The 570,695-nt window shown below is 50.0% G+C and overlaps 5 protein-coding genes, 6 long non-coding RNA genes and 1 pseudogene across 36 annotated transcripts; 6 read left to right on the top strand and 6 right to left on the bottom strand.

Moving 5' to 3' along the window:
- The first annotated feature begins 26,397 nt into the window (after positions 1 to 26,397).
- On the top strand, positions 26,398 to 28,281 carry LOC309866178 (small ribosomal subunit protein eS24 pseudogene; annotated as a pseudogene). The gene has a single exon. The product of its transcript is annotated as a small ribosomal subunit protein eS24 pseudogene (transcript).
- A 5,423-nt stretch (positions 28,282 to 33,704) lies between these two features.
- LOC309866180 lies at positions 33,705 to 37,614 on the top strand. The gene is made up of 2 exons (XR_014312484.1): positions 33,705 to 34,228; positions 36,727 to 37,614. It is a non-coding gene; the product is annotated as an uncharacterized lncRNA (long non-coding RNA).
- A 1,905-nt stretch (positions 37,615 to 39,519) lies between these two features.
- LOC309866183 lies at positions 39,520 to 46,951 on the top strand. Its single transcript, XR_014312487.1, has 2 exons — positions 39,520 to 39,615; positions 46,333 to 46,951. It is a non-coding gene; the product is annotated as an uncharacterized lncRNA (long non-coding RNA).
- Positions 46,952 to 55,236: 8,285 nt separating this feature from the next.
- LOC309866192 lies at positions 55,237 to 57,835 on the bottom strand. The gene is made up of 2 exons (XR_014312488.1): positions 57,520 to 57,835; positions 55,237 to 55,423 (listed from the first exon to the last, which is right to left on the bottom strand). It is a non-coding gene; the product is annotated as an uncharacterized lncRNA (long non-coding RNA).
- Positions 57,836 to 103,665: 45,830 nt separating this feature from the next.
- Positions 103,666 to 135,986, bottom strand: LRRC74A (leucine rich repeat containing 74A). Of its 9 annotated transcripts, none has more exons than XM_082733612.1 (14): positions 135,901 to 135,986; positions 134,237 to 134,365; positions 130,884 to 131,056; positions 128,700 to 128,945; positions 127,658 to 127,754; positions 123,056 to 123,105; positions 122,600 to 122,681; positions 117,079 to 117,164; positions 116,429 to 116,623; positions 113,076 to 113,171; positions 110,454 to 110,600; positions 106,986 to 107,093; positions 106,474 to 106,556; positions 103,666 to 105,015 (listed from the first exon to the last, which is right to left on the bottom strand). In XM_082733612.1, the coding sequence occupies exons 1-14, from the start codon at positions 135,935 to 135,937 to the stop codon at positions 104,880 to 104,882; spliced, it is 1,665 nt and encodes a 554-aa protein (XP_082589738.1). In that variant the 5' UTR covers positions 135,938 to 135,986; the 3' UTR covers positions 103,666 to 104,879. The 9 variants fall into 9 exon arrangements, with proteins under 9 accessions (XP_082589738.1, XP_082589741.1, XP_082589740.1 ...); XM_082733615.1 differs by having other exon boundaries at positions 103,669 to 104,904; XM_082733614.1 differs by having other exon boundaries at positions 104,923 to 105,186.
- Positions 135,987 to 136,475: 489 nt separating this feature from the next.
- On the top strand, positions 136,476 to 174,917 carry ANGEL1 (angel homolog 1). Of its 7 annotated transcripts, none has more exons than XM_082733602.1 (11): positions 136,476 to 136,567; positions 148,391 to 148,505; positions 152,696 to 153,271; positions 154,190 to 154,416; positions 154,964 to 155,033; positions 155,644 to 156,077; positions 158,316 to 158,442; positions 158,752 to 158,862; positions 171,272 to 171,341; positions 171,869 to 172,032; positions 172,797 to 174,917. In XM_082733602.1, the coding sequence occupies exons 2-11, from the start codon at positions 148,403 to 148,405 to the stop codon at positions 172,955 to 172,957; spliced, it is 2,043 nt and encodes a 680-aa protein (XP_082589728.1). In that variant the 5' UTR covers positions 136,476 to 136,567; positions 148,391 to 148,402; the 3' UTR covers positions 172,958 to 174,917. The 7 variants fall into 7 exon arrangements, 6 of the variants coding, with proteins under 6 accessions (XP_082589728.1, XP_082589729.1, XP_082589730.1 ...); XM_082733603.1 differs by lacking the exon at positions 136,476 to 136,567 and adding an exon at positions 136,817 to 136,902; XR_014312464.1 differs by lacking the exon at positions 136,476 to 136,567 and having other exon boundaries at positions 148,402 to 148,505; positions 172,797 to 173,401; positions 174,728 to 174,917.
- LOC309866161 lies at positions 147,255 to 150,241 on the bottom strand. Of its 3 annotated transcripts, XR_014312476.1 has the most exons (5): positions 149,963 to 150,241; positions 148,210 to 148,465; positions 147,902 to 148,002; positions 147,654 to 147,797; positions 147,255 to 147,556 (listed from the first exon to the last, which is right to left on the bottom strand). It is a non-coding gene; the product is annotated as an uncharacterized lncRNA (long non-coding RNA). The 3 variants fall into 3 exon arrangements; XR_014312477.1 differs by lacking the exon at positions 147,902 to 148,002 and having other exon boundaries at positions 149,963 to 150,233; XR_014312478.1 differs by lacking the exon at positions 147,902 to 148,002 and having other exon boundaries at positions 147,255 to 147,509; positions 149,963 to 150,232.
- A 3,375-nt stretch (positions 174,918 to 178,292) lies between the features above and the next one.
- On the bottom strand, positions 178,293 to 198,714 carry VASH1 (vasohibin 1). 2 transcript variants are annotated; one of them, XM_082733627.1, is made up of 8 exons: positions 198,656 to 198,714; positions 196,836 to 197,222; positions 191,140 to 191,228; positions 189,987 to 190,046; positions 188,154 to 188,228; positions 184,882 to 185,263; positions 182,982 to 183,094; positions 178,293 to 182,187 (listed from the first exon to the last, which is right to left on the bottom strand). In XM_082733627.1, exons 2-8 carry the CDS (start codon positions 197,136 to 197,138, stop codon positions 182,115 to 182,117), a joined length of 1,095 nt encoding a protein of 364 aa, XP_082589753.1. In that variant the 5' UTR covers positions 197,139 to 197,222; positions 198,656 to 198,714; the 3' UTR covers positions 178,293 to 182,114. The 2 variants fall into 2 exon arrangements, with proteins under 2 accessions (XP_082589753.1, XP_082589754.1); XM_082733628.1 differs by having other exon boundaries at positions 189,987 to 190,043.
- Positions 198,715 to 198,857: 143 nt separating this feature from the next.
- LOC309866160 lies at positions 198,858 to 403,210 on the top strand. 7 transcript variants are annotated; one of them, XR_014312475.1, is made up of 11 exons: positions 198,858 to 198,943; positions 200,598 to 200,717; positions 218,937 to 219,069; positions 277,593 to 277,716; positions 290,030 to 290,164; positions 386,135 to 386,397; positions 389,826 to 390,217; positions 391,480 to 391,525; positions 393,111 to 393,200; positions 395,710 to 395,803; positions 396,074 to 397,589. It is a non-coding gene; the product is annotated as an uncharacterized lncRNA (long non-coding RNA). The 7 variants fall into 7 exon arrangements; XR_014312469.1 differs by lacking the exons at positions 200,598 to 200,717; positions 396,074 to 397,589 and adding an exon at positions 402,889 to 403,210; XR_014312471.1 differs by lacking the exon at positions 200,598 to 200,717 and having other exon boundaries at positions 386,135 to 386,280.
- On the bottom strand, positions 345,056 to 351,475 carry LOC309867431. Its single transcript, XR_014313171.1, has 3 exons — positions 351,326 to 351,475; positions 347,546 to 347,764; positions 345,056 to 347,347 (listed from the first exon to the last, which is right to left on the bottom strand). It is a non-coding gene; the product is annotated as an uncharacterized lncRNA (long non-coding RNA).
- Positions 397,556 to 563,916, bottom strand: ESRRB (estrogen related receptor beta). 2 transcript variants are annotated; one of them, XM_082733624.1, is made up of 7 exons: positions 502,995 to 503,340; positions 452,606 to 453,015; positions 435,021 to 435,137; positions 415,288 to 415,398; positions 414,673 to 414,834; positions 406,774 to 407,043; positions 397,556 to 401,130 (listed from the first exon to the last, which is right to left on the bottom strand). In XM_082733624.1, exons 1-7 carry the CDS (start codon positions 503,042 to 503,044, stop codon positions 400,886 to 400,888), a joined length of 1,365 nt encoding a protein of 454 aa, XP_082589750.1. In that variant the 5' UTR covers positions 503,045 to 503,340; the 3' UTR covers positions 397,556 to 400,885. The 2 variants fall into 2 exon arrangements, with proteins under 2 accessions (XP_082589750.1, XP_082589751.1); XM_082733625.1 differs by lacking the exon at positions 502,995 to 503,340 and adding an exon at positions 563,712 to 563,916 and having other exon boundaries at positions 397,557 to 401,130.
- On the top strand, positions 500,051 to 502,877 carry LOC309866155 (uncharacterized protein). The gene is made up of 2 exons (XM_082733629.1): positions 500,051 to 500,140; positions 500,979 to 502,877. Exon 2 carries the CDS (start codon positions 501,744 to 501,746, stop codon positions 502,752 to 502,754), a length of 1,011 nt encoding a protein of 336 aa, XP_082589755.1. The 5' UTR covers positions 500,051 to 500,140; positions 500,979 to 501,743; the 3' UTR covers positions 502,755 to 502,877.
- Positions 563,917 to 570,695: the final 6,779 nt, after the last annotated feature.

The following is a 570,695-nucleotide window of genomic DNA, read 5'->3' as shown; positions in this document are numbered from 1 at the left end:
CTCCATATCCTTACCTTGATCCTTCACTCGGGGGTTTGTGCCCTCAGAGTCTCTGGGATAAGCCAAAGGGTTTTTGAGATTCAACTTCTGGAAAGGTCAACAATAAGCAAAGATTTCAGAAAAAAAAAAATTAATTTTAATTATGAGTCATTTAAGACATTTTTATACAGCTATATGTTATTGTGAATAACGCAAAAAGCCAGGTGAATTTTTAAGATAAAAAAGGAGGCTTCCAAAAAAAAAAGGAGGCTTCCAAGAAATGGCACCCTATTGGTGGGTTGCAAGGTTTCTATCCCCAGGACCCCTCCCCAGACCCCCAGCCGAGGGTGAACTGTCATAATCTGTGACTTGTCCTCATCCCAGCTTGGGTATGTGCACACGCAATGCACCGATCTATGCATGTGTGCACGCACACACACACAGAGTCCCCAGTCACTGTGACTGTCTGGACAGAAGTGAGTCATGGACCGCGTCAGACCAGGATGCAGTAGGAAGTGTTGCTTTCTGATTATTTTCTTCCTTAGGCCTGGGCTAGGGGTATGTGTTGTGGGGTGCTGGGCAGGGAAGGGGTGGGGCCTTGGCTCTCCCCCAGAGCCTGCGCAGGGCTCCGAGAGCTTCGGTTTGTGCCTGTGGGACACTGTCCTACCAGGCTCATCCTACTTAACACCACCAAGACAGCAAGGCAGGAGGCAGGAGGAGGCAGGAAGAAGCAGGAGGAGGCCCTTCTCATCCTCAGCACCAGAAAACACCCCACCCAGGCCCAGCATCCGATTTGCAGAGCACAACCTTAGATGTCCCCTCCTGCGGGGTGAGAAGCGTGTTCGGTGGCGTGTGCTTTCTGCGTGTCTGAGTGTGTCAAGCCCAGGAACCAGTGTCCTCACGGCCACGTGCCACAGGAGGGCTCTCCCAGGGGAGGCCATGCCCACGGGAGTTTTAAAGGCAGAGCAAGATGAACGTAAGCGGACGCCTCCATCCACTATCGACCAGGTGCTGACATGCCTCGCGGAAGACAGACCTGGTAACGAATGTGCCGGTGTCTTCACGGACACACAAAAAGCAAATACGCAAGCTAAGGGAGTTAGTCACACGGGGAGACAGCAGCGGCAGTGGAAGGAAAAGGGCAAGGATGTGTGTGGGGTGTGTCTGGGGGCTAGGCAGGGCTCAGGCAGGGCGAGCCAAGAGGGAGCCAGAGAACAGGATTGTCTGTGCATCTGGGAGGAAGTGTATGTGTGAGAGAGAGAGAACGTGAGAGAATGTGTCTGAGAGCGGGTGGAAGTGGAGGGGCGGGTGAGGGGAAAGGAGTGTGACTGACAGAAGGAGGGAGGGAGCGAGACAGGGGTGCGGGCGGCGGGCCTCTCTTATCCCTCCTTCAGCCACGAGGGCCTCTGGAAAAAGCCCTGCAGTTTGGAGTGAGGGACATGCAGGAGAGGTGAGATTTCATTACCTTTCCCTTTGTGTGATATTTTCGCGTTAGGAATGTAAGACGGGGACTATAAATAATCCAGTCACAGCTGCGACGTCCTCGAGATTTATGGTGCATGCCAATGCCAGCCAGCTCCGGGCTGGGGGGCTTCGCTTTCCAGAGCCAGGATGAAAGGCGGACTCTCCCCCACTTAGACCCCACTCCCAGGGCCGCACCCCTGCCCTGGAGCCCCCCATCCTCCCAGTCCCTCTCTCCCCACCCACAGAGCCCAGGAGAGAGAGAGGCTCACAAGTGCTTAGACTCCCCCCTTGTCCTGGGCAGCCTGGAGCTGAGTTCTTTATTTTTATTTTTTTTTAAAGATTTTATTTATTTATTTGACAGGCAGAGATCACAAGTAGGCAAAGAGGCGGGCAGAGAGGTGGGAAGCAGGCTCCCCGCTGATCAGAGTGCCCTATGCGGGGCTCGATCCGAGGACCCTGAGATCATGACCTGAGCTGAAGGCAGAGGCTTAACCTACTGAGCCACCAGGCGCCCCTGGAGCTGAGTTCTGAGGAGGCAGCTAGGGAAGGTCAGCAAAATCAGGTAGCAGGGGACGGGGTGGGCAGAGGTGCAGACCTGCCCTGGGGTAGGGGGGAACCCCCTTCGCTCAGCTGCCTCAGACCAGGGGGGTTGACAGGTGGTCCAGACATAGCTGGGCTCCAGTCTGATGAGGTCCCTGAAGCCTAGGCCAGCAGTCCTCCATTCTTGTTCTTTCTGGGCAGGGACTTGTTCTGTGAGACGTCAGCAAACCCCACCAAGCTGGGCTCGGCCTAAGACTCCTGCGGGAGCGGACACTTGCCCCCACCTTCCAGGAGAGGGCGAACACCCTGTTGGCCTGGGAAGGGGTCACATTCTCCAAGAACTTCCGAGCTGTGAGCCAGGACAGTGACACCCCAGGGAAGAGATAGACAGTGTATTTGGGGCAGTGAGAGGGCAAGAAGGAGGCACCCTGGTCTCCCCAGGTCACCTTCCAGGAGCTGTCTTCAACGCTGTTGTGAGGGCAGATAGAAGAGGTGCAGGGAGACATTTGGGAGCCCGGCCATAGGCTTGTCCTCAGAATCCATGGGACTGGAGGAAAAGGAGGGTCAGGGGTCTGGGGTGGGGGAGGGGCGGAACAGGTTTGAGGCAGCCCTGTGACATGCCCTAACCGAAGTAGCCCACAAGAGTGCTTGTCTGGCTGTGTCCCCTGCTAAGGCCGGGCTTCCTGGGGGCAAGAAACATAAACACCACTGCCCTTGCTGCAGTGGGGCCAGGCTTGGTGCAACTGTTCTGCAGAACAGGGGAACCCTGGTGCCAACAGGTGCACAGACTGGAGCCCTGGGAGGAAGTGTGTGTTGGGGGTTGGGGAGAGCAGGGCCAGCTTGGTTCCCTCCTGTTAGTCCTCAGGCTGTCTTTGGGGTGGAAGGCCTCTCCGCCACACACACCCCACACTTTCCCTGGAAACCCTGGGGTGGCATGGTCCTGTCACCACAGGCACCAGCCTATCACGTCCACAGTTTTCGCTTTGCCTTTCTTCTAATTCTCTGAGCAAATATTGAACATCTAGAGAGACATCCGAGTCCTGGGCTAGGGGTGGAGGGGGAGATGGTTAACAGTGGCTGGCTGCTTCTTGGGGCAGCTTGGCCCTAGGGCTCTGACAGAGAGAGGCTGGGGGTGGGGGTTGGCTCAGGGGGCAGGGCGGGGCCCTTCCCTCAGGGGGTTCCTTCAGGGAGGTACCTCTGTTGTACGACTGTGGACTTCCAAAGTGGCCCCCGTCGTGTCTTCTCGGGGCCATGGAGGGGGTCTCTTCTCTCTCAGCCTCCAAAAGCAAACATGTCTGGGAGTGGGGCGCACATCGTAGAATTAGATCCCCTGGCGTGTCCCAGAGGCACCTCAGCTGAAAATACAAATGACCTCAAAGCAGGCTTGCCTGATTAGGGGACCAGCAGAGCCGTGACATTCAGAAGGGGAAGCTGGAGCTTCTGAGGCTGTGTCCTCGCCGGAGGCATCCCTGCCACACCTGTTAGGGCTCACCACTGAGTGTGTCATCACGCTGTCCTGCCTGGTTGTCTGATTGCTAGCAGCAGGAATGGACTCTGACGTTCTTCCTTTTCCCCCAACCCTCAGAGGGAGAGCATGTGAGCGGGGTGGGGCAGGGAGGGGTGGAGGGCTGAGGAAGAGAGGGAGAGAAAGAGAAGCTTAAGCAGCCTCCCCGCAGAGGCAGGGCCCCCACGCCAGGCTCATTCTCATGACCCTGAAATCATTACCTGAGCAGAAACGAAGAGTCAGATACCTGACAGGGGCCTGCAGGTGCCCCTGGACTCTGACATTCTTAAGCAGAGATCTGGGGCTGCTCACAGCATCCGCAGGAAGGCTGCACTCCCAGCTGGGAAGATGGGCAGGATCCAAGGGATGCCAGGCAGTCAACGTCATTGCCAAAGTCACACCGTTGGGCGGTCTGCCTAGAATGCCTTTGCTGTTACTGGCCCTCTACCATCAATGGTATGATGGCAGGTTATCTGATGTGCCAACTTGAGTGGACCACGGGGTGCCAATATTTGGTCAAACATTATTCTGCAGGTGTTTCTGTGAGGACCTCTTGGGGGAAGATTAGCATTTGAATACTTAGGTTGAGTAAAGCAGGTTGCCCTCCCCAGTGTGGTGGGCTTGAAGAGAACAGGAAGGAGGAAGAAGGGAGAATTTTCTGTCTGCCTGACTCTTGAGCAGGGAAATCGGTCATTGGACTTCAGCATACCCAACTGGCTTTCGCGGTCCTCCAGGTCTTTGGATTCAGACTGAAACTGCCACTATTGGTCCATAAACTCTCCTCAGGAAGGGAAATTCTCACCTTATTCCCCTAAACAGGAAAGGAACATTCTGGATAGCCTTCCCAGTGTGTTCCTCCAGACCTCCATCCTTCTATCTCCTCTTGTCCCAACACACACACACACACACACACACACACACACACACACACACACACACAGACACTCTGACTTCCAGGAGGCTGACCTGTGTGGGCTACATCGGCCAAACTTCAGGCCTCTGGCTTCCAGGGTCTCCCACTGGAGGAGACTGGAAGGGAGATGGTGAGAGATGGGGGTATTTCCTCCCTTACCACCAGGGTCTTCACTACTTCTTCTGGTCTCAGCACTGTCTGCCCTTGGCGAATAATCCCCTTCTGAAAAAGATTCCTCAAATGCCCTGTCCGAGGGTAATGCCCCTCTCCTGCTGTCATCTTACATGGTACAGGAAGTTTGGAGACTATGAGGCAACAGAGTCCCAGCAAACACCCACAACGGGGTGGTGTGGAGACCCGGGGAGACAGTGGCAAAAGTCTGGACTTTGGACACAGACCTACTAGGGTCTGAATTTTCAGTCCTACTCTTAGTGCCTGTATGAACTCGGGTCAAGTTCCTTAATCATGCTGACCGCCCTTTGTTCTTCATCTGGGAAATGAAAGTTAATATTTATCTCATAGATTTCGTGTGAGAATTGAATGAGATAAATTTTTAAGCACTTAAGCACCAGGAGATCAGTGGTGGCAAAAAAGGTCCCCCTTACGTGCCAGCTCCAGCTGATGGGTGAGGACTCCTGGAGCACTGTGTAGGAATTTAGACATCTCATCCTGGCCTGGAGGGGATGTGTACGCTCGTGATTGATTAGTGATGTCTGTCATGGCACAGCCTGGAAAGTGGCAGTGAGCTGTGCTCACCTTCTTTGTCATCAACATTCACTAAATGATGGCTATCAGGTTTTATATTTCTTTGCTCCTTGGGAAGGGAAGTTGGATTCTGCTGGGGTCACAAAGGCCAGGATCCTGTTTGACCACCAGCATGGCCCAGATTCTGAGTCATTGGACCCCCTCTCCTGGCACAGCCCAGACTTCTCAACAAGGCAGATGCTCTGGCCAGCCTTCTCCTTAAATCAGCAAACTGCTCACCTCTGTCTAGGCTGTTGAAAGTCTTCTTTCTCTGGGGTCTTTTTCTTGTTCTTTTCATCTCCTAATTCCCCACCTAGTGCTCTCTACCAACAGATAACACATACACCCCTGTGTCCACCACCCTCTCCTCCTAGAAATTTATAGGGAATCATATACATTAACTTGACTCTCTCCATCCTATGTCACCCCACTTTCCAAATCTCCCCTCCCCCATCCCCATTACCTCCCACCCCAACCCAGGGGGCCTGGCATTCCTCAGCAACACGCACCAGACTTGGCTGAAGACAGAGGAAGTAGAAGAGAATTGTGGCCCCAGGTACCCTACGATATGAGCTGGAGACTTAGTGGTCAGCAGGTGGTTCTTGGACTAGCAAAAAAGATAGAGGGAGCAAGGACTCTTTTCCAGAAATAATCTCCTTTCCAGTTTCATTGGGACATAGGAGCAACTTTTGTTTATTTATTAAAAAAAAAATTTGCTCAGCACCTACTATGTGCCAGCCAGCAGAGCATCAATCAGACATCGTCTTTGCCCCAGTGGGGAAGCAGCCAAGCGTAACCCTGTGGGTGCTGGGCTGTGCCCGTCAAGTGTTGGTATTGACGGGAGCACAAGGAGGGTCCTTACTTGCAAGGACATGGTGGGACAATCAGGAGGACTTTCCTGAGGAGGTGGCTTCTAAACTGAGTCTGGAAGACAAGGAAGCTGTTCCAGGTGGTCATGGGAACAGCATAAGCAAAGATTTGAAGGTGCTTGCTCGAAGAATTGCTGGTGGCTAGCAGGCCACGGTGGCTGGGTCTCAGAGCTGGAAGCCGGAAGTGCTTGACAGGAGTTGGTTGGGGGGAGGGTGGGGGAGTCCTCTGGGGCCTTGAAAAAGGTCTTTCTGAGGAGCCCAGATTTTCCCAAAGCAGCCCCCACTCCACCCACCTCACCCCCACCCCCCTCTGTCCCTCTGTCCTCTGCCTATCGTGACTCATGAGGTCCTGAAAGGAAACCTCCTGGGAGCTACAGGGCTTCTCAGGCCTTAGAGGGCAGAGCCCCCTCACCCCCACAACCCCCACCCCCAAGGCCCCGTGAGTCCCTAGGAGTACAATGAGAGCTGCTTAATGTCAGGGCTGGAGGTGGCGGCAGCTGGGCCACAGCCGCTGCAGGAGGAGGAACTGCAAAGTAAGGATGGGGGGGAGCCCCCAACCTGACAAAAGAAGGCTTTAAGGCAGTCTTGCTAATAATTGGCTGACCCAGCCATCAGGTGCAACTGAAGGCATTAGAGCAGGCGTTAGAGCATTTTCTTTCTCCAGTGACTAAGTAGGCTTGCACTATCACCTCCTCTCATAAAACCCCTCAGTCCTTTTTCCCAGCCCCTTCCCCTGCTCAGACCTGCTTCCCTTTGGAAAATGGGAACCAGCGTGGATGTTGAGATGTGTGTCTGGATGCAAGCATGTCATGGACGTGTAAGGAGGTGTGTAAACGGGGCTGTGTGTCCTCGCCTGTGCTCGAGAATGTCTCTGCTGGGGCCATGAGTGGCAACGTGGGTGCGTGAGCCTGATCTGCGTCTGTGTGCGCGGGGAACCGTGAATACACGCGCACGCACGCGTGTCGGGGACAGGCCGTGGGTGTCTGTGAGTGTGGGAGACCCGAGGTGTGTGTGGGATTGCAGTGAGTGTGCACGGGGTTCTACGCTACTGGCCCCAGTGACCGTCGGCAGGGGAGCTGCTGTTAGGCTGGGGTGTTTGTATTAACCAGAGCAGTAACATGCCGAGCCTGTCTTCCTGCTTCCCCTCCTGCTTCTTTGTAATCCATCCTCCACGGAGCAGCCAGAGCAAGCTTTTAAAAATGCAAATCAGACCGTGTCATTTCTAGGCTGAAAACCCTCCAGTGGCTTCCCACTGCATCTGGAGTCAGTCCAAACTTCTGGCGATGGCCTGCCTCTGCTCCCGTCTTTGAAACTGTGTGGCCTCATCTTCTCTCCCTCCTCTGACTCCTTCTGTCTCAGCCACACAGGCAAGAGGCTGTTCGCTTGACCTTCCCTCTGGACCCGTTTGCAGCAGGATGCTGTCCTGGCTCCAGGTTTCAGGCCCAAATAGTGCCATTATCTGTGGTGCCTTCTCTGACTTCCCAGTTTAAATCGGTGCCTCCAGGGGTTCCTGGCTGGCTCAGCTGGGAAAGCACAGGACTCTTGATCTTGGTGTCATGGAGCTGGAGCCCACACTGGATGCAGGGGTTACTTAAAAGAATAAATAAGAATAAAGAAGCTTAAAGAAGAATAAATAAGCTTAAAAAAATATCGGTGCCTCCGGTTTCTCTCTGGTCCATCACTCTGACTTTTTTCCTCCCCAGCACCAGTCAGCTGGGTCTGAAGCAGAGCCAAGGGTTAGGTCTGCACGGTGGGCTGGTGGGAGCAGTCCCCATGAAGGACTGGGCGGGGCCATCAGACCACGTGCAGTTGACAAGGTCTCTGCCAGCCCCTTGGGGGCACCCAGGGCAACGACTGCTCATTGGAGTGGTCCTGAAGCAGGTGGAAAAGATTCAACCCTGTGCCACATCGGGCTTGGTCAAGGGCTGGAACCATTAGCTCAAAAGCTGAGAGCAGGGCGCCTGGGTGGCTCAGTCGGTTAGGCGGCTGCCTTCGGCTCAGGTAGCAATCCCAGGGTCCTGAGATCAAGTCCTGCATCGGGCTCTCTGCTCAGCGGGGAGTCTGCTTCTCCCTCTCCCTCTGCCTGCTGCTCTGCCTGCTTGTGCTCACCATCTCTCTCTCAAATAAATAAATAAATAAATAATCTTTAAAAAAAGAAAAAAAAAAAAAAAAGCTGAGTGCCTCCGCTGCATGAGAAGGCAAGCCACAGACTGGGAGAAAATGTTTGCAAAAGGCAGATCTGAGAAAGATTTGTTATCCAAAATATGCAAAGAACTCTTAAAACTCGGCAATAAGAAAACAAACAGCCCAATTTTAAAAATGGGCCAAACACCTGAACGGACACCTCACCGAAGAAGAGATCCAGGTGGCCAGTAAGCCTAGTAAATCATGCTTCGCATCCTATGTCATGAGGGAATTACAAAATAAAACAACAGTGAGATACTCCTACACACAATTAGAAAGGCCACATTCTGGAACACGCATGACCCCAAATGCTGGTGCCTACCTGGCTCAGTCCATAGAACATGGGGCTCTCGATCTTGGGGTCATGAGTTCAAGCCCCACATTGGGTGTAGCGCTTACATTAAAAAAGAAGTTAAAAGAAAAAAGAACTCTCGCTCAGTAGTGATGGGAATGCAACATGGTACAGCTACTTTGGAAGACAGTTGGGTGGTTTCTTACAAAGGCAAACATACTCTCCTATACAATCCAACCCCCAAAGGAGCTGAAACTTGTGTCCACACAGAAACCTGTACTCAGATGTTCATAGCAGCTTTACCATAATTGCGCAAACTTGAAGGCAACCAAGATGTCCTTCTGTAGGCGAGAGGATAAACAAACTGTTGTCCAACCAGACAATGGAATATTTTTTTTTTAAAGATTTTATTTATTTATTTATTTGACAGGCAGAGATCACAAGTAGGCTGAGAGGCAGGCAGAGAGAGAGGAGGAAGCAGGCTCCCTGCTGAGCAGAGAGCCTGATGCGGGGCTCGATCCCAGGACCCTGGGATCATGACCTGAGCTGAAGGCAGAGGCTTTAACCCACTGAGCCACCCAGGCGCCCTGGAATATTTTTTTAAGGAGATTTTATTTAGGGGCGCCTGGGTGGCTCAGATGGTTGAGAGTCGGCCTTCGGCAGGTCCTGATCCTGGAGTCCTGGGATGGAGCTTCCCACATCAGGTTTCCTGCTCAGTGGGGAGTCTGCTTCTCCCTCTCCCACTGCCCCTCCCCCTGCTCATGCTCTCTCTGCCTCTGTCTCTCTCAAATGAATAAAATTTTTAAAAAGATATTTATTATTTGACACAGAGAAAGAGCACAAGCAAGGGGAATAGCAGGCAGAGGCAGAGGGAGAAGGAGAAGCAGGTTCCCTGCTGAAAAGGGAGGCTCACGTGGGGCTCGATCCCAGGCCCCTGGGATCATGATCTGAGCCAAAGGCAGACGTTTAATTGACTGAGCCACCCAGGGGCCCCCAGACAGTGGAATATTATTCAGCACTAAAAAGCAATGAGCTATCAAGCCATGAAAAGACATGGGGAAAACTTAAACGCATGTTTACTAAGTGAAAGAAGCCATTTGGAAAAGGCTAAATACGTTCGAACTATATGGCATTCTGGAAAAGGCAAAACTATCGAGACAGTAGAAAGATCGGTGGTTGCGTGGGGTGAGGGGGGAGGTGGCCGCACAGCTGAAGCACAGAGGATTCCTGGGGCAGCCAAACTATGGTGTATGGTACCGTATTGGTTGATAAGTACTGGTACATATTTATCGAAATCCACAGAAATTACAACACTAAGTGTGAACCCTAACGTAAACCCTATACTTGGGCGATAATGATGTGTCAACATAGGTTCATTGGCTGTAAGGAACATACCGCTCTGGTGGGGATGGGGATGGTGGGGGAGGCTGTGAGGGGGCAGGGGTGTTCGAGAATGATGTACTTTCTGTTCCATTTTGCTGTGAACTTAAAAAATGCTCTAGGGGCGCCCGGGTGGCTTAGTGGGTTAAAGCCTCTGCCTTCGGCTCAGGTCATGATCTCGGGGTCCTGGGATCGAGTCCCACATCAAGCTCTCTGTTCAGTGGGGAGCCTGCTTCCTCCTCTTTCTCTGCCTGCCTCTCTGCCTACTTGTGATCTCTGTTAAATAAATAAATAAAATCTTTTTAAAAAATGCTCTAAAAAACAAAGTCTATTTGAAAAGAAAGGAAAGAAGGAAGGGAGAGAGGCAGGGAGGGAAAAGAAAAGGGAAAAAAGCAGAGAACAGGACAGAACAGAACAAAAATCCTCAGATCTCCTCTCTGGTCTCCCTTCCCCTCTTCGGCCCTCTGCATCCTTTCCTTGTGCTGTGCAAGTGTTTTCTGACCTCCTCATGGGGACTGTGTTTGCTGGGCCTGTCTGTCTGCCTGTCCTTTTCTTTTATGGCTTGCCTGGATCCTTTGTTCAAGATTTTCCAGCTCGGGGGGCTGGGCTGGCTGAAAGTTTCTTCAGCTCTGCAGTTCCTGTCATCCTTCCGGGCACCCCTGACAGCTTCCTCCCAGCCCACCGACCTCTCACCCGCAATGTCAGCCATCGGCTGCTCTGTAGGGTCCGTCCTGGTATAAATGTGCACCCTGACAGACCCCCAGCCTGAGGAGCAGGAAATCCAAGAGAGGAGAGAACATCCTGCATACCTCATTAGTACCGCCACAGGGTGTCCGACAGAAGCTAGAGGAAGACATCTTCCCTCTCTGTTCTTCCGGGCCCGGCTTTGGGGGGGATCCCACAGACTGGGCGCCCACTTCCATTTCCCAGGCCTTGGTCAAGACTTCTAGAGGCACCAAACCCCATGGCTCTCACCACCATGAGCAGTGCAGAATAGTATCAACACTGGGCCGCCGAGTTAAGTGTGAGGAAACACTCCAACATTTGGAGGTTTCCTCATGATGATTACTTGGTAGTTTCATGTTTCTGAAATATCCAATATGAAACTCTTTTTATTTATTTATTTTTTTTGAAACCACTGAGCCTCAGTTTCCTCCTTAAGGATCTAAGTGCATTATATTTGTTTGCTTGTTTGTTTTAAAGAATTTATTTATTTATTTGACAGAGAGAGATCACAAGTAGGCAGAGAGGCAGGCAGAGAGGATGGGGAAGCAGGCTCCCCGCTGAGCAGAGAGCCCAATGCGGGGCTGGATCCCAGAACTCTGAGATCATGACCTGAGCTGAAGGCAGAGGCTTAACCCACTGAGCCACCCAGGCGCCCCTAGAATATGAAATTCTTAAGTGTTTTTCTCCTTCTTTGCTTCTTCCCTAAGTGTGGGTTTTGGGGACCATGCTGCTTTCCCCTGGAATCAGCCCCCTCACCTTCCTGCTCCCCGGCAGGCCTGCCCTGTGCGGAGATCGAGGGGGGGCGGGGCTCAGGCTGACTTTGAGGACGTCAGGCAGGGTTCCTTCTGTGACAACAGGCCTGGTGGGCAGTGTTGGGTGGATCACACGATCAGGTTCTTCCCTCTATTGTCTCTACACACCAGCTTCAGGCTGACAGGAGTGAGGGGCAGCGAGACAAGTAGGGAGCAGAGGGGTCAGGGTCCCTGGTATTGGGAAGAAACTTTCCCCTTGGCTAGGGTAGCCCAGCTTAGAAAATCAAATCTGAATCAAATCAACAGATAACTGCTGAAACCCATATCACGGGAAAAAGTTAGTTTTGCTGGAGAAGGCGGTCAGGACCAGGAGGCCACAGTGGAGTCTTACCAGGCCTGGGGGAGGTGGCCTTAGGCTCTTCTGGGGGTGGCCTAGAGTGTGGAACAGAATGGTCAAGTGCAGCCTACAGACATTCATGCCACAACTGTGTATTGAACCCCACTATGCCCTGGGCACCCCAATAAATGCTTCAAATACAAGGTCTTATCCCCACTGGCATCCCTGAGTGTGGGCACGATGGGCCCATTTTGCAGATGAGCTCAGAGAAGGAAAGGGACTTAACCAAGGTGACATAGGAAGCATGGGTGGGGTTTTCCAGCCCCCGGGAAGGCCAGCTCCAGGAGTGCAGAGCCTATCTGGCTTCTGGAAGCTGACCCCAGGTCACAGTACCTGGTGTAGTGACCAGTGGACAGCAGGCCAGCAATCAAAAGCTGGCAAAAGAATGAATAAATCAAGGTTGGATTAGCTCCCTGCGGCCCCAGATCTGTGCTCTTGCCTGGGTTCCACCTAGTCTGGGGACTGGGGAACTGAAAGCAAAAGCCTGGGGTCTTCCTGGTGGCTGCCGCTAGAGCAAGGCTGGTGGGAATGGGGCGAGTGAGGGGCGCCGTGGCTGAGGCCTCTGGGCTTGATCCTCTTCGAGAACCTGTGCTTTCACCCTGGCCCTGCGAGCCACCGCTGGTGGCCCTGTGCAGTCCCAGAGGACTCTGGAAGGGGTTTACCGCAGAATAAACACCCAGCGATTCAGAAGAGCCTGCCCTGCTGGCCTCCGACTCCCGCAAACCTGGCTATTGCCATGGCAACCGGCCTGGCTAAAGCAGAGCTTGCGGAAGGCATCCCAGTGAACCCCTTCCTGGCCCACCGCAGCCCTTGGTCACTCCCAGCTCTCCCATCCACGTGGCCTGGACGCCAGCAACACCGATGCCCAGGCTGAGAAAAATGGCCTGGGGGGTTGTGGGAGGATGGGCAGAAGTGCAGCCTTTAGGGGTCAGATGGCCTCCGTGGAATCTTTGGCTCAGCTGTGTAAACTTGAATAGTCAGGGTAAACCTTTCAAGCCTCAGTTTGCTGCCCTGCAAAATGGACGTAATAAGGTGTGCCGTCACTGCGCTGCTGGCAAGACGGATGAGGAATCGCACAGGAACGCCTCGTAGGACACTCCGCGCAGAGCACGCTGTCCTTCCTGCTGGTCACAGGAGGAGCTGCCCAGAGCATATCCCCAGTCTGCGCTCCTGTTACTGCAGGGCCCCAGGGCACATCGGGGAGGGGGCAGTGCTCAGAGTTACAGACGCACAGAGCGGTGATTCATCTGGAAAAAAAGGAAGCCCACAGCCACTCACACTGTACGAAGCCTGGAGGTTGCCCCGGGAGATTCCCATCAAACAGCCCATTCATTCCACCTTGAACTCAAACCTCTCTGGGCCTCCCTGGGCTCTGGGACTCCCAGACTAGAAACCCAGACAGACAGAAGGAAGCTGGTGGAGGAGGGGGAGGGCCTGTGTGCACAGAAAGCAGGTCTGACTGGGTCCGAGGGGTGAGGTGGGGCTGGGCCTGGCAGCCTGGGTACGGGTGCGGGGCCGCCTGCTGTCAGCTACAGTTGAGCAAAAAGTCTCGTTCAGGGAAGTGACAGCAGAGAACCCGGCAGTATTAATGGCCACCATTTATGGAGGGTTAGCCAGGGGCCAGAATGATAAAAGCAAAAAGGCCACAGTGCCCAGCTCCCCCTGCTCAAAGTGCTTGGGTAACTTCTCCCTGATGTCCTCCCCAGGACCCCAAATGGCCTTCGAACCCCAACCCATCTCTGGGCTTCTCTGCCCCCAGCGCTCAGGCTTTCCTGATTTGGGTTTTCAAAGGAATCTTGCCTTTTCCGTCTCTGGGCTTTACACACTCGACTTCTCTACTTGGATGCTTCTTGACTGTCTTTCCCCAATTCGTTTACTGGATTTGATCGGTTGTACGAGTAGCATTTTCAAAAAGCCAACATTTGGTTCTGAAAAAGTTTCAGACTACCTAAGGGTTGCAGAAAAAGACACAAATCTTCCCATATTCCCTGCACTCAGTTCCCCCAAATGTTAACATTTTACCATGTTTGCTGGATACAGAGATCACCCCCTTCCCCTTCCCCAGGGCAACTTTGCTCCCAACTTCCTTTCGGTGACTTCGTGTGGGTGACTGGAAATTGGCCATGGAAGTAGAGTATATGCACCATGGAAACTGGTCGTCGGGCTTTACATACTTTTTTCCTTGAACTGTTTAAGAGTAGGTGACCACCATGCCCCTTTAGCCTAAAGAGTTCAGCATGTATTTCTTTCCTTTTTTTTTTTTTTTAAATTTTAAAGATTTATTTATTTATTTTGAGAGAGAGAGAGAAAGAGCGTGGGGCGGGGTGGAGGCAGAGGGAAAGAGAGTGCCAGGCACACTCCACACAGAGCGCAGATTCCCATGCTGGGCTCGATCCCACGACCCTGAGATCGCCACCTGAGCCAAAACCAAGAGTCAGACGCTCAACTGACTGAGTCATCCAGGTGCCCCCAGCCTGTATTTCTTTTCTTCTCTTTTCTTTTCTTTTTTAAGATTTTATTTATTTATTTGACAGAGAGAGATCACAAGTAGACAGAGAAGCAGGTAGAGATAGAGGGGGAAGCAGGCTCTCTGCTGAGCAGAGAGCCCGATGTGGGGCTTGATCCCAGGACCCTGAGATCATGACCTGAGCTGAAGGCAGAGGCTTAACCCACGGAGCCACCAGGCACCCCCAGCCTGTATTTCTTAAAAGAAGGACATTCTCATATAATGAATAACCATAGTACAATTATCAAAATCAGGAAATTTGTATGGCTACGGTTCTATGGTCTGATCTACATACCTTACTCAAACATTCCCAGCTGTCCTACTAATGTCTTTAGAGCAAAAGGAGAAGGATTTTCTGCTCTGTGCACTGTCTTACTCTGTGGAAGTATCCTGTTTCTGATCATCTACTACTGTAGCAGCCATTCATGATTTGTTTTTTAATTGAATGATTAATTGACTGAAAGCAAGCAAACACAAGCAGGGACAGCAGCAGAGGAAGAGAAGCAAGCTCTCCACTGAGCAGGGATGCCAACGTGGGGCACAATCCCAGAACCCTGGGATCCTGACCTGATCTTTAGGCTGATGCTTAACCGACTGAGCCGCCCAGGCGCCCCTCCATTCATAATTCTTGTCTAAAATATCATGGTAACTGGCAAACGATGATTTCCTAATTCCATCATTTTTCTACATTTGTTTCTTAGCATTCTTTGTAAGGAAGAGTGTTCTTCCCCACCTGCCCATTCATTTATTCATTTATTTCTTTGTCAGATGGACTCATAGATTGTTATTTTATTCTTTGGCTTATCTTCTATAACTCTTAGTACTTATTCCAGTGCTCATAGGATGCCAGATTTGTCCGGTAGAAATCCTCGTACACTGGCTTCCATTCCTATCGACATGTCCTCATTATTTTTTTTTAGCACATCATCACATTCTAGCACAACAAGATGTTCCACAGTCATCTTGTACTTTCCCTGAGCCAGCCCTGGAACTGGCTGCTTCCCCACAGTGGCCTGTTTTTGTTTGTTGGTTCCTCCCCACCCCCACCCAGTGGAGAATGGTATTTAGAAACCAAGATCTGGGAACTGGGGTGCTCTGAACTTCTAGGGAAGATGCCTGTTTTAAATCTCTGACAGCAGGTTCCATTCTGTAGACTCCCTCCGTCTGGCATTTGGCTCTTTTCCTTCTGCTGCTGCTTCTATTTCAGCAGAAGCTGAGCCCAGCGGGGAGCAGTGCACAGCCAGGACCCCATCCTCACCCTTCCTGCCCTTCTTAGTGCTGGCTCTGCGTGGCCCTCTTGTCCTGTCTCTCCCCCTTCCATGGAACCTGCACCTGGGAACCTATCCGGTATCAACCTAGGGGTCTTAGGTCAGGAAGCTTGCTGCAGAGCACCGTACATTTCTCTTGGATTTTACCCTGCACTGATCTCTGATGTTACCCTTTGGTTTTACATTGGCTGGGAGATTGGCAACTCCTCTGGGATTGAAGGAAAGTCTAAAAGAACTTTTTCAGTAAGCACAAAAGAACATGTCTAGGGGTAAGAATGTTCTAGGTCATGGCTAATTGGCACAAATTTTCTTTCTCCTTGTTATCCAAAATAAAAGTGTATTATCAGTCAATAGTGTGTTAGATCCAGTGAAATAGAACACATCTCGTTATCCTTCAAAACTGAGGTCATGCTGCTTCCTCATGAGTACTGTCTCTCCATAGTGCTCAACACAATTGGTAACATCGATATTGGGGTTGTGATTGGGTAATATTTGTCTGAAGGCCTCATGGGGACATATCCCTATGTGTCTTGTATTCTTAGCTGTATCCTTGAGGCCTGGCCCACCACAGACGCTCAGTACAGATTTGTTGAAATAAATCACTGAATTAATTTAATCTTCTCAACAAGCCTGTAAGGCAGAGATGACTCTTCCAACTTTGTCAATGGGGACTCTGTGGCTCCAAGAACCCAGGTTTGTTCCATGTTGTTCCACCGGTAAGCGGCAGGACGGGGATTCAAACCTGGATTTGTCGGATTCTGATGTCTGAGCCAAGTGTCTCAACAGAGGAAATGGTTTTAGTGGAGAAGTGAATTGAATTTTTATTCCCCTGATGAGTTTGGTTCCCCGAAGGAGTGTCTAAACTCTTAGAAATTAGGGCAGCACAAATATGATCCAGGAGAGGACACAGAACAGGGGCTGGTGACGCGAAACCTGCCTCCCAGGGTCCTTGTTGGAGGTGCGCTGCCCTCAGTTCATCCTTTGCCATACTCCCACAGGGTGGGCCTGGACTGCTCTCCCTCCTTATGAGAGGGTCAGCCAGAGGTATGGGTCAGGGGTAAGCAAACTCACGGGGCCCCACACCCCAGTTCTGCCTGACTAGCCCTGCCCACCCCCGCACCCCATGGTGCCTCCTATGCCAGAAGGCACACTTCTCTTAAGGGGCTCCTACATGTACCCAGCAGCTGGGCAGAACAGAGGTTACACCATTGGTTTTGAAGATAGGAAAGCTGAGTCTCCGAAGATGTAAATACTCACCAGTGGGTAAGGCCCCCGATTTCTCCATCTGTACAAGGGTAGGATCTGACTTGGTACATCACAGATTTCTTCAGCTCTCCACAGAGCTGTTTGCTGACCTGTGGCCACCTCCCGCACTTCCCCTCCCCCCCATGATCTTAGGGCTTTCCTGCCCTCTTCCCAGGGGGCAAGGCAGCTCCACCGTCTCCCTGGGAACTGGCTCTGTTGGGACACAGTCCTCATTCACATTTCAAAGGCCTTGATTTCCTAACCCAGATGACACTGACCCTCTACCAGCTCCCTGAGAGAGAGTATGCGCCTGGCCTGGCGGAGAGTTAAGAAGAAAGCACCTTTGCTGTTTGAGAAGCACTGAAAGATATTTCCACGTCTGAACAGATGTGGTCCTGGAAACACCACAGATTATACTAGTGGCTACTGTTTACTTACACTCACGGACCTCAGGGGCCATGTACTCCATTCTCTCAGCAGCTTCGCAAGGTGCGAGGTGGGGATAATTCTCTCCCCATTTCGTGGGTGAGGAGGTGGAGGCCCCAGGAGGTTAAGCAACGTGCCCAGCTCAAGATCTGGAATTTGAACTCCTTGAGGCTCATAACCACTGCACTCCACTACCTGAAATTCCATTCGTGGCTATCTGGCCATTTCTGGAATGCAGACATCTTCGGGGAAAGCTTGGGAACACCAGCACCTCAGTGTGAAGGCAGACAGGCCCAGCAGCTGCAGACCCCCAGATGCTTCCAGGGAGGTGGGGGTTCGGGGGGCAGGCCAGGTACCTGCTGAGTCTGATTTTTGGGTAAAAGGTGGGGGCAAGTGGAGGAGGTAGGTCTGTTTCAAAAGGGCCATTTGCCTTCTGGAGACTCCTACCCTGGTAATGGTGCCTGGGAAGTCCCTGGGCTGGGGACAGGAACATGACCGCCCTCTGACAAGCAGGGACAGCCCTGCTGGGGCGGTGAGTGAGGTGGGGTGTCCGGCGATGACGCAATGCCCTTGGCTGCCTGGCAACGGGTCTGGCTTTTCATCTTGGTGTATCTGGGGTCTGTGATTCGGAGGCTCTCCCTCTCTGGTAAGCCAAGGCCGGGGAATTTTGGCAGGAAAAGAACAAGTAATGCCTTTCACCTGTCCCCACTCCAACGTCACTCCTGGGGAGAAGGTGCAGTAGCGGGGGGGAGGTGCGTGTCCATGGTGGGGCAGAATCCAGGGTCCAGCCCTGGGCAGGGAGGGGCAGTCCTGGGCAGCCAGCCGTCAGAAGCACCTCCAGCAGGCCCCCTCCTCTCCTCACCCCCTGGGCCAGCCCCGAGTTCACCCTGAGGCCAGACACACCGAGGCCTGCAACCAGATCCTCACAAAGGAGAGCGGCCGCAGGTAACTTCCAACACCCCCCCACACCCGGTGTTCAGACAGGGCTGGGGTTCCAGGTGCAATGGAATGTCAAGGGCGGTGCCTCCACCTGCTCTTCCTGGGGGACCAAGTCTACAGGAGGGACAGTGTGCTCATTCAAGATGGCCTTCAAATAAACTCCCCAGGGCCTGGCCCGCTGTGCACCCTGCTTAACATGAACCCCGTATAGCTACAGTGAGCCAAAGGACACACTCACCTGTACTGCTGTCTCGGGGGCTGGACCGCCTGGCCCTGTGAGCACACCCAAGCCACATTTGCACCTGCATTTGTACACACACACACACACACCTGGCTGAGACCCTAAGCCCGGCCAGCTCTCCAAAGCAGGCATCCCCAGCCACAGAAAGAACGTCCCGTCATTATCACAAGGTCATCTCCTATTGGGTGGAGACACTAGGGAGAGAAATTGTCGGCACTGCTCAGACAGAGACTGATGCTTCCCGTTCTTCCTCCCTTCCTCTCCACACTTGGCCCTTACCCCACGCTGAAGGCCACTCGGGACAGAGGCTGGCTCTTCGAAGAAAGGGTTAACCTACCTGGGGCTGAGTCTCCCATCCCAGGATACCAGAGCCAAGCCTCCCTCCCACTGGCAGAGACTTAGACACAGCTCCCCTCTGGGGGCCAGGAGAGCTGGGCGCTCAAGACGGAGGCTCACAGTGGTCATAGCACAGTCCTGGCTTTTTCTCTGAGATTCCCACTGGTGATGCAGCTGCATCCTAAGGAACTACTAGGGTGGGCAGGGGAGGAGACGAGTGGGAAGGTGGGAGCCAGGGTGGGGTGTCTGGATTGGATGCAATGGCTTTGGGAGGCCAGGCCTCAGCTCAGGCTTCAGGCAGACCTAGGCTCTTGGCATTGGCTTAAGGGGGATATTTGAACCCAGGCCTCCCGTCATATCTGACCCAAAAGGACACTGCCTCCGGCCTCCCTCTTCTCCAGACATTGCTCTAGAACAAAGAGATCTTGTTCCCAACCTATGTGGGGTTAGAGACCACTATGAGGAATTTGTAACAGTTACGGGGCCCATCCCAGGAAGATAGTCCTACAGGCATTAGGTGCTACAGCCCAGGCCCATTTGCAGACACGTCCTGGGATTCTTCATACAAACCTTGCCCCCAATGCTGACGTGTCTGCCAGTGGTCGGTTGGGGGCCGGGGGCAGGCTTGCAACAAATGTAAGCTTCCAGGCCCAGCCTCCACCCTCCGGAAGCAGGATTGCTGGGGATGGATCTGGAGGCCTGTCCCAGACATGCATATTGGCCACATTTGGGGAGCTGGTTGAAGGTAGTTGGGGGAGGGGTCCTAGAGAGAAGGTAGTTGGGGGAGGGGTCCTAGAGAGAAGGTAGTTGGGGGAGGGGTCCTAGAGAGAAAGGCAGAGGCCTGGACTCCATGTTCAGACATAAGGGTTTGGAACGTTGGGATGGGGATCAGGAATCTGCATTTTAATCAAGCATCCCAGGGGCACCTGGGTGGCTCAGTCTGTTGAGGGGCTGGCTCTTGATTTCGGCTCAGGTCATGGTCTCTGGGTTCTCTCTCTCCCTCTGGTCCTCCTGCCCCCCCAAACCCCCCACCTGTCTCTAAAATAAATAAATCTTTTTTAAAAATCAGGCAGCCTAATGATTTTGAGTCAGAGAGACTTTGGGGAGGGGAAGGGGAGCTGTGAGTCAGTCCAATGTGTGCATAAGGCTGGGCGGGGTTGGGGGGCGGTGCCGCACAGGAAGGCCTATTCACTTATTTCTACAATGTGCCAGAAAACCATTCTCAGTGCACGTGGGTGGCTCAGTCGGTTAAGCACCTGACTTCGGCTCAGGTCATGATCTCAGGATCCCGGGATCCAGTAGCATCCGGCTTCGTGCCCAGCCGGGAGTCTGCCTGTCCCTCGCCTTCTGTCCCTCCCCGCTCATGCTCTCTCCTGTCCTTCTCTCAAATAAATAATAAAATCTTTATTTAAAAAAAAAAAGACAGAAGACTGGTGTAGCGACTTCTATGCCAGGACAGGTAACTGGTTCTCCCTCAGGCTCTAGGCCTTGGTTTCTGAGACTGCGAAATTCGGGGCCTTTGCAACTCCAGCAGTCTGTGCCCACGTCACGCAGCCCTGACCACATATGGGAGCCCCTTCCCAGGGAGGCCCTGGGGCCCAGAGCTGCCAGCCCCAGCGCCGCCCCCCAACAGCAGGGCCCCCCCGCAGGCCTTGAGGCTGCTGCTGGCGGAGCCACTCACCAGCCCTGAGTTGTTCCCAGCCCTGAGGCAGCAGGGCCCCACTGGGCACGACAGGGTTGCTAGTGGCAGCAGTGAGGTGTGTGTTAGTGGCTGGAGGCTGAGGTCTGGAGGTCAGGGTGTGTGGGAATGTCAGACCCCTGAGGCTGGGACAGGCTGACCCTGTGCTCCTGCCACCTATGGGGAAGCATTCCCAGGCCCAAGTGGGGGTGGGACCCTGCACAGGTGTGGGACGCCAAGCGGTGGGGCTTTGGGTCCTCTCCACCAAGGCTCTGGAACAAGATGCCTGGGAGCTCAGCAACCAGGTGGGGCTGTCCCCCTTCTCTCTGGACGATCAAACAGCGTTCACGGTGCCGGCAGCCCCTGCATGCTCCCAGCACACGCCTCTCCCCACCCAGCCCTTCTCTCTCCCTCTCCTCCATCCTCCAGCCTTCGGGTGTGGAAGGGCAGCTGTGGGCAGCCAAAAGCTCCCCCCACCGCCCTTACATCCTGAATCTGAAACCCCAAGGAAAGGGCGCCTGGGTGGCTCATTCTGTTAGGCATCTGCCTTCGGCTCAGGTCATGATCCCAGAGTCCTGGGCTTGAGCCTCACATCGGGCTCCCTGCTCAGCGGGAAGCCTGCTTCTCCCTCTCCCACTCCCCCTGCTTGTGTTCCCCCACTCGCTCTCTGTCTCTGTCAAATAAATAAATAAATAAAATTTTAAGACAAAAAAAAAAAAAAAAAAAAAAACCCAAGGAAGTGGAGTCAGGGGGAAGACGGAGAGAGAAACCTCCGCTTTCCCAAAGTTCTCCTCAGCTCCACTATTTTGACCCTGTTCTGTTCAACAAATGCACAGGCTGAGAAAACTGTGCCAGTCCTGACACAGGAAAAGGGCTGGTGTTTAAAGTTCTATCAGCCATTTCATTGGATGTTCGTGTTTTTTTGAGCATCTACTATGTGCCAGGCCCTGGGGACACAGCAGCGACCAAAGGACATGGTCTTTGCTTTCTTGGAGGCACCGATTACAGAAAACAGGAGGCCCTCTCTTGGGGCCTCTGTGTCTTTGTCCCTCGGTTGGTCCCTGGTCCTGCCCTGAGAGCTTGGGGAACAGAGCAGAATTCAGGGCCTGCCCACTGCACATGTTTTTCCTAGAGAGCCCCTGCCTGCTGGGCCTGTGCTCAGAGCCCCTAAGCCTTTCTCCTGGGCAGCTCTCCCTCCCTCTCCCTCCCTTCCATCTTGACTTCCTTCCTCGCTCCCCTAGCTTTTGACACTGGCCACAGCTCTCAATCCTGGCTGGTCATTGGCAGGCCTAGAAGAACCTTCATGAAGCATACACCCCATCCCAGGACAGTCAGATTCTGTAGGTATGGACTCGGGATGGTCCTGGCCTCCAGATATTTTAAAAGCTCTCCAGATCTTTTTGAGGCAGGTTGTGATTCTAGCTCCAAGACCTATAGGGAAGGCCTATGGGCATTCTCCCTGCTATGACTTGGAGCTCTAATACACTGATAGGTGGGCCTGGGACCTTTGGAAGAACATGGAGGGCCTCAAAGCCAGGTCAGAGGAGATAGGACTGAGCCCAGCTGGTACAGATATGCACGCTCAGTTGTGGGACTGATAGTCCCACGAGGAGGTCAGTGAGAGGGAGGGATCCTTTGCCTTCTTTCCAGGCCACTCCCAGAGCCCTCTGTCCCCTCAAGGCTGCAGAAGGCTCCTGGGTCAGAGCCCGTTTCTCTGAGGTCAAGGAGAGAAGGAATGAGACAGGCCTAGCTTCTTTCTCTCCTTTCCCTCTTAAATTATGCTCATCTTTAAAGGCACAGTTCAAATTTTATCCCTTCCAGGAAGCCTTCCCTGATTGCCCAGATCAAAATCAATGGTTCAGTTCCCCATAGGACTTTCACAAGGTCTTCCTCTGGATCCGCTTTGTATACCTGACTCATGGAACTTAGATTTGGAAATGACTTGGAAGTCAGCCAACTCTCGTCTGCTTCAGGCAGGCCCACACTTAACATCTCATAAATGTGGGCATCTCTCCCTGAGGCCAGAACCCCAAATACTGGAGGCCACTTGCAGATACAGGGGTACACTTATTTCAGTCACACTGTTCCTGTAAGGGAGTAGGCAGGGCCCCGAGTTCCTGGAGGCCTGGGAACGTGGCTCCCCTGGGCTCCTCAGTGTCAGGGCTCTGGGGCTTTGCCCTAGGGAAGTCAGGGGACAATCTGCTTTGTCCCTCCCTCAGAGGGACTGGACGCTTCTACCGAAAAATCTGAGCACGATTTTGGGCAAACAGCCCTCTTTGTGGGGCCAGATCAGGGCTCAGCTGAGGAAGGATTGTGGGGTCCCTTTCCCCCACATGTAATCCAAGAAAAACCACATCAGAAAATAAGTACAAAAAAGCCCAATAAAGATTCTGATTCTCTCCATGATGACCTTTCCATTTTTAAAATATCACACTTTTGGGGGGGTGTCTTGCTTTGCTGGTGATCTCTGTAGCACCGTGACCTTTGCATATTGGGAAATCAAACAGTTTTGCATATTGTGTGTGTGTAAGTTTCCACACCTGGATTACATATGCATACAACAGGTACCCACACACACATATTTCATATCCCATAAACTAGTGGTTCTCAGCTATGGTTGCCCATTAGAACACCTGGAGAATAACAAAATCCCAGTGCTCAGGCCACCTTCCAGTTACAATGGAAAAAAAAAAAAAAGAACTTTCTAGGGGTAGGATCCAGATGTCAGTAGCTTGCAGATCTCTCCCAGTAACTCCAGTGTGCCGTCATGCCTGAGAACCACGAGTGTAGACGGCTGCTTGTCTGATGCAATCCCTTCCCTGAGCCATTAACAGAATGAGTCTGCAGACTCTCAAACTCTTAAGGGACCCCATCTGGACAGACGAAGGTGGCAAAGGCTTGGTCTGGATGCAGGATCCCCAGCTGCCCGGTGAGACTGATGGTCAAAACCATCTTCAAATCCTACAGGATTCTTAGAAAAAGCTTTGACAGCAAGCACTATGGGTGGCAGGAAGGAGAGGAAGAAATACACTCTTTAGGGAGAATCTGGGCCCCATGTCCTGTTGCACTGAGCATCCATAGGGCCACAGCTGTTTTTCAATCTCTCTCTTTCTCACTTTTTTTCTGTTGCTCCTCTTTTCATGATGGGCATTAACTAAGGGGACTCCTGCCCACCTCCCCCAGGAGACAGCAACTGGAACAAGCTTCTGGGGAACCGAGATGAGGGAGGGATTAGTGAGGGTGGCTCGGAGGGGCCTCTGGGGTCTGCAGCCTGGTCAGGAGTCTGAGGTCCAAAGATAGCGAATGATGGAAGGAACAGACAAGACTGTGGATGGAAAAAGGAGGGACAGATAAGGGAGTAGGGGCAGTTGGCAAGCCGCTGCTTGCGCCAGGAAAAGTTCATGTTTTGTTACTGATTTTGAAGAGTCATTACAAAGCTGAAATATTCGTAAAAAAATATGGATACTATTGAAACAGACAGATAAATGAAACGTCCTCGGGCGCCTGGGTGACTCCGTGGGTTGGACAACTCCCTGCAGCTCAGGATCCAGGAGTCCCAGGATCGCGCCCCGCATCGGGCTCCCAGCTCCACGGGGAGTCTGCTTCTCCCTCTGACCTTCTCCCCTCACATGCGCTCTCTTACGGTCTCTATCTCACATAAATAAATAAAATCTTTAAAAAAAAAAAGAAAGAAAGAAAAGTCCTCGCTTTCCTCCCATTTCCTCTCTAGTATTCTGCTTCCTACTATTATCATTTTGGTATTTATCATTTCAGACCATTTTCTACATATACATGTTTCCACACACATTGTTTTTATTGCATTAAAAAAAAAAAAAAAAAAAAAACTTGGGTTATACTCTCCATACTGCTTTGCAGCTCGTCTTTTAAACCATCTACCACGGGCACCCTCTGGGCCTGTTCCTAAGTCAGAGCCGCTCACTCCTTTGGACAGCTGCACAGGATTTCATGGCCCTTAACTATTACGGGAATGCCACCTGTGACAGCACACTTGTTCAAGTATTTCTGTAGGACACCGTCCTAAAAGCGGAATGGTTAGATTGGAAAGGATGCGCATTCCTAAATGGGTCGGACTGTATACAACTGTCCCTCGCAAAGCATCGCCCGTCCCACCAGCGCACCCTCTTTCTCCTAATCGCCTGGGCACGAGGCCTTACCAATGCTGCATTTCCCCAGGTGGGTGGGGCAAGCGACCAGAACTTCAGCAGGGGGTTTGGGGGCAGGGTGGGGGGAGCACAGCCTCCAGGTCGCTGTTTTCCAGCTGAGACAAAGGAGGAGAGGCGGGAAGGGGAGTGATTTCTGGCAGCAACGTGCAAAAGGAGAGAAGACGACACGCACCACGGCTGTCACCCTTTTGGTGGCGGGTGGCGCGGGAAGGGTGGTGGTGACAAGAGCGCACCAGGGAGTCTCCTGTGCCCCCGCAGTGCCCTGGGGCTCAGAGCCCCAGCCGGGAGCGGGCAGGGCGGGGTTAGTGCCACCGGTGAGGCTCTAACTGGTCCCGCGGACCCCCTCTCCGTCCCACAGCTCTGGCTCAGTCGCCCCTCCTTACCTAGCCGCGGGGTTGCTGAGCAGGTGCCCGAACCCCTTTGGGCCTCTACATCCCCACCTGTTAATTTAGGCTGTTGAAGCTGATGTTCCTCAGCTGCTAGGGTAAGGATGAAACGACCCGATGGTTGTCAAGTTTAGAACAGCGCCTCTAAGAAATGTCAGCGGCGTGGAGTGACCTTTCAGTTGGTCAATCATTCCCAGCTACCCGCGCACGCGCACACGCTCGGGCTCTTCTCCCTGGGGTAACCGCTGTGGGCAGTTCGGTGCATCTCCTTCCAGACTTTCTGGAAAATGTAGACACACAACTTGTGTGTGCATGTGGGTGTCTGTGACAGTTAAAAATACTCCCGTGTGCCTACTCTACCATTTAGGAGTTTTTTTTTTTTTCTTTAAAAAAGAATTTTTTTAAGCAACTTTATTTTTTGAACAGGCATTACATGCACATGGTATAAAATTTAAAAAGGAAAAAAGGGTGTACAGTGAAAAATAAGCATCCTTCTCGGTTTCCTAGTGAGGCAGGTCCCCAGTGTTATCAATTTCTTGAGTATCCTTCAAGAGATATTTCAAGCACTTGTATAAACATGTAAGTTTATGCATTATTTTTCCTCACACAAATGGTAGCGCATTTTACATAATCTTCTGCACTTCTTTTTTTTTTCATTTAATGATCTATCTTGGGTATATCTTTTCATATCACCACACACAGTTATTTTTTGAAAAAATTTTGGCTGCCTTGCATTTCATGGTTAGAAGTACCATTACTTCTGAAACCTTTTTTTAAAAGGAAATTTAGATTTTCTAATAGGTTGCTTATAAATGAAGCTATAACAAACATCCTTCTCTTTATAAAGAGTCTTCTTTGTGAAGTGAATGGAAACCTAGCTAGACTGACTTAAACACGGAAGAGGAAAATGGAGTTCAAAGGTTTGGTCATTGCCGAAGACCAGATACCATGCTGACTTCAGTTAAGGTCTGACGCAGTCACTCAGTGTCCTCACAGATCTGGTTCTCTGTTTTCTGTCTTTTGATGGGTGGCCTTTCTCTTGAGGCTCCACTCAGTGCTTGCTCCCCTGGCTCCTTCACCAGCTCTAGGGTCTTCCCACATGGCACAAAAAGGCTGCCATGGTTCCAGGCCTCTGGCCTCACAGCACCACTCCATCCAAGGCAAGTTTGAATGTGTCCTCTGTAGACTCTACATGGAAGGAAGGCAATGACTTGTCCTAGGAAACTCAGTAAACCACAGTATCTTCTTCACTGTCCTGGTCACTTGCCCTTTTCATTTTAATGTTATGTACTTAATAGTACAGAGTCAGCATGGCTTCTTTGATGGACACTGTGGTGTTTGCATTAAAAACAAAACAACCTGGGGCTCCGGACTGGCTCAGTCAGCGGAGCATGTGACTCTTGATCTCAGAGTTGTAAGTTCGAGCCTCATATTGGGTGTAGAGATTACTTAAAAAAAAAAAAAAAAGAGTCTGAAAAAAGGAAAAATATAGCTTTTCCTCCCTGGCCGCTTGAAGCTTGAAGCTTGAAGCCGTCATCATGAACGACACCATAACTATCCGGACCAGGAAGTTCATGACCCAACCCACTACTTCTGCGGAAACAAACGCTCATTGCTGTTCTTCACCCTGGAAAGGGAGCAGTACCTAAGACAGGGATTTGGGAAAAACTAGCCAAAATATGCAAGCTCGTACCAGATGTCATTTTAGTGTCTGGATTCAGAACCCATTTTGGTGGTGGCAAGACAACTGGCTTTGGCACGATTTATGATTCCTCAGATTATGCCTACAAAAATGAGCCCAAACATAGACTTGCAAGACACGGCCTGCATGTGAAGAAAAACACCTCAGGGAAACGGCAAAAGGAATGCAAGAACAGGGTGACGGCAGTCAGGGGGACAGCAAAGGCCCCTGCTGGCGCTGGCGGCAAGTGAGCTGGAGATCGGAGGCCAGAAGGAGTCAAGATTCTGCCCAGACTTTATCTGTGGTGATTGTGCGGATGCTTCATGAGAGGATTAATAAACTAAGAACAATAAACAAATAAATAAAATAAAAATAAAACAACCTATGAACAATGTTGGAACGAACATCTGCGCTAGTTGGGATACGGTTCAGTTGCTTTAATAAAGACCTGCAGTAACAGGTGCTTAGTGAAACAAGCTAGAAGTGATCTCTCCATTGTTCGTAGGTGTGTAAGCAGTTCAAGGACGACAGGGTTGGTCTACTTCGTCAGGGAAGGAGATCCCTTTTGTCTTGTGTCTTTGTCTACGTTGTTGAAGATGACTCAGCACCATATTCTTTGGGTCCACTGGATGGTGGTGGTGGGAGAAGTGGGACAGAAGACCCCACACCTCTCAGTGCACACCCCAGAAGTTGCACATCGCTTTTGCTCACACCCACCGGCCAGAACTTGGCCACGTGGCCACACCTGGCTGTGCGAGAGCCTGGGAAATAGAATCTCTACACTGGGTAGCTACGAACCCCATGAAAAGTTGGGGGTTCTGTTATTAAAAGAAGGAGGGAAACATCTAATATGGGTAATTAGCCATCTCTGGTACAGCATCCTCAAACACTGATCTATAAAGAGCTCTATATTTTTGTAGAACGGAATTCTTCTGGATACCCTCTAGAATGCTGCTAGGAACCTGTGCTCCCACTGGGAGCCCCTGGACTCCTGCTTTCCCACATATGTTACCCATCCGCTGCGTCCAGCACAGTCCCAGGAGCGTCCTTGCCTGGACCCTGCTGGCCACACCCGCCGCGTGGACCTGGGGCTCTGCCTGTTCAGCCGCCAGTCACTAGCTCTATGGTCTGGGTCACCCTCAGATTCTTTATCTGCAAAATTAGGATTTAAAAAAAATTAAGACATTGAAAAAAAGTAAATTAAGGTATTGAACTCTCATCTAGGTCCTACAGAACGTCAGCTTCTCTTCTGGTTGTAGAGTTAGTTCCATGAAAGGGAGTAGTGTGGCAGTGGGAGAGGCAGCTTCGGTGAAACGTGGCACCTAGGGAGAGGGAGGTGATAGTCCCACCCTGCGTGCTGGCAGGACCCACGCAGGTGGGCGGGGTTTGGATCTGGACATGTCTCTAAGCATCCACAGACTGGAGCCTGGTCACTGGTCACGGGAGAGCCACTGAAGCAGAAATGAGTGTGTGAAGGGAGGAAGAAGAATGGAAAGAAATGGAAGCATTTAATCTGGGGAGAGGGGAGAGAGGGGGAGAAGGAGGCAAGATGCACCTCCCGGCCAGGCTCTGGAATGGGAGTGTTGGGGAAAAGGCTGGTCATGATATGTGTGGCCTCCAGGAGGAGCCACAGAGCAGCGAGGAGAATGTATAGGGCTGTAGGCAGGGGCACAAAATAAGAAATAATCTCTCTCTGTTTTACATTTTCGTTGGAAAAATCATTCGTGTACTGTTTAATCTCCACCCGCTACTTCACCCGTCCCTCCACCTGCCTCCCCCCGCAGTAACCATCAGTTTGTTCTCTGTAGTGAAGAGTCTGTCTCTTGTTCGTCTCTTTTTTCTCCCTTGCTCGTTTGTTTCTGAAACTCCGTGTGTGAGTGAAATCCTGTGGTATTTGTCTTTCTCTGACTTATTTCACTTGGCATTGTACTCTCTAGCTCCATCCATGTCGTTGTAAATGGCAAGAATTTATTCTTTTTTATGGCCACGTAATATTCCATCAGTTAGATGACGGACGGCACTTTTTCTTTAACCATTTATCAGTTCGTGGACACTATGGCTGCTTCCCTGACTTGGCTCTTGTAAGTAAAGCTGATAAATATGACGGTGTCTGTATCCCTTCGAATTAGTGTTTTTGTATTCTTTGGGTAAATACCCAATAGTGTGATTTCTGGATGTTCGGGTCGTGCTACTTTTAGCTTTTCGAAGAACCCCCATGCGGTTTTCCACAGCGACTGCCCAGTGTGCGCTCCCAGCAACAATGTAGGGGGTCTCCCTTTTCCCACATCCTGGCCAACACCTGTTGTGTCTTTTGTTGTTGATTTTAGCCATTCTGACAGACGTGAGGTGATGTCCCTAAGGATGAGTGATGTTGAGCATCTTTTCATGTGTCCGTGGGCCATAAGAAATGATCTCTTAAGGAGTGTCAAGACATTTAAATAATACTTGACTGAAAGGGGAAGAGGCTATTTGGGACCTAGAGGCCCGCTGTGAGCTGGCCTGGCTTCAGGCTGCTCTTCTCTTTGCCTGTTACACCCCAGCCTCAAAATCAGACTATTCTTTGTCACTCTCCCTTGGCCACCACTGAAATTCACTGTCCCACTGCGGCTCTTGAATGTCCTCCTTCTGCTCTGTCTCTTGGAAGCTCTCCTGGCCTCACCATTCCCGGCCTCTCAGCGGCACGCCACACCGTCGATCACATCCTTCTCGAAGCATCCGGTTCCCTCTCCTGTGGCTTCTTCTCTGGTCCTTCTCTGCCAGTGGCTTCTCTTCTACAGGCCTTCCTGCCTTCTTACTGCACAGCTCACCTCACCATCTATTAGCTCTGCGTGTAGGTGGCCACTAGTCTCTGACTCTGCCCCAGGCCCCTGGTCAGGGGCCCAGAGCTCTATGAGCAGTGGCCTGCTGTCCCATGGACACCTGGAATTCAACCTGTCCCAGAAGGACCTTGTCTTGTCCGCCCTGTACCTCTGGTACCTCCAACCTCATCCTCCTGCAGGGAACAGGAGGGATGCAGGTTCCCTGCAAGGAACCATTCGTGCACCATGGACTGACCTCTCTGTGTCTAGTCTTGCCCTCCAACTCCATTCTATTCATTATGCTCCTGTGGCTCAAGGCCCTTCAGGGGCTCCCCATCACCGCAGGACAGAGTCCAAATGGCTAAGCAGGCTAATAAGGTCCTTTTTGAGCTGGTTCCTTCTACCGTGGCAAGGCCAGCAACTTGTGCCACCCCCGCCCCCTTCCCTGTGGGCTCCAGCCAGCCTGCTCCGAGAGGGCATCGCTCACAGGCCTGAGAAGGCTCTTCCCTTCTTCCTGCCCCTGGCAAACAGCCAACTCCAGGTCAGTCTTCAGCCTTCGGTACTGCCTTCTGTCCTCCAGGGAGCCCTGCGCGCTGCCTAGGCGGCCTTAGCTGTCTCTCACCATGCACCTGTATAGCACATATATCTAGCTGCACAGGCTTGGTCCACTGTTTTTCATTGCTTGAGTGTATCTCTGTTATCACCGAGGCTTCTAGAACCGTGTGTGCAGGAACCTTGTTCATGTTGTTTTCGCTGCACACTTGAAGCCAGGAACAGAAGGCATTGCATAAATATTTGTTGACTACCGTTGAGTCAAGACCTGACTAATTGGGTGTTGCCCAGGGCTTCAGCAATGGCCCTCACCTTGAGGACAGGCCAGGGCTCTGAGCTCCAGCGTAAGGAGCTGACAGAGAAGTAAGAGTGGCTGGAAAGTGAAAGTAAAGCTGAGTGGGGAGGAGAGAGCCCCAGAGGGCCCAGAGGAGGGGCTGGGCCAAGAGTTCATTCAACCCAGTGGAGCAAGGGAGTCAGGCTAGGCTGACGCAGGGCTGGGATGCGAGGGGGCACTGTGGGCAGGGAGGTGAGCAGACTGAAGAGAGAGAAAATGTGTTTTGTAATTAGTCATTGCCCCTCGGGGTGAGCCTGGGAGTTTTCACCGGAGGTGGGTAGACCAGATTTGCAAAATGACTAAATGGGGCTAACCACCAGCTCAGAGACACTGTGGGGCTTCCGGGTTTCCGCGCAGAGCAGAAGTTGAGCTTTCTAGTTTTTTCTCTGTACCTCCTCACTGCATTCAAGATTCTATCAAATAGTGGAACTGGGAGGGGGCCAGTTACCCAGGGGCCAGACCTGCCTCTCTGCCTGTTCTCAGAACAGAGACTGGGGACACGGTGGCCCTTGCCACTTGGAAGGATCAGCCAGTGACCCTACGTCTGGAGATGTTGACTAACTTGCCCTGTGGGGGTTCTTGGGAAACATGGAAACATTCCAGGGATGGGGAATCTGGGTAAAAGCCACCATCTCTGCCTTCCCACTAAAGAAAGTGGCAAAGCGATTGGAGTACCTTTGGGTATAAGAGGAATGCCTCATTCTGTGCCCAGGAAAGTGGAGGGCCATTGTCCCCCACCCCCCCCAGATAATCCTGAGGATACTGGAATTAAATGTTAGGACAAGAACCTCTGTTTCTCTCTCTTTCATACACACACACACACACACACAGACACACACACATAAAGGGCACATTTTGGTCTTTGCTCCTTTGGTCTTTTCGGGCAGTGGCTTCCAAAAGTGTGTGTGTGTATGTGTGTGTACACGTGCATGCGCATTTTAGGGGAGGGGAGTGGCAGAGGGAGAGAGACACTTCTTTTTAGATTTATTTATTTATTTGAGAGAGAGACAGACAGAGGGAGGGGCAGAGCGAGAGAGAATCCCAAGCAAACTCAGGGCTCAGTCTCAAAACCCTGAGATCATAACCTGAGCCTACTGAGCCACTCAGGCGCCCTAAGAGCAGTGGCTTTCAAATGTTTAAAACCATGACCTACAGGTGCCTGGGTGGCTCAGTGGGTTAAAGCCTCTGCCTTCGGCTCAGGTCACGATTCCAGGGTCCTGGGATTGAGCCCCGCGTCGGGCTCTCTGCTCAGCGGGGAGCCTGCTTCCTTCTCTCTCTCTCTCTGCCTGCCTCTCTGCCTACTTGTGATCTCTCTCTCTGTCAAATAAATAAATACATTAAAAAAAAAACCAAAAAACCATGACCTACGAGTAAGAAATGCATTTCTTATCTCAACCCATTCCTCTGATGAGTGTTTACATACCTATCCTGAACTAAAGGTTTTATGCAACTAGACGTTCCTTTTCATATATGTAACCTGTGCTTACGTTTTCCCATTATATTATCTTTTTTAGAAAATTCCAAGTGCAGTCTACTAAACTGACTTCATGACCCACTAGAGGGTCTCAGCCCACAATCAAAGAGCCCAGCTCTAGGGGGAAGAGTCAGTTCTTCTCTGGACTGGGTCTTCAGCCTCTGACCGCTGGAATTTGGCTCCAGTTTCCCTGAGTTTCTTCCCTCCATGTTCTCCTTACACATACACCCTGCACCAGACCTATAGTCCCCAAGTCGCCACCATCATCGGGTTACCGGATCTGTTCTGATCAGCCTTCCTCGGATGCCCCCAGACCCTGCTCCTGGCAGACTGAGATCAGCCTAAGGTCCCAGGAGGGCCGCCGTGTTCCTATCTGTGGGCTTCCAGCGGCAAGGATAAAATACTTAAACCATAAGGGGTTAATCGAATCACACACCAGGGAGCCCAGAGGTAGGGGGCTCCAGAGTTGGATAATTAAGTGATCACGTGGCCTTCCGTTTATTTCCCGGTTGCCATCCGCCAACCTTTGGAAATGCCTTTCTCTACCTCGGTCTCCGTGCGTGCGACAAGAGCACTATGTTAAGGGGCTTTTGTGGTAGCAGGAGATGGGGAAGGGTGGGGCCGGGGTTGCAGCTGGCTCGGTGAGCCGCGAGCGAGTGAGTCACTGAGTGGCTGGGCCCCTCCAGCCCCATGTAAGGACAGACTGCTGCCGCCCACTGCCCGCCTGGACTGTGTCTGGACAGAAATGGGCATGTCTGCTTCGCAAGGGGCCCCACCTCATGCTCGGATAACCCTGTGAATCAGGAAGGCCAGAGATGCTTATCGCCGCCTTTCTCTCCACGAGTCACAGGCCCCCAAAGTGGAAATGACTCTTGCCTTCCCCTACAGATCCAGATCGGCGCTGAGCAGAGGGAACCCAACATTCTGTCTCCATCTCAGGGCTAGATCCCTTGGAGCAAGAATAAAAGAAGGGGTCTGGTGCTCCCTTACACTTTGCACTTTTTCCAAGTCCTCTCTCCAGTGTCCAGACCCCTTGTGGTGGCTCTTTCTGCCACCTGCCCTTTGTCTGCTGGTCTTCCCAGGGAGAGCTGGAGGCGGGGCAGGGGCGTGGTCCCAGAGGAGTCCCCACTGATGTCTAGGGCTTTGGTAGCATCTGAATCATAGACTTAGCCATGAGCCAGGGCTAGGAGCACCTGGGACAGTGTGTGAGCTGTGCAGGAACCTCAGAACCACCTCCACTGTATCGATGGGGACCCCCAGGTCCAAAGAGGGATAGTGATCTGCCCAAGGCCACACAGCTAGTTAGCAGCAGAAGCATGAACTGGGTTCTCCTGCCCTCCAGGCCCCCACTCTCCCTGCTCCCACCTGCCTGGATCCCTGGTTTGCTTTCTAGTCCAAGCTTAGGCAGCAACTTTGAAGTGCGAGGCTGCCGGATCTATGCTCCCCTGCCAGGGACGGGGGTGGGGCGTGGGGGGGGGCAGGGAAGGCCCTGTGTGCTTTCCCAAGCTGGTTTTCATCTCCTACTCAAGACAGTGGAAGGATGGAATGAGAATCCACACTGCAGGGCTTGAGACAAGCAATACTAACCCTTCTGAATAAAGTCCTACTTTCAATGAAGGGGAACAGGGCTTGGCAGGCTCTGGGAAGGATCTGCTCCAGGAGCTGGCGCTAGGGAGGGTGTGGAGCCAATCTGTGTAGGAGCTCTGCCCGTGGGCAGGGAGGGCCCGCAGGGGTGTGTGCTGGTGTATATGTGTGGGTCCAGGAAGAAAGTGGGCGGTGTAGACATCCAGGAGGCACTGGACTGGGAGCTGGAGTGCCAGAGTTCTCTCCTCTGCATGTTAGCCCTGTGTCCTTGGCACTCAACCTCCCAAAGCTTCAGTTGTCCCAGCGGCAAAATGGGGATGCGGAGGCACTCCCTCTCAGGGTTCATAAGAAGCTCCAAACAAGTCGACAGACTCCCAGAGACACAGCATGAGGCTGTTCTGGGCTTGGGGCTGCAGGAGGTGTCCTGTTCCTCTTGGGCACTGGCAAGAGCTGGGGGTATCTAGCAGTACTTGCTCTGGGGCAGGATAGGGCAGGGCTCAGCCGCTCCGAGCCCCTCTCCTATGACTTCCTCCCTGGCTTCCTCGGCTGCCCAAGGCAGCACTAAATCAGGTCACCACTTGTCTCTCCTTGCAGTGGCTGTCCTGCCCAGCTCCCAATCCAGGTCACTGGCTCCCACACCCCCGCCCTCCCCAGCAGCCTCGGAGATCAGTGCTTTTGTTCTTAAGTGCGGCTCATTAGACCCTGGCTGTGTGCCTGACACTGGGCCTACTGCTTTAAGAAGAAATCACAGGCCCCCTTTGCAGCCTGCGATATGCCAGACTCCATCATGAGGTGCTCTGAGGGAGATAGGATCACTTCTGTTTTGTAAGTGAAGAAACTGAGGCTCAAAAGGTAAGTATCTCAATCAAGGTCACTCAGTTGGCAAGGGCAGAACCAAGGTTGAAACCTAGATCAGTCTGGTCCCTGAGCCTGTGTTTGGAATCCCCAAGGTCCTGTGATAAGAAGACAGGACACAAAGGTGTGGCAGGAGCTGGCGGGGGTGGGGGGGGAGTCCCTGGGGAGGATAGGTAGGGCTCAGTCCGAGAGTAAGGTGAGGTCCCAGGGGAGTGTGCAGGGCTGGGGGAGACAGGAGGCGAAGGCCCGCAGTGTGCCTGACGGGGAGGTACACACACACATTCAACCAGAGACACGTATCCCACATGCACACAGACACACACGCACAGACAACACACAAACACATGCAGTCGTGCAGACATACAGGAAAGAGGCTGGCAGACACCCAAAGACCCACAGGACCGGCACGCACATAAAAGCCACACACAAAGACCCAGCTGCACACAAAAGACACTCGCGGACCCAGAAATCACACCCATGTTGAGACACATGAGAGACACACACAGACCCAGCTCAGACACATACACAGACACCTACACATACACAGACACCTCCCCCCCCCGGCCCCGCCTCCCCGCCCAGCACACAATCTGGAGGGAAGGGAGGGAAGAGCCAGGGCCGCCTCGTTTCCAGGCCTCCTCCTCTAAGGCGAAGGGAAAAGCCTTCCCCAGAAGTGCTGAGTCAGCAGCGGGTGACAAATGAGCCTCGGGGCGGCGGCGGGCTCAGGGAGAGCACTTAGCCTGCGGAGCGCCTGCCTGCCAGCGCCGGGCCCGGGCCAGCGGCGAGGGGGCAGGGAGCGGCCACAGGCTGCCCGCTCCGGGGGAGGCCCCAGGGAGGAAGTGACTCACTTTGACTTTGCAAAGCCGGACTCTGCAGCCCAAGGTCACACAGCAGGCGCTGCCAGCGGGCTTCCTGCAGAGAGGCGGGGTGGAACCTGACCGGTGCACAGCCGGCCTGGTCAGGCCTAGGAGAGGCTGGACCCAGGTGGGATGGAGGCAGGGGGCTGGCCCTTGGCCCTTTCCCCTGTCTGGGCACCACCAGCAAGAACAGACAATGGACCCTAAGCTCTGAGACTGGCTCAGAGCCCAAGTCTGGGCCAGGAGACCTTCAGGGTCTTTCACGAACACTCCTCTTCACAGCCTACGGTCCACACAGGAATCTAGGGAAAGGGGACATCATGGCAGGCCTGGGTGGTCGCAACCACCCCCCAGCCTGGCTCTCCTGCCCTCTTGCCCTTGTGATTTATTCTTCAGGAAGCAGCCAGCAAGGTCTTTTCAAGACATCAATCACATGATTTCCTCCAGTGGCTTCCCACTGCATTTAAAATAAATTCAACCCCTTGTCATTAGTAACATCTTTCTTTCAAAGGCGCCTCTCTTGACTGTGGAAGAAGGAACTGTTAAAAATGACACGAGGGCCACATGGGACCCGGGATGTCCCTGGCACACAGCCCTAACTGGCCTTGTTTCCAACTCCTTTGTCCCCACCCCCAGCTTTGCATGAGTGGCCCGAATCTCCACAGAAACTCTCACCTTCTCCGAGAAATCGTCCCTGACAGAATCTCAGAAGAAACTCTCACCTTCTCAGAGAGATCGTCCCTGACAGCCTCCTGCTTGTCAGTCCCTGTGCAATGACTCCCTGTTAGCTCTTTCAGAGTCTTTGCTGCTTGCTGGGCTTATCTTTTTTATTTGTTTACTCCTGGGCTGTCTGTCCACGCCCCTCCCTCTTGCGAAAGCTTCTTGATAGCAAAGATCTTTTCTGTCTTGTGCGACCTTGCGGGGGTCCCTAGTCCCCCCCCCCCCCCGCAGAGCATCTGAGGGGCAGGACTGAACGGGAAATACGGGATTTCCAAAAGCACAGGTCTCCTTAGGGACACACGGGTAAGGGGAGGGACAGAGGCTGCGGGGAGGTGCTGGCGTGAAGGGCCTATGGATAGTGGCTACAGCACGGGATAAACACTATAGACACCGCAGCGCCCCTGAAACTAGCCAGAAGGCTGTGGAATAATTCAGGCCTGGCTCTCTCGGTTGCTAGCTCCGTGTCTTCGGGCTAGTTATTTACTCTCTAGAAAATGAGAAGGAAGACACTCTTTCTTCCAGGTGATTGAAGGCTCTGGGTACCCCCCCTTCTACCCCCCACAACTCCCTGAGGTCATTTCCTCGCCATGCCAGCTCCTAAGACACAGGGCTCTGCCCCAGAATCCAGAAATGGAGAATTCCTTTCCTTAGGAGGGTCTGGAAGATGCCAGCTATGTTTCCACTCCAGGTCCTGCCAGACCCTGTGGCTCAGTTTCTTCCTAGGTGGACAGGCACTGAGCAGAGTTCCCCCGCTCAAAGGTGGCCCTCTGGGGACAGTGGGGAAGTTTGACAAAAGGGAAACACTACGAAGTCCTCCCATCCTGGTTCTGTGGCTTCAGCGGCCTCTAAGCTGGTGGACTTTTTTTTTTTTTTTCTTCTGCTGATTGACTCCTGTGTTTTCCATCCCTGCCACCCCAGAATGAGGATCCAGTGAGTGAATCATCTTGACAATGCTTTGGAAAGTGTTCCTGTTGGAGGAAGGTGAGGATGTCTCTGCAGCTGAGATGCGCGCACAGGGGTGTGGAGAACGGAACGCTGCTGAACCCACTTTGTCTCCATGCCCGAGGGCCGGTCTTTCTGACAGCCCAGCCCCAAACCCATCTCCCGGAGCTAGTGCGGCAGCCCCAGGCCCGGCTGTTCCTGCTTTGGTGGAGAAAACAGAAAGTGAAAGTGGCTCTGGGGGGAAGCAGCCCTACAGAGCCCGCAGCCTACCAGCTTGTCTGCAGAGGGACCCCAGGAAGGAGGGGCAGCTGCTTGCCCTCGGGTCCCCTGCCCTGCGCTGCTCACCTGGGACCAGCCCCCTGTGCCTGTGGTCTTTCCTGCCACAGTCCCGGGCAGAGCAGCCTGCCTGGGCAGCAAGACGGTGGCCTGAGGTCACCACTGGTCCCCAGACTACTGTCCTGACTCAACCTCCCTTGTGGGTGAGAGGAGGGGAGAGAAGTCCTGGCAGCCAGTGGGTTGGCCCCGTGGGCTGTATCAGCAGCTGGGGCGCTGGGGCGGGCTCAGGATGCTGCCTCGACTGAGGCAGGGCTTCCCGAGGGTGTCCCAGGAAGGCCCAAGGTATGGGTGTGGGTGGAGGAAAGTGAGAGGCAGTAGCATCGGTCAACCTCAAGCACTAACCACAGGCCAGGCGCCACGCCAGGTGCTCCGGCCACCCAGCAAAGCCCCGGCTGCCCCTGATCCACCTGTGAAAAGCCCCGTTCCATTGGCCTATCTGTCTCCATCCATCCCTTTAGTCCACAAATAATTTTTAAGATCCTCTGTGTGCAGCTGCTGTTCTAGACACAGGGGACACAACTAAAGAAACGTTTTGTTTTTGTTTTTGTTTTTGTTTTTAAACCCTTGTCTTCACGGAGCTTCCTATTCTAGTGGAGGGAAAACAGTCAACAATCAAGAGACAGAGGCCAGGTGGGATGCCGATGGTGACAAAGGAGGGACGGCGGGGATGGGGTGCTGGAGTTGGGAGAGGTTTGTGATTTGAACTAGAGAGGGTGGGGAAGGCCTGGCTGAGAAGGCGGCATCGCTTCTGATTCTGAACCTTTCTGTAATCTACACAAAAGTCAAGGACATGGGTATGATTAGTCATCCCGAAGAAGGACAAAGAAATCAAGCCCCAAGAATGAGTCCAAGGTCAAACGGCTGGGACGTGGAGGAACTGAAATCTGAGCTCAGTTGTCTAGCCCGTGCTTGCCACCACCACACCGTACTGGGCGCGGAGAGAAAAAGAGAGGACGGAATGCAAGGGAAAAGGGAAAAAAGGGTGCATGGGGGCCTTGCGATGGGGGCCATCTGTTTTCCAAACTGAAAATCAGGACACGACCTGAAAAGATTTTCCTGTTGCTCATAATGAGAGTGGCCGTCTGGGAGAGGCAGTTTGGATGCTGGCCCGAAGGGTGGGATTTCTGAGACATTCCAGTGGCTTTGGGGCTCACGAGGCAGTCCAAGGGTAAGGCATTGCCATGGCAACCCCAGCCTGGCCTGGGGGCCAAGAGCCTGGTGCAGGGCCACATGGCAGAGAAGCTGAGCCGGGCACAGGCCCAAGATTCTGCAGGCCAAGGGGGTGGCCAAGGCTGAGGAGGAGGTGGAGAGGGGAGAGGGGTACGACCTGGCACCCGTGCTCTGGGCCGACTGGGAGGCTATGCTGGCAGATTCCCAGAAGCCCCCTGGCAGGAGTCTCTGAGGCTTATGGGGCAAGAACCCAGGCTTTCCTGTTAGACAAGTCTCATTTGAATCCTTCCTCTCTCTGGCCCTGGGCAAGTCACACAACTCTGATGAGCTTGTTTCCCCATCTGCAAAATGGGGCTAAGAACTCATCTCTAAGGAGAGTTGCGAGGATGATCCTGCTGGGATCCTTCAGCAGCCGTGGCTGGTGCATTGCAGACTCAGTCCATGGTCACTGCGGTTTCCCTCCACCCGGCAAGGCGCTGGGGGCATGCCAGGATGGTAAGCTGGGTGGGAAACGGATGACCCGGCCAGCCAGGGCCGTCGCAGATTCCCAGCCAAGCCCTGCACGTGGGCTGCGGCTTGGTCAGCAACACAAGAACAATACCCTTCCCGAACAGCCAGGCCCACAGTGCAAACCCTGCCCCCCCCACCCCTCCTCCCTTCACTGTACAGCCCCAGTACCCTGCTTCATAAGCCTCTCCCCTGGGGGCTCCAGGACCCACACGTCCTCTGTGCCGGTGGGCAGTGGAGCAGAGACATCCCCTTGTTCCTGCCAGGTGACACCTTCCCTGTTGTCTGAGACTTTCAGCAAACTGCTGCTCCCTCTAGTCCTTAAAGAAAGGAAAGAACCAGAAGGAACTTCAAAGGCTTTTGCCTTCCACCCTCCCCAATACCTCTTCTGTGGACTGAGCTGCACCCCTCTGGTCACAGCCAGGGCAGAGTCAAGGGCAGCTGGAATTCCCGCCCCACCAAACCTCTACCAATAATTCACCACCGTGCGGCCTTGAGCATCCTCTCGAGGCCTCCTTCCCTTCATTTGTAGAGTGGGGATTTAGACTAGATGGTCTCTACAGTCTAGTCCTGACCCCTAAGGGATTACATTCCTCTACTCCTTCATCCATGTGCTCCCTCACTCACAGCATTTACCACTTTTTGACACTGCGTCTGTTCTGTTTGTCCCCTGGCTGCCTTCCTCCATGCCAGTTCTACCACAGCAGACATTTTGTTGGTTTTGTTTCCTGCTATACCCCTGCCACCAACCAGAAGGCTATACAACTGCCACCAGGTAGCAGAAGCTTGCATCTGTCCACGTCCTGGAAGAGAATGGGCTGATCCAGGGCAGTTGCACACGTTGTAGACAAGGTAAGGGGAATTAACAGGGAACGGTGAAATCTCCTGGAGCTGACAACAGGGTAGCGGCTGGGTTCCTGAGGGAGCATGGCCCAGCTGAGTTGTAGAATAGGATGATAGGACAGGAGCTGTGGGCCTGGGGCTGAGGAAAGCAGCCACTGCCAAACCCTGATTCCAAGCAAGTGGGGGAATAAAGACCGCCATGTCCTTCTCCTGCTTTTTACCTTCTGCTGCAGCTTCCCATTGGCTGAAGCCATCCAGAAGCCAGACAGTAAAAGAGCTCTGAGACCCGGTCCTTCAGTGGTCAGACTCGGGGCCACAGGAAGGGTAGAAGAGGGTGGACTCTGAGCCTGGAGGGGGCACGTGAAGCCTTCCACATCTCACGCAAGAGATGCTTGCTGAGCACCTGCTCTGGGTCCGAGTCCGTCCACCGAAAAAGAAACACGTGCATGACGTTTTACAGAGCAAGATCTCTGCCCTCCAGGAGGCATAGACAGGCCCCTGGCTGGATCTTGAAGAGTCTCTCTTCCCTCTGCCTGGAGGGGAGTCCTCTCTAAATGTAATCTGAGGGCAGCAAGTGGTTAAATCAGTCTCATTTGCAAAATCCCACCGACAAATAGAAATGAGGGAGGCTGAGGAGTGAAGGGAGGACTAGAGCAGGAAGAGGGTCTGGAGGCTGTGGGGGATGGGAACGGGAGGCAGAGCCAAGAAAAAGCCCGAAAGGAAGGTGACCTTGAAGTTGTGGTTCAGGCTACAGTTTGAAGGGTTCAAATCCTACTCCTTCACTCATTTGCTGTGGGATCTTGGGTCTGTTCCTCCGCACCCCTGATTCTGTTTCATCATCTACACAAGCAAGGCCAGTTGGGGTTTGGTGGGGTTGGGTGGGGTGTCCGGGGAGGGGGGTGCGGGGCGGGGGGGGCGGGAATCGGATATAGGAATTTTGTGCGGATTAAACCAGAATCCGTGAGAAGGGCTGAGCACGGGGTCTGGGCACATGGTGAACACGGTGAACACTATTATGATAATCAGAGACAGGGGCCACCCCCCGAACCCCCACCAACGCCTTTCTCACCAAGAGGGATCTCCACCCCCTCTCCAGCTCCATTTAATTCTGAATGTTTTAGGTCATTCTATGCCTGGCGTTCTGCCAAGTCTCTGACAAAGACAGGAGTTTCTGCTCATTCATCCTAATGCAAGTTCCTGCGTTTATGATAATAGGGAAAAAAAATGCATGAAAGGACTCGCTGCCTGTGGAGGGGAAATCTGCTTAGAATTGAAAATCCGAGTCCTTCCTTGGCCTAGACTTTCCTTCCCAGCGCTTTGGCAAAGGCAGCCAAGGGGAGGGTGGCTGGGGAGAAGAGGAAGCGGAGGGGGGGCTAGGGGAGGAAGAGCCGGCCGAAGAGGACCACGGGCATTGGGGGGCAGGGGCAAGGCCCTGCCCCCGCCCCGTGAATGGGCTTCGGGGTGGCTGAGGAAGCCTGCCAAAAAGGCAGAGTGAAAAGGCCAGGCCCCAAGCGGCGGCGCGGTGCGCGGTTTCCATGGCGACACCAGCTGCTGCCTGCGCCCGGCGCTGGCTGCCTCCTTCTGCGGGGCCTCGTCTGCCACCACATGGTTACCCGGCTCCGTGAGGAGGAAAAATCGGATGGGTCGCCTTGGCCCGGTGTGTCACCGATAGTGCGCTAGGTACCGCGCAGGGCTCTGCAGGGGAGACGGGGTCCCAGGGGCTGCCCTTGGAGCCTCTGAAACCACTTGCCTCATCCCGCGGGTGTGGACGGAGGGGATGCCATGGGGCCAGACAGGTGGGACAGGCTCTCTGAGTTCTGCGCGCCCTTGGTGGGAAGTGGCCGGCTAGAGGGCCTCTGGAGGACGGAGGAGGTGGTAGGACCCAGAGGCTGGGGGAGGCTTGGCAGCAATCTGGGAGAGGGGGCAAGGCTTGCCCTAGGGCTCCTGCAGGAGGTAAAAGGGGGATACAAAGTCTTTAAGAGGTATAAGTGACCACTTCTGGTGGTAAGAGGAAGAAGGCTGAGGAAGCAGAGGCATCTAGAACATCTGTCTCCCAGGGCAGCAGCACGTAGGTGGGGCTGTGCTCCTTTAGGCAGGAACCCGGGACCCGAACTGTCTGACACCAGAACTCTCCTTACCCTCCTTGTCTCCAGGTTCCCAGCCCAGATCCTCTTAAAGGACTTGGAGCAAGGAAGGGATGCCCAAGTTTGACGAGTGAATTAAGTGAAGGGGGAAGAGATAAGAAAGTATAATAAAAGATAAGAGATACGAGATGTGCTCCACCCAAGTAATTACCAGCCCTCCAGGTGCACACCACTCCAGGAAACCCCAGCCACCACCCCCCGCAGCTGCGCTGGCCTCGCACAGGGCACAGGCAGACACACATTTTGTGGGACTTTGTCACCTAGATGTGTGGCAGTGCTTTTGTTATTTTTGGTCATCTTAGCATCCAAATCAGGTATCACAAATTTATTGCAATTCTGTTTGTTTGTATTTATGTACATATTTATTCTTTTTTTAAAAAATTTATTTATTTTAGTAAGTGAGCTGACCGCCCACCGTGGGGCTTGAACTCACACCCCGAGATCAAGAGAGGCATGCTCCTCAGCCAGCCAGGAGCCCGAATTCTTTTTGTGTTTGCTCATTGCAGAGGGTTTCTTTGTTTTTTGTTTTTGTTTCTACAAGCTGTGTCAGGTTGGGGTCCCACTTCCTGAGCCCTGAAACAGGTCTACCTGTGAGGGTGTTGGTTTGCAAGCGGCCCTCGTTTTGAGGAAGCAGATCTGGCAGGTGGCTGCTTAGCGGTAGGTGGTCCAGGGTTATCCTCATGCTCTAGGGAAGAAGTCTCTGCAGCTTTCTTTTCCGCAGGTACACCCAGAGGCTGGGGTTCCCCGTGTTTCTAGAGGGCTCAGTGGACATTGTATTGTTTACTTCTTGATCATCAAATGTTGACCATGGGAGTGTGAGGTCCTTGAAGTAGGGACTTGGGGATGGCTTACGGAGGCGTCCGTCCCTAGAGCAGTTTCCAGCTATCAGGAAGCACTCAGAATTTGTCAAGGATGAGTAAGTGGATGTACAAATGGAGACATCTGGGAACTGGCCAGTTTTTCTCATGGTTCTTCCTCTGAGGGGGTTCAGGAGGCTGGTGCCTGGTTTTCTCGTTCATCTCGCTGTTTCCAAGGAGAGTCTATTCCCAGCTGCCCTGGAGACCACGAGGGCAGAGGTGTTACGTATCACCCAACCGATGTTCTCTATTTGCCTACGGGTGCCAGGCCCAACATGGGGCACAGCAGGTACAGTGGCGGGTGAGACGGACAGGGTCCGTATTCTCTTGGAGCGTACATATGAGTGTGGCGGACAGAACATCGTAAGTGAATGAGTGAATACATTAAGTGGTATAAGTGAAGTGGAAAAGGGCCTGCAAGAGAGGCTGGAAAAGAGAACCTGATTTCCATAGGGCAGTCAGGGGAGGCTTTTCTGAGAAGATGGCACTCTAGCTGAGACCTAAAGGTTGAGAAAGAGCCAGGTGCGTGAAGAGCTAATGAAATGTTGTTGTAGGGAGAGGGACCAGCAGGTGCAAAGGCCCCATGGCAGGAAAATGTTTGACATGCTTCTGGAAGGCCTGTGGTCAGGGAGGTGCGTCTGCACCCGGTGTTGAAGGGCCTTGTCGTGCACAGTGAGGGCTGTGGTCATTTGAAACACACTGACAACCATCGTTAGGTTTGTACATGTGAGTGACAAGATGTGACCGGTGCTCTGGCTTTGAGGTGGAGGAGGGATTGGGCGTGGGGAGCACAGTTAGGAGGTGAGAGGTATGGGGACGTGGGCAGGTGAGGGAGGCGGTCATAAGGATGGAGAGAAGTGGGTAGGAATGAGCCCTGGCCGGGGAGGAACTGAGAGGATTGCTCGTGGGGGACTGGAGGGTGGGAGGAATGGAACAAGTGTCTGGGCCCCTGGGTTTCTGGCCTGGGGAATCCAAGAAACCTGGTAAATGATGCAAAGTCCAGCTGCTATCAGAGAAAGACCTTCTGTTTACTGGACATGTGAGAATCTTTCCTCCAGAGCCCACACAGGCTGCGCAGGAAAAGGTTCTGCTCCTGTTCATTAACTAACGAGCCCCTGTGTGAATGGCTCCTCACCGGCAGGGGCCTGGGAGACACGGAGTCAGGAGAGCAGAGCTCAGAGAGAGTTGTTATCAACCGGCACGGTGTGGTTTTGAATCGTGTAATTCTGTCTGTGGCTGTTCCCCCACGTTTAGCGTTTGGAAGCAGGCCTGGATCCCATCGTCTGGACACAGGACTCTATTTTTGCAAGGCCTTTCCGGAGGGCCGATGGTGAGAAGCACAGGGATGGTGATTCCAGCTCAGCTCAGCAAGGGCGGACTTGCTCATCATCTCAGCTTTCTCACGGGGATGAGCCTCTCATCACTCGATGTATTCAAGGCTGGCAGGAAACTGGGGCATCCTCAAAGGGGGAGCCTGAATCGCTGCCCTTGGGAAGGCCTGTTTCCTCCAGCTTCCCTGAATCTCAGGACAGCAGCTGCCTCCCATGACCTGCAAAAAAAACCCCCTCTGCCGGCCCGTTAGAGACCGCAGCTTGGTCACAGAAGCCTGCCCTGTTTGCTCTGGGCTTCACAATCTCTGTTTTCGTCCCCGCCCAGGGCCAGCAGGAGCACAGACCCCCCGTGTGGGCGGAGGAGTAGGGCCCAGCTGAAGGTGCGCTCGGGCCTAGTCCAAGGTCTCCCGGCTTTTCAGGAAAGGGCATCCTTTAGGGCCGGACATGGCCACCAAACACTCCCCCTGACCAGTTAGTCTTCTGCGGGGACACCCTAAGGGCATCATGGGTATGAGGAGGAGGTTGTCCTATCAAGCCTTCCCGGCAACCCCCAACTCCCCACCCCTGTTCCCAGCAGCGGTGGCCACCAGAAGAGTGGCTTGCCTGCGGAGGGAGAGAGCTAGGCTGGGGTCTCCAGGGACCGCGGCCCCCATGGGCCAAGACAGGCTTCGTGGCCCAGCGGCTGAAGGGGGTCCCCCGGAGTGGCGGGTGGGGAGAGGGTTGGCCAGTCTGCAGCCCTGGAGAGAAAGAACCTGCCCCTGTGGAGGCCGCCGCAGGCCACACAGGCCACCTGGCATCTCTGGGCTACCTCAGAGGTCTAGTTCTTTGTTCGCATCTTGGAGGCTCCGGTTTCCTATCTGGAAATGAGAGACGCTCAGAGCTCCTTTCTGTGCAAATGGAGTGAAATGACGGACAGGACAGGCACAGCACCATCCGGGCACCTAGTAGTGCTGGACAGTGAGTTTTCTCCGGGAACTTTCTTTTCCTCCATGTCCTCCCCACCCCTGTCATCTGGAGGAGCAGAATCGCTCACCAAAGCTGGGAGAGCTGTGCTTGTAGGGAGAATAAGGTCCTTTGCCGTCGGAAGGAGCCCTGCCTTTGCTGATAGGGCTGCAAACTTGTATCTTGGTCCAAAATAATAAGGCCGGAGGGAGGGTCAGCTGTGGAGCTGTGGGCCCCCTGGACTTTCCCAGTGGGTGCTGTGGAGTGAGGCCAACAGGAGTGGGTTCCCCATATCCCTGGGCTGTGGCCCCACACTTTGGGGCAGGGTCTGGGAAGGGGACTGTGGACCTGGAGATAGCAGATTAGCGTTCCAGACTGGAGGCTCAGTTGAGGGCTGGGGGCTGCCCAGCCAGGTGGGGGAGGAGGGTGGAGGAGAAGGGGGGAGGGGCTGGGGGCCCCCCTAACTCTTCCAGCCAGCTGACCCTGTTATTTTTAGCTCTGGAATGCTCCTCGAGCCTCCTTCAGTGCTGTTTATCTTGCTTTTGTGTCCCCGCTCCTCTCCAGGAAGCTCTGCAGCAGGAGTGGGTCAGTGAGGGGAGGACATTGGGGGTGACCCAAAGAACAGGAGAAATTGGCTGGGGCTGGGCAGCAGGAGCAGTGGGAGCAGTGGGAGCTGCTCCTACTCTGCCCCCCAACTCCCACCCACAGGCTGTCTTTTCCTCTTTTCAGCCTTTCCTGTCCTGGTTTGGGGCCACCAGTTTAGCCCTGCTCCCTCTCCATCAGCTGTGCTAAGAGATCTACCGTGCTTATCAGACACCCCCCACCCCCCAGCCAAAGTGTCACTTATCCTTCCAGGCCCTCCAGTGAGGTCATCCCTAGGGTGGGGCTGGCAGAAAGGGTGGGAACCTCAGACCCCTGTTCCTGGGTCAGGACACCCTGGGTGCCTTGGAGAAGTCCCGAGTGTAAATGAACAGGAACAGAATGTATGCCTTTGAATTAGTGCTTTTATATATTTTAAAGTTTATTTACTTTTTTAGTCATCTCTACACCCCATGTGGGGCTCGAATTCACAACCCTGAGATCAAAATTCAGGTGCCCTTCTGGCTGAGCCAGCCAGGTGCCCTGTGCTCTAGTTACTGGGGTGTGTCACTCACCGGGTTCCTTTCCCTCCTCCCCAAAACTGCACCAGTGCAAGGTGCAAGGCCTCCCGGCTGGCTGCCTAAACATAGGGCCTTCCAGACTACATCCCCCCTGCCAGACCCCAGTCACAGGGCCCAGAAGAAAGGGTCAGCAGAGGAGAGGGGGCAGCAGCTGGAGGCAGAGAGGCAGGAAAAGTGGGAATACAATCCTGGAGTTACCATGATTTCCTCCTGGGTAGGTGAGCTGCTTCTTCTGGTTCTTTCCTTTAAGCCTCCTAGAGAAAGGCTTTTTTCCCCGCTCTTTCTCATATAGGAGGAGCCCACCGGTCCCTGTGGAGGGTCTGGGATGGATTGGAGCCCTATCTCAGGGAGAGAGGCCGAGGGGGTCAGCAGGGACCCCCCAGGAGCCTTGGTGCTGAAGGATTTGCAAGAATATTCTGGCCACTGGCTGCTGTCCATCAGTCTGTCAGTAACTCTCTGTGCTCTGGGCCTAGTGGCAGCCTTGACAAACCATATGTCGGGGCGCTTGGGTGGCTCAGCTGTTAAACATCTGCCTTCGGCTTCGGTCATGGTCCCAGGGCCCTGGGATTGAGCCCCCATCGGGCTCCCTGTTCAGCGGGAAGCTTGCTTCTCCCTCTCCCACTGCCCCTGCTTGTGTTTCCTCCTTCGCTGTCTCTCTCTCTCACTGTGTCAAATAAATGAATAAAATCTTAAAAGAGGGGAGCCTGGGTGGCTCAGTGGGTTAAGCCGCTGCCTTCGGCTCAGATCATGATCTCAGGGTTCTGGGACCGAGCCCTGCATCGGGCTCTCTGCTCAGCAGGGAGCCTGCTTCCTCCTCTCTGCCTGCCTCTCTGCCTGCCTCTCTGCCTACTTATGATCTCTATCAGTCAAATAAATAAATAAAATCTTAAAAAAAAAATCTTAAAAGAAAAGAGAAACCATTTGTCCACTTGGGGATGGGCCTGCCCAGGACAGTCCTGGGTGAAGGCAAGGGAAGGGGAGCCAGTCACCTGGGGCAAACCCACCCCCACCCCCAGGCATGCAACTAATAACACTTAGAGGTGGGGAAGAGAAAGCAGCTGCCATATTCCAGGAAAGGCACTGACCTTTAGAACCAGAGACAGAAATAGCCCGGGAGAGGACAGATCTATGTGGGAGAGACGTCCAGGCTGGGCAGGGGCAGGCCCAGACAGGAGGAAGGGAGGACAGCCACAGCAGCGCCAAGAGCCCCGAACACCATGCCAGGCATTTCACACGCTCTCTCTCGCTTCCGTGCCACCTCCCTGTCTGCGGGGTAGGCATGAGCATCACCATGTCACAGATGAGGAAACTGAGGCTCAGCGAGGCAGAGCCAAGCTTATAATGGGCAGGGTGGGGACTGACCCCAGCCTCGCTGGTCTGGCGGCCCATGTCCGCACATCGCCTGCTGCACCCCTGCCCATGCCCGATTACTACTGCCATCCTGGGGAAGGCAGGGGTTCTCCGCTGAACCTGTCCTCACAGTCGGCCCCATGTGGGGGAAGAGGGTAATCTCTCCTGGAGGCCTCAAAAGGTGAACCTCAACTAATTGTGTTTATTAAATGACCCCAGATGGGGCACCTGGGTGGCTCAGTGGGTTAAGCATCTGCCTTTGGCTCAGGTCATGATCCCGGGGTCCTAGAGTCGAGCCCCACATCGGGCTTCCTGCTCAGCGGGGAGCCTGCCTCTCCCTCTGCCTCTGCTGCTCCTCCCGCTTGTGCTCTCTTACTCTCTGTCAAATAAACAAGTAAAATCTTAAAAAAAATTTTTTTTAAGATTTTTTTAAGATTCTTAAAAGATTTTTTTTAATTAAAAAAAATTTTTTTTTTTAATTTTAAATAAATGACCCCAGAACCCCTGCACCTGGGCACCCAGTGATCAGCTTCCCTTCCCTTCCTTGCTCACAGAACGAGGGAAGGTCAGCTGTTCTCCCGCTATTTCTCCCAAATTGTGCTGGGCTCACGGCTGGGCAGAGCCCCAGGAGACCCCTCTCCTGAAGCAGTGGCCAGGACAAGCTTGGGGGAAAGGCCCTAGCTCAAGTCGAGGTCTGGGGAGGTGAGAATAAGAAGCTCAAAATAACAGCTGACTGGCGGCTGGCTCCCCATCTCTGTCCCCAAGGCCAGCCGGCTTCCCAGCCTCTGCAGCTCCCAGCTGTTTTTGCTTATCTCCAGCCAGGGAGACCGGGTTGCCTGGATACCAGTGTTTCTGATTAGCCATTGGGTCCTTCTGGGGCGGGTGGAGTGGCCGCATCCCCAGCCAGCTGGGCGCTCCTGAACTGGCCCTTGGAAGAGTGGCAAGGTTGGAATCGGGGTGCCAGGGAGCATGCTTACAAAGAGACGTCCCCCTTGCCAGGCTGTGTGACTTTGGTCACAGTCACTGCTCCGGGGCTATTTATCTGTGAGGAGGGACACATATCCCCTGCCTCCAAAAATGGCTTAAGAATAAATGCGGCAATTAGATGGGTGCTCAGGGCACAGTTCCTAGGGGATTATAGCCCTCCGACCCCACCCGTCATGGCTCTGCCCTGCTGTATGTGTGGCCCTGGGAGGCCGGGAGGGTCAGTGAGGCAGGCGGTGGGGAGCCTCAGAGGACAGGGCAGTGCTCCTGTCTCTTTGCTCTGGGAGGAGGTCCTGCCCCACCTGCCTGGTGCCGATTCGTGTGCCCCCCACCCCCGCCTTGGGGGCTTGGGCCATGGGAGAGAGCAAGGCCCTAGGAGGGGGCAAGAAAATAACCAAGATGAGGCATTTTTCTCCTTGTAGCCTCAGGACCGGCGGTCCCAAGGGAACGTCTTCACCTGAGAGGCTGGCTCGGCGGCCGCGAGCAGGACTGGAGAAGCCCCCGGCCTCTGCAGAAAGGGTTTTCCCGAACTCCCCTCCCAGTTCTCTGGGGCCCCTGTTTAGAGCCAGGCCCACGGAACCGGCAGCGGCTCAGGACGAGAAGCTGCAAATGACCAAAGGGTCCCCGTGACCCCAAGAGGCCTACGTGGCCATCACAGACCCTCTTCTTGACCCTCTTGACTGAAGAAATGGGCAGAGGAGAAAAGGCAGAGTGGGAGGGGCCGGGAGGGGTCCGTGTCGCCCGGGCCTTTACTTTCTTCCTCTCTGAATGGAGCATGCGAACAGCCTGTGCTTGTCGGTAGCAAAGACGGAAGCCCATGAATAATGCAGAGAGGAGCACAGGGCAGCTAGAAAATGGTTAGCTTCATTAAAGCAGTGAATGGGCCTGGAATACAAAATGGAGGGGAGGCTGGGGGCTGGGGCGCCGAGGGAGAGCCGGTGCTGCCGTAGGGCCTCCTCCAACGGCCAGGTCCTGTCACAGGGCCTCCCTGGGGGGCTTCCGTAGCCACCCTGGGCATGTAGACCAGACCCGACTACTGGGTCCTGCCCCAGGCCAGTCTTCCGGTTGGTTTGGGCTGCGGGAGGCAGGGCCAGTCTCTACCTCCTGGAGGAGCTAGAGGGCTGGAGGGAATGAACATTCTCGGGGAAACTGAGGGAGCTTCCAGGGATGCCCATGGTGGGGGGAAGTGGACTTTCAACAGCTTAGGAATTTGGGGAACTCCAAAGGAGGGATGTTCTTGGGAGATACCTGGGTGGCTCAATTTTTAAGCCTCTGCCTTCAGCTCAGGTCATGATCCCAGGGTCCTGGGATCGAGCCCCGCATCAGGCTCCCTGCTCAGCGGGGAGCCTGCTTCTCCCTCTGCTTGTACTCTCTCGCTCTGTCAAATAAATAAGTAAAATCCTAAAAAAAAAAGGGGGGGGTGTTGTTCTTAAGAATCAAAAGAAGAAAGGAAATCCCATCAGGAGAGATTTACCACAAATCTGGACGGAAGAACCCCATCACCTCATGGGCACAGCATCTTACCCAAGAGGCCTCAAAGTTACACTATGGGTGTTTTTTCCTGACTTCACAAGGAATCTAGGGAGGATTTTTACAGGACAGAGACAAGATCAAATTTGAATGAGCAGGGGCACCTGGGTGGCTCAGAGGGTTAAGCCGCTGCCTTCGGCTCAGGTCATGATCTCAGGATCCTGGGATCGAGTCCTGCATCGGGCTCTCTGCTCAGCAGGGAGCATGCTTCCCTCTGTCTCTCTGCCTGCCTCTCCGTCTACTTGTGATTTCTCTCTGTCAAATAAATAAATAAAATCTTTAAAAAAAAAATTTGAATGAGCAGATCTACCCAGACCACTAGGTAGACACTGCAGAGTGGCCAGAGAATCTGGAAACAGAGGTAATAGCCCCGTGTTGTGAATTGTTATGTGAGAGCCACAAGCCACATCATCTAATCGTCTGTACTTGCTTCTGCTTCCAGACTGGGTGGTTGCTTTGTGATTTGGAAAGAGGTGAGCCCTGGGTGAGTTAAGGGACCGTTGGAGCAGCCCCGTGCAAGAGGCTGGTGTGGCAGAGGGCCTGGGCTGATGGTGGGAGCGGTGGTCCATAGGCAGCGCCGACCACTCTTGGCGGCGGGGGAGAGAGGCGAAGGAGACCCTGCCTTCTGGCTTGGGTCCCGAGGCCTTCGAGCTGGGGGATAGAGGGAGGATGCTGAGAGTTTGACCCTGGGCCTTGCAGCTGTGCTGGGCTCTGTGAGTACAAGGCTGCCGACCTCCTGCCTCCCCTGCCCCCGGGGATGAGGACAGTCCTGGCAGCTGGGGCCTGGGGCTCTGGGTGACTCTCCTACCCAGCACAGCTTCCCTGCCGAGGGGACCCTCGGCAGCCCTTGCTACTCGCTGACCTCTGAAGTAGGGAACCTGAGGCCTTTCTTCTGTCTGCTTTCAGTCAGGCCCTGGAGCAGCGCCACGATGTCTTTCCCATGGGCAACACCCCAGGAGAAAGGCTTCCATTTTTCTCTGCCAGCAAAAAGCCCCGAGGGGCTCCAGTGCCCTGATGAGCACCGAGGGGTACCCTGGGGTGTTGCCCTGCGGGGGTGGGGGTTGAGTGCAAACCTGTTCTCTGTGGCATTTCTGCTCTCTGTGGCCTCCCAGCAACCTGAGGGGCTCCTGGGTCCTCTCTTGCTGAGAGGAATGCAGATCCAAGGCGTCTGGGCAGGATCTGAAATCATTTAGTCAACTCCACACCGCGGTGCCACAGAACAGTTTCCCATAAACATGTCCCCAGACAGCCGGTGCACGCAAATAATCCGATTCCAGGAGCAAGTGGCAGTCTGGAGAGAGGACCGCACTGGGAGGCCCAAGTAGGGAAGAAAGGGAAACAAGTTCAGCCAAGACTGAGGATGGGGGAGAAAGCAGGCCGCTTAATAAAGAGGCCCAGGGCCATCTCAGTCCATTAAGCATCTGCCTTTGGCTCAGGTCATGATCCCAGGGTCCTGGGACGGATCTCCGCATCGGGCTCCCTGCTCGGCGGGGGTCTGCTTCTCCCTCTCCCTCTGCCCAATATTCATGCCTGCTCTCTCTCTCTCTCTAGTGCTCTCTCTGTGTCTCAGATAAATAAATAAATAAATAAATAAATACATACATACAATTAAAATAAATAAATAAATAAATAAATAAATACATAAAGAGGCCCAGAATGCTGGGTGAGGCTGCGGAACAGCTGGGTGTGAGAGAGGAGGCGGCCCTGGGGCTGGCAGGGACAGAGGGTCCCGGGGAGCCGGTAAAGACAGGTGGGTATTAAGTTGCATGGAAAACAGAGGAATGCAGATCCAAGGCGTCTGGGCAGGATCTGAAATCATTTATTCACACGTGCTTTGTCCGTGCGGAACAGCTGGACACAGCTTTTCCAGGACCTCACGGCGGTGAGGCGCAGAGACAGGACGGGGCTCCAGAAGCCAGAGTGTTGCGCCAGGCTCGTGGGGGCGGGAGGGCTGGGTGGGAGGCCGTGTCCTGGACAGGGCCGACACAGTTGAATCTGTCTTGAGGGAGAAATAGCAGACCTCTGGGAGAGGAAGAGTTGTGGAAAGACCCAGAGGCAGGAGAGAGCCTGCTGCTTCCCAAGAGCCGCGGCTGGGTGAGAGCGTGGCTTGAGTATGGTTTGTGTGTTTATGTGTTTGTGTGTTTGTGTGTGTGTACGTGTGTGATGGTACAAAACGAAATGAGCTATGCCAGGAAGTAAGAATAGCCTCGCTAAAGGTCCTGTGTTCTGTGCTGCAAATCTTTGTACCTTAACTTGAATACAGTGGGACATGTTTGGGGGATAAGGTAAGATTTGTGTGGTATGTGTGTGTGTGTTGTAAGATTTTATTTATTTGTTTGAGAGAGAGAGAAAGAAAGAACACAAGCGGGAGGAGGGGCACAGGGAGAAGCAGGCTTCCCGCCGAGCAGGGAGCCCAATGTGGGGCTCAATTCCCAGACGCTAGGATCATGACCTGAGCCAAAGGCAGACGCCCAACCGACTGAGCCACCCAGGTGCCCAAGATTTGAGGACACACTGGGGTGCTAGAGACTGAGCCGGAAGCTGCTGGTGAGGAACTGGCAGGACATCAAGGACGAAGTCAGGTTAACTGACTGAGCCAGAAAAGCTTCTTCGGGGGTGGGAGATGGGGGAAGGATCAAGGAGAGGGGGAGGGAGTGCCTTGGGTGGAACAGGGTCCTCCCCAAATTCACGTGCACCAGGAACCTGTGACTGTGATCTTATTTGGAAATAGAGTCTTTGCAATGTAACCAAGTGAAGATGAGGTCATACTAGAGTTGGGTGGGCCTAAATTCAAAGACAACATCCTTATAAGAAGAAGGAAGTATGGACACAGGTGAGCAGAGACACGGAAGGCAGTGTGACGGTGGAGGCAGAAATGGGAGTGATTGGTCTATACACCAAGGAGAACCCAAGATGCTGGCAAACATCAGAAGTTGAAAGAGGACAGGGAAGGATTCTCCCCGAGACCCTTCCGAGGGAGCAGGGCCCTGCTGACCCCTTGATTTCGGACGTGTAGCCTCCAGAACTGTGAGAGAATAAACATCTGAAATGTTAGGTCGCCCAGTTGGTGGTAATTTGTTACGGCAGCCTTAGGATACTAATACGCTCTCCCCGCTTCAAAGAAACGGGGACTCGGAGGGGAAGCCAGTGGCGAATCTGACTCGGTCAGATAAACCTTCAAAACACCGAGGCCAAAGGCAGGCGCGATCCAGAGGAGAGCCAGAAAAGAATGTTGAGCGGGTCTGCGAGGCCCTCGCAAATGAAATTCTCCGCTTAATCATTGAAAGGCCTTGATGAGAAGGAGAAGGGGAGGAGCCTCAGAGATGAGGAGCTGTCGGATGAGCTCAGGCTGGAGCAGGACACGTTCAAAGCCGAGGAAGGGCGTAGAACCAAGGACAAGAATAAAGGAGCCACAGAGATGTTAGGAACATGAGCCCGGGCCACTGCACCCCACATGGGGCTCAGGCTTGCAGGAAGGGCCACACGCCAAACAATTTTTTGGCAGGTGGGGGAACGGGAAAGTAGGGAGTTAGAGTCACCCGTGGGGTGAGGGCTAATTTAGCATGCATGGATGATAGTTATGCCCAGATGTTATTTGTCACTGATCTTCTCTGTAAAGATAATGGAATAGGAAGCACAGTTCCTTTTTTTTTTTTTTAATGGAATGCACAAATGTTAACAAGAGGGAATTGAATCGGCGGAGAGGAGATAGCTGTAAAGGGATGAGCTCCCTGTCACAGGAGGCATCCAAGCAGAGAGTGGAAGAATGTCTCCTCAGGGCTGTTCTAGAGATGACTCCTCTAAGATGACTCTCTAAGACTTTCTTGTGCACACAATCCATGACTCGTTGTCAGGCTTCCTGACCCTTGGATCTCCTCCACCACGGTCAGTACTCTAGAGGCACTCTTGCTTTGCCTTGCCTCGCTTTAGTGAGGAAGTAGCAGAAAGACAGCATCACCTCAGTGCCTTGGGCCTGACTGAGCAGTACCGAGCTGATCAGAACCTTGTGAGGTGGTGCTTTTCTTGTTGCGAAGGCCTGTCGACCTCGAAGGACCACTAACTGTGCCAGCTCTATTTTTATCACCAGGCACTGAATGCAACACCCCAACACCAGTCTCCTGACCCTCCCCCACTTCGTGCCCAGCTAACCATCTTGGGTCCCCCCCTCCACTTGACCTTGGGCGCTTCCCTCGCCGTTCACAGAGGGGCACAGAGGAGCCAGGCAAGGTCCTCTCCTTGGCAGTGACCAGGCGGAGAGCCGCTTCCCTCCTTCTCCAGCTTTCCCTTCTTTCTTGGCCTCTCTTGGTTCTCTTCTGTCCCTCTCTCCTCCTTTACAGAGGGCAGGATTAGCTGACTGGGGATGAGCCAGGGCCAAGCCCTTGCCTCCCAGTCCTCTGTCTGTCCCTCAAACGGAGGGATGATGGGAGTATTAGCATGATTCCCCCCACCAGGCCCCTGCGCCCTCCCAATCCAAGATGCTCAGATTTCCAGATTTCTGAGGTGCCTGGTGAACCCCCCTCCCCACCCCTACAGTGTGCTGGCGGTAGGTGGGGGAAGGAAACAGAGAAGTGTGTCCTTGGCTGAGGACAAGAATCTGTGTGCCTGGGGTGCCTGGGTGGCTCAGTGGGTTAAAGCCTCTGCCTTCGGCTCAGGTCATGGTCCCAGGGTCCTGGGATCAAGCCCCACATCAGGCTCTCTGCTCAGCAGGAAGCCTGCTTCCTCCTCTCTCTCTGCCTGCCTCTCTGCCTACTTGTGATCTCTGTCGGTCAAATAAATAAATAAATAAAATCTTAAAAAAAAAAAAAAAAAGAATCTGCGTGACGTCTTCTTTGACCTTGAGAATGCCTTCCACACACCTTGCCCCTCAGGAGGCAGGGATCTGGCATTCGTCCCTTTGGGCAAGTCAGCAGAGGAGGCTCTCACAGTTCTCCAGCATGATTGAGCCAAATTCCTAGTCTGAGGCACGAGAGACAGGGTGGGGGTGGGACAGGCGAGGCCAGCACCCACCTCCTGGGGGATCGGGATCAGCCTCTTAACATCCTTGTCACCTCAGTCTGTGCAGGTGACAAGGGCCTCACTCACTCTCAGCTGCCCTTACCTGGCTCCACAGGCTTTCTCTCCTGCTCTGACTTGAGATTCCTGGCACCTTTCTCATGCCAAGTGGAGAGTCACCTCACCCCTCTGGGCCCGGCATGTGACGCGAGAGACGGAGCAGACAGTCCGCCTGCTCGGGCTTGGAGGGAGAGCTGCCTCTGGTTTGTTCCACAATCTGGCCTCTTTCAAATTCCCTTCCCTTTATCCTCTCAGATCAAACAAATACACCTGTTGTTTATTCTTTTTATATATTTAATATATGTTCGCTGCAGAAAAGAAACGAAAAGGCTATAATAAGAACCATCACCTAAAAAACCCTCGCCGTGAGCATGTTGGTATGTACTATTTTTTCTTTCTCCCCTCAGACACTGAAGATTCATCAGTGACAAGACAGGCAGGGTTCCCACTCTTAGGTGCTTACATGTCTGTGGGAAAAAGGATACAGGATCTTTGTACCATCGACTGACAGACAAGACAGACCTCTCGGTCCGCTCCCTCTCTCCTCGGTCTCTGTCTCTAGCTATCGATTTCCTCTCCAAGAAGCCTTCCTTTTCTTTTGCATGTATTTGCTGTGACAGAAACAGCCTCCTTCTGCAACTCGGAGGTGCTGGATGTATGTCTGGGGGGCTGGGCTCTGGGCCAGGCAGGCGAGAAGACAGCCCCCCACTCCTGCCAGAGGCAGGATTCCTTTGGGTCCTTGTCCAAAGCGCTGAAGTCAGCCTGCGCCCCACACCCTGGACCGGAGAAGCCGCACCCCAGTGTAGGGAATATGGAAGGAAGGGCCCCTGGGAATGGACAGACGTGCCCCCTGGCCAGTCGCGAGGGTCCACCCACATGGCTCCTACCCAGCCGGGGTGGGGGGCCAGGACCCAGTTTGTTCCCCCAAACTGTGCCATGCAGGGGGACCACCCATTGCCCTTTCTTGCCTCCCGAGTGGTGCGAAGGAGAAAAGGGGGTGGTGAGGTGGTGAGGAAGGAAGGGAAAGTGAGAGAGGAGGGGAGGGAGGGGAGGAGAACCAGCCTTGTTTCCATAGCAACCACACATGTGAGCCAGCTGCTGTTGCCATGGAAACAAGGGGAGCCTGCTCAAAGGCTGTGCTGTCTCAGGGGAGACACAATTTTTGACAAAAAATACCCTTTGATAAAAATAAAGAAAAAATAATGAAAGCCACCCTCTCCGGGATTGGGGGCACTGCCGAGTGAGGTGACAAAGGGAAGGAGGGGGCTGGGCTGTGGGGGAGGAGGCTGCCTGCTGCTGAGAATTGCCGAGTCAGTGTTTTAGAGCCAAGGGGGCCTCCAGAATCACCCCCACTTAATGGATGCGGGCGGGAGGCTTATGGAGGGAGGTGGGCAGCTCGCTCAAGTTTCCAGGGCAGAAGAGAGCAGCTCAGGCACCCCCAGAGGGAGAAGGGAAGGCACACGCTGGTGCCCTGGGGGTGGCTGGGCAAAGCCAGTGGGTTTTTCCCCAGCCCGGGCGGGGACACCAGGCAGGAAGGGAGAGGCAGGGTCAGGTGCAAGCCCCTGTAGCTGGGAGTATGTGTGCCCTGGGCACCCCGGCCTCTTCTTCTTCTTCTACCCCACCCCTCTGCTAATCTCAGCCTCACGAGGTTTTGGCTGCCTCTCAGGGCTAGAGAGAAATCGCCGGTCAGAGGCCATGAGGGAACTTCCCAGTGTAAAGACCGGAGAGGGGGAAAAGGAGGGACACGCCCAGAGAAGGCTGTGCCTTCTTCTGTCTTCCCCAGGGAAAGCCCTACGGACCTGAGATCAGCTCCGTGGTGGGACCTCGAGGCAAGTTCATGGGCCACCTGGTTCTAGATGAGGTATTTGGCCAGAAGGAGGTGCCTCTGCTTGGGGTCCCATTCAGGGGAGATCAATCAAGACCCAGTTCATACAGGAAGGTGAGGTCTTAACAAATCAAGGTTTTCATAAATACAGGAGTTTCTGAACTGCAAGTTTCCAGGCAGTAGAGCCGGGCCCCTGGCCAGATAAGGGGAGCCTCGGTGGGCTCTGAGTGCCCTCCCGGTTAACCAGGACCAGCTCCGTTTTTCTCTCTTTTATGCTTCTTCTTTCACGAAGCATTTTCCCAAATGCGATCTCCCTTGCTACCCTCTGACCAAGCTGAGATGTAGATGCACCGGTCCTCATCCTAAAGATGAGGACACAGTCTCAGAGAGGGGAAGCCCCTCTCTCAAGGTAACACAGCTCACCACAGCCAAACAAGAAAGGATTGAAACCCTGGCTCCAGCACAGAATGCCCACCCCCTTTCAAAGGAAGGGGAGAGGAGATGCAACCAAAGGCATGTTCCTACTCAGGGTGTCCCCTGGCCTCTCCTTGAAGAGCCCAGAGGCGGAATAGGATGCTGCCCTAGGACCCATGGCCAAGGGCACATTTGGGGGAAGTGACCTTGCTGCCTTTTTGTCCTGGAGGTCTAACTCCTCTTTTCCTTGGGAGCTTTGTTGAGGCCTTAGCCGGGGGCCTGGAGGAGAGGGCGGGTGGCAGGAGGGTGCGACTCTGCCCTCACCTTGTAGAAGCTCCTCGTGCCTCCTGTCAGCTGCCCTTCACCGCTCCCCGCTCTAGCCTCCAAGGCAGAGACCACGTGGGTGAGTTGCCATGGAAACTGCGGAGTTCTTTTTGAAAGCAGAGCTGGGTGTAATCCGAGATGGCTGGGGGAAGGGTGCTGAGTGCTGAGGCCAGGGAACTTAGGTGGGACGATTCCACCTGTTTGGCTCCCGTCTCCCTAGCTCACCGCTCCAGAAACCATCTATTTCAAAGCCTCACTGCCCTTCTTTCCCGTAAGACACCCGCCTCCCGTCATTGTCGTGGTGCCCTCTCTGCCCGAGTCTGTTTGCGATCACAGGCAGTAGCCCCACAGGCCCTGTCCTGATTCCCCAGAGAAGGAGCGGCTATCCTTGTTATACAACAGAGTGTGGCAAAAAAAACACACAAAAACCCAAGAGAGATCATTTTTGCCATCTGGGGGCCTGGACATAACCGCAGGGATTTGGATTATAGGGGGTGTGTGTGGGAAGGAGGGGAAACCTTGGGGACATGGTGCTCCAGTGGTGGGAAGCTGGACCCCACCCAGCTTCTGCCCACTGTGGTTCAACAGCAAGAGTTCAGGCGGGCTGACCTAGGAAACTGGAAAGCTCCAAGTCTGACCTGGGAATTGAGAGCTGGGTTTGCCCTGGGCTCCATCAGAATTTCCCCATTACCCCAGCCAGACCCTTGCTGTCCGCCTGCTCGTGCCTGATTTAGGCACTGTGCTTGATCTTGTCTGCGGTCACTCTTGTTGTGTCCTCCAACCCCACCCCAACTAAGAGCAGGAGGGATAAGAATTTTGCTTCTCCACTTTGCTGTGTGACTTGGGGCAAATTGCCTAGCTTTGCTGAGCCTCAACTGCTTCTTCCACGAAACAGGGATAAGGAAATAACTGCCTCATTGGGTTGCTGGGGGATTGAAAGAGACAATACATTCAAAGTGATCAGCATAGCACCTGGTTTCCACACCGCAGAAATATGATTATATTATTATCTATCCTTCCACACCCAGAACAAGCTCCGCCTCCTCCAGGAAGCCTTCCTTTCTCTAAGGAGGGAGGAAGTAGGGATTAGGAGAAGCCAGGGTGCCAGGCACTTCCTGTGCACTTTTCCATTGCATTCTTGCAAGAGCCCTGGCAAGGAGGTGCTCTTCTTATTATCCCCATTCTATAGAGGTGGACTCTGAGGTACAGTGTCTTGCTCAAGTTCATTGGCTTATAAGAAGCGGGGTCAAGATTCAAGTTCACCCTATCTGGTTTCAAAGTCTTGCACTTTGTTTCTTACCCCAAGTTCACCTCCCCTATGGTACAATCCTCCCCCAGCCGCTTTCCTTCTGATTGAGAGCAGTTTTTATTGCTTCTGATTTCTTTCTTGCCTTTCTCACCTGGCCTCCCTGCACCAGGGCAGAGAGAAAGGAGGCTGCGAGCAGAACCAGGGAGGGTCAGAACTCTGATAACCCCTGCGGTATTGGGACCCCAGGCAGGAGGGAGCTGGAAGCAGGTGGCCTGGCATAGGAAATCTCTAAACCGGGAGCCAGGGCCACTGTTGGTAGGGGTTGTGCGATCTCCGGGAAAAAAACTCTCCCCAACTCATTCTGATTTTCTGCTCAGCTCTGACCTTGATCTCTGGATCCCAGTCTGCCAGACCAGGGCTGGTGAGGGCTTGGTAGATGACCTTGACCTGGCTTTGTCAGTCTGGGGACTTGAAGTGTCTCCTTGAGGTGAAGAGGAGACCTAGAGGTTGGGGGAGGTGGAGGAGAAGGGGCGGAGGAAGGACACTGGGGAGGAAAGGGAGGGGGGAGGGGAGACTGCCAAGTGTGGTTCTGAGCTCAGAGGGAGAAGAAAGGATGAGAAAGCAAGAAATGCGCTTCAAGGGCAGGATGAAAGGGGGAGGGAACTGAGGTCGGTGGGAGAATGAGAAGAAGGAGGAGGCCAAGAAAGTGAATGAGGGAGCGAGAGCAGGGGAGAGGAAATGGCAGGGTGGGAGGGGCGGAGGGAGAGAGAAGAGGAACAAAGACCGGGCTGAGCAGCTGCCACGTCTCCCTCCCGCCAAGCAAAGGCCTCCGAGGGCCGCTGAGGCTGAATGAGCCGGGAGCCAGCCATGACTCAGTCTCCGTGGCTCCTGCCCGCCAAATCCTTGCTGGCTCAGCAGTTTCCATGGGGAAGGGGGCACGTGTCCTCCACCACGCACCCCTTCTCTGCTACAGTGTCTTCTCTGAGGCCCCACGAAACCCCTACCTCCCTAGTCTTGGTGGCTGGTGCCTGCCCTCAGAGTTCTCCCAGGTGCACCGTCTCAGACAATTTTTCTAGAACCTTCCAAAGACGTGGAAACCGGCCACTGCGCTAGGAGGCTGGGATAGGGTAAGAGCAGGTGTATATGCAGCCCAAGGAAGTCCCCCTCCTTTCACTGATGAAGCCTGGCCCCTTTCTGAAGAGACAGGGCCCAGGAATGGCTCCACCTTAATAAAAGAACGAAAATGTATTGAGAGCTTAGCAAGAGCTAAGCAGGTTGTCCTTTATCCTACTCAATCCTCGCAGCAACCCTGAGAGGTCTGTACTATCATCTGTTTCCATTTTCCAGAAGGGGAATGAGAGCTAAGGAGACCCAGCTCCCGGAGCTAACAATGGGGGAGGAGAAGCCTTGGTGTCTAACCCGTGGGGTCAGAGGTCATGGTCCCACTGGACTATGAGGGGATGGGTAGGGGAATGGTAGCTCTGAGGGCCTACGGAGAAGCTAATGTCTGTGATGGTTTGGGCAGGTCTCAGAAGTGTCTGTGCCTCAGTTTCCCCACCCAACATCATTGTTGGCTGCAGAAATGTGTGGGTTGAGAAGCTGACCAGAGGAGCAAAGACACAGCCAGTGAGGGCTTCCTTGAAGGTGATATCCATTTTGGGGGGGAAGACCTGGGTACCCGGAAAAGCTATGTACCTAGTGTCCCCTCTTACCAGCCTCGCGGGCATCTCTAGGGACACCAGAGGCGTGCTCAGAAGGCCCCGCGTTCCTGAGGCTCCCACGAAGCTCTTTCTAAAATGCTCTCACATTGGGGTGAACACACACACACTCTTACCTTCACAGCCCCCTTCTGTGGCACATAACGTTCACTGTGTGCTTTATAAGACTGGAGGAAGCTGAGGTCACACACTTGGCACCAGGGACAGCAGGCACCATCTAGATGCCTGGGTACTAACGTGACGTGTCTGCCTTCGGGGTCCCTTGTGGGCTCTCAGGGGAGGAGTGGGCACTCAGCATCCACTCTGTACCCAGGCCTCAGCCCCACCCCCACTACAAGACCCAGGGATCATCCTGCGGACGCCATGGATGCCAGTCACTCCTTTGGCCACCTGACAGGCTCTCCACACCCTCGTCAGCCTGAGTGAGGAGCTGTGCCTGCTTCTTGCCTGCCCCTGTCACCTTCAGTCAGGCTCTACCTTAGACTTTGGACAAGGGCTTCCCCTCCCCCACTCCCTTCCCCCCACCCCCCACCCATGGTCGTCCCCTTCCCCAGTGACCAGGCCTATGGCAGCTCTTGGTAGGCTAACTGTGTTGCCATGGCGGCCCTCACTTGGGTTTCAGTGGCTGCAGTGGGAGGGGGATGTCAGGCAGGGCAGGTGTGTGTGTGTGTGTGTGTGTGTGTGTCCCCATTTTCAGCAGCAGGTGAGTGGGGCTCAAGGAGTGGGATCCCATCCTCCTAGGGAGCAGCCAGCCCCTCCCAGCGCAATCCCAGCCAGCTTAGCTGCTTCCCGGAGGCAGGAAAGACTGTAAGACAGACAGAGGGACCCTGGATGGAAAACTGGAGGGGGGAGGGTGGAGATGGGCTTCGGCACAGTTGTCAAAGGAAGAAGGCCCGGATGTGGGGTGGGAGCTGCTGGAAGGAGGGAGCCAGGGCTGCAGAAGTGGAGATCCAGAGCCACCGAGGGGGGGACCCGGGAAGGGGTGGGCCCCTTATTTCTGCCAACCCCCCCTCCCCAGGTCTCCCGCTGTGCTTCCCCAGCGGAGAGAAGGCCCCTCTGCTCCTCCAACATGATCTGTAATTTCCGGCAGACATTTGAGGTCCCTGACATCTGCATAATGTGGGCCAGTCTCTTAGCAACGGGGAACAGCTGTCTGGCATTTCCAAGATTAAACTGTAACTATACACGGCCCTTGCCAGGGAGAGGGGGAGGGGGAAGGGGATAAACACTGCCTCCTGGCATTTTCAGACTCATTTAGCTTTTATTCATTTCCTGCCTCCAGTAAAGAGGCCAGGGATTCGGGCTGGGCCGGGCTGTTACTGCCCCTGCCTCGGCGGCTGCTGAGATGGCAGATTGCTCTTCACCCAGATCCGTTTGCTCGTAGGAGGGGAGAGGGACAGGGAGAGCAGACAGCACCAGCCGATTGTTTTCTATTGTATTTATTTTTTTTCTAGGTGCGGTGATCCTGGCACGCACCTCCCAGGGGCAGCTCCGGAAAAAAGGCTGTGTGGTCCCAGGCCCCTCTAGCCTGGTTTAATTCCGTCTAGCTCCCTGGCTAATAGCTGTGTGACCTTGGGCCATACCCCTTTACCTGTCCACACCTCCAGCTCCCCATTTGTAAGAGGAGATCATTCTATCGCCCCAAGGGGTGCTGTGAAGATAGAAGCGCGATTAGTAATGGAGCCTCTGTGTTCCTCGACCACCCTCCTGCCTGGTCAATTGCATTAGCGACCTCCAGCTCTGCTATGGGGCAAAGGTAGGCACAGTCCAATTCTCAGCAAGCCACTACCTTGAAGAGCCCCAGGCAATGACATTTTTGCCCCATAGGAATTCAGCAGCACTCAGCAGTCCCCACAGGGCCCTCTCTGCTGCCCGGCCCGGAGGTGGTCTAGACCTTGGCCCGCTCAGGCCCAGGCAGCCCCTTGTCCCCATCCCAGCCCCTCCATGGCCAGCTCCCACCATTTGGCTGCAGCTCCTGAACTCCTGAACTCCTGAACATGGTGTTTCGGTTTTGATGCAAGGAGGGGGGAATTAAAAGGGCGGGTGTGGGGAGGGCCAGGAGGACAGGATGGGAGAGGGAGGAGGAGGGAAAAACCCTTTCGCGGCCCGTGCTGGCCAGTTCCAGGAATGTGTTCTCGGACATCAGTGCCAAAGCAGTGACCCAGGCAAGGCAGCCAGGCCGGGAGAGGGAGTGGCCGGGCGCGGGGGCAAGAGCTCCCCCTCCCGAGGCAGCCTCTGCTGACTCACGGCCGCTGCAGCTGGCAGGAGCCCTTCCTGGGGACGGCTGTTGCTAGGATTCCTGGGAGATGACTGATTGCTTCTCCTTGAGCTTGGTGAAAACATGTTTGTAGACTGCACACAAACACACACACATACTCCTGTGGGCTTGCACGCCCAACCCGGGTACCTGCATGTGTGCGCGTGCGTGTGCCCAAATACGGGAAGGCACACCCAGCGTGCGTACTTACTGCTCCTGAGGCCGTTGTGACCCTCACATCCTAGTGCCCGCACACGCGTGTGCACCAGCGCTGACCCCGAGGAGGGGCGGAGCCCCGCCAGGTCTGCACAGGCCGAGTAAGTCAGGCAGCGGGGAAGCTGCCAGGGTCTGGGCCTGCTTGAATCTGAAGGAGTTTTCAGGTTGCCTTAAAACATTCTTGGCCTCTGGCCCTCCTCCCCTCCCTTGGTTTCTCGGCTTCCTTCATTCTGCTGGAATGATCTAATCTTCCCTTCTCCCTCGGCCTGCCCAGTTTTTGATGTCTGGTGTTTGAGGCTCTCAGCTGGAAGCTGGAATCCTCTAGGGCTGGATTCCTGGCCTGGTCCTGAGGCCCCGAGGGGGCTTCTAGGGAGCCTCAGTGCCTCTGCTCCCCTAGTGAGAGGGGGCTGGCTGCTGGGAGGACTCCTGGGTGGAAAGTGCTGGGCCTTTCTCTGGGCTCTGTGCCAAGGGGATTCAGGAAATGTCAGTCGGTCCTGAATTCGGGGCCCAGAGCCTGGGCTGGGGAGGGCCAGAGGGCTCATTGTCCTGCAGGCGGCCACAGTTGCCCGGCTCCTGGTTGACAGCTCGATGTGTGACCTTGAGCACACTGGGCTCTCTCTGCCTTGGTTTCCCCACCCGCTGGGCTGAAGTTGGACTCCTTGCTGAGCCTGCCAGGGTTTTACTGCGACACAGCTTGGCAAGAGCTTGGGCACCGGGCGAGGTTGTTTGTCACGGGTTCCTAAGGCGGGGCGGGGCAGGTGGCCCCAGGCCAGTGTGGAGCCCGCACTGCTCTCGCCAGCTCCGTTGGGCTCCGGCTCAAGTGTGGCTGTTTCAACGCACCCACCCCAGGGCCCAGTCCCACGAGCGCTCTCTGCTGTGATCCAGTGGCGGTTGCTAAGGAAGGCCTCGTACCCGGTCCCCAAGGGAGACGCTGCGGCAAGGCTCTGCCAGCTACGAAAAAATATCCGCCCGTGCTCAGGGTCCTTGGTCCTGAAATAAAGGCGAGGCCGGCTCCATGGTTCTTGCTGGTTTTGACACGCGGTGATGTGGAGCGCGGGTGGAACTAGAGAGTAGAGCAAATGACAAAAATAAAAATGAGCTGCACAAAGAGACAACTCTTTGTATGGATGTCAACGGCCCCGTGTAAGCTCCAACCACCAGAACTCTCTAGAACCCCTATTTTGTGTAGTGTCATGAGAATCTTGCAAAAGAGTTGACAGCCCCAAGGCAGGAGAACATGCAGCTTCGTGTTCTGCAGACACCAGCCTCCCTCCCTGGGACGCACCGGTCAGCTGCCCAGCACCCCAGCTCTGCCCATGCCCCCCGAGCCCAGCTACAGGACAAAGCCGCAAGGACCCGCTGTCCCCCGTCCTCCTTTTCACCCGGAGGAGGCTAGACCTTCTGTATGAGTTGCCTGAAGGTCAGGTTTGGGGATTACAGGGTAAATCAGTAAAAAGAGAAGCCCAGGGTGGTAGTCTCTGGACGCCAGCACTGTCTGTGGAGGCAGGCTTGCTGGAGTCCTGCTGGCCAGCGTGCGAGCAGAGAATGGGCTTTGTGGTACATCTCGATTCAGCTTTTCCTCCATGCCAGACAACCCGCTACCTTTGTTGCATCTATCCATCCGTCTCGTCTTCACAACAGCCCCGTGAGGGAGGCGCTGTCATTGTCCCCATTTTCCAGATGGGGAAACCGAGGGTGCGGCGCTGTTCAGACGCAGCTACTACAACGGGGCTGGGATTCCAGCCGCAGCAATTTGTCTCCAGAGCCCTTAACCACTTGCCTTCATTGTCTCCTCTGATCGTCACGCTTCCGGTTGGCTCAGGTGACCCCGCGTGTCCCCACCCCCTTCCCCACTACTGCCAGAGTTCCGCTCTTCTGGTTCCAACATGGGTTCTGTCTCTGACCTCTGGTGAGCTCCCACATCTTTCAAGACAAGCCTCCGGGCCAGTTTTATTAACCTCTTCACTTCCGAGTAACCCAAGGCACATGATTCCCCCCTCTTGGACCTTCTCTTGTCCCCTCTGTACAGTGAGAAAGGCCTAGGAGACCTCCCCATTCCTCTGCTGCTCTGGCACAAGTCTTGGGAATTCCTTTCTTCAGGCCTCCCAAGCACAAAGCCACAGACGTACAGAGGTGCTCAATCAGACACGCACACACACGTGCACTCACAGACAGACACACAGAAGTGCAAAATCTTGAACAGCTTGTTCTAGGGAAGTGGGGCGAGGCTGCGGGGAGTCTCGAATGCATGTTGTATTTTTCATGTTAGGAGTGCTCAGGGGTGGCTCTGAGCAGACATTGGACAGTTGGGTTCTCGCACAGCCGGTGTCGCAGGTGACGCAGGGGCACGCCGGTTCCTGATCATGAGTCTTGTGTCCCTGCCGAGGGCTCGACTGTGACTAGCGCCCGTGGGAACAGGGTGTTTCCTGGGGTCTCCCCGACACAGCCTGGCACAGTGAAGTTTCCAGTAGGAGACCCGCTGGTATCTGTGTATTGGCGAATAGAGGAAGGACTCTGGATGATTTGTGCTAAGGGAACTTCGGGGCGAGACGCACCTGCCATCTCTGTATCACTGTCAGCAGCCATCCCCTAGACCAAACCCACAACGGCCTGTGTAAGCCCGCCCCTCACTTGGTGGGCCCACCCCATCTGCCAGCACCCGTGAAAGCTACACCCGCAGCCACTGTGTTTCTTGTGACTCTGTCCATGTGCTCCTTTCCTTTTGAATACTACCTTTTCTCGGTCCCCTGACCCCTTCTGATTTTCCTCTCCAGGAAAGAGCCTGACGGAGGAGTCTGAGTGCCCGCTAGTGAGAGAAGGACTCTGCGGAGCCAGAGGGGCTGGGTTCCCAGGGCCACCTCATTTGGCCTTTCTCTCCCCTGAGCTCCCCAGAGGCCCCGCTGATGCCAGATGTGCCAGAACCGTACCCAGACTTCTGCGAGCCGTAGGGTGAGCCCTGGTCAGTCCTCAGGTATGGCAGGGTCTCCTGTGCGTGGAGCCGCAGGGTTCACACCTGGGACTGGTGGGTTCCCTCCCTGGGCCTGAGGAGGTTGGGCGGGAACCCAGTGTTCCCTGCCGCTGGTGTCTGGGTGACGTGCCTTCTGGGCTCAGGTTAGGTGGGGGACGACCGGAGGGGAATCTCATAGTCCTGCCTGACCTTGAACCGACTTTCCTCTTGAGGGGCCGGGTCTGTGCTGTCTGGAGCTGATGAGATACGTCCGTTGGTGTTCATGGTGGGTCTACAGGGCCTGGGGACCGTGTCTGTGAATGGGGCTGGGGTTTCCCGCAGGCCGGGGCCCAGGAAGCTGAAGGGAGCTTCTGCAGAGGGGGCTGGAAGAGTGGAGGGAACCTCCAGTCCCACCCAGTAGCATGCTGGGGTGAAAAGGAAAGCTCAGCAGACAGGCCAGGAATTCTTCCACCTTACTTCCAGTCATGGCTGGAGACCTTCGCTGTCCCCAGGCATGTAGACCACAGCACACGCCTTCACAGGGGTCCTTCTGCTGGCCTTGAGGCTAGGGGGACAGAGGTACTGGTAGGGGGACAGGCCTCCTGCCTTTGCTTCCCAGGGTCAGGGCTGGAGAAAAGCCTCAGCTCTCATCCTGCTGGCAACACAGCGACACCTGGTGGGCCTTGGGTGTGGTCACAAGAAGATGCCAGAGGCCCTTTGCAGGCCAAGCCCCTGGTTCCAGCATCCCACGGGGCGTGTGAGCCATGCGACCAACCTGTTGGGCTGCGGTCCCAGTCCCATTCCCTAGCAGGCTAAACCCCATGACTACCCCCAGCCCGAAGTCCTGGGCACTGGGGACCTCGGGAGATTGGAGATGAGCCTTGGAAGAATTCAATGGCCCATCACACAAGGACCTTTGGGGACCTGGCTAGGTGGTGAAACCATGATGCTTGGTCACTGGGCTTGGGTGAGGTTTGGGTGGATGAGAAGATCTAGGGCCCGTGATGGGCCCCAACCCCAGTGCCCTGGGGTGACTGGGTACAGAACAGATTCTGCTACTCTCCTCAGGGCTGAGTCAAGACCTGTGCCAGGCTCTGACCTGGGCTTACATACCCTGAGCCGGACACGCTGGCGAGTGGGTTCCGCACAATTCCCCTGGAGCACCTCCCATACAGGGGCCTGAGCCGCAGTGTTTTGAGAACCAGAGAATGAACAGGAAGGGTTTTGAGCAGCTGTGTCGCCCAGCTCTTGCTTTTCATGACATGACTTAGGCAAGGTCCCCTTGGAGGGGAAACAGCCTTGGAGGGGACAGAGAGACAGGTCACTTCCAGTGGACTGTGAGGCAGAGGACCCGAGTTCATTCCACGGCATCTAGATGCTGAGCTCACAGGCCATGGCGTCCTTGCTGCGGATTCTCATGGGAGACAGATTCTCACAAGGGACGTTGTGCAGTCTTTTCCTTATCCCTTTTCTCTGTTTCGCAGCATTGAGGGCTGCTGGATTTGTTCTGTGGGGCTGGGATTCAGTTTTATAGTATCACTGTAGGACCCTAGTTCTTTAACTTCTCCGTGCCTCCGTTTCCTCGTCTGTTTGATGACTACAGCGCCACCTACTTCACAGGGTAGCTCTGCGGATTCAGTGAGCTAAGGCATGGCAAGGGTTTCGAGCTGTCCCTGGCCCAGGGTGACAGCTGGGAGCTCCTGGCTGAGAAGGATTTCTCTGCCCCTGCAGGAGGGAGCACACGGGGCCTTCGAGGGAGGGGATGGAGGGGACTGCATCATGGGCAGCTCAGGCTATTTTAACAAAATCCCAAGGACTGGGTGACAGACATTTATGTTCTCATTGTTCTGGAGGGTGCAATCTGAGATCAGGGGATCGACATGGTCAGGGTCTCGGAGGGCCCTCTTCCTGCTGTGCAGACAGCCGCCCCCCAGCTGTGTGTTCACATGCCCTCTCCTTCAGGCACGTTCTCGGAGAGATCTCTCTCTCTCTTTCCCTCTTCTTATAAGGACAGCAGGCCTATTAGGACTGTGCCCCTATGACCTCATTTAACCTTCACTATCTCCTAAAGACTCTCTACAGATACAGTCACCTTGGGGGTTAAGGTGTCAGAGTATGACTTTAGGGAGGACACAATCCAGTCTATAGCAGAGTGGAACCTGGCTCCAAGAACCCAGATGCTGCAGGGGTACCAAGCAGTGACTTCCTGGTGACAGGCCCTTCTGGGCCCTGTGGCTGGGGCTGTTTTCCCCATTCAGCGGCTTGAGGCAGTAGAAAGGATGATTCCAACCTGCCAGACATCACCCTGGCCTGGTGGGCTATTCTAAGCCCCAGGCTCCTGTAATCCCAGGGCCAGGGGACACAGACCGCCAATGATGGGGTTGAGGATGAATGTAGAACCCTTGCTGACATGTGCCACTCCCCTGAGGACCCCTGCTCCCCATCTCTCTGACCTTGCTGGAGGCTGTGTGTCATAGATGCCACATGCCTATTTCCTGGGATGCTGTGTCCTGGGGCCATATTTTGAGGCTGCTGTCAAATTTGAGTTCGAAAAATGTGCACAGTGGTGTTGGCCATGGATTAGGTTGGGAGAGCTCCCCTCCAAGGCTGAAGTTAAGAGACCATCAAAGCACATGACAGGAGAGATATGCCAGGGGTTTTGGGGTTTGCTGCCCCAGGCTGGGGGTGTAAGCTGGCTGATTCTCCCCCTCCATGTGCTCAATAGCCCTCCTTTCTTTCATAGCCCTCCCGCTAAAGGCTTATAATAGAACTCTTTCAGTTGTAGGTTACAGAATTCCAAATCATGCTAGCAGAAAGGGAAATTATTAACATAACTGGGTATCACCTTCAGGCATAGTTTGATCCAGGGGTTCAAACAATGTCATTAGGGATTTTTCTCTCTCTTGGCTCTCAGCTTTGTCTTACTCCATGCTGGCTTTATTCTGCAGATGGGCTTGCCTCCTGTGTCAAGAAGGTGACAGCCAGTAACCTTAGATTCTCATTTTTCCAGCTTAATAAGTCTCTAGAAACATCATTTCTGTCTTTCATACTCCAGGAAGGACCCTTAACTGACTTGCTTGGGAGCATGTCCATTAATGAACCCATCAACATAGGGTTCTCTGCCTGGGTGGCCTGGGATACTTTCTGACCCCTTGCATTCCTAGAAGTGGGGGAGGGCATCATGATTGACAGCTGCATCAGCACCACCTGGAGGAAGGGGGTGGGGAAGTGAGTTGAGTATGCAAACCCAGGCTGTTCTTCTCCAAAGGATTTGTCCACGGGGCTTTCATCTTCAAATCAGAATGTCAGTGCAGGAACATTAAAACTTACCAAGTCCACCCTTGCTGCCTTGACAAAGAAGAGAGCTGAGGCCAAGGTAAATGTCTTGCTCAAAGTCATCCTGTGTTCTGCAGAGGCATGACATCATTCCTGGCTCCATTTCCAATTATTCCAGTCAGGAGCCAAGTGCTGCGGCCAAAGGGGTTGTCTGAGAATCCCTCTTCTCCTGGAAGCCTAGAGGGGACCCAGGGGGTGAGAAGGGTCGGGCCAGAGGCTCCTTGCCAATCAGACCAAGCCATTTGTTTCCCTGACTCCTCAGCTTTCTCAGGATCACAGGTCAGGAGCCCCTCTACCCCAGGGAGACTGCCGCCGGCTGGCAGGACGAGAGAAGGTGGGGCTGGGAGGCTGGCTAAGAATGGGGGGAGATTACAAAACAGGAAGGTGGGTCTCTGCATGTGGGAATGAGTCATCTGAGGGTCGGAAAGACAGGCTAACCTAGGGGGTGAGGCGGCTTGGCAAAGCCAGGTGAATTCTGAACAACATGGGACCCTCAGGCAGAGACATTTTCAGGTGCCCCGTCATTAGCAGGCGTCCTCTCCCAGGCCAGGACGTGAAGGCAGCTTCTTCCTCCTTCTGGCCACATGATCACAGCTTTCTCTCTATCCCATGGGTACGGGGCCACCTAAACCTGCTTGCGCACGTCCTCCATGGAACCCCCCCCCCCACGCCCAACTACCACTGTGCCCGGCCATGCCCATCCCTCACCAGAGAACACTGCCCCGCTTCTCTCGGACTCTGCTACCTGCATGTCTGGCCTGCCTCAGGTTGGGTCTTCTCTAGGATTCTACCTTGCTCACTCTAACCCAGTGGCTCTCAACTACAATTTTTCCTGCCTACCCCCTAGTCTGGGGGGACTTTTGACAGTGTCTGGAGACATTTGTGTGGTCACCACCAGCAGGGGAGCGGGAAGAAGCCCAGGTCTGATGGGCAGAACCTAGGTCTGCTGCTGAACACTTTTCCCAGCACAGAGCAGCCCCCAGAACAAAAAGAAATATCCAGCCGTCTTAGGAATCGTGTTAGGAATTGTCTGAGGTTGAGAAGCCCTCCAGGCTGTGCCCCAGCCCCCTCAGCCTCTGCCCCAGGGAAAGCCCCTTCCCACTGGTTCAAATCCCAGCTCCTCTGCTCCCTGGCTGAGTGAGCTTGGGCAAGTAACTTAACCTCCAGGCCTCTGTTTCTCATCTGTACAATGGGGCTAGTGATAGTACCTACCTCAGAGTGTCCTGAAGGTTAGATGACTGTATGCACACAGGTGTGCACATGCGCACGCACACGCACACATACGCACATGTGCACACACGCACACACACACACACACAGGCACCCAGAGTTTAGAGTGCCTGGCTCAGAGAAAGCACTCGCTGCCTGCTAGTGATTATTATTCTGATCAGTGGTCCTTATGGTTGAATCTCTTCTAGGGGGAGTTTTGGAAGTTTGTGTGTGCCGTTTTGGGGGTAGAGTGGTGGGGACAGTTCTTCTATCTTAGTCCTGCCTGAGGATTTACATATTGAAATACACATATTGTTTTATTATGAACTGTTTCTTCCGCCAATATGGTAAGGGCATTAGATTGATTAAAAAATATTATGTCCAGGGGCGCAGGGATGGCTCAGTGGGTTGAAACCTCTGCCTTCGGCTCAGGTCATGATCTCAGGGTCCTGGGATTGAGCCCCACATCAGGCTCTTTGCTCAGCGGGGAGCCTGCTTCCTCCTCTCTCTCTCTCTCTCTCTCTCTCTGCCTGCCTCTCTGCCTATTCGTGATCTGTCTGTCAAATAAATAAATAAATAAATAAAAATTATAAAAAGAAATTATGTCCAGGGGCACCTGGGTGGCTCAGTGGGTTAAGGCCTTTGCCTTCAGCTCAGGTCATGGTCCTGGGGTCCTGGGATTGAGCCCCATGTCTGACTCTGCTCAGTGGGGAGCCTGCTTCCTCCTCTCTCTCTGCCTGCCTTTCTGTCTACTTGTGATCTCTGTCTGCCAAATGAATAAATAAAATCTTTAAAAAATATATATTATGTCTGTAGATTTGGTTAACAAGTTTACTTTCAGATTGTTACATTATTACACAACACATTATTTATTTAGTTAGTTTTTTCTCTTTTTTTCTTTTTAAGTAATCTCCACACTCAACGTGGGGCTTGACTTCAGACCCCTGAGACCAAGTGTGGTATGCTCTACTGACTGAGGCAGCCAGGCGCCCCTATTACACAATATTTTAAAAATAACTTTTAAAAGGAGCATTGTTGGGGCTCACAGGACTGAGAGGCACAGTTCTAGATAACTGAATCCAACTGTCACTCCTATTCTTTTTGGGTGAGGGCACCCCAGCCCCCCACCTACCGAAGACTGGGCATAAATGCCTAGATTTAAGCAATTCTCGCTGGCTCTCCCCACCCCCTCCACGCACACCCAGGATAGACTGGGTCCAGCACTGCCCTCTCCCACCCTATACTGGCAGAGCAAGTATAGGGCTAGAAAGGCGGACCTCAGAGCCAGGGTACCCGCAGCTGGGGAAGGCACCCAGGCTTGCCTGCCGCTTGCTCAATCTAGAAAAAGTCTGATGTTTTCCAAAGAAGGGCATTGCTTCCCACCACACCCTCTGGCAGGCTCAGCCCTTAGGATCCTGCATCTCAGGGCTGATCTTGGCTGGAGACCCACCCCCCTGTCCCCGCAACCCCTCAACACAGGCTGGGATCTTTCTATTAGGTTTGTCCCTGTCATAAAGCAATCACTGTAAGAAAAAATGGACAAAGTCACAGAACAGAACTCATACTTACTCCTTGTACCAGAAACAAGCCCTGGCTAATATTTTGACATTTTTTCTTAGAAATCATACTTCTGCATTTTATTTTTAACATACGTTGTGTTGCAACCTTCCCCCCTCCCCCATCTATATATCTTGAACGTCTTTCCTGGTCATTAAATATTCTACCAAGAAATGTCAATGACTACCCAGTATTCTATAAATAAACCATTATTTAGTTAACTAGTTTATTGATTGTTGGGCATTTTAGATCTAATTTTTGACCTTGTTTGAATCCAGGCTCTGAACTTAATATCTGTGTGATATCAGGAAAGTCACCTCCTCTTTCTGAGCCTCTGTTTGCTCATGCGTCCATTGAGTCCCCAGTGCCCCTGGGTGTTCTTTCGAAGATCCCCAAGTTGGTGTGTTATGAAGCGCTTGGCACAGTGCCTGGGACACGTCCCCCAGAATGTTTTCTGGAAGGAAAATCTTCATCCCTTTCTTTGGTGCACCTTCTTCTGCTTGCTCAGGAGCTCCACCCAAAGAAGATGGCCCCAGGGTCTTCTCATGACTACCAGTCTCAGGGTAGGAGCCTGTCGCCCTGCTCTTGGAGGCAGAACAAGAGATCATCATGGACACTGGATCGGCAAGGACACCTGGTGGGTATTGGGCTACCAACCAGGCTGACATCTTCCGTGGCTGAGTATAGATTTCCGAGGAGGTCTCTTAGGGCCTAGACTTTGGAAGTTCCCACGAGTAAGCTCCCTGGGCTAGCAGGAATGACTCACTACCCACCTCTTCCAGGGTGAGTGTAGAGGTCTACTTGGGTCCCCATGCCCACACCAGGCTGTGTGCTCCCACCTTGATGTCCAGAGTTGCAACACTCCTGGACAGCGGCCATGGTCCAGGAGCCTCACATGCCTGCCACGGGCCATTCTATCCCTGGGTGAAGGTCTGAGCGTGCCTGCCCTGGACCAGGGGCCCACATTTCTTCAGCCAGACCTCCCCAAGGCCCAGCCACTGGCTTGACTAATCACAGTGCCTATTTCTACTGCAAAAGGAAGTGCCTAGGCCCACACTGCTGACTATGAAAAAGGCCTCTCAGCAGAGATATTTGCTTCCAACAGCCGGAATGCAGACCCTAAATAACCCCAAGTAGAAGACTCGTGCACAGGCCCTGTGCATGTACACACACACATGCGTTTCCTTACACCCCTCCGTATTTGTGCACACATGTGCACACACACGTGCACAAACGCAGGCATGCTCATACAACCACCCTGTGCAGGGGTCAGACATTTTTTTTTTTTTAAACTCAGCTTAGGTTTGGTCATGATGTTTGGAGGAAAAAGCAGGGAGAATGACTTGAGACCCCAGATAGCACTCCTCCTTTCCCAATTATGACTCTACGTTGCTCCAATTTTCGTAGCCCTCGAAGGGTGAGGGAGAAGGCCCATGCGTTGTGAATGGGAGAGGAGACAACTCGCACCCCCTCCCGTGGCACCGGTTTGACTGTCCGTCACGCACAACGCTCTGACTGGGCTAAGAGGTCCTTACCTCTTCCTGACCCGCATGGTAAGTGTAGGAGGTCAAAGAGCCAGGGCAGGTAAGGAAGGGAGGAAGGGGCCTGGGAGCGAGGCCTCGGCAGGGAGGCCAGTACGGCCTCGAGGAGGAAGCAGGATTGCTGATGACCCGGAAGTACTGAGAGGATCTTGTCAGAAAAGGTGGGCAGCTCCATCCCCCCAACAAGCCCTAAACCAAGACGGAATGGGTGGAGAAACCTTTAAAATGAAGCTTAATTTAACCAATATTAGGGAGGAAAAACAATCCCGTGGACTTCGTCCTCCTTGGGGGAGCGCTGTCACCCCTCGGGGGCCCATTCCACCCCACTTTATTCCTAAGACAAGGTCTTCCTAAATGGGATGGGTGGCACCTTTCTGCCACTTCTTGGGGAGCTTCAATCAGGGAAGGTCTGGCCCAGGGGCTGGTGGGACTGGGCTCCCACTTGCTGTCACCAACAAGGGACCTGAGGGTCAGACAGTCGTTGGGCTCTGCCCCTTTACCAACTGGCCGAGGCTGCTGGGCTTTTTCATTCTTGTGTAATGGAACTGTCCCTCCCTCTCTTCCAGCACCGCTGTTCTCCACCTGGGGTGACCTTGTCCCCGAGAGAGACACGTGGCAATGTCAGAGACATTTTTTGGTTGATACAAATGGAGGGCGTCCCAGTGGCATCCAGGGGGTGGAGCGGGCTGGGAATGTCCTGCAAGGCACAGGATAGCTCCCTGTGACGAAGACGTCACTGGCCCGGGATGCCATGAGTGCCGAGGGGGAGAAGCCCCGCCGTAGCTTATCCATTCCTCTCGCGGTCATTGCCAACCCTCTGCACACAGGACAGACCAGGAAATTCACCAGGGCCCTCTCTGGCAGGGTGGCTTCCCCCACCCGGCTGGACCCTGGCCCCCTTCTCTACCCCGGCTTCTGCTCCCTGGTGTTCCAATCCATGGCCATCCCTGAGCTTTGTCTGCTCTACCGTTTGGCTCTTCCGGGCCCCCGCCTTGCAGCCAGGCAGAGAGAACAATAGGCCTTCTTTCTTTCTTTTCCACCGTGTCCTGCATAGGCAAGAGGGTCACGCTTGTGACCTGCGGGTAAGTGACGCTTTACCGTATTTGGTTTGGGAATGTACCATATGCGTGATGTGCCAACACTCTGTTCTTGGCTCAGGCTTGCTCATTCCAGATTTTTAAGGACTTCTTTGGTTGCAAATAATGGAAATGCGCTCTGGCTGGGCTAAGCTAAACAGGAAATCTATTGGAAAGACCCCAGAAGTATCTCAAGAATTCCAGGGCAGGCCTTCCACGGGGCCTCGGGGATGTACTCAATCCAGGAACAAGGCTCTGCGGGGACCCACAGCACCCTTCCTCTCCTCTCTGCCCTCTTCTTCCCATGCCTCTCCTCATCCACAGCCCTGCTTTCCCGGATGCACAGAACTTGGGATAGAAAATAGCCAATAAAGGGTGCCTGGGTGGCTCAGTGTGTGAAGCCTCTGCCTTTGGCTCAGGTCATGATCCCAGGTTCCTGGGATCGAGGTCCATGTCGGGCTCCCTGCTCAGTGGGGAGCCTGCTTCCCCCTCCCTCTCTGCCTGTCTCTCTGCCTGCTTGTGATTTCTCTCTGTGTGTCAAATAAGTAAATAAAATCTTAAAAAAAAAAAATCCAATAAAAACAATAATAGCCGAGTCTACGGTTGCTCCATTCAGCCGTAACCAGCCTGGGCTGGAGCCTCTCGGTCTTGATCCCTGATCCCTGATCCCTGGGGAAAGACTTCCATTGTACAGATGCAAATAACACACGAGATGTCCATGGTGACATACACATCGATGGCCAAGGCAGGACACTAAAGACAGCTTGTTGGAGGTGCAGAGCAAGGGTTTCTGTTTGGGGATGAAAGAAAGCAGAGACAGTTACTAGCACGTGTCTGGGATGGGGAGGGTCCGGCTTCATTCGACTCCATCCAACATACTGTTAAGAGCAACAGCCCCAGCTCCAGTCCCCAAGGAGTTCCCGCTCTGCCGAGGGAGTCAGACAGATGCACAGGCCAGGAACTAGGATGCCGAGCTGGAACGACCAGAACTGTCATATAGACATAGTGCCCTGTGGGTGCAGGGACAAGGGGACGGCTAACTCCGCCAAGTCAGGTTCCCTCTTGAAAAGCAATGTCTGAGCTGAGCCTTGGAGGATGGAGTGAGGAAGGACTTGCCTGAGCTCCTGGAAAGCTCCAGAAGGCCTGGGTGACTACAAGACAACATCCTTGGGAGGATTTCCTCTTGCTTCCCTGCCATCCTCTCCCTTTCCAGCCCCCATGTGAGGGGCCAGTTGCTGCTGTCACAGAATGCCTCCAGCTTAGTGGCCTAACACAACACAAATGTATTCTCTTACATTTTAGAGGCCAGAAGGCCGAAGTGAGTCTGATGAGATTAAAATCAAGGTGGGGGGGGGGACAATTTGGCAAGGGGAGTTTTCTTGCGTTTCCAGGTTCTAGAGGCCATCTGCATTCCTTGGCTCATGGTCCCTTCTTCCAACTTCAAAGCATATGACTCCCACCTCTGCCTCCAGGATCCCGCCTCTTTCCCTCACTTTTGACTTTCTTGTCTCCCTCTTATAAGGACCCTTGCCATTACATAGGACCCACTTGGATCATCCAGGATTTTTTTTAAAGATTTTATTTATTTATTTAACAGAGAGAGAGAGAGTGGGGGGGGGGGGACACAAGTAGAGGGAGTGAGAGAGGAAGAAGCAGGCTTCCCTCCGAACAGGGAGCCCGATGAGGGGCTGGATCCCAGGACCCTGGGATCATGACCTGAGCCGAAGGCAGATGCTTAACGACTGAATCCCCCCCCCCCCCCCGCCAGGTGTCCCTCATCCAGAATTTCTATTCTCAAGGCCCTTAACTTAATCTTACCAGCAGAATCCCCTCTGCCATGGCAGGGGACATTCCCACGTTCTAAGGATTAAGATGTAGCTATTTTGGGGTTTGTGGGGGGGGGGTACCAACTGATCTCTCACAGCCTCTTTACCTCCTTCCTTCTCCCTGCTGGAGGCAGGGCACTAATCTGATTAGAGAGCTCGACACTCCAGGGGTGGGCCCTTGCTTCCAGCGTCCCAGTTTCTCCAGCTGTGATTGGAGAATCCACTGGAGTTGGGCAGGGTCTAGATTTCAAGGGGGACAGTTGGAGGGCCTGCATCTCTGTGTTCATAAAGCTAACCCTGTGGGCAGACCCATGCTTACTCAGGTCCTTCTGGTTCCTTCCTGATGGTGTAAGATCCCAGGGAAGAAGTGATTGTTAAGCGATTCATGCCTGCCACAGTAGTGGGCTCATGGCTAGGTGGTGTGAGAAGGAAGCCCAGGGCCCAGAGCAAGACACGATGGAGTTTCGTGTTCCATCATGGGGCTACCTTTTGTTTAACTTATTATTGATTGATTGCTTGATTTTTAAAAAGATCTTATTTATTTATTTGGCAGAAATCACAAGTAGGCAGAGAGGCGGGTGGGGGGGGGAGGGAGAGCAGGCTCCCTGCTGAGCAGAGAGCCCGATGCGGGGCTCGATCCCAGGACCTCGAGACCATGACCCGAGCCGAAGGCAGAGGCTTAACCCACTGAACCACCCAGGCGCCCTTAACTTATTTTATTTTTTAAAGTAACTTCTACACCCAACATGGGGCTCGAACTCACGACCTGGAGATCAGGAATTCATGACCTGGAGATCAAGAGTTTCATACTCTATCAACTGAGCTGGTCAAGTCTCCCTGGGGCTACCTCTTAAAAGAGACATTAGAGGGGCTCCTGGCTGGCTCAGCTGGTAGAACATGTGACTCTTGATCTCCAGGTCATGAGTTCGAGCCCCATGCTGCATGTAGAGATTACTTTAAAAAATGAACAAAAAAATAAAAAATAAAAGAGACATGAGAGCAGATCTTAGGAGCATGTCCAGGAAGAAAGGATTAAAAATATGTCACATAACAAGCAATCACAGGAAGTTAAGAGAGTCATTAACATTTGTTGAGTGTCTAAATGTGAAGGTCCTTTGCATGGAGGTGCTTTAATCACTTCAGAAACCCTTGAGAAAAGCACATTTATCCTCTTTAAACAAACGAGCAAACAAGAGCGCAAAGAGCTTAAAAATATCTCTTGAAGTCACCCACGAAAGAAGGAAGTTGGGGGCCGGTTGGACCACTTGCCCACAGTCAAGGTCTCAGCCTCTCCATGCAAGAATTCTGAAGTCCCAGAGGAAGCTTTTGAAGTAATTGCTAGCTGCCTACCCCGGGCGCAGTCTCCCTTTTTTCTGTACCAATAGTACCATCATTTTATCTGAGGCAGCAATGCGCCCAGATTTAAGCAAATAAACGAAAGACATCCTCCGCTCTTTTGCAGCTCGCTGCAGCCGTGTGACCCAGTTCTGACCTATGTGACATACACAGCACTTTGCCGGCTATTTCTGGGAAAGTTTTGTTTCCGGATCGTTTTCCTCTTTCACCTTCCTGCTTGGAGTATAGACTGGAGTCCGGTGGTGCAGGAGCCACTTTGCCACCTTGAGGCAACCGTGAAGAGAAAAGTCGCTTATTAGGATAGTGGAGCAGAAAGGCGGGAGACAGCAGGGGCACCGAGGTTGTGACGCCTGCACCTGGCTGCCCACCCAGCCCTACTATAATGTTGAGAAATCTCTCCCTCTGCACTGGGTTAAGCCACTGTAGTCTGGTTTCTGTTTCATGCAGCCGAACTCAATCCCTGTTCGTAAAAAGGGACATGACAGCTCTAGAAGCACTGTCTTTGGATGTGGGTTTGGACTTTTCCTATGCTGCTTGGGACCATGGAAGGTTTAGGGAGACGAAAACTGGCTCCGTCAGATGGAGGAAGAACCTTCTAGCTCTGCTCTTGTTTCTTGTCTCAGTGGACAAGCTGGACAAACATGGGACAGTTTGAGCAGAAACTGGGTGGCCTTAAGTGAGGCAAGGTGAAGAGACGATGTCTGGATCAGGTAACAGGCAAACGAGATGATGTCTTCATATCTAAGCACGTGAGAAGCTGGGTTCTGTCAACACATGACCCTCCTAATTATGTGTTTGCAGGGCTGTGCAGTGGGCCTTTTCCCACACGCACATGTAAGGGAATAAAACAATTTCCAGAGCTGGGGCAGTCCTGGAAAGAAAATCACAGTGGTTGGGGGTCCGTGGCTGGATTCAGTAACCTGGTTATTCTGATTTTGCGTTTCGCTTTGGGGTCTCCCTCTTCTGGCATGTTGTCTCCCAAGAGGTGTAGCACTCAAAATCTTCCCAGTTATAAGTGGCATAAAATCCCCCAGAGGATTATCGACTCAGTTAAATAAAAGTCTAAGGGGTGGTCATTTTCAGGCATGGCTGGATCCAGGTGCACAGATGACATCATCAGGAACCCCTTTCCTTCTCTCAGTGCTGCTTTTCCCTTAGCAGACTTAATTTTCAGGCTGTTTTTCACTTGGCAGTGGCCAGATGGCAAGCAGCAATATCAGACTTGCCTCATAGCCATGTGAGCTGTGAAATAGCCCTTCTTCTCCAGTAATTCAGCAAAAATGCTAAACAGGGCTGTCATTGGCTCAGGGAGATCACATGTCCACCTCTGACCAATTGTGGCAATCAAAGGCACAGAGTGCTGTCATTGGTTGGGGCAGAGTCATGTGTTTCTGGGGTGGTGGTGGTGGGGTGGGTTGCTGAGCTGTCAGCCCTCCCTGGGCTGGAGGAAGGAGGGGTGTGTTCTCACCAGGAAGAAGAATAGGGTGCTGGATGGGCTAACACAACAGATGTCTCTCCACTGTGGGGATGCTGTTCCCCCTTTCACACTCCGACTAAAGGCTAAGCCCATCCCTCAGAGTCCATTTACATACTCAAAAGTGTCAGAGTCTTTCTAAGACTGTTCTGAGTCTAAGGGAGACAAGGGGACCAGTCAAGGATTCTTCATGAAACATTTATTTTAAAAGGTTTTTATTTTTTTCTTTGACAGAGATCACACGTAGGCAGAGAGGCAGGCAGAGAGAGTGGGGGAAACAGGCTCCCTGCTGAGCAGAGAGCCCGATGTGGGGCTCGATCCCAGGACCCTAATACCATGATCTGAGCCGAAGGCAGAGGCTCGACCCACTGAGCTACCCAGGCGTCCCCCAAGTGAGAGTTTATGACTTCTTTAGTCAGTTCAGTTGGTGCTTGGATGCTGCTTGCAGGAAACTGGCTTGCTTGGCTTCCACCAGTCACTGGAAGGCACTGATAGAATTTGCCCAGATAAAGAAGTTAGACTTTTCAACACGTGGATTTATTGCGACTCAGTCAAGAAGACTTCTAACTCTCTTGCCCACTTCAGTCTCTCTGATAGTGTTCTGGAGGCCACCACCTCTCTAGTCCCTTCACAGAAAAGGAAAGAGTTGTCTACGAATGTTGCCTTGACTCCCTCGCCAGCTGGCTACTCTGTTTGTATTTATTTATTTTTATTGTTTTTTTTTTCTTTTTTAAAGATTTTATTTATTTATTTGACAGACAGAAAGCACAAGCAGGCAGAGAGAGAGGAGGAAGCAGGCTCCCCATTGAGCAGGGAACCCGATGCGGGGCTCCATCCCAGGACCCTGGCATCACAACCTGAGCCGAAGGCAGAGGCTTTAACCCACTGAGCCACCCAGGCCCCCTATTTTTATTGTTTTAATCAAAGTAATAGGTGTGTTTTAAAAATCAAATACACTAAGAGGCTTATCCCAACTCAACTTCTCCTCCCCAGAGGCAACTGTATTTAACTGTAGTTTTTAAAAAGATTTTATTTACTTGAGAGAGAGAAGCAGACTCCCTGCTGAGCTGAGAGCCCTACTCGGAGTTTGATCCCTGGACCTGGGATCATGATCTGAGCCTAAGTCAGACGCTTAAACGAATAAACCACCTAGGAGCCCCCATTTAACTGTATTTTTTTTTTAAGTTTTAAAAAGTAATCTCTATGACCAATGTGGGGTTGGAACTCACGACCTCGAGATCAAGAGTTTCATATTCTACCAACTGAGCCAGCCAGGTGCCCCTAATTTTTAAACTTTTAAAAATAATTTCGTATGGTATGGGGCACCTGGGTGGCTCAGTGGGTTGAGCCTCTGCCTTCGGCTCAGGTCATGATCCCAGAGTCCTGGGATCGAGCCCCACATCAGGTTCTCTGCTCAGCGGGGAGCCTGCTTCCTCCTCGCTCTCTACCTGCCTCTCTGCCTACTTGTGATCTGTCAAATAAATAAATTAAACTAAAAATAAAATTAAAAATACTGTTAAAAAAATTTCCTATGGTATTTACCTTCAGATTTTTAAATAAGATAAATATATTTATATATAAATATATAAAAAATATAGCTCTATATATTATATAATATAAATATATAAATATATGATACAAATATAAATATATAATATAAATAAAAAATATATAAAGATATTAATTTTTATAAAATATATATGTTTTTAAAAGTTACAATCAATTAACTTTCTATAGTGAAATCTTGGGATTTAGTCCTCTCACCATATACCCTAATCCTTGGCCCAATGCCCCAATCCTCCTATGACATTTTTACGTAAACCATTAGTGTTTACATTATTATGTGCATGTGAAATTTGTTCACAGCTGAGTCTTATAGTGCACTATGATTACATTTTCTCTCTCATGTAACTGGAGTTACTCATTTGCCTGTTTCTTCTTCTCCTTCTTCCTTCGCACCCCCTCTCCCCCTCCTCTTCCTTCTTTGCTTGGTTAGCTTCCCCCTCCCCCCACTTCTTTTCTGGATCCCTGTCCTGCTTCAAATTGAACTAGGTGATCTCGCTGTTATCCTAGAATGTTTGTTCCCTCCATCATCCTCGGGGATCCATTATTCCTTTCCCTTTCTTTTTGCTGGTACAAATCCTTCCTTTTTTCCTGAAAAAGTGTACATTAGAGGTAAACATTTTGAGGACTTGTTTGTCGAAAACATTTGCATTCCCGCCACACACTGATGGATAGTTTGGCTGGATATCGAAATACAGGCTGGACATAATATTTTTTCCCAGGACTTTGAAAGTATCATTCTGTAGTCTTCTAGCTTCCAGTGCCACTGATGAGAGGTGTGAGGCCATTTTAATTCCTGGTTTTCCTCCCCAGGACCTTACAGAATGCCTGGGACCTGGTAACACTCAACAAATGTTTATTGAAGGAATGAGTAAACCCAGGCACACTGGTCACATTCAGGATGGTTGGTGAAGCTGTAGAGCTTGACATACTGACTTAGAGCCTGTTGCTCTGCCATCATCGTCGCCGACCCACGGTTTCTGGGTTTTGTAAGGGGTAGGACTCTCACCCTGACCCTATCCTGGAGGGATAGATCCAAAAGATTCTCACCACTGGGTTCCAGGGAGCTTTCAGCCTGGCTAGTGCTGGTTCCATTCATCAAGCTGCTACAGAAATCTATTACATCCAAACGTTCCTGGAGACCATTGATTGCTTGTCACCCTCTTCCTATTTGCAGGGGGAGGCAGTTCAGGTCCTGTGTCTAAGGCCACTCCTATCAACTGGCTCCTGACCCATCATAGTTCCCTGCATCTGCGAGCCATCCCTGTAATAATAATCTTCAGGAGGCTTCTGCCTTGGTTCAGGCCATGACATCTCTCTCCTAGAATACTCCTACAGTCTCCTAACCTGTAGGCTAAGCAGTTTTGAAACAGATCCACAAATCTTTGACACTCCTCCTTCAAAAAGGTGGAGACTAATTCCCCTCCCCGTAACTGTAGGCTGGATTTACTGACTCACTTCTAACGAATGGAATTTGGCAGAAGTGGCTTTATGTGATTAAGTCATAAAAGCTCTTTGGCCTCCCTTTTGTGCTGTCTTGGATGGCTAGTTGTGATGTTAGCTGCCATGTTGTGAGTAACCCTAAGGAGAGGCCCATGTGGTGAGGTTCTGAAGCCTTCTGCCAACAACATGTGAGGCAGCCATCTTGAGGAAGACCGCCCGGCCTCAGTCAAGGCTTCCAACAGCTTGCAACTGCAGGAGAGACCCTAATGCAGAAGTACCCGATTGGGCTGCTCCCAGATCCCCCAACGTCAGAAATTGTCAGGTAATAAATGTTCATTGTTCTGAGCTGCTAAGCTTTAGAGTAAAGGTTATGCAGCAGAATACAGCAAATACTCCATTTTGGAAATTATCCTCCAAACCACTGCCAAAGTCATCTTTCTAAAATGAAAATCTGATCAAGTAATTAAAAAAATTTTTAATTGAACTATAGGTGACATACAATATTAAATTAGCTTCAGGCGTACAACATAGCGATGAAACATATATTATCTACATGACAAAATGCTCACATAATAAGTATATTGCAATATTATTGACTATACAACCCATGCTGTATTTTTTGTCCCTGTGACTTATTTACTTTAAAATGGGAAGTAGCTCTTAATCTCCATCACCCATTTTGCCCATGACCAAGTAATTATCTTTCTTTCTTTCTTTCTTCTTTTTTTTTTTTTTTTAAGATTTTTATTTATTTATTTGACACAGAGAGAGAGAGAGAACAAGCAGGGGGAACAGCGCATAGAGGAAGAGGGAGAAGCAGACAGCAGACTCCCCACTGAGCAGGGAGCCTGATGCAGGGCTTCATCCCAGGACCCTGAGATCCAGCCCCACATCAGGGTCCCAGCTCAGTGGGGAGCTTGCTTCTCTCTCTGCCTCACCACCCTGCCCCCCACTTGGGCTCTCTCTCTCTCACACTCTTTCTCTCAAATAAATAAAATCTTTAAAATAAATAAATTAATAGATTGATTAATTAATTAAAAACCTCATGCTGGGGCTACCCACAACTTTCAAGGTAAAGTCCTGACTCCCTGCTTAACACTCAGGGCCTCTGTGTCGCACGTGGTCTCTCTGCTCCCTCTGGAGTGGCATTCCGGCCAGACGTCTCACGATCCTTCCTGTGGGACTCCTGGTGTTTCCTTAACCGGGCCGTGCTGTCTCTGGGCCCTTGTCCATGTCGCTCTCTCTGCCTGGATGAATCTATGTGTTCCTCTTCCTCTAACTACTGAACCAGCTAACTAGCCCCCCAACAAACCGACTAACCTGAATGTCATGGCTGCTGGTAGATGGTGAGCCCTCCTGCCCTTGGGGGTCTGTGGCACATGGATTCCACTTGGTACCAGGGAGCCTCACCTCCTGGGATTGAACAAAGAGAATTGAGCCAAAGGGGGAGGGTGGGGAGGGTAGCTAGAAATGAATTCCTGTTCAGAAGCCCTTTGTGACTCATCCCCGAGATAACCAGGAGATACCGGGTAGTTGGGGCGCGCTGACTCGTTGCTCTGTAATTGCTCTCAAGTCAGCTCATGTTTGTGCATCTTATTTCCATAATGCAAACTCTGTGGCGAAAACTATTCATTTTACCCCTTTTTCTTCTTCTCTGCCTGTTCCACCTTCTCTTCCCGATCAGTGCCCTGTATCCGGGGTGTGTCCACCCCACAGACAAGGAGGGAGAGCTGGCTGGGGAGGGCTGGGGCGATTGCAGACTCAGGAAGGAGACCCACCCTCTCTGCTCCCCCATCCGTCACACGCGCAACCTTGTTCCCCCGCTGTCTTAGGTCCGGTTGCCTAGCAGCCGTGTGAGGTGGGGATTCTTGCACAAGTGAGTTCTGGAGAGAGGGTTCTCCGGTGAGACAGCGAGGGAACGAGGGGAGCAGGAGGGGCAGGGAAGATGCTTGGCGTCTTGGTGGGTTCGGCTGATGTGTCCTGTCAGCTGTTTCTTTGGGGAGCTCTGGAGTGTGAGCAGCGCCACAAAATTGTCACCTCTTGAGGAAGGGAGGCTGGCCTTGTGTGTTCAGTCATTGCCAAATGGGCTCAGCCCTGGGGAACAACCAGCATTCCAGGCTGGGCTGCGGTGGGGGGCAATTCTCAGAAGGGGTCCGTGGGGAGCATCTGACACTCTCTGCTGCTGTAGGTGGGGTTGCCATCCTGGCACAAGGATCTGGGTCACTGTGCCCAGCCTCTTGGATGTGTCCCTCCTGGCCTGATGCTGCCCCACTGGGTCCACAGACACCCAAGGTTCAGGCTCCCAGAAGCCCAAGATTGGGGGTTGGCGGCCCAAACAAGCCTAGAGTTTACCCAAGGAACCGTTTATGAAAGAAGGCTTTGTGGGGGGCTGAACAGGGTCCCTCCCACATTTGCATCCCCCTGGAATACCAGAACGGACGTTATTTGGAAACAGGGTCTGTGCAGATGTAATAAGTTAAGGATCTCCAGGTATAATCGTCCTAGATTTAGGACAGGCCCTAAATCCAATAGCTAGTGTCCTCATACGAAGAGAAGAGACACAGAGACATACAGGAAAGAAGGCCACGTGACAAGGGTGGCAATCAGAGTCATGTGTCTACATGGCGAGGAATGCTAGAAGCATCAGAAGCTGGAAGAGGCAAGGAAAGACACAGCCACCCCTCCCTCAACCCCTCCCCTGGGGCCTTCAGAAGGAGTACGGCCTTGCCAGCATCTTGATTTTGGACTGTTGACTTCCTTATTTATTTTAAACATTTATGTATTTATTTATTTGACAGAGACAGATCGCCTAGGATCATGACCGGAGTGGAACAAAGGCAGATGCTTAGCCAGCTGAAACACCCAGTTGCCCCTGTAGGTTTTCAATTTTTTTTTTTACTTTCTGCATGTATAACTTAAAAAAAAAACAAATCAACATATTTTATTTATTTATTTGTATAGATTTTATTTATTTATTTGATAGAGATCACAAGTAGGCAAGAGACAGGCAGAGAGAGAGGGGGAAGCAGGCTCCCCGCTGAGCAGAGAGCCCAATGTGGGGCTCGATGCGGGGCTCGATCCCAGGACCCTGAGATCATGACCTGAGCCAAAGGCAGAGGCTTCAACCCACTGAGCCACCGAGGCGCCCCCTTGGGAGGCTTTTCATCTGTTCGAGTATCTCCCTCAGGCAGCACCCTGTGCCCAACAGGGCGGGATGCTAAGGGTGGCGGGTGAGCTCAGCCAGGAGTGTAAGAGTCCAGGCACAAGCAGTCACGTGTGGGCCGCAGAGGCTGAAAGCTAGCTGCAGAAGTCCACACACAGAGGCCGGCTGGAGGAGTTGCGTGTTCAATTTCATAGCACAAAGTCTTGCACTTGGTTTTTTTCTTAATTAGCTAAATCACCAAGTGGGTGGGGGAGACAGAACCCCTTGCAGTTTCCAGGGGAGAAGAGAGGGCTGTGAACGGAGGCAGGGAGGGCTTGGCCAAGGATGGGATCGGGGGCGGGGGAAGTTCTGATCTTGGCAGCTGACAGCTGAGCTGTGGCGGGGAGCTGACCAGGGTCAGGTGCGGTGCTGGGTCGTGGGAACGGGGCGTCCCGCGCCTCCCCCGCGCCTCCTGGGCACCAGCTCTCTAAGCGACACATATTAACGTAATATGTTGACGTGAGGGTTTCTAAGACCAAGATGAAAAATCATTGGGAGCAGAGCTTCCCCAACTCTCTGCGGTCAAGGACCAATTGTTTTCTTAATGTCTAGTCCATGATGGGCCATTTCTTTTGTGAAATATAACACAAGAGAATTGCTGGAAAAAAGGAAATGAACAAAGGACATAACATACAAGCCAAAAAAAAAATTTTTTTTTTATTAGATTCAAGGGACATAAAACAATTCTGTTGAGTTGACATGAAAGGATCTAAATGCTTGGGGACAATTGCAATACTTACCCGGATCTGAGCACGCAGCTTGCACAGGGGCCCAAGCCCACTTTGAGTTGCCCTGCTCCAGAGGGAGCCTTGGGGAGCAAGACGGTGAGAGCTTCAGAGTAGAGGATGGCCAGACACTGGGGCCTTGAGGGCGGTGTCCCAACCACCTCCTCCCGGGCTCCCACATCCTGGTCTGGGACACTCCTGGGAGTGTCCTGGGGAAGCAGGCAGACCAGGCTGGGATCAGTGAGGTCCTGGCATGTTCATTCATCAGAAGGCCTACATATTGTGTTATTTAAGTGTTTGTTCAACATTTGTTTGGAGGAGAGGCTGGGCTCTGCCTGGGGTGCAGAGTTGCAGGAGGGGAGGCTGTGGGAGGCTTCGGTTTCTCCCTGACTCCCCTGGGCAGTGTGGCCCTGTTCCCAGTGGCTGACCCCCTCTTTCCCCACAAACCCCCTGCCAGCGACAGGGCCATCCTCTTTGGAAGGAGGCTCAGGAAAGAGCCCTGGATGGAGAACGTTCCTGGGCGGCAGTCTCTCCCCACTCCCGCCGGCGCATTGCTTCCATGGGCCCCGATGAAGGTCTCCAGCCCTTCCCAGAGAGGTGCTGGAGAATTGGGCTCATTCAGTCCTGTTAGGACTGGCCATGTTTTAGCAGCCAGTGTGGGATCCTCCTCCTGGCTTAGTATCTGGACAGCTGCCCGGCAGGCCTCCTTTAATTAGCTCTGTGAGGGAGCAGGTTATTAACCTGTTTCCCTGCTGCGATGGGACAAGGATAATAAGAATAAAAATAGCCACCCTCTCTGTCTCAGAGCCGGCTGCCGGGCTCAGCACCTCATGTGCACGCTCTCCACTCAGTCTCACAGCCCCGGGGCGGGGTGTGTGGACCATGCCCCCATTTTGCAGATTAGCAAAATGTGGCTCGACATGTTAAGCAAGCTGCTGGGGTCGCACAGGTGGAGCTGGGAGAGGTAGGGAGAGCCAGGTCTGTCCGGCTCTGGGCCCACGTTCTGCACCAGGGCATGGGGGCCTTCAACGAGCGGTAGGGAAGAAGAGCCCAAAGTGAGATCTAGGCGTTGGTCTGGAAGGAGCCGGGCCAGTGGGGGTACAGAAAGCTGAGCTGCCAGGTAGCTGGGGCGGGTCGGGTCCATCTGGGCTCTGGGGAGGGGCAGGGCTCCGAGCAACCATCATCCTCTCCATTCCCAGGGATGGGCTGTAGGGGGTGGAGTGGGAGCAGGGAGCCGCAGCTCTCCTGCCGTTCAGGCTCAAGCTCTGGGCTGAAGGGATGCTGGCGGGTGCCCATTGCTGGGCCTGGCTTCTGCAGGCACTTTCCACTCAGCCCTCTCCGGGGGCTACACCGTGCCAGGCAGGCGCCCGCCAGTGGTTTTACCCTAGGACACTCCGCAGTTGTCCCACAGCAAGACAGTGAATCCACTTGGGGCTTTGACATTTTTTTAAAGGTTAAAAGAAAGGAAATGATTTGGGGGATATGACCGGGCAAGACTAATGACCCCTTCCTTTGCGTCCTTTCCCAGGAAGACCCTGGAAAGAGAAGGTCTTCAGATCAGAGGGAAAGAAGGCAGCCGCTGTGAGACAGCTACCATCTGGGCCGGATGCAGGGTTGGGAACTCTGCCTAGACCGAGTCACCTCTTCCTAGCGGCACTGAATCCTTAGCAGGGCAGACATGAGAAGCCCCACTTAGGTCTGGATCAAGAATAGAGGGACGGGTGCTCTACCTTCCGGCTGTAGCTCTGGGAGGTCCGCCGGCCCCAGAGATGTAGTGACGGCCGCATGGGGTCCTTGATTGGCCTCACCCGGAGTCCCCACTCTCCCCCCATGAGATGCACCCCAAGGCTTTTCTGCATAATTGAGGATTGTGAGGCTAAGGCTGGAGGGCCCTGATGAGGGAGGCAGACCACGGGGATAGAGCATGAGCCCACACGGGCCAGATCCACACTGAGCCACGAGCCCCAAAACACCGACCCTGGACAATCAGCCCCAGAGAGGAGGAGGGTAAGGAGAGAAATCTTGATTTTATTGGAGTTTAAAGCATGAAGCAACTTAGAGATAATTGCAGTGACTAAGTTTATCTGAAAGTTATCAGATTAAATGTTATCTGAGATAATATGGGGCCAAATGCAGCTTATGATAAAAATAAGCTGCATAATGAGAAGAAGAAAACTCACATGTTTGCATGTCAAAGCATGAGGAATGTAGAATGATGTCCCTGGAAGCCTGAGGCCAGCCTTCTCCACGGGTCCTTGAGGCTGAGCTCCAGCTCAGCCCGGGACAACCGCTCTGGCCTCCCTGCGGATTTCCTGAAGCCAAGGGAACTTCTGAGGGTCTAAGCTAAGGGTTGCCCTGTGATTCTTTCCGGCAAGATGTAGGGGAGGATTTCTGGCCCCCAGGGGAAGGAGAGAATGACAATCCCACAGGAGGACGCCGAAGTAAATCTGTCCCTCAGGAACTCACACGTCATGGCAGCCCCCAGGGAGAAACCTAACGCACCACTGCGTTTCAGAACCTTGCTGGACTCCGTGTGAGCTCGATCCTCACAGATCACTGACATTGCAGACAATGCAAAGGTTATGAAGCAAAATCAACAAATGCCACAGGGGAACCCACCACCTCACTTCAGGACTGTGCACCGCATCTATTCCTTACCGCAACCTGTGAGATCCCATTTTACAGGTGGAGAAACAGAGGCTCAGTGAGGTCGAGGTCACAGGAATCAGTGAGTGGCTGAGTCAGGATTTACACCCTGTTGGTCTGTGCCCTTCCTGCCCCCTTAGCTCTCTCACGAGGGGTCCCAGTTCCCTGCCCAGGCCCTCTGTGCCCTCATCTTCTGGAGGACTGTAGGCTCCCCCCGCAAGGTGGCTGCATCCTGCTGCATCACAGAGCTTGTACGGAGCTCCCCACCCCCACCATGCTGAGCTGAGTCACCCCAGCCTCTGGGCACCCCCCCCCAACCCCGGCGTCAGGACAGCAGAGGAGCCTGCAAGGTCTCACTTGGCACCCCCTCAGCAGCTGCATGGGGACTGCCCAGAGTTGAGAACACCGGGTTTATCAGGTGTTTCCAGGCTGAACACACAAAGCGGCTGCTGGCCACAGAGAAGGGAAGGCTGGGCTTGGATGATCTGTTGGTGGGAGACCTGGCCAGGTACCCGGAAGCTAAAGGCTGGTCCCTGTCATTTGATTTCTTTCATCTCCTCCCTCACTCCATGTAAATGGCAAGCCAGGGGCTCGGTTCCCAGAGAGGGAGGGAAGTGTGGCGCTTACCTTCCCAAGGGACCTGTTCTAAAGGGTGAGGTGGGGAGGGGGCTCAGTCAAGTTGGTTCAGATCTGCCTGCGGCTCAGGTCATGGTTCCAGGGTCCTAGGATCCAGCCCCACATCAGGCTCCCTGTTCACTGGGGCCGGCTTCTCCCCTTCCCTCTGCTTCTCCCCCTGCTTGTGCTCTCTCACTCTCTGTCAAATAAATAAATAAAATCTTAAAAAATAAATAAATAAATGGAGTGCCTGGGGGCTCTCTTACCCTTGGCTCACCTGGTTGACGTTTAACTGGCACAGCATTGAAATGCTTGCCACCCCCCCCCCCACCTCCAAACCCTCCCACTACTGTCCCAGTCACTCCCCCTGGGAACCTGAGGACCTCTCCCAGAGCCCACAACTACAGAGACATCTCTGGGGCCTCCAGGACCCTGATCCCGTGCCAAGGACAATGTCCCATTCTTACTACTGAGGCTGTGCCCTTGGGGTCATTAAAATAAATATCACCCCTGGTGGGACCTATTGTCTCAGTGTTGAGACAACACCATTTTGAGGAAAGTTAGGGACTCTGACTTTAAGCTCTGTCAACCAGTGAACAATGGGACCTTGGACACACAGTCTTTCTCCTCTTTGGGTCTCCATTTCTTAATCTGTAAAATGAGGGCGCTGGATCAGGGAAGCTCTGAAGGCTTTAATAGAACCCTAGGATTCCGCCTTCTCCCCAAAGCTGGTGTGTACGTGTGTGGGGGGTGGTGAATCCCCACTTTCCTCGCCACGGAGCCTCATCTCCAAGAGGGACAAGACCCGCTGCTTTCCATACCTTCAGACTTTCAGACGAGGTGACCCCTGGTTTGATGATGGTCCCTGAGCCCCTTTCTAGGTCCCATCCGCACCCCCCGGAGCCGGTTCACAACTGCGAGCACCTCAGATCCGCTGTCTGCTTCGAGGGCTTCCCCAGGCAGAGCCACAGAGCCGGGCGGGACTGCTTCCCCCTGAGCAGCACCCCCTTCCTCACTGTCACCTACCTTCTCCCCCAGCCCCTGTCCCAGGCTCCGCCCCGCCCGATCCCAGCTAGGGAGCGCCCCCACCCCGTGAGCACAAAGACCAGAGGCTCCCAGAATGTGGGTTCTGATGAGGGTGGACCGGAGGGCCATGACCAAGTCCGAAGGAGTGCTGGTGTGTGCCAGTGGGAGGGGAAGACTGGAGGGGGGACATGGCCCCTTCCCCATCCTCCTGAGCAGGCTGTCCTGGGTGCTGGCAGAGACCGAACTCCTAGCTCCCCTGTTCCCTGAGACCCAGGCAAGCCAGGCGGTCCTGCCCTCACCTTTCTATCAGAAGCCCCAAGTCCCACAGGCCAGGAGACAGTGGGCTCTCCCATGGGAAGACACGGTAAATTATGTCTGTGCCATGTCGGGGGAGAGGATCTGTGATTTGCACCCAGAGGGAAAGGGAGCCCTGACAGAAGAATCCCTGTAGATGGGGGAGCTTTCCCCACTCAAAGGAAACACCCGTGGTCTGCGGATGGGCTGCACCCCCCGGGGGGTTCTGAAATGTGGACCCCGGGGGCCCAGGATGGAGGGGGAAGGCAGGATTCCTGCACTTTCAACAGGCTTCCCTTCCCCTCTGATTCTGACGCACACCGAGGTTTGAGAACTTTGGAGAAAGTGAACATGTGCTCTAATAAGCTTTCTAACCTTCTCCCCTAGGACATCCAGATGGAGCTCTGTCTTTGCAGCTATGGTCTGAAATTCTCTAGCCCTGCAGAGTCCCGGGAGCCTGTTACCTCCTACTTCCCTCTTGGCTCAGGGTGGACCCCACATGCTCAGCAACACTGCATGCAAACTGTGGCCTCCCTGTCCCAGAACTCGGTCTGAGGGCTCCAGCCGGTCCCGGTCCCATCCTCGGAGGGTCATGCCTTCCGAACTGCAACCTCACAGCACCCTTCTTCTCTTGGTACGGAGGGCTGGCTTCACATCGACATGCCTTAAAGTCCGATCTGGTGTTCTTCCATGGACAATCGGAAGCAGCCTCGAGGAAGGATTCCTAACCCTGGTGGCATGCACCCCTGGGAAGTCCGAGGACGGTCTGACCCCCTGAAATTGTATGCAAAATTGGGGGAGGGTGCATTTTCCTGGGGTAAATACCCAGTTTCCATCAGATTCTCAAAAGCGTCTGTGTCCCAGAACATACTAAGAAATGTGTTAAGGACAGGGACTTTCTCTTGGACAACCCTGTGCACCCCAAGGTGCCCCCTCACCGTGGAGCTCCCCATAGGACACATATGATCATGACGTTAGCTGGGTTTGTTTCTGGAGAGGTGATGGTCTCCACCTTCTAGATGCGCTGACATGGGAAGGGCCATCACCATGGTAAGAAGAGAGTAGTCCCTTCTCTTTTTGAAATATCTCTAAGGGGACCCCTTTTAAAATGAAAGGAGTTGATGAGTGAAGATCTGTGTTCTGCAACTCTTACAGAAATGATAGACCCAGGGACAAGTCCAGTAACCTTTAGATTCTTTCAACAATGGAAGGAGTTCGAATCAGGCCTCCAGGGCGGGAAAGGGGGATGCCACTGTGTTGGTGGCCAGAGCTGCATCAGGGCCCGGGGAGCTCTTGCAAGGACAGGTTCAGATCCCCTGTGGTTTGATAGCACCAAGTCTGAGAGCAGGCCTGGAATAGGCTCTGGGCTGTTGGAGCTGGGCGCTGGGCGCTGGGTTGGGGGGCAGAGTTCTGCCACAGAAACCACTACGGAAAGGAGCAGGACCTGTTAACTGAGGACTTCCCTGTAGCCAAACCCCTCCTCCATCATCCTTATTGAGGTCTGGGTTCACAGGACCCCCAGCAGGGGGCTGTAGCTCTCCCCTTACAGGTAAGGGGTGTCGAGTGTTTGGCCCAAGGCCCTGAGGCCAGTAAGTGGCAAAGCTGAGATCTGAGTCCAGAACTCTCCTTGGCCCTGTCCAGGGAGGCCCCCCAAGAAGAGGGCAGCAGGAGCCTTGCTCTGCACAGACACTAAGCTGTCAACCTCACCCTGCATGTTGGGGGCTTCAACTTCCGTGTCTGCAAACACCTGGTCTCCAGGGAACCACAGGGCCAGCCTGAGCCTGGAGAAGGAAGGGGAAAGGAGGTGGAGACCCGCGTGTGGTTGTGAGCCTTGGGACCCAGGTCCATGGCAGGAAAGCCTGCCCGGGACACAGGTCTGAAATGGGAAAGTTCACCTCCCCTTCTGCCCATCCTTCCTTCCTTGCAAAAGCAAGTCTTCACTGCCAATGTCACTGAAGACCACCCTGGTCCTTTTCTCGAGCTTTTACTTGAGGCTGGCCCAGCACAAGCTTCCCACAAGTGTGAAGGATGAAAGCCTGATGTGAGGCCCGCCCCTCTTTGGCCCTCTCCAGGCCTCCCAGGACAGTTTGCATTTTCCTGGGAGGGGAGTAGCAGCCTGCGATCTGGGGGCAATGCCAAGGAGGGCGTCTCCAGTGGCCCAGATCTCAGCCTCAGGGACAGAAGAAGGTGGGGGTGTTGAGACAGGCGCTGCCCGGGCTCCTGGCTCTTGCCTAGCCTGGCCAGTCTGTGCCAGGGAGGGCGGACTTCCTGGGCCTGACTTCTGAGAGTCAGGCCAGCCTCCAGGGCTGGGCTCCAGGCAGATCCCCGCATCTCTTTCATTCTCCCCACAACACACCCAGGGTTGGGCCCCCTCTCCACCCTCTTCTGGGGAGCCTGGATTCTCCCCAGCCCTGGCCCGGGACCCAGGGCCACTCCCCCTCCCGCCAGCTCTTTCCCGGCACCGGCTGACCCCGGACCAGCTGTGAGGGAGGTGGGGAGGCTGCTGGAGTCACTGGCCAGCCTCTGGGAGGTGGAAACCAACAGTCTGCCTGGACCAAGCAGGCAGGGCTCAGGCTGGGGGCGGGGGGCAGGGCGAGCAGGCCCCGGCAGCATTCTGGAGGAATTTCTGAATTACTTACTGGCTGGAGACCAGAGGCCGGAGCAGGCCTGGGCTGGCCCTGCTGGCTGAAGACCTCGAGCGGCCTCTCTCCCGGCTCTCAGGCCTGACTGCCTCCCGCCTCCTCCCTCTAGCCCCGTCTGCCTTCGCCTCCTGCAATGGCACGTTCCAGCTGAGGGGTTCACCCGGGTGCCCCACGACCCCATTTCTGGAAGAGGCAGCCGGGGCTCAAGGAAGAGGGACTGGTCTTCCCCGAGCCCCTGCCCTTCTTTCTTCTTGGCCTTTTGGGCAACCTGTTTCAACTTCAGTCAGGGCTGCTCTTGATCTGCCCGCGCTTCTGAAAACATACTCCATCTGTCCAAGAGACGAGGCCGCTCCGGTTTCTGCGTCTTCGTTGAGTTGTTGGGGAGTGGATGGCGGGCTGACTGACACCCTCCCGTTCCGTCTCCCAGACAGGGATGCCCTTCGTGTGCAAATGTCTTCTCCCTCAGACGGGACCGGCTACGTAATTTGCAGGTCCCTTCGTCAAAAAAGCGAGCAAAGATTTTAAGACGGGGACAAGGGCCATGAAACCAAGCCCCACGCCCCTCTGAGTACGGGGCCCCATGTGACCGCACACATTGTACCCATAAAACCAGCCCTGCTCCCAGAACACTCTTGGCCTTCCTTGGCTCCTCCCCAGCTCCCTCCTGGACCAGGGCCTGTCGGTGGCTGGAAGGCAGGTCTGAGCAGACATTCACCCACTCTGCCTCTTTATAGGTTACCCTGTCCTTGGTGGCGGTGCCTGAGGTCCCACACTCACGTTCCCCCCCGGGGAAACTGAGGCAGCCAGTAGACTGGGGCCTCATGGGCCCACGCAGTGCCGCCCGTCTCAGACAGGAAGGGAGGGCTTGGCAGCGACGGCTGGGCCCAGGGGCTCCCCTTAGTTGCCCGTATGGCATACCAGCCCCAGAGCTCTGGGTGGGGGCGAGGTCAGGTGTCCCAGTGCCTGCCGTGGCCTTCTGTCCCCCGTGAGTGGCATCCCTCCTGAGCGGCAGGCGTTGGGGGAGAGGGTGCTGCTCTGGCAGCTCCAGACCAGGTCCCCGTGCAGCCCAGCTGGGTTACTTTGTCCTTTGTCACCACTTCACAGAGGCTGGCCAGCTGCCACCTGGCAGGGGCCTGGCCTTGGGGTCATGGAATCCCCCAAGCCAGAGGAACGGTGGGCCCGGGGTCCAGGAGTGTACTGACTTCGGGAGTTTTGTTTTGACTCCAGTAGCCGAAGCTCAGCCGAGGTCAGGGAGAGCAGGCAGGCCCTGCCCAGGGACAGCTGTCCCCGTCTAGCTGCACGGAAATGCCAGGCCGGAGGGGAGGAGGGCCAGAAAGGAATAGAAACTGGCGCTGCTCTGCCCTGGCAGGCCCCTAGGGCGCAAGCCCGTGCAAGACCCTTCTTTCTCTGTAGCCTCATCCCCAGCCTCCGGATGGGGACAGCTGCCACTACCCCCCCCCGCCCCCGGTGAGTAAGCACTTGGTCAGGGCCAGCCCAGGACATTCATGGCCTATGGGCCGTGTCCCATTTCTTCTCACAAGAGCCACAGAGGTGGATCCTATTGTTCCAATAACAAGAATCTGATGAGCTGAGTGACTGGCTACTGTCCCCACAGTGGCCACCTCATCCCTGGACACTCCTCCTTGGTGGCAGTCCTTACCGCAGCCCGGCTTGGGTGGCTCTCTGCTCCTGTGTGCCTCCCCATTGGGGTTTAAGCTCCATGTCACCGAGCGGAGCTGCTGTTTGAATTCACATCTGGTCGGTCGTCACGCTGGTGGTGCCACACACAGTGCCGGGCATACAGTGGGACCTCCACAGAGGATGAGGGGGCAGGAGGTGGCCGAGCAAGCATTCCAGCACAGGCCGGCCTGACACGAAGCCTCTACCCCCACCGCTGGACGGCACCAGCTCCTCACCCGAGGCCCCATGATATACTCCTGCCAGGCTAATGTGGGTCCCTGCAGCACACCTGAAGGGGGCAGGACTGAGCCTGGCATCATGGAAGGAGCCTGGGACAAGGAGGAAAAGGCCTTGTCACCCTCTCAGTTCCCAGTCTGGGGTCCTTAGCACTGAGGTTGCAGGGGACAGCCCACTGGGCCAGTTGGCTCCTGGCTGACTTCTTGCCCCCCGCATCCCACCAGCCCTGTGAGGCAGGGGTCTTGGCAGCTGGAAGAGTCTATCTCTGTAGGGGTTGGGTAGCAGGATGGGTGTCAGCAGGGAGGCCTTTTCTAGAAGAAACACGTGCATTTATCGCCCGCTTCCAGTCTGGCCCCATGGAACCATTCAGTCCTCTGTTCCCCCTTGGAATATCTGCTTTTTTTGGAGCTGGACCCGCGGCCTCTGGGCCGATACTCCTGTCATCTGAGGCATCTGTGGGTGTGTTTACACACGGGCGCTGCCGGGTGCCGGAGGGCAGTGTGTCTGCTGAGGCAGCTCTCAGGAAACCCAGCAGCCGGGGTGCTGAGAGCAGGGATCCCCTCACTCTGTCTTCCATTCTTTCAACGTATCCATCAGAAATCTCGGAGTCCGGATATACTCTGTCCCAGGCATGCTGCTAAGCCTGGAGATCACAGATGGGGGCACAGCCCCAGATTCAAGGGGCTCCTAGTCCTGTAGGGGAGGGACACCAGGGACAGAAAGCATGGGAAGGGTGGCCTGAGACTCCTGGGATGCCTTGGTTCAAGTAACAAAATTCAACTCAAAGAAGCCTGGGCAGCAAGACGTTTACTGGTTCACTTCCCAAGGCGGGTGTGCGGCAGGGTTGCCTAGCAACTTAAAGATGTCATTGAAGTCAGGCTCATCCCTGTCTTTCCGCCCTGCTATCCTCAGCATTTTTGGTGACGCCACCTCCTGCCCACGTGACAGAGGCTGCATCCTTGCACAGTCATGCCCAGAAGCAGAGTGGGGCGGGGTAGGGGGCCAGAGTCTCCCTCTGCCTGTTTCCTTTTATCCAGGAGGAGGGATTTTCCCACAAGCCTGTAGCGGCCTGCCCTTCGCATCTCATGGCCCAGCGGGGTCACGGGGGCATGGCTAGCTGCAAGGGAGGCTGGGAGAGCGCGAGGCCAGAAAGCTAAGCTGGCAGCAGGTCTGTGGTTGTAAGGACCCGCTTCCTGGCGTGCAGGTGGCCGTCTTCTCTGTCCTCCCGTGGGGGAGGGGCAAGGGAGCCCGCTCTCTGGGGCTTCCGTTAGAAGGGCCTTATTCCCATGCATGAGGGCTCTACCTCATGACCTAATCATTCCCAAAGGCCCTAAGGGTTTCACCTTGAGGGTTCGGATTGAAATGCACGGATTTGGGGGCGAGACACAAACATCCCCCCGCCCCCCAGCAGGGCTCCTGTGTGCATCACGTGTCTGGCAGCTCCTTGGTCTCTACATGCTCGATGCACCCTTCCCCAGACTGTGACAACCGAAAACCATCTCCAGACATGGCCAAATGTCCTTTCGGGGATGTAGGATCACCCCCGTTGCACGGATCTCGTCTTCAAGCCACGCTGAGGAGACAGGGAAGGTTTGCCCTGACTGAGCCGCGGAGGAGGACGGCTGACCTGGCTGAGGTCCTCCTCACACACGTCAGGCTTCCAGCAAACAGGGAGGGCGAATCCCTCACATGTGTGTACAGCTTTATAGTTCGAAACGCGCTCTTGCTGATTTAATCTTACTTATTCCTCATCACAGTCCCGAGGAGTAAGTGCTCGCCCCTCACTTACGGGTAAGGAAACTGAGGCTCAGAGAAGCTATGGATGGTGGCACAAAGGTCTGACCCCAGCGGTTCTCCCCACGGCTCTGGGTGCTTCTGAGATGGTACAGACAACGGCGTTGTTACGTGACTGATGACGGTCGCTGTGGTGGGGGCCACTTTCCCGTGATGCGGGCACAGACCCGGAGGAGGGGTCCTGGGCAGCTGTGGTAGCCTTAGAGACTGTGAGGTTTACGACTTTTGCCACAGATCCCGTCCAGCCTGACAGCCCACAGTCCCGTTGGGTGCTGGTGTGACAGCACGGAGCTAAGACTCCTGAGGGGCCCTGGCAGATAAGCCATGGAGGACCCTCTCCTGTCCCTTTCTTCCCTGGTGGCTTTTGCCCTCGGCCTGCCTGAGTTCTCTTCATCCTGCTCACCCACCCACACTGTTCTTGGGAGAGGCCTTGGGGTGAGTCTTTCGGGCTTGACCATTTTCCTCAAGCATCCCATGGGCCTTGCACTCTGGGGACCTTCCTCCTGGCTGGGGTAGCCTCCCGCAGTGCCCCGTGCCGGTTCTGCTCTCCCTCTCTTCTCTGTCCGCGCTAAGACCCGCAGGAGCCTCCGCTGTTCTCCTGCCATTAAACGCCCTCTCTCTGACACCCAGGCCTCCCAACACATTCCCTGCGCCTGATCCTTCCCACAGAACCCATTCTTGGATTCTGAAGGCCTGCGTGACTCCCCCTACCACAGTTTATAAATACCCCTGAATAGGGGCGCCTGGGTGGCTCAGTGAGTTAAGCCGCTGCCTTCGGCTCAGGTCATGATCTCAGGGTCCTGGGATCGAGTCCTGCATCGGGCTCTCTGCTCAGCGGGGAGCCTGCTTCCTCCTCTCTCTCTGCCTGCCTCTCTGCCTATTTGTGATCTCTCTCTGTCAAATAAATGAATAATAATAAAAAAAAAAATCTTAAAAAAAAAACACCCCTGAATAAATTCTGGATTTTCTCTCCATCCCCAACACTCAAATCTTCTCCATCAAAGGCTTTCCTGTGTCAGCGATGAAGACTTTATTCTTCCAGGTGTTTGGGCCCCAAACCTTGGGGCATCACTTTCTCGCACAGTCCATATCCTCTCTGTTGGGGATTCTTGTTGGCACCCCCTTTAAATACAACCAGGTTCTGGCACCCGATCACCCCCACAGCTTCCCCCTTCAGCTCTTGCCAGTATGAGAGTCCCTAGGGACTCTCCTGATTCTGCTTATGAATCCCTAAAGTCAAGCTTAACCCATCGAGGCCCAAACATCCCTTCAAATGATGTCCGAGTGTGCCCTCTGCTGCCCCAAACTCTGCAAGGGTCCCCGTCACCCAGACCCTGTGTTCTACATAGAGGCCCTCAGGCCACTGACCTCTGACCTCCTCCCATCCTCCCCACCCCCCACACCTGAGCCGTCTTCTTCCCTCTCTCTGCTCCACAGGCCTGCACAGGCCAGCTCACAGGTTCTGCCCAGGCACGCTCCTGTCTTGGGGTCCTTCCTCAGCCTAGAAACCTCTTCCCTTAGATGTTCTTCAAGTCATTGCTCTTACCGGCCTGAAATTGTAACCTCCCCCAGTCCACTCCCCACGCCCCCAGCAATGACTCTCCTGAACCCCTTCCCAGCTCATCTCCAACCCCCATAGCTCTTAACATTTTCTCACACTTCTGTAGGACTTACTTATTGATGTATATATTGTTTGTGGCCGGTCCCTTCCTGCTGGAGTGTAAACTCCTTGTAAGAGATGGGTTTTGTTTTATTCACTGATGTATCCCAAACATACCCACAAGAGCACTGCACACGGGGGAGGCTCATAATGTTTACTGAACTTAATTGAAGTCTCTTACACTTTAGTATAAACTGAAGTACATAATCCCTCTCCCTCAAACTTGCATTCCCCACTAATTTTAAGAAAAGGTTATTTCTTGTAGCACAGTGCCCTTGGGAAAGTCATTCTGGGGGCTGTGAGTTCTACAATCTTTAAAGAAGGGCAGGGGGATGGAAAGCCCACTGGGAAACCAGGGCTCAAGAATGGAGAAGCAGCGGCTGGTGCTTCAAAAGGCAGAAGGGATAGAGGTGGCAGCCTCCGGGGCATGGCAGAAAGGGCAGGGACGGCGGCTGGCCAGGCGCAAGGTCGTGGCGCGGCGCTGAGACCCGGACAGGCGGCTGGCTGGCTGGAGATGTGACTTGCGCGTTTTCATGGCAGGATGGGCAGGAAGCTGGCCGGACTCCTCATTTGGAGGCGGCCAGTCGCTGCTGGAGGAGATGCAGGCAGAGGCAGAGTCCCCTGCACCCCTAAAGGATCCGAAGAGGCTGGAGCTGCAGGAAACCTCCCTCAGCGAGACGCTCCACCAGGGCTCTGGGTGCACCTGACATTCAGACCGCTAAGAGCTTTTAAAGAAAATGTGCCTTTCGTTGTGACTTTTTCCTCATTCTCAATAAACACCCATTTGCTGTACCTCATGTTGCATTTGTAAGTGTATGTTTTTATAAAGAGGTTCCCTCAGATGGTGCAGCTCAGCCCCCACAGAACCTGCCCCTGTCCCTGGGCGGAGGAGCTTGCTCTCCGGACAGGGTGAGAGTTCTGGCCTACGTTCCTCTGCTATGACCAGTGTCGCTGAAACCAGCGGCATCTGAATCTGATTTCCTGGAGCCAGTCTGGGGTCCTGTTTTTTTTTTTTTCTCTCTCCCAACCTCCGCCTTAGAGAGCTGCGGCTTTTCCGAGGGGGAGAACTTGTGGGGTTGAAGCGCCCTCTGCTGGGAAATCGGAGGTACGGCCAGGAGCTATACAAGCTGGGAGCGGCTCTGAGTTGAGTTTTAGTCTTAAGGATGCTGGCAACAAAGCAGGTTGGTTAGGACACAGCCTGGTCAGGACAAAGGTAAGCCCTCTCGTTGGGCACAGACACCCTCTTGTCGGTCATGCACATATTTGAGCACACACATTGTCTCTGTCATTCAAACACGATCATTCATTCATGTACACAGTTTCCATGTCCATCACACCTGGGGCTGGGGCAGCACCACCACACTGAGCGTTGGTCCCCCAGACTACTTTGGATGCCAGCTGCAAGGGGGCTCCCCAGGACAGTTGCATTCTGATCCCAAGCCACAACGTGGGGGTGTCCCAGGACTCCCTCAGGTTGGATAATTCCCTGGAACAACTCACAGAACTCACTGAAAGCACAATAGTTCAGATTCCAGTTTTATTATGAAAGCTGTGGCTGGGCGGCTGGCACATGAAGATGTGTCTAAGGCAAGATCTAAGAGGCAGGCAAAGCGTCCCTTCCTAGGAAGCTCCTCTGAGCCTCACTGTCCAGACTTCTCACTGGAGTTTCATTAGGTAGGAATGACAGAACACGGCCCATGTCATTGAACTCAATCTCTAACCTCCTCTCCCATCTGCTGAAAGTCCCAACCTCTGTTCCCAGCTTGGTGGTTCAGGCTACCAGCCTCCCGAAGCTGTCTAGGGGGCCCACCCTGGGTCGCCTCATTGGCAAACAAAGACACTCCTGCCCCTCAGGAAATTCCAAGAGGATTTTTTTAAAAAAACTATATAAACTATATATATATATATTTGTTTTAGAGAAAGGGGGAGGGACAAAGGGAGAGACTTCCTAAGGTGGGGGCCGAGCAGCCAAAGGAGCCCTCTAAGGGCCACACCACCAACCCTCCTTAAGAGGCAAACCCCTGGGCCTCAAGGTGGGCCTCCCGGCCCCCTGGTGTCCCTCCCACTCCAGGACGGCTGCTTCCTGAAGGAGAAACGTTCCCTTCCTGTAGTTCAAGGCCACTGGTCTGCAGCCAGTGTTTAGGATGCAGGCTGGCCTTGCCAATCATTGTTTGATTTTGTTGAACACAAAACCCATCAAAACAAAACCAATCCCAAGCCCCCTCTTGGCAAGGCTGCCCGGTCCCCTGAGGACACGGCAGCTGTCGCCACGCTTGCACGGTGCACAGCCGGGACTGCCGCTCCCCAGCTGACCTGCAGGCGGTCTCTGTGTCCTTGCCGACCCCAGCAACATCATGCCGGCTCCCAGGGCTCATCCGGCTGCAGTGCTCTAGCTCTTCGAGAGAATTTATGGTGGGCCTTGGTGCCCTGGGATGCCGGCTCCTGAATCCAGCTCAGAGAGTCGCTGTCTGGTGTGGGCACACTTCTGAGTCCCTGTTGCAAGTCCCAGCTGCTTCCCCCCCCCCCCCCCCAGGCGAGGCCTTCTCAGCCTAGGAAGAGGGGTTCAGACCTCAGCAGCTGAGAAAAATACTGGATGTCTACTGTGTCCCCTGCACCATTCACACAGTGCTGCGTTCCTGGTCCTCCCCGCATCCCTCCAGTTAAGATTCCGGACAGGGGCTCCTGGGTGGCTCAGTCGGTTAAGTCTGACTCCAGCTCAGGTCATGATCTCAGGGTCCTGGGATGGAGCCCTGTGTCAGGCTCCCTGCTCAGCGGAGAGTCTGCTTGTCTCTCTCCCTCCCTCCCCCCCGCTTGTGCTCACTCGCTCTCTAATAAATAAATAAATAAAGTCTTGAAAAAAAAGATTCCGAACAAATTCTGATTTTTATGCAAGTCTTTAACCAAAGCCTGAGACTAGAATGCTTCCATGGTGTTTCAAAGACCCAGTATTTGGATAATTCAAAGACGGCTTCTTGGTTTGGTCATTACCGTGCCTGCTGGACCTAGGGCTCCTCTCATCCCTCCTCTCTGAAAGGAACGCCCACCATGATGAGGTCACCCTTATAAGAAGTCCTAACTGTGTGCAAGGCCTTGGGCTCGGTGTGTCACACGCATGAGCTCATTCAATCTTCACAGCCATCCTGTGGGGCAGGATACCATTATTGTTTCTGTCTGCAGATGAGGAAATTGAGATTCAGAGGGACCGAGGAACTTGCTCAAAGTCACGGATCTGGCAAGTGGTAAAGCCAGGCAGAATTCAAACCCAGAGATGCCACATTTCAGAATCTGTGTGCTTAGCCACACCGAACTTTCCAGACACTTCCTTCTGTTCTCCCATCCTACGACCCTGGTGCAATTCCTGAGCAATGCAGGGGACAGGGAGAGCCTATGAACCTGACCTTCGGAAATCAGCTCCAATACAGCATTACCATCTGCTTTTGCCTCCCTCCCATTGGCTAGTCTAGCCTGGCCGGGAGCTCATGCTTGCTTATGGGTTTAGTTATTCCTCACTTTGTTGCAGAAGGAGTATAAACAATGTAAGTGCATTTCAACTTCCCTGTCTTGATCTGAAACTCCCCCTTGGAAGCCACAGAGGGGCAGGAAACATAGTGGTTAAGACCCCAGGGAGCCACAGCAGTATCCTTAGGGTCTGATTCTCAGCCTTAAGTGAGATGCTTAACTTCTCCATGCCTCCATTTCCCCAACTGTAAAATGGGGGTAAGAACAGACCTTCTATACAGGGTCTCTGGGAGGAGCAAAGAGCACACAAAGCTAATTGAGTTAGGGCAAGAAAGGAGGGTCACACCCAGGGTGCTGTTTCCGGGGGTTGCCGCCTGACCCGCTTCGGGGCCAGTCCCTCTGGGCCATTTCCACCTGCCAGCCTCTCCTACTTCTGCAAGTTTCCTCTACCTCCACCTTGGGCTCCCAGCTCCCGCCTGGGTCCTCCTGCCCACCAGCCTCCAGACTTGGCAAGCCAGTTGTCAGAGGATGAGTTCCATGTGCAGTCCACCCTCCGCAGTGAATCACTGTCTCCTCCTGGCTCTTGCCCAGCTCCAGGGTGGGCTGAATAAGGGAGGGGACTGAATGTTTATGGTTTTCACCAGCCCCTTGATCTTCTTCCTTACAGCAAGGGAGAAACGATAGGTGTTAGAAATCTCAATTCACAAGGACAACACTGAGCCTTGGAGAGGTTTGCCCAAGTGTCAGGCTGCTGGACCCTACGGGGCTCAGATTTCAGGTGGGGGTCTTGTGGGGGAATCATAGAAAGTGGGCGGCAAAGCCCATAGAACAGTCTGTAAGATCTGGAAAAGACGTGCTCACCAGGACTTCTGGAGCTGACCTGACACCTAGTGGCCACTCGTGGGAATTACTCCCATTTTGGGAAGGCTCCCAGGCGGTTACTTGGCCATCCTTCACCCACTTGGGGGTGGCAGTGTCAAGGAAAGGCCTGGAAGGTCGGGCGTGGTGGTAGGGGTGGATTTTAGCTTCCCTAGATCTCCATAATTCTCCCAAAGCTACCCAAACAAAAAATAACATTTGATCAGAGGATTGCTGCCTTCTCATTTTTATGCAAGAGATGGATTAAAAGCATCTTGAGAAAACTTTGCTGTTTTACTGATCCGTGGCCCACAGTCCTCAAATTCTGATACTCTGTGGCTTCATAATCCTCAGGGTTCCACCAGACACCAGCAATTTTTGGATGCTCAGTATGGGCAGGAGACTTGATGGAGAAATTTATAGATTATAATAAACTTAAAAGACATAGCCTGACTTCAAAGGGATTCGATTTATTTGTGGAGTTGGAGCACAAGACATCTACATACCCTGAGGAGTATGGTAGATGTGAGCTTCAGCCCTCAAATCCCTTATTGCATTTATTTTCTTTCATTATCCTCATTTTGACTCCGAGCTCCCATGCCACCCAAGCAATGGAAATTCAACCGCAGACTAACACGTCGATTAAGGAAGGGAAGGGGAAAATGCACTGTGGGGAGGAGGCATAAATTATTTCGAATAACGGTTCTGCCCCATGTGCAGAGAGGTCTTGGCATCAGCTCGACCCCCAGTGACGCAAAGTGGAACCCAGGGTGGTAACTGGGTGCCTAGACGCCGGTCTGGCACTCCACCGGTGCTCAAAGTGTCGTTTCTTGGTTACCCCCCAATTTTCCCAGTTTCCCATCACCTGCCCAAAACAATCGCCACGTGCATGCATTTGTCCGTTCCGTAGGTTTTATTGAGCATCTACCAAGTGCCAGGTGTTGTGTGGTGCTACAGAAATGCATGCTTTGGTCCCTGCCTTTGTTCATCCACAAAGATAACTGGCGAGGTTGATCAGAAGCCTTTAAGGTACCCATCCCCCTACCTGTGCAGCTCAGGCTGGTCTTGACTATCCCTGCTTTTATGCTAAGCAGCCCTTTTCTCCCTAGCTTCCAAGGAATTTTAGAAAAGAAATGCAGAGTAATGGATTCCCCAGAACAGATTAGGAAGCCTTTAGTTCAGCTGTCCTACTTTTCAGATGGAAGCATAAGGCTCCAAGGTCAGGTGGCTAGGTAGCGCCAGGCCACCACCAGGTCTCCGTCTCCCATCCTGGGCTCTCTCCACGTGGCCCCTCAGCATTTTGCTTCCAGAGGTCCCCGATCTCGTTTCATGAGCATCTGTTCCCTCAACCGCTGCTTCCAGCATCTCAGAAATCTCTCTCCTGGATACAGTTTACATTTACTATGATGACCACTGTTTTGCACTGGTCTCCCCTGCTCCCACTTCCCGCTTTTCTCTTGCTGCCTAGCAACAACCCCATCGCATTCCCAATTTGTTTTCACAGCTCCCACCAAGGCTGCTGAGGATGCGCCCCCTGCTGGTCACTCAGATGAGGTGGTGCTGTCCCCAGGGGAAGGGCACCCCACCAGCAGCCCAGAGACGGGAGACCCAGGCAGACTTTATTGCCTCGCTCACAGCCTGGCCTTGATGTGTGTCTACGGGGGTTTCAGACAGATCTCCGCTTCCTCCCTGCCACCGTCTGACTTGCCAGGACTTCTGGGTCGCCAGGACTTCTTTCCAGACCAGACTTGTTGCTATGGCTTCGCCGTGTTCAGGAGACTGGTTTGAAAGGTGAGGGGATACACAGTGTCAGTGGAGGCTCGGGGCAGGCTGGCGGGAATGTCTAGGCAGACTCCGATCCACGAGAGACCATGTGTCCGCCCACCCCTCCTGGTGGCAGAGGGTTGAACTTGGGTAAATCTCCGTGCTGGCCCGAGACGGGGCAGTGAGCTGGTTCACGTTGTTGGCAAGGGTTTGGTTGTAGGTTGACATTCAGAACGTGCACCCCCTTCGGCACAGGGATTGCACGGGATCCGCTGTGCCGAGCCCTTGTGAGAGAGACTGGGGCAAACGCCATAGACAAAAGGATGCTGGTTACAGTCTTATTTGTGGTGGCAAAACAATGGAAATGCTTTAAACGTCCATAAAATTGAGCTTCAAGGATGAGATGTCTGTGCTATGAACTAGCACATGGCATTTAAAAAGACAGAGATGGTTCTAAATGTACAAACCTGGAAAGATTGCCAAGACAGACTGGGAGGCAAAGCAAGTTCAGAGGAACGTGATAACATGGGTCTATTTATGAGAAATAAGAAACAGCGTGTGTGTGAGGGTGCAGTAATTTGTAAGAAAACATGTGTGTCCCCTGAGCCTGCCACATGCCAGGTAACGTTCTTAACGTTTTATAGGCGTTCATCCATTCAGTCCTCAAAAACTCCAAAGCCGTGAATACTATCATGAGTTTCATAGTACAGATGGGGAAACTGAAGCCTGAGGAGTCTGGGTAACATGCCCAGGAGTGGGGCTGGCCTGGGGCCTCAGGTGGTCTGGCCCCGGAGCCTGTTTTAAACCACTATATCACCCACACACACGCTGATTGGGGCACAGGACGGAGGTACCCGGGGAGGGCTTATGGGGCAGGGCCAGAGGGATCCCTTGGCTAGAGCTCCCGAAGGACACTATAAGACACGCAGCTGCGGGGCCAGACGGGAGCCCAATCGGCAGGCCTCGGCGAGGAGGTCCAGCACACAGGCCTGGCTTCAAAGGGCACAGCTGCCGCGTCCTGTGTGCGCACTGAGCTCCCGTGCTGCCCTTCTCCAAAGCTCAGTGTCCGTCACCGCGGGCAGGCGACGACAGCCGCTAGGGCACCTGGGCAGGCCCAGTGGCCCGCAGAGTACAGGGCCCATGGACAGTGTCGTTATCCCTATGACTGTTATCCCAGCCCCTTCCTGTCTCTTTAAGGGATGGAGACTATGTCACAAACCACTGAACCACAACAGTCCGGCCGGAGTGATCCTCCTGTTTGGGCTCCCAGGGGACCTGCAGACCCCTCCCAACACGCCGGGGTCTAGCCATGCACTCCGGTGTGTCACCTCACTGTGTCCCCAGAGTCTGGCCCTGCAGCCAGCAGCCTGTGGTTGAGGGGAAGCTGAGGCAGAGGGCAGACCGTGGGGTGGGCTTGGGAGCCCCGGAGAGCGCAGCCAGCTGCTTCCATGGAGCTGAGGTCGCCTCATGGAGTGCAGGGTGCACCTGGAGCTCAGCTCAGCCCCGGGCGCCTGTGGGGTTGGGGGGTGCAGCGGGGCTTCCAGGGCAGAAGCGGGATCAGATGGCCGCCGCGCCCACACTGACCTGAAGTTCACCATGCCTGTCTTGTCATCCAGCTTCTTTATCAGCTCCCTGACTTGGGGCAGGTTTAGGGGGACCATGTCCTGCTGAAGGGTTGGATGGACCGGGCAAGGTCAGCAGCCCCCCGACACAGACAGAAAGACAGACATACACACAGACACACACACCCAGACCGACAGACATGCAGACACACAGACACATGGACAGACATGGAGATACGCACAGACACAGAAACACACACGCACACGGATATTCACACATACAGATACACAGACACATAGGCAGCACAGGCACACACAGACACACACAGAGACAGACGCAGAGATACACGAACACATGCAGACACACAGATATACGCAGACACACACACAAATATACACAGACAGATACACACAGACACATAAACACACACAAACAGACACACATGCAGACACAGACACACACAGACACACGGACGGACAGACACACAGACACCACCCCCCACCCCCTGGGCTATAGCCACGGGGTCCGCACACCTGTATCATGGCCTTCCGGAAGTCCCCCACAGGCATCGTCATCATTCCCTTAGGGTTCAAGCTCTTGAAGAAGTCGAGGACTGTGATTTTGTGCTGGTCGGCATAGCTCTGAGAGAAGCAGGAGACCCCAGGAGCACACAACTGGCTTTAGAACACCCACTCACCGCCCACCGCCCCACCCGCCGCCCCCTGCCAAAGGGGCAGCCTGGCAAGCGGAGGGGAGGTGTACGAAGGAGACGGGGGAGCCCAAGTCTCCTGTGTGTGGCGGTTGCCTGAGCCCAGGAGCCCCGCACAGGGTGAGGCGTGGCAAGCTGCCCGCCATGACGGCTCTGCGGGTTTGCTCGCTTTCCAGGAGCCCCCACTCCGCGGAGCAGGATCTCCAGACAACTCCAAAGAGGGAAGAATTAGAGTCCCTGCTGTTTGTTCTGTCTGTCTGTCTGTCTGTCTATCTATCATTCATTTATCATCTATTACCTGTCTCTCCATCCATCCAACATCTTCCTATCGTATCATTCAAACATTCTTTTGGGGTCCTTCTGAAGTATGTGTACGTGTCTCTTCCCCTCGCACTCTCGACGGGCCTTTGAGGCCCAGCTGGACTGACAGACATTCCCGCAGATAGCATGCTCGCTGGGGAACTCCTCAGGGACCAGTCCTCAGTCCTGCTCTTGCCTCCCCCGCACCAACCCCTCTGGGGTGCGCTGCCTCTCTCCCCGGAGGGACCTGACTTCAGCATCCTGAGCGGCTCAGCTGCCCACAAGTCCATGCTGACACCCACTAGCACCACAGGCCAACACGTCCCAGGTGACTCTCAGGCAGCTCGACCCTCCCAGCGGTTGCCAGCCCCGGGGGGGACCCCACGGGTGAGCCGCCATGAATCCGGTCCCCTCCACACACGCAGCTCCATGAGGCAGACACTGCAGAGCTAAACACGGACCTTCCCTAACCTCTCTTGCAGCTAGGCGACTGAATCAGATGCGTTTCACCAAGCAGCCAGGGGAGGCTTGTGTGAGAGGTCTGAGCAGGCCGGAGGCAGCTGCGGGGCGGGCCTGATTCGGCAGCTGATTCCCCACTGGGCAGCCTCCCGTTCACAGCAGAAGCTGCCTCCACACTGGCAGCCCACGTCGGGGATTGGGGGAGCCATTTCTGGAACCTAAACTAGGAGTCTGTTTCTTCAGGCCCCCTCCACCTTTCTGGGGTCGGTCTCTGGTAATATATCCCTCTTTGCTTAAAACCAGTTAGAGTGGCTTGTGTGGTCAGCAACAAGAGCTTGGACCAGCTCAAGAAGGGCCTGTGGCTCTGGTAGGTGCTACTGATATAACCCATCATTGCTCCTGCCCTGGACGGGTTCAGAGAGGGGCTAGCACTCCCGACTAGGGAATCTGGAAGGGTTGCCCTAGGACGTGAACTTGAGTAGAGACCTAGAGGAAGAGTAGGAGCGAGTGAGACACAGAAGGCAGGAGGAAGGGTGTTCCAGGCAGAGGAACATGCGTGTGCACCGGCCTGAGGTTGAGCGAGAACTGGTGTAGATAAACAGGGGGAAATCCCTTGGGGTTCAACTGTGCAGAGCCAGTGGGGAGGAGTAGGGAGAGAGGGTGCGGCCAGAGAAGACTTTGCTTCCCCTGCCAATTTTTCTAGTCGCCTGGGTTCGAACTCTTGGGGTTGTCTTTGGCTCTCTCCTATCACGACAAGCCTTCCTTCTCCGAACACACACATACTCACACACACTCACACGCATGCACCATGTACCCAAATATTCACCAAATCCTGGAGATGCCCCATAATGGTACCTGCGACATCAGTCCCTCCACTTCCACTGCGGCTCTCAGGCAGAGCGCCACTCTAGAATGCTGTTATCATACGATCACAGTGTCCTCACTGGTGTTCCCTCTCTCATCTTTACCCTCTTCGGTTCATTTCCTCTCCATTGCCTGAAAACTTATCCCTCAGTCCTGCTGGATTCACATCTCCCACTGCTCAGCAACTATCGCTGGCTCCCTACGTCCTGTGGGATCAAATCCCAACAATGAGCCCCAGCCAGCCCGCGCCTCCCTGCACAGCCTTGACTGCCAGGCTTTGCAGGAGCCTGGAATCACGGGGTTCTTTTGCTGGAGCCGCGTGGTCCTCCCCATCCCCCAAGCACATGGTGTGTACCACCCCCGGCTCCTTTGCTGGTGGGAATCCTATTCCCAGAACTTCCTCGCTGTCGCTGTCACTCACCTGAATCCTTTCTGCTCTTCAGGGCCCTTCCCCAAGACGTGTCCTTTTCTGTTTGCCTAATCCCACAGTGGCCTCTGCTCTGGACTTGGATGATATTTGCTGCCTGTCACTCATTTATTATCTGTCATATATCTATGAAAAGTTACCGCATCTGTCCGATCCTCCCAACCAGACTGTTGCCCCCCCACCCCACCCCGAGGGGAAGGACTATGTTTTCCATTGCACATCAGGTTTGGTCTCTAATCTGGAATTCTTATGAGATTCCTAAAGATTTCTATGCTGTTTTAAACACGGGGTGGAGCCCCCACTTCGCATCTCATTCCTGTGGTTTTGTCTTGGTTCCATTGATGTCATCTGACTCGTGAAGATACTTGATACCCCCCGCCTTCTAGAACTTTCCACACAGCAATATTCTGCACGCAGAGCTTTTCAATTTAGTCCTGGAGGCTAAGGCACAGAGCAGACCAACCAAGGAGCAGGAAGCAGCCCCAGCAGCACACAGCCCATAGGACCCGCATGGGCGCGGCATCACCCCAGATAGCAGCCAGTGGGCACCCAGCAGGGGCCCGTCCACCCGGCTGCCGACGAGAGTCCGGAGTAGGAACACCAGCCTGCACTGGATGCTCCTCTGTGAGCTGATCAGACCCGACGAGCGTCCTTGCAGCTCTAAAACTGCCTCCTGTGATCTGAGACTTGAGCTAAGAGCAGGTGACCACGAGATAGAAAGGACCTGAGAGTCTCTCCTTAGCCAGAGCCATCCAATAGCTGTCCTTACTACGGCGGGGGCGGGGGAGCCGGGGAGTGTCTTGGCCATCCTTACCACTCATTGGCAAGAGCTTGCCTTTGCTGGGCGCTTATTATTGGTCAGGCATGGCTCTAAGCCCTTCATGTGTGTTTAACAGAATCGGCTCTCCACAGCCCTTCTGGGGTGAGTCGTGTTGTTCTACTTGTTTTCCACAAGAAGAGACTGGGGCTCAGAGAGCGCAGCGACTTGCCTTGGTTGGAGGAGCCTGGCTGTACCGTAGAAACCATCCTGTTCCAAGACCGGCCCTCTCCTCCCCTCCCCTCCAGCCAGGTCCCAGATGGCCCCTTCCTCGGGGAGCCGGGAAGCTCTGCTGGAGGAACCAACATCCACAAGGAACATTCCACGTCTGAAACGTTCCTTGTCAGAGAGGACTGTGCAGATGCTTTGGGGGGGAGGGGAGCCTCTGGATCCTTGGGGTCTCGGGGAGGAAGGCAAGGGCTCACCTGGATCAGTTTCATGGGGTTCGTCCACTGGAGGAGCGCTTTCTTGGCAGAGAAGCCTTGCACGGACTTGTACAGCACATCCAGCTGGGGGTGGATGGTACACACCCCGTCCAATATTTTTAGGAACTGCTCAGACACCAGCACATTCTGAGGCAGGAAGAGAGGGGACCCAACCTGAGGAAGCCATCCACTGTACCATCTCCACACCCCGGCCCCCTCCCCACCTCTCCACCCCCTCAGACCAGCAGGTGCATCCAAGCCAAAAGCAGAGGTTTTGGTTTGGGGATTTTTTTTGTTGTTGTTGTTTTTTGTTTTCTTTTCCAGCTTGTTCTGCAGTGCTGCTCCTAGCCTGGGGTCCTTCGTTGTTCTCAGAGCTTGCAATTTGATTTGTAAGGTTCGCACGTGATTTTGATCGACTGTTCCGGCTGAGGGGCAGCCTGCCCCACACTGTCTCCTCGGCTTTTGGGGGGCGAGCCTCAGTGTCTGCGTGTGACAGATGACACCCAGCTATGGGGGTAGGAGATGGCGCCCGAGACAAAAGCCCTGAAATGTCCATTTCTACGCCATATTGGACTTTAGAGCAGATGCCCCGGAAGAGGATTCCTCATCCCAACCACCCCATCCTGACTCAAAACTCACTGGGGACTCCCCTTTTGGAAGTGCCCTCTGAGCGGGGTAATAGGCCACGGGAGAAGCCGTGTTCTGTGAAGCAGTGTTTGGCCCAAGCGAGCCTCCTCTGGTTGGGTGAGCCTGTCTCATTCCTCAGATGTGGTTCTGAGGAATTATTTGCCACTTCAGATAATTAAACCCGTGCTTAAGGGCTGAAGGCTTAACTCATCCCAGTTTGTAGGTATTCTAGAGAAAGTTCATCTACAATGAAGGGGTTCCAACACTGTTTAGAGTTACATCAGGAGAGATGACAAAAGGGAGGGAAAAGTCTAATTCAGACCTGTCTGTGCGGCTGGTAGGCTTTTAAGGGGGCAGGGTGATCCCAGCTCGTGGCGTCCTGTGCCATCTGGGATTAGCCAAATAGCACCGCTTCTAAACGTTCCCTCAGACGGCAAGACAGTGCCATAGGACATGCCTTCCAGCTTGCACTGGGGCAGGCTTCGGGGGACAGCAAATGCCTCAGAAGCAGGGTGGAATGGGGGCTAAGGCAGCATGGGGGGGTGCAAGGCCAGAGCTATTGGGTGAGGGTGGGCAGAGGGCCCCCGAGGAGACAGACTGTGAGCAAAGGTGGACCCCGGGGGCAGGGAGCAAGGGGAAGAGAACAATGGGAAAAGAAAAGAAGGGGTGTTTTTCCAATGTTTTATAATTGGGGCAAACCTAAGTCCAAATTTCACTTATTACTCAGTTCCAAGGAGCCTGGGCTTAAATCTTCAAAATACCATCACTGATACTATTGCATGGCAATAAAATCTTGGCAAAACATCGTATTTGTGGGACGTTAAAATAATATAACCTGACTTTAACACTGTGTCTTGATAGAACTCTAGAGCAAGAGGCAGAAGCCCTGGGTTTATCCCTTGTCGAGTTTCTCGCTTGCCTTTGTGATCCTGGGCAAGTGACCTAACTTCTCTGTTTCACTTTCCTTGTACATAGAAGGATGAGGAAAAGTTCTTGTTATGGGTTGAACTGCGTTCCCACCAACGAGATACTGAAGTCCTAATCCCCTATACCTGTGAAGGTGATCTTATTTGGAAATAGGGTCTTTTTAGAGGATGGAGTCAAGATGAGGTTTTTGGAGTGGACCCTAATCCGTTGTGACTGGTGTCCTTCTAAAAAGGACATTTGGAAACAGAGATAGACATGCACACCGGGAGAACGCCGTCTGAAGCTGAAGGCAGAGATCAGGGTGATGCTCTTACAAGCCAAGGAACATCCACGATTGCCAGCAAATGGCCAGAAGCTGGGAGAAGCATCAAACCCTCCTCCTCATAGTCCTCTGCAGGAGCCAATCCTGCCAACACCTTGATCCTGGGCCTTGGTTTACGGAACTGTGAGATAATACATTTCTATCGTGTGAGCCCTCGGACTGCAATACTGTGTTCATGGTCGCTCTGGAACATGAGAAAACTCCACCCACCTCCCAGAGTGGGGTCCGATGAGCTGGGGCATAGAAGCTCACTTGGGGGGCGGGGAGGGACCGGTATAAAGCGGAGGACCAGCCGCCGCCTGTCTGATGATCCAGGCAAGAACACCTGGCCCAGTGTCATCTCTTCCTCGGGCCTCCTCCTCCATCGGGGGGTTAACCCTTACCTTCTACTCTCAGGGGGCCCATGTCATGGCATACAAATACAGATTATGTGTGTGTTAACTACACAGATTCTAAAAGTTCTGTGGTTCTGGAACCGTCCTGGAGCCAGGGCTGTCCACGAGCTGGGCTGGCGGTGAGCGAAGGCTGCTCTGGGGATCCCTTCTCGGTCTCTGCTCTGCTCCCAGACCCACCCGGGCTCCGGTCTGGGATGTCACACCGTGAAGTTACGGAGGGAGTGGCTACTCCTGCTAAAAGGACCCCGAGAGAGGGCCAAGTTGTACTCCAAAAGGAGTGACCTTGTCACGGGAGCACTTGTGGGAGGGATAGAGCTCTTGGTGCCCCCGGTGTGCGCCCTGATCACTCACGGAAATGTCGATCTCTTCCATCTTGGATTTGGGGTTCCTCTTGAGGGACAGGATAAGTGAAACAGCCCCATCCATACTCACAGGGTTCAGGAAAAGCTGTGGGAAGAGGGACGAGAGATGCAAGGGATAAGGTGGGGACAGGAGAGGCAGGCTCAGAGCACGGCTTCCGTTACTTCCCATCAAATTGTCATCTCTGTCTTCCACCCAGACTTCTCTGCAAGCACCTGTCTCCCTGCCTGTTTGTCCAGACACCCATCTGCTTGTCCGTCTCACTGCTCATTCATTCATCTATCTGTTCGTCCATCCATCCAGCCAGCAAACCTACCATGTGCCAGTTGCTGGGAAACGTGCTAAGGGACGCACAGGCAGACAGGACAGGTCTCTGCCTTCCCTCAGCTTCCAGTCTAGAGGGGGCCGCAGGCAAACGTGTAAACAGCATCAGAAGTGCATGAGGGCAGTGACAGAGGCACACCCTGGTACCGCGGAAGCCAGGAAAGAGGCATCCAACACCAGGGAGAGGACACTTGAGGTAAGCCTTGCAGAAATAATGGGGATTCTTCAGGTCTGGAAGAAGCGGGGGCAGGACCAGAAGAGGGAATGAGATGCACCAAAGCAGACAGGGGCAGGCAAGTGCAAAGGTGCAGAGGTGTTTGGGCAATGGCAAACATCTCTTGAGCAGGAGCCACAGAGCTTCACAGGGACCGTGAAGGCCTAGCTGAGCACGTAGGGCATGATCCCAAGGCAGCTGAGAGCTGCTGAAGCTTGGTGTAGTGGTTAACAGCAAGGAACACAGAGTCCAGTGGCTCTGCTTCCTAGTTTGCTGGCCTTGGATTAATTCCCTGACCACTGGGTACCTATCGCTTCGGGCCACTCTGAGGTTCCAATAAATCAATTCAAGCAAAGCATTCAAAAGGATGCTTTGTACCCACTAAGCAGCAAATGAATGTTAGTTATTATTATTGTAGGCTTTCTGCCAGGTGGTGTCTTCATGAGGCCTCCAGAACTTTCACTGAGCACATACTCTGTGTCCGGTGTTTCCCTGGCTCCGATGGACTCGAGAGAGAAAACACGGACTTCCTAAGGCTTAGCTTCAGAAGCCTTTGGTTGACACACTTCCCTGGGGAAATCCTTCTTTTTCCAAGAGTAGGGAAAGGAGGACCGTGCTCGACGTGGAGAACAGGAGATCATTCCAGGCGCAAGACTCACCTGGCTCCCACCTACACCCCAGCTGAGAGGTAGGTTTTAAGTTGTGTTTAAAACGTTTTCCTTTCATTTTAAAACATTAAGAGAATTTTACATATATTTAAACACATGACAATATGTTTAAACATTTAAACAGTGACCCATGGTCATTATACAAGAAATTCAAAGAGAGGTAGAAAAAATGTTAAAATCGCCAGTGCCCCACCCAGTAGAGATAACCCCCCGTTGTCATGTTGCTGAGGCAACGTTTCAATCTGTTACGATTCGGGTGCTCTGAACTTGGTTTCATGGTTCCACGGAGGCTGAATCCCAGGCAGGCTGCATCAGTCAGTCTGTCTTCTGAGTTACTCTTCCTCTGGCTCGGGCCAGACCTCACTGTCACCTCTCGCGGTCCCCAGCTGGTCCCCCTGCTCCCTCCACTGCTGGGAAGCTGGCTTCCTCTTTGCAGTGCTGAGGTGCCTGTCCTATGAGATGACAGTTCACTGTCACTGACTTCGAACTCCTGTCCTCCACCAGCACCCCCACATCTGTGGCCCCCGAAACACCCCCTCTCCCATCTTGAGGAATTTGGAGTTGCAGCGGGAAGCCAGGCGAGGCTGACTTCTTTGCCTCTCTCGAGCTGCAGGGCCTGAGCTGGTCACGTAGGTTCGGCTTTCCCATCTGACAGGGGGCGCGCATGGAGCCCATGCTGGAGGGCCGTGTGGGGGGCAAGAAGCCAGCCCCCTGATAGGCACCTGCCTCATGGCAGGAGTCCCAGAAAGGGAAACTGGTAATGGAAGGCCTCCTTTGTCATCTGTTTTCTAACCGCCCAGGAGCTTCTTTTTTTTTTTTTTTAATTTGACAGAGAGATCACAAGTAGGCAGACAGGTGGGCAAAGAGAGAGGGAGGAAGGGAAGCAGACTCCCCGCCAAGCAGAGAGCCCGATGCGGGACTCGATCCCAGGACCCTGAGATCATGACCTGAGCCAAAGGCAGAGGCTTTAACCCACTGAGCCACCCAGGCGCCCCGCCCAGGAACTTCTATGTTAGATTTTAGCATCTAAAAAACAATCTATGTATTTATTTATTTTAAAAGATTTTATGTATTTATTTGACAGAGAGAGAGAGAGAGTGCATACAAGCTAGGGGTGGGGGCAACCGGCAGAGGCAGGCACCCCTATAAGCCAATCAATTTACAATGAAAGATGTAGGGATGCCTGGGTGGCTCAGTTGTTAACCATCTGACTTCGGCTTAGGTCATGATCCCAGGGTCCTGGGATCGAGCCCCACATCAGGCTCCCTGCTCAGCGGGAAGACTGCTTCTCCCTCCCCCACTCCCCCACTTGTGTTTCCTCTCTCCCTGTCTCTCTCTGTCAAATAAATACATTAAGTCTTTTTACAAATAAAATGAAAGATGTATTCATTCTTTCATTAAAGGACATTCATTGGGCATCTATTATGTGTCCATAGGTACAAGGGGTAAAATAATGGGCAGAAGAAAACAGCGTCTTTGGTCTGGTGCAGCTCTCACACCAGTGGGGGTGACCAGACAGTCAGTGAGTCGCTGGAATGAGAGTCTAGGGAGGAACCTGGCAAGTTCTGCATGAAAGGGTGAGCTGAGATCTGAGGGTCCGTGAGGACGGCTGCTGGAGCAGGGCACTGAGCTGGGGCAGTGACTCAGGTAGGGGCAGGGAACAGTGGGGAAGAGCATTACAGGGGAGACTGAGCCGAGGCCACTGGGAGAGCTGGACCCAACTGAGTCTGGAGAAGCACACCAGAAGGAGAGAACTGGCTCTGAACCACAGGAAGCCAGGCGGGGGTCTAAGCTGAAGGGGACTAGATGCTGGTCCGGGTGGAAGTGAGATTTATGCTCAAAACGCACACTCTGGCTTCAGTGTGGAGCAAAGTCCCAGGTGGGAGGAAGGAGGATGGGTTGGGAGATGAGCCCATGTGCCAGGGCACAGCAGAGGGTGACACTAGGGTTGTGAAGCGTAATGCGAATTTTCCTAACAATTCTCCCCAGCAACATGCAACCCCATCACCCTGCCGCCCCCGCCCAACATAAACACACACACACACAGATGATGCACGCACACACACCTGAATGCGCGTGTGCACACACACGGACACACACGTAAAACGCCCTGCTCCCAGCTTAAGTGAAGACTTCACCTTCAGAACTTTGAGGCTCTCGTTGACCTCCAGCCCTTTGCTGATTTTGGAGACTCCGTCGTTGGTGATGTCATTGCAGCTGATGTCTAGGTAGACCAGGGAGTTGTTGAGTCTGAGGACCTCCCCCAGGGCCGTAGCCCCCTCGTTCCCAAAGCCGTTCATAGAGAGATCCAGTTTCTGCAGGGTCGTATTAACCTCCAGGGAGGGGAGAGAACAGCGCCAGCAGCAAGGCTGCGTGTGACTCCACCAGCCACCAGGCCCTGGTTTCTCTCCCCTGCTGCTGTCCAGTGTGGGTGCCCAGGGGTCTCCAGGAGGGAGAGCTCCGCCAGAATTTTCCAGATCCCTCCTGGTGGAGGGAGTCAGGACCTGGTCATTCCCTACCCTCTAATGAAACTGCCCTCTTAATGTATTCCCAAAGATGCCACCGAGACCCCAGCAAGGTACATTTGCCAGAGTAGGATTTATACTAAAGAATAAAGCACATCCAGGAATTGTGGGAGGGATGCTAACAACGGGAAAGCATCGGATGAGAGCTCAACCATGGGCTGCGCTCATCCACGGGGTCAGGAGGAAGAGGCTCGAGATGGCGGGATGGGAGGCCCTGGACGTCCTCACTGGCCTCAACACACCACTGCCAGGGAGCGCCTTACCCGGAGACCATTGCACAAGGCCACAGCTCCCCGTACGTGGAAGTGATTCCAGCTCAGATCCAGTGACTGGAGCCCTATATTGAGGGCTGGGGGAGGGAGGGAGTCATCTTAGTGTTCCCCAAATCCCAGGGAACACATTCTCAGAGTTGACAGATGTCCATGACATCGGGGAATAAGAACTACTCAACGATCATGCGAAGCAAGACACTAGGACAATAATGTTTCAGTTATTCACTGAAAGACAAAATTGTAAGAGGACTCCTGAAGCTGGCAACAATGTAATAAAACAATACCATTTGTATATTGCAGGTGGCAAGCAGATGGCTACAATCTATTTGGCAAATGTGATCTGGTCACAGATATTTGGATCTTGGACTGTGAGTGCCCTATCATGCAAGCAATGTCACCTGTGAGACCCTTCCTAAGGAGACGGTGCAGGATATGAGAAGAGTCTCATGCTTGTAGGTGTTTAACCGTGGCCTCACTTAGAAAAGCAACATTCCTGACTCACAGGGGAAGGGTCAAGTACATAAAAAGCATCCATCTGGCGGAATGTCATGCAGCCTTTCAACTAACAGAGATGGTTGGAACCCAAGGGTTGTAGTTACACAGGGAGGCGGTGATGGCCTATTATATCCCGTGATGTTTTTCTTGGAGAACTACGGAGCAGAGGAGCCTCCAGAAAGCTTTAGGGACACCATCAGTTCTAAGTGGTGAGGCACCAGGCTTATCTAGAAGCTAGTTTGCATAGAAGTTGTACTTTTTTTATTTTTTTTTATTTTTATTTTTATTTTATTTTTTTAAAAGATTTTATTTATTTATTTGTCAGAGAGCGAGCGAGCGAGAGTGAGCACAGGCAGACAGAGTGGAAGGCAGAGTCAGAGGGAGAAGCAGGCTCCCTGCGGAGCAAGGAGCCCGATGTGGGACTCGATCCCAGGACGCTGGGATCATGACCTGAGCCGAAGGCAGCTGCTTAACCAACTGAGCCACCCAGGCGTCCCAAGTTGTACTTTTTTTAAACTTAAAAATATTTTGGGGGCACAATCTATTAGGCGTTTCAGCTCAGGTCATGATCTCACGGTCGTGAGTTCGAGCCCTGCTTTGGGCTCCGCACTCAGTGGGGGAGTCTGCTTGGGACTCTCTCCCTCTCCTCCTTCGCCAGCTCTTTCTCTCTCTAAAATCAATCAATAAGTCTTTAAAAAAATATTTTTGCTTACGTGCTACCTAGGGTTGGGAAAACATCCTCTTGAAACTCATCATCATGGTTATTTGTACTGGGGGAGGGCGGCTATGCTGAGGACACTGTTGGAAAGGGGCTGAAGAACCCTTGAAACTTGGCTGGGCGGGAGGGAGGGCCTTCACCCTTAGACTCAGGAAAATGTCTTACTTGGTGTTCTTTTCCACAGTCAGTGCGCTGTGTACTGATTGTCTCTTGTGTCAACCACCAGGACGGACTTTGAGTAAAGTGCATATCACCTTACACTGTTTTGAGAACAAACTTCCTCCCTTCATTCTCTTCTTACTCCTACTCCCTCTTCTCTGCCAGTTTCCTCCCTTACTGTGCCTTGTACACCTGCATCTCTTCGATGGCCACACCATTTAAATGTGACTTCTGTTCTCACCCCTGACTAGCTGTGTGACCTTCAGTGGGCTCCTTATTCTTCCCTTACTTCTGTTTTCTTAGCTGTGAAAGTGGAGGTAGTAACGCATACAAGGTTTTTGGGGGAAACTGATATAAAATGTCTAACAGGATGCCTCACTGAATCACTGGCTGCCTTAATAATATTTTTTAAAAAGCTCATATACAATAGGAGTCTGTCTCACTTTAAAGTTGTTTTAAAATTTAGGGGTTTTTATTGATTTATTGTTTAAAAATATTTTATTTATTTATTTGAGAGAGAGAGCGTGCACACAAGCAGGGGGGAGGGGCAGAGGGAGAGGGAGAAGCAGGCTGAGCAGAGAGTGTCTGCTGAGCAGAGAGTCCTATGCAAGACTCGGTCCTGGGATGCTGAGATCATGACCTGAGGCGAAGGCAGACACTTAACCAACTGAGACACCCAGGCACCCCAAATTTATAGTTTTTTAAAAACGATTTTATTTTTAAGTTATCTCTATACCCAGCATGGGGCTTGAACCTACAGCCCCGAGATCAAGAATTACAGGCTCCACCAACTGAGCCAGCCAGGTGCCCCTAAAATTTAGTTTTAACGTATTTGAAAATCAGGTTTCAGATGGACTCCAACTGCCCCACAAGGCTGGTGCACTATGCTCCTCCCCTCTGACCTATCGGCCTGGACCCTTCTCTTGGGGAAGGTGTCGCTCACACCTCACTGAGCAGGTGGCAGCAGTGACATGGGAGAGCTCTAGCCTCCGCCACTCCCTACCCCTTCTACCCGCCCCCCCACATCTGTCACCCCGAGCACACACTTCCGGGCTCTCCCTCTCTCAACACATTTCTCAGAGGCTATCCCGGCCCCTCTGTTCCTCACTTCATGGCTGCCAGCATTTTCTTTCTTTTCTAATTTAAATTCAGCTAATTAACTTGCAGTGAATTATTCGTTTCAGAGGTAGAGGTCCGTGAATCATCGGTTGCATGTAACATCACGTCCCCTCCTTCATGCCCATCACCCGGTTACCCCATCCCTCCTCCCCTCGCCCCTCCAGCAGCCCACAGTTTGCTCTTCTGGTTTGCCTCCCTCTCTGATTTTATCTGGCTTTATTTTTGTCTCCCTTCCCCAAAGCTCCTCTGTCGGCCTTCTCAAGGACTCTGTCCTGCAACTACCTCCTCTTCCTTTCTCACGACCCGTTTCTTCTTCTTTCCTTCCCGTGAGTATTTTCCGTTGTTACGAGTCTTCCTGCCTCCATGTCACCCTTCCTGCCGCAGCCTCATCTCCAAGAAGCTCCTGGAAGCGCCCCCATTGCCATTTCACGTCTCTGTGGCCCATTTTCAGTTCCGCCTTCTCTAGTCAGGTCTTCAACTCAGGTCCTTCACCAACGCAGCTCTCATCCAGGCACCAATTATCTTCATGCTGCCGGGTCCTGTAGTCACTTTTCTGACCTCATCTTGTTGGATGTTTATGCGGCACTTGACCCACCTGAGACCACTTTCTCCTTCCTGAAAGCATCCCTTGCTTGGCTCTTTGATACCTCACCTTCCCCTTACTTAGGTGACCACTCCTGCTCAGGCTCCCCCTCCCCTCTGGGACATGTGAAGGTCAGACTGGTCCAATGGCCACCATCTTAACTCCATCCACCCTCCTTGCCTCGATGATCTCTTGCCCCATGGTTTTGAATACATTGCAATGCCTCTAACTCCCAGGTCCTGATCTCCAGTCCTGACCTGTTCACCAAGTTCTAAACCCATGTAGCAGACCACACGTCTCACCGCAGATGACAGACATGGCAAACATCACATGACCAAAACAGAAGTCTTGGCTCCTGACTCCTGTCCCTCCGTAATATTTACTCCCTGAGTTTCCCTTTCTAAGTGAATGGCACCACCATCCAACCAGTTCCTGAAACAAAATAACCAGGCCTGTATCTTTCTCGCTCCCTTTCCTTCATTCTCCACATCTGCAAGTCTTTTTGGCTTTACTTCCAAAGTCCGTTCTGGATCCTTCCACTCCCCTCTGTCACTACCTTTTCCCTCAGCTCCTGCTACGGTCCCCTCTTGCCTGGACTACAGTATTAGTCTCCTAATTGACCTTCTTTCTGACATTTGTACTTTTTAATTAAAGTGCAATTAGCATACAGTGTTACGTTAGCTTCAGGTGTATGACGGATCGATGCAACCATTCTATATATATTATCTAGCGCTCACCATGGCAAGTGTCGCCATAGTGACACCACAGTGACAACGCCATTAAGATACTATTGACAATGTTCTCTATGCTATACTTTTCATCTCCATGACTTACTTGTTTTATCACTGGCCATTTGTACCTCTCAGTTGCCTCCATCCAGCTCACCCGTGCCCCCCACCCTCATCCCAGCAGCCACCAGTTTGTTCTCTGTATTTAAGAGTCTGGTTGTCGGGGCGCCTGGGTGGCTCATTGGGTTAAGCCTCTGCCTTCAGCTCAGGTAGTGATCCCAGCGTCCTGGGATCGAGCCCCGCATCAGGCTCTCTGCTCGGTGGGGATCCTGCCTCCTCCTCTCTCTCTCTGCTTGCCTCTCTGCTTACTTGCGATCTCTGTCTGTCAAATAAATAAAATCTTAAAAAAAAAAAAAAGAGTCTTGTTGTCCTCAGCTGTGTTCTTCCTAAAACTGCATAAACTTCACAAACTTCATAAACTTCCTCTAAACTGCAAAGCCAGCCGTGTCACTCCCCGACGCTAACACCCTGCGCCGACTTCCATCACGTGGGGAATGTGATGATGAACACGACTTCATGCGTGTCTTAGCCCACCAAGCCCCGGCTGAGCAGCGGCAGCCCACCTGGCTGGCCTCCTCCTTCCGTTACGCTTCCCCTGCCCGCTCTCCTCCCCGCTCCCCTGCCTGCTCTGCCGCCCGTCCCACCGCCCCCCTTCCTCAGACTTGCCAGGCTCTGCTCCTTCCGCCTGGCATGCTGAGCTTCCAGAACCTGGTTCTACTTTGATAGTCAGATTTCAACAAAAAGCCACCTTCCCTGTGGGGCTTTTTCTCGCCACCCCACCTAGAGTAGCATCTCTCCCGCTAACGGTGATCCCCTTTTCTACTCATTTCCCCTAGGAATGAACATTTTGTTTCTTTCTTTTTTTTCTTATAACAAATCTGCAACGAGCCTCCTCAGACATCTCTATGTATGTGCAGGAGCGTCGCTGAGACATGCACCGGTGAATTGTTGTATCATGGAATATATACATTTTCAATTTTACTAGATACTGTCAAACTGCTCCCCAAAACTGCCAGGGAGTTCTTATTTCTCCCCTGGGTTCAATGCACTGGGTATTCTCTGACTTGAAATTTATGCAGCTTTGGTAGAGGACAAGGAGGATCTTTTCATTGTTTTATTTTGCATTTCTCTAATTGCTAGAGAGTTTAGGCATTTAGTTTTCTTTTTGCACTGCCTGTAGGATCACTGTTTTACTGGGAGCATTCCTTACTGTCCAAGGATCTGCAGGATCTTTTATCAATATTCTGAACACAAATCTTGTATATGATCGGATGCTGCTAGTGTATGCTCTCTGTCTGCTGCTTGGCTTTTCACATTGTCCCATAACATCTTTTATCAGAGGCAAGTTTTAAACTTATCGTTGTCAAACAAATGAATCATTTTGGTTACAGTTTTTGCCTGCTGTGCCCATTTAATCACACTTAGCCTCCCTGATGTCAGCAAGTTATTCCTTTTCTGATCTTTGTAAAGTGTTAACTGCCCACATTCAGATGTCAGCTCCACTTAAAATGTCTGGGGTGTGGCTTCCATTACTTTATGATTTGAACATTCAATAACCATAAAAAACAGGGGGATGCAGCCCTGACAGGTGACCGACCGTCTGCCAAGTGCCTCTCCTTTGCTGGACCCTTCCCTCGGTGGCGGACTCACCCAGCATCTGGCCCACGTACTCTCCTCCCTTATCAGAGAACTGGTTGTGGCTGAGATCCAGCGTCTTGATTTGGTAATTGGCCTGGAGAAAGAAACCGTGTAGAGAGGTGATTTTTGTCATCTCTATGGCTGCAAATACCTCTTTCATCTCAGGGCCGTGTGATGGAGGGCTCCCAAGCACCAAAAATTGAGTGGACCAGATCATTTAGACGGAAGATATTCTCTTGCGCATTTTCTATAACGGTTGATGGCCCCTGGGAGGGTTTTGTCCCATCCAAACAGCCCTGCTGCTGCCGTGGCGGTTGTCAGGCTCAGCAGAGTTCAGATCCTCACCAGCTCCCTAGACTTTTGGGTGGAACTCTCTCTTCTCTGCCCGGAGCCACCCACCAGGCCCCCCACATGGCCCAGGGCCATGGCCCAGAGGGCTCTCAGTGGCACCCGCCCCTCACTTCTTACCGACAAGGCTTGGCACAACAGTTCTGCAGATTCGTCCCTGAAGTTATTTCCTGCAGTGAAGGGGAGGGGAGGGGGGCGTTTTCAAGGCTGTCCAGACTAGGGCTCCCTTACCCTCCCAAGTCCTGGCCCTGCCAGGCTCTTTCTTTTGGAACAATCAGCCATAAGAAAGGTGGCAAGTACTTAAGCAAATATATGAATATGGAAGAAAACACGAGAAAAGAAGGCAACTGTTTGCCTTTCTCTTTAATCTTCCTTGCTCTGCCTTGGTAGGGCAAAGAGTTCCAGGAGCCCGTGTACCGGCCCCTGTGCACCCCCTGGTGGCGCCAAACCCTACTTTGGTGCCTTAAGTTAGTTGTGTGATAAAAAAATAAGACTACAGTTGCAGGGCCAGGACCAGCGGGGACCAAGTGAGGCGAGCCCTTTGCATGCAAAATCCCAGCTCCCTAAGCGCAACGAGCAATATCTTTATTCACAAAAGAATTTTTAGAAATATTGCAATATTTCTAAAAATGCAATATTTCTAAAAATAAAAATGAATGCAACACTTCTAGGATGAACAGTTTTAAATTTTTAAATAAAGGTAGCATCTGACCCTGCCCTTGCATGGCTAGGCCTCACTCACCTCACCACAATCTGTTCCTTTTGGATTTTGTTTTATATTGGAAGTGTTGATATTTTGTTCAGCACAGACTTTTTTTTTTTTAAAAACATCGTTTTTGACTTTTACAAACATTCCAACACAGTATTATTTACTTGGTTACTGAGCTTTTCTGTGCCCCTTAAATTCTGGGACTGAGGCTTGTGCCCTCCTTATTTATTCTCAGCCCAGCACTGCTAGACAGTTTAGAAGATTTCTGGAAAATTGGGGTGCCTGGGTGGCTCAGTCGGCTGAGCATCTGACTCTTGATTTTGTTTCCGGTCATGATCTTGAGGTTCTGGGATCGAGCCCTGCATCAGGCTCTGTGCTCAGCAGGGAGTCTGCTTGAGGATTCTCTCCCTTTCCCCCCTCTCCTCCACTCACACGCACTTTCTCAAGTAAATAAATCTTAAAAAAAAAAAAAAATGATTTCAGGAAAATAAATGACATAGAAGTTTATCCCCAAATTTCTCCTTTAAAGTTTTAATAATCTGTGTACCTTTAACACCCAAACAGTGCTTGGCACCTAACAGAGTTCTGTCAACGTTTACTGAGCGAATGAATGAATCCACTGAGACACAAATGTTTCTTGGTTGCATCTGTACCAGTGCAATAAAATGAGATAATAAGCTAGTCTAGGTATAAAATTAGGTTTCTAGTTATTCAAATTATTTTTACATCAATGGTTACAAATAGTAGAGCTGGCTGTAAGTTTGATAAAATACAGATACCTAGATTCCCCCTTTAAAGACTCTGATTCAGCAGCCTGGAGTAGGACTGGGTAATTTGTGTTTTTAGAGAGGTTTCCGTATTAGGTTAACATTGTATTAGAGGTCTTAGCCGATGCAACTAGAAAAGTCACTGGAAGCTATAAATGCTGGAAAGAAGAGACAAAACTCCCATTATTTGCAGACATGATCACCTACCTAAATAATCCAAGAAAATTAACTGATGAAAATGTTAGGACTAGTAAGATAACTCAATAAAGTGACTGGGTGGGGGTGAGGTTTGCACCTGAGTGGCTCAGTCAGTTAAGCGTCTGACTCTTGATTTCGGCTCAGGTCCTGATCTCGGGGTGCTGAGCCTCATTGTCAGGCTCTGCGCTGAGTGAGGAGCCTGCTTCAGATTCTCTCTCCCCCTCTCTCTCCTCCTCTCCTCCCCACCACTTGCACTCTCTAAGTAAATGAATGAATGAATAAATGAATGAATGAATGAATGAAGCGACTGGATATAGTATCAATGTGCAGAAATTAATAGCTCTCAGACATATCAGTAATAGCCACTTAGAATATATGATAGAAAAGGCATTCTGTGCATGCAGGAGTAAAATGATAAAACATCTGGATCTAATATGAAATGTGCAAGACTTCTAATGGAATAAAAGCACACTACTTTACTGAAGAAGATAAAGACTTAGAGAAATAGAGACAAACCTAGTGCTTGGGATTTCTTCCCAAGCATTGACTTCAACATCCACACATTTAACCATCCTCATTTACAGATAACTTGCTGAGAGCCAAAATGGAGACTGTATATGGAAACAGATTTTCCACTGGTAGAATTGTAACCTGCTACTGTCTTCTTCTTTTTCTTCTTCTTCTTTTTAAGATTTTTTTATTTATTTGACAGAGAGACATCCAAGTATGCAGAGAGGCAGGCAGAGAGAGAGGGGGAAGCAGGCTCCCTGCTGAGCAGAGAGCCTGATGCGGGGCTCCATCCCAGGACCCTAAGATTATGACCTGAGCCGAAGGCAAGAGGCTTTAACCCACTGAGCCACCCAGGCGCCCCCTGCTACTGTCTTCTTAAGTGAAGACATTAAATATCTCGAATACGACAATTCTTTCCTAAATTAATCTAATCTAAATATAACCCCAAGCAAAATCGCAACAGTTTGGGTTTTTTCGTTTCTCTTTTTTTTATGGAACTTGACAGGATGATTCTAAAATTCAGCTGGAGGAGAAATTGCACGAGAATAGCCAAGATTACTTTGAAAAAGAAGGTCAGAATTTGTCCACTCAAATATATAACATATTGTGTGTCATATAATATAATTATACAGCTAATATATTATATATTGTATACTTGATGTATTTTATTAATTACAACTAATCATTAAACTAAAACACATGGCATATAATGTTAATATTCTAAGTAAATATTAAACCAGTGTGGTGTTGACATAGATATAGACACAGAGAGTAATGAAATGGAAAAGAAAATCTAGAAAGAAACCTGTATTTATAAGGAAGTTTAATATAAAATAAAAGTGACGTTTCAGATTAGTCAGTAAAGACTAGATTATTCAGTTGAGGATGCTGAGGCACCTGGCTATTGGTTTTGGAAATACAGTGTTTGATTCTTTCTCTTCCTCATACCATGAAAAACAACAAGTTCCAGTTATACTGAAGATTAGGGATGAAAAAACAAAATCACAAAAACATTTGAAGAAAATTAAGGAAAACATTTTTAAAATTCAGTTTTTTGAGCAGGACTACAAAAATCAAATCTATAAGAAAGTATGATGAATTTTTTTTTTTTTTTAAGGAATTGACAATGGTGGGGCACCTGGATGGCTCAGCAGGTCAAGCCTCTGTCTTCAGCTCAGGTCATGATCCCAGGGTCCTGGGATCAAGCCCTGCATCAGGCTCTCTGCTCGGTGGGGAGCCTGCCACTCCCTCTCTCTCCGCCTGCCTCTCTGTATACTTGTGATCTCTCTCTCTCTCTCTCTCTCTCTCTGTCAAATAAATAAATAAAATCTTTTTAAAAAATCACTTAAGCGGCACTTAGGTGGCTCAGTGGGTTAAAGCCTCTGCCTTCAGCCCTGGTCATGATCCCAGGGTCCTGGGATAGAGTCCCACATCGGGCTCTCTGCTCAGCATGAGGGAGCCTGCTTCCCTTCCTCTCTCTCTGCCTGCCTCTCTGCATACTTAGGATGTCTCTCTGTCAAATAAATAAATAAAATCTTTAAAAAATCACTTAAATAAAAGAGAATTGACAATAGTATAAAATACAAACATAATAAGAAATCTGTGTAAGAAAACACCATAAGCAGGGACGCCTGGGTGGCTCAGTTGGTTAAGCAGCTGCCTTCGGTTCAGGTCATGATCCCAGGGTCCTGGGATCAAGTCCCACATCGGGCTCCTTGCTCGGCAGGGAGCCTGCTTCTCCCTCTGCCTCTGCCTGCCTCTCTGTCTGCCTGTGCTCGCTCGCTCTCTCTCCCTCTGTCTCTGACAAATAAATAAAATCTTAAAAAAAAAAAATTAAAAAAAAAAAAGAAAGAAAACACCATAAGCAAACCCATAGGTAACATTCCTAACATTCAAGTGTGAATATGTATAACATAGTTTCTAACACTCGATAATACAAACAATCCCACAGAACAATTGACATTTCATAGAGTAAAATAAAAATGGAAATGAGCATCTGGAAAAGATGTTTTATTTCAGTAGTAACGTGAGAGTGTAATAAAGATAGTAACAGTGATGAACTCTTATTGAATTCTTAGGTCCTAGGTATTGTTCTAGGTGTTCTAAATTTTAATTCACTTCATCTCAGCAGTCACTGTCTGAAGTAGGTAATATTATTCTTCCTCATTTATAAATGAGAAAAATCAATCACAGAAAGGCTAGATAACTTGCCTTGTGTCAAAGCCAGGATTTGCACCCACCTACTGGGACTTCAACATCTATATACTCAATTATTCTGATTCACAAAAAACTTGCTAATAACCAGGAATTCACCAAAAACTCTCTAATAACCAGGAAACAGATATTCCTTTGGTGGAATTATAACTTGGTATAGTCTTCTTCTTTTTTTTTTATTTTTTTTTTTAAAGTACTCTCTACCCCCATGTGGGGCTGTAACTCACGACCCTGAGATAAAGAGTTGCATGCTCTATTGACTGAGCCAGCAGGTGCCCCTAAAAGATTTATTTATTTATTTTAGAGACAGAGACATGGGCTCACCTGAAAGCTGGAGGTTCCAGAGCGAAGAGATATTTCTCTGAAGGAATTCTGAGATGACTCTGGCCCCCTTCAAACCAAGATCATTGTCGGAAACATTCTAAAAAGCAAGAACACCCTTGTGTGTGTATTGAATACGCCACCCAAGGGCCCTCATTAGCAAATGGTGTCCGGGAGGGGCTTACTCAAGACCTGCACTGGGCAGTAGGGCTGGGTGGGGAGAGGGCCAGGGGAGAAAGGGTAGGAAGGATTGGGAAGAGCAAAGGAGCAGAGGACGATGAGGATTCAGCTCCCCGAACGCCTGGCTGGGAGGCCCGCCTGCTGGTCTCAGTTTGACAGAGAGAGACACAGCGAGAGAGGGAGCACAAGCAGGGGAGGGTGGGAGAGGGAGAAGCAGGCTTCCCGCCGAGCAGGGAGCCCAGTGTGGGGCTCGATCCCAGGACCCTGGGATCACAACCCGAGCCGAAAGCAGACGCCTAACATCTGAGCCATCCAGGCGCCCCAGCCCTAGTACTTTAGATAAACTTACTGTACATTTTTTTGAAACCCAAGACAGCTTTATTAGGAGAGTTCGGCATGAAGCAATTGAAAGATTCCTTCAGAGTAAATCATCATTGTCAATTTCATTCACTGATTTGTGAAACACGATTGACTGTGCTGGGAACACGCAGGGATGCAAATGGGCACAGTCCTTTAGGGCTTGTGGGAGGGACCTTTATACAAACCAGCCCTTATGATCTTAATTGCTTCTCCTCTTTTTCCCCCCATTTCGAAATGATGGTAAACTAGACATAACACGACATTTACCGTCTTGACTATTCCTAAGGGTACTGTGCAGTGGTCTGAAGTATGTTCACATGCTTATGCAACCCTCGCCATCATCCGTCTCCAGACACATTGCGTTTGATGGAAGTATTTCGTGCCTTTATTTTCTCTAAGTTCACTTTAAAGCGACTCTGCGGAAGGGCTTACTGGTCTCTTTGGGCCACGGGGAACACAACCCCCCGGCCAGCCTCTGACATGCGGCCCTCCTCTGAGAAGTCACCTCTGGAGGAGAGGGGCCTCCAGGCCCATCGCAGAAAGCTGGAGGCTGGCCGGGGCCAGGGCGGGGGTCTCTGGCCCATCCTAGGTGGTGTCGAGAGCCCCGGTGCGGGGGTGGGAGCTGGCAAAAGGGCCACAGTACCATCTCCTGCAGGTAGTAATTCTCTTGCAGCATCTCCACCAGGCTCAGGAGCCCCTCCTCCATGAGACCGTTGTCTGCCAGCTCCAGGGTGACCACACTCGTGTTGGACTTCAGCCGCCACAAGAGGAGGGGGAGAAAGACAGAGGGAGTCGGTGACCCGATCAGTTCCCTGCCCTTGCCCAGAGCTTGTCCTCTCCCTTAAGCTCCCAGCCTTTTGAGCGGGCACAGAGCTGCAGGCCAGCACTTCCGGAGAACGGACTGGAGCAGGATGCCACCCCGGGGACGAGCCATCCCGCCGAGGTGTGCTGGGACAGTATGCTTATTCTGGGCACCTCCACCAAAGGGGGCTCTGCAGGGGAATTTAGAAAGGGGTTATTAAAAACGATGAAGTCCCTGAAAAATGCGGGGCACAGGGGTGAGCTACACAGAGAGTAGTTATTTAGCCTGGAGGAGAGAAGCTGTGACCTACTCTAAGATTAGGGAGAAACTGATGCATTTAATCCGGTACTGAAACAGAAGGCGTCTACTGGGCCTGCTTCCTCCAGAGGTCTTACTCAGGCTCTGTCTTATCTGGCACGTTTCTTTAGTCAGAACGTGGCCCCAGGGCTGCTTGGAAGGACCTGGACTTCAGTCTTACATATCTACATCCAAGCCAGTTGGCATGCCCACAGGCAGCAAGGTCAGAGCAAGTGACTCACAGCAAGAGAGCCAGGGGTCCGCTCTAAGCAGCACTGTTTGCTATTTTCCCCTTCTGCACTTTGGGGGTCCCGGTGCAGCAGGTGTGGGAGGCAGCAGACAGCCCCCAACCCAAGGCTTATCCACATTCATCTCACCCAGGCCAGTAGCCACTGGTTACTTTTTGTGCCCACTGCTGGGGAAACAAGCATGAGAGAGCAGGGAACACCTCTGCACCCCACCAAGTCCAAGGACGCAGAGGCGGGCAGGGGAGGGAGGGACGAGACCCATGAAACACGACCACTACTGTCAGGGTGCTTTTAAGCTAAGCCAGGAAAACACAACATGTGCAAAGTTGAACAGTACGAAAGATAAATACCAGTTCGGTCCGCCGACATGTCACAGTGATTAACTGTCAAATTAGTGACCCAGAGATCAGAGAACAGAAGACTCCCCCCAAACGGAAACTGTTGTTACTAAGAGATAAGTGGCCCATGTCCTGAGAGAATTGCATTATTATCTGTTTTTTCCCCCATGAAACTCATGAGGTAATGGTGCATTCCTAACACCTCATTAATCAGTCTTTCAACACTCAATAAATTTTGAGACGGTTTTGTTCGTTCTCTGCTCTTCCCCTCTTCCCTCCCCCCAGAAAGCAGCACAATCTCACATTTCATGTAGCCTCTTAATGGATACGTGCTAAACATAAATGCTGTTCTAGTTCCCAAAATGAGTGAGTGCTTTTTTTTTTTTTTTTAACCAAACTTTCCCTTTACCGTCTTAAATGAACAGTGTTGTGCTGACCTACAGTCATCACGTGTTCTGTTTTTCTGGGATGCAAGGTGGTTTGTATACAATCAATTATAATTATATAAAGCCAGGATGAATTCAAGGTCAAGTCCTTGGTTGCTCATGCCGAGCCGAGAGAGACAGAGAGAGAGAGAGAGAGAGAGAGAGAATTATTCCTGTGGGAAAACATGATCTACTCTACAGTGTGATCTTTTAAGAATTATAATGTTGCAAAAGGCAAACACTGAATACAATAGCTCAGTAGTGAACTTACTTACAGCAAAGGTGAGCTTTGGAATTGAGACCTAGCCTGGCCACTTACCTAGGGCTGTTGCCTTTGCTTCCTGAATCAGAAAGTTCATAGGCTTCCAAGGCCACAGTCCCTAGTAGCCCCCTTCCCAGGAGCTAGTGGGGCACACATGTCTGTGAGGTAAATTAACTGGCAGTCAAGCAGAGCCTGGGGTAGGTTGGGCATAAAGCTGTAATCTAAGGTCCCCTGGAGGATCTCTCTGAGTCTTGGACCCCCCACTCCATCAAACCCCACCGCTGCCAGTCTCCATATGCCCCCATTGTCATGCTCACCACCAAGGCTATAGCGATAGCCTTGGTACCGTTGGGGCCCAGTCCATGGTGGTTGAGGTTCATGTAGGACTCCTCCATGTTCCGGAGAAAGTAGGAGACAGGCACTACGCCCATCAGTTTGCAGGCCTCCAGGTAGAGCTCCCTTTGTCCGGTGGTGAAAAATTTCTCCGTATCTACACAAAAAGATGCAAATGAATGAACTGGGGATTCTCTTCTCCTTTGGCCTTATTCCCCTCTAACCCTGGGGCCAGGTGTGCTTCTGCCTGGTGTCCTCTCTGCCTGAGAATGTCCCTGTGGGTGTGTGTGCAGGAGGGTGGCTCTAATTGCGAAGGCAGCCGGAGGTGGGAGAGGGAGACCTGAACTTCAGAAAGCCCCAGATGGATGTCCCTTTGGGGAAGAGACAAGGCCCCTGGTTCTAGGCCCCAAGCTTTCCTAGGAGAAGAAGTGTGGCCCACGCCCATCTTCCCAGGTTGCCCGCATCCGGGACTGATTATCAAGGATGCACAGAGGCCCAGCTCCCTTGCCCACCATGAGACAGCTCTGAAAGGCCAAACAGACAAGAAGCTCATTTGTGAAACGGGCAGCCTTCATTCCGTTTTCGTTTCACGACCACGGTTGAAATGAGAGCCACAAGGGAAGCTTTACTAAAGATTTCAAGAGGAGAGGTTCCAACTTTAAAATCCCCAAGCAGGACTGAGAGGGCGTCTCAAGGTGACCAATCAATGCAAGGTGGAGAGACCCCTCCCCCAACCCCAAATCAGCTGGAAACGAACAAACTTGTATTTGAGGGGGCTTTCCTCTTTCAGAGACTTTGCATGTCATTTTTCCTCCCAAAAAGGACAGTCATGACTCCTTTACCAAGGACAAATTCTAGCCCCGAATCACACAGAGCTGATCAGAGCTAAAAACCAGCTAACAGAATACGGCGATTTATCTTTCCATTCCAACCACTTCGGGCCTTTGTTCCTTGGGCTTTAGACCTGCCTGGCTTGTGGTCGACGGGCAGTGGGCCTCCCTGGGTTCCGTACGCCCTCCCAGCTGTCCCCTTATTAAGTGAGCCCCTTCAATGGCAAGGCTTCCCACGGCCCGCCGGGTTCTAAAGCCTGCATCTGTTTTTCCTTCGGATGCCAGGGCCTTTGTCCAACGCACTCTGGACATTTCTGGGGCAGACAATGAGAGCTTTGTCGGTGAAAGGACAACCCTACAAGGAAGTTGACTTTGCAGGCACAGCCCCTAACTGGCCTTCTCCTTAGGATGGCTGGAGAGCAGAGTCTCTCAAACTCCGCTCTACCGAGAGAATGGAGTCGGCTATTTCTCGGGTGCGAGGAGCTGTTGTGTGCCTTGAAGGATATTCAGCAGGATTCCTGGCCTCTGCCAGTGACACGCCAGTAGCATCCCCCCGCCCCCGCCCTGGCCCCGTTTGCCAGATGTCCCCTGGGGTACAAAATCGCCTCCAAGTGACAACCACTGTGGCATAGGACAAATGGCATGTGGCAGGTGACAACTTGTCCTGCCTTCTCTCCCTCCTCCGTGGCTTCGTTGCCAGCTTGCTATTGCACCCGGGCTCATGTCTCAGGCCTGCCCGGAAGCCCTCCCCGCCCTGTTCCCAGCACCTCAGTCCCCGAGGCAGGGACATGAGAAGCTGGAGCAGCTGGGCCCTGGGTTTCTGTCCCAGCACAGCACAGTTGCCATTGGAGATGTCTGTTTGCCATGGCAGGGTCAGTAAGCCCCACCTTTGTCCTTGGCACTAATTCTGCTCTGTTTCATTCTGCGGACCCTTTCCAGCTGTAGTCACTAGGGTGGGGTTTCATCTGATTTTTTATTTGTTTATTATTTATTTATTTATTTTAAAAAAGATTTTATTTATTTATTTGACAGACAGAGATCACAAGTAGGCAGAGAGACAGGCAGAGAGAGAGGAGGAAGCAGGCACCCCGCTGAGCAGAGAGCCCGATGTGGGGCTCGATCCCAGGACCCTGGGATCATGACCTGAACCGGAGGCAGAGGCTTTAATCCACTGAGCCACCCAGGAACCCTCATCTGATTTTTTAAAAAGATTTTATTTATTTATTTGAGAGGCAGAGCGAGAGAGAGCATGACCTAGGGGAGCAGCCAAGGGAGAGGGAGAAGCAGACACCCCGCTGAATGGGGGGCCCAATTCAGGGCTCGATCCCAGGACCCCAAGATCATGACCTGAGCCGGAGGCAGACGCTGAACCGACTGAGCTAGTCGGGCACCAGACTGAGCTAGTCAGGCACCAACTACCACTGTATTTCGGAGGCAGCTTGCAACAGTGTTCTCTCTTGTGGGGAGTTGGGGGAGGGGGAGGAATGGGGTGAAAGCAGGAAAATGGGAGAAAACATCCAGTTTCTATCTGCCACCCCTCCAACCAGGTAAAGTTCCACGTTGAAAACATCAGTATATTAGCATGGAAAATGTTAATCAGTACGTCTTGACATGGAAAGAAGTCAGAAAAAGAACAACAAGACATGGGGTGGGATTGGGCTCAGGAAGGAGGCGTGCATGGAGGGGAAGCTGTGTGTTGATCGTGGGTTGGGAGGTTTACGAACTTGTTGACCCAGAGGCCAGAGCACAGGAGAGGAAGGCCACTGGGCTAGCCTCAGGCTGGAAATCCCAGGCTTGCCCATCAGTGGGATGAGCGCGGAGCTCACCTTGTTTTACAGGGGTTCTGGGCACTTTCCTGCTTGGGGAAACAGAGAGGGAGAGGGTAAAGGCATTGTTTGCGATAACAGAGTCCTTGCTGCAGCTCAGAGAGCTCCCTCCTTCCCCGTCCGCCCCTCCATCCTAGGCACACTTGCTCTGTCCAGGGTGAACTCTCAAGTAGAAGAACGGAGACCTTGAATGAGTAGAGAGGAAAGCCACCAGGAGGCAAGGTGGACCCCAGACACTCCGGGGCCCCCCACAACACAGAGCAGGAAAGCAGATCAGCAGGGTGGGGCAGACAGGGGATCTGTGAATGGTAGCAGCTCTCCGTGGCCTTGGGCAACTCACACAATCTCGCGGGTAATAAGACTACTCCTGGGACGCTAGCCAAGATGACAAAAGATGCCACATGCGGAAACCTTGAGAAAGCCAGAAATCCCCATTCGTGTCTGGGTTTGGCTTCCAACAAGCTGATGTGACCTCTCTGCTCCCCGGGGAGGCCCCGCGCTCAGGGCAGCTACAGCTGCGGCACGGGGCCAGCCTCGAGGAGGACCCCAGGCTGCTGCCCCGGGGTTCCTTGTGCTGGACGGCCCGCTGGCCAGAGCCGTGGCCCACCCCGGGGAGCAGAGCCTCCAGCTCCTGCGGAAGGGGTCGCGCCACCACCCCGCGCCCCCAGGGCCCACTCTCACCTTCGATCTCCAGGTCTGTTTCTGAGCTCTCCCGGGCGGCCTTGTCTTTATCCACGCCCACGGACGCCTCGGCCTCACAGTAAAGGGTTTCATCGCTGTTCTGTGGCGCTGGCTCTGTTTCGGGTTCATCTGGAAGAAAAACTCATCTCCGGATGCTGGCAATGAAAGCTGTGGGCCTTTCCCATGGAGCCCGGCCTGCGCTCCCTTGCTCTGCCAGCCGGTCCTGGCCACAGTCTCTGACGCCCCAGCCTCACCAGGCTCGCGGGGCCGAGGAACTGCAGTGTGCCTTCAGTCCCGCCAGGGGGCTCCGTTCCACGGGCTGCCCCTCCCGGACCCAGTACTGCCCCCTGATGGCCCGCAGGGTCTTGTGTTGAACACCCGCCCCGCTCCAGCCCGGTTCCCTGCTTTGGGCCCGTCTTGGAGACTGGCTCCTTGCTCATTCTTTTCCTTCTCTTTGCGTTGGGTGGGGTTCAGGGTCTGCTTCACTCTTCCCGGGAGAGGATGTGTGCCGATGCTTAGGCTTCCTCATTGGCGGGCACAAGCCATGCTGAGGAAGGCCCGGGATGGGGCAGGGTAGGGCAGGCGACTTGGGTCAAATGTCAAATGAGAGGGTACAGGAACAGTCCCAAGGAGAAAGAAGGATGACTTGATTCCTAAAAACTTGACCTAGCTTCTCTCTCTTCCAATCCAACATTTTAGGACCATGAAGGACAGACTTGCAAAATCTTGCTGGGGTTGAAATTAATGACGATGAGTATGTATCTATACCTTTTTGCTTTCTTCCCACCAGTCCCTACACTCGCTGGACATGGGTTTTCTGCCAGTGGACCACTGATGTGGGATCAGCATGGGTTCCTGAAAACCTCACACAAGGGTCCAGAGCTAGTCATTCCACCTCTGTGGGATGCACTGTTGGGGGAGCCATGCTCAGCCACCAAGAGCCCATAGAACTTGGCCAATCTACTCTTTGGATGGGCTGAGCATTTGTGGCGGTGGTCCCAAGTTTTAACCCCCTACGTTCTAAGATAGTGGGTTCCTAATGAGTCCACGCAGGTCTGTGTTTTCTTAGTCCTTATCCATAAACCCAAGCTCCAGTGTTTATTTCCAAGAGGGTAAGACAAGGTCTACATGATAAGGGGTGGACAGAGCCATAGCCCAGCAGCTGGAAGACATACAGTGGCTTAGCCACCAAACTCAGCCATTGAAAAGTGATGACTTTCTGAGTCTTAATATCCTCATTAGTCCTACAATTTGAGAATTCCATCCAATGCGTAGAATGTTCGTAGATGTTTAACTGGCTCTCAAGGCAGGGCAGGGGTGAGGAATCCTGATTTGTAGTATGAGCCAATTTGGGTGGTGTAAATATTCCCAACATGGCTGATTATCTCCACTACAGATCATATTTGTATTCTACTCATTCTTTCACAAAATGAAAAAGAAAATCAGCCAGAGCTAGGACAAGCCAATTCCAGCAGATCACTACATCCAACTCTCTCACTCCCTGTTTGAGAAGCCCCTGAAGCCATGTCACTGTGACACTCCATCCCGCTTCTAGAGGAGAGGTCCCCATGAGGAGGGGTGGGGGGGGGTCCATGTGATCCCTGGGTATTACACTGAGACAGCCCAGAAGGGCCCGAGAGGTGAGAGGTAGGATGCCTGTTCACCTTGTGTCTCAGGCTCAAGAGGCTCATCATTGTCCATGGTTCCAGGGCCCTCCTGGTGACTGCTGTCAGCTTCTCGCCACCTCTCTGCTGCTCCCCTAAGAAGCACACCCGTCCATTCACTTCTGTCTCAAAGTCTGTGCACCCTGCCCCTCACACGGATAAATCCCAGGGGGGCCTGGAGTTATCTTTCCATCCCGGCAAGCCCTGGGGACAGTGGGCTGTGGTGGGAACAGGACAGGCATGGAATGGACCCCAACTCTGTCTGGGAGAAGTCGCTGCTTCCCCGGAACATCAGGGAACGTGGTACAGCCCGATTCCTGGGAGCCCCGTCGAAAGGATGCCCATCCGCCTGTGACTTTGTGACTCAGGAGCCGCTTTCATCTCACCTCTTCAACATTCCATGACCTCATGCAGTCATTGTGATCCACACGGGTGGACCCGGCAACAGCAGCCGGCCTCCCACCCTCTTGGTGGCTCTGGCAGGCCCTCTTTTCTCATATGTCCCCGGGGGCCGAGCCCAGGCTTGGCTGTGAGTGTGCTGGTGCTGTGGGCGGGCCTCTCCGTGGTGGTGCATTTCCCTCCAGGGCAGGAGCAAGCCCAAGACCCTTAGTCAGGTGACTGTGAAGAGCGGCCACCATGTTCTTCTCTCAAGGTGGCTGTGCTTCAGGTACGAAATATTACAATGATGGGTGAAGTCCGTTTTCTTCCACCCAGTTCTCTTTCCTTTTTTCTTTCCCCCTCGGGAGAGTGTCCTCAGCCTTGGAGCAGAAGATCAAAAGCAAAGCCCGGGAAACATATGTTCTATCGCCACAATTTGTTGCAGCCAAAGCACTGTTCAATCCAAATTACCGGGCTGCCTAACTTGAAACCACTCAACCATCACTCACATGCGGGGCTGTTTTCACATGCCTTGGAGTTGAAGGTCACTTGCAGTTTACTCTCAAGAGAATCTGGAGGCGTGTTTGTTCCTTCTTGATAAGCTTTCAGCACATCAGCGGTCAGGTCAGTGACTGGAGGGCTGGGGGATTTTGGCAATGCCTCTTTGCCACTCGGAAGAATGACGACAATCTAGGAATTTGTTTAGAGAAGCCGTAGTTAGAATCTTGGACCAAAAGAAACATGTATATCTGAGATGTTACTCATTTCTTTCAGGGATTCATTCTGTAAGATTTATGGAGTGTCTGTTATGTACGAGACACTGAGGTAGGCAACCACTGTGGGGAGGGGGTATAGACATCATTACGTACTGGACCTTTCAGGGCAAGTATCATACAAGACAGAAATTGACACAGCTACCCCTAGGGTATAAAGGTCATACGCAAACATTTTTGGCAGCGCTGCCATTCATAAGACAAATCTGGGTCACCCTAAATCAGCATGGCAACACCATTCTTCCGTGGTCCAATATCATGTGTTTCCTTGAAAGAAACACCAAGCAGACCAGGGGGAGTGCTTGACTTCTAGGATGAATTGGTGAGCATGTGTCCTGGAGACTCCTTGGGCATCTGGTATACTCCCATGCTGGTGCAGAGGATACGGAAGTATCCTTAAAGGAGAAAAAAGGGGACTGGAAAGTATGTTGGTCCTGGTCTAGACTCTAGGTGCTCTATCTGGACAGTACCACGTGGTCTCACGCACAAAGAGAGACTTAGAAAATTTGGAGGACAACACCCTAAATAGCCACTGGGCAGAGGCACCAGGCAGTTACTGGAAATTGATTAGGGTCATGAGGGAGACTGAGTTCAAGGGAAGGTGAGGTTTCTTCAGGCTGGGGAGCATTTGTGGGCTCTTGGCAAGTAGCGTCCTGGCCAGAGGCATTTCCAGGAATGCGGAATAAAGGAAGCAGCAGAGTCCCAGGTGAGTTTGGGGGGAGTATAGAGTGCAGGGAGTAGCAGGGAAAAGTGAGGCAACAGATACCAGAGCAATTTCAGGGATAGATTCAATGCAGTGGAAAGTCAATAGGAAGCCACTGAAGATTTTTGAACAGGAGTGTGATTTAATCAGAGCTTCTCTTTATGATGGTGGACAGCAATTATTTATTTGGGGGAAAGAGTATTCTGGAGAAATAAAAATGTTCAAGAACCATAATTTTAAAAGTTTTCTTTCTTTTTAACATCATAAAATCTATCTGCAACTTCTTTTCATATGTTATTTTAAAAGTTTATTACTGAGGGGTATCCTTTTTATTTTTTTAAAGATTTTACTTATTTATTTGAGAGCAAGAGAGAGAGCATGAGTTGGGGGGTGGAGAGAGGAAGAAGCGGGCTCCTTGAGGGGCTCCATCCCAGGATCCTGAGATCATGACCTGAGTTGAAGGCAGACACTAAATGGACTGAGCCACCCAGGTGCCCAGAATATCCTTTTTTTTTTTTTTTTAAAGATTTTATTTATTTGTTTGACAGAGATCACAAGTAGGCAGAGAGGCAGGCAAAGAGAGAGGAGGAAGCAGGCTCCCCGCCAAGCAGAGAGCAATGCGGGGCTTGATCCCAGGACCCTGGGATCACGACCTGAGCTGAAGGCAGAGGCTTTAACCTACTGAGCCGCCCCACAGAGTATCATTTTTTTAAATTAAAGTTTTAATTCTGAAATATTTAAGGGGCGCCTTGGCTCAGTGGGTTAAACCTCTGCCTTCAGCTCAGGTCGTGATCCCAGGGTCCTGGGATTGAGCCCTGCATTGGGCTCTCTGCCCAGCAGGGAGCCTGCTCCCCGCCCCCCCCCCCCCCCGCCTACTTGTGATCTCTCTGTCAAATAAATAAATAAAATCTTTTTTAAAAAAAGAGAAATATTTAAGACTGTAGCAGAGTCACAAAATAATAAGGTTCCCGTATACTCTTTACGCAGCTTCCCCTTGTCTTTACATCCTGCATAGCAAAATTATCAAAAGTAAGAAATTAACATTGGTGCAATGTTATTAACTCCACTACAGATCACATTTGTGTTTTACCCATTCTTTCACTAATGCCTGTTCTTTGTCCTGGGATCCATTTCAGGACCCTACTTTGTGCTGTGACCATGTCTTTCTCTCTCTCTCCCAAAATATGACCTTTCTTCAGTCTCTGTCTTTTATGACCTTGACACTTCTAAAGAGTCCTGCTCAGAAGTTTTGTGGAATGTCCCTCAGGTTGGGTTTGTCTGGTGGTTTCTCATGATTACCAGGAAAGGCACCAAAGCGGATATGCCCTTCTCAGCACATATCAGGGACACATGATGTTAATATGTATTACATTGTTGTCTTGGTCAAGGTGGTATCTGCCAGATTTACCTACTATAAAGTTACTGTTTTCCCCTTTGTAATTATTACATATTTTGGAGATGTTTTATGCAAATATCCTGTTTCTGCTTAAACTTTTTGCCCAATACCTTTATTTATTTATTCTGCCCAATAATTATAGCATCCGTGATCTTACTGAGGTCTTGCCTCAGCTCTTATTACTGTCATGTTTCAATGGTGATTTTCTGTTTCCCACAGTCCTTCTACGTTTGCTGATTAGAATTCTTTTGTGGGAGAGAGTGGTCCCTCTCCCCTATTTGTTTGTTTATTCAGTTGTTTATCTTAACAGGGATCATGGAGGCTTATTTTATTCATACAGTGCTACCATTATTTTGTTATTCAAGTTCCAGCTTTGGTTATGGGAGCTCATTCAGGTTCACCGCTGTGCCCTATTGACGTGTGCTTCGCCTTTTATTTTTATTTGTTTGATCCATTTCTTCCCTTTTGGCACTACAGGCATCAAACACTTCCCCAAGGAGAGTGAAAGCCTAGGTCTGAGTGCTGGCATGCCCATCACTGTTGGGTTGGCACTGCTTCTAGTCCTTCCCCGTGGATAGAGCTAGGAAATACACCTCTGTCTGTCTGCATATACACTAAGCCACATATAACACACATCTGTATTTATTTCCATACCCGTCTATCTGTATATATATTAAACAAAGCCATGAATACACCAATACCCCCTGATTCCAATTCAGCACCACTACCTGTCTTTCCCCTTTTCATATTTGTTATTTCTTTCTCCTCAAGAAAACCTGCTCTCATTTTCTACAATGTATTTACTTCTTTGCTCATCTCTAGTATACATATAAAGTAATTCCACAATTGCTAAACCATAATAGGGGAAACAAATTTACCAACTAGAACACAATGTTTGTAATTATATAGTGTGTGTGTGTGTGTGTGTGTGTGTGTGTGTGTGTGTATGTCCCCTTATGTATCCAGTTAAAACACTTCCTCCCACTACACCCCCCCCCCCATGCCACCGCCCTGGCAAATTATCTAGGTCCACTCTTCCTAGCTTCTTCAATGTGGTTATTTGATTCATTTGTAACATAGGTTCACTGGTAACTGCCTGCATTTCACACCCCCCCATATCCTGGTTGATTTTATTTAATTTACATACAGCAACATTCACTTTGTACAGCACAGTTTTGTAGGTCTCGACAAATGCAGAGAGTCAGGTATTTACTACCATGGTTCCACTCCAAACAGTTCCGTCACCTGAAAATTTCTCTCATGCTGTCCCTTTATGATTAACCCCTTCCCAGCCTAAGCCAATGTTGGAAATCACTGTTCCATCTTTAGAGTTTCACGTTCTCCGGAGTCATATAAATGAAATAATACAAGATGTAGGTTTTTGGCGGGGGGTGGAGGGTGTCTGGCTCCTTTCATTTAGTAAAATGCATTTAAGATTTATCCACGTTATTGCCTGAAGCAGTAGTTTGTTCCTTCATATTTCAGAGTAATATTCTATTGTAGGATGTATCACACACTATCCACTTACCTGCTAGATCTTCATAGTTTCCCTTTCTGGTGATTATGCATAAAGCTGCTATAAACAATCAGGTTTATACAGTTTCTGTGTGAAAACAGAGATTTCTCTTGAGTAGATACTTGAAGTGGGATTGCTGCCTGTATGTAGCACGTACATGTTTTGCCTTGTGAGAAACCGCCATGTTGTCACCCAAATTGCAAAGGAGCTTCACTAATTTGAATTCCCCCTAGGAATATACAGTAGCATCAGCTGTTCTACATTCTTGCCAACTCTTGATGTCGTGGTATTTCCTGGTGGTTTTAATCTGCATTTTCCTAGTGACTAGTAATGTTGAGCATCCTTTCTTGTGCTTTTTGGTCATTCATATATCTTTCTTACTGTTCAGATGTTTTGCCTATTTTAAGCTGGATGGTTTATATTCTTACTGAGTTTTGAGAGTTCTTGATATATTCTGGGCAGAAACCTTTTGTCAGAAATGTGGTTTGCAAATATTTTCTCCCAGTCTATGGTTTAGCTTCTTATTCTTTTTTTTTTTTAAGATTTTATTATTTATTCATTTATTTGACAAAGAAAGAGAGAGAGAGAGTGTGTACAAGCATGGGGAGCAGGAGAGGGAGAAGAAGGCTTCCTGCTGAGCAGGGGGCCAGTGTGGTGGGACTCAATCCCAGGACTCAGACACCATGACCTGAGATAAAGGCAGATGCTTATCCAACTGAACCACCCAGGCACTCCTAGCTTGTTAGTCTTAACAGTGTCTTTCAGAGTATGCATTTCAATTTTTATAAAGTTGAATAATTTTGATAATTTTTCAAAATTCATAATTTTTAAAAATGTATTCATTTGAGACAGAGAGAGACACACACAGAGACAGCATGAGCAGGGGAGAGAGGCAGAGGGAGAGAAGCAGACTCCTTGCTGAGTCAGGAACCCAATGAAACGCTCAATCCCAGGACCCGGAGATCATGACCTGAGCCAAAGGCAGATGCTTAAGCATCTGAGCCACCCAGGTGCCCCTCAAAATTCATAAATGAAAATATTTCAAAATTGATCAAAATTACCATTTTTTTCTCTTACAGATCATGTTTTTGGTATCATATCTAAACGTTCTGCCTAATCCAAGGTCGTGTTGATTTTTTCCTATCCTAGAAGTTTTATGATTTTAGCTTTTACATTTAGGTCTACAATCCATTAAATTTTTTTTATTGTGGTAAAATATGTCAACAAAAAATTTATATTTTAACCCTTTTAAAATGTGCAAGTCTGTGGCATTAAGTACATTAACAATGTTGTGTAACCGTCGCCACTGTCTGTTTACAGTGCTTTCTCTAGGATCCGTTTTGCATGAGGCATAAAAGGTACGTTCGTGAGGTATCGTGAGGTATGGGTGGAGATTCGTTGTGCGTGTTGATGTTCGAACATTCCAGTATCATTTGGTGAAAATACTGTCCTTTCTCCAGTGAATTGCCTTTTTACCACTGTCAAAAGTCTGTTGACTCTATGTATCCTTCAGGGTTATTTGTAGGGCTGGCATTTCAGAAACCATATACCCAGCGTGTGATGTCCCACCTAATCAAAATGTTGTACTTTTAAACTACTAATTTGGGTGTTGAGCTGCTGTGGCGCTGGGAGGTAGGCATAAGGCACTTAAAAGTTGGAAGGTAAACTGACTCAAGAGTTAATCCACAACCAGGGACAAAAGAGACAGTCCCAGGGGAGGAGGGGAGGCACAGTTTTGATTTGAATGAGTCAAAGAGAATATCACCCTGGGCAAGGTATGGCCCAATACTAAGAGAATGAAAATTTCCTTTTTTATTGTCAGTCTCACTGCTATAACACTTCCCCTAGTGGGGAACACAGCAGAGGGACCCATAACGATCCTATAAGGTACCATTTACACAACCGTTATAAGTGCAGACACTGTTCAATGGAATTGACATTTGAACCATCTATTATTATGCTATTATGAGATACTATGTTTGATTCCCATTTTACAGAGGAGGAAACTGAGCACAGACAGGCTAAGTAACTGGCCCCACATCACAGAGCTAGAAAGTGGCAGAGCTGGGACATAAATGAAGTCAGTCTGGTTGCAGAGCCCTTGCTGGTGCTTCAACATGACAAGGTTGTTCTCCATTCATGGCTCAGAAGGGTCTGGGCTCAGGGGGTAGGTTTCAGGAGTTGCCAAACTATAGTCTGAGGACAGAATCTGGTCCATTGCTTGCTTTGTAAGCAAAGTTTTCTTGAAATACAGTCATTATCAGTCATTTAGGTATTTCTGTGGTTGCTTTCATGCAGCCACGTGGCAAAGTCAAGTTGCTACCGAGACCCATAGCCTGAAAAGCCAAAAATATTTCCTAACTTCTCCTTTAGGGAAAAGTTTGCATTGTATTTGGTCTTTTTTTTTTTTTTAAGACTTTATTTATTCATTTGACAGACCGAGATCACAAGCAGGCAGAGCAGCAGGCAGAGAGAGAGAGAGGAGGAAGTAGGCTCCCTGCTGAGCAGAGAGCCCAATGCAGGACTCAATCCCAGGACTCTGGGATCATGACCTGAGCCGAAGGCAGTGGCTTTAACCCACTGAGCCATCCAGGTGCCCCGTGTATTTGGTCTTCTATTAGCATAAGATGATGAAGGTTCTAGGTCTCCAAGGACAGAACGGAGAGAAAAGAATCCAAGAAAATTGGCAGAAACCACTTTAGATGGCAAGGTTGAGGAAGTACAACCAAAGAAAGAAAGAGATGCCATTATTATCAAATATAATCATATCTCATTTTTTGTGAGAGCTTTTTAAAATAAAATGATAGTTGTAAATCTAGTGGAATTTCAAATATGGGGGGTTTTTGAAAGAAAGTCACTTGCAGAATTATAAAGGAAGAAATGCCCCTTTGTGTGTCCACTTTTGCAAGTTTTGGTTTTATTATGCTCAGTTTCCTTATGAAACTGATGCTCTCCAGAAAGGACTTTTTATTCATTTATGTGTTTGTTCCTTCTATGTGTTGGATGCCCTAGGCTGGCTTAGGCAACGGGAACAGAGTATATAGTTCACTGAGGGGTACTGATGAGTAAAGAGACAGTGACAGTGTTGGGCCCAGAGTGAGCAAGGGTGTGAGGGAAGCAAATAAGAGGAAGCTTCTGGTCCAGCCTGGGGGACGTGGTGTGTTTGTGTGTGGGTAGGTGCTGGGGATTTGGGAATGCTTCCTTGAGGCAGAAATATCTAAGTTGAGACTTGAAGGTCCATTAGGCAGTAAGCAGTGAAGACAGAAGGAGGGGCAGACCCAAGGGAGGAGGAGAGGGATTTGGGGCTGGGAAGAAAATTTCCATAAAGTCCCTGCAGCCTGCTGGAGTGGGATCCTCATCTTGAGGGTGGCTGGGGGGGGGGGTGATAGAAGGGAAGGGCTGAAGGATGAGACAGGGAAGTGGGCGGGGCCAGCAACAGAGGGCCTTCTCTGCTATGCTAAGGAATTTGGCCTGCATTTTGAAGATGGGGGGGGGGCGCCTGGGTGGCTCAGTGGGTTAAACCTCTGCCTTCGGCTCAGGTCATGGTCTCAGGGTCCTGGGATCGAGTCCCGCATCGGGCTCTCTGCTCAGCAGGGAGCCTGCTTCCCCCTCTATCTCTGCCTGTCTCTCTGCCTACTTGTGATCTCTGTCTGTCAAATAAATAAATAGAATCTTAAAAAAAAATGAAGATGGTGGGGGTTTGCAGAGAGGTTTTAAGCGGCAGTGGGACTGGCCATGATTCACAGAATAGAATACTGCTCTGTGCAGTGTGGAAAGCAGACTGAGGACAGGAGGAAGATCAACACCAGTTAGAAGTGGCTGCAGGAGGGCACCGAGGTGGTTCAGGGGGTTAAAGTCTCTGCCTTTGGCTTGGGTCATGATCTCAGGGTCCTGGGATTGAGCCCCACATTGGGCAGAGAGCCCTGTATCAGGCACTCTGCTCTGCAGGGAGCCTGCTTCCCCCTTTCTCTCTGTCTGCCTTTCTGCCTACTTGTGAGCTCTGTCAAAAAAAAAAAAAAAAAAAAGTGGCTGCGGTGAAGTAGACTCACTGAATAAACCTAGAGAAGGCCAAATCCCTTGGACTTGGGACAGATCAGAGATGAAAGTCAAAGGGAGAAGAAAAAGCCAGAGGCCAGGGTAACTTGATAGCGATTGTGCCATTCAGAATGAAGAGGACAGAGGAGCTAAGGGGAGAGAGGGGCTGTCGTTTTTTTGGAGGATGGTGGCAGAGGTGCTGAATGCACCTTTGGGCATGTTGAGTCTTTGTCTCTGATGAGCCTTTGTCTCATCCATTGAAGAGGTCCATAGGCAAAAGGATTTATGAGTCTATGGCTCAGGAAAGGGGATAAAAACATAGATGTATGAGTTGTCAGTAGGGGGATGATATGTGAAGCAACTGGAGGGGTGAAATTTTCTCAAAGAGGGGCTTTAAAGTAAGAAGAGGAAAGAGACCAAGAATGAAATCTTAGGAACACCGTCATTGTCTACAGAGTTAGAAGGAAAACAAGAATATCACAGAAACCAAGGGAAGAGAATCTTACAAGAAGGGGGGGGGAGTTACGCAAAATTATAGAACATTCAAGAAATAATAAAGCCTGGAGGGTGTCCATTCCATCTGGCAACAAGGAAGGCACTGGGGATTTTGATGGGGAGTTTCAGTAGAGTGATAAGAGCAGAAGCTATATTTCAGTGGAATGAAGATGAATGAAAAGTAAGGAAGTATGGATATCAGGAGAAGACAAGTCAAAAAGCTTGGCTGTGAGGGAGATGTGGGGAGGTGGAAGGGTGGCTGGAGGGGGCCTTCGGCTGGGAGAGAGTTTCCTATAGGAGAGATCCGAAGCATGTTTAAATGCTGATGGGAAGGAGTCAGGAGTCAGGAAAGAAAAGGAGTGGGGTGAGCAGAAGGAGCATAATCTCTGAGGAGGCAGGAAGAAGGGATCCCAAGCATAGTTGAGTAGTCAGCCACTGTGTTGGGAAGGAAGGAAGAAAGGTAGTTATGGATACCGGCCAGTGTACTGGGGTGGCAATAAGGAGTAGAGCGTTTTCACTTGGTGGTTCCATTTTTTTCTCTAAAGTTGACAGGGAGATGATCTCTAGAGAACAAGAAGGGAGATCATAGGGCAACAAGTTAGAAAAGAATGGTCATCAAGGAAATGGGAGAGAAAGCTGATTAAGAACAAAGGATTGCTGGGGAGGGTTGGGGGCTAAACTGTGAGGCTGGAGATCAGAACACTAACAGCTCCAGTCCAAGGGGTTGGTAATTTTATTCTCCAGTGCTCAGCAGCCCAAATGTCAGAGCTAGGAAGGAGAATGGTTTCACTGACCTCAACAGGTGTCATTTAAGAACAGTGGGATATTGGGAACAGTGATAAAAGATGGTTCATGGAGATTCCATATAGGATAGAAAAAGAGATGATGACTGAGGGGAAGCATGAAGACAGAAGAGAGAATGCCAGGGTTTGATGGAGTTAACAGCTGAAGCAGAAGTGAGAGTCGGAGAGGCAGAAAGCCATGAGGTAATCCGCTGGGGTGGGGGTTTGAACTTATGATTTCAGAGGTGGAGCAGTACTTGGTCATGATACTCCAAGGGTGTCAGAAGTGGGAATGAGGCCACTGAGGAGGTGGTGCCAGTGAGCTTCTAGACTCTGGGATGGCTCCTTGACTTTGGGCATGGGGAGGACTTGAGGTAGGAAAAACTGAGTCAGGGTTAGAGTCTGCAGTGGAAGAGGAGGAGGGGCCCTGAGGTCAAGAAAAATCAGGGTGAGGTTGGGATAAACACTGATGAGTGCTTGACAAATGTCTGATGAATACATGAATACAGGAATCAGTAAATATGTGAATGCATCAACTTAGACCAATTTGGCACATTCTGGGAATATCTAGCCATAAATCTCAAGATCCCAGGGGAAACACTAGGATTACAGAGGCCCGGTTAGGAGGAGTGTACGGGTCTCAGGTTATCATAAGCGTTAAAGGCAAGCAGTTCTTTTCAGCCTATCCTATCTTAAGAGGCTATTTGAGTCCTCTAGACCTGCCCAGGTCCAAACAGATAGCTACTAACCCCTTGTAGCTATTGAGCACTTGAAATGTGGCTCCACATAAAACACACTGGATTTCAAAGACTTGGTACAAAGAAGAAGAAGAAAAAAGAACATAAAATATCTCATTTTAAAGTATTGATGATGCTGAAATCCTAATTTTGGGGAATCGATGCATTTAAATAAATAAAACATTATGAAACATTATTAAAATGAATAAAACATTATTAAAAATTATTAAATAAACAAAAAATTATTAAAATGAATTTTGCCCCCCCCCCACTTTGCCTATGAGGCTACTAAAACATTTTAAATTACAGATGGGGTTCACATTGCATTTTTCCCGAGCAGCTTGGCTCTAGGCCTTGGTCCATAGCTTCTGCAATCCCGAAAGGAAGGATTATGCAGCCTGTGTGATGTGCCTGTTGTACCAGTAAATGAATAAAGGCAGCCCTCTTGAACTTCCACACATACCTGGGGCAGGAGTACAGTTTGAACTTGCAAAGGCTTGCGTTTCTTGTATACAGGAAATTTCGCTGTAAGAGAACACTTCGTATCCCTCAAAGTATTGCAAAACCTTCCCCTGGCCCTACTAGATGGGGTCTGCATCCTTGCAACGACCCCGTGGTTTATCATTGCCTCCACCGTTATCACAGTTGGGATAAACCGAGGGACTCATCCGGTCTCTCTTCTTGGAGTATTTCTGACATGAGGGGGCTGCAGATGGTACAGACTGTACTTTATACTTTTCCTTTGACTGGGGAAGCCCGAGACGGTTCTCCTCCATGCCCAGTCTCCTTGGAATCTGCGGGGAGAGCTTGCTTCACATTACAGTTTGGAAGGCCCTTATTTCTGCCAGGGATTGTAGATGACCCTACATTAGCAGTAGCCAGAGCTGGTTTGGGCTTAAATTAAAAAAAAAAAAAAGTAGCAAACACTAAGAGCTTACCCTAGGTTGGAGGAAACTGAGGCTCCAAGAGGTTCCGTAGCCTGAGAGGTTCCACAGGTGTGAAGTAGGCAGAGCCAGCTCTAAACTCAGGTGGTCCAACTCCAAACCTTGTGACGCTCACACCCCCTACACTTTTCAACACGGCTGGGAAACAGAGAGAGGGCAGTCTCACTTACTTGGCCTTGGGGAAAAGCCTTCCTTTTCTCCAAAAGAGTATGGCGTCGGTTGGCCTGACACATTTTGCTCACACACGCGTTGAACAGCACAGTTGAGGGCAGGTCCTTTCCACAGAGGTTCCTACACTGTACACCAGAATAACTCCGTCCAAGTTAAGGGCTGCATTCCAGACCTGTTAAATCAGAATTCTGGGAGTAGGGCCTAGGAATTTGTATTTTTAAAACATTTCTAAGGGGATAAGGGAACCCTCATTTCACAAAATGATAAACATAGGCTCTAGGTAAGTACCTTGATTTAGGATCTGATTTAGAACTTGGACTTCTGGGTGACCATTGGGACAAAATGTAAGGAAGTTACAAGGAAGGTTTATTTCACCCACCTGAAAAGAGTGGGTCTGGCTTTTGGGGGCTCCTTAGGCAGAGCTGACATTTTTGCGCTAGGTTCGACGAGGCTTCCCAACCTTCAGACTGCCCTTGGCGCCCCTGCTTCATCTCAGGCAAGGGGTGAGTGCTGTTAGTTGGAGCCAGACTGACTCTCTCCTTCTTCTTCCTTTTATTTAGCCTTTCCGTGTTATGATGTACCCAGCTGGTCCTGGATCTGGTGACTCCCCAGAGGGCTTCCCTGAGCAACCGAGGCTCCAGCCACAAATCGGAAATCACACAGCTCAGACACTAGGTACTGAATTTGGGAGTATTAAACAGTCCTTGCTTCCCAGCGTGGCTGGGGTAGACTGAGGGTGAGGCAGGGGGAAGAGAGACTCAAAGAGGTCTTCGGGTAGCACAGAATCCACAGAATCCTAACCTTCATTTAGTGACATGGGCTTTACTTGATCCACAAAGATTTGGTTCCTCCTGTGTGCCTGGCACTGTTGTAGGCACTAGAGAGATATCTCAATGAAAACCAACCAACCAACCAACCAACCCAGCCTCAGCGCCTGCCTTGTGGAGCTTTCCCCCCCAGCCTTTCTTGACTCCCTTACCAGTGGGACACCCCCTTTTTTCCAGATTAGGTTAAAAGAGGGCCCATTTGGAATAGGATGGGAAAGGAGAGGAAGCTGTAGATTTCATTTGTGACCTAGTATCTGAGCTGGGGAAGACTGAGCAGAGTCAGGAAAAGAAAACTAATGGGGAAGCACGCGCGCTCTTCTCTGGGATGAGAGAAGAGAGATTATAGAAGTCAGGGCTATGTGGGGCTTTAGGGAAAGTCCAGCACCTCATTTTACACGTGAGGAAACTGCAGGACAGAGAGGTTAGACCGTACCCCGAGGGGACCCCCTCGTTAGGTGGCAAAAGTGGGAATGGAACTGTGGCCCTGGAATGATACTATGCAGCCTCCAGCGAGGCGCTCAATTTTCACACTGGGCGCCTGCATGGCTTCTGGGAGCTAGGCCCGGCCGTTGCCACGGGGAACAGGTTCCCCGCCCTCGCGGGCCCACGCGTGGCCCTGCGCTCCCAATAAAGTTTTTGTTGAAGCGCAGCTGTACCACGTGAGCCGGCCCGGGGTCGGGGGCGGGGTCGGGGGCGGGGCCGAGCTCAAGAGACCCGGCGGGCGGCCTTGAGGAGGGGAGGCGGGCGCGAGCCGGAGCGCGAGCGCGGCGGCTGGCCATGATCGCGTCGTGCCTGTGTTACCTGCTGCTGCCGGCCGCGCGCCTCTTCCGTGCCCTCTCAGGTACCGGCCCCGCGTCCCGGCAGGCGGGTGCCAGGCCCGGGCCCACGTCGGCGGGGTCCCGCGGGGCCCGGGGCGGTGTGCGGCGCGTCGGGCCTCACGACCACCCTTCCCCGGCCAAGTGGGGAGGCGGCCCTCGGTCCCCGGGGCCCGCGCTGGACCCCACGGGGCCCAGGGCCCGGCCGACGACCCTCGCGGGCGCCCCTCCTCTCCCCGCGCCTGTGGCCTGGTGGTGTCCGGCCACGCTTAATGCGGGAGGGGGACGGCGAAGCGGCAGGAGCCGTCCTTCCCGGGCCCCGGGGGTGTACAGGTTTCAGGGGTCCGCCGAGTCACTGCCTTGGGGGCTCGGCGAGGGTTGGCAGCTCGGGTCCAGGCGAACGCCCGAATTGTCGGGGCTTGGGTGGGGGGTGGTGTCTGGGCCGAAAACCCGTAGGCACCTGCCCTCCCCCGGGTTACTCCACGCTCACCTTTCCCAGCCGCCTCTCCGCTCGCTCTCCCGCCGCGTCTTTCGTTGAAACACCGGTGCTCACAACCCAGAGACCTTTTCCGACCCAGCTTTGAAGCAGCCTCCCCTGCCCTTAGAGATGCGGCGGGGTGGAGCCAATGCCCAGCTGGTACTTTAGAGGGGGAAGGGAGCTATTCTTTTTTTTTTTTTTTTTTTTTTTATTTGACAGGCAGATCACAGAGAATCGGTCAGAGAGAGTGGAGGAAGCAGGCTCCCTGCTGAGCAGAGAGCCTGATTTGGGGGGGGGGGGGCTTGATCCCAGGACTCTGGGATCATGACCTGAGCCCCGAAGGCAGAGGCTTTAACCCACAGAGCCACGCAGGCGCCCCGAAGGGAGCTATTCTTTCACTTTTTCATGATCTGCCTGCGCTGCCATTCCTGGTCTTTGAAATTCCCGAGGCTCTTAGGACACCATCACTTCCCACAGAACTCCCAAAATGTTCTCTGGCAATTTAGAGGCCGGGACAGACCAAGAGCTACTCTCTTGGAAATAAGCAGTCAACTGCATTCTGTGCTTTTCCTTTCTAGACCTTTACACGTGTGTGTGTGTGTGTGTGTGTGTGTGTGTGTGTGTGTAGATCCATTTATCTAGTTATTTGTGTGTCTGCCTCTGGAATGCAACCTCCAGGAGGGCAGGGCCATGTCTGTTTTGCTACTGTATCTCCAGTGCTAGCACATTGCCCAGAATATAGCAGGCACTTGATTCAGGATGAGAAACTCCACGGAAGTAATTGCTTTCAGAGAATTAAAGCATATTCCTTTATCCATGCTGTCATTTCTGGAGCTCTTCCGATGTCCACCATGGTAGCCTCAGTGACATATACTAGTCCACAGTTTTCTAGGCCTGCGGTCAGCCTTCAGAGATCTCAGAGGAGGGACCACTTCCCTCCCTCCCCCATTAAAGTAGTACCACTTTTTAAAAACTTGGTGTATTTGGTTTTTACATAAGGGTTTCTTTCTTTCCCTCCCTCCCGTCGTTACTTCCTATAAAACAATTCTGTTGAAAAACCAGCCGCCACCACCACCATGATTCTCCTAAATTTGAAACCAAGGACCCTCACACTTGTCAACCAGAGAGCCTCTGCCATCTGGTATGCAGAAGATGTTTCAAGGGACAGGGAATTAGCAAATCCCTGAGATTAAAGCCAGCAACACAGTTCATCGGTGTAAAGCGGGGTTTCCCAATCTCAGCATTATCGACATTCGGGCCTAGATAATTTGTTGTGGGGCTGTCCTCTGCACTGTAGGATGTCCAGCAGTATCCTTTTCCACTAACTTCTAGATGCCAGCAGCCCCCCTGCAGTTTTGACAACCACTGTTTCCAGATAATACCATATGTCCCCTGAGGGCAAAATCACCCCTTGTTGAAAACCACTGGCTGAGATGGACATAGACTATAGATCCACGTACACTATCAATAAGATAATATCTTTCAACATTTGAACCATTTTGATACTTTTCTTGCCTTTTGAAAAAACAGAGCTGATAAAATGAGTCTCTGGTGATTGAGGGTGAGCTTGTCACTTGTCCCGTGCTGTAAATAAGTGATTTAGTGAGTGTGGGTGTTTGCTTGCACCAAAACCAAAACACTGTGCTTGGAGTTTGGGGGGCTCCAAGTTTAGAGTTTTCCCACTTGCTGTCTTGCCTGTTGGCTGTCATTTGTTGCTGCTGTAGCAAAGAGATGACAGCTGTCTCTTACTGTCACTCGTTGGCACCTTCCGATTTATAGCCTCTGGTGTTTTATGGAATGGGAAGGCTGATAATGAAGTTTGTGAAGATTTATGAATAGAATATATAGCTTTGAGAAAAAGAACTAGGGCCTTTGCTAAGAAATAAATTGTGTACATTTTGAGACACCCTTTTTGTCTACTTCAGGACGTTTTCTCTTTTTAAAGATTTTTTTAAAAAGATTTTATTTATTTGACAGACAGAGATCACAAGTAGGCAAAGAAGCAGGCAGAGAGAGAGAGGAGGAAGCAGGCTCCCTGCTGAGCAGAGAACCTGATGCGGGGCTTGATCCCAGGACCCTGGGATCATGACATGAGCGGAAGGCAGAGGCTTTAACCCACTGAGCCACCCAGGTGCCCACAGGACATTTTCTTTTGGAATGTATTCATAGATTAGAGGATTTATAGAACTAGAAAGGTTCTTGGAGATTATGTTGTTCAAACTTTCCCTTTTCCGCCTTTACAGTCAAGAGTGAGTCCATCTCACCAGGGGCTTTGTCCAAGGTCACATGGTTTGTTAGTTTCAGTGCTAGGTCATAACCCACAGTTCTGATTCATGGTCAAGTGCTGGTTCCAATGTAATGTGACCCTTAGAACCAGAGAGTTGATGCTCAATAGGAGTCGTGACCTCTAGACAGAAGGGGGTGGTGGTGGTTATATATGACCATCTCCATCCTAGATTATGTGGGACAGCATTCTTTCATTCATGCACTGAATATATATCAGATCACTACCATACAAATTAGTTCATACTTGTAAAGCACTTAGAATAGCACCTGGCACATAAAGCACTTTATGCTAATGATAATGGTGTTCCGGGCCCTAAAATGGGCAGGCTTGGTGATGGTAAACAATGGGCAAGGTGCACATGATTCTTGTTTGTATGGGACTTTCCTTTTAGTTGGGAGAAGAGTATGGTTTGGGGCATGTTGTCATCTTATAACACAGTATTTTGGCTTGCTTCTTAGATGCTTTCTTCACATGTCGAAAAAATGCCCTCCTGGCGAAGAGCTCGTCCACCCAGGTAGAGGGCGACTTTGCCATGGCCCCTCGGGGGCCCGACCAGGAGGAGTGTGAGGGCCTGCTACAGCAGTGGCGAGAAGAAGGGTCGAGCCAGGTGCTCTCAACTTCGAGTGAGGGTCCCCTTGTAGATAAGGGACTAGCCCAGAGCAGCCTGGCGCTCCTGATGGATAATCCTGGAGAACAGGATGCTGCTTCAGAGGACAAGTGGTCCAGCAGGCAGCTGAGTGACCTGCGGGCAGCAGAGAACCTGGAGGAGCCTTTCCCCGAGGTGCTAGGAGAGGAGCCACTGCCAGAGGTCGAGGGCCCAATGTGGGCGGCTGTCCCCATGCAGACCGGCCCCCAATATGCAGACTGTGCTGTCCTCCCAATGGGTGCCCTGGCTGCAGAGCAGTGGGAAGAGGACCCTGCAGTGGTGGCCTGGAGCATAGCACCTGAGCCTTTGCCCCAGGAAGAGGCTCCCATCTGGCCTTTTGATGGCCTGGGGCAGTTGCAACCTCCCCCAATGGAAATCCCGTATCATGGTGAGTCTGACAACTGGCTGAGTGAGCCTGGGCAACAGCTTGTCTCCAGTGTGAGCAGAGCCTCTGCTAAAGAGAAGATTCTCTGACAGGGAGCTCTGTTGCATTCTGTTTTTGTGAGAATCTTACAGTATCAGATCTCGAGGGGCCTTAGAGATTGTCTCATCCAGCCCCATGGTTTTTTGAAATAGATGATGAAATAGCCATGGTGCAGAGAGGTGGCAAGACAGGCCTGAAGTCACACAGCTAAGTAGAGGCAGAACTGAAAGCACACCCTCGTTCTGATTCTCCACTCTCTAGCAATTGTGGTGGAAAGATCTCAGAGCCTCCACACCGTGCCTCAACCAGAATTTTATCTTCTGGTTTTATCTATGTTATATATATTTGGCTTCCATTAATATTTGAAGAATGAGTTCTGTGGCTCAAATAGGTTTGAAATCCACTTTGCAGCTCCCACAGGCTCTAGGAGAGATGGGGACATGTGGTTTATAGCCCCACAGGCTTTTTTGAATTTAAAGGTTAGGAAACACTCAAGGCTGAGATTACTCTAGTAATGTCTTTAACCTCAGGTGATTGTGAAGCACATTGATCTGTGATTCTCCAGAGACCCATAGACTTACCAAAGTGAGAAACTGTCAGCCTAGAATTATTGACCATGTACCAGGTGCCAGGTATCATGCTAGGGACATTGGTGAACAGGCCAAGATTGTCTCTGGCTTCGTGGAGCTTATTATCTAGTCTGAAAATGTCTTATGAGCGCTGCTCAAATAGCCATAGAGAAGGATGGGTGGTAGGGAAGATTAAAAAAAGGAACCTGAGGCACAGTAGCTCTGACTCAGGAGTGGAGATGGTGGGACCTGAGGATAACATACTTTAGATAACATACTTGTTGTGGACCTCTTCTTTCCGACCCCTTTGCAGAAATCTTGTGGCGAGAATGGGAGGATTTCTCCGCTCAGCCAGATGCTCAGGGCCTGGAGGCAGGGGATGGCCCTCAGTTCCAGTTCACTCTGATGTCCTATAACATCCTGGCCCAGGACCTGATGCAGCAGAGCTCAGAGCTCTACATGCATTGCCACCCGGACATCCTCAATTGGAACTATCGCTTTGCGAATCTCATGCAGGAATTCCAGCACTGGGACCCAGATGTGAGTGAAGAGGGGAGGAAGTGCCATCTTGTATTTGCTTTGAACCTGGGCTGTTTCCCAGTGCTCTTAGAAAATGAGTTCAACCCCATAGTTTTTTTAGGATTGGTGTTTTGCCTAGGGCTGGAGCTTTCCTGCCTGGAGTAAATTGAGTTTTGGGCAGGTGCTGAGAAGACTCTCGGGGTACACAATTTCCAGCACCATTATGCAGGGAGGGAGACTCGAGGGATTCAAGAAGCGGGAAAATCCAACTCGGGCATCTAGTCTAATCAACTTAACTCTGGGCTCTACATGCATTGCCACCCAGACATCCTCAATTGGAACTATCGCTTTGCGAATCTCATGCAGGAATTCCAGCATGAGATTACTGGGCCTGTCCTTGCTGGTGGTGGCTGTCTGGGAAGAATCGGCCGTGGGGGAAATTTCAGTGTGACCCTGCCTGAGACAAGCAGCAGCTTCCCACCTGGCCTCAGTGCCTCCTCCTTGGGTGGGAGTCACTGTCCAGCACTCTTGGTACTCTGTAGTGATTGGTTCCTTGTCAATCTCCCAGATCCTGTGTCTCCAGGAAGTCCAAGAAGATCATTACTGGGAGCAGCTGGAGCCTTCTCTGCGAATGATGGGTAATGCAGCTCCCTGGCATGCTCACCAGTCTTGCTTCCTCTGGCCCTGTCTGCTCTCTCCGGAAGGCACCAGCTTTTTCTTTTGCCTCAGTAAATCCTCAGTCTCACCTGTGCACTAGCTCCTCTGTATGGGTGAGAGAAAGAATGAGTTCTGCAGTTTTAAGGCAGTTCTGACATTGAGTGCCATTTAATCCTTGAAGTAACTAACCCACCTTGTGGGGCTGAGTTACTGTTATCCCCATTTTTATAGTGAGGAGACTGAGGTTCTGGAAATGTGTGTGACTTGCTCAAGGTCACCCATGCTACAAAGTTAGTAGGTTGTGGAGCTAGGACTCTAATTTGTCTGACTCTAGAATCCATGTTTTTTCTATCCAGTGATACTGCTTCATGCCCTTCTGTCCTCCTTCCCCTTTAGCCACTCCGTCATCTGGTTATAACTGTAAGGGAACCTCTGCAGAGTCAAAGGAGTTGGCAAGGACAGGAACCCCCTTATGGAGCAGCAGGACAGGAGCAGTGCCATAGGCACACACACCCTGGCTACTGCCACTGGTTGGAGGGATTCAGGCTTGGAGGTCCCTGACCCATGTTCTTGGCCGGGTGTTCCTTGCAGGTTTTACCTGTTTCTACAAGAGGAGGACCGGGTGTAAGACAGATGGCTGTGCTGTCTGCTACAAGCCCACGAGATTCCGTCTGCTCTGTGCCAGCCCCGTGGAGTACTTCCGGCCTGGCTTGGAGCTCCTCAATCGGGACAACGTGGGCTTAGTGTTGCTGCTGCAGCCACTAGTCCCAGAAGGCCTGGGGCAAGTCTCGGTGGCCCCCCTCTGTGTGGCAAATACCCACGTCTTATACAACCCACGCCGGGGTGATGTCAAGCTGGCCCAGATGGCCATTCTCTTGGCCGAAGTGGACAAAGTAGCCAGGTTGTCTGATGGCAGCCATTGCCCCATCATCTTGTGTGGGGACCTGAATTCTGTTCCTGATTCACCTCTCTACAACTTCATCAGGGACGGAGAGCTCCAGTACCATGGGATGCCAGCCTGGAAGGTGAAACGGGAGAGGCCACTGGAGAGTGAGGTGGGGGGATGGGAATGGCCAAGGGAGAGAGTCAGGTGTTGGCAACTTCTGTGGCAGTGACCTCAGCTACACCTTTTCTGGCTCCCTCTGGCTTTTCCCTGTTCTGTTGAATAGTGTGTATGCAAGTCTGGAAGCTAGAAATTCCTGGGTGCCTTTGGCATCTGGGAATTCTTTTAGTTTTTATCATTAATTTTTAGTTCGTGAGTAATACAGAAGTGCATCCTTGCAAGAATTCAGACATTGTAAAATAAGACCAAGCCCCCTTTATCACCTACATTCCTTACCTTTCCCTTTAGAGTGAAGTAGTAATTGTTTGAAGTTTGGTGGTGGTGTTCCAGAATATTCTGTGTGCATTTACAGTGATATCTAAGTTCCTGTGATATTGTAATTATAATTTACACTTATTAGGCACTTACTGGGTTCCCGGTGCTATTTTAAGCACTTTACTTAAATTAGCTCACTCAACTTTCACAATTTCTATCATCGTTTTCATTTTTTAAGTGAGGAGACTAAGGTGTAGAGAAGTTTGGCGGTTTACTGGCTCTAGGCCATGCAGGTAGCTAGTGGTGGAATCAGGATCCCAGAGCCTTTCCCCTCCAATACTGTGCTGTGATTGCTTCTGAGAGCTGATATATGATCTACTGTCTGTGTGTTTGTAAACCCATTACTGTATGTTTCGTTCTGTAGCTTGTTCATTTTCGCTCAATGAATATATGGATCTATCTCATTCCTTTTAACTGCTGAATGTTGATAGCATACATATCTCGTAGTTTTATTCCATTTAGCACTGCTGATGGACATTCAGCTTGTAGTGATTTCTTTATATGTCACTTAATCTCCCTGTTCTTCTGTTTGGCCACTGCTGTCCATCTTATCACTTAACTTGTGGCAAGGCGCAGTGACGAAAGGACACAGAAATGGCTGTGTTATTGTTGAGCACTCTGGGCTTTTATTTTAATAAGGTTACTCAAGTGCCAGCAATGTCCTGGTTCCCATGTGTGCAGAGAAAGGTCTTATCCTGCCAGAAAGCGCTATAATCAAGGAGCTCAGAGAATGGGAAAAAGAATTTACTAAGTGCCTACCATGTGATCAGCACCATTAGGCATAATGATTAAGAGCCAGCCAGTCCTAAGTTCCAGTCCCTGCTCTGCTACCTTGTGCAAGTTACTTAACTTCCTTAAGCCCATGTGCCTCATCTATACACTAGGGATAAAATGGGACCCATTTCAGAAGGGGTTTTTTTGTTGTTATTTGGCAGATCAAATATAAGAATGCATGGTAAAGTATTTTCTAGTTCCTGCTTTAAAGGAAGCAGTCAGCCATCAGTTGTTATTATCAAGATTCTTAATTGTAGGTGATTATTATTATTATTATCCCATTTTATATTATTATCCCATTTTATAGTGGAGGATATTGAACCCTGGGGTTAAGTAACTTGCCCAAAGTTACACAGCTAGAAAGTGACCATTAAATCTCCGGTCTGTTTTACTTGAGAGGGCATATTGAAAATGTCTGTCCTTCAAGTGCAGATCGATTGTTTCTATCGCTGTGCTCTCCCTAAGACTCAGCTAGTGTCTTGCACACAGCTGGCATTAACATATTTGTTGTTGTTCGATGACATAAAGGGAGTTTTGCTACACAGGGTAGAGCTATGCAGATGACTGATGTTACCCGATGTTTCCCTGCTACATTCTGTCCGTTCCCAGGCTGCTCATTGGCTTTTACCAAGGATGGTGACGTAGATACGGTTAAAATGCTTGGTGCATTTCCCATTTGGTTTGACCCTGCGGTTTCCTCATGATGGACTTAAGATGCTAGACCTTGATCCAGAAGATCCAAAGATCGAGATAAAACTTTTTCCCACTGCAAATTAAAGCCCCTGAAAGTTGATACACCCTGTGGAGACTCATGTAGATTTTTCTGAGGTGAAATTCAGGGGACCATATGTTCATACAGTTCTATTCCTTTGACTCACGTACCTTATCTTCTTAGCGCTCCTTTCTGCTTCATGGACATTTCAGTGCTTCTGGTTTTTTAAAAATAAGTTTTAATTAGCATCTTATTTTTAGCAACTTCCCTGAAACTGACGTGTTTTGCTTATATTATGTATATAGTGTGTGAGTGTGTGTGTATCTGCATGTCCCAAATCATGGACTATTTTCTTTTTCCATTTTGGTATCATCATTCCCACCTGCTCTTTCCTTCTAGGTGTCTGGACAGGAAGACTTTTCCCATCAGCTTTACCAGAGGAAGCTGCAGGCTCCACTCTGGCCCAGTTCCCTGGGCGTCACTGACCGCTGTCAGTATTTCTCCTCCTGTCACCCCAAGAGAGCAGGTGAGCCTGTGCCACATTCTTGGTTGGCTGTGCCTCTGTGCCCATTTTGGGAGAAAGCTGGTATTTCAGTGACAAGAGAAAATGTAATTCCCTCAATTCTCTTAGCAAGTTCCTTTGTTTTTCCCACTGCCCTCCTCGTGACCTCCCAGTGAAATGAACAACTTTAAATCCTATCTGTTGGAAAATCAGCTGGTCCTCGGAGCCAGGCTTCCTCTGTGTCCCTATACTGGAAGCTTCTTGGTATTAAGGCTGCTTCAGCACGTGGCTTCTCTTCCTTTCTCTCACTGTGTGGCTTTTCCTGGTTTGCAGAGAGACTGAAGTATAGCCGAGACTTTCTGCTGCAATTCCGTTTCTGTGACATTGCCTGTCAGCGACCAGTCGGACTGGTTCTTATGGAAGGAGTGACAGATACTAAGCCAGGTAATGGACACTAAGCTTATTTTCTCGGCCTTCTTTCCTCCTTACCCCTGATATTTGCCAGTTACGTGGTTTCTTAGTCTTTTTGTAGGTATAATTCTCAAGGTCAGCTTCTGGTAATAAGCATGCTTAGAAGGAAGGTCAGTGGAGTTCTGCACCCATACGCAGGCCTAGACGTGTGGCATAGTGAGAACATGGACCAGGAGTCAGGAGACTTGAGCTCCAGTCATGTCTGAGACCTTGAATGAGCCATGGAGCCTTTTTAGGCTTAAGTAGCTAGTGGCCAATGTGTGTACAGCAGATAGGGGAGATGCACATGAGAGGGTTTGAGAGCTGTAAGGTGACAGTGGTCCTGCTGGTGATAAAAAGTTACTCCTACTGAGAACTCCCAGATTGAACATGGCAGAGTATGCTTGACATTTTCCCCTTCTTGTCTCTGAAACCATTCCAGAGCATCAAGGATTGGAAAAAAGCAATGCAAACTCCATCTTTGAGAAAACTAGGAGACTTGAATGTATCTGAAACTGTGGATCATGGCATAGGTAGAATGGCTGCAGGAAGCACTGGAGGATGTGCAGGTGTGCTGGCGGAAGTATGGAAGGACGTATCTGGGGGCTGTGTTGATCTCAACAAAGACCCAGCGCAGCACATTTCTCCAAAGTGCGGAGTGTACCTTGAGGCACAAAATTTAAAAATTCCTTATTTCATCAGCAAGAGTAGTATGCACAGGTTGTGATAGGAGATTCTCTGAACCTGCTTTGGTCTTAATAGGCACTGGAGAAAAGCCTGATAAGGAATCAAGCCCTATTTGCATTAAGTAGTCTGAGTGGCAGGAGGGGCGATGAGATACAGAGCTGCATATCGCTTTTGGCTGGGGAGAAGTAAAGATTAAAAGGACTCATATACAACCCTGTGTCATCAGGAATATTCCTGTTACTTGGAATGCATACCCAGTTCTTCCCTCAGAGAAGCTGTGCAGATAGCTGGTACAGAAAAATCTCAACTAATTCAAAGCCAGGGTGCTTAAAAGGAACCAGCATGAGAGCTGTGCTAGAATATTGCAAGAAAGAAAGCAGAAGGAACAGGAAAAACAAAAGACAGATAAAGAACGCTTACCTCAAAGATAAAAATTGTTGTCATGTAGCATATGAAAGATTATGATTATTTTCCCATGAATAAAAAAGTGAAGCAATTGCCTTTTTAAAATAAGAGTACAAAAATAATTGTCTTTATAAAATAAGTTCAGACATTGCAGGACATCAGAAGTTGAAATGGAAGCTGCAGAGCCAGGAAAAAATAAAAAGTTTAAAAATCACATAAAATAAAGACAAAATTGGTACAGCATAAGAAGGAATGGGAATAGAGACTGCTGAAAACGGACCAAGAGACAGAAGCCATGAAAGAAAAAGCAAAATAAAAAGGACGTAAAAGATAACAGGGATTAGAAATGATAGTAGTGGAAGATCTGGAGACTCTTAACATACACAAAGTTGGAGTTCACAGAGAAGAAAACCAATATAATGGCACAAAAGAAATGCGTAAAGGTATGATTCAAGGAAAATTTTTCCCAAAGTTAAAAGATTTGAGTCTTCAAATTGAGATAAAGTACCATGTTTCAGTAGTAAATGACATAGGAGAATCAACAATAAGATATCTTACTGAAGTTACTAGAAGCCAGAGACAAAAGAATCCTTTGGCCAGTGGAACCAAAAAGATTGGGCTGCTCTTAAGGGTAAAAATAACCAGGTTGGCTTCAGACTTCTTAACATTATCATTCAACTCTAGAAGACAAGAGAACAAGGCTTCACGGAAGGAAGGTATGATTCAAGATTTCATACTCAACCAAAAGCTCTTGTTGACCAAACTGTGAGAACAACCTAAAATAACCAAGCCATGACTGTATTAGAAGGCCTGATGATAAGCAATTAATTTATTTTTTCTTGTAGGAATTTAGTTTGAATTGGCATTTTGCACAAAGCAAACATTTCAGTGGCTTTATTATTATTTTTTTTATTGTGAAGTTAAATCTGTTATGTAGCTCTAGCAATAGCGATTATGGTAATGACCCCCATGTGTGAAGCAGCTACCATGCTCCAGGAACTGAGAGAGCTGCTGGTATTAAGTGGACTCAGGGAAGCAGTGACTTAGTGCTTTAGAATTACAAAATCCTAAAGTTAAGACAGTAGTAGGACTGGTATTAAGTGGACTCAGGGAAGCAGTGACTTAGTGCTTTAGAATTACAAAATCCTAAAGTTAAGACAGTAGTAGGACCCCACATTTCATGTTAAGAAGAATACATTATTAAAAACCAAACCAAAACAGTATTGTACTTGAAACATAAAACAAGCATTTCAATTTAATACAAAATGAAAACTTTAAAACATATACTGATGATCACTTTGTAAGTAGAATCATTATGTAGGGGGAAAATATCCAATTCACTAGCAGTGCAAAATAATTAGCAGTATTTTCAAAACTGAGATTAAATTTGGGTAAACACACTGATCCACCATAAGTGTAGTTACCATCTATCACTGTACAAAATTATTACAGTATTACTCTGTTCCCTGTGTTGCATTTTTCATACCTATGATTTACTTACTTTATAACTGGAATTTTGTACCTCTTAATCTCCTTCACCTATTTTGCCTCTCCTTTACCTCCTCCCCTCCATCAACCACTGATTTGTTCTCTGTATTTATGAGTCTGTTTCTATTTTGTTCTTTGTTTTGATTTTTAGATTTCACATGCAAATGAAATCATATGGTATTTGTCTTTCTCTAAGTTATTTCACTCATAGTGCCCTCTAGGTCCACCTATGTTGTCACAAATGGCAAGATTTCATTCTTTTTTATGGCTGAGTAATATTCCGTGTGTGTGTGTGTGTGTGTGTGTGTGTACGTACATTCTATGTTCTTCATCCATTCATCTGTTGATGGACCCTAGGGCTGCTTCCATATCTGTGCTAATGTAAATGAGGCTCCAGTAAACATTGGGGTGCTTGTATCTTTCTGAAATTGTGTTTTTATTTTCTTTGGGTAATTATCCAGAAGTGGAATTACTAGGTCATATGGTATTTCTATTTTTAATTTTTTGAGGACCTTTCATACTGTTTTCCACAGTTACTGGTTTATATTCCCACCATGAATAGAAAGTCTTAAGTGTAATAAGGAGATCATAATATGTGGTCTCTTATCTAGAAGATATGTTAGCAAATAATATTTCCAGTCTAATACTAGAGTCATGCAACCCAACATTGCACAGTGCACAAAGGTTCCCTTTTCTCCACATTGTTTTCAACACTTGTTCTTGTCTTTTTGATACTAGCCATTCTGACTACATTCTGATATGAAGTGATATCTCATTGTGGCTTTGATTTTTGTTTCCCTGATGATTAGTGATATTGAGCATCTTTCCATGTTTTTGTTGGCCATCTGTATGTCTTCTTTGGAAAAGTGTTTATCTCATGAATGTCTTTTAAAGACTCCAGATGTAAAAATGTGCCACCATTTTTAGAACATGAGTAGAAAGACTTAAGTGCAATAAGACCATATGTGATCTTTCTTTCTAGAAGATGTATTTAGATGTGGTAACAAATAATATTTCCAGTCTAATTCTAGAGTCATGCAGCCTACCAGTGCACATCAGAACTTTCCAACTTGACCGTGACACTGATTTAACAGGCAGCATGTGAGGTGCAAAAGGAGCTGCAGTGCTAGGTCATGATGGCTGATATTGCATTGAGCAGAGAACTCTGCATTGCCCGGGTTGTGCAATAAAAACATCGTGATTCTCACTCTCCCCAACTCCCTTTGTGGGGGAATATTTCGTAAGAACAGAATCCAAATTTTAAGTCCCCTTCTTAAAAATATTTTCAATTACTAATGATTTCTTCTTTCCAGTATGGTCTTAAAGATCCTGAAAGAGGGTTACTGATTTTCTTTCTAATGACCACTTGCCTGTTTCCATCAACTCTGGACCTTCAGGTGTTTTAACAAATAACCAAAAAACCATGTGCCCAATAAAGTACATTATAGAAAAACCGATGGCTAATAGACGATTTTTGTAACCACTATTTACAAACTGACCAGATGGCCGCAGACCAAAAGCTGTCTGATCAGTTGTCTAACCAGGAAAGTTCTGAATCGAGCTTCTCCACTGGCCCGTGCCAGAATACAATTTATCCTCTTCCCAAGTACTTGCAGAAGAGCTTGCTTGTTTGACCACAGCTCTGATAGAGGCAGCTATGGCCCATGTGCTCATCTGGTCTGGTGGGGCATGTGTGTGACTGCTAGAACAGTGCTGTTTGTACACAGTGCGGCTTGGACAGAACCGTGTGTTGAGGGAAACCGTGTGTTTAGTATCCTGCTGCTCACTGAGATTTTTCTTGTGTATCATAATGTAAAAAACACAACTCAAAACGAAGATATTAGCATTATAAATATTTAAGCTTCCAATAACATTACATCAACAACCATCAAGTGAAAGTGCAGGCATAACAACGAACAGTATTCAGAAAGTAACTAACAGTAAAGGGTTTTAATTCTTCTGTCTTAGCCCACAACAGATCAAGTAGAAAAAAGATCACTAAGAATATGGAAGACTGTAATAATGTGTATATGGTAAATCTGATTGATGCATATCAAACTCTGAATACTGAAAGCAGAGGAAAGATATTTTTAAGTATTCATAGGAAATTCTTAAGAATTAGACCACCAAAAAAAAAAAAACCTCCATAAATCTCAAACAATAGAAGTTATACAGCCTTTCTTTGATTACACATGCAGTAAAAATAGAAATTAGAAACAAAAAAGAAAACATTATCATCTGGTTAGCTAGAAAACTTCAAACAACTTTTGAGTCAAAGGTGAAATTTAAGCTAAAATTGCAGAATATCTAGAAAATATGTCTCCCTGTTCTGAGACAAAACAATATTGAAGTTAGGCCAATTAGTAACCCTACAATGGCCTCTAAGCGTTCAAGTGAAAGGAAGAGTCGCATCTCCCCCACTAAATCAAAAGCTAGAAATGATTAAGCTTAGTGAGACAGGCAATAGCTAGGCTTCCTGTCCTAAACAGTGAGCCAAGCTGTGAATGCAAAGAAAAAGTTCTTGAAAGAAATGAAAAGTGCTACTCCGGTGATCACATGAATGATAAGAAAGCAAAACAGCCTTACTGCTGATATGGAGAAAGTTTGGTGGTCTGGCTGGAAGATCAGTTTAGCCACACTTCCTTAAGCCAAAGCCTAGTCCAGAGCAAGGCCCTAACTCTCTTCAATTCTGGGAAGCCTTAGAGGTGAGGGAAGTGCAGAAGAAAAGCCTGAAGTTTGAGGGGTTGGTTCATAGGGTTTAGGGAAAGAGGCCATCTCCATAATGTCAAAGTCCAAGGTGAAGCAGCAAGTTATCCAGAAGATCCAGTGAAAATAATGAATGAAGGTGGCTACACTTAATGGATTTTCAGTGTAGACAGAACAGCCGTCTTTTGAAGGAACATGCTGTCTGGGACTTTCATAGCTAGAGAGGAGAAATCAATGCCTGGCTTCAAAGCTTCAAAGGATAGGCTGACTCTCTTGTTAGGGGCTAACACAGCTGGTGACTTTAAGTTGAAGCCAGTGCTCATTCACCATTCCAAAAATCCTAGGGCCCTTCAGAATTATGCTAAAGCTATGAGCTGCCTATACTCTCTCAGTGGAGCAGCAAAGCCTGGCTGAGGGCACATCTGTTTACAACATGATATACTAAATATTTTAAGCCCACTGTTGAAACCTACTGCCCAGAAAAAAAGATTCCTTTCAAAATATTATTGGCAGTGCACCTGGTCACCCAAGACTCTGATATACATGTTCAAGAAGGTTAACATTGTTTGCATGCCTGTTAACATAGTATGCATTGTGAAGCCCGTGGATCAAGGAAGGATTTTGACTTTCAAGTTTTATTATTGAAGAAATACATTTTGTAAGGCTATAGCTTCTGCAGATAGTTGTTCCTCTGATGGATCTGGGCAGTGAATTGAAACCTTCTGGAAAGGCTTCCTTACGCAGAGTGAATTGAAACCTTCTGGAAAGGCTTCCTTACTCCAGATGCATCTAAGAACATCTGTGACTCCTGAGAAGAGGTCGGATGCCAACATTAATTAACAAGAGTTTGGAAGAAGTTGATTCCAGCTGTCAGGGGTGACTGTGAGGGGTTCGTGACTTCGGTGGAGGATGTAACAGAGATGTGGGGGAAAAAGGAAGATAACTAGAAGAGCCATGGAGCCTGGAGATGGGACTGAATTGCTGCAATCTTAGGATAAAACTCGAACTTATGGGGAGTTGCTTCTTTTTTTTTTTTTTAAGATTTTATTTATTTATTAGAGAGAGAGCATGAGTGGGGAGTTGGGGGAGAGGGACAAGCCAACTCCCTGCTGAGTAGGAATTCCCAGGACCCTGAGATCATGACCTGAGCTGAAACCAAAAGTCGAAGCTCAACCGAGCCACATCGGTGCCCCCAAAGGATTTAGAGTATTATATAATCTTAGTTGATAAGGCAGGATCTGGGTATGAGAGGATTGACGCCAATGTTGAAAGAAGATCTCTGGGAAGAATGCTATCACATGCTACAGAGAAACCATTTATGACCACCACCCTCATTAGTCAGCAGCCATCCATACTGAGGCAAGACCCTCCACCAGCAAAAAGACTACAACTTGCTGAAAGTTCGGTTGATGGTTAGCATTTTTTAGCAAATATTTTTACATTAAGGTATGTACATTTTTTTTTTTTTAGACACAATGCTACTACACTCTTAGAAGACTATATTATGGTATAAATATAACTTTTGTATGCACTGGGAAAGCCCCAAAATTCAGTTGACTGGCTTTATTGGGATATTTACTTTCCCGCCATGGTCTGGAATGGAACCCACCTAATCTTTGAGAATGATCTTGGTCTGTCAGAGTGCATGTTGGCAACAATGTGCCATGGAGGTGAGGGGCAGGAGGAGGAGAGCGAAGCCACTGCAGGCCTGCAAATTAAAAACTGAAACCAAACCACAGCACTTACTCAGCTCCACGCATCAGCATCTGGCTTAAAGAAGACACTGTAGTAACATTCCTGTCAAAGTCAGGAATAGGACAAGGATGGCCACTCTTGTTTTTCAGCTGTATTCAAAGATGCCAGCCAGTGGACAGAGAAACAGAAATGTGGGTGGGTAAACAGAAGTAACGAAATGGAGGGGAGGAGCTAATTACTTGCTCATGTTTTTAGGTAACTGGTAATCCAAGAGAATCAACTAACAGCTATTATAGGCATTGAGATAATTCTGGAAAGTAGCTGGTATAATATGAATATATAGAAAAACAATAGTATTTGTGTATAAAAATAAGGATATACTTGTTAAGAGATAATAATGAGAAAAAAAAGACCCTATTTATAATGCCAACAAAAAAGAAAAAAATCAAAAGGGAAAATGTAAAGTATATGAAGGAATATTCCGTTTAATCTGAATTATTAAATTATTTGGCATGAAATTGTCCATAACGTTCCTTTACCCTTTAAAAAAAAAAAAAAAGCTTTACTGTGATGAAATTCATATATCATAAAATATACCCATTTGAAATGTGCAAGCCATTGGCTTTTATTCTATTCAGAATTGAGTATACATCACCACAATCTAATTGTAGAACATTTTCATCCCTCCTGAAAGGAACCCGGTATCTATTAGCCGTTATTGTCCATTCACCCCTCCCCTTGTGAAACATTAATTGAATATGGCCTTGCAGGTTTCTGAACACTCAGTTCTATTTCATTCACTTTATGTCCATCCTTATGCCAGTACCACAGTGTCTTATTTTAGCTTTGTATAAGTTTGAAATAGAGAAGTTACATCCTATGACTTGGTGGGGTTTCAAGATTATTTTGTTTATTCTGAGTCCCTTTCATTTCTATATGAATTTCAGAATCATCATGTCAGTTTCTGCAAAGAAGCTAGTTGGGGGATTTTTGATAGGGATCTAGAAATCTTAGATCAGTTTGGGAGGTATTGCCATTTTATTATTATTTTTTAAAAATATTTATTTGACAGAGAGAGATCACAAGTAGGCAGAGAGGCAGGTAGAGAGAGAGGGGGAAACAGGCTCTCCGCTGAGCAGAGATCCCGATCCGGGACTCGATCCCAGGACCCTGAGATCATGACCTGAGCCGAAGGCAGAGGATTAACCCACTAAGCCACCCAGGCGCCCCGGTATTGCCATTTTAGTAATACTATCTTATGATCAATATATATCAGTGGTTTTTTTTTTCATTTATTTAGATCTTTAATTTCTTTCCATGTTTTATAGTCTTCAGTGTGTAAGTCTTAGGCTTTTGTGAAATTTATTACTATTTTATTCATTTTGATATTGTGTTTTCTTAATTTCATTTTTAGATTTTTACTGCTAGTGTATAGAAATGCAGTTTTTGTATATTAATCTTCTATGTTGCAGTCTTGAGAACTCATTTATTCTAATAGTTTTTTAGTGGATTTCTTACAGTTTCTGTATAAGAGATCATGTCATCTTGCATACAGAAAGAGCATTACTTCTTCCATTCTAATCTGGATGCCTTTTATTTCTTTTTCTTCCATGATTGCCCTGGCTAGGCCTCTCTAAAGTTGAGTGGTGAGAGTGGACATCCTTGTTTTGTTCCTGATCTTAGGGGTAGAGCTTTTAAGTGTGTTGTAAATTGTGATGTGAGCCCTGGGGTTTTTGTGGATTCTCTTTATCTGGTTGGAGAAGTTTTCTTCTTCTTCTTTTTTTCAAAGATTTTATTTATTCATTTGACAGAGAGAGACAGCAAGAGAGGGAACACAAGCAGGAGGAGTGGGAGAGTGAGAAGCAGGCTTCCTGCTGAGCAAGGAGCCTGATGGTAGGGCTCAATCCAGGATCCTGGGATCTTGACCTGAGCCAAAGGCAGATGCCTAATGACTGAGCCACCCAAGCACCCCAAGAAGTTCTCTTCTGTGTTTAGTTTTTAATGTTGCTTTTCCCCCCATAAAGCAGTGTTGAATTTTGTCAAATGGTTTTACTGTGTGTGTTCAGACGATCATGTGGTTTTTATCCATTAGTAATCTAGTAATATACTATATTACATTAATTGATTTTTCAGATGCTAAACCAGCCTTACATACCTAGGATAAATTGTACATGGTCATAGTATATAATCATTTTTTATTTTGCTGGATTTGGTTTGCTGATACATTGTTTTGGTGTTCTGAGACTTAATTTTCAACATGGGGAAGGAGGGTGTTTATACTTGATTCAGTTCTGACACCATCTACCCAGAGATCGCACAGGTGAAATAAAGGCTCAGTCCTGTAAGACTTGCCCCACTTCCCAACTTCAGACACCAATCACAAGCCCACCCTGTGCTTCCAGCAACCTCCCGCTTGGACTTTAGATTCCAGTCACAAGTCCAGGTTATTAACTGTACTTTCTGACCAACTGGCTGTTAAAAATCAGAGGTTCCCATGAGTCTTTCCTTCCTTGGGTTTAATTAAGTTGCTGTAACAGCTCACAAAACTGAGAGAAACATTTTACTCATTAGATTACCTGTTTATTATAAAAGGATAAAACTTAGGAACAAGCCAGATGGAAGAGATGCATAGGACAATGTATTTGGGAAGTTTCCATGCTCTCTGTAGGCCCCATTCTCCCCAAATCTCCATGTAGTTACCAGTCCAGAAGCTCTCTGAAGGCTTTGCTACATAGGCAGTGTTGATTAAATCATTGGCTATTGGTGAGTCAAGCTCCAGCCCACTTCCTTCCCAGGAAGTTTAGGGAACTGGGACAGAAATTTCCAATAGCAGGTTGGTTCTTCTGGTAACCAGCCCTCATCTTTAGGTGATTTCCAAAAGTCACCTCATAATATAACAAAAGACACCTTTATCACTCTGATCTCTTGAGAAATTCTAAGGGTTTTGGGAGCTATGAGTCAGGAGCTGTGGACAAGACCAAATATATATTTATTTCTTATAAACTATGTCATAGTCATTGAAGAATTTTGCATGGACATTCACAGGGGATATTCTATAGTGTTCTTTGTGATGTTTTTGTCTAATTTTGATTAACACCTCACAGCATGAGTTGAGAAGTGTCCCATCTTAATTTTTAGAAGTGTTTATGAAGTATCTGTATTACTACTTCTTTAAATGTTTGGCAGAATTAACCAATAAAGCCGTCTAGTCCTGGGCTTTTCTCTGTGGGAACTTTTTAAATTATTAATTTAATTTCTTTACTTGCTTAAAGTATTCAGATTGTCTATTTTTTCTCAAATCAGTTTACATAGTTTGTGTCTTTTTATTTTATTTTTAAAATTTTATTTATTTATTTGACAGAGAGAGAGATCACAAGTAGCCAGAGAGGCTGGCAGAGGGTGGGGGGGAAGCAGGCTTCTCGCTGAGCAGAGAGCCCGATGTGGGGCTCCATCCCAGGACCCTGGGATCATGACCTGAGCCAAAGGCAGAGGGTTTAACCTGCTGAGCCACCCAGGCACCCCTGTATCTTTTTAGAAATTTGTTCATTTCATCTAAGTTATCAAATTTGTTGGTATATAGTTGTTTATATTATTCTCATAATTTAAAAATTTCTGTAGGGTTGGTAGTGGTGGCCCTTCTTCCATTCTTAGTTTTAGTAACTTAGTAACTTGGGCCTTCTTTTTTTTTTTGGTCAGTCTAGCAAGGGTTTGTCAGTTTTGTTGATCCTTTTTACCCTGTTGTCTTAGTTGGTTTGGGCTATTATAACAAAATATCACAGCCTAGATGGTTTATAAACAACAGAAATTTATTTCTCACAGTTCTGGAGCTGGAAGCCTAAGATCAGAGTGCCAGAATGGTCCAATTCTGGTGAGGGCCCTCTTCTGAGTTGTTGAGTGCTAATTTCTTGTGTCCTCATAGGGCAGAAAGAGGGTGAGGGAGCTCTCTGAGATCCAAGCCTCTTGTAAGGGCATTAATCCTATGCCCAAGGCTCCACCCTCATGACCTAATTACCTCCCAAAGGCCCACCTTTCACTGGGCCCACCATTTCACTGGGGGGTGGGATTTCAGTGTACTTTGGGGAGACACAAACATTCAGTCCATAACACTTATTAATGTCAGTGGGATCTTATTAATGTCAGTGGGATCTGTAATAATATCCCCTCTTTCTTTCCTGATACTGTGTATCTTTTTTCTTTGTGTGTTTGTGTGTGTACTTATTTTTGTGTATTTAAGAATGTATACATATATATTACATTGTGTGCATACATATGTATGTATACTACACACATACATATATACATACACAGCAGATGGTATGTGTTAGAAAATCTCTGAAGGAATATACCAGGGATTTGGTAACATTGGTTGCTTCTGGAAAGGGAAATTGAGTGACAGGAGTCCCGGAATGGGAGGGAGACTTTTCACTGATATTTTTCTCTACATTTTGATTTTTGTACCATGTGACTCTATTACCTAACAAAATAAATTTATTTCTAAAGAATAAATTTAAATAAACTATTTAAAAAGGTGCTGGGCCCTACTGGGTATTTACCCCAAAGATACAGATGTGGTGAAAAAAAGGGCCATCTGTACCCCAATGTTTATAGCAGCAATGGCCACGGTTGTCAAACTGTGGAAAGAACCAAGATGCCCTTGGATGGATAAGGAAGATGTGGTCCATATACACTATGGAGTATTATGCCTCCATCAGAAAGGATGAATACCCAACTTTTTTTTTTTTTTATAAACATATATTTTTATCCCCAGGGGTACAGGTCTGTGAATCACCAGGTTTACACACTTCACAGCACTCACGAAAGCACATACCCTAATACCCAACTTTTGTAGCAACATGGACGGGACTGGAGGAGATTATGCTGAGTGAAATAAGTCAAGCAGAGAGAGTCAATTATCATATGGCTTCACTTATTTGTGGAGCATAACAAATAGCATGGAGGACATGGGGAGTTAGAGAGGAGAAGGGAGTTGAGGGAAATTGGAAGGGGAGGTGAACCATGAGAGACCATGGACTCTGAAAAACAATCTGAGGGTTTTGAAGGGGCGGGGGGCGGGGTGGGAGGTTGGAGGAGCCAGGTGGTGGGTATTGGAGAGGGCACGGATTGCATGGAGCACTGGGTGTGGTGCAAAAACAATGAATACTGTTACTGTTAAGCTGAAAATAAATTAAAAGAATTAAAAGAAAAACTGCTTAGCAAGGAAGAAATGTCTGTGTTCAAGGTCTCTGTCTGCCTTCCTACAAAGTTGATCCATTGTTTTCTCTGTCCCATCACCTCTTCTCTTATCCTTTCCCCTTTTGGAGCAATCTGGAACAAGGATCTGAGAGGGGTCCCAGGGTGCAAGGTTCTGGCCCTGCTTCACTCTCTGGGAATAAAAAAATCTCTTCTCTCTGGTTTTCTACAGAGCGACCTGCTGACTGGGCCCCGTCTGTCCTTGAGGAAGACACTCTGGAGCCTGAGCCTGTCTTCCCCAGGTGATCTTCCTTCCGGTTCCCTGCAGCCTGCTTTCCAGCCCCCATCTGGGTGAATGAGAGAGATTCTCATTGGCTTTCCTCAGGCTGATTTGGGGGGCAATTTTGCTGAGGTCTCTCTTCTCCTAATACGTGCTAAGGTTTTGGAAGGGCTGGTGTGCAGAGGCCAGAGGTGACCCACCTAGGTTCTTGCAGATGAAGAACCCATGCACATTTCCTCAGGGGGTGAGGCTTCACAGAAGAACTTGCTGACCCCTGGACAGGGTACATTAGGTATACTTCACCAGGTAATGAGAGGAGAGTGGGATGGGGGTGGGGTGAGGAAGGTCAGGGGACTGTGTATAAATGTGTCTATTTCTAGGCTGATTTTAGCTAAGACCATCTGCCTCTTATTAGCATGGGAAGGAATTTGCTGAGATAGAGTTAGTTGGGATTGGCCCTTGAAAAAACTATAAAACCCATAGAGGAAGTGACTTTGAGAAAAGGTCAATAATGTTTGTTGACTGATCTCTTCCTCTTCATCCCTGCAGGACTGTAGGCACCATCCAGCACTGCCTTCACCTGACCTCAGTATATACTCATTTCCTGCCCCAGCATGGCCGCCCAGAGGTCACCACAATGCCCCTGGGTCTTGGAACGACAGTGGATTACATCTTCTTCTCAGCTGAGTCCTGTGAGAATGGGAACAGAACGGGTAAGCCTGGTGGATGCTGGGTTCATAGAAGCCACCTCAGAAGTCCCTGGGAACAGCTGATGGTGAAGGTCAGGCATTTGGTCACATGGCTTGGGCTGCTGGGACCAGACTCCCCGAAGAGCAGATTTCATATCTACCTGGCACCAGTCATCCTCATCGTAATTCCCTTATTAGGCCACTCGCCTGCCTTTATATCTTTGCAGCTTCAGAGAGAGGTGGGCAGAACCAGCCTTATCTCTATTTAGGAGGTAAAAATAGAGCACCAGGAGGTTAGTGGACTTTGAATGTGGCAGCCATTTGGTGAGGGACTTGGTTAGGTTAGAGACCCTGTTTCTTGTTTCTTCACCCTCTACCAGCAGTCACAGTGTGGCAGCCTACCGGCCTCATGGCTGGTTTGTTGTTTAAAGCATGTCTTTTAAAATGTTTGAATTGATTCCCTATGTTTAAAAAAATCAAATTTTATGTAGAAAACCTGGATTTCCAGCTTTTCTTGGAAAGTCCAAAGTTTTCATAGATGCTGGGCCTGGGCACCCGTTCTTTGGTTGCCACAGTCTCCCGGAACCCACCCTGCTCCATTCAATGATACATCCCAGGGTATCTCAGAAAGGGAGGCCTCAGCCAGAGGCAGCTGGGAGAGGTAAGGGGTGGCGGGGCAGCCAAGGAGATGCAGCCTCCATAAAGCATAGCTCCCACAGGCCCCAGTCCCCCCATGCAGTGGCCCTGGCTGCTTTCTCACTCTCACTGGCTTCTGCTTTGTGCCCCAGATCGCAGGCTGGATCAAGATGGGACTCTCAAGCTTCTGGGCCGTCTCTCCCTCCTCTCTGAAGAGATTCTCTGGGCTGCCAACGGCTTGCCCAACCCCTTCTGCTCTTCAGACCACCTCAGCCTGCTGGCCAGCTTTGGGATGGAAGTCACCGCCCCATGACGGGGTTCCCGGGGGAAGAGAGCTTCTCTTCCAGAAGAGCTCACTGGGTCAGAGACTGTGGAAATACCCCATACTTCTGGAAACTTGGATCCGAGAAACTTACATCCCCTCCCCTCCCCTCCTTTCCCCCATTTCCCTTTTCGCATGGTTAGATTTTCTCCAGGCCCGTCCGCGTTCTCTGCCTGTGGCCCCTGCCCTGCCCCAACCTCTTCCTAATCCTGTGCCACATACTCAGTGGCCCTGGGAGAGGCAGAAGGGGGGCTCCCCTTTCATTCCATGTATCCAGTGCTCCCCCTTAATTTTTAATTACCAGGGTTGCGGGAGCTATTGATCTCATTGGTTATTTGCTTTCAGGCCGTTTCTTGATGGTATCTTCTAGCCCAGTCTTCTTTCTGCTTTCATGACCTCTGGGCCCAGCCCTCTTGCCAGACACACACATGTGAGGTGTGTAGCGTGCATGTGTCCTCTCAGTGGGGGACTGCTCTGTACGGCCATGCCTGCCTCCGACCAGCCCACTTTCCACATTGGGGCTGTCGACCTCTTCACAGGTCGAGAGCATAACCTGGTAGCTGTGTGTTGGCAGGCAGCGGCAGGGCCGTGGGCCCTCCTCCCCTCTTATCCTCTGTGTCTCATGAGGCGTTTGTCGTGCCCCCCGGGCCATACTCCTCATCTGGCCACGGGGAATGAACGGGCCTCATAGCCTGTAACAGCAGCTTCAGGGATGCGCTACCTGCCCCAGCAGCCTCTGAGCCTCCAGCCCAGAGCTCCCACAGCCCTGGCATGCTTTCTCGAGGGCTCTTCCCTTTTTCCAGGCCGCTGTGAGAGATGTGCAAGTGTGAAGCCCTGTGTGGGGTCAGTGGACTGAAAATAGGGAGTTTGAGGTTTAAAAGGACAAGAAAGTACCTTCAGGAAACTCTTGTCTTACTGTATTCTGCCCCACGCAGAACTGGGGGGCTGGGAGGCCTGGTGGGGGTAAGAGCAGGCAGGCTGTGCGGCCACACTTCAGCTGGGACTCAAGACCTCAGGGACTTGTTCTCCTTCCTCTGCACTCCTCAGAAGCTTTATAGTTCCTTTCCTCCCACCACTTTTTACCTCGCTGCTTCCCCTATTCCTGTCCATTTTCTCCTAAAACAGCCTGATGTGTGGCTCAGGCCAGACCCTCTCTGCAGAAGGTGGCCTTGGGCGAAACCTGTCCAAGCATTCGAGGTGGCAGTGCTGGGTTAGTTCTGGCCGGCAAGGCCTCAGCTGCTCATTGCCAGTGCTTTTCCTCCTAGCACAGGGCCACCCTGGCCTATTTGGGGTGCCCTTTGCCCACATGTATCACCTGCATGCCTTAATCTTTCATAGCTGGGGTGTGGCCTGGGTCTTCTGGGCCAGCAGCTCCTCATACCTCCCCCAACTCAGAGTAGCTGCTGGTCCTTGCAGATTAGCCTTGCTGTTGCCCCGCTCGGCCTCCGGAATGGGACTGAAGGGTATGGCAGAGAGGCTGGAATTAGGGACAGTTAGCCAGAGGTTCTCTCCCCCTTTTTTAAAAAGCCAAAGACCCAGCCTGAATTCTGCTGCTGTGTTCATGGTTATAAGCTTTCCATGCCCAGATGCTGGCAATTTATATGTGTGTGTATATGTTTGAACACTGTATCCTGGGTGCTGGGCATGTGCCTGTCTGAGCCCCAGGCCCACCTGTCCACACCCCGCCCATCGCTCATTCTGTTTGTCTCTCCCCGGGCACCTCCTGAGATAGTCTTAAGTCTGTGTCCTATTGGTTTTCAGGACTGTGGCCCATCACTGTTCTCTTCTGCCAGGAAATGCAGTTTAAGACGGCCCAAGATGGCAGAGGGCAGGAGTTTTATAGGTGATCTTTTTCTTGTTTTCTTATTTGTTTCTGTTTTGGAAATGAAATGGGAGTTTTAAGTGGTCATTTAAGCTCTCTTTTCCGAATAAAGGTTTACCATTTCCCCCCTATTGTTGATCATTTTGTTAGGATCCTGAAGGGCAAGGGGGAGAGAAGGCCTGGAGAGTGAGGTGGGCGAGAGGAAGAGACCAGTCCTGGGCAGAACCGTCAGGTCCTAAAGCTTTGCCTGAGAAAGGTGTAATCGCCCTGTGATAACTGGCACCTATCCCTGCTGCGCTGAGGCCTGCGAGGAACAGGGGCTGAAGAAGCCGCCTTCCTTGCCTTTTGTTGGGGTCCAGCTCTCTTCTCTCTCCTCACCACGCTAGAAAACAGCTCTTTCAGCTGCTTTCATTCCCATTCCGTCTGCCCCCATACCTTCCCCTGGTCCACATGCACTTCAGGAGGGTCTGTACAGAACGTGGGGTGAGCAGCGCTTTCCTGCTCAAAGCCACGACAGCCGCGTGAGGCACGACATGTGCCTGCCGGTTGCCTCTTGTTCAATGCCTATTTCTGATCATCTTGTCTGCACGCTGGAGTCAGAGCTGGACTGTGCCCATCTGTTGCTGGAAAGGTTTCCCTCCTGGGCCTCATTCTGCTGGTACTTTCATCTTCCTCCCGCCTCCCCCTGCAGCAGGTCTATGAAGCCCACATGCCCATGGGAAGCCCTGACACGAGGTGTGGCTTCCTGCCTTGCCTGAATCAGCCTCTGAGAATCTGAATTATTTAAAGTTACCTGGTGCTTCTGTGGAACCACCTGGGCTGGGATTCAGCCAAAAGAAAACAGCTAGGGATAAGGAACACCGCTTGTCATGTTGGCTTGGTCATTTGGTGACTGGGGGTAAGTTCATTCCTTCTTGTGTTTATATCTTGGTGAATTAAAGTAATAATCCTTTCCACTTGTGAGGAATTTTCAGACCTGAAGTTGTGCCGATTGGGCTTTGGCAAGCAAGGGATGCTAAGACTTGAAGAGTATCATTGGTAGGCGTAGTTCTCGCCAGCCTGGCTGTGTGGTTTGCCTGTGGGCGAAGCATTATTTTGCAGCTCTGAGCTTTGAGGTGTATCCTCAGAGCCCCTTTCCTGGCCTGGAGGCTTTCCTGAGTCATGGAACATTTGCACAGACTTTTATTAAGTTCAAACAGTGCTTCCACACCCACTGTCAGTTGACCACACCATGTGGCAGCAGTGCCGGCCTTCACGTATTACCTTTATTTACATCTGAGGAAACCCAATTCCCACAGAGGTAGATTGAAGATCTCCTTTGCTTTATTTTTTGACACCCCACACGCCTCAGAACACAGCCTCTCCCGGAGTAGGAGAGACAGGTTATCTTGTAAGGAAAGACCCATGTTGGGTGGGCCTGGGAGAAGGGAACTCACCAACTGGCCTGCTGCTGGTTTTTGTCTTTAAACTTTGTTTTCTCTTCCCAGTTCTTGCCCTGGGGTAACAACTAACCAGAGGGTGATTTTTTGATTGGGTATGTAATGCACAGTGTGGCCTCTCTTCTCCCAGGAGTCAGAGGGGGCCCCCTCCTCTAGTTTCTACCTGAGGAGAGAGTGGACCTTCGGCCCAGCACTTCCAGCCTCATCCTGGTGCGCCTCCCCCTTCCTGAGCAAATGCACGAAACCAAACTATTCTAGGCAGGGACCAGCCAGATGAGAGCCTGGTAGGGCCCAGCTTCCACCCCCGTTAGGAGAGTGTGAACCGAGTGTGTTTCCAAGGCGACTCTGCCCCATGCCGCCTCAGGTCCTCTGCTGCTGAGGCCATACACAGCTGTGGAGAGAAGACTAGAGTCTCTTCACTTAAATTCTGGGAGGTACCATCTTTCCCATGACCAAGCCCTTTCTTATTGGGGGTTGGAGGTAGTGCATATCCCCAGAGAGCTGTCCCTCTGGCCAACCTGAGGTGACCCATCTCTACTACCTGTCAAGCCTCAGCAGCTGGTCCCATAGCCCCTTGGCAAACACTAAGAGTTAGCAGGCAGCTCAGGTCGGGGCCATTTGCTTGGGTCTTTGCTATGACCACCTCTTCTTGTCACCACTGACCACCATTCTGGAGGGCAGAGACTGACAGATGGGGGTGACAAGGATTTTGACCTCTCCCTGTTCAGGGCTCCAAGAAATGCCACCTGCATCTGAAAGTCCAACACAAATCAATCCTGTGCCTAAATGAGGCAGGGACATGCTGAGAGCCTGGAGGAAACAGGGCAGCAGGAAATGAGGTACCCCCCCACCCCGACACACACACACACACACACACCATAAGTTGAGTCTGGATCCTCCCGGAAGTCCATGATGATATTTACCTGTGAATTCTAAGCAGTGTTCACAGTGAGCCTGCTGAACTCATGATGGACTCTGGTCCCAGCACGGACCCCCCTCATTTGTACACCAGCAATCCAGTGGTCCCACTGTGAATAAGCCCTATCACTGTAGTCTACCCACAGACCCCTGACTGGGTATTTTAGCTGGACTTGAATGTGTACAGTATAATGTTGCCTTTTGGTAAAGGTGTACAATCCACATTATTCACAGATTCTGGTTACCTTTTACCGAGGGGGTTTTTTGGGGTATCACTTAAATCAGACTTAAATGAGCCTGTAAGGAACAAAACTGCCTCTCCATAAAATACAGTCTGAGACATCCATGGATTTCAACAGACTGCTTCCCTTCCTGGCTGCCATGATTTACCACCATACCCCCGGAAGTGAGGGATTCTTGCTGGTTAGCACAGGACCTAATGGGAATCGGCCGGAAGGAGGAGGCAATACCCCACCTCTTCTGACAAGTTCAGGTGTTACTCTCAGCTGAAGGGACGGAGAGCAGAGGAAAGAAGGGTACATGTGAAAACTAAGGCTGTGGGCTCTAAGAGCTATTTCTGTGCAAGTCCGGTTGCCATGGTTGGGCTAGTCTTAAACATGGGAAGGGGCCTGGAGCGGGAGCAGGGGTGATGGGTGGAACCAGATGTGTTCTCCAGACCGGTGGCTGTAGCCACCATGGATTCCATGCTGAGACTGTGGGCAACCGTGCTGAGGAGGGATTTCATATCCCTGTTGCTGTGCTTTCCTGAAATAACCTTTCCTCCTAGGGGAGTACTCCTTCTTCCTCCCCTGTCCCTGGGGGACTGCCGGGAACCAGGATGGGAGGAACAGATGCTGGCCCGCAGGGCTCAAGCTGGCTGTGTGAAGGGGAAGGGTTTGTTTACAGCCAGCAGGAAAGATCTCCCAGGTTGGGGTTAACAAGAGCAGAGTGGCTCAGGCAGGCTGAAGGGGATAGTCTGGGACCCCAGAAGTTTCACAATGACTACAGGAGCCTCAAGGTTTCCTGTTGGCTGGTTTGGGGCTCCCCTCACTTCTGGCCAGGTTCTTCCTGGAGCCACTGAGGCTGACTGGTGGGTGGGGTGGGCTCCAGCCTCAGCATCCAGGGGAAAGGAGACCAGGCTTCCATGTGGTTTCTGCCCGGCCCATGCAACCGGAGCCGGGGAGCTTTTATTCATTTCAGGGAAAAAGCACAGCGATGAGAGGGGTGTAAAAGTGAGAGAGGAGGGAGCAATACTGACACAGGAAGAGCAGGAGGGACAAAGTGTGGTCCCACAGCCCAACACAAAGCTTGAGGGAGGGGTGGCCCCCATCACCAGGCCCCTGGGCCACGCACACCGGAGAGAAAGGGGAACTTGGGACTCAGGAGCAGTAGGATGTGGCAAGGGGGTCAACACTGATGGGCTTGCAGCTAGCACCACAGCAGACTGCCCGGCCTGGGGCGGGCCCCCTCCCACCCTTCAGCTGGTTCCTCAGCAGGAGCCAACGGAGTCTTCAGCACAGGGGTGCTGGGGCACAAAGAACACAGTATGCTGGCCTGCCTTGCACTTGCCTGCAGTTCAAGGCCAGAGGGATGGGCTGGGGATGTTGGTGCCAGAAAGACACTCAGGCAGGAGACTTAGGTGCACGTGGACACATGGGCCTCTGGGCATGCTGCTGACCAAAACTGGACCCCATCTCAGAGCCAGAAGGTCGAGTTCGAGATGGAAGGAATTAGGGCGTGTGCTGACAGAGGGGGCCAGAAAACAGACACAGCTGGCTTATGGCCCTTTCTGCTCCTCGGGATCCCCGCTCCAGGCTTTGTGACTCCCCGCCCAGGGGGCTGCTACCCTCCCCACGTGTCCGCGCCCAGGAAGGATGAGATCTGGCATGATGGGTGAGGGGAACGTGACTGTGTTGAGGCCATGGGAGGGAGAGGACTGGCAGTTAGGTGGGCAGGAAGGCTCTCTACACCCAGCTTCCCAGTGTTGGGTGCTGGCACTGAGCACGAGGAGGTGGGCTTTGGGGAGCACTCACTGCCGCCCCTACCCTTCATCAAGCAGCTTTTTCTGACCTCACCTTGGGGCCTCCTCGGCCAGCAGCCCTGCAACTCCTGGGGGCAGAGGAGCCCACTGAGTGCTGGAAGGCAGTCCTGAGCCAGGAGCCAGGCCCCTGTTCCTCACAGGAAGTAGGATGAGGTGAAACCAAGGATGGTGACTAAGGCCCCAAAGTCCCTTCCTCTGCCTCCCCAGAAACTCTGCAGTCAGGCCAGCCCCTGGGGAGCGGAGCCTGTGTAAACACGCTCAGGAGGGGAGGAGGGCTTGCTACATAGGAGAAAATGTTAAAAATAAATTAAAAAGCACCGCTGTATCCTGTGGTGGCCTTCACAGGCCCGAGGTCTCAGCGAGGAGAGGGTGTGCTGGGGGCTCCCAGCTCAGGGTGATCAGCTCCCTCCTGCGGGCAGCAACAGGGGTGGGCCTCATTCCACTTCCTTCTCCCAGACCGCTGTGGGATGGAGCCTGTGGGCTGAGCAGGTTCCTCCTGTCTCCCTGACCCCAATCCCCTAGCACTCGTCTTCCCTCGAGCCCTGGGGTCTACAGGGGCGTCTGAGTCCCCTCCCCTGCTGATGAGTGGCCTGCACGAGGCACCCACACGTAGACCCGGGAAAGGCCTTGTTCGTCTTCAGCAGCACACCTCCCCAGGTGAGCCGTCGCTGCCTCAGGCCAATGTGGGGAACGTGAGGACCACCACCCCACGCCCTGAGAACCAGGATGGTGAGTCAGGGGTCACAACCGGCCTGGAATCGGCCTGGCTGGGGTACAGTCCGGGGGCAGGTTAGGTGCCTCCGCAGGGCCTGGTGAACCCTGAGGAACCCGAGGGACTGCCCAGCTGGCTTCCTGCTGGGCCTGGCTCCGGGCCCAAGCTGCTGGTGTGAAGAGCTGCCAGCCTCCGGTGCTTCCCTGACGGGCACTCGCATTAGCAAGAGCATCCTGTCTCCTTCCCTCCCTCTTTTCTCCGGTTCGCTCACCCCACCCATCTCCCCGGTCTCCACTCCACCCCTGTTGGTGACCCTAGTGGGTCTCTGGTCTGCAAGGAGACTAAGGAAGACAGACATGGGCCAGCTGCCCTCTCTGCGAGCAGCTTCCGTGGCAAGGACCCTGCCCTGGCCCAGCCTGCCCTGGGAAGCCTAGAACTTTCACGATTTCCACCTCAAAGCCTCTCCATGGACTTCTACCTACCCAGCACAAGCATGCTCTACCTCAGATTACAAACTGGCATCCTCTTTCATGTTGGGTTTTTAAGTTTTCTGAACTGATTGCCAACATTTAAAAGTCAGGATATTTCACACAAAAATCCAGAGTTCTGGCTTCTGGGGGAAAAAAATTCAGACTATCTGGCGAGGCAGGGCCCCTCTCTGAGAACAGCGGAGCAGGAGTAGCCGCTTCAGTGGCCACAGTGCCCACCCAGCCCTGCAACCCCCCTTTGAGCCCCCGCCTGGCCCTGAGGGCGTGTGAGCTTACCACTCTGGTTCTGATCCTCCCTTTTCCAGGGCCCAGGCCCTGGCTGAATCACAGCCTCTTGGTGAGAAGAAACCTTACCGGTCATCATACCCAGCTGCCTTTCCATCACCTGAATCCGCTCTACAGCTTCCCAATAAGTAGCTGTGCAGGCTTTGCTTGGACACTGCCAGCAGCTGAGAACTCACTATTCCCCAAGCACCCTGATTCTCAACTCTCCCCACATCCTTCTCTCACTTACACTCCCCTGTCCCCAGGCTCTGCTCCTCTGTGTGGCCAGCTGCACACTTGTCCTACCACCACCTTGTTGCTTCAGCCTCTAGAACCTTCTCCCAACCCTGCCAACTTCTTTCCACTTCTCACTCGCCCGCCAGGTATCTCACACTCGACAGGCAGGCTGTGCAGACTCCCAGCTGTTCAGATTCTTCCCTGACAAGCCGTGATCATCAATGGTACCCCCAAACCTAGATGGGCTACTGCATGTGGGGAGATAGGCCTGGGGCACAGGCATCCTGATCGGGTCTTCTTTTCACAGCAAGGACTGAGGTAACAGAAAGAGGGGAGTAGCAGTGCCTCCTCCCAACCCTTGGGGACTGCCAGGGGATAGCCCCAGGCCTGACTGTCCCACTCTATCCCCAGCCACAGTTCCTGGACCCACCAGGTTGGCTCAGTCCCTACAGTCACACTGAGCTCAGTGCAGTTCTGGGCCTTTGGCAAAGCCCAGCCCCTCTGCAGGGAGCCCCCTAGCTCCAGCAACAGGCAGAACTGGACTAAGCAGTTCTCTGGGAGCTCTCCCCACAGAGGTCTCTCCTGGGCTCTCCTACAGCCCGCACAGCACTGTCCATGGGCCACAAGGGCACGAGGGCTCTCCCGGGCCCTGGGCTCTGCTCTTGGGGCAGATGTGGCCTTGTGCCAAGGTCCTGATACTGGCTATACAGCCCTTTCCCAGGATGATTTCTACCCTGCTTCCCGTTCCCTGGGTCAAGATTCTGCCATAGCAGGCAGAACTGGAGGAACCCCTCCATCCCTCCTGCCGCAGGCTAAGTGGGGCTGGGAGATTTCCCACAGACTGGATGGATTCAAGTCCCAGATAGACACCGGCAGAGCCAGCAACCCCTCCTTGCCCAGCCTTGTGGGACTTAGATCTCCTAAGCACTGGCCTTCTGGCGATGGGCAGATCCATTAGTTTTTTAAGCTTTCCCCAAACACTTTAAACTTCAGTTATTGGGTTAAAAACTCCAAATAAAATACTAACTGCTTCTTGGCCCAAAGTTAGGGGTCTTGGCCCAGTGAGAGGGGCAGCAGCTTGGGTGGCTGAGCTGAGACAGGCTCTTCCTGCTGCCTCTTGCCCTGCCCCCCGCCATCACCAGCCCCTCCCTCCCCACGAACGAGGCTGGCTCTGGCAGATGGATGCTGGCCCCCGGAAGTGGCAAGGCTGGCGTACTGCCCCATGCCTCACACCCGAATCTGGTACCCATTGAGGTCTGGCATGGCTTTGGGCTCAGGAGGCTTCTTCTCACCCGATGGCCTGCGGGGAAACAAGAATGGAGAAGGGGTAGGGATGAGTCGCTTGGGGGGTGGGGAGGAAGGGACAAAGAGTGGCTGCTTCTGGGAGCTCCCCCTCCATTCTTCAAGGTGCCCTAGAGGCAGCAGCGAAGTCCATGTGGGAGTGTGCTCCTGGAACCCATGCTGTGTGTGGTCCTGCTCTTTCCTAGAGGCCCCCATCTCCAGCAGCTAGCAGGAATAGCTCAACTGTGTAGCCCTCTGCACTGGGAACCGGTTCCCTACCAGAGCCTCCAGGGTGGAAGGGATTAACACTGCCCACGGGAGGCCTGCTTGTGCTCCTTAATCATCTCGGAGCTGTGGCTCCTGATAATGATATTAGAGCAAGAGCCAGACCTATCAGTAGGAGAGAAAGGAGAGGAGGCAGCCTAGTATTTTAATGGGATGTTTCTGCCATCTAGATGGAGGCAAACACCAGAGTTGCAGGGCAACAGTTAGGTTCAAAACCACCCACCAGCTGCCATCTGATGTTAACCTTTCCCTGGGAGAGCTTACTGTCTGGTGGGAGCCCACCCATCACCACCTCCGTCCCACCTAACCCTAACCCTAACCCATGGGGTAGCCAGGGGGCCAGGGCATGTGGTTTTCCCCGGGGAAATGGGACAGCAATCCACCAACCCACATCATCTCCCTCTGGGGAGGAGAGACAAAAAAGGGAAGGGTGACAAAAGGGTAAGAGAGAGACAGGGATCTAGAAGATGGGAGGGACAAGCTGCCTTCAGGCTCCCCCAGGCACGACCCCATCACCCCATCCCTCACCGCCTTTCGCTGCGGCTGTTCCTGCGGTGGGGGCTGGACTGGCCCCTCTGTGGGGAGGAAACGTCCTTCTTCCGGTCCTTGGTGGGAGAGGGAGGGCCGGTCCCTTTGCCAATCTTGGTGTGGAGGAAGAAACAAAGACACACTTAGGGCTTCCCAGAGTCCCTCCTGCCCGAGGCTGCCCTGTTTCCCAGGGGTCATCCCAAACCTGTTTCCTAGGAACTAAAGCTGCCTGGGCAAAGGTTCCCCAGCCGGGCAGCTTGCACTTAGAGGGAAGATGCTGAGCTTCGTGATACTTTAAGAAGCCCCGGAGAAAAGGGCCATTTACCCATGCCACGTAGGTGCAACAGCTGGGGAAGAAGCCTTTGTGTTTTGGGCCAGGAACCTAACAGTCCAAGGAGGGGGGCACTGGTAATCTCAAGCCACACAGAAGCTCAGACTGACAGTCATGAATGATTAAGGAAAATGAGAAAAGCAAATGAAACATCTTTCATATGACATGATCAGCTTGACCTGAATTTTCAAAACATGGGGTATATGATGGGGGTGCTGGAGAGGGGCAGATAAGGTGGGGAGTCCTTAGCACCAAACAGATTGGGAATCACAGTGCCAAAGAATAGGAAAATCTTAGGGCACCTGGGTGGCTCAGTGGGTTGAAGCCTCTGCCTTTGGTTCAAGTCATGATCCCAGGCTCCTGGGATTGAGCCCCACTTCAGGCTCCCTGCTCAGCAGGGAGCCTGCTTCCCTGCCCCCCTCTCTCTGCCTACCTCTCTACCTGTTTGTGATCTCTGTCAAATAAATAAAAATCTGAAAAAAAAAAAAAAGAATAGGAAACTCTTGGCTCCGATTCTAGGTCCAACTTGCTCCCTTGAAGGCCTGGTAGGACTCCAGCAACAGGAGCCGCTGGAGGAGGGGGAGGGCCCCCCACCGCCCCACCTTAGTTGCACAGGGTCACTGCAGCTGGCTTCTACCCTGGACAAGGGTAGTGCCTGGGGCCTGGCAAAGCAGGGCAGCTGAGCTCTGACCCACCCTGCAGGGGGCACTGAGGGCACCTATGACATGCCTGCATTCCCCATCTCGAGACTGAGTGCCTGTCCGATCTCATCGCCTTGAGCAAGCGCTTGGGCTCCCTTGTACCTCAGTTTCCTGCCCTGGAAACAGAGCTTCTACCTGCCACTAGCTGCCTCCTGGGCTCCACAGTGACTGACCAGTGGGGAAGGGCTGAACACCCAGAAGGGGCCAGGCAGGCACCAGGGGAGGCACCCCAGTCCAGGGGGACCCAAAGAGAGGCTAAGATTCTGCCCACTGTAAGGCTGGGGGTGGGTGAGCTTCTCAGCATCTCAGCCCACCGGCTGGGGTACAACAGCCCCTCACCATCCTGCTCACCGCAGGCGGGAAAGAGGCAGAAGGGACGACCACCCTCATGGTCTTCCCATGGTATGACTTCCTTCCTGTTTCTGACTTCCCCCTAGTCCTTTATTGAAGCAGGATTTGGGAGGTCAAGGGTCAGGACATGCAGGACTGCTGGTGGCTCCTTGCACCTGCCCCTACCTTTCCCTCCAGACAGCCCCTGATTTCCCAACCAACTGCTCCACCCAAGGGTCGCACCCCTGCCCTTCTCCCCAGGTTGCAGGCTCACCCTCCATCCACACCCAGCTCAGCGGCTGCTTCCTTCCAGAGCCTTCCCTGGCCTGCCCACCCGAGGGAACCTGGGGGCAAGGGTGGCCACGTAGACTCTTCACCCTCATCACGGCCCTTGAGACTCACTCCACCTCTGCTGGGGTGAGGGCCAAGGTGAGGGGGTTGGTGGCCTTCCCTGGTGATGTGGCACACGAGGAAGAGGCAGCCCTTCCACTTGAAGAGCTGGGGGGGCGGCGCTCCCCACCCCGGTGCCCGCACTGACCTTGAGCCGCATGTCGCGGGCGTGGCGCTCCAGCTCCTTGCGGAAGTCCTCGCGGCCCAGCCTCTCCACATCCAGCACCGAGTGCTTCCACTCGATCTGCTCCACGCTGTGCGGGTCATGGGACACGCACTGGCCCAGCTTCACCTTCTTGAGCACGTGCCAGCAGCGGCCATAGGCGGCCTCGTAGTCCAGCACGAGCTCGCTGAGCGTGCGGAAGGCCGGCGGCTTGTACATCAGGTCCTCGCGCCGGCTCATGCCCAGCGCCCCGTAGCGGCCACCGAAGTTCACCCCCAGCACGATGTGGCGGAAGTAGTTCCCTGAGAAGTAGGTCTTGAAGCTGATGGGGAAGCGCTCCAGGGTGGGCATGCTGTTGGTGAGGTAACTGGGCCCGCCAGCCCCGCTAAGGAAACAGCCAGCAGAGGCACAGGGGCCACCCCCGCAACCTGACCCCGACCCTGACCCCAACCCCGACCTCGGGACCCACAGCCCAGGGGGGCCCTCCACCCTGGCTCCCAAGGGCGACCCCTGCGACTGGTCCCAAAGGCATCCTGTCCTCCTGCCCGGAGCCAGGCATGCAGTAGGTGCTCAATAAAGTAACCTGTAGGGTCAGGGCTCTCAGTCATTCAAGGCCGCTAGGATGTCAAGGGGGCTCCCGAACTATCAACAGCTCACAGTGAGCTCCCCGCTGCAAACTGCAGGGCTCCCCACAGCTCTGGTGGCTAAAGGAGGGAGGAGGAGGCCCCCGCCGCACCACTGTCTCCCTCCTGCTGTCAGCCACACGCATGTCCCCTCACCCACCCCCCACTCGCTCTCAGACACATTCTCTCACCTTCCCTCTCTCTCTCACACTTCCTCCCCCACGCAGACGGTTCTGTTCTCTCTCTCTCGCTGCTGCTCCCCAGTCCACACGTGCTTGCCCACTGCCCTCACACAGCCAAGCTCCCGGGGCCCAGGAGGCCGGCATGGCCTGGGCCAGCTGCCCGCTCTGGCCTCTCACCCCGCCCGCCGCACTCATTCAGTCTCTCCGTCCTTCCTTTCCCACTCAGGACCTTCTGCTCAGCTCTTCCCTTCGACCAGAGGCCCGCCTCCTTCCCACCTTAGCCTGCCCCTCTCCTGCCTTAGGCCCAGCGGTCACGGCTGACCTCGCCTTCTCATGCGAGTGGGCTCTTCTCTTTCTTTCCTCCATGACACGCTCACCGCGAACTGTAATGATTTGACTTCTTGGTCTGCTGGCTTATCTTTGTGTCCCCTGCCAGAACGCAAACTTCTGAGAACAGGGACCTTGCCTGCCCACGTTTCTTGATGCCTGTCTGGGGCTCAGCCCAGAGCCAAGGACCCAACAGTACTTTGTGAGCAAATGAGCCGAAGGAGATGAATGGGTAAGAGCTTGGAGCAGGTGCCCCGGAGAGGCCCTGTGCCAAGTGTCCTCCACGCACTGACTTGTTTGGTTTTCCTAATAACCTTGCAAGGCAGGCACGCCCAGTGCGCCCTTTGACAGAGAAGGGCCCTGAGGGGCTAGCTTGGGGTCACACAGTAAGAGGCGGAGCTAGGATTCAGGTCCAGATCCACCTGTTCCCACAGTCCGTGCTCTCAGTCACTATGGAACTTACTGAGCCCGAATCCATGCGAGGGCCTGAGGGTGCAGAGATGAACAAGGCAGGCACCCAGGGCGCCCCAAGGACGAGGCACAGGAGCAAACTCAGTACAGCACCCGCCGTGTGTGCGGCAAGCTGGGGGGCTGTGGCTGTTCTGTGGTGGCCAGAGGGAGGGGCCCCAGACCAGATGAGAGCTGCTCTTGTCATTTTCCTGTCCAGGAGACCCCGGGTAAACTCTGAAAGGCCTCTGGGACTGTGGGATCCTGCCTGGGCCAGCTTTAGGTGAGCTCTGGAAGGAGGAAGCAGAGTCCCCCTCCCTTCCCTCCTACAGTGTGGGTGGGAGCCTCCTGAAGAAGACAATGTGAGGCCCCAAAGGGGGTGCTGGCAACAGCCCCAAGTGTGCAGGCTGGCCTCAGGCACATCCCCTCCAAGAATCCTTTGGACAGGGCCATGCTCTCAGGCTCTACTGAGCGGGCCTGCCTGTCAGCAAACCATCACCACAGTGGAGTGAGCTCTGGGGGCCTCTGAGGGAGGGGGGCTAAGGAGGCGCCCCTGGGTTCTTGGTGTATAATTTAAGATAGGTGTGTCTATGAGGGGTTGGGGGGTGGTTCCCCCTGGATCACAGTCTTCCCTGGAGAAGCTGTGCTCCTGGCCTGACTATCACGTTCTCCTCCCCAGGGAGTGGAGTCCTTGTTCTGGTAGGCAGCTCGTCCTGGTCCTCTAAGCCAGGCACCCATACCGGGGGTAAGGAGGGAGACAGAATACTTAAGGTACTATGGGAAGCAGGAGACGGGACAGCTGGCTGGGCAGGGATGAATCAAGACTGGCAAGACTGAGTGATGGGCATGTGGGATTCATTACCATGTTCCGTTTGTACAGGCTTAACATTTTCTGTCATGAAGCAAAACCAAAGGCTGTATCTAAGGCACAGACGAATTCGAGCAGAGAACAGGCCATAAACACCTGTCTCCCTCCTGCTCCGACTCGGGGCTGGGCTGTCCTGCCTCACTCCCCTGGTGACCCAGCTATAGGCCTCAGTCTGCCCTCTGGATGGGGGTGACCCAGAAACTCTGCCTTTTTAAAGAGGCATTTTTGTTTCAAAGACCCCATCCATCATTTCCACGAATCAATGTGTCCTGGAAATGCCAGCATTTGGGCATTCAAACGGCTTCTCCCAGACTGTCTGGTTCTCAGAAATGGCACGACAGCCTTTGTAAGACTATATGCCCAGATTTGGGGTTCAGAGAACACAGTCATGGTGTCTACAAGATTCAAAAAAGACCTGCCTAAGGGTGTCCAGGTGGCTCAGTCAGTTAAGCATCTGTCTTCGGCTCAGATCAGGATCCCAGGAACGGATAGAGCCTGGCGCTGAGCCCCCTGCTCAGGAGGGAGCCTGCCTCTCCCTCTCCTTCTCTCACCACTTATGCTCTCTCTCACTCTCTCTCTCAAATAAATAAAATCTGTGGGGTGGGGGGAGATTGGCCTAATACGCCTGGAAAGTCAGCAACTGAGGTGTTGGGGACTGAGTCCCCCAAGAGCTCCTTCACTTTGGGACCAAGTTCAAGACGGCTGGGAGGGCCTCAGAGCTCATTCAGCCCTCCGCCTCCCAAGGAGGAAGCTGGAGCCCAGAGAGGTGAGCTCACCTGCTCCTAGTCTCTGAGGGCCAAGGAAGGATACATTCCCAGGATCACGGCTTCCAGGCATTTGATTGGCAGAGCCTCTTTGGTCATTTCCTTGGCCAGGTCCATCAGCCTGGGGGAAGGGAGTCAGAATGATGATGAGGATGAGGATACAGCCTCCAGTCCCTTCTAGTGGGGGAGGGTCAGCAGGAAGAAGCAGGGGTCTAGAAGTGCTACAGAACAGAGTGCCCCAGCTCAGGCCCAGCCCAACCCCCAACCCAATCTGTCCTGAGCCTGAGGGGTGGGAGAAGAGGCAGGCACTAAAGATAAAAAAGGAGGCCCCATCTCCCTTTCCTACCCTCCTTTCATTTCCTCCTCCACCCCAGACTTTCCCACTCCAAAGACTTCTGGGAGAGGGAAGCATGAATGGGGGAGGTGCGTTGGTAGGCAGGTCTTTGACACCCGTGGGGCTGGAGGCCTTCTATGAGGATGGTGTTTGCGGGAGCCAGTGGGAAAGCATGCCAAGGATGCTGGGACCTTGGCATTGCTCTTGTCCCTTTCAGAGCACAGTGACTCTTAACTCAACCATGGCTTCTCCAAAGAGCTTGTAATTGATTACAACTGTCCCCCGCAGCTGGCCAACTGCCTGGAGCCTAGACACAGGCTCTCAGGCAGTTAGTGACAACCCAGCCTGTTCCAGAACTTGCAATTCAGGCCACTTTGGGACAGACTATCCCTGAGGCCTCAGGGGAAGGAGGAGGTTCCTTCCTCATTAAGTGCTGCTCCCAGGCTGGGGAACACAGCCTGGCCACTGGCTTTGCCCAGGAGGGTGCTGGATTCCTCCATCGTCCTGAGGCTGGAGCGGGGCCCCCAGCACCCAGCAGCCACAGGACAGTAAGAGCCAAGCTCTTCGGTTAGAGAGGCTGGATTCTACCCAGGGCTTTGGAGAAGGGGTAATGAAGACAGTTAGCAAACAGACCATTTTAAGTATTTTTCTTAAGAAAGCAAACATGGACAGATTATACATGGAAAAAGATGTAAAATTCACATTAATTTTTAAAACACAGGGTTTTAGGGGTGCCTGGGTGGCTCAGTTAAGTGGCTGCCTTCAGCTCAGGTCATTGGTCCCGGGATTGAGCCCCACAGCAGGCTCCTTGATCAGCAGAGAGCCTGCTTCTCCTTCTCGCTTGCCAGTGTACCTACTTGAGCTCACTTGCTCTCTGTCTCTCTCTCTCTCTAATAAATAAATAAAACAGGGTTTTATACTTTGGGCTGAGCCACCAGACCCAGCAGTGGCATTCACTCTTCACCCCTGTGCCTTCGGGGCTTCTTTGGGGGTAAAACCAGCTAGGCACCTACAGGGACTGGCGGAACGGGAAGTGACAGATGCAGCGCTCTCTCCAGTGGGGTCCCTGTTTCTCAGACACTGGCCTTGTACTAAAGGACTAGAAGAGCATCTAATAAGGCCAACGGGGCAGCGGACAGGCCCCTGCAACAGGGCGTACGTGGACAGTTGCAGGGAAAGGAGAGAATGGGAGGCCTGGCTCTCTCCTGCTAAGCTCAACCTTAATTTAAAAAAAAAAAGAGAGAGAGAGAGAGAAAGATGAGGCTAGACATCTACCTGGGACACCCTCTGTCATCACCAAGGCAAGGTGGGGGGCTGCCCATCACTCTCCCAGCTCAGCAAGGATCTTGGGGTTTCCTTTCCATCAAGGGAGCCCTGGATATTCATCCTGGGCAAGATTTCCCCCTTTATGACCACCTCCGAGCCCCACGGCGGTATTTGCCCCCACTCGCTGGCTCCCCAGGGAAGTGTCCCTGGCGCCTGTCTCTCCCCAGGCACTCCACCCTGGCTGGGGGCACTGTTAGCCTGGGTGCTCCCCAAACTTACCCTGTCAGAGGTCTGCTCTTCTTAATTTCAAAGAACTGTGTCCCCGTGTGATTGTACCTGCGGGTACCAGTTAAGGGTTTCCTAGCTGGGTCTGGAAGAGCTACATCCCTCTGCCCCCACCCCTACCCCAGACCGCAGGCCCGGCACTCCCGGGGTACAGACTGGATAAGAACCCCCACGAAGTGCTGTCACAAGGCACTCGACACTGGAATATTGGAAAGGGGAGGACGCCAGGCCAGCCGGGGCTGGGAGACGGAGCACACAGCTCTCTGCAGCAGGTCATTTTCCAACCAGCTGAGGAGCAATGTGCATGGACAGGAGGCTGGAGTGGGGGTCCCAGTGCAGCTCAACAGCCAGGAGCTGCTCCTGAGTCAACTGCCTTTTCCAGTTCGGGCTCCAGCGTCCCTACTGGGACAATGGAAGGGCTGGGCCTCATTGCCTGTAATGAGTCTGTCTTTCTTCCTGCTCAGGCCCCAGGCCTGGTCCTTCCATCCCTGTCACATCTGCCACTGGAAAGTCCTAGGAGAGGACGCAGGACACACAGCTCTGGGCGGGCAAAGGGGGTGGAGAGGCCCAGAGCAGGGATACTGAGGAATCGGGCTTGCGCAGCCTGGGGTCAGGTTTTTCCATGCTAGGCAGCTGGCCTCTTACAAGGGAAGAAAAAGGCAAAGAACTAGGAGAATGTTCCAAGCTGTAGAAGCTACTTCCTGGAGCATAACACCCTTTTTCTCCTCCACTGGCCTTCGCCTACCTTTTTTAAACCGGCTGTTAAACAGCTCCAAGGGAGCTTCCCCTCTCTCCTCCTGCTGGTCTGGATGGCCAGCAGAGGAGGAGGTCTGTGCTGGGGGATCTAGGCCTGACGATCTCAACATCTCAACGGCAGGTCCCTCAAGAGACATTTACGTGTCACCCGGAGAACGGGGAAGTGGGTGGTGGAGAGGCCAGAGCGGGTCCGGCCCTCTTCCGATAAAACCCTCACACAGCCCGGCTGTGCTGAGCACTGGACAGTGCCTGTGAACGGCACTCGGGTGTGGACTGTGGAACTGGCCACTCTGCTGATGCTTCTCCAGCCCTGTCTGAGGACGGCCTGCCTTGGCCTCTGGACCAGCAAGCCAGCCAGAGCGTGGCTGTGACCCTGAACCCGGGAGGATACTGCAGCTCCCTGATGTAGCGCTGCACGGCTTCCAGGCGCTCAGGGACAGGCGTAGAGGGCGGGAACGTAGGCACACTCGGTATGGGAATCTAGGAGCAGAGAAAGGGCTCAGGTCAGAAGAGGGAGGCTCACCCTGGGGCTTCCAGCCCACCTGCCTGCCACCCAGGACTCGCCCCCAGGGAAGCCGCCACCTGGAGACAGATTCCCCCTTCCCTCCTGTCCTGACCCTTTGTCCTTGGCAACTCCTTCCAGAGATTGTGGTCAAACCACCGCCAACCCCCTGGCACTTGACAGCATTCCTGATTTGGAGCCTCTGCTGATGTTTAGATTTTATGCTTCTTCCATAATTTTAGGAAAACACAGGTTGGCTCCCCAGCTGTTTTGAATCTTCAATATTCATTAACTTCCAGGCTTAACAAGAATGTCAATATTGGGGTTGAGTTCATTTGCATTCGGGGTTTGCTCTGGTTCAAGTGTGGGATCAAAGTGGATCTCCCTGGTGTCCCTTCCTGTCCCCCTGCCCTCCAGGGCCCTGCCTGGGCTGGGGAGCGCTCCAGAGCCCAGTATCACGGGCCTTCCAGCTGCAGTCTGAAATGCTGAGGTGGTCGCTGCTGGAGGAACAGGTTTGGGGACAGGTCTTGCCGGGGACCTACTTGCCATGGCCTAGCTGCTTTGGAGGGGTTTCGTGGATGCCCAGGAGCCCCTTTCTCAGGCCAGGGGGCCTGAATTCTTGCAGTTTGGCTGCGACAAGTCAGTGAGGCAGAGGTGGCCAAGAGGAGTGCCAGCTAGGGATGTCTGGGGTTATGAAACACACTTGTTTAGGTAGAAGAACCGGACTTCCTGGACAAGGCCTACCTGTCTGGGCTCCCCCTTGGCCACCAGGACATCTTGCTGGGAGGTGGCCTCAGGCTCCTCACGGAGAGGTCTCCCTGCCGCCATGCCTCCACCCCACTTCCTTCCAGGGCATACAAAGACCACCCGGCAGGCTGGGGCTGCCGAGAGTCTCAGGTTGCATGGACAGGGGTATGGGTGAGCCAAAGGGCAAAGCAGGAACCCTGTCTGGGAACTTGGCCTAGGGCTGGGGAGGGAGAGGTTCTCCCCGTCATGAGATGCTGAGCCCACAGGGCACAGCCTTCTAAATTACAGGGCTACGATGTCTGGGGCTCTAATGTGGAGGGAGGGGTCATGCCAGTGATCACTGAACACCCTCATGTGGGTGCCCCTGCTGACAGGGGGACAAAGGACAGTCTCGGACAGACCCCTACTCACGCCAAAGGGTGAAGAGGCAGGAGGGAAGACCCCGCTGGCAGAGTCCAGAGGAACAGCTCTGCATGAACTTCCTGTCTCTTCCTTGCTGGTCCCCTCCTTCCTGTCTGGGCAGTCCCGAGCAGCTGACACCTCTCTCTGGAGGAAGCTACTTCCCCTTTCATATCACACGGCTGCCCAAACTGACGTGGCCACTTACAGTCACCAGGGGGATAGGAGTCCCAAGATTGGGCATGGCGGGGGGGGGGGGGCATTCTCCCACTTCCTGCCTGACCACTGTGAGCCCGATGAGCTCCAGAACTCTGAGGGCCTGGCCTAGCCTTCCCTGATCAGGATATGGGGGGAGGGGAAGAGGGAGAGGAACTGGAGAATTCCTTCGCAGTGTACCATGAACAGCAGGGTGCCTGACCTCCTCAGGTGGAAGGTCTCTGAGAGGCAAGTGGGTCATCCCCTTCTCAAGTGAGGCCATCCAGGGGCTTCCAGGGGTTTTGGACAGAGACTGAAAAAATGCCCTCGCTTGAGCCACTCCAAACAAGGAGGGAGCTCCAGTCGGTGAGAGGGTCCCTCACCGATGCTTACCAGAGCCAGCCTTGGGTCAGGGCATCGGCTGCCCTGACAGAGAACCTAGGGATTGGTTACTCTGGGAGACGGAAATGACTCCAGGAGAGGCAGAGAAAGATGTGGGATTCACAAGCGGGGCCTCAAAGGCCCCCACCACTGAGGCTTGGCCGGAAGGAGCTGTGTGGCCAGCTGCATGACTCACTTTATGTGTTAACTAGTAGACAGGGCCGACGCCGTTCTGAATGTTCCCATACACACTCATTTGCTCAAACACACACACACACACACACACACACACACACACACACAGATTCTGTACACCCAAATGGCCCGGCCTGATTTAGGACTGGAACCTGATTTTGCACCCTGAGCCTCACCTGTAAAGCAGGAGCCAGGAAGTGTCAAGGGGTAGTTAAGTGAGGTATGTGGCAGTGAGTGGTGTCTGCTACCCAGATCCTTCCAGGACAACTCCTCCTCCACTACCAAGGCCAAAGGTAACCCTTGATCCACGATCCCCTGAAGTCCTGAACTCTACCAAGACAGTCTCCCTGGTGGAGCCCATTTCAACCAGCACAACAGGGAAGCTTCCGGGAGACAGAACAGCCCACAGATGAAGGTGTAGACCAGACCAGCATGATCCAAATCCCAGCTCTGCCATTTCCCATCTGGCATCAAGTTCCTGAACATCTCTCTGTGCCTCAGAGGCCTCATCTGTGAAATGGGCACTGTAACAGAACCAACCTCACAGCCTAAAGGAGATGCTGCACATTGAGGCCTTAGAACAGGGACTGGCATATGGCCAAGGTTCGATTCCTGTCCAGCATCACTACCATGTGGGCCAAAGTGACTGGTCAGCATGTGCTGATGCTGGCCGTGTTACCTCTTTGGAGGAGATGTCCAGACTCCCATTCTGTAGGAGCTCTGTGGCCAGAGCCATGGTCAGAAGACCTTCAGCAGCTGGCACTGGGAGGAGGGGCCACTGAGCATTTAAAGATGGTGGCAGCTTGGAACATCAAGGAGAGATTCTTAGGTAAGGACACACGGTGTGCCCGTACCTGACATCCTTTTAGAAGTGGGCTGTCCTTCAATGAACTGTATCATCCTCTAAAGGCTGTTCTCCCAAAGCAAAGGGGGTGGTGGTGGCTGCTGCACCCCGGGCAGTGCTCCATTTGCGAGGTGCACATACTCCATGCTCACCTTTTCACACGCTCCACTTCAACAATTCCTCCTGAAATCCCTCGGACACCGCTGTGGCAACTGTCCCCATTTTACAGCTGAGGACACTGAGGCACAAGGAGGCTGCGTGCCTTCCTCACACAAAAACAGTTATGAGAGAATCAGGATTTGCATGTGCTGGATTTTTCTGCCCAGCGCTTTGTATCACACTGCTACACTGGGGGGCTCCCAGGCTGAGCCAAGGGGCAGGGGCCGGACTGGGAGCACAAAGTGGGAAGGCAGGCGGGGAGGACGTGGTGGGGACTGTGGCCTGTCAGGGGAGGGGAACGAGTCCTCAGGGCCAGCTGCCAGCTGCTATGTAGGATCGCAGATTCTCTGTTCCCGGATCGTCTCATTTTCTGAAAAGGTGCCCAAAATCTGGATCTTTATATGAAATCTTCCAATTCTACATTTTGGCTCCAGCGATCTTTTAAAACAGTGCGCCATCCCAACAAAATAGCTCTTGGGCCCGCCATGATGTGAGAGAGTGCCTCTATGCGACCTCCAGGGGCACGGCCACTCAGGGAGGGGCCAGCCCAGGGGTCGGTCGTCTCTGCTGCTGGCACCAACCCCCAGTGCCTCCCAGACTCTAGGGCTCCTTTCTATTCTGGGCTAAGGTCCAAGTGGAACCTCGTAGGGATGTGCAGCTTCTCTGTCTGTGACCTTTGTCCCATGGCGTAAGGAGGGCGAGACTGAAATTTTTCCAGGCTGCTCACCAAACCCCTTCCACTTCACTGGACGGTCAGTCACAACACCCCCTCCACACCTGGCCAGGAGCTTCATTCCTTCCTGGGTGTCCTTCCTAGACATGAAGGCTGAAGATGGCAAGATGACACTACAGACTAGTCGCTAACGAATTTGCAGATTTTTTTTTAGTCTTCGGGAGTGGTAACAGTTTTGCAGGGAACCATTCACACTCTCCCACAGCCCGATTTAGACATAAGCAAGGTGGTTGGGGAGCTGTCTGCCAACCCCCCGCTTGCTGCTGTGGGAGAAGCGTTGGGCTCTGGCCCTCCTGGAGCTGACCCCGTGGGAAATCGAGTCTCCCCTCCTGACGGAAGATGTGCAGAGAGGTAACAAACATCCGCTAACAACCGCCGGCTTCAGACTACTGTCTGTTAAATGCTTTGACACATAGTCTCTCACTGAATTTTCCCCACAGTCCACTCCATCGCACAGGTGAGAAAACAACCTCACAGGTTGAGGGTCTGCTTGAGTTCACCTGGGGAGATGGGCGATCAAAACCAACATTCATATCTTTTGACGCAATGCTTCCTTTCCAGGAATTTATGCCAAGGAAATAATCAGAGACGGACCCCCAAATGTATGTTTTAGAATGTTCACCACGTGTTCATCTTAAGAATCAAATATTAGAAACAATATCCAATCACAGGGGATTAGCCTCATAAGTTCCAAGTTTCTACATAGGACGATAATGTAGCCATACATAATCAATCCACATTTTATCTCCCCTGGAAATATAAGGGTGTTGCTTAACCTTCAACCTCTGAATTCCCTTTTCCCAGAAGACAGTTTCTGATGGCTCTACCAATAACTTGGTAAAAATGAAACAAAACAGGCTGTCTTCATGTCTAGTCTACGTGAAGGGCCGCTGTCCCTAGCTCCCTACTCACCTGAGGAGGCACGACTAAACACTGGGCTTGACCTTTGCCCCGAGTGCTTTTCTTGGGCATTTCTGCATTGGGGAGAGTGTTTCCTTAGTCTCAACTGTAATGCCAAAAAACCCCAAAACTGTGCATGTGAAAACCGCAAGCACTCTTTTACCCAGCAAATACATGCCTGTGCCTGTCCTGTGCCAGATGCACAGAAGGTCCTGGAAAGACAAAGATGAATGAAACACAGCCTCAGCCGTCCTGGGGAACACAACTGAAGGACAGCCATCCCGGGGCCAGCTCTACATGGAAAGATGATTTAACTTTACTCTTCTCCACAGGCCCTTTTCGGACTGCCCTCGCCTCCAGCAGAGCAGAGGACATGGAACCAGAAGACCTGTGTCTCGAGTCCTGGCTCCATGGTTACTTACTAGCTGTGGGACCCTGAGTTCCTGCCTGAGTTCCCATCTGTAAAAATGGGACCTCAAAGCCCACTCGTTCCACAAGGCTGTCAGATAACTCAGAGGGATGAGGCACGAAAATATTTTCTCAATATCTGAAGCCCTGTATCCTCCTTAGTCCTTCATTATCTCTCTGCCCACAGTTCACTGGCTTAACAAATAAGATGTAAGCCACACTGGTGCACTTGTTAATCTGCTGCCCGGCTCACAAAACATGGGTATTTAAAAAGAGATGTCTGGCTCAGTCAGAAGAGCATGCGACTTTTGATCTCGAGGTCATGAGTTCAAGCCCCACTGGGGTGTAGAGATGACTTAAATAAATAAACTTAAAAAAAAAAATAAAAAGAGATGGAAGAGCTCCTGCTGGAAACAGGGTATGCAGACCTCACAGAACCTCAGTGGCAGCTGAAAGAAAATTCTTCCTGACAGGTACAACCTATCTGTGTTTTCAAAGTGTTACCATGCCCGCGGTCCCCTACCCCACAAAGGAAAGCGTGGTTTTGTTTTCCCAGCCCCAACATGACGAAAAGCCTGGATACTAAACCCCCTCCCCCAAGCCACACACATACCCATCCCTCACCTTGGGCAGGTCTGTGGCCCCACGGATCCGTTGGGCCACCTTCTCTCCATCGGGGTGGATCTTGGCCACGTGCTTCCACATCCTTTCCCAGGTGGCCTCGTCCACAGGCAGCCCACCCCGGTTGACAAAGAAGGGGATGCCTCCATCTCGCAGGTCCTCTTCGCCTTCCTCTTCTGGCTCATCATCTCTCTGGGCTGAGGCCCCTTCGCTGGTCTCCGGGCGTCTGACCCCAGAGGGGGTGACAGAGGCAGTGGGGGCAGCGCCGCTGCTGCCACCCCCCGCCACTTTCTTCCCTCCGGGCATCCCCAAATCCTTGATGGGGGTGGGAGTATGTATCAGGAGACAGGAAAAAAATAGGTGGCTTACAGGGGGCCTCCCACACACCAGCTGCAGAGATAACACATGGCCAAACAGAGCGTAAGGCGCCTTTAAGAAACCAGGGCGTGGCTCCTGTACAATAAAATACTACTCGATAAGGAAAAAAAAAAAAATCAGTGCCTCAACGTGAAGTAGGGGATAGAGAGGTGGTTGTCTGGGGTCAGCCTTAGAGGCTCTGTTCTTTTTGTGAAACGGAATAAAGAGAACACACCCCAAGTTGGCAGCCTTCTCAAAGCTCCCCCATTTGACAGCGAGAACAATGACGGCGGCAGTCTGGGCTTGCAGAAAGAAAAGTCGGAGGGAAACTGAGGCCAAACAGCTCCGACCTGCGGCCACAGAGGGTCAAGGCACCGGTGCTCAGGCCGACCGGGCTCCCCAAGTCCCAGTTTTGGAGAGAACAGATTTCTCTGCAAAATATCGCACGCTCAAGGCAGCGTGCGCTCCGGGGAGTACCGAGGCGACTCCTGGCCGCATCAGCGCGGAGCCGGGACCCCCGAACCGGAGGGTGGCGAGGAGGCGCGCTTTCTTCGATGCGACGAGCGGGGGAGCCAAGACTCGCAGCTGGCGGGGCGCGGGGAGGGGGCGCGCGCCGACGCGCTCATTCCACGCCCGCGGCCAACTCCCCGCACAAAGTGGGCTTTGTCTCGGGCCCCCGTCCCCTCACCCCCGGGAAACAGCAGCGCAGCTCCCAGAGGGGGAAGGGCGCGGCGGGGAGCGCCAAGGCCTCGCCGGTCCCCAGCCGGGCGCGCCTCAGCGGGCGGACAGCGGGCACTCGGCGCCGCTCAGCGCCAGCCGAGCCATCGCGGGGCGCGAGTCCCGTTTCCGGGCCCGGGGTTCAGCGGGGCCGACTCGGGCGGCGCGCAGAGGCCAGGCTGAGGTCACCGAGCGGCGGGCTCCGGCCGCGCGGTCGCAGCCTCGGAGTGGCTGCGGCATGGGCGGTGGCGCGGCCGGCCTGGGCGAAGGATGCTCCGCGGCGGTCCGCTCGCGCTCCCGCTGTCCCGGCTGGGATGGGGCGGGGTGGCGGCGGGGGGGATGGACCGCCGGACGGGGAGGGCTCGAGGCTCGCGCAGCCACAGCCCGCGGATGGAGCTGGAGGCGAGTGACAAAGCCTCGGCGAGCGACAAAGCCTCGGCGAGCGCGGGCTGCGCTAGTCCCCGGAGAGCAGCCCGCCGGGCGCGGGGTCCACGCGCAGATCGCGGCTCGGCTGCTACGCAGGCTTGGGCCGCCGCCGCCCCCGCCGCCCCAGGGCCCTGCTGCCTCCGGCCGCGCGCGTCCCCTGCTCGCCCGCCGCCCACCGGGCTAGACTCCCGTCCGCGCCGCGCATGCGCTCGGTCCCCCACTTAAAGGGCCAGCGCTTTACCGCCGGGCCCTCCGCCGCCCGCCCCCAGCCCCGCGTCCCAAGTTATCTCCAGGAGGCAGGAGGTCGTCTGCTCCGCTCCCACCTCTTTCTCGGGGCGCAGCGAAGCCGGCGCGGAGCCGCGGAGGAAGTTCACAGCGTGCGGCGCAGAGCGCTAACTGCACGGAGGTTCCGGGCTCGGGAGGCCCGCGGTCGGGAATTTCCTAAAGGAAGCACCTCGCAGGGGCCCTCGGGGGGTCGGCGCGAGAGCTCTGGCTTGGAGGACCGGGTTCTAGACAGGAGTCAGAGTCCGATTTCCCGCGGGACATCCTCCAGATCGCTTCCCTCAGTGGGCCTCGGTTTCCCGAGCTATCAACCGAGCTCGTCGCACCCGGTGAGCGCAGTCCTCCTGGCGTGCGAGCTCCCTAAAGGAGGACATCTGGGGGTTAGGGTCCGACCTCTGGAAGAGAAAGGGTTAAAAGCCAACCAGTTCCACCCCGAGTGGAGACCAGTGGGAGGGGGATGCGCGGAGTTTGCCCCTAGTTGGCTTCCCTGGACCCTGGCGGTGGGCATCCCCGCACCGCGGGCAGAGGGGCTGCTGCGCCCCAGGGTTTGGGGACCACGCGACCCGTGGGAGTGTGAGGTGACGGTCCTGCAAGGTCCAGCCGGCTCAGAAGAAGGGGGAAATACGGCTTGCATGACTGCAGAGACCCAAGGCAACCTTTACTTCCCTTCCACAGAGCAGTAACGGGGAATAGGTGCCAAAAGGAAGCCGAGGGAAAGAACTTTCCAAAGGAGACTGATAGCCTTGGGTGGTTTAAGACGTGTGGTCTCCTTTCTCCCCCCAGGAGTTAGTATGAATGTGGCAGCAGGGAGGTGGGGTGGTAGAGCAGATTTCTGGGCTCTGGCCTGCCTACCTGCAGGTGCTGATTGCTTAGGTCAGTAATTGCTGCATTTCTCACCACCCCTCTATGACAAGCTGAGGTTTCTACACCTGGGCTGCAGCAGCCGCGGCCTTGGAGAATCCGGAATTGCTCAGTGGTTCCTCCTCTGTTCCCTAAAGTTATCCCTCATGTCTGAACTTCCTAGGTCCCCTGAGCTCCAGTAGCTACTTTAGCTGCCTCCAGGATCAGAAACCAAGGGTGATAAGTGATTGAAAGAGTCATGGGACTTCGAGAAAGCTAGTGAAGAGGAGATCCTCTTAAGCTCACTGAGGCTAGAAGACTCGGAGCATGAAAACCTTCAGGCACCTTCAACCTTAACCTACTCATTGCATGGATGGGGAATTTGAGTCTCAGAGAGCAAGTCCTTTAAGCTCACACAGCGAATAACTTGAACTGAAGCCTTATTTCTTGAGACACTTGCCTTTCCACCTTTCCACCCGGCACTTGGCCTCTTGCCTTAGCTAAGTGGTTGTGGTAGTTTAAACATGTTTGCAAGCTTTCTTTCTTTTTTTTTTTTTTTTTAAAAGATTTTATTTAGGGACACCTGGTTGGCCCAGTCGGTTAAGCCACTGCCTTCAGCTCAGATCATGATCCCGAGGTGCTGGGATGGAGTCCTGTCCCTGGGCTCCTTGCTCAGCGGGGAGCCTGCTTCTCTCTCTGCCTCTGCCTGCAGCTCTGCCTGCTTGTGCTCTCTCTCTCCCGCCGACAAATAAATAAATAAATAAATAAAATCTTTAAAAAAAAAAAAAGATTTTATTTATTTATTTGACAGATCACAAGTAGACAGACAGGCAGGCGGTGGGGGAAGCAGGCTCCCGGCTGAGCAGCAAGCCCTATGTGGAGCTTGATCCCAGGTCCCCAAGATCATGACCTAAGTCAAAGGCAGAGGCTTTAATCCACTGAGCCACCCAGGCGCCCCTGTTTGCAAGCTCTTTACTGCTTCTCTTTCCAAAAGATGTTGGCTCATTCCCCTCCCCTTGACTGTGGGCTTGACTTAGCTGTTCGCTTGCAATGAGCAGAACAAGGTGGAGGTGATGCTACGTAGCTCTTAAGCCAAAGTCATAGAAAGGAGACAGTCTTTCTGTCTCTTTCTTCCTTTCCCAGGACAGCCACCCTGAAGCCTAGCCACCATGCTGTGAGGAAGCCCAGGCCACATGGAGAGAGGACAGGAGGCTCTCCAGGAAGGCTCTCAGTTCCCAGCCAGCCTCACTCATCAGATAAGTGGTGAGCTGGGGTTATTCCATCATAGGCTTTGAGTCGTCTAGACAAGGTCGCAGACAAGGAGCAGAGATAAGCCCACCTTGCGATGCCCTGTCTGAATTTCTCTCCCATGGAAAATGAGAGATAAGAAGGGATCGTTGTTTTAAGTCAGTAAGTTTTGGGGTATTTTGTTATGCAGCATTAGATGATTAATTCTGTGAAATGACACTTCCTGAAATGGCAAGAAATAAAATGCACTTGGAGTCCTTATTCGAACATTCAACACAGAGTAGTTATTGAGTACCTTTTAGGTGCCTGGCTCTGTAGGAGGCCCTGGGGATTCGGTGTGAATAAGAGGAGCGTGAGCTTTGCCCTGGAAAGGCTTACAGTCTCTACCACTGGAGGAAGTGGTTAAACATGATTCTAGTAAAGCGCTTGGCCAGAGGCTCAGACCAGGAAGCTATGGGAGTGTATACCTGGGGCAACTTGCCAGTTAAGTGAGTTGCTGGGGAAAGAAGAAATGAATTGGGTATAAGGCCAGCATGGTTTAGCCTGGGGAGTTTTCTGGGATATATTTGTAGAAGGAGGAGGAGACAGGTGTCAGGCAAGGTGGGAGGGGTATACAAATAGATGAGAAAATGGTGAAACTAGGGAGGGACGTGTCTTAATCTCATTTTAGCAGAAAGCTGAGAAAGGACAAGAGCTTGTGAACGGGGGCCCAGATCCTGGATCCTGCATCAAAACCTCCCATGCTTCCCCATACCTGTATCTAGGAAACAAGACCTCTGGTGACACTTAGGACACTCCCTCATTTGGCTCTAAGCTCTTATGACTAATATTTCTTTTGCTGCCTTTACAAAAACTCTCGAAGAAATTTGGTTGAGTTAATTTCCATTTTGCAGATGCAGAAATGATGCCCAGGGAAGCTAGGCAGCTTAAGTACCCAGTTTGGGAACCGGCATGTCAGGGGTGCTGGGTACCCAGTTTGGGAACCGGCATGTCAGGGGTGCTTGGATGATGAGAAGGATGATGAAGATAATGATGCCTAGGTCACATCGTATCTCACTTATTATTGTCACCCTGGGGAGTAATGTTCTGGAAACTAATACACAGTGTCTTAGGGAATCAACATTGGTATTAATCTGCACCAACTCATTTTCTTGCAACCCTGAAGCTACAGTCAGTTTCCTGGAAAGGAGAGTCTGGTTGACTGAGCTGCGGTTCTGGACCTACCCTTTGGCTGGAAGAGGGCAGGACAACTCCATGAACTGCCCCCCCCCCCCCCCCGCCAAGACCACAGGTAGTAGGAGCAGGGGACTGCCCTAAATGAAAATAGGGCCCTGTTAGTCAAAGAGGGGCATGGAGGGGCACAGCTAGAGGTATGTTTGTGAAAGGCAGACACTCTATGTCTGCGCTGTTCAGTAAGGTGGCCAGAAGTGACATGTGGCTGTTTGATTCAAATGACATAAAATTAAAAATCCAGTTCTCAGTCACACTAACCACATTTCAAGTGCTCAGGAGCCACATGTGGCTTATAGCTACTGGATTGGATGGCACAGATTATAGAACATTTCCATCAATGCAGAAATTTGTATTGGGTAGCACTGCTCCAGGATTCTCATTTGCAATTCACCTGTTTCTTTTCTTCTTTTACTTCATACACTGTGAATAGGGAAATAGTAAAAACAAAACAAAACAAAAAACGTGGGTTAGAATCTTCATTAATTTATCCATCAAACATATACTAAGTGTCTACTTTGAATCATACGCTGTTGTAAGCACCAGGATGTCGAGAGGGGCTTTGGAGAGGTCCTGGTCCAGTGATGTTAGAATCATCAGAGAGCTCTTGGAAGTACTGATATCCAGGCTCTAGCCAGCAGAGACCCTGCTGAAAGTGGTTTGGGATGGGGCTGGCAGACCCTCAGGTTGGAAAAGCTCCCCAGGTGATGTGAATGTGTTGCTGTGCTGGGGAACCATGACAGTCTGGTCAGGCTAGGGAAGTGATTTGCCTCAGACAATCTGAAAACCTGAGTGTGTGTGTGCATGTGTGTGTGTGTGTGTGTGTGTGTGTGTGTGTGTCTGACCTCTGGGTCCTTATGACAACATCAGAACTCTCCATGGATGTGGCATCTATCTGATCAAATGCAAAATTCTTAACTCAAAGAGAATCCAGTTCCCTTTAAAGAAAGTGGTGAAGGGACTTCTGGTTTTAAATCACTTCTTTCTCAAACTGTTTGCATGTTTGGTGCCTGGACCTGCCTTATTCAGCAAGGTGGGGAGATCCTTATAAAACGACTGCACGTTCTGAGTACCTCGTGTAAGTCAGGCACTTCATACGCAGTTTCATTTCATCCTCAGGACAAAGTATTACAAAGTGAGTTTCGGTGACACCAGTTTATAGAGAAGCAAACTAAGATGCGAAGAGGGTAAGGATCATAATTTGCCCAAGCTGGTACAGCTGGGATCCCAACTCTAGATATCTTACTCCTTCCCCTTCGCCACCCAGCACCTACCCCGTCCGTAGCCAAGAGTGCAGGGCAGCCCGCAGACAGAGGCATTGTGCTCCATCTGCAGAGGGAAGAAAGCTCTGTGAGGTGACCTGCAGTCCTTCGTGTGTCAGGGATCACGCTGGAGCTGATGTGACCCAAGCACTGTGTTCGGTGAGGGTACCGGAGGGGACTGGGAGTGGAGTTCTCCTTCCAAGTAATAGTCGCGTCTGGATTCCTTTTACCAAGGGATTTGGAGGAAGCAGCTAAGGACTGTGTTGTACCTGGAACAGTGAGCTCTTAGACACTTGGCAATTATGATATATGCTTGGTGGAAGCATTGTCTGTTCCTAGCCTGGATCCCCGTGGGCTTGCAAAATGTCTGTGTCACCATGTATCTTTGTAATCTGAGTCCCTGCCTGATACTTCCTGAGCTGCCTGGCCTAGCCTGAGGGGGGGTCTGGGAAGGGACAGGACTCATTGTGTCCATTCCAAACGACTTGAACAGTGGAGGAGATATGTCTCTCCTGCCATTCTCTGCAGGCCACCTTATATAGTAATAGGAGCTCCTGGCCTTGGAGAACAGGAAGGGCTGCCCTTGGAATGCCTCAGGGCTTGTCTGTGTGGCATTCAGCAGATCTCTGTGGGAGCCAAGCCGCAACTGGCCATAGAAAGAGCATAGAATATCACAGCCAAAAAGACTCTTAGAGATCTTTCCGGGTTTCATTTCACAGATGGGAAACTGAGGCGCAGTGAGCTAATAGGACTTACTTTGAATTATAGCCAGTTAGAGGCAGGGATCACACAGTCAGGTCTCTCTTGTAGCCCAGTATGTTCTTCCTAATGACTTCACTAGCAGAGCAGAAGGGGTAGTAGAGGAACTTCTGAAAGCTCTGGGGTGGCAAGAGGCAGAGACTGTATTTTCGAATTTGCTTCCAGGTGTGGCCGGGCTGTGTCGGTAGCTGGGTGTGGACTGGGTGTGTGTTTAGGAAGTCTCCATCCAATCTGAAGGATCGGAGGGTGACCCTTCTCATTTTTCAGGCAGATTACACGCACCCAGACTTGTGTCCTTCCCGTTCGGAAACTGGCATTTCCTTTGACTTTCTTCTGCGTGCCCTAGGGTAGGTGTTCTGCAGGTGGTGGATTATTGAGTTGGTCCACAAGGAATGGCTGGGCCACGGACGTTGCTCCCAAGCAGTGGCCAAGACTCTGGCAGTCCCAGAAGGAACCAAAAGCCCAGTGTCAGCCTCCGCACTCAGTGGAAGGGCCTGAGACTTGGTGACAGGGAGACACGGAGGTTGAGATGATGGTGTATCCTGAAGTCTAAGTCAAAGTGATTTAGGGGCACCTGGGTGGCTCAGTGGGTTAAAGCCTCTGCCTTCAGCTCAGGTCATGATCTCATGGTCTTGGGATCGAGCCCCACATCGGGCTCTCTGCTCAGCAGGGAGCCTGCTTCCTCCTCTCTCTGACCGCCTCTCTGCCGACTTGTGATCTCTGTCTGTCAAATAAATAAAATCTTTTTTAAAAAAAGTTATTTAAAGTGGTGGGGCCATGTATAGGTCCCTGAGATGGGCTGGGTTCCTTTCTTAATCCTTGGCTTCCAGGAAAGACTTCACTTTTTGTCCAAAAATTTCTGAGCACCTGCTACGTGCATGGTATAGCCGATGCAGACATATGCAGGACATCACGTGACCTTCTGGGTTGTACCTAGCAAGAGGTGTCCCGATAACTTGGTGGAAACTTGCCGCGTGCCACGGGTTCTGCACAGCATTCTATGTAAACCCTGCCCTTAAGCTTGCAAATAAGGATTCTAATTCTCCATTTTTCAAATGAGAAGCTAAATGACTATCTCTGGGTTTTAGCCAGCTGGTGGCTGAGCCTGGGGTCAGAAGCTGGGCCCTTCCCACTGTACCGGGATGCTACCAGCTAACTAGATACCTGGCGGGGTCAGGCCAGTGGCCCAACACAAGGTTAAACAGGGTGTTTGCAGAATGCAGAGAAGAGAGAGCTTCATTTTAATTTGGGCAACAGCGTTTGGCTGTGGGCACCGTGGACCCTTGGGGACGCAAGGTCCTGTGCTGTGGGGGGTGCCCTGTGCCTGGCGGGGTGCTGAGCAGCTTCCAGGGCCTCTCCCAAGGAGACAGCAGTAGCAAGTCCCCTGTTGTGACTCCCAGCACAGAATCACAGGTTGTAAGAGAGAAATTGTCTTCCGCCTGGGCCTATGAGAATCCTGTAGGAAAGACAAGGATTTGGGCAACTGCAGACAGGAGGAAAACACTCATTGGCTTCGTGACTTTTTCCATTGGACAAAGAGTTACCACGTAGGTTTTCTACTTTGTTCTTCCCCCAACCCGGCCCCGTGGCTTGCTTGCGTCAGCACACAAAGCAAACAGCCACATCAGGTTGCCATGGGACCACGGTGCACAAGGGGGCCCTCGATGGATTGCAGGTGTCCTTGGGAGCCGGGTCCTTCCTGGCCTCTGTTTGTTCAGCCTGAGCTGAATGCCTCATTTTCATCTTCCGGACAGTATTCCCTTTCCGGGGGTGGGTGCGCGGGGCGGGGGTGGGGTGGGGCGGTGGCTCTTAGAGAATCTGTTGCACCATCAGCCGTCACCACCACCCCTTACACTCCTCCAGCATTCATTTGGAGTGTGGCTCTATGTTAAGGGTTTTATAATGGGTAACTCATCTAGCCTAGCCCTTACAGCACCCTGAGAGGAAGGGCTCCTTACCATCCCCATTCCTTGGGGGAGACGGCAGCCAGCCAGACGATGGGGAAGCAACATGCCCTAGTTCATGCTTATGCAAAGTGGCAGAGGTAGGATTTGAACCCAGGTCTTGCTGAGTCGCCTCTCTTAACCTCTGTATGCTACTGCCTCCTAAGAATGTCCTTCCCTCATTTGGCAGCCCACTGGGCTTTATGGGCCCGTGGGATGAGTTCCCAGGAGAACCGTGGGCAGCAGCCAGCCCCAGAATGCTTGGTGGTAGTTGGCAGGGGCGGTGGTGAGGGCTATGAAGGCTGTGGGAGGGCGGATGGTGTTTCTGGTGGTGCTGGTGGATGCTCCCCTAGCAAAGGGCAATTATTGGGTCTGTGTGGTGCTTGGCTATCAGAGGGCTTCCTGTGAACGGGGCAAAGCGCCCAGTCAGGCTACAAGACAAATGGGGGACATATGGACTTTAGATCAGCGCACAATGGGCTCGTTATTTTGCATCTGCCAGCAATGAAATCACACTCTATTATAGCAGGAGGCACAGAATAAATAAGCCCAATATTTGGGGCTGGGTTCTTGAAGTTGTATTATCTGTGTCCTCCCTTTTCTTGGGGATCATGGTCCCTTTAGGACCATTCATTTTGAAGCTTGAGCATTTTAGCTGCCACCGAGTCAGACAAGCGGGTGCAAACAGACTCTAGATGAAACTCTTAAAGACATCTTGACATCCACGTTCTTTCTAGTTCACAAAGGACCCTGGTTCCAACCCTTTGTGCTGCAGGGAGAGACAGGGAGGGAGTGATGGGAAAGGACACTCTGAGGCGTCCCTGGAGATGAGAGAGAAGGGTGACCTGACCTGCTCTCATCCATCCCAGACAGGCTGTGGTACAGACCACATGAGGTCAGGGTCCAAGGTTGCAGGAGAGTCAGGAATAGAGCAATTGTCTTGATAGCGTTTGCTGGGTGTCCTAAAGCAGTGCTTCTCGAACGTGAGTGTGTCTCAGATCCAGGGGGCTCCTCGCCACGTAAACGGTTAGACTCCCCCCTCAGGGTTTCCACCAGGGTTGAGCAGAGGATCTGGAGCTCTTTCAGCCAGGCTTCCTGTTTCTGCCCACCTCCACCCTCACTTCCCAAGGTGTCGGTGCCTCACGTTTGGGGCAAGTTGCGTTTCTTCTTGGATTTCCCCAGCGTGATTTTAGTCTTTCACTTTCCCTACTAGCTAAGCCATTTGCTAATTGACCATCTACTCTTCCGCTTCCAAAATTTTGTGGACATCCTTTCTCTCTAGTTGCTTTGTCATCATGGGTTTATGATCCTCCCCCTACCCCTTTAAAAAACCCACATCCCTTTATTGTCATTTTAGTGTAGTTTCGGAAGGGAACGGAGCACACCACATCCATTATCTTGCCTCTGGGGCCCCCGAACGGCACTCGGGGACGTGTTGTGGCCTGATTATCACAGTGCCTCTTTCCTAAGTGAGGAAACAGACTCAGAATCTACTGGACCAGAATCTCCTTTTGCAGATCTCATTCCCTATTCCAGGCTCTTTGCCCAAGAAAAATCGTTCTAACATATTCTGGTTTTGCCAAGCCCTTTGGCAGAGTTTCTCTGGTTGGCACCTCATCCAGTTTGACAGAGTAGGCAAGGCAGGTGTCCGTCTCTGCTTTATGACCATGAAGACTGATCAGGAAGGGGAAGGCACTTGCCCAGGATAACACACTGTTTCTAGGTTTGCACCCAGGGCTCGCTCTTCTGCTGACTTCAGGTTAGCCTTAAAGACATCTCCAGATAATAAAACATCTAATTACTCAACAAATATTTATTGCCTACTATGTCCCTGAAACCCCACCAGGTTCTGGGCTTATCAGAGGGAACAAGTTGACTGGGAGTGGCCCACGCCTCCTGTGGCTTCTCTGTTCCTGTCCCTCATCTCAGAGGTTGCCGCTAGACACTTCCGTGCCTGCTGATGGACTCTTTTTGTCTGCGTCTGAGGAGCCAGGGCTTTAAAACCCTGGTGGGACCCTCAGCTAATGAGGATGGGAGTGGATAGGTAAATCTTGAGCTTCCTTGCCCCTCGGGGGGACAGGGTACTTCTGAGGCACATTCTCTACAGTCTCTATGAGGGTCTCCCAGGACCGAGCCTCAGCTGCCCACAGTGGTAAGTGTCTCATTAACAAACTATGGCCTTCCTTCTTCGCTGTCACTGCCCTGTTTGCTCACCAACGCTTCCTGGGATCACTTCCTCAATAAGCAAGCTATTCTCAAATCCTTACCTTGAGGTCCCCTTTTTGGGGGAACCCAAACTAACCAACCCCCCCCCCCCCAGGCTTCTAAAATGCTTTCGATTTGTAGCTGATGGTCCTGTTGCCTGCTGTTCCCTGCCATCCCCGAGGGCACAGACACCTCTCCCCCCAGTGATGCAAGCTGCAAGAAGACAGGACCTTTCACTGTGCCGTTCATTGCTGGGTCTCTGGTGTTTAAAACAGTGCCTGGCCCATGGTCAGTGCTCAATAAATGTTTGCTGATTCAATGAATACCGATCATTGCTACCTTGATCAAGGGGGGGATCCAAGAGACTGGAGTGGAATGATGTGGGGGTAGATCATAGCAAGGTCTTTCTCTTTCTTGTGTGTTTTATAAACAGTGTTTGTGTCCTGAAGGCTTCCTTCTGGTTCATTCTGGCCATTTTCTCCTCTAGAGGTGGAAAGAGGTGAGCCCTGGGCCTGTGTCGGTGGCAGGCAGGGCTTGGCAGGTGGAGGAGGGAGCCTCTGAGGTTGGGCTCAGAGCAGGGGGTGTGAATCACTAGTTCAGACTCAGGCACTAAGAGTGAGTATCAGCATTGCCAGGTCCCAGGAAGAGGCCAGGCTTGGCTTTTGTCTGTTCTGCAGATGAGAATTTCTTTGAAGAGGGGATACAGCACCTCAGCTCCCATTGAGGAATGGTCTAGGCTAATTTTCGGCAACAGTGTCAGGAGCTTGGAGATTGAGTGAGATCTTGTATAGAGGGTATCCAGTCCCTGAGTTTTGATTGAACGATGGGCTTTTTCGAAAAACTGCCCCCCACCCCCAGGCCATTTGGTGGCTCTTGGATAAAATTAAAATTCAGATTGAGAACTCGTTTTTTGTTTTGTTTTGTTTTGTTTTGTTAGAGTTTATTCCAGGTCAGTAACTCTCCTCTTGGCCTCTGATGTCACTGTTTTTTGGCTGTTCGGGCTGGATAGCCTCAGCCTCTTGGTTAATCAATAGACACTGGGAAAAATGCCTTAAGGGGGTGTGTAGATTGGCTTTCCAATCTACATGTGTTCAGTAATGTCGGTGAGAAAGAATATCTCAAGTTTATATAATGTTTTACATTTTGCAAAATACTTTCTCCAGACATTATTTCCTTTAATTAATCTTTTTATTTTTTTTAATATTTTATTTATTTATTTGACAGAGATATCACAAGTAAGCAGAGAGACAGGCAGAGAGAGAGGGGAAAGCAGGCTCCCTGCTGAGCAGAGAGCCCAATGTGGGGCTTGATACCAGGACCCTGAGACCATGACCTGAGCTGAAGGCAGAGGCTTAACCCACTGAGCCACCCAGGTGCCCCAATTACTCTTTTTAGTATTTACCCATATAATCACCTAAAGATATCGCATATCCATGGCTAGATTTAATGGAGTGTGTGCATGACCTCTTCCCTGGAAAGAACAAATCATTATTGAAAGAAATTGAAGAAACTTAAATGCAGGGAGGGCTAGACCATGTTCATAGATCGGAAAACTCAGTACTGCAAAGATGTCAATTCTCTCCAAGTCACTTTTTTGATTCAGTGTAAACCCAATAAAAATACTAGCAGGTTATGTTTTGTGGAAATTGACAAGCTGATTCCAAAATTCAAATGGAGGGGTGCCTGGGTGGCTCAGTGGATTAAGCCTCTGCCTTCGGCTCAGGTCATGATCTCAGGGTCCTGGGATCGAGCCCCGAGTTGGGCTCTCTATTCAGCAGGGAGTCTGCCCCCGCCCACCTGCCTGCCTCTCTGCCTACTTGTGATCTCTGTCTGTGAAATAAGTAAATAAATTTTTTTTAAAGATTCTATTTATTCGTTTGACAGACAGAGATCACAAGTAGGAAGAGAGGCAGGCAGAGAGAGAGGAAGCAAAGCAGGCTCAGGCATCTTGCAATAATCTTAAATAAAGTCTTTCTTTCCTGTCTAACTTTTGAATGGAATCAGTTTAAATTTAATAATTCTTGGATGGAAGATGTATTTGCCATCTATAAGACTTTGTTTTCTTTTTTCTTTTAAAGATTTTATTTATTTATTTGACAGACTGAGATCACAAGTAGGCAGAGACGAAAGCTCCCTGCTGAGCAGAGAGCTTGACGAGGGGCTTGATCCCAGGACTCTGAGATCATGACCTAAGCCGAAGGCAGAGGCTTTAACCCATTGAGCCACCCAGGTGCCCCAGTTAATAAAATCTTAAAAAAATAAAATTCATATGGAAATTCAAATAGCTAAGCACAATAATAAAGACAATCTAGAAGAAGCAAATGCTGGAAGATGTATGCAGGAAGAATCAAGTATTACGAAGCTCTAGTGCATAGGACAGTGAGGTGTTCCTCCTATGGCCCCCCTTTATTTTAAGTTTTCCTTGTTTGTGTGGTTCTGAAGGCTGCGATGGAGACAGTGGGAAGCACAGAGGTGCAGTATACATCTCTGTTTCTTTGTTTCTTTCAGTTGTTTCAAGTAGGCTGGAGTAAGTCTTACGGCTGGGTTCATGCTATACAACACCCATCACCAGTGACCCAAGGGCTCCTGCGGGAGTTTTAGGCAGTCCATTCTCCACACAGCACCAAAACCCTCCTTTCCTTAAGGCTCTGAGATGGCTTCCCATTGGAGTAAGGACGTAGTCCCAGCTCCCAAACCGATTGAAATAAGATGGTCCTTCACGTCTGGTCCCTGCCTGTCACTCTAACCCAGCCTTCTGCCATTCCCATCAACCCTTTTGGTTGTCTTCAGTTCCTTAGGACTCCTAGACTCTAAACGTAGATTCTGGGCATTAGTCTGCACACTGTTCTTCCTCCAGACTCTCCCCTTTCCCTACTCCGTCCACTCCTACTTACCTTCCATGTCTGGGTTTACCTTTTCTTTCCTTGGGAAGCCTGGATCCCCAGCTCCTTAGACTGGTGCCGCCCCCTGGCCACACATTCTCGACACACTCATGGCTTCTCCCTTTTCAAGGCACTCTGCACCTTGTTCAGAATCTCTCCTTCCAGCAGCATGAGAACAGGGACTGTGTCTGTCTTGCTCACCACTGTGTCGCCTGCTCCTAGAATAATCTGTGGCAAAGAGTAGATGCCTAATCAATATTTATTAAACACATGAATAAATAAATGAATGTATAAATTAAAAATCCATACTCAAAAGGCTGACTTTATAAAATCAAACCTATTAAATTTTGGCAAACTTCACAGTTTGGCAAAGAACACGGGTTTATGATGTCCTGGGCCACGGATGAGGCTGTAGAAGGTTAGTTGCCTATTTACCAAGCCTGCCGTCCAGAGAGCGTGGCTGGACCATGGCCGACCATCTGTGCCCCTGGAGAAATAAAGCCAGTGTGGGTTGGTCGTGCGTGGTCCTCCCTGGGAATAAAGAACAAGGCATGAACCCCTTCTCTTTGGTAAGCCAGAGAGCGACTTTGTTCTGAAAACTAGAGGTTTCATCTCCTTGCTTGGTTCTTGCAGGAAATCACTGGGTGGGCTGGATCAGCAGGGCCACGGATGATGGGCTGTATCGGGTGGGGAGATTTTAACGCCCTTGGAGGGGGTTTCCTCCAAAAGCTGCCTTTACTCTCGGTATTATGTGTAAGCATTGCATAAAATGGACGTTTTTGTTTTTTTTTTTAATGTTTACCCACCTCTTGTTCAAATGGTTTTTCATTACAGTAGTAGAATAAATCTTAGGGTATGGAAAATTTAGAGAACACAGATGAGCCAGAAGGAAATAAAAATCCAGTAATTCCATTACTCACAATTGAGGGCCAAGTCATCGGATGGCCTCTGGAGGCACAGAGCCTGGCGCCCATGAATATAATCATTTTAATTTCTCTTAACATGAGAAGAAACAAATGAATATAATAATAATGAACATAGAACAATGAATCCAGCCTGGACCGTGTTATCTTTATACCACTGCCACTATGAAATATAATTTTTAACATTTTTTTTTGTGGGAGAAGGGGCCATGAAGGCAAAAGTGCTTAACACCCATGAAAATCAGAATGCATCCCTGGCAGAAATAACCACTTTTAATATTTTGTTGTATATCCTCCCAGTGTTCCTATACCCTGTACATGCAACACACATTTAGACATATACAGGTTTATGTCATTGCTACAAAAATGGGATCATATTTGCTAAAATATATGTATATTTAGGTCCTTGTTTCAAAAATCTGAGCATATTTGCTCATTTGTTTTAGCAATGCATTGCTCATGTCTTTCCATGTTATCAAATATTCTTCTGAAGTACTTGTCAGTGTTTTATTTTTAATTAGAAAGGTAGCGCTCGTAGGGCTGTTGGGTGGCCCAGTCAGCGGAGCATGACTTGGTTTCAACTCGGGTTGTGATCTCAGGGTCTTGGGAATGAGCCCTGCGTGGGGCTCTCCACTTAGTATGGCGTCTGCTTCAGATTCTCTCTCCCTCTCCCCCTCCCACTGGTGCATGCTCTCCTCTCTGTCTCTCAAATGAATAAATAAATAAATCTTACCAAAAAAAGGTAGTACCCATTACATCATTCTTTTTTTTTTTTTAAGATTTTAAAATTATTTATTTGACAGAGAGCGAGCACAAGCTGTGGGAGCATCAGGCAGAGGAAGAGGGAGAAGCAGGCTCCCCACCAAGAGGAGTGCTAGACGTGGGGCTTGATTCCAGGATCCTGGGACCATGACCTGAGCCAGGCAGATGCTTAACTACTGAGCCACCTAGGCATCCCCATAACATCATTCTTAATGCCTGTATAGTGTTCCAAAGAGTGGATGTATTGTGATATATTTAACTAACCCATTTTTGCTGTTTGTAGGGTTTTGCTATTAAAACAGTAAGATGACCATCATTCTAGGAAGATCATTCATCTGTGATTCTTCCATGGGAATAAATCTATAGATAATTTTGAAACTTGATACATTATGCATAACTTCACAGTGAAAGAGTACCAGTGTGGTATGGGTCGTTTATGATAGCTTAACTCATCCTGGCGCCTTCTCTTACCATTAATGGCCTCTCCTTGGTTTAGGGTGGACATCTCTGAGTGTGTGAGCACTGGAAGTCTCAGGAACCACCATGTCCTCTGGTCTCTACTCTGTGTTCGAGACCTGTGTGGAAGCTCGGTGACTCTGTCACCGCAAACTCCGATTTTTGGAACTATTACATTTCTCTGTATTCTTTAAATCAACGTGGGTTTCTCTCACCTGTTGAATTGGTGGGAAGTTAAGTTTCAGTGGTTATTGCCTTTCCCCTTAGCACTCTGCTTCCTTCAGGTTATAGACATATCTTAACACCTTAAGCATTAAAGCCTCATCTGAAATACTCTGCCAGTGTTGATCCCACTGGCCTCTCTGAGACCCCTGTGTCTTGGTTCCATGTTTCCTTTAGGCTGCTGCCCCTATGCCGCATTTAGGGCCAGAGACTTTTTTGTTCTTTCTTTCTTTTTTTTGGACGCCTGGGTGGCTCAGTTGGTTAAGCAGCTGCCTTCGGCTCAGGTCATGATCCCAGCGTCCTGGGATCGAGTCCCACATCGGGCTTCTCCCTCTGACTCTGCCTTCCACTGTGTCTGCCTGTGCTCGCTCTCGCTCGCTCTCTCTCTGACAAATAAATAAATCTTTAAAAAAAAAAAGATTTTATTTATTTTGACAGAGACACAGCAAGAGAGGGAACACAAGCAGGGAGAGTAGGAGAAGCAGGCTTCCCGCTGAGCAGGAAGTCTGATGTGGGGCTTGAACCTGGGACCCTGGGATGATGACCTGAGCAGAAAGCAGATGCTTAATGACTGAGGCACCCAGGCGCCTCTGGGGCCAGGGAGTCTTGAGAAGACTTGAAGTTTTGGTGTCAGGGACTTAGCCCACCTAGATGTACCCGACAGCCAACAGTCGCTTCAGATCTTGCCAGAAAGAGGTGCATGATTCCACACTGCAGGCTGGGGGGTTCGCTTCTGCCCTTTGCTATCCTCGCTCCCCTCTTGGTGGAGCACACCGCTCTTCACTGCATTCCCTTACTTCTTGCCCTCCCTTGCCTTACCCCCCAAATAGTGAAGGAGACATTGACTACAAGCTCTTGTGCCTTCCGCTTTCCAAAATCCAGAAGGCAAGCAGTTCCAAAGGGCCTGGCTGTCTGCTGGAAAGCAGAGGGAGGGCAGCTACGGAGAAGCGCAAACCCAAGTTAATCTCAAATGATTCTGGTGCAGGCGGACTCGTGAAGGCATGTCTCATTTGGGATTGAGCTACGTGGGAGTGAGACTCTTGGAAATGGTTTGATGTTGAGAGGAAGCCAGTGTTTTCTGAAGCCTTTGTTTTGGCAGTGTCTGACCTACATCTGCATTTCTTGCAGTTTCTTGCAAAGAAACTTCCTTCTGAGAGTCAAAATGTATCAACTGAAGTTATTTTCCACAGGAGGGAAATGTTTGCAAGTCAGCCTTTGTTAGCCTAAAGAACATTGTTTTGTCCACAGTGGTTGCAATAGTATTTCCTTTGGGAAGCCTACTGAAGCCAACTTTGATGTTGGAAACAAATGTTTGGGCGCTAACAATGGCGTCCAAGGATTACAACTTCTTCTGGCTCTTTAGTGTAATTTATTGTAGTGTGATGAGAGTAAGTTTCTTCAGGCTTGAGCAAGGACAGCTGCTTTGGCTGGCCAGGGTCATGTTGAGAGCCAGTAATGTATAGTTCAACAGGAGGAGCAGGTTCCTTTAGAGCTGGGCTGCCCATGTTTCTGTTCCTCACTTGGCCACTTCCGAGCTGGAATCTTCAGCAAGCTAAGTTAACTGTTCTGAATCTCAGTTTCTGCATCTATAAAATGAACAATGATAGTATTACTTCCTATGATTGTTACAATGATTGAAGAATTAATGTCATAAACAGCACTTAGAGAAATCCAGTAAGGGTCATAGCTTAGTTAATGGTATTGTATCTGTGTAAATTTCTTGGTTTTGATCATTCTACCCTGATTATATAGGATGTTTTTACTGAAGGAAGCTGGGCAAGGGATACACAGAAATATTCTATAGTATTTCTCTGTGAGGCTAAAGTATTTCAAAATACCAACTTAGGAAAAAGCACTTAGAGGAACTATATTTGATGGGGTCATTCTTTGAATAAGGTTTGTCTTCGACCAGAGACTGTGAGCTCTCTCAAGTTAGGGATCATGACTGGTTTTCTTCCCTAGTGCAGTGCCTGGCACACAGTAGGTCTTCAATAAATATTTGTTGAGTGAATGAATAAAAAAGAAGTTGCGATGCCAAAGGTACTGGCCAAAGGGTACCAAAGCGACCAAACAGAGAACCCAGTTCTCACGTTTGGGGGTGAGAAGAGGTGAGAGGGCCATGCATTGGTTTTTAGCAGAGCATTTCCCACACAGGTGTGCCCATAAAGTCAAGGCATTCAGTTGGAGCAGTTCAGAGCCAGAGGTGACCCCAAGAACGGGATGAATCAATACTATCTGGATCGTGGGTGGCTCAGTGAACCCAACTGACAGTTTTAATAAATAAACGTAGAACGTAGTTGGGGAGGCATAACTTTACCTCTACCTTCTTAGGGTTTCTGGCTGCTCCTGAGTATTAAATTGACATAAAAAAGATTAACAGGAGAGAAACATACAGAGTTTTTGCATGGATCTGGAAACCCCCAGAGGAAAATGAAGACCCAAAGGGCAGATTGGACCAAGTGCTTATATACTAGCTTGATCAGAGAGTAGTAATTATGGAAAAGTAACTAAAACACTCAGGGAGACTAGAGGAAGATAAGTTACTTTAAAAAGATCTGTTTGTACAGATTTCTTTCTGCCTCCACGCCCTGTCTCTGGGGATGATAATGTTTCTTTCCTCCTGGGGCTAGGGAGGGCAGCTTTCACATGAGAGTCTGAACTTCTGGTTCCCAGAAAAGGGGAGGTCAGAATGACTTTTTTGCATCTGCTCTTCTTCAGGTGTCTTTAGCTCAAAATAGTCCTTACACCATCGTGGCATATTTTGGGATAATGTATTCTGCCAGCTTTCACCAACTTCTTCCGTACTCAAATGTTAAATGTAATCTTGATTGCTTCAATGCTGTTCCAATCTAAGGGGTGCTAGAAGGCGACCTATTTAGCGAGAATCTACTGGGAAACTGGCAAAGAGGGTCAAACTCAGGAAGTAAGCTATGTTGCTGGGGGAGGATCAGTCACACTGAGTAAGCGATGGTCAGAGCGTCACAGAGTTTAAGGGGATAACACTATGATTTGGAAGTATTCTAGAAATTGAGAGATCCTCTGACATTTATGGCTTGAAGAAACACAAGAGGCTTTGTTTTGAATTAGGTTCAGACAGAGCGTTAAATAAAGATTTTGCAAACAATTCTGAGGCAAAACTTAAAATGCCTGGGGCACCTGGGTGGCTCAGTCGGTTAAGTGTCTGCCTTAGGCTCAGGCCATGATCCTGGGGTCATGGGATTGTATCTCTCATCAGGCTGCCTGTGCAGCAGGGAGCCTGCTTCTCTCTCTTCCTCTACCTGCTGCTCCCCACTGCTTGTGCTTGCGCATGCTCCCTCTCTGTCAAATAAATAAGTAAATAAACGAACAAACTAATAAATAAATAAAAATCGTTTAAAAACCCCAAAATGTAAAAGGCCTGAAAGCATTTCCTGGAAGCTTTTCACAATGCCTGAATTACATTCTGTCCATACTAGATACAATACAAAAATCTTTGTGTAGAGTTTTTTTTTGTAAAAGGCAAACACTTACAATTTAGTTTCACTTCGATATATATCATGTCATTGGGGAGGATGGGCTCTGTGACACATATTCTACAGCTCGCAGAAGTGGATGGGGTCATTTCACCTGCATATGTCTTAGTTCCCCCAAGTAGGCACTTGGTCTTTGAAGCCATGACTGTGCGTGGGACTGTGGGTCTATTTTTGGTACTCTCCACCCTACCCCCTCATACTATACTGTTCTGCAAATAGTTGCTAGATGTTTAAAAGCTCTCCACTGTGCTCTGTTAGATATCTAGTCTTCCCAATCGGTTGCATTTTGAAGCATTCTTAGAGGAACTGTTGTAAAAGAGAGATGTGTTCATTGCACCAAATACAAAAGGTACAGAAAAGTATAAAGAAAATAAAAATCAATAATAATTCCACCATATAGGGATAATCACTGCTGGCAGCTTTACACATAACCTAGACTCAGAGATGTTTTTCTGCACATGATGGAATTTATGTGATATCAAGATAATCACCTGTTTTTTCTTTTTTCTGATTATTGCCTAGAGAATTCCTTTCTTAAGTGCAGTGTCATCTTTAATGACTTCGCAATATATATTGGCAGGCTATAATGTCAACCCTTATTGTGGAACATTTAGGATATGTCTGTATTTTCTCTATCATGTGTTATAATTCGGTAGATATCTTTGGATGTTCTGAGGAAAAACTCCCAGGAGTGGAGTTGCTGTTACTTTTAGTCTAAAACTTGTTTATATTCTAAGTTGTTTAATTTTGAAGGACATTGAGCATAATGTCCAAGGCTTAGATGTCTCTGTATCCTTTACAGATTCCAGCTTTGCAGGGGAGGGGGTATTAGAAATGGTTGGGACTGTGAGTTGTAGAACATCTACAAAAGAAGAGCTCGCTTCAGAAAGCCACCTAATTATCTCACCTCATTAAGAAGTCTGGGTGCAGACAGTTCAGGGGTTGGTGGAACAGCTCAGCGATGTCACCAAGGGCCCAGCTCCTCTCGTTCCATCGTCAGCACGCTCCCTGTCCTCAGGCTTGCCACCTCATGGTGGGGAGTGACTATCTTAGTAACAGGCGTGGTATCTTCCCACTCCGCATCCAGATGGGAAGACATTTCCCAAAAGCTACTTGGGAGAATTGTCCTTCTCTTTTGGTGGCCAGAACTGGGTCATAAGGCTGCTTCCAGCTACAAGGAAGGCTGGGAAGGCAAGTCTTTGGCATTTTGACCCCTCCCTTGAGAGGCAAGCTCATGGGAAGGAGGAGTCGGGGCTGACCTCTTAGGTGAGCCACCACAAATGGGGTACAGTGCCAGGACTCAAAATATTCCCCGAGTTGGGATCCAGATTGTCTCCTTTCTCATCTCCTCATCACCTCTCAGGAAGGAAAGTGAGTTCTTGGAGCGTCACAGTAGCTGGGGGACCTTCCGGGACAAAATGGCTGTGAAGGACAAAGACTCTCCGTGATCATATTTGAGTCAGGTTCTCTGAGTGCTCTTCTTGACCAGGCCTCGACCTTGGCCCTGTCCTTGCTGGGTCTGCATAGCCCAGTTACAGTAGCAGGAACCCAGCCAGATCAGTTTGGAGAGAATCTCCCCACGCTTGATGTTTGGTCACCCAGGTTATTACCTTCAGCAAGGATCCTGTGAAGTGGGTTAAGCAAGAACCCCTTGGCCTTGAAGTTTCCTCCTAGAAATGCCCACCCTCCAACCTGCTCCTTGACTATACACCCCACCTGTTCTTGTTGGGTTTGGAGCTGAGTCCCATCTCTCTCCCCTCTTGTAACGGTCTTGATACCTACTGCAACAGCCTTAAATAAAATCTTCCTTACCATTTTAACAAGTGCCAGAGCAATTTTTTCTTGAGCAGTTATGGTGCCATGACTTCCTTCTCAAACCTTTGGTGGGGCTTCCTTGTTTGTGTGGGTGTCCTCCAGGGTCTGAGACCGGGGAGGTGGCATCAGGGCTGCTCAGGGATTGCGGACGACTTGGGTCACCTCTGTTTTTAAAGGTCCTCTGTCAGTTAAAAAAAACAAAGAGCAGAACTCAAACAACACTATAAAATTTGTGATTTATTTGAAATGTTTGTCTTCCACAGATTAGGCCATTAACACTGGCCACAGTCCTCAGTGAAGTTGTGAACGGTACCAGCTGAAGGGCATCACGGCTGCAGTCGTTCAAGATGGCGACACCCTTCAAGCTGAAGGTGGAGCGTTGTCTTCAAAACACAGGTCTGTGCTTCTCAGCATTTCATTTGGAGCTCTAAATTTGAGGGGATCGTGCACGCCGCCCTCCTGAGCCCCTGTGAGAGGCCCAGCCAGGCAAAAGTCGACCCACAGCCCTGAGGACACAGGTGCCACAGTTCATAATTAGTTACTCATTGTGTTTTCTCTTCTTGGGTTTTTCCTTCCCCACCAGTTCCCACCTCCATTCTCTTAGATCCCTTCTTTCCCTCCCCCTTTTTCCTTCCTTCCTTCCCTTCTTTGAAAGTCTGGAGTCTGAGATCTGGAGGGCAGCCAGCAGGGGGCAGGGAACACCTGTGGAGTCAGACCAGGGTCCACCAGCTGCTGGGGTTGGGGGTGGAGGCAGTGAGGCTGCATGTGCTCCCTGCCTCCCTCCCTCCAAAAGACCCCCCCCCTCCCTGCTTAACCTCCTCCATTTGCTGGGGAGATCAGGGTTTATTTTAAATGCAACGAGGGCATCCATCATTCCTGCATCATTTTTGCTCCAGACTGCTCTTTGTGGAAGGGTTCCTTACAACCCCAGGGTAGGAAGTCACCCTCTAGAGTGGGCAGGAGTTTGGTCAGGAGTTTGATCAGTCTGGGCTGAGAGGGAAGAGATGCTGTCCTCTTGACCCAGTTCTGGGGAGAAAGCCTTGTCAGCTCTGACTGTCTGCTCCTCTATCTACAGGAACAGCTTCCCACTTTTTTTTTTTTTTTAAAGTTTTGGGGTCATAATGATGCCAAGACCTATGTATGCCTGACCATTTGGTCCAGGGAATGGTCCCTCAGCTCACTCCTGAGCAGTCCCTCCATCTTGTCCATGTGGTCCTGGGGAGGTGTGGGGGCTCTCTGCTGCTCTGTGGCATGGGGACCTGTTTCGTTCTCAATGTCTCCCCCCAGCACTCCCCCCCCCCCCCCAGTTCAGAAAAACCTCTGCTCCATGTTTTGGTTGTCACCTACAGGCTTCTGTGTTGTTTGCAAGTGTTGAGAGGTCAGAGGGGAAGCTGGGGATTCTCAGACTGGTCTCCGCTTTCTGCCCTCTCATTGCTTTCTTGAGGAAGGAATGTGGAGCTCAGGATCTGCTTCCCAGCGGCAGGTGGCAAAGGGGGCAGATATCTGAAACTGTGACCTGGCCCCTGAGCGTGTGTCCCAAGCCACAGAGCCCAGCATGCAGGCAGTGATTGTTCAAAGTGACTGGGCTAGGGAGAGAAGGTGCATGTCCAAGGCCACTGGCCGAGAGCTGCAGAACTTGGATTCAGACCGTGTCCTGGCTGACCGCCTCTGTGCCTCCCCACGACCTCATCCATAAGGGAAGGAAGGGATTAGATCATGTCCTGAACTCCTGCCAGCCCCCAAACTCTAGATTTTGTACCACATAGGCAAAAGGAAAAGAGTATTTCTGCCGTCATCCCACGGAACTAGAGCAGGAAGGAAACCTTCCTGAATAATTCAGGCTCACATACAAAGTTGTCTCCAAATAGCTTTTCCTGCTGTTGAATGGGGTCTCCTCTACATCACCCAACAGTGCGATGAGACGTTGGGACCGAGCTCCATGCTCGCTGTGGCAGGGGGGGATCACCGTTCTGCAAGGCCTCTGTGTCTCTCCCAGGGAGGACAGAGTTGGGGTATTTACTGAGACTTCAAAGCCTGGTTTAAGACGGCTGTTTCAAGGGGGTTGTGACGTGTTTGATTAGGAGTGGTAGGGATCGCGATGTAATAAATCGTTGGGTTGGTGGACAAAGCAAAGCGTGGATTTCCGGCCACGGGGTTCAAAGAGCCTTGCGGGTGTAAACTGTCTTCTGATGCTTCCTACGAGAGAGAGGATCTGTCTTTCAGGAAGTTCCTGGGATGAACAGTGAAGTCCTTTGCAACTTCTCTTTAAAAAAAAAAAAAAAAGATTTTATTTATTCATTTGACAGAGAGAGGGAAAATAGCAGGGGGAGTGGGAAGGAGAGAAACAGGCTTCCTGCTGAACAGCGAGCCTGATGCGGGGCCCAATCCCAGGACCCTGGGATCATGACCTGAACTGAAGGCAGACGCCTAACAACTGAGCCACCCACCACCCCCTCTCCTCTTTAAAGATTTTATTTATTTGACAGAGGGAGACACAGGGAGAGAGGGAACACAAGCAGGGGGAGTGGGAGAGGGAGAAGCAGGCTTCCTGCTGAGCAGGGAGCCCAATGTGGGGCTCTATTCCAGGACCCTGGGGTCAGGACCTGATGCAAAGGCAGATGCTTAAAAACTGAGCCACCCAGACCACCCCCTCCCTCTGCCCCGCGCCTTTCAATTTTTGTCTTTCTGGGCAAGGATCTTCTGGAGTACTAGTAAAGTTATTTTGATGACGACAATGGAATAGTAGGGTCGAGTTAATACAGAGCTGTGGGTGGTTTAACTCCCACCCCAAATGCCTTTGTTGTTTGTCTGAACGACAGGGATGTCCCCTCCACCCTGCCGGACCCTGGAGGCTGAGGCAGATGGCCGGATCCATTCTCTCTTACCTTCTTGCATCCGGTTGGCCCCGGGCCACAAGGGAGAGGGGAGGATAGTGAGGTCAGAATACTCATTTCTGTTCTCTCCTTGCTGGGTTGGTTGTTTCCTCGTATTTGAGCTCCTAGCTCTTGTCAGGCGGCCTTCTCAGTCACCTGCCCTGCGCCCTCCACCTGCCCTCTCCCACCTGCAGGAGCCTAGCTACTGTTGACCCTATTCTCTTATTTCTTATTCCCAGGGCTCATATGTCACTTTTCTGAGGGCATTTCTGCAACCCTTTATGCTTTCAATTATTTTCTAAAAGTTTATTTATTCGTGGGGGGGGGGGTCAGGAGAGAGGGAGAGAGAGTCTTAAGCAGGCTCCTTGCTGAGCAGAGAGCCTGACAAGGGGCTCGATCTCACAGCCCTGAGATCACGACCTGAGCCAAAAGCAAGAGTTGGACACTTAGCCAACCGCACCATCCAGGCGCCCCTGCACAATACTTTATTTTTTAATTGATTAATTATTTATCTATTTTTAAAAATTAAATTCAATTTAACATACCCTGTATTATTGGTTTCAGAGGTAGAGTTCAGTGGTTCATCAGTCTCATATAACACCCATCAAGTGCCCTCCTTAATGCCCAGCACCCAGTTACCCCACCCCCCCTCCAGCAGCCCTCAGCTTGTTTCCTAGGATTAAGAGTCTTTTATGGTTTATCCCCCTCTCTGACGTCATCTTATTTTATTTTTCCTTCCCTTCCCCTATGTTCATCTGTTTTGTTTCTTAAAATCCACATTTGAGTGAAATCATATGGTATTTATCTTTCTCTGACTGGTTTATCTTGCTTAGCCTAATATCCTCTAGTTCCATCCACATTGTTGCAAGTGGCAAGATTTCATTCTTTTTGATGGCTGCGTAATATTCCATTTTATGTATATCCATTTTATGTATGTCTGTACACACACACACACACACACACACACACACATACCCCACATCTTCTTTATGCCTTCATCTGTCAATGGACATCTGGGCTCTTTCTATAGTTTGGCTATTGTGGGCATTACTGCTATAAACATTGGGGTGAAGGTGTCCCTTCAAATCACTATTTTTGTATCCTTTGGATAAATACCTTATAGTGCAATTGGTAGGTCATAGGTAGCCCTAGTTTTAATTTTTTGAGGGACCTCTATACTGTTTTCCCGAGTGGCTGCACCAGCTTGCATTGCCACCAGCAGTATAAGAGGGTTCCCCTTTCTCCGCATCCTCGCCAACATCTGTCATTTCCTGACTTGTTAATTTCAGCCATTCTGACCAGTGTGAGGTCCTATCTCATTGTGATTGTGATTTGTATTTCCCTGATGTTGGGTGATGTTGAGCATTTTTTCATGTGTCTGTTGGCCATTTAGATGTCTTCTTCAGAGAAATGTCTGTGCATACCTTCTGCCCATTTCTTTCTTTCTTTTTTTAAAGATTTTATTTATTTATTTGAGAGATTGCTGGGGAGAGGGAGCATGATCAGGGGGAGGGGCAGAGGGAGAAGCAGACTTCCCCTTGAGCAGGGAGCCCAATGTGAGGCTCTGTCCCAGGACCTTGGGATCATGACCTGAGCCAAAGGCAGACGTTTAACCAAATGAGTCACCCAGGCACCTCCTGCCCATTTTTTGACTGGATTTTTTTGGTTGTGGGGTGTTGAGTGTGGTAAGTTCTTTATAGATTTTTGATACAAGCCATTTATCTGATAAGACATTTGCAAATATCTTCTCCCATTCCATAGTTTGCCTTTTAGTTTTGTCAACAGTTTCCTTTGCTGTACAACACTTTATTTTTAAAGGCAATTTTGTGGAGAGGATAAATGCTATTGGGGATCAGTGGCTAACCTGAGAACTAGAGAAGAAAGCTAAAACCATGACTCCCACATAGATACAGATAAACACATGTTAAAGACTTCATTTAGCTCATTATTTTTAAAATATTTTTAATTTATTCATTTGAGCGAGAGAGAGAGAGAGCGAGCGAGCACAGAAGCAGCGGGGAGGCTCAGAGCAAGAAGGAGAAGCAGACTCCCCACTGAGCAAAGAGCCGGATGCAGGGTTTGATCCCAGGACCCGGAGATTATAACCTGAGCAAAAGGCAGAGGCCCAACTGACTGAGCCACCTAGTGCCTCTGGCTAGGTTTTTACTAAAGAGCCACTGATATGTTACAACCAGCTCAAATGAGAAGCCAAAGAAGCACAAAGTTATATGGAATAAAAGCATGTTGACACTGGTTTTCTCTTGGGGGTTAGGGAAGGAGGTCAATTAAGCTTCTATACAAGACAGAATTTGTTTGTGCATCTGTAAACAAGAATTATTTGCATTGCTATCAGTTGTCCGTAATGTACAGAGTCATAAAAACTGCTCAAAGGCAATGAAAGGATCCCCCAGCATCACGGTGAGATAACCTGGAAGAGTGTGTTCTGCATGAAGCCTAGTTTTCTGCTGAAGCACACATTTTTCCCCATGTGACATTTATAAAGTGCTTAATACTTGCAGGGAGTGATCCACTGCTTTAGAACGGAGAGTCTGCTGGGGGTTTAAGGCCGCTGGCGATGAGCCATCTCCCTCCGTCTGCTCACCTGCACACTGATTACACCCTCCACCAAGAGACATAGGATATTTACAAACAGACTTCTGTCCTGAGGTTTTCTTTGGGGGAAGAACCAAATGTTCCCTTGCTTTATAGAAGTTTGAAAACCCCCAAACATATCCCAATGCTGCATATAATGGAAGAGAAAATGAAGACTCAGAGGGGGAAGTGACTTTCTCTAGGACACACAGCCGGATATGTGATCTCTGGTTGGAAGACAGGCTTTGAGGGCCAAGAAGGCCTTCCTTTGGGCATTATTCGGTGACACAAAGAGCTTTCCTGGAAGGAAGGGCTTAGGAATCAGGCTGTGACAGATGGTTTTCATCTCCTGGGTTCCAGGAAATCTGCTACTATCCTTCTAATCGGATGTTGGGAGCTACAAGCAAACTTGCAATCTACATTATATCATTGTTCAGTATCCCTAATTATACCTTGGAATTTGGCTTAAGTGCAGCATAGAGGATGTTCATTAAGAGTGTGGACAGGGAGACTCAGCATTTATAAAATTCTTCACCGTAATTTAAGTCCCAGGGCTGTTCCGGTGCATTAAGGAAGTCTGTTAGCTCCCAGCTGAAAGACTGACAAGTTCAGAAAATGGGGACTGGGTGACAGCGTTGGTTTTCTAACATCCGTTTGAATGCAAAGCTTTACAATCTTGTTTTCATCAGCTCAAGGAAGCTCCTCGCTGACTAACGTGCAGGGCTCCATCCACCAGAGTTGGAGCGATCTGCCCTGGGCATTTCATAACCAAGCTCAGCTTCCTATCTCTTGGCCATTGTGTTGTCAAAACCCTCATATTCTTGTTTGCATGACCAGTTTACAGAGAAGCTTTGTCTCCACAGACAGACTGTGGCTCCATCTGGCCCTGCCACCAAGAGCCTTGTGATTCCAGATGGAAAAATCCCCATCTCTCCCCCTATTTCCAAAGCAGCTCCCACCCCCATTGCTTTCTCTGCAGCCAAAAGCACAAACCCTCCACGAACCCTCTCTGCAGGGGTGGAAAGATCCACTAATGGGAGAAACAGCTCATCTTTTCTTCCGTCCTTAAACCCTGTGCTGTGTGGACGGAACACATGCACACATCTGGCTGGACTCCAGGGCAGAGGAGCTGGGGAGGGCTCGCCTTTATCACAGAAGATGTTAAGGCAAAGGGAATTCTCGCTGTCAGGGAAAATAATAACTTCAGGTCATGACTGCAGTGATTTGACTGTCTCAACTTTTTTTTTTTTTTTTTTTCTTCAAAAGACATTGTTCAGGAACCCCAAATATTCTGTTGGAAACTTCTGGTGATGGCCAGTTTGCTTTGAGGAGGTTGGAACCAAGCCCCGTGTGTGTGTGTGTGTGTGTGTTTGCACGCATGTGCACGCGTGTGTGTTTAGAGGAATGAAAAGTAATTGAACTGGTTTTTCTTCCAACAATATCCTCACCCGCCTGCCAAATGAGAAGGAAAGGGAGAGAGGATCAAGATGGGAGAAGGAGAAGATTTCTGAATTTAGGGAGCAAAATTTCAGCTGGCAGCAGAGCTCCTGGGGATATGCCCACTTGTGTGTGGGTCTCTGCTTGCGGTGCCCTCCCCACCCAGAGGTGTCCGGCACCACATTCTCGCGGTTCATTCCCTCCCCTTTCAGCGACGAGATGGCCAGATTTTTGGTGACCTGTTGATCACGCTGGAGCTGATCTGAGCCCCGAGCTCACAGAGAGCCAGAGAGCTGGGACACGAGAGGGACTGCAGAGGACCTCCCTCCCTGCCACCGCAGGTTCAGATGGTTTCCCCTCCCCACACCCCCCAGAAGACTTGTCACCCACCCCCCCCGACCCTGCCCTCCGTCTTGTCTCTGCAAAATCATAGGCCCTCGTTCCTTTCCCCTGAGGTGTTCCTCTGTGTTAATGATGTCCTCCCTGTTGCAATAGCCTGACTAAAATCATCTCCTTCATTCTCCAGTGGATTTTTTCACACCCTGCTGCCCTGTCCAGGGAATCTGAAATAGCACCCTATGCATATTTGGATTTGGGAAGGAAAATGACCCTAGAGGGTCTTGGGCAAAATGTGCATGGGACCCAGTGAATGTACTAAATGGAAGGAATCCTTGAAGCATGCACCTGCCTTCTGGCAGTGTGTTTCACTTCGAAACCTCAGAAGCCGTTTGCTTGGGAGGGAGTTTATTAATACGCTAGGAAGCAAACCAGAAATCCACACTGTGTGTATGTGTTTGTGTGTGTGTGTGCGTGTTGGGGGACAGTGCAGGAGAGGAGTGGGGAGCAGGAGAGCCGGTGCAGGAGGGGGAGATTTTTGTTCACATTCACAAAGACAGCCGGGAAGCACCCATCACTTCCCAGCCAGGGCATTCTCTCCTATGTGGCGCCATGGCCGGACGCTGGCGCGCACAGATTTGCCACCTGTCAGGGGTTGTTCTAACAATGACGTCTGTTGCAGTCTGCTCGAGGAAGTTGGCTTTCAAAATTGGGAAGCTTTTTGGCTTCTTAAATGGAAAAAGACAAGGGCCTCTCTGCCCCTGCTGTAGGAGACACCCCTGGGGGTGGGGGAGCTGGGGTGTGAAAATGCTGCTTTAAAAGATACACAGTGGGACACCTGGGTGGCTCAGTGGGCTGGGCCTCTCCCTTCGGCTCTGGTCATAGTCTCAGGGTCGTGGGATCGAGTCCCGCGTGGGGCTCTCTGCTTGGCGGGGACCCTGCTTCCTTCTCTCTCTCTCTGCCTGCCTCTCTGCCTACTTGTGATTTCTGTCTGTCAAATAAATAAATAAATAAATAGATAAATAAATAAATAAATAAATCTTTGGGTGGGGGAAAGATACATAGTGATGTGGTAACAGCTGCAGGGTTTTTTGTTTTTTTAAAAAAAGATTTATTTATTTATTTATTTGACAGAGAGAGAGAGACAGCGAAATGGGGAACCCAGACAGGGAGAGTGGGAAGGGGAGAAGTCGGCTTCCTGCTGAGCAGGGAGTCTGATACAGGGCTTGATCCCACAACTCTGGGACCATGGCCTGAAGCCAAAGGCAGACACTTAATGACTGAGCCACCCCCGTGCCCCATAGTTGCTGGTTTAATGAAAGAAAAACAACACCCATAACCTTATGTCCAAACACAATATGATGGGTGTTTAGTGTTTTCATTTTTATGAAAATGTATTAGGTTCCACTGTCATATTTTTTTATAATTAGTGGTCATTCTGAATTATGTTTTTTGACTCTTAATGTTATGCCATATAGTCATTTTATTATTACATAGTACTATAATATTTAATTCCATTGGGTTCCTGGAGCTTATGTGTTATTGTTAATCCTTTCCCCTGATACTAGACATTAGGATGTCTCTTTTATCTTTTTTTTTTTTTTATTGCAGAGACTGTTGAAATTAACATCATCAGATATTTAGCTTTCTGTTTTTGAAGAATGAAAGATAAATAACAGAGAGCTAAGGGGTTAATGAAGCTCACACCTCAGTGGTTCTCAAAGTTTTTGGGTCAGCCTTTACACTTCTCCAAGTGAGTGAGGACCCCACAGAGCTTTTGTGTATATGAGATATTTGATATTTGCCTCACTATATTAGAAATTATAACTGAGAAATTCAAAATACTTATTTAAAATAACTATGAAAACCCAGCACATGTTAACATACATTACATATTTTTACAAACAGTAACTGTATTTCCCAACACAAAAGAAAAATTTTGAGAGTGCTGTTTTTACATTTTTACAAATCTTTCTAATGTTTAGTTTATAGATTCTCATATCCACTTGTGCATTCAGTCTTTTATGATATATATATATATATATTTTAAAGATTTTGTTATTTATTTGAAAGAGAGAGAGCGAGAGAGAGCACGAGAGGGGAGAAGGTGAGAGGGAGAAGCCGACTGCCCGTGGAGCTGGGAGCGTGATGTGGGACCTGATCCCGGGACTCCGGGATCATGACCTGAGCCGAAGGAAGGCAGTCGCTTAACCAACTGACCACCCAGGCATGCCTATGATATATTGTTTTGATTGAAGTTTCTAAAGAAAACCTATACTGGGCACCTGGCTGGCTCAGTTAGTAGAGTGTGTGATTCTTGCTCTTGGGGTCCTGAGTTCAAGCCCTATGCTGGGCATGAAACCTAATTAAAATTAAAAAAAAAAAAAGGAGGTCTGCCCTTACACAGACATGTGGTTGGAAAAGGGAAAGGGAACCCTTAGGGGTCCTTGGACTGCGGTTTGAGAACCATTTGCCTAAATCTTCTTGGCACTGTACTAAGCATTTTTTCTTCCAGGTTTTGCAATTAGAGATTTAGATGATAGTGTAAATTTAACATTCTCTTTTTTGAAGTCAAGGTCTTGGGAAGCTAATTCCTTAGACAAAGTCACCCAGCTGGTTTCAAGGACTCTGCTTTAATTTACTTCAACCACCTCTGATGCTTGATGTGTCCTTCTGCTAGGTATTGTATAAGGCTTGTGGGAGCACAGAGAGGCATAAGGGATCCCAGACTTTTATAAGACCCAAACTAGTTACACGTCCCACTGCTTGTGGAGTTGTTTTCTCTCTGTAGCATGTTACAGCACCTGCATCATAACGGTGCTCTGCAAAAAAGGACACGACCCGCATCATCTCTCTTCCTAGGAAGATTTTCCGATGCCTGTCAGGAGGCTTGGGGGAATAGCAGAAAAACAAGATGGCCTGGGAGAATTTGTGAACCCAAGGTCTACTGACCTCTTGGGCTCTCACTTTTCTTCTTCTATGAATGAAAGGAAATTTAATCGGATTTTTCCTCATCCTTAACATTCTGTGAATCTGAGTGTGTTTGGGTCGTTTGAAGGGTTGGGTTGTTGGAGTGCTCGTTTGGAATCTTTTCTCAATTTGAGACTGAGCAGACTAGGGACTACAGCAGGAGGCCTGCCATCTAGTGGCGAATGTAGATATTGCGCCATTGCTCAACCTGGGGCTGAGCTTGGGAACCAGAGGCCTCTTCTCCCCACCTCATGGCTCATAATTACAGGGATTTCACTGTGCCACAGTTACAATACTTGACTGTCCTGGCTACATTACAAGTGAAGGGAATACACTTGTGGTTTGTCAGACAACATGAGAGGGGAGGCCTCTTGCATTTGTAGTTAATTGCTCTGAAATTCTGCCTGCAGGCTTTGCTGTGGCCGCCACATTGCACTTCGGGCAGGCCAACAGGAAGGCTAAAATGATAGGTGTCCATAAGATGCTGTTTCTGCTTCAAGACTTCAGGGTCCAGGGAGGGATGCCAGCTTGAGTATGTCGTTCAAAGGGGGGGATTGGACCCCCCCCCGCCCCAACACCAGCCAGTTGGGTGCCCAGCCTTGAGACTAGAAGGGAACCAACCTGAAATACTATGTGCCTTGCCAAAAGCATTTTTATTTTTTAAAGATTTTATGTATATTTGAGAGAGAGCGTACACAGGCAGGCAGAGCAGCAAGCAGAGAGAGAGGGAGAAGCAGGCTCTCCACTGAGCAGAGAGCCCAATGCAGGGAACTCGATCCCAGGACCCTGCGATCATGACCTGAGCTGAAGGCAGACACTTAACCCACTGAGTCACCTAGGCATGCACAAAAGCATTTTAAAAAATAAGAATAAAAGGCACATTTGTGTCCAGCCACCTTTTACAGGGATAAAACCAAAATTGGTGGGTGAAATATAAAAGGCTGATTTTCCCTGGCCTACTAATAACTAATTTAGGGGTGTCCCAGTGGCTTAGTCGGCTAAATGGCCGACTCTTGATCTCAGCTCAGGTCATGATCTCAGGGTCGTGGGATCGAGCCCCGCATGGGGCTCTGTGCTCCTTATGGAGTCTGCTAGAGTTTCTCTCTCCCCCTCTCCCCTACCCCCACTTGTTTGTGTTCATTCTCTCTCAAAATGGATCAATAAAATCTTAAAAATAAAAAAAATTACGGGCCAGGCTCTGTGCTGGATGCTGGGGTTAAGGGTGGCAGAAGTGCACAGTTCCTACCCTGGTAGGATATACAGGCTAGGGATGGAGACATTGAATAGATAATTATGTAGTATACACCCAGGGAGTCTGTGACACCGGTGACACATAGGAGTTAGGGAGAGAGAAAGAGAATGTGTGTGTGTGTGTGTGTGTGTGTGTGTGTGTGTGTGAGGGGGTGTATGCATACATGTGCTTGTGTGTAGGGTGTTTCAGGGAGTAATAAAAGTGTGCAAATGTGGGGACAGCAAGGGGCAGGGTACATGCAGAGGACTAAGAGGGAGAGCAGATGAGAGGGAGCTGGAGAGCCAGGCAAGGACCAATGCCCGTGGCTACGCGCTGCCTCTGTCCTCGGACAGAGGGGGGAAAAGAAGAGGGGCATGGCAGATTTGCACTTTGAAAGCTCAGTCTGGCAGCGGTGTGCTGGACAGATTGCACGACAGCACAGGAGGGGACAGGAGAAGACAAAGGGAAGCTAGTCGGGAGGCTGATGTAATCACGCCGGAGCCAGGTGATGGCGGCCTGAGCTGGGGAGAGCGAGGAGGAGTGGAGACAGGACGGGGATTGCCAGGCCTACCCAGGGGCGGCAGCTCCCGGACTGGGTAGGCTCCGGGAGTGAAGGGCGATGATTGTCAGGACCGAAGTGAAGGGCGATGATTGTCAGGACCGTGGCGACTTCTGAGCATGGGGGCCAAGGCACACAGGCTCCTGGTGATTCTGGGCAATGCCTGAGATATTAAGTTGTCCACTTAATATCAGTGAGACAAGACCATTATCGTTGCTAAGATTGAACATACTTGGGGGGTTCTCAGTTATAAACTAAGAAAAGAAATGAAATAGTCTGTATGAATGTTACTAAAGAAAATGATCTTTTTTCCTCTGGTTGGATTGCAAACCCGACCTAATAGCAAGTGATTAAAATTAACAACTATTAAAATTAATAATGGAATTTTGAAAGGTGGCTATGTGGAAGATACGTATGCAGAATCCACAGCTTTACTCTATGCTAACAAACATAGAGACATTCCATATTCATGGATAAGACAACTTACTATAAAAATATAAATCCTTTTTTAAGTTAATATATAGGGGCACCTGGGTGGCTTCATTGATAGAGCGTCTGCCTTCAGCTCAGGTCATGATCCCAGGGTTCTGGGATTGAGCCCCACATCGGGCTCCCTGCTCTGTGGGGAGCCTGTTTCTCCCTACAGTCTGCCTACTGCTCTCCCTGTTTGTACTCTCTCTCTTTCAAATAAATACATAAAATCTTTAAAAAAAAAAAGTTTATATGTAAATTTAATGCTCTTCTAATCAGAATCCCAAGTGTGCATGTTAGTATGCATGTGTGTGAACTTCAGTCTGGATTGATTTATTTGAAAGGCTGACCTTGTTGATTAGGTTGTTTAGATTTCTGTGTCTTTGCTTAACACTTGCCCATTCCATCTGGCTTGTATTGAGAATGGTGTGTTTAATTCTCCCTAGAGTGTATTTCTGTTTTTCTTTGCCTTTCTGCTTTAGATAGGTGGAATGTTCACTATTCCCACCCAAGGATAATCTCTATCTTTACCTCTGATACCATAGATTAATAATTTTGCCTATTAATAATTAATAGTTTTGTCCTTAAATTAATGGAGTCATATAGCATGTGTGCTTTTGGTTCTGGTTTCTTTTTCAACATTATGTCTGTAATATTGTTGTATAGGTTGTTTATTCTCATTGAGAAGTTTTATCTCTTGTGTTTATATACCACAACTTACAAATCCTTTCTACTAATGATGGACTTCTAGGTAGTTTTGAGTTTGGGGCTCTTGCAGATAGATTTGCTATAATATTCTTATATATATATCTTTTGGTCCATAAATCTGTATGCGTGTTTGTTGAGTATATGCCTAGGAGTGGAGTTTCTAGGTTTTAGGGTACCAGTCAACTTTTGATGTCTTACTCCTAGACATGAAACAGATAGCCACGGTTACCAAACAGCTGAGGAAAGCCTCCCATGTAAGTAAGGTAGGCGCGCACACACACACACACACACACACACACACACACACACACACAGTGCCTGGGTGGCTCAGTTGGTTAAGCGTCCACTTTTAGCTCAGATCATGGTCCCAGGGTCATGGGATCGAGTCCCGCATTGGGCTCCCTGCTCGGTGGGGAGCCTGCTTCTCCCTCTCCCTTGGCTGCTCCCCCCTTTACTTATACTCTCTACCCCCCGCCCCACACCCCCGCCAAATAAATTAATAAAATCTTTAAAAAAATACAAAGTGAACAAACAAATACAGGTGTGCCTACTTTCCCTATTAACAGTTCCAAGGGATTTTATTCTGTGCCATGGCCTGGCTCTCTGGTTGTCTTCCTCCTCCATCATGATAAAAATAAACATTGTGGTGGGTCCAGTAGTCACCAGAGTTTTATACATGTAGAGTTTTGGGGCAGATGGGCCATAGTGCTAGTTAGTCATATTTCAACATTTCTTTGGGACCTGGAGGCAGACGGACTATTCCATTTGGGTTTTGGTGTCATATGTATAGAATATTTCTTCAGTTTTGAGGACAACATCTTGGTCACATACAGCACATCACATGCCCCGAAGGCATTGCTGGTTGCATGGAAAAACAGGCTGTTTTTCCAGAACAGGGATGGTTGGAAGGTGGTCTTGTCGATTTTGACCAAGGTGTATATTACCTCTGGTTTCCTCAGTTTCATATATGGTCCCGAGGCCTGCGTCATTGGTAGAGATGTCTTCATGGACCCAGAGAAATCTTCACAGGAGGAAGAACTATAGGGAAAACCATGGTTAAAAGCTGCAGTTGGTGGTTGACTGGCTTAGACCTTATTTGAAGTGACATTCACCCCAGACATGTTGTTGGAGTTGATACAGTTATGGTAAAGCTGGTTCTTGTCATGACCATTCCAGAGCCACGTCCTTGAATTAACAGGCCAATGACAGCTCCAAGCTGTTTTAATTTGGTGTCATCTTTGTATATAGAATGGCTAAGGACAAGGGGGGAAGAATGCATGAGGCTCTAATTCAGTGCTTCCTGGCCTGGCTCCAGGTAGAGGTCCTTCTCCCAGTCTCCATTTTTGATGGGATGGTATGGAGAACAAAAGGCTGGCGAAGGCCAATGACACCTCCATTAGCACAGAACCCTGGGGGTGTGAAAGGAATGGCCTCGGATCTGCAGACTTCATACATAGCTACAAACACAGTGCTGGCCCATAGCAATTATTCTAAAGGTGTGGGAGGGAATGATGGAAGTAAGGACGCTCGCCAGTGACCTCTCTTAGATGGATTAAACGTTGAGAGGGGAAACCTCAAAACTTTATTTTAGGGGTGCCCATTCTTTGGGGTTCCCAAATGTTGGGCCCTTGTTGGGTCATTGTATTAATCAGCTTAGGCTGTCATAACTTAAACAACAGGAATTTATTTTCTCACAGTTTTGGGTACTGGAGGTCCAAGATCAAGGTGTCAGTGGGTTTGGTTCCCCTGAGGCCTCTTTCCTGGGCTTGCAGATGGCCGCCTTCCAGCTGTCTCCACACAGTCTTTTTTCTGCATGTGTGCAGCCCTGGGGTCTCTTCTTTTCCAAAGGACAACAGTCATATTAGATTGGGTCCTACCCATATGAACTCATGTTAATTACCTCTTAGAAGCCCTGTTTCCAAATAAGTCCTATTCTAAGGGATTAGGGCTTCAACATACCGATTTTGAGGGGACACAATCTAGTTAACAGGAGTCATCTGATAAGGAGATGATCTGACTAGGTGATGTGACCACTGGAGAGAAAAGGCGTGGCCAGAGCTCAGAGTCCTCAGGGACCCTGGTTTCTAGGCTACTTGAATCAGGGTGTCCATGGCCTTGAGTTGTGGTTCTGGGGTTCATGAGCAAACCTCCTGGTAATATGTGTTGAGCAGGATCTCAGGAGCGAGGGGTATAGGGAACAACCCTCTCAGGAGGGCTCCTGGTCCACCTAAGGTAGATGTTGCCAACCATTCTCTAGAGTTTGGACTTAGACTTAGCACCAGGTGAAGTGTGATGATGAAACATGATGATGAAAAGGCAGCTAGCTAGCCTGGTTATAGATTTCCCAGGATTGTCTGCTAGGAATTTAAGTTTTGCTCACTTCACCCACAATGCAAGTATGTTCAATTTTTTTGAAAACAACAGTTAGACTATAAGCTCTGTTAGACAGTAAGCTCCTTAGAACAGAAAGTATAATAAATATACTTTCAACATAAAATCTGCAATTTCTTTGATAGACATTACTCTTCTAGTACCTAATATAAAACTCAATCCATATCAGTCACATAATAAGTATTGTGTATTGAAAGATCAGGAGGGGTTGCGTGTTAGGAAAAAAAGGATAGCAGGAAGTAAACCCCTGGGGAAAAAAGATCAGCCTCATTACTCTATTTAAAGATAAGTAATTCAGAATAGGTATCCCTGCATGCTTCTTAAATTTGCAAATGTAAAATAGTAAAATCCAGTGCTGGTGAAGCTATGAGGAAATAGGCTTATTCACCATACTTGGAAATTAGTGTGTATATCACATATATATCAAATAGGCATATATGTAAAGCTGTGCATATTGTATTTTAGTAGAAGAACTGATAGACCAGGTTTAATTCGTGCTGTGAGGCTATTGACAAACTGTGATCTGTATTTTTTATATGTTGTGAAATGTATGATTTTTTTTTTTTGCGGAAACAGACAAAAACAAAACACAAGGATGCTGGCTACGCATCTTACCAGTACTGGGTCTCTGGTCCCTGGGAGGTGCAATCCTCTGGCATTCTTCCAGTTTCTGTTACAGTTTACTTAGTCCATTTTGATGCTTTGGGACATGCCTGCTGTCAGAGGGTTCCACTGCTTCTTGCCTCTGAGTAAAGGAAAGATTTGGAAATCTCAGGGCCTGAGCAGAGGAACCCTAAGTCCTCTCCATGCTGTGCCTCATCATCTTGCTTTCTGGGCCTGCCTGAGGCTTCAGAATCAGAAAAGTCAAACTGGGCTTTTGGAATTGAGCAATAGCCAAGTGAACTTGGACCAGTCTTAGGACCTCTCTGAGCATTTCTCATCTCAAAAACCAGGGCCTTTGGTTAGATCTGAGGGACCTTAGTTGTTTTCTGGTCCGGTGCCTCAATGACAAACACAGGGACTGTAGCAGCTACTGTCCCTTCCTGAATGCCAGCCATTGCCCCAGGCACTTTATATTGATTTGTTGATTGAAGGATTTGATTCTTTCAACAACCTTATGAAGTCATTAATGTATCCTCTTGATTGTATGGATGTTGAAACCAAGGCTTAGAGAGGTGAGACGATTTGTTCCAGGTCACACAGCTAGCAAGTAGCTGAGCTGGGTTCAAGCTCAGACTGTCTTGACTCCACACCTTTTACCCTGGGAGGCTATGCCAGGGGCTTTCAGACTCTTTTGAGCATGGTGCACAATGAGAAATCATTTTTAACATGATCATCTGCTATGCATACACAGCTGAAATACAAGTTTCACTCAGTAGGTGATGCACTTTGGTATGTCCCTGCTCTTCCAAGTCATACCTTTCCAATAAGTCCTGGTCTTGATGCGCTAAACTGATCTCAACTGATTTGAGGACCCTGCCCTACACGAGGAAGGCACTCTACCACTCTATACTACCATGCAGAGACCGTGAGTGGTGTCATATTCAAAGTCACAGATCCGTACATGGCAGAGACGGGTCTAGAACCCTGGTCGCCAGGATCAAAGTCCAGGACGCTTTCCCTGTATCATCCTGGGGGTCTCTGGTGCCTCTTGTGGGTGTGAAATACCCCCAAAATACCCTTTTTGGGGGAGGCCAGTGGGTCAGAGTGTATTGGGCAGAAGTCAAAGCTTTGCAGAAGCAGTATGTCAAGGGCCCCCCCTTCCCTCACTAAAGACCTATTAAGGTATCCAGTTCCCCTGTCCCCCAGGGATTTGCTCAGGGGAAGGCCCTGGTGCTGGACCAACAGCTCTGCCCTGCAGTCTGGAGTTAGCAGGAAGGGCATCTGGCTTCTTTTCCAGCTCGCCCACATGCTTAGTTAGGGAGTGACCTTTGGCACACATTGAGCACTTATTTTTCCATCACTTTCCAGCTGTTAGAGAAACGTGCATCAGATTCATCAGTTGATGAAGGTGCCCTTATTCAGCTGATCCTAATCCCCAGTCTTTGCCTGGGGACTGAGCCTCCTGGATTCATGTGCTGTCATTTTTGCTATGCTTCTTGCTTCCTCCATCGTCCGAGGTCCATCTGAAGCCCTGCTTCTGCCATGACTTCTTTCCTGAACACTCTGCAGGCCCAAATCCTTCCCTTCTCGGAAGAGCTTTATTGTCCCCAGTATGCATGTGTTACAGTCCAGAAACAGTCTTGTTTCACATTATATTTTATTTCATGAAGGTAGAGACCTGGGGTTGCACCCAGGATTACCACTTACTATGTGTCTCGAGAGAGCAAGTCACTTAAACTCTCTTTCCCCATCCCTGAATTGCTACGTTTCAGGGCTCTTATGAGGACTGTAGGAGAAAATGTCTGCGAATGTCCAATATACTGGAAGACCTTTATTCATCCAACAAACATTTATCAAGTCTTTACTATGTGGAGATGCTGTGCTTTCCTAATTGAAAAATTAGGAGGCCTAGAGTTGTGTTAAGGACTGTAGGAATAAAGTAGGAGGACTCTGGTCTTTGCTCCCTGGGGTTTATAAATGAGTTGGTAGGTTAGTTAAATTTGCTTGATACAAGGCAGTGTATGATTAAGTGCAGAAAGGAGCCCTTTCTATAACAGATGTTCAAGAAGCTCAGGGCTCCATATGGGTGGTAAGAAGACGAAATGCCAGGGAAATCAGGATTTTGCTTCATTTAATGCTGTCCCCAGTGCCTGAAGCTATGCCTGGCACCTGTGGGGACCCAAAAAAGAAAAGTGAATAATTAAATGACTTGGAGAGACCTTCAATATGTCTGGACACGTTCCTCATATTAGAGAAAACAGAGTCCTGAGGGGGGAACATGGGGACTGATGCCCCCAGGGGGTTAAGTATAGGGGGCGGCTGGGATGACAGCTTCCTGGTCATTTCCTTCAGGGCACTCTCCCCTCTCCCTTGCAGACAGGATGGAGGGATCCATCATAGTACATGGATTTAATGAATTTGTGATAACTTAGGTAAGCGTCAGGCTGCTTTTCCTTTTAAACTATCAAAGGAACCTCCCCCCAAATGATAAGGAATATAAGCAGGATCATATGGGAACTGTTAGTGCATTTGAAAGTAGTTCAAAAATTTTAGCAGCACTCTTTTCAAAATAATCCACTTGCTAATTATAAATTACTCTTATTATTTTATCACTATTAATTGGCAGCGACAATAGCCTAGTAAGTTCCACACGGGTCTCTCTATAAGCACACTGAATACTCATCTTCAAGGGTTTAAAAACGTTCTGTGTTCACACTGGTGTCTTCCTGAATTGGGAAGTTGAGAAAAAGGCATCTTCCCTTTAATGCCTCTCACTGCACTGCCCCACCCCCCCGGAAATTTAGGAAATGTAAAAAACATAAAAATAGCCTACAATGCTGACTCCCCACGTAACCCTCAATCCCCCATCCCCATGTTACCCACAACCCCCATCCCCATGTTATGCACACCCCATCACCATATTGCCCACAATTCCACTTTCCTGGGATTACTATTAATCGTTTAGTCTAATTACTTCTTGTCTGTTTTCTTTATGCATTCCACTGGTAATATAGTTGAGTTCATCAAGCATGTTTAATTTTGCCCCTTGTTTCTTTACCTAACATTAGAATATAAGTTTTCCCCCTTCATTTCACCTTCTCTGTAGGTCACACACATTCACACCTTCTCTGTAGGTCACATAAACAGTGGCGCAATACTCTTGCACACCACTGGTGAAGGGATTTTAAAACAATGGAAGGGGTTCTCTTAGCTGGAGCAATGGCTTCTCTGACCTTGCAGGTGGCGAACTCACAAGAGTTTTGCAGATGCTTCACTTGGTCTGTAGGGAAAGCTGGTCGTGAGGGCAGGGGGTGACTTTGCGTAGTGTCCTTGGCGCTATAGCATCCCCCTTCTCGTGGTTGGCAGGTCCTTCATCACGCAAAGCCTGAAAGAATAGTGCAGTGATTAGGATGAAACCAACAGGGCTTTCTGGGAAAGAGAGGAACCAATCAGGCAGGGTATAAAACAAACCCTCAAAATATACTCCAGTCAACAGGAAATAGCTGTCCATTAGAACCCTAATGCTCGGAAACTGCAAAAACATTAGTACTTGGTTTTTCTACAAACACTCAGACCAACTTGGGAAAATCACTCCATCCTGTCTTTCTGGGCTTTTGTTACCTCCTCTGGCAAGTGATTGGTGTTTCTCAAACTGGGGTGCCTGGTGGTATGCCATGGATTGATAAGGCACACAGCACATATATGGCCAACTTTTTTGAGCATTAATTTTACTTGGTTACTTAGAACATTATTTTTAATATAAAAGTAAATATGTTTATCTTGGGGAAGAGAATACAAAATATGCTTTTGTTTTAAAGATGAAACACAAGTCTTTAAAAATCAAAATTGGTCAAAACTTCTAGAAATGCTGGGGAAATGCTTTTATTCTTCTCTGCCAGAGGGAGTGCCTCAATTTGAGACACTCCGGATTGGAGGGTGGCTGAAGATCCTCTCACCTGTGATGTGGGAAACCCCTTTGGGCATAGGTCACAAAGATTTTCACAGTCACTGTCGACAAGTTCAGCCATTATGGCTGCCGTGTTTTCTAATACTTCAGATTCTCCTTCCCCTTCATCATTTTCCAGCTGGCTGTCTGGCTTTCTTTCTTTCAAGATTTTATTTATTTATTTATTTATTTACTTGACAGAGAGCGAGCACGAGTGGGGGCAAGGGAGGGGCAGAGACAGAGAATCTCAAGCAGACTGTCTGGTGAGCACAGGGTCTTACACAGGGCTCTATCTCACAACCCATGACATATGACCTGAGCCAAAACCAAGAGTCAGACACGTAACTGACTGAGCCACCCAGACACCCCAGCTGGCCTCCTTTCTGTCCACTTGTTCCTGCCCCAGGATCTTTGCCCCAGCTGTGTCCCTGCCTGAGATGCTTCTCCTTCCTGTCTTCATGAGATAGGCGGGTCCTCTGCATCTCTCAGGCCTCAGAGGAAATGTCTTCTCCTTTCCTGACCACTGACTACCATACTCCCTGGGCACACATCCCTCATACATTTTTTATAGTTTTTTTTTTATCAATATCTGGCATTATTTGGTGCATTTGGGGTTGATTTATTTGTTATCTGTCTTCCTCAACCAGAAAGTAAATTCCATGAGAATAGCCAACTCTTTCCCTCTTTCACTGTTTCTCTTGGCACTTAGAACAGCACAGAGTTAGGCCCACAGAAGGCATACTGTAGCTATTGAGTGGATAAGTGAACCAGGCACCTTTAGTGACATTGGCCACTCACTGTGTAAGGGTCTTCAATATGTCAGGACACTGCCTTCCCCAAGCATCCTACAGTATCAGGAGACACCTGTACTGGCCTCAACGGGTGGGATATGGTGACCCCAGAGGACACAGGGTAGTTCTTTCTGAGGCCTCAAGAAATGGAGAGTGTCCTCTACTCTAGTTGGCTGTCACTTTTCTTCAGTTTCTGCTGTTCTGGCCCTTGTGGTCTAAGAAATACTCACATCCAAGTGGTGGGGTGACAGGAGAAGACCCGAGATCAGTCACAGGAACTGCAATCTCCCTTTCTGACTAATCCTTTTTTTGTGCCCCTCCATTCATCAAGCTTCTCTACTCTGTGAGCCCAGCACTGCTCCAGAGCCCTCTGGCTTGAGGCAAATGAGAAGAGAAGACAGAGGTCACCCTTGGGTGCATCTCCCTTTTTGCAACTCCTGTCATGGTCATGAGGTCTTAGGATAGAAGGGCCTTCAGGACAGTTAGCTCACCAAATCCCTTTATTTCTGCATTTAGGAAATGGGTCTTCACTTCACACAGCTTCACACACTTCACACATAGTACTCAGTTTAATTCCCAAATATTTATTGAATGTGGAGGATTGGGCAAGGTAACATGGGTTGGTGGGAGCCACGAAAGTGAAGAGAATATAGTCACAAAATGAATATGAGAAAAGCCAAGTTTACAAATGACTATAACGCAGGACAGAATAAACGAGAACAAGTTGTGAAAACACGGTATTCTTTTGCAGCCTTCCAAGGAGACCAGTTAAAGAAGAGATCTTTATACAGACTGGGGTGGGGACAGCATGAGCTCAGACCCCAGACCCACTCTGTAACTTTGGAAGAGTTATTTCTCCTGTCTGGGTCTAATCTGAGGAAAGAGAAGTTGGATCCCTAACACACTCTTCACACTCAAAAAAATTTTAAAAGTTCTAGAAGAAATTAAGAAGAGAGGAGCCATTCTCAGTAGATCATTAAATTCTAAAACTGTAAAGGAAGAGATTGATACTACCTGATTACAGAGACATTTAAAAAACATCACCATGGGAAAAAATAGTATCAACATGGCCCCAAGACTAGGGACAAAAAAATACATTTGCATATATATGGTGGGCAAAGAGCCAGTTTCCTTCTTTTACAGAGAATATACACAAATCACCTTGGATGGGACTCCCGTTTCCTCATCTGAAACACAGGGGATTGGACGAGTGTTCGCCAAGGCCCCTGCCTTTATTCTCTGAGTCTTCCTGGGAGGCCTGCATTGCTGAGGAATGCCTGGGAAAAGCAGGAATCCCTTAGAGGTATCCCAGGGAGCTCCCTGCTAGTTGACCCCAAGTACTTGGGTATCCCCAAGTCAGAGTGGTTTCTGAGGGGTGGTAAAGTTGTGTAGTATGGGTGTGAAACACGATCAGAGCTGCGCCCACACGACTCTACCTTCCCTCCACCCCCACACTGATGTCCCCTGAAAACTACCTTTCAGCTGAACCTGAAGCTGAAGAAAGCTGTTTGAGTTCATTGATAAGTTCTAGACATAAGACACATTTCTTTCTATTTACTGAGCACGTACTCTGAACCAGCCACTGTTGGATGCCTGCTAGAGAGGGTGAATGACATGCTATTCCTAGCCTCAGGAAGCCCCCACGTCAGGGGAGGAGACCTTCAGGCACACCTAAACTTTCTCATGGTGGCCAACTTGGCTTGGCTTGCCCAGGACTGTCCCACACCCTGACACAATTTGGTAACTGGGATGGTTGGTCACCCTGTTGGGCACCTGCACCATGTGGATGGCGTTTGAGAATGACAGAACTCTGGGCCTTACTCTCAGAGATTCTGACTCAGTGGGGCCTAGACATGGGTGATCCGGAGGATAGCTAGTTTTCGGAGCTACTGATGTGGGCACACAATTAAAACACAGCATGGAAAGTGCTTCAAGGCACATAATGTAGTGGTTGAGAGGCCAGGACTTAAATCTCAGATCTGCTGTTGCTAGCTATATTCCTTTGGGCAGGTAACCCCCTGGGGCTCAGTTTCCTCATCTGTAAAGTGGGTAACAGCAGGACGGATCTCATAGGGTTGTAGATGCGACGAGCTAATACAGTAAAGCACTTTGCAGAGATCCTGGTGTATAATGAATCCTCAGAGACTCAGAGAAGAATCCATGTGGGTTTGATGGGCTTTGGGATCCCAGAGGAGGGAGCACATGAGTCTGTGAGGGGAGACCCAGGAATTAGGGAATGGGCATTTCAGATGGGCTGTGAAGAAGATGTAAGAGTTCCTGAGGCGTCAAGGGGGGAAGAGCACATGTAGGAGCGTGAGGTTGGAGAGAGACTGGAATGGCGACGGTGTGTCTGTGCATGCAAGAGAATATGGGATGAGGCTGGGAGCTTTCACGGGGCCATGTCCCCAGCCCTTGCACACACAGGGAAGTAGAGATGGCTAGTGACAGCCCCCAAAGTTTATAATCAAGGGGAAATGCTTCAGATTTGTGAGTTAAGGAGATCACATTGGTGGCTGGGGACAGGACAGGTGAGAGGCTGCTGGAATGTTCCAGGTGAGAAGTAAAGGCACAAGCTCACTCTGGTCAACGTAGCTGATGGAGGGACAGAGGGTCATCGTGCCATCCAGCCCGGTGTGGGCTGGTGAGCCAGACGGCTGCCTTTCCCTCGGCCACATCCCAGGGAGTGACCGTCTCTCTGGCAGCGAGTGCCCCATGCCCCTGTCATCTGGAACTGGCCGGCCCTTTACCCTTCACCCGGGTACTCACCTGGTATCCAACTTGAGGCTGTTGTCACCATTTCATCTCACCATTTCATCTCACCATCTCACCATTTCATCTCAGCTGGCTCAGTTCCAGTGCACCTGTGGGGGCGTGTCTATTTCCCCCAAGTTTTCATCAAGAGATTAGGAAGAAAGTTTGCATCACATTCCTTGTGATAAAACTCACAAAATCTCCTTTAAACATCTCCATTCCTTCCTCATCTTCCCTTCAGGGAACAGGCACCCCTTTTCTCTGTCTTTTCCCTCCAGACTTAATGGCCCCTAAAGTCTTTTTCCTTCTCCTAAGCAGTCGAACTCTGGGCCCCAGTCTGCTACCTCAGAAGCCAGGCTGTTAGCAGGCGCCCCATTTTGGGGTATAGATTAGGACCGTCTTTGTATAGTCAGACACGTGTCATATAAAATGATTTACCAAAGCGTAGGAAAGGACCCCAAAGGAACAACAATAGTGACAACAAAACCTGTTGGCTCTCCTGGGGGCTGGGGAGTGGGGACGTGTTTTTGGACATCTCTGCATGCTCCGGGCTGGGCCTTGCGCTGATGTACAAGACCATTATTTCCACATGGGGTAGGTTTGTCAGAAATGTGTTGATTTATTTTCTCATTTTATTATTTTTTAAGATTTCATTTATTTATTTAACAGAGAGAGAGAGAGAGAGAGTAAGAGAGCACAGGCAGGGGGAAAGTAGAGAGAAATGGGGAAGCAGGCTCCATGCTGAGCAGGGAGCCCAACGTGGGGCTCAATCCCAGAACCCTACCATCATGACCTGAGATCATGACCTGAGCTTAACCAACTGAGCCACCCAGGTGCTCCAGAAATGTGTCAATGTAGAGGAGAACTTATACATTATTTCTGGGAAATGATGTTCTTAAAAACTGGCTTTGGACCTTGTAAATCCCGAGGATGAGCCCACGCATACCTTAGAACAAACAAGCAAGCAAAACCCATAAATCATAAAATGGAGGAAACGGCCAGGCCAAAGAGCATTTTTCATTTTTTTTCCCCAAAAAAACACAATCACATTTCAGTTTTGTGTTCTGAGAGGCTGATTCATGACCCCTGGAGAGCTGATCCTTGCCTCCCAATAATGACACGACATTGGGCTCAAAATCAGCTCTGGAGGCGAAGGTAAAGAGTCCTCATCTGGGGCTTCCATCACGGAGGGATTTGTTTCCTGCGACTGTTAATAACAGATGGCCACAAGCTCTGTGGCCTGGCATAGTTCCGGAGGCCAGAAGTGCGACACCAGTATCTTAAATAGAATAACGGCAAATGGCACAACCAGGAAAGCTGTTTGCTACCAAGCTGACAATGTGGTTCCTAATCCGTGAGAACAATACTAAAATCTAATGAGAAAAATGACAAAGGACATGAAAAAGCAACAAGTAGAGAAGAAATAAAAATGACTGTCAAGATAAAAATCACCCCTCGTAGTCAGAAAAATGCATATTGGAAAAAGATATAGTTTTTGTTCATCCACTAGACAGAAGTTTTAAATAAAAGAGTTGTGCAGTGGGAGAGGCTCTCTGAGATGATTTTGTAGGAAAGTGAACTGGTGTTCGTTCTGGAAAGACATCTGGATATAGTCAACCAGAGCCTTTATTATTATTATTATTTAAGATTTTATTTATTTATTTGACAGATTGGAAGTAGGCAGAGAGGCAGACAGAGAGAGAGGAGGAAGCAGGCTCCCGGCTGAGCAGAGAGCCTAGTGTGGGGCTCGATCCCAGGACCCTGAACGCAGAGGCTTTAACCCACTGAGCCAGGTACCCCCATCCAGAGCCTTTTAAAAAAGGGTTTCTAACCTATTAATTCCCTCCATGTCTTGGAGTCTTTCCTAAGGAAGTGATTTGCCCATCAAGTGAAGATGTCCGTCATGTTGCTTATGATGGTGAAAAGATTGAAAACAGAGAATGAGAGCAGATAAGCACACCAGATAAGGAGTAGGCGCAATATGAAAATATGAAAATCTTGCTTTTGCAGAACGTTTAATGACATGGGAAGTGCTAATTCTATAAAATCAAGTGAAGAAAGTGAGATAAAACAGGGCATATGTTAATAGTGAAAAATGTGACTAGAAAAAGGATGGAATGCATTAAGGCACTTTTGTTCAGAGCCGTTTTTATTTGCTTACTTACTTGTTTTTCCTTTCTTTCATCAGACTGGGAGGGCAGGGACTGGGCAGAAGTCAGGCCCTGTCCCACATTAGGCATTCATCCATTGAATGATGGAGTGGGTAGGATTTTGTTTTCTTCTTTATGCCTGATGTTTCCCTAATCTTAAGCAGTAAACATTGTATTGCAACTCTTTCTGTAGCAAATAATAGAAATGGAACTCAAACTAGTTTACACCCCAGCTGGGCTAAATCATGGCCATTCAAAGGTATCAGACCCTGTTCCTTGGAAATATTATCTTATTTGCAAAAAGGACCTTTGCAGACGTGATGAAATTAAGGATCTTGTGAGGTGGAGATTATCCTGGAGTATGGGCCATAAATGCCATCGAAAGTGTCTTACTAAGTGGGGGATGGGGAGACTTGACGGGGACAGAAGACAGGACAATGTGAGTGCAGAGGCAGACTGGAATGGAGTGATGTGACCACTAGCCAAGGAATGCCAGCATCTGCCGGAAGCTAGAAAAAGCCAGGAACAAAGTCTCCTGTGAACCTCAGCAAGGAGCCTTGCCCATGGGACACCATGATTTGGCCCAGGGATACTGATTTCAGACTTCTGGCCTCCAGACCTGTGAGAGAATACATTTCTGTTATTTCAGGCCACCAAGCTTGTAGTACAAGAAGTTTGTCACAACCCGCCACAGGAAACTAATACCCTCCCAACATGTAGAATCTGGGGGGAATCACACGCTAGGAAGCCGTGAATGGAGCACACTTCAGACATGCTCCAGCAGTATGTCCCACAGGGCCTGTCTTCCCTTCTTCCCCCACCCCTTGCCTCTGCTTCTCCCTTCTACCCTGGGTAAGCCTTGTCCATGAGATGAAAACGTGGGGCCATGTCTATATGACAGCGTGGTGGTGGTGGCGATGAGGGTGGGGAGGGGATATTTCTAGGTTTATATCAGTCCTACAACCCCACGACAGAGTACTTTTTTTTCTCCCTATATCCACATAAGGGACATTGAGAGAAATATTCTGATTGGTCCTCTTGGGTTAGGGGCCCAACCTTTGGCCAATCATGGTGGCTATGGGTAGAACTCCCTACCGTGATCGGCAGCCCCACCAGAATCCCACGGAATGTGAGAAGGGTAGTGTATCAAAGGAAAGACAGGAAGGTGGGAGCAGGCTGCTATCCTCAGAAAGATGATGAAAGAATATTGGGCAAAGCAACAGAAATCCAGATAAATATGCATGCTCTGTGAATGGAGAACCATACTGTTTCTCAAATCCCATGAGCGTTCTCAGAATCCCTCTGTTACTTTCCATGATCATGGACTTTGAAGCAATGGCAAAGGTCACCCAGACCAGTCTCTTCACTTTACCAGGAGATGAACTTTTCCAAGGTCACACAGCTAGTAGGTTGCAAAGTTGGGGCAGGACCTAGTTCTGATTTGTGGCCCAGTGTACTTTTGACTTCTGTCTCTGTCAGCAGTTAGCACAATCCTATCCTCCAGCCCCTGCTACCCTGAATTTGGTCCTAGGGTCCTGGGGTCTTTCTCTCTCTCCCCATCTCTTCATCTCCGCAGGTTGCTGTGGGAAGGATGCACTAAGAATGGGCATTTCAGTCCCAACTTTGCCACTCCTATTGCATGACTTTTGGAGTCAGTTTCTTTACCTATAGATTAGGGATAAGAATTCTTATTGGAAAGCATAGTTGTGTGGACAAAGTGGGATGTCTGAAACCACTGGCACTGTGAACATGTACTGGCCTATACGTGTTTGTTGAGTTTGCGAGCTGGTGATGACTCCTCACTTTCCTAAGATCCCTGTCTATAGGACCTCAGCTCATTCCGATGACTTTCCTTTGCTTCGAACCTGGTTTCAAGCTGTTTGCAACTTTGTCCTTCCTCTTACCATGTGTTAACAAGACTTTTCTGCACCTTATCATTTTTTTAAAATATTGACCAAGATCAAACCACCTCAGAATTTTATTTTGTATTTTTTTCTGTCATCTGCTACTCATTTCTCCCTGTTGCCATCTAATAAAGGAGCAATATTTCCTTTTATTCCCCCCCTTTTTTGTAGTATCTTTGAAAATTGTGCCTTTATGTACTCAGTTCATAAATTACCTTTCATTTTTTGTTTTGGCTTTCTGGTTTTATCCCCCCTAAGCTTTCATTCTTGTACCTTTTTTCTTTCCTGAAGTTCCTTCATTTCTTGTAACTTTTTCTTTCCTTGTACCTTACCTTTCTTCCTTTCTTAAAAAATAAATGTTTCTGGTGTAATGCGTTGCTTACAGCAATGCACAGGTTATGGAAAACAATCACTAATTGGTGATGATGACAGTAAATTTGGGGATTTGGGGTTCTCATGAATTCAGTCACTCAGCCTTGAATTTACATCAAAGTTGTGTTGGTTTGATTTAGGGAGGAAACGTGTTCTCTTCTGAGATTTTTGTTCCAGGCTCCAGGAAGTAGCTCTTTTAGAAAGGTTGTTGGGAAGCCCTCCACTCTCTGGGAAGGCTGGGGAATCAGTGTGGGCAGATACGGAATGAGGCAGCCAGAAGTGCAGGGATGATACCACAGACTAGCTCTGGTGACAACAGAGCTGTCACTACTGTTAGACATTAGACAGCCTGTTTGCCTGGCCTCACCATCTGACATGGACACAGAGCTACAGGCACAGTCCCCCTGCTGGCCCTGGAAACTGGGTGTTGTCACTCAGGTGGGATCGCCACGGTCCCCACCTCTCCATATCGGCAGGGGCGAATCCTGTTTCCCCCCAAAACAGCTATCATATTTATAGCAGAAGTTTGGTTATTTGGTGATAAGTGGTGCACTGCATGTTACCTCTATGTCTGTGTGTCCGGTGGGGAGCTATAGGCATGTGTATTCATCATCCCAGGAAGGCAGCTCTCAGTTCACCCCGAGGATGGAATCTGCTTGCTCCAGAAAAATCTAACTTATTCAAGACACACAAATATAAAGCAACTAACTATATCATTGGTCTGTGGAAGCAGGATAGCCAAATAATTTTACTGAGGTCCAAGTACATAAAGACATGGGGCCCTGTTGCCACTCCTAAGTATGCACAGATAGGTGGAGCTTAGCAGTTGCTGGCTAGGGTGTGACAGAGTTGGAGAGGAAGGAATGAAGATGCAGCCCTTTTTACTCTGAGATTTTGCATCATGTTGGAATAGAAAGGGGCAGCCATGATCACCAAGGTGGCAAGAAACAGAACAGGGAAAGATTTTTTTTAAAGATTTTATTTATTTATTTGACAGACAGAGATCACAAGTAGGCAGAGAGGCAGGCAGAAAGAGCAGGAAACAGGCTCCCCGAGGAGCAGAGAGCCCGATGCAGGGCTTGATCCCAGGATCCTGGGATCATGACCTGAGCTGAAGGCAGAGGCTTTAACCCACCACTGAGCCACCCAGGCACCCCCAGAACAGGGAAAGATTTTAAGAGGTCCTGTGATAATCACTGTTTGATCGTCTATCTCTGGGTAACTTCCAAAACATAGTGACTTAGACAACAGATATTTACCATCTTAGTTTCTGTGGGTCTGCTTAGTTGAGTGGTTTTGGCCTATGGTTTCACATGAGGCCATAGTCAAGGTGCCCACTGGGACTGTGTCCTTTAAAGGCCTGAGTGGGGAGGGAGGAGCTGCTTTCACTTCAGAGCCAATGATGGGAATTCTCAGCTCTTTGCTGGCTGGGGTGGGCTGCTTCATTACCTTGCCTTGTGGACCTCTCCTTAGAGCCACCTGGTATGTCTTTACAACATCATAGCTGATTTCCCTCAAGAGTGCGTGGTCAGAGAGATGAAACAAGGAGGAGGTCCCAGGGCCTTTTATGACCCTAGATTCAGAATTACACTACTCACTGCTGATTGGCTCATAGCCATTACATCTTGTTTCTCCTTGCAATGATTTTAGTTATAACTGCATACTTAAATTTTTTTTTTGGTATTTCATGAGTGTATCTGGCCTTCATTTCAGTCTCTTTTGAGCCTCAGTGGGCTCATCTATACAATAGAGATTTTAGAATGAATGATCTTTTAAGGGATGATGAATGTGTGCTTCACTCCAGATGTTGTAATATTATAGCTAACATTTATATAAGGCATTAGTATTTCTAAGGGTAACACGGGCTGATCTTGGGCCTGGGTGCCTTCTGGTCCATTACTCTGTGCTTTACACTGGGAGCCGATCTCTATGTTTCCCAAGGCCCTAGGCCACTAGTTGGAGGTTGGATGGTGGCAGAAAAAGAGAAGTCAGGGTATTCATTTCCTTCTTCACCCCAAGATGCATCCCCAGCAGCATCTGTTTCTCCCCCATAGCTCCAGCTCCTGCCCGATTGGTCTTCTGCTCTCTTGGAAGGCCCCAGCTTCAAAACTGTGGAACACTACTTTTTCCCTTTGTTCTTACAGCCTAGCGGTGATGATGCTTCCTGCTTTCCTAGTTTCCAGCTGCCTCACTCTCCTGTCTTGGCTCCTCAGTATTCCCTCACTTTGTGCATTAACTTCCTTCTCTTGTAAACATTCAGATTGGTTTCTCTTTCCTCCTGAGACCCAGACTGATACAAAATTCCTTTCTTTGTTGCATCTCTACAATTTTGTGATAGAGGTAGGGCAGGTATCATGACTCCCCAAATAGTTACAATTACTGAAATTCAAATATCACTGAACAAGTTTAATGTCAGAGTAGTCACTAAAGAAGAAAAAAATCAGTAAACTTGAAGACAAAGCAATAGAAACCATCCAAAATGAAGCAACAAAGACTGAAGAAAATGAACAGAACCTTAGTAAGTTATTTGAAAACATGAAGCTCTATTACTGATGTGTAGAGGGAACCCCACAATAAAAAGCATTTGGAAAAAATGGTTGAAAACTTGCCAAATATGATGACAATTATAAACCAATATATCAATGAATATTGACAAAACCCAAACAGAATAAACATGAAGAAAACAACACCAAGGCATAATCAAATGACTGAAAATCAGTGATAAATTGAAATCTTGAAACTAGCCAAAGAAAAGAGTACATGACATTTAAAAATGGAAGATTAAAAATGACAACAGACTTTTTGTCAGAAACTACACAAACCAGAACTATAGTGCTGAAAAAAAATATCATATTACCCAAAATTATTCTTCAAAATACAGGTGAAATAAGGACATTTTCAGACAAAAACTGAAAATATTTGTTGTCACTAGATCATTACATAAGAAATGTTAAAGGAAGTTCTCGAAAGGAAAATGATACCAGACAGAAACTTGAATCTACACCAATAAATTATGAAATGTAGAATGGTAAATATGTGAAATATAAAATATATTTTTCATAAAAAATATTTTTCTCTTATTATTATATTATATGTATAATAGTATTATAATACTTACCAATACAAGTTATATATTATGTTATTTTTGTTTATTAAATTGCTTTAAAAGACAATTGTTTAAAGCAAAAACAATAATAATGTGAAAATAAAAAGAATAGGACAGAGAATAGAAGTGAGAAATGGAAGAATACTTTTGTAAGATTTGTACATTCCACACAAAATGACAAAATGTTAAAAATTTACTATAATAAATTAAAGATACATACAGTAAATACTTCAGTTACTAGTAAGAAAAAAGTTGTAGCTAACAATCCAGTTGAGATAAAAAGGAATACTAAAAAAAAATTGAAGTAATCCAAAAGAATACACGAAAAAGGGAAAAAGAATAAAGAACAAGGGTTAAATAGAAAAAAATAAAAATATAGTAATTAAACGCAAAGCTATAGATTATTACATTAAATATAGATGGTATAAACACTCTAATTAAAAAGCAGTGATTGTCAGACTAGATAAAACATAAGATCCAACTATTTTCCCTCTATATGAAACTCACTTTATTTTTTAAAAAGATTTTGTTTATTTGTTTGAGAGCAAGAGCGAGTGCATAAGTGGAGAGGAGAGGTAGAAGCAGGCTTGATGTGGGGCTCAATCCCAGGACCCTGGGGTCAGGATCTGAGCTAAAGTCAGACGCTTTATCAACTGAGCCACCCAGGTGCCCGAAACTCACTTTAAATATAAAGGTGCAGGGGCATTGGCATTTGGGTGTCTCAGTCAGTTGAGCATCTGCCTTTGGCTCAGATTGTGATCTTGGAGTCCTGGGATCAAGCCCTGCATTGGGCTCCCTTCTCAGTGGGGAGTCTGCTTCTCCCTCTCCTTCTGTCCCTCTCTACTGCTTGTGCTCTCTCAAATAAATAAATAAAATCTTAAAAAAAATAAAGATACAAATTATTAAAAGTAAAAGATGGAAAAACATATACCATGAAAATATTAATCATATGAAAGTTGGAGTGGCTATATTACATATCAAACAAAGTAGAGTTCAGAACAGAATATTATCAAGCATAAAGAGAGACATTTCATAATGATAAAGGGATCATCAAGAAGACAGGGCAATACTAAATGAGTGTGCATTTTTTTTAAGTAAAATTTATGCCTAATGGGGCTTGAGCTCAAAATCCCAAGATCAAGAGTCACATGCTCTATGGACTGAGCCACCCACGTGCCCCTAATTGAGTGTGCATTTAATAACAGAGCTTCCAAATACATAAAGCAAAAATGACAGAACTGAAAGGATAAACAAATTTACATTTCTGTTGAAGATTTATCTCTCTCAGTAATTGATACAACAAATAAGCAGAAAATCAATAGGGATATAGAAAATTTTATCAATATTATCAATCAACTTGACCTCAGTGCTGTTTACAGAAAAGAATTCTTTTCATGTATACATGGGGCATCATCTAGGTAGACATATGCTGCCATAAAACAAACTTCAATAATATAAAATAATTGGAATTGTACAGTTTGATTTCTGATCACAATGGAGATTAATTAGAAATTTAAAATAGGAATATTTCTTAAATTCCCCAAATATGCAGAAATTAAGCAATGTGCTTTTTAATCATCCAAAAGTTAAAGTAGAAATCATAAGGGAAATTTGAAAATATAATTAAGTAAATGGAAATAAAAATACATAAAAATTTGTGGGATACAGATTCCTTTCTCCTATCTATCTTTTTATCTATCTATCATCTCTTCTGTCTATCATCTATCTATAAAATCTCCTATTCATGATACTATGCCCAAACCAACTGTGTATATTCCATGACCACAAGTTGTGATATCCAGGGTGATATCCAGTGTAGTGGCAGGGGACTCCTATCCCACCCAGCAGTTGCAAAGAGGTGTTTCACCTCCAGGTGTCAGAGAAGGCAGACTGAAGTGAAGAGAACTTGAATTTCTACTCCCATCTGGCTGTAATGAGGCAGTACCTCCCCCCCCTTTTCCTCCCCTGGAGTGGTGGGAAAGGGTTCCTAAAGCAGGATTTGAGTAAGATTTAGAGACTCTTAACATTTAAAAAAATGGTTCTGGAGAAATTGGACATTCATAGGCCAAAAAAAGAAGCTTGTCTTATTTCATACCTTATAAAATTAACTCAAAATGGATCATATATTTGCATGTAAAGTTACAAGATTTTGAAGAGATAACATAGGAGAAAATTTGGGGGACCTAGGGCTTGGTCAAAAGTTCTTAGATATGACACTAATAGCCTGATCCATAATAGAAATGGTCAATAAATCGAACTCCATAAAAGTAAAAACTCTCTGCAAAAATATTTCTTTTTTACCTTGTCAAGAAGATAAAAAAATTAACTACAGACAGGGAAAAATATTTGCAAACTACATATTATACAAAGAACTAGTATTTAGAATATACAGTTGACCCTTAAACATGGGGATTAAGGGTACCAATACCTCACACAGTGAAACAAAATCCATGAATAACTTCTGACTGCACCAAACCCTAACCAAGTTTGACTGGAGGAAGCCTTACTGATAACATAAACAGTTGATCAACCCGTATCTTGCATGTTATATATATAATATACTGTCTTTTACAATATAGTAAGCTGGAGAAAAGAAACTGTTATTAAAAAGTAATAAGGAAAAAAATAAATAGTAATAATAGTAACAAGGAAATAAAATAAATAGAAAATAGAAATAAAATAAGTAAGTAGAAAATGAATAGAAAATAAATAAATAGAAAATAATAATAGAAAATAATAAGGAAGAAAAAATATTTTTACAGTGCTGTAACTGTAAAAAATGCACAGACAGGTGGACCTGTGCAGTTCAAACCCATGTTATTCAAGTATCAACTGTATTTAAAAAAAAAAAAAGCCAAAATTCTCAAAATACAACCATAAAAAAGCCAACACTTCCATTAGAAAATGGATAAAAGCCATAAAGAGACACTTCACTGAAATATTTGTACAGATGGAAAATCAGTACATAAAAAGATGTTCAGTAACATGAACCTCAAGGAAATGCAAATGAAAAGTATAATGAGAAACTACAACACATGTATCAAAACAGCTACAATACAAATTAGTGACAAGATAAAATGCTGGTGAGGATCCAGAGAAACCAGAATCAATAAGACCATTTCCAGGCAGAAAGTTGAAAGTGTCAGTTTCTTTCAGCTGTGCAGGATCAGTGTGGGAAGAGAGAGAAGGGGTAAGAAAAGAATTGTTCAGGTGCAAGACAAATTTAAGTGGCTGTGGAGAAACCAGGACTTAATATGCTGGAAAACAAACCACATCTTAATTCCAGTCCTTCAAACCAGTAAATTATTTTCCAAGTAAATATCAGCCTCAGGATAAAGATCAAATCAAGAGTGTGGCCATAGGATTCTTAGATAAGACCTCTGAATTTTGTGTTGGTTGCTATTAGACCTTCTCAGCCAGACAAAAGTGTTTTAAGTTGCCAAAAATAGTGAGAGGCCTATCTAGAAAAGAATTCTGAGTGTGGCTATATAGCATAAAGAAGACCGGAATTAGATAAACTGGAAACTCACAAAGTCTTAATAAGAGTTGTATTGATGAAAACACTGCCCACTAGGATTGAAAGGTCCTGAAACAGTTCAAAATACTATACATTAATGAAAACTAATTGTGGCTACATACATTTGTGACATAGGTAATGACCAATTGGGTTTATCCTTAGAATGCAAGGTTGATTTGATGTTAGATAACTGAATAAGGTAATTCACCACATTAACAGATCAAAGGTGAAAAAAAAAAGCCCATAATTTTTTTTAAGCTGGAGGACTTTTGGCAAAATTAAAAATTCAATCTTGTGTTTATAGCAGCATTATCAACAAAAATTGAACTATGGAAAGAGCCCAAAAGTCCATCAGCTAAGGAGTGGATAAAGGTGTTGTAAACACACACACACATGCGCACGCACATGCACACACACACACACACACACACACACACAGAGGAATATTACTCAGCCATTAAAAAGAATGGAATCTTGCCATTTCGAACAATGGAGTTGGAATTGGAGGGTATTATGCTAATTGAAATAAGTCAGAGAAAGACAGATACCATATGATTTCACTCATATGTGGAGTTTAAGAAACTAAACAGATAAACATAGGGGAAGGGAGAGAGGGAAACAAAGTATGAGAGACTCAACAATAGAGAACAACTAAGAGTTGATGGAGGGAGATGGGTGGAGAATGGGTTTGATGGGTCATGGGTAATACAGAGGGCCTGTGTTGTGATGAGCACTGGGTGTTGTACATAAATGATGAATCGCTGAATTCTACTCCATATTGATATAACCAATATGATATAACCAATATAGCCAATATTGTAATGCATGTTAAATAACCAAAATTTACATTTAAAAAGTTAAAAAAAAGTAATCATGATTAAAACATAACAAATTATGAATAGGAAGACTCTTCCTTAACCTAATAAAGAAAACTTAATATATTAGAACAAATCAACAACATAATTAACGGTTAATGTTGAAAGCATTCTCTTTAAAGTCAGAAGCTAGATATAGATGTCAGCTATCATCACTTCCATACGTCATGTTAGTTGTCTTAACAATTGTAAGATAAGAAAAGACTATATAAGAATTTGAAAGAAACTATCATCATTTTCAGGTGATATTTTTGCCTATGAAAAAATATCAAATTATCTACAGATAACATTTTAGCATTAGTAAGAGCATTTAGCAAAGTTATGGGATACAAAGTCAATGTTTAAGCCAACTGCATTCCTATGTACCAGCAACAGCTCAATATTTACTGTTTAGAGGAGGTTATATTATATATATATATATATATATATATATATATATATATATACACACACACACACACACACACACACACACTAGGGGACTTAGAGAAGAATGCTCATAGTATCCCTCTTTATAATAGCAAAAAAACTGGAAACAACTTAATAGTTATCAGTAGTGAAATAGATCAGTAAACAAGGATATGTTCATGCAACAGAATACTAGATACCAATAAAAACTAACTGTGGCTACACAGCAAGGGCAGTCCTGAGAGGAACTTTCTCAAGAAATAAGAAAGGTCTCAAATACACAATGTAACCCTACACTTAGAGGAGCTGGAAAAAGAACAACAAAGAAAGCCTAAACCCAGCAGGAGAAGAGAAATAATAAAGATCAGAGCAGAAATCAATGAAATAGAAGCCAAAAAAACCCAATAGAACAAATCAACAAAACTAGGAGCTGGTTCTTTGAAAGAATTAATAAGATTGATAAACTCCTGGCCAGACTTATCAAAAAGAAAAGAGAAAGGACCAAAATAGATAAAATCAAGAATGAAAGAGGAGAGATCATAACCAACACCAAAGATATACAAACAATTATGAGAACATATTTTTTTTAATATAATTTTTTATTTTTTATAAACATATATTTTTATCCCCAGGGGTACAGGTCTGTGAATCACCAGGTTTACACACTTCACAGCACTCACCAAAACACATACCCTCCCCAATGTCCATAATACCACCCCCTTCTCCCAAACCCCCTCCCCCCAGCAACCCTCAGTTTGTTTTGTGAGATTAAGAGTCACTTAGGGTTTGCCTCCCTCCCAATCCCAGATTCTTTCATTTATTCTTCTCATACCCACTTAAGCCCCCATGTTGCATCACCACTTCCTCATATCAGGGAGATCATATGATAGATGTGGTATATATACACAATGGAATACTATGCAGCCATCAAAAGAAATGAAATCTTGCCATTTGCGACAACATGGATGGAACTAGAGCGTATCATGCTTAGCGAAATAAGTCAAGTGGAGAAAGACAATTATGAGAACATATTATGAGCAACTATTTGCCAGCAAATTTGACAATCTGGAAGAAATGGATGCATTCCTAGAGACATATAAACTACTACAACTGAACCAGGAAGAAGTAGAAAATATGAATAGACCCATAACCAGTAAGGAGATTGAAGCAGTCATCAAAAATCTCCCAACAGGGAGCCTGCATGGTTCAGTGGGTTAAGCCTCTGCCTTCAGCTCAGGTCATGATCCCAGGGTGCTGGGATCGAGCCCCACATTGGGCTCTCTGCTCAGTGGGGAGCCTGCTTCCTCCTCTCTCTCTCTGCCTTCCTCTCTGCCTACTTGTGATCTCTCTGTCCAATAAATAAATAAAAATCTTAAAAAAAGAAAATTTCCCAACAAACAAGAGCCCAGGGCCAGACGGCTTCCCAGCGAAATTCTACCAAACATTTAAAAATTAATTCCTATTCTCCTGGAACTGTTCCAAAAAATAGAAATGGAAAGAAAACTTCCAAACTCATTTTATGAGGCCAGCATTACTTTGATCCCAAAACCAGACAAAGATCCCATCAAAAAAGAGAATTACAGACCAATATCCTTGATGAACACAGATGCGAAAATTCTCACCCAAAAAACCCACCAATAGGATCCAACAGGACATTAAAAGGATTATTCACCATGACCAAGTGGGATTTATCCCAGGACTGCAAGGTTGGTTCAACATCTGCAAATCAACCAATGTGATACAATACATTAATAAAAGAAAGAACAAGAACCATATGATACTCTCAATAGATGCTGAAAAAGCCTTTGACAAAGTACAGCATTTTTTCCTGATCAAAACTCTTCAAGTGTAGGGATAGAGGATACATACCTCAATATTATCAAAGCCATCTATGAAAAACCCACAGCAAATACCATTCTCAATGGAGAAAAACAGAGCTTTTCTGCTAAGGTCAGGAACACGGCAGGGATGTCCATTATCACCACTGCTATTCAACACAGTACTAGAAGTCCTAGCTCAGCAATCAGACAATAAAAAGAAATGAAAGTCATCCAAATCAGCAAATAAGAAGTCAAACTATCACTCTTTTCAGATGATAGGATACTTTATATGGAAAACCCAAAAGACTCCACTCCAAATCTGCTAGAACTTGTACAGGAATTCAGTAAAGTATCAGGATATAAAATCAATGCACAGAAACCAGTTGCATTCCTATACACCAACAATAAGACAGAAGAAAGAGAAATTAAGGAGTCCATCCCATTTACAATGCACCCAAAATCATAAGATACCCAGGAATAAACCTAACCAAAGAGGCAAAGAATCTGTACTCAAAAAACTATAAATTACTCATGAAAGAAATTGAGGAAGACACAAAGAAATGGAAAAATGTTTCATGCTCATGGATCAGCAGAACAAATATTGTGAAAATGTCTATGCCACCTAAAGCAATATACATGTTTAATGCAATCCCTATCAAAATGCCATCCAATTTTTCAAAGAAGTGGGATAAATAATCCTAAAATTTATATGGAACCAGAAAAGACCTAAAATAGCCAGAGGAATATTGAAAAAGAAGGCCAAAGTTGATGGCATCACTATTCCAGACTTTAAACTCTATTACAAAGCTGTCATCATCAAGACAGTATGGTATTGGCACAAAAACAGACACACAGATCACTGGAACAGAATAGAGAGCCCAGAAATAAACCCTCAATTCTATGGTCAACTGATCTTCGACAAAGAAGGAAAGAATGTCTAATGGAAAAAAGACAGCTTCTTCAACAAATGGTGTTGGGAAAATTGGAAAATTTTCCCACATGCAGAAAAATGAAATCGGACCATTTCCTTACATCACACACAAAAATAGACTCAAAATGGATGAAGGACCTCAATGTGTGAAAGGAATCCATCAAAATCCTTGAGGAGAACACAGGCAGCAACCTCTTTGACCTCAGCCGCGGCAACTTCTTCCTAGGAATATCGCCAAAGGCAAGAGAAGCAAGGGCAAAAATGAACTCTTGGAAGTTTATCAAGATCAAAAGCTTCTGCACAGCAAAGGAAACAGTCATCAAAACCAAAAGACAACTGACAGAATGGGAGAAGATATTTGCAAATGACATATCAGATAAAGGGCTAGTATCCAAAATCTATAAAAAGTTTAGCAAACTCAACACCCAAAGAACAAATAATCCAATCAAGAAATGGGCAGAGGACATGAACAGACATTTCTGCAAAGAAGACATCCAGATGGCCAACAGACACATGAAAAAGTGCTCCACATCACTCAGCATCAGGGAAATACAAACCAAAACCACAATGAGATACCACCTCGCAGTAGTCAGAATGGCTAAAAATAACAAGCCAGGAAATGACAGATGCTGGCGAGGATGTGGAGAAAGGGGAACCCTCCTACACTGTTGGTAGGAATGCAAGCTGGTGCAGCCACTCTGGAAAACAGCATGGAGTTTCCTCAAAAAGTTGAAAATAGAGCTACCCTACGACCTGGCAATTGCACTACTGGGTATTTACCCTAAAGATACAAATGTAGTGATCTGAAGGGGCATGTGCCCAAATGTTTATAGCAGCAATGTCCACAATAGCCAAACTATGGAAAAAACTTAGATGTTCATCAACAGAAGAATGGATAAAGAAGATGTGGTACATATATACAATGGAATACTATGCAGCCATCCGAAGAAATGAAATCTTGCCATTTGCAACAACATGGATGAAACTAGAGGGTATTATGCTTAGCGAAATAAGTCAATCAAAGAAAGACAATTATCATATGATCTCTCTGATATGAGGAAGTTGAGAGGCAACATGGGGACTTGGGGGGTAAGAAAAGAATAAATGAAACAAGATGGGATCAGGAGGGAGACAAACCATAAGACAGACGCAACAAAACAAACTGAGCGTTGCCGGGGGTAGGGGGGTAGGGACAGGGTGATTGGGTTATGGACATTGGGGAAGGTATGTGCTATGGTGAGTGCTGTGAAGTGTGTAAACCTGGTGATTCACAGACCTGTACCCCTGAGGCTAATAATACATTATATGTTAATAAAAATTTTGAAAAAATAAAAATAAAAGAAGAAAGAAAAAAACCTAACTGTGGCTACATTCATGAATATAGATAATTCTCAAAAAAACAAAAGGTGGAGTAAAAAAAATACCATATCTCAGAATAATAATACTCTATTATTCCATTTACATAAAATTTAAAACCAAGCCAACCACAAAATTATATAGTTTTGTGCTGCATATATATGTCATAAATTTTTAAGTGAAAACTAAGGGCTGATTAATAAAACATACAGAGGGGATCAGAGAGGGACACTCAGAGGGACTTCAGAGGTACAGCAACTGTTGTATTTCTTAGGCTGGGTAGTGGGTTCACAGATGTTCATGGATTATTCTTATTGTTTTTATTTTTTAATTTTAATTCCAGTATAGTTAACAGATAGTGTTATATTAGTTTTGGGCATACAATGTAGTGGTTTAACACTTCCATACATTACCTGGTGCTTATCAGAACAAGGGCACACTCCTTAATCCCCACATGTGCCATTTTATGCTCTTTCCTCTATGATACATTGAACAGTTAAAAAAAAAAAGTTTTAACAGCTATGTAGTTTATGGGACCCTCCCATTATGAAACCTTCCCCAAACCAACTTCCCCAAAGGAACAGGTGAGTTCCTGTCTCATCTGTGTCCCCTACTCTTTTAAAATGTGTGACTAATTATCTATCATGCTGTACGTGTTGATGTTGCCACCTAAATGGTGAGCTCTTTGAAGGCAAAGATTATTTTTCTTAATCATGTTAGTATCCTTAGCACTTAGCACAAGGTCTAGTTCACAGCATGTGCACCTAGAGTCTGTTTTGGGGGAATGAGGACATTAGTTGTTGCTGAAAGTTGTAAGCTATACTCATCCACCTGAACACATATACAACTTATTTTTCTTTCAAATTTGTCCTATATCAGAGTCTAGCAGTATTTTCAAACTTTGTTTTCATCCTAAACTCTCTCTCTCTCTTTTTTTTTAAATTCAGAGCTCTAGTACCTTTGGGGTGTGTGTCTGTGTGTGTCTGTGTGTATGTGTGTGTGTCTGTCTGTACTGGGGGAGGAGACAGGAGAGGGTGCGGGAATGGAAAGGAGATGGGGAGGAAGAGGGGAAGGTGCAGATCTTCAAAGGCAAGTAATCCCCTCCTCAAGATTAAGAGCTGGTCCCAGCAAAGCTGGTTATAGGTAATGTTAAACAGAGTCATGGGATCCCCACCCAGAAATTCATCTTTCAGCCCTTTTCTCCGTGTTTCGCACTCTATCCCTCCTCCCTGCCCTCCGCTCTTGGCTGTGATTTCACTCTCAAAAGGTTGACTTGTAAATTTCCTTTCCGATGTTAGTTGGGACCTAATACATTCGCTCCCTCATGAACATTTGCTTTTCATCAGAGGGCCTCTTAACGCAGAAAACCCTGCAAGAACCCAAGGAATGGACTCTCCTAAGTGCTATTTTAGGCACAGAACATGCAGATGCAACATTTCACCTAAAGTTATCTACATTCCAGATTTCTGCCCACGTTCCTACAAAGCAAGTACTCCTTATGGTGCTGAAAAGTGTCCATTCCTTCAGAGTGTGGTCCGCCTGAAGCTCTTTTCATTCCTATGTATGACCTATGTGCTGGGGTTGCTGGGGCCCTCTCTACGGGGTCCATAAGATGTAGGAGAGGAGAAAGTTCGGGAATGTATCTCCAGAGAATCAAGCCCGGCAAGAAACTCTTACTGCCTCTTTGAACAGGACTTGGGGTTTTTCGCTTTTCTTTTTTTAATCTTCAGGGATTCAATAGTCATTGTAGACTGTACAGAAAGGAATTATAGAGCGTTTCTCACTGGTGGGGGGAGGAGGAAGGTAGCTTCTGTGATGTGCCTACATCTGACTCTGTGATGGACCCTTTAAGTGTTTCATTTCTAGTCATTAGAACAAGCTACAAAGACTTCCTCCCATTTTGCAGATGAGGAAACTGAGAATCTGGAGGCCTAATTACTTGCCCAGAATTCCACACTTGGGTGGTCTCCAGACTTTTATAGCTGCAAACCCGGTCAGTAAGAAGGCTTTTGAACACACGTGGGTCTCCATTCATGTCCGTTTACTTACCATAAAACATAAATTAGTCCCATGGTCATTAGGTAATATCTCCAGGCACAGAATATGGCTAGAGCAGTTTACTGTGAATAATAGTGGATGTAAATCCACATTTCATAGAGTCTTCTCAATAATTTTTCATACTTTTTTTTTTTTTTTTTTGGCCAATTGCTTGTCAGATGTGATTAGATCAACATTATTTTTACCTCATCATATGGTTGACAAAGAGCTTGTACCAGGATTGGGAGAAGTTTCACCCGTCATTTTTCATGTCAACTTGCGGTTTAAGCTACGATTTCTAATTGTGCTTTTGTGAGAGTAATTGGGTTCAACCCCAGTGATATTACCTGGGAGTTCGCTGCAGGAGGCGAAGGTGAGCTGCGGTGGCACGACACACAGAGAGCTAACACGCCTCACCCCACGTCCGGAGTCACAGTGGCCCTTGGTCACACAGACCAGGGCAGAGGGAGGGAGTGAAACCTTTCATCGCACATTAGAAAGCTTAACTTCCTTCTTTTGTTTAGATTTTAGAAGCGTGTGAATAGATCTAAAAGCTTCCAGCATTTCAGTGACTCATCTTTTCCCCTCTCCTCTGAGCCCCGTGGAAGAGGCGGGTTAAGCAGTGGTGCTAAGATCCCAGTGTGTTTCTCTGTCTCTCTCCAAACCCTGTGCCCCTTCCATGGGAGACCACCTTGGCCCCAGTGTTGTTTTTCACTTGAGTTTAGAACATAACCGGTTGGGATCAATAGCCAAGTCTCATCTGAACTATTTGTCTTTCTTTCTCTTCCCTTCTGTATTTTGCTTCCTGTCCAAATGGAACCCATGGCCTTGAATTTGTGATAAAAGATCTTCTCTGGGGTGCAGAATGAGAAGCTTGTAGGTCTTTTTTTTCTGGAAAGTACCTGTATCTTACTTGACTTTATCCCCACCTATTTCCCTGATTCTGAGGAGCTCAGTAAATGTTTGTTGAATAAATGAAGGAAGGAAGGAAGGAAGTAGGGAAGAAATGAATGAGCTTTGGGGGATCCTGAGATGGTTGGAAGAGAGGCACGTTGAGAAATGATGAGGGTGGCAAGACTTGGATACAGAATAAGGGGTCTTAGAAGTCCTGCGGCACCCACCTTTGAGAATTAAATGACATCTAACCTTGGTCAGCGTTTGGAAGGACACTTTTTGTTCAAAAAAGAAAAACGTTACCGTACACTGTGATAAGACCATTTCCTTTCTCACGGCGTCTCCTTTAATGTCAGGTCTGAAATATGAAGTCATTAGGGGATATTAAAACAGTGCTGACAAACTAATTAACAAAAGACATTACGCCGGATGGGCTCAATTTATCCTTTTTAATGGTTCTTATAAATGGGTGCCGCCAATTAAAATTAATAAAGATTTACCAGCGATTGCCCGGTGTACATTGCTAAGAAGCGCTGCTGAAGGTCGGCTTAAAGTCAGCTTTGGTGAAGCTGTAAGTTCTGTTCTGGAGCTGCATGTCCCACGGAGTCCTCTGCTTTTTGTCTTGCCCTGGCCATCTCTCCTCCAGCTCCTTTCCTTGGCCTTTCTGTCTTCTGCTCTGAGCTCTTAGTGCATCTCTCCCACCCCACTGGCCACTCCAACCCATCCTGGGCTGCCTGAGCTGCCCCCAAATTAAATACATGAAGGGAAGGGCAATGTGCTGTGTCGGGTCCTACACTAGCTGGTCTGATTTGTCACCGTTTGCATCCAGGCCCTTCCGCTGTCACTTCCAGAAAGAGCCTTTGGGTTTGTTTAACAGAGCCATTCCTTGAAATCCCCCCAACCTGGGATGCCTTGAAGCCTTCTTGGTGTCTTTGGTGTCCTGGGACAGTGCAGTATGGGTGCACTGATGCCCACAGAGGTGACCCCAAACTTGACGTGTTCAGTAGGGGCCCCGCAAGAGTGGGCGTGGTCACTAGTCTGAGAACCCCATGGTCACTCGTTGTTGTTGTGGTTGTTTTAAATCAAGTGCAGTTTCCTTTTATTACACATAAGACAGCACCTAATTGAACTCTCTCTTAAAGCAAGGGATACCTGTGACGTCCATGCAGGCTGTGCTCCCTCTCTGAAGCTCTGGCCTCCTGATCACTTCTCTGGCTCGAGGCTGAAGAGCTGCTCTGCTGGAACTCTTTTTACCCTGAGACCCCAGCCTCTTCTCACCCACGAGGAGGCTGGCCTGGCTCCACTCATCAGCCTTCCCCAGGGATGACTCCCCTTTATAATGAGGCATTCAGCCATTGAGGCCAGTGACCTCCTGCAGATCTTCCTTGGCTGGGAGGGTGCAAGGGTAAGTGGAGCTGCATTTTCACCCCCTGTACCCACGGCTGGATATGGTGGTAGTAGCAGGAGCTGGAGATAAGATAGAAGGGGAGGCTCCAAAGAAGAGGCCAGGTCTTGGAGGCAGTCGTCCCGGCACGTTGCACTGGCCATATGGAGGATATACAGGAACAAGACCTCTGTTCCATGGACAGCTCCACGGAAAGTGTGTCAGAGGGCGAAAGGTGGTAAGGAAATTCCATTAGGGCATACGCCAATGGGTTGGAGTTCCCAGGAGCCTGAAGTGTGGTTCCCAGGATGCGATTTGGATGTCCCGTGGTCCCTTCTCCCTATGGGCTGGACTTCATCCCTGTTGGCTTGAAGTGTTCAGTGTGGAAGTCACGGAGGTTTGCATACTGGGTGCTGATTTCACCTCCAGAAGGCTACCGTTAAGGCTGCTTCCCTGGCTCTCTTGCTGATCTCCAGGAGCTCAGATGAATTTGTCAGATAGACCATGTGGCACTTCGTATCCGGGTGTATCCTTGAAGAAGAGGACAGGCATGGTAAGAGGGCGCAAGTGAGGCAGGAGGGAGCATGAGTCTCCCGGGCTTGAGAGAACAAAGGAGCTAAGACCCAACTTTTCTGCTTCACCACTTATCCAGAACCTTCTCTTTTTCCCAGTGTGCCCTTACTGTGGCGTTCTGTGAATGGGTTCTCCCAAGAGTGGAGTCCAGGACCACTGGGTAGGTACTTGGATGCAGCTTCTTGAGTGAGATCTTGTTTTTCTCAGCAGGGCTGGCTCACACCCTGTTGTTGCAAACATCTTGCAACGCCCAATCTATTGAAAATACAGGGGTAACATTGCCCTAATACCTGGGCCTGTGTGGTTGGAGGGAAGTGCCATTCTCATCAGTTGTCTTTGTTATAAGAATTCAAGGAAGACACTAATCCTTTAGTGTCCCCAAGAAGGCGAGAACTGGGAAGACCTGGACTTCACTTGAAAACTCAGAGAAACAATAGTACAGTGGGAGCGGTTTTGTTCTAGGTCGTTTGAGACATAAAGGCCAGAGCAAGACAGCTCTTTCAAGCAAGGGTTGGACTTAAGAACAAGGGACGACAACTCCCCCAGAAGGGGCGGGCAGGTCTCTTCTCACCGTGCTGGGTGGAGTCGGCCCTGGCTGCCTCGTCTGTTCCCCACGTCCCACCTAGCCTCCAACTCCTTTGTGAAAAAAGGCAACACAGACCTCCCACAACAAAGCTCCCCGTGAAGGCCATGGGGAAGACTTCTATAGGCAATGAATTCCCAGGGAAATATGACCTCCAGAGAACCCCATTCCCTGGGAGGCATTAGCCACACTCTTAATCGTGCATTTTATTGTTTCCTTTCTAGCATCGCACAGCAAGTCACTTGTGTGACAGTACATTAGAGGCGACAGAGCAAGTTAGGATAAATAGACTCTGTCCCCTCTCAGAGCCTCCTCTATCTGATACCCGGACCCAGATGCCCTCTGAAGGCCAGAGAGATAAACGGGCCACCAAACAGACTTGAAAAGATCCCAGTAGTTTCCACAAGTGCCTTCGGTGTGACTTGCGGAGTCTAAAACAGCACGATGGAGACGTGTGGGCATTAAACATTCAAATGCTTCCAATTACAATCTAGTGACAAAGTTAAGGGACCAGTTTTATTTTAGCTGTGATCCTGCCCCACCCCCAAGCTGCTACAAAGGTGACTTCAGGGTTTAACGTGAGAGCACCCTTTTCAGGAGGAGACCGTGGGGAACAGTTGAAAGACCCCCTGGACTTAGACCCTTGATCTCAAGATAACTTGAGATCAATAACTCCTCAATGGCTTTCAGGTGACCTGTGATAAATGGTTTTACTTTTCTGCTTTCTGATCCCCTCCGTTGCCTGTCATTTAGAAATCCTAACCCCCATGAGTGTCACAAGAGACAGCACACTGTTGTGAGACTCAGACGTGATGTCTGTCCCTGAAAGAGAGGTGTACATAAATGTGAGAGTTTACTGGACCCTCTTTAAAGATCTCAGATCAGGAGGGAAAAGGCAGTGGGGACTGGCAGGTGTGTCCTTATCTGGGGAAATTAGCTAGCACTTATTCTTCTTTAGTAGCTAACAGTCTTGTGGGTTGGACACTTGATCCTCTTTTTACAAATGAGAAACTCAAGGTTCAGTTAAGGTGTGGATTCCATGTGGTCACACAACCAAGGAATACCAGAGCTTAGACTTAAACACCTATTCTAATTCCATAGCTCCTTCCCTTTCCACCATACTGAGCTGGCATTGAGCAATGTCCCAGAATCATTAGGCCAGCGCTCCAGAGCTCAGTGCCTTCCCAGAAACCATAAGGAGAGAGTAGATCCAAACCAGAGCAGGGTCCCAGCTTCTATCACCTGTCCACAGCTTCTTGGACCCAGGTGAGGGGAGCTGTTTGGTCTGCCCATCCATCCATCTACCAGTCCATGTGTCTATCCATCTTTCCAGGGGACCTTAGCGTGATAGACAAAGAATAGAGTTTGGAGTCAGAAGAAGTGGGTTTCATTTCCTAAGGCAGAATTTCTCTCACCTGCATTAGAAACATCTGTAAAGTGTATGGATTCTGAGACCAACTGGATTTGATTCTTGGTTCTTACTGGTTATAACAGTAACTAGACTTACTGGATCTGATTCTGGGACCTGGGGCTCAGTAATCCACATAGTTACATGTATTACATGCAACTATGTACATGTACATGTAAATATGTACTTGTAAATGTACATGTACATGACATTGATGCACATGTAAGTTTGAAATCTGTGGCTCTGGAACATTATCCTGACTTCCTCAAAGAATAGAAAATCAAACATTACTCCCATTTGGAGGGAAGGGGTCCTCCTCCGTGAGCTCTGCCTTAGTGTTTGGATTGTCCCTGACTCCCTGTGATGGGGACGGGGGGGGGGGGTTGCGTGCTGCACTCTCTTCTTTCAACCCTTTTGTCTCAGTCATATCTTTTTCCCTCAGCCAAGAAACAATCCTCCCTGACTTGGTGACACTCAGACTCAGTCCTGCTCTGGGGGTACTTTACCATCTTTCCACTGAAAGCTGACATATCTTAGAATCCTAGAGCAGGGAAGAGCCTGGGAGATTCAAACCCACTCTTCTGACAGCAGAGCCCATGCTCTTTCTGATACATAAAGCTTCCTTGCATATAGTTGGAGCTTAATAGATGCTTGAATAATGAGTCAATGACTGGTTATTTCCCCTGAGCTACTGTAGCCACCAAATACTTGCTTAGATCAGAGTCCTCACACTCACTGGGAAACCAGAGAGCTCTCACGGGCATTATAATAATTCTTACTAGTTATAACAGTAACTAGTGCTATTAGCTTCCTTTATTGAGCACCTATGAGCCAGGTGCTGTATTAGATGCTTTACATACATTATCTCACAACAGTCTGGAAGAGTCTGTGTGAGGATCTCCATGGTGCAGGTGAAGGAATTAAGGCTCAGAAAGCTGAGCTGACTTGTTCACAGTCACAGCTACGAGTTGGAAGAGCCAGGACTTGAAGTCCTATCTGTTAGTCTCTGAAGCTGTGTTCTATGCACTATCCCATGGTGTCCCTCTTCATGGCTTGATAGATGTTAGTCTAGCAGGTCTCCTAGGAATCATGTGGCCAGCTCAGCCTCCCTTCCTGCTGAAGCATCCTGTTCGTAGGTAGTCCACAGAAGAGCGTTGGGGAAAAGTGTCAAGGACCCTGCAGCTCTGGGTACAGCCTCTGGGCTCTTCAACCAAACAATTCCATATGCACGCCCCAGTAATCCTCACAACGGTCCCAGTGCGCCATTATATTTGCTCTTAGTTGTTCGGATGAGGATGCTTGTGGAAACCTTGAAGTGTAAATGAATCCCCCCCCACCAGCATCTTATTAAAGTGCAGTCATTAGATCTGGGGGTGAGGGGTGTGGGATTTTGCATTTCTGAGGAGCTCTCACTGGTGCTCGTGTTGCTTGTCCATCCATGGGCCACACTTGGAGTAGCAGATCCCTTCTAGGGTGACAGAGGCCCTGATGTAGTCATAGTCCTCTGGAGACCCTCCCCCCCGGCCTCTCTCTGTTATCCTATATGAGGGCTTCCTCTGGGGTAGGACGGAGAAGAGAGCTTAGTAGACCAGAATTAGGAAACGTAAGGAGGATTGCTTCTTTTTTTGGTGCCAGTTCCTCATCTCCCATGCCATCTTGCACATTCCTTTCAGGGACACAGCAGAAAAGAAATAAAAATGAGAAAAGCACATCAAAAGTGTCCAGCTCAGTACAATACACACTGGGTTCTGGCCTCTACCCTCCCGTGGGTTTTCTTTAAGGAAGCATGGATATTGAAAAAAAAAATAATGATACTCAGGGAATGATACTCAGGGAACCTTAGTGGAAAGGAGGTTCCATTTCTTCCCCAGAACATCTTATAGATAAACTTGAGTTTGGGTAGCATTTATTGAGCACCCACTATAATAACAACAACAGGGGAAATAATGAAGATTTCCTATGTGTCTGGTGCTGTTTGGAACACTTTCATCTATTAATTCATTTCATCCTCCCAACAACCCTTACACGTATGTAGTATTTTTCTTTCTTTCTTTCTCTCTCTTTCCTTCCTTCCTCTCTCCCTGCCTCCCTCTCTTTCTTTCTTTCTTTTTTTTTTTTAACCAGTGAGGAGCCCTACTGGTCCAAAGTCCCACAGGTCATAAGTGTCAGAGCCTGGATTCAAATCCAGACCCTCTGACTCCAGGGTCTCAACCCCTTGGCTCTGCGACTTCCCTCCTGGGCAGGACTGGGAGGTTCAAAGGAGCACGTGATGTGGAACAGGAAAGCAGGTGATTTGACTGGCTACCATGGGATTAGAGCTTTACAAGCAATACCCCCTCACCACCACCTAATCCTTACCCTTCCAGGTAGGAGGATTCTCCCCATTTGGAGATGAGGGGACAGAGGAAAGATCTAGTAATGTTTCTCATAGTTAGCTAGTGACCCAGCCAGGGTTCAAACTCAGGACTGTCTGACCCCATAGTCCACACTCCTCCTCATGCCCCTGGAGGACTTCAAGTTACCAGATGGACATGCCATTCTGACGGAGAGGAGGTCTCCATGGCCTCTCAGGGCACACCTCCCTTCCAAGGCCCCATGCCTCCGATGAGCCAGAGGTGTGCATCTGTACTAGGAAGGGATCATGTGGTCTTCCCTACACCTGCTAAGGGGCCCAGAGGTTTACACCAGGACTCACATTTCTGGGTGGCAGGAGAGGCAGGTGACAGCAGCTGCAATGTCACATTCTCTATCCCATTAGCAAAAACGTGTGTGAGACTGCAGACTCTCAGGGTTCTCTGTGTGTCCACTGACGATCAGTTTAGTAGCAGTGTCAGCATTTTGTGGTCAGTGGCTGTGGGATCCTGTTCCTGCCATGTGAGCCGTCCATAGTGAGGCTGGGGCCCAGAGGATGGACCTCTGATTTTTACTCACTATGCCTTGTTCCTTCTTTATGCCAAAGAACCGATGGAGAGCGTTCATTAAGGTTGTTGCTCATCCAACATGACAAAGGAAGGCTATGGAAGACAGGGCCATTTTATCCCTCTGGCAGGTCAAAGACTTCATGTCTGCAGGACATGGCCATTGACCTACTGGAGTGGGCAGCAGAGGCAACAATAGGGATAGCTGTACCCGAGGACACCAGCTGAATATCTGCCCCCACTTTGGGCTCTTGAGTTTTGCAACGTCCTATCATAATGCTTGAGACTTAGCAACAATGACGAAACAGCCAAATGTTAAAGTTAATATTTTCATTAGGTGTCTGTAAATCCTAACATGTCATCAGCTAATTTCAAATCAGCTCTTAAACAGGCATAAGTTCTGTTTCATGTAGGCTCTGTCTGGTAAGCAGTGGGAAGGGGTCTCCAGAAGGGAGAGCACCTGGGGTTTGCAGAGATCCTAAAATCCCCGTGGGGGAAGGAGGGATGGTGAGAGCGAATAATCACTCTCAAGTCAAATCTCTCCTTTCGGATCCTGTTCTGCTTCTTCTGTCCTTCTTCCCTGTGGTCATCATTAGGGTGAAGGAATCCCCCACTTCCTGAGGAGGGGCGAGGATAGGATGTCCGGGAGCGTAGCGAGAGGGGCGCGGGTCTGTGCCAGGAGAGATCTGCATTCCTTCCCAGGGTCAGCTGTTTGTTGTTTATGCTGCCTGTATTTACGGAGCCAGGCTGCTGATAGTACTAAGCAGCTGTGTGGCTACGAAATTCGCTTGACCCATTTGAATCTCAGTTTCTCCACCCGGAAGATGAGGGGTTAGACTAGATGCCATTTCTGGGTCATTTTAGTTGATACTGCCCAGAACTAGAATATATCCAGGGGGCTGTTATGGAAGCCACCACGTGGTCTTCGTGTTTCCTTGGGGAACTGGGACCATCACTCTGTGCACGGCCAGCTGGGGCCAGGTCCTTAGGAGCTGCAGACCCTAGAACCTGGGCTTGGGGATTTCCATGTCAGGTTGGTAGACCAGCAGGAAGAGCAAAACCTCAATCCAGGACACTGTCATGGTGAGTGGTCCCTGGCCACACCTGAAGGCTCAATGCTCTGCTTTGCCAAGAGGCTGCCACATCTTCCTAGTGCCTGACCAGGGGCCTTCTCCCTTAGGAAGGTTTCTCCTTGGTCCTAAGCCTCTTTTCATCCCTGAGTGGTTGCTGGAGAAGAAAAGAAGGAGGGGTATATCCTGGGAAGCCCTGCCTAGTGCTGCCACCTTGACTACATTAGGAAGTGGGCATTGGAGAGTAGGACTTAAAGCATATACTTGTAATTTATAAATCCAGGGTTTCTTAAGGCTTATGAACCAAGTGAAATTAATTTTAATAATGTACTTTAAGTCAGGATAGCCAAATATTATCATTTCAACTTGTAATCATATAAAAATTATTAATGAGATAGTTTACATTCTCTTTCTCATACTGAGTCTTTGAAACCCACAGCATATCTCAGCTTTGACTGGCCACATTTCAAGGGATTCATGCGGAGCTTGTGGCTATCTACCATCTTGGATGGTACAGCTCTATGTGTTCGTGGGTAAGCTTTAGAGAGATTGTGAACCTTTTGGTTGCAAATGTCTGTTCTGAGCACATTGTGTATTTTTTATGAGGGGTGTGTAGCTTTATCCGATTTTCAGAACCATTAGTGACCCCCAAAGGATTGACAGAAAAATGTCAGATTTCTCAGAGATGAATCCTGTGATATCCACACTTGCCATTGCTGTGCTGGGCGGAGTACCCTGCCCATAGACTTCCACAACTCTGGCTGGCTCTTCCAGATAGCTTATCCCAATGTATGTGGGTCAGAAAGTGTGTTGCCAAATGGAGGAAGGGACAGCCCAGGGCTGATAACCATCAGCCCAAGGCAAAGAAAACCATCATAGGAGAGAGGGACAGTCTTTGCTATTTGCCAACTAGTATTATTCCTAGGATCTGTGTTTCCGGATGAACTTTCAGATCACTAAGGAAATGGAAATACTGTTGGAATTTCCAAATTCCCAGACACATGTAAAGAAAATAAAGTAGTTGGTTGAGAATTATATGCAGATATGTTTTAAATGTCACCCTGCTCTCTCTCAGACTCCTTCCTTCCAAACAAAGGTATCAGTTTTTGTTGTTGGTTTTTTTTTTTTTTAAGATTTATTTATTTACTTGAGAGAAAGTGCACATGAGTGGGGGAAGGGACAGAAGGTGAGGGAGAAAATCTCAAGCAGACTCCTCATTGAGTGTGGAACCCAATGTGGGGCTCGATCCCAGGATCCTGAGATCATGACCTGAGCCAAAATTGAGAGTTGGACGCTTACCTGACTGAGCCACCCAAGCACCCCTAAGATATCATCTTTTGAATTATGTGAGATGCTCTGAAAATAAAGTGACTTCTGAGTAGCCTTGTCTCTTTCCTCAGCTCTCCTTTTATTCCTGGAACAAGTCCAGTCAGAGGGTTCACTCTCTATACTTGGTGACCATGAATGGGCTTTACAGTATGCCATGGTCTACACACCTGTGAGAATTTTTCTAAAGAGGGGATTCTAAGGTTTAATCAAATTGTCAAAGAGACACAGATTGCATGGAGCACTGGGTGTGGTGCAAACATAATGGAATACTGTTGTGCTGAAAATAAAAAAAATTGTCAGAGATCATGACCCTCTGTAAGGGTCATACCACTAGCCCACATGCTGTAATCGATGGAGATTAGAGTTGAGAGTCTGGGTCTGCCTTGGGTCCTGAGTATCTCCGGGAACTCTCCCTTTGGGGACTCATTCCCCTGGAGAGGCAGGCCATCTGTGTATCACCTGTGTGCTTAGGAAAGCCATAGGGTTTCTGTGTCCTCAGAACCCAGGCTGGGCTCAAGTGAATGGCCTGCAGAGTCCTTCCCAAACCCTCCCCCCAGTCCCCTGGGTTGTTGGTTTTGTGCGACAGCTAAATCATAATGTAATTCTACTCTGGTAGCTCTGTGGCCCACTGTATTCTCCTGTTTTCAGCTTTTGGGTTTCCTGGGTACCTGATGTGATCTCCTGTCCAAGGCCACAGTGTGAAGATAATGGAGTTTTTATACTGGTCCCCCATTCTGGGATGCAGGAGATGTGAGTTAGATGGGGACTTTGAGTTCATCTAGTCCCATCCCTCCATGTGCTAGGTGGGGAAACCTAGGCTGGAGTGGTGAAGTGACATTCTCAAGGACACACAAATGATGGCTGAGCAGTCAGGACCAGAATTCAGCTCTTCCCACCACCCAATACTGCCTGTCCCCCTCCCTCAGTACCCACAACCCAACTGGTGCCCAGAATCCTCTGATGACTCAGGCGGAGTCATGACTAATTAATAACACTACAGAGTGAGAAACCTGCATTCAAACTTCAGCTTGGTTATTTATGTTGTGAGACCCTAGACAAACCATGTCAACTCTGAGCCTCAGTTTGCCCAGTCTGTAAACTGGACATAATTGGACCTACATCCTGGGCTTAATGTAAGGACTAGAGTGGACAATGTGTTAGGGCATTTGGCATAGGGCCTAATGCATGGTAAGCGCTAAGTAGATTATAATTATTATCGAGGCTTCCCCTCTTTCTATTGTCTCAAGAATCCCTAATACACTCGTCTACCTGATTCATCAAAACGTACCAGTCCTGAGTTCTACTGAGGCAAGATGTTGCTAGGAGACTGACTAGCTGATTAGCACTCAGGGCCTATGGACTTGCTTGTTGTGCTTTTTCACCAGAGTGTGGCTTTGAGCAGGAATCACATCAGCCTTGTTGCCCACTGTCTGTATCCAGAGACCAGTGTCTGGCATAGAGTAGATACTGAAAGAGTGTCAAAAGAACAAGTATTTAGCTAGTGACCTTCAGTGCTGTAGGAGGCTGAATAATGGCCCCCAAAGATGTCAGATTCTAATCCCTAAAGCCTGTAAGTGTTACCGCATAAAAGACGGTCTTTGCAGGTAGGATTAAGTTAAAGATCTTAAGATGGGGAGATTATCCTGGATTATCTGGGTTGGTCCTAAAGGTACTCATGTGTATTCTCACAAGAGGGGACAGAATGAGACTTGACTATGCACACAGAGGAAAAGGCTATGTGAAGACAGCCGAGAGAAATGTGAAGATGTTGTCCTGTAAGTAATGGAGTGATGTGCCCACCAGCTAAGCAATGCTGGCAGCCATCAGAGTCTGGATTCTCTCATAGAGTTCCTTGAGAAAGTGGGGGCCCGCTAACACCTCAATTTTGGACTTCTGGTCTCCAAAACAGGGAGAAAAATTAATTTCTGTTGTTTTAAGCCACCAGGCTGAGATGATTTGTTCCATCAGCCATAGAAAACTAATACAAGTGTTTTTAACCAAGGAAGTTAGTAACATGGGAATTTTAGGGACCAGAAAGTTACATTTTTCAAGGGTGGAACCAAGGAAGCTCAATATTCTCTAATTACGTTTCCATTCTTTTCTCTATCAATAGTGCCCTCCCTCTGTGAAGCCACCGACAAAGTCTGAGGATGTGCCTGAGATAAGCATACAGGGCGTGGGAGGTTAAAGTGGATTTTCCTCTTGCATCAAAGGGAGGAGAAAGAACAGATGACTTGTTGACAAAGGTGGGGAGAAAGGGCATAAGAATTAAGAAAGCTGAGCTGCGTGAATTCATTCATTTATTCAACAGATTTTATTGAGTGCCTCCTACATGCCAGGTACGATTCCAGGCGCTGAGGATGCAGCCGTGAATGGGGTTGGTTCGAAATCCTTGGTTACCTGGAGCTTACACCCTAGTTGGGTGTAGTTGGAGAGGACATGCACACACAAACACCATGACTGTCCACCTGTGATGTTGATGCTCAGATGGGCAACCCGGACAGCAGCAATCTTACTTTTTTTTTTAACTTAAAAAAATTAACATATAATGTATTATTAGTCCCAGGGGTACAGGTCTATGAATCGCCAGGTTTACACACTTCACAGCACTCACCATAGCACATACCCTCCCCAATGTCCATAACCCAGCCACCCTTTCCCTACTCCCCGCCCCCCCCGCAACCCTCAGTTTGTTTTGTGAGATTAAGAGTCTCTAATGGTTTGTCTCCTTCCCGATCCCATCTTGTTTCATTTATTCTTTTCCTACCCCCCAAACCCTGACATTGCCTCTCAATTTCCTCATATCAGGGAGATCATATGATCATTGTCTTTCTCTGATTGACTTATTTTGCTCAGCATAATACCCTCTAGTTCCGTCCACATTGTCACAAATGGCAAGATTTTGTTTCTTTTGATGGCTGCATAGTATTCCATGGTATATATACACCACATCTTCTTTATCCATTCATCTGTGGATGGACATCTAGGTTCTTTCCATAGTTTGGCTATTGTGGACACTGAGCAGCAATTTTCTTTATGACATCTACTGCTGACACCAAAGCTTCATCCACTGACAAGGCATGAACAATTTTTCACTGATGGTCAGCAGTCTCTCCAGGGGGCTGTTTTCCAGAGCACTGCCTGCCCACCAGTGCCCTGAAGGCATCCTCCTGCATGTAAACACAGTAGCCCTCTTCCTTCTCTCTTACTTTCTCTCTCTTGCTTCTCTGTTTCTTACCCTGCACCATGCAGAATCACTATGTGTAATCTTGTTTCTAGAACCCATGATGAAATTAGAGAAAATGGAGGCAAAGAAAACATACCCTTGCTTTTAAAAGGGAGGGACAGAAACCAGGAGACTTTCAGGGTTAAAGGATTTCTTTCCTAACTGGCCTTTCAGAATCTGTGATCTATCTGTTACATTTGAAGCTACCAGGGAAAGCTTCTGGAAAGAGGGGCTCTGGTTTTGTGTTTCAGATCAGTTTCTAGAAACTGACCTGAAAGATGTGAAGGGCTACTACAGCAGAGAAAATGCCCAAAGCGAGAACTGAGAACGAGAAGTGACAAGAAGGCAGAGTCCATCCAGTCCATTGAGAAAGAACCTTCTGATTGTCATAGGAGTCCAGTAACGGACGGGCTTCTCAGATAGGAGGAAGGACACATGTTCATTATCACTGGAAGAGTTTGAACATGGCTGAATGGCCAGTTAGGGAAATGTTAGAGAGGACAGTCAAGTTTCTGAAGGGGGCAGGAACTAAATGTCTTTGAGATCACCTCCAACCCCGAGAGTCTATGATTTTACCAAACATCCCAGAGAGCAGATGCTCATTCTTAAACTGAATGCAACATACTCGAAACTTTATGTGCCAAACAAGACAGCATTAAAATATAGTAAAAAACTGACAGCAACAGGAGAGGCAGGAAACCTTACCACATCTTTCTTTGTACGAAAACAAATGAGAAAAAAACCATAATTGAGTAAATCTCTGTAAGTTCCTAAAGGCAAAAACAAAACAGAGTGTACTTTATGTTCACAATGTAGTAAACCAAGAAATAAATAATACAATTAAAAAAATAAACAGTTGGGGCACCTGGGTGGCTCAGTGGGTTAAAGCCTCAGCCTTCAGCTCAGGTCGTGATCCCAGGGTCCTGGGATCGAGCCCCGTGTCGGGCTCTCTGCTCAGTAGGGAGCCTGCTTCCCTTCCCCTCTGTCTCTCTGCCTGCCTCTCTTCCTGTTTGTGTTCTCTGTCAAATAAATAAAACCTTTAAAAAAATAGGGAAAAAATTAAAATAAAAACAGTAGACATCTCTTTGTGTTTCCAGTTGAGTAACATAACTATGTATAACTATAGCTCCCTGCTTTGGGATTCCAGGGCACGTAATACAATTTGACCCCATCTTCCTGGCCTTGACTGATTGATTTAGTATTAGGCACTTGAGCAAGATGGGACAGAAATCCTTCCCTGGGAATTTGGAATCAAGATACAGAAAGGAGCATCTTCTTCTCAGATGGCTGGGCTCACAGTATATAAACTTGGGAATTATCAGTGATCACCACCTGCCATGTGAACTGAAGACAGAAGAAATAGGTTGGGGGAAATAAGAGAGAGAGAGGAAATAAAGAGAGAATGGAACAGACACATAGGAGGGAACAGATTAGACCAGGAGGGAGGCTCCTGATGACTTTCCAGTCACTAATATCTGTCTATCTAAGTCTCATTTTCACTCTTTTTTTTCTTCTATATTATCATTTTTTAAATATTTTAATTTTTTATTTAAATTTAATTTAGTTAACATATACTATATTATTTGTTTCAGAAATAGAGTTTAGTGATTTCATCAGTTTCATATGACACCCAGAACTCATTACATCAAGTGCCCTCCTTAATGCCCATCAGCTGGCTACCCCTTCCCTCCGACCCCCTCCCCTCCAGCAACGTTCAGCTTGTTTCCTAGAGTTAAGAGTCTCTTATGGTTTGTCTACCTCTCTGATTTCATCTCGTTTTATTCTTCTCTCCCTTCTACTATGCTCCTCTGTTTTGTTTCTTAAATTCCACATATGAGGGAAATCTTATGATAATTGTCTTTCTCTGGTTGACTTATTGCACTTAGCATAATACTGTCCTTTAGGTCCATCCACATCATTGCTAGTGACAAGATTTCTTTTTTATGGCTGAGTAATATTCCATGGTGTGTGTATATGTGTGTGTACACCACATCTTCTTTATCCATTCATTTGTCGATGGACATCTGGGCTTTTTCCATAGCTGGGCTATTATGGACATTGCTGCTATAAACAGTGGGGTGCAGGTGCCCCTTCAAATCACTATGTATCTTTGTGAAGGGCAACCTTCACTCTTGCCCGTGAAGTACACAAAACTCTTATATCCTTATAACCAGTTCTCCTCTTTTACTCAAGTCTGCTGGAGTTGTTTTCCTTATAATCAGAAAGTTCTAATTCATAAAAGCAAACAAGCGAATGAACAAAAAGAACAAACCTCAAATCACTTAAAATTTCAGCACTCTCTTCTAACAGAATGAGGTAAAAATGGAAGCTGTAGAATATTTAGTAAGTTTTTACAGTGAAAACTGTACAAATGGCAAACTCAAGGCTGTAGCTAAAGTTATGCTAAGAGGAAAATTCATAGCTTCAATAACATAGAGGCTCTGTAGCCAAATGGCCTACTTAAAATCCCCTTTCTAGGGGTGCCTGGGTGGCTCAGTGGGTTAAAGCCTCTGCCTTCGGCTCAGGTTATGATCCCAGAGTCCTGGGATCGAGCCCCTCATCAGGTTCTCTGCTCAGCAGGGAGCCTGCTTCCTCCCCTCTCTCTGCCTGCTTCTCTGCCTAGTTGTGATCTCGGTCTCTCAAATAAATAAATAAATAAAATCTTAAAAAAAAAAATTCCCCTTTCTACCGCCCACTAGGTTTATACTCTTGTGCAAAGTTATCACTTTGTGCCTCAGTTTCCACATCTGAAAATGGATGTAATAACAATACTTATAGAGTCCTATTGTGAGAATTAATTTATATACAGAATATATTTTAAATAGTGCCTAACACATAATATTATTAATGCTATCCATTGATTCAAATAATAGTGATAATAATAATAGTAACAATAATAATAAAATAATAGTAACATGTAATATATTATGAAGCATGCGCACTAGAGCCATCTTTAGGGATGGGCAGCACTGGGCAGCCTCAAGGGCATTTTCCCCTATAGAATAAAGGCAGTGCAACCTAGTATGTGACTGGCTGCTCCTCTTTTCACAGACAGTGCTGTTCCTGGCTTGGGCCAAGGACAGGAAAGGGCCTGGGCTGCCACCTGAGCATCTCAATGAGAGTGTAGGAAAGATAGACACGAGGCTGTCTTGGTGTAATGACTCTCTCTTCCCTTGACTGAGGGCTTCATGTGGTGGGAGAAGGATTTCTGGGGCTTCCAGAGGCTTGTGATGCTGGAGGTCACAGAAAGGGGACCACTGGGCCTGGAAATATGTCCCCCACCCCCTCACCACTGATATCCCAAATTCCATGATCAGAAGGCAGGTCATTCTTTGCTGACTCCTGGGTGAACCAAGCTGTGTTCTTCTTATCTTAACAGCTACCTCCTTATCTTTGCAGATGGAAGCTGGAGTGACTGCCAACAGCATGCATTCCTAAGGTGGTCTGATGGAGCGTGGGGCCCTAGCGAGGGCGTGGATCCCCAAGCAGGAGGCATCTGCTCATGGAGAAAATCTGTTAGCTGGTAAGAACAGGGTGCTGGAGAGAGTGCCTGGGTCCTGCCTGGACTGCTCGAAGGTCCATCCAATTCCCTGTGTTTTCATCCATCAACTTGGTATAGGAGGAGACGGGGCCCCACTGTCCTGGGGAGGCTCCTCTTCCCTCAGGACTCAGATGTGCTATGTTTCAAAGAGTTTTCGAATCCAGGTACACGTGGGACCGCTTGCCATGGATCCAGGGTGTCCGGTCCTACTGGATCTCCAGGCAGCCATCCGGAGACACTGCCGCCCTATGCTCAGTGCTAGAAACTACCTCAGTCCTAACAACTACCAATCAATAACATATTTATAGGGAGCTGAACAATCAGGGAGCTATGAAAAGACCTGCTAAGGGTGTTCAGTCTGAGCGGAGAGCTGGTGTCAAAGCCCTGGGACAGTGCACAACGGTGAGAAAAAAGAACAAGGGGCAGGGAGGTAGGAGATCGTGTCTGACCTGATGGAGGGGATCCAGCAGAACTTGGCTTTCTACAGGATGGAGAATGGGATGTGCTTGCTTCACTTAATTACACAGTCCTTAGGTCAAGTCTACAGACCCAGTTTAAACACACAGCATTCTAGGATGAGCACTGGACCAAGAGTCAAGAGATTAGTCTGGCTCAGCTACTCATTTGCTGGGGGACCTTCGATAAGGCAAGTCCCTTAACCTCTCTGTGCCTTCAGTCTTCTTTAATAGTATTAGAAAAGTAGGATCTCCTTTGATTCCAAGTCCTTGGAGTTTAAAACCAGGCACTATATTTCAGATGCAAAGCTAGGTTGTTACTTGAAAAAGAAGTGAAGGAGGAAGAAGAGGGAGAGAAAAAGGAAGAGGAGGCGGAGTCCCTCCCAGACTGTAAGGTCCCTGCCTCTGCAGACACCCAGCACATGGGAGCGTGTGAGGAGTGTTGCCAACGTCCTGAAGGGGAGATTGCATAGGAAAGTCGGGGGCGTGCTCTGTTCCCGACCGTGGTGCCACACAGCAGCGCCAACATGTCATTTGAAAAATGAATGTGGCCCGAAGCTCACATTGCCACGAGAGCATCCAGGAATGAATAAAATACTAAGAGAGCCAGCCAGGAGAAACTTGACCATGCTCATGGAGGGTTATGTTGGAGTTTCAGGTCCTTCAAGGTTTGGGATATTTTTGCCAAGTGATGAAGAGTGGAGAGGAGAGAAGGTGAAGGTAGGGGAGCTCCTGCGAGAGATCAAGACTCCAGGCAAGGCCCCGGCTGGGGAACAGGCCCCCTGAAACGATAACTGCCGAGGCCTCCCTTGGGAGGCACTTGGGCCAGGGCTCAGCCTGGTTTCCCTGAGCAGGTGATCCTGAAGGTTCCCTTCGCCCTCTTCTCTGAAGACTGGAAATGCACTCCAGTACGTGGGGAAGACAGAAGCTTTCCGATGAGGCATACAGCATAGGGTAGGAGCCATTCTCTGGAGTCAAACACCCAAGTCTGAATCCTAGCTCATCTGTGTGACCTTGGGCAAGTCCATTACCCTATGCTTAAAAAAAACACCCCAAAACCCATCATAGTATCGGTGCAGAGACTATGTTAACGTCGAATAAGGAGTCAAAAAACAGTACTGCCCTTCCCCAACAGGGTCTGACCCAATTCTTGAATTAATGAGTCCTTGTAGATGTAGACAGGAGATCATCTTTACTAGTGATAAAGGCCAGGTCATAACGTGTAGCTTGAATTGACAGGATTTCCTGATCCTGAGTCCTAGGACTGACAGCTTACCTGGCCCACCAGCAGCCCTGGACCTGCACCACCCCAGAAACACGCGTGGGGAGCACGAGGGCTCCAGAAAGGAGGCAGGAGGGCAGCGGCTCTACTGCGCATGCTCAGTTCCTCCCAACTCACCAATGGGGGAGGAGTCACCCTGTAAAGGCACAAGGGAGAGGGAGAGCGCCGGGGTGTTTCAGCAGGGGGTGCTCTCTCCCGGGCGGGGGCGGGTGGGGGGGAGAAGCCTCAGAAGTAGGGAATCAGCTAAAAACATAAAATCTGGGGCTCTCTCTGACACGCTCAGCCAGGACCCGGGATCTGGCCAGCGCGCAGGAAACGGCCGCGTTAGACAGTACCTGCAGTGCAGCTCGGTTTGCTCGTGCCCTCGGGCCGACATTTACCAGGCCTGCGCTGTGGGCCGCGGTCTGTGCCAGCGTCTGGGGAGGACGTGAGAAAGCATTCCGGCCCGAGCCGGCCACCACTCCGCGGCGGCTCCTCGCTGACATCTGCGACTTGGGCAGGACACATTGGGAACTGGGGGTTCCTGATGTGCGTGATCGCAGGTAATCCCCAAACCCCGAGCGCTTGTTACCACGCGCGTCCTCTGCAGTTGTGACAAACCGGTGAAGGCCCCGCTCCCGGAGGCATGAGTGCGGGGCGAGACCAGAGCGCCTGATGGGAGCCCAGCAGGACACATCCGTGTGGGATGACCAGGTTTGTCCCTCAGCCGCCGCCCTCGGTGGCCCATCGCACGTCCCAGGCGAGCGGGCTGAAAGGGCCCTGGAGGTGGCTGTGGAGTGACGGTGGCCCTCCCATCAGCAAGCATGGCCGAAGCGTGTATCTTCAGGACATTCCCCAAGCCGTCCGGTGTGCCTTCGCTTCCCGGAAAGGGCCACAAACTTGGAAGAAATAACATTGCCGTGGGGACGGAGTGAAAGTGAATTCGGAACTCACGCAAGAGACAGAGAGCCGGCTTCAAAGCAGGCCCTTCCTTAATGCAGCTCATTCCACCTGCTTGGAGCTCCCGGAGGGCGGCTGGGCTCTGGCGGTGTCGCTGTTTGGCCGTCCCTTCAGCCAGAGCTTTAGCTCCTTTCTCAGGGGCAAGGCTGCTTACCTTCCTGATGTCTCCCCTCCGACCCCCGGGAGCACTGCTATCTGTATTCCTGGGTGCCGTGTGGCCACTGCAGCTCTGTGTTTACAGGGAGGCAGGGAAGGCCTCCCTAACTCCACCCCTCAGCACCCCTGGGCCCACACGGATGTCTCTCGCTGTTGCCCCACAAGGCCCCCCCCCTTCCTGGTTTGGCAGTGGGTGGTGGGGCTGTCAGTCCTAAAACGGAAATGTCCGAGAAGGAATTCTTTTCAGTGTGTGGGATTTAATGGACCTCCCTCTCCACCTGATTTTTCATAATGTTGCTAACGAGCCAGAGAGGGGAACTAACATAATTCGCGATCCGCAGTTATTCAAATCAGCAGGGCCCATGCAAGAAGACACAAACCTTCTCATGCTAGGAGATTTAGATTGAAAAAACATATAAACAACAAGGATATGGAGGAAAGGAAATTAACATTCAACTATTCAGTCAGTGTCTTCTTTTTTTTTTTGTAATTTTATTTATTTATTTGACTGAGATCACAAGTAGGCAGAGGCAGGCAGAGGGGGCGGGGGAAGCAGGCTCCCTGCTGAGCAGAGACAGAGAACCGGCTTCAAAGCAGGACCCTGAGATCATGACCCCAGCCAAAGGCAGAGGCTTAACCCACTGAGCCACCCAGGCGCCTCTAGTCAGTGTCTTAAATAGGGTTTCCCAAGAAGCAACCCAGAGACAGGGTTTGGGAGCAAATGGCTTAACCAGGAGGTTATCCCAGGAAGCATGAGAAGGAGAGGGCCATTGACACAGAGAAGGGAAGGAAGCTGGTTACCACCCTAGGTGACCCTAGTCCTGCTGGAGAACTCTGGAAACAGTGTGCACACGAGCCTCTTGAACAGCAGCTTCCAGCAGTCTTGGTTGAGGGTGTGGCATGCCTCAAGCTTGCCCTGTTGTGGGAGGGCACAGCACACTTTCAGAGCCACAGAGCTCTCAGAAAAAGAGGCAGAGGGGAGGCCAGCTTGATTAGAAGCAGTACAGAGCCCAGGGGTGTGGCTGGGGCTCTGACCTTGCCTGCTGCCCCTGGGGAGCTGGTGCGTTCCAGATGACTTGTCATTCGATCCTCATTATAACCTGATCGTGCAGGTGACATGGTCTACACTACAGAGTGGGGGGAGCTGAGGTTGAGTGATTCCCAACCAGAGCGTCATTCTTCACAATATGGGATGTTTAGCATCTTTGTCTCCCCCCAACTAAATGCCAGTGGCCTTCCCCTCCCCTCTAATCCTCGTGACTAACCAGCTCTCCGAATGGGCAAAATGTCCTCCTTCCCCCTCCACGCTCACAGGAGTGCTGTGTGGGGAGGATCTTGTGCACGTCCACTTCCCATTTAGCTGTAGGGTCACGGTTATTGGTTAGATTGAGAAGGAGCTGGGCCGAGGTAATTCTTGAACACACTTGACTTCTGTAAAATAGACATCCTTAAGCTGAACTCATGGTTGTGTTGAGGGATTGAATATCAACTACAGTACAGTGTCTGATATCAAGTAAGAGCTCCAAAAATGTTAGCTATATTACTGGTCGAGGGGCTCAGGAATCTTATTTCTAACCTAGTCCTTCTAACCTAGTCTGATTCCTGCCCCTCCCCCCACCTCCTGTTTCCTCTCCATTCTCTAGGAGACATTCAGGGCAGAGGAAAGAACTGATGTTCGAGCCTCTGTCCTCAGGAAATAAAGGGGCGGTTGGTCAGGCCAGAGTCATCTGTAAACCACAGCTGGAGCAGGCCAGAGAAAGGTCAGCCAGGGGAGCCTGTGTGGGTGTGTCCAGCAAGGACAGAGTTCAGGGTATGTCCTGTGCATCCCAGGCCATCCATCTGCACACTCATTAACACTAACACGCAAGTGAACGTAACCTTCACCAGAGTTTACCCAGACGCCTTGTTTTCTTGGCTGCAGAGGTAGCTGTTTTTATAAGCTTCTAGTGGCTTTTGGCAGCTTCTGTAATATTCAAGGCATGCTCCAGTGGCCAGGACGTTGACGTGGGGGACTGAGGCCAGCTACCTTTTGCTTGGGTCAAGGTTACGAGCTATTATGAGCAGACGATGAGCAGAGGAGCCTCAGCCTGTTCTTTTGCTCTGGTGTCCCGTCCAGTCATTCCCGGCTCCACACCACCTTCCACATCCTTGGTCAAGATGAAAGGAGGAACCAGACCAAGATTAGCATGATTGCAGTGGTATGTGGGATGGTGGCAGCTAAGAGCGAACGAATTCGACCTCTTCACAGTGACACGCGTCAAGCTCTGCAAGCAGGATTCAGCCTCAGTGATTTGCCCAGGAGATGAGGCTTCATCTGTGTTAGGCGTCCTCTCGTGTGCGTCCTAGGAGGATTTAACATGAGCCCGCCACATGGCAGGAGCCGTGAACACACCATGCCGTGCCTCCCCACAAGCCTCGCTATTAATGATGTCCCCGTTTTACAGAGAAAGAAGGAAGCTCAGAGCCAGGGTTTGACTGCTGAGGCCACAGAGCTAGTGAGAAACACAACTGGGATTAGGTAGGATCCTTTGGACACCTACGTCTAGTCTAGGGTTTCTCAGCCTCAGACTGGTGACATGCGGGGACAGATGATCCTTCATTGTGGGGACTGTCCTGTGCATTGAGCTGCATCCCTGACTTCTCCCCACTAGAGGCCAGTGCACTTTCTCCACCTTCCCCAACCACAAACCCCCCAAATGTCTCCCTCCAGACACTGTTCTGTTGACACTGCCCTAGTTCTTTCCACGGGAAAACCTCCATTGCATGCTTCTAGAATGAGCCTGGTTGGAGGGTGACCCTCAGCCCCTAGCTCTGGCAACATTTGAGGCTCAGCCTTCTGGCTTCTCCCGTCGCCTCTCCTCCCAAAAGCCTCTCAAGTGCATCGGCCCTGTGACAAGTCCTCCATTCATTCATTCACTCGTTTGTTCAATGACTATTTCTCGAATGTTTCCTCTGCACCAGGAGACAGAGAAACAGATAATCAGAGCTACCCGCCGCAATGGAGGTAATATTCCAGTGAACAGAAAGCACTCAGTAGATGTTATAACCCACACGCCGGCACTAACTCATTTTATTCTCGTTTTCACTTTCCCGGGGCATGGTCCGAGACACTGAGAGCTTTGATCACTTGCTGAGGAGCGAGTGGGGTTGAGTGTTAACGCCAGGCACATGGACTCCACACCTGCACACCTACCCTTCCAGTCCCCTGCCTTTTCAGAGCTCCACCCCTCACTCCACATCTCCTTTCCACTGTTTTGGATGTTGTCATACAGAATCCCAGTGTCTTTTCAGGTGCACAGGAAAATGTCATTTCCCCTCTTCTCCTCCCCCACACTGGCTGCCCACCCCGCGCCCCCGGCCCCTGTGAACCAGACCTGATGTGTTGGTGCTGCTGTGAAGTCATGACCTTCTCATTTCTTCCTTACATCTTCATTCTCAAGTCCTGCTGCTCTTTTTTTTTTTTTTTTTTTTAGATTTTATTTATTGATTAGAGGGAGAGCACAGACAGGGAGGAGGAACAGAGGGAGAGGGAGAAGGAGAAGAAGAAGAATCCCTGTTGAGCAGAGAGCCCGACGTGGGACTGGATCCCAGGACCCTGAGATCATGACCTGAGCCAAAGGCAGATGCTTAAGCAAACTACCCCCCTAGGTGCCCCAAGTCTGCTGGTTTTTAAGACAAATCTCTCGTCCCAGTGACCCTGCCAGGCAAGCCTATTTGTGTCCTCTTCTCATAAATGAGGAGATTGAGGATCGGAGAGGTCAAGGGCTTGCTCAAGGCCACTCCCCTAGAAAGGTTCAAATGTACGGCCCATCTTCTGATCACAAACTTTGCACTCTGAACAAATTGCTGCATGCAAAATGTTATATGGCTGCTACTGCCTCAAGAACCCCGAGAAGGTAAGGGCCATGACTTAGGCGGTGCCTGGATCTCTTACACAGTCTAGCCCTTGTGTTGGTTCAAAGGGCAGGAGCCCTGGAGCCCAAGTTGCAAGGTTGGAACCCAGGGGATCTCCTGGCATTCATGCTCTGGAAGCCCACTAGAGGGCAGTGTTTTCCCCGTGAAAGAGGACACCCGGAGCCAATACACTGTGTAACAGAAGCTCATTTGAAGTGACCAAAGAATTTGAAATCGCGGTGGTTTCCAGTCATATACACACACCCATGCTATGTTTAGAATCTTGCTGGATATTATAAACAGGGAGGAAATCTTGAGGACTTTTACTGAGGCTTTGCTAGAGAATAAACATGGTTTGTGCCCTAGTCCGACCTTTGGCATTTCCTGGCTCTGTGACCCTGAGAAGGTCTCTCTTTGTGTAAGAAGATCTGCTTGGTCTCCCTCACAGACAAGGCCACCGTGAGGCTAACTGCACACGCATGGAACGATAGCTAGCTTTCCAGAGATGCACTACCATAATTATGGATGTTATGAAATTAATTTAACTGTTAGTTCAGTAATTACTTTTGTACAGAAGCCTTCCCTGAAACCTTGCTACTCAGAGTGTGGTCCGCGGATGGGAGCAGGATTGGCAACACCCAAGAGTTTGTTAGAAGTATAGAATGTACTTCTGAATGAGGGGCGCCTGGGTGGCTCAGTGGGTTGGGCCTCTGCCTTCAGCTCAGGTCATGGTCTCGGGGTCCTGGGATCAAGCCCTGTATTGGGCTTTTTGCTCAGCAGGGAGCCTGCTTCCCCTCTCTATGTCTGCTTCTCTGCCTACTTGTGATCTCTGTCAAATAAATAAATAAAATCCTAAAAAAAAAAAAAAAGAAGTACAGAATGTAACTCATCATAGACCACTGAACTCTGACAGCGTGTATTTTAACAAGATCCTGTGGTGATTCGTAGGCCTCCTAAGGTTTGACACTGCTAGAAAATGGATACTTTAATGAATGAAGAAAACAGCAAGGAAAGTAACTTGTGGAACTGGTTTGGGTGTTAATACTGAGTTAGTTCAGCTCAATGACCCCCAGAATAGAAGCGTGCCCTCTAATGAGCCTGCGGCGTCCTAAGCAAATTGTTTGCAATGCTCAAAAAATGTCTCCGTATCTCAGTAATGCCTTAGGGAGCTCGACTTGAGGTTGAAATAAAGTATTTCATATTTAAGCCAGTTATGCTGCAGCAGGAAATGACCTGGCCTTTCAACGGCCTTACAACCCCAGCGGTACATGGCCCTGTTCCATCACTCTGAACCCAGGCTGGCAGGGCTGCCACCTTGCTAAACACTGCGGGGAAAGAGCTCTGCAGGGTCTTGTGCTGGAAGTAATGTGCCACCTTTGACTCACAGATCATTTGGTCCAAACTAGTCCCCTGACCCCACCTGACCACAGGGCACAGGGGCAGGAAGCACAATCTTATCCTGGGCTTGCAAGGTAGGGAGCTCTAGATACTCAGCACTAATAATGACCCCAGAGTTCGTCCCTGAGCTGTTTGGAGCAGCAGCTCCCAGAACACCTCAACACCAGAACACCTCAACAAATGACTCTATACTGGGTGGCTCCAAACAGCAGAAACTTAATCTCTCACAGCTCTGGAAGCTGGCAGTCCAAAATCAACGTTTATCCGCAGGCTTGGTGCTTTCTGGAGGCTCTGGGGGACAATCGATTCCATACCTCTCTCTAGCTTCTGGTAATCCTTGACAGTCGCTGGCTTATAGCCGTATGATTCCACTTTCTTCTACCACCTCCACATGGCCTTCTCTGTGTGTCTGTGTGTTCTGTTACAAGGACACTTGGGTGATCCATGATGATGATTTCATTCTTTTCTTTTTTTTTTTAAACAGGCTCCACGTCTAGGGTAGAGCACAATGTGGGGCCCAAACTCACCACCCTGAGACCAAGACCCGACCCCGATGAAGAGTCGGACACTTACCCAACTGAGCCACCCAGGCACTGTGATTTCATTTTTCAAATCCGTCATTTTAATTCATCTATAAAGACCCTTTATCTCAATAGGGCCACATGGGGACAACCTATCTTCGCGGGGTCCACTGTGCAATCCACAGCAGGCCCACGTTCACTCCAAACCCAGTCTTCTGCCTGTTCTCTCTGGACAGCCAAGAGTGCACTTTGCAAGCTACACACCACAAGGGGTCAGGCTAGCCTTATTTTTCTGCAGCGAGTTCTCCGCAGCACCCAGGAGTCCTTTCAATGTCAGGGAAACACTCCACACTCCTCCCCTGAGGGTCAACCAGGGCACGCTGTGGGGCGGGATCCCAGACCCGGCAGCCAGTTTTCCTCCTTCTTGCCTCCCGCGAAACAGAACTGCATGGGAGGTGAGCATGTGATGGGCAGCACGTCCTTCTGTTGGTACAGCCAGCTCTGCCAGACCGCTGGGAAAGTTACCTAACATTCCAACAGCCTCAGGCCCATCTAGGACCCGGATGTTGCCGGCTTTCCCCTCCTCAGCGGTGAGGGCTACGTTCTTGACAACTCCCAAGGTTGGAGAATTCCAGGTGGATGGTCATAAGATATTATGAGGAAAATAGGTATGGGCATTCAGGTCATCAAGTGAACGCTTATTTTTATATTCTCTAAAAGATGGTAGTAATGACAGAACATTAAATAGAACACTTCAATGTCATTCGACACATCTTGAATTAGTAGTAATGGCTCCTCAACAATTATTTTCCATTTAAGCAATTCCTTTGCTCGCCAGAAACATTTTAATGCATTCAGTGGGATATTATACCTTAAGCTTGCTTGGTTTTCAAGATTATGTCCAGGAAGACGCACATTCCTTTCTGTATGCGGTTTTTTTCATCCAGGAACAATGTGTTTGAAACGTGACAACACAGAGGCCCTATGTTACTCTCCCTAAGTCCTAACCTGGAGGCACCTGTGTTTCCTTGCTTGGGTGGTGGCAGGGAGGCCTGTGGGAATACATCAGAAGGGACTAGGATTTGTCTCAAGCCGATTCACAGCGAAAGGGTGGGATTCCTGGGAGCGTGGAGTGTGTGGGCCTGGCCTTCCTGTTAGACTGGCCCAGTGCCTCACGCTGTCCCCTATGGTCACCTCCCCGCCCCCCCCACCAGAGCTCCACCCCACAGTTAGCCGTGGCCTGTGCTCCTTCTTCATCTCTTACTGTGATTTCTAACCATGGCCTCTTGTTTTTTTTTCACCATTTCCTTGGGTATGTGTTTGGCATTTTTCCTCTTAGAATGTAAGCTCTTGGAGGGTAGGGGTCTTGCTTGGTTTTCCCTCTGCTGTTGTCCTGGAGCCTGAAACTGGGTAGGATTTGATAAATTTTCTTGGAAACAATGAGTGTCCACTTGGTTGTGCCTGGAGGTGACCTTCTGGGGGACTTGCTTCCAAGACCTGTTGACGGGTTGTGTGCAGAAATGCTTTCCTTTGTACCAAGAAAATCCTCTGCTTATTGTAAACCATTGGTTTTTGATCTGTAGATTTTTCAGAGGTTTCCCTATGCAGATGTGAGTTGTCATCTCCAAGAGGAGAATTTACAGTGGAATATCCTCCAAAACATCGATCTTCTGTCTTGACTGCCTGGAGGTGTTGTTCCAGGAAGGGCTTAAGGCAGGCCTGAGTGCCATCGCCCTGTCTGGTTGTGCCGGCCAGCTGTGTGCCCTACTGGCTGGAGCGGGGCCCTTGTCACTGCCCCGTGGGAGAGAAGTGGATGACTTCCGGTCTTGACATCTTGTTCCCAGCCTAGAACCATCACCTCCAGGCTGTGCTTTTTCAGTGTGAGCAAGCCACATCTGTTCTTTGGGCCTTGGATTCCTCAATTCATTCATTCATTCATTCATTCATTCATTAGGCAAATGTTTATGGAGTGCCTGCTAGATGCCTGGCACTCAGCTAGGTACTGGGGGTAGAATAGTGAGCAAGGAAAGCAGTCTTGCCCTCCTGGAGCTTACAGGAGAGTCAAGCAGAAAGATGTTACCAAACCACTCACAGAGAGGTATTTAAATGTGATTGTGACAAGTGCTGTGTGTGTGTGGGGGGGGGGGAGTCCCTGATCATGTAGGCGATCCTAATGATGGAGGGTCTAACCTAGGGCAGGGTGGCATACCGTGCAGAGAAGACCACCCAGAGTCGGAAGCTGAAGGATGAGCAGGGGTGAAGAAGGGAGGGAGGACTGTTCCAAGCACAGAATCTTCGTGGGCTCAGGGCTTGTGGTAAATGGGTAGAGCCAAAGGGAGGCCAGTGGGGCTGGAGCGAGGAGAGCAGGGAGGTGGGGAGCACAGGCCAGGAACGGGCCACCCAGGGGACCATGGCAGAGGGCCCGGACTTCATCTTGGGAGCTGTGGGAAACCGTAGATCTGTCGGAGTCTTCAAGCCCAGGTGTGAGCAGCACAGAGCAGACGTGAGATCGCTTTGCAATAGAGAAGATGCTGCCCTGTGGAGTGGACTGGAAATGGACCAGAGTGGACGACCACGGGCCACACAGGAGGCTGGGGTAGTGGTTCAGAGAAGACAGGCTGCTCCTGGAGAATCAGCCCATGCATATTTTCTGAACACCTACTATGTGCCTGGTGAACCGAACAGGCGAAGAACCCTGTCCTCACAGAGCTGACATTTTAGTGAGTGGGGAGACGAGCAGTAAGCGTAGTAAGGAAGGAACCTGGGATGTTGGGAAGCATTATGCGCAAAGGGAAAAGAGAAATAAATTGACCAGAGTGACTGAGTGAGGTTGGGAATGGGGGTAGCTGATGGTAGAGATCCTTAGGAAGTAAAAATGACAGGGTTCTATGATGGAGGTTGGGGGGTAAGGGCCAGAGAAGCATCAAGGTCAACTCCTAGATCTCTGGTTTGTGCTCAAGGTCAGCTCCTATATCTCTGGTTTGTGCCAGCAAAGAAGGGTTGCCCAAGAGCATGCTAGACCAAACGTGACTCAAGTGTCTGATCTTGAAGCCCTGTGGGCTCCATGGCAGAGTCAGCAGCTGCGGGGGCATCTGTAACCTGGTCTCTGGACCCCGAAGACCACCCCACACCAGAAGTCCCTCTCCTGGATTCCCCACACAAGGATGTGCCACGTCGCATGGGGTGGGGGAGAGTCTGCACTGTGGGTCACTGGGGCTCGCGCCACAGCTCCGTCAAACCCTCTCCCTGGGGTTGGCAGCATCTGCCCCGTCTTGAGCTTCCTGACGGAGCTCAGCAAGCGTGCAGTGCTGCCGACTCCTGTCCTGGGCAGGCACACTGCCAGCGTCCGCTGCGGATCCCCGCCCTTGGCCCTGGCCCAGGCCTGCCGAGTGTCCTCTGTCTCTGGAAACGACTCTGCCTTAACCCTCAAGGGAAGAGGGTATTTGTGGGGTGCATTTCTTGGGATGGCCTGGGGGCTGGGTGCTAGGGGCTTTAGGAGCTGGGGAGTCTGCACACTCCTAGGGTTCCGGGTCACTTTGACAGGGCTTCCCCCGAAGGAGGATTTCCCCAGGGGATATCCGTGACAAGAGGGTTGGGGTTGGCTGACCCTACGACCTCAGTCTGAACTGTCCCTGCTGTTTCCTCCCTAGAGAAATCCCTGGCTTCCGGTCAGGCCCCGCTGGGGCAAATGGACTAAGGAGCACAGTGCACTGGCGCCGAATGCTTCCCACGCGCCCGAGAGCTTTCTGTGGATTGTTCCTGAAGCCTCAGAGCAACTCTATGAGGTCAGTGCTATTAGTGTCATCTTTCTCATTTTAGAGATGAGGTAATGAGGCTCGGTGAACTTGCACAAGTCGTTCAAGGTCACAGAGCGAGGGAGGTGCGGAGCGGGATTCACACCCAGGCCCGCCCTGGCTCTGAACCCCTCTGCTCTGGCAGCTGGTGGAAAGGTGCGAAGGTCACCCGAGCGGGGGCCAGTGTTCAGACTCCAGCCCTGACATGGCACTACGTCCTGTGGCGCTTTGGAACCAGTCCATGGCTCATTCATTGATTCACTGAATATTGACCAAGTGCCTCGTCTCCCGGGGCTGGAGGCACCATGAAGCGAGGTCTCACAGGATGAGCTCACGCGTGGCCGCTGCGACAGACACACGGGCACACCGCCTGTGCTGCAGAGGGTCAGCTGCTTTAGGGAGCAGGGCCGAGGCGGGGGTGGCAATGGGAGGGGGCGGGGATGCGGGTCGTGGCCTTTGTATCAGGCCTTGAGAGAAAAAGACATTTGCCAAGACTTCCTGGGCAGACACGACTGTGAGAGCAAAGGCACGAAGATGCCTGGAGGGTCTCAGGACCTTCTGGTTGTCTCTGTAGGTGGAGTGAATTTCACAAGGCATGAACTTGGACCTGTGATTAGAACCTACGTGAGGACCATCTGGGGTGTTTGCTGCAAGCGTTCATTAAAATGCAGATCTCAGGGTCCACGCCAGGCCCACTGAACCAGACCCTTTAGGAGGTGGGGTCCAGAAATCTGCATTTCAGCCAGTGCCTTGGGGGACTCTGATCGGCACTGATGTTTGGCCCAGGTGAGGAGAAGCAGAGCAGCAAACAGTTCTGGGTTTATAACAAAGGTCAGCCAACTTCTTCCAGAAAGGGCCACAGAGTAAATATTTTAGGCTTTGTGACCTAAGAGGAAAATTGAGGATATTCTGTAGGCACTGATAACCACTTAAAAACAGAAAAACCGGTGGTGGGTGCACTTGGCTTCCCTTAGCCTGAGTGTAGTCTTTAGACTCCTGGTTTAGATTGTCACCCATGGGCCAAGTCGGGAAGGACCGGAGGTGGGCAGAAGGGAGGAGAGCAAAGCCAGTGTGTGGTCCAGGGAGCGAGGAGTGCGTCGAGTTAGCTGTAGAGTTTCCAGAAAGGCCCAGAATGTTAAGAGATGCTTTGCTGGAATACAGGACAGACTGGACAAGAGCTTGGACAGGAAGGGTAGGGCAGAGCAAGGAATCAAGGATACCGGAATCGTTGGCTCATGCTCTTGGGTGGAGGGGATGTCATTAGCTTACGACCTGTGACAACATGTGTACACGTGGTCCCATGCTGAGGAGAGGCCCCGTGGATTCAGGGCTGAAAGGGAGGTCTTTGCATTTGACCATTCAAAGGTCATTACTTGGTGGGACTAGTAGTCAGATGTCAATGAATTCAAGAGGAACAGGAGAACAAAAATGGAACAGTCAAGCCGCTGTGTCCCCATGCTCGGGCTGGCACGCCCAGTGAGTGTCCTCCTCAGGGGCAGAGCTTGGGGAATGTACAGTCTCTCGCAGCCCCGGACCCCAACCCTCTGGGCCACTGCGCAGCGCCAGGACAACTCATCTAGGAGCTTCTTGGTAGTAGGGGGCGCTGTTCTTCTCACCCCATGGGTCCTCAGCACCTTCAAGATCTAGTGATTGATGCATGTTGTGGAAGGGGGAGGACTGTCCTTTCCCAGGAACTGTGTCTTCTTGGTACCTCGGAGTCGGCAAACGACCATGTCCCACACCTAGAAGTAGATGCCCCGTAGTTAGCATCCTTTCTGCTCTGGCTGGCACCAGTTGTGTGGCAGAAAAAAGTACTGGTCAGGAAGATGGAGACCAGGGTTGGAATCCTGGCTCTGTCCCTGGTAGCCTCGTGGTTCTGTGAGGCAGTTTAACCTCTTGGAGATCGAATGTCTCTCTCTGTGATGCCAGGGGTTGGATGGGATGGCCTCCCAGGTGCATTCCAGGTTCAAATTCCTCTGTTTCCCTAACATGCTGGGGCAGATGCCTGGAGTGGACACAAACAGCTGCCATCTCCAATGTCTTGTTTGGGGGTGTCCCCAGGCTCTGTCCCGTGTGCTGGCCCAGGTGCCCGACAGTGGGCACACCTGCCTCTGCACCACCCTGAGGCTTTGCCTAACTTACCTGAGCTCATCTCCCTGTGGTATGTCATGACGCTCCCTAACTCATCCTACCCCATCTTATGCAAATATTTTCTTTGATCACTGGGGAAACTAAGGGCAATGTGATGGTTTCTTTTAATGCTAACTTTTTTCCAATAAAAAGAATTGTTCTTTATTTGAGGCCATTTCCTCTCTCCCTTTATTTAGTTGTTTTTTGGGGGGGAGTGGGCAGGTAGAGAGAGAGAATCCCAAGCAGGCTCCATGCCCAATGCAGAGCCCGATGTGGGGCCTGATCTCACAGCCCTGAGATCATGACCTGAGCCAAAACCAAGAGTCAGGTGCTTAACCAACTCAGCCACCCAGGTGCTGCCATTTAATTGTTAAGATGTCCATTTTTTTTTTTTTTATGAAATAAGGATAATGGTAGACAATAAGTTCTTCCCACTGACCTTATTTAAGAAAATGGATGTTTTCGATATCCATATGGGGTCCTGCCTGAGTTTTTGAGTATCTTATCGATCCACGAAATCCAAGTTTCTAGGCCTGGTTTTAACACCAAATGGGGATAACAACAGTATATACTTGCACGGGATTATCATGTAGATGGAAATACTGCAGGCAGGCACAGTGTCTGGGATATACTTGGCACTCATTAGCCGCTAGCTGCCCAACCCTCCCCCCCGCCCCGCCTCTCTCAGGCAGTTGAAGGACCCAGCCAGAACTTCAGAGTCTCCTCTCCCCAGGGTTGGCTGGGTATCTCACCCTTTCTGCCACTTGCTGTCTGGAATGCCTCCTGGTTAGCTGATGAAAAGAATAGGGAAATAAACACTACCGTTCATGCTTCCTTTCATCCCTTCGTTCCTTTGCTAATTTCACACCTCTTTCTGTCTATCTAACATGTTCTAGAACTGAGTACACAGCCATGATGGGATACCAAGCTCCCATTTTGCTTGGAAGACAGACATGTTGAGCCAGCAGAAACTATATGTTGTGGTCAATACTCTAATAAAGTCAGATGGGGAGAAGTAGAATGAGATAGATTACAGAACCCTGGATATTTCTGCGAATGGGCACTACCTCGAATCCTGAACTTCCTGGCAACTGTGGTTAAAAAGGAAAAGATGTTCCTATTGTCCAATATGGTATTTCTAAACCTTCATTGTTCTTAAACAGCCATTGTGGTTTTTTGCCTTTCCTGTGGATCTACACAAGTTGTTAATTGCTTACTTTAAAAAAATTGATACAATTATTTCACTTACTTAAATTAAAAAAAAAGCTTCATATTTTTATAACTGGAAAACCACCATCATTAGCTCCAGATAGAGGATAAACACATACATAACAAATGCATAATCATTAAAATAAGGAATTGTCTGCTAATATAATTTAAGATAATCTGAAGTTATTCTGTCTGCCACTTAAAATGCTCCAGCTACACTGGGGTAATAAAACGACATATATAAGGTCAATTGCAGACAAACTTCTTTCTTGGCATAAAATTCAAGGAAATATTTATTGCAAAAGACACAGAAGTTCCATTCAAATGGATGTTTCTTATGAACCCTATAAAAGTTAAGGGCATAACATTAAATCTCAACACACTGAATGCTCTTCTTCAGGGAGGTGAGTCAGTAGCAAGACAAGCATGCTGTTTCTGAAGACCTAACTCAGGAGTTTGCAAACTTTTTATGTGAAAGGGACAGGTCATAAGGTCTCAGCTGTCACTCCTCTATTCTGTCTTGGTATCTTAAAGCAGCCACAGAAATGTAAGCAAATGGGAGTGGGATATTTCAATAAACTTCATTCATGGACAATGGAATATGAATTTCATATAATTTTCCCATGTTACAAAATATTATTCCTTAACATTTTCCCCCAACCATTTAAAATGTTAAAAACCTCTTCAGCTTATAGTCTTACAAAAACAGTTAAGGGCTGGATTTGGCCTGAGGGCTATAGTTTGCAGATTGCTGATCTAACTGAGTCGGCAACAGGGCTTTGAAGAACTTTCTAGAGCGGAGAGCTGATATGTTCTGTCCATGGTGGACGGTGTCTCAGACCAGCAGCAAAGTCGTATAAAAGGTCGGCAGCAGAGTTAGAACTAGAACCCCAATTTTTTCATTTTGAACTCCAGGCCTGGCCCTTTTCTAGATGCTGCCTCTCTGGATAGAGGAAATGTTTACTCTGTGATGTCAGTCTCTGTAAATAGAACCTTATGTCACCTTCCCAGCATCCTTTGCATGGTATCATGAACCCATTGTTGCAGGTAGAGAAACAGAGGTTTAGAGAGGATAGAAATTAAAATACTGCTAAATCATGGAGCCATAATTTATACCTAGATCTGTTTGGTTCCAGACAAATGGGAAGGACTTTGCTAAGGAATTGCCTTGACTTTGATAAAGAATCTTTTGCCTGTCTTCTTTCTCCTGCACCCAACCTTATCCCCCCCAAAACTGTACTTTAATTATAAGTGACTGGCCTGTGGGGACAGAAAACATGGCCCCCGTTTTTTAGTAGCATGTAAGTTCGGTGACGGATGAGAGCAGCGACAGAGAGCACACAGGGGAGAAAAGCTCTGTTTTCTTTTCTTTCCTAGATTCCTTTTTAAAGACAATTTTATTCGGGCATAATCGACATACAAAAATGGTGTGTATTTAAAGTATACAGTTGGGTGTTTTGACATATTTATGTACCAATGAAATCAACCATCACCTTGATCAAGATAATTAACGTAACAATTGTCCCCTCCACCAAAGTCTCCTCTTGCCCTTTTGTAATAACCCCCTTCTGCCCTTCTCCACCTTACCGGGTATCCAGCCAACCACTGATGCCCTTTTTGTCACTCTAGATTAACTTGCATGTTCTAGAATTCTACATAAGTGATAATATACATTACACATGCTTTTTTGTCTTACTCTTTCACTCAACATAATTATTTTGTAATTCATTGTAATGAGCAAGAAAAGTCCATTCCTTTTCTTTGCCAAGTAGTATTCCACTGTGTGGGTATACCAATTTGGTTATTTCCTCACTTGTTGATGACTTTTGGGTTGTTTCTAGTTTTGGGGTATTATAAATAAAGCTTCTAGGAACATTCAAGTACAAGCCTTTGTATGAACATATGTTTTCATCTCTCTTGTATAAATATCTAGGAGTAGAATGGCCGGATCATATATTAGGTATATGACTTTTTGTTAATTTGTTTGTTTTTCTTTTGGGAACTGCCAAGCTATTTTCCAAACTAGTTGAAAACTCCATTTGCTCCGCATCTTTGCCAACATTTGATACAGTCATTCCTTTAAATTTAGATATTCTAATAGGTGTGTGGTTTTTTACTTGCGTTTTCCTAATGAGTAATGAGAGCTTAAGCTTCATTAATTACTATTAATGAATAATGATAGTTTCGTTTCCAACTAAAAATAATTGAACAGCTTTTCATGTGCTTACTTGCCATCTGTACATCTTTTTTGCTAGTGTCTGCTCAAACCTTTTGCTCATTTTCTCATTATTTTGGAAGGTCTTTATTCTACATACATGTTCTTTATTAGATATATGGTGACAAATATTTCCTCTCAGTCTGTTGTGTGTTTTTTCTTTCTTTTAATAGCATCTTTCAAAGACTGGCATTTTTTATTTTGACAGAGTCTAACTTACCGTTGTTTTAGTGGCTCATACTTTTGGCATCTTATCTAAAAAGTCTTTGCAAACCCAAGATCCCAAAGGTTTTTCATCTGCATTTTCCTTTAGGAGTTTCACAGATTTAGGTTTTACTTTTAGGTCTCTGATCTATTTTGAGTTTTTTGTTTGTTTTTTTTTTTTTTTTGTGTATGGTGTGAGGTATGGATTGAGGTTCAGTTGTTTTCCATAGGAATATTCAGTTGCTCCAGTACCAGTTCCAGTTGAAAAAAACTATTCTCTGAATGGTATTTACACCTTTTTCAAAAATCAGGTGTTCATGTGTGTGGATCTATTTATGGATTCTCTGTTCTGTTTCATTCATCTATTTGTCTATCAATGCCAATATCACACATCTTGATTACTGTAGTTTTGTGGTGAGTCTTGAAATCAGATATAGTTCTCCACCTTTATTCTTCTGAAAGACTTTCCTTCCTTCTCATCAGGAAACAAAGCTGGAGTGGGTGTGAAAAGTTCTGGTTCTCCTTGTTTGCCTGGTCAGTGACTGGAGAGACTCTCTGAAAGCAATCTTTCTCTATCCTCAGCCATCTCTGCGTAATTCTAGTGGTTGTTCTAGAGACACCCGAAATCCTAAATTCTTTCTGTACTGTAGTCCCAATCTGTCTGAACAAAGTGGCTGTCTTGTGCTTCATGAATAGGAATCAGTGCCCAAGGAGAAGACGGTTGGTATGCAGTGATCACAGGGAGGGCCCATGAGTGGCTTGACACACGACTGCCCAGTAGAGATGCTCTGTGTTGGATTATGACAAACTGACGCAATCAGAATCTCTCTCGAGGAATAAGGGTGAGAAATGCAGATAGAGGTGGGGTTAGCAAGCAACAGATTGCCAGTGCTGAGAAAAAGCTGGTAACCTGGTCCTTTGAGCTATTCTGTCCTGAGCACGCTGGGCTTCCCATTCTTTCTTTCTTTTTTTTTTTTTAATGTGCTCTTTTCCCAAAAGGGCCTTGGTAAAACCTTGGGCTGTTCTCTTAGTCAAACAAGGTCAGAGTCATCATGGTCATCACTACTCCTCTACTCCCATCCACAATAAATCCCCGACTGCTGCTGTCACATTTACCTTCCACTTTTCTCCCCCACCCATCCCCATCTCTCCGTCTCCCTCGCTACCACTTGGTCCACGGGCCATCACCTCTGTGCTGATCTGCTTCAGCGACACCCAACGAGTCTCTCTGCCTCCTCTCTAGCCACCCTCCTATCTGTTTACCACACGTCTTTCAGAGGAAAACTTGTGTAATTAAATTTATTTTGAGATAACTGTGGATTCATATGCTGTTGTAGGAAATGAATATAGAGAGATCGCATGTACCCTTCACCCAGTTTTCTCCAAGAGTAACATCTTGCAGAACAACAGTACAATATCACAACCAGGGTACTGACCTTGATAGTGAGCTGTAGAGGAGTTCCAGCACCACGTGGATCCCTTGTGGCATGAGGTCCCAGCGACTACTGGAACAAATCACAAACTCCGTGACTTAAAACAACAGAATTTACTCTCCTAGTTCTGGAGACCAGAAGTCTGAAATCACAGCATCAGAAGGACCCTGGTCTCTGAGGGCTCTAGGAAAGACTCTTCCCTTGCCTCTTCCAGCGTCTAGTAGCTCCCAGCGCTCCTTGGCTTGTAGCAGTAATGTGTAGCAACATGTGGCTATTGAGCTGAGCCAGAGAATGAAGCCAGCAGAGCGGGGAGCAGAGCTGACAAATTAGCTCTTGACAAGACTTTCTGAATCCTTAACCAAACTTGTGCTTGAAGAGAGAGTTTTCCATTTGGTGAGTACCACCCCGCACCCCCCCCCATCCTCTTTTTTTTTTTTTTTTTCCTACTTGCAGCAAAAGAATTCTGATCAAATACATAGAATGACCATTGCAAGTCACTTTCTCTCTAGCCCTCAGTTTCCCCATCTGTAACATGAGGAGGTTGAAATAACTAGTTTGATTTAATTCTTCAAACATATATTGTGCCTTGTGTTTGTGCTTAGTGCAGAATGATGATCCAGATGTAGTCATCCCCCTGCAAGAATTTGGGAGCATAAACCTATCTGTAATATACCCCAAGAATGGCTTATTACTACTATGGACAAAGTGTTCTGGGCCCACAGAGGACGAGCTTGATTTGGCCTTGGAGAAGGCTCCCCTGGGGAGGTGACATGGAGCCTGGGTCTTGAAAAATGAGCAGGATTTTTTGTAGAAAAAGCAGGAGAGGGCATTTTAGGTAAAGAATGTAAGCAGAACTCCAAGTTAAGAAAACTCGTGTTGTGTTTGGGAAATAGTAGCTCATTATACCCAGAACTTAAAATACGAGACGGAAAAGGATGGGCTGCAGGGGAGCAGAGGTCAGTGGGACCTGGTTGCCACGTCCCTGAATGCTGTTGGTGATTTGGGGCTTTTTCTTGCAGGAGAAGTGGAAGTGGAGGAACGTGGTGATTAGACTTGCATTTGGTAAGATCGCATTTGTGAGCAAGAAAGACAGATTGCTGATGGGGAGAGACTAGAGCCAGAGGGACCAGTCGGGAAGTTATTGCAGTTGTGGAGATGAAAAATGATGAGACTAAACCATGCATTCAGGGGTAATTTGCAAAGTGTTATGTGCAGGATATACTGAATTGGCATATGGTAGGTGCTCAGAAAATGTTTGTGGAATAAACATTGCTGAGTGATGAGGCCCATGTTGTGGGAGAGGACGGACCGAGGAGCTGAGGGTTCTGAATCAGGGGACGGGTGGAAGGATGAAGAAGGGAGTCGGTGGAGGAGTCAGAGCCCGAAGTGAAGCCAAATCAGGACTCCGGCGGCTTTAGTGAGACAATCTTTGGAGAGTGATGGCATGGGAAACCAAACGGAAGCATACGGAGGAGTGAAGACAACAAATGTAGTGGCTACTTAGAGGAGAGAAGAGGCAGAGAAAAGGAGAGAGAGTGGTAGCTGGGAGAATGGAACAGTAGACTTGCTGGTTTTCTTCCAAGCTCTATCACCCCCACTCCTGGCTTCCTAACAGAATCTCAGTTTGGTTAAGACTCCCATTCCACCTCAATGAAACCCTTTTGACTCAGAGTCACACAGATGGATACTTATTAATCTAAGTCCATCATGGTAACCCCATTCCTCTTTGCCATTGATGGATGCAAGAACATGAACCTAAGTCCATCAGCGTGGGGCATTCCCCCTGGAAACTGTTATTTATTGTCCAGGGATGGGCACTTGACCTTGTGGTGCTCTCAGACTAATCAAATGTGGCCATGGCTGCTACTGGCAACCAGATAACCACCAGGAGAGAACCCAGTCTGAGGACGGAGAGCCGGACCCTGATCCAAATGGTGCCTGGAGACTGCCCTACATCCAGGTTTCTCGTTAATGTGAAAGAATACATTTTATAATTATTTAAACCATGTTAGTTGAGTTTTCTGTTACATGCAGCTGAAGGCATCACTGATGAATATCCGTGGATTTTATTTTGTCTAAAATGGAGGATACTCAAGGTCAAGGGAGGGAGTTCAGAGAAGAGAAAGAAATTAAAGACTCAGAACAGAGAAAAGAGCTGATGGGAGAGAGAGTCGGATGGCAGGCATTGTGTTCAAGACCACTGGTGGAGGAGCTGGCTTGAAAAGACACACGCAAAGCCCTTCCTCGGGCTGTAGAAGGGAAAGTGGTATGAGATAATGAGTAAACTTAGAGGGGGAGGAAAGTTGACAGAAGGATCTGTAAGGACCCTTACAACTTTACTGCCTGCAACTGCTTCCCTTCTAATCGAGGAAGTGAGTGTCTTCAGTAGACAAAACCTGACACCCACGTGGTATGTTCAGAGAGACAAGGACCTCCTCACCCAGGAGTCATGAGAGGCATCTCTGCAGGAAGGAGGTTCTGAGTCAATCTTCCAAGGACCTATGGACTTGGGATGGAGGGGGGTTGGGTAGAGGGTCCGTGTTGTGCTTCCATTTCTCTTATCTCTTTTAAATGCCACATCCTTGAGGAACTTACTAAAGCCACAGAGAGAGACCCGCTGGGCTGCAGCAGGAATTCAAGGTCAGGAAAGTCACATTGGAAACAGATCCTGGAGGACCTGCTGTGCCAGGCTGGGGTTATTCCCTTGGATGGGCTTTGGGTTAAGTTTGTTTCTCAAACTTAAATGGGTAAACAATGTCTTGTTAACACCAGTTTTGATTTAAAATTATTAATATAAAAATTCCTAAATATATACAGATATAAAACTTGGTGTACATGCCTTATGCTTCTATCTCTTATATGAATCATAAAACCAAACCTAATTTACAAATTAAATACAAAATGGATGGAACTAATAAAATTCTACATTAGTGGGCTAGATGATGATGTTTGCTGAAATGAAATTGCCACTCACAGGTCAAATATGGCATTGACTATTACTGAGAATGATGCCCTGATAAGTTGGCTCTCCAGAAAAAAAGAAAGTCTGTTTTGTAGCGTTTGCTGATTCCCATGGTGTAAATATTCTTACCATGGCTCACATCATAATCTCTGTGTTTAACAACTGGCTCTCAAAATACCTGAAGGTAACAGTTAGGTCTTGTGAGCCAGAATAAGCTAGTTCCAGGACACTATAGCTTTATAGGGTTTTGGTTTTGTTTTTTTTTTTTTAAGATTTTATTTATTTATTTGTCAGAGAGAGAGCACAAGCACGGGTAACATCAGGCAGAGGGAGAAGCAGGCTTCCTGCTGAGCAAGGAGCCCGATGCAGGACTCAATCTCAGGACCCTGGGACCAGGACATGAGCCAAAGACAGATGCTTAACCAACTGAACCACCCAAGCACCCTGCTTTATAGGTTCTTTTGAACTCACCATGCCTCTTTTTCTGTGTGTGCTGTACTAAGTCAGTTGTCCCTCCCCTTTCTGTTCCCATTCCTATAAGGTCTGTGTTTGCTTGGGCATAGTGAGGTAGCATATTTGATCTTTACCTTGATGAGTATATCCTTTGCATATTAAAGTAGTCACTGTTCCTTATATGTCAACCTAAGACAAAATGCAAGTATTCCTCACTATCCAAATTCATTCAGTTTCAAAATCCATACAGTGAGTTTTTATAAGGGGCACCAAATTATTCCAAAATATTTGGTTCTCCAGTTTTGAGTAACAAATACTGAGAGTTCAGATAGCAAGGGGTATTAGCCCTACTTTTTTTAAATGTGGATTTTATTCTATTCCTGAGTTCAAATAGCAAATATTTAGTTAGCAAAGGATACCTGATGAACTCTTTGGCATGAAAACAGCTGTTCATTAATGTCAACATGAGTACTGAAATACCAAGATAGTATTTTGTTATGTAAGGTGGGCTTCTAGATGACTCAGGATAGGCTTACATTAACTTTTAGATAATCATTGAAGTCTAAGCACAAATTTAAGAATTTGTATCTGTTAGAAATGCTTCAGCTGTGGTAACTGAATACCCAGCCAGGAGTGGCTTAAATCCTAGATCTTTATTGCTTACTTACTAAGAAGTCCTATGGTAGACAGACATCAGAAGGGTTTGCATTGTCAAAATCACTTCAAGGATCCAGGTTCTTCTATTTTTATCATCCATCCAAGAGTGTTAACTTTTTAGTCTGAAGCATATTACCTCAAGGTCATAAAACTGCTGCTGTGGCTCCAGACATTGTGTGGTCATTCACATCAAAAATAAGTGGGGTTGGGAGAAGGGGGTGGGATTATGGACATTGGGGAGGGTATGTGTTTTGGTGAGTGCTGTGAAGTGTGTAAACCTGGTGATTCACAGACCTGTACCCCTGGGGATAAAAATATATGTTTATAAAAAATTAAAAATTAAAAATAAAAAAAAAATAAGTGGGAAGAGATAGCTCCAGACCTACCTATCTCTGATTAAGAAAGTTTTTCTAAGATCATTCCAGCAGGTCATCATTTCCATAGCCAAAACTTGATCACATGGCCACCTCTAACTACCACAGAGATTGGGGGATGTGGTGCCTGGCTCTCCAGTGACCATAGAAGACTGCAAGGGAATTACAGTGGAAGCGTGGGAATGAATTCTTCATGCCAATGAAGACAATCTCAGTGAACTTTGAAGAAGAACTTCAATGGGCAAGTCTGTAGAATCTGACCCAAGCTTGAGAATCTGGCTGAGGCAACTACTCACAGTCCCAGTCACTAGTGCTTGGAAAGCATTTACTAGTACAGAACATATAGTAAATGCTCTGGGGGAGGGGAGGACTGGGGAGGGACACACACACACAGACACATACACAGCCCCTGCCTTTGAAGGACTTAGCTAGGGGCTTGCTAGCATATCAATGTGTTGCACTAAGGTTTCTAGATTCTTCATGGAGGACTTTCTTGTCTTGTTTATAGTTTCCTGTCTTTGAATCATGAGGCCTGAGCCCATCCGAGGGGCAGCATCTTGCGTCTACCTACTGACGGTGTGGACTCAATATGTATTAGTGGCAGGCATGGCACTGGGCACTTGGTGTGACACTTTTACAGTGTCAGCACGAAGACTAATACATGCTATGGAGACAAAGGAAAGGTTCAGGGGAATTATATAATAGAGAGACCCTCACTTGACTCTGTGAAGATGAGGTCGGGCGGAGGGCTGAGGAAGGCTGAAACATATATCAGAGTCTAGAAATTTGGTGGTTATCTTAAGGCTGTCAGTAGTCCCCACATGAGATCAGGTATTTATTCTTACTACTGTTATTGTAAATGTCTTAGCGCTATTATTCTTACCCACCGTGAAATGATATCACAGGATAGCAGGAGACAGAAGCCAGTTCCACTGTCTTACCCCCTTCTTAGCGTGCTCAGGCTGTCATAGCGAAATACCGCTGACCAGGTGACTCAAACAGCAGAAATTTATTCTATCACAGTCCTGGGGTTAGAAGTCCATGATCAGGGTGCTATCAGGCTTGGTTTCTTTTTCTTTTCCTTTTTTTTTTCCCCTTTGTGTATGTGTGTGTGTGAGAGAGAGAGAGAGAACAAGTGAGCACACACAGATGTGAGGTGGAGGGGAGAGGGGCAAAGGGAGAGGGAGAGAGAGTGTTCGGGAGGCTCCATGCTCAGCTCAGAGACCAATGTGGGGCTCAAACTTATGACCCTGGGATTATGACCTGAGCCGAAATACAGAGCCAGATGCTTGATTTGACTTGGACTTGAGCTGAGCCGCCCAGGTGCCCCCTAGTGCCATCAGGCTTTCTGGTTTCTGGTGAGACTTCTCTTTCTGGCTTGCAGATGGCCCCCTTCTTTCTGTGTCTTCACATGGCCTTTCCTCTGTGCATGCCCGCTGAGGGAGAACACTCTGGTATCTCTTCCTCTTCTTATAAAGGCACCAAACCTATGGCATCAGAGCCTCGCCCTGATAACCTCACTTAACCTGAATTCCCTCCCTCCAGGTTCTTCCTAAGTAATCACAGTGACATTGAGGGTTAGGGTTTCAACTTATGAATTTCAGAGGGACATTTGCATCTATAAGCTCCACTCGTCATTTATTTCCCAGGAAGTGCAAACGCCAAATATTGCTGCTTTGGAGTGACTGGTACTGTTTGTGGCCAGAGTCCAAAGGTGGGCAGTTCAGCTGTCTGAATACTGCCAGACCCAGAGCGAGGCCAGCTCACGAGTGATGAGGTAGAGGAGGCCATGCCCCGTATCCTTCAGGAACAATCAGAGACTGCAAAGTGTCAGGTCTGGGAGCTGGGGAGGCATGGTTGTTCTGATTTGTGTGTGTGTGTGCACACGTGCACGTGTGTGTTTAAGGCAGAGTTGGGAGCTTATAAGGACATCCAATCATGGCTCTTTCCTCACTTGGAGTGCGGAGGAGCAGTTTTCTATCTATGCTTTTATAGAAACATAAACCAGAAGTGAATGTGAATCCTTCAGAAAGCAAGACTTCCAGCAGGGGATTTTCAGACACTCTCTTTTCCCCTTCCTTGCAAATATTCAGTCCATCTCTGCGAAGAGACCCAGAGATCTTGGTGACACCCATCAAGTATGGGAGAAACCATTCCATGACACCCTCAGGGTGGGTGAGATTCTCAGGCCCAGATGAGATTCTCTCTCTGGGCTTTTCATAAGGGTTTTGCTCTCTGAGCGACCTGTCTATAGAGCTCTAGGGCCGTGGACCACCTCTGGTGCCTGGATGGCCATAGAAGGGAGCACAGAAGAGGTTCTCAGGGCCCAGGTTCACGGGAATGAGAAATTCTAATCACGAGCCCAAACCATCTGTCAGATGTCAGATGTCCTGCTTTGGAGAGCCACAGTTCTCTTGGAACAGCCCTCCTGCTGAGCAACTCAGTGGCTGGGGACCCCAGGCCTGTGGGAGACTCTGGCACAGGGCTGGGATAAGGAGGAGGAAAAGGAGCTGCTGGGGCCATTGGGGGCCCTCCCAGACACTTGCGTTAGGAGCAGTAGCAATCTCATGGGCTTAGGGGTTAGGAGACCCGGCTTTAGAAGAAACCCAGAGAAGTCAGTTCACCTTGCTGGCCCTGACTGACCATATAAGGACTGACACCAAACAGGGACTCTGTCGTGCTGGCAAAACCTCACCGATCTGCAGAATCATACCTGTCTTGCTTGTCTCCTAGGTTTTTCTTGGAACAATATAAATGGAAATATGGTTAGAATTACAAAGCACCGTAGCATCTCCAGGTGTTAGTGTTCATACCAGGGGAAGGAGGAAAGAAAGAGCGTGGGTGGACCTGGCACACCAGGCGTTTTCACAGGGCCCCTTTCTGGGCTCTTACAGTGGTTATCACCATTCAGGAGGATTATCCCCATCCTGGTGGGTGGGTTCACTGGGTCTCAGAGAGGGAACGTCACTTGCCCCAGACTGGGTGGTGGTGAGCTGGGGTGTCAGTCGTTCTGCCAGTCATCCTGGCCTCCGGAGGGAGAGCAGACAGATGTCATGCAGAGTTAACATCCCAGCAAGGATACCGGAAATCAAGAAGCTGGGGGAAGGCTATGAAGGAGCCAGAAAGCCCCCAGAAAAGTATGGGGACTGGTAATCATTAAGCTGAGATGGGCACAAACATTGAACATGTACCCAGAGGCCACTGTCCACGTTTTCCACCTCCCCCCTCCCACCCCAGCCCCGGACTGGATGGGGAGGAATTGGGTCCAACCACTGGCTCCCTGCCCTCCTCAAACCTTGGACTCACTGCCCCCCACTTGGCCCTTCTGATGCCTCCTCTTTTACTTTCCCTGCCAAGTTCTGTCATTTAAACCCCCCTAATTTAATAGGTTTGTCTCATTATTTTGATTAATCATATTAACTCATGTTAATTAAGAGAGAGAGTTAAGCAATGACAGAGGTTAATGGAATCAGCCCGTGTTCTTCTCTGGCTTTTGTTGGGGGCTCTGACAGGCATGGGGGAAGAAGAGGGGAGACTGGGGAATGGAACCTCCGCAGGGCCAAGCCCGGGACAAGCCAGGCAGTCTGAACAGAGAGAGGGGAGAGAAAGGTATCGAGGAAACGATCACTTCCCAATCAGAGTTTCCTGCTAATTGAATGTCTGATTTTATTAATGATGGAATTTATAAAGGTCCTTAAGAAAAGAAAAGAATTTATTCAGTTCAGCAGTTAACTGTGAAAATTAATGCAGAGGAAAAAAGTTCAAATGGCCATTTTATTTGTCTCTTTTTTTCCCTAGTGGTGGGAATAAAATTGGACACATCATCTCAAAGGGCTTTTCCATTTCTGGGTTCTCTGAGTTTTTTGATGAAGAAGCAGACTGATGGGCCTGGAACCTTGACTTGATGATGTTAGGAATAATAGACTCAAGTACTTTAGTCCAGAGTCTGCTTAGCAACTGAAATGCACCTTCCTAGTTAATCATTGTAACAACATGATGAGGTCCCCTTTTATAGAGGAGGAAGCTGAGGCCCAGAGATGTTTAGTCTCTTGTCCAAAGTTTCATAGCTTGAGAGATGCAGACCCAAGATTCCAGCCAGGCACCTGATGCCTGTGCCAGTGAGGTTCATAAGGAGAATGAGCCATTTTTCCTTACAATTTAATTTTAGTTACTGGGAGAAAAGTTACAGGGGGAAAGCTTTGGGATCAGGCATACCTCTCTTTGATCATGGTGACTTCAGTTCTAGAGGAGAACTATGATATCCTGCACTAGCCCCATTGGAAAGGACCTTCCTCTGGATAAAACAGACACAGGTTGAGCTTTCCTGAGACATCCCCACCAGAATCCCTCTCCTTGTCTTCCAAGTTGTCCTGGAACCAAGAAGCCTGGTGTTATGGATTGAGGTGTGCCTCCCAGAAAGGTATATTGAAGTCCCAGTCCCAGAACCTGTGAACATGACCTCATTTGGAGATGGAGTCTTTGCAGATGTTAATTAGTTGAGGTCGTCATGAATTAGAGTGGGCTCTCCATATGATTAGTGTACTTATAGGAAGAAGAGAAGGACCCAGACACATAGGGAAGAAAGCTATGTGAAGGGGAAGAATACATTGAGGTGACGGCTGCCATAGGCCAATATGCCTGGGGCTACAGGGTGCTGGATGGGATGAGCAGAGGCCCCCCCAACCAGAGCCTTCAAAGGGAGCCTGGCCTTGCTGACACCTTAACTTTGGACTTCTAGCCTCCAGAACTCTGAGAGAATAAATTTACAATGTTTTAAATCACCTAGTTTGTGCTAATTTGTTATGACAGCCTAGGAAATAAATTCACCTGCAAAAGTTTGACTGGCTTTTACTTGCTGGCTGATGTTTCTTTAGCTTAGGATTTTGAACCCTGTGAAACTACAGAAAATGTTCTTTAAGCTGATGGGTCTCGTTGCAGATATGGCAAGGAAGTTGTGATGTGTGGCACCTCTTGGGGTTCCACAGGACAAATGCAACTGATGCTGAGTGTCAGATAGACCTCAGCTTGTCTGGGACAGCCCTCACCATGACTGCTGGAATACTTGCTTCCCAAACCTGAGTCTTTTCCTGGGCCAGAAATTCCACGGCACTGTTCTGTGTGCTTTTCTCTCAGACTCTTGGAATGTAAATGAATGTTTTATGGCTTGTAAACTAATTCTTGCTAGGGTGTCAGTGGCTCTCTGAGTCTTCCATTACCTGTGAGAAGCTGCTCACTGCTCACTGCTCGCAACTGCGGTACTATGGCAGACATCAATAAGAGGTCACAACATACTTTTCTGCTAAGCCTGTGAGAGTGCAGCACTCCAACAGACCAGAGTTGGGACTTCAATATTTACTCATTTATTCAGTGAATGTTTACAGAGTGCCTATTAGTTCCAAGCTTGGTGCTCAGATTGACACTGGTGGACAACACAGACAGTCTTATAGCTTGGGAATAAACTTTTATGTCACCCTGACCTAGTAAGATCACTTACCTGGCATCAAGAGTCAGACACTCAACCGACTGAACCACCCAGATGCCCCATCATCATCTCTTCATTTCTCTCCCTGTTTCTGTTGGCTTTTTACTTGCTCTTGATTATGGGTCTCATTCTTGCTATTTTGAATGTCTAGCAATTTCTGAATGGGTGCTGGACATTTTGGATTTTACATTATTGAGTGTCTGGATTTTGTTGTCTTCCTTTAAAGAGAAGAGAAATTTGTTTTGGTAGATTGTCAAGTTACTTGTGGATCCACTTGATGCTTTTTAGGCTTGTTTTTAAGTCTTGCTAGGATGGAGCTAAAGCAGCTTTACTCTAGGGCTATCTTTGTCATATTATTGAAGTATGACCCTTCTGGGATCTTTCCTCAATGTCCTTAGTGTTCAGTTAACATCCCCCTAAACCTTTGTGATCAACTGCCTCAAGGAGGACCCTCAAGTAGATATCTGGAGCTCTTTCTTGGTATAGTTCCTGTGTCCATGGTGCTCTGCCCTTCAAATTCCAGCCACTCCAGCTTCCTTCAATTCCAATCTCAGCTGCCTCAGTTTGACGAGATGCTGTTCTCTGCTTGGGTTCTCCTTCTGTGAATTGTGGTCTAGAAAATACTTCCAAGCAGAAGACTGGAGCGATTGTTTCCTTTCTCAGTCAGACCTGTTGTCTAAAGTCTGAAATCACCTGTTTCATATATTTTTTAGTTTTTTAGTTGTTTTTAGCAGAGGGCAGGATATATGTAAGTTACTTCTCATGGCCATTAAGGTCACTGAGTCTGCCTTTGCCATCTGTAAAATGTCAGAAAGTTGTGAGTCTTAGAACCCTCTTACTGAACAACTTGGATACTCGTTTTCTAACCTCCTGACTTCATAAAGCTATCCAAGGTCAGCATTGAATCTTTTCCAGCTTCATCTCTTGAAGGATTTGAAGTGAGAGACTAGCAATGTGGCAGAAACCACTGTAGGTTCGTGAGCATCTGTGAATACCCTAGCTTGAGGGCATAAATCAGAAATTATCTTGATTTCTTCAAGGCCCTCACTACTGACAAGAGATTGTATGGCCCATATGTCTACTCTATTCATATTTCCAGTTACTGCTAAAGGAGCTTAAAAGGAGAGATGGGAAGAAAGGCACTCTTTCCCATGAAGTGCTATGTTATCATCCTCGCCAGAACAGAACTGTGGGTACTATCATTTCATAGTCCTTGCAATGTCAGGGGACTATTACATCTGGAAGACCCTCCTGGATTCACTGGCAACCCCTCAGGTAGTATTTGAGAATTACTGCTCTATAGGGATATGTTTGGAGGCACAGATCCAGTGTTTTCCTTCCGTCATAAGGCCTGAACCCAAGGCTTAGAAAATGGTATGAATTATTTTTTTACAACTTCCCCTTGTGGTGTACTCTTTGCCTACGTTATCTTAAAGATGAGTGTACTCTAGAACTTTCCTCCTAAATCATAGCCCTTTACAGATAGTATGGAAACTTATCCACAGTTGGGGAAGGAACCAGTACCAACATGTGGTAATGAGCTTGAGACGAGATGAGGCAGAGGAAAGGGACTGATCATATTCAGGGACTTTGGTGGTGCCATGAAGTTATACTGTGTGACTGGGTGGGGCACTTTGGTTTAATAGGTAGAAATAAGAACCAAGAGGAGAGCTGAAGGCCTCTGCTCTGTTGTCATGGCTCATGATGTTCTCTACTTTTCCGTCACAGCCCTTCTCAGTTTGTAATTGTAGCAGAATGATGTTCTCTGCCTCTTTTACCCTCTTCCTCCCTGCCTGTCTTCACCTGCCAGGGTGAGCAAAAGAGAGGCTTTTCTGCCTTCCAGCATTCCACTCTGAAAACTTTAAAAGGTAAATTCATCTCCTTCTGTGAGCATCCACTTTAGCTACCCAGGACAAAGCCAGGAATTCTGGTGGGAAGTGACAGAGGTGAGGTGGAGAAGAGAAGAGAAGAGAGAGAAGACAAAAGCCAGGAATAAGAGACTCCCAGGGGCCCATTTAGGGCAGAGTTTGTGTGGGAGGAAAGGCAAGTTGATGGAAAAGTGAAGAAGTCCTCTGGGTCCCCTGTGCATTTGGCATTGGCTAAGTCAGTAATTCTTGGCACTAACTGTACATTAAATTCACCTGGATAGCTTTTATGGAATACCAGTGCTCCCCAGATATTCTGATTTATTGGTCTGAGGTGGAGCCCTGGCATCAATAGTCTATAAAGCACCCCAGGTGATTCTAATTGTAGCCATATCTGGGAACCTCTGCACAAAATAGTAGTATGGTTTTCTTTTTAATCATGGTGGGATCTGAAAACTAGCCATGGCTGAACCCTAGTGGCAAAATATGGGTTCATGAGTGGAGCAGAGTGACTTGTCACTCAAGAATGAATGGAAAGAAGGCGTTTTTGTGGCTGGTCCTTCCTGAAGAACCTGATACCTGCCAAGGTTTGCATTCTGGCCAAGAACTTAGCATGAGATGACCCAGGCTAAAGTCTCAGCATTTTCATTCGTCAGCCATGTAAGACCAGTCAACTCGCTTAATCTCTCTTGACTAGACTTTCAGCAGCAAACAGAAGGTCATAGTGGTTGTCTAGCCCAGTAGGTGGGAGCAGGTAAGGATTCTGGAGCCAACCTGCATTGGCCCTGACGACCCATATCCCTGGACAAATCTCTTAACCACTCTGAGCCTGGCTTTCCTCATCTGTAAAATGGGGGTAATAAAACTCAGAGGGTGATCGGGAGGATAAAGTAGATTACTGCTGTGTGAAACACTTAGAATAATAATGGGTCCATAGCAAGGGTTAGCCAGCCTGCCCAGTTGTGGTCCCCCTAATTCCTGCTAGAATTGCCTGCACACAGCTCCCTCCCCCCATGCCCCAAACTGCTCGTTCCCTGGAGCCCCCATCTTTCGTTTGGCCAATTGTTCAAATAGGTAGTAATTCTATATTTATAAACAAAAATCTATGACTATGGAAATCTTTGTGCAATTGGACTTGGAAGCTCCCACAGGCTCAGAATATTGGGGTTTTTTTGCACCGAGAGTGAAGGTGGCACATGAACAGGCTGCGGGCTGAGGCCTGGGTGCTACCCATCCTGGAGGTGTTCTGTAGGTGTTCAGTCCTAGACAAACACATCTTTTCAGTTACTCATTTGTGTGTGAAGTGGGAGAGGGTTCCAGTGGGGAAGAAAGGCAGGAATTACTCAAAGACATGAGGGAGGTTGTCCTGGGAGGTCCGATGAGCTCTGTGTTAGAAAGGCTGAGTACAACAGGGATAGAGAAGGTCATTTGCATTTGCCCTCTCTGCAGGCTTTCCCCATTCTAGTAACAGCACCTGATTTTCCTCTGGGGAACCCCCCCCCCAACCCCTAACTCCAGTGGAAGGAGAGGCAAATGACTAATAGAAGTAATCAATATATTGCATCTTGCTGATCATGGAGACTGGCTTGGGGACAGGCATGTGACTCAAGTTCATCTAAGAGACTCACTTTAGTTTGGTTTGTAAGAACCTCTAAAAAAGAACATCCCTTGTCTTGTGTTCTAAAGAGTATCTCCGTTACGCCTCACAGCAGTTTTCTCATGCATGATTATCCCCATCATGTAATTGTTGATGGAAGGTTTTTTATGCCTTCGAAGGTGGCTTTTGTATGAAGGAAGTAGTTATTTAGGGTTTTAAAGGTTAATGTGTAATAAACCAAAATTATGCATTAAAAGCCCCAATTCCTCCATAGGCTTTTCCCCCATTGGCTTTTCCCCCATTGTTTTTATTGTGATTTTTAAAAAAGTTCTCATATAACATAAAACTTACCCTCTGAACCGTATTAAAGGGTACAGCTCATGAGTATTAAGTATATTCACACTGTTGTAAAATGGGGCTCCACACTTTCTCATCTTGCAAATCTGAAACTCTGTACCCATTAAAGGATTCCTCTCTTCCACATCCCCCAGACCTGGGCCACTACCATTCTGCTTTCTGCTTCTAGGAATTTGACTACTCCCAGAACCTCATAAAAGAGGAACCCTACAATTTTTGTCTTTCTGTGACTGTCTTATTTCACTTAACATAGTGTCCTCAAGTTTTATCCATGTTGTAATAGGTTAGCAGGCTTTCTCTGCAGGCTTCTAAGATCACCTTGTACACCTTATTATTCTATTTCAGTTCATTTACAAATCTTGTTACTCTTACTTTAGCAGTCATTTTGAGGGGCCCTTGAATTCTAATTTTTGCCCCAATTTAAAACCTAGTTCATCAAATATTTTTGAGAATTTAAAACTGCATTTGCAAATATAGTTTATTTCCTTCTCAAGTACTTCTGTTTCCTTACTTAATGAAGTCTTTCCAAGTACTCACGTAATTCTCAAAAATCTATACACTTAAACTAATGAAGTGAATATAAGTTTCTCTTAAATGTTCTAGCATGTACAGTGCAAAATCTCAAGTCTTAAATCAATTGTGTAATTACACACTTTAAATTGGACTAGAAAGCTGTTACTCTAAAGGCCCAAATCCCTTAAACATGGCAAGTAAAGAGGGTGTCCAATTCTTAAAGAGTCCCTAATGCAAAAATATTAACATATAACTTTGATTTCTTTAATTGTATTTCCTAGATTATAAAATTTCCTGAGGTTGAACGATGTATGGTCCTTGGAAAGCAATGATACCAGTTAGCTGAGGTCACTGATGATTGAGATTTTACCAGGATTCTGCCTGGCTTCCGGTCCATGCCTCTTTTGGGATGCACTAAATCTTATTTATGGTTGCTATAATGTTGATGCCTCCACAACTCAAAGTGGGTAGTGGTGAAGTTTGTTACCCATATATCCATGTTACGTGCATTCCAGAAAGCCAGCAACTTCCAATTAGGTGTTAGATAATTGCATCTTTCTTTTTTTTTCCCTCCCAAGTTTCATATGCGTCTTCTCTGCTAAGCAAGAACTGAATGAAATTCTGCATTCTTTCTAATATACATACAACTCATTTATATTCATATACTATCAAATATCACATAATTGTATCAAATAATATAATATTTATATAATGCCAAATTAAATGTTCGGTATATTGGATGCTTCACTTGCTTTGCAGTTATATTAAGGGAGGTCATTTTACTGGCCCAGATGAAGAAACTGAGGCACAGAAAGCTTAAATGAACTCCTTTGTTCTCACTGTGAATCGGGGACATGACCAGGATTTGGTCTGTGGAACTTAGCTGCTGCTGGTCTCTCTGTCACCAGGTTCCAAGTGGTGTAAGTCAGGCATTTGCAGGTTAGAATCAAGAGTTTATATAATTACTCTATTAGTCAGTCAACAATACTGAGCTCGTGCTGTGAGCCAGGTTCCTGCCACAGTGGAGCTCCTAGCCCAGAGGAAGCCCATGTCAGCTGCTGGCCAAGAGAAGGAAGGGTGGTCTGGAGGTCACAGGGGGTTCTTTAACCAACTCTAAGGGGTCATGGGGATTCCCCAGAGTGGACCTGAAGGAGGATGCACATTCACTAGGTCAAAGTATGAAGGTCAAAGCATCTCTGGAATGGGAGGAGGAAGCTTTGTGCTCAATGACACTTTCCTAGTTTTTAGGAAATATATGGATATGACAATTAAGATCATGAAAAGAAAGGTTAGAAGAAAGAATGTGAAAACCAAAGACACAGAGAGCATCCAGTCAAGTGGCAAGTCCTTTTTCCCACGCCCATTCCCCTGCCAGGGATGGGCCAGGTCATGATGCTCTCAGCTCCACCTACGTGTTGACCTTCTCAGTTGTTAAAAGGCTAAAACCCATCTCCTGCCTCTGGTTGGCTAGACTTCTGTACGGAGGAAGAGCACAGTGGACATTGATCCTCTCTTCCTTTCTTTCTCTTTTCTCCCTTTTTGCCCTCACCTTTCCTGGGCTTCTACTAAGTGCCAGGTCCTATGCTAGGTGCTGGGTGACATGAATGAAAATGAAAGTGGTCCTTGTCCACCAGGAGCCCATGGCCAGACCTTGATGAGATGGTCATTCCTATCTCTCTACAAGAGACTTCAGTACAGGCATTTTTTGCTTTTTTTGTTATTTTTATTGTGTCCTCTCATAGTGAACTTAAATATACATAAAACCTGAACCCATTTTCTACATCAGATATGGTTCTTTGACCTAAAATACTTCCTAAGAAGTTTTCTTCTTCTAAAGTTCCCGTGTATTTTACTTCAGATTTTAAGGCCTCATTCGTCAGATAGATAAACACACACACAGAAAAATGCATGTGTATTTAAAAGGCCACTGCATGGAAAACAAATGAGGAAGAAATGTCAAGAGAGCCTTATCAAGTGGGTTATCTTAGTATCTTTTAGAAAGAAGCCCAAACTACTGACTGCAGACAGATAAGGGAGGAGAGAAATAATGATAAAATAGAAAACGTTGTAATATTTTACTCTGTTGAGTGTGCGTCTACAATAGTTTCTGAGGCAGAATTCCTTTATTCCATTTACAAGCCCTCCAGCCCTGACACGCATGAACACATGTGTACCCAGCCCTGCATGCCGCTGTCCTTGGTCCTGGCTGTGCGCATGGCCCGGCCACGGGCACGCAGCTCCGGCGTCGATGCGGGCAGCGTCCGCGATCTTCCCAGCCCATCCATATGCATGTGTGTCTGTATCCCAGCCGTGGCCAGCATCATTCATTTCCAAAGCCAGCATGCATTCATTTTCATAACTTTTTGTTCCATTACAATATTAATGGGACTATCAATGGGAAAGGACAAGAGAAGCATTTTTAATGTTTATCTGACAGTTGCAAATTTCACTTGAGGTTGTTTACTGGGATCTGATTGTTGGCAGAGAGGAGCAGGAACGGCGGCAAGATTAATGGGATCACAGGGAGAGGAGATGTATTTATGGGCCTTCTGAACACCATCTAAGAGTAATAAAAAGTCTTGCTGCACCCTTCCCCAAGTGAGACTTAAGAAGTTTGAAACGCTGAGAAATGAGGGATTGTTTTAATTAACTTCCATCTAATCCAGGTGGCCTGTTCAAAGTGAATCATGTTGCATTTATGTCTCAGTCTATTAAAAATTAGATGGCCCTCTCCCATCCCCCACCTCTGCTCTCTCTGTCTCTCTGTCTCTCTCTTTCTCTCTCTCTCTGCTCCCATTCCCCCCACCCCACTCTGGCCCTGGATTGCTGTCATTCTGGCTTGCCCTATTTCCCCCTCTTTCCTAAACTGCTATGCAATCTTGAGAGAGGGCCTGGCTGGGCATTTGCCCAGGAGAACAGGAGAGAGAAGGAGAGGAGATTGCAGAGGTTGCTAAGGAGGAGGGAGGTAGATACTTCGCCTTGAACTAGAGACAGGAGCATTGTGCTTCCCCCAGAGCCTTGCTCTCCTTGCTGCTTAGGTCTAAAGCCACACGGCGGTGGCCCCCAAGATCCCCAGAAAACCTCATGAAAGTCGCCTTAGTGGGATAAAGGGCTTGGGATGTATAGGAGGACGGATCCCGAGCCTCTCGGGAGAAGATCTGGCCATGGGAAGAAACCTTCCTGGGTCTCCAGGGCCACTGACTTCTTCCCAGACTGGTGGTAACCCCTTGCCTGGCTGAGCTCTCTTTCTCCCTGGGGTCCTCAGTAGGATCGTCAGTTGAAATACAGAGCATCCAGTTATTTTGAATTTTAGGTAAACAATGAACTTTTTAAAGTATAAGTATGTCCCAAATAGCTCCTGGGACATATTTATACTAAAAAAAAAAAAAAAGTATCTGTTGTTTATCTGAAATTCCTATTTATCTGGTTTCCTGTATTTTTATTTGTTAAGTTTGGCAACCTTACCCAGGGAAGGATCCCTACCTAGAGGAGCGGTTATGATCCCAGATCCTGGTTCTACATCACCTATATTCAGAATGGAATTGCTATTAATTTTGCCTCCCTGACCTCAGTTTCTTCATCTATTAAATGGGGACAGCAACATTACTGATGCCTAGGAATAGGATGAGGATTAAATAAAGTGCACCAAGTACTTAGAACAGGGGTGGGCAGACTTTTTCAGGGAAGGGCCGGGTCACAAATATTTGGGCTTTGCAGCCCAGACGGCCCGTGTCATAGGGACTGCACTCTGCCGATGTCATGGGAAAGCAGCACAGACAATATGGCCGCCTATGAGAGCCGGCGTGTTCTAGTAAAGCCTGAGTTACAAAAGCAGGCGGTGGGCCCCATTTGCCCATGGGCTGAAGTTCCCTGAGCCCTGTCTTGCCACTGAGGATATGCTTCTAAAACGCTTAGCATTATTAGTATGGAAAGTTACAGATCTCCCGGCCTAGGATGCTAAGTACTGTGAACTGAGTACTGTCACCAAGTTTTCTTGCCTCTAACTTGGCTGCTGACTGATGTCTGAAATCCTACAGATAGAAATCCAGCCTTTAGGCCTAACAAGCTCCAGAAAAATCACTCCTTAGGCTTCATCCTTTAGTAGGAAGGCTGTTACTTAGCCTGGACCAGCATTTGGAGAGCACTTAGGCTCTGCCAACCCTGGGCAAGAGTTGACGGCCCATGTGTGATTGACCCCCATGCTCACAGAGGAGGGTGTTATTATTATTTGCTTCTTACACCCAGAAAGCTGGGACAGGTTGAGCGTGTAAGTCACCCTTGGCCACGTACCAGACCTGAGGTTGGCAGGAAGGGGTGAAAGAGATGGGACCAGAGGAAGAAAATGGGTCTAGAAATAGGGAAAGAAAAATTAGAGGGACATCTTTGGAGAACTCGATTTTGCTGAGCCTGCTACCTCCTAGCCTCTGTTCCTTATGTTGAGTGGCTCCCAGAGCAATGACCTCATCCTTTACCTTCCACACTCCAGCCACTGTCTGCTGGTGTGAACCAAGAGGATGCACAGCCAAGCTTTCCACAAGTCTGCTCCACTGGACTTGGGTGCATGCACCCAGATGTTCTGCTCCTCTCCTGTTCTCCCCTCCCCAAATCACACTTGTCTAGAATTAAATGCACCACGAGAAACAGAAACCGGATGGTGCAGGTGTGCTGAAGCGGTCTGAAGGGCTACCCCTTCCCTAGCCCCGCCTTCCACGCTGGGTCCAAAACTGCAGAAGAAGGAGTCCCAGGACCATGGAGGACGTGGGCTCCAAAGCCAGACCCATGGCCACTGCCTAGACCAGCGGCCAGCCTCTCTCTGTTGTGGGTTCTTTTTGTAAGCACAAGTGAGAATGTGTCATCCTGGAACTATTGGAGGGTTACTGAGAGGTATGAGGCTGAGCTCCCTGTAGAGCACAGAGCACGAGCTGCAGCCAGTTCCAGGTCCTTCACTCTCAGTATAGACACTTTCAGAGCAGTGACTCCATGCAAGGGGCCTCCGGGTGTGCTGGCCGAATGCCTGCACTCCCTCTGTGTATCGCCTACCCAGCAGCCCCGTGGAACAGGGAAGGAGAAGGCAAACATCTTACAGGTCCTTCTCCCCTCTGCCATCAGCTTGTGCTTCAGCTTTCTTTCGTCTATCACATTGTCATTAGAATATGTTCTCATCTGACAATGACCCTCCAGACCCATTACGGGGATCCCAACAGGAACAGAGCAGGGTGAGCAAGGAGGCTCGGGGGTCAGACCACACGGTCACAGCCAGTTCTGCCTCCAACCACGCTGCATATGTTAATCACCTCTTTTTGGCTAGAAGAACAGCACACAGTCTTAGGCCACTGAAGGGTGAACCATGCAGCGGGCTTAGCCTGGCATCTAAGAGTTAACCCCTGATACACGTTTGCCATGATCATTATTCCATTAAGTCAGTGACTCTGTTGAGCCCTGACCACATGCCAGACTCTGGACCATGTCTATGGTGGTAAAGAGAACCAGGCTGTGTCCTGAGAGGTCCTCTTTGGGGTGGCTCTTGGATCAGCCACCTTCTCTTCAATACCACCCACCCATGGCCCCTGCCGGCCCTCCTGATGGCTCCCATGCTCACCTCCTTCTCCCTGCAGCTCTGACCTTGACTGCACAGCAGGAGTCCCCTTTCCTCAAGACCTGGCCCTCTCCCTCAAAATATTCCTCTAGGGACAAGTGGATCAGGCCCCCTGGAGTGGAAATCCCACTCCAGAGCAGGAGGAACACTCAGTAAGGGCAGTTTCTGTTATTAAACACTGCACTACCCTCGCTCCATACTCTAATGTCAGCAAGGAGCCCCGCGTCCCACTTTTCCTACAGAGTTGCTCCATGGGCAGTGCTCCATCCACTATCTCTGAAATCTTTATCCCTCCACATCCCATCAGACATGACTACCCCCAAGATCTCACCTTTGCCTGGATGCTGACCAAAGCCAGAGCCCTAGTCTTAGCCTATACCCATCTCAGACAAGAACAGATAGGGGCACATGGATTCTCTCCTTACTTTCTGTGCACTCAGAGTCATGCAAATAAGCATGCAATTAACTTGAGAACCAAACTCTCAGCCTAAGTATAAACCGATAGTTTGCTAATATGTGTCTAGGGTATTTAGCCTCAAATATGCAGAGAATCAAAAAATATAGAGTTGGAAGGGGCATTCTGTTTACTTGACAGATGAGGAACTTGAGGCCCAGGGACATAAGAATGTTGTCCATAGTGCCACAGCCATCATCCCAGGACTCTAAGATTTCTTCCAGTTTCTAGACTGTGGCTCATGGACACGCCTCCACTCCCTGCCCCTAATGCCCACCCCAGCACAAGCAGAATACAGTATGCTTGTCTCTCATTCGTGTTTACATTAATGGCTCTTTCGACTGGTCATTTGTCCTGCCTCATCGCTAGATGGTACCACGTGCTGGGACAAGGGCGGGCCATCGGTCCTTCCCTGGGGCCTAGGCCAGGGATTTTTCTGGGGATGGTGCTTATTGACTTTCCAGCTGATGTGCAGATGGTGTTGAGGGGCCTGGTGTCAAGGGGCCTTTGGGGCACGGGTCATTCCCAAACCCCAGAGCCCTGCCTCTCAGCTGGAAACTGTCAGTTCCCTGTGCGATACGGGTCCAGAAAGCTATTCCCACAAGCTCAGGAAGAATGGATATTTTCTGTGGAAGAAAAATAGGCCAACCTGGGCCACTTTCTTGGATAAACTTTGGGATAAGAAATAACATTGACGAAATGAGCTTTTCATTTTGATACCCCCTTCATTTTCAGTAGATTTTTTTCATACATGTAACAGTGTTTCAAGAATAATAATAATAAAATGGCCGTCTCTATCCCCCTACCCAGCTTAAGAAACAGCATCACTAGTATATTTGGAATCCCTGCGTGAGGGGGGAAGGCTCAGCGCCCTCAGAGCTCTCCCACTGCCTTAGTCCACTCTGGCTGCTGTAACAAAATACAATAAGTCGGGTGACTGCTAAACAATGCAAACATTTACCCCACAGTTTTGGAATTTGGGAAAATCTAGATCAAGGCCCTGGGGGATTTAGTGGAAGAGGTGAGGGATCTCTCCGGATCCCTGGAACAAAGGCACAAATCTCATTCAGGAGGCCTCCACCTTCATGTCCTAACCACCTCTCAGCACATCCTCATGTCACCGCCCTGGGGATCAGAACTCCAACACAGACTCTAAGTCGGCGGGAGGGATACCATTCAGTCCATAGCAGCCAACTTGTAGAAGTTTGTGTTAATCATTCCTTGCCTTTCTTCATAGCTTTGCCCCGTCTGTGCGCGTCCCTGGACAAGTTGTTTAGTTGCACATGTTTTGAACCGTGAACACACAGATAAATGTGTAGAGAACCATACCCAGCGTGTTCTTCCACAATCTGCTGTGTTCACCGAACACTGAGTTTTATCCACGTCGGTGCGTGGGGCGGTAGTTTGTCTGATTTCACAGCGGAGTGGTTTTCCGTTGTAGGTCTACACCAACATTTACTTATCCCTATTGCTGTCAGAGGATATTTGGATGGTTTCCAGTTTTTGCAGTCATGATCAGTGTTGATATGAAGATTCTTATTAGGTGCCTCTCTGGGGCACAGGTGCAAGTTGCTTACGCTACGTGCTGACAGGAGAGGGCTGCGGGCGCGGCGTGTATGTGCTCGGCCTTAGTGTTCATAACTGAGCGGCGGTGCCAATTCTCACGCCCACTAGCATCCTCCGTGTGTTTAACGTGACACTCAACTTTTGGCCCATCTCGTGGGTGTGAAATGGTATCTCCTCATGGTTATGATTTGCATTTTGCAGATTGTAAATGTTTTAAGGTTTTTTTTTTCCCCTCTTATGCTTATAGACTATGTATTTCTTTTAGTGGATGTTTCTTCTTCATATCCTTTGACAGTTTTTACTGTTTTTGGTCCACATGGATTCATATGCCTTCTTTATGTATTCTAGATATTAATGCTCTCAAGTATTCCAGATATTAATACTCTAGATATTAATACTCTACCTAATAGAGGATTGGTTGTGTGACAAATATCTTCTCCTTTGTGGCTTTTCTATTCATTCTCATTATGGTATTTTTCAGTGAACAAAAAAAATCTTGATTTTAATATAGGCAGATGTAATAAAAACTTCCTTTATGGTTTACACTCCCATGTCATAAGAAATCATGCCCTATATTGGGGGCATAGAGATACTCTCTTATTTCCTTTCTTTTCTTCACTGGGGACGCCATCTTATCCCTGAGGCCCTCACTGGTGGGTTGTCAGTCGTGTCCCCCTGACTGTCCCTCTTTCACAACCGGGTTCTCAACCATCACTGTGCACCTCGCCAGGCCCCTCTGCTAGGCTCTCTGACTTCATGGTCCTGGATGGGACTCTGGCATTAATTTTTTGAATATTTTTTAAATTTTTAATTAAAATTAATTTTAATAAAAATTAAATTTAATATTTAATTTTTTTAAAAAAAACGATCCCATGTGCCATCAGCTCTGAGAACCCCTGCTTTGGAGTTTTGTGAGAAAGGCAGACTCCAGCATCTGCCCTCTGTGTAGCAGACGCCCATCTCACCGTCCTCTATGGCTTCCTTCCTCAGCCCCAGTCCCAAATAACGAGTCAGGAGGGGATGCTGAAATACTGAACTGCAGGCCTTGGAAATTGCCAGAAGGTGGCCTGCCAAGGACCCACCATTCTCCACCCATCGAGGCCGCCATATTGGTGGTATCAGTTGCCGCTGATGGGAAATGGATGAAAGGGGGCATCAGGAAGTTTGGAAGGGGTGACAGGACACAAGTGCCATCTGCGAGAGAGGCAAAGAGATGGAGGGAGAAGCAAAAGAAACACATTTTGGAAAGCGCTAAAGTTTTGACAGGAATCTGCCTCCTTCTCCCCTCCCTTTCCCATCTGTTTTGGAGAAATGTAAATGCGCCCGTGTTCCCAGGTGACTGGCCGGCGGGTAGCCTCTTTGGAATTCTGCGAACTGGCCATCTGTCGTCCCGTAATAAATGATAGCTATAAAAGAAAGTGATTATGGCGCCGATAGGGGGAGAGGCATTTGTTTATATTCTTATAATATGTATCAGATTGAATAGAAATTATCACTTAAAATTGACAAATGGAGAGCAGGGTTCCTTGGAGAGGGAGTCAGGGACACAGCAGCAGTGATGGGACCACGGGCAAACTTTATTTGACCAAGTGTCAGGGACCAGTTTGGCCTCAGATGTTCCCAGAACACGCCAGATCCCGGAGGGTGGGAACCCAGCTTCCAACCTTCTCTGGAGGGCTTAGGTGTACATTTGGCAAATGAGACTTGGCTGCTGCGTAAGAAGATCATCTGTCCCCTCTGCTAGGGAAGCAGAAGGGGTGTCTCTTTGAGATCAGCACAAAGCTAGATTTGGCTCCTCTGTCCCTGTGATGGCTACCTGACCTTGTGACTCCGATGTATGCCCTTCAACAAATAACTCCTCTTCTATTTGATTTTTCCCCTTGCAGCCAAGCTTTTCCAGTCTCTGGAAGGTCTCCAGCCTTCCAACTTTGCTTTTCTCCTCTCCCTCTCCCTGGCCCCCCTCTGTCCTTTCAGAGCAGTGAACTTCCTTGAAGGTTCCTGGGGGGCCTTGCTTCCCTAACATGTGGCCCCAAATTTCTGGTGCCATCTGGTTACCTCCAACTTCCCAGCCCAGCCTAGGGAGTGGCCACAGCTCACCTCTTCCAGAGAAGAGCAAAAGACTTAAGAAGCTCTATGTGTTGGACACCTGGGTGGCTCAGTTGGTTGAGTGACTGCCTTCGGCTCAGGTCATGATCCCGGACTTCCAGGATCGAGTCCTGCATCGGGCTCCCAGCTCCTTGGGGAGTCTGCTTCTCCCTCTCACCTTCTCCTCTCTCATGTTCTCTCTCACTCATTCTCTCTCAAAGAAATAAATAAAATCTTTAAAAAAAAAAAAGAAAAAAAAGAAGCTCTATGTGTCCCCACCTTCTTCTGCTCACACACCTTGGCTAAAACTACCCCAGGCTCCGCAGCTCTGGAATGAAGTGTTTTTACTGGGTCTCAGAAGACTACAGTCTGATGTTTACAGAGTGCTGGCCACTTCTTCATATACTGTAGGATGGGCAAGAAGGTTTGATTCCCCTATCTTGCAGCTGGGGTAATGGAGCATCAGAGAAGTTACATGGCCAAGGTGACATATAGGCAGGCAGAGTGACCCACTCTCCGTTCCTTCCAGTAGCCTTTACTCCTGATTAACACCCACCAGACAACTGGGAGGCTTATTTTAGATTTCAAATCCTATTCATAAATTCTCCCCTTTTCGGGATAATTTATATACATATATTTGTTTATATAAATGTAACAGCCTAACTGTCAGAAGCCATATGTGGATAGGGGCTCCCACATTGGACAGCACAGAATTCTTCTCTCTGCCTTGCCCCTCCTGTCCCTGCTCTCCTCAGTCGGAAAACCAGTGGGCCCTCTTCTGTGTGGGTTCTGATCTGAAACCGAGCTCCCGTGTGCTCGTTTCAACAGCTGTGAGGTCCAGACTGCTCCAGCATGCTCTCACCTGCGTTCCTGGACCTGCCAAGATCCCTTCCAGCCTGGGTGCTCTTTTCCCATCAGCCCATCACACTTCTGGGCCAGTACCTGCCCCTGGCTTGGAAGGCATCTAGTTCTCATGGCCCATGGAGCAGCTTCGCCTTGTCTCTGTTGTGTCTCCCACAGTCACTGATGCCACGCAGGCCTTATTGGTGATGGAGGCTTGGCCTCACCCACTCATATTAGGGGGTTCACAGGATTTCTCTTCATCAATTTTGTCGTAGACATTGTTGAGGGATTTTTTTGTTCTTCTATCTTTGTTCCTCCATCTCTTTCCCTGGGAGAGTTCAGGGAGACTTGAGCCTACACTGACGTTGGCGCCATCATTGTTTTTATTTGAAGACCTTGCCCATGAGTGTATATCTCAGAGATATAACCATTTCTGTGAGTTTTCTGGTGCTTATGTCCCAGCAAGAAAAGTACATGTAGAGAGATGCTTGGTATGTGGAAGCACTTAAAAAGTATACATTAATGAATGAAGGCTCTTAACAAACTGGGTCAACTTTAGACACCCGAGTAGATCCTATTAGTGTAGCAGAAATTCTGGGACCCTGTGCAAAAATGGTAGAAATGGACCTGCTGTGCAGTGATGGCTCAGTGACCAGGGTTGGGTGGCACTTGTGACTTCGAAGCCAGGCAGGTGGCCAGGTCCAGCTAGCTCTGTGCTGCCCTTGGGCCTCCTGCAGGCAGATCACTGAATAGAAGAGCAGTGACCCCCCAGCAGGCTGGAGCAGGGTTTCCCAGTAGTAGGAAGGAGGCAGTGAATCTAGAGTTGTCCCCTGGAGGAAGTGATAGATACGGCTTCAAGTGAAATATTTATCATGTGCTTGGTACAGCAAAGGTCATGTGGACTGAATAAAGGAAGGGCTAAATGAATGAATGAAAGGCTATGATATTGTGGTTCTCAAGTTGTTCTCCTATGGAAAAATAGCCTCACTGTGTCCCCTCTGGGCTTTGCCCCCATGATCCCCTAAATCCTATACCTCTGACAAAGTTTGGTCCAGAACTGTATCCTGAGTCTACTTGGTTGTGATCCGTCCTTGGGATCTGCTGAGTTATACCATCGTTGTTTTTGTCCTTGTAGGAGAAATGAGGGGTGGGGTTCCCACTCTGCCCTTAGCTCTGGAGCTCCACCCACTCCCAAGCAAAGGTCCTGCTAGAGAAGCAGATACTTTTTCTGCATCTGCAAGCACCTTGTCTCAATGTTAACCAAGATGCTTATTTACAAAAAAGCATGGTCACAGACCCAAGATCTGCAGAATGCACATGGAAGTCCAAAGCCCACCAAGTCCCCATGCACACTCACAGGGAGCTGGAACCTCCCTGATCCGGTATCCGGAGGCTTCCACTGCAGCCCGCTGCCTCCTGCTGGCCTCTCCTTGTCCTCGGCCTCAGTCCCCAGGCGGCCAGTAGGAACCTCAGTCTACTTTCTTTCCAACTAGTGTCCTTCCTTCAAATACATGGACATGGAAGCTTCTCCCCAGCGCAGCCTCCTAGGGAGTCCCAGCAGGGAACAGCCTCTTGGCCCCTTGCTTTCTCTTCGTATCCATTTTAAAGAGCTGGGATTAGGGAAGCCATGAGGAAGCAGCCCAATTCTACTCCCCTAAGAAGAAAGTAGCTCTTCCTCATTGCCTGCAAGAAGCAGCCACTATCCAGTCGAAGGGCTAGAACAGGAGATGAGAACCCCGATCTTGCTCCGGGCTGAACTGGCCAGGTGGGGCCCCCAGCAGCCCATGGTCCATGATTCATCGCAGGCCTGGAGCCCCCACTGGACACTCAGGGGAGAACTGTAGATCAGAGTCGCCCCAGGGTCCTCCTTCAACACCATTCCAACCTGAGGGTGACATTTTGAGGCTTTCTGGAGGGCTAGTTTGTGGGCTGGAAACATCTGTGCTAGCCTCAGAAGCAGGATTTGAGCCATGCAGATGGGTAACATCAGCGTCTGTCCATGTGACCTCTTGCTGCTAAACACATCTTCTGGAGGCTTCTGGCCTTTCCTGACAATGGGATGTCTGGGAGCCTGTGTGCAGCACTGGTTCCTAGGAGGCCTTTGTCCTCGTTGCTTTGATGAGAACAGTAATAAGACAATCACTATCTGACCTGGACTCACAGACAGTCTAGTTCAGGGGACAGGTCATGGGACCAGTGGGGTCGCCTGACTTCTCTTAAACACACCTCCACCAGACCTCACCTTCCACAGGTCATGCACTTTGAATCTGTCAGTATACATTTCTCTAACTCTCCAAGAATCTATTTCACTTTTCAATCTAGGTCAAGTAGGATCCGTGTGACAACAATTAACAGAAACCCGAAATTAATAGAAACCCTAACTTCAAACAAGTTAAGGGTTTGTTTTTCTCTCTAGTAAAGGGCTTGTGGAGATAGGAGGTCTAGCCCCTGGACATAGTCAGTGTCCCTGGAACCTTTGACTTTCTGCTTCACCAACCTCAGAGCATGGCTTCCATCTTCAAGGGATGTCAGGGCTCCAGAATGGTCATCCTGTCCACCTTTCTGGCTTAGAGAAGGGGGAAAAGGGGAGGTTTTTGAGAAGAGTCAGCCCCCGTTATAGAGATTTCCTGGAAACACCACACAGTGACTTCCTCTAACATCTATCTCATGGGCTGTCCCACCTCAAGGGAAGCTGGGAAATGTGTTTAAGCTGGGCACATTGCCATCTTCAACGACACGACGATTTTGTCGGTAAAGAATGATCTAGCACCTACCCCTTACTGGCCGCGTACCTTATACTTGTTCTAGACACTCCACATGCAGTAACTCATTGAATACTCAGAACAACTCCGTAAGGCAAAAACCACAATTACTCTTCTTTTCCATAAGGGAAAACTGAGGTATAAGTAAGTACGAGGTTAACCCTTAGCCTCAAGGAAGCAGGGGAGGCAGTCTAGTTCCCCGAGAGATGGCAGGTGCCACCACAAGATCAGAGAAAAAAAGGGCACCAGGCTTCTCCTCACTCAGGCTGTTTTCCGATTGGGCCCCTTTGCCCTTGGTGTTAGCCAGTCAGTATGACCCTGCTTTATTTCAGGTCCCCCAGAAGCCCTGTGTCCAAGCCCCATCTCTACAGCCTGTGCGCTGGTGCAAGAGCTTGGGCTTTGGGGTCAGAGAGGCCAAGTCCAGGCTCTTGGAGATCTGAGTTCCCCCACCCCTGAGGCTCATTGTACCCCCTTCTCCCATACCCAGCCTTGTTACTTCCTGGTCCCTATCCTGTCCGTCCTGTCTTTCCCTGTCCCTCTTTCTGTTTTTCTGTGTTCCCCTCTATTTCTGTTGTTCCCTTCTGTTTTGCTGAAACAACATCCTTTTTTTCAAATCATCCTTAATCCTTTCTTTACAATGAAAGAAACAGTCTTGCAGCCAAGGCTCACTTCTTGCACACTCCCACCGCCCTGCTCTCTCCTTCCTTGCCTTTCTCCTCCCTCCTCTCTCCCCTCATCCCCCTCCAGACACTGCCTTCCCCAGCCCCCACCTGGCACACAGCCACCCCCTGAGCTCACCCAGGGAGCAGGCCCAGAGCCACAGCACTAAGCTAGGGCCATAAACATAATGGGGCTGGCAGGGCCCCCTCCCCAGGGCCGGCAGTCACTCACTGTGGCTAACAGGCCCTCGTCCCCAGTTCCCTTCACGGTGCTTGGGAGGAGAGAGCCGGGAGTGAAGGGGACTTTGATTTTCCTCCGAGGGAGCTCTGCCTTCCAAGTCACTGCTGTGAGTCTTCTGGCCCTCCTCCAGGCCCGCTGTCAGCTGGAAAGAGCGTGTGGCCTAAATGGGCCTCTCTTCTTCACTCAGCAAACACTCATTAATTAACAAGAATAATCAATAGAACCAATAAAGAGCTTGTGGGGTGGAGACTGCCTTTGGGGAACGGAGGGCTGCCTGTTCTGTGACCCCAGGCCTGGGTCTCCTATACCTCCCCCGCCCCCCTGCCGCACCTCCGCCAACCCCAAGGCTGTGATCTCTGTGTAAAAAGGAACTGGCTCTTCTATTGGACGGATCCGTGCAGCTTCTCCTCTTCAGCCTCCGAGCAAACCCTCTTCATGGATGAGGCAGGGCCCCCAGTTCAGCAGTGAGAGCCGCGCTCCTGCTCCTGCCGCAAGGGAGGACCGGGGAGGACCATGGAGGGCAGGAGCGGCCACCAGCCTGAGGCAAGACTGTGTTCAGGCCCAGCTCTGCTGAGCAAAGCCATGTGAACCTGTGTGGCTTTGGAAATGGCTTTGGGTAGCCATGTTTCAACTGCCTGTCTTTATACAGGACGGAAAGCCATGTACGCACATTCTCCTTGTGTCTTCCAATGAGAGATGGCCATGAAACTCAAGTCCCAGGGGTGCATGCAAAGAGAAGTTTGTAGAAAGCTCCAAGGAAGGTTTGTTGTCTTGTTGGATTAAAAGAGAGGGCTTCTCTGGGGCAGCTGGGTGCCTCCGTTGGTTAAGTGTCTGCCTTCAGGTCAGGTCGTGACTGAGCCCTGCGTCTGGCTCCCTGCTCACTGGGGATCCTGCTTCTTCCTCTCCTTCCCACTTCCGCACTCTCTCTCAAATAAATAAATAAAAATCTCTAAGAAGATAAAAAAAATAAAGGAGATATAATAATACATTATATGTTAATAAAAAATTAAAAATTAAAAAAAAAGTAAAACGGGCCACTGGGGGAAAAATTAAAAAAAAAATAAATAAAGGAGAGGGATTTTCTGCCTGTTCTTTTCCTTCCTCCTTGCCAACGTTGGTGTAAGGATACCATGTTGGGAGATGAGGCAGCCATTTTGTGAGCATGAGGTGCCAAGTTTTAGGACCAAAGCCAACGTATCAAAGGATATGAGGAGTCCAGGTCATCAAGCACTGCCCCCAAGCCCCAATTCCTACCTCCAGACTTCTTATTTTGGTAGGAGAATAAACCCCTATTTGTTTATGTTGTTACCATAAGCAGAATAATGTCCCTCATCCCTAATATGTTCATGTCTTAGTCTGTAGAACCTATGAATATCTTAACTTACCTGACAATAGGGAATAAAGGTAGCAGTTGGAAGGAATTAAGGCTACTAATCAGCTGACTTCTTTTTTTTTTTTTTTTTAAAGATTTTTATTTTTTGACAGACAGAAATCACAAATAGGCAGAGAGGCAGGCAGAGAGAGAGAGGAGGAAGCAGGCTCCCCGCTGAGCAGAGAGCCCGATGCGGGGCTCGATCCCAGAACCCTGGGATCATGACCTGAGCCGAAGGCAGAGGCTTTAACCCACTGAGCCACCCAAGTGCCCCTAATCAGCTGACTTCTAAACAGGGAGATTATCATGGATTATCTGGGTGTCCAATGTAATTGATAGGTGAGGAGAACCATATAGGATCTATATAAGGAATTGGCTCATGGGATTGTGGGGGCTGGCAAGTTTGAAATGTGTGAGTAGGCCAGCTGACTGGAAATTCAGGGAAGAGTAGCTATTACAGTGCTGAGTGCAGAATCTGTAGGCTGTAAACTCAGGCAGGGCTCCACATTGTAATTCTGAAGCAAAATTTTAAAAAATCTCAGGCTTCGGTCTTAAGGCCTTCAACTGACTGGATGAGGCCCACCTTCATTATGGAGAATAATCTGCTTTGTTTGGTCTACTGATTCAAATGTTGATCACATCTAAAAAGTAGCTTCCCTAGGCACCTGGGTGGCTCAGTCATTAAGCATCTGCCTTCAGCTCAGGTCATAATCCCAGGATCCTGGGATCAAGCCCCACATCAGGCTCCCTGCTCAGCAGGGAACCTGTTTCTCCCTCTCCCTGCCACACCCCTGCTTGTGCTCTCTCTCTCTGTCAAGTAAATAAATAAAATCTTTATAAATCAATCAATCAATCAATCAATCAATAGTACCTTCCCAGGAACATCTACACTGTTGTTTGACCAAAGAACTGGGCCTCATGGCCTGGTCAAGCTGGCACTTAAGATTAACTATCAGTAATCACCAGGTCCCTTCACCTGTGGAAGAGAGGCCGAGGGGGGAGCACCAGAGCTATTCCACATGATGAAGACAGGCCTAGCCATTGCTGGCCTTAAGGAGGGAGGGGGTCCCTGAGTGCTTCCCAGGAATGTGCCAGGGAATGTGGGCAGCCTCTGGAAACCAGAAAGGCAAGAAACTGGTTTTCCTCTAGACCCTCCAGACTGCAACGTGGTCTTGTCACACCTGGTAAGACCCATCTGGGACTTCTGACCTCTGGAACTGTGTGACGATCATATGTGTCAGGCCGCTAAGCCTGTGGTCACAGGAATGAACGCAGCCACTGTGAGTTCAGGTTTTTTCCAAGTCCTTGCAGCCCAAAGCACCCCAAACGTTCACTCGGGAATGCCAGCTTCTCCCCTGGACATTCAGTTCGTCTCCAGGAAAGGAGGGAATGTGCATGTATTGTACCCGGTGCTCTAGGACTGTTCTGGTCCTGTCTGGCTTGGATTCTCAGCCTTCCCCTCCCAGGGGTGATCCGTCATTCCCTCCCCGCGTTCCTCCTCGGTGGGACTATACAACCCGCTGGTTGTCGGCCTTGTCTGTCAGCTTCTCCCTTTGAGTGTCCCTGGCCACATGCTAAGCCTTTCAGGGCAAGGAGCTATGTCTTCTATTTTCCTCATATCTCCCCACACCATCCAATGTATGAATCAGCTTTCTCTAGCACTGTCTTCTCCCAAGCTTTGTGACCTTGGACAAGTTACTTAGCCTCTCTGAGCCTCACGGTTATGTGTCCATAATAAGCAGAAGATAAAGTACTTACCTCATTGGCTTCGTGTAAGGAATGCGTGAGGGAGTGAGCCATAAATACCATGCACGGTATCAGGTGAACAGCACATGCGCGGTTCGTATCCCTTTTCTTTTTTTTTATTTTCTTTTTTTTTAAAATATTTTATTTATTTATTTGACAGAGAGAGATCACAAGCAGGCAGAGAGGCAGGCAGAGAGAGAGGAGGAAGCTGACTCCCTACTGAGCAGAGAGCCCGAGGCGGGGCTCGATTCCAGGACTCTGGGATCATGACCTGAGCCGAAGGCAGCGGCTTAACCCACTGAGCCACCCAGGTGCCCCCGTATCCCTTTTCTTGGTGGTGGTGTGGTATTATTACTCCCCATAGGAGCTGTATTGATATGATGGGTGTTCCTCTCACCATTTTGGTGTTGAGGAACCTGATGTTCAAAGAGTTCAACAACCTTACTTGAGATTACAGAGTTAGAGAGGGTGCAGTTAGACTTGGAACTCAAATCCCTCCGGTTCAGTGAAAGGGAACCATGCAGGTCAAGTACTTGAAACAGTGCCTGGCCCAGAACAGCTTCTCATTGAGTGGAAACCATCACTATTTCTACTCCCCTGATGTCTGGCTGATCATTCCATTAACATTTATTGAGGGCTGGCTACTTTCGTATCAAATCCTGTGCCAAGCAGGGAGAACGCACTTTATCAATCCTCTTTAACCACAGTTTCTGTAGCTTCATGACAATAGTGCAGCCTATCCACAGGGGTAGGGATGGGGGGCAACAGGTCACCTGGCAAGGAGCCTGCTCTTGCCTCCGTTTCAGGGCTGGTTTTCATTTCTGGAAATAGACTTTCCCTTTCTAACCCCTGGCCTGGCTTGCTGCTACGTCTTTATCCTCCCCTCTCCCATTTCTGCCTTTGGAAACCCCATCCATCCTTCAGAGCTCAAATCAGCTACTCATCCCCATCCCGCAGGGGCCACAAAGTCTTCCTGGATAGCTTTATGCATCTTTCTTTGAACAACCCAGGCTGCTGCATCCACGGGGAGTTGTCTGAATATTGGAGAAGAGCATGTCATGGGCATTGGTGGGTGAGAACACTCCCCAGTGGTAAGGAATCCCAAGGCTTTATGCCCCGTCCCCAACCCAGCTGAGGAGCAAGCCTTGGAGGTCACTTGGCTGGCGCTTGGGCTTGGCGCTTGCCAAGTCTTTTACCTCTTTGCTCTTTCTCCGTGACTTAATTGTAAGCTTGTTTGAATTTCTCACAGCACCGGTTTAGAGCTTTCATTGTGTATTTATTAGGGACACTCTTAGATGCAAATAAGAGAGAAAACAGTTGTCTGTGTTTTAGAGAAATAAAGGCTTATTTTTGCCCTCAAAAAACAAGGAGTCTGAGAGTGCATGACTCGGGGGGCGGGTGGTTTGGTGGCTCCCCATTGCCAGCGTCTCAATACATCCCTTGGCTTTCCCCTCATCTTCTACAAACAGCTGCCAGTGTCGTCAGCAGTAACTGTCAGCAGTAACATGGGGTCATGTGACCATCCTCAGCTGCAAAGGAGGTTGGGAATCCATGGATTTTTTTTTTTTCCAGCCTCTGAAGTGGTGGCCACTGGGAACAAGGGACCGTATCAGAGAGCCAGGCACTGGGGCCTAGTGCACTCTCCATGAGAGAATGCATGAATGATGGCTCTAAGACAGAGTTCCCACCTGGACAAGTGCAGGATAGAAAGGAAGTCAGGGATTTTGGTTTTCAGATCTGGTGGTCACTGGGTTACACCTGATGAGAGTTCACTTACGACTTTCCCTCAGGCCCATCTCCCCTCCCTCCTCGGCCAGGGCCCCTTGCACACTCCCCTCAACTGCGGATCAGTCCCACAGAGCTTCCAGAAAGGGAGAGACAGGCAGGGGTCCCTCCCTTCTGCCGCTCCCTGCCCCCACCCTGTCCATACAAGATTGATAATGAAACCAATACCTTTCACCAGCGTAATTTTCATATTTAATGAGCGTGACTCAAAAACTATTACATTAATTAGTCAAATCCCACAAACCGTTAATGGTGCACGCGGTAATTAATATCGTATTCAATTAAAAAATGACCTGTTTCGGGGGCTTCTCCCAGGTTGGGGGCATAGGGGACTAGGGTGTTTGCAGACATGCTGGCACCAGCCCGGTGGTGGTGGCTGCTCTTTCTTTTCCTTTTTCTTCTCCCAGCGCTTGGTGGAGGGAGAAGGCGCCCAGAGAACAGGGTCCTCCCAGCGCGGCTGCCCAGCCCATGGCTTGCTTCCCCTCTGTTTGGCTGCTCTCCCCCTCGGCCCCTTCCCTGTCTGCCAGGCAGACAGCCTACTTGCTGTGATTTATGGGAGGACCTGGCACAGGGCTCACAGACTGGAAAATTTCCAGTTTACACAAGAATTCCCTGAAAAATGAGCTTGGTTAATTTATTTCTTTCATTAACGAGTTTGAACTGTGAGATAATCTTTCTGAGCCCCCCCCGCTCCCCGCCAACCCTGCATTGTTCATGCATCCTGACAAGCTGTGCCCTCTCCTCCCCTCCCACCTAGGCAGGGCCCCCGGAGGGCTGAGAGCCGGCCTCAGTGGGTCTCTGCCCATTGGTGTATCCACTGGACCTGGTGGCCTGTAGCCAATCAAGGATCCTTTTGTCTCCCACCTTGTTAATGACTGGGATTGAAGCTGGAGCTCAGTCGAAAGACCCCTTGGCTTCATGTTGGTTCAACATGCCCCCAGAGGGCACAGCCCCTTGTTCAGGCCCTGGGCACTGGTGGCCAAGAGGACTTTAAGTCAAAGTGCTGCTAAAGCAGGAACTTAAAAGAGACAGGACCCATATGCAGGACACAAATGGAAGGCAAAGCCTAAGACCAGGCCCACCCCTCACCTGTGTGGGCTGGAGTAAGACTGCTTCGGGAGCGGGGGTCCCCCACCTGCAGTTCTCCCCCTCCTGTTCCCACGGGACACCCTAGTCTCCACCCCATGCTTTGACCCCCCCCCCCGGTGCCATCCAGCTGCTTCTTTTTTTTTTTTTTTTTAAAGATTTTTATTTATTTGACAGAGATCACAAGTAGGCAGAGAGGCAGGCAGAGAGAGAAGGAAGCGGGCTTCATGCTGAACAGAGAGCCTGATGCAGGGCTCAATCCCAGGACCCTGAGATCATGACCTGAGCCAAAGGCAGAGGCTTAAGCCACTGACCCACCCAGGTACCCCCATCCAGCTGCTTCTTGACCTTCCAGCAGGCCAGGGTAAGCATGTTGGTGGCTCAACCCATCTCCCCAGGGTAGAGCCAAGAAGAAGGCCCACATAGACACAGGAAGCCACTCAGGCGCAAGCAGACAGGGGGTTCTAAGGAGGTAGAATATGGTCTATAAAGGGGCATGAGCTTGGTTCCAGGATTCCTTGTCTCATGGGGAAGAGCACAGCTAGAGCAAAGTGACAGTGTGGGTGGGGGGGCTAGGGAACCTGTTGCCTGGATGTAAGGGCAGATCTTACGAGATTATGATGGAAACACAATTTGAAATTATAAAGGGGACGGGTGAAGCCAAGGAGGCAGCATGATATTTGGGTCAAGTGCCTGGGCTTTGAAGCAGGACTGCTCGGTTGGAATCCTGACTCAACCACTTTCTGGCAATTATGTGCAAGTTCCTTAACTTCTCCAGTCTTGGTGGTTTGGTTTTATGATTGGGATAGAAATTCTTTCCTCATAGGACTGTTAAGAGTTAGGTAACATGTGCAAGGCACAGAGCTCCACTCTCTGACACAGAGTAGGGATTCAATTAGTAGAAGTGATTATTATTCTATTAATGGCAGAAGTATTAGGAGACCTAATGACAGTGCTTTGGAGACATCCAGGCTTGTGGTTGATACTGAAGACTCAGGAGATACCTGTTTCTACCTATTACTTGCTGGGGGGTTGTATTCAAACCACATCACCTTCCCGTGCCTTGGTTTCCTCATTTGCAAAAAAGAGATCCTCTCATAAGACATTATACAAATGAAGTGGGATAATGCATGTTAAGGTTAGCACATGGTGACCCTGGAGATACGTGTTAAGTGTCTGGAACCCCATCTAAATATGTGGGATTCATCAGTATCACCACCCTCACAAGCTTGATAGGATGAGTGTGGCAATGGGCGCGAATCCTGAGGGATCTTGCTGAGATGATTTTCCCACCCAGATGTTCTGAGGAGTCTTGAGATGTCTGCATCCCTGTCCAGTTTCCAGATACTGCTGCTGCTGCTGCTGGTCCACGGACCACACTTTGAGTAGCAAGGCATTGTCTTACCTCCATGACTGACGTGCAAATGGAATTTCAAACAGGTCATGCTCCTTGCACATCTTGACCAAGACCAAACGATAGACCTGGGATTCAAACAAAGGCATTTTGACTCCATGGGAGCCTGAGGAAACCTGTTTGGGATGTGAACAGCGTCAATACATAAAAATTTGATTGTTCTCCAAGCCACTCCTGATGCACTAACCACATTTGCACATCTGAATCCTGGGGACAGTAAGCTAACATGTGATTAGTGCTATACATTTGAAGTGCATTATCTCATGCATTCTCTCTGCTTTGTCTCTCTTCGCCTCAGTTGCCATCTCTGTAAAATGGGTATAATAACAGTTATATCCTGGGGTTGTGTGAGGATGAAGTGAGTTCTTTCAAGCAAGGCCCTTAGAAGAGGGCTCCCTATGAGGGTCAGTGTGGCACAGAGCTTAAGCATGTGTCCGTGGGAAGTAGAAGGTCTGGCTGGGCAATTTATTAGCTCTGGCAGTTAAAGTTCGCTACTGGATGCCTTCGTTTCCCGGCTGTAAAAAGGGAATGATAATAGCTGTTGCAAGGATTGAATCTCTTAGAATAGTTCTTGTTTAAGTCTTATTATTAGTTTTTTTTAAGAGAACTCTGAAATAGTTACTGTTGTCTCACCTGTGTTACTGACGTGTAAACTAAAGCTCAGAGCTTTAGTTTGTTGCCCAAGGTCATGGAGTAACTAGCAGATCTGGGATGTGAAAGCAGGTGTGCACTCTGAGTCAGCACTGTTGGGGGTGAGGTGGGTGGAAGGTAAGAAAGGATTTCTCCCTCCTCTGTGCGGCTGAGGGGACAGCACCCATCACAGGTGGGGGCCTCTGGTGCAGGATGTGTTGGCTAAAGCAGTTGTGGGAGCTCATGGTGCAAGAAGGGTGCTGGGTGCTTTGGGGTGCCTGGGTGTTGCCCAATACCAATGCCAGCTGCTGTGCATTCTGTGCCCATGTGGCACCCTTCCAGCCACAGTGGCAGTAGTGCCCAAGGGTGTGTACTTCCTGGTCACTGGGCTGCACCCATCCAGGGAGGCAGGCTGGCATTGCCTACTAGCCAGAGACCCTAAGACATATCTGCTAGGAACTCCCAGAAACCTCCAGGATGAACTTTGGCCCATCATTGCTGGTAATGCTATTGCATTTTTATGTCCATGTCCTAGGGAGGGGAGGGGGTGGGTCTTTGTACACCCCAGTGAGGTTGTGAAATCCTGGAGGACAGGGGCCATACTCCATTCATTTCTGTGTTCCCCACAAGAAGTCCCACCCTATCTTACAATTAATGAGGCTCCTCTGCTTTTGGAATAAATTAATCTAAAGCAAGGAATGAAAATGGTAATGTGCCAGTTCATACACTGAAGCCTAATCTCCAGTGTGATGGGATTTGGAAGTGGGGGCTTTTCTGAGGTAATCAGGTTTAGATGAGGTCATGAGGTGGAGCCCCCATCGTGGGATTGGTGTCCTTATAAGAAAAGGAAGACAGCAGAGCTCACACACTCTCCTCCGTGTGAAGATGACTTCTATGAGCCAGGAAGAGGGTCTTCATCAGAACTTGAACTTGGACTTCCACTCTCTAGAACTTTGAGAAATAAATGTCTGTCATTTAAACCACTCGATCTGCGGCATCACTTCTAGCAGCCTGAGCTGACTCAGTACAAAGGGAGAGGCCAAAGGGCCAAAATATTTTTGGACAAATATGGCTAACTCGCAGGGAGGGACCCAGCAGTGCTAGGCGAGAGCTTGGGGATGCTTAGGGAGCTGTGGCAGACATTCACCCTGTCAGCTTTTGATCCCCAGCCCTCGCTTCCACCAAATATATTAGTGTTCCCTTTAGCACTCTAACATGAACTCCATTAATAATCTAACCTACCTAAAAATGCATAATTAAACAATAATATTGCAGGTTCTAAGCATAATGTAAGGAAGAAATAAAATGAAAGTCATGTATGTAAAAATAATGTGACTTTAGGTATGATTTAAAGAAAAAAATGGGATCTGTGTAATTTATAACAAAACCATTTACATCATGATCCAGTTCAATGACACCAGCCGACATAAAGGAAAAGTCATTTGGAGAAATCTCTGTAAGGTCTGTAGTCTAGTTAGTTGCACTGTGCCAATCAGTTTCCTGATTTTGATCATGAACTATAGGTAGGTGAGATGTTTCCCCTGGGGAAGCTGGGTGGTTGGTGTATAGCCCTCCTCAGTACTATTTCTGCAGTTTATTGTGAGTCTGTAATTATGTCAAAATATGAACTAAAATTGTTAAAAGAAGTTGGAAGTGCACCTCTTTGTAGATTCCCTGTGAATTTGACAGCCTCAAATACAGGCAGATCCATCCTGCCAGACAAGAGATATGCTCTGAGTGTTGTCCCCGTTCTGTGATTTCATTTTCTGAAATAGTGAGCAATTCTCAGCAAGGTCCTGAACAAAACAAAGTCCACTTTCACCTTGATTTACAAGAGATGAATTGCTGGAAAATTTGACAATATTAAAACCTTGCAAAAAGTTCCCTTGTGTTTTCGTGTAAAAAACTGTTAGGTCCAGACTCAGATCATTCAAATTTGGGTTTTCACATACATGATGGTCCAGAGGAATGTCCGAAGTTCACATGCTTTCCTGTAGTCTGGCCCATGTCTGTCAACACCATCCTTTGGAAGCCAGGTGCTAGAAGCTGAACACCTGGATACAGCCGCCATCCTCCTGAGCTAGCACTCATCAGAGAGGAGGCCTAGCCACAATCCCAAAGACCTTCCGCACCACGCAGCCCAGCCCCATGTCTGACACATACCCCTGCTCACTAGTCTGGAACCTAGAAACTGGGTAGTCCTTCCTGCCATCCTAATACGTCCTCAGAGAACCACCCAATCAGGTTTCACATTTCCTTACTAATAAAAGGAATGTGCGGGGCTGGCACATGCTACCCTTGGCCAAACGGACCTCAAACAGAACCCAAAGTGCTTATAAGCTGGGCAGCTCTGAGCAGGTCACTTAACATCTCTGAGTCTTCTTTATGTGCTCAATCCATGTACCGATCACGTGAGATAGTTGATATGAAAGGGCTTTGCAAACTGTAAAATTATATTAAAATGATAAGGAACCATCACTGTTAATTGTTATTTGCACCAGTCCAATGATCCATTTAAATAGGCCGATGAATTAGGGTGCCTGAGTGGCTCAGTCATGAAGCATCTGACTCTTGGTTTTGGCTCAGGTCAAAAATCTCAGGGTCGTGAGAGCTTCACGTTGGGTTCAGAGTGGAGTCTGCTTGAGATTCTTTCCCTCTCTCTCTGCCTCTCTCCCCATTCACTCTTTCTCTCTCTCAAAAGTAAATATATGAGTAAAATCATTAAATGAAAAAAACTTGGCAATGGATGAAAGAGGAGTCATTGGGAATCCACATGAGTTGCAGGAACAGAATACACGTTCCATCACTGAGACCAGGGATTGACAGACCATGGCCTGTGGTGAAAATCTGGCCCACAGCCTGCTTTTGTATATAAACTTTTATCAGAACAAAGCCATGCTCATTCAGTTATATTGAGTCTTGGCTGTTTTTGCACAACAACAGTAGAGTTCATTGATGGTGACAGACAGCCGAAGGCCTGCAAATCCTAAAATAGTTATTTTCTAGTCCTTTACCAGAAAATTTTGCTGACCTCTGGTCACTACGGTCAACAGAACGATCTGTCTAAAGGGTACGGCCATGTCCCTACCCATCCCTTCAGCAGTTGCTGGTGACAACAGAGGAGAAGCTTTAGCATGGAAAGCAAAGTGCCCGCACAGCCTGGTTTCAGCCCCCAGCCAGCCTCACTCTTCAAACCAGGTGCTTTAGAAGACAAGCTTCTTTCTTGCAGTTCCCTTGCTCAGTGTTGTTTGTTGCTCCGAGCATTTGCCAAGGACACATTCTGGTGGGCTGAAGCCAAAGCACCTTTCCCAGTTCACACCTGCCCATCCCTGGTGGCCACAGCTCCTCTGTCCTTGAAACACGGGTTCAGTGTGTTCCTCTCAGCCTGAGAAGGCCCTAAGGAGTGAGCATTACTCAGGAACTTGGCTCTGGGGTGAATAGAGTCCAAGCTCTCTGTCTGTCACCGAGGAAATAGCAATGAATAGCCACTATTATATAAATCACCACCTTTGAGCACTGCCAAAGCCCAGATTGGGACCTCATGGGACCATGAGGATTCAAGGGGAGAAGACCTTCTCCCCACTGCCCGCCTGCTGCCTCACCCCTCTCTGGGAGGTGGCAGGGATTTTTTTTTTTTTTAAGGCAGGTAACACTATAATTTCAAGTACTGTATAATAACTTTTTGGTTACACAGACACTCAGTAGAATTTCCTGAGAAGGAGGTTGCATCCACGAGTCATTCTAGAACCCCTACCGACTTGAGTGTAGCTACTGCTAGTGGGCAAAGAGGTAATTAGTGTGTAACCTGCCTTCTAGTTTCAAAGCAAACAGTCATCTTGGCTTTGTTCTGGGGGGATGTAAAGCAGGAGTTTTGTGCTTGGTTGTGCCCCAGGCTCTACCTTGCTTGAAAAGACTCAGTGATCCAACCGGTTAAAGGACCACTCCAAGGGAATGGAGGTCTCATGGTAAGCAGAGTAACGCCCCCCAAAGGTGTTCACGTCCAAATCCTCTGATCCTCGGAATGTGTTACATTACATAGCAAAACAGAATTGAGGCTATAGATGAAATGAAGGTCGGCGACCTTAAAATAAGGAGGATCCCCTTGTGTTATCTAGAATGGCCCAACATAATCACAAGGATCCTTCCATGTGGAAGTGGGAGGCAGAAGAGAAGGTCAGAGAGAGGGACTGGGACATGGATTCAGCCAGCCATGCTGGCTTTGAAGAGGGAGGGAAGAGACCACAGGTCAGGGAATGCAAATGGCCTCGAGAAGGCACAGATTCTCCCTGGAGTGTCCAGAAAGGAACACAACCTGCAGCCACCTGGGTTTTAGATGAGCAAGGCTCCCATTAGATCTCCGACCCTCTGGAGATGTAAAATAACACATCGGTGGGCATCGGGTCCAGCAGCCATACAGAACTAATGCAGCTGCCTCGTTTTTTTTCTGGCGCCGTAACCTCTCTGCAGCAAACCTGATTTCGGGTCATCCGGCCTCTTCCAGGAACCAGGAGCTCACTCTTTAGCACATAGCTTGCTGGATACTGATCTGCTATCCTTTCGGAAAAAGTTTCCTTTGTGGACTCAATATCTATCCCCTGTAGCTCTCAGTTGGTCTTGGGAAACACCTTTCCTTGTGTGCCAGTTCTCCTGCCCAACAGAGTGGCAGGTCCCTGCCCCCACCCCTGGTCACAGGGGCTGTTTCAGGATGGCACATGACTCAGCCAGAAAAACCAGAACCAGTGGGACCCAGTTCTTGGACTTCCGTGGGCGGACAACCATTGAGAAAGAGACGCTCTTCTCACGGTAGATGCGGGAACCTAAATTTGGAACAAGTACTCCAGCTTGTCGCATCACACATCTACTGGTCCCACTTTGAGAAACACGGCATGGGTGTCGTTTGTTGGACTCTCAACCTGAATCCCCCATACCTGGCCCGGTCCTGGGGGTGGCTTTAACTTGGGATCTTAAGCAAGAGAAAGATTATTTGAGAAAACTCGAATCTCCATGAGAATGAACTGTGGGTAGTTTTGTTAAATGTAGAAACATGTAGTGAATTAAGAATAATATTATGGAGTCACCCCAAGTTACTTGAGGTCTTGCTGACTAGCTGAACAGACTGCCAGGCTCTCTCTCTGTCTCAGTCTCTTTCCATAGCTGCATCTCACCTTCTCATGCAAACACTCAGGTTATAGAGAACAAAGAGGGGCCCAGTCCAAGGAACCCTCCGTGCTCCCCCAGCCCTAAGACAACCAGTGCCCTCCTCTACACTTCACCTCCATAAAGAAAGAGAAAATGGATGCATTTTGAAAACAGAATATTTCTGCACACATAGGAGGGTGTGTTTTTAATTGCTTCTCGGCATTGGTGAGGACCAAGAAGTTTTTGCCTGTTTGAGGAGGTTTGGGAGGTTTGGAAAGTGTTAAGCACCAATCACAGATGTTATCATGAAATAATTATCCCATTATTGTGAAAGTAGAACTGATTCTGATCACTGGCCTTTTCTGCCTCTGCCCAGGCTTCTGGTAATTTCTTAACCATTGAGGGTCCTCTGGCTGCTGGTTTCTGTCTCCCTTCTTCCCCCTGAATGCCTCGCAAACAGGAAGACACAATCGTCCCTGACAGCCCAGTTAGGGACACGGGATGGGTTAACCCAGCTCCGAGGTAGGCAGCGAACAGTTACCACTCCCTGCGGCGGGGCTGGGAACCCCTGTCTCCCTCCGGGTGTGTGCGTGTGCACTCATGTGTGCCCCCGGAGCATAGGGAGAGGATCCAGTGATATTTCACACAAATGAGAAATGTTATTCTGCAGATTAAAGCCTCGCCAAGCCTGGTTTTGTCTTTATTTATGCTTTTCCATTTCCCTCTGCGCTGACATGGGTGCCTACGCTGGGGAGCACCGAAGGACGTAATTGGCGTGGTGAAGGATTGTCGCGCAGCCCCGACGCTCCCTCTCAGGGCTCCCCCCACCCTCCGCTCCCCCATCTGTCACCATCTAATGTGACAAAGTTTTTATCGGGCATCGAGGCACAGGAGATTAAAAGTAAATACTGCAATCAGGAGGCAGCTGGGGAGAAAATGCAGCACATTTCACAGTAAGCTGCACAGCTCATCAGAGTAGCCTTGTGGCTCCAGGAGGCAAGGGTGGTGGTGGTGGTGGGTGGAGGATGGAGAACTCCAGGTGGGGGTGGCCGGGAGGGGACACAGGCCCCGGCAGCTGTGCTTACACACTTTGCCCAGTAATAATCAAATGAGAGCAGCCGCCCCCATCATGGGCCTCACGATGATCATGTGAAGTTTGAACAGGCTCCTTCTTTAAAAGAACCTGAAAGCCAAAGGGGTTAAGAAACACACATCGAGTCACACTGATGGAGAGGGGCCAGGATCCTCTCTCTCCTCCCGCCCCTTCCTGCCCTCTTCTTCAGTGAACAAAGATTGGAGTTTGGATCAGCACAATAAATTGTCACAGGAGAAATCTGGCTTTACTGCATCTTTGTTACTGTGTTGCACCCAACCATAAGCGCCCATCCTTGATTCAGTCCTATATTGGCCCATTTAGAATGTCAGCTCTATGTTTTGTTTGGTTTTTTTCTATTCAGTATCTCTAGCACTTGGAACATTCATTGCCTGGCATAGAGTAGTTGCTCAATAAATACTCGTTGAGGGAGGCCTGAGTGGCTCAGTCGGTTAAGTGTCTGCCTTCGGCTCAGGTCATGATCATGGGGTCTTGGGATCGAGTCCCTCACCAGGCTCCTTGCTCAGTGAGGAGCTTTCTTCTCCCTCTGTCTGATGCTTCCCCTGCTTGTGCTCTCTTTCTCTCTGACAAATAAATACATAAAACCTTAAAATAAATAAATATTTGTTGAATGGTTGAGTGAATGAATGACTATTGGTCCAGTCCAATGTGGTAGCTAAAGTGTGGTTCATGGACCAGTAGCATTATTAGGAAGGCAGGATCTCAAGTGTCACCCCAGATCTCCTGAATCAGAATGGGCACTTCAGCAAGCTTCTCGGTAATTCATATGCATGCTGAAGTTTGAGACCCTTGGTCTCGATGACCCAAGCTTTCTTGCTTCATCATCATGGTAAAGGGAGGTTGAATTTCACATTTACTTCTGCGATAGTGCTTTATGCCATGCGTCATTAAATCCCATTGTTAAATCACCGCCATTATATGATCATTCTGTGGGGAGGGGTCCGAATCAGCCATGGTTGGGCACCTGCAAATCCTTTCTTTCTTTGTCTCCCTGCCCCTTTTCTTTTCTGCCCTCTGCCCTCCCTACAGGTTCCAGCTTTGTAGTCCTGGCCAATAATGGATCCTTGAAACCTTCAGATTGGGCACTGCCCTTGGCCATGATAGTCTCTTGAAGAGTTGATTCCCCTCTCCGTAGGAAGACTAAAGAGGATGAGGAAAAAAGAGAACTCTATCCTCCCAAACTTTGAGCCAAAGAAGCCTTTACTTACTGTGGTTCATTAAAAAATAGAGTCATAGAGCTTGGCAAACTGAGGCTCAGGAGGGAGAAGAGGTCCCATGTCAACTGATAACAACAACCACTGGGTAGTGTCAGGTCCTTGACGGGAAGATGACATGCTGGGCCAGAGAATGCCTACATGTTCCAAAACAATTTCTCGTGTTGAACCTGGGTGTTGTCTCTCCCTTTCTGTTCAGGCTTGTGTCCCCCATTGCCTTAGGGGCAAACAACCATGGCTGTGACACTAGTCTCATGCTCCAGCCTCTAACATTGCTGGCCTCTGGCTGCCACCCTTTCGATGATGTAGGATCTAGAGCCAAGAAACATTATGTCAGCTACTCAACAGTATCCATGATCACATGATCACCAATAATTTTATCAAATACTATACATTTAAATGTGTTTTTCTCATTTTAGTATTTTCTCATTTTAGTATTTCCAAAATTAGAGTGCAACTTACAAGAGATAAGTACCTTTGATAGATTGCTTTTATTTTTTAAAAACTTGAATTGATGGTGTGTGTTACAGTTGATGGCATCTTAGAGTTGAGAGAATATGGCATTAAGGTTCTCCTGGGAGGGGACACACACAGCACAGGTACATTTTGATAGATGGTCAGGAGCTTAGGAAATGTGGAAATGAGGATAAACTAATAAGCACAATTGATGCTACTTACTGGGGTGCTTGTTTTATGCCAATTGTACATTTTCTCTAATTCCTAAATAATCCCCACAAGAAGATAATGTGACTTTAATCATTTTTAAACATGTGTAGATTATAGTCCCTAAACCGTAGTCTTTCTCTTTCATAACAGCTTTGTTGAAATTTAATTCACACACCATAAATTCACCCTTTTAAGGAGTACAATTCAGTGGATTTTAGTATATTCAGAGACTTGTGCCTATAGTCTCTTTACCTGAATTTCTTGAAGATCTGGTCTTCTCTTAGATCTGTCATCATTCCTGCATGGTGGATTGTTTCCCTCATGCATTTTGTGATTTTGGATTGTGAGCTTATCTTTCGTGAGGCTTTATACGTGTCGATCCTCTTTCAATTGGATAGCGGATATGTCTCTTGAGAGGGGGACCCGAACCACAGGGTCCAGTGAGGGAATTGGTGGTTCCCCTGCCTGGGCTCCAGCATCCACCCCACAGAGTTATTACATGTGGTGACTGAGGAATGACAAAGACCACAAAGCCCTGTGTGTATGTTCACGTTTTCAGCGATACCAAAGCCATGTCCACACTAGGGCATAAGCTGCCCACGAGCAGAGTTCACCAGTCCTCCTCCTGTGTCCATGTCAGTGCCAGCCTTGGTGAGTGTCCAATACGTCGCTTTTAGAGGAATTAGTCCTCCCCTGGAGATTAAAATAGGACATCTTTGGGGTACTTATTCAGCCTACCTCAGAAGGGATCTCATAAATAGTCTTTTTAGCTTTCTTCACATTATAGAAAAAGAGAAGGAGGTCCAAAGGGGTCTCCTGGCATGGGCCCTCATCCTCTTTCTATCCTACCTACTATCCTGCAAAGAAAGTGTAAGGTTTGGTGGGTACAGAGTCCTAGCAGGAGGAGCTGTGGGAAATGCCAGGTCACAGAGGAGTTTCCAAATAGTCTTCCATCTGGATACCTGAGCCAAGGACGGAAGGAATGAAGGTTCTGTTCTGGTTACGAGTATTTATTGAGTGCCTCTTGTGTACCAAGTGTTGTGTTGAGCTCAGCCACGAGGGGAGTAAGACCCAACACCTACCTAGGGGAGAGACTCCTGGAAGGGGCATATTATACATTGGAAAAAAGGCACAAGCTTTGGAATAGGGCAGACATTGAGTTTGAATCCAGTTTTTCTACTTACTAGCTATAGGACCCTGGGAAAATTAATCTCGATGATCATTTTTTCATTCATAAAATAGTAATTATCATTAATCCTTTATATTACATGGTGAGCATCAAAAACAACTGCTTTGATTTTTCCCTAATCCACTTAATTGTGGACTGTGTAACTGCCAGGGCTCCCGGGTCTCAGTTTACCTATCTTTGTAATAGGAATGTCACTCCCAACAGGAGGGAATTTAGAGACTGAAGGAATTCTTGCTAAACATTTTATGCTCGGTTTTGGCCACTTTGGCAAGAGCTCAGGAAGAATCTGTAAGAAGCCAGAGATTAAGTGAGCCCACAAGCCCTCCCAAACCTTCCTGTCTGCCTCAAGGGGTAAGCGGAGGTTTCACTGTCTATAACCCATTTGTGCCCCCTGGCACCTGGGCTAGAAAGTTCCACCTTGGAAAGTTGTCAGGAGGATTAAAAAACATGATCCATGACCGTGTTTCTTAACCGCTGCACTACTGGCACTTTAAGCTAGAAAATTCTTTGTTGTGGGTATCGTTCTAGACTTTGTAGAATGGTTAGCAGTGTCTCTGGCTTCTACCCACTGGATGCCAGTAACAACTCCCAGTTGTGACAATCAAAGAGTGTTTTCAGACAGTGCCAAATGTCCTCTAGGAGACAAAATCAGTGCAGGCTGAGTTATATGGAAAAGCCCTCTGTAAGTCTAAATGTGTAAGATGTCCTTCTTGTAAGGACTTATCATTACATTATTGCCAAATGCTGACAATAGACTCCCTCGGAGGCAGTGTCCCTTTTAATCAGAGTCCTATGGAGACAGTCTGAGATCCAGTTTAAACAGGAAATTCTGTGAAAACCTTAGCCAACAGGTAAGGCCTGTGCTTTCGAAGAGCACACGCCCTGTGCTGAAGGCAGCGTCTGCTCTGCCTGCTCCCGAGTCTCACCACTGCAGACAGGGCTGGGAGAAGCTAGAGAACCCGTTCTGGGTGCAGCTGCTTTGCCACCTGCTGGGTGGCCCCAGGCAGGTCCCTTTCCTCTAGGGCCTCTGTTTCCCTCTAGATGGACTCTTGAGATCCCACAGTATGTCCACTCAAAATGGCCAGGGATGGGGGCATGTCCCTGCAAGCCCCAGCAGAGTAGCTGGTCTCGAGAGTCTTTATAGAGGTGCAAGGCCATCTGTGTGATTCTTCATCAGATATTTCTGGAGCACCCATCTTGTGTTTGGCTGGGGAAGGGCTTAGACTAGGGTGGTGGAGATACCACCGAAGGCAGTGGCAGGTAAAACCAACAGAACTTGGTCTAGATTGGCCATCGGTGTTGTGGAAAAGGAGGTGTCCTGGCTGGGTCTTAGGCTTCTGGCTTGAGAATGGAAAGGCTGGCCTCGGCCTGAGATGGGGAACATTTCAGATGACCAGGTGTCTGGGGACAAGGGGCATGGTCAGTTTGGTTTTGACTGTGTTTAGTGTCTCATACCTCCCCAGCTTCTGGGTGCAGGTGTCAGATAGGGGGCCAGACACCCAACACTGGGGCGTGGAGAAGAGGCTGGGCTCGAGTTCCCTGAGTAATCAGTCTCTTGCCTGTGGACGCAGCCAGAGCTCTGGGTGCTGGGGAGTGGCTGGAGATTTAGAGGCCTTGGGTCAGGCCCTAGCAAGAGCACCAGCAGGAGGAGGGACTCACGGCAGAGATGCCCTCTACCCTGTTCCACGGGTCTCCTGACTCCTAACCTTGACCCTCTGGTCTTACTCATCGGAAATCTGTTTCTTAGAGAAAGCAACTGGGTCTGTCTTGTGCAGCCCTGAGGAAAAGGATGCTAGTGTAGCCTAGCCCCTGCGTCCTCACCCCTCCCTCTGCATCCCCTTTGCGCTTACCTTGCAGGTACTTGCTGGGGACCTGACCGGCCGAGGAAGCATGCTTGGTCTGCATGGGGTTAGGCTGGAAGTACCAGGGAGCTGACTCTCCGGGAAGGAACCCTTGACTTTCCCAGATGACCTTCAGAGGAAGCCAACTGAGGACCCAGGTCCCCGTGGCCCACAGAGCACCTTCACACACAGCCCAGCAGCAAGGGCTGGGGCCAGGGGAGCTTGGCTTTCACAGGTCACCTGTGGGCCCAGCCCCGGGATTTCATATCCACGTCCTCTTCCAGGGGCTCCCAAAATATGGGCAAAATATAACCAGCATGATCTGGTTATTTCCAGGCTAACAAGCTGGGGCTGAGCAGGTGATCACTCGTGTCTGTGTGCCTGGCACTTGTGAGCATGTGTGTATGTTTCATTCCCATGTGTGTGTGCATGTACATGGACCTATGTTTTTTGCCTCTGTGTGTATTTGTGTGTGCACCGTGGCTGCTGTCATTACTTTGCTAATGGAAATACTGCCACGGATCGCAACTCTCAATTAGCTCCCGGGGCGATCGCTGTGACAGCCAGTTACCGAACAGCAAGGCCTGAAGGAATGAATTAATTTGTAGTACACGGCAGTTAGAGTCACGGGGTTAGCAACAGACTCCACAGCCGGGGATCCTGACTGGAGGAGCCGGGACCGGTAGGCACCTTGCAGGTCCCTGGGAGGTCTCTTCCTTGTGGGCCTGGCCTGGGAAGGGGATCAGAGGAACACCAAAGACCCTCGTTGAGCTCAAGACCACACAGCCTGTCAACCGTCCAGGGCTGCCCCATCCGCCCCCAGGGGAGGAGGCCCCCAGCTGGCACACAGCACGCTTAGAGGCTAGGGTGCCAGGAGCTGGCAGGAGTGGGCCTTCTTCTCTCTCTCTCTCTCTCCCCCTCTCCCTCCAAATAGGACTTCCTAGGAACTCAGTTGGCTGGAGTGGGGCCAGGTCTCCTCTAGGAGGCATTCTTCCCAGGTGAGCTCAGGGAAACCCTAGGGCACTAGGGAAGGACAGAAGCACCCCCTGCCCCACTCCCTCCATATGTTAGTTAGGAGTCTTTCTTTCTTTCTTTCTTTTTTTTCATTTTATTTTTAAGTGTGGTGAAACTCATATAACACACAAATGGCCATTTGATCGTATAGGATCTAGTGGCGTGTGGGACTTTTATGATATTCTGCCTCCCACCTCCTCTCTCCAGCTTCAAACCTTTTTCATCACCCCAGAAGAGTACCACATTCCCTCTGTCTACACCTTCTGGCTTTCAAAGGGAAGAAAGAGTCCAGTGTCTTACATTCAAGAATCTTCCTTAGAGCTTTTCCTCCTCATCAGGTCTTGGGAATAATGATCATCTCTTATCACTAGAATAAATCATGTCCAGTGGGCTGGGCACTTTGCTGAATACATTTGGACACATGATGTCGTTTTCAACAACCCTGTAAAATGGGTTCTCTCATTGTCATACCCATTTCACAGATGGAGATACTGAGGCTGTAGATGTTACCCATGCGTGGTGCCCACGGTCACACGGCTAATAAGTGGCGGAGCTGCAACTTGAACCGAGGTTCTGTGGGACTCCAAAAACCGTGCTCTCCACCTCCACGTTGTGTTGCTTTCTGCATCCCGAAGGCCTCACTTTCAGTTCCGTAGTTCCAGGGACCTGCAGACAGAGCCAGGCAGGCCTCACACCCTCAGCCCATGGTCATTATCATCACGGTCAGGTAGTGGGGTTTTTAAAGGAACAGGGAATTCTAGACTAATGGAAGATGTCTTTGACCAACAGTGTCCAGGGTGAGGAGACGAGGAAACAATTTATTTCTTATCACTGCCTATGTATGATGTACATTTGTCACTGTTTGTCTGCTTCTGGCTGAGATTCCTGTGATTTTCTTCTCTCATTAATGTCTTCTTGTAGAGGCATCATCTCTTTCCGTAATCTACAGTTCAAGTGAGTTCAGGTGTCTATGTTGATGACCAAGTACAAGGAGATACTGGCCAGGCCCAAGTTGCCACTCCGCCATTGTCTCGGGCAGAATGCAGCCGTTGTGAGGGCCAGACAGCAGGATGGCTGTGTGTACCCGTGGGTCCCCCTGACCCGGGGCAGTGTCCCTGTCTTTTGAGCGCCTTACAGAGCAGCAAGGAAGGGGTCTGCTCGGCCCCATTTTCTTCAAGTTTTACTTCCTCACCTTCCAGTTTCATCATACCACCAAACCTCTTCCAACATCTTCAGTAGCCTTCACCCACCGCCTCAATTTCTTCTCCAGCCTGGCTTCCCCTCTCCTGCTTCCCCAGAACAGGATCCTACAGCATCAGTAAGAACTCAGCCATCGCGTCCACAAGCCCTACCCAGCTTCCCAGCAGCACCCGCACCCGCTGGCCACTTCCTGTTCATCCTCTGTGACACTTGTCCCCACAGGTCTGTATGACCTTGCCCCTCCTGGCTCTCCACCTGCCCCTGGCTCTTCTTTCTCCTTCTGCCCCCTAAATTCAGGTACTTACCAAAGTTCTTCTTTGTTTCCCGGCCATTCCTACTTCTTCCCCTGGATGAGTTTTTTCTCGGTCTGCTGGGGCTGCAGTAACAAAGTGCCGTAGACTGGGGGCTTCAACAATGAACACTTATTTCTCACAGTTCTGGAGGCTGCAAGTTCAGGATCAGGGTGCCAACAGGTTTAGCGCGGGGTGAGGTTTGCAGATGGCCGCCTTTTGCCATGTCCTTGACTGTGCAGAGAAAGAGAGAGAGAGAGGGCTCATCCTCTTCTTATAAGGACCCTAATCCCCATCCTGGGGGCTGGACTTTCATCTAACCTAGTTTACCTCCCAAAGGCTCTGGCTGCGCATACCATTGTTTTGGGGATTGGGGCTTCAACATTTGAATTTGGGGGGCACAGACATGCAGTCCATAGCATAAGTCCACTTGCTCCCATAGCCTCAAAGAGCACCTCAAGGCAGATGACTCTATGTCCATCTCTTCCTATTTCCCTGGTTCCAGATTTACAACATATGTATGTTGTCACCTTACTTTTGTGAAACTCTCTCTAAATCTAGGCTCCACACCTTCAAATCCAACCTGAACATGTAGCCAGAGTCATTGCCTCAAAGTTCAGCTCTATGGCACTTTGCTGCTCAGTTGCTCTCAACGGCTTCCCTTCGCCCTTGAGCAAAATTAACACTCCTTACTATAGCATTTAAGGTCCCTTGTAATCTGACCATTAACTACGTTTTAAGTCTTTTTTTCCATGACTTACTTGCTACAACCTTGACATGTTTTAAGCCTCAAACCACTTACCTATCTCGCCTCTGTAAATTTGCTCATTCCCGACCCCCCACCTAGAATATCTTCCCAAGCTTTAAAAAAGTTAATTTTGGGGGCACTTGGGTGGCTCAGTGGGTTAAAGCCTCTGCCTTAGGCTCAGGTCATGATTCCAGGGTCCTGGGATCGAGCCCTGCATGGGGCTTTCTGTTTGGCAGGGCGCCTGCTTCCCCCTCTCTCTCTGCCTGCCTCTGCCTACATGTGATCTCTGTCGGTGAAATAAATAAATAAAATTCTTTTAAAAATTTTTAAAAATAAAATAAAATGAATAAAAAAGTTAATGTTTTTCTGATTACAAAATATATGGAAATTACAGTAAATTGTCAATAAAATCTGTGGGGTCTTTTATTTTATTTCAAAATTTATTTATTTATTTATTTGACGGACAGAGATTAGAAGCAGGCAGAGAGGCAGGCAAAGAGAGAGAGGGGGTAGCAGGCTCTGCTGAGCAGAGAACCCCATGCGGGGCTTAATCCCAGGACCCTGGAATCATGACCCGAGCTAAAGGCAGATCTTTAACCCACTGAGCCACCCAGATGCCCCTGTGGGGTCTTTTAATCCAAGGCATGATATTACCCAGAAAATGCCCCACAGACCCAGTTAACCTCACTTTAGAATTCAGCCCTATGGAGAGCTTGCTTTTAAAGCCTGACTTTGGCTTATAAGGTATTTCCCATTACCAGAACCGTATTTTCTTCTAGTGTTTTTTTCCCCTAAGAACAAAGACATTCTTGGGACGGCTGGGTGGCTCAGTTGGTTAAGCAGCTGCCTTCGGCTCAGGTCATGATCCCGGCGTCCTGGGATCGAGTCCCACATCGGGCTCCTTGCTCAGCGGGGAGCCTGCTTCTCCCTCTGCCTCTGCCTGCCATTCTGTCTGCCTGTGCTCGCTCTCTCCCCCCCTCTCTCTGATAAATGAATAGGAAATCTAAAAAAAAAAAAAAAAGAACAAAGACATTCTCTTACATCACCTTAGTATAATTATTAAAATTAAATGACATCATAATCATCAATTCATTTAACAATGACCTGACACCAGTCTCCAATTCCCGGTTTATTCCCATTTTGGTGCATTGGGCTGTCATGTTTCTTTCCCTCTCCTTTGGGAGAGGGAACTAAAGGGCTGATCTTCTTTAGCTTTACCTCGCGTTTCTTGATCTTGACATTATTTTTTAAGAGAGCAGCCCAGTTGTTTTGTAGTGCCTCATTTTGGGTTTGTCTGATGTGTTTTCCTGATCAGTGGATGCATGTGGACAGGAACCTTGCAGGAGTGGTACCGTCTTCTCAGCGCCTCCTACCAGGAGGCAAATGATGTTGCTTTGCTCCAATATTAGCAGTATTGACTGTGATCATTTGGTAAAGGGATGTCCACCAGGCTACACCACTGCGACGTCACTACAGTTCCCTCTGGAATGAATCAGTCATGTATGGTAAGGCATTTTGAGATTAAGAAAATATCCTGCTCCTCCTCAAACTTTCACCAATGGATGTGAGCATTCATTGATGGCTTCTAGCTCCGCCATCCCTTCCGTGTTTACTACTTGGCTTACCACTACAGGGAAACACTTTTCATTCTTTCTCACTTACTTGTTTATCTATTCAAATCCATATGGTTTGGGGGATTCTTACTTCATTCATTGAGCTTAGATTCGTGGCCATTATTACTAATTTTGATGATCAAATTATCCCAGACTTGGCCAGCCCTTCAAGAAGGTTTCTGTGTCTCCTTTATTCTTTGAGCGGAACTTATGGTCTGGCACCACCAGATGTTTGGGGCCCCTCTTGTTCTTTCCTTTCTCCAAGGAGGCTTCTAGGCCCCATTTGAGTTCACTTATCTGAAGAGCAGTGGTGGGGCACAAAAGAACAATTGTCACGCATCTGTCATTGTCACCGTGGTCCAGCTGGCGTGTGTTGTATTACGCTCTCCTACAGTATTTGTGGTTTAATAATATATAGTAATAATAATAATCTTATTTGTTATCTACACTATTTTCTTTTTTGATTTCTTGGGTTTACCATTTTCTTTTTTTTTTTTTTTTAGTTTTTATTTATGTATTTGACACAGAGAGAGACACACAGTGAGAAAGGGAACACAAGCAGGGGGAGTGGGAGAGGGAGAAGCAGGCTCCCCAGTGAGCAGACAGCCCAATGTGGGGCTCAATCCCGGGACCCTGGGATTATGACCTGATGATGCTTAACAACTGAGCAACCTGGGTGCCCCTACCTTTTTCATCAAAGATTCAAACACACACACACACACACACACACACACTGATATGAAATGTAAACTACAGACCATCATATTGCAAGATGAGACGCTGAAGGATTAGCAAAGTCCTCCTCCAAAGAACTTGACAAAGAAGCAGTCTAGACTAGGAGGTCAGCAAACTACAACCTTCTCCTGGTTTTTTTTTTCTTTTTAGGTATTTTACTTATTTTTTTATTTGACAGAGGGAGAGATCACAAGTAGGCAGAGAGGCAGTCAGAGAGAGACAGGGAAGCAGGCTCCCCGCTGAGCAGAGAGCCTGACGTGGGGCTCTATCCCATGACCCTGAGACCATGACCCGAGCCAAAGGCAGAGATTTAACCCACTGAGCCACCCAGGCTCCTGTTTTTGTAAATAAAGTTTTATTGCCACACAGCCATACTTGTCAGGTCACCTGTGATCGACGGCTGTGTGCGCCCTACTCCATGGGGTAGAGTAGTCACAACAGGTTATGTAGTCCACAAAGCCTCAAATATCTACTATCTGGATTTCTACCAAAAATGTTTGCCAGCCCCTCCTCTAGATGAACAGATGTTGAGAAGCCAAACCAATAAGAAGAGCTAAACATTGCTGAAAGAAATGAGGACCTCCATGCCTATGAATTCAGGCTCCCACATGCGACTGCTTAGAACAGCCTTGCTTCTTCCATGGGGCACAGCTTGTGAAATCAACATGTAAAGTGAAAATCACATACAGTCAGACTCACCCTGGAAAGTCTCCGGAACGTTGCCACGTTGGAGACTGATCACTCTTGCTTACGAAGTCCAGCACAGACAGCCTTGGCAGCATCTACAAATCCGCGTGGAGCATCTCAACACCAAGTACAGGCAAGGTGCTTGGAGCTGCTCTAGGCAGCGTCGCCAGCCCTGAGACCAGCAGGCTCAAATCTGCCGCGTAATCAACTGCAATTCTGAAACCAAATCACATATGGGCTGGCAGTGTTTACGGGGAATAAATGATTAAAAACCCTAGAATAGCACTCCCCCAGAAGCTCTCTCATTTGGAAAATTGCAAAAGGAAATTGAAGAGAAGAGGAAAATGTTTTGCCAACATTTTAGCTCGAAGAAAAGCCCTCTTGAACATATGTTGAAAGAGACTTTATGTTTTATATCTGGGTCTTTGCAAATTACCTCAATTATTAGTGAGCACAGTAAACACCTTCTAACTATGAATGATTAGAAAACTGATTTGAAAGACCATTCCAAATATGTTCGAAATTCCACGCCCCGATTAATACATTAGTGACGAGGCACTATTTCACACCCTTTGGATTGGCAAAATGTAACTTGGATTACGAGTGATGACTGGGATATGGGGAATTGAAAATACTTTTCCATCGCTGGTTGGGATGGAAGTTAGTAAACGCTCTTAGGACTGATTTGGGAGTGACCAGTAAAGGTAAAATGTACCCACCCAACCAGTTCCCCAGCAATTTGTCTCGTGGTTAAACACCCAGGAGCAGCAGTTCTCAAAGTGGAATCCCAGATTCCTGGGGATCCCTGAGGTGCTTCCAGGGGACCTGCAAGGTCAAAGCTATTTTCCGAATGATACTGAGACGCTGTTCCTCTGTTCTGCTGGGTTAACATTGGCACTGGAGGTATGAAAGCAATGGTGGGTAAAACTGCTGGTACCTTAGCATGAAGCAATGCAGGGGCCCTAACCTGTACCAGCGTCCTTGTATCCCACACTGCCATGCACTTTGTAGGGAGGAAGACAGTTCTCCTGAAGAATACTCTGGAGGGACAGGGAATTTTAATCTTTAGAAATCTTGAGGCAGAGTCCCTATCTTTATAATAGTCCGTGTGATGAAATGGACCGCACCTAAAGCCCTCCTGCGGAAAGCTGAGGCATGGGGATCCCTAGGGAACACACGTGTGTCACTATCTCAGCAGAAAGGTGAACTGGCCGCTTTGTCCGCAGAACACGATTCTTCCTCGACAGAACAACCGACAAGCAATGGTCGTTTGGGCTTCGAGATCTCTAGCAACTCTTTTCCCCAAACTGAAGGGAGCCTGTCGTGTCACGGACAAACAACTGGTATTATTTGTTCCCAATAATAGCATTTGAGCTCTCAAATGTTAGGACACTTAGGTTTGCCCCTGTGAGTGGGACAGCTGCCCACTACTAAGGCTTTTTTGAGATCAGAGGTGATATCAGTGAACGAAAATTTTTATATTGTCTAATGAAGTGTGCTAACATCTGGAAGATCTGTAGGACCAATGTTTTCCCTAATGATTAGTGTATGATGTTACAAAAATTAGGAGTTAAAGATCCATTGGAAGTACAAGATAGATCAATGCATCTTAACATAGGAGTATAGAAAGTTCACTGATACGATTTGATTGTATCAAACTGTAATCATTGTAATCAAATCCCAGTGCAGCGGATTTTTTTTTATTTTTTTTTAAATTTCTTTTAAGTGTTCCAGAATTCAATGTTCATGCACCACACCCAGTGCCCTCCTTAATACCCACCACCAGGCTCACCCAACCTCCCTCCCCTCCAAAACCCTCAGTTTGTTGATCTTTAATAATCATTTGTTGAGTTTGGGTGTATTATCAGAGAATAACCACAATTACCTGAACAGTACAACCCCCTTTTCCAATTATGTGTTTTATAAGAGGACAAGTTTTTCTCATAGATTTCTACCAAAACAATGTAGTGCAACAGACACTAAAGAGATTTGTGAAAATGAAGAACATTATTCATCTTACCATATTTATCTTGGAAAACAGTTATTTCTCATAAAAATTTTTATATTGACATGCAATGGGTTTGTCATTATTTTCCATTAATTGGTAAATATTTTTCAAATTCAGCTTTCATTTATCATGGTAAGGATGATACCTATTGATAGATATCAATATTTCCCTTAAGGAAAAGGTCCTTGGGGTCATCAGTGATTGTTAAAAATATAAAGGCATTCTGAAATCAAAAAGTTGGAGAAGTGCTACTCTAGAAATCAGTCTCTTCTACAACTACAAGGAAAAGTATAGAAGGAAGTTCATGGGGCATCCCTTGAAATAGTGGAAAACCTGGAAAGAGCCGTCTTCCAGTAAGAGAATGGATAAACTGTGGTCTAGTGATACAAAGCATATGGATTAGCAGCTGAAATGGATGAATTAATCTGTATCTATAAACATGGACAAGTTCAAAAAAATCACAAGGTTTAAACAAGTTGCAAGAAACTATCAAAACACTTTGATACTTTTTATGTAATTTTTAATTGCAAGACAAAATTACTGATGGAGACATATGTAGTAAATGTATTAAAAATATGTGGGAGGGGGAGCTCCTGGGTGGCTCAGTTGGTTAAGCAGCTGACTCTTGATTTCCGCTCAGGTCATGATCTCAGGGTGGTGAGATTGAGGACCCCCAGCCCCCACGTTGGGTCTCCATGCTGTGTGTGGAACCTGGTTGGGATTCTCTCTCTTCCTCTCCCTCAGCCCCTCCCCCCACCCATGTGGGTGCACTCTCTCTCCCCCCTCACCCCCCCAAAAAATGCATGGGTGGTACACCTGACTGGCTCAGGTGGTAGAGCATGTGACTCTTGGTCTCAGGGTCATGAGTCCGAACCCCACACTGGGCATGGAGCCTACTTCAAAACAAACGCATGGGGATGATTTACATTACCTTCAATATAGATATTTCCCTGAGTATAAGAGAGAAAAAGCTAAGATCGTAAGGCCTATACCCTATAATGTTATAAAATTTCTTAAAAACTATAAGTTCTAAAGTGAATGAGTTAAATGAGTTGAAGTGCATAGGAATTTGTTTATATTGGGGAGCCTGGGTGGTTCAGTCATTAAGCATCTGCCTTTGCTTAGGTCATGATCCCAGGGTCCTAGTATCAATCCCTGTTGGGCTCCCTGCTCAGTGAGAAGCTGCTTCTCCCTCTTCCACTCCTCCTGCTTGTATTCCCTCTCTCTGTCTCTCTCTGTGTCAAATAAATAAACAAAATCTTAAAAAAAAAAAAAAGAATTTATTTATATTGTTTTCTGTAATTTTCTGTGTGTTCCAAATATTTTGCAATAGAAAACAAAGAATCTTTCTTCTTTTCAATACATGATTTATTTCAGAATAGAGGTCGATGATTTTGTTCTATAAGTACCTGTCGCTCCCCACTCGCACTGAATCAGGGTTAAACGTGTATTAAAGACTGTCATTGTAACCTGTGTCAATTCTTTCTCTGACTGGGGAGCCCTTGCAGCTTTGCTTGCCCGTACAATTGCAGAGTAGAATGTAGAGGGGAAGCTTTTACTTTCTCTGTACTGTTTTTTTTTTTAAGATTTTATTTATTTATTTGAGAGAGAGAGTGTGTGTGTATGAGTGCAGGGAGGGAGAGGGACAAGCAGATTCCCTGGTGAGTACAGAGCCCCATCCCAGGACTCAGATCGTGGCCTGAGCCTAAGGAAGTCAGATGCTTACCCTAACCGACTGAGCCACCCAGGTGCCCCGTGTGTGTGTGTGTGTGTGTGTGTGTGTGTGTGTTTTAAATGAAACTCTACACCCCAAATGGGGCTCCAACTCAAGATCCTGAAGTCAAGTCCCATGTTCTACCGACTGAGCGAGCCAGGCACCACTGTCTGTACCATTTCAGCTTTTTATTACAGTAACGTTTTATCAGGAAAAAAATTATGTATGTTTCCACTGAAAAATAGCAAAAAGTTATGTCTATTTTCACTTTTAAAATAGTATTGAGACCATGCTCTTTATTTCACTATGGAGACTGACATTTTTCATTAGACCCTGAATGATTTTTCTGTGTCATTAATTTTCAATAGCACTTTTTCCTGACTGCCTAATATTCCATCATACAAAGTGCTGTATATTTTGAAAAATCATTCCTGTGCTTTTATTCATTTTGTCTGCTTCCAGGGTTTTGCTCTGACAAACAGTATTGTGCTACATTTCAGTTGCACCTAGGTCATCTTGACATTTGATTATGAAGCAGTTCGGAACGTATCACTCCAAAATACGCCATTTGGGCACATCCGCTATTTTGAATTAAAGGCACTTGAAAAACAGCAAATACAAGAAAAACATTCCAACTTTTCCTCTTTTTCTTGAAAGTAGATATATTCCCATAGGAAAGGTACCTTTCCTATACCAGTGGGAAGGTAACATTCTTATCAAGAACAAGAAGTTGAGACAGAGAGAATTCTACCCAAACAGATCTCGTGGAAATAACTCTCAGCTTTCATTTCCCTGCCCACGTCATTAAGTCACCGTTCCACAATTGCCTCTCCTCCTTCAACCTAATATAAAAGCAAGTAGATTTCGCCATTTCTTTGGGTCTTCACTTCTTATGAAGTCTCCCACGTCACGTAAAATCGGATTAAATAACTGTACGCTTTTCTCCTCTTGACCTGTCTTATGTCAACTTAATTCTCAGGGCCGGCAAAGTAAAGGTAAAATTTGCCTGCCCTACAGTTATTTCCCGAAATCTAAACTGTGTGACTTCCCCTTGGGCAAAGAATTTAGCCTTTCTTAGCCCCAGGCAAGGCTGGAACCCATTCCAACCAGGGGCAATTTTGTGATTTTGTACATTTGGCGGTATCTGGAGGCGTTTTTTGGTTATCACAGCTAGAGGACAGAGAGACTGCTGCAGGCACCCAGTGGGTAGAAACCAAGGATGCTGCAAAACATCCTCTCATACATAGGACAGCCCCCACTACAGGGTTACTGGGTCCAAAATGTCAGTCAATCTAACAATCTTCCAAAAGTTTGGAAAACTTGGAATACAGTGATCGCTAAAGTGCCTTTGGGCCCTGAACATTTCCGGGGACTTCTGGAGTGACTCACTGTTTGAGTCCTGGAGGAGGGGTCCTTACCCCAACTTGGGAGCCCCTGAGGAGGACAGGCCAGAGCATAGAGGGTGTTTCCAAAATTTTCTGATTGCTCCAATCGCTAGGGGTACTTGTTAACCACAGACACTCTCCCCTACTTCCCAAGTCCTTCCTGGGGGGGTGGGGGGGAGGGTTCAGGGCAGGGCCCAGGAATACATACCTGTAACAGGAGCCCAACAGGAATCTAATGAAAACTCAGGTTGGTGGGGAGGGTCCACCCAGCTCACTATCAGAATCCCCCAGGGGCTTTCTAAGCAAGGCTGGGGGTGGGGTTCTGGAATCTGGGCAATTTTGTTGTTTGTTTAAGCTCCCAAAAGTGCTTCTGATGAAACCAGCTTCAAAGTTTACATCAGCTTTGGGAGTTCTCTGTGGGAGATGCCTGTGCACTCATTCGTTCGTACATTTATATTCAAGGTGCTAGCATTGAAGAGACGAGTTAGACACAGAGTCCACCTGCAAGGACTCAAGATCTAGTAAGGAAGGTGGACCCACTAGCAACTCATTAGCAATTCCGCTGCCTTTTGAGAAGGTCTGAGCAAAATTCTTCTGGAGCACAAAGCGGAGAGGGACCCGGCTGTGCCTAAGGGCTTCAAGGAGGAGGTGAACCTTCTAGTCTTAAAGGATAAGAAGGGAACCTTAGGGAGGAAAAGCCTGCATTCTTGACGCCACAAACAGTAGTGGGATGTCTCTTGGCAGGCAAGGGAGGCAGCAGGTCCAGAGAGAGGGTGAGAGGGGACTTGCCCTCTCCTGACTCAACATTTTTCTACCACCATTTTTCAACCAGCTGCACAGCACAGCTGCATTTTCAAGCATCTTTGAAAGTGGGTAATGCAAGCAATTTGCACGAAGTCTCATTTGTCCAAAATTTGAAATAATGCGGGTCCTACTTTGTATCAATTTCTACAGGAAAGTTAGTCCTGAACTCTTTGAGTTTGAAATTAGGAGAGGTTTTCAGGAATGCATCCCTCACATAAAATCTAGCCTGCCCGGAAGTGAGCACCTGCTGCACACCGGGGATGCCCCCACCCCACTCCGGGTTCCAGAGAAGCATAAGGCTCTGCCCCATCCCTAGTCCTCCTCCCCAACCCACGTAAACTTTTTTTTAAAAATTAAAGATTTTATTTATTTATTTGACAGAGATCACAAGTAGTCAGAGAAGCAGGCAGAGAAAGAGAGGAGGAAGCAGGCTCCCCGGGACTCGATCCCAAGACCCTGGGATCATGACCTGAGCCGAAGGCAGAGGCTTTAACCCACTGAGCCACCCTGGCGCCCCCCCGCCCCCGCCACCACGTAAACTTTTATGTGAATCTGGAGGTGTGGGGGTGGGGAGGGCAGGTGGAAGACGCTGGGAGGAGCCCAGCAAAGAGAGGCAGCCTGGGGCCTGGTGGGGACAGGATGCACGGCTGGGGGAGGTACACGGGCATTTCCAAGTTTTTGGCATTTTCCAGAGAGGCCTCCAGAGCAGAGAACAATGGGCAGGAGGGTTGGAGCGGCCCTGCCGCCTAAAGCCAGGCTTGCCCCTTCCCCTCCCTCTGTTCTTGTCCTGGAGCACCGGCGAGTGTGACTCTTGGCTGCTTATGTCAGTCAGTAGGTATCTATTAAGAGTCTCCTATGTGTTGAGCGTTGTTCTGTGTGCCAGGACCACCTCAGGGAACAAAATAGACCCGAATGCCTGCGTTCTTGTAGGAGACCGATCATAAGCAACATCAACAGGCAGTTTACACAATACAGCAGGTGGTAAGTCCACTGGAGGAGAGCGGTGTCTAGGGAGCGACAATGAACGTGGGTAAGTGCGCTTGCGCGAGGGTGTGTGCTTCGCTGCCTGGGAGGAAAGGCTTCCCTTTGATATCTCACACACCCGTCTCCACGCCTGTTTACACGTGTGTGTCCGTATGAGTTTTTGCCATGCTCTGTGAGTGAGTTTTTTTTGCCACCGTCAACTCTTCTAGGGGCAGCGGCTATCTTCTCTCTCTGCCACTGTCCTTGAGACCCAGCACAGGGTTGGGCCCTTTGCGAGCCTTCGAAACTACTTTCTGGGTGAGCAAAGGAAAAAGAGATGAGTACATAAACAAAAATGGAATGAAGGAAGGAGGAAAATAGAAAAAGGGTCCTGCGTCTTGCCATCTGGAATTTGGGCATCTAAGCCGGATGTTAGTCTTTGCAAGGTTGCCCTGGCTTGGCCAGGCAGAGACCCTCCCTCTTCACCCCCCTTCCCCCGGAAGAAAAGGAGGTGCCTTGGGAAGGGGCGAGCCCAGGGTAGGGCGGGGGAGGGTTGGGCTGGGCTGCAGGGTGCGGAGGGTGCGGTGGGATGGGGTGGGGTGGGGCGGGGCGGGTAGAGGGAGGGAAGAGCCGGAAGAGCAGGAGGGGAGAAAACAAAAGATCAATAAGGACCATCAGGAGGTGACAGCAGCCGGCCGGGGAGCGCTCCTCCCTTGATTAGAATTCATGAACTCCCTTCTCACATTAAGTCTTTATATGACACCTGGCCTTTAATGCAAAGCTGGCTGCGAACATTAAAAATTAAAAGCCGAAGGTAGGCTACATCCATCTCTGGGAGCGCAGCTCCCCTCCTATCTGAGGTCTGCACGAAGCTATTACACATTGATAAATTATTTTGGGTAATAGCCGAGATATTACATTGTTTCTGAGTGAAGGTAAAATCTCTCCCCGACACGGGCATTTATCAGGAGTGCCTTTCATCTTATTTATTATGGGCCTGGTGAGCGCGGGACTGCAGGCAGCAGGGGTGCACGCAGGGGTGCGGGCTGGACCCCCTTCTCCCACCTCCACCTCTCCTCCCTCTCCCTCTGGCTCTCCCTCCTGGGCGACTGGTGAGCCTGTGACAAGTTAATTATTAACTAGAGTTACACATTTCCCCTTAAAAGGGGAAAGGGAAGAGAGAAGCTTGGTTATTGAACAATCATGGGATGGAGGGGGTTTGGCAGACACTCTTTGGTCCCACCTGGTAAACTGGACTCTAGGCCCATCCCCATCCTCCCCAGGCCATGGTGTGGGTGCAGGGTGGGGGGGCGGGGAGGGGATCCCGAGCAACCCTCCCCGACCATTCCGACAGCAGGCAGCCAATCAGAGCTGCCAAGCGTCGGCTCTGGGAAGGGACAGAGGCCTGGAGGTCTTCACCTGCAGCCCCCTCCCAAAACGCACACCGCAAAGGTACATCCTGAGAATGCGTGGCTGTCCCCTGCTGGCGGAGTTCCCAAAGTCATCTCTGCTCCTGCCCTTCCTTTGCCCTTTCCAACCTCCACACCCTCAACCCGGCCTCCTCGGGGTCCTCTGTGCTAGCAGTTTCCAGAAGAGACAGCCTTTGGAAACCGGGATGACGGCAGGCAAGTCTTTATAAACGTTCCTAGTCTCTGTGGCCTCAACTGCAGTGGGAATGTGACGGGACTGCCGACCTGCCCCTGGGTTTCCGTTGTAGAGCGTCCGGTCAGGACTGGCTGGGACTCAGTGTGGGACTTTGTGGGGTAGCGTGTGTGAGCTTGCTGGTTGACATGTGCCACACAGAGTATCAGTTGCCAATAGGGACCATTTGGTTAGGGATGCCTGAGGGTCATCCACCATATTCCCTTTTGGAAAAAACCTCTCTTCTAGAAATGTTTGCCAAGTGCCTTCGTTTTCCAGGCACTGCGCTAAGTGCTGACTAGACGGGAGTGAACATAATGGACAGAGCTCCTGCTCTCCAGCTGTTCACATCAGACGGGCTGGCCTGCTGTTCTCCAGAGGGGAAAAGCAAGTGCTTATGGTGGTTTTGTCCCCAAGGGCAGGCTGGCTCGCTGGCCTGTGGTCTGTCAGCTTCATCAAGTGCATGGCACGCAATCAGTGCTCATGGTCTTTGGAATGGGGGAATGGAAGGCCAAAGTAGCCAGTGCCATCCCCCGGGGACACAGGCAGAGGCTTGCTGAGTCTCACTGGCCCCAAGGTACAGTCAACCTCTGCTTTCTAGCAAACAGAGGCTGCCGGCTCAGCTCAGAGGAATGGGCCAGCTCAGAGCCCCAGGCAGGTCAGATGACCTCCAGTCAGAAGGAAATTGCCCGTTGTTGCTGGGTATAAGCCAGGCACTGAAGTCCCTGCTCCTGCCTGTGAGCCAGAGTGATTGTCTTCTTTCTGGAACTTCTGCCTGGTGACCAGAAATCATGGCACCTGCCAACCAGCAGGAGAGGGAGGGGGAGGGGAAGGGACACACACTCTCTCTGGGCCCAGCTTCCCCCTCAACCTGGGAGGTGGTCCATTGCAGAGGCCAGCGGGGTGCTGGAGGAGGCTTGGGGCAAGGTGAGTCATGCTCTACTAGCCTGGCCAGCACCTCCCCTGTCTCTCCTGGTCCCTGGCCTGCCCACTTGAACTTGGATGGAACCATCTGACTGCTTCTCAGTTTAGGCTTCAGCCTTGCTGGCTGTCTTTCCAGTATCCCAATTCCTTTCCCTGCCAACCAGGACCAACCCCACCCCTGCACCCCGCCACCCTTCCCTAAGTCCAGGAAGGATGCCTGGCCCCTGACATGGGGTGAACTTGGGCATCTCCAAGAGCACCGGCACCTGTCTGGCTTCTTTGAGGATTTAGTTGTCAGGCTGAACCAGCTCCTTCTCGACGGGGGTTTTCTTACTAGGAGAGACAGGAGTCTGAAGTGGGCAGTCTCAGCCACTGTTGCGAGCTGTTTCCTCTTCTTCCTTATGCCAGATACCCTGCTGGCCACAGTGGGACTCAGTGCTGCACACTGCTGGGCGTGGGTCTTACTCCACAAGTGGAACGAGGCAGAATAAAGGCTGAGATGCTGCTCTAAGAAGATTGTGTAAAGTGAAGGGAAAAGAAACGCCTTCTAAGATTAGCTCAAGGATAGAGTGATAATAAATCACCATCATCACGGTTATAAGAGCAGCTAACACCGAGTGTACACTCTGTGCCGGACCCTGTGATAAGCATTTACTTACCCCAGCGAGTGGGTTACAGAGGCTCAGAGGAATCAACAATGAGAGGCAGAAAGGGGATCCGAACCCGAGCCTCACTCCAGACCACACGCTCTTAAGCATTACTCTGGGAAAGATCTCTGCGACCAGCCACTCCATCTCTCCCACAAGGAGACTTTGTTTCCTTACTCTCCAGCGAGGGAAACCCATCGCCTGGAACCTGGCAGGGCAGGGACTGGATTCTGAGTACACTAATTCCAGATCCAAAGTTTTTCTCTACTGCGCCTCCTGTTCGCCAGGTACGGTTCTCCCTTCCTCTCCCCAGTCCCTCCAAGGCCGAGGGGGATCATGATGAAGGCAGAGAGAGAACCTACAGCCTGGAGAGCGGGGGTCAGGATATGAGCAAAACGTTGCCAAACAAGCCAGCAGGCACTGCCTGGAGCCCCTGGGAGCTGCAGGATGCTGGTTTGCCTAACGGAAGCCAGAGTCAAGAGGCCAAAATAGCAGCGGGAAATAGGGAGTGTGCAGGGGTGGGAGGCCCAGCCAGGTAGGTCAAGGTTCAAGAAATCCATGAAGGCGGCGGCCATGAGGACCATGGGCTGAGGACACTTTGGAACAGAAGGTGGCAGGGCCCAGGGTTTGCTGAGGCAGGTAAGATCCCAACAGGCTTGAGTTAGAAGCAACAGAAGAAAAAGGTGCCAGCAAAGGGCAAAGGCAGAGGTTTGGAGGCAGCAAGGCCTGGTGGTGGAAGGAGGCGTGTGTCCTAGTTATTACAGGGGAGAACACAGAGGCAGCCATGTTGGAGGCAGGGGTGGCAGCCACGGGAGTGGGGGGTGGAGCGGGGGGCGGGGGGGCTTCATTGCATGGTCAGCTCAGTCCACCCAGCAAGCCGTGAGCCTCGCCTGCTGGGGGAGCTCGGAGGGCTTCTTGGTTTCCAGGTGAGAGTTGGGAAGGAAAATGTCCAGAGCATCTCAGAGGTCTTTTCTCACCTTAGATAAATATTTTCCCCTCTGCTATTTTCACAAGTAACTGTCATAAATATTTAACTTGTATTGATCACTTTTTTGTCAGACTGTTTTTTTTTTTTAATGGAAATTTGTGTTGAGATCCAGACCGCACAGGAGCTTGAATTTTTAAGGACTGTCTTTGAAATCCGGGGGGGGGGGATCAGAGATAATAAAAGGATGTAATACGGCTGGAGCTTCCACTACTCCCTCTCTGCATAATATAAATATAAAACTGATTTTTAAAAAGTGCTGGTAAAGAGGGGGACATGGTAGAGGGTATCATTTATCTTGAGTTTACCTCTCATCAGGACTTGCCGGGGTCCTCGGGAGGCTCTCCATCTCCAAAAGGAGGGCTGCACCCCAGTAGGAAGTGTGTTCCTTACTTCCCCCCTTGGAGAATACAGAGGCAGGCTTGGAAAGGGAGTTCCCTCATCAGATTGGCAAATGCATCGCAACCATTCCTGATGCATAAGCCCTGGGCTTGTTGCGTCTACAGCCTTCACTAATTCTGCAACTTCCTAATCTTAGCAATATTTCAAGCTGCCGGGCTTTAGGCTTGGCCCTTTAGAGTTAATGTTGCTCCGGGGGGTGGGGGGCGTGTGAGGAGGGGTGATGAGTTCCTGCAATCCCAGTGCCTCTGCACCCAGAACCTGGTACGGGGGCAGTGGTCAGAGGGAAACAGAGGGAGAGAAAGATATCAAGTGTAGTAATCAGAATGAAAAATGGAGCCGCGGTTACTTTAAACAAGAGCTAATTCATCACAAGAACGAGTGGATAAGTAGCTGAGTTTCAGGCGTTCAGTGAGTTCCCCGTTCTGCTCCAAAAATTATTCCACCCCTGTCCGCGCGCTCCCATAAATCATCCCTTCTTCACATCAGCTCCGATTACCAATTACTCCTGCCTGTAACACGCATTCCTTGCCCAACACCATCTGATGGGGCCCTGCCTTTTAATTTTACAAATGCCTTTCTTCCCCCCACTTTTTCTCTCTTCTTTCTCCTCTGGTCTCTCCCCTCCCCCAGCCTCCCATTCTCTCCCTCTCTCCTTCTCTCCCTGTCCTCTGTCATCTCTTACTTGCCTAAGGCGCCTCCTTCTCCCTGGGGCCCCTGACCACCTGGCCACCTGCAGGGGTCCCTTGGGAAGGGAGGGAAGGCCACCTCGGGGAGCTGTGACCCCCAGAAGGCTTGGGGAAGGCATGAGAGGGGCACATGTCACATCCGTCCCTGGCCTGCTTCTTGGTCTGCAGACCTGGATGGAGTTTGAGTCTACGTTTCTGACAACCTGTTGGAAAGGGCTATCATTTGTCCCTACGGGGACAGTTTTCCCACCACCCCCACCCCCACACCCCAGCACCTGCCAATGAGGACAATGGTCACTGGAATATTTACCGTGATCTGTGTTGGCTGCTGGCCATGTGGGAGCACAGAGGTAGGTCTCTGCAGGGCTCTGATACCCCTTCGAGGAAGCGCTGCCTTCTGGCTCAGCTTCCGCTCCAGACACAGAACGACCCAGCACTGTGATGCCCAGCCTTCAGTAGACTGGGGCACTTTCTCGTTTTTTGCCACATGGACCATGTGTTCTTAAAAATCAATTGTCCATTGATTTTGAAACTTAACTTTGACTTAAGCAAAAATTCATGTACTCATGTGTTTGAAGTGATGGGTCTATTTCCCCCGGTACCTATGAAAATAAAAGCTTAGCTACTAACCAATGAACATAGCCCTATCGAGCAGTGCCTGCCCGCATACTACACGTTGGGCTTCACTCTCTCCATGATAGCAGGCAGAGGACCAACACACAGAAGTCAGAGCAGCTTGGGCTTCTGAGAATGTCCATTCCTCACTGCCCATTCCCGGCCCACCTCCAGGGACTGAATCAGGAGGCTTGGCATAGGTCCAGAAACCCGGAGTTGGAAAAGTCCCCCTGGGGGCCTCTGCCCCTGCTTTTGGAAGTATGAGTCTAGCTGTACTTCAAGCCTAATCTGCTTTGTGACCTTAAGATAATCGCTTCTTTCTCCATATCTCAATTGCGTCAGCTGGGAGAATCCTAGCCGTGATACCTTCTGGAGGTCCGAGAAGACCCTAACTGGACAAACGAAGCACAGGATGGGTTTTGAAAGGTGCCCAGCTTTGTTCAGGTGGGATAGGGAGGCATGGCTTGCTACCTACAGTGGCTGCATGGGGACCGGACCCACCCCCGCCAGCCATGGACTTCTGTGTGCTGACCTGCAGTCCCCATCTGGCCATCTGTTTTGATTGGCTTTGAAAACTACAGATTCCTATGGGCTTGAGAGCCCCCAAAGTGGATTCCAAGCGAGTTTCATGATGGTCATTTAAATCCAGATGTGCATGGGGTATGGAGATACCAAGAGTCACCCCGAAGCCCAGGGTGGGCGCCAGAGTGGGGCCATGCAAGGGTGTAATGGGCGATATTTAAAGAGGCCCCCACTGTCAGGGGCTGGCCCTGCTCTTGCACAAACCCAAGGTGAAGGCTTCCTTAAATTCCATGCCCTGGTGTCTGCATGGCTCTGCAGAAGCCATGGTGTTCCTGGATGCAAGTCCTTGTAGGGCAGCGTGAAGTCAAGAGAAAGACCCCAGAGCTAACTGAACGTCCAGGGGAAAAGGCACCATGCCCAGGGCACGTCAGAGCCTTTGGTCTCTGAGGGGGCATCATTCATTCATGGTGCACCCAAGGACCTCTGGGCATGGCGATGTGGAGGAACCTGCCCAATAAAAGGAGAGGAAAGAATTTGAGCTCAGAGCTGCCTGTGTTCTTTCAACTTTTCCTTTCTCACACAGTGTTAGTTAAACGAGAACTGATTCCATCTCACGGAGGAGGCAGACAAGACCCAAACCCCTCCTGTTTTCTCTGCACTTAATCATTTACCACTTTTAAATCACTCACTGCCGAGTAGGGTTTTAGGTCGCCGGTGCTCATTTAGACTCCTCACATCCCTCTGCCCGTCGAACATGACCCACTAGGCATCCAGACAGACGCAGCAGAAAATTGTGAAACTTCTTTTTGGGGATCTGAGAAGCCAGTTGGGAAACAATTAGCTAGGGCTGAGAATCATAGGGGCCATTGACAGCAGCAAAGCCAAAAATAATAATAGAGTAATAATAATAATAACAACAATAGCTACCATTTATTGAAAAGGTATTTCCAAATGTGATATAATCGAATCCTCACAGTTACCCTATGAGTATTACTGTAACCCTGTAAGAGTGGGAAACTGAGCCATCCAGCAACTTGGTCATGATCCTATGGTCAGAAGTGGCAGATGGGATGGAAATCAGGTTTTTCCAAAGTGGCCAGTCTCCCTTGACTGCTCCATCTAGAAGGCAGAGGCTGCTGGTCACAGGAGGAAAATCACCTCATAACCACTTAAATAAGTGACATTGTTCATTCACTGTTTTACCTCCTGCTCTTTTATTTCATAGTCAGCCTTGGTTGATGGAAGGCAGAATGTCTCCATGTCCCCAGTTTAGTAAAGTCCGCCCTTCCTGTGTGTTTGGGGAGGGGAGCCCAGGGAGGGGAGACACAGTGAGGGGGAGACCCAGCGCAGTGGGGTGTCCAGGAGCATCTGCATCTGAGTGAGGCTGTCTAGCGTGGCAGTTCCCCAAGTGCGGTCCAGCAGCCGCGCCTGGGAATTCATCAGATCTGTAATCCTTGGGCCCCAGCCCAGCCACACTGAATTGGACACTGGGGTGGGGCCCCGCAATTTGAGGTTTAATTGGGTTTAGTAGTTTTCAGCTATGGCTGCGCATTGGCACCACCTGGAGAGCTTTTTTTTTTTTTTTTTTTTAAAGATTTTATTTATTTGACAGAGAGAGATCCCAAGTAGGCAGAGAGGCGGACAGAGAGAGAGGGGGAAGCAGGCTCCCCACAGAGCAGAGAGCCCAATGCGGGGCTTGATCCCAGGACCCTGGGATCATGACCTGAGCAGAAGGCAGAGGCTTTAACCCACTGAGCCACCCAGGCGTCCCCCACCTGGAGAGCTTTAAGAAACACCAGCACCGGGGCGCCTGGGTGGCTCAGTGGGTTAAGCCGCTGCCTTCGGCTCAGGTCATGATCTCAGGGTCCTGGGATCGAGTCCCGCATCGGGCTCTCTGCTCGGCAGGGAGCCTGCTTCCCTCTCTCTCTCTCTGCCTGCCTCTCCATCTACTTGTGATTTCTCTCTGTCAAATAAATAAATAAAATCTTTAAAAAAAAAAAAAGAAACACCAGCACCTACTGACAGCTCTCTTCCTACATCTCAGGATGCAGACAGAGCCTGGCTCCCTCCTGCTGGGATCCCCATCCCCTGTGGGGACATCCCAATAGTCCCTTTGCTGGATCTTCCTCTCCATGCCAGGACAGACATTTTCATACACTGCTCATTGCTTGGTCTTATCCCAAATCCTTGCCATGCCAGCATGTGAATCCAGTTTCTAGGGGACCCTTTCTCCTCTGAACCCTTCTACCACCACAGGACAGACTCGAGGCTACCTTTCCCTCATCCTTTCCGCTAGCCTCATCACTTGCAACACCACCATTCACCTTACCCCTTTTCCATGACCTTGTGGGTCACCATGGAACCCCCTACATTCATGATTCCCTTTGGCCAGTTTCCATTTTTTAAAAACCATGTCCTCTGCCTGGTGAGTTACACCCACCACCAGCCACTGCCCTTGGGGCCTTATCCACAGCGGTGGAAGCAAGTGTTAATCCCCCAATTTTGCAGCTCAGAATCTGGCTGGAAGGGGTCACATAGCTCATCAGTGGTGGGTGTAAGGTTTGCACTAGGCTCCCAAGTCTTTCCAATTCCAGATTCTTTTCTTGATAGCACACTACCTCCTTACTTCCAGTACCTTAACTCTAAACCTTTAAGCTGAGAAGAATTTCAGAGCAAAGGGACAACTTTGAATTCTTGAGACCATGGGAGCCCCCAACATCCTGTCACTGGGTGGGAGGCACCAATCCAGGGTGAGGTCCCAGGTCCTCTGACCTCTAAACCAGGGCTTTTCAACCTTGGCTGCCCTCTAGAATCACCTGGGGAACTTAAAAAACTCCCCATGCCCGGCCACACCACATACCCTGGGGTAAGACCTGGTTCAGTTCGCCTACCACACTTGTTGGGTTAGTTTGGGTGAAGAGATGTTTCCCAACAGGCTTACCTTGAGCCTGGCTCAACCCTTCTCTCTCTCTCCCTCCTCCAGGAGGCCAGGGCTTGGCCTCCAAATTGACAGGAGGTTGAGGGTCAAACTTGCCCTCTTCTTTATCACAACAATGCCTCTGGGAAGGGATTCCGCCTCCCATGCTTGAAGTCTCCTACCTGCCTGCACCTCTGGCTGCCTCACCCCCACTGGGGCCACTTAACCATACCTTGGGCTCTGGGACCAAGAGTGTCTTTGGTCAGGGCCACTGTCAGGGGCTCAAAGCTCAGATGGTCACCTGCTGCTGACCTGGTCCTTAGCTAATGTTTGGCTCCAGACACGTTCTCCCTGACCAGCTATGGCCCCACCCAAAGCCTCCTCCATGCTCTAAGAGCCTGGTGGAGCCCCAGACATGGTGCAGTGACTGTGAGCCCGGCTCTTCCCCGTGGCTTGCAAGCCCAGCTCCACCCTCTCCACCATCCTCCTCGGAAGTCCCAGTCTGGTTCCCAGACTGCCTGGGGTTCTTGGCTCACTCCATGCTCTTCCCCTCTCTATGCCTTGGTTTGGGATATCTCATCCACATGGTATGGCTTCCCACCTCATGTCCTACTTCCTTCCTCTTCTTCCAATGGACTCCTGCCATCTTTAAGAGTCTGCTTGAACTTCGCCTCCACCAGGAGGTTTTCTCGACCCCTCCGTACTGGGCTGTGTTCCTTGTCATTTCCCAAAAACCCTTGCAAAACTGGACCATAGGATGTGGATACAAATTGCCAAGTGAGTCATTATAGTTAGAGTCAGTGAAAATTTTTCTGAACCTGGCGGGTGTAAATGAGGCGGGGAAGGGATGGAGGTGCCGGGTCTTGGGGGATCCGGGAGGGACTTGCTCTTCCTCAGAGATGGGAAGCAAACCGGAAATGAGCAGGGAAGCCACAGGGGGCCTGCTGGTTCAGGGTGTGCTCCCGGCATGGGGGGATGCAGGCGGCTGAGCCCCTCACACAGGCCCTTTGTGCTCAGGGCAGTAGAACCTGAGGGAAAAGTTCAAGCCATTGGTATTTCCAAGTGCTTTTCCAACAGAAATATTAGGTGAGCCTTTCATTCCCCGCCCCCTTCTTTCCGTTCCCATTTCCGATGTCAAGTTCAGGCTCTCGTCATTCATTGAATGACCTATTTTAGCCTTCACGAGTATCATCTCTGTGCTATACGAACTCACCACAAGCCTGGTTCTGTTTAATTGGCTTTAAAGGTATTAAAGTGTTTAATTTTTACAAACCTTTGTGCATAGGGACCGTTACCATGTCCATGCTATAGATAAGGAAACTGAGACACAGAAAGATTCAGTAACCGTCCAGGGTTTCATAGCTGCGCAGAGAAGAGATTCAAATTCAGACTGTCTGGCTTTGAAGCTTAGGTTTTAACAGAGTGTTAAACCTCCTTTCGCTGCGCCAAGCATTCCACATGCTTGGAATGGGGTGTGGCAGACACTGATAATTCTCCACCTGGGATCTAGTCTCCATTTCATCCCTGATCCTAGAACCCTGATTTTATTTAGGACTGCGACTTATCATATTAAAAAAAAAAAAAAAACTAATTTTCCCAGATTTCTTTGCTGCCAGGTGGCACACTGGAATGGGGGTGGTGACAAGGTTCTAAGTAATGAGAAATAAGCTACAGAATAGGACTTTGAGGGAGACTCTTTCATCCAGAAAGATGCCCGGCAAGACTAAATGGGAACAGAATCAGGTGGGGTACAAGCCTTTGTGCCATTGCTCTTTTCTCATTCTTTCTCCCTGGAACATGATAGAGAAATCTGGACGTGCCGCAGCCATTTTACAGCCATGAGGATGAAAGTCACACACCAAGAGAATTAGAGGCTGGGTTTTGATGATGTCCTTGATAGGTAGTCCTAGACTACCTTCCCCTGGACTTCTTGTTACAAGAGGAAGGTACAAGCCTTAACTGGCTGAGCAACTACATTTTGGCTTCTGTTATATGCAGCCAAATGCTGTACCTAATAAACAGAAGATCACGTATCCTTACAGGTTCACCTTAGTGGGCAGTCAAAACAGTTCACTGATACCACTGTATCCTTAAACTTGAGCTTGCAGCAGAATTATCCTGGAAGCTTATAATTATGAACTTATAAGAACTCAGCAGAACCCTACCCCCAGAGATTCTGATTCCCTAAACTGGCATGGGGCTGGGAATTTGTGTTGCATTGCTAACAAGCCCCCAGGTGATGCCGGGGCTACTGGTTTGGGGACCACACTTTGAGAACCATTGATGCACAGAATGGGGCTTAGACTACTACTTGAGGGCCCTTAACAATCTGACCCAACTGCTCCTCCAATACTGTCTTGGACTCCCCACCTCCCAGTCCACAGCAGGCTGGAAAATTCCCCCATTTCCACACACTTGCTTAACCCTCCAAGCCTTTGCCCCTGCCAGTCCCTCACCTCCCAATGTCCCTTCTTCCTGCTCTTCTGCAACCAAACCCTACTTGTCCTTGAAAGCTCAGCTTTTTGCTCTATGATGTGTTCTCCGACTTCTCCTGAGAATGAAATATTCTTTCCACAAGCACCTTGCTTTTATCTGTTCTAGCATTTCTTTCATTCTGCCTGGAATTATAGGCAGTTGTTTGCTTGCTGTCTCTCACCAAGACGAGAGTTCCATGGGGCGGGGAACAGATAATAGTACTCAGCCCTGTAACCCTCTCCTTTACCTGGCTCAATGCTGTGAACACTGAAGTTGCTTAGAAAATAATCAATTACGTGAGAACATTTGGATGGGAAAGCGCCTTTCTCCGAGCATAGTTAGTGCTTACTACGTGTGGGAAATGTCCCCAGAGCACTTGCTACGTGCCAGGACCTCGTCTGCTTTGCACTCTCACTGAGTCCCACCACAGGGTGTGAGCATAGTTCTATCATCCTCCTTCTAGATGAGGAAACTGAGGCACGGGCAATTTAAATAACATCATGCAACCAGGATGTGGCAGAGGCAAGACCTGAACCAAAGCCTCTGCGCTTACCAGGAGTTCACCTGCCTCTCGAGTGCAAACGTCGGACCTGTCAGGTCAGGGACAAAGAAGTATTAGTGAGAAAGGTGATCCATTCCTGAATGACTAGGAGGTGAGTGACATTAATCAGGGTCCTTAAGTGGCCGAGAAATGAACTACCTATTAAAACCTGTCTTTAATCAGAAAAATAAAGTTAGGAAATGGGTGCAATTAGTAAGTCATAATAAAAAACAGGTAAAGGGTCACTTAGAAAAATTAAATGCTAGGGAGATACATAAATCAGGGGGTCCTGTGGCGTGCAAACCAAAAGGTCTGGCCAGAATTAGCTAATGAACTTGGGGGACCCTTGACGTCTACTTTCAGAAGTGAGAGTGAACCATGGGGCAGCACAGAGAAGGAAAACGCGGGACTGAACTTGAAAAACAGGAAGAAAACCGATTCCAGCAATTTCCCCCCAGGGAAGCCATAAGTTCCGTTTGTAGGCAAGCCATAGAACAAATTTTTATGATTAAAAATTTACGATAAATCTTACGAGTAGAAAATCCAGTAAGCTGCTGGAGGGCAACAGAGGCCTGAGCCATAAACTGAACTGGCAGGTTTACGCAGAAGTCATGCCGGGAAACTGTAACACTGTTTTATTCTAACTAATTTGTAATATTAGTGGGAAGAGGGTCTGCCGAAGATTTAGTGCTCTTTGATTTTTAGAAAAGCCTTTGATTCAGTGTCTCATGAAATCTGACTGGCAAAATTAATTTAAATGGGCACGGACAGGGACCGTCTCAGGGATGGGGTTCGGCTGAAAGGCTATAAACAAAGGTGTGATGAATGGGAGTCACAAACTGGAGGGGCGAAGGGGCGGGCCAGGCCGCCGCCGGCAGTGTGAGTGAAGCGGAAGTGGGTACCCCGTCACACTGATGGTCTCCCTGAAGAAGACGTTAATGACTGATCAATTAAATCTGCATATATAATTTAACCAGCGTGACACAAACGGGGTTTGGCGGGGCAGAGGAAGGGAGCACTGACAGACACGGAAAGGACAGAATTATTCCCAGAAAACGGTGTGTGCTGCGTAGTAGGTCCCTAAGACCTGAAGACCCAAGGTCCACCTGGCAGGAGAAATTGAGTCTAAGTAAACTTCTAGTAAGATCTTCCAGGGATGAGAAGTAGTCTAAGGTGGAAGGGGGTGCAAGTCACAGAAAATCTGCCTTGAACAATGAAGAAATTTATCTCTTATGTAGAAATTAGACACATGGGGCTCGCTTCAGGCACAGAATGATCAGGGCTCTGAGTTCGTTGCCTTGCCATTTGCTGACTCTGCCCTCTTCCACACGTTCATGTTCTCCCCAGGCTGGCTTTGCTCAAGATTGCAAGGGGTGAGTGGTGGTTTCTGAAAAGATAGGTCCCTGTTCTGGGGCTTGTGAATATGATCTCATTTGGGAAAAGGGTCTTTGCAGATGTAATGAAGGCAAGGATCTTGAGATGAGATCATCCTGCTTTGGCTGTGTGGGCCCTGGGTCCAGTGACAACTGTCCTTAAGACGGACGAGGACAGGACAGAGAGGGAGACCAGGTGAGGACAGACGCAGAGACTGGAGTCATGCCCGGAGCCTCCAGAAGCTGGAAGAGGCAAGAAGGGCTCCTCTCCGGGAGCCTTTGCAGACAGCATTACCCCGCCAACACCTTGATTTCAGACTTCTGGCCTCCGAACCGTAAGAGACTAAATTTCTGTTCTTTTAACCCACCTGCTTGTGGTAATTTGCTATAGAAGTTTCAGGAAGTGAATACAGTGGCTGCTAGGAAGCTGTGTGCTTCCTCGCACTCAGGCCGACTAGCGTCGTGTGGCTCTCTGGTGAGCATGAAGGACTTACTTTCCCATGAGCCCAAGCAAGCCTCCCGTTACATCTCGCTGACTGATGTTAGCCCAGCCTTGTCCCCGAATCTGTCATGGGCAAGGGGGTGGAGACCCTATCGCGTGGCTTCCACTCACCACCTGGGTGGAACAGGGCCGTGGCCTGTGGAGCCTCACAGCCTGTGTCCCCTGTGAGGATGGGATGGGGCCGAGCCTGCCAGCCTCCGGGGTAAACAGGCAACGTGAGTGAGAAAGGGTCTCTTCCTCCGTATCCAGGTGCCACTGAGATCTGGGGGCTGGTTGTTACTCAGGCCTCTCTGGCTGACACAGAGACCACTGTGTGATCTGGAAGGACCGGTGGCATTTTAACAGAAAGATAAGAGAGACAGTCCAGGCAGATAGAACCGCGTGAGCGAGAGATGTGGGGATAACCTGCTCCGGGAAAGGCGTGGCTGTGAATGAGGAAAAAATTGCTGGAAAGAAGAGCAGGGCCTGCCAGCAAGGGACGGTGGCTCTCTAGTACCGTTGACATGTGACACGGAGGGAGTACAGGTGCCCGGATAAATTTAGAAGGCTGTGGCCAAAGTGCGAGGAAGAGTGAACAGGACCCGACCCAAAGAGGGCCATGAAAGTAGTCATAATAATAGTGAGAGTAATAGCTGGCATTTATTAAGGCCTCATGATACGTCAGGGACTGAGCGTGCTCCTAAGGCCAGAGAGAGCCTTCTGGAAGTCGCCGATGTGCTTGGAGACTTGAGTGCTGAGGGAAAACGGGCAGGCCGTTTGCACTCTCCTGCTGTAGACAGCCCCCAAGGGAAAGTAAGAGGCGGTTACCACAGGCAGATGACGGGAACGTGGGACAGGCGTGAAGAGCTGACGTCTTGGCCACCAAGGTCCTGACAGAATGCGCCCTGGACCAGACAGGGAAATGGATTTCTGGCACCACCCCCCCCCATAGTTGTGCATGTTTCTGAACAGAACATCTAGAAGCTTCAGTGGCCACTCAAACTAGAGTGGATCTCCAGAAGGAGAAGGGAATAATGATGGCGCCCAACACTGGTCACTAATCACTGATGGTAACCTCTCCACAAGTGTTGTTCCCAGGGTGGAGATTCTTGGGAAAAGGGACCTTACTGGCCTTGCTACCCCACAGAGTCCTCCTCTACAACTAATGACATTTAAGATGATGGGACCACAGCTAGTAAGAAACACTGACAACTTTAGATCTTTTAATCAATAATCTATAAGGCAGGATGAGTAAGTAACATCCCACTTTGAGGTTCAGGGCGGTCACACCGCAGAGCAAGCCTGCAGCTTATCTGACCACAGTGAGAGTCCTGTGTTGTCATTCCACCTGGGACAAAAGGCTTTGATAGGAAACTGGGTGGTGGGACTTTATCCATCCAACCCAGGGCACATTCCTTTAAGACTTTCCCCGTGACCCTAAGCCTTCCCCTAAATCCAGATCCCATCCAGGGGCCGCTGTCAGAATGGAAAGGGGCGGAGTGGGAGGAAAGCATGGGGCCCCAGAAGCCAAGTTCAAAAGAACACTACTAGTGATAAGGGCCAGCCAGTCGCTAGGAAAACGGAACCACAGATGTCCCAGAGTCTCTAAAAGCATTTCATTGCTGATTTGGTAGTCACTCGACAGAGCATGTCTGCCCCCTCTGTGCCCTCTTATAAAGACACAAGGTAAATGTCCCACATGTCCCAGAAAACAGGATCTTTCTGGGTCACCATACCTCTGGGCACCCATGCCACCAAACTGTCCCTCACCCTCACCCAGTCAGCTCAAATCAATTCACCAGCATTGACATCCAGAGGACAGCCGCACCCAGGGGGAGAGGAAGGACTTAGAACACCTGTCCGTGCCCACGGGGGAGCTGCGATCCTCTTACCTGCCTTTGTGTGAGGCGGCAGTGGCCAGGGAAGTCGAGCTCAGAAGTCAGGCTGAGTGTGAGTCCTGGCTCTGGGACTCCCAGGTTTTATGATCTTGGGCAAGACTCGCAACCTCCCTTGTGCCTTGGCTTCCTCTCATCCGTAGAAAGCAGATAACAACAGCACCTATCTCTTGGGTGGTTTTGAGAATTAAATGAATACATATAAAGTCCTTAAAACTGGGGCATAGGAAGAACTCCATAGATGTTAGCTATGTGGACGAGTCACAGAGATTGTGTGAAAGGTACCCAGCTCTAGAGGAGAGCCCCTAACCCGAGACTCGTTGGCTGGTTTTACTCCATCAATGTTTGGTGAGCTGACTGTGGTGTGGTATCACTTCCTTGCGGTTTCCTGCCCAGCTGTGGCTCAGAGATGCCGGGCTCTGGAGTGAGTGTCTGGTGTAGAGAAGTTTTAGATTTGCTTGAATTTGTTCCCAAAAGGAAAGAGAGTAGGCAGCCTCCTTTAGTTTGGCTGGGCTCATTGGACAGCAGAACAACAGCCCCTTCTTCTCTGCCTCCAAGAACTTGTGAAGAGCAGAGTGCTCTGAGCTGAGGGCAGGCCTGAGGTCAGCTGGTGCTCAGCCATGCTTCGACGTCTCCTTCCCTGAGAGTCTTGAGGCTGAACTTGGAGGCCGCCTATCTCCACTGGGGTCAGCCAATTATATTTTGGGGGTCATCACCCTTTCTTCTGAATCTTGCTTGGTCTGTTTTCATTCAGGGCAGAAGAATCTCCCTATTTTATTGGGTCTTTACAATAGCCCTCCTGAGGTGCGTACTATTTTGTCTCTATTCTAGAGTTACAGGAACAGAAGCACAGAGAAGTTAAGTAACTTGCTCAAAGTCACACAGCTACTAAAGAGAAAAGTCGGGCAGCAAACCCAGGTCTGTGCATCCAGTTCTGGAACCCATGCTCTGAACTCCTGCTCATCAGTAGCCAAAGAGAAGAATGTCTGCAATGCCCTTGGCGGCCTTCGATGATCTGCCCCTGAGCAATCAGGACAGGAGCTTCCTCATTTAGATCCCAAACTCTTGCCTACTCTGATTCTGCCCTTTTGTGATGGCTATGATGCAGGAAACCCCAGGAGAACAGGGGCTCCAAGGTTCCTGAGTTTTGTTAATGGGAGAAGAGATCAAAGGAGTTCCCCAAAAAAGGTTCCCAGTTGGGTGACCCAGCAATGGTGGTGATATAATGGAGGGGAGAAGCAAAGGCAGAAAAAGAAGCCGGATGCAAGAAAAGCAAACTTCCCTCAAATTCTGTTTACTAAAAACTGGTTCTGCGGGCACCTACCTTCCCAGGCAGCCCCTCCCCGGCCTCCCAGCCCCCAGCCCCTGACCAGGAGGCAGAATCACAGTGGGCTGGTTTTAATCCTCGCTGGATCTCTTTTATTTTTTTCCCCCTTTGCTGGGCTTCCTGGGCTGTAATTTTTCCCTCTGTGTCATCCATCACAGACACAACGTCTCTTGTGCAAATTAAAATGCACCTCAGAATAATAAAAAAGGGGCCTTCTTCCCCCTCCTTTTTCTTCCCAGCAGCAACTTCTCAACACAAAACATTTGTCTCTGGGCAGGAGCAGGAGCATTAACCCTGCATCTGCCGCTGTTGCCAGGACCCCACGGTCCTTGCAGCCACGTGCGTGCAGACAGTGATGGGATCAGGGAGCAGCTGGAGAAAGGCAGAGGTTGGACCTTACCATGAGCTGATCATGTGCCAGGCACTGTTCCTGCATTGCCTCTTCTGTCCTCTCCATGCCCAGATGGGGCACAGGCTATTAATGTCTTCATTTTACAAATGTAGAACCGAGGGTGGTTAAGTGACTTTTCCAAGTCATTTGTGCCTGTGCTGGGATCCAAACACTGTCTGACTCCAAAGTACACACACACACACACACACACACACACACACACACACCCTACTTACTCTTGTTACTCATAGTGTGGTCCCTGGACCAGTAACGTTATGGGCTTTACCTGGGAGCTAGTTGGAAATACAGGATCTTGGGCTCCAGCTCATACAGACCTATTAAATCAGACCTTATTTTTAATGAGAGACCCAGGTGATTTTTGAACACAGTCAAGTTTAAGAAGTGCTGCTCTAAACTAGCGAGCTCTATTCTCTTCCGCTCCCCATTCCTCCCACCTTGATGACCTCACCTTGACACACTAAAAGAAAGGCCTTTTCTGGGGATGGATTGGGAACTCCATTGGACTCGTCTCCTTCTCCATGAAGCCAGGCTCCAGGAGCATCTGACCAGCCCTCAGAAGTGTAATAGGTAAAATAAATACAATTGCACTTATTTACTACATGCCTGCTTTAGCTCTCCAGGGTGCGCTTCCTGGAGCTGGATTTGTGCTTTATTTTGTTTTGTCTCTGCAAGTTCTAGTACAGAGCCTGGCACCTAACCAAAAGGCTTGACAGCCACGATGTGCCTGTAGCTTAATGCTCACACACACATGCACACACACACGCGCACACACACATGTGAACACATGCACTCATACTTTTTTCCTAATTATACAAGTTATAGTAGGACATTTGCTTCTGGGAAGATGGGCCAGACATACATTTCTCTAGTATTTCCAACAATAACTAGGAATTCTAGACAGTATATATAAAACATAAGAAGATTCTGAAATGTAGATGAAGAAGGCAGACCAAGTAGGGATGCTAAGACCCAAAGAATGACATAGTGGTGAGGTCAGTGTGTTTTCTTTTTGCCTCATATCCCCCAGACTTTAAGCTGAAGCAACTGGAAACACCAATGGGCATGGATTTTAAAAAAGCCCAAACAAAAGCCTGTTCTTTCCAGCCAAAAGATTGGGAAAGGGGTGCCTAGCAAGACAGAATGCTTTTCGACTATAACTACCCTATTCTAGCCAAATGCTATAGAAACAATGAGGCCACACCCCGCCCCCAGCAATGAAGACCACGTGGAGAGCCTAGATTTCTAACCTTACCAGGTTATGACAGCACCCTAACCCCTCCATCAGGGCAGTATCAGAGAAGGCCACATATGGAGCTAAGGTTTTCATCCCCAGTTGTAATGAGATCCCTCATTACATACAGTCAAGGTGGAGAAGAGTAGTGAGGTACTTCTGCCCGTCCCAGCCAGGGAGGTATCAGTGGAGGACTATGGGGACACCAAGCTCTCATCCCCCTCAGAAGTGACGAAGAGCACCATCTTCTACCCACATCTGGCAGTGTAAGGCAGCAGCCCCTCTTCCCCTACCAGCGGGGTGTAAAAAAAGGTAGTTAAAAGAAGCCATAAACAAGATCTTGAGTCTTACAATACCAGATGTCCAGATTTCAATAAAAAGTTATCATACATGGGATCCTGGGGGGCTCAGTTGGTTGAGCTCTTGATTTTGGCTCAGATCATGATTTCAGAGTCCTAAGATCAAGCCCCACATTGGGCTCCACATTCAGTGTGGTGTCTGCTGTCCCTCTCCCTCTGCTCCTCCCCACCCTCCCACTGATTACTCTCTTGCTCTCTTTCTATCTAAAATACTTTTTTAAAAAAGGTTTTAGTTATTTATTTGTCAGAGAGAGAAAGAGATCACAAGTAGGCAGAGAGAAAGGCAGAGGAGGGGGGGGGGAAGCAGGCTCCCTGCTGAGCAGAGAGCCTGATGCAGGACTTGATTCCAGAACCCTGAGATCATGACCTGAACTGAAGGCAGAGGCTTAACCCACTGAGCCACCCAGGCACCCTAAAATACTTTTTTAAAAAGATTTTTATTTATTTATTTGAGAGAGAGCAAGGGTGGGGTGGGGGAGAGTTGGGAAGTGGCAGAGAGAGAGGGAGAAGCATGCTCCCCACTAAGCAGGTAGCCCAACATGGGGCTCAATTCCAGGACCCTGTGATCATGACCTGAGCTGAAGGCAAACGTTTAACAACTGAGCCACCCAGATGCCCCTAAAATACTTCTTTTTTAAAAAATATTTTAAAAATAATATATAAATATATTATTTGTTTCAGGGGTACAGGTCTGTGATTCATCAATTTTACACAATTCACAGCACTGACTAGCACATACCCTCCACAGTGGCCCCAGCCACTCCATCCTTCCCCAACTTTTTAAAGATTTTTTAAATTTATCATACCAAGATCCAACAAGATCTCAAACTGAATAGAAAAAGACAGTCAATAGATGCCAGCACCAAAATGACATAGATGTTAGCATTAGCTGACAAAGATTTTAAAGGAGCCATCAGAAAAAGAAGGTCTCAAAAAGCAACAAAACTGCTTGAAACAAATGAAAAAAAAAGAAAAAGAAGAAGAAGAAGAAGAAAGTCTCAGCTGAGAAATGAAAGTCTCAATAAAATAATACTAAAAATAACCAGGAAAAAAAATTGAATTTTTAGAGCCAAAATGTACTACAACGGAAGCAATAACAAACCACTCAACAGATGGGAGGGGATGTAGAATGGAGAAGACAAAGGAAAGAACCAATAAGTTTGAAGATAAAACAGTGAAAATCATCCAATCTGAACAATAGGCCTAAAAAATAAATAAATAAATAAAGGAGAGTCTCAAGGACTTTGAAAGAAAAAGCTAACATTTGTGTCATCAGAGTTCTAGAAGGAGAGAAGGGGGGGTGGAGCTAAAAAAGTACTCAAAGAAATAATGATGGAGAGCCCCCCAAATTTGGGAAAAGGCATAAACATACAGATTCAAAAGCTGACTGAACCACAAATGGGATGAACCTAAAGATTCACATCAGTACAACACAGTCAACTTCTGAAACCTAAAGACAAAAAACCTTGCAAGCAACAATAGAGAAATAGTACCTTATAGGGGAAAACCAGCTTAAATGACAACAGATTTCTCATCAGAAACCATGGGGCCAGAGGCAGTGACACAATAGTTTTCAAAGGCAGTGACACAATAGTTTTCAAAGTGCTCAAAGAACCACTGACCTAGAATCCTATTTCCAGCAAAAATAAAAGGGGAAGTCAAGGCATTTGAAGGTGAAGAAAAACTGAGATATCTAAAAGAATGGCTAAGAAAAGTTATTTAAACAGAAAGGAAAGAATAAAAGAAGGAATTCTGGAACACCAGGAAGAAAAAAACATGGTATGCAGAATTATGGGTAAATACCATAGACTTTGTTTCTCCTCTTGGGTTTTCTAAATTGCATTTGGTAGTTGAAACAAAAATTACAACATGTTCTGATGTGGCTTTAAATGTGTGTAGAGAAAATATTTAAGACAATTATATAATAAATAGAGGAAGGTAAAGAAACAGAAAGGGAAGTAGTTTTTATACTTCATGTGAACTGATAAAACGATGACACCAGTAAACTGTAAAAAATTATGTGTGTGTATATGTATATATATATATATATATATATATATATATATAACATATATATATATAATATCTAGAGCAACAATAGCAATGCTATATCAAGAGATACACTCAAAAACACTATAGATGAATAAAAGTGAATTTCTAAAATATGTCAGTAACCCAGCAGAGGGAAGGAAAAAGAGAACAGAGAAACAAAACAGAGAATAAACAAAACAAAAACTTAAGCCTTCACATGTCAATAATAACATTAAATGTAAATGGCCCATAGCACTATTTAAAAGACAGAGAGTAGATTTTTTTAAATGATCCAACTATCTTAGCTCAGGCTGCTATAACAAAATGACATAAACCAAGCAGCTTAAACAACAGAAATTTATTTCTCACAGTTCTGCAGGTTGGAGAGTCCAGAGTAGGTGCTAGCATGGTCCATTTCTGGTAAAGACCCTCTTATGAGTTGAAGACAGCTGACTTTCTGTATTTTCACACAATGGAGACAGAGCTAGCTGGTTCTCTGGCTTCTTTTCCTAAGGATACTAATCAAATTCACAAGGGTTCTATCCTCACGACCTAATGACCTTCAAAGGCCCACCTCCAAATACCAACACTTTGGGGTACCTGGGTGGTTCAGTTGAGTAAGTGTGAAGCTCTTGATCTCAACTCGGGTCTTGACCTCAAGGTTGTGAGTTAAAGCCCTGCACTGGGCTCCATTCTGGGCATGAAGCCTACTTAAAAATAAACTAAAACCAAATAGACAAACAAAAAACAAATATCACCACATTGGGATTAATATTCCAACATATGAATTTGGGAAGGGACACAAATATTCAGCCCATAATACCAACTGTGTGCTAGCTATAAGAAATTAAATTTATATATAATTGTACAGGAAGGTTGAAAGTAAAAGGGTGAAAAAGATGTGCCTTGCAAATATTAATCTGAAGAAAACAGAAGTATCTATATTAATGTCAGATAAATTAGAGTTCAGAGCAAAGAAAATTACCAGACAAAAGCAGTACATTACAAAATGACAGATGTCAACCCACCAAGAAGACATGGCAATCCTCAATTTGTACAGACCAAGAACAGAGCTGCAAAATGCATAAGGCAAAATCTAACAAAAATGAGCAAAAGAATAAGGAAATTCATAATAAGCTTGGAAACTTTAGTACCCTTCTCTCAATAATTGATAGAACAACTAAACAGAAAGCTAAACGAACAGACTCTGATCAATATTTATAGAACACTCCCCAAAGCAGAAAACACATTCTTCTCAAGTGCCCATGGAACGTATACCAAGATAGATCATCCTGGACCATAAAATAAACCTCAACAAATAAATGGACAAGAGTTGGGGTCATTCATGGGGCACCTGGGTGGCTCAGTGTGTTAAAGCCTCTGCCTTCGGCTCAGGTCATGATCCCAGGGTCCTGGGATCGAGCCCCACATCGGGCTCTCTGCTCCACGGGGAGCCTGCTTCCTCCTCTCTCTCTCTCTCTCTCTGCCAGCCTCTCTGCCTACTTGTGATCTCTGTCTGTCAAATAAATAAAATCTTTAAAAAAAAAAAAAGAGTTGGGATCATTCAAAAGTATCTGACAAAAAACAGAACCGAGCTAGAAATCAAAACAGAAACCAACAGAAAAGTCTCTAACAATCTGGAAACTAAATAGTACACCTCCACATAATCTATGGGTCAAAGAGGAAATTTCCACAGGAAATTTTTAAAAATATACTGAACTGAATTAAAATGAAAGTATAGCATATTAAAATTTGTCATTTTGTCGTTAAAGCCATGCCAACAGGGAAATGTGTAGCATTAATGCTTGTATTAGAAAAGAGGAAAAGTCTTAAATTAAGCAGCCAAACCCCCACCTCAAGATCTTAGAAAAATAAGATCAAAATAAACCCAAAGTAAGCATAAAGAAGGAAATCATAAAGGTAGGAACAGAAATTAGTGAAATTGAAAACAAAAAAAATTAATCGGAAAAGAGCTCATTCTTTGAAAATATCAACAAAATTGACAAACATCTAGCAAATCTGACAAAGAAAAAAAGGGACAAAATGCATGTTGCCAATACAGGAATGAAACAAGGAATACCACTGTACATGCTGCAGTTATCAACAGAAAAATAAGAGAATATGACAAGCAATTCTATGCACATAAATTTGACAACTTAGATGAAATGAACCTGTTCCTTAAAAAACATAAACCACCACAAATTACCCAATATGAAATCATTTGAATGACCATGTACACTTTTCCTCTTATTTTTTTAAATTGAAATATAAATTAACATACAGTGTTACATTAGTTTCAGGTGTACAATATAAGAGTTCAACAATTCTACACATTTCCTCAGTGCACTGTTACTCCCCTTTATCTATTTCACCCATACCCCTACCATATACCTTCTGGCAACCACCAGTTTGTGGAAACAGACACCAGTAAAGTGTCTGTTGTTTTGTCCTTTTCCTTTTGTTTGTTTTGTTTCTTAAATTCCACATATGAGTGAGATCATATGGTATTTGTCTTTTTCTGTCTGACTTATTTCACTTAGCATTATACCCTCTAGGTCCATCCACGTTGTTGCAAATGACAAAATTCAAAATAAAATTATCATATAATCCAGTAATTCCACTACTGGGTTTTTAACCCAAAGAAAACGAAAATGCTAATTCAAAAAGATATACACACCTGTATGTTTATTGCAGCATTATTTAAAACACCCAAGATATGAATAACCCTATAACTTTTGAGAAAATTGACATGGTAATTTTAAAACCTCCCAAAATAGAACTCTCTAAGCTCAGATAGTTTCACTGGAGAATTCTCCAAATGCTTAAAAAAGAATTAGTATCAATTCTGTTATAATCAAAACGGTAGAAATGGCAGAGGAACCAACATATAGATAAGAGAAAAGAAGACAAAAGCCCAGAAATAGAACATCAAACAAACATACCCAACCTTAATTCCCTTTTGTTATGACTTCTAACACATTCTAGGCTCCAAGAATTAGGACAGAGACATTTTTGGGAGGCCATTATTCTGCCTGCCACAAATATATCTAAAGAAATCAAAGTTTTAAAATAAGATCAAAGTTTTTAAAAGGCCATATCTTCTTGTGGGTTGACATCTGTCATTTTGTAATGTACTGCTTTTGTTTGGTAATTTTCTTTGCTCTGAACTCTAATTTATCTGATATTAATATAGATGCTTCTATTTTCTTCAGATTAATATTTTCAAGGGCCATCTGGCTGCAACATTTGTCACCCCACTGATCCCCAGGGTTGATTTGGCTCATCTACTTGGCTGGTCAGGTATCCCCTTCCTCCCTCATTGTTCCATGTGTGTCCCTTCTGAAGCATGCTTGGTTCAAAAGGACAACCTTCCCTGATAGAGGAGAGCTGTCTTAGGTCAAGGGTATATGAGTAGCTATTCTTCCCTGATAGAACCTTCAAATAAGCTTTCAAAGTCCATTTATAGGAGAATGTAGGGTAGTCAAGCTTCCAAGACTCTAGACACATCCAAATGAGGCATTGCATGTGGTAGTCTGCCTTTATTTAAAAATAAAAATAATTAAAATAAGACCAAGGAATATGAAGAGAAAACAAATGGAAGTTGTAAACATGGAAAACATAATAATTAAAGTCTCAATGGAAAGATTAAATAGAAGCTTAGATACAACTAAGGAGAAAAATCCTAGTAATCCGAAACAAAGATTCAAATATTTCCTAGAATTTAGCTCAAAAAGACAGAAATGGAAAATATGAAAGAGATATTACAGAGGCACAGAGGGTAGAGTGAGAGGGTCTAAGATAAGCCTGACTTGGAGTCAATAAAGGAGAGAAGGGGAAGGGGGAAGAAACAATGTTTGAAGACATTGTGCCTAAGGACTTCCTAGAGTTGTTCAAAGACATCAATCCTACATCCTGGAGGCCCAACAAACTCTAAGTACAATAAATTAAAAGAAATTCATACCAAATGCAGCACAATAAAATTGCAAAACATCAGAGAAAAAGAGATTTTCCAAAAAGCAAGAAGGCAGATCACCTACAGAAAAGGACAGCAACTGGGTGATGGTTCACTTAGCAGTAATAGTAATGGAAGCTAGAAGACAGTGATGATACTGTCTTCAATATGTCAACCTAAAATCTATACCCAGTGAAACTATCTTTTCAGATCTAGAGTTAAGTAATACATTTTCTCATGATTAAAGACTACGTTTACTTTCAGTAAATATTTTATTAAGTAGCTACTATAGGCTAAACATGCTGTATGAACCATCACAGTCTTATGAGGAAGGCATCATAATCCCCATCCTTTGTATGGGAAAACTGAGGCTCAGAGAAACTGAGAGACTTGCCCAGATCCCTCTGATTCCAGAGTCCATGCCTTTTACCCTTTATCAAGGAGACGATCTTTCCAGGATCCTATTTCAAGGCTGGTTTCAGGATGGACTTTTTTTTTATTATTATTTTATTTATTTATTTGACAGGCAGAGACTACAAGTAGGCAGAGAGGCAGTCAGAGAGAGGAGGAAGCAGGCTCCCTGCTGAGCAGAGAGCCCGACGCGGGGCTCGATCCCAGGACCCTGGGATCACGACCCGAGCCAAAGGCAGAGGCTTTAACTCGCTGAGCCACCCAGGCGCCCCCAGGATGGACATTTTTAAGACAAGTCTTCACGTTTGAGGAGAGGTAGCCTCAGACTCCCAGACTTCAAGAGTTTACCACTTCCATCCAGCAAATCTGGATAAAACCGTTTAGACAAGGGATCAGGATTTGGGGAGGAGGAGCTTTCTACATGTGGTGATGTCCTACACGATGCTCTGGGGGCAGGATTCTGGGAAGAGCAGCCCAATCCATTCTCCTTCTGCCTTTTCTTTCCTCTGCCCTCTTTTTTCCCCCCCTCTCTTCCCTCTTAACACCCACCCTGACCTTACAGGTCCATACTCTCTAGTTTGGACAATCCTTCCATGATAGTTGTCATCATTTACACTGCATGGTTGACAAGAAAACATTAAGTGAGCAAACATCCAGGGGAGCTTCCCAGTGTATACACCCCATCGTGATCATTCTCCTCCTCTCTGATGCTCATCTCCACTGGCAACATTTGATGCCATGTTCCATAACTGGTGCTAAGAATCAAGGGACAAAAATGCCAGAATGGGACGCCATCATGGTTTTACCTAGCCACCACTCTCCCAGTTCCCAGTGGAAGAAATAGTCAAGGAAAACATCATAAAGAAGCAAACATGTAGCTTTTCTGTGGGAGGAGAGAAAAAGGAGGTAGAGGAGAGAGATGGGAAAAGAAATGGAAATCGCTATTATTCTTAATCATTACATGGTGCATTAGAATAATATGATTATTCAGTGGCATTCTAATTAGGATTAATGAAGAGAAATAGGTGTGAGAGAAGCCCTGAAATGTATAAAATTTTACGTGGTATACCTACTACTTCCCCCACCCCCCAGTAGGGAAGCACAAGGACCCCACATCAGGACTCAGAACTCAGAGGTTAGAGCAAGATGCAACCTGAGCATAACTCCTAATGGGTGTGGTTGACAGGATTGGTAACCAGGAAACCATGTTCACTCAGTATGTCAAAGAATAGACAGTCCTTGGAGTGCCTGGGTGGCTCAGTGGGTTAAGCCTCTGCCTTCAGCTCGGGTCATGATCTCAGGGTCCTGGGATCGAGTCCCACATGGGGCTCTCTGCTCAGCGGGGAGTCTGCTTCCCCCCTCTCTCCCTGCTTGCCTCTCTGCCTACTTGTGATCTCTGCCTGTCAAATAAACAAAATCTTAAAAAAAAAAAAAAAAGTAGTCATTGGTAGGTGAGGAGTGGGAACTAGCAGAATGACACCCCTGTGAGCTGTGAGTAGTACAGACTCTTGCTGTGGAAGGCAGAGGGATAGGTGGCACAGGTGTGGTATTGTGTGAGTTGTGACCCCCTCCCCCCATATACCTACCTATAAAGGATATCCCAGGATATGTATGAGTTAGGAATGGGGCAAGGGTCGGATTTAGTGGGTAAATGCCCTAGGAGGTTTCAAGATCCCCAAATAACTGGCTACAGAGAAGATAGAGGGGAAAACTAGCTAGCCCTCCCTTTGCTGTCTGAGCTAGGGTCTGCCTTCATGTTGATGAATTCACCATAGACTTTGTGGGTTTTGAGGCCATGTCTCCCAAGAGCTATTCAGCTGGATTCCTGGTTACCAGTATGATGGCCTTCTTCCCTCCCTCCCTCCCTCTGTTTCTCTCTCCTTTCTCTCCTCCAAGTTTTGGGTGGAAAGGGGACTATTCAGACTGAGGGCAACATAGGCCATGATCCAGACCAGAGTGAGGACAGAAGAGTAGAATATAGTTTAGATTCGTTCCTTTGAGCTCTGAAGGCTGCATATGTATGCCAGTTGGGACAGCTTAAGTTATGTTGGTTAAAAAAAAAATTCAGGAGCTTCCTATAACAAAGTCTTCTTCTCATTTATCTTACATGTTATTCACAGGCCAGCTGGGGGCTCTACTCAGTGTTGTCGTCACTCCAGGACCCCAACTGATAAGAGAAGCTGCCATCTGGATTACTGCAGGTTGTCAAAGCAGAGGGAAAGAGAACTCTAGCAATTAAAATGCTTCAGCCTAGAAGTGACACATGGTATTTCTGCACATAACTCATTGACCAGAATGATCACATGGTTCCTACCCAACCCTAAGGAGGCCAAGGAGTGCAAACCTACTGCGTGCCAAGCAGGTGGCAAGTTAGAAATATATGGTGAGCAGCATGAATGAGTTTAAGAGGTCCGTGGTCTTGGTGTGCCTGAGTGGCTCAGGCTCACTACTTAACTCCTTCTGCCTTCGGCTCAGGTCATGATCCCAGGGTCCTGGGATCGAGCCCCACATCGGGCTCTCTGCTCAGTGGGGATCCTACTTCCCTCTCTCTCTCTCTCTGCCTGCTTCTCTGCTTCTCTGTCTGCTTGTGATCTCTGTCAAAAAAAAAAAAAAAAAAAAAAAAGGTCCGTGGTCTCAAACCCATTGCCCAGGCAGTTTCCCAGACATGTGGGCATCAGCAACTCAGTCATCAAATATTTGCTGAGAGCCTATTCTCAGTGTATCACTGAGCTAGATTCTGGGAATACAAAGGTGGAAAAGAATGGCCTCTGCCTTCTAAGACCCTAAAGACTTATGTGGCATGTAGAGAGACAAACACACACCTGGGACCCATTATTGTAAGTGCTATAAGCAAATGCTGGTATTGTGGGAACATAAGATCTACACTGAGAAGTCTGGGCTGGCTTCTAGAAGGAGATGATGCTTGAGCAGATCCTGAGGCTTAAGGATGAGTGAGGCAGAAGAGGAAAGGGAAGGGCATTTGAAGCAGTGGGAATGGTATATGTAAAGGCTTAGATGCAAGATGCTTTTAGGAAAGAATAAAATATGGCTGTCATGTGGAGTATGGAATACAATCAGTAAGACATGATGTTGGAGGGGTAGGCAGAGGCCAGGTCAGAAAGGCATTTCCCGCCTTCCTAAAGACTGTCCTTCACCCTGTGTGTAGCAAGAAGACATCAGACTTTGAGCTGCATTTTGGACAACTCTTTGACTATTATGTGTGTGGGGGGGAATCACTTCACTGGGATGAGAATGGAGTCAAGAAGAACAGTTGGGAGATGGTGGCAGATAGTAAGTCCGGTGAGAGATGCTGGTGGTCTGACCCATGCAGAAGCAAATGAGGTTGGATGGTAGCAGACAGAAGTGTATAGCTTAAAGCCGCCTATCAAGTGGGTAGATTGGTTGACCAGTTGGACAGGGTACACCTGTTACAAAAGAGGGGTTGGAAGTTGTATTCTATTTTCTTTCTGTGCAAGTATACTCTGTGTTGTCTACTTTAACTATTTTCTAGAACAAGGCAGGGCATAAAACTATTATTCAATCTGTCAGTATTTCTTATTTGCCAGCAGTGCACTAGACACAGGGGATTCAGTGTGAATCCTTGCTTCCTTCCCAGCCATGCTGGGGAGGGAGAGGGCTGGCTAGAGGCAGGAGTGAGGGGTGGGGGGTCTAGACTTGCCTTGCACAGGTGCTGCCCAACTTCATTTATCCTAGCTCCATCTTCACAAAGTTCACCAAACCCATCTCCCCCTTATATTGTTATTTCCTTAATATCTTGAAACCAACTCACTTTTTAAGCTTAATATATCTACTTAACTCCTTCCTAAGCAAAATATCTATAGATCATATGTTTGGATACACTAGCGATATTTTATGTAATACACATTAAAATAAAACAAAAGAAATTTAAAAATAAAAATTTTTCAATGTCCACGTGTCACCAGAAAACATCTTGCAACTGCACTTTGAAAAACACTGTCCTGTAAGGAAGGGCCTAGAGTAAGTCCAAAATTGTGATTTTTTTTTTCAGGCTTACTCTCTAGGTGGACAAATGACCTCTCTTCATCACTTTTGTACTCCGATCCTTTTGGCAAAGATGCAGTCCTTAACCTTTGCTCTTGCTCCAAGCCCTTCCCAACTGCCCAAGCTTTAGACATTCAACAGTACACATGTTAAGGGCTTCCTGCAGGCCAGGCCCACCGTATAAGCTCATGGAGGGTGCCAGTGGCTACTTCCTTGCCAACATGACTGGACAGTGTCTGGTCAAGTGCACTGCTGATTTACCTGGCCCCGTGCTGAGATGAGAAGCACCATTTAGGTCGCAGGGGTACCCCTGTTTCGGCATGGCCATGGACGAATTCACTTGGTGTGAAATGCCAGGAATCATTTATGTACATGGAATGTTCTTAGGGGGCCTCGAAGTTCCCTGCTCCAAGGGCTCCTCCGTTTCTGGACATGTGCCTTTTCCTCTCAGGAGGCAGGCAGTGCAGCTCAGCCGGGTTATTCCCAGTTTCTCTATTGAAAGCCTCCTTAGGCAGCTTCATTGACAAGTTAACCTGTGTCTTTTGCAGTCACTTTCTGGCGCTGGACTCAGGATTCCAACAATATATCATTAAGGTCATTGCTTACAAGCACCAGGCACTGACCTTGGAGAAAAGGGAGATTTTATTAGAGCAACACTGGAGAGTTTGCAGGACTAGGGAAGAGATGGGCAATGCGAGTTCAGGTAGGGCAAGAACCTGAGCAGGTAGGTAGTTGGAAACCATAGGATCCTTAGAGGGCTGTCGTCATGTGACCCAGTCTCAGAATCTCATTGGCTGAGCTCAGATCCTGGCCCCACCCCTTACGGGTGGGCCAGGACAATATGGTTGACAGGATTCTGAAAGGGGAACGGGGAAGTGGGGTGCTGTTATCATAAAAAGAAGAAAAGAAAGCTAAGTTTGAAAAAAGCCAGATGTCTCCTGCCCAGTCACACAAGGAATAACAAAATGAGAAAACTGGGAGGTAATGTAGGGCTCCTTAACTCAACCCAACAAGCTGGAGATTAGGAAATCAAGACCCAGAGAGGTGAAATAATTGTCTGAGCTCCCTGGCTCTTCCCTGACAAAGCTGCGCCCCAAATGACAGGGAGGTTCTCTGACTCTTAGGGCAGGGTTTTCTTCTATTTCACATGCTCTGTCTGTGGACAAAGAAAGAAAACGTGTGGCGGTTGAGTCTCTGGGATCTTCTCCTCACTCCCAGCAGGTATATTTCCATTTGCTTATTCTTAGAGCATCTTTATCTTAATATTTTAGTGGTCCATAAAAGAGGGCAGGACAAAAACCCACAACATAAATGGAAGCCAATACCATCTAGTTGACCCCAGGCATGAAAGGGTCCAGTAGGGTCACTTGAGACCACTACTGCCCCAACAAGGAGCCATTGAGGACAGATGGCTCAGGTTGACTTCCCTTCTTCTCACCAACCCCAGGATACCCGTCTCCCCCCAGTTCCAGAAGACACCCCAAGGAAGATGAATTGGGCTATTGACTCTGAGCAGAAGGAGACTGAGAGCCTCTGCCTCTTCCAGAAGCAAGGCACTGCCTGGTGCCCGCGTCTTGGAACGTGCTGGCTTCATTGCTCTGACAGCATGAAGGATGTTTGGTTTTGTTCCCAGTGCTGTTATCATTTATCATCCTTTTGTAAAAGCTGGCACCCTCCACCTGTCCCCTCTTCCTTCTTGCTGTCTCCCAATCCCCACCTCCAATCCAACCTCCCCATCCTGCCTGTATCCCCTGCCTCTGAGGGGGAGCCTCTTGTATTTCACCCTAGGGAGAAGGCTCCCACATTGGTTTCCAGAAGCCCAAGAGACACCCAAGTTGAATTCAACACAAACAGTCGCTGAGCAATTCCTGTGGACAAACTGCTGTGCTTTGGATGGTAAAAGAACTGACTTCAGGCACCTTGCATTCCAGCAAGGAAATAACCATGAAGCTCCTCACAACAAAACACTGGCCTGCACAGGGAGAGATGGAGGAGAACCACATGTCCAGAGAGTCTGGGAAAGGCAGAGCCGAGAGCCTTTTAAAGAATAGAAGCAGGAGGGTGGACGATGGTGGAAGACAGAGGCGTGGACAAAGACTGAGCGTGGAGATCTTCAGGAAAAGATGGCCGAGAGCACAAAGAAAGAGATGAAGTCACAGCTGGAAGAGGAGCTGTCAGAGGTGAGTGGGCCTGAAGGTGGGGGAGGAGTGGCCGTGGAATGGGCAAGGTTGATGGGACAAGAGAGAGCATCATCGATGGTGCACAGGCCCAAAAGAGGCTGGTGAGGCAGGGAGGAAGTCAGGCTGGCTACGGAGGGAGACACCTGGTTTGAAGAAACAAGAAAACATCTAATTTCAAGGGCAAAGAAAAGGAAGATTGGTGTGTGGTCATGGGAGAAACTGGGAGATAGAAGGGAACTCTATTGGCTCCATCTTTGAGATGAATCAGAAGTGATGTCACCTGCTAAAGGATGAATTTGTTTGAGATCTTAAGAATGCTGAAAATTGGAATATCAATGGAGAATAAAATAAAAATATAGGGGGAAATATAAAATAAAAACCCTGAGGAATAAAAGAGCTGTTTAACATTAAGGCCACTGCAGAGAGTCATTCTCACCCCTGGGCCTTTGCACATGCTGCTTCCTCTACTGGGAGCATGACACCACCCACTCTTTACATGGTTAGCATTGTCTCCTCTTTCAGATCTTGGTTTTAATGTTGCCTCTTCAGAGCAGCCCTCCCCATCCCATTATTCTCCATCCCAGTTCCTTTATTCTTTTCTAGTGCTCACGCTTATAATTACTTCATTAGCTGCTGCTTCTTTTTCTTAAATTTGTCTCACCCAACTAGTAAGGAAGCTCGGGGGAGCACAGACCCACTTGTCTGGTTTACTAGTATATCCTCAGTGTCTAGCCACGGGTCAGACGTGTAGCAGGAACTCAGCGAATACCTACCTGTTTGAGTCCAGGAATGCATATTAAAGAATGCGTGTAGCTAGGGGAGCAGCAGCCAGGCTGAGCAGAGCTCCCCAGGGTTGAGGGCAGCAGGCAGAAGCTAAGGAGATGGGGCTGAGAAACTTATGGGTGGTGGGAGGTAGGGGGTAATCTGTGACAGATAAAAGGAGGCGAATTCATAGCATGTGGCCCATAACACAGAAACGGATGGAGTTGGGGGGAGAGGAGTAGGATTGAGGGGGAGGTAGGGAGCTGGGCAGAAACAAAAGAAAAGCAGAGGTAGGCTCAACCCACGAGTTAGTGATCAGATGTCTGCAGAAAATGGAATGGATTGTTCAGGATGTAGGCTTGCCAGACTGAGCAAAGAAGCATGTGGGGCACCCAGTTATATTGAAATTTCAGACAAAAAAAAACCTAATAATCCCATGCAATATTTGGGACATGCTTAGACTATATAATAAGATCATTCCTTGTTTATCTGACATTCAGGTGTATCTGGGCATCGCGGATCTTCTCCGGGAATCCTACAAGGACGGTGAGTTTCTGTCCCTGGAGGTGTACAAGCTAAGTCTGGAACACTGCACAGAAGGCTCCGGTATGGTGATTGATAGAGACAAGGGATGGGGGCCGTTAGCTGAGGAGCCCCATCCCACCCCCCAACCCGGAGTCTTCTGCAGCCTCTCTCCCCAGGGCAGAGTGTTCAGGCAAGGGCTCCACCAGAGGATTTAATTCACTGTCCCTGAGCCTGGCAGTTCCTTGTTTAGAGCTCTGTCCTTCAGCGGCTTGCATCCCGCACCCCACATCCCGCTTCCATGAGCAGCTAGCCTGGGGAGGGGTTGGTGGTGCAGGGGGGCCGAGCTCATTTCTACCGCTGGGCTGGACACAGATGTGGCCCCACCGACCCACCTGCCCCCCAGGGCTGGGCTTCCTTCTCCCTCCTCACCCTTTATCAAACGCCTCTCCTGGGTGGCGAGCTAAGTCACCCGCCCCCGCGCTGCTCCCTCACCCTGCCGTCAGCACACACACTCGATTAGGGGGATCGGAGTGACTTACAGGGGCCCCTCTTCCCCAGGGTCGGTATTTGCATAGGGTGATGGATGCAGAGATGTCATCTAAACACATCGGCACTTTGCATTTTAAACAAAGCAATTTCCAGAGGAAGCCCGGGGAGCTTTGTGTCCTTCCAGGAACATTTCCTCAGAGCCAAGTTCTCTTTCCTTTTGGCCAGCATTTTCCACTACATCGGTCCCCAGTCCCTCTCTTCGACTGGCCTCCTGCTCACTCCCCACATGCCACTGCATCGGCACAGTACTGACCGTGGTGTGGAGCAGGGGGTGGGTTGCATGTTCCCTAGGATGAGGAAGGACGTCGATCCCTGGCTCCCTCATAGGTGCCTGACATCGACCCCCTCTCCCAGGCCCGCCCTGCGGGAGATCCTGCAGAGTAACCTTGGCCGGAGCCAACCACCTGCCAACGTGGTTTGAGAGACACAAGATACTCGCTCCAAACATCTATGTCCACCTCCCCCTCCCAAGATGCCAGTCGCCCCTAATGTCCTCAGTGTTCTGTCTGGGGGACCCTGGATTCCTTCTCGAAGCTCTCACTTCTGATATCACACAGCTGAGACTTCTCCTCTTCACAAGGCTAAGCCTTCTCCCCAGAGACCTTTAGTGTTGATGATAAAAAAGTCACCATAATATTGGTCCATAATGTTAGGCTGAATGTTCCCCCCCACCGCCCGAAGACAAGCAGGAAAGAATAAGGTAGGAAGTCCCTGGAATTTTGTCCCCAGTAATATGGTCTGAAGGCCAGCAGCACCCTCCCAGCTCAGTTGCTTACAAGGGGCATGACTTGAGGGGATCTAATACCGCTGTCGGGCACATGAGCAACAGGGCACAGAAGCCTGCTGAGAATACTTGTTCTGGGCCTCTCCTTCCTTTCCTGTCCAGCTACAAATATGAGCGAGCTGAGGTGGACGGGCAGCAAGCTGTCCTTGGCAGGGGTGGGGGCAGGCATCTGCAGCAAGGGGTGGCTTCTGTGAGGCTGGGTGCTTCCCTGCTGTGGGAGGAGTGGGCGAGAGGAATCGACACGTGTTGAGCACCTACTATTTGACCCTTCAGGTGGCTGGTCTGAAACACGGCATGGCAGTTAAGAAAAGAGGCTTGAAATGAACCTGTACACATCTGGATTCAAATCCGTGCTCTGTGACTGTAAGCAAGTTGGTTAAGCTTTCTGAAGCTGAAAGCTCCTATAAAATGAAGACGGCAGCATGTACGTCAAACACTCGTGGGGAATGGAGGGGACAACCTGTGTAAAGTGTCCGGGATACAGTAACATCATTGGCTTGGCAGCCAATCCGTTGAGGACAGAAAGCTTGAACCACTGTATCTCAGTGGGAGAGACAGATTTGATGATGTTCCTCCCTTGCTTCAAACTCTGCCAGGGTTTGTTTCCCCTTTGTTCTGAGATAGCAGTGTCTTTAGCAAGGCTGTCCAAGTCCCGGGCAGGCTGGCTCCTCTTCTTTGCCTCTCCTCTGCCACCCACCAATCAGACGGTCTTTCTTTTCTTCTCCGGTCTCTTGAGCAAGCCTGGAACACCTCTTTCTCTCTGTCTCGTCCTGGACAGCTCCCTCTTTCCCTGAAACACCCCACACGGCCTGCCCTCACTCCCTCCACTTCAAAATTTCAGTCTCTGCCTGCTTCTGCCATTTGGCTTCCTTGGCCAAACCTCCCCCATCCAAAGGCTTCATTGGTCCCTTGTTACCTGCTCCTGCTCCCAGGGGTCACGGAAAGTCTCCTGCATAAGAGACCCTTGCAAACCGCTAGTTCGAAGTTCATCTTCTCTGCCAAAGCAGCAGCACCCACCGTGCTCCCCAGATCTCACTCCCTGCCAGGTGATGAATGAATGTGCAAAGACGGCAGGCCGAAGTGACCAGAGTCGCTTGGGAAAAATGAGGGAGGCACACCTGGGATCGGAAAGAATTTGCCTTTCTGGGTGTTTGCTGAGAGAAGATACAACTCCCTGCCTGGGAACTTGGAGGCAGGTCCCCAGAAGGGCTCGTCCCGGTTCTGTGCAACTCTCCTGTGCCTGGCCAAGCCCACGGGCAGGGATTCTCTGGGATTCCAGGGGCTTCTGTCCTTTGGGAGCAAAGTGAATTTGCAGCAGAGGCAGAATAAAGTGTAGGAGGTGGTAGGGTTTTCACTCTTCCTCCGGTTGGCCCCCGACATACCCTGTGCAAGCGAGGAGATTTTGCTCCCTTCATCAGCTTCCGGCCCTCCCTCGGGTCCTGCAGGAGAATGGAAGGAAGTCCAGAGGCTAAGCCGGCCTAGGCGAGGAAGAGCCCCCGAGGCTGAGCCGGCCAAGCTGGGGCAGTCTGGAGGTGCCCGAGAAAGATCTATGGGAGCGGCTCTGTGCGGGGCAGGGAGACGAGGAAAGAGGTTCTGATGAAGCTTTGCAGCGCATTAAAAATGTGATGTCCTGCAAATGGTGTGGACCAAGCTGAGGGGAGCAGAGATTTGGAGCACTTTGGGCTATTCTGTAGCTCACTGGATTGTTGTTTTCTTTAGCAGTGAGTGGCTGGGCACTGGGGCTTCATCTAGGACTTCCATTCAATGCGGGGCCTTAAGAATGGGCCCCGGAGTGGAAGTGCAGTCCATTCTCTCGTCTTCCTGGGCCAGCCAAAGAGCCTGGCTTGCCCCTCCTTTCTACCCTATTTTGGCCTCGCTCCAAGCTTGATCGTGGGGGCTTGTCACGTCTGCCTGTGGGAAGGTCTGGTTTTCTCTCTTCTCCACACGGGAAGTGGGGAGAGACTCTTCAGGACCCAAATGAAAGCCCCGGTGCCTTCACTTTGCCTTGTGACAGCTGCGAAAGGGCTCTTGGCACAGATGGGCTGGGCATTTGGCTGACTGCTTTTGAGGCTAGAGAGAGAGCAACGGAGGGCGGTGACTGGGTGTGAAAGGGAATTCATGGCTGACAAAGATCCTGTCTGAACATCTGTGATCAATGAAGTTTACTCACTGCTCCCTATTACCTGCCTGCATAGCCTGCTGCCTTCCCGGCGTCTCTGCCTGGACATTCAGCAGCATCTCCAACTTAACGCGGCTGATTCTCCCACCTGGCCCCCAGACTTGCCTTCTCTGCTTCTTTCCACCTCAGTGGATGACAACCTTGGTGGCTTCAAATTAGAGCCAGGACCCAAGTGTTCCTTCATACCTGCTCTCTCCTCTGACCCTGGTCTAAGCCATTCACCATCCTGGTCTTATCAATCCAGCAGCCGAAGTTGCCTGTTGAGATGTGCAATCATGGCATTCCTCTATTCAAAATCTTTCACTTAAGAGTGAAAACCTCACTTACTATGGCCTCATGTTCCCTGTATGACTTGCCCCACTCCCTCTTGCCTCAAGCCGTTCCACTTCAGCCACACTTGCTTCCTTGATGTTCACTGAACACACATGGCATGCTGCTACCTCAGGGCCTTTGCACATGCTGGTCCTGCCTGGAGAGCTTTTTCTCTGGATACCCATGTGCCCTCACTTTCTTCATCTTACTATTACACGTGACATTCTCACTGAGGCTGCTCTGACCACTTCTTTTAAAATCGTATCCTGCCTCCCCATTCCTGATCCCCCATACCCTGCTCTTTCCCTCATGGAACTTACCTAACAAACTATGTAATTTGGTTATTTATTGTGCTCATTGTCTCTTTCTTCCTCTCACTAGAGTGTGCGCTCCATGAAAAAAGAGATTGTGCTTGTTCTCTTTACTGATATAGTCTCCATGCCCAGAACAGTGCCTGGCACAGGGCAGACCCTTGGTAAGTATTTGTTGAAGGAATGAATGACCCTATGTTGTATTTTCCCCTTTCACTTATTTGGTAACAAAAAGAGGGGGAAAGAGTATTTGGAGAATGAATGAAGAGAGATAAAGATATGAATGAAGTTTATTAGCTAGTCTGATCACAATTAGCCATACAGATGGGAAGAATTAGTACAGAAAATCCTAAAATACAGATCGTCCGAGAAGTATTTCTATTTTGATTATGTTATGTGATGTTATGGTTGTCTCTTTCCTATTTTTTCTTAAGGTGGCAGCATGAATACCAGCTGTGTGTGTGTGTTTGTGTGTGTCTGTATGTGTTAAGTGTGTATGCATACACACCTGTGAGGTAGCGAGGGGAAATTACCTAAAAATAATCCACAAACTGGGTACTTTCATTCCTACAAAACATTGCATGCATAAGACTTGCTAAGTATCAAGTTCAAAGACTACTATGTGAATACGACCTTCCAAGAGCTTCAGGAAACTTAGAAACAGCTTATTGAAAGTTGACCAGAGCCTGAACTACCCATGTATATGAGTTCTGTGGGCATCAAGGTTGGCTGGTTGTCTTCTAGACTTCCAATTCTACTCTTCTTGTGTAATAGCTGGACAGTTAAGGGGGACTAGTGCTCCCCTGAATCTGGTACAAGTAATCCCTTAAGGGAAAAGCACAAGAGCCATTTGGATTCAGAATGATGCTCAGATATTTTCCATGGTTGTAAGAAGAGATGTTCTTTCTCTGCTTACGATGTGAAATAAAATGCTGGAAGCCCTCTTGCTACTATGAAAGAGGCTAGCTTGAGGACAAAGCAGACAGCAGAGGGCAGAACCGAGAACCAAAGAAGCAGAGCCACAGCCCTATTGACTTTGTGAACCTCTGGATCAAACCCTACCTGATGCTTGCAACATTTCTGGACTTCACATACATCCAAGACAATAAATCCACTAAGCTGGTATGAACCAGGATGTCTTTTATTTTCAATGAAAGGCAACCTGATACAGTGCTCCTCACTTTCTTTTAGACCAACCCCTCTGCTTCTCACTGCTCCCAAGTGTGGATGACATCTGTGTCCTTCGTGCAGCCAGCATTATGATCACGCATACACAGACGCATTTCAGAATCCTAAGGCAGTGAACTCTTTTTGGTTTACATACATGTGATGTTCCATTTTTCTGTCAAAATGTAGATTAACTAGGATGCCTCACGTTAATGTTAAAACTCTAGTAGCAGGGGGCCTCACAGACCTACCTATGTTTTTCAAGTTGCATTTCTGAAGCTTTGCTGAACATGCTTTTAAAATGCCTACTTGGGGGCACCTGGGTGGCTCAGTTGTTAAGTGTCTGCCTTTGGCTCAGATCATAATCCCAGGATCCCAGGACTGAGCCCCCCCATCAGGCTCCCTGCTTGGCTTGGCAGGGGGTTCTGCTTCTCCCTCTTCCACTCCCCCTGCTTGTGTTCTTTCTCACGCTGTGTCTCTATCAAATAAATAACATCTTAAAAAATAAAAAAACAAAACGCCTACTTGAATGCCCGGAGAACTCTTGAGGCCGGTTCTCCAGCCAGCCAGGCCCAGCATCGGCCTGAGGTCTAAGGGCAGCGCTGTCCAAGGGACAGCGAGCCCGGAAAGGTCACGGGTGAAGAAACTCTCCAACAGGCTGTTCCTTATTTATTAGATGCCAGATACACGGGACCAGGACAGAAGACTCCTAGGGCATGTGATTTACATGGGGTGTGTGGGGGGGGGGGGGTCCCAGGGGAGAACACAAACAAGAGGCAGAAATACATACACGGGGGGAAGCAAAGAAGGACCGCCATTTCAAAAAATATATACATCTTATGAAGCCATTCCAGCCATTTAATCATTATCAGAAAATAAAACAATCTTTCCACATCGTGCGTTTCTTTGGTGCTCTTCCACGGGCCTGGGCCCTTCTGTCTTCCCGTCCCGTCTGTCACCCCTGCCCTGCGCCCCGCCCCGGACTTCTCCCATCCACACAGGGGTAGCGGGGGGCCTGGGGGAGGGAAGAGGGGAGGCCCCTGCCACGGAGCTGGGTGTCGATTCTGGCTACTCTGAAGCCCTGCCTGGCCTCCCCACCAGCGCCCCGGTCCGGTCTCGAGTCTTCTACTCGGTTCTTCAGTCGTGGCCTGGGAAATCCTCGGTTTTCTGGATGCAGAAACGGGGGGCCACCACCCAGGTTCACGTGTGACACAGTCAGTCTCGAAGCTCTAGGAAGGGTGGGGACACGGGTACCAAACAAAACCCAGCCAATACCACCTTCTCCAGGGTTGGATTTTTACATTTTATTTCTTGGTTCATTTCAATGACCTGTATCATGAGAGTACAAGTGAGAAGGGCAATTTCGTCTTTACAGATTTTCCATGAACAGCAGATCTGGGGACAGGGAGGGAGGCAAGCACGTTCTGCCCATTGGGAGGGGTAGGGCGGGCATCCTAAGCTCTCCTCGCTTCCTCATCCCCCACTAAGCCAGGGCCCCCTTTCCCAGGGAGGCCCCCGAGCTGGCAAAACCTCCAACTAAAAAGCTGGCCTACATTTTATCTCTGACCGTCTGATGGCTCCGTTAGTACACACCAGGGCCTTTCCCACCGGCCAGAGCTCCCAGTGCGCCGGAGCCATCTCCCGCGGCCACTGGGGTTTCAGAGAAAGAGCAGCGCCCCGCGTGCTGGCCCAGAGCCACCTCCCCCTCACAGGTAGAGGAAGGATCTGATGGCAGGACGCTTGCAGAAGCCCCGGACCCATCCACACACGGACTCCCACCCACCCCAAACCAGTGCAGTGAAGATGCTTCTTCTAAAAACGGCTGGTCGCAGATACCAGCCTCGCACAGGCCCCGGCCACCAGCTCGGGCCTCACGCTGACACTGGAAGTGCCACCCGGGGGAGAAGGTGCCACCCTCAGCGCCACCCCCCCGACCCCACCAAAGCACACAGCACAGCAGAAGGCGGGGGGAGAAGCTCCCAAGGAGCATACCCCAGCTCCTCTCACCACGAGGGATCTCGGGCTCTGACCTTAGGGTGTGGCTCCTAACAGCTCTCAGACTGGGGGGCTTTGCGTGGGTCCCTTGATGCTTCCATGCCTGTGAGCCCGCCTCGGGACTGCCCAGGCAGCTAAGGATGAAGCCATCCTGGACAGTAATTCCAATGCAGACCGTCACGTGGCTTTGGCCTTGCACTCCCCACAGGCTAACAAGACAGCACACTTCATCTGGCTGTGAGGCCTCTTGGAACACTATCTTGTTCATGAGGCCAACAGAGAGCCACTCTGCAGCCTCTGGGTCTCAGCTAACCCTCAGGCCTGGGGCGACCTCACAGCACAGTTCAGAGGGGTGGTGTCTGGGGGCAGAGAGGCAGCAAGGTGAAACCAGCATCACCTGCTTCCCATGGAAGGCTGCAGGGCTGTGGGAGCCAGCACCTGGCCACCTGCTGTCCTAGCGAGGGGCAGGCCGATCCACCAGCCTCTCCAGTGCTAGTAGGTCTGGGTCCCCGGGTAGGGCTGCTCTGGTCTTTGCTTCAGAGGGTACCTTCTCCACCATGCCTGACCCCACCTTCCTCTTCGGGGGACCCCCTGAGCTGCCATCGGCCAGCCTGTGCTCAGCAGATGGGCTGGTAAGAGCTGTCCGGAGTGGACCGACTCTCAAGGCCACTCACAGGAATCTGGTGACTGTCCCCATCTGCCTGGGGCTGCGGGGTTTCCCTGGACACGGCTTTTCAGTGCTAAAACCAGGAACATCCTGGGCAAACTGGAGTGGTCAGTCACGTGACACAGGAAGACGGAGCAGGGGGTCCCCCCATAGGGCTGGCCCTTCACAATGCATTTGGGGAGCTATGTCATGCCTTAGTCTCAGGATGGTAGCAACAGCCCCTCCTGTGACACTGATTGGCCTAACCGTTCAGAATGCAGGGCACCGGGCGACCTGAAGTCTACTGCCCTCAGAAGCTAGCCCCACGGGGATCCCGGCCGGCAACTTCCCGAGCCCACCATCTTCAGGGTTCCCCACCTGCTTATCTTGCTTCTGGGATTTTCTGTGCTCAGCAAAGATTGGTTTGAGCCTTTCCCCATTTTGCCACAATCCTCCCATGACTGCCAGCCTGGAAATCAGTGCCTAGGGTGCCCTCAGAGGTGGCCAGGCCCCTAGTCTCCCCCAAACTGCCACAGGCCCATCTGCTCCGAACTGCCCAGAAGGCTGACAGGGCCAAGCAAGAGGAGGAGCTCTGTGGAATACTGCCTGGCCCTGCTCTTCAGAGGCAGCACTGTTCCCAGCTATGGACCTGAAATCCCCTTGGCTGCCTGAACCCACCGTGTAAGCTGAGGTAGGGGCAGGAAGTAGCAGGATCTCCTAGGAGAGGAGAGGGGGAGGACAGGTGGGCCTTGATGCTGTGGTGACAAGCAGGTGTGTGGGTACCAAGGGGTGGGTGCCCAGGAAGATGCCCGAGCTCTGGCAGCTGCTCTCTGGATGGGGTCCCTATCGGGAGGGGAGTGTGCACCAGGCAGAAAGGCTGCAGGGCAGGGGGCCCTGGGACTGGGGAAGGTGTGGGGCCGCTGGAGGAGCCCCAAGTAGCAGAGTAGGCAGGGCCTCTGGAAGAAAGCCCCTGCCCTCTGGGAAGGGACAACTTCCAGTGGCACCCAGCCTGAATTGGGTGGGGTCCTGGGCACTGAGCACTGCCCACCCTGTGGGGTGGGGGCGTGGGGGTGGGGTTAAGATACGCACTACTGTCTCCTGGGGCTTTCATGGGCGGAAGGAGCACTTCCTCGATGGTCTCCAGTTTCAAGGGAGTCAGCCCTGGCCCAGACCTCAGCACTGCCCATGGAGAAGGAAAATCATACCCAAGAAAAAGCCAGTTACAGATGAGCCCACGCCCTGCCCTCCCCTCCCTGTTCCCCTGCCCCGCTGTACTCCGGACTCCACGCACAGCCAGGAGGCGAGAGAGCCCTTCCTCTGGGACTGCCCGTGGCCATGATACAGGGCTTGAAGGTTGAGGCTGGTGGCTGTGGAGGTCTCCGCGGCGGTCCGTCCGCCGGTCTGTCCACAGGTGGGAGTCGGTCCAGGTGCCGGGCCATCAGACCTTGGCCTCCAGCATCTCCAGGAAGAGTTTGTGCATGGGCACCTTGCCCTGCAGTTTGACGCTGTAGAAGTGCTGCACGGCCTTGGCGGCCGTCTGCCGCAGCAGGGGCAGCGTCAGCAGCAGCTTGCCCGTCCTCCGGGGCTCCTCGTGGCGCTGGCTCAGCTCGTAGTCCTGCAGCGCCTCATGCAGCAGGTCCTGCAGCTTCTGCACGGCCTCCAGATCCTCGATGTACATGGAATCTGCCGGCATAGGGAGAGCATCAGTGGGCGCAGCCCGGGGGGGGCAGGCAGGCGTGGCCAGACCTCAGCAGGGGGGTTTGGGGGGGGGGTGGCTTGGGGCCCTGGGCTATTGCCCCCCTCCCCTCACTTGACTACGGAGGCTAAACTGCCAGCCTGAGGTCACAGAGGCCCGTGACAGAGCCGAGGCTTGGGGCCAGGGAGCCATCTGCACCTTGGAAGGTCATCTCTTGAGAAACCACCAAGAGGGGTCAGCAGAGACCCTGAAGGACTTGGGACGTGAGCAGACTGGTCATGCCCTGGAGATGCAAGGTGGACTGTGGAGCCAGACCACTGGAGCTGGAGTCCTGTGTACCTCCCTTGCTAGCTGGGTGACTTTAGGCAAGGGGTTTAACTTCTCTGTGCCTTACTTTTCTGAGAGAATAGCCACATGTACCTCAAGAGGTTAAGTGAATTAATGCAAGTCGAGGACTAAAAACAGTACTTGTCCCGAAGTGAGTGCCCCACTGGTGGCACCATGACCAGCATCATCACTGGGATGGTCACTGCTGCCGCCACCAGGCACCAGCCCATCCGCTGGTTACAGCATGCAAACACAGAGAAAGGGGCTGAGCTCTGTGCCCAGGTGCCCTGTGGCGGGGGTCTGGGCCGGGGCCCGAGACAGCATGGCCAGATGCACGGGCCACAGTGACAGCGGATGCTATTGGGAGTCCTCTAAAAATCCCGAGGAGGGCTTTGGACTCAGCCATGAGTCACGGGTTCAAATGGAAGTTGCCTAAATCCCAGCAGGGCAGGCGGGCATCTGCTGACAGCTGGCTTACAGTGGGGTCCGAGCTGAAGCCAAGGCCATTTCCTGGCATTCAATCCCTGGACTCAAGGGAAAGAGCCCGCCTTCTTCTGATATTCCTTAAAGAGCTCGAGCCAGCACCCTGCATCGCAGTGCCCAACCTGCCAAAGGCATGAAGCCCCGGGGGTCACATCGGTCAAGTGAACTGGGAGCTCTGGGCAGGCAGCCAAGGCAGGCGGAACAAGGCTCCCGAGGTCCTCAAGAGAGCAGGGCAATGCCCGTGCTTGCTGGGTTAGTTTAGGTACCAAACCGCCAAGGGCAGCTGTTTACTGGCTGACCCCTGTGACTCCTTCTGTCTGACCTTTTGCAGCCACGCTCAGCCCATGCCTTCAGGGTTCTGCCTCTTCCTCCTGGGAGAAGTGCCAAATGAGGCAGATAAGACTCTGGAATCTTTGATGCTGTGTTACTCTGACCAAGTTACTCAGGCTCTCTGAGATTGTATCCTCATCTGTAAAACGGAGCAAATGCCTCCAGAGGGTAGTGGTGAGGATTAAAAGAAACAGCACATTACCAGGCACTTACTTAGTAAGCACCTGATAAATGTATTATCATCATTACCATGAGGACTCAGCCTAGGGCAAGTGCCTTCAGCATGCTGGGGTATTACCAGCCTCATACCCAAGATGCCTCCACTCCTACACTCCCAGCAGGTTCCAGAACGTGCACCCACAATGCGCTTGTCCCTCTAAGGCTGGGGATGTGGCCATCCAGACCCCCTGCCTCTCCGACAGCTTCCTTGCTCCTCCCCCTACCCTCCCCAAGGAGGCCAAAATTGGCAGCTGCCTTCGACCAAAAATGAAATAAAATAACATTGCAAGATTAATTTCTTTGCAATCCATCAGCGAGTCTGTATCGATGGCATTGATAAACTGTTAATTACAAAATCAATGGCTATGAATTTTTTCTGCTGTCAGGGAGCCTTTGAGATGCCCAGGACTTGGGGTGAAAGACGGCCACAGGCTCCTGAGGGGCTGGGGTTTGAGACCCCAACCTGTCTCCGATGTGCTTCACGCTTCTGCCTCGCGCCAGCCCCCTCAGCCAGGTGAGTGGTTCCGCCCTGTTCTCTCCCCCTGCCCTGGGCTGCACAAACTCCGCCTACTTCCTGAACTACCTGTACCTGCTCTGTGGCCTGGGAGATGGGGCAAGAAAGGCAGATCCCTGGCACTTTTTCTCATGTGACAAAGTGTGTACTCAGGCCACACTTGATGCTAGCAAGGGTGCTGCTGAGCTCATGTTTCTAAGCCACGGCCAGTCATCAAGTTCTGTGTCCGCATGTGTGTGTGCACATGGGTACACGTGCATATGTGTGTGTATTTGAGCATACATATGTGTGCGTTCAGTGTGCCCATGCCTGTATCTGTATGTGTGCAAGTGTCTATGCATGCACATGCCTATATTCGTGACCACGTCTATCTACATGCGTGTCTACATGTGCACGTATCGGTGTGCACACAAGCAAATGTCTGTGAGCATATGTGCATGTGTGCACACATGTCTCTGTATGTGTGTGCACACATCTGTATTTGTGTGCCCGTCTTCATGTGTATACGTGTGTGTGTGTGTGTGTGTGTGTGCACGTGTGCCTGTGAGATCAGAGCAAGCGGATAGCAAAGCTAAAATGCCGTCTGAAAGCTGGTCCAACCAGGCGCCGAGGCCAGCGGGGAGGAGGTTGACAGTTGACCTGCCTCCCACCTCTTCACTCCCCTCCCCCCGCACGGGCCAGCCCAAGCTCTAGGTCAACGATGAAAAGGTCCAGAGAGTCTAAAATCAAGGATGTACCCCCTGAGGCCTGGCAGCCTTGCTGATCGCACCGTTCCCACTCCCATTTCCTCTGCTGCCTGTGGTCCCTCCGCCCACGCAAGCTCCTAGCCCCTCTTGCCAGACCTGGTCCCTGTGCTTCCCTCTGAGTTGTTGAGTGCAGGCTTACGGGGCAGGGGGCTGTTCTGCAGGGCAGGTAAGGGGGGAGTTTTGTCACTACCCATTTGTCAAATCTGCAGACCCACACCACACAGGAAGTAAACCCTGATGGCATCTAGGGACTTGGGTTAATAATAATGTATCGATATTGGCTCATTCATTTTAACAAATTACTGCACCAATACAAGATGAGGAGTCATGGGTACAGTGGTGGACGGGGTGGAAGGGGGGCACAGACCTATGGCAGCAGCTGCTCAATTCTTCTGTAAATTTAAAACCATTTTTAAAAAACCCAACAGGGGGACACCTGGGTGGCTCAGTGGGCTAAGCCTCTGCCTTCGGCTCAGGTCATGATCTCAGGGTCCTGGGATCGAGCCCTGCATCGGCCTCTCTGCTCAGCAGGGAACCTGTTCCCCACCCGGCTCTGCCTGCCTCTCTGCCTACTTGTGATTTTTCTGTCAAATAAATTTAAAAAAAACAAAAAACAAAAAAACCCAACAGGACTGGCATTCTCTCACAAAGAATATACTACCAGTTTGGAATCTTAAAATGTAAAGAGTCTGTTATAAAAGCCTGTAAAATTTTCATTATCATTTTGCATTTATTTAATAATAAAAGGGAGTTCTAAAAAAAAAAAAAATAAATGCTTGCCTATCTGGATTAGCTCAGGTTCCCCAAAAGCAGAGCCCCAATCCAGGGTTCGGGGGCTTGGGATGTCTGGGGGCTGTGCCTTCAGGAGAAAGGAAGGGAGAGAGGCAGGCGAGAGTGAGTGTGGAAGCAAGCAAAGTGAGAACATGGCCTTGACTTTGGCCTGATCCATGCAGAGCTCTGATCCCACCCTGCAGAAGCTCAGACTTGTGTTCCCTCATGTGGGTCACCGCTGGCTAAAGGTGCCAACGTACTCAGCTTTCTAGGCAAGACAGGTGAGGGCAGGTCTTGGGGAAAGGGACAGCTGGGAGCTGTTAGCAGCGGAACTCAGCCGCTGGGGCACGGGAGCACTAACCCAGTAAAGGGGGGCTGACCAGGGCATCTGCGGCATCTCCTGCCTTTTCTATGAAGCGATCTGCTGGGGAGCCAACTGTCTGGGTTTGCCGGCGATGGAGGGCTTCCGGAACATGAACAACAGGATCAAGCAAACCACTTGGTCATCCTATCTGTTCTGTCTCTCCCTGGGAACCAGCTCTCCCTCTTCCCTGTGCTGATAACATTTGTTTCCTCTGATATTAATAGTAATGATAATAATTAATATTTATTGAACATTTCCTCGAGGTCAGGCACTGACCTAAGTGCTTTATCTTCAGCTGATCATTTAACAGCAAAGTGCTTGGAGGAGGTATTGGGATATCCCCATTTTACAGACAAGGACAGGGCTGAGGAAGGTTGCCAACTTGCCCAGGGTCACACTGCTACTAAGCATCAGAGCTGTAATTTGAACCTGGGTCCCTCGGACCCGGACTTGAGCAAGAACTCTGACACATGCCGCCCTATAGCAAACTTGCCTGACACACTCTCTTTAGGACAGGGAGCCTGACTTTCCCCTGCATTCTCCACCTGCCCCCACCTGGCTCAGTGGGGGCCGCTCCCTAACTGTGGACACAGATTACACTCCAACTCGCTCACCTGCATCGCCAATGCCCAGCCCCTCTCCCCAGGGATTCCAGCCAGGAGCTGGAAGGGGCTGAAGGAATGGAGTGATACCTTCTTTTCATTTTTTTAATTAAAAATAAATTTTTAAAAAGATTTATTTATTTTAGAGAGAGAATGGTAGAGAGCAGGGGCAGGAGCAGCGGGAGGAGAGGGAATCCTCAAGCAGACTCCCCACTGAGGACAGAGCCCGATGTGGGGCTTGACCCCAGGACCCCGAGATCATGACCTGAGCTGAAATCAACAATCAGATGCTTAACTGACTGAGCTAAGCCACCCAGGTGCCCCATGAAGCCTTTTTTTTTTTTTTTTTTTAAAGATTTTATTTATTTATTTGACAGAGAGAGGGGTCACAGGTAGGCAGAGAGACGGTCGGGGGTGGGGAGTGGGAAGCAGACTCCCTGACAAGCAGAGAGCCCAATGCAGGCTGAAGGCAGAGGCTTAACCCAGTGAGCCACCCAGGCAGCCTGAAGCCTCCTTTTTAATGAGAGTCCAGACCAACTCGGTTGGGCAGGTTTTTCTCCCTTGTATCTGAGCAGTTTGACTAGGAGACTCAAGGAGCAGTTTTATAAGCTGGGGGTTGATTTTGCAGAGGACTTTGGATCGAGTCCTAGCTTGGGCACCCCTTAACAGTGTCACCCTGGGCAATTTTCACCTCCCCAGGCCTCAATATCCCCATCTGTAAAATGGGGAGAGAATCAGGAGACCCTTGCTCATAGGGTTGTTGTGTAAGAATTAAGTAAGTTCCTAACTAATTTACTGAACAAGCTTAACACTTATGCGCCGGCATGTTATGAGTATAATATAATCCTGTATAAACAAATCCCTGCCCCAATCTGGTGGGGTAGGGACTCTTTAGTGCTCCCATTTTACTGATAATGAAAATGAGGCAAAGAGGAAAGCGACTTGCCCAAGGTGGGGGTGGGGGGGTGGGGAGCAGGATTTGACTCTTAGCAGCTTGGCTATGAAATCTGCGTTCTTAACCAGCATGCCAGGCTAGGCATCAGAGGCCCAGTCTAGTGTCCTACAAATCCAGGGCTCGGGAAGCACCTGCCGATTGCTGGCCTTCATCACCAGCCTTTCAGCTTCAGGCCAACCCGTGCACAGTCTCTGGTGATAAGAAGCTCCAGCATCTTCTCGCCATCGCTGCCGCACCCCCGCCATGGTGGCCCGGCTCAGAGGCTCCGCCCACCAAGACCTCTGGGAGCTCCTGCTTCGGGACCCACACTTGCCCTTACCTGAGTTGGCCAGAGCCAGGGCCTTGAGTGTCACAAACTCCTCCTTCTCCACCTTGAGCTTCTTGTACCTGCGCACCAGCTGCAGGATGGCCCGGTAGAGCTCCAGCAGCCCGGCGAGGCGGGAGTGCTCCTCGTCCATGACGTAGTCCTCAGCGAACACCAGCTTGTCGTCGTAGGGTAGCGAGCGGTACACGATGCCCAGGATCAGGATCTCCATCCAGGCGCTCTGCAGCAGGCTCATCTGGTCTCCGAGAGACAGGTTCGAGAAGCCTGCGGCAAGAGAAGGGGCAAGGAGGGAGGCAGCAATCAGGTGGGCTGGCTGGAGGAGGGGGTCCCGGGCACCTCCGGATCCCACCCCGCCCTCTGTCCCCGCTGGACTCCTCCTTGTCCTTCCCTCGATCAAGGAGTCAGATGGGAAATTAATGCGAAAGACTTACACAACAAGAGCTCAGTCAATGTTGACAGTCACTATCACTATTATTGTGAGTTCTATGCTGTTTTTTTGAAATGTCTGTAGAGGCTTTTTGATTAATTAAATGCATCTGTAATTTAAGGAGTTGTTAAATTCATAGCAGAATCAAGAGGCAGCAGTATAGGGTCCCCTTCCCCCCAGAGGACTTTGTGGATTTTTCTCTCTGCTCAGCCAGGGGAGGCTTTGGTGTTTTAAAAGGACACCTGATCCTCAGTGCAAAGTCTCAGCTGTGTGTGCTGACCCAAGGGCCCAATCAGGAAAGAGGACTCAGCTGTTCCCGGCCAGTGACCAACCCCGCTCCCCATGACCACAGCCTGGGGCCACTAAGAGCTCAAGAGCCTCCAGGGTCAGAGGGTACTTTCTCACAGGCAGCCTGTCCCCCAGGGGTCAGACCCCTGCTGCCCCCGCCATCACTCTCCACCTAACAATGACCTGAGCTGTCCTGCATTCTGTGAGCTTAGAATCATGGGAGTGTCCCTCCCGGCTAGCAAGGACGCCGACTCCAGAGCAGAAGGAGGTCAGCGATGGGGAAGGCTCCAGAATTATGTCACCGTCTGGTCCAGCGTGCTCGGGAGACTGCCTGGGCCTGAGTCCTGACTTCCCCTCTCCTAGCTGTAGGCTGACCACGTGAAAGCTATGTTAACTGCCACGAACTCAGTGTCCTCTTTTATAAAATGGGCAGAACAGCAGCACCTGCTTCAGAGTCGCAGGACATCTAAATGAGACAATGGTTGCAGAACCTTGTATCATGTTCTCAGAGCCCACACAAATGTTACTGATGAGACAAAAAGCCCAGAGCGTCATCGCCCGGCCAGCCGGAGCCAGGGTGGTGCCTGAGAAGGTCGCTGTGATTGCTGTTTTGTTGTCATTAGCATGCTGTCCGCCTGACTCCCCTCTCCTTTCTGCGCATGGCTGGAGGCCCGGGGTAGTCCCGAACTTCGGCATAGGCCCACTGCTCTGGGTTTCCACGGAGTCTGTCCTACTCTCCCCTGCTGTCCCCTGAGTCTAAACTCCACTGTCCCTCTCCCAACCAGCACAGACGTGGTCAACTTTAGGGGGCAGTCCGAGGTGGAAGCCGCTTCACCAGGTGGGCTCCCCTCTGCTGGGGAGCACCCTCTCAGGCCAGGCATCATGGCTCCTGAGTGCATCTATACTGCCCCCTGCCCCCGCCCAGGCTCATCACTGGCTGCCGGCATCCACAGTGACCGACAGACAATGACGCCGATGGAGAGGGCTGGGTCGGTCACCGGCCTCTCCTCGGGGACAGGCTGTGGCACCGGGTGGAGGTGGGGGTAAGGTGCGTGCGTGCTGTCTGGATCCCAGTGCACAAGGGGTGTGTGGCAGCCTGTGGTGGCAGGGACAGCCGGGAGGTAATAAAAGGCAGATAGAATGGACATCCAATTTCCCTTATCGGGCCTCTGAGCGGGAGAGGCCTTGGGCGACATTAATTAACAGATCCCAATCAGCCGGCTCGTGAGGGTGTGTGCACGCAGGGACACGGGGAGGGGGGTACAGGGGGACACCGGGGGCTGCGCGGGAAGCGGACAGATCAGGAAGGGAGACGTAGGAGGTGGACAGGGCGAAATCAACAGACAATTGAATCGGAAGGCTGCAAAAGGGGAGGTGAGGAAGAGCAGGGGCTTCCGGAAAAGAGAAGATGCCGCGAGGCCCACTGCGCAGGTACGACCCCTAGAGGTAACAGCGTGCTTCTGTCTCTTCATTCCTTGGGCAAATCCTCACTGGGCACCTGCGCCAGGCACTGGGGACAGAATGGCAAGATGGAACCAGAACAGGCTCCCGTGTGCAAGATCTTGCAGTCCAGAGGGAAAGGGTCGCCCAAGCCCCGAGCTCTGCTGGGATCTCAAGGTTAGGACAGTTCGAAGGGCCAGAGAGATGGAGGGGCTCTGAGGACACACCATGGGCGAATGTGGCCCCAGCTGGAAAGTGCGGGAGCCTGAGTCCTGCAAAGTGAGAGGACATCTGTCGGGGGTGGTGAGGACATCCAGGTGAGCGCAGCTGCGTGCCGGGATGGGCTTCCCTGTGCTGCCCAGCAACTGGCCTGGGACAAAGGTGACACCCAATGCATATTCCTAACAGAATCGCATGAACCAATGCCACTGGGCCCTGACTCTTAGGGGACCAGAAAATGGACCCACAAAGAATCAGTGAGACCCTCTTCATCCTTTAGACACAGGTGTCACAAACTCCTCCAGATTCCGCCGCCTCTGCTCCTTGTGCACAAGCCAGTGACAGGTCCTCTGGGTAAGGGCAGAGCAGGTAGCGGGAGGAAAGGAGCCGGCGCCTCTGAGTGTTTGTGCCTCCCTCCAAGGCTAGACCTCCTTGAAGAAAAACACTAGAAGGGAAAATGAAAAATAAAAACAGCTCTAGGAAAAAGGAGGGGAGGTGACAGGGATGGAGGGGAGGTGACAGGGATGGAGGGGAGGGTTTTGTGGACACATTTTTATCTAGTTTTGGCTTTTGAATCTGTCCATACTAAGATGTTCCCCAAATAAAACTAAATCGAGCATAAAACAAAAGGCTTGCCCCCGTCAACCTAGCAAGTCCACACTGGGAATTTCTCTCACATAGATAACTGGGAAAGGGTGTTTGTTAGATCGGTCTGCTGGGATCTCAAGGTTAGGACAGTTCAAAGGGCCAGAGAGATGGAGGGGCTCTGAGGACAAACCATGGGCGAACGTGGCCCCAACTGGAAAGTGCGGGAGGCACCCCGAACAGGAAACAACCTAAATGTAACGAATGTGATACATGTAATTACCATATAAACCTAATTATTAGCTAAATGAATGGCACATTAAAAGCCACCAGAAAGAATGAGGCAGAACTGTTTTTGTGGGTGTGGAAAGATACCCATGAGTGTAAGGAAGATATAACTGTATTAAGGGTACAGACACCAGAGCCAGACTGTCTGATGGAATTCTAGCTCTGCTGGCCACTGGCTGTGACCCTGGGCATGTCCACGTCTCTGTGCCTCAGTTTCCTCCTCTGTAAAATGGGAATAATATTAATACTTCCTTCATGGGACTGTGGGATGAAATGAGCTATCAGAGAGAACACTTAGTACAGTGCCTGAACCCAGGAAAGTGCTACTGTGTTACATAATTAAATGAAAGAAGCAGGATATAAAGCAGTGTTAAAGAACAGCCCTATGGGGCTCCTGGGTGCCTCAGTGGGTTAAGCCTTTGCCTTCGGCTCAGGTCATGATCTCAGGGTCCTGGGATCAAGCCCTGCATTGGGCTCTCTGCTCAGCAAGGAGCCTGTTTCCCTTCTTCTCTCTCTGCCTGCCTCTGTGCCTACTTGTGACCTGTCAAATAAATAAATAAAAATCTTTAAAAAAAATTAAAAAAAAAAAAAGAACAGCTCTATGGTAGGGGGAGAACACGCAGGCGCAGGCACAGGTGCACACAGACGTGCACACAGGGACTCTACGTGCACAGGAAATTCCCAGGGATGTTTTAAGAAAGATGAGGAATTTGGAACTCCTAATATCCATTCCTCTCTCACATCTGACATCTGTACTAGAAGCCCATATCCTTTCTTTTATTTAAACCCAAATGCAGGGCTGAAGCACTCCTCCCTGCCCTTCCACCCAGCACCCTCCACTTCCGCTCTTCTGTGCTGGGCTGGGTCTCCTCCATCAAGCAATCAGCAATTCTGGGCCTGGGGCAGGGCTTGCTGCCCAGAGAGGCTGGTGTGGCCCGGGGCCCTGACATCACACACTGCCCCCTTGAGGTCCTGCTGGGCGCTCCCACCGGTCTCCCCAGGTCTCCCCCCTGGAGCTCTGCCCCCAACCCCTCATCCCCTACCACCAAAGCTGCTTTATCTGCACCAACTGATCTGATAACATTCAGGCTCTTCCCAAGCCCCATCCCCCAGTGATGTGACAGCATGATCTCCTAGAATTTAAGAAAAGAAAAAAAAAGCACATAATTTGTGGCAAGTGGAGTTCATAATCTGTTAATTTATTATCGTTTCTGTCGACCTGGAGGGCCATTAGCAGAGGTAATAAAGGGAGATGTAATTATAGGATCTGAGGCCACTCCAGACACAGCTGCTGTCACTCGGCAGCCCATATTTCACTGGCCGCTGGCATTCCCTCCCCCGTGGGAGCCAGACGGTGGCTACCTGGGAGCAGGGCTTCTGGAGGAGGCCTCTGGGGGGTCCTCTGCAGAGCCGGCAGGACAAGGCTCTCCTGGGCTGGGGCAGCCTGCGGGCCGCCTGGGGTGGCGGGATTACTGGCTAATAGTCCAGAGGCTGCAGTCTGTCAAGGGATACCCACTGCCTCTTCAAGGCTGCTGCCCCTGGTGCGTGTGTGCTGCTCATGGGGAACAGGATGTGGGCCCTCTATTGACTTGGGCTCGTCCCCTGAGCAACGCAGGGCTCGGGGAATTCGACTCAAGGGAGAAGCCTGCGTGCGGCGTAAGGCTGCGGTAGATGGACTTGAACGCAGGGCCGCAGTGCTGCATGAGTCGCCATCAGCCTTGGCTACCCCCAGAACTCACCCCTGCAACATGTGTGCTCAAAAATAGGAGTGAAAGGAGCGGGCTGCTGGGAAAGGAGTTTGTGCTCAAATGATCCTTCCTCCTGGCCACGCTGGTCACTCAGTGCCCATGTGCACAGGTCAGTTTCTGGGCTCAGCCTTAAAACTCGTGTTCTCGGCACCCCGATGCCTTCTGATGGTCATGGCCCACCATCCCGAAGGCCTAGCTCAGGTTCAGCTCTCTGTCCCTGTAGCCCCTGGGGTCCCTCCTGCCTGGTGACTCTAGCCTGTGGTTCTTCTTGCTGCATTCTAAGTATGCGGGATAGGAGATGGCAAACAGGGCAGAGGGGAAGTGACACGGGCCGTGTCGTGGCATGCATGGACGTGCCCGATACTATTTGGTCTCTTTTCATATGGTTAAAATTTTCCATGAAAAAGTATTTTGTTGTTTTGGTTTTTTGTTTAAATTATCCATCTTATTCCCAAATGAGGTCCTCAGGGCAGAAATTAATTGAATTCTTTGTGTCAGCCCCAACTCCTAGCAAGAAACCTTACATACAGCTAATGCTCAATAAATGCATGCAAAGACAAGTATGAAGCACCCTCTGTGTGCCAGGCTCTGAACAGATCCTGAGAGTCTAGCCCATACTGGCCCACGAGATAGGGTTTCCTGTGCTTAAGTTAAGTGGGCTGGGTGCCAACCTGCGCTGTCTTAAGAAGAAAGTCCTGTGGTCGAGGACAGGATGGGCAAGGGTGGATAGCAGTCCCAGTGGGGGTGGGGTTGCTGGCTTGCACCTACCCTGCTAAAACCTCTCTTTCTGGCTTTCTCTCCTTCTCTCCCTTAAAGGCTAGTGAGCAGGTCTGCAGGTGAGTTTTCTGTCTAATCTGAGACGGAAATAAGTCGATTAGTTTAAATATATCAGGCACTTGATATGTCATCGTGCCTAATAGGAGGTTTACATGTGGCGGCAGGAGACTCTTAATTAATTTTACCTTAAACACTAGAAGGTCAGGCCCAAATAATTCAGCATGCAAATTTATGCAAAATAGGCAAATTAGTGTTTCAGACAGACAAATGAGCCCCTATGTTTATTTTTTAATCAAAAAGAATTCAGCTTTGGACAAGGAAAAATGGAGATGGGAAAGGAGGCTTTTCATACTATTAGCAAAGACAATGACCCGGTCACGGTCCCGCCACTTGTGCCATACCCTCTGTTATGATTCCTGAGTCTCAGGCAAGGACACTAAAGCTCAGGTCGGTCTGAACCCGAAGTCTGTGCCCCTAACAACCACCCTGCTCGGCCCACTGCCCTCTTGGTGGGCACCAGCGGGAGATGGAGTTGGGGTGGGGGCAGGAAGATGTGGGAGAAGAGGGGTGCAAGGGAGAGCGTGCCTCCTGGTTCTACGCCCGCCCTCGGAGGTGTCGAGGGCATTGGCGGCAGAAGAAGCAGTGACTTGGGAGTGCCGCCAGGAGCCACTCCTGAGCCATTGCTGGGACACAGCAGAGGACTGAGCTTGTGGACCGGGGACAGCACGGGGAGGGGGAGAGGGAGCTGTACCAGATTTGGCCCTGGGTTAGTGGAGCAATCCAGGCTGAGGTGTCTTAAGCAGTGGCTTGACCCCACATCTGTGCTGAATCAGCACAGGCCAGATTCAAAGCCACTGAGTGTGTCATCCCAAGAGACTGAGCTCCTTAGTAAGGGCGCTCCAGCTCAGATCTCCTGGGAGCCCACCCCAAGTCAGAACCCCAGGAGCTACCAGGGAGTCCCCGCAGAAGAAATCCTACGCTTCCTGCCAGCTAAGTGACACCAGCATCACCTCCTGAGGCCTGGTCGGCACAGGACAACTCCTTCCTAAAGGCTGAGCACGCCTCTTACACAAGGACATTCTGACTCACTCCCATCCACTGTGGGCCTTGGCATGCGAAGTCTGGGACACCTTTGCTACTATCACCATGTGCACTGTATCCATTTCTCAGAGCTGGTGACAAACATGAGAAGGATCTATAGACAGGAAGATAAACTGCCCCGTGTCACAGAGCTAGTAAGACTCCAAGTCCACGGCGGAACACAGAATGTCCCCAGCACACACGAGACAAGCTGTTAGAACCGAACAAGGGATTCACTGCACAGCCTTTGCAAACTGCCCAACATTAGTGTAATGCAATGTATGTGGGTATCGGTGTCTACAAAAACAAAACGAAGGATCATGATCCACCGTTTATCCAGGAGGAAGCTGAAAGACAGGTCTGGGCCACATACTGCAAATGAAGTCCGTATCATGCAAAGCCTGTTCACACATTAACTCTCCATGCTGCCTGTTAGGAGAGGCCTCCCTCCCCATCAGGCACACAGCGACAATAAGTCCCTGACGAACACTACCATGTCCCGCACATCACTCATGCTCACGGTTCGTCCTCATCAAAGCCCACGAAGGAAGCCCTGTTGGCATTCCCTATTCACGGAGGGCGCAGGGAACCCGCTCAGGGAGACACAGTTCGTAAGTTACAGACCCAGAACCTGAATCCCAGTCCCTTTCCCCAGCCCGTGTTCTTAACCACACCTAGAGTCCACCGGCCTCTAAAGGAAGCAAGAGCCTCAATTCTTGCCTGCATTGTTTCCTCACGCATTTCCAGGAAGGTCTGCAAGGAAACCCGTTCTTGGCCTTCAAGGATTCAAAAAACTTGCTCTCTGGATCTTAACCCATCAGGGATGCAATCGCCACCCCTCTAGGATGGTAATTGGCTCTGAAGAGTACCAACAATGTTCAAGAACATTACCGGACCTTCCCACACCTGCTCACCTCCAATCCCACAAGGAGAGAAGAGGAGCCCAGAAGAAAAGATGGCTTCCAGGAGCCCAGGCTCCCAGGCATCAGGACCACGGCCGTGGGGACGGTGGCTGAGTGTCCCTGGCCCCACGGGACTCACCTGGGATGTGCTTGGCCCAGCCGATGATGACCACGAGCTCCCTGTCGGCCAGGTCACAGAGAGTGGTCAGGGCCTTGATGTCGCCCTCGGGCATGCCAGGGGGAGGCATGGCATACAGCTTGTCGGGCTCCGCCACCAGCAGGTAGGAGACAATCTTGGTCACTGCCAATGACCAGAGGAAGAATGCAAATGTTGGGGAAAACAGGAAGGTACTCGGGAAGAAAATTCGGGATCTGGGGAGTCCTAGAAGGTCACCTCCCTCCCCTCTGACTCCGCAAACTTGCTGGCCGTGGTGATTTGGGTTCCTGACAAATATCCAAGGGAAGCTACTGGTGAATTCTCTCAAGAGGACCCAGCTTTGAGTGGGAGATGAGGGCAGTATTCTGGATGCTGGTCCAGGCCTTCGTAGGATCATGCTTCGCTTGGAGCCATATTCTAGAAATCCCACATGGAAAAGCCTTCTGAATGAAGGCACCAAGCCAGGCACTGAGGCCACCTCCCCGAGATGCACACTGTCCCAGACCCAGCAGTGGGAAGGTGGCAATGCCCCCAAAGGATGCCAGATGTTCCAGGCATGATGTGGGCAGAAGGGGCACGGGTGACCCTGGCACTCACATGGCTTTTTAGCAGGCGGAGAAATCTGTAAGCTCAGGTACGGGCTGCTCTCAGAGTCCAGCCGCCGTTTGTACTTCTGACGGCCTCCACGCACTCGGTCAAGGCGCACACCTGGGGGAAGAAGGGGAAAAGGTATTTAGGTTTTCCAACATCAGGGGACTTAGCACTAGCTGCTCTGAATTTCAACTCTGGTCTGCAAGAGAGGAAAGGAATCTCGGCCTCTAGCAGGCACCTCAAATATGAAAACAGGATTTTTTTTTAAAAAACAAGGATTTTCAGACTTTTCACATACACAGCATCCGCACAGGGGTTCATGACAAACAGCAGTTTCTGGATCCCACCTTCTGAGACTACAGGATGGCATTCTACGGTCTCTTCTAGAACAGAGGGAGGGTGAGGACTGGTCAGGGCAACGGGAGTACCCTCAGAAGCAGGGGTGTGGGCAGCCCTGGGCCAGACACTCGTGAGGTGGTCCTGACCACAGCTAGTGAGTGAACACCGCTGAGTCTCCCAGCAGCAGATGCAAAAAGCAGGTGTGGCCACACCACCGTAACATCCCTCCCCAGGAGAGAGGACCTCTCTCAGAGAGATCGGCTATTTCCCCGGGGTCTCTAGAGCCTTCCAGAAACCCACCCCACCCCTCAGCTCCCGCTGTCTAGAGAGATGTGCTGGTACCATCTGATACCCCTACCAGCTCACAGGGTGGACAGGACCTCCACCAATCTACGCGGCCTGGCCTAGAAAACAGATGGGACCCAACAAACTAGCGGAGCGGCGAGCTCCTGTTTCCTTCCCATGAAACAGGCCTTGACTAAAACACATAATCAGGGGTACCCGGGTAGCTCAGTCATTAAGCGTCTGCCTTGGGCTCAGGTCACAATCCTGGGATTGAGCCCCGCATCGGGCTCTCTGCTCAGCAGGAGCCTGCTTTTCCCTCTCCCACTCCCCCTGCTTGTGTTTCCTCTCTCGCTGTGTCTCTGTGTCAAATGAATAAAATCTTTTTAAAATACATACATACATACACACATACACACATACACATAGTAAGTCAGACAGAGGCGGAGTCCTGAGGGGAGGACAGCCGGGTGGTCTCCTCAGCCTCTGAGCTGACAGGCCCAGCTCAACGCCTCTTCCTCTCCCAAAGCTCAACGGCATTGCCCTCACAGAGCCCCAGCGGTGCATCTTCATCCAGGGCCCCGTCCGGCACTTTCCCCAGCACCTCCTCCTGCCTGTCCTCCCAGGGTGGCAGGGGCGGCCGCTGGTCCTGTCAGCTCAGGAGGGACGGTAACTGAATGGGATGAGGATTTGGAACCCATTCATGCCAGGGGCGATTTTCTGGCTGTTTCTTAGAATGTACAGCTCATCCATTTCAGTCCCTGGGACCAGAGACAAGTCCCCTAGAGCCACAAGAAACACTGGAAGTAAAATCACTTAGTTTTCTTTCTTTCTTTTCTTTTTTTTTTAATTTTATTTATTTATTTGACAGATAGAGATCACAAGTAAGCAGAGAGGCAGGCAGAGAGAAGGCGGGGGGTGCGGGGGGGCGGGAAGCAGGCTCCTCGCTGAGCAGAGAGCCCGACGCGGGGCTCGATCCCAGGACCCTGGGATGACCCGAGCCGAAAGCAGAGGCTTTAACCCACTGAGCCACTCAGGCGCCCCAAAATCACTTTGTTTTCTGAATGGCAGGGACCAGCCCTTCAACTGCTAACTGCCCTAAAGGAACTTGGGGTGACGAGTGCTTTGGGTTGAGGGCTCAGACCACCTCCTCCACCAGGAGCACCAAACCAGACCGCCCAAGGGGATGGTGTCTTTGGCCAGTCACTGCTCCGCATTTCCATCGGCAGTGTCCCTTTTACTACAGACAGGTGCTCCCGTACTCGATGCTGGACACGGCTGCAGTGAACTTTTTCGGGGGGAGAGAGTCGACCGGGCATCCCACCCCTGCTCCCTGTGTGAAGGTAATTCCCCTGTAGTGTGTCATCTCGGAGGAGGCCTGTGCCCACCCCGACTCTGGATGTCCAAGTGCGGCAGGTCCTCTGTCTGGCCCCCATCTGGAGGTCGAAGCATGGCCCTGGGACATATAGGCCCCGTCCACGGGAGACTTTGATCGAATGGCACGTGGTCAGGGCAGCCCCAGGCCACACGCTCCCTGCCACCAAATCTCCTGTGCCTGGGCTTCCCCTGGCCTTTGCTGGCCTCTCTGTGTGCTCTTGGAACCTCCAGAGAAGCTTCCAGTGAACTCCCCTTTTGCACTGAGGGGCAGAATGGACTGCAACTGACCACACCTGCACCTGGGTTCTCCAGACCCGGAGGCGAGTAGACTTTACCCAGAAGGTGAACTCGGGAAGACAGCCAGTAACCGGTGGGTTCCCGAGCAGGGGTCTCCGGGTGTCGGCCACGGAGGCTTGGCCTCATTGAGGACCCTGGGAGACAGGGTAGGACACGCCCCAGGGACCTCTACAGCAGATGAGGGCCTTGGGGCATTCATGCAGGTGCCCAGAGAAAGCCCCCGGCACAGCGGCGCTCACGAGGTAGCACTTGGGTCAGCATGTGCGTGTGACAGAGGGCTGCGTGGATGCAGGGGGGACGTTGAGTGGCTGCTGCCCTCCTCCTTCTCTGGGGTGGTCCCGGCCAGGCCTCACCTGGGAGTGAGTCTGAAATGCAAACATCTCAGGCTGCCCCCCACGAATCCAAGTCAGCATGCTGACAAGGTGACTCTGGGCACAGAGGCCGGTGAGTCTGGGAAGGAATTATCCGAGCGACCAGCCGTGCCTCGGACCTTGAAGGGGACAGCGGAGGCCCATCCGCGCAGAACCTAACCCCCACGTGCTGGGAGGACTTTGGCTCAGGGCAGAAGGAGCAGGCACAGAAATGTAGGAAGGACGGCTCCTCCCTTGAAGGTTTTGGGGGCAAAGGTCCCTGGTCTCCTGACCCCCTCCTGTGACCCAGCCACCCAGCGGCTCACCCCTGCCTACGACACTGAGAGCCAAACCCTCTACCAAGCTCTGCTTCTTCTTGAAAAGCTGTTAAGACGACAAGCGAAAATGCCGAGCTTCGCTCACAGAGGACAATGAGGACGCCCCTTTTCTGCGCCATCTCCTACGCAGCAGGGTCTGCCTGGAGGCCAGGAGCAGCCCCTTCCCCACTTCGACTTTCTCTCCCGGTTCTCCCCTCCACCCCGCGGCTGTCAGCAGGAGTGGGAACTGCTCGACAAAACAAAGAACAAGGCAGGCGTCCCTTGGCAAGGCTGGCACTTGCCACTTCAGTCACTACCTCGATCTGGAATGTTCTCAGTCCTGACACAGGGCCCAGTCTTTAATGGGTGTTCAAGAAGTCTCGGTGCATACAGGAACCGATGGGCCTCCTTCCCCTGACCCCAAGGAGGGCCGGGTGCTTCTTCCAGGGCTCCAACAGCACCGTGGCTTCCCCTCCCGACCAGGAGCCCCTACCCGGTGGGCTGCTCTCCGTCCCATTCCAGGGTCTGTCATGGCGCCCAATGCCCAGCAGATGTTGAGAAAGCCAGAGCTGTTACTGACATCATCACCATTATTATTACTCCTCTTCCCCGACACTGTGTACATGTCTCTGGTCACAATGAGAACAATCACGAGGAGGCACCTGGGTGGCTCAGTCGGTTAAGCGTCTGCCTTCAGCTCAGGTCACAATCCCAGGGTTCTGGGATCGAGTCCCACCCAGCTCCTTGCTTAGCAGGGAGGCTGCTTCTCCCTTTCCCCTGCTTCTCCCTCTGCTCAAGCTCTCTCTCTCAAATAAATAAAATATATATATATTTTTAAAAAAAAGAATCATGTAAACAGCCTAATTTATGGAAGACTTTTGCTTATGTGTTACCCTTTTTCATCTATAGCATATGAAACTGGCACGATTATCCCCATTTTATGATTAAGAACCACTGAGGCTCGGGGGATGGTTGAGGGATCTGCCCAATAAAAGAGCCAGGACCCACCAACTCTTGGCTACGGCAGGGTACCACCCCCCAGGACCCAGTCTGTGTCATCTTCTGTCTACATTTTCTCCTTCAGATCTTCACAGCAGAATGGTCAATGGCTCCAATCAATACACACATCAATTATCAGCTTATTCTGTTTTCTTAAGAAAAGTAGCCCCACTGGGTTTGATTATGCCCAAACTGATGCCTGACGTGAGCCAGGCTTGCCTCCTGGCTTCCTGCCAGCTTTCCCAGGTCTCACCCCAGCCACAAGCCCATAAGGGCTCCAGCTCACGGGATCCAGCGGGCAAGGACCCACACCCATCTTGATGGCTCGAAGGGCTTTGGCGCAGTTGGCTCTCATAGAGTCTGTCTCATCATCAGGTATGGGCGAGGGGGCAATGGTGACACCAACTCTGCTCGCCGAATATGGCTTTTGTGATCATCATAGTGGGAGAATGCTCGGCAGCCTTCAAGGGGACTTTGCCACGCCACCTTGCATGTGTTTCCCTCTGTTTCCATCTACTCTTCAGTAGGGTCTTAAGGGAAAGAGCCCACACCAGCTCTGCTTTCTGAGCTCTCCTCCCCCGATACTGTCCCAAGGGTAAAGAGGTCATCATATTTAGGGTGCAGGAGTCCTGAGGTGTAGGCCTGGGCTTCCCAACCCAGAGACCCCCTTCCCACAGGCTGCGCCCCCACCTAAGTAACACAGCCGTATCCTTCCAGCCCACGCTGTTCCCAAAGGCCAATGAAGATCTGGATTCACCCTCGAAAGCCCAGTTCAAGTATCAGCTCTACTGAGAAGCCTTCCAGACTCCCCGGAGCAGAGCTGGCCACACCCTTCTTGAGCGCCCTTCGATTACTCTCTATTACAGCAACTACAGTCAAAACAACAACTCTTCACAGTACACCGTGCTCATCCCCCTGCTGGACTACGGGCATCTCCTGGGCAAGGACTTTCATCTTTGTCGCCCAAGCTCAGCACCCAGCCCGTGGGAGGCAGCCAAGCATCTGAGTAGAATGACGCACCAGGTCAAACCAGCCCTCACACTTAGGGAACAAAAGAATCTCAGGGTCTGGTCCTTCTCCCAGCAACCAGAAATTTACTCCCTTAGGCGAACCCATTCCTCAGGAAGGTCCTCCTCTGTACTGAGCTAAAGTCTGTCTCCCGATCACTTTCTACCCTCCATCCCACCAATGAGACCAACCCCCTTTCACAAGACAATCCTTTATGAACTTGAACATCCTTCGGTAGCCTCCTTCTTTAGCCAAGCACTCTTTATTTTCTCGATCTGGATAGTATTTCAGACCAGTCACCTCCCTGCCTTCTACACATCTGTCATTGTTGATGTGGTCTGCTCTGAACTGAACACAGCATCTCAAGGAGCAGAGACAGTGGTCAATAAAAGAGCCAGTGACAGACACTGGTCAACTATGTTTATACTTACTACCTGGCAATATGTTTTTATATTTTCTAGAGTACTCTGCTCACAATTTTAGGAAAACAAGGTAATAGCACAGACTGTTCCCATCCTGAGTGCTGCAACAAGATGCTACATCATGAATCCTTTAAAAACAAATCACCAAATTCTAGTGGTGGGGTCTGGCAGACATTATTAGTTGTCTACCCGAGTGCCTTTCCATTCTGTGTCTTTCATGGTAAGGGAGCCTGGATTTTGTTTGTGTCCTAGCCAGTCCTACCAATCCCTACCTTCTCAGCTGCCGTGATAGCAAGGGCTGGTCCTACAACCTGGTTCTGGCCAATGGGTTATAACGGGAAGTCCATGCTGGGAGACCTTCTGGGAATGGCTTTGCTTTTCTGATATAAGGGACAGACATTTCAGTGCAACTCTGCCTTTCTCCTCCCCTGACCTGGAAGGTGACGGTCAGAGCTATGGCAACTACCTTGCAACCATGAGGAAGCCAAGCAAGGACCCCAAAGCACACCAAAGAAAGACAGAAAGACTGAGAGTCCTTGATGCTATGACTGAGAAGCCTGTAAAATGCCAGCAAACTCTCATCTCCAGAGTCCTTGGCAGGTGGGGGGATCAATCTCATTTATTGATGCCTAAGCCACTAGCAGTCAACTTCTTCGTAACTTGCAGCAGAAAGCAATTTTCACTGATAAAATGGGCAATTACTTCCTAAATTAGGATGTTTAAGTCTTACAAACACCCAGTGGGGGGAGGTGGGGGGGGGGAGAGAAGGCATCTTGAACTTGAAATGAGAGTTGCCTTACTGTTTGTCCTTACAGTTTTAGCAAAATATCTAGAAAGCAGGCTCAGAGCATATTAAAGTACTACTTAACTTAAAATTACTGTCTGGGATTATTAGATTGTGTCATCTTATTGATACTTTCTGGATTTAAAAAAGCACTAATAAGGGGAACCTGGGGTGGCTCAGTGAGTTAAGCCTCTGCCTTCAGCTCAGATCATGGTGTCAGGGTCCTGGGATCGAGCCCTGAGAGCCCAGCAGGGAGCCTGCTTCTCTCTCTGTCAAATAAATAAATAAATAAATTTTTTTTTAAAGATTTTTTTTTTTATTTATTTGACAGAACACAAGTAGGCAGAGAGGCAGGCAAAGAGAGGAGGAAGCAGGCTCCCTGCTGAGCAGAGAGCCCGATGCAGGACTCGATCCCAGGACCCTGAGATCATGACCTGAGCCGAAGGCAGCGGCTTAACCCACTGAGCCACCCAGGCGCCCAATAAAATTGTTTTTTAAAAAAAGCACTAATAAAGGGCGCCTGGGTGGCTCAGTCGTTAAGCGTCTGCCTTCAGCTCAGGTCATGATCTCGGGGTCCTGGGATCAAGTTCTGCATCAGTCCCCCTGCTCACTGGGGAGCCTGCTTCTCCCTTTGCCTCCTGCTCCCCTTGCTTGTGCGCTCTCTTTCTCTTTCTCTCTCTCTCTCTCTCTCTGTCAAAAATAAATAAATAAATCTTTAAAAAAGAGAAACCCAACCATTAATACTTACATGCAAAATATTCCAGATCTCTAAGTTAATGAATACATAGCCTTCGTTTTAACCACTGTTCAACACTGTTAATCCCCGAACATGTACAAGACAAAATTTAAGTATTCATAAATTTGCTAAGAATACAGAAAGACATGATCACTGGAATCCACGTTCCTATGCAGACTGAGTCCTGTAGCTGAACCCAGGACTGGACAGGGAGCTGAGCTGTCCTGGGCCAGCATGGTAACCCCTCTAAATCCTGTACAAGATTACGACAGATAATACCGGTGCAGATACAGATACGACACAAGCGTAAGCAGAAGCTCTCATCTACTAAGCAGCTCTCACTCGGTGCTGGCCTCTGCTCTAAGAATTGTACGTATGTTGTTTTACTTAGGGATTGCAACACCCTATGAAGGAGATTCTCTTAGCCCATTCTACAGATGGAGAAATTGAGGTTAAGAGAAGGTGAGAAACTTGCCAGAACCACAGAGGTAGGAAAGCAGTGGACTCTGACCTGCGAGGACAAATACAGTTCTCCCCTGCTTGCAATTCCCACCAGGTCTCTTCAGGCTGGCGTTACTAAAGGCTCCTCACTTCTGCTAGCCCTGGGGTGCATCCCCACTTCTGACTGGTTCCCTCCATCCCGCTCACCTTTCTATAAATAGTTCCTTCTTTAAATCCTCTCTGGTGACCCCGGGAGGAGACATCTGTTCCTTCCCAGCCCTGACCAACGCAATGGGGAGGTGAGATGTGCTTGGTCACCCTCGCGAGGAATAGAGGGGAAAGGCATTGAGAATGGGAAGAGTAGCCAAGTCTATGCCGAGATGCTCCATCACTACACCTGGAAAGCAAAGACCCAGGGCCCTCCTGGCTGTGGCTTGTGAGGCTTGCCTGGTGACTATGTTTGAGGGTAGCAACTGTGCGGACCACCAAGAGAGGTCTGTGCCTCCAAAGCAGAACAGAGAAGCATTAGCGTCAGGGTTGGACCTGGATGCAATCCCTGACTCTACCTCTGAGCGCCTCAGTGACCTTGAGCAAGTTTCCTCACCTCTCTGTGCCTCGGCTGCGGTACCTGCACAAAAATAACAGTATGTACCTTGCAGGATCGTTTTGAGGACTGAAGGAGCTGGCACGCGTAAATCACTTGTAACACTGTGAACACTAGTAAGTGATAGTAAGTCTCAGTTAATCATATAATTAGTATTAAAAATCCTGTTGCCTATTTTGACCGTATCACTAGCAGCCTCCTGGCCATGGTACTGCCCTGCAGTTCCACAAGATGCTGGCACTGGGAGGAACTCAGTAATGTATTTCTTACAACTACATGCCAATCTTCACTTATCTCAAAAATAAAAAGATTAATTAACAAGACTGTTAGCTGCTAGCGGAAATGTAAAATGATGCAGCTGTTACAGAAAGCAGCCTGGCAATTCCTCAGTGACGGGACTGTCAACCACATCGTATTACACGGCGCGGCCACGAATTCCAGGTACATCCCCAAAGGAACTGAAATCGGGAATTCCAGCCAACACTAGGATCTCAGCGTTCATGGCCATAACCCTCACGAGAGTCAAAAAGGTGGAAGCAACCCAACCGTCTGCTGGCAGATGACCGGGTGAACAAAATGTGGTGTATCTATTCAATGGACTACGACCCAGCCAGAAAAAGAGACACTGTTCTGACCTGCTACGGCATGGACGAACTTTGAAGACATTAGACTCAGTCAAAGACGCCAGACACAAAAGGAGAGATGTTGTATGAGTCCACTTTTAAGAAATACCTAGAGTCGACAGAGGGCAGATTGGAGGTTACCAGGGGAAGCAGGATGGGGAGAATGGAGGAGGGGGGTCACTGTTTCCTGAGTACGGGGTTTCTGACTGAGCTGATGAAAATGGGAACTAGAATCATTGTCCGTGTGCTTTGCACCTCTGAATCGTACAAAATGGCAGACTTTGTTACTGTTATTTTGTCAGTTAAAAATGTTTCATCTTTCTCAGGTTCATGGAATTAAATAACAAAATGTGTGAAAGTAGCCAAGTGCTTGGTACACAGTAGGCGCTTAATAGTCACTGCTTTCCTTTCACCTACCTATGGAAAGTGGTAAGGTCTAGAAGGAACTGACAGCCTCCTTCTTGGGAAGAGAGAGAAACACACCGCCTTAGTTTTAACTACCTGAGTCAGATACATTTAAAAACAAAACAACAACAGCAGGAAAAAGAAAACAAACACACCTTAAGGAAGTAAGGTTCAGAGAGGTTGAGTATTGGGCCCAGGATCACACAGCTCCAACGTGGCTTCTTTCTGGAATACACCCACAGGGTGCAGCGCTGTCTCCATCCCACCCAGGACAGAGGCTCTGCCCGTAGCTGTACGGCCCACAGCCCCACCAGCCTCCTCCCCGCCCACAGCCCCACCAGCCTCCTCCCCGGGCTGGTGCTCCTCTACCCAGAGTGGCCAATCTCATGTCCTAGCTCAGGGCACACGAAACACTCCAGTAGCTGCAGGACCACTCTGGGGCAGGAAATCCTTGGAGGGAGGAGGTGCCAGGCTCCCCCAACCTCTTGATGCCATCCGCGCCCATCTGCTGACTTCTCCAGCCGCCTGCAGCTCTGTCCGTGCCCAGAGGCGGCAGCTACCTCATCCTCATCAGATGTCCACTTGCTGACTTGATAAGATCAGCCTCCTGACTTTTTTCTTAATGGAAGTAAAATAACTCCTGCTTCTCTCCACCTCCCTCCTTTCTTCTCATTTTTCCCTCCCTTAGCTGGACAAGATCCCAGGCTTTCGGAAGTAAAAATAGCCAAGAGTGCAGGGGCACAGTAGCCGGGGGGGGCAGTTCAAGTTTCTTTCTTTTCTGCCTAGGCACTAAAAATAACCGGCGACAGCTCTGAGGAGCGTGGCCCTGCACCTGGCCCAGAGCCTGGCCCCGGCGCGCTGCTCCTGTCACATTTCTCCTCCCACAGGAAACGTTCGGACCAGGCTGGAGAGGGAAAGGCCTCTGAGCCCATGTCCTCCCCAGGGTCTCCTCTGCAGAGCTGCTGTTTGCGTCTAAGGGCAGGATCTCTCCTGACATTGCAAAATGTTCAGGGTCAGGACCCTTCTCTTCACCGGACACCACAAGTCCCCCCTCCCACCCTGCCCCCAACTCCCATTCAGTGTCCTTGCTTTATGAATGATGCAAGCAGGTTCACGTTGGTACCATGCTTCACAGTTTAGAAAACGATTTCCACATCTCATTAATTCTGCTTCACAATTCTAAGGGAGGGAGACTCCATGACTGCTATTCCCACGTGAAACTGAAGCCCAGAAAGGACAGGTAACCTGCTCAGGGACACACAGCCAGGAAATACCAGAAAGCAGGAAATGAGCCTTGACCTCCAAGTCCTATCTTCTTGGCTTTAAACTTGAGACCACCAGACAGTGGGATCATTGGGAGGCCACGGAAAGCCTCTGAAAGATAGAGACAAGAGTACTTAACCCCCTTGAGGTTCTGAGTCAGTAGGTCTGGGGTGATGTCCAGGAACAGATAATCTCTCAATGTTCCTCCAGCGATTCTGAGAACTTGCCATGTCTGGGGAGCTCTGTGCTAAACCTGTTTTATTCAGGACTTTATCTGACCAGTGTTCTTCCTTGGGGACTTAGGGGCTGACTCCACCTGTAAGTTCTACCAAATTATAGCTGACTCAGCTCTAGAAAGAGGAAACCGCCGAGAAGGGGATGTGGGTACCCAGAGGCTGCGGGTCATGGGGGAATGCTGACCCCTGTCCCAGCGCAGCAGAATGCCCTCATCTACACTCCTGCACATGCCCAGCCTCCTTTAGCTACCTGTCCTGAAGGGGGTTCTGGGTGACAGGTGAGCTCACCTTGCTGCCTAGGACAGTATGGCTATTTGGGGCTGCCTCTTACCCTGGTGCCATATCCTCATGGTGAAGAGGGAATCGCATGCCTGATTCACTAGAAGTCAAGGGAGCCTTGTCGTGAAACCACATGCTATCTAATGTCCCGGGGCTTGTGCCAATGGCTCCCGGATGGATACAATGGTTCTGCATGATGAGCCCCTGGCCCCCTGTCCATTAAATTTTCCACCAGCTGCTCTCTTCTCTGGACCCTTCTCACTCAGGCCATCATATGACCAAGGGCATTTCAGCAAGCCTGGGCTGTCCCTGCATTTCCAACTGCCAAGTTGGCTCCAATACTGTGCACCCAACATTAGACCCAGTTTCCCCTTCCTTTCCCTTCTTCTTCTCTCCCCTTTGAGGAAAAGCTACAAGCTCTGCTACTGGCCAAGCTAACCACACTGAGTTGGAATGGGATTTTTTTTTATTTTAAAGATTTTATTTATTTATTTGACAGAGAGATCGCAAGTAGGCAGAGAGGCAGGCAGAGAGAGAGGGGGAAGCAGGCTCCCTGCTGAGCAGAGAGCCCCCATGCAGGGCTCGATCCCAGGACCCTGAGATCATGACCTGAGCCGAAGGCAGAGGCTTAACCCACTGAGCCACCCAGGCGCCCTAGAATGGGGTTCTTAAAAGGATTTCTCACATAACCAAGGAGACTAGCTACCACTCAGCTCTGTTATTTACTGGCAGCGGGGCCTCGGGCAAATTAAACTCACCACATCAGGCATGGCCAACAGCTGTCAGCTGTGCCACTGCCTTCCATTTCCTAGTCTGTGGCAGACATTGCTAATCGCTCACCACTCCGGTGTACGGATCCCAATTGTGCATAAGCCTTTAGATCATGTATCTAGGTAGCCACCCCCCCACACACTCAACATATAACAGGTCAATTAAAAGATAATTTACCACCCAGGAGCCTGAACTACTTCTCAGGATCCTTCTATCTCTAAAACTCTGGTTCTGTAATCATAGGTCTTTTTTTTGTTTTAAGATTTTATTTGTTTGAGAGAGAATGAGGGAGAGAGTGCACACACATGAGATCAGGGAGGGTCAGAGAGAGGAGACTCCCCACTGAGCAGGGTCTCCAGCATCATGACCTGAGCCGAAGGCGGTCGCCCAACCAGCAGAGCCGTCCAGGCACCCTGTAATCATAGGTCTTAGTTGGACTTCAGGAACCTCTTAGTTAGGCTTCTGTGAAGCTCCTAAAATTGTCTGCAAAATTTTACGGGTAAGTACTTGCAGATTTTCAAAGCAATTCATCAATCCTTAAATCAGTTACGATTGGATTAGAGGCGGTCACAGTAAAGAGCATGTAAACAAACAAATGAATAATTTCAAGTTGGGAGAACTTCAACCAGGAAGTAAACAAAAGGGAATGATAACAAAGGGAAGTAGGAAGAAAGGCCTTTGTGAGCTGGCACCCCAGTTTGGGATGCAAGGATGAGGAGCCAACCACAGGGACAGCATTCCGGGCAGGGGAACAGCCCAAAGCTCCTAGAGAGGGAGAGAGTCTGTCATGCTTGAGGATCAAAAGGAAACCCAGTGAGGGGCACCTGGGTGGCTCAGTGGGCTAAAGCCTCTGCCTTGATCCCAGGGTCCTGAGATTGAGCCCTGCATCGGGCTCTCTGCTCAGCAGGGAGCCTGCTTCCCCCTCTCTCTCTGCCTACTTGTGATCTCTGTCTGTCAAATAAATAAATAAAATCTTTAAATTAAAAAAAAAAAAAAAAAAAAGCAAACAAACCAGTGAGGCTGGAGCCAAGTGAGCAGGAGAGGAATGAGACCAGATGACCCTGAAAAGGTAGGAGGGGCTACATCACGCGGAGTGAAAAGGACCAGAGTGAAAAAATAAAGCAGAAAAACAGGGAAAAGGCTCAGACAAGCCCCTCACAGAGAAGGAATCCCGAGTGGCTAGTACGCGTAGGAAACACGCTTCTCCAATACTGGTGAGCGTACACATGAAAAGTCGTAGCAAGGTACCACTTCACCCACTCCAGCAAAAATTAAGACGTGTTGGTGAGGTAGGGAGCAACCACAAGGTCTGAACCCAAGTACTAAGTCAGTACAATGGAATCAAGAACAATTTCATAGCGTCTGATAAAGCTGAGGCTGCACCGACCCCGCACTTCTACCCTCCCCCAGGGCCTGAAATCCCTGTTGTGCAACCACCAGGACACAGGGCGTGTGAAGCACTCCTCTCTCGGCAGTAGAAAGGAAAAACCAACTCCCCCAAACTCACCCAGTGACACCACAGTGCAGCAGTGTGCAAACTACGGTCTCTGGGATAAACCCAGGGCTCTGCATGTCCATCAGAGCATAGTTCTGTTCACTCATCTCTCCACCGTCTGTGGCTGCTTCAGCCCTGGAACAATGGTGAGTTCCATACCTGCCACAGAGGCCTTCAGGCTCCTAAAGCCTAAAATGTTCATCCTCTGGCCACCTCCTGCTAAGCAGCAATGAAAATGAATGAATTACAGCACAGTGGGACAAAAGCATTCATCTCAGAAACATCATCTAAGACATTCCAGATGCAGGACACATACAGTGTCATTTCATTTAAAACAAATCCCCCCACCCCAATACCCACAGAGATATAAACACGATAAAATTATGATGTGAAACCAGGGTAAGTTACCTTTGAGGGTAATGAAAATGGGGGAGGGTACAAAGTGTACCTGAAAAGTCAGGGCAAAAATTTTTTTCGGGAGCCTGAGTGGCTCAGTGGGTTAAAGCCTCTGCCTTCGGCTCAGGTCATGATCTCAGGGTCCTGGAATCAAGCCCTGCTTTGGATTCTATGCTCAGCAGGGAGCCCACTTCCCCCTCTCTCTCTGCCTGCCTCTCTGCCTACTTGTGGTCTCTCTCTGTCAAATAAACAAAATCTTTTTTAAAAAAAAAACCTATTTAAAAAAATGGAAGGTATCAGTATTCATCATACTTTACATATATTTCTGGCATATAACAGTGCTTGCCCACCCAATTACATTATTCCCCTTTTCCATACCAATAGAGTTTTAGTGGGACACATGGCATCCCACTGGCTGAAGACTACAATTCCCAGACTTCCCTGCAAGGGCATGGCCATATGACCAGGTTCCACCAATGAGCTATGAGTGGAAGGAACACATGCCACTTCCGGATCCCATCCTTCCAATGAGCTGGCCAGCTTATGCTTCCTTCGGCTACCTGAGAGATGATATTAACTGGGTCCACCTGCTAAGGCTGGCCAAACTGCCAGCCAGTCCCAGATCACCTCTGACTTCTGGACTGTTACATGAGAGAGGGCTACACAACTATCCTGTTTAAGCTTCTTAAGCTTCTGGTGTTGGTTCATTTGTTGGGAGAGGGGAAGGGAGTCTCTTTTTTATAGAAGCTCAGCCTTAGCCTAACTAATATACTACAAATATTTTCCTGAATCTACTCAATGTTTACTTTTTAAGGATTTTTTTTTTTAAGTGGATGGGATAAGGAAGTGAATAGAATACAGTAAATGCTATCAGGTCTTTGGGGAAGTTTTGCTGGAAAGGGGAACAAGGTGAGAGCAGTAGATGGATGAAAGTGAAGGGTGAAAATACAGCGGTCGGAGCTTAAATTTAAATTTTGATGTTATAAGGGGAGAATAAAAGTATGTTTGTGTGCTGAGGAAGATGATCCAGCAGTGAGGAAGAGTGTGATGTGGCTGGAAGCAGAAATGATGCCAAAGGTCTGAAGTCCTTGACGAAGAAGGAGTCAGAGCACAGGTGGGGAGACGGGCTTTTGACAGGAGCAGAGATAGCTCTAAACAGGGGTGAGGACAGGAAACAGCGGGTAGGTTTGTGGATTCGATAGCCGGTGGGTAAGAAACTCCCCCACTTGACTGTTTCTATTTTTTCAAGAAAATGGGAAGCAAGGTCACTGGCCAAGGATGGGGGAGCGAGGCTACGGGAGGTTCAAAACTGCCTCCTGGATCACAGAAGAAAATCAACCACATAATACGGTGAAGACCATGGATCTCCAATCAGTGACTGACATGCTACTTTGGGGTACAACTCTGTGGCTTTCCCTGAAGAGTCGGGAGCGAGATGAAAATGACTATGATTAGGATTCCCCATTTACAGGAAAAGGAGGCTTACGAAGGTTTAAGTAAAGCACCAGAGGAGCTGAGCCGTGGTGACGCTGGGTCTCGCTGGGTCTGTACGACCATGGAACTCATTGTTTCACGCTTCGGCACACCAAAAGTCCTACTCGGACGGTAATAGGATTCAGCACAGACAAGATCAGGCCCTATGGCTTCAATAGGTTAACAGCTCCCCAACCAAAGGTCACCGATCATCGTGCCTGACCAGACCAGACGCTGCAGCTGCATGGGAAGAGCTTGTGAGCCGTCAGACTTGAGTGTGTACGCACACGTGTGCACATGTGTTCGTCAGTGTGCACGCGTGTAAGATGGAAAGTGGTTGGGGGTGGGGGGGGGAGATACAAATATACATCAGGGTTCTTGGGCTCTAGTTCAAAACTATTCTCTGAAGTGCCGGAGAGCTGGTTTGTTTCGGAACGCTAATGCATTTTGGAAAAGAAAAAAAGAATTTTTAAAAGCAAGTCACCTCTCATCCTCTTTCTTCATTCACAGGGCCAGCAAAGTGGTATTTCTGGCAGGGGCTAGAGGCAGAAATACTCTATAAATACAAAGCCATTAAATCCCATGCAGCAGGAACCTGATCGGAGCCTCCTTTTAATTTCCTGACATGAGCTGGCCACTAACCCAATTACCCAGAATCCCCGCAGGAGCCCTCCGCCCGCCCAACAAGCACAAAGACAGTGAGAGCATATTGCACGGATGTCAGCCCAGCTTTCACTGAAATCAAATATCTTTTAGAAAACACTTGGGGAAAGGGGGGCAGGGGCCGAGGGAAGAGCAAAGGGAGAGCAGGACAGGGAGGCTGCCGGCCTGAGGCAGGTGAAGTGAGGTGAGGAGAAGTGAACCAGCAGGCCCGGCCTTCGAGGGGGAGCTGCTGGAAGCCCTGAGGGCTCCCTGAGAAAGCCAGTGAGCGGTTTTCCAGGCTCTTCCGCTGAGAGGCTGTCAGGCCACACCGCAGCCAGGCCAGTTAGCTCATCTCTCAGGGGAGAGCTTCTCCAGGGGCGTCCCAAGGGAGACACTCATCCTGACTTTCGACCCCAGACAGAGGGACAGCCCTGATGGGTACCACCTCTGAGATTCCCACCAGGAGATCCAGGAGGAAGATCGGGGCAGCCAGGGTGCCCAAGAGGTGATCTCTTACAGCAGTCCCACAGCGGGTTTCACCGAGGAGCTGTTCCAGCTGGGCCGCACCCCGAACTCCGAGGCGACAACAACTCCGAGGTGACAACACGGAGGCCCAGGAGCATGTGGAAACAACACGCAGGGCGAGATCCCCTCAGGGCCAGGAGGAGGGCGCAGGCACCAACTCCCAACCTAGTGTGGATTTTGTAGTCAACGTTTTATAAAGAGAAAAATCACTTTTTTTCCGCTCTGAAAATACAGACTTTCACACGCAGGATTTGCTTTAAGCGAGACAGACCCATGGGCATCGCCTACATTGCTCAGTCGATGAATCCAGAGCCTACAGCGGCCTCAAGGCAGAGGCTGAGCCAAAGGAAGCCACATGACCAGACATCTCCCCCCCACCCCCAGCCCCCCGAGGTTGCTGGCCTCCCCTCCCCCATCATGAAACACTCTCTCTCAGGTTGTTTTACTTGAGAAAAGAAAACCTGTGAGAGACTTCTGGAGCTGCTGGGCAGAAGGCAGGAAACAGCCTTCAGATGTGTCGGTGGGATGGGGAGGAAGGGGAGCTGGCATTCGCATCCGTTCCCCGGCCTCCTGCCACCCCCATAGCCGTGTGCCGGACCCAGGACCCGGGCCCCCAGTACCCCATTCCTCTGTGAGAGGCCCACTGTGGAAGCTTGGGGAGGAGCGGCTGCTCCCAGGAAGACTGGAGTCTGCCTTTCAGAGTCAGGTCAGTGTGAGGGAAGCATGGAGCCCGCGCCTGTCCCAGGGGCCTGGGCTCCTGCTCACCAAGTGGTGCGGGGGACAACCAAACAAAAGCAGGAGCCAGGGCAGCTGCCAAGAGCCCCTTGCCTGGCAGGGACCCAGGCGCCTCCATGAGGCAAGCTTCTAAGGGGGATGGTCCCTGTGGAGCTTCTGATCACAGGATCCCGCCAAGGCTCAGCACGCAGGGGGGCTGGGGAGAAACTAAATGGAGGCGCTGGGCTTTGTCCACACTCAGGTGCCTTTGTGTCACCCTGCCCCCTCTGGATTTGGAACTGCCAGCTCTGGGGGAGGGTGGGGGTGGGTGAGTGCCCCCTCCTCCTCCAGGAAGAGCTCCAGAAAGGGCCTCACCAGACTGGGGCCCAGGCAGTTTACCTCAGCACACCTGCCGCACTCCTGCCAGCCATCTCAGATGCCCCTGGCTGCCACCAAAGAGACATGCCATCCTGCACCCTTTCCTGCAACCGAGTCCTGGGCCAACCACAAGACCACAGGGCTACATGGAGCAGAGGGAGCCCAAAGTAGGGGCCCACCGTGCCCGTCTTCCCGAGGCAGAGTTTCTGTCAGGCCCACATGCCCTGAGCACCCCACACTGGGGTCCGGGGACACACAGCATCTGCTTGGCTTCTCTGAAGCGGCCCACTGGGTACCTAAGCTGCCTTTGCCTCCAGTGTGCGCTTGGCCACACGCACTTCTCTGCCACCAGTGGGTCCCTCCCTGTCATCCCCCTGTTCTGGGGGGGCCATTAGGAGGCACTCCCACGCTCTTCCCAGTACTGGGGAGTCCCTAAGGAGAGTCTTCATCAGACACTGTCTTTAGAAAACGTCAGGGATTTCGAGGGGCGGTCCTCCCGTTTTCATCCCTCCTCCTCCCTCCCCTGCTCTCCAGGCCACAATCCAGGGCTGAGGGTGGGGTGGCCTGGGGTTGGGGCAGACACAGCACAGAGCACCGGGAAGCTCCAGGCTCTGGGCCCAGCGCCCCACAAACGGCAGGTCTCTTGAGAGACCTCAAGCCCCAACCGCTCTGTAGGACTCAATTCTGTCATCCCTGAAATTCAGAGCGTGTTGCTAGCACAGCAGCTCCCCTCTGCCCTAAGTTTCTCAGATGCTGGGATGCAAGCAGAGAGAAGCCACAAACTATAACCAGGAAAGGCCACTGGACAGCTGGCCCCTGACCTGCCCCGGCCCCCTCACACCAAGCCTCCCCCAACGCGGTGGCAGCCCCCATCCTCAGGACTCAGGATGGGGGAGCCTATGACCTAGACACTGTGAGGCTCGTTTCCAGCAGCACATGGAGAAGGAAGTCAAGAGGCCAGCACCAAAGCAAATACCAAGGGCCTTTAAGCCTCTCTTTCCTCCCCTGCAGAATGAACCTAGTGTTAAGAGTCTGAAGACCTAGTTCAGCCACCAGCGTGGGTCACACCCTACAGCAAGGTAAGACCAAAACCATGTAGAGTCAAAATGAAGGAATTCACAATCTTTTAGCAGGTCTACGACAGCCCATTGTTAATCTAGAAAGAGGACTGTTCTTCGTTGACACCCCTCCTCCCCATGAAGCCCCTGGCATGTTTCTAACAGCGGAGCAAAATGAGAAAGGCAATCCCAAGGCCAACATGCCACGTTGGTGGGGCGGGGGGTGGGGGGTAGCTGAGGAACCGCATCAGCAGCTTGTTTAGAAGGTCCACATGTGGGGCTGGGCCGGAGGGGGCTGCTAGAGATAGAAACCAGGGGAGGGGTCTCTGATTTCCACAAGGTCCAGGTGGTCCTACCTACAAAGCATCCTAAAATTCATGCCTTCTTCCCAGGTGGATGCTGGGAAAGGACAATGAGAGGACTGCCGTGGGGCCCTCAAAGGCTGGGCTGGGCTTCCAGAAGCCCCCTCTGAGAGGAGGACTACATTCTAGACTTGCCTGCCCCTTCCCTTTCTCTCCCAGCCTCTCTCTGTCGTGCGATCATCAGCACACCCCTCTTGTCCTGCCTCTTTCCACTTCTGGAAGGATCCCAGGACCCAGAATTATATGATGTGTAAGAACCTGCACCCACCCACCCACACACACACACACACACACACACACACACCATCCCCCAAAATGGTCCTCAACAAGGTTCATCTATCTGAGCACATCAACAGGGCAGGTGACGAGGAGCCCCAGCGCAGCGCCGTCCAAAGGAGAGCCCCAGGTCATTTGAAATTTGCGAGTAACCCCTTTAAAGACAGTAAAAAGCAGCAGGTGATATTAATGTCACACTATCTTTTGTTTCACCCAGTATATCCACCATATGATCACCTCAACATGCAATCAGTATTTTTAAAAAATAATTACTACACTATCACATTACTCTACTTCTTATCATCCTGGCTACGTGTTTGGAGCCCATGGTCTGTGCTTGAGGATGAGGTGGCGGGGAACGTGGGGGCGAACGAGACCTCCACACGGTGACGCCAGTGTCTTGCCCACGTGCAGCAGAGCACAGCTACCCTGCTCAGGTGAAGAGGACATGCTCTGTCACTCTGGGCTTTAGTGTCTCTGCTTTTTGGCCACCTAGACACAGGGACCAGCCAGGGAGAGCAGCATCTCAAGCCGACTGCCTCCAGGGCAAACTGGGGGCTCAACCCGAGAGGACAGCCTCCCCCAGAGGGCCAAGCCAGCTTTTTGGTCCCAGGTGGGGTCGCGGTTCTTCCCGAAGGATCCTGATGCCCTACATCTCCCTTCAGAGTGCAGCTCCGAAGCGGCTGTAAACCTCTGTGAAGGGTGTGTGTGAGGGAGGAGGAGGGGTGGGTGCCCCCGGGGAACAGGGTCCTTATTTGGGATGTGGGCAGAGACATCCAGGGGTCTGCACCAGCCCGGGGACAGAGATGCAGGGACTCGAGGCGCGCCCCGTGAGCAGGGAGCCCAGGCCTCAGCGAGAGCGCAGCGCGACTGTGCGGGCCTCTTACCTTCCTTCAGCATCCCCACTTTGAGGCATTTCATGAAGCGGCAGGCCTGGCAGGACTTGCGCCTCCGTTTCGTGATCTCACACTCGTTGGTGGCGGGGCAGCTGTACTCGATGTTCCCTGTAACCAGACACACACAGGGTTGCGGGCGGCATCCCGGGCCCTCTCGGCCAAGAACAGGCCGGCCGGGGATCAACCAGCCAGACCTACAACTGCCCCTCGTCCCGAGGTTCCCACAGGGCAGGGGCTCCCAAAGCAGGTGCTCTGAGGCGCTTGTCAAAATCTTGCCTCCTTCCTTCAACACAGAGATCCCAGAGTCCTGGAGGTCTGGGTGGGCCTGGCAGCCACAGCTTGGGAGAATGGTCACCCCCAGCTCCGAAGGCACCCCTGAGCTAGCATTTTATCCCAGGCAGAGAACACGCCCTTGTGCTGACCAAGATGTAGGTGCAGACCACCTGTCCCTACAGCGTCTAGCCCCAGGCCCCCAGTCAGGGGAAAAGCCTCTGGGAAGTTCTAGCCCCACAGACCCCAGGCCTCTCAGCCTGCTGACCACAAGGAAATCACTTTCCTCTCGCAGAATCTGTTTCCTCCTCTGCAAAGCCATGGGCTAGCTCCAAAAGGAAAGATTAGCAAGATCATGGCTATGAGATTGCTTTCCCAACTGTAAAACACTGCCTGGTTGGCTCAGCTGGTGGCACATGGGACTCTTGGTCTCAGGGTGTTGAGTTCAGGCCCCATGCAGGACGTAGAGCTTACTTAAAAAAAAAAAAAAAAAAGAAAGAAAGAAAATGGTGTAAAGCACGATTCAACATGGAACTGATGATTGTATAACCACAGTTCATTACTACAGAGGTGCGCTCGTGATCATTTTCTATCTCGTCCCTTTAATGAATTATAGTGACAGCTACCAGGAACCTGACCCATGCTCCCACTGTTTACCACTCAGACTCCAGCCGCCCTGAGGTCAGCCCCTGCCGTGCAGAAGCCACGCAAGAAAAGCTGGTTGGATGAGTCACCTACGGAGTCCTTGGAGCAATCCCCCCAAGCAGGTCCTGATCCCGCCCCATCCTACAGGAGAGGCTGCGACTGCCGTTAACACAGGACAGAGCCTCTGTCCTTCGTCCTCTTACCTGTCTACAGTGACTTAACAAATATGCATTGTGCCGCTATCAATGCAAAAGAAAAGCAACAGGAGGGAGAGGGGGCGCAGAGTAGTTGGAGAGAAAGGCAAGTGGGAGGTAAAATCCAAGACAGCGAGCGACCCCAGTGTTTTGGTTTTGTATGGTCTTCCTGGCCACTGTCCCAACCCTGTCCCAACCTCCGAAGCCTGTGGTTTTCAAAGAACATACACGGAACTAGCGCAAACCTCCTGTCCCCACCCCATTCAGAGGCCCAGAAGGCTGTCTGCCCGATCCCCAATCCTGAGGCCATGGGCCACTCCTTTGAAGCTGGGGCGCTGTCTGGCCCATCTCACACAGCAAGGACACTGTCCTGCACGGAGCAGCCTCAGAAAGGTCACTCCCAGCCTGAGACAGGGTTTGAAAGGGCAGTTCCAGGCCCGCCTGGCCTCTGAATTCGCCTTCCCCCTCTGGCCCCAACCCCACCCCACCCCACCCCACCCGCATTAGCAGTTCAAACAGTCACTTTTACCATGCCCCTGCTCAGGGGTGAGCCTACCCACACCTCATTTCACAAACCTGAGACTGAGGGAGCCGAAATGAGTTACTCAAGGCCACAGAGTGCCTGCGCCACCCTTGCACCCCACGGGAAGCTTGGGGAGACCAGACAGGTCCCTCCCTGCTGCCAACCCAGTAGCGAAAGCTGCCTTCTAGTGTTCCTGTGCCTCAGCTTCCTCATGTGGCAGATGGAAGAGAGCCGGTAGGAACCCACTTCTACCCCCCAACAAAGTGCTCTGAAGTAGTAAAATTGTTGAACCCCAAGTGCAAGGTTAGTGCTCAGTCAGTAACCTTAGCCGCCTTTCGTATTGGTGAGGAAGCTGCCCGTTGGCCTGGGGCACCTTAGATCTCTATCTCTCGGTCTCTCCCCATCCCCTGTGAATTCTAGGCCTCACCTTATCATCTTCCTCCCTCCCTCTTCCGGTGGGGGAGGGGAGACTAGGAGTCACGCTCTGTGCTGGAGGGTGGGAGCGGCCAGGAGGGGGAAGGGATAAAGATGCTGCTCGCCCCTCCCCTCTCTTATCCAATGCTGTCCCTGTTGCAGTTCACACTGGCTCTTGTGACTTCTTCGCAATGAGGTTCAGTACTCCCATAAGCACAGAGATGAAAAGATAAACAGGAGGAAACAGATATAAACTAATTCATCCAAGTCTGTCTTGGCTTGGAAGGAAGGCTCTGTAGAATTGGCCCTTGGCCGCCTTCTCACCCCACGCCTCGACTGACCAGTTCCTGGAACTCAGTGAGAACCGAGGCTTCCAGGCCTTTGCTCCAGCAGCGCGGAACAATCCCAGTGAGCTCCCTTTGCCGCCTCCACCTGGCGGCCTACACCTCCAGGACCCACTTAAGTAGCTGCTGCTTCTCCTCCTCTCGCCTGTGGCACTCCAGGTGCCTCCACCCACGTGGACAAGGGCTCCTCATGGAGAAGCCACGGCTCTGCTTTTCCTGCACGGCCTCTTTCCTTTTCCCGGCAACTCTGGAGGTGAATGCCTTTTTCCCTCCATCTCATAGCTGAGAGAGGTGAGCAGAGTCCAGCATGAGGCAGAGCGAGGATTTGAACCCAGATGGTCTGGCTCGAGTCTCGCTCCGGACCACTGTGCGGGGAGCTCTCGGGGCCCGTCGCAGCCCTGCATTCACCTGGCCAGGTAACTCCCGCAGCTCTGGGAGTCTGCCTGTGTGCTCTAGCCCTTCACCTCCCCTGGTCTCGGTGGCATAGCCAGCCTGTCAGCCCTTGAAGGAGGACGGGTCCCAGGTTGGGCAGGACTGTTGCTCCAGCAGGGGGTCGATCAAAGTCTGTTGATTTGGCACCGGTGCTCTCCCAGGACAAGAGGACTGAGCGTTCACAACAAGAACCTGAGCAACGGTCTCGACCCTGTGTGTGTGCGTGTGTGTGTGTGTGTGAGAGAGAGAGTGTTCTAATTTTATTTATTTATTTTTGTTCCTTTCAATTTGCTTTATGGCCCCAGCGGCTGGCTGCCAGCAAAGCCAGGCTGGTGGCCTTGCCTTGTAATTTCTGTAAGTGCCTCCTTGATAAAGTGATGAGATTAATTCATCAGAATTCCTGTGGTCTCTGGAGGGCCGTGTACGAGAGCATGGGGAGCAGGGAGGGGCCTCTGTGGTCCGTACGTGGACACACACACCCAAACACACACCATCAGCAGCAGCTGAAGTGGAGCAGTCTTGGAGGTGGGCTCTCAGAGGACAAGGACACAGTCAGTGGCTGGCATAAATCCGGAGTTCTAACACGTGAGTGTGCCCAGCAGAGACACAGGCAGACACTACATCAAGCAAGTCACCAAACTTCTCTGGGCCCCTTTCCTCATCTGTAAAATGGGCACAGCACATTCCCCCCTTCTAAAGGCTGTGTGATACAGGGACAGAACGCACGTAAAGGGCTGAGTGAGGGAAACGTGTGGGCAAACAAGGAACCAAGGCAACTGTGCTTGCTTTCAATGCAAGCAGGGCTGCCAGAAAGAATTCAGCAGAAGACTCCAGAGCTACGGTCTTTCCTAGGTGCCAGACATGAGGCTAGCCACCCGCTCTGACATTCAAGAACCTCAAGACCCATAATGACCTCAGAGTTGGAGTGCCTGCACCTGTGCTGTGGAGGGGAGGCAGGAATGCCTGGAAGCTGGCCTGGACTTCCGCAGCACCTCTGACCTCAAGGCAGAGGGGAAATCCCCACCATCAGGTCTCTTTGATCCTCTGCCTCAGAAGGAAACCCCGAGGGCATCCCCATCAGCTGTCCCTGAGCAGCTGCAGGCAGCCGGCAGTCCTTTCCCAGGACTCCGAAGTGGTGCTGCAGAGCTCAGACAGGGCTCCTGGGGGACGCCGGTCTCAGAGGCTTCTGGCTAACATCAGAGCCTGAACGACCCCCATTTTAGGTCACTGCTTGGAAGGGCTGGGATGGCAGTCACCTGGTTAAACCCCCCTATTTCTCTCTCTTCTGGGGGACCCAGACTCTCTTTTTCTTCTCTGTGTGGCCCACTGTCCTCAACTCCATACCCTTCCCCCGCTCCATCCCCGCTGGCTGGATGATCTCATTCCCCCCACGGGCTCCCACTGACATACTGGGTAAGGATCAGCAGCAAGAGACCCTGCCAGTGCCTCCACCTACCTCTTGGCTATTTCCACTCAGAAGTCCCTCGGGTTCCTCACACTTCCTCAATGGAACCCATCCGCGCCTGGTCTGCTCCTCTCACTGTGGCCCTGATCACATAGCAAAAGGATCACTAAACCACCCCATTGTCTAGGTCAACAACTGAGGCAGCCTGGGTTCTTCCCCCTCCTTCAGTCCTACTCAATTCAAGTCATCCTACTCAATTCAAGTCACATCCCTCCTTCCCCTCTGCCCACAGCAAGTACCCACACTCATCACCTCTTACCTCACGTCTATGCACTAACCTTTGTCTCCAGGTCCCATTCCCGTTTACCCCGACACCACCCCTGGAGCAAAGTTAACAACTTTCCTGTGCAGAACTGCCCCATCCTGGCATGCTGAATGGCAGCATGGGGGTGAGAATGGTCGCAGAAGAACGGACGAAGCGCAAACCAAAGTAGCTAGGGGCACCCCGTGGAGTTGGTTGTGTCCAACTCTTGACTTTGGCTTGGGTCGTGATCTTGGGGTCATGGGGTTGCAACCCAAGGCAGGCTCTGTGGTGAGCCTGCTTGAGATTCTATGTCTCTCCCTCTCAACCCCCCAGGTACTCTTTCAAAAACAAAACAAAAACCAACCAACCAGCCCCAAAAAACCAAAGCAGCCAAAGAAGGAGCTCTAACTGACAAAGCATTTGTACTGCAGAACCTCAGAGGCCTCGGGCAGTGATGACTCAAGATACAGTAGATTTAATGGAGTGTAAAGGCCAGAAACAGGGGAATTTGCTAATCTGTATTTAGGGAGTACTTAGCTACCAAGTACTTGGTAGGGTTGTGGTCACCAAGGAGTGGTGAGAAGTGGTGAGAAGCCAGCTTAATCCCTGGGGAATATGAGCAAGTCAAGTTCTAGACTTAAGAACTCACACTCCCACCACGGGCAAAAGGGGCTGAAAACATGACTGGAGAGTAAGACCACCCAGTCCACCCGCAGGCCTACTCCCAGAATTCTAGCAGTCTATACACTCGATCGCTCACCCAAAGGTAGGAATTTATAGGGCTCTTCCCCTGGGAGATTGCACAGCAGAGAGAAGACCGGCAGATAAAGATAAGCGAAGGGAAAGCTCCTTCTCTTCTTTGTATCCCTCTTTGCATTTAAGACAGATAGACAGACAGCCAAGGATTACCAATACATTCATTAAAAAGACTTCAAATATGAAAGACTAACCAAAACAAATAAATGAGGGAAAAATACGTGGGAAGAAACCAGGACAAAGTAGTCGGTAGAAACAGGCTCACAAAGCAATCATCAGCGTACTATCAACTTGAGAAGAAAAACAACAACACTGTATTCATGAAATAAGAACAGCATGCAATAAAGGGTTAAAAAAAGTATAAAATGGAGTTCACAGAAATTAAAAATATGAATGCCACGAAAAATTCAGAAGAGCTGAGGAACTACTCTAGAACAGAACAAAAAACCCAAGCCGTCGGAATAGGCTAGAAAAGATGTTAGAATTAGACACCTGGCTGATCCTAGAAGCTCAGAATCTAATCATCAGAACTTTTCAAGAGAGAAAAGCCTGAAGAGGAAGTCATCACAAAGGCAGGAATCAAAGGAGAGAGGGAGGGGAGGGTGGTGGAAATTTCCAAGACCTAAAGAGTAGGTAGGAGTTTCCAGAAAAAAAGTAAACCAAGTCCAGAAGAATGAATAAAAAAAGATCAGGACAGAACTGGAGAGGTGGAGAACAAATTAGTAGCTGCCCCGGGTGAGGGAGGGGAGAAAGAGGGAGGTGGTTATAGCCCTTCCCTATCTGATTTTCTCTATCTGATGGTGGTGATGGTCAGAGGAGTCCGTGGAGATAAAATTGCATAGAATTGCAAAGAACACACAAAGTGTGTACAAGTGGTAAAATCTGAGTAAGATGTTATCTTTAGGGGGAAGTGGGTGAGAGGTCTACAGGATCTCTCTGGACTATTCCCCCCCACGACTTCTTTTTTTTTTAATATTTTATTTATTTATTTGACAGAGAGCACAAGTAGAGAGAGAGGAGGAAGCCGACTCCCTGATGAGCAGAGAGACCGATGCAGGACTCAATCCCAGGAAGCTGAGATCATGACCTGAGCCGAAGGCAGAGACTTTAAACCCAATGAGCCACCCAGGCGCCCCTTCCAGACTATTTCTTAAAACTGCATGTGCCTCTTTACCGCAAAACAAAAATATGAAAGAGATAAATAAGTAAATAATTAATAAAAAGAACTGCAACCCACTACACAGTCTTTAATCGTAACATTTCAATCCGAGAAAACAAAGAAAGAAAAATTTTTCAGGGAGAGTAAAAAAACAAGTCAAAAACAGGAGATGGAGAGTAAGATCAGTCACCGTATCTGAACCCACAAGGGAGCAAAGGCCCAAGCCACACCGACCGCCCCTGCAGGCACTGCCACTTTCTCTTCTCAGCGCTCATTGCCCGACTGCACAGTTACGTCTTGTTTCTTCTCTGCTTTGTTCACGGAGGCTTCCCCAGCACCCAGAACCGTGTGTGCAACAGTGAGGTCTCAATATCCAGTCTCTAAAGGACGACTCAAGCTTCTTGAGGGCAGCCCCGGAAACCAAGAAGACCAGCAATGGTGTCATGGGGCGGGGGATGGGTCACTTCCAGCCAGAATTTTCTACCAAGCCAAGATACACATCTCATGGGTGGGCTGAAGGAATGAGTAAAGACACTTCCACACTTCAAGACCTCGACAATTTTACCTGCCCTGTGCCTTTGGATCCAGAAAACAGGGGATGCAACCCAGGAGAAGAGTCAAGGACAAGTGGAGAAGGAACGAGCAGTCAGCAACTGAACCGAGAGCCGTGATGCCACCATATTCCAACAATGGAAAGATGGGAAAAGTGCGTGCGCGCGCGCGTGTGTGTTTGGGGGGGGGGGGATGGGCTGTGTAACTGGAACTAATTCTTAGTGTCCATAATAGGGAGTCAAGAAATAATGCCAAAACTCCCAACTCAGTAAACGTAGCTGTAAAATCCTATTAGTAACTGCAACAATAAATGCCAGGAGGAAGTTCTTCTTGGAGGGCTAACTCCAGATCCCCCAAGGGGAGGAAAAACAATGTGAAGGGGCCAGGGACTAGGAGGGGACTGACACTTCTATGGTACTTTAAAAAACTATACACATATATTATTTGGGAAGAAGTTACAAATTAACTTAAGAATTAAGCTCAAGAAATTGCCCAACCGCTCCACTCCTTATTATGCAAGGAATGAAATCTAACCTCCAAGGCAAAGCCTAGCCAACTCTTTATCATCAAACTGCCTCTGACCTGTCCATCCTAATCTCCCCAACCTGGGGGCCCACAGTCTGTACGCTCGGCAAAACCCCCACGGAACCTCCAAGCCCTCTCCTACCGGCCAGTCTGCTAAACATCTGCCTTCAGTTAAGGTCACAATCCCAGGGTCCTGGGATCAAGCCCTCCCGTTGTATGTGTGTGTGTGTGGGGGGGGGGGGTCCCCTGCTCAGCAGAGAGTATCCTTCTCCCTCTGCTCCTCCCCTGCTCTATTTAAAATAATAATAAAAAAAAAAAGTATCTTAAGGGGGGAAAAAAGCAAACAAATTGAAAGCCAAGAACCTCCACCTAGAAAACCTTGGAATTCAGCAAATGCTGCAGGTATCCCGTCCCCAATATTTCCCGAAGCAGAGAACACCTCGTTCTTAAATCCCTCTGTTTGATTTTATCTTCCCTCCCCTCCCCCTTCAGGGACTCACGCAAGGTCTCCTATCCCTTCTCTTCTCACCGCACTGACTCTACGGTGCTTCTGACGGTTAAGACGGCACCATTATTTTACGCAGCATCAAGAAAAAAGGGAAATCTTCCCATCAGACTGACTATGCTCCCTTGCCACTAGCATTTTCATTTTGTTCTTGTGAGATCTCTTTGAGCTTTACTGAGATAGAGGTTGGATCATACAGTATTCCTGTGCAGACACGGAAGAGAAAATAAAGGAAAAACAAATTAAAGGTGTCACTAACACTTCTCCGAGTGGGACTCTCCTGAGTCATTTTTGATCAAAGTCATTGTTTTGGTGTTCTTCCACAGAGTCGTCCTCTCGGCTAATAAGGGAGTTGAAAGAATGTCCACTGTCTTGGGCACAGGGATTCCTCCCTGGTCGCTGGCCTCTTTCCGCAAGTTATGATATGCATGCGGGGCAAGGGTAACTGGAGTGACCAGCGCACAGCCCGGTTCAGAAAAGTTACAGCAGAAAACTGATACAACTGGGCAAGACGGGGCTTCCCAGTCTCCTTCCAAGGCTGTCTCCCCTTCCTCTCACCAGCTCCTTCGTGCTACCCCCCCACCTTCAGAAGAGCTTTCTTTAGCTCTCCTGGAGGGCATATTACAGAAGAAGGTTGGGCCCTACCCCAGTCTCAGATTAGAGGCCTGGGTGGGGCTAGAAATTTGCATTTCCAACAAGTTCCCAGGTGCTTCTAGTCTCGGGACCACAGTTTGAGAACCTCTGCCTAGAAGATCTCATTAGTCTAAACCTTACACAAGTTCCACTCTTGAGCTCTAGGCCCCAATTTCCAACTCTTCCAGGGGTTAAGACTTGTGAACTGGTCAACTCAACATGTCCCAAACTTTGTCCATGACCCTGACCTCCCAGCTGGCCCTTCTTCCACCAGGAAAATTCTTTCTAGGTTTCCCTGCCCCCAAGAGCAGCCTAAAATTAAAACCCAAGGGGCAGTCTCAATCCAGCCAGTCTTCTCTTTATACTGAATCCACTTCCAAAAGTTTCTCCCGCCTAAGCTCTCCTTTTACCCCTCCTGCCCCTGCTGGCTTGGATGCCCCCAGCAGCGTGATTACGTGGATCGGTTAAACAAACTATGAAAATCACCTCCTGACCCCTACCGCCTGCCCCTAGGCTATAGGCTCTCCTACTCGTCCATCTTTTTCCCCAATCATCTTGCCAGAATTCCCTCCACCAAAAGGAGATGGGATTAATCCCCTGCTCTAAAATCCCTTCAGTGGCTTCCGGTAGCTGAACAGGAGCAGCACAGACAAAATGGACTTAAGGGCTCTCATACCCCAGGCACCGAGCAGAAGACTTGACACGCAGGTCTCGTTTGATTTCTGCAAGGACATTCCAGTGGCACAAACCATTGATCAGCCCCCTAATCCCATTTCCTTGACAGGGAAATTAAGGCCCAGAGAAACTAAGTAACTTGACCAAGTTGACCAAGGAAGGAATTATCAAATCGGGGTTCTAAGCCAGGTGAAACCACCCCTGAACACTATACTCCTCCTTCACAAAGCCCAGGGAGCCCTGTGATATCCAGCCTCGTGCTGCCTTCCCCGTCTGTGTCTGTCCTCTGTCACGGAGCCCCACCTCCCTGAGCCCTCCATGGGCCCCACTTCCATGTCTTTCTGCCAGGCGTGTTCACGGACCACCCCTGCTTGCACAGCCTTCCAGATGCCATCCCTGCCCTGACTGGGCTGTCTCACCTGACTTGCACCCTGGCCGTGTCTCTCTGCAAAGAGGAACTGTGATTTGTTTATCCTCTCAGTGCCCCAGTGCCCTGCACACCACACAGCATTCGCAGGGTTCTGGACTCTTTAAGAGATTTTTTAAAAAATTTGACAGACAGAGATCACAAGTAGGCAGAGAGGCAGGCAGAGAGGAAGGGAAGCAGGCTCCCCGCTGAGCAGAGAGCCCTATGGATGCAGGGCTCCATCCCTGGACCCTGGGATCATGACCTCAGCTGAAGGTAGAGGCTTTAACCCACTGAGCCACCCAGGTGCCCCGGTTCCAGACTCTTTCTGTACAGATGAGGAAACAAGAGACCAGAGGACCCAATCCCCGCCCAAGGTCAGCTGGCTGGTCAGGGGCAGGGCTGGGGACAGCAACCCGCTCCTGACTCCCACTCACTGCTACCTCTGTCTCTGCAGCCCCCTTAGCTCGTGTCCCCTGGGATCCCCAGTTTCATTCTCCAGGACAAAAGGCCTGGAGGTGGTCCAAGCCAGGATAACCCATCAATCATCTCCCTGCCCCCTTCCTGGGGGAGTTTCCTTCTAAGCCTGCATCTGGGCCCCCAGTGGACAGAAGCAGAGGCTGCCAGAGCTTCTTTCTTGCTTTCCTCATCTTAAGTCACAGACCCAGGAGCTGCTCCAAGGGCCTCAGGTGACCTGCTAAAGTTGGCCACATGCCCTGGGGATGTAGGAAAGGGTCCAGGGTGGCTTCACCTTCCCACAGCAACGTATTCATCAATGGCTTCCACTTGGCCTAGGAGAAAGTCCAAGCGCAGCACACCCCATGCCCCCCACCCTCCAGGTCTTCCCTAGGCCTCCCTCCCACCAGACAGCCTGGCCCTCTTTCTGGTCCTGAGACGAGTTGCTGTTTCCTCTGCCTCCAGGGCTGGCCCCAGGACTCTTCCATGTGCATTGCTTTACCTTAACAGTCATCTCCTCAGCAGGGCCCTTCCAAACCCCGTCTAAATCAGACCCTTTCTGCCCACTCGCTCTGGTCTCATCACTGGTCCTGCTCGTGCCCAGCACTTGTCTCGAGGGTGTCATGACGAATCTTTACGAGCTATCATGTTGACTGCCCTTCCCCCGCCCCCCAGCTGGCAACCCCCCAGGCTCCACCCCCAGCTCCCAGCACAGTGGCTGGGACTCCATCAACAGTCAACACAGAACTGAGTAACTGCTTCATGAGCTCACATGCAAGGCAGGCATGTCCCCCACAACAAACACTGTCCTTTAGAAAAGAAATTCTTTATGATCCGAGCCTTTGTGACATCTAACAGAGGGTCCGTGACCATCGCTTTAGACTGACCCATCATCAGGACAGCCCTACGGCCCCAGGAGACCTCAACCAGTGCCAGTCATCCAGCCCACTGAATCAGTAACAAGGGAATAAAGAAGTGTCACCCAAATGTGGTTCTTCCTAGGAACAGAACCTCACGGTTGCAAATGCTGAGTGCCAAAAGCGAAAACGTCGTGGAAATCAGGACTGTAAATCGACACACAAAAAAGCAACTGTCCTAATGGTCTGGGAACCGGACGTACAGCTCAAAGTCAAATTTTCAGGGATCAGAAGCCCCTCTCTGCTCATAAAATTTCAAGTAAGCAAGACGGAAGGAAAGACAGTGTGCTCTGAAAAACTGGGTTAAATGACCCAAGAACTCCCTAGAAAAGGCAAAGGCACTTTAGTCAAAGGTCCGTGTGAGAAGTTTGGCCTCTGCCTTTGGCTCAGGTCATGATCCCAGAGTCCTGGGATGGAGTCCCGCATCGGGCTCTCTGCTCGGCAGGGAGCCTGCTTCCTCCTCTCTCTCTCTGCCTGTCTCTCTGCCTAATTATGATCTCCGTCTGTCAAATAAATAAATAAAATCTTTAAAAAAAAATGTTTGATAAACCCTGCTTCACGAAATGTGAGAAGGAAAAGTTTTCAGAAAAAAAAAGTGTTTTACAAAATGTGATTCTCAATATACGAGTAGAACTAAAATTAACACATTGTTTTAAGTAGACCTTGGCCTAGTTTATCCAGATCCCTCCAAGTTCGTGCATTCAAATTGGCCAGACTTCTCTGGTTCCTCCTCCCTGGGAAAGAGGGGGGAATCACTGCAGGATTACCTTCTATGCATGGAGAACTTTCTAGGCACCAGGCACTGCTGGAGGGGGTGGGGTTCAGCAAAAATCAAAGTAAATACAACTCTATTCCTGCCCGGGAGGGGTGCGTCCTATGCCAAATGAGCAGAGGAAGGGGGAGCAGACTTCTCGAAGGAAATGCCAATTAACTGGACACCTAAGGGACGAAAGTAGGGGCTAGGGGTTGGGGGAGGCAGAATAAAGGGACAAATACGTGTGGCATGGAGAAACCGATGGCGTGCAACCAGTTCCGGGAACTGGAAAATAGAGCAGTCAGGCTGGCCCACAGCCTGCAAAGGAAAGTGGCCGGGGGCTGAGGTGACCGGGTCAGCGTGGGGCAATCCCAGAGGACATCCATCCTCAGCCACGTTCTGGAGCTGCCATCTACCCACAAGCAAGACAGCCGAGTGCCATGTTCAGATGTGTGTTCAGAAGCGTCTCCCTAGCAGCACTAAAAAAAAAGCAGACTGGGAAGGGCTGAGCCTGGCAGCTGGGGAACCAGACTAAAAATTACCGTGGTCAGTGGTCAGTGGCTGCCTGGAATGGACCGGGGCAAATGGAGAGAAGCATCCAGGCAGGGGACACGAAGGAAGGAGACTCCACCGGCGGCGGTGGCTGGGGCGTTAGTTTGGGATGGGGGGCAGGAAGCAGAGTTAAGGGTAAGACCCACGGGGCAGGTTAAGCCTCTGCCTTCAGCTCTGGTCATGATCCCAGGGTCCTGGGATCGAGCCCCGCATCGGGCTCTCTGCTCAGCAAGGAGCTGTTTTCCCCTCCCTCTCTGCCTGACTCTCTGCCTACTTGTGATCTTTCCCTCAGTCAAACGAACAAATAAAATCTTTAAAAAAATTTTTTAAAAAGCTAAAACCCACTTCTGGCCTGCATGCTGGGGAGAGGGCAGCGGCTGGAGCACAAGAACACCTGAGCTTCTAAACACAGCTTCTGTTTAGGACTCGCTGCATCTGGGGGGCTTCTGGGACACCCAAGTGGAGATTTCTCTAGGTGCCAAAGGCACTGGAGCATGACAGGGAGGCTGATGCATGAGCTTTGGAAGTGGGACTCATCTAACTCCAGAGGCAACAGGAACATGGGGCAGGATGTGCCCAGAGATGAGGAAGATAATGAGGGCTGGAGGCTGAAGCATCAGGGGATGGGGATGCTGTTTTGTTTTCTTCATTTTAGACAGGAGATACTAGAGGTATTTAAATGCAGATGGCAGGAAGAGGCTAGAAAGTGCGAAGATAAAAGAGAGGAGATAGGGGGTAGGAGGGTCCCTAGGAAGTGGGGAGGAGGTGAGAGCCCCAGGTGGGAGACCTTCGCCTTCGCCAGCAGCATCCATAACCAGGCGATCAGTTGATAGAAGGCACCACAGTTGCAGGGAGAGCGGGCAGGTCAGTGGCATCTTCTAATTTCTCAAGGTTTGGGCATCCAGCTTGGAAAAGTCCCCCAGGAGCCTCCCCCAAAGGCCACCTCATTACCTTGGCACTCTTCACAGAGGTTTTCCTTACTGTGAGGTCAGTATCATCGTCCAGAGAGGGGCCATCTCTCAGGGGCACAGCCCCATTGCCCAAATTCCAAAACCTGATGTATAAGCCCAGGCATGCACATTCAAGTACAGGGAGGAACTGGTGTGCTTAACCAGCCAAGTTCACTCCAAGCAGAAGACCTACAGGGGAACTAGATCCGAATCAGAAAGATGTTAATCATGACATCAGTCCATCCCCAGGCTGACTCCTAGGAGTGCAGTGGTGCCTTGGCCAAAGTCTGCCTTCTTTTTTTCTGTGCCTCTGGGGCGGATCAATCCTCTTTGATGAGCACATTTTTTTTTTCTTTAGATATGCTAGTAAATTCAATCAGACTGACGATTATCTTCTTTGCGGGGGAGCCTCTGTGTCCCTTCAGGAAGGTGCCTTCTTTTGTGGCTAAGTTCATCTGTTCAGGGTGTCATCATCACATCCCAGCACTGACAACAAAAGCTCTTTTGGCAGAGAACGGGGCAGAGAATGGGGCAGACCAGGCACTACTCCGTTGACTCCAAGCCCCCTGAGGGCAGAGAGCTGTGCCCACCCTGTTCAGTGCTGTCACACAGGGGAGTGCAAACTGTTTCCATAAAGGGCCAGACAGTAAAATGTTCTAGGTTTTGGAGCCAGAAGGTCTCCATGGAAACTACTCAATCCAGAGGTTGCCCCACCAAAGCCCCCAGACTCTATGTAAATGAACAGGTGGGGCTTCGTCCTAATCCAACCTGACAAAAGCAGGCTTCAGCCTGGAGGCTGTGCTGAGCCCACCTCTCCAGGCCCTGCCCACTCCTGCCTGAGCGCTGGCACCCAGCACAGCACCTGAGCGCTCGGTAAGTACTTACAGAACGGCCTGGCAGGCTCTGAGAGTGGAGCTTGCGACCAGTGACCTTGGGGATGTAGGTTCAAACCCCACTTTGGGTGTAAAGATTAATTACTTAAAAATAAAATCTAAATAAAAAAAGAAAAAAGAGCCAAGGGCAGGAAGGAAAGAAAAGAAATAAATAGGCACCTGAGAATTTTTTCCTTAAGTCTACCATGACATCCTTGTTTCTATAAACTTCTAACCATATTGGGATAAGCACTGAGAGACTGGAGTGTTCTAAGGAGGGAGGTGGAAAATGAGCTAGCATTAGCCTGAGGGCTTCCAAGCATCCACATAAATTCATGAATGGATCATTCTGTGATGGAAGACCTCAGTCCAAATGATCAGACTTTTTTTTTTTTTTTTAAATGGCCGGAATATCCTCCTTAAATGGGCTTGGAGCTCCATAAACTGGCTTGGAGCCCAAGGCCAGGCCTACAGACTCACGTGGTCTAAACATCAGATTGCAGCATCTGGAGGCCAAGTGCCATGTCTCTTTCTCCTGCTTCCAGCCCATACCTCACTCAGATCACGCACACAATTCCCACTTGTCTCTGAGGTCATTCAATAGGTCCCATTCCCCTCCCCATGTTCCCAGATTTTCGACAGCCATCACGTCCCAAAACAACAAAGTTAAAATCGATGTTAAGACTAAAACCAAAGAATTAATAAAAATCACCCGAAGAGGCAATCAGTTTTACAGGATACTTCTTCCCTGTTCTAGATAGAAACCTCTTCCTGCTTCAGAAGACCAACAAGGACTTGGGACAAAGCAAAGAGGCAAGAGCAGTTCAGCCCTGACGGTACTAAATGCTGCTGTTTGTCCTCTGACTTCTGGGTAAAAGATCATTATCCTCTTCGTGGAACAAATAATTAAGACTATTTACAAATCCTTCCTATGTGGGCTCTTGACATTCTCAGCACCCAGGCCTCTGCTGAGGCTACACCAGCCTCTACGTTCAGAAAATGTGATCCAGAACCCCTCCTGCTCATTTAAGAGCAATACGAAGTGAAGAAAACGGATGGTCCCCTAAAAAAAAGCTATTTTTCAACTGACCTCAAAGAATCCAAACTAATGGCCATCTTACCCAGACCACCTCCTGACGGGGGAAGAACATGTAAACATCTGTTTGTCAAATATCCAGTGATACTGACTGGCTCTCAGACCGGAAGTTTTCAACCCTGACAGAGGCAGGAGACTCAGGATGACCACACAGTGCTTTTCCAATAGAGTTTCCAGGGCCTCCTCCCAGACTCAAGGGTCTGAAGCTGGCAGAGACAGGGGATGCGTTCATTCACAGCCCTGGAGGCGAGCACAGCACCTGACGTAACACACTCAGTAAATATTTGCTGAAAGCACTATGGGTCACAGCTCCTTCTGGGGAACGTACAAGGAACCAGAGTCTGGGGCTTTAGGAAAACATACTTTTTATTGCTTTACTCTTTTGCAATGATTGAACTTTCACCATTTTTTTTTTTGAGGGTTCATTGAAAAGCTATTACCTATAGATAAAATAATTTAAATCCTAAGTCAAAATAATTACACCGTTTTACTTAAATAGATGTCATGACAAAAGCTAGCTCAGTAAGAAATATTGTGTGTCTGTTGTCTTAGGAGTATGTCCTAAGTGGTATCACGAAAGTGAAAATAGTACTTGGAAGCGTTGATGGCTAGGCAAGAGTCAAAGTGCTTTGTACATACTGATTCACTTACTCTTCTTTTAACCTCTCTATGGGAGGAAGGAAAGACTGTATCTCACCTTACTGAGGAGGACAGGAACCCATGGAGAAACTGAGGCAGCAGGCCCAGGGGCATTCAGCGTGTAATGGACAGAGCAGTCTGACCCAGGGACCCAGGCGGAGAGTCTACACCCCAACATCTCCACTAATAGGTAGAACTGGAAATGTGACCCATCCCGAAGGGCCTCCACTGATTTAATAAATACATCATCACAAGAAATTTCAACCAATAGTTGAATGAATCAACGGCCAAGTCATCCCAGAAAAGCTCAACCTGACTCTTTCAACAGTGAAATGGGGACGTGGGGGACGGAGGACACCCTCCTCAGGACAGCCAGGCGGGACCAGGAGGGCAGGATGGGTGCCCCCCGGGTTTTGTCCAGTCGGTTACGAATTCCATCCCAGTGAAATGGCATCAGCTCACCTCAGTTACATGCACAAGGAGGGCTTTTGTCTACTCTACCCACAGCACAACGGCTGGTGCTTAATAGGTGCTCAAGGGAAAGTTAACGGAATGAAAAGGTGTGAGTGCTCTACCCATGACTGGCTGCTTTAAGAGTCTGCCTACCTCGCACAGGCTGTTGCTCTGGGCTAGCCCCTGTGCCATGAACTTGGCAATAGCTCTGTGAGGGTGGACCCATGAGTAGCCCCCGTTACCCTTGGGATGACTTTACAGAAAGCACCCACCAGGGATCCTGCACACGTTCATAGGAATAAATCACTCACGGACCCTCTAAGAGAGACAGCTGCCCTTCTGGCCATCAGAACACGAATCAGCTGATTAACACCCATGCACGTGAAAAGCCCTTGAAGACAGGCCACGCTGGGACCAGACAGGGTGAGTGGGTTTCCCTTGCTCTGGTGGCCTGACTCTCCCAATTAAGAAAATCGTGTTTCACTTGTGCAATTAAAAAAGATCAAAACAGGGGTGCCTGGGAGGCTCAGTCGGTTAAGGCAGGGGCTCTCAATTTCCGCTCAGGTCTTGATCTCTGGCTCCCAAGATAGAGCCCCGGGTCCAGCTCTGTGCTCAGCAGGGAATCTGCTCGAGCTTCTCCCTCTCCCTCTGGCCCTCCCCCCTGCTTTCTCTCTTTCTCCTAAAACAAAACCAAAAAAGAAAGAAAGAAAGAAAGGAAAGGATCAAAAACAAAATGAGGAACTCTTCTCTTAGGGGTCTGGAATGGCAGGACCAAGAACACAATCTTCTCCCCCAAAATCATCTTTTTAGGGACACGGCCTTGACAGCAGTTCCCCCTACCACTGAGAGACACTCACACAGTGAGGCGACTGTGTGGATTTCCTTTGGGCTTTCTGGGGTGCCACAGAGGCATGTCTGCCGTCTGCACGACAGTCCTGAGGTTCAGAGTCTTGCCTGGAATCCCGAAGGGGAAACCAAAAGGCGGGGGGAAGACCCTATGGAACCCCTGCTGTCCCGGTGCCCAGCCGGACCCGGCAGCTGGCTGGCATCCCCCACCGCCGCCCCCCCCATCCCGGTTTCCCGTCGCCCCCACCAACAGGGCATCCCCGCCCCTCCCGCCCTGGCCCTGCCCCACCGTCACGCACCTTGGATGGTCCTCTTGAAGAAGGCCTTGCAGGCCTCGCAGGACGCCACGCCGTAGTGGTAGCCGGAGGCAATGTCCCCGCACACGAGGCACAGGCGCTTGGGGATGGCGTTGAGCATGTACTCGCACTTGATGGCCGAGTCCTCCATGAGGCCGCCCGCACAGTCCTCGTAGCTCTTGCGACACGGGGTGCTGCCCAGCCCGGCGCCTGCGAACATGGGCGGCGAGTCCAGACCATTGGCGTGGGCGCCCAGGGCCAGGCCGAAGCCGCCACTGGCGTCGGACGAGCCGCTGGGGCTGTGGTGGCTGAGGGCGTCGATGCCCGAGGACGGGCTGGATGGCTCCGTCTTGATGAAGGAGCCGCAGCTGGAGCCCAGGTGCCGGTCGTCCGCAGACATTCTGTTCAGCAGCCTGGGGACACACAGAGCGCGGGCAAGTCAGCTCAGCCGAGGGTGCGGTGGGTGTGACACCCGCCCCAGGAATTAGCTTGGGGCTCGGGCACCGAGTGGGCGGGGTGGCTGGGAGGGGCTCCGTGCTCAGGCCTTGGGGAGATAAAAATGCTGGCCCAGAAGGTCAACTGGTCAGGACACTGCGCGGCCCAGAGCAAGATTCTGGCTTTACCTCCCAGAACTTTGTGACTCCACAGAGGAAACTTGGATCAGTCAACCTCAGACCAGGCACCCGGCTCTCTGTACACTGCTGGCCTCAGGGGGACTTAGAGTGGTCACAATTCACACAAAATAGTTGGCCGACCTCCCTGCACGACAAGACCCCATGGTGGCTACAGGTGAAAGTCTGGGTGTGCGGCCGCGGGACCAGACACCAGACCTGATAACCCATCTCACCCAGCCTCACAGGGGCTTCTGGTAAGCCCAGCTGGGAGCTTTCCCCTGTGCCAGCCACCATCCCTGAGATTGGGACTAGAGATGCCTAGCAAGGTGCTTGGCCAGGGCAAGAGGTAGGGCTGGTGACAAAGGCTGCCCCTTGGGGTTTGCCTCTGGCCCGGGGCCCGTGTGGAAGGTGGCTCCAGGCCCCTCCCTCCTGTCCCTGGTCCTAGTCCTTCAGCAGGCTAGCGTCCCAGAGACAAGGTCTCCAAGAGGTGGCATGAGCTCCCTGAGTCCGCAGCGGCTTCTTAACCCTACAATTCAAGCTCTCAGCATCCCTGCCTCACCCCAGAGTCCAGGGAGCATTACTACCATGACAGGATCACTGCGAAGGGTCAAATGTTTCCCAAAATAAAAGTCCCTCCTCCCACGCCCGGTGGGTGAGAAGGCAGGCAAGGTGTGACTCTCCCACGGGGTTGGAGTCCGGGGACAAGGGGAGGAGCCTTTCTCCAAAAGAGCAAGAAAAGCTCACAGCAGGGTGATGAAGGTGGGCGTTGAGGGAAACCCAGCTGCGTCCCCATACTCAAGACCTCCGCGGCCAGCCAGAATCTGGAGTCAGGAGGCTGACTCGGGGTCCATGGGTCCCTGACCTGGCCTGGCTATGTGGAGGTAAGGAGGAGCCCAAGGCTTCTGCCCACGGAGCAGGTGGAAGGAAAGTTCCCGGAGAAGTCAGCGGTACAGCCCCATGAACGGAAAGAGGGCTCCGGCTGGGAGGGAGGGTCTCAGCCCTGCTGGGTCCCCTGGGGAGCGGCCACAGTTCTACCTCCAATAATACTCAGAGTGAGCCCCTGGTTCCTGAGCAGTCCCTGGAGGAAAGGACTGGTCAGCACCCAGGGAAGGGCTGCTTTGCCCACCCCTCCCCCGTACCCCCCCCCAAAAAGCCCACCCTTCCCCCACCAAATGCAATCTCATGATGGGGAGGGGCCCTCGCCATCCCTTAAGCCACTAATGATTTCCTGGTTAGCCCACATCCCCAGGGCTGGTCCCGTTCATCTACATTTGAACATGCCCAGAGACAAGGAACTTACTGCCCCACAGGCGGTTCTAATCAGACCCTGGGAACTGCAGATGCAAAGATAAGAGATAGGTATAAGGCTCCCACTCTCAAGTTTATCTACTGGAATGTAGTGTTTGAAGATACAGGCTCTCAGGCGTCTTCTGTTCAAAACCAAATGTTCCCAAGTCCTCTGAGACGCTTCTCATGCAAGCCCCGTGTTTCCCTCACATCAGTAGGGGGCGCCCCAGCCAGGGGTCTCCTCTGGGTCCTTTTACAGCTCTGGGTGGTGCCCTGTCATCTTCCTGGGTTCCACATGGCCTCCTGCCTCCCCCCCATCTACCGGCAGGTCCCTGGCACGTCCACAGGAAAAGCCATCAGCCTGGCAGGGCATAATCCAGACAGGAAATCTGCCTGAGTAGGCACAAGTGCACTTCTGGGGGACCTCCCCGCAGCACCCTTACGCAGGGCAATCAGGGAGAGCCACCCAGGGGCCCCTTCATCTGTAATTCCCTGCTGCTCATTGCTTTAGGCTCTGCAGCTCACAGGAACACCCCAGCCCCCCTGTGACAAGCCCTACTGGGGAGACAGCTCCCAGAACCCCAGCCCTCCATCCCCACCCCTCCCCCAAACTGGACAGAACTCAAGATTCCAGGAGATACACCTGATGTAAGCACTGACTGTAGCAACTACGGTCATCTCTTCTCTTCCCTCACTACACTACGTCACAAGGCCTACGTCGTTCACCCCCACTTGGCCTCCTCACATAGGCCTTGTATCATCTCATCTTCAGAGACTCCAGGGCTGAAGGAAGCAAACATGATCCAGGCCTCTGAGTTGCACGGAAATCCAGCCATTAATTTATTGCCTGCATCCCAGCTGTGTTTGGGGGGGAGGGGTGGAGGTTGCAGAGGATCTCATTCTTGCAGACTTCTCTTTCCTGTGACCATTATTTTGACGCCCCCCACCACCCCGGATTGTCTTTTCTAGGGTGACTCAATGCCTATTTCAGGCACCTACTATGTGCCAAGTGCTGGCCAGAGAACCGTCATAACAAGCACAGCCCACAATCTCAGGAAGCTCGTTCTCTCTCAGGAAGGGCAGACACTAAACAAACAAAGTGTGCAGAGCACCAGAAAGTGTGTGCAGAGCACCAGAACGTGTGTGCAGAACACCAGAAAGGGCTAGGGGGTCTACCAGGCTCATAGGGGCTCCCCTGCTGTGCCTCACTGGTCTTGCTGCATTCATTCACTGGCTCATTCATTTGTATTTGTAGACTGAAGACCTTCCTCCAGAGGGCACAGCTGCTTTTCTGTGTTGAAAGTTCCTTCCAGACTCTTCTGCCTCTTTTTTCAAGCTCAGGAGCTACAGGTCTGGCCCTCTGCTCAGCGGAAAGCCTGCTTCTCCCTCTCCTACTCCCCCTGCTTGTGTTCCCCCTCTCTGTGTGTCTCTCTCTGTCAAATAAATAAATAAAATCTTAAAAAGAAAAAAAAAAGCGAGCATATGACTTGGAAATGCAACGAGGAGGGAGTGGCAGCAGGTCACAGGTGGTCACAAGGTCAGAGGAAGTCAGATGGGGCAAGTGTCCACTGCAGTGAGCAGTCAGGGGGCTGGGGACTTCACCAGGGGAGTACCAAGGCATGGTGGGGATGGAAGCCACATTACTGTGGCTGGAGGAGACAGTTCTTAGAAGAAGTTCGGCTGCAAAGGGTAGAGAAGGGTGTGAGAGTGGGGTTCCTCCCAGTACACCTTCAGACGGTACCATCCACTTGAACTTGGGGAATTTGGGAGGCAGAGAAGGCATGTTTTGTTGTCATGTCAGTAACTGTTGGTCTCTGATGAGGAGGGCTGTGTTAAGAATGGAGGGAACTTGGGGCTGCCTGGCTGGCTCAGTTGGTGGAGCATGCAGCTCTTGATCTTGGGGTTGTAAGTTCAAGCCCCATGCCAGGGTTAGAGGTTACTTAAAAAAAAAAAAAAAATTAAAAAATAAAAACAACAGAAAAAGAAAAAGAATGGAAGGAATTTAAGGCATTCAAATATTACAGAATCGGGGTGCCTGGGTGGCTCAGTGGGTTAAGCCTCTGCCTTCAGCTCAGGTCATGATCCCAGGGTCCTGGGATCGAGTCCCGCATCGGGCTCTCTGCTCAGCGGGGAGCCTGCTTCTCCTTCTCTCTCTGCCTGCCTCTCTACCTACTTGTGATCTCTCTCTGTGAAATAAATAAGTAAAATCTTTTTAAAAAATTTTTTTAAAAATAAAATAAAAATTATGGAACCCACACTTTGCAGTCTGCCCTGGGAGATCCTGATTCTACCCACTGACCCAGGATAATTACTGATCCCCCCTTCTCTCCCCAAAGTAGACAATGAATGATACAGTGCCTCTCCCTTCAGTGCTAACGGTGAACACCAAATCAAGGTGGAGAGACGGAAAATACAAAAGGTAAAAAATGTTAGCTTTTCCCAAATTCTAGTCTACTCTTGACCAGAGTTCGCTGGGGTGCTTGTTGAACGGGTGACTGCTCTGGCCTGACCCCACCTCCATCACAACCTGAACCTGCGCCTGCGAGTGGGGTCCAGAAGTCTGCATTTTCCCGTGGGTTTGCTTTAGCAGCCTGGATGTGACTCTTCAGGGCATCAAGTTTGCAAAGCGTGGGAATGATGCGCTGGAGGGTTGACGGGAATCCGGAACACGGGAACAGAAAGGAGCCGAAGCATAAGAGAGGAAGGGAGGTGTGTGGGTGGCAGAGGGGAGAACTGAGACCCCCTCCCCTTCCTGCCCCCTTCACTCAGTGCAGGAAGCCAGTGGCACAGGGAGTGAAGGCTGCGGGCAGGAAGTCCAGGCAAAGGAAGGAAGCTTGCAACAGGAGCAGTGGTGGGAGGAGAGAGCAGGAATGGGGGCATACAGGCCTTCCCAGGCCCCTTAGTTCACTCTGCGGGGGCAGCCACGCAGGGGAGCCCTGTCTCCTCCAGCAGCTTGCATCCGGGTTCCTCAGCCTCGGCCCTTCTGACGCCTGGGGCAGGGTAGCTCTTCACCGTGGGCCGGTCCTAGGTGTGCAGGGGACATTTCTGAGCATCCCTGGGCCTCCACCCTCTAGAGGCCGGTAGCAGCCCCTTCCCTGCCCCCAGAAAGGACAACCCAAACCTCCAGACATGGCTGAATGTTCCCTGGGGGAAAATCCGCCCAAGACAGGCATCACTGACAGAGATGTGTGAGGGAAGAAGGGGAGCCGGGGGTGCGGGAGCAGAGGGCTGGGCCAATGAATGGTACAAGTCTTGGACACAGGGGGTCAGGGCAGAAAGGGTAGAAGTGGGAGGAAATGATGGGGGGAGGGGCCAGGAGCATGTGGTTTCTGGGGGTGTAGGCTGAGTTAGAGCCAAGGAAAGAGCGAGACTGCTGGGGAGTTGGAGGGGGGATCAGGGAAGATGTCAGAGGTGGGGCCTGGATACAAGGGCCAGGAGGATGGAGGGGAGGGGTGGTGCGGGGAGCAGATGGCAGGAGGGAGGGAGGGCGGGTGCAGCCTTGGGATGATGGGAGGTGGCTGACACTCCACTCTGGGGAGGAGGGCGTCACATCGAGTCCATCATCTGTGGCTGGCGGGACCCAGTTCCCAGCTGGGTCGATGACTATTGACTTTTTGGGAAGGGACAGAGGCCCCAACGAAGCAGGCTTTGAAAGAGCAGTGGCCAGTGGTCGGAGGCCCTGGAGGCATCCCTGCCCCTGCAATCCATGGGTAACAGGAACATGGCCAGAGCCACCTCTGGCCTCAATTTCACCAGCATCTGATTAGGCCTGGCCTCCCTCCCGCCCCAGTCAGTTCTCTGAGCGCAGATAACCCAGTTCTGCCACATGCTAGCTGCTGACTTCGAGGTCACTCTCTCTCAGCCTCAGAGTGCCCATCTGTAAAATGGGCGCCATCACAGCACCTCCTTCCTACGGCTGTTCTGAGTGAGCATAAACGATTGGAGGCAGGGGCGCCTGGGTGGCTTAGTGGGTTAAAGCCTCTGCCTTTGGCTCAGGTCATGATCCCAGGGTCCTGGGATCGAGCCCCGCGTTGGGCTCTCTGCTCGTCAGGGAGCCTGCTTCCTCCTCTCTCTCTCTGCCTGCCTCTCTGCCTACTTGTGATCTCTCTCTGTCAAGTAAATAAATAAAATCTTTAAAAAAAAAAAAAAAAGATTGGAGGCAAAACATGTAGCCCAAGCTGGTGCCGAGCGGTCACTGCCAGCTGTTGGGATCCTCCCAGGAAGCCCCTTCCAGAAAACTCAGCCTCCGGCCACCTGTGGTTAAACCCAGCAAAGCTCTTCCCTCAGCCAAGTCCCCAAACAGAGCCCGGAGGCTATTTCCATAAGGAACTTACCATTTACCAGGAGGGAAAGTGGTTCGTTAGGCAAATGAAGAGGATAAATAAGCCTGAAACGGGAATCCACTATACAGAAGAAAAATGGTTTCTGAACACTTGAGAGACTCTTATGTACATTTCCATAATTAATTCGTTAACTGGGGGCCACCAAGCTATTCATTATAACAGACCCTCAGACCCTCCAGCAAGGCTTTATTTGTGATGAAGCAGCCCTTTAAGGAACCTGAAAGCAGAACAGCTAAACTTCCTTTAGAAAGAATGCAGGGGAGCCTTTAAGGAGGGATAAGATGGGGAGGACCTCGTGTCTGAATTGCCCTCCCAGCTTCCTGCTAGAATTCGGATTCGTGGGTGCTTACTACATGGAAGGGGCGGGGGAGGAGGGGGAAGGAGGGAGGGGTGAGGTGACCAATGGTGAGAAGTGTAAGAGCAAGGACTCTAATCAATCCCATGCTGTACATACGCGGTCCGACATGCGTTTTGTTAAACTCACATATTTCTTTAATTCAAATTCTTTTCCTTAATTTGTTTTTTGTTTTTTGTTAAACTCACATATTTCTTTAATTCAAATTATTTTCCCCCTGCGTAGTCTGAATCACCTCTTTGAATAAATGGTACTTTTATCCCTCCTATGCGACTGAAATCTGGCATCTGTGAGTCTTCCAACAACAGACCTGTTTTCCTGAACAGACGCCCTAGCACGGCTGGAGTCAGGGGACTATGAGTCCCCAGAGACTCTGCTGCCCACCCCGGTGACCCCGCAGAGGAGGAACCGAAGCCTTGAGAGCGGTGACTCGCTCATAGTTCCTGACTGGAGAGCCTGGCTGGCTGCTCGGGGTTGAGAGCCACAGTGAGTGGTGACTCAGGCAGCCACCCGCCTCTGTCACGACACTACCACAGTCTGGACCTTATTTGGATTTTAACTCCTCGGGGATCCTTGGCTAACACCCCTCCTTCCTCCCTCTGGGACCCGGGACCGCAAAACGACCCAAGAGCAAACCGGCTTCAGCGAGAGCCCGTCTCCCGCTGCATGAGGCTATGTCAAAAATCTGTAATTAAGCATCTTGTCTTAGAAAGATTAGTCAAAACCGGGCTGGTCCCAGACAACTGATTGAAATCTCGTTCCACACAAATTACAGCGTGGAAAATAATGATGGGTAATTAGTGCCTTTCAATCGGAGTGTTTTATCCATGATTTTCCAGGCTGCATCCGTCATAATGAGAAGAGAGATGCCCTGCCAAAGCAGGGGGGAGGCAAGGGGACGTGGAGCCGCCGTCCTGGGGCAGCTGGGCAGGTCCATCTGCCGACGGAGCTCCAGTCGGCTGTGGACAGCCGCGGCGGCTGAGTGCGGCTCTGTGTAACTTAGACGCAGGGGCTCGTCTGGACAGACCGATGCCAAAGGCCAGCCTTCACCGCAGTCCTCTTAGTGGAGGACCCCTCAGCAGGACGCAGAGTTGGTCCTTCCTTGGTCCCTCTTGGCCAGCTCTGGGCTCTGAACACCATGAAACGAAGGGTCTGGAGGAATGACAGCATCACGCGTTCAGTGTAGGTTCCCAAACACACCACAAGCATCCTTCCTTCCATGAGCTACTGGAGGTCGGACATCTGCGAATTTATCTGAACTCTTCTTGAACATGGCTATATTTTCACCCTCCAGTAAGCCATGGCTGTGGTATGAACCGCCCACCTACTGTCACTGAACACATCTGGCACCTTCCAGATGCCACGTAATCCTCGCAGTAGACACGATGCTGGACCATGGAGCTCAGTGGTTGAAGCTGGACTGCCTGAGTTTGAATTCCAGCTCGGTTCCTTCTGGGGTATGGAACCCTTCTCTGCTTCAGTTTCTTCATCTGCAAGATGGGGATGATCATCATGGTATTCATGTCCTAGGGTGGTCTTGATCTGCAAGATGGGGATGATCATCATGGTATTCATGTCCTAGGGTGGTCTTGAGGATTAGCAAGTGAACACGAAGAGAGCTTAGAACAGAGCCCGGCACATAGTACGTGCTCAGTAAAGAAAAGCCAGCCAAAGTTCCAGCACGCCGATTTGGGTCAGGAGATGGCTTCCACTCCGAGTCCCTGAAACGTTCAATCCCATCACAAGCAAGACCGCTTCCTCTCTCCTCACCCAGCATTCAACCATCCGGGAAGCCTACTTATCCACCACTGAATGGTGCACTTGCATGCCTCTCTGCGCGCGGGCCCTTTCTCCCAGAAAGTCCCTTTTCAGGCAAAGGGGCTCCGTACTCAGGCACTACCAGAACCAACTGTCTGAACTGACTAGCCCCGCTCCTGGGAGCTGACACCTCACTCCCGCCCTCTCTGTCTCCTACTAGCATGAACAGGAGCGAGCGTGTGCCCACGCAGGGCTCCCACGTTCTACCCTGCTGGCCCCGCTGATTGACCCAAGGGTGCGCCCCTGACCCCAGCTGGGCCAACGAGTCTCTCCTCTGAGATGTGTGGGTTCCAGGCTGCCTCTCCAGGGGCAGAAGCACGGAGAGGCGGACAGCTAGAGAGTGAGCAAGGTCACACTTAGCGAGGGAGAAGAAAGTGGAAGCTGGCAGCATAGAAGGGTGCTGGTGAGGGGCAGAGTCCAGGGAGTCCTAGCTGCTGTTGGCGGCTGTTCAAAAACCCAGCAGCACCTCCTCTGCCCAGGGAGGCCAGCGCCCTCTGACTCCCTGACAGGACAGACACCCCGGCATTCTGATACTTGACCCGGAGAGCGACTCACAAACCGTCTCACCCATTCACCCGTTCCCTCCCTCGCTCAGTCATTCCACGATTATTCCTCGGACCTCGACTGTGTGCCCACGATTCCAGCCCTGGGGATGGATCAGGGCACAAGGTGGACAAGTCCCTGTCCTCAGGAAGTGATGACACCATCCTTCACGGACTTATAGCTATACCTTCTTTTCATATTTCAACATCTTAGTGATCGGAACATATCTTGAATCAATGGCATAGCTATAGTTTAATTTGATTAGTGGTTCCAAGAATAATGGTGCCTTTAACAGCAGATGATGACGTGGAGTCAATGAAATAGGAGACATACGTAGCTGAGATTGCTATGAGCTCACCAAAAGCAATTTCATTTCTTCCTAGACAACAGAGAGACTACGTTTCCCAGCCTCTTTTTGGTGAGCTGCAGCCACTGACTAGGTCCTGGTGAACGGCATGTGGGTAAAATGATGTTGGTCACTTCCCTGTCTGGCCCATCAAAATCTCCCATGGTACTCCCCATCCTGTACGCCTGCTCTGTCTTCCCCCATCGGCGGGCCACACAGGACCCAGGCAGAGCGACCAGGAGGGCGTCCCAGGGTCCGTAGGGTGGAGCCGCAAACTGGAAGAAGGCGGGGCCTGGGAATAACCTCATGAAAGGCTACCTGTCAAACACCCTCCCGAAAATGTCCTATGGGCAAGCTGGAAACGTCTGCTGTGTTGAGCCATCGAAACAGTGGGATGGTACTTAATAGTAGCTAAGGTTAGCCCCCCAACACACACAATAAGCAAACAACCAAAATAGTATACATTCAGTTAGTGATCGGGCAGGGGAAGAGGACAGAGGGTAGGATGGGGCAGTGACAGATAGGGCAGCCAAAGAAGGCTTCTCAGAGGAGGTGACAGAGCCTGGAGGCGAGGGAAGGAGACACTCGGGGGAAGGGGGAAAAGCGCTGTGTTGGAGGCAGAGCAGGAAGGCAGGGGAGGCAGGCGGAGGTGGGGGAGGCAGGGAGACACAGGCAGGGCCCTCTTCCAGCCAGAGGTCAGGACCTCAAAGGGCCTCTGACCGGTTCCTGGCTGCCTGCCTTCACTAAAGACCCCAGGGATGAGGAGATGCCTAGCTCAGAAAGCCGCTGTTCCCATTCTCCCGCCACTCGGGAGTGTGTTTTTCAAGAAAGTTATTTGTCAAAAAAAAAAAAATTTTTACGTGTCAAGAGCCAAAATGTTTCTTCTCTCTCTGGTACTTCTAGTTATGCAACTCTCTCAGGACCTACAGAACAAGTCTGACGCCTCCCCCTTCCCGCCCCCATTATCTATATGACAGCCCTCCATGTTGCTGAAGGCAGCTTCCTGATCCCTGGGAAGCCCTGTCCTCAGGAGGCTCAGTGTCCCCTCATCCTGAAGTCACTCCTGCCCACCCTCTGTCCTCCTTGAAGAGTGGTTCATCTGCTGTGTTTACTCCCCACAAAGAGGAACATCTGAATGGAGCCCAGCCTTCCAGGTACATTCTGATAGGCACGGAGCAGAGCTGTACTGACACCCTTCTCATCGTAGACACTATACCTCTGTTGATGGAACCCAAGACTGAATGAGCACGGAAGATGCCTGGCTCCCACTGCTGGCCTCCCCTCTGTCCCTGTGCAATCACATACCTGGGTCTGGTTTGTGCACCCTGTTGCTGGGCTTAAGCCCACGTGTGTGCCCATGGAGCAGGGCGCCAACCCAACGAGGGAGACAAGGCTTCCTTCTACCACCTGGCCAAGGCAATGGGCCTTCCCATGTGGCCTTGTGCACAGCAGGGATGACACGGGAGGCTTGGGGCTCCCGGCACCCATTCCTCTTCCAGACTCAATTTTTCAGTCTTTGTGCTAATGGGCAGCCTGGGCAGATGACAAAGAAACATCTTAACTCAGCTGGACAGGCGGGGAACTGGCACTGCTTCTGACTTCTGTAATGTGGATAAGGGTGCCCACCTGCCAAGGGCTTACTCCAAGCTGGGCATAGGACCACATGCGTTATGCCCTCATAACAACCTGTTGAGATGGGTACTATCATTTCCTCCTTTGTGCAGCCGGGGACACCCGGCAGGGGTCACAGGGCCAGAAAGTGCCGGAGAGAGTTACAAAGCAAAAGGGAGTAAGTCATAATCCTCCTCTGCTTAAAACAGCCTGGGGCTTCCCATTCCACTGTCAGGAAAGCAGGAGTCCTCACTGCAACTCAGAAGGCCCCCAGGGTCCGACCCCACCACCAGAGATGCTGTCCCCTGCCCGCTCTGCCCATGCTCACTCTGGACCAGCCCCACAGGACTCCGGGCTGTTTCTGGACAATACCACTGTGCTCCCACGGCAGGGGGCCTCTGACCCTTGTTCTTTCTTTCCTCCTGTTCCCTCTGTCTAGAACGCTCCAGGCACACAGGCTCCATAAACACTGGCTGAGTGCACAAATGAACGAGGAGGTCTGAGAATTGGGTGGGAGAGGGGTCCCCAAGCCCTGCACCCTCTTAGGATGGGACATTCCTGGCCATGAGCCACAGGACAGGACAGAGTCAGAGCAAGGAATCCAGCCAGCACCGTAAGAACAGAGCCCAGAGACCCGGGTCCAGCAAGCCCCAATGAAAGGACCTAAAGGATCAACCTTGCCCTCAGCGCCCATCGAATTCCACTAATCCTAGTTTAGAGGCTTTACGAATGACGCATGGATTTTTCTTACTCTGTGTTTCTATTTTTTTAAGAACCCAACATCATGTAATGCGTTTCAAAGGAACTTAGGGAAGTTAACATCTCAGACCCACTAACTGAGAAACCGGGTTTCAAATTGTTTAAAAAAAAAAAAGATATTTTAATACAGAAATCAATGTCATGTATGAAAACCTTTAAGAAGCAGGGTTGGGAAAAGCTTGTCTTGACTTCAGAGCCAGAAACCCGATTCCATACAAGAAGGAAGGGTTCACGGCCACGCCTGGACCTCAGGGCCCAGGTACCAGGGTTCTGCACTCAGGTCCCCTGGGTTTGGACCCTGGCTTTGTCACTTACTGGCCGTGTAACCAGCCTCCCCATACCTGTTTCCTCATCTGCAAAATGGGTCAAAGGGTTAAATGACACAATCAGCACAAAGTCCCCGGCTGCACCTGCATGCCATAAGTGCTCAATAAACACAAGCTGTACTGGGATTCCTCCGCTTCCGCGGGTGCAGGTCCTTCTAGCCTCAGCAAGGCGGGGCTCTGACCGTGTGGGTCTCAGGAATCTCCTCTAGGAACTGGATATATAAGAAGAAAATGAGCAAAGGGGAAGGCAGACATGGGGGTCCTCCAAGCCTCTTAGCCCTCCCCTCATCTGAGCTGGTGGAGGTCCGGGCTGGACTCACCAGGCTTGCCCTTGGAACCACTGTCACTTATCACACAGGACTTCTCCAGATGGGGCATTTTGACTATTGATCTCATAAATAAACAGCCTGCTGGCTCGATCAAAATGTTATTTTGCATTTCAGTCACTGTTCACTAATGCAACCTTCATCCTCACCAAGATGCTGCTGGCAATGACACGAGCTCTGCCGCTGGCTTGAGAGGTGGGGCACTTCCCACCCCTTCCCCAGCCTTCCCCAAACCCCCCCACCCAGCACCAAACAGGATTGGTGGGGCTCTCTGTCCCTGGGAAGTATGAGTGTATGAGTAGGCTTGGGGAACATAGCTGCTCTTGGGAAGGCTTGTGAGTAGAGACTGGCGGGTAGACGGCGACACACCTAGGCTAGCCAGCTGCCCGCTGGGACGTCAGGCTCAGCCCGCCCTGTTTTAATGAATGGCCTTGGCCATTTTCACTACACTCATCTGGATCTCAGCAGTCGCACTGGAAAACTGGGTCCAAAAAAACTACCCTCTTCTCTTGGGTTGTTGTAAAGACTCAGTGAGAAAACAGACCTGGAAGCTCTTTGGAGAAAACAAAAGGACAGTCATGCTGCTGTATGATTGAATGGAATCCAAACACCGAACTTCCTTTCTGGCTAAGCATTTATCATGTGCAAAGCAGTTTACACACAGAAGCTTATTTAACCCTCACAGTAGCTCTGGATTTGTAGTTCCATTTTACAGATGCGAAAATCCATTGAGGCACACAGATGTCAAGGCATATGGCTTCTACGGTCCACTAAGGGGCCATCCCTTGATCTCTAGTCTATCCTAATACCCACATCTGGGAATTCAGCCACTCTGGGTGCCCCCAACCCCTACAAATATCAAGACCAGCCCCCAGGACCAGCAGGTGAACATAGCCTGTATGGGAAGATACTCAGCTGTTCAGAATCTGATGCCTGGGTGATGGGGGACAGGTGGGAGAGATGTCACCTAGAAGCAGAATTACCAGGGCCACATCGTCTGTGTGCAGAGCTGGGCAGGGGGTGACCTGTGAGCCTTGAATGTAGAAAGTTTAGAGTGGATAGAATGGGAACCCCCCTCACCACCACCGTATCAAAGGAATGGTGTTACAGGTCCCCTGGGGTGGGGGGCCCTTTTGGAAAGGACTAGCCACCCCTCCAACCTCTGTGTGTCTTGATGAAACTAAGGGTTGACTTTACTTTTGGCCTAGGTGCCAAAATTGCTTGGCATATTTCTTCCTTATCACACATACACACACACACGCACACACCCACATGCACAAGTGCCTTTCAAGGGTAGAATTGCATTTTTATATAGTTTATATTGCTGCATTTTGTTCTGTTTTGTTTTTGTTTTTAAATAAACAACACAAGGGTCTTCTAAGTTCTTACTACGTCTGGAAGAAAAAGCCCAGTGACTACGTGGTCTGGCTTCTGCCCCAGCTCGGAGGCTGTGTGTCCCTGACATAGTTACCTGCCTTCTCTGGTCTCAGTCACTCTATTTCCCTTCCAGGAAAATGGAGACAGCTTTAGCCATCTGCCAGAAAGATCTGAAGACATATGACACAGGAGGTGACACGTGGGCCTGTGGAAGAAAGCTGGACCATGGGTCCTGAGAGTCACCTGGGAAGCGGGATGCCCGTCATGAGCTTTTGGCTCATGCTGGTTTTGCAGGTAACTCAAGGGTTAAAAATGAAATCACCTAAAGAAAAAAAAAAAAAAAGCATATTACAAGATGAAACACTGCCTATAATACAATGGCCTGAGATCGATATGACATGTAAAGACTGAGAATCCAAACTCCAGTCTCCTGCCCTGACGCGTCTGCCGAGCCAAATGCCAGTCCTCCGGCCCCCACGACAGAACCCTTCCAGCCCAGGATCCCCAGAGCAGGGCTTCTCCCCACACATCTACTGACAGCTGCCTGCCCAGCCGCTGGTCTCTCAGCCAGGCGAAGCTGGTCTGAGCACCGACTCTGGGCCCTCCCAAGTCCGCGTTCAAGTCTCCACTCTACCCTTCCTCCCTCCATGACCTTCAGCCAATTCCTTCTTGATGACCTTCTGACTCTCGGTTCCCACATCTCGAAAGCAGGGAAAACCCCTCTTTGCTGCCTCATGGAGTTATTATAAGGATCAAATTAAGATACTATTTTCAAGAACTTGGCAAAGCGCCAGCCTCCTGCAACATTGTCACACCCTGTGGCACGTCACAACTGGCTCCCGGAGGGGAAGTGACCATGGTCTTCGGTCTTTGGGACAATCAGTCCCACCAGGTGCTCGCCCACTAATGAAACTGAAACCGAAACCCAGCTGACCAGCACCGACTCTACCCAGTCTACCCAGGTAACCTTCACCAGGGCCCTGGAGGTAAGTATTCGCCCGCTTCCAGTAATGGCAGTTTTCCTTGTTGATCGTTGCTTCACTTGTCAGGGTCAGAGGCTGACGATCCCTGGCCCCTCGGACTCCTGAGTTCCCAGCCTAACCTCCACATTCCACAGCCTCTCAACATCAGGATTCCAAATGCAAACAGAAAGTTGAAAAATGCAAAGGCAGAATATCTGATCAGCATGCCTCCCAACTGTCAAGGTCACAAAAACTAAGGAAGGTCTGAGAAACAGACCAGAGGAGTTTAAAGACACAGGACAACCCAAAGCAGTGCAGGATTGTGGGCTGGATCCTGGGAGAGAGAGGGCATCAGTGGGAAAGGGAATCAAATCTGGATAAAGTACAGGGTGCAGCCGACGGTCACGTGGCAAAGGGAGTCTCTTCAGTGGGACGGATGCACCAGGGTAATATAAGTATCGAGCTGAGCGGGGAAACAACCAGAGGACATACGAACTCACTGCACCAGCTCTGGGAGTTTTCTGTAAATGCCAAGCTAGTCCAATAAGAAGTTTTTAAAAATTGATAGAAACCATAAAAGCCCCTACTCTGCCTCTTGAAAAGGTGAAAAGCCATGCGTGCTGACCTGTGTTCAGGAGGCTTCTACCTGTCGATCCCCGGTGCCTCCTTCCTGGCCAGACGCCTCTGAGCAAGCCTGGCTCTTCCTTAGCTCTGCTCCTCTGCACACGCGAGTCCTGCGCCTAGAACCCCTTGTCCTTTCTCCATCAGAGGTTACAACGTGGCCTTGTTGGCCTAGAGCCACACAAATGATCAAACACTGAATCAGTTACTTCATTCCTACCGATTTAGACTCTGATCGTTCATCAGACGCAGAGTCACATGCTTGAAATGTGACCTGTAGTATTTACTTCCAACACACACACATGTGTGCACACGTACAAACATCACTGGAAACAGCCTCAGTGCTGGTAAATAATGCCACATCCACTGGGTTGAGCTGCAGAGCTGTTGATACAACAGGTATTGGAAGATGATGACAGAACATGTTGAGAATAAAATCAAGTCCCAACTCTGGTCTGCAAAGCCCCCTTGAGCTAGCCCTGGCTCCCCGTCCAAATTCACTCTTCTTGCACTCTTCTCCCCTCATTCCAGCCCCATGGGCCTCCTTCTCGTCCCCAAACACTCCCAAGGGTATTTCTACCTCAGGGCCTTTGCACCAGCTACACATACATGCAATATAAAAAGGGTAACCATGGAAAAATAATGAGCAAAGATGAAAAGAGAAAAGCCTATTTGGGAAAATTAGCTGAATTTTTAACCTTTCTCAAGTAATTGATGATTGTAACATAGTGTGAAAGTGTATAAAGAGGACAGATACTCTTTGATGTCATTCATATTCATTTCAATGTCTCCTTCTCCCATGCACTTGCTGTGTGACTTCAGGTGAGCCACTTAGCATCTCTGAGCTTCAGCTGCCTCATCTGCCAAATTGCTATCACATTCCTTTATTCAGAGAGCTGGTATGAAAATTAAAGAGAAAAGGAGAAGAAAGTGTTCAGCGCAGTACTTGGCACACGGGCGGCCTCCATAAAAGTCCCTTCCTCACACCGGTCTGTTCAGTTTTGTTTTCTATCATTTGTTTTTGACTTGGACTGAACCCACGTTGTCACCCTTCTACCACTTTCCAGAGTCAGGGACTCCCTTCTGTAACCCTGTTCAGCCCAGGACACGGATATAAACACTAGACTTGCTGCTTGTTGGACTTTCCCCCTGAGCTCCTCGAAGGCAGGACCCTCGCCTTGCTCACATCTAGATCCTAGCAAACGGCTGGGTCTGGGCAGGCTCTCAGCAATGCTGAATACAGGAATGAATGATTCACAGACTGGAGATGTGCAGGGAGCTGAGATTTAGAGTTTTCACAGAATTTTAGGGTAGGAAAGGATCGAAGGCTCATTTCAGTTCGATCCCCCCCCCTTTTTTTTTTTTAAAGATTTTATTTATTTATTTGACAGACAGAGATCACAAGTAGGCAGACAGGCAGGCAGAGAGAGAGAGAGGAAGAAGCAGGCTCCCCGCAGAGCAGAGAGCCCCATGCGGGGCTCGATCTCAGGATCCTGAGATCATGACCGGAGCCGAAGGCAGAGGCCCCAATCCATGGAGCCACCCAGGCGCCCCTCGATCCCTTTTCTTATAGATGAAGAACCTCAGGCTCAGAGAGGGTAAGGAACATGCCCCGGGTCACTCAGCCAGACAAGGGCAGGTGTTCGGCTCCCAGCCCGCCCCGCCCCACCACGCCAACTCTGGTCTGGAGCCCTGAGAACCGCCGAGCCCCGGACCCCCAGAAGTCAGCCCCTGTCCTCTCTGGGGGGAAATACAGACCGGGGGAGGAGAGGGTTACAGAGCATCTCCTTCTAGTTGGGGGTTGTGCTAATCAATCAACTCAATTAAGTCTAGAACGGTTTAAAAAAAAAAAGTAACGAACAAAAACACCAGCAGAAAGTAATGACTAATAATCAAGTAAAATTAGATTATTTCTGTGCTGACGGGTTGAGGTGGGTAGGGAAGGGAGGACGATCACCGGAGTGAGGCAAAAGGGAGAGAAATAGCACGCTCAGCAAACCAGGGATGGGGGTAGTCTGGGGAGGACCCAGGGAGGCAGAATCCCGGGGCCTGATGGGAAAATCCACCATCAAACGCAGAGCTACGACCTGCACCGTTCTGAGGGCAGCACACACACCAACTCGCTTCCTCTTCGCAGCAACCCTAACAGGTCAGAACTGCGACGATCCCATTTTACAGATGGGGAAACTGAGAGGCAAAGGAATTTGGTCACACAGCTGGGGTAGAGCCAGTATTTATTTGGACTCTCAGTGTCTAACACCAGCGTTTTGGCCTGAAGGACAAGCTGTATGCTTCCTAGGGTGGGCAGAAGAGGAGTTTTATTTGCCTGGGGATGAAGCACATTTACCTCAGAAATATATATAATATTTAATATATAAATATAAAATATATAATATAAATATTTATTTACATATTTATAATTTATATTTATAAATATATATTTATTTATATAAACATATATATATTTGTATTTTTTAAAGTAATGTCCACCCCCAACGGGGAGCTCAAACTCATGACCTTGAGATTCAGAGTCACGTGCTCTAACCACAAAGCCAGGCAGGCATCTCCCTGCCCTGCCATTTGCCTCATACAAAAAGTAGTTACAATCCGTTTATTCGGTTGCCTTTCCCACACATTTACCGCGTGGAACACACAAGGATTCTGCCCCTAAGATCAGAAGCTCACGGCAGACGAAACAAGCGAATGATGGCAATAACGTGTTCACAAGCACAAGGACAGAGTCACACACTCGCATTCCAGGAACTCTTGAAGCAGAGAGAAGGGGTGTCTAATTCTCCTCAGGGGAGGAGGGTCCCGGAAAACTTCCTGGAGGAGGAGCCATCTAGGCTGTTTTGAAGGACAAGTAAGGTGTTAGCCAGGTGAGTAGGGGAGCAGGCGTGGAAGGGCCTTCCAGGCAGCCCAGGGCCCGCAGGCCCAGAGCACACAGGCGGGGAGGCTGGCGCACACATCCAGGGAAGAAGCCCCTGGTGAGTTGGGGACAGAGGTGGGTGGCAGGGGGCGGGGCCAGGAAGGCCGAAGGCGAGGACCAAGCAGGGGATCAATATGGAGAGTGGGGCAAGGACCAGTTCCAGAAAATCCATGGGTATTATTGAAGGGTTTGGGCACTGGAAGGTCTTCAGGGCTGGCTGCATCACACCCTACACCATGCGGTATACCTGCCCCCACCCCACGCACAAAGGTCGTGCAGGTGCAGCAGCCACCTTGGACCCACAGGGCAGCTAGTTACACACTGCCTTGGGGGGGGGGGTTCCCCGCCCCGCCCCCCACCGGCTGTGGGACAGTGGCTGAGCCGTCTGCCACAGCTCCCTTTCTCCAACAAGGAAACAGAGACTCCAAGATGTCAAACGCCCATCACACAGCTGGCTGGAACTCAGGCCTTCTGATTCCTAGTCCTGTCCCTCTTACCCCCACCATGCACCCCTTCTTTGCACTACAAATGCATTAGCAAAGCCAGCTATTTAAAGGAACCCCGCAGCTAATGCTTATGTAAACAGAAAAATCTTTAAGCAAAGCTAATACTCACTGTTAATCCAGTTGCTATGTAATTCTGGGTTTTACAGCACAGCACTGGGGGTCGGGTATTGTGGTCCCTACAAAACCTTCCTCATGGGGGAGAGGTTAGGGTTGGGATAAGGAGCTGCTGAAAAGCTGCAGCTTGGAGGGGGAGTGGCGCCCGGGGGGGGGGGGGGGCATTGTCCAGGAGTGGGGGGGCGGGGGTGAGCCCAGGCTACCTTCATGGGTAGGAGCCACAGAGGAGAAGTGGGGATGGAAGGTCTCAGGTTGGCAGCCCTGCAAATGAGCCACAGCCCGGTGTCTGGAGGCTGGGGTTTAGGGTGCTTGGTGTTGGGGTGAGGTAGGTAGGAAGTAGAGGAGAGGGCTTAAAGCCCCATCACTGTGGTTGTTCCACGTCTTTCAAATACCAAGAAACAGGAACAACGGGAGGGAGCTCCACTTTTCAAATGGGGAAACGGAGGCAGTGGGGAGTATAAAGTTAGCAGGTCTACTCCTTTATCTCATCAGCACTCCCCAGCCCCCCACCCCAGCTTCTGGGGCAAAGACCAGTTCCAGAAAATCCATGGGTATTATTGAAGGGTTTGGGCACTGGAAGGTCTTCAGGGCTAGCTGCATCACAGGCAATTAATTCCTCTATTCTGGGTCAGTCTCCTAATCTGATTATCAGCCTCCTGCTGGCAGGCTCCATGGCCTGTATTTGTATCTGTGCCCCAGCCCAAAGGGCCACGTACATAGCAGGTGCTCAATAAATGTGTTAAGCAGGAAATAGAACTGGCTCGCTTCACAGAAATTCAATTCAGAAGACGGATAAAAGAGAACCATGATTTTTTTTTTAAGATTTTATTTATTTATTTATTTATTTATTTATTTATTTGTCAGAAAGAGAGAGAGAAAGCACACAAGCAGGCAGAGAGGCAGGCAGAGGTGGAGAGAGAGGCAGACACTCCACCAAGCAAGGAGCCCAACGCAGGACTCGATCCCAGGACCCCGGGATCATGACCTGAGCCAAAGGCAGTGGCTTAACCCACTAAGCCACCCAGGTGTCCCAAAAGAGAACCAAGATCTTGATTTAAACTGGTGAAAGGAAGGGAAGAAAAATGGGAAATTCGCATTTACCAGGCATCTCCCGTGTGCCTGGCATTACACTAATTCTATTTAAAATGATGCGATTTTAAATAATATTAGATATTAAATAATAGTATAATTAGAGCAATATGCCATTCTTATATTCTGGCTAATGTAACTTGCACAGAAGGGATGAGTGATGTATTAAGTTTCTCTAGCTACCAATACTAATAATTGCTAATCTATAACTGTATACCAAGCGCCATGCCACGATATCATTTGGACCTCCCAAGAACCTGCTGAAGTTGATACTGTTACCATCTGTCACGAAGCTGGATGCTGAGCTACAAGAGCCCACTAGCTTAGGCAAGGACTCACTCAGCTTCCCCCCACCCCCAGTCCTGAAGGGCTATTGAGTTGAAGGAGGCTCTAACAAAGATGCCCTTGGAAGTTTTCCTCCTGTCTTGAGGATGCCTGGGTACAAGAGGACCAAATGACATGAGTGGACCCAAGAAGAAAGTTGGAGAAGTCAAAATCGAAGTGCCTTGTGTTTAGCTTTGAGCAAGCCTCTTCTCTTTTCAAGAAGTGCCCACAAGTCCAAGAAACGACCCCAGGATTTAAAGCCGGACCATTGAGATTTTAGATCCTGGCCCTGCCACCCATCAGATGGCATTTAATCAGTCTTAGCCTCAAGTTCTCCATCTGTGAAACGGAACACCGGAACACCGAGGCTTCCCTTGCAGGTTTCTTGGAGGGATTAAGAAAGCTATGCATGCGATGCAAATGGAAAATCTGTGTAAAGATACAAGATTGACAGAAAACTTGGTAACAATGGTTCCTTTGGGGAGACTATAGGGAACCAAGGGTTAGGGGAGAGAGAGTCATTACCTATATTCCCGTACTGTTGGACTTTTTTATTACACATGTAAATATTTCTTTTTAAAAAGACTGAAAAATGAAAAAAATAGATACATCGGGACTCAACAAATGGCAAGCAATACAGTAACCAGTGCCCTTAAAAGTTTGCTTTGCTCTCCTGAACTGGGTAGAACCGTCAGAAATGCACACCCTTGGTAATTACAGGTACAGTCTACCTCCGGGGCTTACGCAGAAAGACCCCCCCTTCTTCCTTCTCTCAGCCTTCCCACCACCTTCCCGCCCCACCCCCCCCAAAAACCCTCTTCCCAAAGAAGCCCCTCAGCTTGTTTGGCTAATGTATTCGCAAACCAAATTAGGGCCCTTGGCTCCCAGGGAGGTCCCCCAGCCAGTTGCTAGATGCTGGGAATTAGATACCATCTAGTGCTCAAATCCGATTAGGTCCTACCCCTACCCCCCACCCCACATGCAAAAGCCCACTTTCTAATCAATTTTACAAAGGGCCCTCTGCAGATATACACTAATGGTATTGAGCTGAGATCTTTAAACCAAGTCTGCAAGAAGTCTACAGAGATAAAATGTACAGACTGTATGAAGGCGGAAGCCTGTCTCCAGCAGGTCCTTCCCCGCAAGGGAGAGAGGGCTGGGGCACAGGGGAAAGGTCCTCTAGGGACAGATGCCATCCCTACCCCAGGAACACAGCCTCATCTTCGTCCGGCTTTCAGAACGAACCTCCACCCCAACACCTTCCCTGAAGGTTCGGAGTCATTCTACCTTTCCCCAGTAAGTGAGGCCCGGACTGGTGTGTTCTTCCTCCTCTAACCCGTGGTTCCCTAGGAAGCCTCCCCAAAGGCAACCACAGTTACCAGGTTTTCCAGGAATCCTGTGACCTTTACACAGACTTTCCACAGGCGTTTATGCCTAATTTTCTTAATCTCTCCCAAGAAATCTCCAAGAGAAGCCTGAGTGTTTCATTTCACAGATGAAGAGATCAAGGCTCTGGTGGTTGGTGAAGTGCCCATTGGGGAGTGCTTTACAACTGGTCCTGCCACTTCCTACCTGCATGGCCTGGGGCGTGGACTTAGTCTCCCCGGACTCAGGCTATGCAACTGTGAAATGGGAGGGGTAGCACCAGGGTCCCTCACAAACAATAAGGGAGACAGGTGTAGGAAAAGCTTACCATTGCCAGATGGGAACAAATGGCTCAATAAAATTTATCTTCTACTTCTCTGCTCTACCTGCCACTCCCATCAAATTTCAGGCCACTCCCCAAAGGCCTTACGGCTTTCACACCTTTTACCCCGAATGCCTTTTCCCTCTTCCTTCTAGCAGAATCCTTCCGGGGCATGTTTCCCATTCTCTCTTCCATAGCACCTTGCTCCCTCAACAGAGATCGACCGACCGAGTGCCCACGGTCTACTGGGCGTGCTTACTGCAATGTATACATCTCGTGCCTTGGGGCTTATTCTGCCCAGTCAGGTTCCTTGTGGACAGGGACTGTCTTAGACATCTCTGTGTCCTCATAGAAAACGCATAATAAATTCTTGTATAATGAATCTGTGAGTAAGGCCAGATGACCGGAGGCCACAACAGGCCTGGATTTTTGTACTCTCTTGGGGCCAAGGCCTGATGGCCCCTTCAACCTGCCTGGTGACCCCATCTATCTTCATAGATTGCCAGGGGCACAGGGGGCCTGCATGCTGCGCACTGCCTGGTGTCTGTCAGAACCCTGGGTAGCCAGGACCCGCCGTCTGGCGTCAATGGTCGCCCACCCAAGACTGCACCAGAGGGATTCACAGGCTGCCTGGCACACGCAGATCAGGCTGGGAGAAGGGCTCCTGCCTTGGGGAAGCAGCAAATGGCCGCCTTCACTCACACGGCTCACTAGCTTTGGGCTGCTCAGCTCCAATGCCAGCACCTCTATGCCCTATGCCACAATCAGCAGGCAGTCACCTCATACCCAGGGCCTCCTGGAAACTCCCACATGCTGCAGGTGCCCAACTAGATCATGTCTTTATCTGCAAAACGAAGCCAAATTTACAGCTCGTTCTCTATGAATTCTTCCAGAACAGTCTGGGGACCAGTAGCATCAGTTCCGCTCTGAGGGTGTGTGACGTTCAGCCCCCCGGGGCTCCGTCCCACACCCATGGAATCAGAAGCTCTGGGCATGAGGCTTCAATCCATCCTTTAACGTGCTTTCCAAGCGACTATTAGACCAAGATGCAAGTTTGAGAACCGGTGTTCCGAGAGCCCAGCCAGCCTTTTGCCAACAGAAAATGTGTTCTGACTCCTGGGTCCGCTGGCACATACATGAGTCTATCACGTGAACAGTGCACCTCCTCTTGCCCAATTCTCCCAACAGCCACCAGGGGCAGCAGGACAAAGATTCATTCACTCATCCCTTCCTAGAGCCAGTGGTTTTCTACCCTCTGGAGTTGGCTCCCAGATACTGTTCTAGGGGCTGGAGCCGCTGCTGTGAACAAAACACATTACCTGCCCCCAGGAAGAGGGTCTAGATGGACCACATGCACGTAAACAGACTAATACGCGACAGAGGACACTCCCTACCCCACTGTTCTCCTTTATTTGTCTTTAATATTAATGGCTTCTCAACACTACATCATGTATTAGAGAAGATTGGGGCACCATGGTAACTAACATCCCATTTGAGCAGAGTTTTGAATAAAAAGAGGGAGGGAACAGAATGGGGGTATGGAGACTTAGGAGTTGGGCAGTAAAGGCAACAGAATGAGGTTCAAAAGCCCTTTAACAGATTAGGTTAAGCTAAATAGCAGAGCCGAGTCTAGAACCTAGCCCTGACTCCTATACCTAGCCACCACTACCACCCAATCTGGTTCGAAGACACTCTTGACTTCTCCAGCCAATAACTCCGTCTTCTCAACCTCTGCCCCCTGCTCCTTCTCTCCCCTATAACTCCCCAGGGCTGGAACAGGGTTGGTGTGTCCACTCAGCTCTATATACACAGAGCTGTTGGCCCAGTGAATTTTTTAAAATACCTTCACATGTATGAAATATGCAAAAACAAAAGAAGACTAATCCCCAAATATGTGAAGGGAAAAATGCAAAATCAAAAAGTCTTCCATGTTTAGTTAAATGCCCACAAAGGGTAACATGACATCAGCTTGTTTCATTAACGGTGTATTCGTAAACACTCTGTCATGTCTGACAATAATTGCTAGGTTAGATTTTCTTAGTAAGAAGCTGGCTTTGATGATTCCCAAGAAATCAGAACCTATTTTAAATTTGATGAGTTATTGCAACCATCAAATTCCAAATGAATTTTTAATCCTTCCAAATAATTTTTGCAATAGAAGTTATATTAATAAGGCCTTTAAATATGTATGCTGTGCTAAGGATTTGTGAGCATCTTTGGACAGCCTTGGCTGGGAGCAGGCGTAGCTCTGTGCTACACCCTGAGATGGCTGCAGAGGCAATGGCTGCAAGCCAGGCTCCGCGCCCAGGGAGCCCGGGTCAGCGCTCCTGGAGCTTGCACAGGAAGTGGCAATGTAGCTCTAGGGCCAGCGCCGTGGACAGAATGAGGGGCCTGGCCAGCAACGGGGAGACCGTGAGGCTGGGCACAGCCATTCTGTGCCGTTCCACCGCCATGCCCAAGAGCAGCACGGCCAGCCCCTGCAGAAGCCAGTGAGGTCCCAAGCGGCTGCTCTCCTGGGCAGGTCTGGGCTTGAGCACAGGAGAGGGGAAATCAGAGTGTGGGGGGACGGCACCTGCCATGGCCCCACCATGACACTGTGAAGCCAGAGAGAAGGTATGGCACAGGAAAGAAGAGAAGTCCTAAAGGCAATTTATTAACTTGACCATAGCAGGCACTGGAAGATTCCAGGCTTTGTCCATGTCCCTCCCTGACTGGTTTGTAAACGTTCCCTGACGTCCCAAGAGGGTACATTCTACCCTCTTGCGATCGTGCCCATGAATTGGCATCTAAAGCGAAGCTCTCATAGTACCTCCCGAGGATACCTAGAAGGCAGTCCACCCACCCTTGGCACGCTGGGCCTTCTTCAGAAAAAATAATAATACTCAAAAAATACTAGTCTGATTACTACACTTCATGGATCATCTCTGAGTTAGTTACCAAAGAGGCCAACAAACTAGCTCTTAGGCTTGGCTTTAAATGACTTCTGTGTCTTAGGGGAAAAAAAGGAAAAAAAATCATCATTAAGGATATTCAAGAGCTGGGCTGACCCAGAGATGATACTAAGTGGGGTGGGGGGGAGCAGGGTGGGGAGGAGGAGAGAGGGGAGGGGACCGAGGGAGGAACAGGGAGCGGGAGCAGGCAGGAAGATGAGGGGAGAGGGAGGGTAAGGAGGAGGGAAGGGGAGGAGATGGGGGTGAGGGGGGGTAGAGGGAAAACTGGAGGGGGGGAGGGGAAAGGAAGGAGGGGGAGAGAGAAAAGAAGGGGGAGAAGGAAGGAGGAAGGGATGGAGGCTGGGGTGGCTAAGGGCAGTTTGCAGAGGGGCTCTACCAAAGGAGCGCAGTTCATATAAAGGTGTAAATTTCAGGGTGCTTACTAAAAGACCACACCTCCTGGTCTGTCCATTCAGTCATTCATAATATGCATGGAGTATTGCAATGTTCTGGGCACTGTCTGGCTTTAAAAATAAGGTCTCTGGGGGCGCCTGGGTGGCTCAGTGGGTTAAAGCCTCTGCCTTTGGCTCAGGTCATGATCCCCAGGGTCCTGGGACTGACCCCGCATTGGGCTCTCGGCTCAGCGGGGAGCCTGCTTCCCTCCTCTCTCTGCCTGCCTCTCTGCCTACTTGTGATCTCTGTCTGTCAAATAAATAAATTTTTTAAAAAATCTTTAAAAAATAAATAAGGTCTCTGATATCGGGCAGCTTTTATTTTAGTGGGAGGGACCAGTGATTCATAAGATCATATTATACTGTATTGTGTTATACTACATTATATTACATTACAATGTAATTACAGGATAGTTTCAAAGCATGGTGCAACACAGGGATACATTCACATGTGATACATGCTCACATCCACACCTGTGCAGACCCACCACTCCCGGGCCCTGCTGTGGCAGGGGTAGGGGCCCTGAGGGACACTGGCTGCTGAAGACAGACCTAGTCACACACATATGGACGCAGGTTCCACTCTTCCTCCCTGCAACACCCGCATGCAAAACAGGACGCAGCGACTTGACTTCACTCACTTATCAGGCAGGGTTCAGGCCAGATTCTGAGAGCACCCAGACTTGTGCAAGTCAGGCCAGTTACAGGACCAGAAGTCCTGCTCCAAATCAGCACAGTATTGCTGGCCTGTTACAGCCTCCACCTGCCTGGTCCTCTCACAGACCTCCCGGGGAGCACCAGGCTGTTCATGCACTGAGTGAAACACTGAGCAGGGGTTCTCTCTTTCTGTCCCCAGCCAGGGGACAATGGCCCAGAACATTGGAACATTCGAAGCCAGTGTTCTGCCTTTCCCTCTGAAATGCGACCACATTTTACAAACCCAAAGCCTCTGTTCCCTAACTGGCATTATGCATCCCCCAACTTTCCCAAAAATCTCCGATTTTCCCTTCTGCCATCCCAAGGAAGATTATTAGTTCAGGCTAGATTGCAGACTGGGCCTGGCCAGAACTCCGTTTCCTGGGCTCCTCATGGTCTCCCGGCCACACCGTGGGAATGGTAGTGTAGTGGTAAAGGGCACAGTACTGGAGCACATAGGCCTGGGTTCAAATCCTGACTTCCCACTTGCTAGATAGTCACAGAAACACTCTATGCCTATTTCTCTCTCTCTAAAATGAGATACCTGTTTCTAATTCAAAGGGTGGTTGGAAAGATTCAAGGAGATCGTGCATATGAATCACTTAGCTCCATGCCAACAAGCACTGAGGAAGCACTCAGTAAAGCAGCCTCATTCAGAACTCTCAAAAAGACCTTTCAGGTTTGGAGGCAGTTAGATGATGACAGTGTGTGGCAAGTTCAAAATTCCCAAGAGTCCCAATCGTGGGCAGGCCACCTGGTTTGCAGCCAGGGTGGCCCAGCAAAGAGGGAGGACAGACACCCGAGAAGCCAAAACCAAGCGTTGGCAGGGATGGAGGTTACAACTGGGAAAGTTCTGAGGACTAGCGATGTCTCAACTGATGTCTCGGGGCAGTTTTACCCGGTGTATGATCCATGGGATCCAGTTCCATGGGATTTTAACAGGTATCTTTTCCCTTCACTGCAACCCCTCCTTAAAAATAAATTTTTTTTTTAAAAAGTACTGTTGCTAAATCGGTAAGGAAGCACTTGGGAGAGCCAGTCCGATAGGTTTCTTACCGCAGACCTTCTCAGTCTTTTAACACACTAGCACGCATTGGAAGGTCTTAGGGCTATCGTGTACAGAATTCCCCAGATTCATTTGACCTTGATTAATCCTATGTGTCAGCTTGACTGGGCCATGAGGGGTCCTGAAATTTAGTCAAACACCATTCTGGCTGTTTCCGTGAGGGTGTTTCTGGATGACATGAACGTTTAAATTGGTAGACTTGGAGAAAGCAGACTGCTCTCCCAAATGTGGGTGGGCCTCATCTAATCTGTTGAAAGCCTACATAGAACAATAAGGCCAACTCCGTCCCAAGGAACAGAGCATTTCTCTTGCCTGACCACCTTCGACGTAGGACATTGGCTTTTTTCTGCCTTCGGATTCAAACTGAAATACCACCTCTTCCAGGGGCTCGAGCCTGTTGGGCCCCTGGACTAGTGCCACACCACTGGATGGCCTGGGTCTTGGGCCTTTGCACTTGCTGGCTTACCCTGTAGGTCTTGGGACTTGTTAGCATCCCTAATTGCATAAACTGATTCCTCAAAAATCTCCTTCTCCCTCTCTCTGTATACACACACACACACACGCATACACACACACACATACATATATACTCGCATGCATTGTGCATACACACATGCATACATACACACACACATTGTATTCACGGTTTCTCTGGAACCCTGACAAATTAACCACAGAAACCTCCCCCCCACCACCCCTGGAACACCCTGCAGTCCCTAAATGCCCCAAAGGCCTCAAGGGACACTGCAGTTGAGGGTGAGAATCTAAGAGGGCTGCCATCCTCTGCCCGCACCCACTGCCCAGAAAATGGGGCTACCCCCAGCTACACCCCCAAGGTGTGCTCTGAAGTCATGTATCACTGGGGTCCCCGTTCCTCATGGTCTCTTAATCTGAAACCTTCCAGACCCAAAGGACTAGAATGAGGATGGAGAAGGCAGGCGCTTTCAGGGTCCCAATCTGCCCGAGATTTTCCTTTCTCCTTCCCTGCCGCTTTGACACAAGGAGGTTAGTGCTTTTCTCCTCTCCATCCTCCCCCATGAGTATCTGGGGTGGCGTGGGCCAGACAGGGTATCGGGCCTTGACAGCAGGCCGGACTGAACAACAGTTCCCATAAAGGGGATCAATCAGGTTTTCTTCTCAGGCCCCTGGCCACTCCCGGCGGGGAGCCAGACTTGAATCCAGGGTGAGGGCCCCCCTCTCTGTGGTACTTGGCCAACGTGGTGAGTAATGAACGCCCCTCTCGGCAACTTGGAATGAGCTACCCTGAGAAGAGCCTGAGAGCAGAGCTTCATGGGGGAGGAGGTCCCGGATGGAGGGAGCCCATCTCGTGCGAGCCCCCACCTTGTGGGACAGCAGGTGGAATGCTGGTTTCCCGCCTCGGCACTTCCTGTCCCTGGGTTCCCTACAGAGCCTGTGGCCCAGCTCGGAGACCCCTGGGTTCTGGGTTCTGGGCTCTAATCCAGGGGCTTCCCATCCTCAAACTTCACAGGACAAACTCCACTCCACCCAGCACCACTGGATTTGGGACCCAACACAAGCTTGACTCTTCTATCAAGTAAGAAAAAAAAGAGAGAGAGAGAGACTAGTATAACCATCGTTTCACAGAAGAAAAGCCACGTCAACACCCCAAATGAGGAAGGCCATCATCTCGGGAGGAAGGGCAGAGTGCTTCTGAAAGGCTCCCAGTGCTGCTCTCGCTTTTGAGAGCTTTTATTCTCGTCTCTCACCGTCCTCAGCCCGGCATCTGGGGCCTTTGGCCGCCATTGGGTGCTCTCTGTCCGGGTGCTACCTGTCTGGTCTCCCCACGTGGTGTTCTTTGCTTGCTGTTTTCTTATCCAAAACCTCTAAATCTCTACCTTTCCTGGAACAGTTTCTCCAAAAGTTTTGCCAGAACCAGAATGCCAGGGGATGGCAGCACCAGAAAAGGGGAGCGAGGTGCCCACATTTAGGGTTCCCATTGCCAGGCTAATTCTCAAGAGCAAAAGCGTAACAGGGATCAGGAGGGAGCCCCGGGCAGGACAGCGAAGGAGAGACTGTCTGCAGCTGGGACAGTCGTGCCTCCAGGTAGCCTCTGTAAAGCTCTGGCTCATTTGGCGGCTTCTGGCCAAAGCAGCAGCATGGTTTGTGCTGGGTAATCGGCAGGTCTAGCTGGTAAGACAAGAACATTATAGGTTATCTAGCTGGGCGGTTACTTATTCTGCACCGAGAAGGGACTGAGCCCGACCTGTGGCCGCCACAGTCTCTCAAGTTCCACCAGATACCTGCACGAGCTCCCATCAGGTTTGCTCCACAAAGTGGTGACGGCTGGTCAGAAGCAGTGGAGTGTGACTGTGACATCGGGAGGCCAGTTGTGACCAACAGACATATATATACCCCGGTGAGTGCTTTCCCCTCCAACATGGTCACCTTGGGCACCTCCCCCACCATTCCCAGGGATGCTGGGATGCTGTCTTTGGTCAAAGCATTCTTGGAGCTCCCCTGGGGACCTGCCTTCCGAGCCAGATTATCTAAGAAATAGTCACATCCTCACTTTTCTTTGTAATCAAAAATCGCTTTGCTCAGCTTCGTCACCCAACTCATTCCCTATGCTTGTCTCCAATGACCTTGGCAGCATTAAAATTAAATCCACCGAAGAAGACTGGCCAACAGCGAGCACATTCAGAGGTGATGCAGGCTCGGACGGCCTACAGAGGGGAGAGGTCCCGTTAGGACAGGGCTCCCGGGAGACACATCTCACCTTTGTGGGACACCTGAGCTCACCTAATCCTCCCAGGTACCCAATGAGACGAGGTGCTATTATTCCCATTACGCAGATGAGAACACGGAGGCGAAGGTGCTCAGTGATACATCTAAGATCGCTAGTCAACCCAAGGGGCTATGTAAATGAAGATATGGGCACTGATTTTTAAAAAACAACCAGCCAGCCAACCAATCCCCCGGCATCCTCCCCTTGCATACTGCTACGTCACCATTTCCTCCCAAACGATCAGCTTCTGCTGTTTGGGGCCCTTCAGTAAGAAGGCACACTGAAGGCGGGCCAGAGCCAGACAGGCATGGAGGGGCCTGGCACTAGCTTCTGCTCTAACTTCTGGCTGCAACAGGACACTCTGGGGCTGTAGGCTCTCCGTCTGAAAAACGACGATTCCAATAATCCCTAACCCGCCCAGACCCCTGAGTCCCTTCTGTTTCCCCTACATCCCCACAAAGCAGCAGAGGCTGGACTATATAACAGGCAGGAGGGCAGCAGGGAGGCTGCGTGAGCCCGTCTGACTCCGCAGTCCACGAGCCAAGCAACCACATGCCTCTCTGTTAAACATTTGTACAAACAGGTGCAGAAGAGCCTCCACGATCGAGGGGGCTCGCAAGGACTCTTCGAGGACTCGTATCTGGCACCTGGAAAGGCTAACTCTGAATGGGAAGCTGATACTACTGTTACCTGCCCCGAGGAATGCCCCTCTCACCTTCCTGCCTTGGGTGCTGCCCCCGAGAGCCTTCTCCCCGCAGCCACCCACGGGCTCGGCCAAGGCAGGAAGCAGCAAGGCAGAGACCATCCAGTGTCTTGACTGCCTTTGAACTCTGACCGGCATCAACAGCGGCAAAAAATAACTAGACAATTAGCAACAAAGAGAGGAAAGATTACACTGGGGACCATTTGTAGCCCAAGGTATGTCCAGCACAGTGGGTTCTGGAGGGGATCTGGGTTCAAATTCCGGCTTTGCCCTTTATTAGCTCTGTGACTTTGGGGATGCCACTGGACAGCTCTGCACCCCTGTCGTCTTGGGTGGCTCAGTTGGTGGAGTGACTGCCTTTGGCTCAGGTCATGATCCTGGAGTCCCAGGATCGAGTCCCACTTTGGGCTCCCCACTGGGCAGGAAGGCCTCTTCTCCCTCTGACCCTCTCCCCTTTCGTGCTCCCTCTCTCACTCTCTCTCAAATAAATAAATAAAATCTTTGAAAGACAAAAAATAAAATGAAAATTCTATCTGCCTACTTTGTAGTACAGTTGAGATTCAAAGACAAAATGATAGGTAGAAGTGTGCGGTGCAGAGGCTGGCACCCAGTAGGCCCGCAGAGATGCGTTAGCTATTAGGGTTACTGAGCCAATTTTCTGACAAGCACAAGCTAACTCAGGAGGCCCCACCCCACGTCAGAAAGATCAGGCGGGAAAAGTGAGGCCACGGCCAGTGCAGGCCCCCTCTCTGCTCCCCGCAGACAGGAAATGCAGGGGTTTATTCCAAAGGAGCCAAGTGTACACGGAGAGCTCAATCCCCTTTCTGATGCTGTATCCTCTAAAACATTCCAAACAGGCCCTCTTTCCACTTGCATACCTCTAGCGATGGACTACTCACTGCTCAGAATGGGGTCCACTTCCAAAGACCAAATGTCCAGGTTATCAAAAGACCCTCTCTTTTCCACAAAATGACATTAGCCTAAATAACTCTCTTTTGGAATTACTCTAAAGCCAGCAACCTCTGCCTTCTCAAAGAAAATACGGATCTGAGACTAAAGCCAAGGTTCCTAGGGCCAAGGTCAAATTCCACGTATTTGCTAACACCCCCGATTGGGGACCTGGCACTTTGGCTGTTTTATGTGGGCACAGTCAGACCGCAGGGTAGGAAATGCAGAGCTGGGAGTGCTGGGAAGTTCTACTGCCTGGCCTTGCAGGGACGGGGTTGGGGGCTGCCCTATGGGGTGAATAGGGTCCTGCCCTCTGGGAGGTCCTGGGTCACCCTCTGCAAGCCCTCCCCACCAGCATCCATCAGACAGGAAGGAGGTGCCAGGCCCCACACGCAGCCTCTGAAGTCTTGAGTTTACCTGTGACCTTGAAGCTAAAGGCCCTGCCAAAAGAATAACAATGAGAAATGTCACCAGGCATCCACAGCTCTCTTTGATGCGTCCAGACCTGGGGAATTGGTGTCAGAAGACACACAGAAAAGCCAGATGGTATTTTCCAGGGTCATGGTCCACCACGGAGAGAAGCCCAGGGCCCGTTTCATGTCCTTTTCTGAGTCGGTCAGTGCTAGGGCACCCGGGGTGGGAGGACAAGCCGCCGCAGAGCCCCGAGATTAATGGCTCCCAAGGCAGGGAAGCAGCCGCCCACTCGCCCAGGCACGATCCCCCAGTGACTCCCTCGGCCTGGCTCTGTGAGGCGTGAAGTGTAGAAAGAATGTGGTGGAGAGGCCGCCCCTTGCCAAGGGTTGTCTTTGTGACTGCTTCTAGCAGAGGTAGCCCCTGGCGTGGTGAGAGCAGCGTCAGGGGACACAGGAGAGCAGCTGGGCAGGGAGCCGGGGCAAGGACAACCTGGGGTTCTGGAAGTGTGTCTGTCCTGGGCACTGGCTTCCACGTTTGTAGAAGGGCCCTCTTTTATCGCAAAGTTTTTCTTAGGAGGGTTCATTAGTCTGCCTGCATGCTTTGGCTTCCTTATCTTTTATGTATTTTCTTTTCCATATTCCTTACCTTTTAAATTAAAATCATTTTCATCATAGAAAACCTACTCGGCTACAATCAAAAGAGCAAAGTCAAAAGTAAAAATCTCTCCCCGTTCTAGAACTCTCAAGCAGATTCCCCAGGATCACTCAAAAGACAGCTTTTTCTATCTCCTTCCAGAAGTTTCCAAAGCATATGCCCAGCATCTGGAATTTTAAAAAACTGTACATGTGATTTTACTTCGCCGTTGGCCCTTGAGCAACGTGGGTTTGAAATGTGTGGGTCCACTTACATACAGATCTTTTCAGTAAGAACAGTCTAATACTGTAAATGTATTTTCTCTTCCTTGGGATTTTCTTAATAACATTTTTTTTTCTCTGCTTATTTTATTGTGCGAAAGTAGTGTATAATACATAAAACATACAAAATATGTGTTAGCTGACAGTTTATATTGTCAGTAAGGCTTCCCATCAAGCTCAGGCTGTTAGTAGTTAAGTTTAGGGGGAGTCAGGAATTACAAGGGAACCTTCTAGTGCAGAGGGGGGCGTTGGTACCCTGACCCCGAGGCAGGACCTGTCCCCATTTAACTCTGCTGCCTGCATTTCCCATCAGTTCTTCTGGGTCTAGGAGGGCCTCTTTTTAATAGGAAAACGTCTGTTGATTCCCCCATATCATAATCTTAATCCCTTTATTCTTGTTAGTTGAAAAATACACAATAAACTTACAACTCAGCAATACCTTTAAAGAAATTTGCATGTTTCCCTTCAATGACCACAGCAAGGTTTACAGAGGACACTTGGGGCGTAGCCTGACAATACTCTTGGGTGAGCATTTTACAAGCATTACGTTATCCAATCTTCCCTCAACCCCATATGGGAAGTATAATATTCCATTTTTTCAGATGAGTCCAGCACGGTCCAGGGAGGTTAGGTGACTTGCCCAAAGCTGCAGAGCCAGGGGGTAGGAGGAGCCAGGTGAATTCAGGTCTGTAGGACATCAAAGGCCCACCCAGTCCAGCACACCCCCTCCCGGGGCTATTCCCCACACGTCCACCTAGCAAGAGTCGAGTCATGGCCCAGGAGACTCCCTCTCTTTCCTTCAGGGAGACCTTCTCTAGCCTGGCCAGCCTGGTCAGCTGCTTATAGACACCGAATATTGCCAGACCCAGGCAGCCGCCTCACATCAGGGATGGCCAGTTAGGTGCTGACCTTGGACATGAGCTACAGTAGTGGGGACGCGGCCCGGGAGTGCCGCAGGGCTAGTGTCCTCTTTCCATCCAGCCCTGGGGTGAGGCATCAGGAAGGCCAACGTGAGCCCCACACAGGACATAGTCTTTCCTGTCACGTGGCTCCTATCTCCCATCCTCTCCTCGTACACCCACTGGGAGAGGAGCACCGTACCACGTGTGGTCACCAAACGCAGAGAACAGCCTTGAGAGATGGCCCAGGGAGGGAGGCGTGGAGGGGGCTGCAGACCTGTATTGGGAGACAGATGGCAGAGGCACCAGGCGGGGCAGGAGGCCAACCTGCCCAGAATGACCAGGTCATCTTTCATTCTACCCTGAGGCTCAGAGTTCAAGTCCTCACGACCACGAGGCCAGGTGGGCCCTTACAAAGCTGAGGGTCAAAGAGAACGTCCGCCCAGAGAGCCAGGCGGTGCCGGCCAAAGTACTGGGGGCCCGGTGCACTGAGAGGCTAGGGCCTGGGCTTAGTTCTGCACACGAGCTGCAAGACCATAGACAAGGCCTCCCATGCCCGGGGCTTCACTTCGCTGTAAGATGAGGGCCTGGGTGCCAGTGAGCCTCTCGGGTCTTCCCCAGCCCCAGCGTTCTGCCTCCGCCCTCAGGGAAGTAGAATGTCTCGCCTCTCAGCTGTGCGGAACATTCGGCGGTTCCCAGGGCTGAGTCTTTAGAAAGCAAGGCCCGGAAAGAGAGGACAGAAAGATGTGGGGCCTCAGGACGCAGTGTGCGGGCGACCCAGGAGCTGTGAGATCCAAGCCTGCTGGTGGCCACAGCACCCCCCAGACCAAAGCAGGCCTCTCTCTGCACGGAGCTCTGAAGGCCACATGCAGGAAACTGGCCCCTGGTGCTTCCCTGCCCCAAAGACCCACACAGAGGCCCCCCGGAGGGGCTCACCGCAGGCCCCAGGTTCCAGCTCAAATACAGCAGCCGCTCTCAAGGAGCTCCTCTCCACAAAGGGGCAGCTGACCCAGGCAGCAGGGACAGGGTGGGCCCGTGCTCGGCTCTTCCTCTCCCCTTCCTGGCCAGGGGCTGGGCCCTTCCATCATCCCCGCCCAGACACGGCCACTGTCAGGTGCCTTGCTCTTTGCACAGTGGTCCTGGAAGGAGGACCCAGTGGGAGCCGCATGGGCCACAGGCCCTGCTCAGGGGCTGGGCGCCCCCTTCGGGAGCCCCAAGCTGGCTGAGACATTTGGCTGGGGCCACAAGAATGGGTTAAGAAAAGGGTCAGAAGAGTCGGTCCTAGGGCGCAGGGATCTATGAGAGAAACAGACATTCTCCGGGCCCCTGCAGTCTGGTCTCTTTCAAGGAGACCTGGATTTGTACCGCGGCTCTTTAAAGAGAATCCCTGTGCTGCCCTGGGCAAGTCACTGGGCCCTTCTGGACCCCAGGCTCTTCCTCCACAGAGGAATAGGACCCCTAGTATACTGTTTTTACTATAAAGTGATCATGCCTGGAGCTCCCAATCAAATGCTAACACAGCAGTTCCCTCCCCATCCAGGGCCCATCCAGTGCCCCTCCAGCGCCCCTCCAAGCTGCTAAGTTCCAGCACACTCAGAATCTACTCTTGGGAGTCCAGTGATCATGTCACACTTTGCCTCCAGTGTGGCCAGGGCCCCTGGCTCGCCCACCTCCACACTCACTCACATCTGGCACAGTAAGTCTGGGAGTACAGGGTCCCAGCATCTCTGCTCCCTTGGGCATGCTGAATTAGGAGCAGCAGGAAGAGCAGGGCCTGGGTGTCCCTTCCTGCCTTACCCTGCTGAGAGCTGGGAGGGACCCACTGGGAAGAGCAATTAAACAGAACAGAAAGCTTTCTGAAGAGCTACCAAGCTCTCAATTCAGTCTGTAGGGGTGGTGCCAGGCAGACAGATACAGCGGCCTTTAGAGAACCAGGGCACATATGATCTGGCGGGGGTGGGGGTGGGCAGTGGGCGGGGATAGTTGCTCCTCCTGGTATGACTCGGGGTCTGCGGCTCTTCATCCCTCTTGGGCCATGAAGCCCTTGGATACTCACCCCCCTTTCCTCCCTGCCATGTGTGCCTTGGCATGAATTAGAAAAACTAGGTTCAGACCTCACCTATCGTTCAACCAGACCCTCTTGGTCAGTTGAACAACCTGTACAATTGCACAGGTGGCCCACCAGCAGCTCAGCCGATGCACAAATTTTCTCAAGCTTTTAAATCTCACATTTACTGAAAGCTCCTCCACGTATGACCCTGTGCTGCACATTCACAAATGAACCAGAGGCAGGCCCTTGAGTGGCTCAAGACAAAGGGACAACTCTCACAGAGAGGTAGGAAGGAGGGTTTAATTCTCAAGGCTGCCTCCTCCTTGGCAAGGCCATTTCCAAGGGTGTTTCTCTGCAGACCAGGGATTCAAAGAATGAAATGATCCCCTAGCGATGTGACAAGCCTTCTAGTCTATACTGCTGTGCCAACCTAGCCATCACCTTGTCTGTCTGGAGGCTCACAGTTCACTTAACAGTGAATGGGCCAGGCTGGCCCAGGAGCTGCGTGTCACTGAGTCACCAATGCCAGAGATCTGAGCCTGAAGCCATTTCCAGGTAACTGCCAGGGCAAAGACCTCCTCCAGGACCCAGAGTTGGCTGGGGCCTGACGGACCTGTGAGGAGGAGCCCAGGACGGCCCTCCTACACCCTTTGATTCTGGGAGCCTCAGACTAGATGTTCTGAACTTCTGGCTTTGCAGTGGCGTCCCCAGGAAGTGCGGCACAGTCAGGACCATCTCAGCTCAAGCTGTTTCCAACGTGTGCACTGACTTGGGAAGGGTATGGGATAGTCCCTCAGCTCCCGGAGCCTGGGGGCGGGGGGGGGACCCTAGCCTTTGTGGGTGTGGCCGCAGTCCCCAGCACTTCCAGACAGAGAAGCAGCCCCTCCCATGGTCTTAGGGACCCACTGCACCCACCTGCAGAGCCCCCGTTCACCCTGAAGCCTGGCTTTTTTTGGCACCTGCTCCATCTCTCCCCTGACCTCACCTGTGCCTGCTTCAACTGCCGGCCACGTCGGCGGCTGCTGACGACCCCGTTCCTCACAGGGCCTGGGACCCAAACCTCTCCTGACTGGAGGCTTGAGCAGACCTCCCCATCAGGGCCTTTCCCCCTGGAAAGAAAATCAGTGTTTTCCACTGCCTGCTTTAGCTCTGACCATCCGATCCCACGGGTAGGGGTCCAGCTGGGAAAAGCAATACCCTTAGCACTCCGGGCACCGAGTTCCCGTTCCGCTGCGAAGACTCTCAGTTTCAGTAGACTTTGTAAGGGCTGTGCCTGGAACAGGGAGAAAGAGAGACTGCATGCAGAGAGCCAAAACGTGCACCAGTCTCTGCTCTCAGCAGTTTATGTCAGTCACATTTTCATCTGTACAGCAACCCAACAAGGGGATGGCTGCCTAGGCATAGAGACCAAGTCATTCCTCCAGGGGCCCAGAGCAGAGGTCGCACAGCTCAGCAGGGGTGTGGTAGTGAATGTTTACTACAGGGAGAGCTTTGTCGCATCTGTCTGTTTCCAGTGTAGATCCTCCCCTCACGGGCACGGCTGAGAGCGACCCCTGTGGCTGGGCGGACAGGGCGGGACTGTGAAGGCAGGGATCCCTACTGTGCCCGTACAGTACGTTGGATGAAAATTTGCTTCATAAAGTGAAAAGTAGCAAAATATCAGGAAGTAATGAGTTTTGAGTGCTTATTACCTTTGTCTCTACTACAATGTACTTCGTTGCAAGTTGATCTAATTTCATTTTGAGTAATAGTTTTTAACACTCGGCTCACAAAATTCCTGTAAATGCAATGATCAGCTGGCCCAAGCCACTGGCTCTCCCAGGCCAGTCTGAGCTACTTCCCAGCAGCCCCTCTGGAGCCAGGATTCACACTCAGTGTGCAGCCAGAGTTTTTCTTCCTCACTATATGCAGTGCCCTGGAGAAGGGCAAGGATGGCCATCTAGCCAGCCAGATCTGCCCCAGGGATCAACATGGCCACAGGCCCACAGAACCAGACCCCGCCTGGCCACTTTTCCCACGGCCTTCTACCTGCCCCTCATGCCCCAGAATGCCACTTTATCCACCTCCGATCTTCCCAGGTTAGCCCCACCGACAGGCATCAAGAACCTGCTCCGTACCACGTGTGGTTGCAGGTGCTGTGGACGCAGAGATGAGCTCGTGATCCAGTGGAGACACATGCATTCGAGTGCAACAGATTACAGCCCAGTCGAGGACACGGGCCAGTGCGCAGCTGCAGGGAGAGAGAGGAACTCCCCCCAGGAGGGGTCAAGGCTGGTCCCATCAGAGGCGAGTACATGAGCCGGGTTGAAAGGATAAACAGATGTTTGCCAGGCAGGCTGGGGGCTGGAGGGTAAGCAACAGGATGAACAGGAAAGAACAGACTGAGCTGTATATTTAGGTGATCTGTCCATCTGAGGCAGGCATTGGACAATGAGAGAACAGAACTGAAGCTATACTCCTTATCTTGGCTGGGGGTCTCTGCATCATGGGAGGGAAAGAGATAAGGAGAACACGGAGACAGCAGGTTTGAGTGCAATGCTGGAATGCTCTTTTGCAGGGGCTAGTGTGCAGTCCCCCGGGAGTCCAAGTCAGACCCGAGGGTCTGTCACAGAGTTTCAGGCCTAGGGGTGGGAGAGCTGGTGGGGACAGAACAAGGGGAGGGCATGAGGGGAGAAAACACAGGTAGAGGACAGAGGATTTGGCAGCAAAATGCATTACATATGACATACTTAGAGCGAGGTACAGGGCCAGGGGGCAGGGGTGTGATAAGACTATTAGGGACCTCTGGATGGCAGCCATGGGCCCTTGGAGGACAATGTCAGGACCACAAGCTCCTTTCTCCAGCCTTTCCCTGTGCCAGGCTGAGGCGGAAGAAGGACTTCATCCCCTGGGGCAAATCCTCCATTTGCCTTTTTAGGAACCAGACATGGGGGTCAATTTCCCTTTCTACCTCCACGCTAAATTTTGCCTAAGTGCCCGGCCCACATGGCTAAGAAAGGGTCTTCTCTAAGCTGGAGTTAGAAAGCTGAAATTCTAAACACAAAGAACAGTGGCAGGGAGTGTAGGCACACAGCCAGGTTGCCCCTGAGCAAATCCCAGCTTTGCCAGCTGTGTGACCTGGGGCAAGTGACCTAACATCTCTGTTCCTCAGTTTCGCTACCGGTGGCATGGGGATGGCACCAGGATCTCCATCCTGGGTTGGAGGGTTGTTGCAAGGAAGCAGTAAGTGAATACATCAAATGTTCTTAGGACAAGGCCGGGCACGTAGTAAGTGCTCAATAAACTGCAGTGACTGCTGCTATCACTGTATTATAATTGCCCGCCTGTGACCTGACACTTTAATTTTAGCTCCCTCATCTACCCCATAACTTCTTATCTAGCAAACCCTGAAGTGATTCCCCAAGGAGTTAGGTGCCTTTGAGAAGAGAATTTGAATATAAGTATCAGACTCTGAAAAGAGTACAGGCGGGGTTGAATCTGCATATCCAGCAGCCAGAGGGCTTTCCTCAGACAAACTGAATGAGGCCTGAGCCTTTCCCAGCCGGTCTGGGGGTCAGGCAAGCCACGGAGGGTGGGAGTGTGCCATGCAGGTGTACGTGTGCACATGTGCAGGTGTGCACGTGTGCGTGTAGGTGTGCATGTATTGGGAGGGGCATACCGCACTATGAGGCAGCCACAGTGCTGAAGAGCACGGAGCGTGGCTCTGAAAGACGGTACCAGAACCAGAGTCAGGGGCTCACTGCTCTGGGAGCTCCTGCAGGCTCACAGGCTGGGGCCCTCCACAGTCTTTCCGGCCCTGGGAAGCCTCTGTAGTGGAACTCTCATCCACGAGGTGCAGTGCCACTGAGGGCCTGTAGGGGGCTCTAGAACTCTTCCATTGCCCATACTCTGGGCTGCGAGGGTCCCGCCTAAAACAAAGGTTCTGTTCACCCAGGCTCCGTGGCCGTGCTGCTCTGACAGGGAAAATAAGCTGGGGTTCATTGGTCCCCCATTGGTGAGCCCCAGTGCATCCATGTTCCAAGTGGGCACTTTTAAGTGCAACCCCTTGCCTCCCTGTTCCACCACCTGACGGTGTTTTGGGTGGTTTCTCTCCCCACCCCCATAGCCTACTAGGGGATGTCTCCAAGGGGTCATCTTCCTGCCCTTGCTGGGAAGACAGCGAGAGACCGCAGCTCTTGGCGTCCTGGGTGCAGTAAGGGCAGCTTCCAGTCGCCAGGATCTCAGGTTCTAGCAGCCCAGCCCCTCAATCTGTCAGGGAAACACGCAAAGGCTGGTTTCCAAAAAGTCTCTGCTTACCCTGATCTCCCTGTAGCAAAATTCAGTAGCTCTGGATGTTATGTTAGAAGACCTCATTCCGCCAATTCACTTACCTAATTACAACTCTCTCAATATAGCCAGATGATGAAATCACTTGTACCCACTAACTTCTGAGGATTTGGCCAACTTAAAAATTTAATATGGGCAAAAAGTTAAAGTCAGTCATTTAAAAAACAATTTGAAAAAAACTTAACACATAATTGCTCTCCTGGTCTTTGTCAAAAGCAAAACAAACCGATTGAAAGAAAACACCCGTGGGTAGGGTTGCCAGATTTAGCAAATACTGCATGAGCCATACTTAACACTAAAAAATTATTTGTTGTTTATCTAAAATCCAGATTTAACTCTGCATTCTGTATTTTATCGGGCAACTCTACCCACAGGTCAGAGGATACAGAGATGCACTCAGAGACTATTTCTTATTCATCAGCCCAGTCCCCTATCATAATTCCTTCTCTAATCCCCTTGTGTTACATATGGAAACCCAAGCCACACTGATCGCATCAAAGAAAGTAATCAGTTCAAGCACCCCAGTCTCACTGCTGAGGAAGGGCTATCACTGTGAGGTTATGTCAAAGGAATGAAAAGTTACTTCCGAAAGATGACATCAAAAAATTAACAGGAATATGGAACATTTACTGTACATCCCCCCTCCCTGATCCCAACACTTGTGAATTACCTCTGTTTAATCTTCACAACAACCCAGGGAGGTAGATACAATTAATGGAAACTAAAAAGAGTATCTACAAGTCTAATTTCTGTAGTTCTTGCAAAGGCATGTAAATTTCTGGTCAATTACTTCCCAGGGAAAGGAAGGGGAGGGAAACCAGGAAGGACTCCATTGCATTAACAAACCGGCTTATTCATAATGCAGTGCCAGGTCTGTTGCTATTTAGTTATGTGCCACTTACACAGGAAACTGTCTTAAATTCAATGAATTACCAAGGGGTTGGGGTATGGGATTGTCGGGGAGAAGTGGGTGGGAAATCCATAATAGTCTTCAGCAAGTTGGCCTTACAACTGAGAGAGATGTGCTACACCTCGGGATAATAAATAGCTCATTTGCTGTGAAGAAAGGCATACTGAAGCGACTCTGAACATTCGGTGACAATGACACGCAGGTTCCAAATGTTCTCTGTAAGAAAAAACACCCTTTCTCCTAATCCTTCTTAAACTCAACAAGACTGATTGGTTTTTATTATTCATGAATTAATTTTTTACTCAGGGTCCAACAAGGGAATTGAAGCTATAACGTTTCTCACCGACTGAGGGGAAAAGGCAGCTCTTGACCTGAGTGGCACAGCCAGACTCTTGCTGGGATTCCTTGGGGGTAGGATGTTTTGTTTGTTAAATCAGTTAATAATCAATTAATAATCCAAAGCCCAGAGCTTTGGGTTGGTTTGGTTTTGTTTTTGGAGAAAAAAAAAAATTGAGTAAGAACATGAGTAAGAATATTAAAGTTAAAAAAAAAAAAATGGAGCCAGCCGTGGGACCCTGGTTTATTAGGTGTTCCCTATTATATTAGGCTGGTGTATTAGGCTGCCTCCTATTTTCAAGACACACATACCAAAAAAAAAAAAAAAAAAAAGGAACAAGAGAGGACATAACAAAGGCAGTGCCTATTTCAAAAGTAATGCGCAGATGAGCAGAGTGTGCAGAGGAACGGGTCTGGATCTGGGAGGCAGCACAAGGAGCTACAGGAGGGGTCACAGGCATCCAGCAGGCCAGCTCCCTGGTGTCCTCCCTCTAATCTCTGCCTCCAGAGGGCAGGTCGAGGTGCGCGGGAGCAGGGAACGACAGCCTCGGAGAAGCTGAATGGCCAGGAAGGCGATCAAGGGTGGTGAGGTTACTCTGCCTCTCTGCACACATTTCTTTCCCCATTTATTCACATGCACCAAGCCATAACCCCCCTTGTCCTCTGTGTGCCTTTGGTCTAAAACCTCTCCATTGGTCGCTGCCAGAAGAACCGAGCAAGGTGGGGGTACCGAGAGGCAGAGCATGGCATGGACCTCAGAAGCTCGCGGCCCTGACACGGGCTCCCTTACAAGAAAATGTTTCTCCCTTCCCAGTTCAAAGGCAACTCACCCAGCATTTCCCAGGGGGCCCCGTGCCTAACACCGTCTTCCCCTCTACCCGTCTGCTCATATTTCAGAAACCAGGCAGTTTTAGCTCTTGAATGAATGTAGACATGTGAACCTGAAGCCTTTGCATATTTTTGTTTGCAGCAAAACATTTACGTTCCAGGGCAAGACACAGCAACCCTCACCCAGTTACTATGAGAAAACTGGTTATGGGAATTGCTTTGCACTTTGGGGGAAGAAAAAGCTGCAAGCTGTTATTACCGTTGTCATAATTATTGCAACCTTCGCATTATTGCTATTATTCCTGTAAAAGCAGTGTTCTTTCTGGCAAAGCTTGTTAGCTTGACTGCTTAGGTAGACAATGTCAACACACCCAAGAGACAGATGACAAAGAGTGAGGGAAAAGGAAGGGATAAATACCGCGCTCTGCATGTGTGCTGAGGGGATGTTGCACCATCAAAAGGGAATGTTTTCTGCTGATCGATTACAGAGGCAAAAACAAAAGCACACGCCAGCTCATTCACTCTGCACCATTGAGATCCCAAACTCGCTAGGCAGTGAGATGATACGAGAGACAGAAAAAAATGGTTCTGAATAAAGTTTAGAGGTTCATGGTACCCTCACCCATAGCTCCAGTCCCCATCGCCTTGTTCCTCAGGCAACAGACACCACGAACCCAGTATCTTCCTGTAAACTGGAGGTCTTTGACCCTTCTTGCTGTCTCCCCCAAAACACGGGAGCAGGTGACAGACGGTGGACGAAGACACTGATGGCCGAATCAGAACAGGGTAGACACCAGGCATTCCGCTGTGGGATTTCCCTGACTAATCACATTCAGCACCTCAAAACGGCAGGACCGTGCCCGCACACTCCTGTGTGCACGTACGCACGGGTGCACACGCTCACACAGGTAGACAGATGCACAGACCCTACACACCTTCCTCGGAAACGCATACAATCACGGAGGGGTAAAAGGACAAGGGCAACCTAGAGCAAGCTGGAATGAAAACAGAGGGAAAAATAAGTAAAGACAAAGGAAAAGGTTATAGTGCGAACAGATCTCATCTAACGTTTTAGCTTTTGCATTCTCCGCCCTGCCCGACAGTGTTATGCTGTGTTTGTTCTTTGCCCTTCGGAAACCAAGAGCACGTGAAAAGATCTGTGAGGCTCAAAACCCCTTTTCCAGGTACCTTTTTAGGATGACAAACCCGGTGAAAATACCCTACAGGTAAATCTAAAGAAATATAATAAAATGTTAAAAATTAAAAGGAAAACAAAAAATCATTTATGGACTCAAGGTAATTCAAGCAACTTAAATAAAAGAGCCAAGTTCAAATAACACTTAGTGCAGAAAAGCTTGACTCTAATTGGGCACTTCACATTCGGGCGATTTTAAATGCAGAGGGTTTCAGTAAACACCGACAGCCAGGCGTGCGGCGGACGGCGGCCGTCATTGGCACGAGAGGACCCTGATATAGTTTTAAATGAAAATTGATCACATTTGAAACCAGAAGATAAAAACAAAACCTTGTCGGAGTTTGTTTAACTGCCTTTTGACCTCTGGCTGAAATGACATTGAAAATAAAATAACATTAGCCAGAAAACCATTCCCAGAAAAGGCTCAATCCCGGGGACGCTGAATGATGATATTGAATAGAATATTTTAAAGTCCTAAGAACAGAAGAGAGAGATTTAGAGGGGGAGGGGGAAGGAACTCCTCTAGGACTGAAATGTGTAGAGTTCAAAAGCAGAGCAAAATGAAGATTTAAAAAGTTATGGCTCTATAACCTCTAGGAAAACTTTTGTTTGGGGTTCATTTTAACTCAAGCACATATAACTCTGAATTTAAGACTTTTTTTCACCTGGTCCAATTCCATACAGAAGTCCCATGGGCTGATGAACAAGTATGATGTCCCTCTATTTAGGAAAGCATTTGACTAAACTGTCCGTGGCTACATGCAGGAAGAGAAGAAGTTGGGAACCTAGAACACAACGGCCCAGATGCTTCTTTGTGGAGTGTGGCCGACCCTTATTCCGGAGAAGGAGAGCATGGCCTCCTCCCCCTCTCCAGAGTCTGCCCATCCCACCGGGGGCCAGATAACTGAAGAGACGCTCTAAAGAAAGAATGAACCCCTCCAGCTGCAGCCCTTGGGTCCTATGACGTTCCTTTTCTCTCCATGGAAAAACCCCAAGGCTTGGCAGCCCCCGCTGGAATGTGGCCACAGTCTGACCTCGGCCCAGGCAAGGGGTACGGCGGGCAGCAGGGGCTGCGCTTCCAGGGCAGAGCCCCTTGCCCCGTTCCTCACCTCTTCCCAGGAAATTCCACCATAACACACTCTCCCACAAGTGCACACAGTGGGAGCTCCTCTAGGAAGGGACGTAACCTTTGATATTTTGGGGTTCAGAGACATCTTCTACTGGAGGGGTATTAATAGCAACAGGAAAAATCCCGAGACTCCCGTAAGCCACTGCTTATAAATAAAGATGCTGTTAGGATCCTTTCTATTCTAATCCTGAGCAGTATGGAGAAGCCCCTTGGATAGGCAGGCACCAAAAAGAAAAGGAAAAGGAAAGAAAAGAAAACAGAACAGGTCCATGTGGCTCCGTGTTTCCCTTCTTGTCTGGTTTTCTGCAGTCTCTGGTCAGACAGTTGGCTGGAGGTCTCAGGGCCAAACTAAACCCCGTGCCCTCCCCTATGGCCTGCCTCCCCGCATGTCCTGAGTGGGCCCGGCTGTGGCTGCCCAGTCCTGTGGACTACATAGCAGAAATGGAGAACCACTCGGCCTTCACTCCCCTGCTGTTCGTGGAGCTCCAGGTGTACTCACTGAGAGTCATGACGGGTCCCCTCTGGAGTCCAGCTTTCTCTCATAAGGCCCCCAGAGCCACCGACCAGCATGAACCCAAAGTGTTCCGAGCATATCCTTCTAGCGTGGCTAGGAAAGTAGGGAGACAATGTTCCAGAGCAACCTGCCACACAGGGTCACACTTGTCCCAAGAAGCAAGGATCACTTGCCCAGTGGCCTGGGGAGGAAATAACCCCCCAACTACAGACCTCTCCAAGTCACTGCCCTGACATCCCCTCTAAGGAAGGGGTCGGGCTCTGCCACTAGTTACCCAAGATGCTCTGCTACTATCAGTGAAAGGTCAGTGGCCTCGCCAGAAGCAGGGGACAGGCTGGCTGGGTGAGGGTTAATCTGCCCGGCCAGCCATCACAGGGGTCACCGTGATGTGCAGAGAAGTTGAGCATCCCAGTCCCCTAGAGCTGGTCTGCTAATTACATTTGCAATTATAAATACCACAGCCTCCCTGCATGGGGACAAGCCCACACCAACCGTGGGGCCACCAGGATGTAATCCCCCCACCCTACAAGGGGACATCAGGACCAGCAGAAGCTAATGGGTCCCTCCCCTGAGGAATGGCCATGAACATGGCAGCTCCCAGGAGGTATGGGGCCACAGGGACCCAGGAAAGTCCAGGCTCAGTCCCGTGTCACCAGCACTTGCCGATCTAAAAAGACCTTTGACTATCCCTAGAAATCAGTGAATGACCTCAAGGGCAAACAGGCAGGATGAACGCTCAGATTTGTCTGGTCCCAGCCCAGTCCCAAGTTGCACCCCTGAGGGCTTCCTGGCACGGTGTGCTGCCTCTCTACTCAAAACCCTTTCATGGGCCCGCACACCCTCTAGGAATGACAGTGGCTGCAGAGGACATCCGAGCGTCAGTACTCAAGCCATGCGGGGGTCTCCCCCAGGAACATTCGGTCAAGAGCCACCATACCCCCAGACAGCTCCCCGCGGAGCTGTGAGTTGTTCTGACAGATCTTGCGCTGATCCCCTGCTCAAGCTAGAAGAGCGCTCAGGGATCTCACTTGGGCGGGGGGGGGGGGCGTGGGACACAGACAGCGACCGAGGATGATGGCTGGTCAGTGTGGGAAGGCATCAGCGTGGGTGTTCAGGTGTTCCGGGATGGACATGTCTTTGAAGGAGCAGATTACGGTCTAAAGCGTGCTATTCCTTTTCCTTAAATTCAAACCACAAATAATCTCAGTCATGTTGAGGAAGCCACTTCAGGCAGGCATCGCATCTGGGAAAGCAAGTTCTACAGAAGGGCACTGCAGGACTGCGTCAGAAGCATCCTGTGTGTCTTGTGTAACTGCTTGACTCTCTTCCGAATTCTCTCTCCCGAGTCGGCTGGTTCGCGCAGCTGCTAACTCCACGGCCCACCCCAGCGCACAGGCGTCCTGTCTCTTCCTCACACACTTGGCCTACTAGACTCCCACAGATCTCCCCGGTGCCAAGCGCTCCAAAGAAGCAAGGCATTTTGCAGAAGACTAAAGAAGGAGACAAACTTCTTCCAGGAGTTTAGATGACCTTTTTTTTAAAAAAAATTTTTTTTGGACAAATATCCACTTATCAGGAACACGAATCAAACATGTTGGAGAAAGTTACAAGGGACCCCTGACGGAGAGAGCTGGGCGCATCCCGAGAAAGCAGGGTTGGGCCCACAAAATATCACGGCCACCTCTCTGGCAGCACTTTCCCCCAAAGTCCTCTCTGTCTCTTCTCTCTCAGACTAAATGAAATATTTATTGATTACTCCACATCAATAGAATGAAAAGATTCCTGTTTTGTGGGCCAGGTTGTTTCTTCATAGATAGATAGATAGATGGATTCTTTTAAGAAATGTCTTTTCATAGTTCCTAATTATTGGTAAAATAGAGGATTGTTTCTAAAATGGAGTTGGGGAAATAATAAGCTCCAAGAGGAAATTTCCAGTTGATGTCAGGATCTCACTGAGCTGGAAAGGGCCTTCCCTGGGACCGGGGCCCTCCACACTGACCTGTTTCCTCCTCGCTCACTGCCTTGGGGCCCGACCAAGTCCAGCCTCACATCACCCCATTCTCTACCACGGCAGCCCACACCTTCAGAAGGGTGGCAGGCACCTAAAGGTTTATTTCCTAGAGCCCCTCCCTTGGAAAACCAAGACTAATGTCCTCATTCTGATTTATTTTTAAATGTACCATTAAAAATTAATTTCCCCTTTGTTTTTCTCTGGGTCACTGATTCTGAATTACCATGTGGCATTTCTTCCTACGTGTGAACCCACATATTTTAGCTTCAGGACACTTTGTTCTTTGTTTCTTTAACAACAGCAAAGTGGTCATCAGAGGGTAGGTGAGGCAGTCCCCCTTCCCCCCTCCAACCCCACCCCTTGGTTAAGGGTCACCGGCCTATCAGGTCAGGGACACATTTGTACACAGGCACAAGCAGGCCAGCACACTCGCTCCTACCCCGGCTGATTATATATGTACATAAAATATTGATTAGAAATGGTAATGGAGTCACCTACAGGATTGGCTACAGGAAAATGAAAATGGAGAGGAAGGTATGAAGGTAGGATGTATCTGTGGGGGGGGGGTGTTAATTTCTCACCTGGGAAAGTGAGAATAACCCAAAGCATTAAAAAATACTCTCTGCATGTTAGCAAGTGAGAGGAGGGCTTGAGAGTTCTTTCTGGCCGAACTGTGGTCCCTGTGCCCTCGGGTTTGCTCAAGTAAGGGTGGGTGGAAACTGTGTGTACAGAGCACACAAACCCACTCACATATACTTTCCCGGAGAAATATTAGCACCAAGGGTAATGGATGGAGTCATCCTACTGTCCTTCCAACATGCCAAAGAATGCAGTCGCCCGTTTTTTACTTTCCTACCAATGGCTCTAAAGCTACTAGTCATGAAGCCCCCCCCCTCCGCCGGGGGGGGGGGGGGGGGAGTGGCGGGGGGGGGGGTAGGTCAGAAAGGTGCCTCCCCCACACTCTGACCTCCACCAGCTCCTCCTTGGAAATTCCGAGCCCCTGCACCACAGCAGCAAACCCTCCCCAGGGACGCGTGCATCTCCACACTCCACACGGGACCAGCTCCCCCAACACCAGGGGCTGCCTCTGCCCAGCAGGTCCTGCCTGGGCTTTGAGAAATGGCATCTCACAGGGATGTTTAGTTCCCCAGTGGAGTTGGCAGGTATATTTCTGGCCTTTCCTGCGTCCCGCGGAGTGAGAAGTGAATTCTTTGCAAAGAAACCAGGGAAGCAAGAGAATCCAAACCACTGTCAGTCTTACTCCAAAAATGATTTCCACTTCAGACTCTTCCCAGACACCCAGGATCTCGACTCGCTCATTCCCCTTTCGCTGCTTCCCTGACATTCCCTCTTTGCCCATATTTCTCCTCAGATTCAAGCCGGGGTGGCCGTCACCTCGTCACTTCGATGGATTATCCGGCTACTAAACCCTCCATCTCTCCTTGCTTTTCTGGCCAACATAATCAAAGGATGTACTTCCCCCATATGAATTTTCATATTTATTGGCTGTGACTTGAGCCAGGGATAAATACACAGATATTTCCAGCTCAGCCAAAGAAGTCACCTCTGGAGAGAGGGAGCCTAAATAATTTAAATATCCAATATTTGTCGTACTTGGTAATTTTATGTGAGGAGATGCCCCACAAGCATCGAACATTGTTCAGAGCCCCACTCACCCACCCCGAGCCTTCTTTGGCGACTCCCACTCCGCTTTAAGATAAAGCATCCTAGGGCACGACCCCCATCCCCACCCCCACCAGCCACACAAGCTGGGATCAGTGTAACCTTTAAAGAGAACGAAAAGAGACTTTTCCGGCTGATGGCAATCTGAATCCATTATAATTAAAGACTCCCCTTATCGTCCGTCCCAACTCATCTCCTTCTTCCTACGCTCTGGCGGCACCTAAAGGACCCTCTGCTGGGGGAAATCCTAAAACTAGACCCAAAAAGGTCAGCGTGGAGACGGGGCCGGTGTGGTCATCGCCAGGAGATGCTGCCGTGAAGTTGCCTCCTCTCTCACGCGTGGTCCACCGGGGTGGAGGCCGTCTGTGCAGCGAGGAGGGGTTTAAGTACACTTCCTGTTACCAGAGTATTTATTTCAGGGACGTCGCGGTTCCTTGGGGGGTGGGGTACAAAAATGGAGGATGGTGGAGCCGGCACTGACTTTAGTAGTTTAGTTTGCTTCAGGGGGAAAAAAAAAGAGAGAGAGAGAGAGAGGGAGGAAGAAGAGCACGAAGTTAAGCAGGTCCGCGAGAACCCAGAGTTTCCATTCTACTGTTCTTTTACGCCTTCGAGGGACCACTCTGTGCGCGCCCGCACGCAGACACCGGGACACCCGCCCCCAGCGCTGCGGGACGCGGAGCGCCGGAGGGGAAACCGGGGCAGGTCACCGAGCAAGTGGGGCGACGCGCGCGGAGGGCCCTTGGAGGAGGGAAACCACGGGTGGCCGGAGCAGGACCCCGGAGAACCCGGAGCTGGACACGCTGTTCGGGGGATCGGCTCTCCACTTTCCCACTCTGCGCGCCCGGCACGCCGCCCAATCCCGGGATCGGCAGTGCCTCGGAGTCGGGTCCTGCAGCCCCGCCGCCGCCCACGCCGCTCGGACAACCCCAGGTTCGGGCAAGGCGAGCGCGAAGGTGCCCCGGGGCACGGAAATCACGCCCGTCAGTTCCGCCGCGCGCAGCCTCCTCCAAAGCCGCGAACCAACTTTGCCTCCGCCGCAGCACCGGGCCGGCTGTCCCCACCCCAGGCGGGATGCGGGCTCCTCTCGCAGGGCATGCGGGGCGCCCGGGGCCGCGTCGCCCGCACCGCTGGTGCGCCCAGCGTCCACCGCGCTCCGTGCGCGCCCTCGGGGCGCCCCGCCGGGACCGCGGGGCGAGACAGCTCTGGCCGCCTGCAGTTTCCGAACCCGCGCGGCACGTCCGATTCCGGCCCCTTGCCGGGATCGTTTGTGGTCCCCAGTACGGAAAGAAATATTAAAGTCAAAGGGCCCCCGGGAGGCTTTCTCGGACGGGACAGAACATCCTTGCGACATTCCCGCACCTGTTCTGGGCTAGCTCCTCCCTATTCCACAGAAACTCAAATATTTTCTCGCCGCGGGGGAAGATCAGAGCGAAAAGGTGAACAAGAAGACGCTGTTCTTACCTAAAAGTGAGGTTTGTAAAAGGGGGTGCGGGAAAAGTTAGAGGAAGGTTTACACCCCCCCCCCCCAGAAGGCAACCCACATAAGTGTGCGGCTTTCCCCCCTCCGACGTCCCCCAAGCGCCCCCGGGGTTCCTGCCACTTCAAAAATCCCTAGGAGAACTGCGACACCCAGGACAGAGACAGCCGGACAGGCAGAAGGGCAGACAGACCGACCGACCAACCGACCGAGAAACAGAGCACCTACTGGTTGTGGTAGCCGAGGGGGTCCGGGATGCAGAGTTCTGACACGTCCATCAGTCCCGTTTTAGCATTCCCAGTTGGTAGAGAAAGGCGGCGGGGAAATCACGCGGAAGAGCGAGTGAAGGGCACAGGCGAGGTGCGAGTCCGGGCAGGGGCACAGGGAGCGGGAGAAGGCAGAGTGGGAGCGAGCGCCGTGGCGGGGCGACAGGGAGGCAGAGAGCCGTGCGCGCACAGCCCAGCGCTCCCACTCAGGCACGCACTCCAGCGGGCAGAGGGGATGGGGAGCCGTGGAGGAGGCTCGGGCACCAGAGACTTGGAGCCCACTAACCCTACTGTAGCTTTAAGGCTGGGAGACTGATGTATGGTTTGGCTCCTATTGGCTATCTCTCAGGGGCTGGACTTAAAGTGACAGAATCGAGCTGGGGTGGGGGGAGGGGGGTGAGCCTGAGAGACTTCAATGGAAACAGACGCCCGGGCGAGGTCCCCACCTCCTGAGGAGTAAGAGCACCGAGCTGTAGAGCCGGAAGGCCTGTCCTCTCGCCATTAAAGAAAAAAAAAAAAAAAAAAAAAAGGCCCAACTGGCTAGTGGGACTGGGGGGTTGACAGATGGGCTGTTTACACACATACACCCCGCCCCCCCCCACACACACACACCGGCATCCCATCCTATAACGGGCAGGCCCAGCAAACTCACCTCTCTCTCTCAGCCGTTTAGAATGGGTCTGTTTTACAAATTAAAATGAGTCCCAATGCTCCACTCTCACACTCAGCGGAGGCCTGGGACTTAGAAATTCACAGCCTCAAGCCGGGCCGGGGGCACAAAAGTGCAAAGGGTCCTGTGGGCAGGTGAGGCACAGCCAGAGAGAGCGGAAGAGAAGCAGACTCCCTTCCCATCTCATCTCCTGGGCCAGCTGGTTCTGAACTGCCTTCCCACAGCTGGATACAGGGTGTGCGTGTATGAAATGCTCTCTAGATGGATAAAATGATGCCCTTCATTGGCAACGCTAAGAAATGTGCCGAGGACACAGACCTGAGCAAATAAATCCCTGTCTGCTTAGGAAAATACAATTGTGGTTAAAACAACCAACTTCGAGGCCCGCAGGTAGACACTTAAGCATGCACACCTGAATCCCCAGCTACGAGCACACCTGCGTCCCTGTCTGCTGCTCCCTCCAAGAACCGGGATATTATGAGCTGCCGCTGTACCAAAACAAGCTATAAGTTATGCCCCAATCCTTCTTCTGGGGCTTTTCATCTTTTGAGATGTGCCAGCCACAGAGATAATAATTTGATGGTTCCAATGAGTGTGGGGAGGGGATAGGTACAGAATTATTTAAAAGGGAGGGGGAAGCCCTCAGGAGACACCACTACCTTACTCTCCTATAGTCTACAGAAGACAATGAGCAGTAGGGGGGGAAGACATAATTTTATCATCAAAATAAGGTCTAAATGGAGTGTAACCGCAGGCAGTATTCAAGCACTTCAAGAATAAAAGCAGGGAGGTTGGCGAGAAACCCCAGGAGGGGCTGGGGACCGGGCAGCAGGACCACAGATGATCCCTGACTTGGATAAATGTGAGCGTGTGCTGGCTGGGAAACAGAGCTGTGATTTTTCATGTGTGCAGAAGTGGAGGAACGCACGGGATTCTCCGGGCTCGGGGCTCAGGCAGGCATCTCACAGAGAGATGGATGAAGATGTCTGCTCTGGCAGCAGAACCCCCAACAGCCCCGGATTTTTTTTTTTTTTTTTAATCACGTCGGTACTTGGTTGTATTAGAGGTGGAAACAGGGTGTGGAGACTCTTTCCTTAACCGTGGCCTCTACACAACCGCCGACCCGCCCCCCCCCCCCCCCCCCGCCCCAGGCCAAGACCTCAGTGCCTGGTTTCTCTGTATCCTGTCCGGGACCCCTGAAATCCCTTCTCCAAAAGTCCAGCAGCCCCGCCCGGAGCACTTTGGAAAATGCACACCCAGTGTTCCCTTGTCCCAGTTGGGAAACAGGTCCCCAAGGAAGGCTTCACAGGATAGACTCCAGTGTGTCCCTCTGCACTCTCCCCAGCTCATGCCTTACTGCCCTCAGTCTTTGTACCTGCTGCCTAGAACGCCCCGCCTTCTGGAAGGCACCAGAACCTTCTGCAATTCAGGCTATGATGATGTATGTATCAGTATGAGTAATACCCCCCCCCCCACACACACACACACACTAGATTATAAGCCCTGTAAGGGTAGGGACTGTTTTTGTTTCCAGGAAAATCCCCAGTGCTTAATGGTGCCTGGTACAGAGCAGTTGACATGATAGATATTTTGTTGAATGAATAGAAGCATGGCCATTTGGGGTGGGGTGATAGGGCCTGCTGAGGGACAGGCTGGCCGCCCCAGAAGGGAGTACGTGGGGCCAGTACTGACCCCAGTATGGGGCATTGGATTCAAAGCCACAGGGGGCAATGAGGGAACAGAAGAGCTTTTTTTGGTTAAGAAGCTAGGGGCTGCTCCCACACAGTCACTACCTGTCCAAGGTAGGAGGAGAAAGGGAACTGAGCAGCTCTCTCTGGGGACCAGCCAGTTACCCCCCAGGGAGGGAATGAGGTCCTTGAGACCTGCTTCCTCCTCCTTGTCCAGCCTCCTCACAGACAGCCCTGGGGCAGAGTTCTTTCTCTTTCCTTCCCTGGTAGGACAGCCTGTAGACCCTGCCGGAGGGGAGAAGGGGGCTGGCCAGCAAGGGGATCCTGATGACCTGACCAAGCCTGGAGGGGTCAGCTTTTCCTCTGGTTCTCCAGGCAAACTCTGAGCAGGGGGTCCCCACACTATTCATGGGACCAGTCGTTCTCTGCTCTGTTTTCACCCAGGTCACAGGATGGGGCTCCTTCCCAATGCCAGGGGTGGGTCCCAAGCCTCTAGCTTGAGAGGTGGCAGTGCCATCTGGAGTGCAGAAGGCTCTGGATCTGCTCCTGATGCCTCCATGTGACATGACCCAGCTTTCTCTCTTCCAGAGCACAAAGGTGCGGCGGGGAGGGGTTGGCAGTGGGGGTGGGATGTGGGGTGTGGAGGTAGAATGAGTGGGCGGGGCTCTTGGGTTCCTTCAACCTACCTAACACTTGCAGGGCTCACCCGGAGCAGGTGCTATTTGTACCCCTCACCACCACTCCCCAGCCCCAAGCTCTATGCCACCCACCCCGTCACTGTCTTGCGTCCCAGTACTGGCAGCCCCCCATGGGCACGTCAGCCAAAGGGGACTGGGACAAAGGCATTAGACGCAGTCCTTGTGGATGGTGTAAGGGGACAGACAGCAGCTCATTTTGTTCTTGTGAACAAACTCCTTTAAATGGATCGTTATTACATTTACAGAAACTTAACAGCTGGGAGGGGCTTGGAGAATAATATAAAACCCTCACTGGACTTTACAAATAAGGAAACTTACAAATTTCCCTGTGTGGAGAAGTGACCTACACAAGGTCACACGGTGAATAATGGGCAAAGCACACCATCTTCGGGGCCTACTTACTCAACACCTAAACTCCTAAACTTTTGTGCACGTGTCTCTTCACTTTCCCTCCTTTTTCTTCCCCCAAGTTCAAACTCTTTGCTAAAGAACATGAAGCCAAATCAGAACAGCGCCACGGGCCATACTCTCCACACACACTTCCACCTAGGGGGGACCAGACTGCTGTGTCCACACCCTTCTGCACATGGTTTCCTGGGAGAAAAAGGAGGCACAGATTGGTGGACACCCATTTCCTGACCTGCTGTCCCACTATGAGAAATGCTCCAACTGGCAGAGAAGGAGGAAAACACACCCAGACACAGCCTGGAACAGAGCGGTCTCTTCCTCAAACCTGTGTTTCTCCAGCTACAAAAAAGTACCAAGTGCGTTGTGGATAGCTAGACACGGACTGACACGGACTAGCCACTCTTTCCCATCCCAGTCTGGCTAAGGGCTTTATAACATGGGCTGTCCCAGTACCTGCACCCGGACCTCAAGGCCCACCCAAGTGGCCTTGCCATGATCTCCGCAGCTGACCCCCCCCCCCCCCCCCCGCCAGCACTTCTTGCCATGGGCCTGGTGAAAATCTCCACCTTCAGCAGAACCCAGGCTTGGTGGGGACCTTCCCTGTCTTGCGGCAGCCTCCCCGGACACCCGTCATTTCTACACACACAGAAAGCAGCAAGCAGCATATCTTGTCTCTCAGAGTCTTGAATCCCCTCTCTGTCCTGTGCTCCTCTGGGCCCACAAGCAGCGGCTTTCCCCCTCTTTTTGGCAGGGTCACTCAGCAGGAGCTGGGGAGCTCAGTGTGGGCCCCAGGGGGAGCAGAGGACCTGATGGCTTCATCACTAAAAGATAAGAACCAACAAGAATTTTTGGAGAGGGACACTGTTTGTTGGGGGATGCCACCCCTGTCGCTCACCCTCACGTTCCCTGAACCCACGTTTCCAGGCGAGATGATGCCTCGGGAAACACACAAGTGTGTAGCCACTTCTTACCACCCGCACGGGAAGAAGACGTCTCCGTGGAACCGTCTGAGTCACAGTCCAAGCCTGTGTCTGATCCGCCCCAGAGTAAGGTCCGGGGGAGGTGGGTCCAGGAAACGTATCCATTGACCGTCCACGATGACAAAGGTGGGCCTGGCCTAGACTGAGAGCCTAACCCGTGCGTCTCTGCGGACAGTGTTGGTCAAGCCAGGGCTCCATGGACTCCCGGCCAGGGAAAATGTCCCCAGCCGCACCCCTCTTTGGGTGGCTTTGGGCCCCCTCTCTTCTCACATGCTTGAATTTGGGGTGTGGGGTTATATTCCTGAGTGGTGGTCAGCAGACTGTCGGCCCATTGGCTGGCGTATGTCCCAAGGATCATAATTAACTGATAACGCTAATACAATGTGAGTTTGTGCTCCCATAATAGTCTCCTGCTGACAGATAAATGCTGCGGAAACATGATGGCTTTTCCTGAAGCTGTAATGGCCCATTATTGGGGCAAGAAGGCTCGTGTACATTAGCATTGCCGCCATGACACCAAAGATGAAGTACGAAGGAGATGTCTTGGGTGAATAAATGCTTGGGTCTCCTCCCACCACCGCCATCCATTGCATGATCAGAAATCCCTACTGCGGGTCTTGGAATAGCTTCCAGATATTTCAAAGCTCCTGTATTCTTTTTTTTTTTTTTCCCTGAGCCTCAAGATCCCATTCTCACCAACAGAGCTGAATACTATATTAAAGTTCTCTGCCTGCCAAAAAGATTCCTGCTTCCTGCGGTCCCGTGCAAGATGGCGACTGCAGCAAGCAGGCAAGTTGGGGAGATGAGAAAGGGGAGATAGGTGTCTCCAAAGAAACTAACATCTTTTTCCCTCCTGATCGCCAGGAGAATAAGAACACATCAGGAATGTGATAGCTTTGTCCTCTGCCAAATTTCTGGGGGGGGAAATGAAGGAGAAGGAGGAAGAAGAAGAGGAGGAGGAGGGGCAGGGGGGCATGGAGAACACGGTTTGATAGTACCTGGGACCTAAGAGGCATTGAACAACTAGCTATTGATTGAGTGAATGATCTAATTAAATATTTTTCATTACAGTACATGTGGGGTTTTTTTTTTTCCTTATAACAAAGAACTTTGACCTTATTTTCTGTGTCTGCATCACACATTAATTTATCATCCAATTTCTTGTGACTTTTGCATCAATGTAAGTATAAAACAGAGTTGGTTTCAAATAGTAAGACACGCAGTTTGTGTCTAGGGTCTCATCCCTGGGAAAAGGACACCTTCTGTGGTTGTTGATAGTTTTAACTGCAAAAACCTCCTGGTCAACGCAGGCCACAGAAAGAATGAACAGTTTGCTTTGCAACCCACAAATTATGCTTCCGTGTACATCTCTAGTCTCAAGAATAATTATCTTAGAGATATCCTAAGACACACGAAACTTTCGGAAAATTAGTCCAAAAGCACCACACACACGTCAAGGGTTATTATTAAATGGGAACAAAGAAACATGTTGGCTAAGCTTGTCTCGGGCATTAACGACACCAAATTCAAAACTGGGAACATTCAAATGTGTTTTCATTTCCTAATGGCTCAATTAAGGTGGAGCTTCTGATTTCATTATTTTTTTCCAGAATAAAATGCATTTTATTTTTGCTCTAATAAAATGCTCTATGGAGAGGGGGAAAAACAGCAAATGCTTTTAGGTTTGAGAAAAAAATCAAATGTACATGGTTTATAAACTGTAAAGTGCTCTCTCTCTATAAAGAATGATTGAGATGATAGCTTTTATCTGTGTTCTTATAAGAGAAAAGTGCTGCCCGACCACTACCTTCACAAATGTATATTGTAATGAAACCAGTCCCATTGGTGAACTCCCCGCAGCTCTGAACAGCGTAATTATGAACGGGTCAGTACCGATTCCAGATGAAGGTTCACGCTTTGTAGCAGAACCAGATCTGACGTCTTTATTTTTCATAACAGTTGGGAATGCGAAGTTTCGGTAGAGCCCCTGACTTAGGAGGCTTTGCCTCCCCAAGAAGGACAAGACAAGGCAAGAAGGGAAACAGCAGAAGAACCAGACAGAGTTTACAGGGGTGGGCAAAAGGCAGTCAACGATACAAGATTTAATATGGGTAAACACCAGTAACACACTTGTCAGCAGTGACCCTAGAGTGAGCCGGCCCGTAGGAGAGCTGGCGGGAGGGCAGCGATGCAGAGAGACATCTGGGGTCAGAACAGATAGCACATTAAGCATGGGCCTCCAGCTCAATGGCATGACAAACACTGCTTTGGGGTAATTCTACAAAACCCAGCCGAGCAAGGAGCAGCAATAATTCCTCTTTACTCTCCCTTACTAAAAGCACAGATGGAATTTTATGCCCAGCCCTGAGGGACTTGCTTCGAAGGCAGACTGGAAAGGTGATATGAAGAGGGCTAGAGAAGGTGTGGAAGACCTCCTGCAGGTAGCTGAGCCCCACAAGGAGAGGGACAACCACAGGATGAGGAGGGATGGGCTGTCTCTGTGTGTAGGACAAGGGCTTGGGTCCAAATATCGTGTCTCTCTCTCGCTCTCACACTCTCTCTCTGTAGGGCTGTCTCCATTCCTTCTGACCACCTCCCTTTCTCTCTCTTGGTCAGTAACCCACTCAGGCCACACCCCCACTTCCAGTGCCTAAGACCTAGCTCACTAAGGGGTCACATAATGCACCCCAGAAGTATAGGAGAGGCGCTCTCTGAATTCCTCCCTTCTTCTGCCCTCTGGGCACTGTTTCACGATCATTTCTTTGTACAGACCTTCCAGAAAAGACACACATGTGCCAAGCAATCTGCTCAGACTCCTGGAGGCCGGGTAGGAAACGGCAGGCAGGAAAGCAGCACCTCGTGACACACTGCTTGGCATTTGTCCCCACTCAGGTCCCCCTTCTATCATCCCTGGGCTTCCACCACCCAAAGAAGGTGTCAGCATTTTAATACTTGCCTCAGGCTCTGTTTTCCAGGGGTCTGGGGCTAAGATAAAGACAGTCAGCAAACGGGGGGGGGGGGCAGTCTAGGGCCACCGACTTTCTCTCAATTTAAATGATCTTAGGATCCACTACCCCTTTCCTTGGTTGGAGGAGAGGGAGCTCGAGTACAACGATTGTGTGGATAACTGTGGCTCGTCCCCACCCCACTTACAGACTCTCCAGTTTACAAAGGTCCAGTGGACTCTGCCCCGCCCACCCGCCCTCTCACCATCCACTCAGACCCTATGGTTCTGATTCAGTTGCCAAAAGTTTCAGATCAATGGTGTCACTTGGAGCTAACCAACACTCCCCCTTCCCCATCCCCCTCTCCTTCCTCCATACGTCCATACGCAGGAGGCCCGGTACATAGGGCGCCCTCCCTTCCCTGGTTTCCTTCATGCTGAGCTCAGCTACTTCCTCGCGTGACCACCGTCTCCCCTCACGCACACCCCTGACTTCAGCTGTTGGCTTCAGCCATGGGGAGAGTTGAGTGGCTTCAGGCGGAGGGGGTCTATGACCTCCTCGCCCAGCAGAATTCCAGGGGCCCATGGTTTCACCTTGTTGGCCGGCCATCTTTAGCATATTCTACCTTGTTCCCTTGTGGTTGAAGGATGGTTCTGGGGCATCAGTATCCCTTTCTCACCTAGCTGTGTCCAAATCCAGGAAAGGAGTGTGTGCATAGGTGTGCTTATGTTGGGGAAAATGTTGATCTTTAGGTCCTTGTTTTTTCTTTTTAAAAAATCTTTATGTCATTCAATTGTTTTTCATTTGTTGGTTTTGATTTGATTTTAGTCTAGAGGCAGAGCTCTCCTAAGAGCTCCCCATCCCTAGACCCCTGCAGGCTTATCTCTCATCTTCTTGGCCAGAATCCAGTCATACGCTCACCCCAAACCAATCCCTGTCAGAGGAGAAATGGATAACTATGATTGGTTTCAAATACACTTACTCCCAGAAGCTGAGGGAAGGGTCCCTTTCCCTGAGAACGTTCATATTCAATGACAAACGAACCCACTTCTGTTAGAAGAGGAAGCAGGAATGGTGGTGGGGGCAGCAACCCAGTAAGTGTCTGCCACCCCTGCTGGTACACCAGGCTGGACAGTGGCAACAGCCCACCTTGGAGGCAAACAATAAGAGGTCATCATCTGTACAGTCGTAAAAACAACACTAAAGCCAACAAAAAGCTCCTTTGTTCATCACCTTACTCCAACAAGTCAAAATAATGTCAGTGATAAGATACTCTCCCCAGGGGGCGCCTGGGTGGCTCAGTGGGTTAAAGCCTCTGCCTTTGGTTCGGGTCATGGTCTCCGGGTCCTGGGATCCAGCCCCACATCGGGCTGGGATGGAGCCCCTCCCCCGCATTGGGCTTTCTGCTGGGCAGGGAGCCTGCTTCCCCTTCTGCCTCTCTGCCTACTTATGATCTCTGTGTGGCAAATAAATTAATTAATTAAAAAGAAAAAAGATACTTCTCCCCAAGAAAATTTCTTATTGTTCTGCGTTGTGATTGTTGTTGAATTTTCATAACACAGGTAAATTCCTAATTAGTATGTTTTCTTTACCTATTCTTTAATACAAATCACATTCCAAGCGGAATTTCCAAAGTCAGCCCCCCCCACACTAACTTAGTTATACATAGCGGTGGGGGTCGGGGTGGGTCATTCTCAAGAGTAGATTCCTAGTGGCTCAGAATTGTTCCGGCTCACATAAGGGGCAGTGTGTCTGAGTGCCTGTGGTCTATATAGATCCTGTGTTTAATGGGTGGATTTATTTTTATTTTTCTATTTTAAAAAGTTTTATTTATTTATTTGACACAGAGGGGCAGAGAGGGAGAGAGCACACGTGCATAAGCAGGGGTGAGTGGCAGAGGGAGAGGGGGGAAGCAGGCTTCCCCCAGAACAGGGAGCCCGATTCTATGCAAAGCTCAAGTCCAGGACCCTGGGATCCTGACCTGAGCCTGAGCCTAAGGCAGTCACTTAACCCCTTAACGGACTGAGCCAGCCAGGCGCCCCTCAGGAGCATTGACACACAGAGATTCTAAAGACAGAGAAGGCCCCTGAGGTCCCGTTCTTCTATGTGACCACCTGGAGTTTTCATTTGCATTTAAAAGTTAAAGCAGTGTTAGGGCAGAACTAGGAGCTGTAATATTTGTTAGTTCAATAACAGTCCCTAGGTGAAAAGTTTCCCTGGGTTCGTACAGTATTTTTAAGGTAGACCTTTATTCTTTGTTCTGTAGTGTTACGGTTTGCTTTTAAATTAACCCACACATTGGGAAAATAGTGCTATGGGTTATTCTGTGATTATGCTGAGTCACCAGGTGTCACGCATTCAAGGTCTACCCAACATCCCTCCTTTCGCCTGGTTGTTCCTTGTCTCAGTGTCCCCAGTTGGGCTAGCTGTCCTGAGAAAGAGACAAGGTGAATGCGCACATTTCCTTAAGACAGTTTTCGGGGAACTCATCTCCAAACAGATCACGGACAGCCAGCCCTGAGCCCCCCAATTCCCTCAAGCATCTTCTCCACTCCCCTCCGGCTGAAGAATTCTGCCTTTTACCAAATCCCAGCCATGAAGACTCTATTTCTTATTCACTATTCCCCCATCCTCCGGTTCGGTCCCTCACTAGTATGCTAACATTTTCATCTCCCTCTTTTTCCTGGTTCTTGGGAGAACGCCAACTCTAGCATGAGTCTTCAGACTCAGTGACCGGGGTGGAGAGGGCGGAGGGGACGGACACTTACTGAGCACCCACTCCGTGCTGCACACTCGGCCCTATCCTGCCACTTGACCTTTACTTTGGGTCATCAGGCCCCCCTGACCCCCGCGGTGTGTGTCATCCCTCTCCTTTTATCTACTGAAGAGAAAACTGAAGCTTCCAGGGTTAAGTGCAAACGGCCAGAAGACAATCCGAGACTAGAACCCAATGCTGGCTCACCCCCAAACCTTTGCTCTGTCTAACCCATGTCACCTTAGCGGAGTCCATGCCAATGCCGTGTCCTGTGACAGAAGAAGAGGCTTTCGTGGGCTAGCCTGCGAACCCAAGTGCCATGGCTAACTGGGAAGATGGGTGCTTAGGCCTAATCCACGGATCTGTAAGAGGACTTTAGGATCGTAGCCTCTGGGACGTCAGTATGGGCCAACCTATCCCCATGTTCGTGTATTTAGCCAAGATCTGGAGAAGTTCTTTAGGATCGTAGCCTCTGGGACGTCAGTATGGGCCAACCTATCCCCATGTTCGTGTATTTAGCCAAGATCTGGAGAAGTTCTTTAGGATCGTAGCCTCTGGGACATCAGTATGGGCCAACCTATCCCCATGTTCGTGTATTTAGCCAAGACCTGGAGAAGTTCTTTCAAATCAGAATGACTGCGTTCTCAGTCCTGGAGGGAGAAAACGTGAGAAGCAGTGTAACGTTGGGGAGGAAACCAACTGATTTTATGGAATGATGCCAAAGGGTAGATTTTAACTTTCTATGACTCGGAGACGGTGAAGGGCAGCCGGAAGAGGGAGGACGTGACGAGAAGGAAGACAATCTTCCGCCAAGCAAAATTTCCTCATTAGGGCCAATTTGCTCGGCTGGAGCGGGTTCAAATGGGCAGCAATTTTGAAACCAGCTGGACACGCTTCAGTGATTACTGCAGACACGCCCAAGAAATCCGAGGGTCGCCTCTAGAGGCCCAATAAGCTCCCTACAAAATTCAGGAGATCTGGTTTCCTCGTGTTCCTCCTATTCCGTCCCCTCCCCCTCCTTGTGGTTTGAAAGGTCTTGGCCAGATCAAATAGTTGGTTTTGTTTCCCTGTTTCTTCCAACATCAACAATGCACGTCTCCTTTCATTCCTAGGATCCTAACTAACCCAGCCATTCTGCCAAGGAGCCTCATGTCCTGCCCCAGCATCAAAGGAAAATCCAGAGGGTGGGTTTTTCCAGAGACTTTGTTCCTTAACAGCTCCTCAGTGACAGCCAACCGGGGCTGGTCCCTCAGACAGACTCATCCGCAAGCAAGCACACTTTTTACCTATGGGAATCACAGAAGCATCATTTTTTTAAAAATTTTTATTTCTCTTAAGATTTTATTTATTTACTGGAGAGGGAGTGACAGAGAGAGTACGAGAGAGCACAGAGGCAGAGAGAGAGGCAGACTCACTGAGGAGCAGGGAACCCGATGTGGGGCTCGATCCCAGGACCCCGGGATCATGACCTGAGCGGAAGACAGACGCTTAACTGACTGAGCCACCCAGAAGCCCCCAAAAGCATCATTTTAAAGCAATGGTTTCCAAGCTTTACAAAAAGAGCCCCATAGAGTCTTTCTTCAGGTGGAACTGTACCCAGGACTTTGTTATATGAAACAGCAAAAGAGGAGCTTTTCTGGTTTAGGCAAGTGGGTCCTCCCCCCACCCCCAGCAGGAAATCCACAAGCCACTTCCATAGAATCCCTTGTTCTCCCTGGGGCGCACTTTGAAAATCAAAAGGATATCTCTAAAATCAGGGTTCTCTCAACAGCATCAACACAATCAACTCGACCAGTCCTCCAAGATTAAGAAATGGGAAGAATCCGCACACTTCTGAGGGTTGTCTGGGCAACCCCTATTTGGAGTCCCTGGGGCCATGTTGGTAGAAGCCATGGTTAAAACCTAGCAGCCTGCCCAAACACACCTGCTTTTTGTATCCATGTCCTTCCCGATTCAGAATGAGGCCAACCCCATTTAGGCGGCTGGCCTTGCGGCACCGCTGTGAGCAAGGACCCAACTCATCACCCCACGGAGACAGGCAGCTTGGGGTTCTCAGCACCGGGAAGTCCACAAGTGGATTTGCTATCAAGTACGGAGACAGTTACTGGGCATATTAACATTGGTTAAGTACTTTTCTCATGGTGTACTTAATGGTATTAAATAGTATTGATGTCACTTTCATTCACTTGGCAACAGGACGTGCTTTCTTGAGTGGGAGCATAAGGGGTGGCTCCAGACACAAACTAACACTTTGTGAATTACAAGGAACACTCCGTGTGCTGATGGGAGAGTGTCTCCAGGTAAATGTGTCCTGTTACAAGTCCCTGGGGGACGCAGCTGAGAGGCACGGGCAGATAAGGACGAGCAGATGAGCTCGAGTCCTCACTCTGCTTGTCATTAGCCTTGACTCTGGGACATGTTTCCTCCCTGCCCAGGTTTCTGGAAATCTCTACAACGGTCTTTTGCAGGATCGTGTGTCTACAGTACTGTGCGTGGTCCTGGCACGTGTTATTTGGTTAGCAGACTCTGGTCCCACTCCATCTTTTGTCAAGGGAGGTCCTGAGCTCAACTCTGGGAAGGGGAAGGCTGCCTCCCACAGCAATCTTCTCTAGAACATATCCATCATCTACATTCTGCTCAGCCCCCCTGGGGGGTACAACTGACGCACTAGCCGGTGGCTGACTTTGTACATTGTGACAGCCTGCTCCCTCTCTGTCCTGTCTTATCTTCAGATCTGCGAGGATGGGAAGCAGCGCCTTCTTGGGGATTACTGTCCAGCAACCCTCTGTCCACCTCACAGGGCAGCTCCCCACCCTCGTGACCCAGGTGCTGAATGCCTGGGGAGCTCCGTGATTACGATCAAGCCCACACCATCAGGACCACCCATTAGTGATGTCCTTGGGTGTGCTTTGAATCTTTGTTCTGATTCAAACATGGAATCTTGGGCTGACCTAATAGCTCCATGAGATCTCAGTCCTTTAGCCAGGTTAAAGAATCACCATTCCTCAGCCCCAGGCTTCCTGCCTCCTTGGAAACCCTTCCTTCTCCTTCTCACTCCTGTTAATCACAACAAGTGTTGCCCAGACCACCCTCAGAAGTGTGCATATCACTCCCATTTCTTAATCTCAGTGTTAGAGTCATCAATGTGTAAAAGTCCAAACACTGGCCATTTCTTCCCCCAAAGAAACTTTTGGAGGTAATGGAGAGACAAGGGTTAATCAATCTCCCACAGCTGAGCTCATGTCATCTCGCTGCTGTGTGGGAGAGGAAGCTAAACAGTTTGAAGTCCCGTCTACCCCCCAGTCTCCCACCTCTGAGGACTTTTCAGTGCAGCTATGTTGAAAGGCATCAGACAGCATCTCAGGCGGGGGGCATATGAGCCCTGAGCCCACCTGTCAGGCCCCTGGGCAGCCAAGTCATCTGGGATGTGTTGGGACCATCTCTGATGTAGGACGGTACAATGTGATGAAAACACAGGGTTGGCTTCTCAAATGTGTCCTTTCATGATTCTGTGACCACCAGGGTGAGAGAGCTCCCTGTCCGAGGTCTGCCCGAGGAGCCAGGTGGCAGCTTGTCCAGACAGGCAGAAGCTCTATGTGAATTAAGTTGCCTTGTCATTTCAAACCCCTTGCTGGATATTGTCTCATGGATCTTGTTAGCTCACGGCCAGAGGCAGAAGAGTACCTTCCATCCGACAAGGGGGAAATAAATAAAGTCAATCCACCCTCTGGATGACCCTCTGGGTGACACTCCTGGGTCCCTTCTTAGTGCAGGGTTTGTGGAATGAAAAGATAGTGAAGATCAATAGCAAGTCCTTGGAGTTGGAGATGGAACAGCCCCCAAAGGTAGGCAGGTGCCTGGTCTCAGTGGGGCAGAGCAGTAGCACATCTTTATAATCCATCAGATCAGTTATACTCCGTACTTGTTAAACTCAGCACAGGAAAGCCCCATGATAAGGCAGCCTGCAAAGCAGTAGGCTTGGTCAGGTCCCTCCAATACAGAAATATAGGCTCAAAACAAAGGAAGACCCCCAGCCTCACCCGATTGCCATCTCTGCCCACAGGAAAGGAAGAGTTGTTAATCCCATGGGTTGGTGCCTGGGACGTGCTCTGGGCCAGTCTCTCCAAGAAGCGGGGCCGCTCTGTGTTCAAGCATTGCACACCTGCCCGGGACTCCCTCTTGCCCTCCATCCAGACTCTTCAGAGCTTCCAGGCTCCTCCAGGCAGAGCCACTCTACTCTCCCTCTTTATCCTTCCAGCTCCTCTGTCTGCAACCCAGCAGGTGAGGGTCTGCTGCAAAACCCACTGCATCTTGGAGTCCTGGAGAAGGAGCAGGAGCACAGAGCAAGCATGTACTGGGAAGGGGGAGCCCTGCCAAGGTACACAAGATTTGCGATGTGTGTCCAGGACAGGATTACCGCCCAAACACAGAGCACAGCAACAAGACAGTGCAACAGGGCTGCCTGCAGGGCCCTCTCTACCTGCTATGCTCCCCCAGGGAAGGGAGCAAGAGCCACCTCTGCAATGGGTTTTCCCACCCAGAGGCCCCAAGCCAGGGCAGCACCACCCTCGGGTGGCTAAAAAATAGCGCTGCCTGCCCCCCCTTGCCCTGGGGCCACCAGAGGGGCATCGTTTGCCTCTTTGTTTATCTTTTTCTATTCTGTGGCTTGTAGAAAATCAGAAAACAAGGAGTAGTGGAGTTCAGATGGCCCCGAAGTTGGTCACAGCTGAGGACCTGCAGACCGACAGCCTTTGGGGCTCCTGCGGCTGTGGGACGCACATCTTGCCATCTCGGGGGGCTTGGCAAACGCAGCCCCTGCTACCTTTGCTTCCAGGATCTCTTCCCCATACCCTGCTTCCTCCTCCTCCCTCCCCATGCCTACCTTTCCCCTCCCCTACCTCCTCACTGCCTCTTCCCAGGAAAGCCATCCCTTCACTCCTCTGTCTGCAGACAGCCCTAGCCTCCCTTCTCCCCTGGCTGCTCCCACAGGTGCATCGTCAGGAGGGGATGACTGAGTGTCCATTGGCTCTGTCTGGGCCCGGCCCCAGGCTCAGGCTCCCACCTTCCATCCTGACTCCTCCAGGTAGGAGCTACTCAACTCTCTGAGTCTCTGGGCCACGAAGGTGATAATGATCATACTGACCCTCAGGGGTTGGTCCTGAGAATGAACTTGACAAGGTGTATCAAGCTCTCCCTCCGGCGCGCGCGTGGACCAGAGTCGTTGCTCAATAAACGCCAACCCTGAAAAAAGCACTCGCTTGTGTTCTAAAGGTTCAATGCCAGAGCTTTACTTTGTACGTTCCCCTTGCCTCTCTGTGCCTTTCACACCCGGCAACCCCAGTACCAGCCTGAGGAGGCATGTTTGGAAGGCATCACAAGGGGGCTCAATCAATCTATGCCACCCAGAGCAGAGTGTCAGACGATCAAGGGCATTGACATCCTCTTGGCTGATGGAATTATTATTATCAAGACCTAGCACCTGTTTGGGTTTAGCAGAAGGAAGACTGTGCCTCGCTGGATCATCAGCAATGGTCCTACTCTACCATCGTGCATGGAATTCTAGGGGGTTATTTCGGAGCATCGATTCCCAAAGTGGGTTCCGCAGACCAAGTAGTACTGGTATCACCTGGGAATTTGTTGAAAATGCTGTCTCTGGCCCGCTCCACACCTGGGTGGGGCCCTGCACTCTGTATTCTAACAAGTGGTCAAGTCATCTAGAAGATATTTGCATGCACGCTCCGCTTTGGAAACCACTACTTTAGCGGTTTCCCAAATATTAAGTATTATCATCTCTTAAGTCAATCTTCTTGCAGACCATGTCTCCAGCTTCAAACAAACCCAGACGAAAGGACTTTTGAAAACAATCACGACTAATTTTTTACTTAGAATACGTTTTAGGGGCAAAAAAACCCCCCCCCCAAAAAAAAAACGCTTCATTGATCATACAGGCTGCAGTTCACCGTGTGTCTTATTGAACATGAGGTGATCACCTTTCTGTTTTTAAGATCTCATTTTTTTTTCTTTTCTTTTTCAACTTTCCATTGAAGTACACACACGGATATGCTCCCATATCTAAGGGGACAGTTCACTGGATTTTCATAAAATGAACACGTCTGCGTACCCAGCACCTATATCGTGATAATGAGCACTGCCGGCAACCCCATGTCCCCCCGCCGGTCACTCTCCCTGCCCCGTTCAGCTGCGCTGCAGCTTGACCAGACGGCAGGTGGGAGCCCGGAATGGGACAACTTAACCTGGGGCAGGGGTGCTTCGAGGAGAGGGTAAACCTTCCCTGGGGAACGCCAGAAGAAACTCTTAGTGGCCAGTCGAAGGTTCAACAAAGCCCTTTTCTGTCCTCTGGAGAGACGGAAATCATGGCAGAGGGGCACAATGAGGGAGCATAAAGGTAGACAAGAGAGTAAGAGTGAGTTCCAATCCACGGTACGTGTCCAGCTGCAGAGGCTGTGCACCTGCTAAGGCAGGGTGGGAGTGGCCATTTACCCACGTGCTGCTCGTTCTCCGGCCCCTTTCCTTTTTCCCTCCAAAGTTGGGTAGTGCCCGGAGAGTAGGGTGAATCTGCAGCCTGCTCAGAGCTGGGATGTCTGGGGTGGGAGCGCTCACCTGGGGTCACGTGAGACTGGCAGGCCCACTTGGACATGGGCCAGAAAAGCAGGCTGGGACTAGAAGAAACCAGGCTGCGGGGTTAACATGAAAATGGTGTCTGCCATTTGGTGACAGTACAGCTGTGGTCTGGGGAGCTAGTTTCTCTGTTTTCTTACCTGTAAAACATGGGAAATGCCTCACCGAGCTCCTAGGATTGTTGTGCAGATGAAGTGAGCTAACAGGACACGACTCTTAGAAAATCACATTTGATAAACCTACCCCTGCACACACTGTGGGAACCAGTGCTCTGGCTTGAAAATGCAGCCAGGTGGGGAAAGGGTGATGCCCTGCGCCATCGCTCACAAACACAGCAAGCGCCGGGTCAGAAATCCCAGCCCTGTCCCCAGCACCCCACCCATCCATTCATCTGTCGCCTGTGGAGAAGGTAGGAAGGGGCTCTGGAGCAGATCAAGTCAATGACAGCCATGCACTGATGTCTACTGGCAGCTCCTAGGACTCCAGCTGGGCACTGGGGGAACTGCCGAGACCCTACCTACACTTTGCTAGAGCCTGCTGAAGCTCGCGCCTGCCCCCGCAAGTCCCCCAAGGTGCCGGAGAGGCATACAGAGGAGAGGGCACTGGACCTCTGAACACCAGTCCTCTGGGTCTGGGGAGGAGGGAGAGAGCATGTTTGCTACTCACTGTGCGTCATCCCCAATCAGAGCAGGAGGTCGGACGCTGAGGTGGCCTGTGTTGACAGGGAACACGCGGAATAAGCCCCGAGTATTGCCTCCTGCGTGCTGGACCCTGTGCTAGGTACCCCGATGCACAGTCTCACACACGGGGCTACATTATCCCCATGTCACAGAGGAGGACTCCAAGGCTCTGTGGACCTAAGCGACTTGCCGCCTCTGGAGCATCCATGATCCCAGCATTGTGCTGGCCCCTGAGCGGGAGGCAGACGGAACAGAAGACCTGATCATTCTCTTTAGGAAGAGCTCATTACAGCAGGAGGAGAAATGCCTGCCGTGCTCCAGGCTGACACAGATGGGAGTGACCAGTGAGCTGGCTGGTTGGGGTGCGGTGGGCGTGGACCAGAAGGGGAGTGGGAGGTGACAAGGGGATGAGGGGACAAGGGGACGAGGGACAATGGTGAAGGCTGGGAGCCACTCGGTAGGGGTGGGGAGAGAGACAAGCACTGCGGTACTTAAATGAGAAAAGGTGAGGGCAGGCCAGGTCCTTCACGGGCACCCACTCTGCCTCCCAGGCCCCAGCTGCCCCCAGGGAGCAGCACCCCCATGCCTGGGAGGGTCTCTACTGCGTCAGATGGCAAAGAAGGCAGCCCGGAAAGGAGACACATCCAAAAGAAAGATGTGCCGTCAGGATGAGGTCTTTTAAGGGGAGGCCCTGCAGAGTGAAACAACCGTTGATTTCAAATTCTCTCCCCCAAATATCAAGCCCAGGATGTCCCTGCATAGACACCCCTATTCTTCTGTCCCCATGACCCATGCCACAGGTCCTTGGGGTCCCTCACAAGTCTCTGACCTGAGCAGCGGAGCACAGAACAAGGGACTGTGTGAGAACATCTCCTGTTTGGTTCACTCTGTGGAGTGGGAGGAACCCCTCATCCCCACAACCTCGCCATTTCCATCTCTAAGATGGGACTGATGTACTTTCCCTTACCACTTCGGAAGGCAGTGTGGAGATAGGCCCCTGGGAAAAGGCTGTGGCTGCTGGAGTCTGCCTCCATCCAGTGAGCACCTGCCGTGTGCCCGCTGCTGTGCTAGGGAGTGGGGGGAGCAAAGACAGCTAGCCAAGGGCCCCTGGCTGCCACAAGTCCACAGCCTCATAGCAGAGGCTAGCAAAGCGCCACGGGTGACAGGTGCACGTAGAGACGGGGTGGGAGAGGGGGACCTGGAGCCGCAGAGAGGCAAGGAAGAATTCACAGAAGCGCTTGCCAAGCAGATGTCCCGGGCACGAGGAAGGGCCCTCTAGATGGGGAGATCAGGGCACACATATACAAGGGCAGGTGAGCTGGACCAGCTAACTACATGGAGCTCAGCCGCGGTGCCCTAAGCCAGGGCGGTTAGTGACATCAGCCTGGAGCCAAACTGCCCTGCTCTGTGTGATCTTGCACAAGTCACTAACCTCTCTGAGCCTTGGTTCCCTTTTAGGTGCTACTGCACCTCTGGGTCCTACTGCTCTCGGAGCAAAAGGAGGTACACAGGCCCCGCACTTGGAACAGCATCTGACAAGGGTTTAGCACTAAGTACCGTTAGAGATGCTGCTGCTGAAGGTTCCCCAACGGGTCCTGGAAGCAACAGATGCAGCCAGAACCTTCCTCCTCTAGCTTCTGGCTTGGAAACACTTGGTGAGCCCCAGATACACGGTGCGAACCTTTAAACGGGCAAATTTGCAGAAATGAGGCGCTTTCAACGGCCCAGAGGGCTTCAACATCGCGCTAAGGAAAAAAATAGCGGGGTAGGGGCCTCGAAAGAGCCGCTTGTCATCCCTGTTCCCGCCGTCACCGGAAGGGCAGACGCCGGCCTCCGCGATGAGGAGGTGCCCTCTGGCCTCCCGCTCTCTGGGACAGCGGCGCGCTCGCGGAAGGCCGCGGAGAGCTTCTCCTATAGACCGCACGCACGGAGAAGGGCCACCGACGAAGGCGCCCCGGAACGGGACGCGTCGGGACCGCGGGACAGAGCACTGGGGCACCCTCGCCGCTGGCCTGACTGTAGCGGGGACCTCGCGGCCGAGCGCCACCAGAGGGCGCGCTGGATTTCGGAGTGCGCGGAGCTCCGCCGGGCGTGGGCGCGGTGCCGGGGCGGGTGGGCAGGTGCGCGCCGGGTGCGCGCCGGGGAGAGGAGCGTGAGAGCCTGTGTTCCCCGGAGTCAGCCCACGACACGAGGGGTAGGTTTTCCAGGGATCCAGCTCGGAGCAAACAGCGCAGAGGACTCAACCGTGATCCTAGTAATAGTAAACTTACTATTTGTCACCATGTGTCACACACTCTAGTTCAATCCTTACCACGAGGCCACCAGGTAGACGCTATTATTGTTCCGCTTTACAGTCGGGGAAACTGAGACTCGGTGTGCCAGAGGCCACACAGCTGGCAAGAGCCCAAGCTGGGATTTGAACCCCCAAGGATCGACCCTACAAACTGTGCTCTTATCCAGTCCTCTGTGATAATCCCTGTCCAGTCATCCATTCTCTTCGTTCCCCCCGAGGGTTAATCATTTCTCACTAGCAGATCCCTGGTTAAAGCAGCTCAACCCTTCCCTGCAGACAAGAAGTGTGTAGCTACATTTCCACTCAGCAGGTAGGCATCGGTCCAGCTGTAAAACTCAAAGACCAAACCATGGCCTCCAACAGATTCTCATTTAATCAGCATTTATTCAATACTTTCTATGTGCCGAGAACTGAGCTGATACATGTACATGGTATCTCACGTAATACTCCCAATAATGTGCTCATGCCTTTTTCCATTTTACGTAAGAGGAAACAATAGCAGGTAAGTAATTTTCCTTGGGTCACGCAGTCAAAACTTGACAGCTTCTGGAGCTCCCACCACCAAACCCATCCACCCATCCATCCACCTATCCATTCACTCATTCACTCATTCATTCATTCAACAGATCTTTGTGTCCGTCACTGTTCAGACGCTGTGGATTCAGCAGTTGACAGGGCAACCAAAACCTTTTTTTCTCAGGGCTTACGATCTTCATCAGTTAGAGTGCCCTGCTGACATGAACCCAGTTCCTGTTTCCAGAGGCTTACGAGAAGAAGCCATGTGTACAGAAGAGAAAGGAAAACCAGCTTTTTGCCTACACGAGATAACATTCCTGTCCTTCACATGTAAGATAAGATACTGATGGTGGTTACAGGTAGAACTGTGGCTGCTAAAATTTGTGAAGTCTTAGCCCCTAGTACCTGTGAGTGTGAGCTCATTTAGAAACATGGTCTTTGCAGATGTAATCTAGTGAAGAGAAGGTCATAGTGGAGTAGGGTGGGCCCTAATCTTGTATGATTAGCGTCCTTACAAGAACACACACACACACACACACACACACACACACACATGCACACGTGCGTGTGGAGAATGTCATGGGACAATGGAAGCAGAAGTTGAATGACTGTATCTTAAGGAGCTCCAGGGATGGCCAGGCCCCATCAGAAGCTGGGAAGAAGCCAGGAAGCATTTTCTCCTACAGTTTTCAGAGAAAGCATGGTCCTGCTGATACCTTGATTTCAGAATTCTAGGCTCCAGAACTTGGAGATAGGAAGTTTCTGTCATTGTAAGCCACGCAATGCATGGTACTTCCTTAGAGCTGCCCTAGGAAACTACTATAATGGGGTGTTAACTTCCATTTTTTTCTCATTAATGGGAAAGAACCTGGCCTGCCCACCCACTGGTTCTCTCACCCCATGCCCATAGTGCTCACGGTCAAGGGGACTGCCATGGTCATGCCCTCGTACAAAGCTCGTTGGCCACAATGGCATCCGTCCCAAGCCTGCGGTCTCAGCAATGCTGTCCTCTACCTGTCTGAGCTAGCTCGTGGTTCCCAGGCAGGATGACAAAGGTGCATCTAGTTGGCAGAAGAAGGGCAGACAGCAGGCAGGTGTGCCCAGGTCCCCACATCTCACCTGCCACTTTCCCTCTGCCAGCCTCACTCAGCATTGCCAAAGCCTCATGTCGCTAATGTGCTGCTCGTGGGCTCCTGCAGAGGGGAGGGGCAGGGGGAAAGGCACTGTCATACTAGTCTTTCCAGCTGTGTCCAGGTGCCCCACCACCGTGGCAAACAGAGAGGGCATCAGCCCTGTGGGGAGTCATGTGTGGCCCGACCCCCCTACTCAACAATTACCCCACCAAGTACCCTGATACACCTGTCATCGTGCTGGGTTCATGTGAGGGCTCCAGGTTCTGAGAGGCAGAATACCGACTCACTTGGCTTCGGATATTCTAGTTTGGAAATGCACTAAGTGTCAAATCTGACAACTGTGCCATGACCCAGTCCTTCACAGCGAAGCTGTGGGTACATGTGGCTGGAGGCTTCTACCATCCTGGGAGCTTGGGGTCCCTGCAGGGCTCACTGTGAATAACCTTGGCAGGCTTGCAAACCTCTCCATAACCCCTTCACCTAGCTCCCTGTCCATAACCCCTTCACCTAGCTCCCTGGAACTCTTCTGGGCCTCCAGGCTTTCCTAGGCCAAGTCCCCATCTCTCTAGCAAGACGGCAAATCTCCCGGGGTAGAGGCTGTTCTGAATCAGTCCTCGATCTAGCACAGAGCCCGCCATCCGACCAAAGGAATCTGGGCACATGGCCCGCCCTCCCCATGGCCTCAGCTGGCTTGAGGGAGGACAGGCTTTCGGGAGAAGCAGAGCTTCCTTCTGGGTGGTCTGGCCCAGTCTGTGAAGGAGGGAAAGAAGCAGAGATTCCATTAAGATGTCCCGTCTGGGACTAGAGACAGCTCTCGAACAGAAACCTCTTTTGGAGCGAATGTTCAGAAAGTGGAGCAGGTTGGTAGGCGGCTGTCACCATGTGCAGGAAGAAAAGAAACCTCCAGTACCATTAAGAGGATGTTTGTCTTTCCCATGAACAGGTGCCTGAGAAATGGGCGAGAAGGGAAGTGTAGGAGAGAGAGGAGCACTGCTCTCTCCAAGCTTCTCTGGTTTTCATTAGACCTGCCCCAGGGGCATGCACCACTCACTCCCCTTCTCTGTCTTTTTTCTCCATTCTCTCATCATTTAACAAATCTTTGATGACCTCTGCTTTGAGCCCAGTGTTTTAGGTGCAAGGGACCCACGAAGCCCTGTCTTTGTGAACTCACTTTCCAGGAGACCTATTTCTCTCTTTCCTTGCAACAACCCATTTCTTCCTGTTCTCTTGCTGCCCGCCCAGCTGTTGGTAGCTAAGATAAACCCAGCCAGGCAGTCCAAATCTCAGCCATTCGTTCAGAGCTGCCAGTTAAGTGCCTACAGGGTGCTGGGCACCCTTCCAGGCTCAGGGCCTCCAGGGCACCCCTCATGAGGGCGTGCCTTCCTGGGCGAATGGCAGTCCAAGAGAATTACCCCTGGCCACACCAGACCAGTCCATCTCACCGGGCACAGTGAAGTCAGTGAAAACTTTTGATTGCTTGTGAAGACTATGCAAGAATCCAGAGGAAAATGGAAATGGCCAAGTGTGGAGCTAGTTGGGAGAGCCATCTCCCTCCTTGTTTATCCGCCTCCCCACCAAGACCCAGACTCCCCCCCCCCCCCGCCCCGACCATGGCCCCTGCTGTGCTCTGTGCAGCCCAGCAGACCCCAGCCCGAAGCCCTGGCCCGCCCAGGAGCCCGTTCCCGCTGAAAGTCACCTCCAGCCCAGGGGCCAGGCCATCCTAGACTCCAGTGGCCCGCCAGTCCTTGCACTTGAATTAACTCAGCCCGGATGCGCTGACTCACTCGTGGGCTCCATGACCTGCCTGGTTGCAGAGGACACCTCTTCAGACACAATTACATTTGAGGATGAAACATCTCCTCTGGGCACAGAACAAGCTCGCGAAAGCTTTTCTGGGGGAGCGGGGAGGGCCGTGTTTGGAGATGCCTCAGGGGACAGGCCTTGAGGTTGGGGGTTCCCCAAGGGCGGGTGTGGCTCGCTCAACCCTTATCTGCCCGTGGGCCATATTACCCTGTCAGAGTCTCACTTCTTGGGGGAAGGAATAAAATGTGTCTACCTCCCAGAGAAGAGGGGCCGAGTACACGCGTCACCCTGGGGCACATCAGGTCCTGGCGAGCACACCCACACTCAGAATCCCGAAGCTTCGGGTGGAACCCAGAACTCCACAGTGCGTCACACGCTTGCGTTTAACACCTTCCCTGGGCCCGTCAAGACACAGAAGAAATGAAATATGACCCTTTATCCTAGACTTGGGGGAGGACTCAGGGACCCCAGCTCCATAATGTCTCTGTGAGACAGGTGCTCCTAGTCCCCTTTTATGGATGAGGAAACCGCAGCAACCTGCTTTCTCAGGAATCACACTCTCTTCAAGGATGAAATCAGTCAAAAGTGGTTCTGAGATCTCACACAGGTGCCCGGGGAACAGCCCAGAAAGAATCAAAGTCTCAGTTCCCCTTTCCTGACTTGCGTTTTGAGGATGCAAGGAGAGGAAAGTAAGAAACAAGCCAGGGGTGGTTGTGAGGCCACAGTGTCCAGGTGGGAAAAGGCCAGCTGCCTGCCAGGTCCTGCCTCTAACAAGTGTCACAGGAGGGGGACAGTGGCTTCAAGCCTCAGACACCCTCCTTTGGGCTGCGTCCAGCCCTGAAGCCATGGAGAAAAGGTCATTGGTGTTTCCTCTTCTGAGAGCCAGCATCTCTGTTTAAACTGAAGCAAAGGAATTTGCATTTTAGGGATAATTTTCCTAGGTCTGTGCCACCTTGAAGTCATTGTTATTAAGGAAACCAGACAAAAGAGGTTCAATGGGAAATGTGGTACGTATTTAGTTTAAAATGCAGCTGGACACCTTTCTTATGACGCTGGTAGGCACGTATCCAACCAACCACCCAACCACCCAACCACCCAACCATCCAGATACTTCCTGTCCAGTTGTCAGGTGAAAGGGAAGAGAGCTGGACACACGTGGCACGTCTCCTCGGTCTGGCGTGCATGCTATAAGTAATGAAGGTGCTCTACACGGAAAGACAAACGTCTCCTAAGCTCTACCCTTACCCCCACCAGCCCTGAGCAACAAGATAAGGGTTTAATCTCCACAGGGAGCATCAACGTCGTCCGGATGAGCAGCCCCTTACCCAGGGCAGGGAGAGAAAGGATGGGGCTGCTACCTGGGACCGGTTGGTGGCTCAGTGCGGGGAGAAGCTCCTTCTCAATTGTCTGCTTGGAGTCCTTGACCTCCAAGTGGGCCTAATGGAGATACCCTGGGCCTTAGGGCCAGACAGAGCTGGATTAGAGTCTGGGCTCCATTACTCCATAGCTGTTTAACTTTAACAGGTAACTTAACCCCTCTGAGCCTAGAGTTCTTTATATGCAAAATGGTGCCATACCCACCTGGAAGAGTCCTTGGGTGGACTGGTGGGCCTCACTCAGGCAGTGGCCCTCAGCAGTGTGGGGGTAGCTCACAGCAGCTGGCCTTCCGCACCATGCTGAGAGCTCCCCAGAGTTCTCAGCTAATTCTTCCACTGCCTCCCCTTACCCGTTTGATCTTTGTCTTCCCCTTACACATGCACACACACACGTGTGTGCATTAGGAAACAAATCTGTCCTTACTCCATTCTGCAGAGGAGGCAGCGCAGACGGGAGCATGTAACCGGCCCAGGATGACACAGGTATCAGCAGACCTTGCTGGGATGTGAGCCGCGTCTCTCTGCCCCCAGCGCCCAGGCACAATATTCACCTTTCCTCACCACCTACAGGCGCAGGTAGAGGCGACAACAGGCTAGTCTGGGGGCCGGACTCCCCCTTAAGCCCACGGACAGTAACTCAAAGTTGGATGCAGGAAAACGAAGCCTCGGCGAGCCCATCTCCCTCTGGAGTGGGGCGACAGACAGCTCAGCCGAGCAAGCCTCCTGCTGGTTGCAGAGGCCTGGGCCTGGGAGGAAGGCGTGTGGGGAGCCGCTCCTCGTGCTCCCTCCCAGCAGGGCCGGCTCCGCAGGCCGGGTGTGCACTAGCACGTGCCTGCGCGCGTGTGTGCAGGCGCTGTTATTCACAGCCGCTGGCCAGCAGTAAATAAGACAGTGGGGCTTGATTCATGAGCTCTGACAGGAAATCTATAGCATGTGGTGTCTATAATCCGCACGCTACGACGTGGGAAAATGAAAGAACAACAGTCCAATTACGGAATCCTGGTTGATCCTGGCGAACGCCTCGGACTTCGTGGGGCCTGGGCTCAGCCCAGCTGGAGACAGCCCGTCAGAAGCAGCGAGGGCAGATGCCCCCAGGCCCATGTAGAGTGGGGGGCCCCAGAGGCAGCAGCCCAGGGGAGGTCAAGTTGGCCTCCTGGGCCCCAGGAAGGAGCGGCAGGGTGGCCGGCAGCTCACCCAGCAGCCAGCCCCCCGGGCATCTGGAGGCCGAGCCCCAGAGGAGTCCCTCCGACTGACAGAAGCAGCCTCCATGCTCCGTCTCCTGGTTTAGAATCCTGGGAACTTAGTGCGCTGCCCTGGCTGAGTAGGGTCCTTTCAGGGATTGTCCTTGGAGGTGTTTAGGAAAGGCTGGGTTCTGGGCACTCCGTGGCTCAGGGGTGCTCCCTTTCCCACTGGAGCACCTTGTTTCCTCCCAGGGATGCCAGCAACGGATGTAACAGCTTTCCTTTGCCTTAAGGGCAGGACCCGCAGCGATTCCGCCCTCTGACCCCCCAACTAACAGCGAACTTGATTAAATACTCTCCTGCCAGAATTCATGTCCACCCTGCACATGTGGCCTGATTCAGGAACATAGCCATCGCAGATGTAACCAAGTTAGGGTGTGGTTATCCTGGGTTTGGTGGGCGCTGGTGTCCTTAGAAGAGGAGGGAAGTGTGGATGCAGAGACAGAGACACACAGAGAAGAAGGCCACGTGAACACATGGGGCACATCCATGAGCCAAGGGTGCCCAGGCTTCCTGGCTCCCTCCTTAAAGCCTTCCGAGAGAGCACAGCCCTGCCAGCCAGCTTGATTTTGGACTCTGGCCTCCAGAATTGTGGGAGAATAAATTTCTGATGTTTCAAGCCACCCAATTGGTGGTCATTTGTCATAGCGGCCCCAGGAACTAACACCTACAGTATCTCACGCCTCGTGAGAAAGTGTGCAGAGCGCTAGGAAGGTCTGCATTAAAGTCCTGGCTCGACCATTCCATTGCGTCTCTCTGGTCCCACTCTAGTCGCCCTGCAATGAATGCCTTCTCTACACGGCAGCCGGAGCAAGTGCTTCCAGGCATAAATCTGATAGCAACAGAGAAGCTTTGGAGAACATGCCCTGTGCCAGGCATGGTTCCAGCCCTTTATAGGAATGAAATTGATTTCCTCCCAACAGCCCTCTGAGGCAGGTCCCATTACTAATACCATTTCACAGATGAGGAGACCAAGCCCAGAGAAGTTATGAAACATCCAAAGTCACACAGCTCTTAAGGAGCACAGGCACCATTGAAATCAGGGCGGCCCAATTCAAGAATCCACACTGTCACCCACTACACTCACACTCACCTCCTGTTTCAAGTCATCCAATGAGTTCACACTGCTAACATCTCCTTAGCATGGCCGACGAGGTTTTGCCTGATCTCTCTCTGACCTAACCTCTGACCTACCTCTCCAAACTCCCTAGTACACGGCTCCACGTTATTTTTTTAAGGTTTATTTATTTATTTGACAGAGAGAGAGAGAGAGCGCGAGCGAGCGCACACGCACCTGTGAGCAGACAAGCAGGGGAAGCAGCAGGGAGAGGAAGGGGCAGACTCCCCGCTGAGCAGGGGGCCGGATATGGGACTCGATCCCAGGACCTGAGATCATGACCTGAGCCGAAGGCAGACTCTTTGACTGAGCACCCAGATGCCCCTACAATCCTTTACTGCTCCTGCTATTTTGAAATGGAGCCTAATTCCTGTCCCCTTGAACTTGGGCCGGCCCCAGTGACCAGTTTCAACTCACAGAGGCAGAAGTGATGAGGTGTGATTTCCAAGGCCAGACCGGAAGGAGCCACGCCGCTGGCAACATTCACCCTGGGAGCCCACCCACTCTGCTCTGAGGAAGTCCAGGCCTACCTGGAGAGGAATGAGGCCCGTAGCTGCCAGTCCCCTCGCCTAAGCTCCCAGTTACCCCAGTACCACCTGCCGGACGTGAGAGCACTCCACTCCGCCCCAGCCCGATGCTCCCCGAGCAGAGACGGGCTACCCTCCCCAGGCTCCAGCCACATTCCAGATTTGTGAGCAAAACTAATGATGTTTGTTGCTTTAAGACACATGTTTTGGGCAGGTCGGGTCCCACAGGACTCAATTCCAGACCAGTTGGCCTCAAACCCCATGCCCTGAGCCCTACAAAATGTCCTCGCTCCCCTACTTAAAACCACACAAGGACTTCACACCATGTTTAGAATGAACTATAACTTACAAGAGGCCCTCTCTGGTCAGTCTGTCCGACTTCTCCAGGGACCACCTTTTCCAGGGACCCCCCTCCCCCTCGCTGGGTCCACTCACTTCTGTTCCTCCAATATTCTGAAGACCCCCAGCTTTGCCCTTTTATTTTCCCACACCTGAGCTGCTCTTGGCATGACTGAGTCATTCTTATACTTCAGGCTCGAGGCTAGAAAGTTGTGAGGCCTTCCCTGAGCACCTCATCTGGAAGATTCCACTGTCCTCACCCCCATCCCCCTCTCCACCACCTGTGTTTCCTTCTTCGCCGCTTATTCTGCTCTGTGATGATCTCATTCTTGGTCTACTGGGTCACTGCCCATCTCCCCACTAGCATATAAGTGCCTCAAGAGTGGGACTTGGCTGCCACTTGCTGCTGGGATCCCAGGGTGTGGCACCATGCCTGGTATGGGTAAGTGCTTCTTACCCTTGATTTCTCTCCATGAATGAACGAATGAGCAAACACATGACTGAATGAATGAAAAATCCAAGCAGTTACTATTTCTCGAGTTTTTACTCTGTGTCAGGAAAAACACTTGGTGATGGCCGTCCAACCACTCTGTGGCATAAACGTCACTATTCCCATTTTAAAGGTGAGAAAATCAAAGCTCAAGTGGACCGAATTCAAACCAGAACGCTTTGGCTCCATAGCTCATGTTCTTACCTGTCCCCCGCCCCATCCCCCCTCCCAAACTTCTTATCTTGCATCAGTTTCCAAATCTGGACTAATGGGGTTGATCTTAACCACCAACCTCTGAGGGGGGCTGGTTCCCCGGGAAATAATTCAAGTGAAAGTGTGTGCAACGTGTTAGGTGTCAGGTGAAGGAACACCTTTACTGGGACCAGCAGCATCTCCCTGGAAAGGTTCCGGAGCTCGGGCGATTTGGCCTGCGTTCTTGCTTAGTGCTCTCACCAAGTCCCTGCTGATGCCCCCACCTTTGCTCATCAAGTTCCTTCTTTCCTGCTAGAACGCCACCTCTTTGAGAAGGTATACGATCTAGAGGGGCCGAGGAAAGAAAGTAGCTCACACCTACCCCACAGTGCCCGCTCCTCCCTGGGAGCTGGAATTACACCATCCAGGGAGCCCCTCCCTGTTCTTCCGCAGGGTCTTCTGTGTTAGCTCTGTCTCCCCACCCACATCCTGCTGTCTCTAAGGTGAGGTGATTCCTCGGTCTTCTAGACACCCCTATGGCGCCCTCCCCCTACCTGTCACCCCATGTTCCAGCCAGCCTGGCATTCTGAAACTCCAGCCTGAGGCCTCCATCAGCCCCAGTTCCAGGGTGGACCAGGTCGATGGCCTCAGAGGCACTCTCGGGGACACAGAACCTCTTGCTTCCCAGAGTACTGCGTTCCCCTACCCTTCCCCGACTGTCTGTTTGGAGGAATGTGAGTGTAGGCTTATCAAAGCTTCTCATAAGAATTCTCATCCAGACACGTTCTCGGCTACCTCCCTAGTCCATGCTGCCCAATCGCACTCTGTTTTAAATGTTCTCACTTTCCTAAGTAGTTTTAAAAATACCAACATAACCACTAGAACTAGGTTCATATTATGACTCCAGGAGATAGTGGACAAGTTGGTTTCTCTCTCTGAGCAGGGATGAAAATCTCTGTCTAGCAAGGCTCTTTTGACAGATTCAGTGATTCACAAAGAACTAGCACTTAGCCTTTGCTTCCCCACTCCACCCCTGGGACCCCCCCCCCCCCGGGGTCCATTCCTTCCTGGGACTTGGCCCAAGACCCTAGAGGCCGGGAGCATTTAAAGCATTCCAGCCGGGGTGCCTGGGTGGCACAGTCAGTTAGGTGTCCCTCTCTTGGTTTGGGCTCAGGTTGTGATCTCAGGACGGTGACACTGAGCCCCACATTGGGCTCCATGCTCAGCCGGGCATCTGCTTAAGACACTCTCCCTCTGCCCCTCTGCCTCCTTGGTCTCTCTCTCAAATAAATAAATGAATCTTTGAAAAAATAATAACAAAGCCTTCAAGCCATGTCTGTCCCTCAAGAGAAATGCTGGCCCCCGGAGCCAGGGACCAAGGGCTCTGATGCTGTCAGAAGATCCAGGAGGCTTTAGGGGACAGGAGACCATGGGGGGTGATCACCGGAACTGGGGCCTGGAGGTCCGGCCAAAGGGGTATGCTTCTGAGGGACGTCTGCAAGAGGTCGGAGAGGAGGGGACAGCAGGACACAAGGTCCTCCGCGTGAGAACCACTGAACAAAGAGCTGGGAAGGTGTCTAGACAGGGTTAGCCCCATGCAGGCTTCTCTGGGAGAAAGGGTGGGTCCCAGGACCAGGGAGGGTAGAACCCAGGGACAGGAGAGCCAGCCCCTGGAGAAGGAGAAAAGGGAAACCACGCGTGCAGACGCTGGAGCGTGCACACTAGAACTGGGTCCGGGGCAGCCCCGTCTTGCTGACTGCACTGAGCAGTCACCTGGGTGCAGGGCTGAGCCTGGTCTGGGTACTTCGTGTGCCCCGATGCGTGCCAGCCCTGAGAGGGGGGATGATCACACCCCTTCTGCCCATGAGGAAACTGAGGCTCAGAGAGACTAAATGACTCCTCCCACTGGGTTCATAACAGAGCGCAAGCATTCCAGTTCAAGGTCATGCCTCTGCCCAAGCTCTCTCTGTCCCCTCTAAGCCCGCGGATGCCCCCGAGGCAGAGTTGGTCAATAGTGGCTCTGTGCCTCATTTGCCATCCCTAGACTCATGTCCCTGATGACTGGTCCACACTGCTGGGCAGAAAACTCACCCCAGAAAGGCAGGAGCCTTTGTCTTAAGCCTTTGATGATCTAAATGGTCCCTTAATTCCCTAAATAAAACTGTTCACCAGACAGCCCGGACGGAGGGCAAGGCAGTTGAGAGAGCACATGTATCTGCACGCGCCCCACTTCAGTTCATGGCCACGGCAATCCTACCAGGAGGTGTGACTGTCCCCATTTACCAGGGAAGGCAACTGAGCCCAGAGAGGTTAAGTCACTTGCCCAAGGTCACACAAACTGGCAGATGTGGAGCCGAGCCGTAGCATTCAAACTTAGAACTTCCTTGCTCTTTCTACTGTATCATTCAAAACACTGAGCAAAACTGAAATTCAGAGCTAAAGAAAAGAAAAAATAAAGAAGTGCACGTGGGGAGCCCAGGAACACGGGGGCAGGGGATCCTCATGTCCGTCCATCTACTGACCTGGCCCTTCTCCATGCCGCATCCCTGCGATCACTCTGAGGGCTCTTATCTGAGGCCTCGTCCCCTGCCCCCGGCTATCGGAGCCAGAGCCATTCCTTCCAGGTAGCTTAGAAAGGACGTGCTCCTTGGGTGAATGGCCACTCTCTGGGCCCCGCTGTCCTTTCTCTGCCTCCTGGGCCCCCCACCCTGCCCCCCAATTGTTATCTGTCAGTACACAGTAATTAGAGATGCGGCACGCTTGATAAAGATTGCCGCCTGCCCCAAGATGGAACTGCCCTCTCGGACGTGTCTAATTAAAGTCCTGATTGATAAGATGAAGAAATCCCACCCGGATGCATGTGTGCCGGCCTCTCCCCTCCTCTGTGCTCTCAGCCTCTTCATTACAGCAGCAAGGGAGCGAGATATAAAGGACCCCAGGAAACGCTCCTACAAACCAATCAATATGTCCTTTTGTGCGACGTGATGGGGCATGCAGTGTAGCCTTTTGAACCCTTCCTGAGGCCATCGAGGTGGCCTGTGCAGCTGGAAGAGCCCCCCGCCTTGGGCTGGCCAGGCTGGCTGGGCAGCTACTCTGCTCCGGCCCCGGTGGGCCCAGGGGATGCTGGGCGGTGAAGCCAGACTGGCCAGACTCTCCCACCCAGCCTGCTATCTCCGCACGCCGAAAGGTAGAATTCCAGGATGCCTTGATCAGAGGGGTCTGTCTGGACACTGCACAGCACACATCCTTCAGTAGCGTAAAGTTGGGTGGGCACAAATGTGTCCATTTGACACAGAGCCCAGAAGCCCCATGACACCCCCCCCACCACGAGGAGCAAGAGGGACAGGGAGAGAGGGTGGCATGTGTGTACATGACCCAGGCCAGGCGCTTTGCTAAATGCTTTACTCAGATCATTCCAACCTCAAACAGATCCTAAGGAGTGGTGTTGTTATTATCCCCATTTCAGAGGTAGGGAAACTGAGGCATAGGGAAGTTAGGTCACTTGCCCAAGGGCACAGAGGTGCAAACTGCCGTTTGAAGCCGAAGCCCACCCTCGTGATGCTACGGAGTGGAGGTGGGCGACTGTACCTGCTAAAGTGCACCACCCTCGGACAGCTGTATGTTATTTAAAAGAATTCTTCAGGGTCTAGAAACAGACATAAAAAGTCCATGAGACTTGTTGCTGGGGACGGGAGAGGAATGATGCAGCTGGGGGATGGGCACCAAGGAGTTTCTAACTTGCCTGCAATATTCATTCTGTTACTAAAACATGACACAGATATAACAACATATTATCAGCTGTCAGTTTGGGGTCGTCGATACATACTATTTTCTGTAGTTTTTTTCCTTAAAAATATTCTTTTCTGAAAAAAACAAACAAATCCTATTCCCCAAAGGAAAGCAAAACAGTCTCTATCCTTTTCTCCTCAAGTAGGGGAGAATATGGGTGTTGTTGTCAATATCCTGCCATTCCCTTCCCAGGGCTGCCAAGGACAGGCAGTCTGGGGCTGAGATGCGCCCTCTGGCTAGGAGAGCACGCAGGTACCTGCATGGAGCCATCGCTGGCAGCTGTGGCCTCGGCTCCTCCCTGCTCCACGGGCCCAGCCGGGCAGGTGCAAAGATGTCAGCCAGGAGCAGAGAGGCTGGGCAGCGGGTCGTCTGTCCGTCCGTCCAGCAATGCCCTCTGCCAGCCAGGAGCAGAGAGGCTGGGCAGCGGTCTGTCTGTCCGTCCATCCGTCCAGCAATGCCCTCTGCCAGCAGCCAGGGTGCTCTGTGTGCGCCCTCCCCGGGCCGGAGTCAGGACCCGGGCTTGATGGAATGACACAGTGCTGCACCAGCTAATAAATAGAAGTAATTTGATTAGCTTTCTCCTCCAACTGGCGATAAGATCCTGACAAACCCTCTTTAATGCGTTTCTGGAACAGGATGAAATTGTTTCATTCGGAGAGTAGGGCCCCCCGGGAGTCGCCTTGAAGCTCCTTTAGTGAGAGGTAAAAATATGCCAATCATTAATGAGGGGAGAATTACGGAGACTTTAATACAATCAGAAAGAAGAGCCCTCAGGCAGCTCGGGAATAAAACCTGCCCTTAAATCAGAGAGAGGCGGCTGGAGGCAGGAAGGAGGAGACAACAGAAGCCCAGAAAGCAGAAGCCTCAGGCTCCAGGGCAAAATCGCCTTAGCTCTGTGGCTCGTGTCCCCAGAAGACCCCAAGAGCTCGTAGGATTCCCACCAAGGCTGTGAGCAGGAGGCTGTGTCCACCAACCCACCACAGAACAACCACCAGGATCTCCTAAGTTCCTAGAAAAGTCAGGGATTGACTGAGGCCTCCTTCCTTGGGAAGCAGCTACGGGCATAAGAGCTTCAAAAAGTCCTTTTCTGGGGCAAAGAGAAACGTCATTTCCATTGTAAAGGATTCTAGGTGTCCTGTCCATCACCCACCACACTCACTGCCTATTCCCTAGGAAGTTCTACGGATTCCCCTGCAGAGCCAAGGCGAGTGAGAGTGGAGAGGAGAACACAGGTGTTAGTGGACCAGGCTTTTCCTGGAATTCCCTTGGTGACGAGGCAGGGCTTAGAAAGAACCGGAACATTGACCACTGTACGTGCTCTCTCCCTGCCAATTAGTTTCCACAAACCCCTCATTTAGATCCTGAGCCAAATGGGGCAGCTCAGGGAGACTGACTCCATGACGGAAGTCCTCCGCTTCACTTTGATGCCAGAAGCCTTCCTCTGACAGGGTCAGGAAGCCTCAGGCCCAGCAGAAAGTCTGGGCCACTGTGATTTCTGTTTCTCACTGGCCCCTGGGGTCAGTGGCATCAGAGGGTGTCTGCTTTAGATGTTCACTGTCTCACTGAATCTTACTTCTATGCTTCCTCTCATAGGTTCCGCACCAGCTACTGGTCTCCTTGCCATGCCTTGGACACACTGGGCCCATTCCTACCTCAGGACCTTTGCACTTGCTGTGTATTCTCTATGCCTGAAAGGTTCTTCTCCAGACCTTTGCAGGGCTCTCCTCCTCAACTCCTTCAGGTCTTTACTCAGCAGCAGGGAAGCTCCCCTGCTCCCTGTTCTTATTTTTCCGTGACACTTACCCTACCCTCATATACTAAATGCACTAATTATCGTAGTTTGGGTTTTGTATTGTTTATATCTGCCTGTCACCCCACCCCCCAACACACAAATGAATGTAAGGTCTAGGAGGGCATATCTTGTCCACTGTTTTGTCCCCCAATACCCAGAACATGTTAGCACATATGTTGGAATGAATGCTAGAATGAGGAGAGCCCTGGGGGCCGACCCACCTTGTGGGGCAGCTGTCCCTACTCCCAGCCCTGCCCCGGGTGAGTGGGGAGAGGCACAGATCCTGCTGCCTGCCACTTCAGGGGGAAGACAATGGAAAGGCTGGGGGATTGTCCCCAGTGGAGTAGACGGCATTGAACCGGAAGGGCAGGAAGCCATCGCCCCAGAGATCCCAGGAAGAAGGGTTCTTGCTGGCCAGCAGGCAGGTGCAGGCTCAGGAAATTAGGGGCCCTCTTTCTGCCCTCTTCACATGAGACCGGCTGTCTGCTTCCCCATCGCTACTGACCACATAAAACAGTGCTCAGGAAGGCAGCCTGGGGCTGTGGACAGCCTGGGCCAGGAAAGCCCCTCAGTCAGAACTTGGTTTTGAGACCTTGGATCAGTCCCTTCCCATCTCTGGGCCTTGGCTGCTTGGGTTGAAACCTGAGAGGGATGCAAGAGAGGACCCCTGAGAACCCCTCCCCCAGCACTGCCCCTCCATGATTTCCTGGACGGTGTGGTGCAGAGCCTTGATGTACTCAGCAGTGGCTCCCTGTCAATTAGAAGGTGGTGAGTTTCTGTAAATGGGGTGAAAATAGGTCTTTCTGACCTGTTTTCTCCACAATCGGAGGCAGCAGCAGAATGACACAGTGTGGTTTAGAGCACAGATTCTGAGACCAGGCTGCTCGGGTTTATATGCCCGTCCTGCTCATTACTTACTGTGCAACCTCAGACAAGTGACTTAACCTCTCTGTACCTGATTCTCCTCTTTGGTAAAATAGATTAAGTCGGAGTACCTATTCCCCGGGGTTGTTGCGAAGATTGGAGGTTGTATTCTCTGCACTCCCTGTGCTGGCCAGTATCTAGCACCTGACACATAACGAACACCTAATAAAAGTTGGCGTTTGCTACACCTAATCTATTACACCCGAGATCAGAGCTAACCGGATCAGGACGGGGGCTTCCTGGTGGGAAATAGGTAAAAGCCTAACCTAGGAACGAGCCATACAAACACAAAGCAAGGGGAAAGAAAGTAGCACAGTCAGAGAATTAGCCAACTGAGAACCACCCAGCCAGCGAGCGTTTATTGAGCACCTGCTGTGTATAAGACCCAAGGGAGGAGGTAGGAAGGAGCACGGGGCACCTGTTGGCTCCTTTCATCTTCTCCGCCTAACTACAAAGTCTGGGGAGGCGGAGACTCTGTCGTTGTCACCACCGCTGTCACTGCAGCACCTAACACAGCCCCTGGCATGGACGAAATCCTTCACAGATGTTAGTGGAAGAAACGGCATGACACATTGATGTGTACTGGTCCCTGGGCTCCTATAGTTCCGTTATGCTCCCCCACTGTAGTACTTTCCATACGGTGTCGAGGTTTTCGGGTTGGTTGCCTTGCGCACTATCCTGAGCCAGCAGACACAGCCCCACATACATGCTGGGTGCTCAAGAGATTGGAAGAGTGGGCAGGGCGATAGTCAGAGGGCAGCAGAAGCACCGAGAGTGGTGCAGACCCCGGGGACTGTGGGGGGAAAGGAGACGGCCAGGCTGCTGGAGATTGCCATTATGGCCAGGTCATCAGGGAAGGCTCAGGGAGACGGGATTCGAACTGGGCCCTCAAGGACATCAGGAAGGCTGAAAGAGAGCACTCCAGATCTACTCCATGCAAAGCTGCTCACCAGAATGGGTGAGCAGGATGGGCAGGCCCCAGCAGCCCACGGAATGCAATCCAGCTGAGAACGAAGGTGCCACTTCCATCAGGAGGGGCCAGGAGACCACCACTGAGCAGCAAGGGGAGGTCAGCTCTGAAAGCACCTGGCCAGCTCTGGGATACCCAAGCCCTACAGAGGCTCTGAAGAAAGAATGACTCCGGGCCTGGAAAGAAGGGCAGGAGGAACCCTCCACACCCACATAGCACCCCGTCACCCCCAGGGTTCCTCGGCCCTGGCTGTGGGTCAGCCAGAACCCGCTGGGAGATGGCCCAGTCTTTGCTCCACCCAGCTTTCCAGTTCTGGCCCCTTGGGCACCCAAGTGATTCTGGCTCCCCCAACGCAGCAGCTCCCCCTTTTGGAAAGAGAGTCAGGGCTCAGAGAGCATGACTTGCTTGGCACGACAGGTCAGAGGCTGGGCCCCTAGCTACACCCTCTCTGAAGTCGGGCAGTGGAATGAGGAAGGTCTTCTGGGCTGGGAAGCCAGCTCCCCCTCCCCGCAAGCAGACCCTTCAGGGGGGCCAGCCGCAGGGCCTGCCTTGCTGCAAATGACTCTCTTTGTCATTCTGTTTTGTTATGATTAAAAATGCATGTCGCAGGCGAGGCCCTGGAGTGGAACCCGGTTGAAAATTGAATCATTAATATTCCCCCTCCAGCTGATGCCCGGGCCTCTCCGTAGGCTGTAAGGGGGAGGAATGCAACAGTTTTGGAGTCAGAGCAAGATGGGGAAGACTGAGGGGTGCTCCAGGCGTCCCCAGTCGGGGCTCTTCACCCCATCCCTTAAGATAGCAACAGGTGTCCGGCAAAGTCTTGGCCCCTAGAATTTTCTCTCCAGTTTCTCAGGCTCTGCTCTTGGGGCTGAAAAGGAAAACTTCTCAGGCTTGGGTGTGATGGGGGTCACGCTGCAGGCCTGCTCTATGCCCCCTCACCGCCCCTGCCCCCATGTCCCCAGCTTCCTGCTCTTCCTTCTGCTCTCTGTTGTCTGCCTTGACGGCTCTTCTTTCCGAGATTTATTATTTTTATTTTTCTAATTCTTCTTATTCATAGCGAACATTTTAAACAGCACTTTCTGCCTGCCAGGCACTATTTTAGCTCGTTATGTTTATGAGTTTATTTAATTCTCATAACAGCTCTCTAAGGGGCAGGTTCTATTACTACCCCATTTTACAGAACAAGAAACCAAGGCACAGAATGGTTCAGCAACTTGCCCAAGGTCACACAGCAAGTGGTGATGCCCTTAACTTCCAGACTTGTGCTGTCAGAGTCAGGGGCCACTAGCCACATGTAGCCACAGAGCATGTGAAATGCAGCTAGTGGGAGTTGACAAGTGCTGAGTGTAAAACACACCAGAGTTCAGAGATTTAGCACAGGAAAAAGAATGTAAAATATCTCAGTAATAATGTTTTATATGGAGTCTATGGTGAAATAACATTTTGATATCCTGGGTTAATTTAAATATGTTATCAAAATTAGTTTTACCTGTTTCTTTTGACTTCTTAAAAATATGGCTACTAGAAAATTTTTAAATTACCCAAGTGGTTCCCATTTGCGGCTTGCATCGTATTTCCACCGGGCAGCCTTCCTCTGGCCCCTGCGGATCCTAAGGTGGCTCTCCCCCAGGCATTCAGGCTGAGGCTTCATGTCACCTCCTCAGAGGGGGCATTCTCCATCTCCCGAGAGAAGGGGATCCCTAACTCTTCCCCTCATTCACTTGTAAGCATGGATTTTCCTGCTCGGCACCTAATAGACACTTCATAAATCACCGTGGAAAGGCTGTTGCAGAATGGTCTATAAATCGGGGGTAGGCGAAGACCAAGGCTGACTTTTTGGTTTTCTAGAATCTGAACCTAGCGTGTGAGCCAGGGATCAAAGCCCGAGGAAAAGTCCTTTGGGAGAGCTGGGGGCTGGGCACCTGGCCTCCCAAACTCGGTTCTATGGCCAGACCAAGTCCAGGGCCAGGAGGACGTCCCCCCTCCCCACAAGACAGCACAGCCATCCCTTTCCCCTGGGACTCACAGGTGTGGCATCCAGGAACCAGCCCCAGGGTCTCCCAGCCTGAAGCACACAGACAGGGGCCGGACTAGGCCTCAGCCTCCAGGTTGAGGTAGAGATCTCTGAATTAGCCCCCAACTAGAGGACAGACTATAGCACAGCACAACCCTTCCCTTCAACCTGAGAACTGCAGAGCATCCAAGTTCAGCCTCCCTGATCTCACCTCTTAGATGAGGGAAACCACAGGTAGGAGCCATGACTAGCCCCTCCCAGTCCTCTCACTGCCCCCCCCCCCCATTCCTGAGTCTTTCAGAGCAGGAACTCTCCCAGCAGGAGCCCTCACTACCAACCAGCACCTTGCTGTGCCCTTCCCATGTGGTAGCTCATGTGCAGAAGGGACTCATCACTTCCATTTCACAGATGAGGAAACCGAGGCACAAGGTGGTGAATTAGCTGGTGGAGCCAGGATTTGATCACAGGTCTGATTCTAGAGCCCCTGATCCTAACCACGGTGCACGAAGTCCCCAGGGAAATGTTCAGAGCTCCAAGCCAGGCTGTGAGGAGTCAGGCAAGAGCTGGTCAGGGTTTATGGCTCACCTGTAATCCATCACTAATGTCCCATGGCAAGTACCATGCGGCAGGGACTGGAGATTGCCGCTGCAGGGGGAGAGGGAGGAGTCTAGGGAACCTTCCCTCTGGTCCCCTGGAAGGTCCCTGCTCTGGTCCAGGCCTTTTCTTCTCTTTTCTTTTTAAGTAAACTATGCCCAAAGTGGGGCTTGAATTCATGACCCCACGATCAAGAGTCCCACACTTCCCTGAGCCAGCCAGGCACCCCTGGTCCAGGCCTTTTCTCAACAAGTGCTGCTGCCATGGAAAGCCCGGGGTTTACCCTAATGCTTTCCCTCCGGCGCAGAGCAAGGCCAGTCTCAGGCTCTCTGGCAGCGGCTGTGTTGCTATTGACTGGGGGCGGCACAAGAAACAAAGACCAAGCCCGCAGCCTGCCAGGCTGTGCATGGGCTGGCCTCAGCCTCTATTCCCAAATCTCCCCTGAGTTCTCAGCACACCCTCCACTCAGATCTGCCCCCCAAGACTTGCCTCCTTCCACCCCCAATCCCAGCATTCAACCTCTGCCTTTGCCCCTGCTGCGCCCCCTCCAGGACACCCTCCTATCCCCCCTGTACCTGCATTTCATTTTTGGATAGAGGCTCCGTTGGAGCACCCAGGCCTCCACAAAGCCAGCTGAGGACCCAGCCGTCGGCTGCCGCACAGGGCTTCTCCAGCCTTTTACTCACAAGGCCCTGCTCACTGTGAGAGAAATGGTTTGGGGACAGTGACAGAGTGAGGGGCCAACCCGGCCAGCGGCACCTCGGCCTCATCTGAGGGACACGCTCACCACCTCTGTAGCCCATGCAGACTTGGAAGGGTCTTTGGGATGTCACCCGTATCCTTCTGCCAACCAAAGTTTAAGGCAGCCCCTTGAGGGGTTCTCGCTGGTGGCCTCTGCCATGGGGCCCAGGAGGGATGACATTCAAGGTCTAGGAGTTGACAGGACTTGAGCCCTTGGTAGGATAGCAGGCTGGCTCCTCCTAGGACCCCACCGCACAGCCCTGACCCTGACTTCTTCCAGACCTCAGCCCCTCTGGAGCGTACACTTCCAAGAACCCAGAGCCCAGAGCCTCCTCCAGAACCCAGGGCTCCTCCCCGCACCACCGAGATTCTGGAAACTCCAGACTCCTTGCCCCCCCCCCCCCCAGCGTGGCTGCTGCAGAGGGCTGGGAAGCCCAGTCACTCACCCGCGGTGGGAAGTGGGGGCAGAGCTAGTCTTGGAGAAGGGGAGCCAATGTGCCTCTTCATTCGCTCCTGTCTCCCACCCCTTTGCCCCAGACCCTCACCCCGCCCCACCCTCATCCACTCGGCCCCTCCCCCCTCGCCTCCTTCCCTCCCCCACCCCCACCTCCCCAAGGACAAGCAAAGTTATTACAATAATGAATTAGCCAGCCCGCTTACTGCCGCCACTGGCGAAGACAATTATCCCCCCGCACATCCCTAGCCGCTGCTGGCTCCCTCATAAAGACAGGCTTTTGGGGCCGCTTTGTGCTTTGATTGGAAATGAAGAGATTGCTAATTAGGGAACACCTGCTGGGACCCGGGCTGGCAGGAACAACGGCAGGACGGACGGAGTGGCCACTGAAGGCGGGGCTGCGCGCGGGAGAGCGCGCCCCGGTCTGCGCGCCCGTCAGGCTGGGGGCCGGCCGGGGGAAGGAAGGAGAGCCAGCGCTGATTTAATCCGAGGCTCTGTCACCCCCACCTCGCCGCCGTAAACAAAACCCAGACATTTTATGGAGCTTTTCACCTTTTAAAGGATGCTAATTTGTTTATGGGTGGCTATAATTCTGCTTGTGTTTGCATAGGTCAGTGCCTGGCTTGCGGTGAGCCTCGCTGACTGCTGTGCACAGCTGTTTCCAGCTGGGCCAGCCAGTGTTGGGGGGCATGGAGCCTCCAGCTCCCCGCGGAGGCCGGGGATAGGGAGCTGGCCTGCGGAGGTGACCTGCCAGCACCTGGACCAGCTGGCAGCAGTGACAGTCAGGGACGTGAGGTCAACCGGGAATTAAACTGGGGTTGACTTGGTTATGTATTCCTGGGCCAGACATCAGCCCCTTGTCCCCACTCCTTCCTGGGCCCTGGGAAAAGCAGTTTGTGGGTGGCCCCTTTCCCAGAATGAAAATCTAATATTCACACGCAAGTTAGTGGGACGTGGTGGGCCACTATACCCAACCGCTTTCTCCTAAATGCTGTCAAGTGGTGGCTGAGGAGCTCCCCCTCACTCTCCCAGCCCCAGCCCCTGCTACCAGCGCGGCTCTCTCTCGGCAACCAGGCTTTTCAGCCACTGTTCCCTTTTTGAATTGGATTCAAAGTGTATTGAGCAACTGCTGTGTGCACTGAGGATTATGCTCCCCACCCCCAGCACACACACATGTATGTGCACACATGTGCACACACGCACACCAGTTCTGTGGGGCATTATTTTGAATATTTGCAGCACAATTCCGGGCTCAAGAGATCTCAGTCCTGGTAGCAAGACACACAAACACACACACACACACACACACACACAGGTGGCTGTAACCTGGGGGCCACTGTGGAAGGGGACTCAGAGTCCACGAGGAGACCAGGGTGGGCGAGATGACTTCTACAAGAGCAGGTACGGTGAAGCGGACGACCTAGCAGAGTCATAAAGGCATCTGTGTGAGCCGGGACACAGGAGTGCCGCTCAGCCTGGCCCTTGTTCAGGAAAATAGCGTGTTTTGGCGTAGCTGGAGCATGGGACCCAAGGACAGTGAAGGTCGGGAAAGAGGGGGAGGTGGGCACAGAGGGGAGGATGTGTGCTAAGAGCTGGTGAGAACCTTGGCCGGGGAGGAGCGGTAGTCTTTGACCACATACAGTATTTATTTATTTGGCAGAGAGAGAGGTCACAAGTAGGCAGAGAGGCAGGCAGAGAGAGAGGAGGAAGCAGGCTCCCCGCTGAGCAGAGAGCCCGATGCAGGACTCCATCCAGGACCCTGAGACCATGACCTGAGCTGAAGGCAGAGGTTTAACCCACTGAGCCTCTCAGGCGCCCCCACACATACATGGATTTTAAGGTGGCCTGCTGCACTTGTGTGTGGACTAGGGGCATCCCCTGGAGTCACCCAGAAGAGGAGGGCCCGGAGCCTGACTCGAGGAGTTGAAGAGGCCTCCCAACCAGCACATCCCCCTCCTGGGCCATTTCCTGGGCCATTTCCTGGGCCATTTCCTGGGCCATTTCTAGTGGCTTCCTCTCTCTCCTCCATCTTCTATACTTTGGGTTTCCAAAACACGTGAGTGCACTTGCCCACAGAACGGAACATTTGCTGTCATACAAGAAAAGTACCCCATGGACCCCTCAGTTCATGGCAGGAGGTGAGGACCCTCACAGTGTCCCGTACTGATGTGAGCGGTGGACTGAGAGTGCTCTGCCCACTGGCCTCTGTTTTCCCAGCTGCAGAATGGGGAAGCTGCCCCCTTGTTCGATTGTGGTCTCCTGCAGCTCTGAAATTCCATCCTTCTACTGAGGGTTGCACAGTTTTGAAAGGTGGTGCGAGAACTGGTTAAAAGTATAGGTATTACTGGAAATAAACCCTCATGCATATGGTCAAATGATTTCTGACAAGGGTGTTGAGAACATTCCATGAGGAATGTACATACAGTCTTTTCAACAAATGGTGTTGTGAAAACCGAATATCCCTATGCAGGAAAATGAAGCCGGAGCCTTACCTGGCACCATACAAAAAATTAACTCAAAATGTGTCAAGTCCTAAATGTAAGAGCTAAACCAATCAAACTCTTAGAAGAAAACATAGGGCAAAGCTTCATGACATTGGATTCGGCAGTGACCTCTTTACTCTAACACCAAAGGCACAGACACCAAGAGACAAAGACAGATCCTTTGGATTTCATAAAAACATCTGTGTATCAAAGGACACCATCGACAGAGTGCAAGGCAACCTACAGAATGAAAACTATTTGCAAATCATACCTCTGATAAGAGATTAGTATCTAGAATATAGAGAAAACTCCCAAAACTCAAGAGCTTCAAAAACCAAACAACCTGATTAGAAAGTGGGCAAAGGACTTGAAATGACATTTCCCCAAAGAAGATAAATGAATGGCCACTAAGCCCGTGGGAAGACACACAATCTCACTGATCATCAGGGAAATACGAGTCAGAGCCACGGTGAGACACCGCCTCACACCACTGGGATGGCCACTTTCGAAACCTCAGGAAAAAACAAGTTTTTTTTTCTTTTTTTAATTAACATATAATGTATTATTAGCTCCAGGGATACAGGTCTGTGAATCGCCAGGTTTACACACTTCACAGCATTCACCATAGCACATACCCTCCCCAATGTCCATAACCCAGCCACGCTCCACTTACCTCCCTGCCCCCAGCAACCCTCAGTTTGTTTTGTGAGATTAAGAGTCTCTTATGGGGGGGCGCCTGGGTGGCTCGGTGGGTTAAAGCCTCTGCCTTCAGCTCAGGCCATGATCCCAGAGTCCTGGGATCGAGCCCCATATTGGGCTCTCTGCTCAGCAGGGAGTCTGCTTCCTCCTCTCTCTCTCTCCGTCTACCTGCTTCTCTGCCTAATTGTGATCTCTGTCAAATAAATGAATAAAATCTTAAAAAAAAAATAGAGTCTCTTATGGTTTGTCTCCCTCCCGATCCCATCTTGTTTCATTTATTCTTTTCCTACCCCCCAAGCCCCCACATTGCCTCTCAACCTCCTCACATCAGGGAGATCATATAATTGTCTTTCTCTGATTGACTTATTTCAATCAGCATAATACCCTCTAGTTCCATCCACATCTTCGCACATGGCAAGATTTCATTTCTCTTGATGGCTGCATAGTATTCCATTGTGTATCTATACACAATGGAACACTATATATATATACCACATCTTCTTTATCCATTCATCTGTTGATGGACACCTAGGTTCTTTCCATAGTTTGGCTATCGTGGAATTGCCACTATAAACATTCAGGGTGCACATGTCCCTTCTGATCACTACAGTTGTCTCTTTAGGATAAATACCCAGTAGTGCGATTGCTGGGTCATAGGGCGGCTGTATTTTCAACTTTTCAAGGAACCTCCATGCTGTTTTCCAGAGTGACTGCACCAGTTTGCATTCCCACCAACAGTGTAGGAGGGTTCCCCTTTCTCCACATCCTTGCCAGCATCTGTTATTTCCTGACTTGTTAATTTTAGCCATTCTGACCGGTATCTCACTGTGGTTTTGATTTGTATTTCCCTGATACTGAGTGATGTAGAGCACTTAGGAAAAAACAAGTATTGGCGAGGACGTGGAGAAGCCAGACCCTTGCGCATGCCTGGTGGGAATGTCATAAGGGGCAGCCACCATGGAAACCAGTACGGCAGTTCCTCGAAAAACTGGGGAGAGATTTAGCATATAATTCAGCAATTCCACGGCAGGTATGTGCCCCAAAGAATGGAGAGCAGAGTCTCAAAGAGATATTGCTATACCTATGTTCATAGCTGCATTATTTGTAAAGCTAAAATGTTAGAGCAACCCAATTGTTTGTTGGTAGATGAACAGTTAAACAGAATGAAGTATTAGGCTCATAGTGGAATATTATTCAGCCTTAAAAAGGAAGGAAATTCTGACCCCTGCTGCAACATGGGTAAACCGTGAGGACAATACACACAGTGAGATAAGCCAGTTATAAAAGGGCAAACCCTGTAGGATCCCATTCATCTGAGGAATTTAGTGCAGTTGCATGCATAGAGGCAGGAAGTCAAAGGTGGTCATCAGAGGCTGGAGGAGGCAGGACTAGTGTTTAACGGGGACAGAGTTTCAGTTTAGTCTCCTTCAGATGAGAAGCATCCTGGCAACGGAGGCTGATGAGACTTGCCCAACAATACAAATGAACTTAGTACTCTTCACTGAGCTGTGCCGTGGTTCAGGTGGCAAATTTTGTGTTCTGTGCAGTTTACCACAATAAAAAATACCTGGCAAGCCAAACAAAACAAAAACCCTCAACATAAGCGCTCAACCACTGAATTTCTTTTTTAAGATTCTTTGAGTTTTTGAATATACATTTGTGGTTCAAATATTAAAATGTATATAAAAGTATGTTTAAAAAAAAAAAAAAAGGACGTATGTTGGAGAGAGACCAAGTTCAAGTCCCCTGGAGCCACTTCAGGTGCCTCTCAGCAGCTAAGGGCAAATCATTTAACTCCCCCAGCCCTCATCTTTCTCATCTGTAAAATGGGGGGAATCAGGACACCTATTTCCTGTGGTTGCTGAGTATGAGAAGGAACCACAGGAGGAGGACAGCAAACATGGCGCCTGCTTCAGAGTCCGTGCTCTGTCATGGGGCTGCCTCCCCTTCGCCCTCCTCCTCCCACTCGTCTTCTTCTCTTTCTCCCTCCCATCCCTCTCCTCTCCTCCTCCTCTCCCTACCCCCTCCTCCCCCTCCTACTCCTTCCCTGCTCCTTCCCCCTCACCATAAGCCATATACTCTTCCATAGAGTCAGGGTAGAAAACTCAGCTTCGGCTTTGTGTCAATATCTTTTCGCTACAATTTAATAAGCGTCCCTGTTTTCAGAGCCACCTGCATGATTTTCCCCCTTGACTCCTGTGAAACTAGATGTCTTTCAAGGAGTTTCCAGACCTGTCAAAGAGAAATGGAAAAGCTGGCAAAACCCCACCCCCCACTTGGGGTCCACGCCTCTGGTGGGACAAGCAGGCGGCCACGGATGCAAGAGACACGGGGCCTCTTGGTTGAAAATTCTCTGCCAACTGCTGGCACAGGCCAGGCAATGCGGGGCTCTGATACTGAAGGACAGTGGGCCCTCTGCCCGGCAGCCGGGATGGGCCCCTGAGAGAGACAGAGACACAAGCCCCCGAGGGGCTGAAGGCACAGCTGCGAGGTCATCCAGCCCAGGCCTGGGCTCCCCTGGCCCAGGCAGCTGCCAAAAGCTAGGGCTGGGGTCCTCCTGGAGGCTGGGCTGGTGCCGGGCCCAGGCATGGCAGCTCCAGCAGATGGTGGCCCACGCACCCCAGAGCCTTCCTCCACCCAGGGAAGCCAACATGCCAGACACTGGGAAAAGCTGTTGGCAGGAAGGTGCTTTCTTCCCCACTCTGTGCAGGCCACAGCCAAAAAGAAAGCAGCGTGGCTTTTCAAAAATGTCCTGGGGTCCTGAATGCAGAGGAGGAGTGGGCAATGGTGTGGTCCTGAACGTCTCCCAAAGCGAACCTCGTACTCACCCTCTTCCCACGGTGAATGTCAAATTCTTGAGTCAGCAACGTGTTGAATTAAAGATTATCACCAGCTGAACCCCTCCACCCAGAGTTTGTGTCCCTAAAAACTCCATGGTGCTCCTGGCCCTGAGTTTTAGCCCCCTTTTCACAAGGACAGCAGAGTTCCTAGGCCCAGCCCCCCGATCCTGTGCTGCCTCCTGCCTCATCTTCCCTACTTCACCCTAAGACCCCGGCAGCCCGGGTGCGAGCATCCCCTCTGCACACGAGAGCAAACTGAGTGCAAAGCGGCAGATTTCCATCCCGGACCCATAAAGTGGGTCAGATTGGAACCTGAACCCGAACTAGTCCGAAGTCAGAACGTGTGTCGTCCCCACCACTGGGATCAGGCCACAGGGTGTGTGCGTGCCTCCGTTCCTTCAGCACAGGGACAGTAGGGGGCCTTGAAGTCACTTTCCAGTTGGTTTGGGCAGTGCAGAGCCTGGAGCGGGCGTGGAGGACAGCCCTGTAGGTGTGTGAGGAGGTCCGGAGCCGCTGGCCCATTGCGCAACCGGCACATTCCTGTGGGCGTGGTGGGGGCAGCGGTGTGCCTCGGGTGTGGCACCTGTGTGAGCCTGCGAGGGGCACAGCACATGCAGGAGGGGGGCACAGTGCTCTCGGGCTGTGTAGCCCGGGGCAGCGTGGGGAGGGGTATGTTACAGTACTGTGGGGAGGACGAGGTTTCCTGCAGGGCCAGGGCAGGGAGCCTGATGGTTGTGTGTTACGGGGGGGTGGACATCAGAAGGGCGGGAGCCGCATGCCCTCCTGGACCCGACCCCAGTGTTCCCAGAATCTAGTGCCCAAGCCCTACTGGTTTGGCGCTAGGATGACATGGAGCTCTACAAGCAACCAGACCGGAGTTCAGAACTCATTGGTACCACTCTGTCGGCGTGCCGTGCCCCTGGGCGGGCTGACTGGGAGCCTCTGTGCCTTCAGCGATAAACTGGAGACACCAAGTCCCTCAGGTTGGCTGTGGCCCTCCGAGGCCACAGTGCAGTCTCCGGGCATTGGTATCTTCAGAGTCCCTGTATTTGTCGCCTGCTGTCTTTCGTGCCCAGGGTCCTGGTGCTGTATGGCTCTCCCTGGGCTCATCCCAGGGAAGTGAGTGATGGGGGCTTGTCATCAAATTCCAGAGCAGCTCACGTGGAGATGGAGAGACAGAAGCCCACACCAGGACCCTGCCTCGGATAATCTCTGTGTCGCAGGTGTCCGTAGTGCTCTGCTAAGACCCCATTGCCACCGGTGTACCCATCCCCAGCTCTGACGGGCTGCAGCCTTCTCCTGAGAAATTTCCTGGACCAGTGGGAGCCCCTTTGGTCTGGAAGAGCCTGGGAGGTTACTCTCCCCCCTTAGGGCAGTTCACAGCCAATGACTGATTAGTATGGGGGTAAAGCTGGCCAGTAGGCTTGTCCCACATCAAGGTGAGACAATTGTGTGGTGACAATTTAGGCTCCAGAGCCCCCTGGGGGAATCCTTACCCTTCCTTAGCCCCCTCCCCCACCGATCTCTCTTCTCTTGCTCTCTGGCTGATTTCTCCAGACAGCATTCCCTCAGTACATCTCTTGCCCAGAACCCCTGCTTCAGGCTCTGCTCTGGGAACACTGACCATGGCCACTCCCTTCCCCACTTCTCAGAGGTCAGGATTGAACACACAAACAAGAGAAATGCCAAAACCATCTAGCAGAGACACTTGCATGCCCATCAAATGAAAAGGCAAAGATTAAGCAACAGACTCACCCAGTCTGGGGGGTATGTCAGTTTCTGATCTGCAAAGGCCCCAAGAATGGGGGCGGGGGGGGGCATTGGTTTCCTCTGGGTCACTCCAATCTGGAGAACGAGAGCCTGGGTCAAGGCCATGACTCAGTAAACCAACAGATCCTACAGATCACCCTAATACCCTCTCCCATGCCGCTGGGGACCCAGTGGCCTCCACTGAGAGCAACCACAGTCACATCAGACAAGCCTCCCCTCCCACTCTGGAGAACTTTCACATCCTCCCCACAAAGAGAGATGGGAGACTAGAGACCCTAAGAATCTCAGACACGGTGGGATACAAAGTCTCCAAGGAATGCGAGTCCTTCAGAGACAGAAAATTTCCCCACTAAACTGTGTAAGGAACTTTAATGACCTGACAGATGTTGTCAATGCCACACCACGGCCCAGGGACAGGAGGGGAAGATGAGATGTTGGGAATCACACCAGTGACCACCAAATGTCCGTCAGAATTTCATGGCAAAGGCCAGGCCAGTGTTCCCCAGCCACCCCCACCCCCTGCCATCAGGCAGCGGACAGCAGGCTGTGAGGGCCCCTAAAGGGCCAGGGAAGCCAGAGAAAAGGCAGAAACCTGATGAACCTGTACCAAGGGAAGGTCACAGACAGAAAGATGACAAACACTCTGTCCCAAATAGTGAGCGCATGCTGGACTCCATCCAAGGTGGAGAAATATTATAACTGTCCTCAGGGACGTGATTAGCATCCCAAGAGCCCAGCTGGGTGGACTAAGAAGAGTCAAAGGTCACAGGAGATTGGGCAAGGAGTCCGGCCGTCCGGCCGGCCGAGACTGTGGCCTTGGTGAGAGACCCCTCCTTCTCTCTTTGCTCCCTCCGTAAGAACACCACACAGTGGTGACAAAATAGGAAACCAAGGGAACGAGAACACTGCTGTGGGCTGACCGAAGGGACGATGGGACGTCAGAAGAGGGAACAGGAAGGAGTAGCCATCACTAAGCAGAGAAAACAGGGACGTGCTTTCTGAAAGAGGACCCTGTACCCCGGCAGCTCTTAAAGGCTACCCATTTTGGCCACAGATTGGGTCTCCATTTTACGAATAGGGCTGCCAGCTCTTCTGGAGAGAATTTTAAACATTTATTTAGGAGGCGTGAGGCCGTTAGCTGCGGCAAAGGAGAGGTAAGGGTGATTAGCAGAGGGCTCACTGGATGGAGGTGAGCGTGTGGTGATACTTCCAGGAGGCAGGGACTTGGGGGACAGAAGTGAGGGTTACAGGAGCTCTCCTACAGTTTGTGGGTTGGGGCGGGGCGGGGGGTGTTGGGGGGAGACGGTGGGCCAAGTTGGATGTTTATGTAAATGCTACCAAAGAGTGCTGGTGTGGTTTTCACTGGTTGCCTTCTTGCACTCAGCTCTGTCATACATTGTGGAAGATGATGTCAGACCATTCTGCCTACCACCTGGGTGACCTTCAGCAAGGTCCCCAACCTCTGTGCCTGGTTCCTTTTCTGTAAAATGGGAATCATAATACAATAATACTTCCGTCTTTTAGTTGTCATGAGGATCAGTGAAGGTAAACTGTGGAAGGCTTCCAGCACATAACACAACCTCAGAACCTGCCTCTTTCCTTTTCCCACACTCAGGAGAGTAGTAGTCGCAGACGTGGGACACGTGAAAACATCCAGAAACTAGGCAAGCGCCAAGCAACAACGTGAAACGCCATATATACCGAGTAACAACACAGAGAAAGACAAATACCGTATGAGTTCACTCCCATGTCAATTCTAAAAAACAAAACAAATGAACAGACAATGAACAAAACAGAAGCTGACTCATAAATGCAGAAAGTGGTGGCTGCCCGAGGGGGAGGGGAGTGGGGGAGGGGCGAAATAGATGAAGGGGATCAAGAGGTACCAGCTTCCAGTTGTAAAAATAAATTCGTGACGGAGGTGGAAAGTACAGCACAGGGAGCGCAGTCAGTGACACAGGGATAGACGGTAGCTACACGTGGTGAGCACTGCATCATGTAGAACATTCTCGAATCACTTTATCGTGCCTCTGAAACCAACACATCATTGGATGCCATCTATACGTCCAAACTAAAACGTTTTTAAAAATTGCGAGCAAAACAGGTTTTGTATTTATATCATGGAATACTATTTAATAATAAAAAGGAACGAAGTACTGAGAAACAAAGAAGGCTTGTCTTGAGGAAATGTCACGCTCAGGTATCAGGTAAGGGTACAGTTAATGTGCGTTGACATTATTGTCAGGGGAGAAAAGTGGAATCTTTCACAATAGAGCGCAAAAGAGAGATACTGAAGAATTTTTAAGGCTTTCAATTCCTAATGTGGTTCATGGGCAGTGTGAAAGGTGCTGGTTGAAGGAAATAGGAGGTTTTAGGCGGCAGAGAACAAAGCATGTCCGCAGGCTCAGTATGGAAATGACAGAGACCCAAGACCACCTGGGCTGTGAAAGTCCAATTGTAAGAGCCGTTCTTCTGGGAAATTTTGGTGGAGGGCTAGGAAAGTCCCGGGATCAAGGGTCCAACATATAAAGGAATCCCTTTCTGAGTTTACGAAATGGCAAAGACAGAAGTGAGAAGTGGCTCAAGGGATCGATCAAAGAAGAGGTAAGGACTTACGGGAGAATATTCTAGAAGTAAGTTAGATGCAGTAGAAAGAATTGTCACACAGCGATTAATGATAAAAATCAAGGCCATTTAGTTAAAAATGAGGAAAAGAAATCTTTACAGGGAAGCACATAGGGACCCAGAAAGCAGTTAAGGACACCCCGTGCTCTGAGGTCTCTCTATTCAGCAAGCCTCCAGATGTCGTATTTTTAAATTAATAGAATATGATGGAGAGAGGGGGGAAAAGCACAGAAACAGACAGTGGAATGGTCACATAGAGAAGTAGATGTGACTATCCTTCCTAAAAGATGTTTTCAGTGGGTTGGTTGTAGGCAGTTCTATCTACATATTGCAAAAAGATTCACACCAGTGAATGAACCACCAGTGAGGGGGACACAGAGGGGAGACACTGGAGTCATTCAGGATAACTGGCCAGGCCAGAAGCATTTCCGAAACAGCCAAATTGATACTGGGTTGGGGGTGGGGGTGGAGGCTGGCATTTACTCATGTCCTTTATTTCATTAGAAAATTCAGAGGCATGCTGAGGACCGCACTGAGGAACGGGGACCCCCCAGTCCCTGCCCAGAAAGCCTTAATTCTGGAGGGGGAACTGCCATGCAAACAGTTGTGATACACGATGGTCACTTCCTGGTGGGGGACCCAGGAGACGTCCAGCACCCGGAAGAGGTCAGCTAGCCTACCCGTGCCTTTCATAGGCAGAGAAACAGAGGCAGAGAGAGATCAAGTAACTCGTACAAAGTTATCAGGCAGTGTGAGAGCTGGGACTTGAACGGGGGCCTTCTGGGAGTTCGTCTAAAGGCTTGCTCAACATGCTGCCATAAAAATCAGTTGTGTTTCCATAAACAGTTCGGTAGCCTCCACAACCGTGTCCAACCACATCAGTAAAGTGTCATATTTCAAGGTAATACTTCTGATATTTTTAGCAAATAGACTCCACAGGTTTCATTATAGTGCATCTACTTGCCTTCCCCCTGTCCCCATTTCCCACCTTGATTAGGCAAATTCAGCCCCAAAAATAAAAGGGGAAAGAAGGCAAGAGACGAGCCTAAGTAGAAGCCAGAGCACGCACACGCACTTGGCCAATGGGTCTAGAGAGTACACTCTGACAGGCACGTAGCCCTCCTCTCCTGGAGCAGGTGTTTCTCATTGTCATGCACGGCTATGTCTGACCCCTAGGCAATGCAGAACACCTCTGCATGTTTGAAAACTTTATATAGACGCTACAGTCCTGCCTCTAGACTCTTACTGAATGCCCCTCCCTTATCAACGCTGCCGACTGTCCAAATCCAGCAAGACTTCTTATTACACTAACCGTTCTTTCTGCTTCGAAGCCTCTATCACTAAGTGCAGAAATCTGGATGAACGTTCTGCATGGGAAAGATGCTACCACCATATTTCTAAGCCTGAGCTTAGAGGGACTAAATCCATCTTGGGATCTTCTCCCCTGGGCTAAAACGTGGTGCTCGGTTCCCACTGGCTTCCAAAGGAGCAAGAGCAGATGGGGCATCTGAAGGCAGAATTAACTCAAGAGTCATTACATGAGGGTGTTCTCAGTTGAGTGCCCTAGAGTAAATAGTAATTACAGGTTCCTTCAAGATTACTCTCAGCCCGAGAAGGAGAAAGAAGAGAGTCATGGATGGCTGACCACAATACCCTTAATGTGTACACGTGCGCACAAAAACACAAGCGGCTCATAAGTCTGGATTCAGAAATTTCCCCTAAGAGTGAGATGTCATGTCTACAAGTCCCTTGAAATATGCAAATCAGACCGCCTGGGAGCCACCAGAAGTTGCCCTCACCTACTCGCCGCCTTCTTTCCTCGACGAGTATCCCCTAAAGATGCACCATCAAGTGTATGGAAAACAAGCCATCCTTGCTTAGTCACACTGTATGAGGAGGAGGAATTCACCCCGTGCAGACACTACACTCCAGTGATTCCACAACACTTGCAGACACACGTGACCATCTAAATCCTTTCCAGCTTTCACGCCTGGACGATGCGAGGCTATGGGGAACAGATCTCCACAAGGGCTGGGAGGCTTGGCCAGACCTCCCCAGTCCCAGGCTGGCACTGGGAGGGTGTGCACTTGGTTCCGGGACATGGAAGTGTGGGGAAAAATGGAGGACAGGGGTGGGGGGTCTGGGGTATGTCTGCAAACCACCTCTAGGGGAGCACTTCCTGTTGTGCCTGTAAGCCCTCTGGGGGGAGGAATGTAGGGACTTTGAAACTTCCTTCCTCTTGGCCTTTTTGGCGTGCGGCCCTAGAAAACGAGAACCGTGGCCAAGTGCCATCACCATCATCAACAATGGCTCTGAGAGCTTATCAGCTGGAGCCACAGCTCTGAGGGCCTCTGTGTGTGTCTTCTTTAATCTTCACAATGACTTCACAGGGAGGGAGCTCTCAGCGTGCCCATTATACAGATGAGGAGGTTGGGTGCAGAGTGGAGAGGCCGGGGAGCTTGCTCAAGGTCCCAGCCCATATGCGGTGGACTTGAGTTCACGTGACTCTAAAGCCTATGTAGTCACCCCCAAAGCACTTCAGGGAGATCACCTGAGGGGAAGCTGAGACTGGTAAGTACTTCCCATTTCAAAGGAATGTTTGTGCTCTGATTCTTATTCTGGCTTCACAGTGATCTCCTGAGGCACTCCCAGCAGGTTTCTGATCCCCTTTACTGTGGGCAAAGAGGTGAGGGCAGGAAGGGGTTTGGTACTTGCTGGGGTTGCCCTGACCGGGAACCTTCTTCCAAATCCCAAGTGTGCTTCTCTCTTCTGAGGCTGCCCGAGGACTCGAAGCCAACCGAAGCCAACCCCGAGGGGCCGGAACCCTGGTGCTGGGGCTTCTCCCCAACGTGTGAAAACTTAGATGCGACTTCTGGGGCAGAGGATCGTGGGAGCAGAATGTTAGGGCCACAGAGGCGTGAAACAGGAGTGTCTACAAATTAAAAACAAACTGAGAAACGCCAAGTGGACAGAGTGTTGTGGAGCAAGAGGGCTTGACCCGTTTTCCACTCACCGCCCAAATGTACTTACAGACGGAGGGAGTTGAGGAGAAAGAACAAATTGAGGGAAATGATAGAGAATAGGAACGGCGTAAGACAGTCAAGGCACGAAGCCAGAGGAGAGCCATGGGCCCAGGGCCTGGCAGTAAAGGGACACAAGCTGGCGACCTGTGCTTATTGGTTTGGTCTGGAGTACAACGTGTCGGCTCCGTCATGAACAACAGTTTTAAATGTCAACTTTTAGAATGGGAAGGCCTAAGACACTGCCTCCAAGCCACCATTTTAAGATCAGGGAACCCAGGCCCTGAGAGCCTGCTTGCCTTCAGTATCACCGGCCTGAGCCGGGGACTGGGCTGGGCCCACCTGGTCCCTGTCCCCGTCCACGGCACCGGTCTGCCGCCCTGCCCGCAGAAGCTACAGCCCTCAACATTCAAACTCCCTCCAACTGACTTTGTTTTTTAACTTTTTATTTCAACGTAATTCTAGCTTCACAAGGAGTTGCCCCTCCCCAGCTGACTTGCACACACCAAGTCTTAATAGAATCGCAGACGTACATGGGGTGACGGGTCAGTTCTGGGCTGACTTAGGAACAATCTATGACGTCTCTTTCTCAGATCTTATCCTTCCCCATCCCTGCCATGAACCCTAACACACACACACACACACACACACTCACACATGGCCTAATCAGCAATAATTTCACTCCTGAATATTGCTGGAAAGATTACTAAGCCAACCTAATCAATCGTCTGAGCCAGCCCCCAGGCCCCAGGAGATGCCCAGACGGTCATTGCTATCATTTAACCCTTTGCAGCCTGAGTTTTCATCCGCTGCCTTCCAAAAGAGAGCGGAAACAGTCTTCTGGGAAGAATCTGCTACCTAAGCTGATGTTCCTCTCTTGCCACCTTTCAAAAGCCTTGTCTGCGCTAATGGAAGCAGACACTCTGGAACACTTCAGAAGGCAGGTCTCCCTCTTATGTGGACCACGCGGGACCAGTGCGGTTACAGCGGGAAGGGAAAGAGGCCCCACGGAGTGTGAGCAGCCCGAGAGGCAGGTAAGCACAGCCCAGAAAGGGCAGAGGACAGGGCACGACACACGAGGGAAACAGTCACTGGAGAGATACCAACTCAGCTGGTATCTGACATCGGCTTAGACAAAGCTTCTTTACAGACTAGAATAAAATTCCCAGGAAGGGTTGTGCACATCTTAATAAAAGACACACCTTTTTCTTTTCTTTTTCTTTCTTACTTACTTTTTTTTTTTTTTTTTGTTAAAGCCAGAGGAACATGAATGCAGGAGGGACAGAGGGGAGAGGGGCTGGGGCAAGGACCACGATCCACGGGTCACAGGAGAAGGTCGTCTCTGGATGCTCACAACTTCCAATCACTCCTCCCACAATGAAGGCATCAGAGGTGTCCCCTCGAGAGAAGTACCATGCAACTCACATTGCTTGTGTTGATGTGACAGAGACCATGTGCCGGGCACTGTTCTAGGTGCTGGGGAATTTCCGAGATGTGTAGTGAGTAGGGAAAGGGGTCACAGTGACGATTCCAGGATTTAGTAGTGGTACCCCCACATCTAGGATGGAGAGGAGAGAAGGGGGGCGGGGAGAACCACATGGCCACTCTGTCCATTTGGGTGGCCCCGGGATTCACATCCTGAATCCCGGCTTCAATCGGGAACTGTGTGGCTTCTCAGTGGGGAAAGAAAAGGCGCAGGGCTCTTTGCCTTGCAGCATAGGAAGTCCCAACACAGAGACACTGAGGAGTGTTGAGGACACTGGGACCCTTATTCAGGAGCGGACATGGGGGAGGGGACCACTTGGCTCTGGGAGTCACTGGTGGAGTGACTGAGTTGAGAGAGTGCGGTGGGGGGGTGCAGAGAAGGCATCTGCACCCCGAGAGCACAGGCCTGCTGCCTTCATAGGCTGGACTGGCCTGGCCTACTCTGTGGGTAGAGTCCATGCTGCCCTCTGCAGACGCAGGGTGGAGAGGGGTGCAGGGGTGACCCGGGCACCTAAACACAAAACTGCCTGTCGGAAGGTGAGCCAGGGCTAAGGGAGCCGAGCAAACTCTGTTTCCCCTCACTTAGGACTGCTGTTCGGAGCCTGGTTCCCAACACCTGCTCACCCACAGTGGTCTAAAAGCCCTACGTTCTTTTCAGAGGGGGATGGGGAGGGCCGGGAGTCCCGATAGGCCTTGATCTCTGGTTTCCTAAGGGGATAGCTCATTGGCAGATGAGCTGGAAGTCTTGCTGCCCCAGGATTCTGGTGGCCAATATTCAGGAAAATAGCTCGTTACAAACTGAGTATTTGTATTCCCTCAAAATTCCTTTGTTGCAGCTCTGATGTCCCATGTGATGGTATTAGGAAGTGGGGCATCTGGGAGGTAATTAGGTTTAGAAAAGGTCATGGCGGGGGGTATGATGGGATTCAGGTCCTTCTAAGAAGAAGAGACCAGCATTCTTGCTCTCTCCTGCACGTGAAGAGGAATGAGAAATGCAGCCTCTGGAACATAAATAGGGTTCTCTCTGGACCTGAGCGTGCCAGCACCTGATCTTGAACTTCTAGGCTCCAGAACGGTGAGAAATAGATTTCTGGTGTTTAGCCCCCTGACCATGGTACTTGGTCATAGCGGCCCAAGCTGATGAAGACAAAGGCTGTCTTTAGAGGTGTGACAACCCTGTCAGGTAAGCTCTAGAATGATGCCCAGTTAGCAGATGGGAAAACTAAGGCCCAAAGGGATTAATTAGCTCAAGTCTTGGAGCTTAGAAGAGATGGTGCCAGGGTTCAAAGCTGGGCCGCCTGCTCAGAGTGTGTGTTCTTGACCATCCATGAGAGGCACGTGATAGGGAAGGGGCAGGAACCATCAACAAGGAGCTGCACATACAAGAGGGAATGCAACAGGGAGACCCAGAAACAATCGTGCCCTAGGGATGAATGCAATACTGGAGGGAGATCTGTCGGGGGCTCCAAGAGGAAGGAGATGCCAACCACATAAGGAAGGCTTCATGGCAAAGCTGTTGTAGATTTGCTTTAAAGGCCATCATTTATTTTTGAAAGATTTTCTTTAGTTATTCGACAGAGAGAGAGAGAGAGCACAAGCAGGGGGAGTGGCAGGCAGAGGGGGAGGGAGAAGCAGGCTTCCTATCAAGTGGGGACCCTGACAAGGGGCTCGATCCCAGGACCCTGGGATCATGACCTGAGCTGAAGGCAGACGTTGAACTGACTGAGCCACCCAGGCGCCCCTATAAACGCCATCTTGACAGGAGGAAAGGCAAGTGCCACAGGCCACCGAGCATGAAGCACTAAGAGAAAGAACACTGCCCTGGGAAAAGGGGAAAACAAAAAGCCAGCCGTCTCTCATGGTAGAAAGTCAGCTGTCTGGAGCCTCTGCTGATCTCACGAAGCAGGAAAATGGGCCCAAGTGAAAAGACTAGAAACTGCTCCCTTGCTCGGTGGCAGAAAAGAAAGGCAAGTGTCCACAGAGCATTCGGAATCTTCCTGTATGAGGGATTCCTGCCTTTGCTTCTCAAGCAGGAGACCACACTCCAGGAGAGCCAGGGTCCGTCTGGGCAGCCATCTGGCTCGGACTTTCTCCTCTCCTGCACTGTACCCCAGAGAACCAGGGGAGAGAGCGGCCAGAATGTGTGTAGAGCACTTAGACTCCTGACCTCAGCTTTGCCTTGACATTGCTTGACCTTGGCCAGGTTGTTCCTTGCCTCCTTTGGCCACAGATCAGGGAGATCTCGACTTGCTTTCTCCTGGGCACAGCGAACCAGATGGGCATGGAGGTCCTCGGGTACAGAAAGCAGGGCCGGGGGACCAGGGTCTTAGACGCAATGACAGAGCAGAGGGGAAAAGAGGGGCCTGGTGGATGTGAATTTGCTCCAGGATGGGAGTCAGCCCACAGCATTTCAGCCGCAGGACGGAAGTGGGGGGGGGGGGATGCTTTCCTCCTGCTCTACCAGGCAGCCAGGAACTCTCCAGTTGCTGGAAAATTGAGCCATACTCCTGTCTGTGTTCTCACCTCTGGACTGGAGGTGGAGAATTGATTTGGGGAGTTGGAGGCACACATCCCCTCCAGACCCTTGCGAACGCTGAGCTGCTGGGGACTTTTTTTTTTTTTTCCTGAACACATCAGCTGACTCTGGCTTCAGAGCTCCTGCCACAGCTCCCATTCTCGCTTTGTGGCCCGATTCCCCCCTCTCAACCCATCTTCCACTTTGCTGAAGTTGTACAGCAGCCTGAAAATGCTGATGGCTTAACTGGTTTAATTTTTTTTTTTTTTCCCCAGCAGCCCTGAGGGGTTTTAACTCTTTCCTCCTGCAGAAACCCTGCTTTTGGAGTTGAATGTTTAAACTCTCACTGGGAGACTCATAAATATTCGGAGTCACTCTCTCCCTCTCTGTTTGATTAGGAAATGAGCCTTTAACTCAATGTAATCCCCAAGCCATTAACAAAAAAGCCCTCAACAGCTCCACTATTAGAATTTCACTCTTAACCCGCTGAGGATTGAATTAGATTAACATAACTACCCACAATCTGAGTTTATTTTCTGTGCCAGATAGAAATGTGTTTTGCAGGGAAGGCGAGAAGGGGGAGGGAAGGGAGGAGGGAGAGAGAGCAGGAGGGTAATGAAATGTAAAAATAGAGATAAGAAAAAGATGGACAGATACACTGTAGAAATGAAGGGACGGGGAGAAAGAGCAGTGCGTGGTCTTTGGTTTAAAAATCCTGCCAGCTGCCATCTTTTATTTACAGGGTACTTGGAGAGGCCTCAGCCATGTGAAATTGTTTGAATTAGGGGAGCACTTTCCGGGTATTTGCAATTCCTTCTTCCTGGAGATTGATGGTCCTGCACCTGAGCCTGCTGTATTCCAAAGCACCTGCTCAGTGGCCCCACTGTCCCCAATTTGGGAGAGGAGGTCGGGCTGAGTTTCCATGTGCTCAAGCGGGGGGGGGGGGGGGGGGGGCGGCGGACACATAAAACAGCGCGTGCACACAGGCGACTGCGCGTTTACATCCAGAGAAATAAAACAACGACAAAGATGGAATGGGTTAGATTTTGCAGACATGAAGTCACCGACAGCCCCGTGACCAATTGCATTTAAGAAATCAGTGTGGAAAAAAAAAAATGAGTTTGACGGGAGCTCGGTCCACATAAAATTAATCGTCACTGAAGCAGAAACTAAGTAATCAGAGGCTGCCTTAGGCAAATGCATTGAAGTTTGCCCCCAACTGCATCTCCAGAAAGAAGCCCAAAGGGAAAAACCATAGCTTGAACTTAGGGTGAAATCTAGGCCGGCCATCACACTGCCAGACAAAGCCTCTATCTCCCCTAAAAGCATCCACAAGTAGCCAAAGCAAGGACTGGTTCTTGCCTAAACGCTCAATAAACATTCTTGCTCACCGGCTCCTGCTAATGAGAACAGAGCACTGGTTCAGAAATGCCGGACTCTCTCCTACTTCATGCAATCCTGGGCCAGGGGGCTGCAGTGTGCACGTTGAGGAGGGAGGGAATAGTTTGCATTAAAAGATTAAAAAATGTCACACTTTCTCTAAAAAGCCTTTGAGATCTGAGAGTCCTCGGCTAGAAGTTCAGCTGCGCAAACAGCTGACTGATGTGATTTCAGAATGCAACGTCTCAATTGCTTGATTTGCTTGAGCCTTAATTAACAACAACCCACCAAGCCTCACTTCGGCATTATTGTGGGGAACCTTAGGAGGATATGTTTATCAAAATGGAGGCCTTGGAATAGAGAAAAGTGATCATGCTATCCATAGGATTACGTTCAACTCCTGTTTATTTTTTTCTTGATTCCTGGGCTTTACTGTCCACACTAGGTTTTAAATAGTGACAAGCCCTCCCCCGCCCCCCACCTTACAGCAAACTCCTTATTCTGAATTTTCCCACCAATACAAGTGGTCTTAACTCCCTGAGCACGTGAAGTTGTCCTTATGAATATCTTATTCCTTCCCTATCCTCATTTCCCCCTCCACAATAATGCATGAATGGATTACAGACAGGAATAACCCCAAATAAAATACAGTGGAGGGTAAAGAACCAAAAGAAGAAGTTTCAGAAAGGCCCGAAGTAAAACGAGATCAAATCGTCTCTCTAAACATATGTTTGTCCATATTATTAAACTTTCACCGAGTTACATTTGTTGTTAAAACTATTTTGCTTTTAATCAAAAATAATCCAGAGCCATCTGGTTTTTTTTTTTAATGTTTTTAAATGATCGGAAAGGTTATGTTTTCTTGTTAGAATATTGTTCTCCCAAACAAATCAAGAAGTAGTCCTTAGCAATAAGGTATACGATAACCACTGTATTAATAAGTAGAAACCCAGGCACTATTAGACCACTCATTTTAAAAGTTGTACATAATATACATTAGACATCACATCCTCCCCCCCCACCACCAATTTAGGGCTACTACTCCTTTATAAACAATATATGGCAAACCGCCCCTGCAGGATTTTTAGTTAATACTCTGCATTATCCAAAAACTGAAGTCCCAAACCTTGCACAGGAGGCTTGTGGCAGGTGGGTCCTGTGGACACCTGACAGCATCTGGGGACTGTCACCTCTAGAAGCCATGGATAGGCTCACAGAGAGTGCACCCCCACTGTCTGAAACAAGCAGCGCTTTGACAAGAATGGTGATACTAAGTTTCTCCCTTTCAGGGAAGGACCTGGAGCACAGGGCCCACCAGCTGGGCACACCTCCTCCTCCCCACCCCCTCCAAGTGCCCCTTTCAGGATGAAGAAAATACACCCAGTGTGGGAGCCAACAAAAGCCCTGTAAAGCAAGACAGATCATGACTTGCCTCTGGACTCCTCCAAGCAAGCAAACTCACTCTGGGGAGCAAAAAAAAAAAAAAAAAGAAAGAGGGAACGAACAAATTTTCGTTGGAGGTGCTCTAGCAAAGCTGGCGGGGACTGCTCTGAGTTCCCCTGAACCTGCCAGGAAGCCTCCATCATCACCTGTCCTGGGTGAACTGGGTCTTCCCTCTGTAACCTTCTCAGCTCCCCCAACGCGGAGCCGCCAGCAAATAAAAGTTTTCACGCTGGGAGACATAACCAACCCCGCCGAGCCGCATGTAAACTTTCCCTTGCCCTTTTGATTTACTTACTTTTCCTTGGCAAAAACAAATAAAAATAAAAGGGAACCTATGGATTCGGAGTGAGTTTGGGTAACAGTCCCACCCAGCCTTTCCGGGTCCCTCCAGGTCCCCTGACCTTCCCGTGACAGTCTGCGAAAGGCAACACTCCCCACCCCCCAACCCCCACCCCCGACCTCCGGCCTCGCAGAGATGCTTTCCAGCTCCGAAAACCAGAATGAAAGAGCAGGCACGGGGAGATATTTTTATCCATAAAAAGAGAGAGAGAGGGAGAGGGAGAAGGAGCGAGGGAAGGGGGGTGTGTAGGGGAAAGGACAGGACAGTGCGGGGCGGCGCTGGGGCAGAGAGAAGGGAGAAGTTGTACTTACATGCTTGGGGCCGGGTTGAGGACAGGGGCTGGCGGGGGACAGGCTACCCCTCAGGTGTTTCCACTTGCTGATGACTCGGTGCTCAGCTCCTCCAGCACCAGCTGACAGTCCCCTGTCTGTGTCTCTTTGTGACTAAGGACACAGTACTCCCAACCTATAAATAGATCCCGACTCCGTGATTGATATAACAGGCAGCTGACAAAAAAAAAAAAAAAAAAAATCCCACAACCATAACCAGGTCTTAAACAAAACAGCCAAAAGCTCTGGGCGTTCAGCTCCGCCGAGCCCCATGCAGGCTCCGCAGCCATTGATGGGCACTGGAAAGCGGGGAAGGAAAATATACAGTAAAGGGAGGCGGACATGGGGGAGGACACAGAAAGGGGGAAAGTGTGAAAGTTACTTCTCTAGGGGTGGAGGACTCCCTTGGGGTCACGGGGGAGCTGAGGAATGACGGTCAGGCAGGGAGAGCAAGGGGAGGAGCCCAGCGGGTCCTGAACCTGGGGAAGGAGAGACCCCATCCTGAGCCCCGGGCCCTAACAGGGCCCGAGTCAAAATCCCGACTTGGGAGCTTTCGTCAGTGCAAGTGCTTTCCACGAAAGTTTCCGTTCCTGCTGCCAAATCAGGAGGGAGACAGGGAACAGATAGGGAGTTTTCCTAGCTCAGGGGCCAGACTGGCTTCTTGGGGGACCTGCAGGAGATCCCCCCGAGGGTGAGGGACCATGTGCTGGTGAGGGTTGGGACAGAGTCAGGAGTCACCTGTGTCTGATAGGCAGGACCCAGGGGGCCAAGTTGCAGCACATAATGGGCTTTTAAAAGGCCAGCTAACAACATTCCTGATAGAAGAATTGGCCAAGGTTGAAAGGCCTTGGGGGGGCATTGGTGTCTGTTTTTTCCAGAAAGATTTCCTAGGAGAAGACATTGAAAAAAGTTTCTCCTTGGGAAAATGAACCCCACTCTTTGAGATCCAGAAGGGTCTCTTTAAGAAACAAAGTTCTGCCAGAGTCCTGCCAAGGTGGGGTGGTCTTTCTGGGGCAGGCCAGCCCAACTCTGGGAGCAGGGCCACAGGGCAAGATTTCCAGAAGATGGGGGAGACATGGTGACAGAAGTGTGGGCTGTCTGACAATGAACCAGGTGAATTCCTGGTCACCGGAAAGACTTCCATCCTGCCACAGGCCGACTCACTCGCTTTGGTCACATGAGGGTCATCTGCCTTGGTGATCTGCTTACTTGGGCACACTGATGTAGGTGAAATTTCAGGTCAGGCTCCCCCTTCTAGAGGGGTCATGGGACAAGCCCTTTGCTGAATGGTAAGGAAGACATACCTCCTGATCCCCATTTTTTGGAAAACGAAGTTGAATTTCCTCTTCACATCAGATCTGATCCCTTATCCTCTCCAAGTTAACAGAAACAGGATGGACGGTATCCAAGCTGTTGAAGTCAAAGCCTATTGAATATGTAGAACCTCAAACATGCCCACCAGGAGCCTGCCATTGGAAGATAAGCTCCGAGAGGGGAAGGACTATGTGTTTGTCTTATTTGCCATTATTCCTCAAGTGCTGCCATGGGGCCAGACACAAAGTAAGACCTTGCTGAGTATGGACCGACTGACTTATTGAATGAATGAGTGAGTGAATGAATGAGTGAGTGCATGAATGTGTGATGCCTAAGGCACCCCCCTTAGTACTTTGGACTAAGATACTCTGGCATGTCCATTTTCTGAGGGTGTCCTTGGGAAGGTAGAGAATTGGGGCTGGGGCTTCAGGCTCCGGAGTCGTCCCGGGCCATGACTGGGGCGGTAGTCACTGCAGTGCAGTCACCCCCAGGCTCCTGTTAGGGGAAAACCTTTCATTTCTGAGGTAAACTGGGGACTTCCCTTCATCATTTGCTTTCTCCTCAAATTCTCCAGCTGACCCTCCCTGACTTCTGACAGAAATCACACATGGGTCTTCTCCTCCACAGCTGCCGCCTCTCCTAGAGGCACAGTGTCGAGTCTGAGGCAAGTGCTCAGCAAATGGGTTGAACCAAGCCCCTTCTCCTAGAAGGCACCCTCCTTAGAAAGCAAGGTGGGACCTCGGTGTTGTTTCCCTCCAGCTGGTCTCTGAACTACTCCAGAGTTTCAGTCACAATTATCCCAACTGAATGAAGGTTTGGTGTCTGCTCCCTGTAAGTGGCCCTGGGAGTCTGTGGGGGACCAGCCGGTAGCCAGTGGGCACCCCCAGATCACACAGGACACCCTTGAAATGCTGTTCATCATCTTGGGAGAACATAGGTCTTTGTTTTCAGGAGTATCCAGGGCCAGACCCTGTTGGATTGGGGCCACTATCTTAATAACCTCTTTTTAAGTGATCATCTGCAAAGTCCTTATTTCCAAGTAAATTCCCATTCACAGGTGCTGGGGGTGAAGATTTCAACATCCTTTGGTGGCAGCAGGGGGGGTGCTGGAGGAGACGGACACAATTCATCCATGACATCCCCTTCTACAGAGGAGGCAACAGAACGTGCAGGAGGTCAGACACTCAGTCTGAGACACGGCTGAGTGAGGGGTCACATGGGAAATACAGGCCTGGGTAAGTGAAGGCCTGACGGTCCCCTCCCTGCCATAGGGACAGTGGCTCCTGTGCTGGCGTGGTGCCACCAGCCTCCACTTGGCTTGTGGCAGCGTCATTAGTCCCACACGGCAAGGTGACTTTACGCTGTTTACAAGGGCCCCTGAAGGTACAGCCGTCCCTGCCCTCACCAGCTTATCAACTCCTTTACCGTTCAGAGTTCCCTACGACGCTGCAACCAGGAGGGGTGGGCAGGGGCCCACGCACAGCCCAGGGAGGGCCTGCATTCATTTTATCTGGAAGGAAGAATCTATCTGGGCAGAGAACTAAACTTAAGACACAGGTGCCGCTAGGCCATTCACCATCTCCGGCCAGGACTCGGGAGACCTGAGAGTGGCCATCGTGGGTACTGATTTTCCACACAAGAGCTGGCTGGAGTCAGGGACACTCCTGGCTCTTCCCTCTGGAGGGCATTCTATAGGGATTGGGGAGGGCCGAGTGACACAGCTCAGAGGTGGTGACATCAGGCTTGGGAAGAGGAGGTGGGAGGGGTGGCCTGATGCCATCTGAGGTGGTTGGGCCCGAAAGCAGGTGTTCCCGCTGAAGCAAATACCACCGCCCCATCCCAACTGGGAACTCACTTTGCTGGGAACTGCCAGGTCCCTTAGTGTGACACATGTTCAACCCACCCCAACCTCCACTGGAGAAGAGCCTCGACTCTTCTTAGAGGAAGGAAAGGTGCCAAAACAGGGGACTAATAGGAGAATTAAGGTGGGCCAAGTCAACAAATCAAAGGCCCTAGACCCCCAAGCCTGATTTCCTCCACCCCCTCACCCCAGGAGACCCCCCCTACTGCCCAACCAGCCACACAGAGCCGCATAAACCAGCTGCGCCTGCTGGGTGCATTCCTAGCTCTACTGTCTGCGGTTCTCTCCCCTGCTTCTACTCATTCTTCATGGTCCGGTTCAAGTGTGATGTCCTTCCCGAGCGCTCCCTGCCCACAGGGGCCCTGACTGCGGGCTCCCCACTGCTGACAGGGCAGCTCATCTGAGCCACCTACAACCACCCATTTTGCCTCAAGCCATGGGCCGATTTCTCCTGTGTGTTTGCTTCATGCTACAATGAGGTGGTCAGAATGGAGACAAGTCACACTGTCCTGAGCACACACCAGGTGCTAGAGTCTGTGCAAGGCCCCTGATCTACACTGCCTTATTTAACCCTCACAGTTACCCTCATGGGCAAGGACTATTTTTCCCCATTCATCATCCAGGAAGCTGGCAGCCAGGTGGTATAACTTGTCCAAGACTGGGCAGTGGGATATGGTGGAGTCAGGATTTGGACCCACATCTGCCTGAGTTGAAAGCCTAAACTCTGACTCACTATTTAGCCATCTCTGCCCCCAACTCTCATGGCTCTCTGTGTTCCACAGCATAAAATCCAATGCGTTGTTCTAGCTTATAGCCTATCTTCTTGGTCACCCCCTTGCACCACTCCCTGGTGTGTAGAGCCTTTTCCTTGGCAACATGGTAGTCTCCTCCATAGCTCTGCCTAGAACATACCATTTAAACATCATGACCCAATTCCATTGTCACCTCATCTGCAAGCCTTTCTCTACTTTGGCCACACCTTCCCCAGTACTCTTCAGGACTGGGTGACACACTCTGTGATGGTCCTTGTCACATGGTACTATGAATTCTGGCTCACATATTGGTCTCTATCCCTGAGATGTCACTCCTGGAGAAAGAAGACATACTTTTTTTCATGTTTTTGTCACTCTTCGTCCCATTATCAACTGATGCTTATCTTGGCATGTATTAGGTGACCAATAAGTGTTCACCAATGAATGAATGAAAGCTAACAAACTAGGAAATATAAAGCAAGAGGGTGAAGCGTGAGGTAAGAGATGAGTCTAGGATGAGTGAGAAACAGTCCAGACAGCTGCTGGTTAAGGAGGTTGTGCACTGTACAACTGCAGGAAGCACGGTTCACGTGGTGGTCCCCAGGATCTCCCTAGAACCATGTGGATGACCACCGCGTGGGTGTAGGAAGGCATAGCCCTCTTCCATTCAGTCACTATGAGCTGGAAGGCACTTGGGAGAAGGGACAGAGATGAGAAGTAGAGAGGAAGTGCTTGAACAATTTGGCACATAGTATTCTTTGTCTACCCTACAGTCTTTCCCTGCTGCATTTCCTGGGCCCATCACAAGCTGTAGAGGCAGAAAACGCCCACCTGTCTCCCAGTCTTCTTTACTGTTAGAGGTTGTCATGTGTCCCAGTCAGACAGGGAGAGTTAAGGGGCAGTCTGTCGGGAGAAAAGGGTATTTGGGCCAGGTTGTCCTCCATGATAGAGAGAGACGGAAAGAGGTAGAGAAGCCACCTGCTAATTACGAGAAAAGCAGCTTGGAGAAGAAAAGCCAGTGTGCAGAGGATGGCAGAGCACCCGAAGGGATGTGGCATGGGTCCTTGATGGCATTGGTAGGCTGTTGAACTAAAACCAACCCTGCAACCGTACACTTCTTGTGGTAGGAGATGATGTGTGTGTTTACTGCTTAACTCACTATTAGTCATGTTTCCATGACTGACATCCCAAAGCATTCTCACTGATGTATTAGAGGGTGTGGGTCACGGCACATAGGACAATACAAGCCGGGAGCCAGCCAACTAATGGACATCCATAGGAAAGCCCTGAGATCCTATAGTTGAAGAGTCTAAGTGCGAACACAGGTAGAATAATGTCAGTGGTGTGAACTGTCATATTTTTAGTTATCGCTTTTCTCCTTCTTATATACACTAAGTTGGCACAATCTCCCCTTAGCTGTAATTCAAGCCCTGCCCTCCATCAAAAAGTTTTTGTTTTTGGGACAGAAAAAAAAAATCCTCTGCATATTTTTGTAGCATTTTATGAAGTGATTTTCCACAAGAGCCCCAGACAGTCAGGACAGGGTGAAAAACCAGCCAAGGAATAGGTGACAACATCCAAGATCACTCTCTTTCTTTAAATCAGTTGAGCCATCTGAATGAGATTCTTGGAGAGCTCCTTGTACACCTGAACACTTACTACGTGCCCTGTTCTCAATGCTCTGTAAGCCTTAAGTCATCCAATTTTCACAGCAACCATTGAAGTGGAGATACCTCTCTCGTCCCTGTTCTACAGATACAGAAACTGAGGCAGAGGGAGGTCCTATAATGTTCCCACCTTGAAAGTGGGATATGAAGCAAGTCAGTCCCACTCCAGACTTATGCTCCCCACAATGATGATGCCACAATGATGGTGGCAAAGAAGAGAAAGTAGTTCTATGTTTATTAATCCGTGTCCCTTCAGGAAGAACCTAGAACTTGGGGAGGACTGGAGCAGCCCAGCATCTTGGCTGGTCGTTATAGAAGGGTTCTGGAGTCAGTCCTTCTGTTGGATAACTTCAAGATCTCAACTTTTCTAACTGGGCTTTCCTCCAAGGGCTAACACTCACAGGGTGGGGGTGAGTCACCGTCAACACAATGGGGACTACATAAAACTTACTTAATAAATAATCTGGAACTCCGTAGTCTTTCCCCATAGATTGTTCGGTATTTGCCTTCGGTAGATATAGAAGTAATTAAGTTACTGCACAACCCGTCTGCAAGTCTTAGGAAAAGACTGAAGTAAAGTAAAGCCTTACTGATTCCGACAGATGGGGGAGGGGAGGGGAGAGGAGGAGGAAAACCAGAGGGAACTGCGGCTTTCCTTTTAGAAGAACCACATTTTTTACATTTCTAGTACTTACAGTAAATCACACTAAACATTAATAGCAGCTAAATGGAGTTCTTGCTGAGTTTGTGTGAATGAATAAATAAAACTAATTTTAATTAGCACATTCCTTGTATACAAATATCTTCTATAAATACTCTTTTGAGAGCTTGTTGTTTGAAGGTTAAACATTCATTCATTCGTCCAACAAGCATCGTGGAGAATCATTACTGAGTTTCTGCTGCTATGGGCTCCATGCTAGAAGCTAAGGATAAAGAGATAAACAAGATTCAGAGGATGCCTTGGAAGAACCTATGTATGCAAACAAATAAACTATGAATAAGCTAAGATTTATTGGAATATATAAGCAATGTACCGAGCAACCACAATCAGGAGCAACTGACTCTCCCTACGAGGAAGTAAAGGAAGGCTTCACTGGGAAGGTGATATTTAAGCTGGGTTTTGAAGGATGAATAGGAGTCTGACTGTAAGAGAAAAGGTGAAAGGCAAGGATGGCCACAAGACAAGGGCCACAGAGTCCCTTGATGATGCTCCAACGTGGCCACTCACCATTCATATGAGTTTCTGCTCTTGTGTTACAAACTGTGAATTGTTGGTGTACAAGTTATCAATTAGATGGTTTCATGCAGAAAACATTTTTAATACAGAAAAGTGCAAAAGATAATAAAAACCCATGTACTTGCCTCCAAAACG

The sequence above is a fragment of the Mustela nivalis genome (assembly GCF_964662115.1).
Source record: "Mustela nivalis genome assembly, chromosome: 6".
Classification (NCBI taxonomy): Eukaryota; Metazoa; Chordata; class Mammalia; order Carnivora; family Mustelidae; genus Mustela; species Mustela nivalis.
This window is presented reverse-complemented; position numbering and strand designations above follow the sequence as displayed.

What these genes read in the sequence shown, in the direction of transcription:
- LRRC74A (XM_082733608.1), bottom strand. Translation starts at nt 135,937, where the DNA reads ATGGACAATGATGAGCCTCTTGAGCCTGAGACACAAG. An exon ending in CTATCGCTATAGCCTTGGTG is followed by an intron (nt 128,946 to 130,883) that starts GTGAGCATGACA and finishes TGGCGGCTGAAG; the next exon opens with TCCAACACGAGTGTGGTCAC. An exon ending in CTGGAACCTCCAGCTTTCAG is followed by an intron (nt 123,106 to 127,657) that starts GTGAGCCCATGT and finishes CCTTCACTGCAG; the next exon opens with GAAATAACTTCAGGGACGAA.
- LOC309866155 (XM_082733629.1), top strand. Translation starts at nt 501,744, where the DNA reads ATGGAGGATGGTGGAGCCGGCACTGACTTTAGTAGTTTAGTTTGCTTC.
- ESRRB (XM_082733624.1), bottom strand. Translation starts at nt 503,044, where the DNA reads ATGGACGTGTCAGAACTCTGCATCCCGGACCCCCTCGGCTACCACAAC. An exon ending in CCCCTCGGCTACCACAACCA is followed by an intron (nt 453,016 to 502,994) that starts GTAGGTGCTCTG and finishes GTGTGTCCCCAG; the next exon opens with GCTGCTGAACAGAATGTCTG. An exon ending in CTGGGCCAAGCACATCCCAG is followed by an intron (nt 407,044 to 414,672) that starts GTGAGTCCCGTG and finishes CTCTTGCCGCAG; the next exon opens with GCTTCTCGAACCTGTCTCTC.
- ANGEL1 (XM_082733602.1), top strand. Translation starts at nt 148,403, where the DNA reads ATGATGTACCCAGCTGGTCCTGGATCTGGTGACTCCCCAGAGGGCTTC. An exon ending in TCACACAGCTCAGACACTAG is followed by an intron (nt 148,506 to 152,695) that starts GTACTGAATTTG and finishes CTTGCTTCTTAG; the next exon opens with ATGCTTTCTTCACATGTCGA. An exon ending in ATGGGATGCCAGCCTGGAAG is followed by an intron (nt 156,078 to 158,315) that starts GTGAAACGGGAG and finishes CTTTCCTTCTAG; the next exon opens with GTGTCTGGACAGGAAGACTT.
- VASH1 (XM_082733627.1), bottom strand. Translation starts at nt 197,138, where the DNA reads ATGCCCGGAGGGAAGAAAGTGGCGGGGGGTGGCAGCAGCGGCGCTGCC. An exon ending in AAGAGCAGACCTCTGACAGG is followed by an intron (nt 188,229 to 189,986) that starts GTAAGTTTGGGG and finishes CCCTTCCCCCAG; the next exon opens with GCTGATGGACCTGGCCAAGG. An exon ending in AACAGCCGCAGCGAAAGGCG is followed by an intron (nt 182,188 to 182,981) that starts GTGAGGGATGGG and finishes GTTTCCCCGCAG; the next exon opens with GCCATCGGGTGAGAAGAAGC.